At 44.9% G+C, this 413352-nt stretch overlaps 1 protein-coding gene and 1 long non-coding RNA gene across 2 annotated transcripts; one reads left to right on the top strand and one right to left on the bottom strand.

The window, feature by feature from the left end:
• Positions 1 to 88296: 88296 nt before the first annotated feature.
• Positions 88297 to 395029, bottom strand: LOC138299504 (ras-related protein Rab-18-B-like). Its single transcript, XM_069237780.1, has 7 exons — positions 394781 to 395029; positions 312323 to 312378; positions 309982 to 310043; positions 236015 to 236087; positions 197391 to 197509; positions 129450 to 129516; positions 88297 to 91828 (listed from the first exon to the last, which is right to left on the bottom strand). The coding sequence occupies exons 1-7, from the start codon at positions 394846 to 394848 to the stop codon at positions 91653 to 91655; spliced, it is 621 nt and encodes a 206-aa protein (XP_069093881.1). The 5' UTR covers positions 394849 to 395029; the 3' UTR covers positions 88297 to 91652.
• LOC138299507 (uncharacterized) lies at positions 394618 to 394921 on the top strand. Its single transcript, XR_011204764.1, has 2 exons — positions 394618 to 394663; positions 394772 to 394921. It is a non-coding gene; the product is annotated as an uncharacterized lncRNA (long non-coding RNA).
• Positions 395030 to 413352: the final 18323 nt, after the last annotated feature.

Here is a 413352-nt window from a genome sequence, read left to right as displayed (position 1 = left end):
GGTGTGTCAACCACAGGGAAAGGTTGGAGGGGAGCCTCACATTTCCCTCCACTCTGGCTACTTGCTTGACAAGTTTGTCAAGTCCTCCAATATGCATCAGAATGCCTGTATATTTGAGGCCAGTAAAAGTGGGTGACAATTCTTTCAAAAGTTATGTCCTGCCAAATCCATTTCAAGAGCCAATCCCATTAGGAAGGCTCTGAAGCACTGGGGTACCACCATCACACGGGCTGCCCCAGGCTCAGCAACCTTAGGCTCACTATACGAGAGGCCATCCTCCCAATAGATCCAGGATGATCCAGACTTATCACCAGATGCCTGGTCTGCAGCCTGCTACCGCAGACCCTCCAGAGTAGGGCATGTCTTCTGTGCCTCACAGAATTCCTGCCTGGTGGGACCCCATTCCTGGTTCCAGTGGGTCAGCTCAGGTACCTTCTCCAGTTCAGTCACTTGTCCCCCTCAGGTACAGCCTCCCCCCGGATCGTGGAAACTTCTGGCGTGGGATTCCCAAGCCCCATGCCCTTTCTCTTTCTGGCAGGCACCTGGGCCACTCTGTCAGGCTCAAGGGCACTCTGATTACCTTGACGGGCTGCCATTGACTGAGTTGTCACACCTCCTGTTCATTGCCAAGCAAACAATCAGCAGGCATGGATAGACTCACAGCTACTTTCAAGGAAACCCAAGACCCCCACCCCCACTCAAAGGGAACCTGCTCCACCTTACACAGGTGCTCTGAGTTGTCTGCTGCAACTACTTGGTGAAGTACATGGGGGAACTACCTGCTCTTCAGACACGAGGTGACACCTCACAGTAGTCACACTGGCTCCTGTGTCTCTCAGAGCCTCCACCCTCTATCCATTGATGGTCACCCACTGCCTGTACTAGTGTTCTCAGGTATGAGGGTCCTCTGGACCATCTCACTGTCACCTAGTGAGACAAGGATCATCTCAGCTAGCTCCCACCCTTCTCCTGGAACCAACTCCTCCCCAAGCGCTACACTGGCCAAACCCTGTGACTGAGCACCTGTGGGTGCCTGTGTTCACTTGGGACATTGGGGGTCTCCCCTCATGTGACCCACCTGATCACATGCATAACATTTGTTGGGACCCTTCTCTGCAGCTTGCCCTGTAGTGATCCATGGTTTCTTTTCAACTGGGGGCGGGGAATCCTTACCCTGGGAACTAGGTTGGGGCATTTAGAGACCTCCCCCTGTTTACTCTTACCCCCCCACACACTCCTTCTGATGGGGACCCTGTCCACCCTTGGCAGCGTCTTCCCCCATACCTCTTTTGGACACTGGTGCTCTCCCACTGGTCCGCATTCTGGGCAAGCTTCCTTGGGTCAGTCTGCTTTCTGTCAATCAGGTGCTGGTGCAGCTCTGGAAAACAAAGACTATACAAGTGATTCCAATCAATCAAACTGTACAGCTCCTCATAAGTTGTCACCTTACTGCCCTTCACCCAACCCTCCAGGGACCTACAGAAAGAATCTACACATTCAAACGAAGTTTGGGATTCCTTTTTCTTATATGATTTAACCTTTTTTTGCACTGCTCAGGAGTAAGCCCATGGGGGTCATTTTGACCTCAGCTGTCTTTTTTAAAGACCGCCGAGGGACCGCCATGCGGAAGACCGCCAGTGGTGGCGGTTTGCCGCACGGCCTATTCTGACCGTTGGCAGCTCTCCGTCCTTTTACAGATGGAGAGCCGCCAACAGCCATACTGGCGGGAGGCGGGGAAGTGGAGGTTGCTCCACCTCCACCGCCACCTCCTGTGATTCGCCGTGGCAGTGTTCTGTTGGCGGTGTGGTGACGGCGGAGCAGCCCCCATGGATCCCATCCCCTCCCGGAGGATCGTTGGACCAGGTAAGTCGATCGTCTGTGAGGGGAGGGGGTGGGGGGATGTTGTGTGTTGTGTGGGTGCATGGGGTGTGCGTGTGTGTATGTAGAGGGGGTGTGTGAGTGCGTGAATGCCTGCGGGGGTGTTGTGTGTATGGGAATGAGTGCGTGTATGTCTGTGGGTATGTCTGTATGGATGTGTGCGTGTATGTTTGAATTTGGGTGTGCGTGTATGACTGTGTGTGTGGATGTAGGCATGTATGTCGGCGTGTGTGCATATAAGTATGTAGGTGGTGCCTGCGTGCGTGTCATGTGGGTATGGGTGAAGTGATGTTGGGGGTCGGGGTGGGGAGGGGGGCCCAGCCATCTTTGGGGGGTGGCAGGGGTGGTGGGGGGTAGGGGAGGGAGTCGGGGTGGGGGATGGGGGAGACCCCTATCAGTGTCAGGGAAGGAATTCCCTGGCACTGATAGTGCTTACCGCCATGGATTTCATGGCGGTTCAAACCGCTGGAAATCCATGGCGGTAAGCCGGGTACAAATACCGCCGGCGGTATAGTGATGGGTCTCCAGCCCGGCGGTCGTCTCCGCCTTGGTGGGCGGAACGGAGAACCGGCGGATGACCATGGCGGTAACCACCATGGTCATAATTCCACAACGTAAGACCGCCAGCTTGTTGGCTATAATGACCCCCCATATCTGGTGAGTAGGATGTCCTTCATGATAGAATAAGTGAGTCCCTGAGGATCCCCATAGGATGTCAGGGTGTCCCTCCCCTCTACCTCAAAGTGCTTCCACAGACCCCCCCCCCTCACCCGAGGTGCTTCAGGGACCATGTTCATGAGACCTGGCTCATACCCCTTATACCACAGATATATGTCATCCTCCCTTTTGTAATCTTCACCAGGTCCTTTGGGATGTATACCCTCCTCTCAGGCTGCACTGAGGTACTGCTGCCACCATCTCTGCTGGGCTGGCTCCTTTGGTCCAGCTCCCTCAAACTTAATTCATGAGCCAAAAGCACCTTTTTCTCTTCTATGGCTAAACTCTCTTCCATCTCCATTTTAAGTTTTTCAAATTGGTGCACCCTCTCTGCTTGGCTGTCCTGCAACTCCTCAGGGATCAGACGTTTGGAAGAAACACTACTGGAGGCCCTCCCCCCAGGCAGGTTATTTGCAGCTCCTCCTTTCTAGTGGAGCTTTTGATTGGGCAGGAACGTTCTTTGCAAAATTATTTAAGCTGAGCGACTGTGTACTCTTCCAGCTTCTCCAACTCAAACACAACCTTTGTAGCAACAGCTGGTGCATCCCCATATTGAGACATGCTTGAGGGTGAGGTTCAATAAAGATGCAAGAGTTCCAAAAATCCAAAAAGGCAGAGAGGTTCCAAAAGAAAAACAAAAAGGATGCAGAAAAATATTCACAGAGAAAAAAAACAAATAGTATGTGGTCACCACATTTATTGCTGAATCTACACTTAGGGGGTCATTCTGACCCTGGCGGTCGGTGATAAAGCGGCGGCCAACCCGCAAACAGGCCGGCGGTCCAAAAAATGGAATTCTAACCCTGGCGGGAACCGCCAACACAGGCCACCACTTTAACACTCCGACCGCCACGGCGGGACCGACAAACAGCGCGGCGGTCACCGCCAACAGGCAGGCGGCAGACAATGTACCGCCCACCCTATCACAACTCACCAATCCGCCACCTTTTCCGGGGCGGGAGCCCCGCCGATAAAAACACGGCGGAAACAGACTACGAACGGGAAAACGCTCACCTATACACACTCCACGAGGAAGGAGGACAGCATGGAGCCCGAATTACACATCCTACCAGCTATTGTCTACCTGCTCATCTACCAGGAGTATGAACGCCGGCGCAGACGACAACGGTGAGTACTGCACCTACGACACAGGCGAGGGGGGAGGAGGAAAGCTTACGGGCACACACATGCGCCATACACCCACCCCCCACCACAAATACCTACACCCCAATGCCGAGCAACAAGTCAGAGTGACACCACACAAACCCCCCGGAATAATGCAAAGACACAATTTAAATGATCTATAAAATATATGTATAAATAGCTCCATTGAAGGAATGGCAAATATGCCATATAAAAGATACAAAAATAAGGAATGAACATATTCAACAATATATACATAGGCAATAAGTCCTGCACATTCCGTCAAAGTTCCATAGTCCGTGGGCCAATGTGCACAAACACATGGGCAAAGCCCACACAGGAGACCAGATACCATTGGAGAGAACACTGCAGGGGCATCAGATGATAAAACTACAGGCACCTCAGGGGGAAGGGAAGGGGGGGCACCTCAGCCACATGAGTCCACGACGCCAGATCCACGAGGGGCCTCCATGCCCACTGTCCCATCCTGGGGAGTGCAAAGCCACAGTCTCACAAGTCCCTACAGTGGGAGGCTTGCCCACTGTACCATCCTGGGGAGTGCAAAGCCACAGTCTCTCAAGTCTCTACAGTGGGTGGCTTGCCCACTGGACCATCCTGGGAAGTGCCAAGCCACAGTCCATCAGATGGATTACCGACTCCACTGTTATTGGAGGAGGCATGGTGCCCAGAGTGCTTCCTGAAGCCCTGCTCGACACAGAACCGGCACTGTCAATGGGCCAGCGGTGCTAGAGATGAAGGGCCCAGCGGAGCGGTGCTTGAGACGGCGGGGCCCAGCGGAGTGGTGCTTGAGATGAAGGGCCCAGCGGTGCGGTGCTTGTCAGGAAGGGCCCAGCGGAGCGGTGCTTGAGACGGCGGGGCCCAGCGGTGCGGTGCTTGAGATGAAGGGCCCAGCGGAGCGGTGCTTGTCAGGAAGGGCCCAGCGGAGCGGTGCTTGAGACGGCGGGGCCCAGCGGAGCGGTGCTTGAGATGAAGGGCTCAGCGGTGCGGTGCTTGAGATGAAGGGCCCAGCGGAGCGGTGCTTGTCAGGAAGGGCCCAGCGGAGCGGTGTTTGAGATGAAGGGCCCAGCGGTGCGGTGCTTGAGATGAAGGGCCCAGCGGAGCGGTGCTTGTCAGGAAGGGCCCAGCGGAGCGGTGCTTGAGATGAAGGGCCCAGCGGAGAGGTGCTTGTCAGGAAGGGCCCAGCGGTGCGGTGCTTGAGATGAAGGGCCCAGCGGAGCGGTGCTTGTCAGGAAGGGCCCAGCGGAGCGGTGCTTGAGATGGCGGGGCCCAGCGGAGCGGTGCTTGAGATGAAGGGCCCAGCGGTGCGGTGCTTGAGATGAAGGGCCCAGCGGAGCGGTGCTTGAGATGAAGGGCCCAGCGGAGCGGTGCTTGTCAGGAAGGGCCCAGCGGAGCGGTGCTTGCTTGAGACGGCGGGGCCCAGCGGAGCGGTGCTTGAGACGGCGGGGCCCAGCGGTGCGGTGCTTGAGATGAAGGGCCCAGCGGAGCGGTGCTTGTCAGGAAGGGCCCAGCGGAGCGCTGCTTGAGACGGCGGGGCCCAGCGGAGCGGTGCTTGAGACGGCGGGGCCTAGCGGAGCGGTGCTTGAGATGAAGGGCCGAGCGGAGCGGTGCTTGAGACGGCAGGGCCCAGCGGAGTAGTGCTTGAGACGGCGGGGCCCAGCGGAGCGGTGCTTGAGATGAAGGGCCCAGCGGAGCGGTGCTTGAGACGGCGGGGCCCAGCGGAGCGGTGCTTGAGATGAAGGGCCCAGCGGAGCGGTGCTTGACAGGAAGGGCCCAGCGGAGCGGTTCATGTCCCGGCGGGGCCCTGTTCAGCGGTGCTCCTCCCGGCGGGGCCCTGTTCAGCGGTTCTTGTCCCGGCGGGGCCCTGTTCAGCGGTGCTCCTCCCGGCGGGGCCCTGTTCAGCGGTGCTCTTCCCGGCGGGGCCCTGTTCAGTGGTTCTTGTCCCGGCGGGGCCCTGTTCAGCGGTTCTTGTCCCGGCGGGGCCCTGTTCAGCGGTGCTCCTCCCGGCGGGGCCCTGTTCAGCGGTGCTTCTCACGGCGGGCCCTGTTCAGCGGTGCTTCTCACGGCGGGGCCCTGTTCAGCGGTGCTTCTCACGGTGGGGCCCTGTTCAGCGGTGCTCCTCCTGGCGGGGCCCTGTTCAGCGGTTCTTGTCCCGGCGGGGCTCTGTTCAACGGTGCTCCTCCCGGCGGGGCCCTGTTCAGCGGTGCTCCTCCCGGCGGGCCCGTTCAGCGGTTCTTGTCCCGCCAGGGCCCTGTTCAGCAGTGCTTCTCACGGCGGGGCCCTGTTCAGCGGTGCTCCTCCCGGCGGGGCCCGTTCAGCGGTTCTTGTCCCGCCGGGGCCCTGTTCAGCGGTGCTCCTTCCGGCGGGGCCCTGTTCAGCGGTGCTCCTCCCAGCGGGGCACTGTTCAGCGGTGCTTGTCCTGTGTGTCTAGGGAGCCAGACCTGGGCAAGACTTCCCGCTCATTCACCATCCGAACTTGCGGTCGCGGCGCCCTCCTGTGATGGAGTACTGGGCCCGTGGGTGTCGTCCGTCACACCCGGAATGGGGCTGGTGGGGCCCTCCTGGGCAGCTCGTCTGCTGCCTGACTTCTCCGCCCTGCTGCCCTTGCCCTCCTTCACTGAAGCTCTGTGGCCCTTGCCTCCCTTGGATGATGTGGCAGGTGACGGGGCAAGGCTACTGTCCTTGGTGGCAGCCGTCTCAGGCTTGTCACGCCGGGCCTTTTTTTTTTTTGTCCTCTTCCCAGGGGGGGGGCTGGCTGTCCCCTTGCTGCTGGCCGATGTTCCTGCCCTAGGATCTGGTGGACTCCAATAGCCCTGCACTATGGTCACAGTAGATGCAGGGCTGGTGGTGGCTGAGGTGCTTTTTTTACTCATACCAGATAGAGGGGGTGGGTCAGTGATTGGAACGAGCTCAAGGTTGGAAAGGAAAAGGACTTTGGAAGGACAGGGATGGGTAGGTGTAGTGGGTTTGGGAGTGGAGGAGGAGGATGTGGTTGTAGGAGAGTCAAGTGTGCTGTCTTTGGGTGCAGGTGCTTGTGACGGAGGCTGTCGTGAGGTGGATGGCTGTTGGGTGGGTGGCTGCCTGCGTTTGTGTGCTTTGGAAGAGGGGGTGACAGACACACTGGGAGAGGACACAGGGGACGTGTAAATGGCAGTGGGGGTGGTGACTGAACGTGTGTGGACTGTAATGGAGGATGTGCTGGTGATGGAAGTACTGGCTGATGGTGGTGTGCATGCAGGTGTGAGTGGAGACGTCACAGGGAGGGAGGAGGGAGATGAGGAGGTGGGGGACACAGAGGTGGTAGTGACTGTTGGCATGTCTGCATCTGGATGTTGCTTGGGTGAATGCTTGTGGGATCTGTGGTGCTTATGTCTGGATGAGCTGCCCTTGGGTGTAGAGGTGTGTGCAGGCTGGTCTGATGGTGTGGATGGGATAGGCAGAGGAACAGGAGACTGGGACTGGGTGGAGGGAGTCAGAAGAGGGAGGCTGGAGACAGGGACAATGGCTGCCGTCAGTGCTGAGGCCAGAGCGTTGAACGATCGCTGATGGGCAGCCTGACCCGAATGAATGCCCTCCAGGTATGCATTGCTCCGATGCACCTCCCTTTCTACACCCTGGATGGCATTCAAAAGGGTAGACTGCCCAACAATGAGTGTCCTGAGGAGGTCAATGACCTCCTCACTGAGGGCAGCAGGGGTAACTGGGGCAGGGCCTGAGGTGCCTGGGGCGAAGGAGATGCCCGCCTTCCTGGGCGAGCGGCCACGGAGCGAAGGCTGAGGGGCTGCTGGGAGGGCGGGGCTGGTGCGCTGGGTGGCGGCTGTACCTGTTGTGGCGGTGGGCACGGATGTTGCCGCCACCGCTAGGGAGCTCCCTTCCGAGGACGTGTCGGTGTCGCTGACGTCTCCACGGGTCCCCGTTGTGGAGCTCCACTCGCCCTCCGTCTCACTGGTGTACTCGGAGTCTGTTGTATGGCCCTCCGGGGCCATGTGAGATGCAGCTCCCTCGTGCGCCGATGCCACTTCTCCTCCGCCTGATGATGCTAATGCACACATGAACAGGAAGACAAAGAAAATGGGGGGGGGGAGAAATGAAGACAGGTTGAGTGCGTGCATTGGCAACACCATTGTCGGAGAGGACAGACACAGAAGGCCCCTGAACTAGGCCGCGCAATGGGGGTACACTACTCAGTTATTGTGACTAGGCCTACGGGTCTATGGACGACAAATGCACACATGGGTGAGGCCGGACCCTGGATAGCTGTACTTGGCACCCTACAGAGGTGGGGGGCGGGGGCACAGGGCCGTGTCTAATGGAGGGGCCTAGACTACAGAATGCGCCCTGGCCTGGAGATAGCCACAGCCCTCCTCCCCCACCCAGACACCTTCACTGCGCGCAAAGATAGCAGAATGTGCTGATACTCACCCCCTTGTGTCTGCTGTGATGTCCTCACGCGCCCATCCAAATCGGGGTAGGCCACCGCCAGGATCCGGGACATCAGGGGGGTCAATTGGCGGCTGGCACCCCTCCTACGTAGGGAGGCCATCCCCAGCAGAGACTCGGCGGTCTTTCTGGTCCCGCGGCGGATGTCCTCCCACCTCTTTCGGCAGTGGGTGCCCCGTCTGTTGTGGACCCCCAGGGCCCGGACGTCCTTGGCGATGGCACGCCAAATGTCGATCTTCTGATGGGCGCTGACCTATGTGACATGTACAGGGTGGTAAAGGAAATCGCATCAGTTTTCTGCCTGGTCAATGTGAGTGGCCCCCCTCTCCCCAACCTTGCCATGTGGCACATGCTCTCATCTTTCGTGCGTTGCACTCCTCATTCGCTCCCCTCCCCACCATCTTACATACACCCCACTCAACACAGGCATAGCCCATTCAACGTGCACCCTGTGTACTAACCTGTTGGTCTGGAGGACCGTAGAGTAGCGCATACTGGGGGAGGACCCCATCAACAAGTTTCTCCAATTCTTCGGCAGTGAAGGCAGGGGCCCTTTCCCCAGTCGCAGCAGCCATTGTATCTCCCAGACCGAGGTCACAGCAGCACTTGCAGTATAGGTCCTCTCCTGTGGATGATCAGGTCTCGAGTGATTAATCAGATAGAAAATGGCGGCCACGCCCGCGGCGGTGCGTACCGCGGCGGTGCGTCCTGCGACCGCCGGCGCACATCGTCATTGGCTCCTGAGACCCATAGGGTTCAATGTTAACCAATGCTGCTTTGCGCCGCGGTCTTCGACCGCCTACCGCCACGGTGTGCCACGCCAGCGCAGTGACCTCACATCCCACTGTCACACTTCACAGGTCAGGCAGCCGCCATTTCAAGGGCCCACATGGCATGATTTCTACTGCATCACACAGGCCTAGGCCTTGCATTGCCACTCATACAAGCCGTTCCATGCATAGCGATTTGTGTACTGTGCAAGCTGTGTGAACGAACCTGTGGGTTGCTTGACTCTGTGCTCCATGTTGTCCTTCCTAGGCACCGTCCGCTGGGACTTGCGAGGAGAAGGATGAATCCTCCCGTGTACCGACCGCTGGTGGACCTGTCGACAATGGAAGAACGACATATCATACTTACATACCGGCTTGACAGAGCAACTATACATGAACTATGTGCCCAGCTGGAGCCAGACCTGATGTCCCCCATCCGCCAACCCACAGGGATTCCCCCTCTGGTGCAGGTTCTGTCAGTACTCCATTTTTTGGCAAGTGGGTCTTTTCAGACAACAGTGGCCATATCATCTGGGATGTCTCAGCCTATGTTTTCTAAGGTTTTGTCCAGAGTGTTGTCTGCCCTGATGAAATACATGCGGAGCTACATTATTTTCCCTGAGGTGGGCGAATTGGCTACAGTGAAGGGTGATTTCTATGCCCTTGGACATATCCCCAACATCATTGGTGCCATTGATGGGACCCATGTGGCTTTGGTTCCCCCCAAAGAAAGTGAGCAGGTGTACAGAAACAGAAAAAGTTATCATTCGATGAATGTCCAGGTGGTCTGTTTGGCTGACCAGTACATCTCCCATGTAAATGCCAAGTTCCCTGGGTCAGTGCATGACGCGTATGTCATGAGAAATAGCAGCATCCCTTATGTGATGGAACAGCTACAGAGACCAGGGATGTGGGACATCTTGTTTGGGGTCAAGGGCAACAAGTTTTTATGTTTACTTTGTCCTTGGGACAAGTAGGCCCAACCCTCTGCAGCCCAAACCCTTTGGCTGCCTGTTTACAGAGAGTGGAACTCTCTGCAGTTGAGGTAATGTGTTTCCAAAAGATAATGCTGTTCGAACTTGTATTTATGGTTCATTATTTAAAAGTCTTCATTATTAGGGTGAGTGCTGTAAATAAATGTTTTAAGGTCACACTTCACTACTGACGTTGGTTCCAGTACAAAAAAAAAAAAAACGTGTATACACATGTTTGAAAAGTTTAGGCTATGAGGCTAAGTATAATGCTCCCAGCATGCTCTCTGATTAGATGCAAATGAAGTGTCATTGAGTAAAATGTGTAGATGCATGCTAGTATTTCCCAAAAATATTTCTAATGGGAAATCAGTGTAACCATTTTCAACACGATTATGGGAAGCATGAAAATAAACAAACACTGACAGAGCCAACTGATCTGACATATTTTTATAAGTCTTTTACTTTCATCAATGCGTGCCTTGTTTTTGACATGGCTTTTGTAACACTTTATTGTTTTGGGATCACCAGGCCCTCAACATTGTAACAAACACTGGCAAAAAAAAAAAAAAGTTTTTGAACTCTAAAAGCACACGTTGCCACCAGTGGCATAACAAAGGCCCCGCCGCCGCCCTCCAGGGGCCCCTTTCAGCACAGCACCTGCCCTGAGTGAGTCTGGAGAGGGGGCTCCTCCATGTTCTTTGCAAAGGGGCACCCTCCAGTTTCGTTACGTCACTGATTGCCACTGTAGTTCCTGACACTGAACAAAACTACTTTGTGTGCCACTATGCTCCTTGTGGAAGAGCAGAATGCGACCACTCACAGTAAAGCCAGCCGAAAGGGAGAGAAATAGAAGTTAAATAAAAACAAAATGTTTTTGTTAACACCAGACTTAATTAGGGACCAAGACCCACATGTAGGTAGCTTTTTGCATGTCGCAAAAAGAGACTTTCGCTGTTTGCGACGTGCAAAAAGCACATTGCGATGCACAAACCCAGTTTTGCGATTCGGTAACCTGGTTACCGAATCGCAAAACAGGTTTGCGACTCGCAATTAGGAAGGGGTGTTCCCTTTCTAATTGCGACTCACAGTGCAATGTAGGATTGTTTTGTGACTGCGAACGCAGGCGCAAACCAAATGCAGTTTGCACCCATTTCAAATGGGTGCTAACACTTTCGCAAAAGGGAAGGGGTCCCCGTGGGACCCCTTCCCCATTGTGAATGTCACTGTAATGCATCTCGTTTTCCTTTAAGGAAAACTGGCTGCATTACAAAAAAAAACTGCTTTATTGAAAAGCAGTCACAGACATGGTGGTCTGCTGTCTCCAGGAGGCCACCATCCCTGTGAGGTCCGCCATTCACCAGAGGGTCGCAAATTGCGACCCACCTCATGATTATTCATGAGGTGGGCATTTTCGAAGCCCTTGCAAATCACAGATGGTGTCAGGGACACCATCCTACATTCGGATTTGCGACTCGCAAATTGCGAGTCGCTCTGACTCGCAATTTGCGGGTCGCAAATCTGAACCTACCTACATGTGGCCCCAAATTCTTAAAGAAAGTCACAAAAGTGCACCCATGGTATATGTCTTACCCCTATAAAATATTTGTGAACTGTATTTTAGCGTGGGTAAATACGCATGTGTAGATTTGCTCATGTGAAAATCTATTAAGCATTTGCAAGTTCATTTTCCCTCCAGCCACTTTCTTCCCAACCCTGGAATAAGTTCTAATTCTGCCATTGTCAGGAGTAAATATCCAACCTTTCTTATTATGGGAAAATATTAGAGAGAAGCTGGTGAAAATCTTTAAAACATGCAGGTTAGTAGGTTTGCAGACTCAAGGGCATTACAGCCCTGGAACTATTGCTTACTGCTTCCTCCAGCCCCAGTATGCAGATCTGCAGAAAGGTGGCAAAATAAGGAAATTGCTACAGTAGGGATTGAAACTGCAAGTATTCAAGCCCTACTATGGTAGTAGCCCGGCATAATCAGCGAGGCTATTATCAGAGCTCTTACATAATGAGATTGCTGCCATAATTTGTCGCCACACTACATGGCACCAAAGGGACAAGTAGATCTTTTTACAGGACAAGTAGATTTGAGAAGCAACCTGTCCCGTGGACAAGTAGATATTTTAATAAATTCCACACCCCTGGAGACACCGTGTGTAGCTAATTGGTGACTCTGGTTACCCCAACCTGTCGTGGCTACTGACCCCAGTGAGGAATCCCCGGACCAGGGCAGAGGAACGGGCCAATGAGGCCCATGGGCGATTTAGGAGGATCATAGAAAGGACCTTCGGGGTCCTGAAGGCCAGGTTTAGGTGCCTGCATATGACAGGGGGATCCCTCATGTACTCACCAAAGAAGGTGTGCCAGATCATCGTGGCCTGCTGTATGCTTCACAATCTTGCATTGCGACGCCAGGTGCCTTTTCTGCAGGAGGATGGTCCAGATGGTGGTGTTGTTGCAGCTGTGGAGCCTGTGGAGAGTGAAGAGGAGGAAGACGACGGGGACGACACGGACAACAGGGATACAGTCATACAACAATACTTTCAGTAGCACACAGGTAAGAAACAGCCACCCCAATTTACATTTACTTGAGGCCTCATGCGTCTCCACTGTCTGTGTTTCCCCCTAGTTCCTGTTAACTGATTTGTGACTTTCCCTTCCCTTTTCAGAGCTGGATGACCCACTGCCTGACTTCAGCTTTGTTTGCCCATGGACTAAAGCTTATTGAAATTGGTATGTTGTCATCACAAAGTAACTGGACATTATTGCACCGTTATGTGTAATACATTTGTTAAGAATTCAAGCAGACTCCTGTTTTTTTAAGTGGAATAAGTGATTTATTTTAAGTGCTACATATAGGTAAATGATTGGGAAGCGGGGATGGGTGGGGGTGGAGTAATGTCCATGGCAGAGTCCAGTTCTCAGTCGCACAGGTGCATTGTCCATATGCCTGTGGAAGGATGGAGCAGGGGCAGTTCAAGGTTGGACAGGGTGACAATGTGGGACAGTGGGATGACATCAGGGGGTATCTTAGGCTGGCGGGGGTCTTGCAATCCTACTCTGTCTTCTTGTGAGATCTCAGGTTCCGCTTGCGGGGTGGTTCTTCTTCTGCAGGAGGTGGGGTTCTGGTGGCCTGTCGTTGTGTGGGGGCCTCCTGTCCACTAGCGCCGGCGGAGGTGGTAGGCTGTTCCTGGCCTGGGCTAGTGACAGGGGCCCTTTGGGGTGCCACATGGTCCCGCAATGTGGTGACGATCTGGGTAAGGGCCACGACGATGGTCCCCATTGCGGAACCGATGTTCCTCAGTTCCTCCCTGAACCCCATGTACCATTCCTCCTGCAGTTCCTGGATCTCCTGGAACCGGGCCAGTACCGTTGCCATCGTCTCCTGGGAGCGGTGGTATGCTCCCATGATGGAGGAGAGGGCCTCTTGGAGAGTCGGTTCCCCGGGCCTGTCCCCCCCCTGTCGCACAGCAGCCCTCCCAGTTCCCCTGTGTTCCTGGGCCTCTGTCCCCTGGACGGTGTGCCCACTACCACTGCCCCCAGGTCCCTGTTGTTGTTGGGGTGGTGGGTCAACCTGGGTGCCCTGTAGTGGTGGACACACCGCTGATTTACGTGTCCTGGAGACAGAGGCATGGGCCCGCTGGGTGGGAGCTGTGCTGGTGTTCCCAGAGGGGGTTGGGTCTGGTGTAGCCTGTGGCTGTCTGTGGGGAACCGACTGTCCAGAGGTCCCCGATGGGCCGGGCTGGTCGTCTGGCTCCAGGGAGACAGAGCTGCTGTCATCGCTGGGGGCCTCTTCTGGGGGTGGGATGGACATCTCTGTACCCTCCGTGGCGGTGTGGTGGCGTTCGGGTCCTTCAGGGGTATAAAGGTATGGTTATTGCTTCTGTGTGTGGCATTTCGTGTGATGGGTGGGTGTCCGTGTACCCATGTGCAGGCATTTCCTTGTGGGGGCTTTTGTGAGGGTGGCTTGTGGGGGTGATGTGTGTGTGCAGTGGGCATGCTTTGGTGATGGGTGTCCATGCTTTGTGGTTGCATGCAGGGCTTGGTGTTGGGATGGGTGGGTTGTGATGGTGAGCCTTTTGCTAGGGGTTGGTGTGATGGGGGAGGGGGTGAGGGTGGGGGTATGATTTGGCATGCAGGTGGGGTGGGGTTGGGAAGCAGTAGTGAAGATTTGCCTTACCAGAGTCCATTCCTACACCTACTCCTGTGAGGCCTCAGGATGCAGGATGTGCAAGACTTCCACCTCCCACGCGGTAAATTCTGGGGGAGTAGGTGGGGGTCCGCCACCAGTCTTCTGCACCGCAATGTTGTGCCTTGATACCATGGAACGCACCTTCCCCCGTAGGTCGTTCCATCTCTTCCTGATGTCCTACCGATTGCGTGGATGCTGTCCCACCGCGTTAACCCTGTCCACTATCCTTTGCCATAGCTCCATCTTCCTGGCAATTGTGGTGTGCTGCACCTGTGCCCTGAAGAGCTGGGGCTCTACACGGACTATTTCCTCCACCATGACCCTGAGTTCGGCGTCACTGAACCTGGGGTGTCTTTGGGGTGCCATGGGGTGGTGTGGTTGAGGTGTGGGGTGGCGTTTGTGGTGATGAGTGTGGTGCGTGTGGTGGTGTGTGGTGTTTGGTGCGTGGATTCTGTGTGGGTGATGGTGTTGTGTGCCTCTGTGTTGTGGGATTGTCTATTCTGTGCTCTGTCTCTAGCCTTCGTCAATGATTTTGGGTCGTAGGGGCTTGGGGTGATGTGGGTGTGTGTTTTATATTGTGTTGGGTGTGTGGGAGTGGTGTTAGTATGTGTATCAGGTGTGTGTATTTCGAACTGACCAATGTGGCTGAGTTTTCTATGTGTGTGTGTATTTTGACCGCGGCGGTGTGTACCGCCAATGGAATACCGCGTTTAAAAGACCGCCGCGTGGATTTGTGGGTCGGAATGGTATGGGCGTATTTCTGTTGGCGTGACGTTGGAGGTTTGGTCATCGCCATTTTTTCGCTGACCTTTGGTGTGGCGGATTTTTGTGGATGTTGGGTTTTTGGCGGTTTGCCAGTTGCGGGTCAGAATGACCGTGGCGGTTTACCGCGGCCACGGCGGTGTTATGGCGGCCTTCTGGCCGGCGGTAAGCGACTTTTACCGCCGAGGTCAGAATGACCCCCTTAATGTTTTGAATGAAGGTATTGAATGTTCGACACTCATGTTGATAGTCTGCAACAGTGACTTGTTACGATGTCTCAACAATTGTTCTTGCATTTTTTTATTCAAACATCTAATAAAAATGTGATCTCTAATGTACAAATCAGCATGGTTCCAAAAACCACAACAGTTGGCAGCAAGTACTCTGATGGTATTTACATGGAAATCTATGGGTTTGCCGTTCCTCTGTAAAATGCGATTTTAACCCTTTCAAAGCCTGTGTCAAAAAGTTATAATCTCTGTTGTCTACACCTTGGGTTGCTGGTAAGAGTGGCAAATGTTCGAAAAGGACCTCACCTTCTATGCCGTGTAAATTAAGTCAATGATAAATGAATTTTCTCATTAAGATATATGTGACCAACTCGGAATGCGAATGAAGTCTGGAGACAATAAAGGTGCTGAATAATTATTGTGAACTGAACTCAACAGGAATGCTCCAGAGATGTCTGAAACGACAATGAGGACATAAGATGTGCAGTTGCACTTTGAGGAATAGCATTAGGTATGCACAAGTTGAGGAGAGCACAACATTCGAATGAACATAAGAAATCCCAAGAGTGTTCATTATAAGCAGTAGTTGTGCTACTGAGCACTTCAAAATGTTTCTTTTCAATCCTGAAGTGTGATGGCAGCAATGCTCCTTAGTAGATCAGCTAGAGGTGGTAAATCCCCTGAGTGCTCTGAGGATTTCCTCATCAATACTTTAACAGTTATAGCTGTAGCTGACTGTTTTGCATGGATGTAGTTTGAAGCCTAACAGGGCACCCATGCTGTATGCAAGCACAGAATGTCTCACTGCAGCAGCCTGCGCAAGAACATTGCTTGTTGCATACAAGGCTTGGTGGGAAATCGGATGGCGCTTACGGCCGATCCGGTGTATACCAAGAGTCTTTCAAATCGCTGGAGTTGCGGGGGAGAAATCCTCAGCATTGTGTCTGCCCAGCCAGCTGTGCAGTCCCTTATTGAAGCTCCTTGGTAGTTTACCAATTTTCTGTGTGACGTCTCCAGTGGTTATATCCTAGTTCTCTTTCCCATAGCCGAGTGTGGTACACATAGTACAACGATGACCACAGGCAAGAGAGCAGCATGCAGTGGACTCCCAGAGTGAAGCTACTCATCATCAAAATGTGGTTAGAAATTGTGCCACAATAAAAGAGAATAAACTGGCTTTATTCTGGGAGCCTGCACATTGAGGACAGGCAGCTACATTCAACTCAAGAATTGGAATGGAATTACGAATTAAGAATACAGTATTAGACTAAAGAACATTGGGCACAGAATTTACAAGAGACAGTACAACAGAAGCACTTACAAATGATAGCAATAGCTAAATGCCGATACTACAGCCAAGCACTGAAAGTGATGCACAAGATGACCACTGAAGAGAAGGCCATAAGAAAAAATTAATAAGAAGTGAATCTAGGGGCGCTCCAAGTGTCATCTTGTGTGCTATAATACAAGTATTATACATGGAAGCCTTATATACCTGCATAAAAGCCAGGCTCTTATTTCCTTATTACAGAGTGGGTTGTGATGTCTCTAATAAACGGATACAGCTGCTCAACTTCAATAAGTTATTACTGGTAATTTGATATCATAATATCTGCTGCCACAGCTAGCAGCCAAGGTAAAAGGCAGGTTACAAAGCATAATTACAGCTGTACAAAAGTAATGGCCAATCCTTATTTGATTAAGAAAATTTATCAACTGTTTATTAATGTTATGGCTGATTATGAGGAGCGAGAGGTCAGTGTCATTCCAATCCTCACCATTCATGAAGAAATGATCAGGAATCTACAGGACATTTTTTATAGGAAGGCTACTACTAAGCAATCTCCTGATAATACAAAACTAGGGAGTGGTTTAATAAGGATTGTTCTAACGCCAAATCAGCTCTAAAATCAGCCATTTTGACTCGCTCACAGGGGGTGATTAGAACAGCTCGATTCACCTATAATAAAACCTTAATATAGAAAAGAAAAGTTGGGAAGACATAACGTGGCAGAAATAGCTTGATGCAATTAAATACAATGATAATGTGACATTCTGGAAGCTATTGTCCAATAAACATAGAGGGGGCAAAGGCATAATCCGTACCTATATCCAACCCGAAAGTTGGGTGGAATATTTTTCCAAACTTTATGCCCCACCTAGTACTTTCCTGATGCAGGAATCACCCCCCCTGCAGCCGGCTAAAACGTGCTATTTGCCCGACGATCAAGGAAAGGACATTTCTAGTTATGATGATTTTATTGTTTTTACGCTGGCGGAAACCACAGCTGCTATTAACTCTCTAAAATCTGCCAAACCACCAGGCCCTGACAAGACACCGGGGGATCTTTTTAAATCTGAACCAGTAATTTGGTCCTGGTACATCAATATGATCTCAAATTACATAGTTGCAGGAGGCCCAATTCCTAACACCTGGAAAGGGGCCGAAATAATCCCCATTTACAAAAAGGGTGACGTGAGCTTCCCTGCCAACTACAGACCAATTAGCCTGTTTGACAACCTTCAGAAAATCTTTGCCAAACAGCTCTTGGACAGGCTATTGAACTGGGCACAAGACCATCAAGTGCTATCACCACTTCAGGTGGGCTATCGCCAGAAAACCAGCACGGTGGACCCGGTGGAAATATGTAGTCCTGGCGAAGCAAAACGTATATATTGTTTCTGTGGATCTTCGGTCTGCCATCAACATGGTCCCCAGAGAAAAACTATGGGATGTTCTGCACAGAATAGGTACCTCTGCCAACATAATTTATTTAATACAACCGTTGCATGAGAACACATATGCCCAGGTGAGATGGGGTAGTCTGGGAGAATTAACTGACCATATAGCCATTCAGCGGGGGTTTCGTCAAGGATGTGTTCTTGTACCAACTCTATTTACTTTATTTATAAATGAGGTGGTGCATGCTGTGTCCTCCTGTCAAAATGACGCCCCCTCCCTTAACGTGCAGAAAATTCCCGTATTACTTTTTGCAGATGACTCCCTCCTCATCTCTAAAATCCCTATGGGTCTTCAGATTCTTGTCAACAGGTTCAATGCTTTCTGTGTAGATTTTGGGGGTCATTACAACATTGGCGGGCGGCAACCGCCGCCCCCCAAGTTGTAACCGCCATGCAGCCGCACTCCTGCGGTGCCCATTATGACATCCCCGCCGGCCCAGCGGGGATGTGGGCCGCAACATGGGAGCCGGCTCCAAATGGAGCCGGCGATGTTGCGGCCGTGCGACATGTGCAGTTGCACCCGTTGCGCTTTTCACTGTCTGCTGTGCAGACAGTGAAAAGCTGCACGGGGCCCTGTCAGGGGGCCCCTGCACTGCCCATGCCAGGGAAACCGCCGTGGTCGTAATGACCAGCAAAGCACCGCCAGCCTGTTGGGCAGCACTATCATTTTGGGCAGGGCGGTTCTGCCGGCACTGTCAAGGGCAGTGTCTCCCAGAAGCGCATGCTAGTCCTGATTCCTCTGAGTGCTCTATGAATATTTCCCTCCAGAAGGTCTTCCGCAGTATGAAATATATTTACTTCTAAATATTTAAACGTATTAGGAGACCAGGGTAACCCTCTTGTGTCATTCGGTTTGGCTGTGCCTCTGATCGTGGGGAATATAGTGGACTTGATCCAATTGATTCGGAGTCCAGAGGCTATTCCGTAGTTCTCTAACATAGTCATTGCCCCTGGCAAATCAGGACCCAGATTTCAGAGGAAAAGCACCATATCGTCTGCATAGAGGGCGATATAATGTGTCCAGTCGTTAATTGGAATGCCCTTAAAGTACTGCCCAGCTCTTGCCATTTGGGCTAGGGGTTCTACTGCTACTGCAAAGAGAAGAGGGGATAATGGGCAACCCTGTCGGGTACCCCTACATATGGAGAAAGAGTCAGATATAGTGCTACCTGTTCTCACCCTAGCAGTAGGATTTGTGTACAGCAACTTTGTCCAACGTGTGAATCCCTCCCCCAGACCAAATTTTAGCATGACCTGTTCCAGGTAGTCATATCGCAGGCAGTCAAATGCCTTCTCTATATCTACTGAGATAATCGCTGCCTGCTTCATTTCTGGGGGTATGGAGTGGAGAACAGATGCCAGGCGACTGATATTTTGTGCCGTGCTACGTTGTGGGATAAAACCTGACTGGCTATAAACGTTAGTGCCTGGGGTTTCTTCAATTTCCACTATTACAGCATGTTGCTTAGGTGGATTAGCCAGCCACGCCAGTAGGGCACCTGCTTTATCCCCTTCTGAGTGTTGTTTGACTAAATGCTGTTTGTAGTCAAAGCGTGACAGTCTAGTGTTTACCTCCGTTAGTTTGTTTTTGGTGTCTTTCAGCAGGGGGGCCAGATCTGGTTGTGTAGGGTGTCTACGTTCGTGGTCCCTGAGGGAGTCCTCCAGCCCACGGAGCTCAGTTTCCATTGATTTCCGAACACCTATGTTCTCATTGATGCAGGTGCCCCTTATGACTATTTTGAATGTCTCCCATTCGATGGATCTGTAGGACGCTGTCTGTGTATTTTGTTTAAAAAATTCAACTATGGTTGTGTGCAAAAGATGTTTGAATGCCTCATCCTCGAGCATTTCAGCCCTGAGGCGCCATGTTGGAATTGTCGTTCTCTCTCTTCCCCAAGACAGCGATAACATCAAGGGATTATGGTCAGATATTGTACGACTAAGGTATTCAGCGCAAATCACGTCATTTTGAATTTCAGGGGAAACTAAGAAAGTATCCAGCCTGACATGCAAGTCATGTACCACAGAATAATATGAGTAGTCCTGGGTGTGCGGGTTTAGCTGCCTCCAGCTATCTCCTAGTTGCCAGTGTTTTTGCTAGTCTGTGAATGATTTGGCAGTTTTTAGAATTGGGGATTGTATGGGTGGGGTGCGATCTGTCCAGGTTGACGTTTGCTATACAATTAAAATCACCCCAATTATATTAGGACCCGTCAGGAGTGAACTTATTTCAAGTGACAGTTTGTCGAAGAATTTCCCTTGGTCTTGGGTGCATATGTACCGCTTAAGGTTACTTCGCTCCCCTCTAGCCTCCTTGCTATCACGTATCTCGCATCCCTGTCTATGATCTTGTGTAGGACCTGGAAGGGCACCCCCGGTCGGATCCAAAGCAATACTCCCCTTGCGAATGCTGAGTAGCTAGTGGCAATTATTTGGCCTCTCCATCATTTCTTAAGGGCATTAACTTCCTGCTCCACCAGGTGGGTTTCCTGTAGTTGAGCTATGTGTATCCCCTGCGCTTTAAATGGTTGTACACTTTATACCGTTTGGCCATATTATTTAAGCCTCTAACGTACCAGGTTATTATTTTATATTTTGTGATCCCTATTTTGATTACTTAGCTTGCAGTGATTAAAATGAATAGATAAGCTACTGTGTACAGGCTTGTGTTGTGGTGGCGTAATTCTAATGCATGAACCATCAGCTTCATTAGCGGTAAGTGCTTGATTTACTCCCTTTTCTAACTTAATAAACACAACTCCCAACTCCCTCTCCCCAGGACCGGTGATCGGAACTATTCCCGTCCAAACCATTATAACTTGTCCTATAGGTGGGCGGCATGCCAGAGACCGAGAGCCAATGCTCCAGGCCGTTTCCGGGACCCAGCTTGACTATATTAAGCTGCCCGATAATCTATTAATCAGGTCGTGCCGCATGTGGTCACACCGGAGAATTGTTCTCCTGCTAAGCAAGCCATGTCGGCTGGGTTCACATCAATGTTCCTTTAGTTCCAGTTCTTTCAGTGAGGGATCAGATGATTTCTTCCGAGGATCTCTGAGTCACTTTCGGCAAGCTGGTGAGGGTGTCCCGCGACGAGATCAATGAGCTCCCACAACTCAAGTCATGATCTGATGTGTTTCCGGAATTTTGGGATGGGAGGAGGAAGCCTCCGCTCAGTGCTGCTGCAGTGTCTACTGCTTCACACATTTCTTGGAGAGCTTGGTGTCTTGAGGGAGCAATCTCCTTGTTTCATTTAGAGGATCTGCTGCGCTTCCTGGCAGTTGTGCTACAAGTTCCGCGGCGGGGGCCGGAGGCTGTGATATTCTTGGATTCCAGCCATTCACCGATTACTTGTGGGGATGAAAAGAAATGTACCTTCCCTTCATATTCCTCTCTGAGTTTGGCTGGAAAGAGCATGGCGTAGTTTATCCCATTTTCACGGAGGATACGTTTGGGGCTGTTGAAAGAAGCCCTTTGCTCCTGCGTTCCTTTAGTGAAGTCCGGAAAAATCATGACTCGCTGGTTGTTTAGTGTAATTTCCCCTTTCAATCGCGTTTGTGACAGAATGTAATCCCTGTCTTTAAAGTGTATGAGTTTTGCCACTATCGGTCGCGTTCTCGCCCCAGGGGGAGGAGGCCTGCCGGGCTCTTTCTATGGCAAAAAACGGAGATCGGGGCCTCGGGGGTACTGTGTCTTTGAGCCAGTTTTCTAAGAAGGATTCCATGTTTGCCGCTGCTGTTTCCGCCCCTTCCGGAATACCAATCAGCCTTAAGTTGCTCCTGCGGGCACGGTTTTCAGCGTCTTCCGCTCTTGTTTCCAGGGCCTTTACATGGGAGGTAATTTCCGAGAGTTCTTTGGATGATGACTTCTGAGTTGAGGTCATAAGCTCGAGCACCTTTTCCTTCGTTCCCACTCTCTCTGTAAGCCTACGGTGGTCATCTCGCAGCAAGGAGAGGTCTACAGTCAGGTTGTCTATTTTTTGCTCAAGTGCTTCTTGTGATTCTCTGATGGCCTGAAGAACCGTGTCAAGGGTTGTTTCCTGGTGTGTTGTGATCAAGGAAAGGACATTTCTAGTTATGATGATTTTATTGTTTTTACGCTGGCGGAAACCACAGCTGCTATTAACTCTCTAAAATCTGCCAAACCACCAGGCCCTGACAAGACACCGGGGGATCTTTTTAAATCTGAACCAGTAATTTGGTCCTGGTACATTAATATGATCTCAAATTACATAGTTGCAGGAGGCCCAATTCCTAACACCTGGAAAGGGGCTGAAATAATCCCCATTTACAAAAAGGGCAACGTGAGCTTCCCTGCCAACTACAGACCAATTAGCCTTATTGACAACCTTCAGAAAATCTTTGCCAAACAGCTCTTGGACAGGCTATTGAACTGGGCACAAGACCATCAGGTGCTATCCCCACTTCAGGTGGGCTTTCGCCAGAAAACCAGCACGGTGGACCCGGGGGAAATATGTAGTCCTGGCGAAGCAAAACGTATATAATGTTTTTGTGGATCTTCGGTCTGCCATCGACATGGTCCAACGAGAAAAACTATGGGATGTTCTACATAGAATAGGTACCTCTGCCAACATAATTTATTTAATACAACCGTTGCATGAGAACACATATGCCCAGGTGAGATGGGGTAGTCTGGGAGAATTAACTGACCATATAGCCATTCAGCGGGGGTTTCGTCAAGGATGTGTTCTTGCACCAACTCTATTTACTTTATTTATAAATGAGGTGGTGCATGCTGTGTCCTCCTGTCAAAATGACGCCCCCTCCCTTAACGTGCAGAAAATTCCCGTATTACTTTTTGCAGATGACTCCCTCCTCATCTCTAAAATCCCTATGGGTCTTCAGATTCTTGTCAACAGGTTCAATGCTTTCTGTGTAGACTATGGGGGCCATTACAACATTGGCGGGCGGCAACCGCCACCCCCCAAGTTGTAACCGCCATGCAGCCGCACTCCTGCGGTGCCCATTATGACATCCCCGCCGGCCCAGCGGGGATGTGGGCCGCAACATGGGAGCCGGCTCCAAATGGAGCCGGCGATGTTGCGGCCGTGCGACATGTGCAGTTGCACCCGTTGCGCTTTTCACTGTCTGCTATGCAGACCGTGAAAAGCTGCACGGGGCCCTGTCAGGGGGCCCCTGCACTGCCCATGCCAGGGAAACCGCTGTGGTCGTAATGACCAGCGAAGCACCGCCAGCCTGTTGGCGGTGCTTCCGTCATTTCAGCCCAGACAAGACCGCCAGGGTTGTAATGACCCCCTATGGCCTGGAACTCAATGCTAGTAAAACCAAACTGATGGTACTTAGTTCAGGACCAGTTAGGAGATGTACCATTACTCTAGACAGGGCCCCCTTAAGTAAGGTTTGCTCAATAGATTAGTTGGGAGTAAGAATTACAAACAACTTACGTTGGGAGGATCAGATCAGTAAAAGTGTATCACTTCTACAGCATGGGTCAGGTGCCATTCTGCGCTTTTATAAAAACACTGCCACGAAAGCTGTCTCTCCGGCTATTAAGATCTATCTGGCAAAAGCACAGAGTGCTGCGGCCTATGGTGCTGAGGTGTGGGGCTTCTCTAATACTAACAAATTGTCTGTGGGCAAAAAAAACTTCGCCAGAGCCCTACTTGTGTGTCCACGTAGTACACCCTTGATTCCATTTTTTCTGGATCTAGGGCTTAATCGCATCTCTGATGTGATAGCTCTGAGACCCTTACTATTTTGGGTGAGGATCTGGACCACACCAGAGCTCACCGTTTACAGGGACTCCCTCCTTGACATTCTAAATAGACATAATGCAGCTTCCATCCCATGGCTCAGGCATGTGCAAAATGGTTTCGCACCCTGGGACTTGGGAACTACTGGGAGAACCCTCAGAATTTATGAAAGGTCCAGAAACTACTTTTGAAATCAACCTATTGGTCCTTTCTCAGAAATAACTATCTTCTTTGTACATCATATGGACAACTGACTACTCAATTCCTTGATTTTAAATGGTATCCCCAGTTTGAATTCTATTTAGATTTTATTCCTGACTTATTGGGTAAGAGCTTGTATGCTTGTTTTAGATTCAGGTGTTTACCGCTAATGCCCTTAACCGGTAGCTGGAGACCATTATCGACACCCGACTCATTTTTTATAAAATATCTTTTATTGATTTTTAAACATGTGCAGTAAATTCCTCAATCTCTGTTAAGCAACCCCCCACCCCCATATTTGCACTTAAATCATCGCATTATGTTCCAGAGCTGATAGTTCCTGATGGGCTAAGCGGGACTACATACGCACACAGAATTCCGTTTTGTAGGTGTGGAAATTGCTTCCGATTTGGAGTCTGAGGCAGTCGAGACGTTTTCAGGTGCAGGGGTGACTAGGGTTTTCAAACTCTCCAGTATTGAATCCCATTGCGTTACGCTATCTCTTGGCCTCCGCCCTTGTAGAGCTTCTCTTAATAGCACGGTTCCCTCAATTTCTGCCCATTTTTCTAGAGCTTCTTGCCATCTCTTTACCTGCGGGCCCACTGAGTCTTTCCAGTGTGAGGTAATTTCTCTTTTGGCAAGGACAAGAGCCAAATCAACAAATTTATTGGACATTTTGCGAGCTGAGGGGCGTGGGAAGTCTCCCAGTAGGGCCACCAGTGGAGACAGGGTAATCGTCCTGTCAGTGCTGGTGGAGGTTCTCCTAAATATTTCTGCCCAATATGAAATAAGTTGTGGACAACTCTATAACATGTGTACCAATCCTGCTGCTGTCTCGACACACCTGGGGCATCCCGCATCACTCGCATTGTATATTTTAGTTATCATTTGCAGAGTTAAATAGGCCCTATGGTAGATGTATAAATTTATTAATTTGAATCTGGCGTTTCTAGACACCAAGTAAATATGAGAGGTGATCCTTGCCCATTGCGCATCATCAAGAGCTGTGTTTAACTCTGTCTGCCACTTGTCTCTGAGTTTGTTTAGGGGTGTACATGTGCTGCTTTGTAAGGATTTATATATTTCTGATATCACTCCTTTCTTTATGCAGAGGAGGTTACAGCCACTGTGAATTGGAGGTTCGAGAGCTGCTGTCCCCCAGATTTTCTGTGTGATTCTGGTGATTGCGCTATATGTAAGAAATAATCCTGATGGGAGATTGAACTGATCCTGTAGCTCCGTGTAAGTGCAGAGTCTCCCGTTGCTATATATGTCGCCCAATTTTGTGATGTTGTGTTCTACTAGCTTACTAAGACCCATGAGCATTTGGTGTCCCATAGTATATGTCAAACATTCTAGGGGCGCCTCTGGTGTGTAGGGGGTCTTTGTGCAGGTGCGTTTTAGGTATTGTTCCCAGCAGTGTCTTGTTGATTCCCACTCCAAAGGTAGTTGCTGCCTTGGTTTCCTAGGGTTTAACAATGCCCCTAGCACCCTTTTAGATGGGCAGTTCAATGGGATCCGTAATTCTTTCACACCTGGGGGTTCACTGATGAGTTTTGCTAGCCATTGTAGTTGCCCTGCCCAGTAATAGACTTCTAGATCTGGGGCAGCTAGACCTCCCTCCGCAGTGGTTCTCTGCAGTGAGTGTAGTGCAATTCTGTGCCTACCCTATCCCCATATAAAACTTGTGGTCATAGATTCTATACTTCTGAATACTGCTTTCGGAATTATAAGTGGGATGGTGGAGAAGTAATATAGCATTCTGGGCAGCACTATCATTTTGAGCAGGGCGGTTCTGCCGGCACTGTCAAGGGCAGTGTCTCCCAGAAGCGCATGCTAGTCCTGATTCCTCTGAGTGCTCTATGAATATTTCCTTCTAGAAGGTCTTCCGCAGTATGAAATATATTTACTCCTAAATATTTAAACGTATTAGGAGACCAGGGTAACCCTCTTGTGTCATTCGGTTTGGCTGTGCCGCTGATCGTGGGGAATATAGTGGACTTGATCCAATTGATTCGGAGTCTGGAGGCTATTCCGTATTTCTCTAACATAGTCATTGCCCCTGGCAAATCAGGTCCCAGATTTCAGAGGAAAAGCACCATATCGTCTGCATAGAGGGCGATATAATGTGTCCAGTCGTTAATTGGAATGCCCTTAAAGTACTGCCCAGCTCTTGCCATTTGGGCCGGGGATTCTTCTGCTACTGCAAAGAGAAGAGGGGATAATGGGCAACCCTGTCGGGTACCCCTACATATCGAGAAAGAGTCAGATATAGTGCTACCTGTTCTTACCCTAGCAGTAGGATTTGTGTACAGCAACTTTGTCCAACGTGTGAATCCCTCCCCCAGCCCAAATTTTAGCATGACCTGTTCCAGGTAGTCCCATTGCAGGCAGTCAAATGCCTTCTCTATATCTACCGAGATAATCGCTGCCTGCTTCATTTCTGGGAGTATGGAGTGGAGAACAGATAGCAGGCGACTGATATTTTGTGCCGTGCTACGTTGTGGGATAAAACCCGACTGATCCTGGTGCATTAGCGATGACATGTGGGGCAAAAGTCTGTTCGCTAGTATCCGATTTAGTATTTTATAATCTATATTGAGCATGGATAATGGGCGATGTGAGCGGACATCGGTTGGTGACCTGTCAGATTTCTGTAAGGGAATTATAATGGCTTCATTAGTAGATTGGGGCAGGTTGTTGCTGTTCAATGCTTCCGCATATATTGTGCTGAGGTGTGGGGCTAACAGATGCTGGTATAGGAGGTAGAACTCCAATGGGAGTCCGTCGGAACCTGGGACGTTGCCTTTAGCCATGCCTTGGATCGCTGTTTTGATCCCTGCGATCGTTATTGGGGCTGCTAAGGCTGAGCTCTCTGCTTCCCCAAGTTTAGGGAGGGAGAGGTCTTCCAGTTCTTGTAACTGGAAGTTGTTTAGCATCTCGGTGGGGGGGTGCATACAGTGTTGAATAATATTTAATAAAGCTAGTATTAATCTCTTTTTGGCTATAAACGTTAGTGCCTGGGGTTTCTTCAATTTCCACTATTATAGTTTGTTGCTTAGGTGGATTAGCCAGCCACGCCAGTAGGGCACCTGCTTTATCCCCTTCTGAGTGTTGTTTGACTAAATGCTGTTTGTAGTCAAAGCATGACAGTCTAGTGTTTACCTCAGTTAGTTTGTTTTTGGTGTCTTTCAGCAGGGTGGCCAGATCTGGTTGTGTAGGGTGTCTACGTTCGTGGTCCCTGAGGGAGTCCTCCAGCCCACGGAGCTCAGTTTCCATTGATTTCCGAACACCTATGTTCTCATTGATGCAGGTGCCCCTTATGACTATTTTGAATGTCTCCCATTCGATGAATCTGTAGGACGCTGTCTGTGTATTTTGTTTAAAAAATTCAACTATGGTTGTGTGCAAAAGATGTTTGAATGCCTCATCCTCGAGCATTTCAGCCCTGAGGCGTCATGTTGGAATTGTCGTTCTCTCTCTTCCCCAAGACAGCGATAACATCAAGGGATTATGGTCAGATATTGTACGACTAAGGTATTCAGCAGAAATCACGTCATTTTGAATTTCAGGGGAAACTAAGAAAGTATCCAGCCTGACATGCAAGTCATGTACCACAGAATAATATGAGTAGTCCTGGGTGTGCGGGTTTAGCTGCCTCCAGCTATCTCCTAGTTGCCAGTGTTTTTGCTAGTCTGTGAATGATTTGGCAGTTTTTAGAATTGGGGATTGTATGGGTGGGGTGCGATCTGTCCAGGTTGACGTTTGCTATACAATTAAAATCACCCCAATTATATTAGGACCCGTCAGGAGTGAACTTATTTCAAGTGACAGTTTGTCGAAGAATTTCCCTTGGTCTTGATTGGGTGCATATGTACCGCTTAAGGTTACTTCGCTCCCCTCTAGCCTCCTTGCTATCATGTATCTCCCATCCCTGTCTATGATCTTGTGTAGGACCTGGAAGGGCACCCCCGGTCGGATCCAAAGCAATACTCCCCTTGCGAATGCTGAGTAGCTAGTGGCAATTATTTGGCCTCTCCATCATTTCTTAAGGGCATTAACTTCCTGCTCCACCAGGTGGGTTTCCTGTAGTTGAGCTATGTGTATCCCCCTGTGCTTTAAATGGTTGTACACTTTATACCGTTTGGCCAGATTATTTAAGCCTCTAACGTACCAGGTTATTATTTTATATTTTGTGATCCCTATTTTGGTTACTTAGCTTGCAGTGATTAAAATGAATAGATAAGCTACTGTGTACAGGCTTGTGTTGTGGTGGCGTAATTCTAATGCATGAACCATCAGCTTCATTAGCGGTAAGTGCTTGATTTACTCCCTTTTCTAACTTAATAAACACAACTCCCTCTCCCCAGGACCGGTGATCGGAACTATTCCCGTCCAAACCATTATAACTTGTCCTAAAGTCCTATAGGTGGGCGGCATGCGAGAGACCGAGAGCCAATGCTCCAGGCCGTTTGCGGGACCCAGCATGACTATATTAAGCTGCTCGATAATCTATTAATCAGGTCGTGCCGCATGTGGTCACACCGGAGAATTGTTCTCCTGCTAAGCAAGCCATGTCGGCTGGGTTCGCATCAATGTTCCTTTAGTTCCAGTTCTTTCAGTGGGGGATCAGATGATTTCTTCCGAGGATCTCTGAGTCACTTTCGGGAAGCTGGTGAGGGTGTCCCGCAACAAGATCAATGAGCTCCCACAACTCAAGTCATGATCTGATGTGTTTCTGGAATTTTGGGATGGGAGGAGGAAGCCTCCGCTCAGTGCTGCTGCAGTGTCTACTGCATCACACATTTATTGGAGAGCTTGGTGTCTTGAGGGAGCAATCTCCTTGTTTCATTTAGAGGATCTGCTGCGCTTCCTGGCAGTTGTGCTACGAGTTCCGCGGCGGGGGCCGGAGGCTGTGATATTCTTGGATTCCAGCCATTCACCGATTACTTGTGGGGATGTAAAGAAATGTACCTTCCCTTCATATTCCTCTCTGAGTTTGGCTGGAAAGAGCATGGCGTAGTTTATCCCATTTTCATGAAGGATACGCTTGGGGCTGTTGAAAGAAGCCCTTTGCTCCTGCGTTCCTTTAGTGAAGTCCGGAAAAATCATGACTCGCTGGTTGTTTAGTGTAATTTCCCCTTTCAATCGCGTTTGTGACAGAATTTAATCCCTGTCTTTAAAGTGTATGAGTTTTGCCACTATCGGTCGCGTTCTCGCCCCAGGGGGAGGAGGCCTGCCGGGCTCTTTCTATGGCAAAAAACGGAGATAGGGCCTCGGGGTACTGTGTCTTTGAGCCATTTTTCTAGGAAGGATTCCATGTTTGCCGCTGCTGTTTCCGCCCCTTCCGGAATACCAATCAGCCTTAAGTTGCTCCTGCGGGCGCGGTTTTCAGCGTCTTCCGCTCTTGTTTCCAGGGCCTTTACATGGGAGGTAATTTCCAAGAGTTCTTTGGATGATGACTTCTGAGTTGAGGTCATAAGCTCGAGCACCTTTTCATTCGTTCCCACTCTCTCTGTAAGCCTACGTGGTCATCTCGCAGCAAGGAGAGGTCTACAGTCAGGTTGTCTATTTTTTGCTCAAGTGCTTCTCGTGATTCTCTGATGGCCTGAAGAACCGTGTCAAGGGTTGTTTCCTGGTGTGTTGTGCTGTCTTGGCAATTTAGATTATGGGATTGCCCTGGTAGCTGGGTACCGATGGAGTCTTCTGGGCCCTGCCCCTCACGTCTCTTGGGCTTTCCCATTACTGCGTCCTGGAGCTGGCCCACTGATGCGGGGTGATCCCGGCCGCTGAGGTCCAGGGTGTCGCAAACCAAGATTTCCAAGATGCAGACCCCTCTAGCCACCCGACGCTCTGTGCCAGGTAGCGGGGGTGGGGGGGGAGAGCCAGCGACCTCGACCAGGAACCTGCGCTCCTCATCCCCAGTGTTGGTCAGGCCCCAGTCCAGTGCTCCGCTCCCTCGGATGGGGGGGGGAGTTGCTCGGGGCCCCACTGTTACTTGCTCCCCTGGTGGGGCGGGCGCGCGCTGGTTTCTGGGTCCCTCCCCCCCCAGGCGTGAGTCGGTGCTCTTATGAATGATCTCGGCCAAAAGGGGCACCCGGGGGGGAGGGCGCAGAGCCCGGGACTAAGCGCGTTCTGTTCATGCTGCCCTCACCCCCAAGACAGTTGCTGGAATCCTGTATCTTCCCCTCGGCCAATTCAACTGATCCGTGGCCCGAGGGTTTCGCACCGGGCCGTTAATTTGCCCAGGCACGCAGGCTCATCATCTCACGCTCCTGCCGCCGCGTTACCCCCCCACCCGCGCTCCCACCTCAGTACCTCTCTCGATGGGAGAGGAGGGGGTCCTCCGATGCTTCAAGGTCGCCTGAGGGGAGATCCGTTCTCGCAGCTCTCACAGATCTCACTCTTGTTTCAGGTGCTGTATCCTGTATTTGCCCCTCGGCCAACTCAGACCAAGCCGCGGCCCGAGGGATTTGTGCCAGGCCGTCAGCTTGCCCGGGCGTGCTGGCTCTTCACCTCACGCTCTCGCCGCTGTGCTGTCTCTCCCCACCCTCGTTCCTACCCCTGCACTTCTCTCGATGGGAGCGGGGGTCCTCCAACACCGCAGGGTCCTCCCAGGGGCGCGAGCGTGTTTTCCCTGCTCCGGTCGGATTCTTGGCCTCTTTCCTCCAAGGCTGGGGCTCAGCCGAGCCGGAGCTCGGAGGCGGTCGCCATCTTGGTTCCTCACGGTTGCCGGAGAGACACGCTGTTTTCTCCGCAACCGCTGTTCTTCGTTCACCGGTGTCTTCACCGCATTAGACAGGAGGATTTCCGCTCAGTGGAATGTATCTTGCCGCTCGTTTTTGGGACTTGGAGATGCTATTATTTCGGCTGGGCCCCATTCGTAGCTCCAGAGCGTCGCACTAGGCGTGCAGCTTCATCGACTGCAGGCCACGCCTAGCGCCTAACCATGTCCTGGCTGTAATTATGTTTCTGAATCTGTTGTACATTTTATGTTTTTTTTGTCCAGCGTACGCCCTTCCACTGCGTAAATGGATTTGTCCAGTTTGCCGGAATATGGGCATAAGACAATGTAGTATCGCCCTTAGGATCTTGAACAGTGATACCTCACTTGCCTTAATTTGTGCTGTTAGCAAGTTCCTTGTGGCCGCATGGCACACCCGTACTCGTCTTTCAAAAAATAGTAATCTGTAAATATGTATGCTGCAGGATATGGAATGAGAGTTTTATCTTACGATAACTGTTGATTAATGTTTTTTAACTTTCTTATTTTTTTTTAATCAAGTATGTAATGTTTGGATTGTTGTGGTTTTATGTTTTGATGGTTATTTATGACCGAATAAAGCTTGTGTTGATTGATTGACCATATCAGTTGCGACAAATGTAATAATACAAGGCAGCATAACTTTGCAAAGTGTAGGAAATGATGGCACAGAATAACATGCCTCAAAACAGAATAACATAACCCAGTGTAGTACATCCTATCAGGGTATGACATAAGTGAAATCACAACGTGTTACTTTAGCAGCAATCAAAAGCCACATCCTGCTGTGGGGTTGGCTCTGAGAATACTGTAGCACGATTACCAACTGGTGCTGATCACAGAGGAATTGCAGATGATACCTTAACTTAAACACCATGCACACACATTTGTCATAGACCAGGGTATGGCCTTTGTGTGCCTTTCATTCAAGGTGTGAACTGCTTCTTTTAGAAGAGCACAAGTATTCTATTAAAAAAGTAACAATTTCAACTCTGTTTCGAGTCTCCAAGAAGGAGAAAGACCTGACATGTAAATGTATATTAATACAACAGTCAGGGCAAATCCTTGAGCTATTAAAAGTAGTCTTGGATATAGTGTCGGGAATTATTATAGTACAAGAGGGAAGGAGGAACTGGGATAACACTCTTTTCTATAATGGTGTGGTAATCGTAAGCACCAGCACACAAATACTCCCTCAAAATATTGCATACACACATTATAAGATAATCACAAACATTGCATGGCAATTAACACATAGGCTATTAACACATGAGTAGTTTGTGTATGTATTAATAATTAAGTTAGTAAACCACATCTGAAACACTAAGAATTAGCCGATGCATTTAGCACCACCCAAAACCTGCTACTATCCATCTGCTGAGATCTCATTCAGCCAGCTGAAATCTCGATAAGCACATGCAGCAACATGTTGGTACCCACAGCAAACATTCAAGTCTGACAGCAAGTGACATAACGGTAGCTGCATGCAAAGAATGATGAGAAACAGGGCAGGAGAGAGAGAAGAATAACCTGCCTTCTTCATTGACCATCATTTCCATCATAACCTTCTCCAATGTTCAGACCTGATGAAGAAACAGGTGTGTCCACTGCCAATCTGTCAGCGTGTGCAGTCAGAGATGACACAGCCTCCAGTGCACATGCTGCAGCCTTGCATGGATTTCTGCAGGAGAAGCATGGTCAAGACCCCACTGCAGTGGAAAAATATGGCAAATGGTATTGCATTATAGCAAAGGTAGCACTTGAGGGGGATCTCTGGAGTCTCTGGAGTGGATATCAATGTCCCCCACCAATTTGTGAGCATATGCTAACTGACAGTGGACTGGCATTGATTTACTCCTCACAATCTGACCATATCATTGGTAAACACCTTTTGCCTAATGGGTAATTTCCCATCTTATGTAAATGAGTCTATGATGCAAAAATGGCAGGTGTGTAGTTTAGTCAGTGAGATTCAGTAGGTGTGTATCTCAAATTTCCCAATTAGAAAAGTTTTGGACTGCAAGGTAAAAGGGAGTGATGATCAAGGTTTGGATGAAAACAATATACAGCAGTTCCGTGGGTATATATCTCCAAAGATCTGCAAGTACCCGATCAACTGAAGGTATGGGAGTACCACAATAAATGACCAAACAAATACATTCGCAGGCCCAAAAATGAATGTCCATGTGATGCATTATTGCCTCGACATAATGACATAAAACATACATTAAGTATGCAGCAGCGTAAGGTACAAGATGCAAAGATAAGCTCAGTGCAAACAACATAAATACATATACACATATCTATATACATCCAGAAGTGACGAGGTATGTGCAATCAATACCGATGATATCAAGAAAATCAAAAGGCTTTTGTGCTGTGGATAATCTCATATGTTGTCGATGTTTTGACCCAACTGAGCTAATCCACAGGGCTAATTGAGACAGCACCAACTGACTGAACACCTGTAACAGGAGTAAAGTTGCCACTATCGTAAGTCACAAGGGAAGGAGTAAATCACACCCACAGGTTCTGTACACAAAGGTTGTTCAGAGAGGATCAGACCAAAACCACACCAAAGGTTTGTGATGTATTGTTTCCATGAGGAAGAAGGTGAGTACAGATTTGCATTAGGTGGGACTCTGTCTAGAATGCCACAGTGGTTGAAAAACAGTGGGGTAGAATACCACCTAATCAATTGCCACTGGTTAGACTTGCAAGCATTCATCCCATCACAGTTTGGATGTTTGCGTGCCAGTAATATTCCTGGAGACCTGCGACTGGCGCAGCTTTCCAAGCCTACTATTTCTGCCAATGTTTGTGACTTAAAAAGTAGTACATTTGCACCCATTCAAGGAGTACTACTATGGGTGCAGATTGACTATTTTTCGGTAAACAATTCAATATATATGTTTATGTTTCTGGACCAAAAAATAAACAAGTTAACTTCTCTTAGTGAAATGAGAACAATGTGATAAACCAGCACTGACATAGCAAACCTGATTTAGGGCCCCTAGACCCAACTACCAAAGCAAGAATGTGTTCGGGGTATCACAGGCCGAATACTCCCCCGTCAAAGCTACACTCCTGCCTGTCCCACCTGGCCCTGGTAGAATTCCCTAGGAGCTCAAGACTACAGTCAGGTGCAACACAACAGAGTGCTATCACTGCCCTGGGATCACTTATTTTAAACGTATTTTCACTGCACCTACTCTTTTATACCTCTGCTATGGGAAGCCTTGATGGTGGAGTTGTGAAATTGGTGCATTGAGGCAGGTCTCCATGTTTGTAGTCCTCGCCTTTTAAAAAATATTTTAACAGGTGACTGACGACCAGAGCCTGAGTTGCAAGTATAGGTGGAAGCACCAGCAGATTAATAGGGAGAGTCAAGTCTGAGCCAAGCCAAGAGTCTGGCTTGGGTTTAAGAGTCTGTGCACAAACCAAGTCATGAAAACGTTTGGTATGTATATCATGCAACGAACATATTGTCAAAATATGATTCAGTCTCTTCAAAATTTAAAAAAAGTGTATTTCTTTAATGTGCAAAAGTGTGTCACCTTAGTACATAAGATTCTATCACTTCAAAGACATTTATTAAAAGTAATAGCTTTTAAACATGAACTTAAAGACATTAATGTCTCTTCTACCCATCATCCACACCAATGACAATGCCATTAGCGAACTAGGAGGCAAGTCATTAGTCATGTAATCTCTGAACATGCCCTAGATTCAGAACAACATTATAGTCTATAAAATCAAATAGAAGATGTGCTTGTACAGCACTAATCCTGAAATCAGGAATTCAAAAGTGCTCTCATATATGATAATAAAGAAATAGGAGGTTCTGTGATTAGAATGTTTGCCTAGGATCACACAATTTCGACAAGCAGGGAAGCAGGGAAGCAGTATTGAATCCAGGTAATCTGGTTTCACGGTTTGAAATTCAGCCACTAGATGCACTTTTTTTCTCTCACTCGCGCCTGTTTTACATCAATGGCCACTGTTTTGTCTTTAAATCCTAGGACATGACAAGAAAAACTGTGACAGACATAGCAGACCTAGCACGGAGACCCCGGTGTCCAACTACCAAACCAAGAATGCACTTTTTTGGCAGATGCAACACCCCAAGCATCCACCCTGAAGCTGCGCCACTGAATGGACAGAGCGGATGCCCTGGTACTCCTGTCTTCATTATGTAAGCTGTAGGTTTATGTGAGCTAAATATTTAATGTTATGGCCTACCTAGCCTGTTCAAATACCCGCAACTCTTATTCATTGAGAGATCAGCAAGGGCAACTAAGTAACTGATGTGGAAGGGTCCTTTGACAAGGACCCTCAATCACCTTCTCACCCGCCTGTGACAGGCAATCCCCAACTGTGTTCAAATTCACGGTTCTGTCAAGGCTAATAACAAAGGCAGCCTTGACAGATGATGTCTCACACCGTACCTTTCCAGTCCCGGGCACAGTGATGCTTTTCGCCACAAGCTCTCACAACTTACTTAATAACACGTGTTTATTTCAATAACCCTGCAGGCAGAGAGCTGGAGAAGATGAAGACTAATTATAGCAATAACCATACACAGAAAAAAACTGTTCATTTATCATGTGCAGTATAAAATGCGCTTGTGTGAACAATGCTGTGCTTCAAACTGGATTACAGTTCTGTTGATTTAAGTATTTGAAATAATCACATCCTTGCTGTACATTTGCACAAAAATAACATGGACAAATATTCCATAAAATGCACATTAGGCTATTAGACAGCATCACCCAAAAACACATTGTTTCCACAAATGCCATCAGTTTTGTGGACCACAGGTATTTAGCATGAATGCAATGATGAAAATGTATTCTAATAACATTACTAATGTATATGGTGTGTGTATACTCACACCATCGCTCTCTCTCACCTCCCACCCAACCCCTCCCCCTTTCATCCCCCGCCCACAGGAAAAAAACACAAGATGAATGGGAATTAATGGTCACCAGTATGTTGATAAAGCCTTCACCATTGAAAGTAAATCATTCCTAGGCTAAGGTGCTACCTTCATGATTGTTTTGGTATTCGCGTAAAATAGTGGGGTGCAGGTATATGATGGCAATTGTGTTAGTGTGTAAATATGGGGCAGTGTGTTCATGATGATTCCTATGTCACCCCTATTTTAACTTAAATTAGGTTAAAATGTAATGTGTTTTAGAATATTATTAAGTGTGTTTGTAAATTTGTAAAAGGTTGTACGATTGCTTTTTGTAGAGACAGCCTTTATCGTTGTTAAGAATATGACGATTATTGTGTGAGCATAAGATACTGGATGTCAGTGTATGTGTATGTGCATGTGCATGCACATTTGTCAATCCTTGCTTGTTCAGTGATATTTTGTCATCATTTGTCCCTCTGTGGATAGTTGGTTTGGGCATATGAATGTGCCTGTGGTTGAATTCTAGGGGAGAGGTGGACATATGGCAACATGAGGGTAGTTGAGCAGTTTTATATGATGCTATATGAACATTAATGGTGATGGGTTGGTTGAAATTTCAATAAGGGTGGAGGAATACATGAAGGTGGTTGTGTACAAAACGTTTGGTGTGCTTCTTGATATATGATGTTGATTGTATAGATGTCTAAATGATGATGGGATCTTGACTGTGTAGTGTGTAACTTTTGCTTTGAAAGGGGACTAACCAATCCACTTGGTGTATTTGACCTGGGCTCCAACATGGCCATACTGAAATTGCACCTTAGTCCCGGTCTACCTCGACTTATATTGGGTTCTTAATTTTTCTTGCCACTTTTTCCTCATATCTTTTAATTTTGTCGTTTTGTTGTCCTTTTGCCTATTAAATTGCCTATTTTTATAAGTTAGATCACAAATATTTGCATGTCTGTGAGGGATTCTCGCAAGAGTCCCTTAAACCTAACATAAAAAGATAGAAAAGTGGTAGAGAAACCCTGCCTACCTAGCCCTTGTGGAAAGGGTCCCAGAGCCACCCCCCACCGAGCCTCTATTGGGCCCTGGGAACTCCATCCCTGAGAGATGAATATTAAATATAGGGGAGGGGCATGCCATCTCCCTCCCCAAGTCACTAATGGGACCCTGGAGTCCCATCCCCTGGTGCTGAATATAAAACATAGATGAGGGGGTGCTCGGTCTCTTTCCCTGAGCCTTAAAAGGCTCTTGGGACCCCATCCCTCAGGGCCAGCTCTCTAAATATGTTCCATGGAGCCTACTCCTGGTACACAGTAGTTTCCCTGCACACAGGAGCAACGGCAGGAAAGGTATTCCCTGCCCAAGTTCATGCGGGCAGGGGAACTCAGGCGGCGGGAGCAAGCCACAGCAACTGCCTCCGCCGGGCAGGAGTAATGCCGGCCTCTGCAGCACCCAGGATGGGTGCATGCATGAGGAGAGTTGATGAGGCACAAGGGCCCTGGAGCTCCCCCCATGACTCCCAATTCGGTCTTTTGTGGGTGCCCCAGGTGGGCACTGGGACACCCACCAGCCACCCCATGGTACCTGTGCCACTATTAGCTCAGGAGGGTGGTTGTACACCCCCACCCCTTAATTAAAAAAATAAGGAGGCCAGGCTCCGCAACTAACTCTCTAATGGCCAACAACACCCTGCTGGCAGCGAATCTTACTGTATCCTGCCACTTGTAAGCAGTCAACCCCACGGCACGTACGACCTTCTGGCATCCACAGCATGCAGTTAGTCTCACAGGTCCTGGCTGCACTCAGGAACACTTACTGACTTTGCCTGAGTCAGCAAAATATAAAAAGTGAGCCTATTATCAACTTTCGCCATAAATCAAACACTTTTTAATCTAGTGTCATGTTTATTAATAATGAGCATTATAAAAATGTTTTAAAAAGTTTTAATAAAACTCAACCTAGCTATGAGTCTTTCTTTTAACATCGTTTTTATAATTTGGGCTGAAAAATGTTAAAAGAAAGACTTTCTTAGAAAATAATATCAACACGTTTCTGAGCTTTTTTGACATTTTGCAGTCCACAAAATGCAATCATAAAAACTTGCACTCTAGCTGAGTTTTTGTGAAAAATGTGGTAAGTTCTCTTGGGGTCATGGATTCAATGACCCAGGAAACCTACTGTTTTTTTTATATTGCTGAGGGACTGCTGCACTCCCTGCAGCCCCATACAAATTTTTAAAAATGCTTGGTGGTGCGCCTGCTTGGCACATCACCTAGCTAAAGAAAAAATGTTAACAGCCCTCGAAGGTCTTCAGCGGGCACTCCTTTAAGGAACTGTAAATAATGAATGACAGCTTCTGCTGCTCATTTATTTTTTATTTTTAAAAAAACAACCATTGTTGTGCTGTCCTTGTGTCCATGTAATAAATTTTGTTTTGGGGTGGCGGGTGGAGCCCTAGGGCCTCAAATCCCTGCCTGCTCCCTGTCCCACACCCAGCCTGGGTGCTGGCAGAAACCAGTATTTTTTTAAAAAAAAATTTAACTTTTGGGAAGGAGGTGTGTGCCCCCCTCCCTGAGCCTTTACTGTCCACGGGGACCCCATCCTCACGCCATTTTAGTTTTTAAAGGAAGAGGCGCACAACCTCCCTACCAATACATTTAGGGCCTGAGGACCCCCATCTCCAGGCTGTTTTCTTTTTAATGCAGAGGTGGGGCAAATGTCCCCCCTACCCAAACCTTTAGGGCCCCAGGGACACATTCCACCAAGGCCTTTATTTATAAGGGGGGGGAGTGCACAGCCTCCTCCCTGAGCCTTTACAGCCCCAGGACCCCATCCCTCTGCAACTTAGGTGGGTGCCCCGGTGTCCATCAGGGGCACCCACAAGATACTATGTTGTGGACCATGGGCCCCCAGCTGCCAGCTCCCCACTTGCACCCACCTGGTTGGAGCAGAGGCCGGCATTGCTCCCACCCAGTGCAAGCAGATCTTTTTCACTGTTCCCAATGACCAGGAATAATCTGAGCTTCCCTGCCTGCAAAAGCGTGGGCAGGGAAACAAATGTCTGCTCCCACCCGGCGGGAGAATTTTTGCAGCTCCCGTCAAGTGTGAACAGATGAGGTTTCCCTGCGGTTAGAGAAACAGTGTCCACAGTGGAGCCAGCCCCAGGGGATGGGGTCCCAAGGGTGTTAAGAAGCTCTGGCAGGGATGGTAGGCCGAAGAGATGGGGTCCTTTGAGCTGTGATCTGCTTGAGGACAGGGTTGTGGGCCATCCCCCCACCACTTTCAATGCAATGCCAATCTCAGGGGAATGGGGTCCTTGCCATGATCGGCTCAGGGAGGTGAGTGGGCACCCCATACCATTTAAATGTTAATGTTAGGCCCAAGAGGATGGGGTACTCATGGCCATAATCGGCTCAGGGAGGGTGGACCCACACACAAGCCCTTCCCCAATATATATTTTAGTTTACACCCAGGCCAAGGCCTACCCCAGGGGTCATTCTACTTAAAAGAAACAGGCAGCTGCAAGTTTGTGGTTTTTTTCCTCCACAATTCCTTGGGAGTACCATGGGATCAAGGAAAAACTTTTTTTTAATATTGGCCCCATGGGGTTCCCACAAGGGCTAAGGGGGGGGGGGAGTGTATCCCAACTCCGCTCCCTTTTATTGTTTGTTTTTGTTTTTACACATTTTCAAGACATGGGACTAAGTCCCTGGAGTACTGTAATTTCTGCTGTAACATGTTTGCTCAAGTTTGATCTATGTTTAAACAAGAGAAGAATTTAGGAATGGGTGAGGTAAAGAAAAGCTCACCATATACAACAACACAGAAGAATGAAAAACAGTAAACTTTAACTGAAAAACAGCAACTTTATAACTGTTTAAAGACAGCTTGATTTTCACAACTGATGCAACACTATTCCTCATTGCCTTGCCCACCAAAAATATATACCTGCCATGGTAATCACAATAAAGTTAAGAAGATCACCAAAAATAATATAAAAAATAAATAGCATTTGCACTAGTTCATATTGCCATTGCAGTGGATGGATCTGCCTGTGAAGATTGTGCAAGGGACAATGGGGGTCATTCTGACCCTGGCGGTAGTCTACCGCCAGGGCCAACGACCGCGGGAGCACCGCCAACAGGCTGGCGGTGCTCCCATGGGCATTCTGACCGCGGCGGTACAGCCGCGGTCAGATACGGGAAACCGGCGGTGTCCCGACGGTTTCCCGCTGCCCAAGGGAATCCTCCATGGCGGCGCTGCAGGCAGCGCCGCCATGGGGATTCCGACCCCCTTACCGCCAGCCTGGCTCTGGCGGTTTTGAACGCCAGAACCTGGCTGGCGGTAACGGGTGTCACGGGTCCCCTGGGGGCCCCTGCAGTGCCCATGCCACTGGCATGGGCACTGCAGGGGCCCCCTAACAGGGCCCCACCAAGATTTTCAGTGTCTGCCAAGCAGACACTGAAAATTGTGACGGGTGCAACTGCACCCGTCGCACCCCTTCCACTCCGCCGGCTCCATTCGGAGCCGGCATCCTCATGGAAGGGGGTTTCCCGCTGGGCTGGCGGGCGGCCTTCTGGCGGTCACCCGCCAGCCCAGCAGGAAACTCAGAATTACTGCGGCGGTCTTTTGACCGCGCGGCGGTATTCTGCCGGCGGGACTTTGGCGGGCGGCCTCCGCCGCCCGTCAAAGTCAGAATGACCCCCAATGTTTCTAAACCAGATTTACCAAATGAATGCTTTTGTTCTCATCAAGCTGCTCTTGAGGTCACTTTTTCACTATTAAAATGTGGCATTCTTTGCAACTCAGCAGATACATTTAGAAGGAATGCTATCAGAAAGGGAAGTTTGGTGATGCATTGTTATTGTGGTTGTGACTAACCTGTATCAACAATGAAGTTTACTATGCTGAAGCACATCTCCACATTCTTCACAGAGTTGCCCTTATGCCTGCCTACGATCTGTGATTTATCGTACTTTGATACCCAGGTCTAAGGCTGTCCAGGTCAATAATTCTGTAATTCTAACTTGTTCTGGTCACTTGACCTGTGTAATGCTACAGTAGAATACATTTCACTGTAAGATATAATTTTGTGTCCCAACTTTGTTTAGAAACATCTGGTTTAAATAACTTCTATGTATACATTTCCAATATAAGCTTTACTCATTTGAAAGTACATTTACATTTTTTTTAAACATTTTTAAGTCATTGTTTGCTGCCTCTCTGAAAATGCAATATTTATTGCCTGGGTGTTCCATTTCTAGGCATTTTCCGGAAACATATTTTAATGCTTTAATTTTCAAATGTTTTAGTTTGTAAAATGAATAGTATTTTACCAAACATTTTAGCTCATGATTTATGTCACATGTTGAATTGAAAATATTCAAAGTGGTGTTAGCAATGTATGGATGAAAAGGTTGTTTTCATCCAACTGCTCTACACTGTGGAAGAGAATGGTACTATACCTTCCACTTCTGTTGTTGTTGCTACAAGTGCAATTCCATAGATGGTCTACCAGGATGTAGAATCTTCTTCTCTACCAATAACAGCAGTAGAAATGGCTTTAATACCACAGCTTCTGTAGTCTGCAACATATGTCAAGGTTTACAGTCGTTGTGGAGGGCGGTGAGAAGGGGAGGAACCACAATTTCCTAGGTACCATGCTTTGCAGGGCCTCACTGTCCTTCAGTAACATTAATTTATAGATTTGTAATTGCAAGAAAGATTGCTGTCTTCGTTATTAGTTAGGCAGGCTGTGTGGCCAGGTTTCAAGATGGCACCTGATGCCATGTTTTCACTTTCCCTGATGTACATGATATGCGCTGCTTACCAAACCAGGCAAAAATCGAAGCAGCAACAAGAAGTTCTGGCCCTAGAGCTCAAGCTAACTTCTGATAAGACTGCTCTCAAGTTGCATTCTGATTGGCACTAATGATGGCGATGAGTCAACCATCACCTCCCCCACGAGTTGTGGCTAGCAGAAGGAGTTAGAAGTAGCACACCTACCACAGAAGGTTGGCAGGTGGGCTAGGGCAGCACACTGACAACAGAAGGCCTGCAGGAGTGGCTGGGGCAGTAAGCAGACAACGGAGACCCAGGGGTAGGAGCTAGGGAGCACACAGACTGCAGAGGATAGGTGGGAGGGGCTGTGGAAGTACACGGGCAGTGAGGGCAGACAGCATGGGCTAGGGAAGTACACGGGCAATGGAGGGCAGGCAGGAAAGGTTAATGTAGCACATGAAAAACAGAGGGCCGGCAGGGAGGCATGGTCAGCAAGCTGAGAATGAAGGTTTGGTGGGAGGGGCTAGGAAGCAAACTGATACAGGGAGGGGGGGCTGGCGGCAGGGGTTGGGGGAATACACATGCAATGGAAGGCAGGTGGGAGGGGCTGTTGGAGCACACAAACAACTGAGGGTAGGGCGGGGAAGCACACCAACAATGGAGGGCTGGCGGGAGATGCTGAGAAGCAAGCTGATGATGAAGGGCTGATGGAAGTGGCTGAGGGAGCACATGGACAATGAATTGGGGCAGCAAGCTGACAATGGAAGTTGGCAGAAGGAACTGGGGCAGAAAGCTAGCATACCAAGGCAGGCATGAAAGATTGTGGCATCACTGACAATGGAGGTTTGCTGAGAGGGGCTAGAAAAGAAGGCAGACAGGAGGGGCTAGGGCATCAAGCTGACAAACAAAATAGTCCATAATCGGTAGGGGAGTGGTACCCCAAATGTACCCACAGCAGCTCTGGCTCCCTTTATCTAGTGATAAGAGTCATTCTCGACCCTCCTCAATATCAGGTCGCAAAACCTACTTAGCAGACCAGTAAAATAGTGACCGGGCCACTCAATAGATCAATGGAAATTGAAAGGATTTGATTACAAAATCTCAAAATAGGCATTACAGACAAATGCAAAATATATGTGCCATGAATGCTCAAATACAGAGTACATAGTCAGAATCATAATTATTCCAAGCCCCAATATGCAACAAAAAGCAATTAAGACAATATCTGTAGTAGAATGAAAAAGTCTGTCTAAGTCAGATTCACAAGGAGCACTGGCAGCATCTCAAAGGTATAAGTGAAGTTTCTCCGGCTCACCACCCCCTCCACTCCAAAACGAATTGGTTTTTCTATAAATATGACTCTTAGATAATAAGCAAAAACTGAAAATTCATCATGGCATGATTTATGATACCACATATTGGTGAACTAAGCATGAAGACCATCACACAAATAACTCTAACATTAACCCATCTCTAAGGTAGAGGGTACATTAGCTTCCTCAGCAACACTCAAGTCCAGAGTCTTTGTTTGAAACATTTTCAAATAAAGACTCAAACTATGGTACTAGTAAGCATGCATAAAAACTTCCAGCTGAAGTGTCCTTCAGAAAGTTACATTAGGAGCATGAAGAAAGTTTAATCCACAATACATGCTCTTAGGGACAATAAGCAATTGTTTCACAGTGTACTCTGCTCCGTAAAAACTGAGGAGAGAAGACACACAGGGGGACACTGATTTGTAGGGGTAATGAGAAGGAGCAAGATGAACGGAACAACAACCAGCATCCATTTTAACAAAATTGTGTTGCTATGGAAATGTGGCACAACTAAACTACATTAAAAAAACACATACCTTAACATCTAAATAAAAATTTTTCAAGGTCAACATTATTAATTTATCAGTTAAAACTATACTCATTATAAAAATCATCAGTATTTCAAAATAGTTTGTCACCTGAAATTGCACACTTAGAAAAAAGTTCTAACAGGGGCACTTCCTGACTCCCAGTGCCATGCGGGGCGTCCGAAAGGGACCCCAATGTAGTTAGGAATTGGACAAGATTAATTTGAGTGGACATACCATGGTAGTAGCTTCCAGTACCAAAGTGTCAAGCACAGCACTCTCTATCTTAGTATGGTACCTGAAAAAAAAAAAATTACATAAAAAAGTTTAAGGGTTTAATGAAACACCAGACCCTGTGGCCAGCTGGCACTGTCAAGAGGCTGATTAAAAAGGAAATGTGTACATGCGTATGTGAAACTCCTGATCAAGTAATGGATAATTAAACATCTTTAGGATCAGATAATGATTTCGAATGTGGGTCTATCTCAGATGGAGATTCAGATTAGAGAAATAAAGAGGGTAAGAAAAAGAAAAAATTCAAACATATTGAGACAGGGTCTATACCCCTTAAAAAATAGGAGTTCCAAGCGCCTCAAAAGAAACAGGAGACCAAATTGATGACCTATGCGGCACAAAATTGAAAGGTGTCCGATGTGGCACAAAGAAATTTACTGCCCCTAATGACATTCAGGATAATGGTATTAGAGAGGAGAAACATGAGCAGAAAGAACCCTTAGATGAATATGTATGTTAGACCTGGCAGCTCTTGGCATGGTTTCCCTGTACTTTTTGCTTCTGACCTCCGTTTTTTTGATCCACTGCTGTAATTAGTTTTTGCTGGTTTTGATACTCTGGGCACTTTAACACTGTTAACCAGTGATAAAGTGCAAGTGCTCTCTGTCTACATTTTATTGGTAATTGGCTTTACCATGATTGGTGTAATTGATTTACTAGTAAGTCCCTAGCTAAGTGCACTAGAGGTGCCCAGGGCCTGTAAATCAAATGCTACTAGTGGCCTGCAGCACTGATTGTGCCACACACATGTGTAGTCCTGTAAACATGTCTCAGACCTGCCACAGCAGTCTACGTGGGTGCATTGTTTAATTGACAGTTCGACCTTGTCAGTGTACACACTTGCCAGGCCCAAATCCTCCCTTTTACTACCTATAAGTCACACCTAAGGTAGGCCCAAGATAGCCATAAGGTAATGGTGCAGTGTATTTAAAAGGTAGGAGATGTACTGGTGTGTTTTACATGTCCTAATAGTGAAATACTGCTAAATTCGTTTTCACTGTTGCGAAGCCTATTTTTCCCATAGGTTAACATAGAGATTTCCTATAAGTACCTTCTAAATGTAGTTTCTCATTGAGAGCAGATAGAGATCTGGAGTTTGGGGTCTCTGAAATCACAATTTAAAAATACATCTTTTAGTAAAGTTGGTTTTTCCATTGTATGTTTGAAAAGGCCACCTTCAGAAAGTGGCATGTTCTTGCTTAACCATTTTGTGCCTCTGCTTGGCTGCTGAATCCACGTCTGGCTCAGACTGACAGTTGGGCTGTTTGTGAATTCACTCTAGACAGTAACACAAAGGGAGCTGAGGTGTGTCCTGCATATCCTGATGAGACTTTCTGGGCTAGAGTGGGAGGGAGGAGCTGTCACTTGCACTTGAAAGGACTGTGTCTGTCCCCTTACAATACAGTCTCCAACCCCCTAGAGTGTGGCTGGGACTTGGCAAGGAAGAGGCAGGGGCATGTGCACTACAAAGACTTTCATTTGAAGTTTGCCTACTTCAAAGGCCGAAATGAGTATGAGTATTGGACTGCTGGCCCCACAACTTAAGATTACTTCTGGATCAAAAGGGACCTCTGCCAAGGAAAAGGGCTTGATGCAGGCAGAGGAGGACCTCCTCCTCTGCATGTTGCTTTGCTGTGCTGGCCTGCTGCTTTTGCCTTAGGAGTGAAAGGACTGGACCTTGCCTTCTGAAATCCTGCTTGTGATGTTTCCGCAAGTGCTTGGGCTAAGCTTAGCCTCTGTTCTGAAGTCTCAGGGCCATCAAAGACTTCATCTGCCAGCCCCTGGGCTCTCTTGCTGAGACCATTGACCAGCCACGTTGCACCATATCCAATCCCTGGGCCCTTGAAAGGAAGAGTTGGCGAACCCAAGGTGGAAATCCATGCACCAGAACTGAGCAGCAGAAAATCGACTCAGCACCTGCACCGCGGATGTACAATCGACGCAGCACCTGCCTCGCGGTTGTAAAATCGATGCAGCACCTGCCTTACAGCTGCAGAAATCGATGCATTGCTTACTTAGTGCAGATTCTTCATTGCTGTACGTCCGTATTTTCCATGCATCATCGTTGGGCGTCAAAATCTATAGCATCATTGCACGGACCCGAGGCTGTGGGCCAAGAAATTGATGAAAAGCTCTCCTGTGGGAAAAAGATCTATGCTTCGCCTACCCAGCGGGAAAATAATCGACACACAGCCTCACTTTCGAGTAAGGATTCAACGCATTGCTTGCTTTTCTGACTCATCACCTCGTCTGCAGCTTTATTTTTGACGCTCACAAGGTACTTTGTATTAAAACAACGCATCCATTGATTTCTATGGATTTAGACTGTTTCTACTTTAAAAATTGATATCTCTTTTTGTGTATGTTGGAGTTTTGTTGTTTCGGTCTTGTTTGATTTAGATAAATATTGGCTATTTACTAAACTGGAGTGGAGTCCTCTTGTGGTGTTTTCACTGCTTTACTGTGTGTGGTTGTACAAATACTTTACACATTGCCTTTGAGATTAGCCTAACTGCTTGTGCCAAGCTACCAAGGGGGTAAGCAGGGATTATCTAGGTTGCGTGACTCCCTTACCCTGACTAAAGAGAGGATCCCTCCTTCAACAGGGTGTATACCGACTGTCAACAAGAGACCCCATTTCTAACAACGTATTAGATCTTGAACAGGGAGATTTTTGTTATGGACAACATCTTTACTGAGGCTGAAACCCCTTCTACCTCCAAAGGAATAGTTAGAGACCCACTGGGGGAAGAAATGTTTTCTTGACCTAACATTAAGCATCCTAGAAGTGTCCAATGTTGGACTCTAGACCATGTGGGTAAATTTATAGGTGGATCAGAAATCCATTTGAGAAAGAAGCACAAAATATTCTTAAGGCCGAATTGTAAAGACCTGTGATCCAGGAGAAAGTGTGCCTTACCCTAAACCTAGACCCGGAGCTCATGACCTTTCTCTTTAAACTAGGTAGAGATCCTAGAAAGGGGCTTGAGATATCCCTTAAGACTTGCCAGGACCGAGTACTTAACGTGGTGGGGTCCCTGGCAAGGAACATTGACATGGCTGATGAGGCACATGTCAATGAACTCCCATTGGATATAAATCTCCTCAGGGGTGGAAGCCAAAGGGCATTGACTCTTCTGGGGAATAGCAACAGCGGCCTCAATGCAGAGAGGCGTAAAGCAGTACCTATGAAAATAAATTCTAAATTTGGAGATCTTGCTGTGGAAGAACCCTCTGAAGACCTCAGTTGGATGAGAGTTCACACAGCTGGGGTGCACACTTGGGTGCACTAGACATACACATAGAAATTCCCTTTAAAAGCTTCAAGAAAGAATGCTCCATATTCTGGGCCCATGTTATAAATCTGTAGTGGCTTTCAGTGTGGAAATTGTAAAGCAGGTGAGTTGATTGCTAGCTGGCAAGAGAGGACCACATTTGGGTTATTGCTGTAGTAAGCCTTCTGTTTCATAATAATGAGCTTCTAAGCTATACCTTTAACTATAACTGCTGATTTTCTATAGTTTTGATTGGGTAAAATGTGCACCTAACTGTAACATTCCTGTAACCTTTTTTTGAGTGAATTTCTATGTTGTTTTTTAAGGTAAAGTAATATTTAATTACTGTATGTTAATACAACCACAGCTGCACAACCTTTGCCTGTGCATGACGGGGGCTGGCACCAGGGCCTGGCCTGCAGCGAGGCCCTGCGGCCAACACTCCCGCATGCACTCAACCCCACACCGCTCACAGGCGAATACGGAGGTTTGGTGAGTATGTGTATTTATTTTTTCATTGTGGTTTGGATCCATGGATACATCACAGATTTACACTGTGAGGGCAGCACTGAGTACCACTGTAGATCTGTGCCCCCCCAAAAAGTTTTTGTGCACTTTCTTGCCCCAAGAGAGGTCCCTCAGAGACTCCTCCATCAGTCCTAAGGGTCCAGGAGACCTTTACCCTGACGATATAGATCATCCCCCTTCGGCCCCTCCCCCCCGACCCTTTATATCATGCCCCTATCCCTCGGGACCAAGGCGATTAACAAAATGGCAGCCGCAACTGTTCTTTCAGGTTATGACTAGCTTTTGGCTCGTGGATCTGTGGATCCACTGCAGTAAATCCATATCCCTAGATATACATAAATCATTTTTCTTCAATAACTCCAAAACGACTGAACAGATTACCACCAAATTACATAAGCACTCCTTCTGGAACACAATTTAGATTTCTGCGGTTTGGTGTAATGGCGTAATTCAGTTCAGCGGTTCGGGCTGTAGTTGTGTCTAAATTCCCTATAGGAAACTGCATGGGTAAAACATGTTTACAGACCCCCCCCAATTATTTTCTTGGCCACCGCTTGATGAATCACCCCAAGACTTTCCAGACAGCAGCTGGAATGGTGCCAAAGTTATAGCCAAAACATAAAAATAATTTTCCTATGGAAAGTGGGCCCTAACTAGAACAGAACTATATATATATATATATATATATATATATAAATATATATAAATAAATAATGAAAAAACAAAGGTTAAAGATACGTTATAGGGAGGAAAACTTTATTATTTCTATACAAACTAAACACACTACTCAAATCTTAGAAGCTCTAAACGCATATCTTATATTTATCATTTGTGCAACACCTTCAAATTACTATGTCACTCACCTCCATACACAGTGTTGTCACCTCACTCGCCATAGTACTTTAACTGTAACTCGCCTCATCCTATGCACTGTTCTCATATATAATGTGATTTGCAATATGTTATCAATGCTATTATTTCACATGTTGAAAGTGATGTAATACGCAAGGGTATAACTGGTGCATTGAGAAGACGTGAGCTGTGGGTAATGCAGTGTGGTGAGTGAGGTGATATCACTGTGTACAGAGGTGCAGAACATATAGCAATTTCAAGGATTTCTGTAAATTATAACTAGAAGGTATAAGTTTAGGATTTCTAAAATGTGGGTTGTTTAAGTTTTGTTTTTGTAGAAGGAATACATTTACAGAAAATTAAAGGTGGTGAGTTATTTATAAATTTAAGGTATAACTTAAGCATTTCTAGTTCAAGTTTGTTTTTTATAGAAATAATAAAGTTTTCATAACTATCACTTATCCTTAACCTTCGTTTTTTTCAATTGCATTTCAATTGCTTTTATTTTGTAATGCAAATATGCTTTAAATTGTAGTGTCAGGTGTTATTAAGTGAAGTGTAGTTTAGTAGAGTACTGTACAATACAGTGGAGGAGAGTGATGTAAAGTGTAGTGTCGTAGAGTGAAGTTTTGTAGATAGGAGTGGAGTGGTGTAGGGTACAAGTGTTAGACAGTGGAGAGGCATGGTATGTCATATAGTGGAGTATCGTAGAGTGGAGGGAATATTGTGAAGTGCAGTACAATACAGTGTTGTAGACTAGAGTATCATCGAGTAGAGTGTCAAAGTGGAACAGAGTATTGTAGAGTGGAGTGGCGTAGAGTGGAGTTCAGTGGGCTAGGGTGTTGTGGAGTGGAGTGTTGTACAGTAGAGTGGCAGAAAGACTCATACAGTGTAGTGTTGTACAATGTAGTGTCACAGATTGGCATGTCATACAGTGGATTGTGGTACATTGTTATAGAGTGGAGTAGGGTAGACTGGATGGGCATACAGTAGAGTAGAGTATTTTAGAGTGGTGTTGCATACAGTGGAGTGTCGTACACTGGAGTGGAGAGGCATACAGCGGACTATATTCTTCTAAAGTGGAGTGGCGCAGAGTGAAGTTCTGTGGCATAGCACAGTGGAGTGTCACAGAGTACAGTGGACTGTCCTGGATTGAAGTGTCATACACTGTTGTGTCTGAGTGTAGTGTAGTCAAGTGGGGTGTTTGTGAATAAAGTGTCATAGACGGTCATACAGTGGAGTAGAGTGCTGTAGAGTGGAGTGGTATAGAGTGGAGTAGGGTGGAGTAGAGTGCCATAGTATGGAGTGCTGTCAAGTGGAGTTTCACAGAGTACAGTGGAGGAAAGTGTTGTAGAGTGAAGTGCTGGGTCATATAGTGAATTGGAGTGTTGTAGAGTGTCATTGAGTGTAGTACTGTGGAATAGTGTGGAAGAGCATACAGTAGACCAGACTGTCAGTGTGGCAAACAGTATAGTACAGTGTTGTAGAGTGGAGTTGCATACAGTGGAGGACAGTGTTGGATAGTGGAGAGGCATAGAGAGGAGTATGGTACAGTGGTGTAGAGTGGCATAAGGTGTTGTAGAGAATAGTAGAGTGGCGAGGAGCATACTGGAGTATGGTAACATAGGGTGGAGTGAAGTATCACAGACTGGCATGGTGTCTCTAGTATAGTGGCGTGGAGTGTAGTAGAGTGGAGTGCCATACTATACAGTCCAGTAAAGTGTCATAAATTGGAGTGCTGTGTCATACAGTACAGTGCAATGCGTTCAGTGTTGGAAAGTGTTGTATCATACAGGACAGTAGAGTGGCATTAAGCATATTAGAGTCTTGTAGAGTGGAGTACAGTGTCATAGAATGTGGTCAAGCGGATTGGCCTCCAATGCTATAGAGTCGAATGAAACAGAGCTGTGGAGTGGCGTACAGTGGAGTAATGAAGTAGAGTGGAGTAAAGTGGGGTGTAGTGGCATACAAAGAGATGTGTACAGTGTCGTACACTGAAGTAAAATATCGTAGAGTGTCATCCAGCGGCTTACAGTGTAGTAAAGTGTTGTGCAGTCTAGAGGTATAGAGGGGAGTAAAGTGCCAGAGTGGCATAGAGTGCAGTACAGTACTACAGAGTGGAGTTGCCTAGAGTATAGTAGGGTGACGTACAGTGGATCTGCGTAGAATGGATTGTTGTACAGTGGTGTACAGTGATGTAATGTCTCATACAGTGGAGTAGCGTGAAGTGATGTAACGTAGTGTGGAGTAAAGTATAATAGAGTTGTTGGCTATGGCCCTTCTTGGGGGAGTTCCCTGCCATTTTTTGCTTTCCCTCCCAATTTTGTGCTGACTCTTTGCATAGCCTTAGGACTCTGGGCACTTTGCCACTGTACTGCAGTGGGAAAGTGCACGCGCCCTTCCTACACATGCCAGGAAGGGGTGATTACATGATTAGTTCAGGTGCTGTACCCAGGAGTTCCCTGTAAAAACGTACACCATATACCCAGGGCAGGTATGGCCGTGGCTACTAGTGTGAGTGTACCACCCACCAGAATAACCTGTCAAGCATATATCTGGCCTGACAATGCAGTCCTGTGAAGGCGCAGTTGTGCTTGTGCTCAGATTGGCACTTCCATAGGTTTTGCTGGTTCTCTATCCAGTGGCCTTAGGGCCATGAGCAGTTACCCACTGTAAGTAGTGTGAAAGTGCACGTGCAGTTACTACCTATGTTAAGAAGTAGTGCTGGTCAGTGTGTGCATGTGCACCCTTTGGTGTTTCAAAGATGTGTCTGTCATACCAGCCCTGTGTGTGCACACCCTTGCACCTATGATGTTCTTAGCCGTGAGTCCAGCCTGTTATAGCAGGGTTGTTGGCTTGCCACCTCTTCTCTGGTGGAGGTCTCAGGGACATCAAAGACCTCACACAAAGGACCTACATCTTCTACCTTTGACACCTGCAGAGCGGTTCCCTCTTAAGTGCCCACATCATCTGCTGAATCCCACCTGGTAACAGTGGTGTGAGCGTGGAACCAAGTATTGTGCCTGGAGAACAGATTGCCTTTTGCAGAGCCCTAAAGGAAATGCCTGCATTCCAAGAGCGTGGCCCTACATTGTGGGGCCTCGGCACACATAAGCGTCTTGGTGAGGGGATTCACCAGTTGCGGGACCCCGCATGGCCTGCTTTGTTGACCATGCCGCATTTCTCTCATGCGACACGCCAACTGCATGCTCATTGTGCGTGGTGTCCGGTTCCCAGGTTGCAACCCTCGGAGGTGGTGGTGTACCCGTAGCAGTGCAGTATTCTGACACGCGTGGCACCGTTGAACTTGTGCCTGTGTGATTGACTGGAATTGTCTGGTGGGACTTAAGTCATCATGCACCGTACATTATGCCTCATTTCCAGGGAGTTGCAAAATTGGTAGCTCTTCGTTAGTGTCACTGGAGTTGTTTGGTGCAGCTCAAGTCCTTGCGCACAGACTTGTGCCTCATTTCCAGGAAGGCACGGAATTGGTAACTCTTCGTTTGGGTGACTGTAACTGTCTGGCGCAACTTGTTTCTAATTGCATTTATATAGCGCACGTCACTTCCAAGAGAGCATCCTGGCGCTGAAGTGAATCCAAAAATCTGTTAAAATAGTAAACTTGCTGTATAAACCATATGATCACAGAATAAAAGAGTAACAAAGTGCCAGAAATCTCATAAATCCACGTTTTAAGTGGTTTTATGAATTTCGCTTCTTCAGTTATAATCCTTTAGTGCCAATGAAAGAACAGGATTTACCACCTTTAGACTTCTATCTAAACACCGGGGGTTTAAGCAAGTTGGCCTGAGATGATCTCAAAGTTCTGCTGGGATAATAATGAGTGAATCTGGCAGTAAAAGAAACTAGGACCGGAGGCAATAAAGGCCCTATTAGTAATAAGGAGAAGTTTAAAAAGAACTCTCTTATGAACAGGCAGCCATTGTAAGGTATTTAAAGCTTCAGAGGTGAAGATCTTATGGAAAGTTTAAGAACTGTTCCAGCCGCTGCATGTTGTACCATCTGAAGTTTATGAATAGTCTGTTTGGAAGAACCAACATACAGACTATTACAATAGTCTAGCCTAGAGGTGAAAAGTCATCGTGCACTAGATGTTGGGCCTCATTTCCAAGATGATGCTGAATTTGCTCCTCTGCACTGTGTGTGATAGGAATTGTCTGGTGCGACTCAAGTCATCTTGCACTATGTCCCTCATTTCCAAGAAGATGCTGGGGGAGCAAATACATGTTCCAGAATGCCGGGATTACCTGGGTGCAACTTTGATCAATCTCTCCTCTACGGGGTGCCTTCTCCTTCCGAGAGCCTTTGCTGCTTCATCTCTCACTCACTGATTGCTCCTTTTGTTGCCCTCAGTGCAGCGGGCCAAATGCCATCTCCTCATCCGGTCCTGACAACTCCTTGTTACTAGGTTGTATTGACGGAATGGGCCTGGGTGGTGAGAGTGAGTGGGCTTAGTAACGCTTCTGTGAGTGATCGGTAGCAGGTTCCAAGAGGTGGTGACCTCCCCCGCTGCTTGTGGTTTGCGGAATTTGGCAAGTGCCTGACCGCACAGTGGGGCACCTTTGATTGAACTTCCCAAGGAGTGAACAAAGCTCTATTTGTCGACTGCTGCTTGAAACTACTTATCTATTCTCTCACCTTCTTCCCGGGACCCTGGATAAGTGTGACTCCAGCCAGGCTCAGCCTAGTATCCGGGGAAGGGAAAGGTTTCCCAGTCCGTGGGAGGTGGGGTAGTCAAGGTTGGCTGAAAAGTGGAGGAGGGTTTGGGCCAAGGGGTCTGCTAGTACAATATCTATTGACCTGCCGAATATCAGTGCACCACATTAGGGTGGGGGAGGGTGTGGGGGTGGGGGAGGGGTGTGTTTTTGTGTGTGTGTGTGTGTTTCATGTGAACCTCCCTGATATCAATAGCACCTGGTACTGGTGCTGAGTGAGTGCCTGGGAGTGACTTCCTGTGATTAACAAAACTGCATAGCGGTGTTGCCCTACATGTTGGTTCTTGCCAAAAGTGTAAAACTTGTGTTTTACCTGTGTTGCCTCCGTCCCACAAAGCTGTTTGAAGGTGTTATAATTACCTACTTGTACACATTACCGCTATCGCTGTGAACCGAGGTGCACCCTATAAATGTGGGATTAAATTAGAATAATTGTTGGGGTGGGTCATGTGCTGACAATGTTTTGCACCGCATGAGGGTGCTGGGGGTTAAAGTAGGATCTTTCACAAAGTGTACATATTACTGATGTCATTTCAACTTGGTTGGGGTTAGTATGGCTAGTGATATTTCTAAATGTGACTTATGCCCAGAGACACAGGATGCTCATGTTATGTTAACTAATGTGTGTAGAATGCAAACTTTATTGACATACACCTCATGTGAAGTGTCTTTTGTGACGCTCACTGCATTTGTTATGTGAAAGTGCTGTGTCAATGCCTTACACATTGTCCCTGTGATAAGCCTGCCTGCTCAGTGGCAAGCTACCCAAGGGTGAATGTAGGTTATACAGTGAATGTAATCACTCACCCCTGACAGAAGTGGTAGGTTCTGCCTGGCTAGGGCCTTGCCTCAGCCAAGCAGAGCGTGCCATCTCCAACAAGAGTGGATTGGCATGTTGTACAGTAGAGTGGCATACAGTAGAGTGGAGTGGCGTAGAATGGAATCAAGGACACTAGCATAAATTGGAGTGACATCGCATACAGTACAGAGAAGTGCTGTGTCAGAGTCTTGGAGTGTCTCTTAGAGGGGAGTACAATGTTGTACAATCGAGTGTATGGGGATAGAGTGTAGTAGAGTTTTGTAGAGTGGAATTATACAGAGTGGAGGAGAGTGACGTACACTGCAGCAGCAAAGAGTGGAGTAGCATACAGTGCAATGTGGTGGAGTGGAATAGCATACAATGGAGTGGTGTAACGTCCAATGTAATACTGTAAAATGGAGTGGCATAGAGTGGAGTGGCATTGAGTGGAGTAGCTTACAGTGGGGTGGCGTAGAGTGGAGTGGCATACAGTTGAGTGTCATGAAGTGGCAAACAGTGGAACAGTGTAGAGTAGATGGGTGTACAGTAGAGTGCCATAGAGTGGAAGAGCATACAGTGAAGCAGCACACAGTAGAGTGGTGTTTAGTGAAGCAGCATAGTCTTGAGTGTTGTAGAGTGGAATAGCATACAATGGAGTGGCTTCCAATGGCATAGCATAGGATGGAGTGTTGTAGAGTGGAGTGACAGAATGGAGTAGCGTGCAGTGGCGTAGCACACATTGGAATAGCATACAGTGGAGTGTCTTTGAGTGAAGTCGCATACAGTAGAATAGCGTAGAGTGTGGTAGCATACAGTAGAGTGGCATAGAGTGGAATAGCATATAGTGGATTATAGTACAGTAGAGTGGAGTGGCGTACAGTGGAGTGTGGTAGAGTGGAATGCCATACAGTGGAGTTGTGTAGAGTGGAGTTGCATACAGTGTATTGGCGTACAGTGGAATCGCATAGGGTAGAGTACAGTATAGTTGCGTCGGATTGAACAGCATAGAGTGGAGTAGCATACAGTAGAGTAGCATATAGGGGAATATCTGAGTGGAGTGGCATGGATTGGAGTAGCATACAGTGGAGTAGCACACAGTAGAGTGGTGTATACTGGAGTGGCATACAGTGGAGTGAGGTAGAGTGGAATATCATACAGTGCAGTGGCATGTAGTGGAGTGGAGTCCAGGGGGAAAGCGTAGAATGGATTGGCATTGAGTGGAGTAGTGTACACTGGAAAGGCATGTAGTGTAGTAGCATACAGTGGAATAGCATACATTGGAGTGGTGTAGAGTGGAAAAGTGTATTGTGGAGTAGCATACAGTTGAGTGGTGTACACTGGACTGGCAGTGGAGCAGTGTAGAGAGGAATTGCATACAGTGGAGTGGTGTGGAGTGGAGCCCATGGGAAGAGCATATAATGGAGTGGAATTGAGTGGAGTGCTGTACACTGGATTGGCATGTAGTGGAGTATCATACAGTGGAATAGAAAAAACTGGAGTGGCATAGTATGGAATAGAATATAGTGGAGCAGTGTACAGTGGAGATGTAAACATTGGAGTCCGTAAAGTATAATAGCACATAGTGGAGTGGCATAGAGTAGAGAGGTATACAGTGGTGTAGAGTGGAGTGCCGTAGAGTGGAATTGCATATAATGGAGTAGTGTGCAGTGGAGTAGGGTAGAGCAGAATGGCATTGAATAGAGTGGTGAACGGATGTAGGTGAAATTTGGCAGGAATGTAGATTATGGTGTGCAGAGTAACACTAAATAGCGAATTGTGCTGTCTTGCCTTTCTCCAGATTTAGCAAGCAATGCAGGGCCGCATATGGTGGTCTTGCTTTGTAAATCTGACTCAAGTATTGTATTGCCCATGCAACACCAGCCGCGACGCAAGGGTAACACAAACCAATAGTACAGCTAGACCTTAGTTATATATTGGGCCATGGTAAACTGTAATAACTCCACAGTTACCATGGTACATGGCAATGACAAGGCTGTATTCGATTGGCTAATGAGTGACTTTACATTAAAAGGCAGCCATATTGTTTTACTACACTTTGGCTGTGTTCTGGGTCAGAGTCTTAGATATAGGTATTGTTATCCCCTACGTATTACCACTTTATTATAGTGATAATAGGCAGGAAAATGTATTTATATATTTATTCTTTAGATATTTTTAAAAAGGTCTATGGAGTACTGCTCTAGTACCGAGCAAATACGTATGCATTATCAACTGTACCTTTTTTATATATTTTTTTATTTTATTTATGTGGTATTTTTTAGGTATTCCTACGGTACTCTGTACACTTTATTTTTACAAAATAAAATATATAACAAATTATAAATACATTATCCTACACTATATTTCTGAAATATAGTGTATAAGATTGTTTTTCAATTGTTTCATATATTTATTATTTTCTATTTTGTTTTTAAGTACCACAATACTCTGTAATTTTTGAGTATACAGAAACCTATAAATATGTTTATACTACGACTTTACTAAAGTAGTAATAGGTAGGGAAAAATATGAAAACCTAATACTTACCTAGATCTAAGCCCCTAACCCAGAACACAGTCAAAATGTGATTTAAACAACAAGGCTGCCTTTACCTTTTGTAAAGGCATTCATTAGCCAGTCACATAATGTCTTACTGAATTATTTTGTGAAACTACATCGGAAATACGCAAAACAACCCGGCCACATATATCACTAAGTTTTAGTGCCATATAACTTTAAAAACACTTACTTGTTCTACACAAAGGGATCATTTGCACACCATAATCTATAATCCTGCCAAATTTAATTGAACTGCCTCCAGCCATTTGGCCGCTACGTGCAACACAAAAGTCTATGGAAAATGCATTGGAGTGAAAACAAGCTTTAGGGCTCGTCCCTTTTTTCTCTGCATTCCATTGACCAATCACTGTGAAACTTTGCATCCTCCACCTATGCATTAAAAGCTATATGCTCCTTGAGACTGTATAGTAGCTGTTGGTGCTCTCAACAACTCTTCTTTATAATTCAAAGGCTAGGGCACTTTTCGAGTGTGGCTGGTGTGAATCCAGTTCAGGATCACAGCAGTTATCGTTATGAGCACGACTTGGTACGGGCCCTTCCATCTGGTTCCAGACAGGTTTTTCACACTTGCTTCTTGACAACCACCCAATCACCAGCTGGAAAACTGTGACACTGGTCTTGGGATGGCAGCACAGCTGTAGCTTCCACCTGGTGAGAGAAAGAGCGAACCACATCAGCCAGACTCTTGCAGTAATCCAGCACCATATCATCTGTTATATTCATAAGCGCATTTACAGGTACAACTGGCAATCTCATTGCTGTGCCCATAAGGATTTCATCGGGAGAAAGTCCAGTCTTTCTGCCAGGTGTGTTTTGCATGCTTATCAAAACCAAAGGCAATGAATCTACCCATTTCAGATTTGTGGATGCACACATTTTTGCAAGGCGAGCCTTCAGTGTACCAGTGTACCATTCATTGCCTCTACTAATCCAGAAGCTTCAGGGCGATAGCTACAGTGCAACTTCTGCTTAATGTTCAAGGCTGAACAGTAATTTTATCACCTCATTATTGAAGTGACTTCCTCTGTCTGATTCTAAAGAGGCTGGAAACCCGAAACGAGGTATCGACTCCCTAAGTGAAAGCTTTGCTACTGTGAGGCTATCAATTCTATGTGTGGCTTCTATCCAGTGCTAAATATACAATCAACAACACGTATCTCAAACCACCACACACAGGCATCTCAATAAAATCTATTTGCATTCTGTTAAATGGCCCTCCTGCTCTTCCAGTGTGACTCACATTGACAACTGTTCTCTTTCCTACGTTCATTTGTTGACATGGAATGATCTGTGACAAATTGCTTCATCAAACTGTCTAAACCAGTGGTTCCCAACCTGTGGTCTGGGGACCCCTGGGGTCCGTGAAGCCTACTCAGCAGGTACGCAATTGCTTAGAAAATTAAAGAATATTAACAGACTAGGCCCCGTGCTTTCAGTAATGACTCAGTAATGATAAAGTGGGAATCCACAGATGTCAAAAGGTTGGGAGCCACTGGTCTAAACGTTGGATTGAACCAGGATTGCTTAAATAAGTGAATCATTGCATCTCTGCTAAGGTGTGCCTGACCGTGATAGTATCTTGGCATTTGCTTCAGTAGACAGTTTGGCAGAACCACCTGCCCTTCATTTGAAACCCAGATATCATCAGCATATCTTTGAAAACATTTCAATTTTATCCAACCTTTCTTTTCATCACTAGGAGCATTCTCTTGAAAATGTTTGATTTCCTCCCATGTATCAATCACTGTTAACATATAACTTTGGTTTATTTAATCAACATTTACGCCCTCGTTACAACCCTGGCGGTCTGTGATATAGTGGCGGTAATACCGCCAACAGGCCAGCGATAATAAATATGAAATTATGACCACGGTGGAAACCGCTCAGACAGACAGCCTCTTCAACACACCAACTGCCAGGGTGAAATCAACAGGCACCACGGCGGTAACCGCCTACATCCAGGCGGGAGACAATGTTCCGCCCACTGTATAATGACACACCAATCCGCCACCTTTTCTGGGGTGGTACCAACGACATCAAAAGCCTGGCAGAAACACTGCACAGAAAGGAAACGACTTTGGAGACTCATGGAAGAACCACGCCGCCATGGAGCCCGATTTGCATTTGTTCCCCATGCTCTTCTATGTTCTACTACACTACGAACACCAACGCCGGCGAAAGCGACCATGGTGAGTACTGCCACCTAGCACACAGGGGAGGGGGAGGAAAAAGAGAGTGACACACAAGCGCAACACCCCCAACACCATACACACAAGCAAGTGCACTAAAATAACATATTCACCCATACCCCTCAGGAATAATGCAAGGACAACTAAAATAGAGTAAAAAGAGTGTAATAAGATAAATATAGTAGGAATACGTGCATCCAAATCAAATAGTATATACGTATTCACAAATCAAGGGACTCTGCCCAGTCCTAAATGTTTGTGGGCCACAGGGCCACATCACAAAGTCCAAGGCTCCACCTCACTCCTGCAACAACACGGAGAGAACACTGCAGGGGCATCAGGCCGAAAATAGCCCATCACTCTGTCCTGGGGAGTGCAAGGCCACAGTCTCTCAAATGGGTGACTTGCCCACTGGCAATGGAGGGGGAAACATACCCAGTGCTTGGTCCTGGGGAGTGCAAGGCCACGGTCTCTCAAGTGGGTGACTTGCCTACTGGCAATGGAGGGGGCAACATGCCCTGTGCTTGGTCCTGGGGAGTGCAAGGCCACAGTCTCTCAAGTGGGTGACTTGCCCACAGGTTCTGGAGGGGGCATCGTGCCCAGTGAGCTTCATCCTGGGGAGGATGGGGTGACTGGATGGCTTCTCCACTGGTTCTGGAGGGTGCATTGTGCCCTGTGAGCTTCATCCTGGGGAGGATGGGATGAGTGGATGGCTTCTCCACTGGTTCTGGAGGGGGCATTGTGCCCAGTGAGCTTCATCCTCAGGAGGATGGGGTGGGTGGATGGCTTCTCCACTGGTTCTGGAGGGGGCATTGTGCCCTGTGAGCTTCATCCTGGGGAGGATAGGGTGAGTGGACGGCTTATCCACTGGTTCTGGCGGGGGCATCATGCCCTGTGATGCAGATCTTGGGGAGTGCAAGGTCACAGTCTCTCACCTGGGTGTCATACCTGCAGGATTTGCAGGGGCCAGGCCGCACAACAGCCCATGGACGCAGGACTACACACTGTCCGCTGGCAGTGACGGCTGCTCAGTGGTGGCAGTGGTGGTGGTGCTGGTGGAGAGGGCAGTGGTGGGGAGAGGCTCTAGCCCATCCCCTGCAGCCTTGGACGGCTGCCCTCAGGGGCTGCTGCTACTGGTGGCGGTGCTGGCAGTGGTGGGGGGAGGCTCCAGCCCATCCCCTGCAGCCTCGGACGGCTGCCCACTGGGGCTGCTGCTGCTGGTGGCCGTGCTGGTGGCAGTGCTGGCAGTGGTGGGGGGAGGCTCCAGCCTATGCCCTGCAGCCTCGGACGGCTGCCCATTGGGGCTGCTGCTGCTGGTGGTGGTGCTTATGGCAGTGCTGATGGCGGTCCTGGCAGTGGTGGGGGAGGCTCCAGCCCATCCCCTGCAGCCTCGGATGGCTGCCCACTGGGGCTGCTGCTGCTGGTGGTGCTGGTAGTGGTTGGGGGAGGCTCCAGCACATCCCCTGCAGCCTCGGATGGCTGCACTACCATGGTTGGTGGTAGGGGCTCCGACTGAGTCCCAGCACCAGGCCCCTTGTCTCTACTCACTGTTGTTGCAGGCCCCTTGCCCTTCCTTCCTGCAGGTGGGCTGCCTCCTTGCCTTTCCTTCGTGCAGCTGGGGCTTCCTCCTTGCCATTCCTTCCTGCAGCTGGGGCAGACTCCTTGCCCTTCCCTCCTGCAGCTGGGCCTGACTCCTTGCCCTTCCTTGACGCACTTGGGGCTTGCACCCTTTCCGTCGGGCTAGCTGGTGGCCGGGATCCTTTCCCACCTGGAGTAGCTGGGGACACTACTGTGCCCGTGGACTGGGTGGCTGAAATGCTTGCCTGGGTTATGACCACCCTGGCCTGATATGAGGGATGGAAGGGGGAGGGCTCGGGAAGAGGTCAATGTTGGCGAGGAAAAGCTTCTTAGGGACATTTGGGCGGGAAGAGGGAGATGGTTTGGGAGTGGAGGAAGAGGGAGTGGTGGTAGGAGGTGTCAGTCTGCTGTGTTTGGGTGCAGGGGCTGGATGCTCTTGTGAAGTGGAAGGCTGTTGGATGTCTGAGTGCTTGCATTTGTGTACTTTGGGAGGAGGGGGCACAGACACAGTGGGAGAGGACACAGGGGACATGTGCATGGATGTGGGGGTGGTGACTGCCGGTGAGGGGTGTGTACTGATAGGTGTGATGGTGGTAATGGATGTGGTGCATGCAGGTGTGAGTGTAGACTAAACTGGGAGGGAGGTGGAGGACGAGGAGGAGAGGGAAACAGTGGAAATTGTGGATGTTGGTATGTCTGATTCTAGATGTTGTTTATGTGAGTGCCTGTCGGAAGATGTGTGGTGCTTGTGTTTTGCCATGTCCACTCCTGTGTGGTGTCCTGGGTGCCTGCTCATCTGCCTGTGTGCTTGGGATAGGTTGGGGTTGAGGGGAATGGGATTGGTTGGAGGAAGTGGAGGAAGGAGGGTGGAAACAGGGACATTGGCTGCCATTAGAGAGGAGGCCAGAGCCTGGATCGATCTCTGTTCCCTCCTGTCTCCCTCATGGTGCTCCTGTCACCCTCCGTCCCACTGGTGCCCTCACAGTCGGTGGATTGGGCCTCCTGGGTCCTGTGGGATGCAGCTCCGTCCATCGCTGGTGCCTCTGCTCCTCCGCCAGATGATGCTAATGCACATAAGTACAGGGTGGCAAAACAAAAAGGGGGGAAGAGACAAAGGATTCACATGGTCAATGGCGGCACCAACACCACTGTTGGATTACACAACACACTCACACAATGAGAACAGCCCTATGCATTAGGCAATGCACTACCACTCACAATGCTAGTCACCAGCCCATGGATAGGGACATCTAACGCAAATTGCAGCATACCCGAGACCCACAGACCCCTGCCTAGTAGTGGATGCCTACTAGCTTGGTTGGAGGACTTTCACATCAGAATCCTGCACAACATAGGACCTACTCTGCAATGCCAGGCCTGGCCTAGGGGCACCCACAGGGATCCCACCCGGATACCACCCCACCAGGCGTAAGTTGTAAATTAGGGCACTGTACTCACCCCCTTGTGGCTGCTGTGATGCCCCCAAGCGCCCATCCAGCTCCGGATAAGCCACCGCCAGTATGCGGGTCATCAGGGGGGGTCAGGGTTCGGCGGGCACCCCTTCCTCGTTGGGAGGCCATCACCAGCTGGCCTTCTACTGTCTTCCATGCCCAGTGTCTCAGGTCCTCCCACCATTTCTGACAGTGGGTGCTCCGCCTGCAGTAGACCCCCACGGTCCGCACGTCCTTGGCGATGGCACACCATATACCCTTCTTTTGATGGGCGCTGACCTTCAGGGAAATATACACAGGGAAAGGTATTAGTTTGACCGTCCTGCCTGTTACACTCATGGCCCAACATGCTCCTTCCCATCCCCATTAGCACAGACATGGCCCACCATACATGCTGCACGCTGCCCAGGGCCCATCCACCAAACTCCTCCTACATTCACGCCCCATGCATCGTACTCATGTTTACTCACCTGTTGGTCTGGAGGCCCATACAGCAGTTGGTACTGGGGTAGGACCCCATCCACCAGTCGCTCCAACTCCACCGAGGTGAAGGCAGGGGCCCTTTCCCCAGTAACACGAGCCATGGTCGGTTCCAGACACAGGTCAAAGCAGCACTTGCAGTGTAGGTCCTCTCCTGTTGAAGGTCAGGTAGCAAGTGAGTACACAGATAGAAAATGGCAGTGACATCCACAGCGGTGCGTACCGTCACCCCCGGCTTACATCACCTTTGGCCACTGTACCCCATAGGTCCCTATAATAACAAATGAGGAGTTGCACGGCGGTTCTCGATCGCCATCCGCAACGGCGCACAACTTCAGCGGAATTACCTCATTTCCACCTGTCCCTCCATACAGGACAGGCGGAAGCCATTTCAGTGGGGGTGCAGGCCATGGATCCTAACTGCGTCATAGTACACAAATGCACTATTTTGAACATCTCCAACAAAATAATGTTACAATCACAATATGCATTGAACTGTAGTGGTTAGAATGTAGAGATAATGACCAACTGCTCATTCTTTTGCCCCATAGATTGCAACCGCTGTGGATGAATAGGAGATGGAGACATCCACCGTGTATAGACCCCTGGTGGACTTGGCAACAATGGAAGATATACACATTATCCTTACCTATAGATTTGACAGGGCCACAATACCGAGCTGTGTGCCCAATTGGAGCCTGACCTAATATCTGCTATACGTCACCCCTTCGGGACCCCCCCCTTGTGCAAGTCTTATCAGTGCTCCATTTCCTAGCAAGTGGCTCTTTCCAAGTGACAGTGGGCTAGGCAGCAGGAATGTCACAGCCAATATTCTCAATAGTGCTGACCAGAGTGTTGTCTGCCCTGATTAAACACATGTGCAGCTACATAGTTTTCCCCCAGGTGGAGGACTTGGCCACAGTGAAAGCGGACTTCTATGCAATGGGATATATCCTCAACATCATTGGGGCAATCAATGGAACACATATTGCATTTGTCCCCCCCGGTGAAATGAACAGGTGTTCAGAAATCAAAAGAGTTTTCACTCCATGAATGCCCAGATGGTGTGCCTGGCAGACCAGTACATTTCCCACATCAATGCAAAGTATCCTCAGTCTGTGCATGATGCCTTTATCCTGAGGAATAGCAGCATCCCAAATGTGATGGCCCAACTCCAGAGGCACAGGGTGTGGCTAATAGGTGAGCCCTGGTTCTTACCCAGTGGATATTGGTGTATGGGTATGGTGGTGGCCATAAGGGTTAGTGAGTGGCTAACAGTTGTCCCTCGATATTTGCAGGTGACTCTGGTTACCCAAACTTCTCATGGCTACTGACCCCTGTGAGGAATGCCAGGACAAGGGTAGAGGAATGTTACAATGAGGCACATGGGCGAACAAGGATTATAGAGAGGACCTTCCGACTCCTGAAGGCCAGGTTTCATTGCCTCCATCTAACAGGGTGCTACTCACCCAAGAAGGTCTGCCAGATCATCGTGGCATGCTGTATGTTGCACAATCTTGCCTTGCGTCGTCAGGTGCCTTTTCTGCAGGGGAAGGAGGCTAGAGATGGCCGTGTGGCAGCAGTGGATCCTGTGGACAGTGAAGATGATGAGGCAGAGGATGAGGACAACAGAAGTGCAGTTATTGGTCAATACTTCCAATGAGACACAGGTAAGACAGTGTTAATACACATATAATTGACAGTTTGATGTGTGACATTGTCACTGGTAGGCTGTGTATTCCTTCTTCTATGCCCACTCACTGTACCCCTTGGCATCTCTTTTTGCAGATGTTGGTGCCCCACTATTGCTCCTGGTGTGGTCAGTGCAGCCAACTACAGGTCTTTCCAATATAAACATTACTGTACAGTTGAATTGCAATGTTTGAACCTGGTTAAACAAAAACATTTTGGAAACATTTGACATACACCATAATTGTATTTTATTAAAGTGTGTTTATTGCAGTGCTCTGAAGAAGAAGGGGTAGTGCAATGGGCTGGGTTGATGATGGAGGAAAGTCCATGGTAGAGTCTAGTCTATTTGTAGCACTGGTGCATTGCCCAAGGGGGCATAGGAAGGGGAGCAATGGCAGTTTAAGGTGGACAGGGTGACAGAGTGGGACACAAGGGTGACAACCAGGAGAGTCTTATTTTCTGGCGGTGGTCTTGCCAATAGTCTTTGGCTTCTACCTGGATCGCAGGGAACGTTTGCGGGGTGGTTATCCTTCTGCAGGGGAGGGGTGCTAGTGGCCTGTTGGGCCTGTGGCGGTGCCTCCTGTCCACTAGCGGCAGCAGGGGTGGAGGGCTGTTCAGTGGTTTGGCTAGTGTCAGGGGCCCGGTGGTGTGCCACTGCCTCCCTCATACTGTTGGCCATGTCTGTCAGCACCCCTGCAATGGAGACCAGGGTGGTGTTGATGGCATTCAAGTCCTCCCTGATCCCCAGGTACTGTCCCTCCTGCAGCCGCATGATGATCTGCAATTTGTCCAGAATCTGGCCCAGCATATCCTGGGAATGTTGGTATGCTCCCAGGATTGCACTGAGTGCCTCCAAGAGGGTCGGTTCCCTGGGCCTGTCCTCCCCCTGGCGCACAGTAGTCCACCCAGCTTCCATGTTGTCCTGTGCCTCTGTCCCAAGAACCGTGTGCCCATTGCCACTGACCCCAGGTCCCTGATTGTCCTGTGTTAGTGGGGTGGCCTGGGGTCCCTCTAATGGAGGACACACTGCTGATTAAAGTGTCCTGGGGACAGAGGTATGGGCTCCCTGGTTGGGTGCTGTGGTGGTTTTTCCTGAGGGGGGAGGCTCTGTGGTGGTGTGTGAGTGTGCCTGGATAACCGACTCTCCGGAGGTCCCAGATGAGCCAGGTTGGTCATCCACATCCAGGTGACCAGAGCTGCTGTCATCACTGTGGGCCTCTTCTGTGGGGGGACTGGATGTTGCTGGCACCTATTCGCCAGTGACATTGGCAGTGTTACCTTTGGGGATGTAAATGCAGTGTTATTGTTTCTGTGTGTGACATATTGTGCATGGGTGTGCTGCCCTCTAAGGTTGGATTTGCCCTGGCAGCTTTTCCTTGTGTGAGTTGTTATTTGGTGGGCTAGGTGATTCTCTCTAGTGTGCATGATGTGGTGATAGGTGTCCATGCAGGTCTGTGAGGGGTGTCCATGCATTGGTGTTGCATGCAGGGCTTGGCATTGGGATGAGTGGGTTGTGATGGTGGGGTGTGTGGGAGGTGGTGGAGTGATGGGAGTGAGGGTGAGGGTGGGGTATTTGATGGCATGCAGGTAGGGGGATGATAGTAATAGAGAGTTGACTTACCAGAGTCCAGTCCTCCTGCTACTCCTGCCAGGCCCTCAGGGTGCATGATTGCCAAGACTTGCTCCTCCCATGTTGTTAGTTGTGGGGGGGAGGTGGGAGTCCACCGCCAGTCCTCTGTACAGCTAGTTGGTGTCTTGCTGCTGTGGAATGCACCTTCCCCCGTAGGTCGTTCCACCTCTTCCTGATGTCATTCCTTGTTCTGGGGTGCTGTCCCACGGCATTGACCCTGTCCATGATCTTCCGCCATAGCTCCATCTTCCTAGCAATTGATATCTACTGCTTCTGTGATCCAAATAGCTGTGGCTCTACCCTGATGATTTCCTCCACCATGACCCTTAGCTCCTCCTCATAGAACCTGGGGTGTTGTGGTGCCATGAGTGTGGTGTGAGTGGTGTGGGTGAGGGTGTGTAGGGTGTGTGTTGTGAGGTGCGTGGGTGGTGTATAGGTGAAGGTGGTATGTGGCTCTGGTTGTGTGGGTGCTCTTGCTCGCTATCTCTGTTGGCAATGGTTAGTAGTCGTAAAGTGTTGTGAGTAATATGGATGGGTGTTTTATAGTGGTGTGGGTGTGTGGGTGTGGTGTGTGTGTATAGGTGTCAGGTGTGTGTTGTTTGAAATGTCCAATGTTGTGTTGTTTTGTGTGTGTGTGTGTGTATTTTGAGTGCAGCGGTATGTACCGCCTATGGTTTACTGCCATTTAACGTCTGCCACGGTGATTCGTGGGTCATAATGTTGTGGGCTTATTTCTGTTGGCGTAACGGTGTGGGTTTGGATACTGACAGTTTATCACTGACCTTTGGGCTGGCGGACTTGTGTGTGTGGCTGTATGGTGACGGATTGCCATGTGTGTGTCATAATATGGTTGACGGATATCGGCCGCGACGGCGGTATGTTAGCGGCAGTCGGCATGTCGGTAAGTGAAATTTACCGCCAATGTCATAATGAGGGCCATTGTACTTTCCATTCTTCATCAAAAGGTACAACGTGCAAAACTTTGTGACTTCATCTGCATAAGCATTTTCCATTGAAATAAAATAATTTGATTCCTGGTATGCATTACATTTAGCCACAGCAATCTTCTCAGGTAATTGTAGGGCTTGTAACAAATCATGAATTCTATCACCATTTCTAATTGGTGAGCCAGAAGAGGTCATGAAATTTCTCTATGACCACAACTGCCCAAAGTCGTGCACTACACTAAATCCATTTTGACTGTCTGTGAAAATTTTAACTTTAAGCTGTGCAGAAATCCAGCATGCTCTAGTAAGAGCCACCAATTCAGCTACTTTTGCAGAAAATATTATTTGAAGCCATGAAGCTCCAAGTACACCAGAAATTGTGCACACAGCATATCCAGATTTCAATGTTCCCGCATTATCTCTTAGACAGGAACCATCAATAAAAATAATTTGATAATTTTCCTCTAACGGGGTATCCTGAATATCAGGTCTGGGTTTCGTGCACAATTCAGTAACCTCCAAACAATCATGTTCAACTTCTTCCAGTTTTTCAATCTCAACATTGTCTACTGGGAGTAAGGTTGCTGGGTTAAGCACAGTACACCTCTTCAAAGACATGTTAGGAAAGATAAAAATTAAAAGTTTGTATTTCGAAAGATGTGCATTTGTCAAATATTGGGTCTTTGTTCGAGTAAGCAAAACCTCAACAGAACGTGGGAGAACAATTAAAGGATGTCCCATCACAATGCTCTCATACTGAGTGAGGCTCAATCCAACCACAGCCACAGTCCACAAATAGTCAGGTAAAGCTGCCGCGACTGGGTCCATAGTAACAGAAAAATATGCTACCGGGTAGTCTAAACCACCATGTACCAGTACAAAGACAGAAAGTGCACAGCAATCACGTTCATGACAAAACAACAAGGGTTTAGTGTAGTCGGGCATTCCCAAAGCTGGTGCTCTGCACAGACTCTCTCTCAGCTCAGTAAAAGCTTTCATACAAGCTTCATCAAAGGGTACTGGGTCAGAACAATTGGGAATCCATTGGCTACAGTAGCTCACCATTCCCAAAAACATCCTGGCATCTCTCTGTATAACTGGAGGTTTATTTTGCAAAATAGCTGTTACATCCTCTGGACACTTTCCTTGCACCTTTTTCTATTTGGTGACCTAAACATTTCACTTCTTTTTGACAATACTGTAATTTCGCTGGGGACACTTTGGGCCTTATTATGACTTCGGTGGATGAAAAAGCCTGTCCTCCGAATTCCCAATGGGCAAGTTGCCCCCACAGTGTGGCAGCCTCCCCACCGGGCCCATCATGAGTTCCCCACTGGGTCAGTGAGCAGAAACTGTCTTTCTGCCCGCTGACCCAGTGGGAAACGGCCTACAGCATTGTCGCCGGCTGTGCGTAGGTGGCAGCAGGGCGGGCAGCATAATAGATCTAGCGGCAATGCTGTAGTGTGTAGGGTGGCCCCTGCTCTGCCCATGCCAAGTGCATGCCTCCCTGGGGCACCCTGCACCCCCGTCTCCGCCAGCCTTTTCATGGAGGGGTTACCACCATGAAACCGCTGGAGGAGAAGGGGCTCAGAATTCCCAGGGCCGTGCTGCTTGCAGCGTGGCCCTGGCGGATGAGGACTGCCAGCACAGCCAGTCCATCGTTTAGATGAAAACTGGCAGTGCTAGCGGTCCCACTGAGGCACTAACGCTGCAGTCGTAATGTGGCAGTCAGACCACGACCCATTAGACCACCACGGTCGTAATGAGGCCCTTTATGTCAATTTTCGCTCAAATGATTCAATAAGGCAATAGTATCTTGCTGCATGCTTCCTTCGTCTTTGAAGCAACCAAAATATCATCAATGTACTAAACTAATGCTGATTCATAGGGCATTTCCAATGATTCCAAATTCATCTTCATTACCTGATTAAATATTGATGGAGACTCTGAAGAACCTTGTGGGATTCTGCACCAACAATACAGACACGATTGCAGAATTTTAAACAGAAAATAAATTGGCTATCCTCATGCAGAGGCACTGAGAAAAATGCTTGTGGTAAGTCCACAACTGTGAACCATTCTGCATCACATGGGATCTGAAACAAAATCCCTTCTGGATTAGGTACTACTGGACAACATGTATACACTATGTCATTAGTTTTCCTCAAATCTTGAACAATTCTAAATTTCCCACTTGGTTTCTGCAAACCTATAATAGGAGAATTACATGGGCTGCTCAGCACTTCTAATAGAGCTCCCTGCTTCACAAAATCTGCAATTACAGGACTAACTCCTTCAATTACATCTGGTGCCATAAGATATTCCGAAGTTTGCAGAAAAACTGCAAATTAGGTTTAACTGTGACTTTAAGTGGTTCAACTACGCTGATTGGACCAATGTCTTTCCTAGAAAGATCCCAAACCTTTAAAGTAACTGTTCCTCGTAGATCGGTTGGCAGGCCTTGCACTGTAAATGGGGGATAGAAACTAATCAGTGGAAATTCTTCATTAACTAAATCACATCCAGTTGGCATAGATGAATCATCATCACTATTCTTCTAAATAGCAATTCCATCATTTGTACAGGTAATCGAACATTTTGTTCTCCACAACAGATCTCTTCCCAGAAAGGAAACTGGACTTGAGTCACAGAGTACAAATTTGTGCAAACCTTCAAAATTGCCAATTTTAACAGGAATTATTTCAGTAATCAGGTTTGTCAGGAATTGATTTGCAGCTCCTGCAATCTGGACTGTTTTCCCAGAAAGTGGCACATTAGGAACTTCCGCAGTTCTTACTGTAGAGTGTGTAGATCCTGTATCAACAAGAAATGAAACTTGATGACCCATTATTTTTCCACTTCCTTTTGATCCACTGCTAACACACATTCTTCTTCATCCGAACTGTCACTCATCAATTCATCGTTCGAGTCATCCTCACTGTGAAGTGTATATTGTTGTACTGTCGGATTACTTTGATTTAACTTTTGACCTGTAATCTGCTGAGGAAGCATCCCCTGCTGCTATGCCATTGGAGCTTGAGGTATCTGCATTAGTTGCTTTGGTATCATTTGCATTTGGGGCTGCATTTGTTGTGACTGTGGCACCTGAAAACATGGCACATGTATATGTTGCCTTGATTGGGAACTCTGCATTTGCTAAAGAATCTGCATATGATTATTCATATTCTGGACATTTAAATTAGGGACCCTTATTCTCAGTCCTCTCAAATTTGTTGTTTTCAATAATCTGCATAACAACACCACCTTCCTGCACCATCACTGGACACTCCTGTGACAAGGTAACATCCTCTTCATTGTCTGCATATCACCTGGATTAACAATAGTATTCAAATCAAGACCATGGTTTCCATTTCCATCATGATCTCTACCTCTTGCCTGACCCTGATTTTTAAGCACCTGCATGTTTCCCTGTTGTGGAACAATTCCCTGCATTCCTGAATGTACCTCTTTATTCTGCAACACCATTACATTTTCCTTCAATTTCTACTGCTTCATTTCAATCTCGTCACTACAGTATTTAGCAAACTGCAATACTTCATCAACAGCCTGTGCTTGCCAGCAAATCAAATGACGCTTAAGCATCTGGCTAATTCCAAGTCTCAATCCTTCAACAAATCTGAACACAAAATGAATCACGTCTTTAGGCTCAAGGGTTTCTGTGCCACTATAATGTTTAAATGCTTACAGCAATCTCTCATAATACACATGTATTGATTTTTTTTGCTTCTTGTGCTGTCCTATCGATTCTCTGCCTTCAATACATTTAGGAGAAATTCTTGTTTTCTAAAATTCAATCACTTTGTAGTAGTTTTTCATTATATCAGGAGATGGTGCACCTGCAACTGGGTCTCATGGAAGCTCTCTTGTTGGCCAGTTCATACTCCTTTTGCATTCAACCCACAAATGAGCTGGGGAACTATTTCTAATAAGGTATTCAAATCCTCTCACAGGCATTTTGCAATCTTCACAAATCTGTCTGCTGGAAGCATTCCACTGTTTTTTCTCTCAGTCTCGGGTAGACATGTGTTCCAAGGAACATGAACAAAATTCCCCCAGGAATTTCTCACTTAGGTAATATCTTTACTGGATTATCAGTCAGCTGCACATCAGCATTTGAATTTGCAGACACCTTTTTCTTCTGATCTCTTTTCTTTACCAATCTTCCTTCCCATTTATCTAATACTCTCCAGGTTTGAATATTCTGAATTAATTCCTTAATATTCATTTTCATTCCTGATATTCTCGTGTTTTCAATATCTTTTGAATCAAATTCTAATCTACAACTTCTTTTCAGTGGTTTTGATTTCTCAATTTCTACTTCATATTTCTGTGCAAGTTCTGATAACTTCTGGTGTGCCAATTCTGCTCTGTCTGTAACATTTTTACACAAACCACATTTTCCAATTCTTTCCAAATGACACGTAACTGTTAAAAACAGGATTTTCCCTCTTAATGAGATGAACAATCCTCTGCTACCAAAATTGTGGGCGTGTCCAGCCTTATATGACTTTTGATATTTTATTTATAAGGTAACACGCATAGGGTAAGCATCAATTACCCTTAGAGGTCGACACTAATGTTTGAACTCACATAGGAGTGTGATAATGTCCTAACAAACAGCATTGATAATATTAAATAAATAAACATCGATTTCAACTTTGGAGTCAGTAATTTATATGCACCATGACCTATGTCATGGAGACATGACTCTCGCAGTAACATTGAGTCTCTCCATTTCTGTATTTGCATTTGAAATATTCTGTATACTACTCTCATTATTTCCCTGAGTAAACAAGGGTACAACAGGACCAATAGTAAAGGGTACCATTAATGCTTCTGGACTTGATTGAACATTCTGATTTCTCATGTAAATTACTCCAGAACTCTGACCTGAAAACATTGAAGAACTCAACTGTGATATTGTTACAGGTGTATATCTCGGCATTGTCTGAACTTGCACTGGAGTCATTGAATTAGGTGTAGACTCTGTGATATTTGTGATGATGGTACCACTGGTACTGTCATACTCGGTGCATAACTTACAACAGGAATTGTAGGATAGACTACAGGTAGCTTGACCTAAGTCATAAGTGTCTGAGTTACAGTAATAGTGGAAATGTTAGTTGCAACCTGTACTTGACTCTGTGTCACTACAACTGGTACTGGTGCACTTGGACCAGTACTAGTACCTGGACTTGCCTCCTGTGCTGCATATGGAGGAGGACTTCTCAGTAACTGCATTATAAATTATAAACATCAATTTCAACTTTGGAGTAAGTAATTTGTACGCACCATGACCTATGTTGCCATGAATCACCACACCAATTTAGTAAAGTTCAAACATTTATTGCCCTTTACATTAACAATGTTAAGATCACGTAAATCAATGCAAGACCAAGTGATAAAAATACAGGAATAACACAGGCTGACCAAACCTTCGAAAGAATCTTTAACCTAGACAGAACATTTATCATTGAACATTCAAGAACCACAATGCAAAATAACAATAACATGTGAAAAATAGACACAGAATACATTTAGTTATTGTAAATGAATTATTTACAATAAAATGTTATGAAACAGTCGGATTTAGATTTTGGCATCCTTAACTATTAATCTGATTCAATAAGCATGTTTGGGCTTCATGCAAAAAGAAAAGAAGACAAAAATTAATTGGAAAAACATCCAACGTTGGTCACCGTCGTTCAGGCACTTGTGGGGATCCAAAAATGGGGCTGGCACCGCCTGTGGATGGCGGCGGGGCCGGGAGCATCAGCGCCATTGGCAAGGGTTCTGGTGGCATGACCGGCGCGGATCTGTGATCTGATCCATGGGAGCCCATCAGAGCCAATGCTGAAGTCACCCCCATGGAGCCCCCTCCAACCGGCAGGTTCTGAAGGCACTCTGGAGGATCGGCCCACTGAAATACATGGTGCATGGCCTCGTAGTACTCCAAGATGAGCATGGGTCGCTACGGCTCCAGGAAAAGCAAGGAGGCATGAAGTTAAAGCTATCGACGGCTCCACAGACCCATGCTTCGAGCGCCCATGTTCTGTCATCATGTCAGCTAATGGACGAGGAGAAGCTGAAGCCCACTTTGACTTGTTGTGCTTCTAAGGCCTATTTCTCGAATGTCACGATGACTTGGAGGGGTAAAAAGAGGACTTGGGGCTCCTGCAGCAGTCCTGCAACCTTCCTCTCGATCGGGACAAAACCTCCTAGGAGTCATGTGGTGTCACCTACGGACTGCTGGAAGCTTCAGGGACCGCTCCCTCAAAGCCTTTTTGGTGCCCTGGCCCAGCAGTCTGAGCATGACTTGGTGTCATTGTTGCACTCAATACAACACAAACACACCAGATGGGGGTCTGTAACTGACATGGCGTGGCGACAGGCACCACACGGTTTAAAACCTGTCTTCCTCGAAGACATACCCAACACACCAGGAGGTAAACCTCTAAAAAGAATTTGATCAAACATTGGAAAAAGCCAGTCAAAAAAGGACAGAGGGACAGTTCTTTTTCAGATGAACGCTAACTGGTACGGAGAAAAAAGAATGGACCTCAGCATTCCGAGGTGGCGACTATATAGGTGACCACGCCATAATTTCCAGCGCAAACGTCGCCAACGAAGCCGAGCCGATCAACACCGGGGGTACTGCTCACAAAAAATATTCTGGATCCAGTCTATCGCTTGGGAAATTCAAAGGTAAGGAAAAGGGATAGCTGGTCAGGCATCCGTAGAAAAGCAGAAATAGCAGAAAGGTAACCCTTGAGAGTGCCCAGAGAGGAACCCTGCTTGACAAGAAAAAGTATGAAAAGGAGAACCTCGCAAAGGGGGCAGAAAGGGGATCAACTTGTTATTGTGCACACCATACCACAATTTTCTTTCCAATGGCAGGTGTATACCACCTTACAGGTGGGACACCTGGCCCCCAAGATGACATCAGACTTTTTGAGCAAGGTCGAAAGCTGCCACCTAATCTCCACACAAGAAGGCAGAGACTAGACAGTTCCGTTGGAGGACCCTCCCGATGCTGCTGCAACAAAAGATACTCCAAAAAGGGCACACTGATCGGAGTATTGATTGCCAAGCTCAGTAGCCCAGGATACTAACTATCCTTGCCCAGTCCAGAGCCACAATAATGACTTGGGCCAGGTTGCCCTTAATCCTTTGGAAAACTTAAGGCAGAAATGGTATTGGTGAAAAGTCGTAAAGGAGGCTTGAGCACCACTTGAGACAAAAAGCGTCTCTGAGCGAGAGTTAACTTGGAAACTCCAGCGCTCATAACTGATGACACTGCATGTTCTCGGCAGCGGTGAACAGATCTAACCAAGACTCTTTCCACTTCTGAAAGAGACCTTACACCACCTCGGGATGGAGACGTCATTGGTAATCTCGTAGACATCTTCAGCTGAGCTTGTCTGCCCTGTCACTCAGAGAACCCGCCAAGGGTTGAACCACTAGGGATATGCCATTATGTTCCAGCCACGTCTAGAGACGCAGAGCCTTTTGACAAAGGGTCCACAATCTCACACAGCCCTGTTTCATTCCAGTACCACATGGTGGTGGTGTTGTCCATGAACACCTGCACTAGCCTTCCCTAGATGGAGGGTAGAAAGGCTCTCAATGGCAGTCGGTCCCTTGCAGTTACAACAGGTTGATGTGGAGTCCGGATTTCACCAGAGACCAGAGTCCTCTGATCTCCAGCTCACCTAGATGGCCACCCGATCTCAAGGAGTGACAAATCTGTCACCACTGTCACATCTCATTGGGGAAGGGAAAGCGATCTGCAACTAACCCAATCATTTGGGTCAGTTGCATCTCTGGCTCCATACTGGAGTCGGGGATCAGAATGGGGGCAGTGGTGCCAGTAGAGTTGGCATCGGGATCTGCACTGAGGAAGGTCAAGATGGCACAACCTGTGCCAGTCCGGATTTGGGAAAGGATCCATGGGCCCAAATGGAGCTGGAGCTGTCGGCATGGAACCTGAAAGGACCCCTGTTGACTCCTCAGGGCCCAAAGGCACACTGGAGGAGTCAGAGTGCCCAAATATAAGGTGCCTGGCCTCATAAAATGTTTGCATCTGGGCGGGGGTCGTTCCGACTCCTGGAAATTCAGGGAGGCACAGAGTTGACCCAGGAGAAGGCTCTACTGCGGAGCCAGGCCCGGAATGCTGACACTCCGCATCTCATGGGCCGACGGATGTGGAGAAGTTGAAGACCTCTTCAATTTCTTCATCTTCTTCTTCTTGTGATGGGACTTACAGGAATCGCCTGACAACATGGAGTGCAATGAGGATCTCAACATTCGCAACCACTTCCGGGACCTTCCTCTCGACCGGAATAGTACACCGAGCCGCCAGGAGCTTGAGGGATTTTACCCTCAAGGTCTTCAAGTTCATGGCACAGCAGTCAGAGCATGACTTGTGGTCGCACTCAGGGCGTCAAGGTAAACAAGGTGCGGGTCAGCCATCGACACTGGCCAGTGACAGGCACCGCAGTGCTTGAAGCTGGCCTTCCTAGATGACATCCCTGCCACACCAGGAGGATAACCTAAAAATAATTTGAAAAAAAAAGTTCAGTCAAAAAGTGACTGACAGGGTAGCTCTCCTCCCGATCAGTGCTGGCTGACACAGAAAGAAGAGAACTGACATCAATTCTGGGAGGCACCTATTAAGGTGCCGTGGATGTCATTTTCAGCACTGACGACGCACGCGGAGCAGAAAAATGCCATCTAGAGGTGAGGGGGTACTGCTGATGAAAAATGTTCTGGATGCAGTCTGAGGCTTGTGAAAATTCAAAGGGAAGGCATCTGCAGCTAGACTCCCCTTTCACTAATTAATCAGTACTCTTGTTTATGCATCAAATGCAAATCTATTTTGTTAGAAAGCATAACAATAGATCATTGAAAGACTGCGGGCTTCATTTGCGATGGTCATCCAGTCTGCAGGATGTCTCTTATGAACCCACTGGCAAATATTCAGGAGGCAAGCTGTCAAGTTCATTAACACGCTGCACGGGTGCATTTGCATGGAAGCTTCAGGTGAGGCTCATCTGATGGCAGAAAAAAGTCTGGAAATCATGCTACCATGGTATGGCCATGTCATGTCTAAAAGAAGGATTCTAGTTCTGGTTTCGAAGCCTGGGTAGGACCTGTGATAAGGAAGGAAAAAGAGACTTACAGTAAAACACATGATGAGTTAATGAGCAATTCCATTTATATAGCTGAGGTTGAGATCCCAAGTGTCAGCGTTTCACACTCCTTGCTACCAAAAACAAGAAGAATCCAAAGTGGATTGAAAGTGTGAAAGGAATTTGTCATTGATGATCCATTTGTGATCTTCGAAAAGCATTTTTAAGGCATCTAGTCTGCAGGATGTCTCGTACGAACCTGTTGGCAAATATTCAGGAGGCAAGCTGTCAAGTTCATGAACACTATAACATAAACATAATAATCTGTGTATTTCATTGAGTATGCTTTTGTAGGTTACAGAATACACAGGCAAACAATGTGGATCCTCAAAACACTGCAAATCTGGGCATTTGTTCGAGAGTGAGAGCTTTTTACGAATGTTTGGGTATATAACAACTACAGAGGTATAACTAGTGAACAAATCAAGTTGTAATTATAACATTTCCTAGGTACAGTATTGCTCATCTCCCAGTTCCAACATCTGTCTACTATATTTGAATATACATGCTACCACACTTTTACAGTCACTGTCAAATACTTAACTTGTTTTCCTCAATCTTTCTCAGTTCCATGGTGCTCTTGACTCTCTGATCGAAACCTCTTGCAAGCGTTTGATCAAAACTATTATCTCAGTCCTCCTCTATTCATTCCGTCAAAATATGATCTCTTCTTTTGGGTTCTTCTGTCATACATAGGCAGACAATGCCGAAGCATTTTTATCTATCCCAACTTTCACCTCTTTTCCTCCAATCCAGTGTCTCGGATTGCCTCACAGTTAATTGTCACTAGATACCCACCCCTTTCCGTACACTTACCCCCTCTACGACTAAAATCATGCACTTTTTTTTTCAAAATCTGATCCCAGCATCATCAAAACTCTTTTCACCTCAACACTGAGTTCGAAAACTTGGCATCCTGTTCAAAACTGAACTGTGAATTTGAAATCCTTTATCATAGCTAGGGCTGCCAGTACTAAACACTTGAAAATCCACCCTCACGTTGCCTTCCACACAAAGTATTACCCTCTGAGCTCGTCCTCAGCAAGTTATATTACTGCAATATTCTTCCTCAATACTCTCTACTTCCTACGCATAACATTCTAACTTTGCCCTCCCAACAAAACGTCCTAGTCATACACTGCACTACTGTCACCAAAGCGGCTGGTTATCAACAAAAAACAGAACTACATACAAAACATTTATCCTGGTTTATAAATCCCCACGACCCCTCCTCCCCCATATCACAAATGCTTATTAGGTAATTGTACATATGCTAATCAACCAACCTTCGCTCAACTAACCAAAACCTTGTTTTAACCCTAAACCCACCCATCTGCGGCCTCATGATTTTGTGCATTCCAGTTACTTAAATCCTAACTCAGAAATATACTTCAATCGGTTTTACACTCCTTCACCTCGTTTACCACCATCGAAAGAATTTTAAAGACTCACCTACTAAAGCATCGGGCACGTAGTATCATCTAGCCCTAATTAATTCACCCATGTACTCCAATACATCTTTATCAATGATTAATGTAAAAATGTTAAAATGCGTATACTCACTAGGATCACTAATCTGTATGGTATTTTTTAATAGAACTGTGTTTCTGGTTTGTTTGTTGTCCATATCTACTGTCAATATGCGTCCCACTTACAAATCCTACTCATCTACTACCCAAACTGTTTTATGGCCTTGTGCATTTTTGTTCCTATGTACAGCATTTGTTGGTTAAGTGTTTTTTTCCCACTTCAATTAATATATAAATGATCAACATGTTCTCAACATCCTGCCAACAAAACATCTGTGGATATCGAGCCACACAGCTTCTACCTCAGTGTGCTTTTCCTCCAACACCAACAGAGAAAGAATTATAGAGCAGATGGAAGCAGCACCATAATATTGGGGTTTGTAACTCCTAGCTCTAAAAGTCTACCTAACAATTCTACTTTCACTCAGTGTGCATTCCTTGGTCTTTCCTAACATCCTGAATTATATTACTATTAGAACATCAAGGTGCTCAATGACATAATGTTTGTCATTAATAGTTTTATAACATAGACCTCTTTTGAGTTTATAGCGTATTGATTTAAACCTTTGGTATAGATGGGCTGAGTGGTGATGGCACCAATGTTCACTGCCAAATCCCCTGCACCAAATCATAACAGAAGCGAGGCCATGGCTTCCGAAGATGGCCCTCATTATTTACAAGAATGGATTGATGATAGTCATGGTCAGCCTCATTAACAGGAGTCTCATTTGGCCTGTTCCAGCTGACCAAATTTATCTGTTAATGATTATTGCCAAGCTTTGCCAAGAGGAAAAATGTAAAGACTCTCATATTTAGAGGTTTTAAATATGGGAGAATCGCAAAACATTCTAATATCATCTCTCTGGGGCAATTCTTTATTTGGGCCCTAGAGAGGGGCACATTGGATACAATTAAACAGAATTAGAAACCTTATAATATGTGGGCTTGCAACAAAAAGAAAGTTTTTTTTTTGTTATGCTAACATGTCCAACCCCTTAACAACAACTGGTTAATAAAGATCAGAAATTATCTTTATGATCAATAAGGAGAAGGTATGAGCAATAAGCGTTTTCTGGGAAGCTGTTAAATGATCAAAAGCAGCGACTCAAACTTGTTGTATTCACTCTTGAGTACTTAAGACAGTCTTCGTTTAGAACTGGGATTGATGAACCCATCTGCCTTACTAGATCACAACTATGCTATAATATTTTAAAAAATCTTAAGGACCAAATCTAACTTCATTGGATGTTCTCATAGACGGGGCCTGGAACAGGGAAGGCAATGTGTGCAGTTTGGTGACAGAAACCTGCTTAGTAACAATAAATAATAATGGCATTTTTCAAATTGTAAGCCAGGGCAAGCTTGTTTACAACTTGTTCTCTATTGTGTGTTGACAAGAAAAATAATAGTTACACTTATGTACTACTGGTACTATTGGTAGAATGTAGATTTGAAATTGACACCAAAGGTAAAACACACTTTCCAAGGTTTCGGCCGGTTCAGATACCAATTTTACAATATGACAGAGTCTTGTAGCAGGAAAATATTAATATTAAATGTGCCAACTCTATTGTGCCTACCATGAGTCTGTGCAGGATACCTTATAACTAATTACTATTAAGAACAATTCATAATCAAGGTGGTACGAGGACAGTAGAGGCAGCAGTACGGCTACGTTTTTAAGGGACTCCAAACTATAATATCAGTCATTTGGTTACATTTCTGCACCGCATTATTCATTAATTACAACGGAAAATATCAAGTGGTAGAGTAATTGCTGAAAACTGCTGATAGCCTTAAAAGCCTTGTGACTAACACCTTTATAGTATCTGAGCTGATTAGGGACAATGATTTGTACGGTTTAGGCTTCCTTCTTCTACACTCATTTTGATGGTAGTCTTAAGTATTTGCTAATCGATGTGCATAGGTTTTATACTATTAACTATGCAAAGAATGTTAAAAATAATAAAATACGGACTGGGGAAAACAGTAGACAAGGTGGGGAGAGTAGGGAGCAACACAGAGTACGTGGTGTGGAGAGAGAGCAAGAAAGCACATGCACTCTCAGAGTGCTGAAAGAATTAAAATGATGGCAAAGAGGCAGACAAATATAAGAGAAAGGGGAAAACCATCCAATCAAAAGCAAGCAAATGAGACAAACAAAAAAGCCAGCCAAAGATGAGCAATAGGTGGGCTCCAGGCTCACTATACCTTCTTGGTATAGTCCACATAAGGACTTTTGAAAGTAGAGACATAAAGAACAAGTTACTTACCTTCGGTAACGCATTATCTGGTAGAGACTTTATCTTGCTGCAGATTCCTTACAGTTGGCGTCAGCTTGGAATCTGGAATTTTTTGCTAAGCAATACCCTGCGCATGTCATCCAATGGTGTCGTTCGGTCCCGCGCGCATCGTTGGAGCCATCTGTGATGTCATGGTCGCCTATAAAGCCACCACCCCGGCACGCGTATGTCAGTTCTTTTACACACAAACTTCCACGCCAGAAGTGCAGAGTCATGGATAGAACTAACAGTTTGTCTGTGCAAAACTAGGGCCCTAAAAGGGATAAACCCTAACCCTACTAGACATATCCGCAGAGCGGGGAGGCATGGGTGGGTGGAAGGAATCTGTAGCTAGATAGAGTCTTTACCAGATAATGCGTTACCGAAGGAAAGTAACTTGTTTATCTGATGGAGACTTCTAGCTGCAGATTCCTTACCTTTGAATAGATATCTAAGCCATAACCTGCTGGCGGTGGGCTGAGGATAACTCTACTTACACTAAAAAGGCCTGTAGGACCGAACAGGCAAAACGTCTGTCTCGCTGTACCAGATTGTCTAGGCAGTAATGTTTCGCAAACGTGTGCAAAGATGCCCATGTTGCTGCCTGACAAATATCCAGGACTAGAACACCCCAAGCTAGCGCAGTTGTAGCAGCTTTGCTCATAGTAGAATGAGCCCTCAGGAGGCTGCTTCTTGGCCAATGTGTAGCAGATCTTGATGCAGAGAACAACCCAGCGTGAAATGGTTCACTTCTGCACAGTCCGACCCTTCTTTGATCCCACGTACTCCACAAAGAGTTAGTCATCTACTTGGAACTCTTTTGTGAGGTCAAGGTAGAATGACAATGCTCTTTTTCGGGCCAGCCGGTGGAGTCGCTCCTCTTCCTTAGAGGGATGCGGTGGGGCAAAGAAGGTGGGCAGGGTGATATTCTGACCTAGATGGAATGGGGTCACCACCTTAGGAAGGAAAGAGGCATGTGTTCTAAGAACCACCCTGTTTGGGAACATGGTGAGATACGTTGGCTTGGATGAAAGAGCTTGCATATCACTCACCCTCCTGGCAGATGTTATTGCCACTAAGAAGGCTGATTTGATGATGAGTAGCTGGACGGAACAGTTGTGTAAGGGCACAAAAGGAGCACACATTAGAAATGTGAGGACCAGCTTTAAATCCCATTGGTGCATAATAAAGAGTGTCGGAGGAAACATACTGTATGTACAAGCCCTTTGAGGAACCTATGTACAATGGGAGGTATGAAAAATGAAGGCTGATCAGGCAGCCAAAGGAATGCCAACAAGACAGAAAGATAGCCTTTGAGAGTACCCAAGGTAGGACCCTGCTGGGCAAGGGACAGTATAAAGAGAAGGATATCAGAAAAAGAAGCAGAAAGAGGATCAATAGACCTTTCTGTACAGTAATATACAAAGTGTTTCAAACGGCAGGTGTTTACTGTTTTAGTGGAGGGACGCCTGGCTGCCAAAATAACTTTACAGACTTTCAGAGGAAGGTCAAAAGCCATCAACTGTCGCCGCTCAATCTCCACGCATGTGGACGCAGAGTTGACAGGTTCGGGTGGAGAACCTTCCCCTGCTGCAGCGACAGCAACATGTTTGGAGGATTGATGCTCATTTTCAAAAGCTCGGGATACCAAACTCTCCTTGCCCAATCCGCAGTAACTAGGATTACTTAGGCCCCATCATTCTTGATCTTCTTGAGAACTCTGGGCAGAATTGGTATGGGCGGAAAGGCGTACAGGAGGCCTGAATTCTACTCACAATGGAAAAGCATCGTCGAGCGACTGCCGCCTTGGAAACTCCAACGCACAATACTGCTGACATTGCGTGTTCTCTGCGGAGGCGAACAGATCTAACCAAGGCTTTCCCCACTGCTGAAAGAGTCCTTGCACCATCCTCGGGTGGATATACCATTTGTGATCCGCTAGGCACAGACGGCTGAGTTAGTCTGCCCTGGTGTTCAGAGAACCTGGCAGGTATTGAACCACAAGGGTTATGCCCTGCTGTTCTAGCCATGTCCAGAAACGCAGGGCCTCTTGACAAAGGGTCCACAACACCGCACTGCCTTGCTTGTTGCAGTACCACATTGCAGTGGTGTTGTCCATGAATACCTGTCGGTGTTGGATCAATCGGAGTTCCAATAAGTTGATATGGAGTCCTGATTCCGCCGAAGACCATAGGCCTCTGATCTCCACCTATCCCAGATGGCCTCCCTATCCCAGAAGTGATGCATCTGTCACTACTGTAATATATGGTTGGGGAAGGGAGAGGAGTCTGCCTCTGACCCAATCGCAGTTCACTAGCCACCACTGCAGGTCTTTTGCAATTCCCTCTGGACCGTGTCCGTAAGTTTCCCTTGATGCTGCGCCCACTGAAACTTCAGCTTCCGCTACAGAGCCCTCATATGCCATCTGGCATGCTTGACTAACAGGATGCAGGAGGCCATGAGTCCTAACAGCCTCAGAGTCTGTCTCACCGAAATCCAGGACAGAGGCCGAAACATCAGTATCATTACCTGAATATCCTGGACTCGCTGCTTGGGAGGATAAGCCCAAAACGGCACTGTGTCCAGAATGGCTCCGATGAAAGGGAGCTTCTGAGAGGGGGTTAGGTGTGACTTCAGCACGTTTATAGTAAACCCCAGTGAATGCAGGACGTTCGCTGTCGTCTGAAGGTGGTTGAGAAGAGCCTGGGGCGTAGAAGCCTACAACAGCCAGTAGTCGAAGTAGGGGAGACTGAAACCCCTAACCTGCACAGATGAGCTACCACCGCCATCACTTTGGTGAATACCCGAGGGGCACTGGTGAGACCAAAGGGGAGCACAGTAAACTGATATTGCTTGTGGCCCACCTTTAACAGTAAGTAGCCCCTGTGGGCAGGCAGGATGGGGATGTGAAAATACACATACTGCAAATCTAATGCTACCATCCAGTCTTCTTGGTCTAGGGCAGACAAGACCTGAGCAAGAGTGAGCATCTTGAATTTCTCCTTTTTGAGGAAGAGATTGATGTCCCTCAAATCCCAGATAGGGCAAAGACCCTTGTTCTTTTTTGGAGTGAGAAAGTAGTGGGACCTCTGCCTACTTATGACATCAGGACCCTTTCTATGGCTCCCTTGGCCAAGAGAGCCATAACTTCCTTGCAGAGCAAGATTAAATGATCGTCCTTAAGCTGTTCTTTTAATGGAGGCATAGGAGGAGGAAAAGACTGGAAGGGGAGGGAATGGCCCTCCTGTATGATCTGCAAGACCCATTTGTCTGATGTTATGGACTGCCAGTGAGGGAGATGAAATTGAATCCTCCCTCTAACTGGACGAGAATGGTTCTGCAGAGTCATACTAGGAGGACTTGGGCGCTATGGAAGAGGGAGGCTGTGTGGTGGCTGACCTATGGCTAGACCCTCTGGGTCTGAAGGTACCACCACTGCGTACTTGCCCTGGATGCTGAGATGATGGAGAACAGTGGCTGGCTTGTGGATGGCATGGTACCACACCCCCTCCAAAGCCTCGAAAGTAGCGAAAGGCAGACTGCTGGCGAGCAGACGTCAAAAGGCCCAAGGATCTGGCTGTAACTCGAGAGTTCTTGAACTGCTAAAGCACCAAGTCTGCCTTTTCTCCAAATAGACACGTGTAGTGAAATATGTGTTTTGATCGCTGACTTTGTGTTGCACCACTTTGCACCTGGATTAGCTGTTCAGTGTTCACCAGTTACAGACTACATTTTGTATTCAGTTTAGCCTTAGATTAATTCTGGCTATTGACTTTATCGTAGCATTAGACACTGCGATGTTAAAGGCTGCCTGTAATTTTCCACATTGTAAACTGTGCATTCTGTCTTGTTTTCGTGCTTTTTCTCGCCAAGGGCTTTGGTTGATAAGGATGTACTCAGATGGCAGGAAACGGCCTCGTTTTGATTTGACATCTTGGGATTGTGGCCATACCCCAATGTGTATTTTCAAAGCATATCTAAACTAGCCAGCATGTTTGAATTGCAAAATTAGGGTTTTTTCCAGTAAGCTCCTTTTGTGTTTTTTAAGATATAAAAAGACCCAGTGCGACTGTGAGTGTCAGTAGCTTCAATCAGGATTCTAGACGTCGGATGACTGATTTCTTTCCCGTGAGGGTAGGGATCTCTTTCGCAGTCCAACAGGGTCATCATCTTGCTGGCATGAGAAAGATGAAGCACCTGACAGGCCCTACAGTGATGCATTTATAATTCATTAGATGCTTTGCATTATAATATAGATACATATATTTGCTGTGTATATTGCAGTGGAGAATCATTTTGGTATGTTCTCCTTTCATTGCTGTGACTATTTTTAAACGTGTCCTTTCAACATGCTAATCTCCTATTAGGAACCGTGCATAGTGAAATAATAAATCTCTTCTTTGGCATTTCAGATATTTTTGTCAGCTAATTCCTTAGTTAAAAGCAAAACAGCGCGAGCCATTGAATTGCATGCCCATAAGCTTTGTCTGGACATCCCCCGAAAAGCCAGATGTACGGAGGCAGGCATGGCGTCGAAGGGCCACTGTCGAAATCGGATTCTCTATCCGGGGGAGCAGAACAGAAGGCATCATGGGAAGTGGAGGCCTGGTCTACCAAGCTCTCTGGGGTGGGGTTTTGGGTGAGGAAACTAGGATCATTTGGAGCTGGTCTTTGGCAGCGGGCGATAGTCCTATTAACAGGCCCCTGTGCTGGGTTTGGACCACGTCCCCAGCAGGACATCAGTGAGTGCTTCACTGAAGGGTAACATGGGCTCTGATGTGGAAACCCCCGGTTGATGCACCTCAGTCAGGAGGTTAGCCCTGACTAGTACCGTAGGCAAATCTAGATCCAAGACCTCAGCTGCCCTTTGAACCACCACAGCATATGAAGCTTCCTCCTCTGTAGCCACAGTAGGAGGTGAGAGCATACCAGTATCTGGAGTAGTATCCAGCTCACTGGCTTCCCCTCGTTCCTCATACCAGTCCATATGCTCCAATCCATACTCTAAAGGGTTATAGGACCCCTCCCATTCCTTCCCTGTACCTGGCTGAAAAAGCCTCAGGTACTGATCTGACCCCTGTTGGCACCGTCAAAGTCGGAATCGGCATCGTATGATGTTGTTCCAGGTCCGGATCATCTGGGATAAGGATGGGGCTTGCTCCACCGGTGGGCGCCGGTGGAGCGTCGACATCGGGAGCGACGCCAGAGGAGGCCGACCTGGTGAACTCAGCATCACCCCTGATCCAGTATCGGATCCTGGAGTCCCCAACATGGCTAAGTCCGAAGCCGCTGGTGTCGAACCTGATGGGGCCCCTGCCAACCCTGCAGGGCAGAAGGCATACCAGCAGGGGCAGCCCGCTCAAATACGGGGCGCGCATGGCATCGCAAAGCTCTCTGAGCTGAGCGGGGATCACTCCAGCTTCCGGAAAGAGGGGGGAGGCTCGAAGTTGGCCCTGGCATCGGTTCTGTGGAACCGAGCCTGGAACGTCAACGATCCCAAGACGCCTCGTCGGCCGATGGGCATGCTGAAGTCAAAGTCCACTTTGACTTCTTCTTGCTCCTCTTCCCCGGGTGCCAGGAGGACCTCGAGTGAGAAGAAGAGGCCTTAGGGCTCCTGGAGTGGTCCCGCAACCTCCTCCTCGACCGGGACTGTGACCTCCTAGGAGTCGTGCCAACTGAAGTCCACTGCTGGTCCGCCATGGGTCGGCAGTCAGAACACAACTTCGAGTCATGGAGTCGAGGCACCAGAGACATACCTGATGGGGATCTGTCATCGACAGCACTATGGCAGTTGCCACACGGCTTGAACCACGTCTTCCTTGATTTCATCCTGCACAGACTTCAAAAGACTCGACAAAAAGGTTGAAAAAAAGGCCTGCCAAAAAGGTGCGGAAGGAAAAGAACTGACATGCGCGCCAGGGTGGTGTCTTTATAGGCGACCGCGATGTCACAGACATCCAATGACGCTGATAATACCACACAGATCTGAACGACGACGCCCGACGGCACACACAGGGTACTGCTCAGCCAAAAATTCTGAATTTCAAGCTGACACCAGGAAATTCAAAGGTAAGAATCTGCAGCTAGAAGTCTCTATCAGATAATAAATGTACACGAGCTAGTTCACTTCACAGTAATATAAGCTATGTACCACTAAAACAAACAGTGAAATAAGGCAAACAGAAATTGTTTTTTTTTAAATAGACTGTCTTTATTGAGGAATTTTTTGACTTAAAGGGCCATCAAAAAGCAATAGATTTACTAAATGAATGAACATAGTTTTACATGTCCTTCTTTGTTTAGATGGCACTTCTATAGCAGGTCTCTCTGAAGTACCTGTGGTATAAGGGCAATATTTATGCACTGGAGACACATTTAAAAAGATGTACAGAGAAAAAATGCATACATACTAAACTGAACTATTGGGGTTTTGGAGTGGGGGTATATATTTGCATACGTCCTCTTTTGTTGTAAATGCATTGATTTAACAATTCATTTGTATTTGAAGATCGCAAAAAGCAAGCTATCAAAAGCTGTATAATGTTGAACAGTCTGATTGCAAAATGTTTAAGTTGTAGCTAGTGTTGGATAAGTGAGTTGATCTGGATGGAGTAAAAGTAAAACCTGCTTCTTCAAATGAAATAACATGGGCAACACAGGAACAAGAATCTTGTATATTATTTCTATGTTTCTCAATTATGCAAATCGTGATGAGACGGAAGTTTTTATTCGGTCAGTAAAATAAGTGTCCGTGCAGATGTTACACTTGATCTCTGAAGGAGTGCATCAGACTAATTATCATATCCATTTAGAGAAAAGATTAGCAAAATTGAGTACGTTTTTGCAAGAATGACACCTACTCTGTGATATGGCCCAAACTGTCATTTGCATAGAAATCATACACAATTTGGTGCCTTGCAATGCAAGTGTCACTGCAAGGACTGCTCCATGTATTTACAGTACAGTAACTGTTTTCAGATGTTGAACAGTGCGCATGCAGCTCATCCAAAGGACATGTTCAACACGAACCAGAATCCATTGTTCAAATCTTGTGCAAAATGCGTAAGCATAAGAAAACAAATATTGTGCTAATTAATTTTGAGACTTACAATAGCTGTATCAAAGCACACATTTTTGGAAGCACTGGTCTGGAATCTCTTAAAGGGAGAAGGTAAGACTATAAACATCTGGATAAAACTAGGATACACGTGGTTACTAAATAAATGAATGAGAAAATACACAATGTTCAAAAACAAATCAAGGTTTTGTTAACCCCTACGGTGCCCTGGACGAGGTGATCTCGGCAAAGAGATCTTAGGCAAGGGTCGCTCCCCTACGGGGCAAATTATATTTAGGCCATTTCTGCCCACCTTGGGGGCAGATTGGCCTATTTTTATGAGGCCAATCTGCCCCCAAGGGGGACAGAAACCACTAGACACCAGGGAGGTTTTTTTTTTTACGTGAATTTCACGCAAGGGGAGTGACCCCTTAGGTAAGGGTGGCTCCCCTGGGGGAAAAATTATTTTAGGCTATTTCTGCCCCCCTGGGGGGGCAGATCAGCCTATTTTGATTAGGCTGATCTGCCCCCAAGGGGGGCAGAAACCACTAGGCACCGGTGATTTTTTGTTGTTTGTTTTACAGATGGGGAGCGACCCCTTGGACAAGGGTTGCTCCCCTGGAGGGGAAAATTGTATTTAGGCCATTTCTGCTCCCTTTGGGGGCAGATCGGCAGACTTTTGCTACGCCAATCTGCCCCCAAGGGGGGCAGAAACCACTAGGCACCGGGGATTTTTTTTTTGCACCAATGTCACGCGGGGGGGGGGGGCGACCCCATAGGCAAGGGTCTACCCACACAAGTGAGGTATTTTTATCGGGAGACTTGGGGGGGGTGCTGGGTGGAAGGAAATTTGTGGCTCCTCTCAGATTCCAGAACTTTCTGTCACCGAAATGTGAGGAAAACGTGTTTTTTAGCCAAAGGTTGAGGTTTGCAAAGGATTCTGGGTAACAGAACCTGGTCAGAGCACCACAAGTCACCCCATCTTGGATTCCCCTAGGTCTCTAGTTTTAAAAAATGCACAGGTTTGGTAGGTTTCCCTAGGTGTCGGCTGAGCTAGAGGCCAAAATCTACAGGTAGGCACTTTGCAAAAAACACCTCTGTTTTCTTTAAAAAAATGTGATGTGTCCACGTTGTGTTTTGGGGCATTTCCTGTCGCGGGCGCTAGGCCTACCCACACAAGTGAGGTATCATATTGATCAGGAGACTTGGGGGAACACAGAATAGCAAAACAAGTGTTATTGCCTCTTGTCTTTCCTTACATTTTTTCCTTCCAAATATAAGAGAGTGTGTAAAAAAGACGTCTATTTGAGAAATGCCCTGTAATTCACATGCTAGTATGGTCACCCTGGAATTCAGAGAGGTGCAAATAACCACTGCTCCTCAACACCTTATCTTGTGCCCATTTTGGAAATGCAAAGGTTTTCTTGATACCTATTTTTCACTCTTTATATTTCAGCAAATGAATTGCTGTATACCCGGTATAGAATGAAAACGCACTGCAGGGCGCAGCTCATTTATTGGCTCGGGGTACCTAGGGCTCTTGATGAACCTACAAGCCCTATATATCCCCACAACCAGAAGAGTCCAGCAGACGTAACAGTATATTGCTTTTAAACATCTGACATTGCAGGAAAACGTTAGAGTAAAATGTAGAGAAAAATTGCTGTTTTTTTCACCTCAATTTCAATATTTTTCTTTTTCACTTGTTATTTTCTGTAGGAAACCCTAGTAGGATCTACACAAATGACCCCTTGCTGAATTCAGAATTTTGTCTACATTTCAGAAATGTTTAGGTTTCTGGGATCCAGCATTGGTTTCACGCCCATTTATGTCACTGACTGGAAGGAGGCTGAAAGCACAAAAAACAAATCATAAAAATGGGGTATGTCCCAGTAAAATGCCAAATTTGTGTTGAAAAATTGGGTTTTCTGATTCAAGTCCGTCTGTTCCTGAAAGCTGGGAAGCTGGTGATTGTAGCACTGCAAACCGTTTGTTGATGCCATTTTCAGGGAAAAAAACACAAGCCTTCTTCTGCAGCCACTTTTTCCCATTTAAAAAAAAAAAAAACGAAATCTTCACTGTATTTTGGCTAATTTCTTGGCCTCCTTCAGGGGAACCCACAAAGTCTGGGTACCTCTAGAATCCCTAGGATGTTGGAAAAAAAGGACGCAAATTTGGCTTGGCTAGCTTATGTGGACAAAAAATTATGAGGGCCTAAGCGCAAACTGCCCCAAATAGCCAAAAAAAGGACTGGCACAGGAGGGGGAAAGGGCCTGGCAGCGAAGGGGTTAAGACGCCTGCACAACATCCTTGTATTCAGAAGCAATGTAGTGTATAGTCTGCATACTGAAACTACATTCACCTTAAGATATAAACTAAGCTGTAAATCAGTATAATGTGTTCCTGCCACTTGCACTCCAGCCTGCAAAATATTCTACAATGTCATCTTGGTTGCTGAGGTAATAATGTATAGTTTTAATAAGGCGGCTTGAAAGAGTATATTATCTTATCTTTTTAATATCTAAACCAGTGTTTTCTACCTAATCGCTTCCTCTGTTACAGGATATTTTTATTAACCAACCCCCCCCGAAATATATGTATGTCTGGCCACAAAGTGTCTTTGATGGACTTGGCCTCTCCTATCCAATCAGTATACTGTCCTTTTGCATACTAAGCTACATTTCTTTCTTCCTCGTTATAATCTCTCTTGGGTCTTACTCTTCTCATCCTCCTGTTGAATAATTTTTCCAATCTCCTGCCTCTGCTTGAAAAGTTTGTTTTACATATCCATTCATTAGAATTGCAAATGTTTATGTAATTCCCTTCAATTATTCCTGTTCGCAATCATTGCCATATGCCCCTTTGTAATAGTTCCCCACTGTTATTAGGCGACATACATTTTGGTAATTTGCCTGCGGATTTTTACTTACCCCTTCCTCGTGTACCTGTACTGTCATAATTGACACTTTCCTTCTGACTTCCGCCATTTCGATTGAGCCACATATTCCATCACTTCCTTTGCTAAAGGATTTGAAATGCAGGCTTCTGCTTTTATTGAAATACTATTTTGCTAAAAATAGTAGGTTCTACCATCCATCTTCATACTAACTTAGCAAGAGATCAGCCGCAAATATCAAAAGGGCACCGTTACAAAAAGTTAAACATTCTGTGTCTGTATCTTATATAAACTTTGAATCGGGAGTTTAATGTGCACTGAAAAAGACTGCATCTCGGAAAGGAAATACCATGGATGACGACAGTTTCATTCCCTCATTTTTGTCTTTCTCACTGTAGATGGACTCCCAACCATGCAATCATCTGTAAATTGCTGGGATAGACCCCAATTAACAGCTATCAATAAGTTACAAAAGCCTCACCTTGATCTGAGCACAGTGTATGAACTGCTAGTTTTGTAAATCGGCATCAACCTTCACTTGCATAATAGTGTCTATTATTTAAGTGCTTGCACAAATCTAATGTGTTGTGTGTATTATTTCAGGAGGGACAGATATGGTCAAGTAGCTACTTTGAACGTTTGGTACCACAAAACGCACCTTTTCTTATCCATATGCCCCATTTGCCCAAACGTGTATCATGCTAAAATAATCACATGGGCCTTATTAGCAAAGTTATAGCTGCACAAATGGCAGGATTTGTTAAAGTGAATTGGGAGATGGAATTCACAAAGCATCAATTTGTAAACTGATTTTCTCATATTTAATACTACACCGGTCTGTGTCAAGGGCAGAAAGTGACTATCCCATGGAAGGTTTGTGGCTGTTCAAAACCATGTTCCCTTTCCCATCCTGAATGAGGATGGAGATGTACTCTTGTCCACAAAGGTATTAACCTGAATCTACCACGAGAACTGGGACAAACACCCGCCAAACTGGTTGGGTGTGAGAGAAGAGGTTTCACCATGTGGAAAAATCAAATGTCAGCATGTGCAAGTGTACATTCGTGGAGTATTTACACATTCATAAATTCAACTCATGTACATTATGCACTTATATGCACGGGTAAACGCTTATTGAAAATGCAGTTCCTGGAACGCTACGACAACCACAACTTCAAAGGAGGACTTCTGGATTGTTTTCAAAAACATGTAGAAAAATGTGCTACAAACAATCGGAAAATGTAGATTTACAAAGTTTTGGAAAAAACAAATGGGCTATAATTTCCCCAACGAACTCAATGCTTTCTCATCATAAAACTCAAGTCCCAGGAAATCCATCAATCTTCTGGGTAACAGGATTCCATACCCTGCTGCCACACCTACTTTTGTCTACCATTACCTCTGAATTAAATGAGTAGGCACAAGCCAATATTTGCTACATATTTTGTCTCCAGAGATATTTTCCCAAACCCCCCAGGATTAAAGGAATTGTTACAAATTAGGATGAAAAAGAATAAACTGCAACATTACTGAAACAGAACCACGTAGATGAAACCGGGAAGCAATCTTCAGAGTGTTTTCTTCTTGGCTAGCAACCTTACTATCCCAGCCAAGAGGCAGAACAGCAGCTACAGCACAATACAAAAATAAAGCATTGTTGACAGGGTTATGTAACACCGAGCACAATGACATCTTCATGGGGAGCTTGCAGATCTTTGCTGAGAAGTTGCTCAAGCAGAGATCCGCCAGAGTGAAAGAGCAAAAGCAAAGATGTAGGAGCGAGCACATGTTGAGAAGTATTATTAATGGTATTAAAGCTATCGCAGGACACCTGTCAATCACAGCTGTTGCACGGCGCAGTACATCTCAAAGTCTACAGCGGGGCGTCACTTGCCAAGAAAACTAATGGAACTGCATACAGTTGCTTCAGAGTCTACGGATTCAGTGCTTTCTTGCTCTGTCCACAAGGCATCATTAATAAGTAGATGCCCACCAGGCAACCTAAGCTATAGGTGGATTTAAATGTTCCATGGTCTGTACATGGCGCTCAGCTCGAAGGGTTATTCTTCAAGCTACTTAAACGCTGGGCATCCAAGCCAGCTAACTGTGAGTTTCTATCATTTCTGTGGCCCTAAAACATTGTGCAACCCGTGTCTAATTTGTTATTAGCCAGGGCTGGTGCACACGGTTACTTACATGGTGACGAAACGTGCTCAGATATTTCAGCTAACCTTTGCATAGATGCATGGAACTTACCAAAGAAGCATATCTCAGATTATCCTAAACAAGGAATCAATTGTAACAACAGTACCAATAGGTTTAGATTAACAGCCACATCATCAAATGGTGGCCAAGAACAGTGATATTGCTTTCCTCGAGCTTAAATTAAACTTGGTAAAAAACGTTAAAGTTTGTTCTCTTGGTCCAGTGCAACGGCCCATTCTAACCTAGACTGACAGGCTCTTCAACCATCTGCGGAATGGGAGTCACTTGTCTACCAAATGTTGATCTGAAACCTTTAAGTCAATGTACAGTAATATCCTCCACATGCTCCTTTCTGTTCCTTCACTGGCTTTGCCAAAAAGACTCCGCTGGTTTGTGAATCTGTCTCCCATAATCCTGGAGTCTGCATGATTTTCTCGGCCACCTCTTCAAATGCACACTGCACCCCATCGCTGCTTTTGGCACTGGTCTCTAAAAGATATCAAACATTACACACATGAATATACAAGGACAAAATGAAACAAAAAAAATATTATAGTCCATGTAAAGGAAAAGATAATAGTAATATAGTATAGTCTATGTAAATAAAGAAAGAAGACTTCATTAATTAATTTGTGGTTTGCTTCTGTTGAAGGAATAGGTGGCAGTAAGTGTTTGCAGCCTCTCCCTTCCTCCTGGTCTCCACATTGTTCTTCGCGGTGACTTCCTCGAGCCCATTACATGTCCCCTTAATTTGTGACATATTTTCATACTTTATGAGACTTCAAACTTATGGGTAAATGTGCGGACAATTTATGGTCAGGGACATACTGAAAGTTCATCCAGCTAACAAGGGCCTCTGTGGCTTCATCTGCTCAGACAAACATCCATTTGTGTTGCTCCTATAATCCAGAACTGCACACAGGTAGCACTTGAATGAGTTAACAAAACAGTCTAATTACGTAATGCACAGCTAGGTGCTGAATATTAGCAACATAAAGGCTCAGTAGAAAGTATAAATAACACCTGTTAGAAATGGGGTCTTTGGTTGACAGTCAGGTTACCCCCTGTTCAAGCAAGGACCCTCACTCTAGTCAGGGTAAAAGAGAATCTCCCTCAGCTAACCCCTGCTTACCCCCTTGGTAGCTTGGCAGAGCAGTAGGCTTAACCTCAGAGTGCTAGGTGTAAAGTATTTGTACCAACACACACAGTAACTTAATGAAAACACTACAAAATGACAACACCAGTTTAGAAAAATAGGAAATATTTATCTAAACAAAACAAGACCAAAACGACAAAAATCTGACATACACATGTCAAGTTATTAATTTTTAAAGATAAAACTCAAAAATAGTGCTTAGAAACACAAAATGCTTCGATGAGGTGTTAACACGGCGTCGTGATGGAGTCGTTCCCAACAAGCCGACACCAGCGGCACCGGACACGATGTCGCGTAGACCCCCAAGTACAGTACCTTTGGTGAAGAGTGAAGTCGATGCGTGAAGTCGGGGATTGCGGCGTCTGTGCAAAACGTTGAATATGCGCACTTCGAGTGGCGTCGGTCACAACGTGGTGCGGAGACTTCCACGGAGTCGCAGACTTTAGTGGGGCTGCAGCGGCGTCGGGCCTGTGAAGTCGTCACGTTCCAGAGAAGATCACAGAGTCGGTTGCAGGCGGTGCCACAGGTTGCAGCAGCGGCGTCGGTCCGAAGTCGATTTCCTTGGATTTCCACCAGCTTTCCTTTCAAGGGCCCAGGGACTGGATAGGGCACCACTTGTCAGAGCAGGAGTCTCTTCAGAGACTCCAGGTGCTGCCCTGAGACTTGAAACAACAGGAGGCAAGCTCTAAATCAAGCCCTTGGAGATTTCTTCACAAGATGGAAGGCACACAAAGTCCAGTCTTTACCCTCTTAGTCTGGCAGAAGCAGCAACTGCAGGATAGCTCCACAAAGCACAATCATAGGCAGGGCAGCTCTTCTCCTCAGCTCTTCTCCAGGCAGAGGTTCCTCTTGATGTCCAGAAGTGATCTAAAGTCTGTGGTTTTGGGTGCCCTTCTTATACCCAATTTCTCCTTTGAAGTAGGCCTACCTCAAAGTAAAGCCTCTTTTGAATGTGAAATCCTGCCTTGCCCAGGCCAGGTCCCAGACACTCACCAGGGGGTCGGAGACTGCATTGTGTGAGGACAGGCGCAGCCCTTTCAGGTGTAAGTGACCACTCCTCCCCTCCCTCCTAACACAGATGGCTCATCAGGAAATGCAGACTACACCCCAGCTCCTTTTGTGTCACTGTCTAGTGTGAGGTGCAACCAGCCCAACTGTCAAACTGACCCAGACAGGGAATCCACAAACAGGCAGAGACACAGAAATGGTATAAGCAAGAAAGTGTTTGCTTCTAAAAGTGGCATTTTCAAACACACAATCTTAAAATCAACTTTACTAAAAGATGTATTTTTAAATTGTGAGCTCAGAGACCCCAAACTCCACATGTCCATCCGATCCCAAAGGGAATCTACACTTTAATCACATTTAAAGGTAGCCCCCATGTAAACCTATGAGAGGGACAGGCCTTGCAACAGTGAAAAAACGAATTTATCAATATTTCACTGTCAGGACATATAAAACACATTACTATATGTCCTACCTTAACCATACACTTCACCCTGCCCTTGGGGCTACCTATGGCCTACCTTAGGGGTGTCTGATATGTAAGAAAAGGGAAGGTTAGGCCTGGCAAGTGGATGCACTTGCCAAGTCGAATTTACAGTTAAAAGTGCGCACACACAGACACTGCAGTGGCAGGACTGAGACATGATTACAGAGCTACTTATGTGGGTGGCACAACCAGTGCTGCAGGCCCACTAGTAGCATTTGATTTACAGGCTCTGGCACCTCTAGTGCACTTTACTAGGGACTTACTAGTAAATCAAATATGCCAATCATGGATAAACTAATTACATACAATTTTACACAGAGAGCATATGCACTTTAGCACTGGTTAGCAGTGGTAAAGTGCTCAGAGTTCAAAAGCCAACAGCAACAGGTCAGAAAAAAATAGGAGGCAAAAAGATTGGGGATGACCCTGCATAAGAAAAAAGGTCCAACAACACCCTTCTCACAACGGCAATTAGCACAATTGAGTTGTTAACCACTAACCAGAAAATGACAAGCAAATTCATCTTTTAAATTAACTTTTAGAGTATTTAATGGTTTTGTTCCACTCTACAGTTAACACACGAAAATAATGGGATAGTTTTCCTATAGGGTTTTTAAACTTTTATGTGTACAGCATGATGTGATTGAGACCTTGCTTGCAGCCGTCAGGACACATGGTTGATTCAAAGAGCGCATTCATGCGCCTTATGCCTAAGGCTGTGATGCATTAACAAGTATTTACCACACAAAGGTCATCGTAGCTTGAAAACACTATTGATGTACAAAAGACTGTTTTAAGGACAACAACTTGGTGATTGATTAAGCGAAGGTAGTTTCATCAACTAGGGCTGACTGACGAATACGATTTGCCACACAGTTAGGTCAATTTGCAGAAGAACGATTTCCCTCTTGGCCAGGGGCAAAAGACACACACCTACATTAAAAAGTTGCCACCCACCATGAGGGTTATTAGAGCATAGAGCTGTCCAAGCTCTCGCCATGTTCAAGAGCACTGAATGTAACATATAATTAGGAGGCTTTGAGAGACATTTTAATAAAAAAAATAAAAATAAAAAAAAGAGGATGAAAAATCAATATGCAGTTTTTTGTTTGTCTATCTTCTTTAGAATAATTCTCGTTAGATTCTGCTCTGACAAGTTTTCAATTCATTGCTGCAATCCACTATCTTTGTGGAATCGGTCGTCCTCGGTTTGGGGTTCTCATAACAAAAAGGGGACCCAAAATTAATTTAGGAATAAAGAGCATCCCCTCACAGATCTGACTTTATTTAGCCACACAAGGGAGATTAATGGGACCTTAGAAGCTAACCCATTGAAAACTGAGAGTGAAATATATTCTGGCTATGCCTGATCTCAGCCCACTAAATCAGACCAATAAGAAAACAGCTGCTCCAGGTTGCAATGTACAAGTAGAAGCTCGGTTTTCACAACAAACTGTAATTCTGGTTGATACTAACCCTCGAAAACTAGGCTAGAGTGATGCTTTATTTGTGTAAAGGGACAGACTAAGCATACACTCCCAAATTATGTTGCTACAAATATTCAAAGACAGGCATGCCTTTTAAGCTAAATCTTCCAAAAAAGAGTGAAAGATAGGTTGAACAACCGAACACAGATAGAAGGGTTAGATACCTTGAGCAGACTAGGAAATCTGTAGTAGGGTCCTCTGATGGCTACGAATGAGAAGGGGTTCTTTAAAACAGTAAGGACAAATCCTACTTTAATAAACCCTGCGATTAAAGACTAATCAACTGTTAGCTTTTAATTATGAAATTTGTCCTGTGGCTATTTTGTCCTGGAAGAAGTGGCAGGAAAGTGATCTATGCGTTTGCATGCCAGAGGCAAGCCCGTCTGCGCCCGTCCGTGCCTGGCCCGCGCCCAGCGCCACGACCACTGGTCCCCAGCTCTCCCAAGCCCCGCTGATCCGCTACGACTCCACCACCCTCCATGCCCTCAACCCAGGGCGCTCCAACACCTGCTTCCAAGCTCACCCCAAACGCACCCATGGACCCTTCGCCTGCAACTCCTGCAAACGCATCTTCCACCACACAACTACCACGACCACCAGCCCACGCGCCATCAACCACCTCAAGTGCATCCTGGTCAACGCTCGTTCTGTCCACAAGCACGCCGTTGAACTCTGGGACCTCCTGGACTCCACAGCACCGGACGTCGCCTTCATCACAGAGACCTGGATGAACGCCTCCTCGGCCCCTGACATCGCCACTGCCATCCCCGAAGGCTACAAGATCTCCAGAAAAGACCGCACCAACCAAGTAGGAGGAGGTATCGCCATCGTCTTCAAAGACTCCATCAGCGTCACCACCTTCACCGAAGACACCCCTCTTGCCGCTGAACACCTGCATTTTCAGATTCGCACCGACCCCAGGACCACCCTCAGAGGATCCCTCGTCTACTGTCCCCCCGGACCGCGCGCCCCTTTCAGCGACGCCATCGCCGACTTCATCTCCCCGCACGCCCTCGCCTCGCCGGACTACATCCTCCTAGGCGACCTCAACTTCCATCTGGAACAAAACAACGACCCCAACACCACCGCCCTGCTCGACAACCTCGCCAACCTCGGCCTCAAGCAACTGGTGAACACCGCCACCCACATCGCCGGACACACGCTTGACCCTATCTTCTCCGCCAGCAAACACGTCTTCTTCAGCCACACCTCCGCTCTACACTGGACCGACCACAGCTGTGTCCACTTCACTTTCCGACGCGAGACCCGCCACCTCTGCACTCAACCCATCCCTCGTCGACAGTGGAACAAAATCCCCGAAGAGCAACTCTTCTCCGCACTCGCCGCCAACCAACCCACCCTCACCACCGACCCCAACGACGCAGCCCTCAGCCTCACGAACTGGATCTCCAACTGCGCAGACAACCTCGCTCCCCTCAAACGCACGCATCGACAGACCAACACCAAAAAACCTCTCTGGTTCTCTGACACCCTCAAAGAATCGAAGAAAACTTGTCGCACCCTCGAGAAGGCCTGGCGCAAGGACCACAGCGCCGACAACATGACCGCCCTCAAGAACGCTACCCGCGAACACCACCACCTGATCCGCGCTGCCAAAAGGAACTTTTTTACCGACAGACTGGACAAAAACAGCCACAACAGCAAAGAACTTTTTAGCATCGTCAAGGAGTTCTCCAACCCCAACGCCGTCACGCCCTCGCAAGATTTGTGCAACTCCCTCGCCACCTTCTTCCATCGCAAGATCAATGACCTCCACGACAGCTTCGGGCACCAGTCCCTACCAAGCATCACCGAACCCACACCTCTGACCATCACCCTCAACAACTGAACCCACATCAACACTGAAGAAACCAAAACCACCATGAACTCCATTCACTCCGGCACCCCATCGGACCCCTGCCCGCACTTCATCTTCAATAAAGCCGACGACATCATCGCCCCGCACCTCCAGGCCGTCATCAACTCTTCATTTTCCTCTGCTCCCTTCCCCGAATGCTGGAAACACGCCAAAGTCAACGCCCTACTAAAGAAACCTACGGCTGACCCGAGCGACCTGAAAAACTTCCGCCCCATCTCGCTCCTCCCCTTCCCCGCCAAGGTAATAGAGAAGACCGTCAACAAACAGCTGACCACCTTCCTGGAAGACAACAACCTGCTCGACCCTTCACAAACCGGATTCCGAACCAACCACAGCACTGAAACCGCCCTCATCTCAGTCACAGACGACATCAGAACCCTGATGGACAACGGTGAAACAGTCGCCCTCATCCTCCTCGACCTCTCAGCAGCCTTCGACACCGTCTGTCACCGCACCCTAATCACCCGCCTCTGCTCCACTGGGATCCAAGGCCAGGCCCTGGAGTGGATCGCCTCCTTCCTCTCAAACCGATCCCAAAGAGTTTACCTCCCACCGTTTCGCTCAGACCCCACCGAGATCATCTGCGGCGTACCTCAAGGCTCATCGCTCAGCCCGACACTCTTCAATGTCTACATGAGCCCCCCTCGCCAACATCGTACGCAAGCACGACACATCATCATCACCGCCTACGCCGACGACACCCAACTTATACTCTCCCTCACCAAGGACCCCGCCAGCGCCAAGACCAACCTACTAGAGGGCATGAAGGACGTCGCAGATTGGATGAGACTCAGCCGCCTAAAACTGAACTCTGACAAAACGGAAGTCCTCATCCTCGGCAACACCCCGTCCGCTTGGGACGACTCCTGGTGGCCCACGGCCCTCGGCACCGCACCGACCCCCGCAGACCACGCCCGCAACCTCGGCTTCATCTTGGACCCTCTTCTCACCATGACCAAGCAAGTCAACGCCGTGTCCTCCGCCTGCTTCCTCACCCTCCGCATGCTCCGCAAGATCTTCCGCTGGATCCCCGCCGACACTAGGAAAACCGTGACCCACGCCCTCGTCACAAGCCGCCTGGACTACGGCAACACCCTCTATGCTGGGACTACTGCCAAGCTCCAAAAACGCCTGCAACGTATTCAAAACGCCTCGGCCCGCCTCATCCTCGACGTACCCCGCAACAGCCACATGTCCGCACACCTGAGACACCTGCATTGGCTCCCAGTCAGCAAAAGGATCACCTTCCGACTCCTCATCCACGCACACAAAGCCCTCCACAACAAGGGACCGGAATACCTCAACCGTCGCCTCAGCTTCTACGCCCCCACCCGTCTCCTCCGTTCCTCTGGCCTCGCGCTCGCTGACGTCCCTCGCATCCGCCGCTCCACGGCAGGTGGGAGGTCCTTCTCCTTCCTGGCAGCCAAGACCTGGAACTCCCTCCCCACCAGCCTCAGGACCACCCAGGACCACTCCGCATTCCGGAGACTCCTAAAAACCTGGCTTTTCGAGCAGCAGTAACCTCCCCTTTCCCCTAGCGCCTTGAGACCCGCACGGGTGAGTAGCGCGCTTTATAAATGCTAATGATTTGATTTGTAAGTGTAACATTACTCCAGTGAAAGAAAGATTTTAAACGAGGATAAAGCATAGTTAATAACTCTGATGGCAAATTGCCGAATAAAGTTTTGAATGAATAATTGAATGAATAACTCTGAGTTTAAGAAAAAAAAAAAAATTTGTCGCAAAATCTGAAGAGATAGACCAAGACCCAGACGAGGTCGGTAATTTTCACTAGTGCAAGCAGTGCTTGCCCCCGAGTCAGCTACTTTGTATTCGAGAAGCTGGTCATTTTCGGACCCCACGGTTAAGGGAACCTGACACGCTGACAATCTCAAGTAGTTTTGTGGCGAGAACGTTCGGTATCGGGAGGCACGCACTAACGCGTTTTGGAATTTGAGTGCACATTTCTTTTCATTTGCCTATGTCTTGAAATCCTCTGAGTGAACATGCAATTAGTACTTTCTTTTAACGCATAAAACAGTTCTCTTTTTAGATGCATTTTAACACATGCATTGGCTGTAAAGCGTTCCCAAAGACTTGGATTAAATGCATTAAACTCCTCAAACGTGCCCGCCCCACTGGTGTGATACCGGGCATTGAATTTCCAGCCCCCAGATAATGTATTTTTATGGGAAATGTTTGGTCCGACTGCTTTTTTTTTTTTTTCTCCTGCGCATTTATGCGGCGACTGCTGTTGTCCTCGGGCAGAATAATGTGATATTGCGGATCTTAAATTCTCCCATGTCTATGAATTACTTGGAGAAATAACCCTAAGAGGTAGAACAAAAACATGTGAACGCTGCGGACGGGAACTCTGCCCGCGCTCCGCGGTGATTTGCAGCTCCTCAGCTGCAGGGAAGCTGTTATTTTCACAGTAACTCAGTGGTAGAAGGTGCCGACGGAGTAATTGTGTTTTGATATGAAATGTACTTTTTAAAAATAAACGAATGCAGCACAGCAGTGACCCGGAGATAGCATTAGAAATATTTAAACAGTAAAACGCCACCTGCTAGCGTCCTGCCCCTACAGCTTTTCCTCAGTCAGGAATGGTAAGTAAGGAATTCGGCTCTGGTCCGGAGATCTGCGAAATTCAGGGGTATTTAACACCTATGGTAAACACAGTTACCCCAGCCTGGGGTGTTTACATTGTAGGCTAGATAGCATCTATTCATTCAGTGGTTTGCAAATGGGGAATTACATTATGCCTTACAGAAATGTTATTAAAGCCAGGAAAATCATCAAAATTGGTAATTTTTTACATTGTACAAAAGGCTTGTAAGGTCCTAAAATTTAGCATTCTGTGACTTTGTGTCATTTTTGACTGGGAGACGATCACGCAGAAGGTACCTTCTGTAGTGCTCTTTGTATGGATACATTTTCTAGCCCCATGTTCCTTACGTTTAGAATATCCCCAAGCACCAGACTGGATCTTGAAACTTTTACACGGCAGTACCTTTGTATGCAAGTAGATGGCATCGTGTGGCTCTGTGTTGACATTCTTCCACTCTAAAGAGAACCAACGGAGCCACATAATAGTGCCACCCCTGCATATGGATGTCAGTTTCTTTCTTGACATTGCTCATGCCCTCAGACGCAGAGCTGAAAAACCAATCAGATCTCTGGCTTAGGACTTTTTTTAGATGGGCATAGAGACCATTTCACAGAATGAGGAGTTGGAAGGGAAGTGAGAACTAGGCAGTTAGATAGTACATCCACCGTAAGGAGTGTTACCAAAGGTAATTAACTTATTCTTCTGACGTACACCTCTAACCACAGAATCCTTATCATTAGAAAATATACCAATGCAGTACCTCTCAGGTGGAGGGTCTGTGGGATAGGGTGTGACCAAAACATTCTGTAGAACAGAACAGGCAACATGCCCTTTCTATCACGGTTGGTTGTCAAGGCAGTAGTGCTTCGGGAACAGGTGTTTGGGCGCCCACATTGTGGCCTGACAAACAGGTACTACCTGTGCCAATGCAGTGTTAGATGCCCTGGCTTATTGCGCCCTCAGTCCTTCTGGAAGCTGCTTTTTAGGCAATGCATAGCAGAACTTGATATAGAGAACCCTCTACCGTGGTAAAATCCTTTCCTGCAATGCCAATTTAAAAGCTTAAAACTATTTTGGGGTCTAACTGATGAAGTTTCTCTTCTTCTTTCAAGGGGAGAGGCAGGGCAAAGAATGTTGGGAGGATGATGGCTTTGTTAAAAGAAGGGATGGCTTTTGAGAAAAAGACCGTCACGGTCCTCAACACCTTTTTGTACAGGAAAAAGGTGGTGCAGGGCTGCTGCACAAAGAGCCTGAAGCTAACTCGCGTGATGAACTGAAGTACTCACGACAAGGTCAAAGTCTTCAGAGTCAGCTGTGCATCAACTTAGAGGGAGTACATATGAGGAAAGTCCGAATCAAACTGAGATCCCACTATAGCATCACAAAGCTTTTAGGGGGAAAACCGTGTTAACCCTTTTAGGAAACATCACCACAACAGGTGATTTAAACAAGGACAACTGATCTGACAAGCACAAAAAGTTATAAAAGGGCAACAAATAACCTTTAATTTTGGTCACAGGAAGACCTTGCTGGGCCAAAGACAAAACAATGTCATCCAACAATTTGGCTTGTAATGGGTCTGTGTTGTGGACACCACATGAAGGCTACTATTTTCTTCCAGTGCCTGGCATAAATTGACTTTGTAGAGGGGTGCCGTGCAGCAAGGATGCCGTACACAACTTCACGCAGAAAATAGAATGTAGTCAACTGCTGCTGCCCAATCTCCATATGTGAAGGTGTAGAGCTGTGCAGTACCGAGTGCAGAACCCTGCCCTGCTTCTGCAACAGTAGATCCTTCCATATCAGAAGCCTGATTGGGGAACAGATGCTCATGCATAGGAGTTCGAAGTACCACGCTGGTCTGGCCCAAACCGGAACTACTAGGATGGCCGAAGCCCGGTTGTTCTGGCTCCACTTCAAAACTTGTGGCAGGAGAGGTAGTGGTGGGAAGGCATGCAGGAGCGACATGCTCCACTCAAGGTAAAATGCATCTCCGAGAGAGAGCCTTCCTGGGAATTCCAATGAGCAAGAATATTGACACTGTGCCTTCTTGGCAAAGGCAAAAAGATCATGCAAGGGTTCTCAAAACTGCTGGACGATAACCTGCGCAACCTTTAGATGCAACTGTCATTCATGATTGTTAGAAATGGGGTCTTTGGTTGACAGTCAGGTTACCCCCTGTTCAAGCAAGGACCCTCACTCTAGTCAGGGTAAAAGAGAATCACCCTCAGCAAACCCCTGCTTACCCCCTTGGTAGCTTGGCAGAGCAGTAGGCTTAACTTCAGAGTGCTAGGTGTTAAGTATTTGTACCAACACACACAGTAACTTAATGAATACACTACAAAATGACAACACCAGTTTGGAAAAATAGGAAATATTTATCTGAACAAAACCAGACCAAAACGACAAAAATACACAATACACAAGTCAAGTTATCAATTAAAAATCAAAAAGAGTCTTTAAGTAGTTTTAAACATACACCAGTGCTGCTAGCGTGAAAATGTACCTGGTGTGTGTCAAAAATAACCCCACACGGGCGGGTGTGCATAAAAAATAACTCTGCACAGCGGTACGTGAGTCAGAAATCCAGCCGCACGATGATCCGAAATCCCCACAGCGCAGGTTGTGATCTCCCAGCCTCTGTCAGCGAAGCTGTGCGTTGTTTCTCCTGTTCCGTGCGTCGATTCTTCAGTCGCGTTTCCTGCGAGCGTCATTTTCTCAGTTGCGGAGCCGGCAGTCTTTTCCCCACACGGCGCTCTGTGCGTGGATTTCCCTGTCTTTCGGCTGCCAGCTTCTCCTTTCAGGGTCCCAGGAACTGGATGGGCACCACAGGGCAGAGTAGGAGTCTCTCCAGAGACTCCAGGTGCTAGCAGAGAGAAGTCTTTGCTGTCCCTGAGACTTCAAACAACAGGAGGCAAGCTCTAGATCAAGCCCTTGGAGATTTCTTCTCAAGATGGAAGGCACACAAAGTCCAGTCTTTGCCCTCTTACTCTGGCAGAAGCAGCAACTGCAGGATATCTCCACAAAGCACAGTCACAGGCAGGGCAGCTCTTCTTCCTCAGTAAATACAATGTGCCGCCGGCTCCGCAGCTGAGAAAACAACACTTGCAGGAAACGCGACCGAAGAATCAACGCACAGAGCAGGAGAAACGACGCGCAGCTTCGCTCATGGACGCTGGGAGATCATAACCTGCGCTGCAAGGGATTTCGGATCATTGTGCGGCTGGATTTCTGACTTCTGTACCGCCGTGCGGAGTTATTTTTGACGCACACCCACCCATACGGGGTTATTTTTGACGCGCACCAGGTACATTTTCACGCTAGCAGCGCTAGTGTGTGTTTCAAACTACTTACTCTTTTTGCATTTTTATTGATAACTGGACTTGACTTGTGTATTGTGGATTTTTGTCGTTTTGGTCTTGTTTTGTTTAGATAAATATTTCCTATTTTTCTAAACTGGTGTTGTGTCATTTTGTAGTGTTTTCATTAAGTTACTGTGGGGGTGATTCTAACCCTGGCGGTCGGTGATAAAGCGGCGGCCAACTCGCCAACAGGCCGGCGGTCCAAAAAATGGAGTTCTGACCCTGGCGGGAACCGCCAACACAGCCCGCCACATTAACACTCCGACCGCCGCGGCGGTGCAGACAAACAGCGTGGCAGTCACCGCCAACAGGCAGGCGGCAGACAATGTACCGCTCACACTATCCCAACTCACCAATCCGCCACCTTTTCCGGGGCGGGAGCACCGCCGATAAAAACACGGCGGAAACAGACTACGAACGGGAAAACGCGCACCAAAACACACTCCACGAGGAAGGAGGACAGCATGGAACCCGAATTAAACATCCTACCTGCTCTCGTCTACCTTCTCATCTACCACGAGTACGAACTCTGGCGCAGACGACAACGGTGAGTACTGCAGCTACGACACACAGGAGGGGGGAGGAGGGAAGCTTACGGCACACACATATGCGACCCCCCCCCCCAAACTATGTACACACTAATGCAGAGCAACAATGCACAGTGACACCACCCAAACCCCCCTTAAGAATGCAAAGACAGAAATAAATTGGGACGAAAAATTTATATAAAAAATAGACTCTGATATGGAGTGGTCAACTACGCAAAATATCCATAACAAAATGATACTATATACACTGCCATGGAGAACCGAGGCAATTAGTCCTGTACATGAAAGTGAAATGGAACAGTCCGTGGGCTACAGTGTAGCGACACAAGGGCAAAGCCCACACAGGAGACTTGAGTCCTTTGGAGAGAACACTGCAGGGGCATCTGATGAAAAAATTACAGGCACCTCAGGGGGAAGGGAAGGGGGAGGCACCACAGCCACATAAGTCCACGACGCCAGATCCACGAAGGGGCCACCATGCCCATTGATGTATCCTGGGGAGTGCAAAGCCACAGTCTCTCAAGTCTCTACAGTGGGTGGGTTGCCCACTTCACCATCCTGGGGAGTGCAAAGCCACAGTCTCTCAAGTCTCTACAGTGGGTGGGTTGCCCACTTCACCATCCTGGGGAGTGCAAAGCCACAGTCTCTCAAGTCTCTACAGTGGGTGGGTTGCCCACTTCACCATCCTGGGGAGTGCAAAGCCACAGTCCATCTGGTGGATGACAGTGTCCACTGCTGAAGGAGGAGGCATGGTGGGCACAGTGAACCATAAACAGTGCTTGACAGGAAGGGCCCAGCGGAGCGGTGCTTGACAGGAAGGGCCCATCGGAGCGGTGCTTGACAGGAAGGTCCCAGCGGAGCGGTGCTTGAGACGGCGGGGCCCAGCAGAGCGGTGCTTGAGACGGCGGGGCCCAGCGGAGCGGTGCTTGAGACGGCGGGGCCCAGCGGAGCGGTGCTTGAGACGGCGGGGCCCAGCGGAGCGGTGCTTGAGACGGCGGGGCCCAGCGGAGCGGTGCTTGAGACGGCGGGGCCCAGCGGAGCGGTGCTTGACAGGAAGGGCCCAGCGGAGCGGTGCTTGACAGGAAGGGCCCAGCGGAGCGGTGCTTGACAGGAAGGGCCCAGCGGAGCGGTGCTTGACAGGAAGGGCCCAGCGGAGCGGTGCTTGAGACGGCGGGGCCCAGCGGAGCGGTGCTTGAGACGGCGGGGCCCAGCGGAGCGGTGCTTGACAGGAAGGGCCCAGCGGAGCGGTGCTTGAGACGGCGGGGCCCAGCGGAGCGGTGCTTGAGACGGCGGGGCCCAGCGGAGCGGAGCTTGAGACGGCGGGGCCCAGCGGAGCGGTGCTTGAGACGGCGGGGCCCAGCGGAGCGGTGCTTGAGACGGCGGGGCCCAGCGGAGCGGTGCTTGAGACGGCGGGCCCAGCGGAGCGGTGATTGAGACGGCGGGGCCCTGTTCAGCGGTGCTCTTCTGCACGGCGGGCCCTGTTCAGCGGTGCTCTTCTGCACGGCGGGCCCTGTTCAGCGGTGCTCTTCTGCACGGCGGGCCCTGTTCAGCGGTGCTCTTCTCCACGGCGGGGCCCTGTTCAGCGGTGCTCTTCTCCACGGCGGGCCCTGTTCAGCGGTGCCTATCTTCACGGCGGGCCCTGTTCAGCGGTGCTCTTCTGCACGGCGGGGCCCTGTTCAGCGGTGCTCTTCTGCACGGCGGGGCCCTGTTCAGCGGTGCTCTTCTGCACGGCGGGGCCCTGTTCAGCGGTGCTCTTCTGCACGGCGGGGCCCTGTTCAGCGGTGCTCTTCTCCACGGCGGGCCCTGTTCAGCGGTGCCCATCCAGTAGGTCAAGGGAGCCAGACCTGGCCTTGACTCCCTGCTCAGTCGCCCTCCGACCGTGATGCTTCTGGACCCTTCGGGGACGGAGTCCTGGGCCCTTTGGTGTCCTCCTTTCCAGCTGGGATGTGGCATGTGGGGCCCACCTGCTCCGCGCTCCTGCTGCCTGACTTCTCCGCCCTGCTGCCCTTACGCTCCTTAGATGGGGCTCTCGGCCCCTTGCCTCCCCTAGATGATGTGGCTGGTGAAGTGGGCGAAGTTTGCTCCTTGGGGGCAGCCGTGTCAGTCCTCGCACGGCGGCCCTTGTGTTTCCTGGTCCTCTTGCCGGGGGGGGGGGGCTGGATGTGTCCTTGCTGCTGATTGAGGTGTCACTGCTGGCAAAGGGTGGACTCCAGAACCCATGCACAACAGTGACACCCGAAGCTGGGCTGGTGGTGGCTGTGGTGCTCTTGGGACTCTTTGCAGATGGAGGGGGTAGGTCATCGGAGGGAAAGAGGTTAAGATTAGCCAGGAAAACTTTTTTAGGGCCAAGGTAAAGGGTAGGAGAAGTGGTGAAGGGAGTGGAGGAAGAGGATGTGGTTGTAGGAGAGTCAGGTGTGCTGTCATTGGGTGAAGGTGCTGGTGCTGTAGGCTGTCGTGAGGTGGATGGCTGTTGGGTGGGTGGCTGCCTGCGTTTGTGTGTCTTGGAAGAGGGGGTGACAGACACAGTGGGAGAGGACACAGGGGACGTGTAAATGGCAGTGGGGGTGGTGACTGCACGCGTGCGGACTGTACAGGAGGGTGTGGTGGTGATGGAAGCACTGGCTGATGTTGGTGTGCATGCAGGTGTGAGTGTAGACGTCACAGGGAGGGAGGAGGGAGACGAGGAAGAGGGGGACACGGGGGTGGCAGTGACTGTTGGAATGTCTGCATCTGGGTGTTGCTTGGGTGAGTGTTTGTGGGATCTGTGGTGCTTGTGTCTGGATGAGCTGCCCTTGGGTGTTGAGGTGTGTGCAGGCTGGTCAGATGGTGTGGATGGGATAGGCTGAGGAACAGGAGACAGAGACAGGCTGGAGGCAGTCAGAAGAGGGAGGCTGGAAACAGGGACAATGGCTGCCGTCAGTGCTGAGGCCAGAGCGTTGAACGATCGTTGATGGGCAGCCTGACCCGAATGAATGCCCTCCAGGTAGGCATTGCTCCGATGCACCTCCCTTTCTACCCCCTGGATGGCATTCAAAAGGGTAGTCTGCCCAACAATGAGCGTCCTCACAAGGTCAATGAGCTCCGCACTGAGGGCAGCAGGGGTGACAGGGGCAGGGGCTGAGGTGCCTGGGGCGAAGGAGACGCCCGCCTTCCTGGGCGAGCTGGCACGGAGCGTAGGCTGTGGGGCTGCAGGGAGGGCGGGGCTGGTGCGCTGGGTGGCGGCTGTACCTGTAGAGGTGGGGGTCCCGGATGTTTCCGCCACCGCTAGGGAGCACCCATCCGAGGACGTGTCTGTGTCGCTGCTCTCACCACCGGTCCCCGTTGTGGTGCTCCCCTCGCCCTCCGGATCACTGGTGCCCTCGGTGTCTGTTCCTGGGCCCACCGGGGCCTTGTGACTTGCAGCTCCCTCGTGCTCCGATGCCAAATCTCCTCCGCCTGATGATGCTAATGCACACATGCACAAGAAGATGAAGAAGAAGGGGGGGGGGGAGAAAAAGAAGACCAGGTTGAGTGCATGCAATGTCAACACCGTTGGCGGAGAGGACAGACACAGGAGCCTCATGCACTAAGCCGCGCATTCGGGGTACACTACTCAGTACTTCTGACTAAGACAACAGGTCAAGAGAGGACAAACGCGCAGATGTGTGAGGCTGGACCATCAATAGCTGTACTTGTCACCCTACAGAGGTGGGGGCCGGGAGCACAGGGCCATGCCTAAGGGAGAGGACTACACTACAGAAAGCGCCCTGGCCTAATGTCACCCACAACCCTCCTCCCCCACCCAGACGCCTCCACTGCGCAGAAAGATAGCAGAATGTGCTGATACTCACCCCCTTGTATCTGCTGTGATGCTCTCAAGCGCCCATCCAAATCCGGGTAGGCCACCGCCAGGATCCGGGACATCAGGGGGGTCAGGGTACGACTGGCACCCCTCCTAGGTTGGGAGGCCATCCCCAGCAGTGACTCGGCGGTCTTCCTGGTTCCGCGGCGGATGTCCTCCCACCTCTTGCGGCAGTGAGTGCCCCGTCTGACGTGGACCCCCAGGGCCCGGACTTCCTTGGCGATGGCACGCCAAATCTCGACTTTCTGATGGGCGCTGACCTATGTGACATGTACAGGGTGGGAAGGAAACATTCATCAACTTACTGCATGTTAGATGTGATTGGGCCCCCCCTCCCCAACCTTGCCATATGGCACATGCTCTCATCTGTCGTGCGTTGCACTCCTCATTCGCCCCCCACCCCACCAACTTACATCCACCCCACTCCACACAGGCATCGCCCATTCAATGTGCACCCAGTGTACTTACCTGTTGGTCTGGAGGACCGTAGAGTAACGCATACTGGGGGAGGACCCCATCCACGAGCTTCTCCAACTCTTCAGACGTGAAGGCAGGGGCCCTTTCCCCAGTCGCAGCAGCCATTGTCACTTCCAGACCGAGGTCACAGCAGCACTTGCAGTATAGGTCCTCTCCTGTGGATGATCAGGTCTCGAGTGATTAGGCAGATAGAAAATGGCGGTCACGCCCGCGGCGTTGCGTACCGCTACCGCCGGCGCACATCGTCATTGGCTCCTGAAACCCATAGTATTCAATGTTATCCAATGCGGCTCCGTGTAGCGGTCTTCGACCGCCTACCGCCATGGTGTGCTCCGCCAGCGCACTGACCTCACATCCCATTGTCCCACTTCACAGGTCAGGCAGCCGTCATTTCAAGGGCCCACATGGCATAATTCCTACTGCGACACACAGGCCTAGGCCTTGCATTGCCACACATACACGCCTTTCAAAACATAGATAACCGTGTGCTATGCAAGCTGTGGTGAACGTACCAGTGATTGGCTTGGCTCTGTGCTCCATGTTGTCATTCCTAGGCACCGTCCGCTGGGACTTGCGAGGAGAAGGATGAATCCTCGCGTGTACCGACCGCTGGTGGACCTGTCGACAATGGAAGAACGCCACATCATACTACGATACCGACTTGACCGTGCCACTATCCATGAACTGTGTGCCCAGCTGGAGCCAGCCCTGATGTCCCCCATCCGCCAACCCACAGGAATTCCCCCTCTGGTGCAGGTTCTGTCAGTCCTCCATTTTCTTGCAAGTGGCTCATTCCAGACAACAGTGGCCATGTCATCTGGAATGTCTCAGCCTATGTTTTGCAAAGTTTTGTCTAGAGTGTTGTCTGCCCTGACGAAACACATGCAGAGTTACATTATATTCCCTGAGGAGGTTGATTTGGCCACTGTGAAGGGTGATTTTTATGCCCTTGGACATATTCCCAACATCATTGGTGCCATTGATGGGACCCATGTAGCCTTAGTCCCCCCAAAAAACGATGAGCAGGTGTACAGAAACAGGAAAAGTTACCATTCTATGAACGTCCAGGTGGTCTGTTTGGCTGACCAGTACATCTCCCATGTGAATGCCATGTTCCCTGGGTCAGTGCATGACGCGTATGTGATGCGTAATAGCAGCATCCCTTATGTGATGGAACAGCTACAGAGACAACGTGTGTGGCTAATAGGTGACTCTGGTTACCCCAACCTGCCTTGGCTATTGACCCCAGTGAGGAATCCCCGGACCAGGGCTGAGGAACGGTACAATGAGGCCCATGGGCGAACTAGGAGGATCATAGAAAGGACCTTTGGGCTCCTGAAGGCCAGATTTAGGTGCCTGCATATGACAGGGGGTTCCCTGATGTACTCACCAAAGAAGGTGTGCCAGATCATCGTGGCCTGCTGTATGCTTCACAATCTGGCATTGCGACGTCAGGTGCCTTTCCTGCAGGAGGATGGTCCAGATGGTGGTGTTGAAGCAGCTGTGGAGCCTGCGGAGAGTGAAGAGGAGGAAGACTCAGAGGACGACACAGACAACAGGGACAGAGTTATCCAACAGTATTTTCAGTAGCACACAGGTAAGAATCAACCACGCCATTTTACTTTTCCAGCAAGCCTCCTGCTTCTCAACTTTGTCTATGACCCCCCAGTTCTTTTAAACTGATGTTTGATTTTCCCTTCCCTTTTCAGTGCTATATGACCCACTCCGTGACTACTGCTTGGTTAGCACATGGACTAATGCTTATTGATCTCGGTATGTGTTCAGCACAAAGTTAACAGAACATAATTGATCGGTAATGTGTTATACATTTGTAAATAATACAGCCTGACTCCTGTTTGATTTCAGTGCATTGAGTGATTTATTTTTTGTGCTAGATAATGGTACATGATATAAACACGGTGATGGGTGGGGGTGGAGTAATGGCCATGGCAGAGTCCAGTTCTCAGTCTCACAGGTGCATTGTCCATATGCCTGTGGAATGATGGAGCAGGGGCAGTTCAAGGTTGGACAGGGTGGCAATGTGGGACAGTGGGATGACTTCAGGGGGTGTCTCATGCTGGCGGGGGTCTTGACATCCTACTCTGTCGATTTTTTTGATCTCAGGCTCCTCTTGCGGGGTGGTTGTTCTTCAGCAGGAGGTGGGGTTCTGGTGGCCTGTCGTTGTGGTGGGGCCTCCTGTCCACTAGCGCCGGCGGAGGTGGTAGGCTGTTCCTGGCTAGTGACAGGGGCCCTGTGTGGTGCCACATGGTCCCGCAACGTGTCTTCTATCCGGTTGAGGGCCTGGACTATGCTCCCCATAGCGGTAGAGATGTTGGTGAGTTGATTGGTGAACCCCATGTAGCGTTCCTCCTGCTGTGCCTGGATCTCCTGGAACCTGGCCAGTACCGTCGCCATCGTCTCTTGGGAGTGGTGGTAGGCTGCCATGATGGTGGTGAGGGCCTCTTGGAGAGTGGGTTCCCTGGGCCTCTCCTCCCCCCCCTGTCGCACAGCAGCCCACCGAGTTGCCCTGTTTCCCTGGGCCTCTGTCCCCTGGACGGTGTGCCCACTACCACTGCCCCCAGGTCCCTGTTGTTGTTGGGGTGGTGGGTTAGCCTGGGTGCCCTGTAGTGGCAGACACACCGCTGATTGACCTGTCCTAGAGACAGAGGCATGGGCCCGCTGGGTGGGAGCTGTGCTGTTGGTCCCAGAGGGGGTTGGGTCTGCTGTGGCCTGTATGTGGGGAACCGACTGTCCAGAGGTCCCCGATGGTCCGGGCTGGTCATCAGGTTCCAGGTCGACAGAGCTGCTGTCATCACTGGGGGCCTCTTCCGGGGGGGGGGATGGACATTTCTGGACCCTCCTGGCCGGTGTGTTGGCGTTCGGGTCCTGCATGGGGTAAGAGAGTATGGTTATTGTTTCTGTGTGTGCTATTGCGTGCCATTGATTGGTACCCTTGTCCCCCAGTGCTGCCATTCCCTTGGGGGAGGTGTTGTGGGGGTGTTTTTTGGGGGGGGGGGGTATGTGCAGTGGTCATGCTTGGGTGATGGGTGTCCATAGTTTGTGGGGGCATGCAGGGGTTGGTGTTGGGTGGGTTGTGCTGGAGAGTCATTCTCAGGGAGGATGTGTGATGGGGGGTTGGGGGTGAGGGTGGTGGTGGGGGTTAGCATGCTGGGGGCGGGGGTGAAGTAGTTGAGATTGTACTTACCAGAGTCCATTCCTCCGTGTACTCCAGCGAGGCCATCAGGATGCAGGATGTTTAGTACCTCTTGCTCCCATGCTGTGAATTCGGGTGGAGTGGGTGGGGGTCCCCCGCCAGTCTTCTGCACTGCGATGTTGTGTCGCGAGACCATCGAGCGCACCTTTCCCCTTAAGTCGTTCCAGCGTTTGCGGATGTCGTCTCGATTTCTGGGATGCTGTCCCACCGCGTTGACCCTGTCCACGATCCGCTGCCATAGCTCCGCCTTCCTGGCTATGGTGGTGTGCTGCACCTGTGAGCCGAAGAGCTGCGGTTCAACTCTTATGATTTCCTCCACCATGACCCGGAGTTCTTGGTCCGAAAAGCGTGGGTGCCTTTGGGGTGCCATGGGGTGGTGTGGATGAGGTGTGGGGTGGTGTATATGGTGAGGAGTGTGTTGGTGTGTGGTGCTTTGTGCTTCTATGTGGTGTGTGTGATGGTGTACAGGGAGTGCAGAATTATTAGGCAAGTTGTATTTTTGAGGATTAATTTTATTATTGAACAACAACCATGTTCTCAATGAACCCAAAAAACTCATTAATATCAAAGCTGAATATTTTTGGAAGTAGTTTTTAGTTTGTTTTTAGTTTTAGCTATGTTAGGGGGATATCTGTGTGTGCAGGTGACTATTACTGTGCATAATTATTAGGCAACTTAACAAAAAAAAATATATACCCATTTCAATTATTTATTATTACCAGTGAAACCAATATAACATCTCAACATTCACAAATATACATTTCTGACATTCAAAAACAAAACAAAAACAAATCAGTGACCAATATAGCCACCTTTCTTTGCAAGGACACTCAAAAGCCTGCCATCCATGGATTCTGTCAGTGTTTTGATCTGTTCACCATCAACATTGCGTGCAGCAGCAACCACAGCCTCCCAGACACTGTTCAGAGAGGTGTACTGTTTTCCCTCCTTGTAAATCTCACATTTGATGATGGACCACAGGTTCTCAATGGGGTTCAGATCAGGTGAACAAGGAGGCCATGTCATTAGATTTCCTTCTTTTATACCCTTTCTTGCCAGCCACGCTGTGGAGTACTTGGACGCGTGTGATGGAGCATTGTCTTGCATGAAAACCATGTTTTTCTTGAAGGATGCAGACTTCTTCCTGTACCACTGCTTGAAGAAGGTGTCTTCCAGGAACTGGCAGTAGGACTGGGAGTTGAGCTTGACTCCATCCTCAACCCGAAAAGGCCCCACAAGCTCATCTTTGATGATACCAGCCCAAACCAGTACTCCACCTCCACCTTGCTGGCGTCTGAGTCGGACTGGAGCTCTCTGCCCTTTACCAATCCAGCCACGGGCCCATCCATCTGGCCCATCAAGACTCACTCTCATTTCATCTGTCCATAAAACCTTAGAAAAATCAGTCTTGAGATATTTCTTGGCCCAGTCTTGACGTTTCAGCTTGTGTGTCTTGTTCAGTGGTGGTCGTCTTTCAGCCTTTCTTACCTTGGCCATGTCTCTGAGTATTGCACACCTTGTGCTTTTGGGCACTCCAGTGATGTTGCAGCTCTGAAATATGGCCAAACTGGTGGCAAGTGGCATCGTGGCAGCTGCACGCTTGACTTTTCTCAGTTCATGGGCAGTTATTTTGCGCCTTGGTTTTTCCACACGCTTCTTGCGACCCTGTTGACTATTTTGAATGAAACGCTTGATTGTTCGATGATCACGCTTCAGAAGCTTTGCAATTTTAAGAGTGCTGCATCCCTCTGCAAGATATCTCACTATTTTTTACTTTTCTGAGCCTGTCAAGTCCTTCTTTTGACCCATTTTGCCAAAGGAAAGGAAGTTGCCTAATAATTATGCACACCTGATATAGGGTGTTGATGTCATTAGACCACACCCCTTCTCATTACAGAGATGCACATCACCTAATATGCTTAATTGGTAGTAGGCTTTCGAGCCTATACAGCTTGAAGTAAGACAACATGCATAAAGAGGATGATGTGGTCAAAATACTCATTTGCCTAATAATTCTGCACTCCCTGTAGTGTGCCACTGTGTGATGTAGCTCTCTATTCTGTGATGTGTCTCTCTCTCCTTCGTCTCTGATCTTCGGTCGTAGGGGTTTGTGGGTGATGTGGGTGTGTGTTTTATAGTTGTATGGATGTGTGGGAGTGTTGTTGGTATGTGTGTCAGGTGTGTGTATTTCAAATTGCCCAATGTGGCAGTGTTTTGGAGCTGTGTGTGTATTTTGACTGCGGCGGTGTGTACCGCCAATAGAATACCGCGGTTGAAAGACCGCCGCGTGGATTGGTGGGTCAGAATGCCATGGGCGTGTTTGTGTTGCCGTGGCGGTGGAGGTTTGGTCATCTCCAGTTTTCCGCGGCCCGCTGATGAGGTGGCCTTCCTTGGATGTCGGGTTTTTGGCGGATTCACAGTTGGTGGTCAGAATGACCGTGGCGGTTTACCGCGGCGGTAGTATGGCGGAGTTCTGACCGGCGGTATGGCCCTTTTACCGCCAAGGTCAGAATGACCCCCTGTGTGTGTTGGTACAAATACTTTACACCTAGCACTCTGAAGTTAAGCCTACTGCTCTGCCAAGCCACCAAGGGGGTAAGCAGGGGTTAGCTGAGGGTGATTCTCTTTTACCCTGACTAGAGTGAGGGTCCTTGCTTGAACAGGGGGTAACATGACTGTCAACCAAAGACCCCATTTCTAACAATGCTCTACTCAGCGCGACATGGCATTTAAGGAATAGGTACAATAATTTGGGAAGCAAAATATTTTTTTCATTCTTATCCCCCCTACTATGTGAATTTATATAATTATCCCCTACTCAATCCAAGTAGCTAATTTCTCTACTCCATGGCCATAATTGTCCCTGATTACAATGACAAAATTCCTATACTCTTACCTAGGCAGCGAATCTAATCTGTTCTTCAGTGCAGCAGGAATTCCTTCCCAGGTTTCAGATAAACCATGCAATTGGAAAAAATATCACATTTCCCATAATTTATGCATAACTGAGTATTGAATGACTAGATGTAGTGATTAGTCATAAAACAGCACATCGTAAACATATAGCAACAATAGGTGAGCATATGCTCTTAATCGTATTGCACTATGAAAATAGAATTTGTGAGTTAAGAAGCTGGCCAGTGGTTTGGAGGGGCATCTTCAGACCCACTTCCAAGACTCCAGGACTGGGGTGGTGCCACTTAGGAGTGGGGGGTGGTTAGGCCTCACAGCAGACAGAGTCCAGGTGCTGGGTTCCAGGTGGTCAGAACATTTTTTTGTCCCTGTGGCTCTGACCAGATGGCCAGCAAACTAGAAGCAGGACAGCAGAATAACAGGGTAGCCGGCCTTCTTGCAGACAGCACAGCAGTCCTTCTGAGTCTTCCACAGGTCAAGAGGAGTACTGAAGAGTTCGGTCTGACGGTCTAATGTTTATACCTGGTGTATGAGACGGTTCTGGAGGTTTCCACCACCATGGGATATCTGCTATTTTCTGGCTGCTAGCCCTGGCCTCCACCAGTGGCCGGAAACTCTGTTTCTGCCTGCTGACCCAGCGGGAAACTCTTAATGGGGCCCACTGGAAGGAGGCCACACTGGCAGTAACCTGACCGCTGGAGTTTGGCAGACAGCCTTTTCCGTCCACAAAACTGATATTGGCCCCCTTGGTGTTGATCCTTTGAGAATCTTGCTTTATTTGCTTCAGTTAATATGCTTTATCTCAATGCTTGTTTGAATGTTATCCTCTTGTACAGCACTTTTATGATTTTAGACTATTCTCAATATAGCAAATTGCAAATAAATAAATAATAAATACTCACTTATGAGTTTGATCCATATCACACATCTGCATTTGAGCTTTCGAGATGGTGGTTTTGCACTGATTTGTCAGAGAATTTCATAGGCAGGCCACCCACACCAAAAAGGTCAGTGGCCCACCTTGGAGACTGGGAAGAAAAGTCTGGCACATTACCTTATTACTGACAGGCTGAGGCATGTCTACCTCTCACTGTGATAACTGCTGCACTAGCTATCCTTTGCACTGGCACAGCATGATCTTCATGAAAATATCATCATCTCCTCTTCTCCACAGTCACCAACTGTTTTCTACTCTGGTATGTGCACAGGTATAAGGGGGGAGGGGGGAAGGCTTATTCTAGGTTTGAAAGCCATGGACCATGCCAACAGACTCACTAAAGGTCCATTTTGCCACTAACCATTTGTGGGCCAGAACTGCAATGTGGGTTGAAAGGTGAACTGGTGCGCCTCAAGACCCTCTGACACCATCAGGCCACAGCCCAAATCTGCCTGCCCACAGACCTCCAATGAATCATCCCTGAGCTATGGGGGGCAGTCGACCTTAACAGTACCAAATATCTACCGGATTGTAGATTTGGTGGCTGAAGACGTTTGCGCAACAGCAGTCTTGGTGGATGGGTCACCATTGCCTCCAATGGTGCATTCCTCAACAATGACTGAACTGGAACTTTTATTTAACTGAGTGAGGCTCAAAAATAAACCAGTAGATAGGGATGAGAGCTCAGAGGCACTGGAGTTGCAGGAACTATGGGCATGCATCATATTTGTAGTTCGACAATCAGATGTTTTTTAAACCTGTGTTATCAAGTGTGATCCTGTCCAGAGGAGACTAGAATAAGTGAAGGTTCCGAATCAATGCCTGGCAGGAAGGCAGGGAAATGCATATAATTTAGCATGTTTTGATAAAAGAGTTTTACATCATTAGGAGTTTAGTTTGAAGAGGCAGAGTAAGATTTTGCATATTTTTATTACTGTAATGAATGGTGATGTAATTTGGAGAAGATACTGAAAAGTTCTCTGTGTTTGTTTTGGATTTTGTCTGTTATTACGGTATTAATGGTTTGTGAAAGTCTTAAATTGAAATGTCATATTCTTCCTTCAGTTTTTCAAAAATAACTGGCTGAATGTTTACAGATCCTTTTATTTTGTGTTTAGCTTCTCTGGTATGCCCTGTAAAAGAAATGGGATGAGTGGTAACGCCACATTTGGATTTCAGGATGGGGTATCCCACCCAGTGCTGAAGTTATGTTCATACTAAGGATTTCAGAGAGAGAGGTCACATCATGAAAGCGGTTTATGAAAGGGAGAGTTCCAATTAATTATTTAATAAAGGCTTACTTAGGTATGGGTTAATTCTTAACCAACCACCTAACATCTAGGATGGAATTGGAACTCTGGGGGTAATGGTTTTTAGCAGAAGACTGAAAGAGATCAGGTGCTGCTTGTACCAAGACACAGGGGTGGAGAAAGCTAGAAAAAGGCCAGTAGACAGACTCGATCAACAGTCTGTCCATGTTCACATGTGCGGCTATTGATAATTTATGTATAGGCATTATATCTCACACCAATATTTACGGAAGAATTGATGGTATTATTGATTAATGTTTTTCAAGTTTCCATTCAGGATGTTCTTATTAATATATTGCGAGCAGCTGACTTCAAAGATTTCAGCGGAGAAGGCACTGAAAAGCACCTTAACAGTCAGCGATGTCAGGGGGCTGATACACTATGCTGGTGCAGTTGTGAGTGAAGTATCTATCCATTGTGTACTATCCTTTCATTCCTAAGCTTCTTCAGTACTGCGCCTTCATAAATTTGAACTCAAAGTCTCTTTCACATACACTTATTTTATCACCTCTATCTGTGTCCATTATTTGCATTCTCTCCAACCTGATTTTCAAGCTTATGTTCCCTATCAGTTTCACTTCTAAGTTACTGGTGTGTTGCTTTGCTCTCACTATTCACTTAGTACCCTTGGTGTACTCTGCTCGACCCTCCTTCTCTAGAGATTTGTATTCTTTCAACTTGTGAGTGTACCTATTGCTTTCTCTCTTACTTCTTGTCACGCCTTATCAAAATGCATCACCAATCCAACTACCTCAAGTATATGCAAACTCATCCACTGCCCACCTAAATACAAAAAGATGAAAACGTTCCCCAAAGATATCACTGATCTGGCCATTTAATCTGATCATTATTCTCTAATGACTAGAACGGTCTGGCCATTTGATCTGATAATTATTCTCCAACGACTAGAACATGGGTTAATGAACAGAGCAAGAGTTTTCTCAATTGTCCAACAAAACCAAATAACAATGAAAGTCAAGTCATTGGCTTTCTGTTAACCTAAACTCTATGAATACAAAACTTTGTCCTTGTTCATGTCCACAATAAACTAGTGTTCAGCATCAAGTTTAATCTGCTATCAGCTACACAACTATTTGCTCTGGTCAAAACCTTCCGCAACATCCTTCCATCCTCCCTACTACAGTCCCTTCCTGTCACAGATTCCCTAAACAGTCGATATGCGGAGATGCTCATTCTCACCTGCCACATCTCGATCATAGCCCTTGATCAGGTAGCTTTACTCAAACCATATGAAGGTCTGTCAAACAAATAGCCAAACAGATGTTCACTCATGAGCCCAACTAATTGAAATGTGTGGATCCCGACAGTACAAGAAATTAAGACTGAGAATTAACTGGATGGCATGCTGTGTTCACCATAAAACATAAAATAAATTATACTATGGGAAGAAGGGTCACCCTCCAGACTTACAGCTGTGAACTTGGAGACACCTCAAAAGAATCCCCCATGCACAGTTGGCTGTACCCTTTCTCATTTGCTCTGTAACATCTACTGCCATTCAAGGTCAAAACTGACAGCACCCAACAGGCTCTTCAATGGTTCCTCCCAAGCTACATTCCTGTTGAAGTTTACCACTGTACTTGGAGCTGAAGTCCACCCACAATTACAACTCCTCATGAACCAAAATGTTCAATGAATGGTACTCAACCACAGGCTCACAGTATAAACTCCCATTATCTCTTCCTTCATTAATGCCATCTTCTCTTTTAGAGAAACTCTGCAAAAACTCTCAAAACTATTGTAATATGGCAACTTTCATCATACCGGAAATCAAACAGTTTCCTCAGTGACTATTAGTCTGGCTCATACACCCTAAATGCCATCCCTCCCTTCAGAGCTGCACACCAACATGACAAACATCACTTGAGAAGCGCCATATGACTTAGCCTCTGAAATGTACATAACTCTCTGGGTTTTCACCTTACAATAAAGAGTTTTACATATGCACGCCACTGTGTATTTTGGGATCCAGAAATATGTTGCTGCTTGATGGTCTAATACATACACCAAAAACGGTGCTGGCTCTGCATTTCTAAGCATCGGAATCTGCAGCTAGGCCAGCAGAAGGCACTGTCTTTCAATTTAACTCTATCCAAAATTCTAAGACTGTACTGCACTATGTTTCTCTGCCATACCTCAAAGAGATCGGCACTTGAAGACATTCTTTGGATTAAGGGAAGGCTGAAACTGCACCTACATATGTACTGTCTGACACCTGGGGAGCATTCAAAAGTAAGGAATCTGCAGGTAGAAGTCTCTATCAGATTTTCCAGTAAGGCCATTTTATATGGTGCAGGAAATAGACCAATGATATGCAAGGTTGAATGTTACCTGTAGGCTGAAGCAGCACATAGCATGCTATTTGTTAGAAATTGGGTCTTTGGTTGACAGTCAGGTTACCCCCTGTTCAAGCAAGGACCCTCACTCTACTCAGGGTAAAAGAGAATCACCCTCAGCTAATCCCTGATTACCCTCTTGGCAGCTTAGCAGAGCAGTAGGCTTAACCTCAGAGTGCTAGGTGTTAAGTATTTGTACCAACACACACAGTAACTTAATGAAAACACTACAAAATGACAACACCAGTTTAGAAAAATAGGAAATATTTATCTAAACAAAAGTCAATTTATGATTTTTTAAAGATTAAACTCAAAAATAGCCCTTAGAAACACAAAATGCTTAGATGAGGTGTTAACACGGCGTCGTGACTGAGTCGTTCCCAACAAGCCAACACCAGCGGCGCCGGACACGGAGTCGTGTAGACCCCCAAGTACAGTACCTTTGGTAAAAAGTGAAAACAAGTCGATGCATGAAGTCGGGGATCACGGCGTCTGTGCGAAACGTTGAATCCGCGCACTTCGAGCGGCGTCAGTCACGACGTGGTGCAGGGACTTCCACGGAGTCACGGACTTCAGCGGGGCTGCAGCCGCGTCGGGCCTGCGAAGGTCGTCGCGTTCCAGTGAAGATCACGGAGTCGGTTGCAGGCGGCGTCACCGGATTCAGCAGCGGTGTCGGTCCGAAGTCCATTTCCTTGGATTTCCACCAGCTTTCCTTTCAAGGGCCCAGGGACTGGATAGGGCACCACTTGTCAGAGCAGGAGTCTCTCCAGAGACTGACACTTCAAACAACAGGAGGCAAGCTCTAGATCAAGCCCTTGGAGATTTCTTCACAAGATGGAAGGCACAAAAAGTCCAGTCTTTGCCCTCTTACTCTGGCAGAAGCAGCAACTGCAGGATAGCTCCACAAAGCACAGTCACAGGCAGGGCAGCACTTCTCCTCAGCCCTTCTCCAGGCAGAGATTCCTCTTGATGTCCAGAAGTGATCTAAAGTCTGTGGCTTTGGGTGCCCTTCTTTTACCCAATTTCTCCTTTGAAGTAGGCCTCAAAGGAGTCTCTTTTGAATGTGCCAGACCCGAGACACTCACCAGGGGGTCAGAGACTGCATTGTGTGAGGACAGGCACAGCCCTTTCAGGTGTAAGTGACCACTCCTCCCCTCCCTCCTAGCACAGATGGCTCATCAGGAAATACAGACTACACCCCAGCTCCTTTTTGTCACTGTCTAGTGTGAGGTGCAACCAGCCCAACTGTCAATCTGACCCAGGCAGGGAATCCACAAACAGGCAGAGTCACAGAAATGGTATAAGCAAGAAAATGCTCACTTTCTAAAAGTGGCATTTTCAAACACACAATCTTAAAATCAACTTTACTAAAAGATGTATTTTTAAATTTTGAGCTCAAGACCTCAAACTCCACATGTCCATCCGCTCCCAAAGGGAATCTACACTTTAATCAGATTTAAAGGTAGCCCCCAGGTTAACTTATGAGAGGGACAGGCCTTGCAACAGTGAAAAACGAACTTAGCAATATTTCACTGTCAGGACATATAAAACACATTACTATATGTCCTACCTTAACCATACACTGCACCCTGCCCTTGGGGCTACCTAGGGCCTACCTTAGGGCTGCCTGACATGTAGGAAAAGGGAAGGATTAGGCCTGGCAAGTGGGTACACTTGCCAAGTCAAATTTACAGTTAAAACTGCACACACAGACACTGCAGTGGCAGGTCTGAGACATGATTACAGAGCTACTTATGTGGGTTTTACCATCACTGCTGCAGGCCCACTAGCAGCATTTGATTTACAGGCCCTGGGCAACTCTGGTGCACTGTACTAGGGACTTAATAATAAATCAAATATGCCAATCATGGATAAGCCAATTACATACACATTTTGTAAAGGAGCACTTGCACTTTAGCACTGGTTAGCAGTGGTAAAGAGTCCAGAGTAACAAAATCAGTAAAATCAGAGTCCAGCACACATGAACAACCTGGGGAACAGAGGCAAAAAGTTAAGGGTGACCACGCCAAGGATGAAAAGTCTAACACTATTCATCAGGCTAACATGGAGAATATGGCGAACATGGCTTGATGCCTAAGCATGCAGCCTGGCAACTTTTAAACCTTCAGACATGCCTGTCAAAATAACACTTGGACAGAAAAGAACCCTACTTTTCAATATTCTTCCTAAGTAGGCCTTGTAGCCCACAAGAAGGAAGGGTGTATACTCTTGAAATGTGAAACATGTAAGAACTTAAGGATGACATGTTCCTACAGTGACTAGCCCCCAAGAGTCATTTCACTGTATAATAAAATTATATTTTCATAATTTTGGATTAGAATAAGCTACAGAGTCTATTCAACCACTGTTAATATTTATGAAAAACCCAGTTTAGTCGTGAAGTTGGATTGTTGTTAAATATAATGAAAAAGTAACTTTATAAAGTTGCAGTTGTCTTGCCTGAAGCTCCAGTGGGCTATTTAGCATTAGCCTGCCCGCAGCTGTCCTCCTTGGCACTGCATTCCCCTTGAAGGAGTGTGCAAATGGCTCCCAGAGCAGAGATATTAACTTAGGCCTTTTGGCATGAAGACTTAGATGTGATATATGTTGCTCATCCTCTCTCATCAAGGGCAGTTGGGGAGGGTTCAGGAACTTCGTTTACCTGGAAGGGAACAATGGTGAAACCTGCCAATTCATTGTTAAATCTATAGTGAGACCTAAGGAAGTGGGGCCTTTTGATTCCAGGGCACACTGTGGCCCACCCTGGTTCCATCCCACAGGGAGGGATAGAAGGTCCCAGAACCAGTTTGAAGTGGATGGGAAGCAGGGAGCAATTCATTTTTTCTAGGCACATCCATAGTGCAATGTGGGATAATGTACAGCAAGCCAAACAGGATGTCCTGCAAAACCAACAGACTCAGTCAGACCTTGACCAATGGATACTTGAATTCAAGAGGAATTCATCAGATACAACCTTCAACCCTGGCCCAGTGGAGACTTTGGACTTCGAGAAAAAGTCAGAAGGTAACCTCTTTTATGGGGCTTTGCAGAGGTTTTAGCCGGCCTTGGGTACATCACGGTTGACATCAACTTATGCCTGGGACCCCGTATATCACACCTACAGACATTATGCTGTTTCTTAGCACTTTTTAACCTAAAAACTTTCAGTAACTATTGTGTCATTTTTCTTATTACATTACTTCTTTATTTTTAGACACTGGCTGTGTTATGTTATGACGTTTTACTTTTTTGGTACTGCTAAATACTTTACACACATTTCCTAGTTAAGCTTGTCTGCTCTGTACCATAGTTACCAAGGATTGGGCTCAGGTTTAAATGGCTGAAACTATGTGTTTAACTTGACAAGCTTGTGGACTTATTCTTTTTGTGGATTCACATCCACCCCAATTAATAACCCACTTTCTTACCTGTACCCAGGAGTAAGAAGTAGACTTCAAGAGCCAGTTGGCCGACATACTGTGGGAAATGTGCATGAGGTCCTTTCCATACAGTGACCAGTTAATTAGTTACAACTGTACTATGAGTGAACGATGATGGCCTTCACTTGAGGCCTATACAACAAATATCAAAGTGTGAATAGAGAATAGGCAAGCCCCCCAGAACAAAAAAGTCATAAACTATCAATCAAAATATTGTTGTGTCAGCAAAACAAGTATATTAAAGAGCACACACTAACTTTAGTCTATCTAACACAAGGACTACTTGAGCTCCAACACTGAAACCTAATAGAAACAAAAATGAAAATCTATCATTTACAAATAGCCATGACCATGATAAACAGCCCATCCAAGAAATTGAATGCAATGAAAAAATACAATAAGTCCAATGGTAGAAGTGGACTGACCCATAGCCAACTCTCTCTACCTATATATACTTTTTATTGTACTTTTTGTTGATGAATTGATAACATGAAGTCATCCAGATGGCTAAAACTGTTACTGGAGTCCTCTGGCCCGGTGAGCACGAGCCCCAGTCTGGGAAGACCCATTGCTCTTAGGACATCAACTGCATTTGGTAACTGGAACTGGATGATATTAATTTAAGCAATCTACCCATCACTTTTTGTTGCCCTCAGTGCAAAGGGTCTGCACAGACATTGGCCCCGTGCTCACTGTGCCATAAGACTCAAACTGCACACTACTGACAAGGTCCACATAGGCCTAACTGGCCTAGGGTTGCTTGTTACTTGTGCTCCTGTTCAGAAGGGACTTGGCCTGCCAGTTCGAGATTGATTCTTCCTAATGTGGCAGGTCTAAGGCTGATTTGGAAGTGGCTGGTTTCTGACAGAGGTGGCATGGTGGGCAAAATAATGATGGGCTAAAATGTGGATAAGAGTCATTAACAGCAGATGACATTAAGTTAAGCAATCTACTTATCACCTTTTTCTTGTCCTCAGAGCAGAGCTCTAACTATGATGGGTATGCCCAGACATGGGTCCTGTGCTCACTGTATCACAGGATACAAAATGCACCCTACTATTAAGGCTCGTATATGCAGAGACTGGTGTGGTGTTGTTTACATTCCTGTTCTGAGGAGTCATCTAGGATGGATCTTATTGGAGCAGAATCAATGCTTATCTGCATATGGCTGGTTCTTGTCTGAGGTGGCATGGTGGGCAAAAAGAAACAGACTAGATTTTGTCCAAGAACGTTTATCAGTAGCAGAGATTAATTCAAGCAATCTAACAATAATTTTTTAGTTGTCGTCTTATAATGAGGACAGTGAGCACGGCATACCTAACGAAGAACCTGTTGCATCTACTCGCTTCTGCAAGTACAAAATTACTGAAAACCTTAACAAAGCCTCAGACATCATGAAAACACTGCATTAGGGAACTTAATGCCTAGCATTCAAGGGTATTATATCCTTCACCTAGAGCTCGCCTGCATTCACGCACACTTGACCTGACAAAAGCATTGCAGAATTGAACCGTCAATGTATTTTACATCGTACAATGAGTGCTTAAAAAGAAGAAATAGGAAATCCTCATTCAATATATGTTATTTTTACGAATAACAAGCAATGGCAAAACCAATAGGTTTCACTTTTAAAAAGCAAATGGCAATCTATTGACTTTCACTATGTGAGAAATTGAGTTGCTGGTTGAGGGGGGTTGAACCCTACTCAGACAACAGCCACAATCCTGGTCAGGGTGAACCACAAAGTCACTAAATTGACCTCTACTTAACCCACTGGTAACGTGGCACAAAAGCAGTCAGGCTTAACTTAGAGGCAATGAGTAAAGTATGGGCCACCATCCCTGTGGGAATTGTAATGTATGTTGTCTGACCAGACATTTGACTAAGTTAGATTTTGACTCCATCGGGCCTTGGTACCTTAAAAAACATACTAATTGTAATACCAAGAACTGTATTTACATGATATCGTGCCCTTGTGATCTACGCTACATCGGGATGACGTCCAGACCAGTCAAGACACATATCAACGAACATAGGAGTAACATTAGATGTAAAAAGATCACTACCAAACTTAGTGCTCACTTTCTGGAGATCAATCACTCCCCCGACGATCTATGGTGGGTTGTCATTGAGGCACCAGCAATACGCCCCGATAACCCGAGGGCATTGTTTAAGATCGAACAAAAAGGGGTTTTCAAATTAGGGACACATTTAAGGGGTCTCAATGATGACATCCCTTGGACCACCTTATCACCATGAATTTTAGGTGATCCATTAGTCTTGCATTACTCTATCTTCTACAGTGACCTGTTCTTGCACCTGATGAGATTGCAATTTCTCTTCCCTTCCTAGTCTTGAGACTTTGTTTAGCAAGATATTGACCTAACATCACTTAGAAGTTTCTACAGTGTGACTTTGTCTAGTCAGGCAACTGTCAGTCCTCTCATTATAGCTTTCTGGAGAGCACCATTGATAATTGATTTAGTGCCCTCCAATACGTTGACCTGCCTAACCACGTTGCACGTTTTGTCCTGTACCATTCAACTGATTTTTGACGTTTTCACTATCATTCATCTCAGAACGATTTTTATTGGTTGTTCTGGTGTGGCAGCCCATTCAACTTGGGCGCCACCAAATAATGAGTATTTACTAGCCCCTCGTTATTTTTGCCATTATTGTACTTTCTTCGATAAACAACTCCTCTGTGGTAGACTTGGGCGCCCCTCCATCACGGACATCTTATACACAGTCCGATCGTCTGTAAGGGACGACTATTACGCTCCCTTCCTATAGTCCTTCGTCCGTCCCCAATTCGGACGCGGTCCTCGTTTGTCCGTCGTTTATTTTTAAGCAGCGACGTACTCGGGCGTAGGCTTCCCTGCCTCCATTTAAATCCCGGAGAACGTCCGACCCGGTTGTTTTCCGGGTCGCGTGTCTTCAAAACTAGGTTCAACAAGCTGAACCTTGGACTAATATGTGAGTAACCTACCCCCCCTTATGAACAGTATTATTTAGTGTGGATTGATATTCACTACTTACCGCCTTCCACCATTCTTACTGATTATTTTATATATATACCCCACGCACCTGATCAAGTTGTTATTTCAGGGGGTTACGAATGAGAGGCTCTGCACTAATTTTGGTTCTCATCATTTTTCTCTAATTGATTTTTTACTCTAATTGTTTTTCACCATTATGATTTTCATGGGCCATTTAATATTTCCTATTGGAGGGCATAATCCAACACTGAGCAGAATAGATCTACCGGCGATTAGTCGTGTTTGATCATTCAGCTAATAGGCACTTTGCAGAACACATGCCATTTGGAGGGGAGTATCCCACATAGCACAAAATAGATCGACCACTTATAGATCGATACTTTTCTCATTTGTTCAATTGATTAGACAGTCACGTTTCTGTGCTGTTGACAATTTGCAGCAGCTTCCTCTTTTACCTTTTTTCTACCTTTTGTCCTATTTTATTACTGCCCATGTGATTGACCATTTTGACGTAATGATATGTCATTTTCCTTGTTTAGTTTAGCTACCTACTTAACATTTTGTTATCATCAATCACATGCAGCGTCACCAAGAGCCTTTGAAATGCACCACCCATTGGAACCTGATCTCGAATAGGGATCGGTAAGCATATGTTGATGTGTGGTGTACCTTGTTTAGCCTTCCATGTAATTCATTTTACATTCCGACATTTGTCTATTGTTCCTTTGTTTCCTAGGTTACCTGTGTCAACCAGTTAACTTGACTTCAAGTTAACACACATATTTTAGAGTATTCGTGTTTGTGATATTCACTCTCACTAATGAACTGTATAGGTCCTGATGAAGCGTCAATGGATCCGGCTGGACCAATGGAAGCGAAACATGTCGACCAGTGAAATTAAGGTCCTTTTAGTTTCAAGGAGCCTTGATTAGATCACCTTAGAAAGACTTTGAGCATTATCCTCATTTTTCTTTCAACTTTTTATTTTTAATCTTGGTCTTCATCCATGTTATCTTAGTCTGAATAAATGATTGTGGTTTATGGATGAATAACCAATTTTAACTTATTTTTGCACTCTTTTGGTGGTGACTTTGAGCATCACGTCACTTTGGCTGAGAGCACCCCAGTACTGAAGTGCCCACTAGGCATTGCAGCGCCAGCCTAGCGAGGAGCAATTCCCAATGATGATGCCAGCCGTCCAATATGACGCTTGAGGGTTCTAGCTCCTGAGATCACAGGTCTCCTTGCGTTATTGTTTTGTTTGGAACAGTGTACTCTTTTTCTATTACTACTGTTGGGAGGTTGTACACTGGACCTGAATACTCCCGGTCCCTCTTTTCTTTGTTTGTGAAGTATTCATACAGCACACAAACAGTAAAAGTGAAAACAACACACAAGAAAAATCTCACACCAAATAATAAAAATGTATGACACCATAAGCAGCAAAAATTCAAACCGTAGAACTGGAGATATGCAATTTTAAAGATTACACGTGTGTATTGGGACTAAAAGCAGAAAGGGCCACTTATGGCCATCTGGTCCTGTAAGACCGGGTTAAATTCACAAGTTAAGGCCGACTGTGATGAAGCGCAGGCCGGATAAGGGGACAAGGTTAGTCCAGCCAAAAAGGTTACCTTCTAAAGCCTGGTGCACAGGGTCTAAGTGGCAGTGGAGGAGGCCGCCAGGAGCCAGGAGAGCAAGGTGGATGGTTGTTGCTGTAGCGTGAAGAGCAGACCAGATGTTGTGGATAGTCCTCACTGTAGCACCAAGATCTTGTCAGCTGCGTGGACAGTCGTTGCTGGAGATTTGGGTTGGCAGTCATTGCTGTTGCATGAACTGCAGATCTCGCATTGCCGGTTGATGCTGGCCGTCGCTGTAGCGCAAACAGTCAGGTTCCCCGGAGCTTTACATTTCCGGTCATCATGGGCAACAAGATTATGGGGGCGAATGGGCATGAAAGTTTGACCTGGCTAACTCTCTGATTTGAATGTTTTATCTGGAGCAAGGGGCTTCAGAGAGATGTGGCAGGATCCACACAGCTACTGTATTGTACGCAAGGTTTTTTATTCATGTTAGGCCTTAGATACAGGCTCAGTTCCTGTAGCTCTGATAAATCTACCACAAAATGTAAGTAAGTGCTGGTTTCGCCCAGCAAACCTACACAATGCATTACATCAACACAATGCCACCCACATGTACCCTTCAAAGCATCAGCTGCCACATCTAGTGGAAGGGAACCAGCAAGAGACAGCACACCTCCTTTTCTTCCAAACAAAGACTACAGAGGAACATGAACAGCAAAACATGGCCACTACAAACAACAGGGAAAAGGACTTCATGAAAGAGCAAAGAGAAGGAATCACAAAATCTTAACCTCACAAACTCTGCCAAAAGTCAACACCAATTACAACACATAAACATGATTTACAGCAATACTCACCACTCTATGGACAACCAGAAAGAATAAAAAAAGGACACTAAAGTGAAGGGCATTCTGCGACGAGTCGAGACAAGACCTTGCGAACCCAGAGCTGACAATAAACTTACCATCATGATGGCACAATTCTAACATCACACCCAGGGTGTCGATTCACACACCAGCAAGAGACAAAGATAAATGTCGTAAATAGGATTTCTACCCTAGTATGTAGGGGTTTATGGAAGGTGGTGAAGAAGCATACACAAACTGTACAGTTTATTTTGCAGCACCAGTTTTTCCAAAAACAGTATGCCTGTACTTCATAATTTGCCCTGTTTACAACTTACCAGACTGTCTGCTAGATAAATTTGGTGATGCAAAACTCAGTCCAGGATAGTCACTATGTAACTATGCTTATGTCTCATTTTTATATTTTCTATAGAAAATGCCTTTTTATATTTGCTACTAATTTTGGTGAGGTTTGACAAGCAACTGTAACTCTGGCAGGCAATGAGGTTTTGCACTGTAGCCACTGTTAATACCCTGTCTTCTCATTAACTTTTGTTTTTTTCCGGGAAATGTCATTGGTGTCTAATGATGTATGTCTGTTCCTATGGAACTGCTTCAATAACTGCCAAGTGCCCTGAGATTCATTCCCCCTAAATTTCTAGGGCGGTGAACAATGCCTGTGAAGGCTGACAGTGCCCTCACAGCATTTTGGGCCAAGAAGAACCAGGGCTGCTGGACATGCTCCACACCCTATCCATGAGCGACAGTGGTGCTACTGCAGCTGCCAGAGGGATCCTTCACTCTTATTTTGTTGTGGTGTTGTGGGTGAAGGAGGGCTGGTATAGCTGACAACTGTCCCAGAGCCATGTTCACAACTGCAATTGCTGATTCGGCGCAGCAATCACCCAAGGGCAATGTGGGGGGAAACAAATGTACTCCCACCTGCTTTTGGGCAAGGCGGGTGGCTAACACATACCACCACCGCCCTTAGTAAGAACCATGTCTGCCCTACCATCTCCTCCTTTCAGGACTGCACTGAAGTGGTTACTCGTTATGAAAGTTGCTTGAAGAGATGGGTTTTCAGCTGTGGATCCCGGCAGATCTGGGCTTGGATTCGATGCCGGAGTCTGCATATCCTAACTATCCAGGCATTGCTCAAGCATCTACATCTGCTACTCCAGGAACTCAGCATAAGCTTTAACACAAATGACATGAATAATTACACAAGCCGTGAAAAGCCAATACCTATTATATTTTCTGTTTAACATACCTGCCTTCCCTAATTCCCTACAGCCCACACTTCTACTTCTTCAGACGCTAGCAATCAACCCAACCTGCTCCCACTTTTCACCTACTCTGGTCATTCTTTATATCCTTTAGCAAACTTTTGTCATAAAGACTCCTGTTCTTCTGCCCTCCTGTTCCTCATTTGAACATATCTGTACAAAGCTCACTGATGACTTCTGGAGAAGCTGGCACCGTTTCAAGCGATACATGGCATCAATAATGATTTGGAGTTCACTGCGAATTGAATCCTTTCTGTTCAATCAATCTGCCTCGTATTTACGGGCTTCTCTATTTCAATCATGCCCCTCCATCCATTTTTTCCACTTTAAGCTGTTCACATCCAGGCCTTCACTTCTCTAGAAGATACATTACCTATAAAGAGCATAGAGTGTTTCCGAGCAAACTGTAAACCTTCATTTCTGTCCACCTCACGGTCAGTCTGTGAAAGAAATAAAAAAAAAGAGCTTTGACAATAGTCTGTTGCCATTAAATCGAAAGTCTTAAGAACTGGAGATTAATTAACACACAACACTGCAGTAAGCAAGTATAAAGCAATTTTATAATGCTCACAATTATAAGGTCATCAGAATCCACTGGCATTACACAAAATGATCGGGGAGTGGAACACGCAAAAAATATTGAGGTGCACTCGGGATTGCGAACATCCAGATCCTACCCAACCAACCAACTTTACGGTCATGAAATGGTGCTCAGCTTCAATGGGATAAGGGGTTGTGAGCTCCCTCCAGGGTCTGGTGCCCTCAACTCTATTGGCACTGATGTGCCCTGATGCCAGTGTCTGGGGTACCCCAGGCTGTACTGGCACTTGGGTTTGAAACTGCTACCAGTGTCTGATGCCAAGGAATGAACTGGCAAGCAGGGTTACCTGCAGTACAGAGAATGCAGGGGTTTGTATTGCGACTCTGCAAAGAAATATAAAACAACTACCACTGTGGGAAAGAAATATGGGTAAATGAATGCAATACCAAATGGTCTGAGCCTGAAGAGTGTGAACTCGAAAATAACTAGGCCTAGAACTAAAGTCAGGATAGTTTACAAGTATCAAGTTCCTAACTACTTGATATCAATGAACCTAAGGTACCCACGTTAAAAGACTATCAATTATGGATTAATCAACGCTACTGAAACATTAGCAGATAAACATGTACTGCCTGAATATGGTATACTGAACATTGATATGATGGATATGATAGATTGTCCACAACAAACCACCAACTCTAATTCACCTTGATATTAAAGAAGTTGGAGTGATTAATTCAGACCCGATACTTCGGAATCAGCAGTTCAATATTTTAGATATACACATAATTAAAGCTTAGAAATAAATTTGTTTTTCATGAAAAGGTTAAAGTCGATTGTTTTCTAGGCAACTGATCAAACAAAGTTCGATCTCGAAACACCAATATCACTCTGAGATACAACAAACTGTGACAAAGACAGAAAACACCTTGCAGAGCCATTCCTCCTGGCTTCAGTGATGCACAGGTCAAAACTACTGGTTTTGCCCGTCCTGAAGCCTTAATAATGTATGCATCAAGAGATGGGAATGGAACAGTGTAGGCAGGCAGAGGTCCGGCCAGAAAAAGAAGCAGCCCGGAAGTAGAGGAAGAGGTGCGGAATGGGCGCAGGCTGGGAGAGGTGCGTACAAAGGAAGGTGTGTTGGAAGAGATGCACACAGGAAAGTGGTGAGCAAGCCACTCAAGGCTCCGGCAAGGATCGAACCAGAGGCCTGGCTGTGGCTTCTGTCTGCCATCCATGCTCTACCATCATGAGCACAGAATTACAAGCATTTGCAATGTGTCTTCCTAACTGGACTTTTCTTGCCACATAAATTGAAAACGGGAGGTGAGACAGTTGACATAAGCAAGCCAATTCAAAGCACCATGGCCGCCATGCGCGTGAGCGCGAAGGAGAGACACAAAAGGAAAAAGAAGTTCCCTCACAGTCAAACGGATCGACAAATGTGCAATTATCCATGTAACTGGGTTGATGGCCAAGGCGGTAACAAAACCGCCCCAAGGAGGGACAAACATAAATGATTTACCAATGATGATAAAGGATTTTTGAAAGGCAAGCCCATGAATGAGTGCTAGTGATCGGTGGGCGTGGTTAAAAGCCCACAGATAGATTACAACACAACAGAGCGCTTGCAGCTTGACCTAAAAAAACAACGCATAATCCTTTGGAGTTAAAAAAGATAGAAAGGCAGCCATCTAGTGAGTGAAATGTATAATTGGAAATCAGCAAATCTGAGACCACTTTTGGCTTCCATACTTGACCAAACTGTGTAAATCTTGGCAAATATTTTATTATAGAGAATCCTTCTCTTAGTGATCACATATGAGAACACCTTCCTGCATGAGAGTTCATGTTGTGCACTGTTCAAAAACAATGTGATGTATTAAACTGAAACACTTCTGTATGCTAAAGAAATAGATCTTTTGACTTTTAAAGACACTATCATATTTTCAACGTGATGTCTGCTGCATGATTTAGTTTCCAACTGTTTTCATGGCTCTACTGGTGCAGGGGCTCTTAGAGCCAAGCAAGACCCTTGCTAGGCTCTCCTTGTCAATGTGTTGGCTCTAACACAGAGAGAGATATGGAAAGGGAAGAGATATGGACAGAGAGAGGTACAGACGGAGGTGTGAAGATGAAGGCTATGAGCGGAGAGAAGTGCGGATGAGGGAGAGTGACAGGCAAGTAAAGATGCAGGTTGAGAGAAGCTGCGAGCAGACGCGGGGAGGGAGGACGGTGGCTCGCAAAAGTATGAACTGGGAGAGGTATTGTCTGTGTCGAGGTTGTGAGAGGAGTGGGGATAAAGAATTAGGGGCAGGTGAAAGTACGGACAGGAAGAGTTAAATACAAGAAGAGGAGCAAGCAGAGAATGGTGTAGACAGAGAGAGGTGAGGGTGGGAGAGAGAGCCCGGCAGATTTGTGGACCGGAAGAGCTAGAGGCTGGAAGAGGTGCAGAAGTGCTATGTTTAGGGAGAGGTATAGGCAGGGTGAGATATGGCTTGGAAGAGATTCAGGCTGGGTGTAGGTCCAGACAGGGTAACGCTAGGCAGAAGAGATAAAGGGTGGGAGCGGTATAGGGAAGAAGGTACAGAGAGGAAGAAATGGAGGATGCATGAGGAGCACCATGAGATCTGTAGGCAGAGGTAAAGGGGGAGGCAAGAGTGGTGGGCCTGGCAACGGTGTAGAGAAGGAGGAGTGGGGCCAGGAAGAGGCACGGAGAAGGAGATGTGGTAACAAAAAGAGGATGAAGTAAGGAGAGATGGGCAGAGAAAACGGTGGCAGGACGGGGTGAAATGGACGGCCAGAGAAACTTAGAGGAAAGTGGCGTGGACTGAGAAAGATGTAGACAGAGAGAGATGCTGCAGGAAGACCTTTATGTAGGAAAAAATTACCGAAGGGAGAGGTTCAGACAGGTAGCCGTATGGAAAGAAGGGGAGCAGGCATGGAAAGGCGATACGCGGGGCGTGACATAAGAGGGAAAGGTGAGAGCAATAGAATGCGCAGGCTTAGAAAAGTGCAGATAAGCAGGGGCACTTAGAGGTTGGGTAAGGTAGACCGTGAGAGAGGAAGGCTGTGGTACAGAATGAGTAAGGAGAGGTGCAGGCTGTGAAAAGAACAGTCTGTGAGAGAAGACTGAGGTGAGAGAGAGAAAACCTCACAAAGTTCCAACATGGCACTAGCAGTGAAACTCGGACACAATGTGAGCTTTGGTCCATTTTTCATAAAGACTAATTGCATGACTGGCTTGTTCTGGATATCTCTGGCTTTTATTTTTTATAAATCATTGCCAACATTGTTTTTAGTTAAACAATTTCTGTTAACTCCATCATGTTGTGATATTCTAAAGCATCTCCGGTACACAAAAAGAGAAAAGATAGGTAAGGGCCATCACTGCTGAGAAATAGATAAAAAAAAAAAAAAGGTGATGGCTTGAATCTGTGAAATAATCTCAGCCAATGGTACTCAGGCCACATTCCGGTCCATTGTTTTTTGCCCACTATGCCACTCTAGACACAGATATGACAAGCAAAACAGTATTGGTACTACTCCAATAGGGCCAGTTCCCTTCAAACTAGGAACACAAGCAACCTCAACCAGTATCAACTGTTTGGGCCTTATTAGCGAGGTGTGGCTTGAGACCAATGGCAGTCAGATGTCTGGGGCATCTCCGAGGCACTGAGGAAGCATTACTTAGAAAAAGAAAAACGTGATAGGTGGAGTATTTTTATTTATTGTAGCCACTGGAAATGACTGGGGTCATAGTCCAGTCAGGGGAAAGCCTGGTGGTCCCAAACAGAAAAAAGAACAATTACACCACACCCTCATAGAAAAATCCCTGGGTGTAGGGTCATCAGTAAACTCCAGCTTTGGTAGTTTTTGACCACAAAGTTTGCTGAGCGCCCATGTAGCTACATGGAACATGGGGGCTGCTCAGGAAACATCTATTACCTTCCGAGGAGCTACTCTGAAAGGCACAGAGATTTTGCAGGGTTGGCAGAGATCTCCACATACTTCGTACGGCCACGGTAGCAGAGGCAATGACTACTTCAGTCTCATCAACTACCAAACTCTAAATCAGACCCTAAATGTTGAAGGCGCAAATACAGCAAAGATTTATGACAGCACCGTTAACCAAATCAACCATCAAGGAATGTAAGAAATAGCATGGCTACATAATGGCTCTATCATCCAATCCACTAGGGACATGAATGGGTTAATGTCATCATCCTCAAAATGCCTTGGCTTTGATAAACAGCCCGTCCAAGCATTTGCAAAGCACGAAAAAACACATGCAAGACAATCGTTGAAAGGCTAGACGCAAAGCCAACTCTTCTTATAATTATACTTCTTCCTATTGTATTTTGAAGGAATTGTTTAAACAGCTAAGCTGACTTTAGCCAGACCCAACAATAAATCGGATCGTCACATGTGACCAAAAACACAAAAATGAACCATTCAGGAATGGATGTGTGTAGCATTATTTATTAACTTTTCTAACTTTTAATGTTTATTGAGTTTGTGAAGTTATTAAATATTTTCTCATTATCACATCCAGTCAAATCTGAATTTCTGGGCAATTTGTAAACGATAAGTAAAAGCTCAGTTCAGCACGAACAGCAATGGGAAAATCTGGAAAAGCTATTTCTTGGGAGATAGAATTCAGCTTTGCTTATCATAGCTATTTACCTCAATGACTGTATGAATATTCCAGAATCGGTGTAATTGTGTTTAATTGGTTTTAAAAACACACAGACCCTGAATGAAGTCATAAAGTCAAAGTTAATTTTGTAAACCAAGTATATCATGCTGGATGAATGAATAAAGAATAAATGAAAAAAATATGTATAGCACAGTTGATACCCAAACGACGTCCTGGGGTAGAAGCCAACAGCCAAGATTGAAAAAGCCAAGTCTTCAAATGTTTACTAAAAAGGGAATGAGCAGAAATGCTCTAAATCCCTAGCTTGGGAATGTTCCAAGATTTCATGGCAAGATGAAAGAAACCTCGCCCACCATACCTGGAGCGATTTACTCTCAGTTGTGACAGTAAAAGGTGTGATGCTGATTCAAGGGTTCCAACAGGATGGTGGTGCATAAATCTGTCTAACACTGGGCAATAGGAAAGCAGTGGTACGGTAAAGTAATCAGCATACACGCAATAACCTATCCCAATGTAATTTTGGGATCCGAAGGGATGCTGTGGATTTAGTGCATTTTTCCCCACAGATTTCGGCTGATGAAAGCCAACTGATGAATTTTACTGGTGTATCTTGGTGTACAAATGTGGAAATACTGGGCTATTCATTTGCAGCATTACAGAATCCCTATTTCTCAGTTTCCCCATTTCTGACTTACAGATGCCCAGGGTATAGGTAAACTCCGGACGGTGATGGCTGGGCAGGAGGGCAGGGGGGGGATCAAGCGAATCCTGGGCTCATTAACGGCCATCCTTTACCAGCCCCTAAGAATGAGCAGAAGTGTGGAGAGGTGCAATTTCTAGAAGCCGCAGCATTAGTCTACTGAATATCCCAGTATTTGTATACACAGTTGCAGGACTGGTAAAGAGGGCCTATTTTGATTGATCTTTCCCTGCTTCTGATGGAAGGGCAAATTCATTTCAAGATATCTGTCCCTCCTCTCCAAAATGGTACACATCTCCACCGCAAGTCCACTCTTTGAGGATGGGGCTATAACATGAAAAATAAAGTTTGCGACATATTGAATATCCGAAGGTGGAAAAGGCTAAACATTTCTAACCAGCCCTTTTCATGTGGAGCTCCCTGAGGTGTTTAATGGTCTGGCAGTAACTGCAAGATTGCTCCCTTTCAGAAGGTGTTAACCTTGCATCTTTCTAAATCATTGCACTGCAAACTATTGATCCAATCCTCTCCCTCTGTCTCAGGTGATCTAATATATCTGTGTTCCTCCGCATCCGTGCTGAATACCCTTCCCGCTGTTAGAGTGTCAAGGCTTCATGCATCAGGGCTAGAACCACAATAAATAAATGCAAGAAATAAATACATGGGATGAATTACACAGAGTTAAAAAAAAATATCAATTTCAATTATTTGTCTATCAGCAAATTGACAGCCAAATGAAGGGTCCTGTGAAAATATTGGACAGATATGTTTGGAAAAATAATACTCCTATATTTCTGACACACACTATAAATCTATCCCTATTAAAAAAACACTAGAGTAAATGCATGATGTCTCAAGAGTACAAACTTAACAAGTGTTACACAATTAAATAAACAAGGCTGCACATATTACTAATCTACTAGAGGCTTTAATGCCTCTTCAGTGGTAGGAAGCGCTATATAAATACAATTTACAATTACATGCTAACTACATGTGTGATTACGGACAACGCCCAGTGCTTTCCAATCCTGCACCACAACAGTCTGACCCATGGCACATATTTAGTTTATCCACATGGGATAAATGCACATATTACGAATCTAAATGCAAATCATTTACATAGCCCGTGTTCATCTGGAAGATCTGAACTTCTTGGTTTATTTTTCTACTCTGTGCATCAGCCCTATCGAGGATTATCTACTGTACAGGGTGTCATTACATGATCTTCGGAAACTCCCTTGGCAACCCTGTCACCCGAGTTCCCAAAACCACAGGCATCAGCAACGCTAAAGCGGCAGAGTTACTGGAAACTACAAGTGGGAGCCAGGCGATCCCTTTAGAAAGGAATCATTTCTAAGATTTTTTTTTATTTCGGTCCCTTTGAAAATCCTCATTCTCCCCTACTATTTCATCCACAGATATCTGCTTTCACAGGTAATTCTAGCTCCTGCCAAATCGGAATGACCGGGGACCAAATATTGAGGTCCACAGCGTGTCAGAGGCACAGGTAAAGCCTAGCTTTGGGGTTGCAGAAGGGAGGGTGAGGCAGGGCAGGGAGCTGAATCAAATTCCTTTGTTGGAGCAACTCTTCTCTGTTCAGGTGCACACCGTAACATGGGGTGACATTGACCTGGAACATATATGGAGAAGAACGTACTTGAAATCACACTGGGTCGGTAACACTGGTTGTAGCATAGAGGAGTTAACTGTGATAGAGACTTAGGTGGTCATTCCGACCCTGGCGGTTTCAAACCGCCAGGGCCGGGGACCACGGAAGCACCACCAACAGGCTGGCAGTGCTTCTAGGGCAATTCTGACCGCAGAGGTAAAGCTGCGGTCAGAAAAGGGGAACCGGCGGTTTCCCGCCAGTTTTCCCCTGGCCCAGGGAATCCTCCATGGCAGCGCTGCTTGCATCGCCGCCATGGGGATTCCGACCCCCTTCCCGCCACCCTGTTTCTGGCGGTTTTCACCGCCAGAACCAGGATGGCGGGAACGGGTGTCGTGGGGCCCCTGGGGGCCCCTGCACTGCCCATGCCACTGGCATGGGCAGTGCAGGGGCCCCCTAACAGGGCCCCACAAAGATTTTCACTGTCTGCTTAGCAGACAGTGAAAATCGCGACGGGTGCCACTGCACCCGTCGCACCCCTGCAACTCCACCGGCTCCATTCGGAGCCGGCTTCATTGTTGCAGGGGCTTTCCCGCTGGGCCGGCGGGCGCTCTTTTGGAGGGCGCCCGCCGGCCCAGCGGTAAAGTTGGAATGGCCGCCGCGGTCTTAAGACCGCGGTGCGGTCATTCGGCGGTGACCGCACGGCGGGCGGCGCGGTCAGAATGACCGCCTTAATGGGTGAATAACAAATGCTGCATTATAACACGCATCGAGTGAGCAGACCTGCTAGGATGTGCAATTTCAGTTTCTAGTTCTGGGATAAGCAACAGCAAGTGCTGCAAACTGAAACATGCTGGGGCAGTTGCATTCTCTCGCCAAAATAGGGCTTAAGTCATTTTTACAAGATATTTGAACACCTGGTCCCAATCACATTTTGAAAAACTATGGTCAATAGTGCTGGTTAAGCATATTTCTTTGGTTATTCTGTTCGGTCTGCATTAATAAACTCACAATACATTTTGTTGTTTGCAGAATAGAACGTCAACACATAAAACAACTATGTTAAAGTCAACGAGAAGGATACCTCTTGGCCAGGGTCTGTAATGTGCATGACTGCACGATCAGAGAACCTATGATGGACAGATCAGAAATCCATCCTGCTCGAATGGCCAAGGAACATGGGGAGCACAGCATCCACTGCCACGGAGCTAAGGACGTGGGAGTTCTCTTGTACAGCAGCAACATGTGTTTTACAACCCAAATCACCACTGTGGTCAAGGGAGTAAACCTGAACTGTCCCTAATCGAAGGATGCTGCCTTTATCCCATTGTTCCCCCAGGGTGTAACTCACAGGATCTTTGGCAAGACTGGGTTACTTTACCATAGTTTATACTGAGCTTCATAACCTGTAGTAACTGCACAATTATGGTGGAAGATTCTGCCAAAACCTTCGAAAGCCAGCAATGAAATATCGTCACTGGTTGCCAGTGGAAGAGCAAATCAAATTTAAAATTTTGTATATGGTACACATATCTTAATAGGGTAAAGCTCCTCCTCTTCAATTCAATTAAACATCTCCTGTCAGCTACACCGAATCGCTCACTGAATAAACCTTCAAGAAACTAAAGCATGAAGGCATAAACTGTGGAACAGAACAGAAGTATCTGCGTTTCAGGAAACTCCTAAAAATACAACTGTTTAGACTTGCATTTGTTGGATCTCAAAATTGTTGGCGGCCAAACAAGAACTTCAAACAGCGCTCATGTCTCCAGATGAAACGGCTGGACTTCTGAAATTCCATTTGACTGAATAGTGCTCTGAGTTAGCCACAAGGTGGCGTGCAGATCTTCACAAAATACCTACTTAAATGATAAATAACACTGAAACCATACGATTCTACATGGTAACCCCGAGTTTCACCTTCTATCAAATACTCTTGGCTCTGTTACTGCCCCAGTGTGCTTTAAACACATTATTCTCTATATACTGTCCAGGAAAATGACACCCCAAAAAACTCATGGTGCATACCTATGTTCAGCTTCTATCAACTATTCTGAGCTGTGATCTACTTAAGCACTACCACCACCTAAAATGCAGGACACATTTGGAAAGATGAAATAAAAGTGGGTGCAGAAACACACATGAATCCCAGAAACTGGGCAAAAACTGTGACTGTCCAGGATGCCCCCACAACACAGAATTGCTACGCAGGCTTGTAACATGCCCATGAAAGTTAGCAGCAGAACCTTAAGTAACAATATTCTCTGTACAGCTGTTTCACAACAGTGCATGAAGAATACATTGGCTACATGTTATGTCTAGTAGTTGCAGAAGTCGCTGCATAAAAAAGTCCTCGTAGAAATAATGGTAAAGTCGTCCAAGGTTGTAGGCAAATAGGATAGTGATGTGAAGAAAACAGTGAGTTGGAGACGTACTAGGGTATACTGCAAGGCAGCAGGTACAAGAGAGAGGCTTGGCAACACTACTCTCCACATCCATGGTACTCCCAAGACAATAAATGCTTGCTCTTCCTGCTAACTGAACCTTCTTCTCACCCCCGTATCACCTTGCTAAGCACGATGGTTTAAGTCCCCCCTCCAAGAGTTTCTCTCTCTCTCCCACCCATCATCTCTCCGTCTTCAGTCTATGGTCACATAGCAAAACTGAAATATTAGGGAGTGATTAATGACTGCGCTGTGGAGAAGGCGAGAAGACTCCTATCTACCAGAGTCTCTCTTCGGTAGCCCTTGTATTCATTGACCAGCCCACCTTTTTCTCCAGCCCTATGGTGCTTGCTATTATTTCAGCCTTTTCTTTACCCAGGACCTGTGGGGCAGACAAATATTGTTAGTGGCCCCAAGAGCACTTCTTTGTCTGGTAACATAGCAGTCCTACCTTATTTCCTTCTACAGTGTCACCCAATCTTTCTTTTTCAGCTCTCCTGCTTCTCGTCACGCTCAGTGCTTTGGGGCGACATTATGACGGCTTAAAGAGATATACAAATAATCAACATAACATAATGGGACAATGTTCTTTTTCACGTAAAGTGCAAATGGGATTTACTCGCTCTCCCTCTGGGCCTCTCTTTCCCGCTCCCTCTCGGATATGCTTCAGGGTAGCCACTTCCAGTATCAGGATGCAAAACATTCATAGGAGAAGCTGAGCACGAACATGCCGTTTCTACTGCCCTTCTCCCTGTTATCCTTCACTAAACAGGCCTTCCTGTCCCTTACCTTCTGTCACATTGATGATGCTAAACCAAATAGACCCTTTAAGGGATTTGTTGATTACAACTCCCCATGAATCACAATTCATGACAGTTAGACCAGTCCTCAGGCAGTCCTTTCAGTAAGATGTTTGTTAAACTGGGTAAACACAAAATATTTCTCTTTATGCATCATGTTAAGTTTCACTTTGCTAGCCACGGAGACAAGCTCTTTCTTATATAACGAAAAACTCTCATTATTTCAGAGAGCTACGAGGGTGCTGTTTAGGCACACGATTGTATGGAAAGCACATGAGGGAACATGATGAGAGGTAGAACGCAGTAGTGGTGACACAGAGAGCAAGGATTGACATGTAAAGACAAATGTAAATCTGACTTAGAGGGTACTGATTAGTTATGACACCTGGTTTTGAAAAGGGTGAGGAGTACATATAGCAGATTATGTAGGCCATTGAAGATGCTTCTGCCCAAGGTGACAAAGAACAATTAAGGACATTTCTGAGGTCAGTAGAATATTATTCCAGGATTGTGGCACATTTTTCTGAAAAAACTGCATCGCGGTGAAAGATGTTGCAAAATGAAATCTGTGGAGGATGGATTTCAGTTTTCTTTACACAGGTCAAGTGAACATTGTTAAAGACCAACCCCTGAGACCTTTAAACGTCGACACCGCCATAATTATCAATCATGCTAGCAGTGATAAATCAGCTGCAGTTCTTCGCCAGAGAAGAACGATGGTTCAGACAAGACAGTTGCATTCGATTCCAAACCATTGCAGCGTGCTGAACCAATGTACTCCACAAATGAAAACAAAATCTGTCATAGTGGTGGAGTAGGCAGTATTTTAAAACTTATATGTAAGGATCTAATTTTAAACTGCAATCAGACTACAAACACTTTGTTGGATCCATTTAGTATATAAGGAAGGGAAGAGCTTTGCCTAGAATGGCAGGTTTGTTTTCCACTAAAAACTGCATGGTAGGCCAGGAGTGCAGTGTTTTCAATGGTGCGTTGGAAGATGGTGAGTGGAGAAAATGCTTGGAGAATGACATAGCTTTAACTCGTGTGCTGGAATGTGTTTCTAAGGGTTGGCCGCCCATGATAGGTTTAGACAATGACATTGCATTTACTGGACAAGTAGCTAGTGAATTGTTATATGATGATGTAAGTTTGAAGCATACAGGATTGCTGGGTGTGCCTCAAGGTTTAAGGTCAAAAGTGTTGTGTCTCTCACACGATGGGTACATTGAGCTTAGTGTAAGGAAGAGGAGAGTGAGGCTATATTTTTGGCGGCCGGGGAAGACAACGCTGTGGAAGGGTATGATAGAGATTCTAACCAATGGGTGCTCGGGGATAAAACTCCAGCCACCTATGTTGAAAAACAGCAATGGTACCCTAGAATAAACTGGTTATGGACAAATCAAACTCCTTTGGATTATTAGGAGATATAATTAGCTATGCATTGGTATTTGTATTTGTATATTAGATGTCAATGAGGCCAGAGGTGAAATTCATAGAGGGAGTGTCAATACATGCAATGCGATTGAGCTCCTTCCAGAAGTATTTGAAATACGTTATCACAGTGTTCTTGTGACTGGCAACAGTACGCAATTGGATTCTGAGGAAATGATGGGATATTTTCAAGGCATTGGCATCGACTATGTGTGGGCTCTTTATGTACCATCCCCAAAGCAAAATTCTAATAGAGTGCATCAACGGTAGAGGGGCAGCAAGCCTCAAATAACCGTGTAAAGTAGAACAGTTGAACAGAAATGGAATACAGAGTGGATGGGATGCAGAGAAGTGGATTTCTCCATGCTAGGAAAGGCAGTGAACGTAAGAGAAGAGGTCTATGGCATAAGGACACTGGTGTGCAGAAGGATAATGGATAAGGATGTGCTCATGTGGGAGACAGTGAGAATTAAGAAGATTGGTTTTGTCTACAAGGGTGAATCTAAATTCTCCATGCTAGTGCTTGTTACTAAGTTAAAAGATCAAACAGTTGTCAAAGACAATGGTAAGGTGTGGAATTTGGCAATTGTATCCTTGGTCCCGAAGAAGAAAACAAGTTTTTTTCATGAATGGATGTGTGACGGCGTGAAGACTGATGTAAACAACAGTGTGGCAGTGTCTTAAGTGAAGGAGTATGTGACTCATTGAGAGATTGGGAGAGTGAAAGGGAGTCATTCCAAGGTATGGTGTCACTTTTCCGGTTACCTAAAAACGTTTGCATCCCAGTAGCTCTTTTAGTCTTCTTCAAAGGCAATTTTATTGCGCAGCTGTGATCTTGATTATTCTCTATTTTTATTCTTTTCTCTGTTTTCTACGGAGTGGTATATGAGGGGTTCTTGTATTGTTTGGTGTAATGCACTCTCCATTAGAATGTGTTACTATTTAATTGCTGCAGTTCTCAGCCCTGTCAGTTGCTGCCTGGGTGAGATGCTCAAAGTTTCAATTGCATTGCTCTGGTGTAATTAAAGTATTTACCATGATAAAGCAGCTCAACTCTTCACAGCCTGACGCCTTGATGCACTCCTTCGCTCATTTGGTATGAGTCTCATATATTGCAAATATACTCTTACTCACTGGGTCCCACAATTTAGTGCAGTCTCTCTCATTTGGTGAGAGTTTTATACCCTGAAACACAATTTGGTACACCAATTAGGTGTTGGATTTGTAAACTTTATGGTGTCACTCAATCAGTGTGAGTCTTACATGATGGAGCATAGCTCACTCACTGGGTGTGTGTCCTGCCCAGTCTCTCTCATTTGGTGTTATATCCAAAGTGTGTAAATAGTCTCAGACTGTGCGTGAGGCACAACTGAAGCACAATCTCACTCTTGTACATTCCTAGTGGTCCTATTCAGTTTCAGATCTCAATCCAGGAGTTTCATGGCCTTAACATCCCTACTTGTGTATTCCCTAGGAACTAAGTGAAAAGGAGTGGGAATAAATCAAGAAACCGAAGGGTATGAGCAAGATTTCAGAAGACACTACTGCTTGAGAGAACTAATATAGAAGGCAGTGTGTGTTATGCATGAGAAAAGTGTATAATTAACCGCCTACTTTGACCATATGGCGGGTGACATTTGTTAGTTCTATGTGCCATAAAAGGTCAAATTGTACTTTATGGCTCCTTTGACTGATTGGAGATCCTGGTCTCCAAACAGCTCATAAGTATAAATGAATGAAGATGTTATGAAGAAGCCCCCAGAATGGGGGAATACATGGAATAAGACAGCACAAAGGGAAGGGAGGTAATGACAGATGGGCAGAGAGATGGATTGATGGTTGGATTAATGGAGAGAAAGAACAAGTAAGACTGAAGAGGGATGGACTTAGGGGATGGAAGGTAGAAAAAGACTGATGCATGACGCATGGATGGATAAACGTAGAAAACACTGGACAGGTGAATAAACCGAAGTATTGATGGACAGACAGGAAAAAGAATGGAGTGGGAGAACTATGGAGAGAAGGGTGTGTAAGGATGTGTAGAGGAAATGAAGCATTCTGAGAAGGATGATTGGAGGCAGGAATGAAGGTTGATAGACAGAAGAGTGGTGAATGGACAGAAGAATTGAAATATGGATTGGGGTGAGTGAGAGAGCAGGAAGGATATATGAATGAAGGGAATGAAGGAAGGATGAGTGGAGAGAAGAAAGAGAGGGTGGATGATGAAGAGAAGGAAGGACGAATGAATTGCTAGAAGGAAGGAAAGATATATGCCTATAAGAATAGATGGGGGAATGGAGAGGTGCATGGGTGATGGAAGAAGGGAAAAATACTGGAGAATGGATGAAAGAAGAGAAGGAAGAAAAAATGGATCAAGGGATGAAAGGAAGTAAGGAAAAGACAGGAAAATGGATGAAAGAAGGACAAAGGCTGGTCAGATAAAACAGAAAAAAGATAGAGAGATAGATGAATGGAACAAAATGATGAAGGAATCAATGGGTGAACCTACTGATGAGTGGTCACAGAAGCCAGTGTTTGATGCATTTGATTAGTTCATGACTAACCATACAGAATTACATAGAAAGCATATACCTTTTTTGGACAAATTATTTGAAAACTGAGGTGTAAATTTTGTAATCATTTCATCACATAGTTTTAAAAATTTCTCGGAGTGTAACCAACTGAGAGTACTAGGCTATAATGTTGCATAAACTAAGACTATGGCTGAGCTCAACAAGGTTTGTTTTCACACACATGGATGGCAAGTGAACTTAGCTGAATGCACCAATGATGAATGCTAAAGACAGGTTATTGTAGCCCCACATGATCTCACCCAGTACATAGTTGAAATGGCGTCAATGCTTTTGGGCTACTAACAGGGAGCAGTGGTAATCCTAACAATCGTTCATTATTGATTTACACACTCAAGATCACTACAAACCGAATATGCATTTCAACATATTTCTTTTAATATAGTTTAAAAAAAAAGAATTGGGGCTCTTGTTCACATGATATTGGTAATACCACGCTTCTGTGGTGTTAAACTTTTCAATAACAGTAAAAACTGAGATCGTAACATCACAATTTGTAGCACTTAACATTCTCACTGTGCAATCTGTAAGCGCTATGTTAGTTCTAACAGATGAATAAACAGTAAGCCTGAGGTTGCGATGTGGTGCGCATACCTGAACAACATGATTTGGTGTCTGTTTGGAATAGCTTGTAAGCTAATTTGAGCACAATGGTAAGGGGTTGTCTGGAGAAGGGCACCAATTAGTGAAGGCAAAATGCGTTACAGAGTTTTAGAGTTTCTTCAGTCAAGATGGAATCTGCAATTTACAACTTGGATGAAGTTTCTCTCTCCCTCAATGGCCACTTCAAGGAGCTTTAATAGTAGAAAGTCTCTAATTGTTTCATCTTTAGCACATACTTACTTTAAGCGTTCATCTTATGACAGAGCTAACACAGAACTTGTATGAGAAGTTTGACACCTTTGTGTAGTTGCAAAGTCATTGTTTAGATGACTTGACACTTTCACCAGCTCTATAAAAGATAATGACATGTACTATCTGGGTTTTTGATTGCTCTTGCTTATCATTACACATTTACAGAATAAAAGCACATGCCAGAAATGTGCATTTGATGAAATAGCAGTTCATCATGTATTATGGGGGTGATTCTAACCTTGGCGGACGGCGGAGGCCGTCCGCCAAGGTACCGCCGTGAAATGACCGCACCGCGGTCAAAAGACCGCGGCGGCCATTTAAACATTTCCTCTGGGCCGGCGGGAGCTCTCCGAAAGAGCGCCCGCCGGCCCAGAGGAAATGCCCCTGCAACGAGGACGCCGGCTCAGAATTGAGCCGGCGTAGTTGCAGGGGTGCGACGGGTGCAGTTGCACCCGTCGCGTATTTCAGTGTCTGCAAGGCAGACACTGAAATACTTTGCGGGGCCCTCTTACGGGGGCCCCTGCCGTGCCCATGCCATTGGCATGGGCACGGCAGGGGCCCCCAGGGGCCCCGCGGCACCCCCTACCGCCATCCTGTTCATGGCGGGTTTCCCGCCATGAACAGGATGGCGGTAGGGGCTGTCAGAATCCTCATGGCGGCGGAGCGCGCTCCGCCGCCATGAAGGATTCCCCCGAGCAGCGGTAAGTCGGCGGGAGCCCGCTGACTTGCCGCTTCTGACCGCGGCTGAACCGCCGCGGTCAGAATGCTCGTGGGAGCACCGCCAGCCTGTTGGCGGTGCTCCCGTGGTCGGTGGCCCTGGCGGCCACCGGCCGCCAGGGTCAGAATGACCCCCTATATGTCTTTAAACTGAAACGAAAAAGGAGTCTTGGCCCTGGAAGACAATCTTTACAACTATAAGCCTTTCTCAATCATTGGAATATAGTTAAAAGTGAAGGGTATTTTATTTATCTAGCTATAATCCTGCATAACCACGCCTTCAACTGGTGTCCTTCTGCAATGCTGATAACTGTAGATTACATAGAGACGCGGGGATGGATAAAAAAAAAAAAAAAGAAGAGTGTGAGGGCACACTCCCAAGATAAAACAAAGACGTCGACTTGGAAACCAACAAACAAAGGTAGCTGTGGAATGAAGGAAGAGGCAGGGACAGTGTGGACAGGGTGTGGTGGAGGGGGGTAGATGAGGTAGAGCGGGGGGCACAGAAAAAAACATTACCCACAACCGCCAACACAGTACGTTTTCTGCCACAACTGAAATAAGGAAAAGTAAACAAGGGGTGGGGAAGAATCCAAATAAGGAGGAAGTTGGGGAAAAAGAAATCAGGAGTGGCACCATGGCATTGCTCCTACAGCACACTGCTTGCCAGGCTGCCATGGACAAGAGGTAGTGCAGACACAGGGAGTAGTGGAAGTGGGATGCTATGGGGGCAGGCAATGGCTTCAGGTTGCGCTATGGTTCTAGTTCACTACAAAGCATCCACTTCGACCTTTATCAGTCTCTCCTGAACCTACAGAATCTCGAAACTTGGCACCAGAAATACCTATAAGCCCACAAAGGTATCTTCTTGAAAGACAGTGTATTTTCTATCTTTATATTTTATTTCCTCACATGAAAACTGCAATATTACTACTATTTTTTAAATTCTGACAGAATAAAAAACAAGATCAAGCGGTGTTTTCACAGCAATCTGTTTGGCCTCAAACATATTCCAATTATTCAAAATGTTCTTGTGGGTAGCTCAATCCGAGCAAATTCATTTAATCAATATGTACTATTGATCAGTTGACTATGCTTTTTGCCATTTGTATACACGATGTAGCAATTTTACTGTACAAACTCCACAATGGTACCTTTGAAAGCAGACATTCCAGAAACAGGATCTGGAAACCTTTTGCATTTCCAGGCAGGGCAAGAAATTCTTCGATCCATAAGCAATACAGCCTCATTTCATTCGGATCGTTGATTAGGATGCGCTGAATTCAGATAGGCAAAAATTGCTGTGTATACACTCAACATTACTTTAATCAATATATGAAAAATACCTATTAAGGGACAATTAAGCGCACCACGAGCAGGGCCTGAATCATCCGCAGGGACATTCAAGTTGTCTCTAGGTCCCTTCTACAAGGCCATCTGGTACATTAAATCATTAGCAACACGTGAAGTACCACTCAAGGGCTGGCTGCCAACGCCAAATAAAAGGACATTCAGCAGCGATCAGCACATGAATTAGCAAGCATGGAGTGCATGAACAGAAAGGGCTTTATTCACCGAAAAGGCAAAGCTCCCTGGAAGAGATCAAACCAGGGGTTAGGAGGTCTGCAGAAAGCTTTTAGACGGAGCGGCTTCATGAGCAGCGCACTCCACATGCATGAATTTCAGAAAGGCTTTTAATGTGGCTAAATGTAGTTTAAGTGCCTGCTGAGATCAAACCACTACTACCCTGCTGCTTGCTAAAAGTGCCCAGGGAAAAAAGCGAAGCCAAATGCATGATTAAACCTTGTTAAACTGTACAATCTATAGTAATGGTTGGTTCATGGCCATAGAGGAAGGACAACTTTCACTTGGCGCCAATCAAGAGTTATTTGACTAGGCTTTAATGGAAGCTGCTATGATTTAGGCCTTACAGTAAGTAGTTGTCTTATATGAGAGAGTGTACCTGCAATGCCACACACCGCTGTAGTAACTAGAAAAGACAAAGGTCGAAGGTGGAGAAACCGGCGGTGAACATTTCCCTCGTTCGCAACATCATTCGGCTGTTTATCCAAATCTAAAATTTTATGTCAAGACCGGAGGCTCTGATTATGCATTCTTACCTTGCTTTATTTAAAATAGCAGCAGTTAAGAACTACAAATCCCAATGGGCTTAGCAACAAGCTAGCCAATGGGAAGAAAAAACATAGGAACAATAAGCACCAATAGGATAACGGTAGTCACCATAGAGTACATTCTTGACTGCAAGCAGCCCTCTTTTCTTGCTGCTTGCAGTCAAGATAAGTACTCTTTTATAGTTCCTATACAAATTTTCCTTACAGTATCGTTTATAAGCATATTTAGACTGTTTATTCAAGTTGTAACGTTCCGTTTTTTGTGCTTTCCTGCGCAGCGCACATTCTGCCCCTCGAGCTTTCTGCTCCCTCGCGCTCCCCCCACTTTTTTCTTTCCTCACAAGCGGCTGCCTCCGCTCGCGTTAACGGTCTCAACCGTGCGCTTATTTACTGCTTTTTGCCCCGTTTCTCGGCAGCACGTCGACGCGTCCTCTCCTACCGGCTGCTCTATCCTCAACGGATTCTCCTTTTGACTGGGACCGCCCTCAACACACCCATTACTCTTCAAGGGGCGCGGCTCCATTTGCTCTCTTCACTTCGACCGGACAGTCCTCCTTCAAGAAACACGCCTCGGGGGAGTGTCTATTTTGTTATCCCCTCCCATTTTTACACCTCTTTCTATTAACCCCTTTTCTCCTGGGTTTTTCAGCCTAACTGTTACATTTTGGTGGTTTTATAATGGAGATTGACAGTTCTCCTTCAGCCCCTGTCAATAATGACGATGGGGAAGTTTTTAATCAGGATTTGACTGATTTTATTCAGTCTTCTGTACAACAAGCTTTACAAGCTTCTATGAAAAAGATGTCTAAGAACATCAAAAATTCCGTCAGAAATATTATGTCCAATACTTTACTGGCCCATTCTGCGAGGGAAAGCAGAAAACATAAATTGTCTCCTATATTAAAAAAGAAATTTTCTAGTGGCGTAAAATTGATAGGTGAGTCTTCCTCACCACAGATTGAGGATTTAATTCCTCCAAGGCCTCCACGAAAGAAGGGGAACATTTCAACTAATGTAAAGAGTGCGATCCTGTATTCTAAATGCAAAATTAAAATGAAGAACATTGATAATGCGCCCAAAAAGATCATAATATCTAAAATATTGGACACATACGACGACTTGGTCCAATCCGATGCTTGTGGCACCACTTCCTCCCCACCTCCTCCAAAGAAAATAAAGTTATCCAATCCTGACCCTCACTCTATTCTGGATACCGACGGTATTCCCATGTTTGACCCTACTCTCATGCACTACCCCAATTCAACAGAATGGTTTCCGGCTTCCCACATTGGCGATTACATCTCTTCACGTCTTCGTCTTCCTCTGGACAAACAAACTCGGGCAAAGTTAAAATCTGAATGCCCCAGACCTTCGTTACCATCTCACATCACTTCAACACCTTCTATTGACCAACCTCTAATTACCTTCTTCACGAAATTTGGCAAAGATCCCCACAAAGGGGTAGATAAAGCCTGGACAACCTGCCAGGATAAATTATTGATTGTGGTGGGACCTCTCACTCGTATATTTGACTTGGCTGAATCAGCCAGACTAGACAATTCTGATATTGACCCTACAGACCTTTGGGTTCAAAGGGCTTTTTGCCTCCTGGGCAATGCAAATTCGGCCATCATTCATGAAAGTAAGAAGGGCTTACTTTTGAAATTAGATCCTAAGCTCGCAAATCTGGCTACCCTTGATCCTGGAATTCCGGCAGAAGGCCAACTTTTCGGTGATTCTTTTATTAAGGATCTTGGCCGTTACGTTTCCACTTTCTCGTCCATTGACAAAGCAGAACCTGAAAAAAGTGTTTAACCAACGTGTTTTTGCACGGGCTGGTAGAGGCAGGAGCCGCTTTACCAGCCGTTCCTACCGTAACCAGGGAACAAGAGGCTCCTTCAACTCTTCCTTCAACTCTTCCTACAACATCCAAAATTACAAGCCCCAGTTCTACCCACAGAGGTCCAGAGGTTTTCGTGGTCGCGGACAACGATATGCCAGGACAAATAATTCCCAAGGTAAGCCAGTTTTTTGGCCTTCCTGTAAGAGGGCGCCTTCGTTTGTTCCTTCCAAAATGGCGTTCAATTACAACAGATCCCTGGGTGCTGAATACCGTTCAGGGTTATTCCATAGAATTCTACTCTCCTCCTTTCCAAAACGTTTTCCCTCATCCTCCAAGATTCTCTGTCGAAATGACCAATCTTATTTCCAAAGAAATCCAAGTCCTTTTACACAAAAAAGCTATTCAACTTTCTCCACCCGATCCCACGGGGTTTATGAGCTCTCTCTTCCTTGTTCAAAAGAAAAACAAGAAGTTAAGACCTGTAATCAACCTCAAAGCTTTCAACCAATTTGTGGTGTATCGTCATTTCAAGATGGAGACTATAATCCATCTCAGAGACATCTTACTCCAGCATGACTGGCTTGTAAGACTGGACTTACAAGATGCCTATCTGGCAATTCCTATTCACCCCTCACACAGGAAATTTCTTCAATTCCAGTGGCAATCCAAAACCTATCAATTTTCTTCCCTTCCTTTCGGTCTATCCTCAGCCCCTTGGTGTTTTATGAAAATCATGAAACCAATTGTCACTTATCTCAGGTCTCTAGGCGTCAGATTGATAATTTATCTGGACGATATCCTCCTTATGAATCAAAATGCATAAACTCTTTATTCTCATCTCCATCTCACTTGTGCTCTCCTTTCAGAGCTAGGTTTCCTAATAAACTCAGAAAAGTCACTAATGATTCCTTCACAGCAATTAGAGTTCTTAGGCTTCCTAATATACTCCTCCTCAGCTACCCTCCATCAAAAGTAACCTCCATCAAAAAATAACTTTGTCAAGTTCTCCTCAAAGACCAAATTTATCTCAGATTACTAGCAAGGATAGTAGGTCTCCTCTCTTCCTCTATCCAAGCCATTTTTCCTGGGCCTCTTCATTATGGAGCCCTCCAAAGTTTGAAAATCCTACATCTCCGCAAGGGTCTTGCCTTCTCTGATCTGATAAACCTAGACAAAGACTCTCGCTTAGAGATCCAATGGTGGATACACCATTTAGACGTCTGCAACGGCAGAACCATCTTTCCCTCAACGCCCAATCTTGTATTAGAATCAGATGCAAGCCTAACAGGTTGGGGCGCCCGGTGTGGTCCAATATCGACTGGAGGTACATGATCTCCAGGAGTCCAAATTGCACATAAACTGTTTAGAGATGCTTGCAGGCTCCTTTGCGATCGAAAGCCTTGCAAAACACTAAGTGCAATGTTCCATTCTTCTTCGTATGGACAACATATCCACAGTTCATTACATAAATCATCTCGGAGGAACCAAATCAAAACCTTTAGCCCAATTAGCGAAAAGCCTTTGGGAATTCTGTCTATCCCACAACCTTCCTCTCCAAGCGGAGTACCTACCAGGTTCCCTGAATTCTATGGCAGATTGGCACTCACGGTATCTCAAGGATTCCAGCGATTGGAAACTCCATCCCTCCATTTTCCATCTCCTCTCCAACAAATTAGGTCCGTTCCACACAGACCTTTTTGCTTCTCGCCTCAACTCACATTTGCCACGTTTCTTCAGCTGGCCTCCAGATCCTTTGGCTACGGCAACAGATGCTTTCCTGCAAGATTGGTACCCGTCAACCAATTATGCCTTTCCCCCTTTCATCCTAATCAACAGCGTGTTAGCCCAAGTCAGGCACCAGAAGGCAACCTTGATTTTAGTGACCCCGTTTTGGCAGTCTCAGGTTTGGTTTCCTCCTCTCCTCGAACTCTCAAAAGACTTTGCAGTTCTTCTCCCTTCTTTCCCATCTCTCCTCCTTCTCGACCCAGCAGGCCTCCCCACAATCTAATTCTATCCAATTCCCTAACGCTCTCGGCCTGGAAGGTCTCAGGCCTCCCCAACAAACCTCTCTTATTTCGACAGAAGCTTCAGAGTTCATTAACAACGCCTGGCTCCTGGAACAAGAAAAGCCTATAAATCAGCTTTGTCTCTATGGACAAGCTGGTGTGTGGGAAAATGTATTAATCCCTTTTCAACAAATATAAATCTAATCATTAACTTCTTGGCCGCAGAAGCCAGTTCAGGTAAGTCATATAGGACGGTTAATCTCTATAGATTAGCTATTTCCATGCGCCATCATTATATCAATGGCAAGCCCGTCGGTGAACATCCATTAGTCTGCCGCCTCCTAAAGGGAGTTAAACTTTCCAAACCTCGAGCCTCCAAATGCACATATTTGTGGGATGTATCTATAGTGCTGAACTTCTTTATTTCTTGGCCCGATAACGTAGATCTTTCCTTAAAAATGCTTTCAGTAAAGTTAACTATGCTTCTATGTCTTATTTCTATCAAATGTGTGTCTGACGTCAAATCTCTAGAAGTTTATTCTCACCAATTCACTGCTACAAGAGTGTTATTTCATATTCGTAAACGTACAAAAACTAACCCACATACAGTTTTTTATCCTCTCTTTCCTTCCCAGCCTAAACTTTGTGTAGGCCTGTGTTTGAAAGAATACGAGAATCGTACGCTTAACTTCAGAATGTCCTCCAATCACTAACTACTCATTTCTTTCTGCAAGCCCCATAAACCAGTGTCCTCAGCTATGCTTGCTCGTTGGGTTAAATGGGTTGTGTCCCTAGATGGGATTGACACTTCCATCTTTGGAGCCCATTCCTCTAGGGGCACCATGGCATCTAAAGCCTTTTCAATAGGCTCTTCCCTTGAGGACATTCTGAGGTAGGCTGACTGGTCTAATGACAATGTTTTCAGAACGTTTTATTGTAAACCTATTCAAACCACAGCTTCATTAGTAGTTGATATGCTTTAAACTAGCATTATAGGAGCCTCCGGTCTTGACATAAAATGTAGATTTTTCTAATAATTTATGAAGGAAAGTCTTAATTTTATTAAAGATACGGAGTCGAGTATTATCCCTCACACTTAACATTAACATGCTTGTTTTTTCCCTCCCTATTAGCGAATCCAGCATTACCGCCTCCTTCATCATGATGTCTTCGGTCGATGGTCCAACTTCCATCTTCGGAATTCCAAGCTTTCCTACCCGCAGAACGGCCAAGTTTCTCCACAACTTCAATGGTTTATCTCCTGTTGCCAAGAACTTTTGTCATCCATTCTGGCAATCACTATTATTGGTTCTTTGTTACCTCTATTTTATGATACTAGTTGACTTTTTCACACAAGAAAAGAAGGCTGCTTGCAGTCAAGAGTGTATTCTATGGTGACTACCGTTATCCTATTTGTGCTTATTGTTCCTACGTTTTTTCTTCCCATTGACTAGCTTATTGCTGAGCCCAGTGGGATTTGTAGTTCTTGACTGCTGCTATTTTAAATAAAGCAAGATAAGAATGCATAATACTCGCCTCCGTGTTTTTAATAAATTTAAGACTTCATATATTTTTAGGAAAATCTACATTACACTGCATGACACTATCTTTAACTTAAATAACAGTCACAATTAATGACGTATATATAATTCCACATAGAAAATCTGGCTTTGAGATGTTCATTTGATTTCAATTTGTTATCAATTTCATTGTATGTCTCACAGGGGATATGAAGGAGGCTGTCTGGGGGACTGCCAGGCCCGGTTCTAGCGGGTCAGCCAGGTGGGCCAGGCCCAACCAAACATGACCTTTGGCCTTCCCAGTAACAGCAAAAAAAGGCCAAAGAGAAAGCAACTGTTAAGTGCTTCCTACATGTCGGCAAATGTGATTTCTTCACTTTTGTTTAATTATCAGTCAGAGGTCAACAAGAAATCTCTCGAATATATTTTATAGTGCATTGTTTTAATAATAGCTCTTTTACTTGTGTACTGATAGGGAGAAAATTATGCCTTTCCCCTATGTTTCTACTGTGTGAGACAAAACTGTGGGCATGCCCACAAAAATAAAATAACCCAGTGGCAACCCATGTCTGAGGCAAGCTGCAGTGGGGAGGTGTGTGTTGGGGAAGAGGGGACAGGGGTTTAGCTTCCAATGATGCAGCAGGTAGAGTGGCACCAGAGTCCAGGTTGTAGGCTACCTCCTGAACTGTCGAAAATTGGCACACATTGGCCCACCCAAAAGGCCCCTTGGCCCATCTAGATATAAATTCCTGGAACCGGGCCTAGGGACTGCATGCCACATAATTCGTAGTGGCAGGAGGCGCACATTCCACAAGGTCGAGGGGAGGAGCACCCAAGTGCTAGAAAGTGTCAATGTTATTTTCACTGCACAGGGTGCGCCTGGGCCAAGGGTGAACCTGTCCTGTTCCCGGAAGAGCTCAGAGGAGGCTGGGCTGGGGTAACACTCCCTTCGGGGCCACTTTTTTAGTAAAACAGCTCTACTTTTACCGGCCGCATTTGTTATTCCCAAAAGTTTATCTCCACTGGATTCTGACACTTATGTAAGAGAAAAGCCACTGAGAACTTGGCAAGGAAAAGGAATAAAAGTTCCAAACTCATCCCTACAGATCCAGCTGGCAAACCCTAAGCTGACTTGACTCTCAAGGTAATTGACACCTTGATTGAGGAGGTCGAAACTCTCCTTGGGGGCAATAAAGGGAGATCCCAGATCCAAGGTCAAGAGGCTGGCAAGACTGCACCTTTGTTTGCCATGCAGCCAAAACGTAGTTTGCCAAGACTTACTGAAAAAACTGCAGACTTGGATGGTTCCCCGTCTAGAGCACCCAGATGGACATTGTGGAAATCTGTTTTGGACAGTTTACATGGGCCATTAGAGCTAGTTATTGCATGCATGAACAGGTATTCGGCACTCATTGAACTCCCCCATGTATCGGTCCAAAAGACACATTAGAGGGAGCGCGGGCAGAGGCTAAAATGAGGGATCAAACTGTTATGGGTTTATGCAAGGGGCTTCTGGTAAGGAGGATCTAGCTACCCTGGTTAGAAGTTTGCAGTCTGAAGTGGTTGATTTGAGATCAAGACTAGCAGCCCTATTGGCCGAAGTAGGGAAATTAAGGAAAAATATGCTTCCCAAAACCCCAGTGAAAGGTAGACCTCCCACTAACTTCCCCACCAGCACATATACCTCCTTAATAGATCAATCTATCAGACATGTGTAGAGAATAGCGCTATCCCCGTTGAGGGTATATTGGTGGTACAATGCGATGTCTCAGTCTAAGAGCCAGGTCTTGAGTTTCTTCCTGAAGCACTTAAAGGGAGGGAGCTGTCCAGAGGTGAAGGGACAGGTCATTCCAGGCTTTGGCAGTGATGTAGGAGAAGGAACAGCCACCGTTGCAGCAGCTGCAACAGATTCGTGGTGTGTGTATGTTTGTGTGTGAGAGGGCCAATGAGGAGGCGCGCAGGTGTCTGGTAGGTTGGTGGAAGTTCAGTCAGTTGATGATGTAGGCCGGTCCTTGATCGTGTAGGGCCTTGTAGGCGTGCATCAGGGTCTTGAACAGGCATCACTTCTGGATGCGGAGTCAATGGAGGTATCTGAAGGGGGGGAGGTGATATCAGCATATTTGGTGAGGTCCAGGATGAGTTGAGTCATACATGGTTCTGCATGGTCTCGAGTCTCTTGAGGAGTTGGGTGGAGATGCTGGAGTAGAATTCGTTGCCATATTCGAGGCGGCTGGTGATGAGGGCCTGGGTGACAGTTTTCCTGGTATTGCTTGGGATCCACCTGTAGATCCTGCGGAGCATGCTGACGGTGTAGAAGCAGGAGGACGTTACTCTGTTGATTTGTTGCTTCATAGTCAGCTCACTGTCGAGGATGATACAGAGGTTGTGTGCGTGGTCAATAGGTATAGGGTGGGTCTGAGTTTGGATTGCCACCAACTGTGTTCCCATATTGATGTGCTTCTTCTGAAGACAAGAACTTCTATTTTGTTAGAGTTGAGTTTGAGACAGTTTGCTTTAATCCTGTTGACTACATTGGCCATGGTGTCGCAGAAGTTAGTCCTGGGGGTGAAAGGGCCTTCAATGAGTGAGCGGATAAGCTGTGTGCTATCAGCATAGGGTATGATGTTGAGACCGTAGGATCTGTTGATGTCCACCGGGGGGGAGGGGGGTCATTTAGATATTGAACAGTGTGGGGCTGAGGGACGATCCCTGTAGTACGCCACATATGATGTTCTTGGGTTTGGAGGTGAAGGGAAGCAGCGGTATGCTCTGGGTGCGGCCTGTCAGGAACACGGCAATCCATTTGAGGCCATTTGCTTGTATTCTGATGTTGTGGAGTCTGTTGATGAGGGTGTGGTGGGAGGTTGAGAGGTCGAGAAGGAACGGGTCTGCAGTCTCCCCGTGATCGAGGAGTGTTCTGATGCCATCTGTGGCTGCAATGAGTGCGGTCTCGGTGCTGTGGTTGGCTCGGAATCCTGATTGGGAGATGTCCAGGAGGTTGTGCTCCAAGTATTCGTCGAGTTGTTGATTGATGGCCTTCCCGAGTAATTATAGATGAACACAATAGGCATAAATGTGCAAGAGATAAACTTTCACATGGCTTGGGGAGTATGACCCAGTCTAACACACCTTTTGTTTCAATCTCCCAAGCCCAACAAATGGCAGACAATAGATCCTTAGGGGTTTATGATAGGCCAAACGCTCCAGTAAAGACCAATGTGACATAGCCACTTGGCCTGGGTGCATGACCAGTAGGGAGGTTTCATTTACATCTGGAAAGAGGAAGGTCTTATTGAAAAATGGGGCACAGAGTAACAGATACAGACCTCGCTAGTGTCTACTTGACAAATGTACCAAAGTTAGTTGCGGGGCAAGAGAAAACTCATTACAAAATATATGTACATACATTATCAATGTGGTCCTCAAATGTTGCTCGCTAATTTATTGTGATATTGTTCAAGAAAATAGATACCATGACTCATCAGCAAACTGTGATTACATAGAACTTAAATTAAGGTGCTCACATCTGGTGGAGGGCCTAATCTAGTGGGTCTAGGTTTACCGAACATCAACCCCCGGTTCCTTGATTAAGTGTAAATAAGGTCCTCCGTGCCCCCTCGCCTATGCTGCTAATATTTGCTCTGCCAATCCTTGCTGCAGAGAGAAACTAGGAATATCAATGGTTGATTGACTCCGCTCAAATTCACCCTGTTTACATTGGGTGAGGCATTACGGGGGCTGGGCTGTGTTCAAAGGCCCACGTTAGTGGGTCCGGTCTGTTCCATTGGGCTCCTATTGAGACATCCCCTTTTATTGTTGTGCATCCCAAAATTGTCCAAGGTCACAATAATACTAATATCTCATTCTGGAATGCGGCAGGCCTGATATCAAAACTTGGGGAACCAGAATGGGGCAATTTTATTAATCATTTTGATAGCTGTCAATTACAGGAGACATGGTGCTTGGACTAAGTGAATAGGGAGGACTATTTGAATTGCTGTATCCCTGCCCAACACATAGGCATGGGGTGCTCTTCAGGTGGACTGACAACTTGGGTCCGTTCATCATTGGTTGCAGATATAGGGACACTCAAAATGGCTTTCCCCAACATGCAGGCTTTCTTCTTCAGTGGTAAGGCTGGCTGCATAATGCATATATACCCAGATGGACATTGTGGAAATCTCTGATGCTCTGCATGTTTTGGACAGTTTACATGGGCCATTCGAGCTAGTTATTGCATGCATGAACAGGTATTTATAACATTTAAAATAGAGGGGCCGAAGGAGGTGATGAAATACTCACAATGAATCAATTTATATCTTACAGGGGAAACTATAACATCCATGATTCCCTGATTGTCGCGGGGACTTTAATACTACTTTCAAAGTGCTAGATATTTTTGGCGAGTCTCCCAGCAAGGTTGAGGATGAGGAATGGGGCACTCCTGCTCTAGAGACGTCCCCTCTGAAGCGACTCATGGATGCTGCCTATCCGTTGCTCTTTCTGACTCTGTCCAATGGCTTACCGGCCTATAATGGCCATACTAGATCAGATTATCAAGCCCACCACACTTACAATCAGCCAGGCCACACCAGTAGGATAGATTATGTTGTTGTTTCTCTGTCTCTATGAAAGGCGGTGGAAGATATGAAGGTGGTCACAAGGGTCGGCGGTGACCACAATGGCATCCACTGTACACTGATGAACATTATGACTCACATGGAGGATGTCCTGTTGTCTGTTAGCAGGGACATTAGGCCCACAAACAGGTGCACATTGAAATGGGCTAGTGTCTCGACCCAGTCTAAGATTTGAAATAAATAAATATGGGTCTTACCAGCACCATCAAGAACTGAGATAGTCTGTCTAACTCTGAGACTAGAAATTCAGATATCCGAATTAGATACAGGGATCTTTACATCATTGTGGGGGAGTGTTCCCAGTGTAATTATAGGAGTATTCAGCCAAATAGTAAACCAATTACCACACCGTTTAATAAAGCTTGTAGGGCTTGTTTGCTCTGAAAGGTGGGACTTGCGATCTTATAAGGCCTAAGAGGACCCAATACAAAGTTGCTCAGTTGCAGGCTCACAAGGGCTGGGACACACAACTCTGGGACCTCATCTTTGACACCACTAAAACAAAAGATACCAAAACATTTTGGAAGCTAGTGGCCAATGGGGGCCAGTGCGGAAAAGCTAGCCTTAACAATCATATACAGCTCCAGGCATGGTGAAAACCTTTTTTGAGATCTATATGATTGGGCAGGCGAGGTCCCAGTAGGCACGTTTGATCCTGTCATTACTGTCCCTCGAATACCTAGGGATCCCAGCTCTTAACCTATATGGACTATGGATCTTGATGTCACTAGGAATGCAATTAGGAGCACGGTACCTGGCAAAGCAGCAGACCTGGATAGGATTCCTGGGGACCCTTCTAACGCTGACATCAACAAGTGGGTAGTATTCTTTATTAGGCTGGCAAATTCAGCTATTGAGAATGCAGATATTCTTACATCATGAAAAGCAGCAGAGATCGGACAGATCCACAAAAAGGGCTCAAAGGATTTACCATTAAATTCCAGGCCAATAAGTCTAATAGATGCTTCTCAAAAATATTTTGTAAACAGTTATTAAGCGCTCTTGAAACATAGACTGAAGATGTAATGCCCTCTCTCTCGCAGACAGGTTTTAGGAAACAAACAAGCACTATAGATCAAGTGCTTAGATTCATGTCTATCTATTGGAAAACAATGACCATTCAGAAAGCCCACCTGTCTGTAATTTTTGTAGACTTAAAAACTGCGTTTGAGTCAGTCCCCCATGATAAACTATGGGAGATGCTCAAACATAAGGGGATACCCTTGCCATTACATGACACCCTCATCCGGTTATATTCGGATACTTCTGCCCAGGTGTGGTGGAGCGAGCAAGGCAAGCTCACTGAGCATATCATGGTCAAGAGGGGGTACAGCAGGGGTGTATGCTAGCCTCCACTCTCTTCTCCTTGCATCTGAATGATGTAGTGGTTGCCATGGAGCAGTGCAGAAATGATGCCCCTATGATTGCCGGCCTGCAGAAAGAACCCCCCCATACTTTTATTTGTGGACAACACCCTGCTGGTATTAACAACACCAGCGGGCTTACAGCTTTTGATGGACCGGTTTTTAGCCTGTTGTAAAGTTCGGGGACTTGAGATAAACCTGAGAAAAACAAGTTTATGGCCATCAACCCATACAGGGCATTCATGGGTCCATTACCTTGAGTAGTTGCAATTTGGAAAGTGTGTCCGATTTCGATTACTTGGGCATCGGGCTCACTTCAAATATGTCCTGGCTTCCAAATTAGGAAAAGTTGCCTTAGTTTGTCTCATTAGGCCTCAGAGATTTTAAGGCTGTACAATTACTACATAACTAGGCAGATATCACCTGTTCTTACTATTTATCAGGCAAAGGCGATATAGAGTGCTCTATATGGAGCTGAATCGTGGGGTCGTACTAGGCTATCATCCCTGTCTAGAGCTGAAAATAATTTCTTAAAATCACTTTTGAATTCATCCAAGGGCACACCAACACTCCCTTTATTGTGGGACACTGGCGTAAAGTCCATTTCGAGTAAGGCAAAACTTTGACCTATTTCATACTGGCAAAGATTAAAATCAACTTCGACTGTGGATGACTACTGCAGAGTCTTTAAAGAAATAGTTGACTTGGACAGGGGGAACAAGATAAAATGGATAAGTAACCTTAATATATCACTGACACAACTGAGCCTAGATGACGACTAGGGCACTGAGTCTCATTTGAAACCCCTAGTTAAGACCTGTGTAAAGGAATTATAGTGGGATAATTTCTGGGGCCTTGAAGTCAGTGGGAAGATATTAGGAACCCTTACTGTAGATGTTATGGACCTTCAGAACCATTGTAAGTTTGAAGAATATCTTGACCACATCTTGGGTACGTTAGCCAGGAAACTTCCTGGCAAGTCCTTCTATAACAAGTGGAAGGGTACCCTTTACCAGAGCACTGTGTGTCCTGTTTGCCCACAAGCATTACTTTTTTTTTTTGTCTAGGCTTTGACCACCCAGGGAGACAGTGGCTAGTTCCGAACTGTAGGCAGATTGATACAAGACAGTGCACTGCCGTATTTAGACTTCATCTTGCTGAAACCAAGGGGAAGTCTGTGTGTGGTAGCCAAGTTCCTGCACTGAAGCTGTATTATAAGGTCAAATATTATGGTTCAAATTTAAGAAGCATCCCTCCAATGGCTCTAGGCAGTTTTATCAAGGCCTTGACTGTTTTGCTTGCTCCCCCTGTTTATTTAGGTGGTTTATGTTTTGTATCATACAGATTACTTCAGTTTATGCTTTGCAACTTATAGATGATCCCTGACTTGTGGGATTTAGGAGCCCTAGAGGGCGCCCTGCCATTTATTGTTTGTACGCTAAAATTCTCTAGGACTGTGGGCTCTTCTGAAGTTGTTTTAAGGAGGTAGCTGTCTTCTGTCAATGCCTTGCACTTTGCTTTCTCCCATGGATGCTTTTAAGTAGATGTAACAATAATGCAGCGGTTTTGTGCAATCGTTATTTTTGCTTACTTAATTTCAAGAAACGGATGTTAAAGCAGTCTGTGATGCAATGGAGCATCATGTAGCCACTAGATGTCACAAGCAGTGCTTTAATGAATTTAAAATGTTTATATAACTGTAATAATTTTATCATACACTGGTAATTTGCAATGCTTTAGACCGTTGCATGCTTTTAGGGTTTAACCAATATAAAATAATAATTATTATTATATTATCAATTTCAATATATGTCTGTAAGGAAATGCCTCCTTGGCATGGCTACCCCCTGACTTTTTGCCTTTGCTGATGCCAAGTTATGATTTGAAAGTGTGCTGAGGCCTGCTAACCAGGCCCCAGCACCAGTGTTCTTTCCCTAACCTGTACCTTTGTCTCCACAATTGGCACACCATGGCATCCAGGTAAGTCCCTTGTAACTGGTACCCCTGGTACCAAGGGCCCTGATGCCAGGGAAGGTCTCTAAGTGCTGCAGCATGTCTTATGCCACCCTAGGGACCTCTCACTCAGCACAGACACACCGCTTGCCAGCTTGTGTGTACTGGTGGGGAGAAAATGACTAAGTCGATATGGCACTCCCCTCAGAGTGCCATGCCAACCTCACACTGCCCATGGCATAGATAAGTCACCCCTCTAGCAGGCCTTACAGCCCTAAGGCAGGGTGCACTATACCATATGTGAGGGCATAAGTGCATGAGCACTATGCCCCTACAGAGTCTAAGCAAAACCTTAGACATTGTAAGTGCAGGGTAGCCATAAGACTATATGGTCTGTGAGTCTGTCAAACACGAACTCCACAGCACCATAATGGCTACACTGAAAACTGGGAAGTTTGGTATCAAACTTCTCAGCACAATAAATGCACACTGATGCCAGTGTACATTTTATTGTGAAATACACCCCAGAGGGCTTCTTAGAGATGCCCCCTGAAAACATACCCGACTTCCAGTGTGGGCTGACTAGTTTTACCAGCCTGCCACACACCAGACATGTTGCTGGCCACATGGGAAGAGTGCCTTTGTCACCCTGTGGCTAGTAACAAAGCCTGTACTGGGTGGAGGTGCTTCTCACCTCCCCCTGCAGAGCTGTAACACCTGGCGGTGAACCTCAAAGGCTCACCCCCTTTGTTACAGCGCCACAGGGCACTCCAGCTAGTGGAGATGCCCGCCCCCTCCGGCCACTGCCCCCTTTTGGCGGCAAGGCCGGAGGAGATAATGAGAAAAAAAAGGAGGAGTCGCTGGCCAGTCGGGACAACCCCTAAGGTGCCCTGAGCTGAGGTGACTGACTTTTAGAGATTCCCCCAATAGGATTAGGGATGTGCCCCCCTCCCCTCAGGGAGGGGGCACAAAGAGGGTGTAGCCACCCTCAGGCCTAGATGCATTGGCTACTAACCCCTCAGACCTAAACACACCCCTAAATTGAGTATTTAGGGGCCCCCAGAACCTAGGAAAATAGATTCCTGCAACCTGAAGACGAAGAAGGACTGCTGACCTGAAGCCCTGCAGAGAAGACGGGGACACCAACTGCTTTGGCCCCATCCTTACCGGCCTGTCTCCCCACTTCGAGAAAAACTGCAACAGCAACGAGTTCCCCAGGGTCGAGCGACCTCTGAAACCTCAGAGGACTACCCTGCATCTAAAAGGACCAAGAACTCCAGAGGACAGCGGCCCTGTTCCAAAGAAACTCCAACTTGCAACAAAGAAACAACTTTTAAAGGACTGCATGTTTCCCGCCGGAAGCGTGAGACTTTCCACTCTGCACCCAACGCCCCCGGCTCGACCTGCGGAGAAACAACACTACAGGGAGAACTCCCCGGCGACTGCAACCCTGTGAGTAGCCAGAGTTGACCCCCTTGAGCCCCTCCAGCGATGCCTGCAGAGGGAATCCAGAGGCTCCCCCTGACCGCGACTGCCTGCTTCCAAGAACCCGACGCCTGGTAAAGACACTGCACCAGCAGCCCCCAGGACCTGAAGGATCCGACCTCTAGTGCAGGAGCGACCCCCAGGTGGCCCTCTCCCTTGCCCAGGTGGTGGCTACCCCGAGGAGCCCCTCCCCCCTTGCCTGCCTGCTTTGCTGAAGAGACCCCTGGGTCTCCCATTGAAACCTATTACAAACCCGACGCCCTGTTTGCACTCCGTACCTGGCCGCCCCCGTGCCGCTGAGGGTGTACTTTTTGTGCTGACTTGTGTCCCCCCCAGTGCCCTACAAAACCCCCCCTGGTCTGCCCTCCGAAGTCGCGGGTACTTACCTGCTGGCAGACTGGAACCGGGGCACCCCCTTCTCCATTGAAGTCCATGCGTTTTGGGCACCACTTTGACCTCTGCACCTGACTGGCCCTGAGCTGCTGGTGTGGTAACTTTGGGGTTGCCCTGAACCTCCAACGGTGGGCTACTTTGGACCCAACTTTGAACCCTGTAGGTGGTTTACTTACCTGCAAAACTAACAAATACTTACCTCCCCCAGGAACTGTTGAAATTTGCAGTTTTTCTAGTTTTAAAATAGCTTATTGCCATTTTTACCAAAACTGTACATGCTATTTTGCTGATTCAAAGTTCCTGTGATACCTAAGTGAAGTACCTTTCATTTGAAGTATTGATTGTAAATCCTGAACCTGTGGTTCTTAAAATAAACTAAGAAAATATATTTTTCTATATAAAAACCTATTGGCCTGGAATTGTCTGAGTGTGTGTTCCTCATTTATTGCCTGTGTGTTTACAACAAATGCTTAACACTACCCTCTGATAAGCCTACTGCTCGACCACACTACCACAAAATAGAGCATTAGAATTATCTCTTTTTGCCACTATCTTACCTCTAAGAGGAACCCTTGGACTCTGGATGCTGTTTCTTACTTTGAAATAGTACATACAGAGTCAACTTCCTACAATGTCTCATAAGATACTTTCATAGCCTGGTTCTATAAGAAGCAAGAAAGTGGAATAATACTACATATTACAATGCTTGCATTGGCATGCAGCGAGACACAGAATTGAATCTATAATATACTGCACACAGGTGACGGACAGAGTTCATTGAATGTTCATCGAATGAAATCAGCTTATGGTGGATCAGGCCAGATTATCAAAGTGGCTATTAAAAATTAACACTATTTCGCAAAGTGACAGAAGTGAATAACCACCCTTGACTTCACCAACTTTAAGATAATTTTGTTTTTATGTTATGTTATGCATTTTCTATTTATAAAGTGCAAACTGCCACAAGGACTCAAACTAACTGATATAGACGGACCGACCGAAATAGTGTAGAGGGACTAGAACAAAGACAGCATTTAAACAATAAAATGAATCATAATCAATAGAAACCATACAATTAGATTTTGGGCCTCTGCTATGACTAGAGAGGCCTATTAAACAATGGCTGCAGCATTCCCTGCACACACAATGCAGCCGCTGCTACTTTAGACTGACCGGGCATCATGTCAGGGTACTAGGTCAATAAGGGAAATGTAAAATATGAGCAACTGACGTACTTTAAAGTTTCTATAGAAGTACAGACTGCCCGATCCATGTGCCGACATTACTTATAGTACTCTGAAGTATGAATATAATGTGAAAAAACAAACGAAAGTCACTGTGACTTTTGTGACTCTCAATGTCGTCTGTCAGCCTGGAACAGTGTTCTGCTATATAGAGCAATGCAAATGAATTCACAAATTTGAAAATAAACACGAGAAATCAATTTTGATTAAATTTATATTTTATACGTAGTATGGCCTGAAGTACATAAGTCAAATAAAGACTGAATAGCTCTGTTATTTTTTGATTTGCATCTTGAGCAATCAGTTTATCTGATTAGCTTTTGATAGTAGTCCTGCTTTGAAATCTTCTGACATTGAAATTCAAAGGCCTACTAAGACAAAGTGCAGGTTGAATTGGAATGGGGGCTGTTAAGGATTAGCCTACCTTTGTCTGGAACCTGTTAATGGACACTAATATCATAGCATAACAGATATTTGCTTTGAACTCATCGGATTGGGAAATCACTTGAATATTTCTACGGCAAAGGAGTTGTTCAAAGATTGTACTGACTAAACCCCTGAATTGATAACTAGGACCCTACGTCTTCTGTGCACAGTTTAATTTGCCCAAACGAAAGAACTGCCCATAAGCAAGACTAAAGCTGCTTAGAATAAAGGTCATGGAACCAGAGGGAACTACTGTTAAGTAAACGAGCCCCAGTTAAATGGAATAATTTGTAATATTGTATGGACTTTTACTAGTTGTGTGGGGGAGAAAGTTCTGGTGTGACTCCTAATGTTGCAGAAAAAACTTCTTTCCTGACATACAGTACATAAAACACAGAAGAGTTCCTTAAACAAAAGAAGCACCTGACATTTGGAAATAATCTCAATTAACTGAAGTGCTGAGAGGAAAGTGTGGACCTTATCTCAGTGGATAGAACCACTCCAACAACTTCAAAAAAAGACTGGGTCACCTAGAACCTTAAGATCCGGGCTTAGATAGCATCGTCTTCATCCTATTGAACTTAGAATTTTGATATTCAAAATAGGAGATGGCTCGACACTGAATACATCAACTGCTCAGAATCAGGACCTTCTCTCTTGACCTGAATGTGTGCTACTGATCCACAGGACAGAACTAGAGTGGTGGTATTGTCCTATGGAATTGAGAGCCGAGCTGTTCAGCTTCATCCAGCCGTCTTGGGTTCAAGTAAACAATAGCAGGTCTACACTACAGTTTTAAAATGAAAAGGTATAACCTGCAGCCATGCTTGTAATAAAGAAATGGAGTAACAGCAGCAATCATGTTGAAACCCCGTTTTGCTTTACAGGGAGTGCAGAATTATTAGGCAAATTAGTATTTTGACCACATCATCCTCTTTATGCATGTTGTCTTACTCCAAGCTGTATAGGCTCGAAAGCCTACTACCAATTAAGCATATTAGGTGATGTGCATCTCTGTAATGAGAAGGGGTGTGGTCTAATGACATCAACACCCTATATCAGGTGTGCATAATTATTAGGCAACTTCCTTTCCTTTGGCAAAATGGGTCAAAAGAAGGACTTGACAGGCTCAGAAAAGTCAAAAATAGTGAGATATCTTGCAGAGGGATGCAGCACTCTTAAAATTGCAAAGCTTCTGAAGCGTGATCATCGAACAATCAAGCGTTTCATTCAAAATAGTCAACAGGGTCGCAAGAAGCGTGTGGAAAAACCAAGGCGCAAAATAACTGCCCATGAACTGAGAAAAGTCAAGTGTGCAGCTGCCACGATGCCACTTGCCACCAGTTTGGCCATATTTCAGAGCTGCAACATCACTGGAGTGCCCAAAAGCACAAGGTGTGCAATACTCAGAGACATGGCCAAGGTAAGAAGGCTGAAAGACGACCACCACTGAACAAGACACACAAGCTGAAACGTCAAGACTGGGCCAAGAAATATCTCAAGACTGATTTTTCTAAGGTTTTATGGACTGATGAAATGAGAGTGAGTCTTGATGGGCCAGATGGATGGGCCCGTGGCTGGATTGGTAAAGGGCAGAGAGCTCCAGTCCGACTCAGACGCCAGCAAGGTGGAGGTGGAGTACTGGTTTGGGCTGGTATCATCAAAGATGAGCTTGTGGGGCCTTTTCGGGTTGAGGATGGAGTCAAGCTCAACTCCCAGTCCTACTGCCAGTTCCTGGAAGACACCTTCTTCAAGCAGTAGTACAGGAAGAAGTCTGCATCCTTCAAGAAAAACATGATTTTCATGCAGGACAATGCTCCATCACACGCGTCCAAGTACTCCACAGCGTGGCTGGCAAGAAAGGATATAAAAGAAGGAAATCTAATGACATGGCCTCCTTGTTCACCTGATCTGAACCCCATTGAGAACCTGTGGTCCATCATCAAATGTGAGATTTACAAGGAGGGAAAACAGTACACCTCTCTGAACAGTGTCTGGGAGGCTGTGGTTGCTGCTGCACGCAATGTTGATGGTGAACAGATCAAAACACTGACAGAATCCATGGATGGCAGGCTTTTGAGTGTCCTTGCCAAGAAAGGTGGCTATATTGGTCACTGATTTGTTTTTGTTTTGTTTTTGAATGTCAGAAATGTATATTTGTGAATGTTGAGATGTTATATTGGTTTCAATGGTAATGATAAATAATTGAAATGGGTATATATTTTTTTTTGTTAAGTTGCCTAATAATTATGCACAGTGATAGTCACCTGCACACACAGATATCCCCCTAACATAGCTAAAACTAAAAACAAACTAAAAACTACTTCCAAAAATATTCAGTTTTGATATTAATGAGTTTTTTGGGTTCATTGAGAACATGGTTGTTGTTCGATAATAAAATTAATCCTCAAAAATACAACTTGCCTAATAATTCTGCACTCCCTGTAGTCAATACTGATCCAGCTTCTGACCCCACTTTTTCTGATCTTTCCTCCCCTCTACTCTTTTTTTGCTTAATTCAAGAAAGGGGAAATAAAGGGGAAATAATTTGAGGGTTAGGGCACCAAATGGTGCATGATTTTTGCAAAACATGCTAGTGTACTCATGCGATTGAAGCCTTATCCCGAATATCAATCTGCATGTGTAATGAACAGCAAAACTCAAACCTCATGACTCCTAAACTACATGTTTTCAAGGCTTAACACATTATACACCTGCTAAAGATGTGCAATGGAGATAAAACTGTAATCAACAATCTATCAGTTATGTCTACACCCCTTTTAGCAGCTGGCCTTAAAGGCTACCACTGAAAACAGGTGTGCAACATTGGATTGACTGACACTGGTGAAGGAGTACAGCAGCTGTCCTACAAATGTCAAGAGGACCATCAACACACAAGAAAGAAAATAAACCAGAAAACTGAACAACAATAAGGCCGTATGAATAAAGTTCAACAGAGACTTCGTTCTCCTGAGCAAGTGATGGAGGAGCTCAAACGTCAGGTAATCCATGAAAAAAATAACATTTGGAGGATTATTTCAGGTGTAAAAACATAAGAGTGGTGGGTCCTCCTTAGCCAACTCAATATGGGGGAATGTACCTCTTCATTGAAAACTCGTTTAGTGTTCCATTTTGTAAATGTTGTGGCTGATGTTGACAGCAACTTCTCTTCCATGAAATGCTAGTTTTACATGGCTGTACTTGATTGTTCGATAAGAGAAATGGCCCTAAAGTTCGAACAAGTAATGACCCGAGTTGGGCAGTTATAGCAGACAGTTGTGGGTGGTCACGGTGGGAGAGGATGGGAATCTCGTATTGGGCTGGGTCTGTTGTGGTGATTTAAGGCTGTAAGAACAGAGACTCTGTGAGAAGACTACTGGGGACAGCAATGTCCTGTGGTATGTGGGGCATGTGGGTTATGTGAGATGGGGCATAGACTTGTTAAATGGTTGGGACTGCGTCTGATGGCCAGGGTGCAGAAAATGACATCAGCCGTGAACGCCATGTGTAATATCATTTCCGTCTCTGTTTCATGAGCAACGGGAAGTACACTTCATTATCACTAACTATATAGCAACCATGCGTGTCTCTGTACTGGGGTGAACATACATGTTTCCACTGTTGGAGGAGTACTTTGGCAGCTATTTCTCTCACTAGCCATGTGCCAGCTGTTTAGGGTATTAGTCAGAAAAAACATTTTCTGGCCTGTGCAACCTGCTACAAAATGAACAAGTCTTTTGCTGAAGGAAACCCACCTGTACACCTCCAAACTATGGTCATTTTGGGGAACTCAATTTGGAACTAGGGGACTCATTAAATATTTTTTCTGTTTCTACCCACCCATGTCCTGGCTACACAATACATAAAACGTAGGCTATAAATTGCACCAAGAGATATTGGGTACAGTTTTTGTAAACAAAATGCAAGAGTGCTTTTGATAAATATATATGTATTTAACGCTGACGCAGCTGAAATTGCAAAACATATTCTTCTCAGTTGTACCAGTTTGAGGAGTACAGGGTGCTAAAAGGCAGTGACGTTAATATGGCTGCCCGAAAGTTAAGGAAGTTAACAGTTGTAAGGATGCACCGCTATATCTCATCATCATAACCAAAGAATTAGTGTTTATGCAGGTATACTTGTATGTGGTATTTATTTCCCATGAACCCTCTCCGCACCGCCGCTGAAAGGCAGCAAAGCGCTATACAGGGTGAAGGGCAAACATACAGTTAATCACTCATGGAGCGAAAATATGGTCCTAGGAGTAGAAATTAATGGTTACTTTGCTGTCATGTATAAAGAGGTGTGCCAATTCTTTGCTAAACTGGAGCAGGTTTAGGATAGTTCTTATGTAAATGGGATGTTGTTACAGGCCCAGGCTGCAAAAATGAAGACAGTCTTAACTTGTTTTTTATTTTTTGCACTTCATCTCCGGTCTGATGGTGCCTTTGCTGTGGGTGTACCTAGAGCCACCAGAGGTGGTGAGCTTGTTAAGACAGATAGACAAGCCCAGAAGGATACCATGATACGGCTGGTTTAGAACATGGTGCTGGCTGGAACAGGAAGCCAGTGGAGTTCCATCAGGTTGAGGCTGAGGTGGTCATCTTTCTTCAGGCCAGGACCTTAATGAGACACGCAGCAAAGTACAAGATGCTTATAAGGGTGACAAGTGTGGAATCTCGGGAGCTATGGAGAAGATGCCCCATCCAGATACAAGAGTAAGAAGACAACTGGTAGTTCTAAAGTGACTTTCTAGGAGGAATGTTTTCACTTTCTTCAGAAGATATAGATGGTAACAAGCTGTCCTAATTTTCTTCGCAACATGTTCTTTGAAAGTGAGTTTGGGGCCCAGGGTGTATCTGAATGGCTTGGCACTAGCTGACAGACTCAATAACTAACTGGCAGTTGCTTGTAGCTCTTAGTGAGAAGTACGAATTATGGCCCTCATTATGACCCTGGCAGACTGAAGACTGGGTAGTCTCACCGCTGACGGGTCGGCGGTGAAGACAGCTAAATTATGAGTCCGGCGGTTTGGCTGAAGCCAAACCGCAGACACTCCGCCCGTCCCACACCTCCAGCACAGCAGACGTCATAATACCATTAGCGGTATTACAACACGGGAGACCGCCAGAATTTTTCTGTCAGTCGCACTGACAGAAAAAGCTGGCGGTCTTGCATCCTGGCGATAGGAATAAGCATTCCTGTCGCCAGGATACACTTGCACACACTTCCACATACCTGCACGCATTCACTCAGACACTTCTACACACAAATACACTCCCACTTGCCCATGCAAACACGACAAACACACACATTCACACTGACATACATACACAAACACCACTGACACGCACACATTCACTCCCCCCTCTAGCGCATACCCACATTCACGCCCTCTCCACCCCTCACCCGCATGCTTCCATTCATGCTCCCTCCCCCTCCACACAGACCCATTTACTACCCCCCTTCCGCATCGCACACAAGCACTCACCCCATCCATCCGTATTCACCAACATACACACACCCACCTCCCCCCGCATTCACGACACTCACACACTCAACCCCCGCAGACGATCACTAACCTCGTCTGTCGAGCAGGTCGTCCGGGAAGGAACGTGTCCCAGCGTTTTCACCGCCGGCAGCACCCCGCCATCAGGCCACTGCCAAGACGTATTACGGGTCGTAATACTGCGTGCGGTGTCCTTTTAGCGTGGCAATGGAACCGCCACTTCCCCGCAGACTGCCAGCATGACTGCTGTCGGATTTCTGCCGAATTACAGGCAGAAATCTGACGAGGGTCATAATGCGGCGGTCCTTCAGTGCCTTCGGCTTTGGCGGTCTTGTAAAAGGCTGCCAAAGTCATAATGAGGGCCTATGTCTTGGTGGGTGATGGTGAGTATGGGTGACAGAGCTTTGATGAAGGACGATAGTAAGGGTATCTTCTTCACAGTGGGCAAGTTTAAGGAAATATGGTGAGGTCTATTAGAGTCAGAGGGTTGAACGATGTCTGGTGGTGTCACAGGAGAAGGATGCTTAGTGTTACTTGATGTGCCATCCTAGCTTATTATTTCAGTGTAAAAAGAGGTTCACGGCATTGCACTCATCTGTGGAGCATGAGATTAGGGAGTTAGGAAGGGGTTGATGCAATGTTTAGTTGTCCTAAATAGCATTCTGGTTCTGTTGGCAGCTTCATTGATGGGGTCAGGATTAACGTGAAGAGACTTGTCCGTGTTGTGTTAAAGTACTGCAGTAGTCTGAGGTCTTTGAATGTTACTTTTTATTAAATTTTCTTCCTTGTCTGTGCTTTTATTGTCAGCAAGATCTTTAGACACCAGGAAGCTGAAGGATTTGGCTGGCACAGCGTGGTTTAGTTGTAGGTGTTCAAATGAGTTTTCAGAAATGATCTAATGCCACTTATAAGAAAACTGCGATATCACATGGAGGTGGGAGTAAAAAAAGGAATTCCAACTTTAAGTAACTGATGGAGAGGTCTTTGAAGGATCCGACAGCTTTTTGCTCTCCTTTAGGTCGTCCTCTGTGTGTTGGCTGGATACTGAGAAGCATGAAGTGGATAGCAAGGTGGTCAGAAAGTTCCAGTTGTGTAGGCACTGGTGAATGGCGATGTTGAGAAGATAAGGATCAGGATGTGGCCTTTGCAATGTGGTAGTTGAGTGACATGCTGTAAAAGTTGAGTGTATTAATGAGGGAGTCTAGTTTTGTCATGCTTGAAATGTCTGGGATGTTGAAGTCATAGAGCAAGATATAGTGGGTTTGTCATGAAGGAAGAGAACATCTGAAAACCTGTGCTTGTTCTGTCCAGCACGCCTGTAGATGAGATTAAAGAAGTGGCATATCAGGAGCACCATGGACGGTTGCTTGCTTTTCTAGGATGCATGACCATGAGGACTTATGGATGATAGCCCGGCATACTCCTTTCTAAAGCGTGCATTCTGCACAATAAATTATGTAGCCTGTGGGCATAAGGACATATAGGATGTGTGGATGATGTCTGTGTTAAGCTTGTGATAAGTGATGAAGTTTTGAGTATGGACTACTGTACAGAGTGCATTAATGAGCTGGAGTGTGTGGTGGCTAGCGGGATGTGTATCACGCTGGGACTATGTGCTGTGAGGATGTGATGTGTGTCTGTGTGACTTAGAGTTAGATGAAAATGTGGAGATCTAACATAGAAAGTACTTGTTGCGATGGCAGAGGATGTAGGATTATGGCGCAAGGATGAGCCTCAGTTTATAAGACCCAAAAAAGCCCATGCAGCTAGTAACCTTGTCTGTGTCCATCTGGTCAGTGCGACGTCCTGGGAGACAAATGAAGGAACCAGTGATGTCACTTCCTGAAAAGATTAATGCTGGGAAATAGGTGTTACTTCATGTAGGGATGGATGCTGGTGAAAGAGGCACTTCTGTCTGGCTTCTACTTTTAGTGTATACACATACCATTCCATCATACACAATGCACCCTCTGGAATCACCTGAAACTATTTGGCAAGCAAAATGACAAGCAAACAAAGAAAGCACTCACACCTAGCAAAATCATGGCCAGAACACTGTCTGAACACACGCGTCCTTACAACTATTAAATTGTCCCAGTGGTAGAAATCTAACTCTGAGTCCATGATAGGCCAGGGGCTCTGTGAAATATGGTTTTGCTGTAATCAAACAAGATGCGTTGTAACTTCCTATGTAAAAAGTTCAGAATTGCCAGGAACAGCGACTTGTGCATTGTTATGAATGAAAAGTTACAAGGAGAAGAGAGACGGCTGGTAAATAACTAAAATTGAGTATTCCGAAATAGGTATGTGATGAATTGAATAAATTAGCATTAAAACAACTTTGAAGCATGTTGGAGTCAAGCTGTTTGTCAACAGCCACTTCTCATTTACTCAACTTGTTACAAATAGGGCACATTTTAGACAGATGGCATATGGGATCAATCCATTATTTTACTGCATTTATTCTTGTGTCTTCAGGCTCCAGCAATCAACAAGCTAGCAGTACTAGCATCAATTACCAGAGCTGTCAAAGTGCCGGATACATTCGGTATATGCAGTTGAAAATCAGGTCAGGGACAAGGTCTAATTCACTCCTGTAAAATCAATAAAATGACAGTCCCGCTGAGCACCAAAAGCCCCCCTGAGAACTCGCCACTGTGCCAGATACTTAGTCAGACGATGCATTTTTCAGCGAACATTTGATACGTCTGGAAATCTGAACCATAATCGCAGCTACTCTTCTTTTCCTTCTCTGTTTTTTAAATAACGCGATCTAAAAGCTCAAGAACTTCCCAATGGCAATCAAAGGAGCAACATTGCCCGTATTTTCACACGCTGCCAAAAGTTTGATGTTAACAATCAATGTAACTGGTTAGAAAATAATCGTTATTAACATATAGGAATGTGCAAGTGAATAGCATCAAAGATTAATTGTAGAATGCCATTTTATTACGTGTTTTGCTTTGACAAGAGGTTCGGTCAAAAATCCAACTTTGTGTAGGATACAAGTGCACCGAATTTAGATGTCCTTACATTTATTAGCAGGTATCTAGCCTTAATTCCCATGGCTAAGGATATTAACAGTTGTTAATTGCCCATTTGCGCTGAGAGGAAGGGAAATTAACAACTGTTAAAAACAACAGCACATGGGTGCTGCACATAACAGCCACCATCCTAATTTCAAACAGAAAAAGGCAGTATGAACACTAAATCATAACACACTTCTTTACAGGGTGGCAAGGACGAAAATAAGTTACTTGCCTGTATCTGTAGTTCTCCAGTATTGGTATCTTTCATAGATTCACATGCTTGAATCATTACCCACCATCGAAGTGGAAGTCCCACCGTACAATAATATAGCAATATGTATCAATCATTATCACAGGCTATAATGGCAATAAACAATCACTTTAATTGCTTATCTGTGTCCTTTAAAAAAAATAAAAATAAAAGGACCAAACTTAAACTACTACCAATTAGGCAATAGCACCCTGAGGAATACTCTCAAGAGAGGCTGAGTCCCTCAGATTTTTGAAGCACAAGTGGGAAGTAAATGCGGGTGGGTTGCATGTTAATCTATGAAAGATACCAATAATGGAGAACTACAGTTACACATAAGTAACTTATTTTCTTCTCCGGTATTGGTTCTTTCATAGATTCATATGCTTTAATCAGAAAAACAAGCTGTTACTCTATACGTACACTTGGTAGTATCAGCACAAATGGCGGACCTCCTCACCAGTGCTACAGGGTCAGGGTGTCTCTACCCTAGTCCCTTTTATTTATTTTTTTAAACTTTTTTCTGGGACTCTGCTGAAGCCAAGTCCCAAGATGGCTGCCAACACTTCCTGGTTTGAAGTGTTGGCAGCCAATCAGAGCTGTACATTTCCCTGCACAAGTTCATCTTTGTTCGCGAATACTTTATTGCCAGAGATATACAAATTCGAAATTTCCCTAAATTTTCACAAAAACTACAGAATGGATTTACACCAATTAACAAAAGCACAATCCGTGTACTGACAGCTAGCTTTCTGCCAAATTTGGTGTAATTCCATCCAGCAGTTCAGGCTGTAGACATGGTGACAGATCCTATGGGAATTAAAATCTGGAAACACAAAGAGTCCCTTTTTTCTCAGCCCCCGCTTGGCTGGTCACCCCAAAACTTTACATGCACCCCAAGAATAACCAGGCCAATTTGTTTTGGAAAATTTTGTGAAGATTTGGCAAATGGTGCCTATGATATAGGCAAGTCAAAAAACGCTTTTTTTAATGGAAACATGATGCTAACTATAACTACCTACTGGCGACTGCCAGTAGGTAACATTATATGAAAATGTCACTTAACCAGTGTATATTGTAGTGAATCCTAGTTTGTTTTAATGGGATAACAGGAGTTAGCTTAGCCATTGGCTTGCGTACTTGTGCCCCGTCAAATAGTGACTTTTAACCTACTTAGCTTGCTCTGTCTTAGCCCATTTAATTATTTAATTCTTCTAAGATGGCCGCCTTGTTTATAGTTAGGCCACTTGTTATGGTTTGCATTATCAGTGCCACTGCGTTAAGGCGTCAAAATCAAGTGACAAAGACAAACAAACTGTAGGTGTTCACATTTAGGGACTTTCCCTCTTCATGCTTTCAAGGGAATTGTTTATTATAATTGCCGCCCCAAGCATGCCGTTATCTATTGTTTGGGAACACACCTACGTGAGGGGTCCAAGTAGATCTGTATAAATGCATCACACTTTAGACAGATAATCAGAGGGATTCCGACCAGAGGGCATCGCCACCATCGCTGATATCGATGTTGCACGTCGTCTTGACACTGACTCAATCTTCGTGTTCCTGCGGAGTCTGAGATAGAGACCTCATTCCAAGGTAACAAGGGTTGGGGGCTCCTCTCATGGACATGACATTGGCAGATTAGGTTTAACATACCCAGCTCTCCTTTAGGTAGGAGGTTAGGCCTATCAAGATAGGGTATTATCACATATTACACACTTTATGTCTTTTCATGTTATTGCAAGATGGTGGGGTCTTCGTAATAATGACTCTTGTCTTTACAATTCTGTTTCTTGCACTGTTCATTATCCTAATCATTGCATCCCAGGCAACTTATTGCAGATTGCAGTTGTGTTAAATAAAAACTATTGAAACTTTACTGCATCTTTGTTATTGCCTGTGTTTGGATGTGACATGATGTATCTGTGAGAAAGGGGTAATCTCTGTTTAACCACGACACTCCCTGAGATGTCATACTCTCAGGTCCATGCGTAAAGGCTGCAACAAATCACCTATTACTGTTTGGGTTTTTGGTAAGGTGCTGCTAGTGAGCCGGAAGGGTTGGGACGACAGTTGTGACTTGTTGTAGAATAGGCATAGTCACCTACAAACTTAAGTACTGTCATCCTTAAACTAGCAGTCTTGCCTAGAGCAAGAGTCCAACTACGACAACATCTGTTCTTGGGATGTAGTGCTGCAGATTCACATGCTGTGCATATATCGACATCTAGTGTTGAGCAGGGAGTGTTACAAGTTGTTTTTGTTTGAAGAAGTCTTATTTCGACTCACTGGATCGAGTGACTCCTCCTCTCGGTGATAGTGCTCATGAGCATCGACTCCTTTGTTAGATTGTTTTCCAGCAGGAGGGTGAAGTAAGGACTGAAGAATTGTGTATGTACAAATATATAAAGAAAGCAAAGAAGATGTCCATGCAATGTATATAGATAGTTACATAATTTACATAATTAAGTACTACTACGACTACAGGCTTCCCGGGAGGACGGAGGGCACATGTGAATCTGCAGCACTACATGCCACGTACAGATGTACACTGGGTAAGTGACATTTTCCGTTCCATGGCATGTGTAGCTGCAGATACACATGCTGTGTAAAGACTGAAAATCAGTTCTCCTCCCAAGTAAGCAGTGGTTAGCCCGTAGGAGTTGAAGTCGTTTGAAATAGTGTTTTAAGCACTGTTTGACCAACATTTGCTTGTTGTCGAGATAACACATCAGCACAGTAGTGTTTAGTAAATGGGTGTACTGTGGACCATGTGGCTGCTTTGCATACGTCCGCTATTGGTATTTCCTAAGAATGCCATTGAGGCACCCTTTCTTCTAGAAGAATGTGCTTTTGGAGTTACTAATAGATGCCTTTTCGCTTTAAGATAGCAGGTTTGAATACATTTTACAATCCATCCAGCTAATCCTTGTTTTGAAATAGGATTACCTTTATGAGGTTGTTGGAAAGCAACAAATAGTTAGTTGTTTAGTTTTTCCAAAGTATTTAGTTCTGTCTACGTAATACATTAGAGCTCTTTTGAGATCAAGAGTGTGGAGAGCTCTTTCAGCAATAGAATCTGGCTGTGGAAAGAAGAATGGCAATTTGACTGACTGATTAATATGAAAGGGTGAAACCACTTAGGTAAAAATTTAGAATTTGTCCCAAGAACTACTTTGTGCTTGTGTACTTGGAAGAAGTAAAGTAAATGCTTGAATTTCACTTACTCTTCGCAATTAAGTGATTGGTACCAAGAAAGCAACCTTCAATGTGAGAAATTTAATTGCGCAAGAGTGCATTGCTTCAAATGGTGGACCCATAAGCCTTGTGAGCACAATATTAAGATTCCAGGCAGGAGCTGGTGTTACTCTAGGTAGAATAACTTGTTTAAGCCCTTCCAAAAGTGCTTTTATGACAGGAATTCTAAAAAGAGAGGTATGTTGTCTGTTTTGTAGGTAGGCTGATGTTGCTGATAAATGAATTTTAATAGATGAATAGGCAAGATTTGCTTTTTTGTAAATGAAGCAAATAACACACAATATCCTGTACTGATGCTTTAAGTGGATAAATATTTTTAGGTTGGCAGTATTATACAAAACACTTCTATTTATGTGCATAGCACTGCCTGGCTGTAGGTTTACGTGCTTGTTTTAAAATGTTCATACATTCTATTGAAAGCTGTAGGTATCCAAATTCTATGACCTCAGGAGCCAAATTGCCAAGTTGAGCACACTGGGATTGGGATACCTGATTTGACCTCTGTTCTGAGTTAACAGGTCTGGTCTGTTTGGAAGCTTGTGATGTGGTACTACTGACAGATCCAACAGTGTTGTGCACCAGTGTTGACGTGCCCACGTAGGAGCTATGAGTATCATAGTGAGGGAAGTGTGACGCATCTTGTTGACCAGAAATGGAATTAACGGGAGAGGGGGAAAAGCGTAAGCAAATATCCCTGACCAGTTCATCCATAGAGCATTGCCCTTGGATTGAGGGTGTGGGTATCTGGATACTAAGTTTTGGCATTTTGTGTTTTCACTTGCTGTGAAATGGTCTACGTTTGTCACAGTGTCTTTTCCTCGGGATCTGCACGCTGCTGAACAAGAAGGCCCACCTCCCGGCGTCATCGACTCAAAGCTTTAATAACACAGATTATGATGAAGCCAGGCGGGGGGAAGGGAATTAGGGTAGGGAACAGCTGGGTGAGAGATCTGAAAAGGAAAAGGTTAGAACAAGCATGCATATACTCATTAATGACAATCTAATTCACCATTAGAGCCTTTGCGTACATGCATCTCCATAATACCAGATTGAAACTCTTTGTGATTGGGGAAAAGCCCCTTCTGTAAATCACAACACCAGAATGAACTGAGACCTCAGAGTCCCAAGGAGACCAGAGTTTTAGATCATGGACACTCTCTTAAATATCAATCATAGAACCACTTATGCATTGATAAAACTCTAAACATTAGATCTCAGTTTAGAAGACTCTTAAAACACTTAAAGAGGTCTTTTCAAATAATACAAAGCATCTTAATATGTATCTCACATATCATGCATCCTAAAACAACAAAACTGTGATTTCTTTATCTTTGAAACACTTTTTTGATAAATGTTCTCCTGTGCATGAAAAGCGCTTTAAGTATTGAGCCAAGGGCTCTTTACTTTCTGTGAACTGAAGTGCTTTCAAATATTGTGACCAAAGTGCCTTTTTCTCCTCTAGAACTGAAGCGATATGCCAATGCGCGTTTATTCCTTTTGATTGAAGCGCTATGTCAATGCACGTTATTATTGTGAACTGAAGCATTTTATCGATAGCGCACTGCTGCAGTGAATTGAATCGCTTTACTGAGCGCGTTTGCTGCCATGAACTGAAGCGCTTTACTGAGCGCGTTTGCTGCTGTGAACTGAAGCGCTTTACTGAACACGTTTGCTGCCGTGAACTGAAGCGCTTTACTGAGCACGTTTGCTGCCGTGAACTGAAGCGCTTTACTGAAGTGGCCTGAAACGTCATGCTCGTTAGGCTAGGGGAATGCTGAAAGTTAGGAAGAAACAACTCCCTTCTGACTTGGGCTCTTCACGACCTTACTGCCCACGAGTACGACCTACTCGTGTCTGAATTCCCAAATGGAAAAACAGGAACCTTCTAGTTTCTGCCAAGCTGCCTTTGAAGAAATTCTGCTTTGCTCCAGAGGAAGGTCCCTTGAGGTCTGACTGCATCGAAGTCTTTAAATTAGTGAGCCACGAGGTTGGGTGTGGCTGGGATTTATAGGCCAGCCACACCCCAAGGTGGCTGCTGCCTCTAAAAACATGGGAAATGTAGTCCCTTCATAGAATAGCACTGATAAGTGCATCTTGACCACCAATGGCCTGAACCTGTAGCTATGTGAGCTTTACCTCAGGGCAAACAAAGCTGCTGACCATTCTTGGAACAAGTGGAGATGACCAGTGGTGCGTATAACGCACCGCAAATCCTCGCAGCAGACCTTCAGGTGGAACCTGGACCGCACGCAGCCTTGATCCTGACATTACACCCCTCCCACAAGCGCGGTCCAGGGCCTGGTTTTTCAGGATGGAGGAGATGAAATCGCCGCACCAAACGTGGTGCATGGACATTTTTTGCAGGTTCCCAAGAGTCATTTTCCGGTCCATATCCTTTCCAGGACACCAGGTACCAAAGAGAAGACCCCCAATATTTGGATTCTAAGATAGCTCGCACTTCATATTCCCAGTGCCCTTGGACTAAGAGAGGAGCAGGTTGTGTGAGACTTGAGGGCGAAGCTAATTTAAGAAGTGAAGTGTGAAATACTGGGTGAATTTTCAAAGACAATGGTAACTTCAGTTTATATGTTACTGGATTCACTTGTCGTAAAACTTCATAGGGCCCTATGAATTTTGGATGGAACAGATTTTTATTTTGAAAACAAAGTTTTTTGTGGACAACCAAACTCTATCTTTGTCTGTATATTGAGGACCAGGCTGGTGTTTCTTGTCATATTGTATTCTATATTTTTTCTTAGCTTCATGGAGATTTGTTTGCAGTTGTGAATGTACCTTCTTCATGTGCGTTAGCATGTCCATAACTGCAGGAGTGGTTTGTGTTGAAGCCGGTAATGTGACTGGCAAAATATGTGGATGGCGACAATATAACCCATAGAAAGGTGTTGAGTTTATCGAGGAATGATGAGAGCTATTATAAGCCAGTTCAGCTAGCCAAAAAAGATCCAAACAGGTTTTTGGAGATTTTGTTGCATAACATCGTAAGTATTGTTTCAGGGTTTGGTTTAGTCTATCTGTTTGACCATCCGTTTGTGGATGATAACTAGTAGACAAGGTTGAATCAATTCGTAAAGCCTAGCACCATTGTTGCCAAAAGCATGCAGAAAATTGTGTTCCTCTGTCAGAGAGGATGAATCTTGGAAGTCCATGAAGGTGAACAATGTTTTCTAGGATAATAGTTGCTAAGGTGTCAGAGGTTGGGAGGCCTTTACAAGCGATGAAATGAGCATATTTAGTAAGGCTGTCCACTACCACTAAAATGGTTGTAAATTGTTTTATTTGCAGAAGACAAGTAATGAAGTCCATTGAAATATGTTCCCATGGATGATTGGAAACAGGTAGAGGTATTAGCAGACCTTTAGGTTTGCTATGTTCGCTTTTGCATCTTGTACATACCTCACATGATTGTAACATTTGCTTAAGATCGTGAACGAATGTAGGCCACCAAAAATACCTCTTCATGAGTTCTATTGTTTTTTGAGGACCTGGATGACCTGCCAGAGGATGACTATGTAACCAATGAAAAGCGGTTTCTCTTAACTCCTCAGTAGGTAGGAAAACTCGAGATTCATGTAGCGGTAAACCTTGCTGAATGGACCTTTTGGTGTCTTGTTGTAACCACTCTTGCCACTTGGTGATATAAAAAGTTTTTACGAATAAGATCAAAGAATTTCTCAGCTGCTATTAAACACAGTACCTTTGAAGGTGTTATAATAGGCATGGGTTTTTGTTCGATATGAGTAATCAAAGAATCTTGCCTAGACAAAGCATCTGCCTTTCGATTATCAACTCCTGGTCTAAAGGTCACTATGAAATCAAATTCTGCGAATAATAGAATCCATCTCAATTGTCTGGGAGTCAATAGTCTGGCAGAACTCATAAATTGTAAATTTCTATGATCAGAATATACAGTTATGGTGTGTTTTGCTCTCAACAGATAATGTCTCCATTCCTTAAAAGCATTGCTAATTGCTAATAATTCTTTTTCAGCTATGGTGTAGTTCTGTTCCGCTTCATTCAATTTCCTTGATGCATAAGTGACGGCATGCAACTGTCCCGTTTCTCTATGACGTTGAGATAAGGTGGCCCCCACAGCAACATTGGATGCATCAGCTTCCACTATGAATGGTTCCTCCACATTGGGGTGAGCTAGGATGGGAGCTGGAGTAAAGGCCTTTTTTCATCCTTGAAATGCTTCCTCAGTTTCTTGGGACCAGTTGAAAATGGCCTTTTTTCTTAGCAATTTAGTGATTGGTGCCACCTTTTGGGAGAAATGATGGATGAAACGTCGATAAAAATTTGCAAATCCCAAAAAGCATTGAACATCACGTACTGATTTTGGTGTGGGCCATTCAGATACTGCTTGAATCTTTCTTTCAGTCATTTGCGTGCCATTTGGGGTTAAGATGACTCCTAGAAATTCAACTTCTTTGGAATGAAATTCACATTTACTTAATTTACAGAATAGATTGTGTTTTTGCAGGGTTTTTAATACCTTTTTCACATGTTCTTCATGTATTTCCTCGGAGTCTGAATAAATCAATATATCGTCTATATAAACGATAAAAAAGATGTCTAAATACTCTCTCAGGACATCACTTAGGAAGTATTGAAGGCTCCTGGAGCATTACATGGACCAAACGGCATCACTAGATACTCGAAGAGGCCATAACGAGTTTTGAAAGCCGTTTTCCACTCATCTCCCTCTCGAATGAACTAAGTGATAAGCACCTCGTAAGTCAAGTTTGGTATAGATAACGGCGAATTTTACTTGGTCTAACAAGACTGGAATAAGAGGCAGTGGATATTTGTTTTTGACTGTGATCTTATTGATTACTCTAAAGTCAATACAAGGCCTCAAATCACCATTAGCTTTGGGTACGAAGAATAGGGGAGAAGCTGCTAGTGATCGTGATGGGCAAATTAACTGGTTGGCCAAACATTGATCAAGATATTCTCATAGGACTTGATTTTCTTTCTCAGATAAAGCATAGACTCTACAATTTGGTATATTAGCGCCAGGTACTAAGTCGATCTGAGAATCGTACGGTCTGTGAGGTGGTAAGGAACTTGCTTTCTTCTTGCTGAAAATGTCAGAATATTCTGAGTATTGGGATGGCAGATCAACTTCCTTTTCGGCTGCAGTAGCAATGGAATGTTGAAACTCTTCTTCTTTGTTTCTCTTCATTTGAAAACATTTTTTTGCATAAGAGGAAGAAGAAAAATGTAAAACCTGGTTGCGCCAGTCTATGCATGGATTATGTAACATTAACCACGGCATTCCAAGGATAAAACCATACTGGGGTGCCTGTATTATATCAAAGCGAATTATTTCACAATGGTTCTGGTTTTCATTATCTTTACAAATCATTTGGATTCGTGAAGTTTGCTTAGTAACTGGGCCCCCTGCCAATTCGCTACCATCAACTGCATAAACAACTTCGGGAATCTTTTTCCTGACACTGGGTATCTGTAAGTCTAGTGCAGTCTGTTGATCCACAAAATTTCCTGTTGCCCCTGAATCAATTAGAACTTGTACGTTATGTCTTTTTCCTTGCACAGTCATTTGTACTAGAATTCAAAAATGTTTGACATAACGATTTGTGCATGAGCACACTGAAGGGATTGTTAATTTGCCCAAGAGGTCCCCTTCATTTTTTCTTGGGGATTTTAGTTTTCCTGTGAGTCTTCCAAAGCAATAGCTATCTTTTTCTTTGTTTCAAAAGTTGGGTCCATTTTACCTTTGAGTTTCTTTTAACATTCCTTTATAAAATGACCCTTTTTCCGCAATATAAACACTGACCATTTCTTCGTCGTTTGTCCATTTCCTCTTTGGTCAATGATGGGCAGACAGTTCCGATATCCATTGGTTCAATCATTGAATCTGAGGACGCTTGATGATGTCTGGGCCTTTCTAGACGCCAATTGTTTTTTTTCCCATCTTTTCCTTTTTCTTTCAGAGAGTCTATGATCTAACCGTAGAGTTAGATTAATCAAATCAGAGCAAGTTTCTGGTTGTGGTTCAACTTGGGTCAATAGATCTTTTAGTTCGTCTTTTAACCCCTGATAAAATACTGATGACATTTTTTCCTCAGGCCAAGCAGTTTCCACAACTAGCCGGTTGAAATGGGACAAATACGTTATCAAATCTTTATTTCCTTGGCGCCATTCTAGCAACTCTTTGTCTGCAGACATAGTTATAGCGCGCCTATCAAATACTTTTTCAAATTCTTCAACAAAACGTCGCCAATTATACAACAAAGGACTGTCTACTTGAACTAAAGGCACGGACCAAATAGCTGCATCACCACTCAGATACGATATCAGAAATGCAATTCTAGATTGTGCGTAAGGAAAAGCACTGGGATAACATGTAAAATGTAACTTCACCTGTGTGAGAAAAATTTGAACCTTATTAGGGTCGCCTGAAAACCTTTCTGGTGCAGCTAAAGGAATCTGTGGTGGAACGTTCGCAGCTATATTAGTAGGTGTGGCAACCATAGGGCGAGTAGTAGAATCAGAACCATCCAACTTACTCTGTAACTGAGTTACTTTGCTAACCAAATTAGCTGTGACATTTTTTGAGTCTGTCAAATCTTTTTGCATCTGAGCTACCGCTTGCATAAGGGTGTCTAAGGTGGCCATTCTTGCGCAGCTAACAAAGACCAAGAGGAAAGTATTAAATCATGGGCTCACTATTCTGTCATGGTGTCTTTCTCTCGGGATCTGCACGTTGCTGAACAAGAAGGCCCACCTCCCAGCGTCATCGACTCAGAAAGCTTTAATAGCACAGAGTTATGATGAAGCCAGGCGGGTGGAAGGGAATTAGGGTAGGGAACAGCTGGGAGAGAGATCTGAAAAGGAAAAGGTTAGAACAAGCATGCATATACTCATTAATGACAATCTAATTCATCATTAGAGCCTTTGCGTACATGCACCTCCATAATACCAGATTGAAACTCGTTGTGATTGGGCAATAGCCCCTTCTGTAAATCACAACACCAGAATGAACTGAGACCTCAGAGTCCCAAGAAGACCAGAGTTTTAGACCATGGACACTCTCTTAAATATCAATCATAGAACCACTTATGCATTGATAAAACTCTAAACATTAGATCTCAGTTTAGAAGACTTGTAAAACACTTAAAGAGGTCTTTTCAAATAATATAAAGCATCTTAATATGTATCTCACATATCACGCATCCTAAAACAATGAAACTGTGATTTCTTTATCTTTGAAACACTTTTTCAATAAATGTTCTCACTTGCATGAAAAGCGCTTTAAGTATTGAGCCAAGGGCGCTTTACTTTCTGTGAACTGAAGTGCTTTTAAATATTGTGACCAAAGCGCCTTTTTCTCCTCTGGAACTGAAGCGCTATGCCAATGCGCGTTAATTCCTTTTAATTGAAGCACTAAGTCAATGTGCGTTATTATTGTGAACTGAAACGCTTTATCAATAGCGCGTTGCTGCCATGAATTGAAGCGCTTTACTGAGCGCGTTTGCTGCCGCGAACTGAAGCACAGTACTGAGCGGGTTTGCTGCCATGAACTGAGGCGCTTTACTGAGCGCGTTTGTTGCCGTGAACCGAAGCGCTTTACTGAGCACGTTTGCTGCTGTGAACTGAAGCGCTTTACTGAAGTGGCCTAAAACGCCATGCTCGTTAGGCTAGTGGAATGGTGAAAGTTAGGAAGAACCAACTCCCTTCTGACTTGGGCTCTTCACGACCTTACCGCCCACGAGTACGACCTACTCATGTCTGAATTCCCAAATGGAAAAACAGGAACCTTCAAGTTTCTGCCAAGCTGCCTTTGAAGAAATTCTGCTTTGCTCCAGAGGAAGGTCCCTTGAGGCCTGACTGCATCTAAGTCTTCAAATTAGTGAGCCACGAGGTTGGGTGTGGCTGGGCTTTATAGGCCAGCCACACCCCAAGATGGCTGCTACCTCTTAAAACATGGGAAATGTAGTCCCTTTATAGAATAGCACTGATAAGTGCATTTTGACCACCAATGGCCTGAACCTGCAGCTATATGAGCTTTACCACAGGGCAAACAACGCAGCTGGCCATTCTTGGAACAAGTGGGGATGACCAGTGGTGCGCATAACGTGCCACAAACCCGCGCAGTGGACCTTCGGGTGGAACCTGGTCCGCACGCAGCCTTGATCCTGACAATGTTTGGTGTTACCCACATCTGAAAGTAATATTGAAATACTTGTGGGTGAATCTCCCATTTGTGTATTTGTTGCTACGTCCTGCTTAGAAGGTCCGCTAGCTGGTTGTCTCTCACCGGGATATATTCCGCTAGCAGGTGAATGTGAATTGCCCATTTTCATATTGTTTGTGCTAGAAGGGTCAATCGTGATGAGTATGTCCCCCCCCGTTTTTTCAGATAATACATTGTTGTCATGTTGTCTGTCCTTATTAAGACTATTTTGTGTATGATCTGTGGTTGGAATGCTTTGATGGCTAAGAACACTGCCAGTAATTCCATGTGGTCTATGTGGTAAGTTTGCTGGATTGAGTTCCATTCCCCTTGTATGGTAAGGTTGTTGAGATGGGCTCCACAACCTATCATTGATGCATCGGTGATGATTATGGTTTGTGGCACAGGATGCTGAAATGGTTCCCTTTTGATAAGTTGGTGTGATTCCACTATTGGAGAGTTGTAAGTTTGGCAGTCCAACAACACTAGATCGTGAAGTTGACCCTGTGCCTGAGACCATTGTTGCGAGAGACGCTGTTGTAGGGGTCTCATGTTTAGACGTGTATTGGATACTATTGCTACGCACGATGCCATCATTCCCAACAGTTTCATGATAAACCTTACTGTGTAACTATGATTGTATTGTAGCTGAGATATGAGATTGTGGAAAGCCTGAATTCTCTGCGGGTTTGGGTACGCTAATGCTGACTGAGTGTTCTGAATTGCTCCCAGGAACAGTTGTGTTTGAGCTGGTTGCAGATGAGATTTTTGGTAATTGATTGTGAACCCTAGACTGTGTAGGGTATCGACTGTGTATTATGTGTGCTGTTAACAGGTTTGATAGTGCTGACTTTTATGAGCCAGTCGTACAGATAGGGAAAGACATGTATATGTTGCCTTCTGAGGTATGCTGCAACCACTGCAAGGCATTTGGTGAATATCCTTGGTGCTGTTGTTACTCCAAAGGGTAGCACTTTGAACTGGTAGTGTTTGCCTGCTATCACAAATCTTAGGTATTTGCGATGTACTAGATGTATGGAAATGTGGAAGTGAGCATCTTTTAGATCTAATGCTGTCATGTAGTCTTGTTTTTGTAGTAGGGGAATGACATCCTGAAAGGTGACCATGTGGAAATTATCTGAGAGGGTGTACTGATTGAGGGGTCTGAGATCCAGGAATGGTCTGAGTACCATCCTTTTTTGGTATAAGGAAGTATAGAGAATATACTCCTGCCCCTTGTTGAGGTATAGGTACCATTTCTATTGCACCTTTGAGTAGAAGTAATTGTATTTCTTGTTTTAACAAATTTGGATGTTCCAGAGAAAGGCTGTGCGAGTGAGGGGGAATGTTTGGTGGAGAAGAGATGAGTTCTAGACAATAACCATTTTGGATAACTGACAGCACATACTGATCCGTTGTAATGTTGTGCTGTTGTTGGTAGAACTTTTCCAGTCTTCCTCCCACAGGGGATTTATACTTTGTGGGATGTGCAGAAAGTCACTGTTTAGTTGAGGTGGAGGCACCTCTTGAAGTGGTGGATTTACCAGGTGTAGTATAAAGGGCACCCATAGCCTTGGCTGTCTCAGACTCTTTCTTTAATTTATCTATGGTGGTATTCACCTCTGGGCCAAATAAGTGCTGTTTATCAAAAGGCATATTGAGTACTGCCTGTTGTATCTCAGGTTTGAACCCTGAAGTTCTGAGCCATGGCTGCCTTCTGATAACCACACTGGTGTTAATACCCCTTGCTGCCATGTCTGCTGCATCTAAGGCAGATCTAATTTGATTTGTTAGAGTTAGCCTGGCCCTCTGTAACTACCTGCTGTGTGCTTTTTTGGTGTTCTGGTGGAAGGTACTGTAAGAACTCCTCCGTCTGATCCCACTGAGCTCTATCATATCTTGCTAATAGAGCTTTAGAGTTCGCAATTCTCCAGTGATTAGTAGCTTGAGTTGCTACTTTCTTCCCTGCTGCATCAACCTTGCAACTCTCCCTATCTGGGTGAGAAGCATCCCCTGTGGACTGGCTATTTGCACTTTTCCTCGCTGCACTAAAAACAATAGAGTCAGGTGGCCGTTGTGTGATAAAAAAGTGGATCTGAAGGTGCAGGCTTGTACTTTTTGTCCACCCTTGGTGTAATAATCGTAGCCTTCACTGGCTCCTTACAAATGTCATCTGCAGGTTTAAGCTGCCTGGGAGCATTGGTAGGCCTGGATACTCTTTGTTAGTGGTTGATAGTGTATTGAACAAAAAATCATCCTCTATGGGATCTTAATGCAACTGCACGTTGTGATATGCAGCTGCCCTAGCTATGAACTGATTGTAGGCAGTGGTGTCTTCAGGTGGAGATGGCCTAGCCGGGTATAAATCAGGATCATTGGATGGAATAGGGTCTGGATCATAAAAATCCCATGGGTCTATATTGTAATGAGTGTCGCCCAAATCATCCCCATGTGTAGATATAGGAGAATGTGGAGAATATTATACAGGTGAAGGTGAAAGGTATCTGGAAGCAAAGGAGAATATGGTGGTGAAGGCTGATGTACTGCCTTTGGTTTCTCCTTATGCTTAAATATCTTAGCAGGTAGAGGCCCATCTTCTGAAGTCTCTTGGAAAGTTAACTTCCTTTTAGTTGTAGAAGGAGGTGAAGCAATAATCCTTCCAGTGTGTTTATGGATTTGGATTTTGCACTGCTTAGGGTCCATCACTTCAAGTATGGGCCTTATTTCTTAAGATTACTCTGTAGCTGGACAATATTTTTCACCCACAGGTCTTAGCTCTGAAAGTTTGTAAACCGAATGTTTTAGTGGGGTTGAGAATGTCAGCTCCGAAGTGAATGGTAGTTTTTTCTGCTCCGAAATGGATGGTAGGGTTTTTGGCTCCGAGGTGGAAGTCTCTGTTCTTCAACTTGATCCTGAAACAGGTGTGGAACGCTGTTCGGTCGGCTTCATATGCACTTGGGTCTTTTTCGGTGCCGAACCAGAGGGTTGGTCATTGGCATGTATTTTTCAGGTCCGACCATGGCCGGTAAGCAGTGGTGGACTCAAGACCAGTGCTTGCGTCGTTTTGGTTGATTTTAGGTGTTGGGAAGGGGCTGATGTACTCAGGTACTGTGCAGCTGGAGTCGATTGACTGTCCTCATCTGAGTCTCAGTCTGAATCAGAGTCTGCAATGGAAATTGCAGTCGGAGCTTGTTCTTCTCCAAAATTGTTGGGTATTTGTTCCGACGACTTTGACGCAATCTCCAACCGGCGCGCTCTTCGATCCCTCAGAGTTTTCTTCGAACGGAAGGATTGACATGCTTCACAGTTTTCTTCCCTGTGATCAGGAGAAGGACAGAGGTTGTACACGGAGTGTTGGTCGGTGTATGGGAACTTGGCATGACACTGAGGGCAAAAGCGAAACGGAGTCCATTCCACCAGCCTGACATCATTCAACAATCACGAGTCAAAGTAGGCCTGAGAAGGGCGCGGTCGCCCTAAAAGGGCATTTAATGGATCCCGACGATTGCAATCCGATCAAATGTAAGTGAGAAAACGTGATCAAAAGTTATACAGATGTTTATAAAAAGAAGTGAGACGTTCAGAACTGAACCGAGATCTACCTGAGTGAGAGGAAACAGGTCCAAACCCGACGGCGGAAGGAAAACAATCTAATAAAGGACTCGATGCCCATGCACACTATTACCGAGAGGAGGAGTCACTCGATCTTGTGACTTGAAAAAGCTTCTTCAAAGAAAAACACCTTGTAACACTCCGAGCCCAACACTAAATGGTAGACTTATGCAAGGCTTGTGTATCTGCAGCTACACATGCCATCAAATATATATATATATATATATATATATATGTATATATTCCATTAAAGTTTGCATACATACAGAATCAAGCAGATGTAGCCCAAAGAGGCTCACATTATAGAAGTAAGTGGCGCAAAACAATCTGCCCTTTCAAGTAACTAAAACTCATACCCTAAGGTAACTATAACTCAACCTGCTCTACCGCTGCATCACTGCACTGTGCTGATTTCAGGCCATAATGCTGTGCAAATGTATGCACACACTTCGAGGTCACAGTACGACATAGTGTCTCCAGTGGGACTCCCACAAAAGAAGCAGTTGAGGCAGACACTGCCATAGCTGAATGTGCCCAGGTTTTTGATTGCAGCACCCTTAGAAATGTGTGCATATGAGACCAACAGTTGGTTAGTTTTTCTCAGCTTTTTAGCACAATGTAGGTAGAACTTTAGACGTCTTTTAATATTTAGAGTATGGAGAGAACTTTCCCCTGGTGAGATCAGATCCGGGAAGAAAATCTATAATATTAAAGGTTTAATGAGCTCAAAGTCAAAAGGGTCTTTAGGAATGACTTTTGGTTTGGTTCAGAGAATGACAGAATCGACAGCGAGGCGCAAGAAGAGTTCTTGAGCTGTGACAGCCTGTTGCTCACTCACTCACCCTTCTGGCCAAAGTGAGCACTAGCAACAATGTGACCTTCCATATGAAAACATTTGAGGTCTGCTCTGTGTATGGGTTTGAATGAACTCTTCATGAGCTGAAAAAGATCTGTGTTCAAGCGCCAGTCTAGGGGAGGAGCCATTACCGAAGGAAAAATACTTTCACAAACCGTTTGATGATTCTGTTCGAGCACAAAGAGAGTGAATGTAAGGAACACCTATATCTAGATGTTGCAGCGAGATGTTTCTTGATAGATTCATGCACCAACACAGACTGAACTAATGAAAGGAGACGGAGTAGTATCTGCTCAAGTGATGCCGGTACCACATGCAGATTTCATTTTTGCCACCAGAAGCCAAAATATCTTCATTTGGGTTGATTCGTTTTGTTGTAGCTTCTGCCCTTGCTTTGGAAAGAAAATCCCTGTTGTCCTCAGGAATATTCAGATATTTGACTTCATGGAATTTAGGAGCCATGCGCATAAGTGGAGAGAAGTGGGGACTGGATGAAGGACCTGGCCTTGGCTCATCGCCAATGCTGCCTGGGCCACCTGGGAGCTATTGGGATGAAGCAACCCCGCTCCGCTTTCATCTTGCTGAGAACTTTCGGTACTAGAGGTATCTTGGGCAACATGTAGGCATAGATCCGGGAACATCTGATTGAAAAGAGATTCCCTCACAACCCTAAATGTGGATGGCAACTTGCATAGAATTAGCATCTGGGATTCTTCTTTGTTGCAAAGAGATCTGGTGCTGGTTTGCCTCACAGCAAGAAGATCCTGTTCAGTGCTGACTGATGAAGCTCCCATTCATGGCAGCTGTCCCTAGTTCTGCTTAGAATGTCTGCTAAGAGCTTGCTTGTCCCGGGAACATGTTTGTCCCAAAGAGTTATTCTGTGTGTTGTGCGCCAGCTCCAGATTTCCTGAGCTTCCTTGGACAGCACCAGTGACCTTGTGCCCCCTTGCTTCTTCACATAGTGGATGCTGGTGGCATTGTCCGTGCAACCTAACAGCTAAGACTTTGCTATGCTTGGCAGGAAAGCGTGGAGACTGAGATAGATGGCTTTGAGCTCCAGGCGACTGATGTGCCTACTCCTCTGGAGCAAAGACCATTTTCTTTTAATTTCCAGGTCTTGCAGATGGCCGTTCAAGCCCTCCAAGGAGGTATCCATCGTTATTATGAAGTCAGGTATTTGAGGTAAAAAGGTGAAGCCATCTGATAGGTGAGAGTTTTGGGGACCACCAGGTTAGTGCTTTCATCAAACCTAATGTGATGTTTACCCAGTCCTCGAACAATCCTTCTGTTTAAATTCATGGTTTTGTAGCTGTTCTGGTAAGGCTCTCATTTTCAGGAGTGCAAGAGGAATCAGATGGGTCGCTGATAACATTATGCCAAGAGGCTATTCGAACAGACGCACTGAAGCGATCATTTTCTGGATAGTTTGAGAGCCAGTTGCTTGAGCCTTCATTACTTGTCATGGGATAGAAAGTCTTAGGACAGTATCTAGTGTTGCACCTGGGAAAATTTAACTCTCGGATGGAATAGTTGATGTTTTTTTGGTAATTTATAGTGACGCAACTTTAGGAAAGCTTGTGTGGCACTGGAGAGTTGAAATGCTGTTGGTGCTTCTATCAACCAGTAGTGGAGGAAGGGGAATACCTGATGACCATCCATCCTGAAAGAAGCTACCACATGGGTGAGGCATTTGGTAAATGCAGGGCGCGATTTGAAGCCAAATGGGAGGACTATGAATTGGTAATGAGTGCCGGCTACAGTAAAGCATAGCTATTTGCAATGTTTGGGATGGATGAAGATGTGGAAGTATGCATCCTGTAAATCCAGAGGTGTCATGTGGTCTCCGTGTTTAGGACATGGAGGATGTCGGAGAGTGTGACTGTGTGAAAAGACTGTGTTGGTAAAGGCCTAATTAATTTCTGGAGGTCTGGGATGGGTCGCCATTCCCCGGTTTTCTTGTCTATGAGGACAAAACAGGAACAGAGAATGGCTGAGAATGTGGGACTTTTTCTAAGGCACCTTTGCTTAGCATATCTAGCAGTTCCTTCCAAAGAAGATGGAGATGAGGTGGGTGCCCTAATTTTGGTGGAGTAGTAGGCAGAATCTGGGTGAACCCTAAAATGGGACTCTATGTGATGAGATCCCGGCCCCATTTGTCTGAGGTCATCTTAAGGCCATAGAGGAGAAAAAGAGTTTGAATTTTTTCTCAAACAGAATGGTGTGTTGAAGGAGGCGTAACCGGCCCCTACAGTGTTTTCTACCAGTGTTTCCTTCCTGCGCTGCTTGCCTTCTCCTTGGTGGTTGCTTGGGGAAGGCCTGCACCTGGTAAGCTAGTGAAAAAGGGCTGTTGAGAGCTCAGTAATTCTGATGCCTCTGGTTTCTTCCTGAATACGAAAAAAAGATTTTTCACAGGCCCCCCCTAAAGGTTGTTTTTCTAAATAGTACTGCACCCAAAGATATTGCGACATCTGTGTCCACAAACAGAGCACCCCCATTGTATGGCATATCTAACATTTTGCATCTCAGGCCTAAATGTTGTGGCCTTCAACCAACCTTGGCATCCACAGACCGCTGACCCTGCCATCTGTCATGCCATTGAAACTTAATCCATAGTGCAATCTATGACTTTCCGATAAGCAGTTCTCTGTCCTGCAGAATCTATTATTTTTTTTTTTTTTATTCTGCCCTTTTGTCTTCTGGCAGAAATACCATTTATCTGGCAATGTCAGACCAAATGTGGAAATCTGGTGGTCATACCTGCCCAGTAATGCCATTAAATTGGCCGTCCATGCAGTTATTGTGGACAACCATCCATCATCAACGACTGTCATAGAAGAGGTTATCGTAGACAAGTTTATCAGAGTCAAGGTTATCAGAGACAACCATCATAGACGAGGTTATCATCAACGACCATCGTTTACAACGTAGAGGACGTCATCATAGATGTGGTTATCATAGATTTCCATCATTACAAAGTTATCGTAGATGAGGTTGTAGTAGAGGATCGTCATAGACGATCATCGTAGACACAGTTATCGTAGATGACCTTCGTAGACAAGGTTATCGTAGATGAGGTTGCTTAGATAAGGTTATCACAGACAAGAATTTGACTGCGGTTTTGCCATAGATGTCTCACTGTCAGGTTATGTTTCACCAGGACTGGCTTCTGAAGAGTATTTCCCTGATGCAGTGTCAGAACTGAAGAGGGAGTTGTAGGGCCTAATATTGCCCCTGAGGAGGTTTTTTCCTTTTTCTCTCTCCGAGAAGTGCCTTTTGAATAGGGAGTCTTTATTATGGCGTTTCTGCGCACCGCTGGAGACTCTTTTGACGACCTCTCCTTTTGACCTCTCCTGTGAGGTGAAGGAATCCTCACTGTCCTCCTCACCAAAACTGACACATTTAAGTTTCTGTAGCCATAATAATAGCCTCCTCTCTGTATAGGTGAGAGTTTTAGAGGAAAAGGTTAGACATATTTTGTAGTCATTTACCTTGTGGGCAGGATGAAGATAGTAGATACACTCCTAATGTCTTCAGGGTGTAACCTCTCCTTTTTTCTGCGGCTCTGACATATTAGTGCCAGGGTCAGAGAAACGAAATAGGAAATATAATCTTAGATAATCCAAAAAGAAGTAATAGCTGAAGAAACTGAGCAGAGCTCAGGGAGACTCCCTTCATACGACATGCAGTAGAAAACCTGAAGGACTACAAGGGTGCTATCACCCGATTGGATATAGTTCAAGTTTGGTCCTTTTTTTAAAAATAAAAAAACACAGATAAGCAATTAAAGTGATTGTTCATTGGCAATATAGCCTATGATAATGACACGTACTGCTTTATTGTTGTACAGTGGGACTCCCATTTCGACGACAGGGAATGATTCAAGCATGTGAATCTATGAAAGATCCAGTATTGGAGAAATGGATTTACAAAGCAGTCAAATCTCCATCCAGTTCTAGTCCATTCGATTTCAATGAAACATTCCTGTATGTCGGCATGAAAGACTTCAAACTCAAACATGAGTGCAGTGCTTCAAATTCAAACACAAATTTTGAAACAAGGCAACGAGAAGAACCCAAGTTGTTTTTCTTTTAAATATTAGTGTCCCCAGGCCAATCACACTCGAGAATCGTCCAGCTGGGATTGTTCAATTTTAGGTGGATACAACAATTAAACGGTTTCAGACACTTAACAACAAATTGTGTCACAAATTCCACAAGGAACTGATTCTAGCAGAGCAAAAAGAGGTGTTCTGCAGTGGAAGAGATTTGCTTGAACACTTCCACTCAGAGCGTAAACACCTGCCATTGATTGTGACAATAGGAAATGCTTGTTTGTATTGTTGGGATAGCATGGACTAAATACATTTACCTAAATGTGCCTTTGTGAAATAACAATACTTTTTCAGAGATGCAGAAATTGTATGTATTTATTAATTACAAATTCCTTACAATGAAGTGGTTACAAGTACAGGAACATAAACTGGCTGACCATCTCACTCCATGTCACCACGGACACTGGTTTAGGTACTGAGCTTTTCACATACAAGTCAACAGCTATGAAGTTTATGGCATGTCTATGCCAATGAAGCAAGCCAAGACTACAATATCCAGAATGCACGCTGTTATAACATGGACGCCAAAAACACAGGAAACAATGTCTCTAGTGTCATGGGGTATGACAGGACGTGAAACTGATGACGGAACCCTAGTGCAGTGAATTAAATGTTGTGAGTGATCAAAGAGAATCTTGTTAACGTAAAGCAGAACCTCCTCTGCTAATCAGTACTAAGAGACAAGACCTAATTTATTTCTTTTTTATAGGACATACGTATGTCCGAAGAGGAGGAAAGCATTTCTTCATAACATTGCTATTGTAGAAGGATACTCTTAAACATGAGGTGGTGAACAAGGAGTAGAACGGTGTGTGGGATCTTGTCGAGCCTAGATGTCAGAAACCAGTTTGTGGCATGAAAGGGCACACAAGTATGTAATTGACACAGTATTAGTCAGTAGTGTGTGAAGCTATTTAGTGAATATTTACATTACAATTAATTATAATTTGAGACACTGCAAGACAGAGTGACATGTTAAGAATCATACAATTTATTTTGGTCATGTGTCGAACAGGATGTAAGATCTCAAGTATTGATATTCCAAGTTCAGCAAATTTGTTACTAGAAAAATGAAGACGCAGAAAGCAAGGTTCCACTCACAATACATTAGGTGTCACTTGTGCTCTTTGGGGATGCATTAGTCTTTTTAAAATGGCTACAGCAAGTGGAGTCACTATAATAGTTACATATAATATAATCAGATGGCAATACTGGCCATCTGGCAGGTAGTACAATGCAGTGGAGACCTGATCAGATGTATAGCAGACCCACAGTGCATTTGTGGGTCATTAAAGTCATTGCATGTACTTAAACACACCTCAGGACAGGAGGACCTTTTACAAATCAATGGGAAAGGCATACAACACATTTCTCGCAGCGACATTTTGACTCTACACAAGTGCCAAGGATCATACTGTGCAAGCAGGCAGCCTTGGGTTGCTTGTGTAAGGGGACTGGAGTTGGAATAGCTATTACTCTGCAAAAGTGTAACCCTTAAGAGTCCTATTAGGCAACGTCTACCAAAGGAAAGTGCACCTCATATGTGATAGAAAGTTTTTTTTTTAATTGATTTTAAACATTGAAGATCAATAAGAGTGGCGATAACACCAGTTCTTACTATTTCAACCTACATAAGTGTGGCTTGTTAGATAACAATAAAGAGTTTCCCAATGATGATTTGGTATTTTACATGGATTACAACGCCATAATAAATAGTTAACGCCATTCACATTAATCATAATTCTCATTTTTCTCACATCCTTTTAGTTCCCTTTTTCCCTTTCCCCTGATGAACACCTGCCAAGGTCTGTCGAAAGCAATGTTCTCTTACCCCATGTACATTCTACCCTGTTATTGTCCCTTTTCCATGCACTTCTTTCTAGCACATCATAGCATACCTAATCATCTCCTCAGGTATGCTTTCCACTGTCCAGCAGCTCAGACAACTTCTGGATCCTTGCACCCACTTGGCAAGGTCGTCCGTCAGTTTGTCTTTTTTTTTTTTATATCCAATACCAATTTAGAAGATTTTTTAAACCTGGCTATGATTGCTTCTCCATTTCAAGGGCAAATAAAATCAATGAAACACTCTAATAACATAACTAAAGTTTCAGTGAAATTCGGGGGTCTTCAACCTTTTCTGTAAAAAGAACTACTTAAGATCAATGAAAGCCATCCCGAGCTACTAATATTATAAATGTTGTAATAGTGACAACATGAAACAAGAATGCATTAGTGGCCACCACTTGCAAGATTACTACTAGTGATCACCTCAGTTCATTGGGCATGGTAAAGTTGTAATGTACAGAAAGAAGTCCTTGTTAGTGTGGAATACCTCTGCAATATTTCCAGTAGAAAGGTAACAATATTAGTAATAACTCTCCCAGCACCCCACTGAAATATCAGCTTTAAATATATCTTGGAAATTCAGTCATTCATCTCCACTAATGCGTTTCAGAAAAAGTACACATTCTCACCTTGAATTTTGCTTTACCAATATTATTTTTACCAACCAGTACCTTTTTATTTTGTAGACTGGACTGCACACAGAAGAACGACTTACAGATAGTTAGACAGCTACCAGAGGCTCATGAGCTACCTGTTGGAGAAGCCTGGTGTAATGGATGGACTGCATAAGAGGGCTGGTGATGCTGAGGACGTGGCATATGGTGTGATTTGGTTGGGTACCATGGGCGTCTCAAGGTTAAGGAGGAAGTTACTTGTTTTCTATGTCCTTGAGTTGTTTTGGAGAATGAAGTTGTCAAGATGCGTGCTGATGCTGTGTCGAATGGTTATGTTGGAAAGGCAATCTGAGAGTTTATCTATGATATCTGTATCTGTGTAACAGGAATAGAGAAGAGGTGGAAGGTGGCAGCCTGGGTGCTAGAGAGGGGACAGTGGCAAGTGAGAAGACCTATGGAGCTTAGTGTTACTTGTGTTTCTACGCTGCACACTTACTTATTTACTTACTTATAAAAGCAACACATATCTTTTCAATAAGAACTGCTATACATAGCACCAGGAACACTGTAATAAGACCAAAATACAGTTCATGTGGGAAACATCCAGCTATGGTTAATATGAGGCATATGCATGTTGATTAACAAAGACAAACAATACAACATACAGAGTATATGCATATTACCATTATAAAGAGATGAGCGAAAACAGAGGGCTGGGGAGCTGAGATGGAAGACATAAGATGTCTTTTATCCCAGAGATGAGTAAGTGAGACTAGGGTGCACTTTTAAGAGAAAGAACAAAACCAAACTGGTTTAGGTGAGACAGTGATTTTTGGGTAGATGATCTGAGGTTATGTGGTGGCGAGTGTCTCGTAATTATTTGTGAGAGGTTACCAGGTGAAAGTCAATGTTTTGATTTAAATACTAGGGAGAGTAGTTTGTGTAAAGATCTGTTTTTGCTGACATTCATCAAATATCATGTGGGTATGGAGAGGTCGGGCAGTGTCTGGGAGGCTTACACAGAATACCTAAAGCAACAAATTAGTAGTTTGTCTAAAGACAGAAGTGAATAGCCTAGTTTGCGAAGGATGAGCCTATTACTGACCTTTGGCTGTGTGGCAGGGCGTGCAAAGATTGATTTCCCTATGTTAAGTACTTGAATATAGTGGCTGGGATGGTCCTAAAATATTCCTCGCACATGGTTGTGTTGAAGTGCACTCCGAGATTTGTTGCTGCTGATGATACATATGTAAAGAGTTTGAGGGGATATAATTGAGGAGCAGGCGTTAAGCTGATAGTGAGTTAGATAATTTCAGACTTGGATAAATTGAGCATGAAGAAGTAGCTAGCACCAAATGACAAATAAATGTAAAGCTGCGGGAGAATCTAGATTGAAGACTGGGAGTGAAAGCCTCCATCTTATGTTTTTTAATCACCGTGTGTTTTCTCATGGTTAAAAGAAAATCATTAAAACAGCATGTAGTCTCTACTGTAAAGTGCAGTCTTAAGCACCTAGCTTCGAAACATTATCAACTTCAATTGGATATATTAAATCAAGAATTCCCTTTAATTTAAGCTAGAGTTGGTTCATCATGGACAACAAGCGGGCACACAAACATAAATATTATTATTTCATGTAACTTTGCACTGACCTTGTCAATCTTGTTGCCAACCAACATCTTTACCATGTTGTCCTTCGTGCTGTAGGTATCCAACTCATTCAGCCATATAATCAGCTTCTGCAAAGTTTCTCGCCTCGTGACGTCATACACTGTGACAAAACAAGGCACACCAAAAGACAAAGGCTCATTAAGAGCAGGAGAGAAAACACTTACTCCGAATGGTTCACTGCAAAGAGACGCTTAAAATGTAATGCGAGCATCTATTTTTCTTGCATGAAGGCAAGTTTTACAATTTTCTATTGTGATTAATAAAAGGGCAGTATTGTCCAGAAAAAACCTATAGGCTATAATATTTTCACATTTTTACAAAAGTGGTGAAAAAATTCGGTTGCATACCACAAATATGTCTGCACAAATCTGTGGCCTTATAGAGAGTTGGAAAGTAACACAAGAGACACTGAAAATTGGCAGAGGGTCCGTTCCCTCAACTCTCAGTTTCGCTTCCTTGTTCAAAGGTGGGAGAAGCACTGTTTCAGGAAAGGAGGGCATATTTTCTCTTAGGATTTCAGCAGATTTCTGACCTTTCAGAGATTAAAAAATGTTCAAGACATGTTTATGGGAATTCACACAATAGATTTCATGCACATTTAGATGTTTAGATGGTCCACACTTATGCCTGAGGACTAATACACCCAACATGTTTTTCTAAAACGGAAGTAACTTGTTACTTGAGAGCCAATAGCGATCTAGCTTTATAGCAGACACATCTGTATGCCAACTACAACTTTTTGCTTCAAAGCTGTTAGACCTGGCATCCATAGAGTGTTATCCCCCCGTTTTGTCTTCAACCCTCCTGTTTGCTGACTTCGTTTTTGTTGGCTTTAGGACTCTGCACTGTACCACTGCTAACCAGTGCTAACGTGATTGTGCTTTCTCCTATTGTAGAATTGGCTTTTACCCAACTGGCATATTTAATTGACTCGTAAGTCCCTAGTGAAGTGGCAATACATGTGTCAGTGCCTGTAAATTAAAAGCTACTAGTGGGCCTGCAGTCCTTATTTTGGCACCCAAGTAAGTAGCACTTTAAACACGTTTCATGCCTGCCACGGAAGCCTGTGTGCGCAGTTTTGAAACTGCCCTGTAGACATAGCAAAATAAACCTTTTGCCAGGCCAAAACCTTCCTTTTTAACACATGTAAGCCACCCCTAGAGTAGGCCCGGACAGCTCAGAGCTAGGTGCAGTGCATTTAGAAAGTGGGGCATGTAATTTTTAGTTTTACATGTCCTGGTAGTGAACAAATCTTACATTTGTGTTTCAAAGCCTATCTCTCCCTTAGACCAACACAGGAGTTACTTTTGTACATTTATTAGGTGATAATTTCCGAATGGGAGCAGGTTATCAGGTCTTGTTTGTTGTCTTTGGAACTGTAATGGAAAGCCCTCTCTAATGGTGAAGTCAGATTTTAAATTACAGTTTTGAAAATGCCACTTTCAGAAAGTTGGCATTTTCCTGCCTTATCCGTTTTGTGCGTGCAGCCTGTCTCTGGGTCACAGACTGGGTGTAGCTGACAGTTAGACTTTCTGTAGCCGACAGCTGGGCTTTTGCGTGCTCCTCCTAGACAACCACACACAATAGAGAGCTTGGTGTGCCTGGATGGGCCATCACTGGCAGGATGGGAACGCAAAGCAAGGCACAGCCCTACTTACACTTAACTAGGCTGTGTAATGCCCCACAAAAGGGCTGCATACCCCCTCTAGTTAGTCTGGAGCCAGGACATGGAAGGCAGATGCCTGGGGACTTCAAAGGGAAAACTCTAGCAGCTTCTACCACTTCATAAGAAAGCCCAGATATAAATATTGGACCCCAGATACCAACAATTCAATACACCTCTGGAGCTGTGAATACTCTGCCAGGAAGACGTACGGTTGCAGTGCTCTAAAGGAACTGTTGCCCTGCTGTGCTTACCTGTTACCTGCTTCTCTCTTGCCTGGGTGAGAAGGACTGAACTTGTATATGTTGAAACCCAGGACCCCAATGTAATTCCAAGGACTAGTTGATTGGCCTTCTGACTACAGCCTCAGCGACAGAAGGCTCCAACAAACTTGAACCCAGCACCTGGACTCTGCCATCTGAGTCCTACCCTGCCATGTGATACCACCCAAGCCTGGACGCTCGGAAATGGAACTGAAGGTACTCTGACAGCCCACTGCGGACCCTGAGGAACCGACGCATCGCCTATGCTGTGAGGGTTCCCCCGAGGCATGGACTCTGCATTGACCCCACAGCCAGCTTTGGAAATCCCTGCCTGTGCAAAGCTTTCCTGACGAAGGCCCTCACATCTCTTTGGATCCGATGCACTGCCTGGACTGAGCGACGCATTCTCATGGCCAGACTTCGCATGGTAAGCCATCATTAACAGGATCCTCGATGATGACACAGGACCTCGCTTCACAGCTCTGCAACACTTCAGAACAAATACATCACCTCAGCTGCTCAACACATCCTTGGCGTAGTACCTCACAATGCTCCGTAGCCAGGATTTAAGGTACGCTTGATGAGCTGGCCTAACTAGGCCCCTGTAGCCACCCCGCAGTCAATCACAGCCGGTCTGAACTTGGGGCTTTGTCCCAGTCCAATGCAACCGGAGATCCACAGATGGTGCTTTGTGCTTTTTGGTGCTATTTTCACTGAAATCTTTAAACTTGCATATCTCCGGTTCTACTGATTGGATTTTCTGTGCGTTGCCCTTGTTTTTTTTTTATCACAATTTACTCTATATTTCTAAATGTGGGATCTTTTTCTTCTGTTGTGTTTCACTTTATTGCAGTTTGAAGTACTGCACACATATTTCACACAATGCCTTTAAGTTAAGCCTGATTGCTCTGTCCCAAGCTACCAGAGGACTGAGCACAAGTTAATTAAGGGTTTGCGAGTACCTCACCCTGACAAGGATTGTGGTTGCTGCTTGAGTAGGGTTTCATCCTCCTCAACCAGTAACCTAATTTCTTACAATAACCAAAAGAGTTACAGTGTGAGCAGTCCCCAAATTAGATAGTAAGTTCTAATCATAACATTTTCAGTGCTTCTGGGAGGTAGGCAGCCTTTTTGGCTACACAGCACCGGGAGCTGAAAGAAATCAAAGTGCACAAAAGAAATGCAAGGATCCTGTTGAAGACACCTACAGCTCTGCGAAAGGAGGCAGAGGGACATAGCCATTTGGGTCTTAGCACATATTATTGATTAATGCTTTGCCTATCTTGGCAAAATGTGTATTTGATAGCAGTGTTACAAGGTGCAATTCATTAGAATGAGGTAGACCATGGTAGGCAATTCCTCATCCATTGTTCAGTAGCATTCAATGTTGTATCTGGAGGATTATAGGAGGATTGATCTGTTCTCGGCCAGTTCAAATCATATCTTACAATTCACTCACAACAGGATCTCCTCATCCCTCTCCCTCTGCATCAAAGAGTAACCAAAGACTATCTTCTCGCCTACACTATTCATTTTGTACATGGGATCCCTCTTCTTCTTATTGAAAGATTTTAAAATGTCTTTTTATCTCTAATCACAAGACAGTACGCTGTACTTGAAAATCTCCTATTCTGTGGATATAGCACATCTGTCAAAAACCTGAGGGCAGACCATCACCCAAAACTAAATACCAAAAAAATAGAGTTTATCCTACTCCTTCTGTTACACTGCATCTGGCCTGTGCAATCCTGGTTAACTTCTGCAACCCTACTTTACTGCAAGTCATCCATTGTGGAAAATGTAAAACACTGGATTTTACACTAGGTGAAAATTCCATTCCACACACTCACAACAATGCAGCAGTTAACAGCGCCCAACTCAAAATTAGGGTCCTCAGGGGGAATGAAACAGCTAATTCCAGCAAACAACTTCAAAACTGTAGTTCAATATGTAGCCCTCTCTAAAGTAAACTATGGCAACTCGCTACTAATTGCCATTCCCTGAATATGCCTAGCACCAGTGAAACCAGCCCTTATTACTGCAGCCCACTGAGGCATCTGCACTAGAAGATACAGGCAAATAGCTCTTTTACTGACCACACTTGCTGGCTTTTAAATGAGGCCAGGAGCACATACAAGCTGGCTTCCATAACTCACAGGGCTTTGTACAAGGGCTCGACCACATACTTGAGACACAAACTAATCATCCCAGGAGACTCACACTTGCTCCAAAGTACTGACTCCCCGTGACTGGAGATTTCAGCCCTCAAAAAAGCTAGAACTCTAGCACAACTCTTCTCTGGGAACGGTCCCAAACTTTGGAATACTATTCCACCTGCAATATGGACCAACCCCTCTCATTAACAATTCAGAAGGGACCTAAAAATCTGTATCTTTCAACATCATCTCCCATCATAATGCTTCCCCACTAATCAGTCACTAGTGAGAACTTAAACTTTATATCCCCTAACAAAGGATGTCCATATTTCAATAGACCTTCCTCAACAATCACAGTGCACAACTTTATCATTTGAATAGTAATAATTTGCAATGGATATGACTCTCTTATTGAGATACATTTCAAGATAAGAATGTCTATCTTTGAAATTAATGTTTAAACTAAAGCAGAGGGGCATTTGGGGCCGGAATTAAAAGAGGAGATGCTGATAGAGCATACAGAGCAATAGGACCACTCTTTAGGTTTAGCAATCTCATTCATGCAATGGTCTTTGTTTTGGCCTGCCTTGAATATTGGATTGACCTTTATTCAACTTTTATCTAGAAATAGTATTGCATATAAGAGTATTGTTCATTTTTTCCACAGCAGATGAACATGTTACACGTTTGTAAGCAAGTGGAGCGTTGTCACATTTTTTCTACAATGACAATAAAGTATCACATTGACCATCAACTTCTAAGGACATTAGTATTAGTTCTTTGAGATCCACTGACAATCAGCTGTGAAGCAGCTTGCCTCATCACTTGCATAGCTCCAAGAAGCTCTTGGAAGTTAAGAAAAAAAAAGAAAATCTTTCTATTGTAATCTCAGGCCCTGTGCGGGCAGATTCACCTCTCAATAGCACCTAGAAATAATTCAAAAATTCAATCTGCATTACTCAAAGTGTATACTTAAAATAAATAAATAACAATGCTGAGCGTGGACGTCTCTGATTGCAAGCAGGAAAAGCCACAGTAGCATGCACTAGAAAGGAAATACCTCATAATATCGTTTTCATTTTTCAAAATAAGCAAATTATATTTTTGATACTAAACCACTGGTGAAGTCGTGTTTTTTGGAACTCGGGTATTAAATGCAGTACTCAACACTGCTTTAGTTCGATTTTGTCAGTTTCCAGGCAACTGGATCTCAGGGACTTACAAAAAAAAACATTCTTTAGTAGGAGCTATCGTATTATAGGTTTTAAACAGTTTATGGCTTCGAGTCATACTGAACGGCAATACGCGAAGGACAAGTCTACTTTTGCTAAAACTAAAATTCTAAATGTACTTGTTAGCCAGGCCACAGGTATTTGGAATATAAATGGTCATGATCAAAAAGTTGCCGTATGGTGAGAGTATGGTGAGAATATTGCAATCAAATTTATGAGTTCCAGCATACAGCAGGGTTGCCAATATTAATGTCTTTGTGGAAGAAGAAAAAGTTACTTACGTGTCTTAATGCTCTTTTAGGCGAATCCTCTAACTGCAGAATCCTTAAATTAGAATATTCCCCATGCACCAGAGTGGATCTGGAGATTTTTTGTAGCAGAGCTCCAGCACACTGCTAGGTGGCTCCGCAATGAGTCCATACTACTCCACGGGTAACAGGGCAGAGCCGCATACAAGGGCCATCACTGCATGATGGCATCAGTTTCTTGTCTTTTCCTTTTCTACACCCTAAGACAGGGAATGAGAACAATTGTGGGCAAGATAGTTTGTTGAATACTAACTTGGGACCTTCTTCCATGTTAAAAAGAGACCCCTGCACATAAAAGGCAGGTGGAAGCACAGTGAGGAATCTGCAGTTAAATAGTCATCAAAAAGAGTATTACCATAGGTGAGCAGCTCATCCTTCTGATCACAGATTCCTCACCTTAGAAGAGACACCAAAGCAGCCGCTCCTCCAAGTGGATGGTCTGTGGAGTGGATTCAAACCAAAAGGTCTTTCAGAACAAAGTGGGCATATTACCCTTCCTACATGACCTGGCTTTCAAAGCAGTACAGCTTCATGAATGTACGTCTTGCAGATATCAAGGACACACAATTCTTGCACCAAGGCACTGGTAGCAACCTTTGTCCTAGGGAGGCAGGCTCTCAGACCTTCTGGGCCTGCGTTTTTCCCAGTGCATAGCAGATCTTAACGCAGAGAACTATCCATCTCAACAAGGTCCTCTTCTGCATAGCCTTTCTTTTCTTTGTTCCAGAGAACCCCACAAAAAAGTGTGAAAGGGGGAAACAAATCTTATCCCTGACCATGAACATCAAAATGTTGGGATGCATTCTTCTCTGGCATGTAGCCAAATTCAGAACCAAAGAGATAATGAAGCCTCTGCTGATAGGTATGACACAGCATAGACACAGGATAGAGTCACTTTGCATGATAAATTATGAACTTCTGAATTTTGTAGCATAACATTGGTCAAGCTGAGGCAGACGTCGGCATCAGCTCTGGATCATCCTCCAGTGCTGGTAGTGCTGGCACCGACCTTTGAGTTGCAGGAACCAGGGAGGATCATGTGGCTAGGGTAGAAGTCTGTACCAGAGTGTATATGGGCCCAGGAACAGGGCCCAGGGGAACAGACAGTGCTGGGGAGGGAATCCCTCGGCAATAACCTGACTGGAGGCACCTGATTTTCTGTGGGTCCAGAAGGTGAGCCAGAGGCAGCTAGATGTACACTAAATATTTGCAACATAGCCTTTTTGAAGGTCTCAATCTGTTGTAGGGTTGACAACAGCCTGGGAACTATAGAGCTCGTCAGGATCAGCTTAGAATTCAGCTCAGTAACAGGTGGCATTGAGAGAGTTTGACTCATATTCTGATGCCCTTGGAGTTCGAATGGATGGATGAGGTCTTGTCCCGCATCATTTGTTTTCCTCGCACTTGGCCTGGGACTTTGACTTACTGGAGGACTTTGAACGGGGAGTGGCACAGTGCTAGGTTGGGGCCCATGATCACGACCAAGTTTGGGCACCTGACTTTAAGCAGGACTGATGCGAAGGCTGCAAGGTTTTCTTGAATTACGCAATGTTGGACTTTTTGCCTTACGCAGGGTCATCCCCAGTCTTTTTGCCTCCTTCCTCCTGGTTTTTCTGACCTCTCGCTGTTGGCTCTAGGACTCTGAGCACTTTATCACTGCTGACCAGTGCTAAAGTGCAGGTGCTCTCCCATCTAAAGTTGGTATGATTGGCTTATACCTAATTGGCATATTTAATTTACCTATATGTCCCTTGTACAGTGGTATCTCTATACCCAGGGCCTGTAAATTAAATATTATTAGTGGGCCTGCAGCGCTGCTTGCGCCACCCACTGAAGTAGACTTTCAAACCTGTCTCAGGCCTGCTAGCGCAGAGCCTGTGTGCGCAGTTTTCTGCCACAGGGACCTGGCATCTAAATGTACTTGCCAGGCCCAGAACTCCCCTTTTACTACATGTAAGTCACCCCTAAGGTACGCCGTAGCTAGCCCTATGGGAAGGGTGCCATGTATGTAGAAAGGCAGGACATGTGCCATATTGCATGGCCTGTCCTAGTAGTGACAAACAGCCTAACTTGGTGTCTCACTGCTCGGAGTGCTGCCTTCTCATAGGATTGCATTAGAAATGCCCTGCCTTATGTGTAAAGGGTATCGTCTGATTTATGAGGGGTAGCGTAGGCGTGTTTGGTATGGTTGTGATGGTGATAATAAATGCTGCTTACTAGTGTGGGTGTATTTTTTAGTACTATCACAGAAATGCCACTTCTAGAAAGTGTGCATTTATCTGTGCTTATGACTCTGGTGTTTTGCAGCTTGACTCCAATCCACGTCTGGGCAGAGTGACAGTTGGGGCTTTGTGCATACTTTTCAGACAGCCTGTACACAGGGAGGGTGGAGGTGTCACAGAGGTGCATCTGCATACTGAATAGTCTTCCTGGGCTGAGAGAAGGGAGAGGTGGGGCACACCTGCATTTGTAAAGACTGTGCCCTGGCCTCACACAATAGGGTCGTTAACCCCCCACTGATGTTTGGAGCCTGTGCTGAAAGGAGAGAGGGGGCACTCCCAGAACCAGTTGTAACTGGATGGAACCTCCTCTCCCTACCATTGTAAAACACTGTAAGAATTTTCCCCACAATTTGGAGACTCTTGGAATCATCTTGGAACTGGACACCAAAGGCTGAAAGGACTCACCAGGAACCGCCATGGACTGCTGCTGCTGTGCTGACCTGTGACCTGCCTGGTCACTGTGAAGGACTTGCCAATTGCTGCCTTTCCCTTGAGCTGGCCTGTAGCTGGGCCCTCCACCTGAGGACCTTGTCTTAAGATTCTGCTCCCCAAGGGCAGGGTGCTGTGGCCCCTGACCCCTGCATCCATTTCTTCATGAGGGGTGCTTCTCCATGGTTACGGCTGCCATAGCGCTGATTGCAGCGCGCTTATGGAGCCTTGGGAGCTCGTAGGCTCCTTGCTGCATTGTGCCCCTTTAAATAAGATCACCGCAGCAGCCAGGGAAGCTGGAAGAACACTCGCGCACCGCATCGGGTGCAGGCGAGTGTCTGCTCGGGCCCCAGGAGGGGTCTGATCTTCTTGTGGCTTCACGGCAGGACCAGGGGAAGGCGCGGGGAGTGCCCCCTTCCCCCTGGCCTCTGCGTTAGGAGCAGGACGCTCCTTTTCTGCTGTTAGGTAAAACAGGCATTATTGTGCCCCCCCCCAGCTTGGTGGAAGGGCCAGTGGAGGCCCGGGGGGCCCCCAGAGATCACGGGTCCCGGGAGGGGCCTGTCACTAAACCGGAGGGGGTGCGTGGTGCCCCCCTCCTGCCCTAAGTTGTTTTTGCTGGCTTTGGCCCCCCTCGTGAGTGCCGGTTGAGGCCCTGGGGGGCCCCCAGTAATCACGGTCCCCAGAGGGGCCTGTCTATAAAAGAGAGGAGGTGTATGTCACCCTCCTCTGACCCCAGAGTATAAGGGAGGCCCCCGTTTTGCGCATAGGAGCGCCGGGGGCCCCATTGTTCGCCTTCTAGGCACTGGAGGTGCCTTCATCCAACCAGGTACTGTTTAAAGGACCAATATAGTTGAAATCCAAAGTTCTTTCTACAGACTTTTGTTTGATTCATATATTACCTACCTGCATTTGATGTTTTTACATATGTGTATGCAAATGTTCCTTTTATGAACATGCTTGCTAATATGTTTTTCTAACTTGCCATATGTTTTCTAATGTTCCTACTATGGGCATTTTATGATATTCTTATGACAAGTGCTGTGATGTAATAACGTGTTTTCCTGACTACTGCTTATGTTGCAGAATACTGAGTAACCTGTGTGTTATGTGTGACTACTGCTAGGTTGCAGAGTAACTAATGTGTAACGTTCTGACAACTGCTTAGGTAGCAGGATAGTACCGATATGTGATGTTTGGTCTGATAATTGCCTTGTGTACTATACAGTATATTTTCATATAATCTGGTGTTGTGTTTCCTTTGTGGTGGGGATATTGTGTCACGTGTGTTGTGTGTGTTGTGCAAACGCTTTACACATTGCCTCTGGGTTAAGCCTGACTTCTCGTGCCAAGCTACCAAGGGGCTGAGCAGGGGTTATCTTGGACATGTAACTCCCTTGCCCTGACTAGAGTGGGTAAGTTCTGCCTGGCTGAGGTGCATACCCTAGCCAACCAAAAACCCCATTTCTAACACGCAACATACAACTTTAGCTCCTGTCTCAGATTGCCTTCTTGTGCATGAAGGGACACTTAGCACACAGCTTACAGTGGTCTACCTAGCGCAGGCACCATAGACACATTTCATATGGATCTGTGACCGGCATCTGCTTCCTGAAGTTGCGGACCAACTTGTATCCTGTCATTTCTGGTAGGGCTATTGTTCCATAGCACACTGAAAACAGTTTGGAAGTAGTCGGAAGACACAACAGATTCGGGAGTGGAACATTGTATCCGCGTTAGAAGACATTGAAAGAAAGGAACTGATGTCATTGTGCAGAAGTGGCGCTTATATGTGTCTCCACTCCAACACTTCCAGGGTGGTATGGAGCCAACACAGAGCTGCACAACACCAACTAGTGGGGTGTAGCAGCATTCCTACAAACAATCTCCAGATCCAGTCAGGGAAAGATTCTAGGATGAGGATCAGCAGTTCGAAATATCTCTCTGAATAGTTTGATCCATTCCAAGCTAATCTATTTGTAACAAGACAACAGGATGTCAGTCTAAAATGTTGAACCCCTCTAGTATTGAAGAGGTGGAACTTGGAGACAACAGTAGGATGTCATCAGCATAGGTCAACACTTTACACTCCTTATCTTATTAAAATGTATAGTTTCCTTTAATGTTGGTGGTGCTCCTTTGACTAAAATCTTCAGAATTAGAGAGCAAAGGTAGTGTTCCGATCATGTGGCTCTTTAGAAAGTTAAGTAGAAAGCTGCACAGCAGCAAACAAAACAAACATTGGCAAAGCCAAATGGTCTCATCTATACAAGAGCTATCGGCTTAGGCAATGTTTTGCCATGTTGTACACCAGTGTGGCTGCTATCCAGCATGGTTAAACGTTAGGGACATGGAGTGTCAGAGTGGAGTGGGGTAGTACAGTGCTGTAGAGTGGATTTGTGGGAGAGTGCTAGAGATGAGTAGGGGGAGTAGAGTCTTGTAGAGCTGAGCAGAGGGGAGTAGAGTTCAGTGGCAGAGAACCGTAGACTTAAGTGGGGTGTAGTGGGGTGTAGTTGGGTGGAGTAGATTGAGGTAGTGGGGTTGTTTGGATTGGAGAAGAGTGGTGTGGGTGGACTGGGGTAGAGTGGGGTGGATTGAGTTGGGTGGACTGGGGGTAGGTGGTTTATAGTAAAATGATAGGGGAGGGGTGGATTAGATTCACTGGATCAGGGTGGGGTGGACTGGACTGAAGTGCCTTGGAGTGGGGTGGACTGGATTAAAGTGAGGGAGGGCTGGATGGATTGGATTGAAGTGGGGCAGACTGAACTGGGATGGGGTGGATCGGATTTGGCGGACTGGAGTGAGTAGGGTGGATTGGGGTGGGATGAAGTAGGTTGGATTGGAGTGGGGTGGACTGGGATAGAGTGGGGTGGATTGGCATAGAGTGGGGTGGATGGGAGTGGGGAGGCATGAGGTGGGGTGGATTGGGCTGTGGTGGGCTGCAGTGGGATGGATTTGATTGGAGAGGGGAATGTTGGATTGGAGTGGGGTGTGCTGGATTAGGCTGGAATGGATTGAAGTGAGAGATGGGGTGGATTGGGGTGGACTAGATTGGATTGGTGTTGATGGATTTGATTGGAGTGGAGTGGATTGGAGTGGGGTGGATTGGAGTGGGGTGGATGGATTGTGCGCAGTGGACTGAATGGGGTAGAGTAGGGTGGACTGGGGTAGAGTGGGGTGGAATGGAAGGGGTGGAGTGGTTCGAATTTGGGGGGATCGGGTTTACTGGAGGGAGTGGATTGGAGTAAGGTGAACTGGAGTGGGGTGGATCGAATTGGGGTGGGTCAGACTGGAGTGGGTCGGGCTGGGTGGGGTGGGGTGGATTGAGTGGGGTGGATAGGATTGAGTGAGATGGACTGGAATGAGCTGGGTGGATTGGACTGAGTGAGCAGATTAAGGTGGGGTAGGTTAGGGTGAGCTGGATATGATTGAGGGGTGGAGTAGATTGAGTGTGGGGGATTGGATTGGGGTGGATTGGATAGGGGTAGGGTAAATTGGATTGGGTGGGGGTGGACTGAATTGTGTTGATGTGGATTGGCGTGGAATGGAATAGGGTGAATAGAAGTGGAGTGGGTGGGCTGGGGTGGATTGGACTGGAGTGGAATGTGGTGGATTGGATTGAGTGGGTTGGATTGTTTTGGAGTGGGGTGGATAAGATTGGAAAGGGATGGATTGAATTGGAGTGCAGTGTGGGAGATTGGACTGGTATGGGGTTGAATACCTGGGGAGGGGTGGGCTGGATTTTAGTGGGGTAGATCAAGGTGGGGTGGATTGGACTGGAGTAGGGTGGATTAATCTGGACTGGAGTGGATTAAAGTGGATTGTATTGAAGTGGGATGGATTAGGGTGGTGTGGGTGGAGTGGATTGGTGTGAGGTGGATTGGGTAGCAGTGGATTAGATTGGAGTGGTGTGGGTTGTATTGGAGTAGGGTGGGTTGGAGTGGGGTGAGATGGACTGGAGTGGGTGGTTTGGATTGGGATGGATTGGGGTGAGGTGTATTAGATTTGAGTGGGGTAGACTGAACTGGGCTAGATTGGGGGTGCTTTGATTGGTGTGTGGTGGATTGGTGTGGGGTGGACTGGAGTGAAGCGAATTGGAGTGGGACAGATTGTTTTGGATTAAGGTGGGGAAGATTTGAGTGGGGAGATTGGATTGGATTGGAGCGGGCGGTTTGGAGAGGAACAGATTGTTTTGGATTGGAGTGGGGTAGACTGTATTAGGGTGGATTGCTGTGGGGTGGATTAGCTTGGAGTGAGGAGGATTGGATGGAAGTGGGGTGGATTTGAGTGGGGTAAATTGTGATGGAGCTGGGTGGATTTGAGTGAGGAGGATTAGAGTCGGCCGTTTTTTTTTTTTGGACTGGAGTGGGGCAGACTGGAGTGGTGCGGGTTTACGTGGGGCGAATTTGAGTGAGACAGACTGTTTTGGATTGGAGTGGGACAGGTTGGAGTGGGGCAGATTGTTTTGGATTGGAGTGGGGCAGATTGTTTTGGGTGCATGAGTGCAAAGTGAGAGAAGACAACGTGGCAAAATAAAAGAAAGTTAACTATAAAAAATAAAACTTTGCAATTTTGTTTGCCCTGCTGGGTACTTTGACAATCACATGCCATCTGTTTGCAGGGGACTAAAACTTAAGCATTTGCAATGCAATAGGTCTTGCGTTTGCTCGAGTTAGAGCTATTAGAGTTGTAAATTCCTAGCTGGACTTTTCTTGCCACATAAATTGAAAATGAAAAGTAAAACAGTTGACATAAGCAAGCCAATTTAAAGCAGCATGGCCGCCATGAGCGTGAGTGCGAAAGAGACACAAAAGGAAAAAGAAGTTAGCACGCAAGTCAACCATCTAACAGGGTTGATGACCAAGGTGGTAACAAAACTGCCCCAAGGAGGGGCAAACGTGAAGCATTTACCAATGAAGATAAAGGATTTTTGAAAGGCAAGCCCATGAATGAGTGATAGTGATGGGCGTGCGAAGGGCGTGGTTTAAAGCCCACAGATAGATAACAACACGTCAGAGCGCTTACACGCTCGACCTAAAAAGGATAAAATAGTACCTCAGTCACGTAGAGAGCAGTGGACAGGCACCGGTTAAGTTTAATCAATCAGTGCTTGTTCCCTGCTCTACACAGAGGAACGTAAATGATGCCAGGCGTGCAGTGACAAATTACAAGGCTGTAAAGCAGAGTGCCATGCAAATGGTAAGTGACCAGCGGGCTCCAAGCCCTTTACTGTACACAACAGTGTCTCACAAGCAAGACGCATACGCAAGGGCATGCACTCACAGGCTCAACCTTGAAAATAGTTGCTCCGGTACCTTGATGTGGGGTTTTAACTAAGGGCATCATTTCGAGTTTGGCAGAACAGGAGCTCTGCCATAAACCATCAGGGAACGCGTTAGGTTTAAAACGACAGGGACGAAGCTAACTAGCTTCGTCAGCATAATCCTTTGTCCTGTGGTCCCCATCCACCTCAATCCTCTAGCTCATAGTGACAACCATCTACCTCAATCCTCCAAGGTCATAGTGACAATCACCCTGCATTACTTAGAGCGGGCAGGTATAACTAGATTTCCATGACCGAGAAACCCATGTGACCCCGAACAGAGAAATCAGGAAATAAAGTAGACGTTTGTTTCGTGAATGAAAAAAACCCTTTGCAGAGGTAATGCAATAAACATAGAGCCTGTCTGGCATAGTGCATTATCTTCCATGCAGTCCTCGCGCAAGGGATTCCAATGAATACACAGAACAGACATCCCAGCCTTTGTGATGTGGAGTCTAAATTTGGCAGTCAGTCCTGCACCACCAGGGGAGCGGAGGCCAGGCCTCTACTGACAGTGTCAGACACGAACCTGTTGGTGTATAAAGTAACCCATTTTCAGAAGGCATTTAATGATTCATCGAGGCCAGATCACCAATCCTAGCTGGTACTTTTTACCCCCACATCATACTATAATGATGTTCCCTTGCCAGAATGAGAAATAACATGCAGATGCCCAGGAGCCTGGATTTACCAGGCCCATTGCTACATGTTTTTTCCAGAGTCTGGACAAGGTTCCGTGCACAGACTCTTCCTGTAAAAAGCATGGAGAACCTGTGCGTGGAAATACCGAAGGAGACACTGGATGCAGATTCTCGCTCAGTTTAACTTGTAATCAGGCAAGGAGCACTGCCGACGGAGAGTCACAATTCCCAGATCATGGACTGGACCATATTTTCATAGACTCTTGAAGCCAATCCAAAACTGGTTTGGTTCTAACGTCACAGCACACGATCAGAATTCTTTGCAAGGGCAATAACGTTAATAAAATGTCTGGAGTTACAAGAGGACAATCTGATTCTGAAAATAAACTCTGCTAGTTCGGTCTCGAAAAACTTGGACAGAACATTTTCGAGACAAGGAGCTACAATCGCATGAATCATCAGTGTACAATAAAGAGAGAAACCTAGATCCTTTTTATTTTTTTGAAAAAAACATTGCTATTAGTATTTGTATCCTATACCCAAATAGGTAGGGTCCGTATTTTAGCAAAATGATAGGATCGACTACAATCACGATGTATAAAGGTAATGGTGACTTTTCCCCTATGCTGATAATTCACCAAACAATACACAGATCTACTGTAGTATGTAGTGTTAATTCAAAATCACATTTCATCACCTTTCAGTTTTTTTTAATATTTATCTCAATTGCAGGATAGAAAGCACAAATCCTCGACATTTCATTTTTTTTAAATTGTAAATGATCGTAAATAAAAGTGGAGTTTTCTAGCACTCTCAAATGGAAAAAGTAAGAATCATCACTAGTGAGAACATTCACCAGTGTGAAAGATGCCCATGAGAGGAAAAGTTATGCGGTATGTAAGTTCAATTTTTTCCTCTGTCTCTGTTTCCTATGCAAATGTAGATTTACGGGCATAAAACAAAAAATATTAACAAAGAGAAAGGTTGGTAGCAATTAATTTCTTAAGACACCTGTCTGGTAGTAACAGAATCACGTGGGGAGTAACTCCCAAGTTTTAAGGTTGAGATCACAGTCTAGGGGGGCCTCCCCTGGCTTGCAGGGCTGGATAACCATGGAGCATAGCTTCTTTATAGGTCTTGTGGTTCAGTTTCCCTTGGTATATTCTGCAGACTTGTTTTGACCTCCTCAGATTTTGAGGACTCCTCAGGACAAGGGCTGGTGTAAACACTTTACGTTTGTGGCTGTACTGATCAACAAGACCTTGGTGAGAGTATGATTTTGACTAGGACTGGGAGGTTGTTGAAACGAAACCAGTCTGTTCCCTAAGGTACTGCACCTTTAGCCAAAAGATGTAGGATTTTGGGCCCATGGCTTGTAGTCAAACTTGGGCAGTGTTTTCATGCCCAAAGCATTTCATGAACTCAGTAAATCAACTGAATCGTCTACCTCTAGGATATATCCCTTCGTAGATGTCGAAGCCGCGTCTTTTGTTAACTTTATACTTTATATTAGTATTTGCCTAGCACACTGCTGCTACTACCATCCTGCTTTGTGGTGCCGGGTAGTACATGTCTGATTTGGTGTAAGCCACAGTTTACATGAATGGTTGCACAATCCAGTGTGTTGGAAGCCAGAGATAGCTTGTCTAATTGTTTAATTTGGTGCAAGATAAACACAGCCTGCATGGATGGCTTGTCAGAGTTTTAAACATGAGGGAACATTCCTTGTTGAATCAATTTATTTGTAAGAGTTTAATTTATTTTCCAAACAAATCCTTAGTGGTCTTCTTAGAATTCCTTTTACAAGTGGCAGTAATAACTATAATGTCTCTTAATGGGTTGGTGCTGTGCGAATTGTAAACCAAGAGCTTTGTAGTGTTCTATAGAACCACATTAGTATTACTGTTGAAGACTCCCTTACTAAAACTTTAAACTCTGCTTTGCTAAGTGTCATCTTGTGGACCCAAGAGCTTTGTTGTGTGTCCCAATTTAACTGAGGTAGGTACAAGAGCAATTACTGCAACCGGCCCGATTTCAACTGAGGTCATGTAACAACATGGGAGCCCCCAAATTTCCAAATTAAAAAAATTACACTCTGCGTAAGTTAGAAAAGTTGTCCTTGGTAAAGCTAATGACAGGCCAGAACTCTCAATAAACCGCTACAATTGAACAGTCTATCCTAGAGAATTTGTAGATTGAATTTTGCAGCAACATGAACTTGAGCTTATGCCTTAATGAGACAGTAAAACATTTCAAAAGCTATCCAAGATTTCTTCTTTCCTAAAGTAGGTCAGGGGGAGATAGTAATGCATGTCATAAAATACTACTTATATTATTAGTAATCGCAGTCAAACAAGTACTGTCTAAGCAAACGTATGCATTATTAAAACCATATGTAACTAGCAACCTGATGCACAATACTTCAGTGCATGGAGTGATTTGATTCCTTCTCAGTGTGTATACAAACACACACACTTGTGATTAGATTACGGTCACTGATACCTGGCTCTCAAAGTGGTACAAGCCTACAGATTTTCGAGAAGTTGACTTTATCCCTTGACAAATTATTATACTCGCCATTTGGTACCAGTAAAATGTCAAACTACGTCGAACTTGAATACATTTTGACATTGCAAGCCAGTGAAAAAATATTTGAGGCCTATCTTAACATGGAAGTAGGAGGATGCAATGTTGGGATCAGGCTATACCAACCAGCCTGTCATACAGTTCACATTACATAAAGCGCTGAGATCAACGCAGGTCACATGCACTCTCAGATTAGAGGTGTGGAGCCACATGCATGCAATTTTTAATTTTTTAAGGGCTGTGTAATGAAGCAGTATCAAACTAATCAAAGGTTACTGCATCTAATGAAGAGGTTCTCATCATTGTTTCTAAGCCTACTATTCATACTAACTTAAGGAATTTACTGAATTCATCAAGGTTCTTCAAGTTTATGGTTTACCAAGATGAGTAATCTTGCCTTTTCTGGTTGTATTACAGTATTAAGTAATTATTAATATTGCTGATGCTTCTTAGGTTTAGAATTTTGTTTTCCAGTCCATATTATTTTTCTTTTTGTTCTGGTAGCTGTAAGTACCTTATTTGTTTTTGTGCACTCAAGGAAACTCACGATGATTCCTATTGGCTTGGTAGATGAATGCATCTCAGCTGTATGTTGAACAGTATATGACAGTAGATGCGAGATGTTTGGTAGAAAGATTTGAATGTAATTGCACATATTTTCTTTCTCAAGCTCATAGGCTACGCCTTACAATGTAACAACTGTTCTCTTGATGATTTTAAATAATTATTTAAAATGCAACACAGACAAAATCGAAAAATCGAACCCTTTGTCCCCTGCCCATTGGTGGCCAAAATCAGTCCCCTCTCCGCAGGCCACCGTGGAAGTTGCAAAGAATCTTGAAGTGACATTCAACTTGGTTCTATCATTTTATCCTTAAGCCATAGCAGATGCCTGTTTTAATCTAGTCAAGTCCCTCTAAAATGTTTTCAATTCCTGCCTCTTGCAGCTAGGAAGACAGTTGCCTTTCCCTTAATGACTGCAAGATTGGATTACTGCAATAGTTTCTATGCAGGGTGTTCAAAGCGATTCATGCACAAGCTGCAGATGGTACAGAATGCGACTGCAAGATTGGTCTTTTAAGTCCCCAACTGGAGCTCCGCCGCAGCTGCCTTGGGCAAATTGCATTGGCTTCCCATCCACAAAAGAATACTGTTCAAGAATTTGCTATTAGTGTTCAGATCATTTAACACAGGACCCAAAAACATTACTGCCCGCTTCCAACAGGACAAGACACAAGAATACTGAGATCATAGGAAGCCAACTTGTTGAGGGCCCTCCCTTACAAACTCAGAAAGTGAGGCGGTAGATCTTTTATATGGTGCTAGCAGCAAGAGGCTGGAATCTATTCCCCATCTGTCTGAGGTTTAGTGAAACCAAGAAAATATTAAAAAAAATATCTTAAAACGTGGCTTTTTTAAACACCAGGTAACATGTGCCTTGCACTTATCTAACCCATAGAGGCTACTCTTCAACCTATATACGGTTTCTAGGGAATGTTGTCATCTCTAGCTTAAGTGACAGGATGCTCTTGTGAGAGTGGCAGCTGCGCTATACAAGACTGAGATCATTCATTCAATCAACCTGTTCTCTGGCCTTTTGAAGTTGTGAGCACTGACATTTAACTTCTTTTATGTGGAATGGTATTTGCTACAGCCATTCTATCATTTTCTATTTACAGTAATTTGTCGTTTTGGTGCACAGATTCTTCCATTAGCTGCATTATATTGGAAGTGAGGACTATCGCTCTTACTCTGATTAAAATGATGTCTAGAATGGGATGTTCAGACTGCTTTACTGTGGAATTTGACCAAATCAATCTTGATTGTTGGATTATCAGTACTCAGTGCTGTAGACATGTCCTCTGAATCTTAGAGGGTGCCTGAATATCGTCAGGTGCTAAAGGGTAAAATTGCCATTGGCATTGGAGGCCAACACGATCAATAAGACTTTTGTAGGGAGTTGTTTGTTTGAGAAAGACTCCGTACTCTTGTGATTATGTGGTTTCAAACACTTGTTAAGATGTCTGGTGGTTTGTGTGCCTGTGGGGATTCAGATGGGCCTTTGTCAAAGTTCTTTTTATTAAGTGCTCAATATATAACAAGTCCAGCTGTTTAGGGTCCATTTCCCTTCATCCACGAGCAGAGGCAATTAAACACTCTATTACATAAATGCACAGCATCGCTAGACAGATATATACACACATATTTTAAGCAAGTTTCACCTAATACCCATGCAATCTTTACAGATTAACTTTTAAATTCCATCATTCTCCACAACTAAGATGACATGCCATTCTTGAGGCCCCATTACCTAGAACGTCTACTGATGATCTCCAATTGGTTTCAAATTATATACGTGCATGGTCAGCATTACTTGTTAGGTGTTCCAGGGCCAGTACTGACCACAAGCTACTATACCATAATGACATTGATCACGTCTTTTGTTTTTCAATAGGAGGCTATGGCCATTTGTGCTGCCCTCTCCCCCCGATGATGAAGTACTACATGTCATACCTACTTCTTCAAACATCCGAAGCCTGGTGGTCTTAAACCCAGTATTAATATTGCAGTGGCTTGTGGTGTAGGATATCCCAGTGCTTGGTGAATTGTTTTCAGCACTTCCTGCCAGAAGGGGTCATTATCGGCCATAATCACTACATATGCAATGTTGTACCTTGGACCCCGAATCCCCTCCAGCTGCTGAGATTACACATGCCATTGATCTGTCTGGCGCATTTAAGTATAATACCATCCATACAGTATTTTATAGTGGACTTCCTTATTTTTACAGAGCATTTATGAAAGTCCCTCCAGTCTTTAACTGCTCTACATGACCTTCTGACCTAGCACATTTTCCCATTCTTTCTTATGCAAATAGAGAGGTCTTGCTGGCGTTTTCTGAAGAATCGCTTAGAGATTAGAAATAGTCCCCTTAGAACCTATCAACCTGGACAGCAGTGTTTCAAATACAATTTTTGAAGCCTCTTTATGTGCTGTAATTCCCAGTGCCATACTTGGGCATATTTTAGGCGGTCTCTTTTGTCTACTTAAAAATATATTTTACACAGGTTAAAGGATTGAATATTATCCTTCGTAAACATATATGATATTTTATTACACCTCTTTATCCCCCATTGTCTAAATCTTACCTATAAAAGCTGGAGTGAAATCGAAATTAACATGAATATTACATACTGTTTGTGTTGTGGCCACTGCAGTACTTAAGTATACGTTTGGTGGTTTGTGTCATTTCCTCAGCCATACAGAACAGACCATATGGGTCTACCAGTAATGACATGATACACGTGTACCCAAATTCTATCTGATTCCCCCTTTGACACTCTATAATTGTCTGGAGTTGTGCAGCCTCATAGTATTTAAGTTCTGTAATACTCCCGTTCAACCTAGCCTATTGCAACATTCTGGTACAAATCCCAGGTATGGTTTTGTTCCATGTGAACATTGCTAGCTGTTTCTGTTTTTGTTCTAGGAATGCACATGCTACTGGGATGGGCAGAGTTTGAAAAAGGTGTACAAATCTCCGCAGAATATTAATTTATCATTTATTATTTCTGGCCAAGAGATATACATTATTCCTCACCTAGTCAAACCCCCCCTAAGTGAAGCAGCCAGAGGTAGGTAATTAACTTGAAATAGGCCTTAAAAATAAAAATAGAATAGGCGAGTAGAGGAGACAGGGCAGCCCTGACAAGTCCCTGAGGCCAAATATCTAGATTGCAACAAACCAAAAATCCTCGCCCATTACCGTTTGCAAATATTTAGGTCCCAGAACCATCCCTAAAATAACACCTTGTATTTAAGGCTGTTCAACTTGTTGAAGGCTTTGTTCGCATCAAAGGTAGGCAACACTGCTGACGTTTTCTTCTTGTTTACCATTTTGACCAGGTGGACCGCCCTCAATATGGTGTCAGTAGTCTGTTGCCCTCCCACAAATACACTTTGATTAGGGTGTATTAATTTAGGGAGGAATTTATCTAACCTCATCTTTAGTATCTTTGTATACAACTTAGCATCTAGCATAAATGAGAACGTAAACCATAACATGTCCTTACAGAAGTCTTATCTGGATGAGGCTGACTGGCTGAAGGGAGGGGAGTTCAATTGTTTGTGGCCCTACTAGTGTGCCTAGTTTTATTCGTGAGTCTCCTACTACTCAGGCCTCATTACCAGCTGTGAGTTATTTGGACTCTAACGTTTCTATAATTACTCCCACTGTCACCTTGAGACAACCTATAGAGTATGATCTACCCCAGCCGCCCCACATTTACCTAGATGCGGCTGCTGTCCACCCAAATATCGAATCAAGCTTAAATGATCCTGCCTTTATAAGCAGTAACGAAGTCACTGCAACTATGACTAGTGTAGGAAACAATAGACCTGCTTCCCTTAAGTTACAGTCTTGGAACATGGCTGGCAAAAGAGTAAAACTAGCAGACCCGGATTGGGATACTTTCATTGACGCTTTAGATATAATTTGCCTTCAAGTTACATGGGCTTCAGAGAATATTTTTAGGCAAAGGTACGGGAAGTATAGTATAGAAGCAGCCCCTTCCAAGGCAGGTCATCTACCTGGGGGTTATTGACTTGGGTAAAAATTATGCCAGAGTACACCGTCAAAAAACTGGTTATTAACAGTAATGATATCCTAGGACTGAGAGAGAATCCGTGGGCTGAAAGGACACAGGGTTAAGATTTTGAATGTCTATAATCGCTCTACACCTAGGAATAGAGACTCAATTACTCAAACGGCTGGCTTGCACCTCTTGGAGCATTCAATAATCCAGTAATAATTGCAGGTGATTTTAATATCACCTTCGAACCACTAGAAGGGCTCTCATCTATCACAGAGGGGAATTCAGAAAATCGAAATCGCCTAGTTCATAGTCTTATGGGGCACTAAACTGCTGTCCCTTAGCTGGTCTTCTGGGTTACATGCCTGCAGTGGCAGATTTAATTCCAACAAGCACTGTGCTCCAACATTTGCCCGAGAGTCTACCAAGTGCAGAATAGATTATGTTCTCCTCGATATTGACCACTGGCACCTCACCTAGATTTCAAAGTGGTGTCACGGTGCGATAGTGACGATAACACACTTAACCTACTAATAACTGATAATCTGGTCAATTCTCAAACAAATATGGTCCTACAAACCGAGCCGGTCTTGAAATTAACTAATAATAAGAAAGTGGCCAAGTGGCCCAGAATTAGCTTTAATCCAGATATAATCAGGCAAACATATGTTGCATTCAGTAGCCTTTTGGGACCTTTTGAAAATATTTCATCTGGTGAAGTACCCTAGGGAATATTGTACAGCGATTTGCATAATGCCCGGTATCTCCTAAGTACGAAAGCAATGAAGGCCAGCACAGGTAGGGTGAGCTGTGCTTCCTGTTGGTACTCAAGTGAGTGTGGAAGGCAAAGGAACTCCTACTAATCAAATTGGGGGTCCGTAAATCGATCAGGCAACAACGTGAGAATCATAAGTCCATCATAGCTCTACATAAGCAGGAATGGATAGATTCATATTGGCTGCCTCTTATTAGCTGGCACTTATTAGAGGCTTCTAGAGACAAAGACACAAGCTATTTTCACAGGTTTTTTCGAATGGGCAACTACCTCTTGTCAGCTAAATTTGCAGTTCAACCCCAGCAATGGGTTAAATATTTTATCCCCCAGTCTGCTTCTCCTACTGCTGAATGCAAAACAGATCTACACACTAAGGTTAGCTCAAATAGTGATGCGCTCATCCAACTTTTACTGGATGAGATGCTATCGGCCATTCATTCATTCATTATGTCCTGGCAAGGCTCCTGGACCGGATAAGGTCCCAGGCTACCTACACCATTTGGAGCCTGGTTTATGGGGGACCTTATAATAATGCCTTGTCCAATAACATTCTACAAGGAGTAACTATACCCCCCTCTTGGTTAGGGGCAAAAGTAATCCCTATGTAAAAAAGGGGTGACCGAACATGTTTATCTAATTATAGACCAATTAGTCTGATTGACAACCTCCAGAAGGTTTTTGGCCATCAATCTTAGCTAGATTACATGTTAGGATCTCTCTCGCAGCCATCCAATCACCCTTTCAAGCAGGATTCCATTAGAAAGTGAGCACTATTGACCAGGTATTTTGTCTGAACCTCATAATATGGACATTTTTGACGCTCTCACCCGTTGGCCTGCAGAACCTGCTCAATAGCTTTGTCGAGTATTGTGACATTGTAGGGTTCGAAGTCAACACCGCCAAAACCAAGATCATGGTCCTTAACCCCCAACAATTGTTTAGGGGTGGATTTCTCTTATGTGTGAAGCAAGACTTCATCAGGTGGACATTTTGACTACCTGGGTTTGAGGATTGATAAAACCATTAGATGGAGGGCCCAAATTGTCAAATCAGAGACGTCCTTGCTACACAGTGCTTCTGCAGTCAGAAAGTGATGTAAAGCTTCCACACCAACATCTGTGCCCCCAGTTATTAAGATCTATAGGGCAAAGGTGCAATCAGCTGCCCTGTATGGTGCCTAAATACTGGGTAGTGAGAACCTAAATGGGCTGGTCTGGAAGAAAAGTAGGCTTATCAAATCCAACAGTTCTGCTGTTTCTTAACACCGGACTAAAAAGGATTGGAGATCAAGCTCTGTTACGGCCTCTACATTTTTGGGTTAGATTGAGGTCCATCCCAGAACTAGCTATGTATAGATCAGCCTTGGAGAAGACTGTTAATACCAGGAATAGCTTGGCAATACTGTGGCTTAGCTTTATAAAATCCCAACTGAGCACCTTAGGTGTGGGCATAACATGGTCTAATCCATCCCAAATTAATGGTAACTCAAAGATTGTTATTAAAGTGAAATTCTGGGCCCACAAGTTCGACTCATATAATCTTAACACAAAGTCAGGAGGGTAACAGACAGGTCGTCCCATCCTTAAAACCTTATATGGATGCTTTTGTTCCACAAGTCTGTACCTTGACAGATAAAACTGAGAGTGGGCACTTTGCTTGTGAAGAAATTCATGCACAAGTGGGATTCCACCAGTTCAAGTATGCAAAACTACCCACTCTACAAATACTGCCTACAGCATGTTGAGCACTTGGCTTTTCTTTTGCCCAGCGTATAACAGACCTAGGAAATCATGGATAAAGCCAATTTGCGTTCTTCAGTGTACAAGACACTTTAGTGAGGCATCCTGGATCCTTAGGTAAGGCTGGTCTATCCAAATGGCACTTAGTTTTGGGTGCCATTTGCTAGCTGTTAGGCGTATAAGGAAAACCTTTGGAATTCTGTTATAGAACCTTGTCTTTTTAACCCCCACATAAATTGATTGCACATAGCTGCTCTTGATGAAAAGTATGAATGCCTCAAAGCGCATGCTTTGTAGTCATTTCATGTACCATTGAGACTCGCTATAATACTATTTGATGCTATGTACAGTTTTTATTCTATCTATAGGACTGCTTTTAAACTGCTTTTATTGTACGTTTTATGGCCTTGTCCCAAAATAAACATTTTGATGATGATGAACTTGGAGAGTAAGCTAAGAAGAGCAAACAGCCTATAAGATGAGCATAGGTTTTTACCTCTGCCCGGCTTAGGTAAGACCGTGATTGTTGTCTCCTCCATCAAGGAGGTTAGCACCCCTTCTACATACAGGTAAACAGAGGGGCAAGATTCAATACTTCGTCCATCATTTTGTTTTGTGATGTTGCTGTGTGCTCCGTAAGTGGCTAGGGGTATGCCCAGATGCGAGTCCCTTGCTCGCTGCACCAGTGGATTCAAGCTAGCCTGTCTGATGAGGGTTAATATCCTGAAACCGGTTCCAGGATGCTTGTTTCCTGTCCAGGGAGGCCCTAGCTTGGAAGTTCGGGCTGGATTGTTCCCATGGGGAGCAGCGGTAAGACTGATTTGCATATGGCTGGGTCCAAATTGCGGTTTTGTGGCAAGCACAAGAACGATGGATTAAACCCAGATCTGTGACTGGGAAAGTTTCAACACTCCCTCCATTATTATTTTTTTATTATTTAGTTCAGTCAGTGGATTAGCCTATTAGTATGGATTGCAATAGAAGGCACTCACATATTTGTCCAGTACTAGGCCCTTATTATTCTCATTTTTAATTGCCTTTCTCCTTCATCCTCCCTAACGTGGGCCCTCCAACTCTAACATGTGATTTTCTGTAATTCGGGGCAAACTGGTCCCTGTAAGATAGCTTTTTTGACATCCTGGGGAATGTACACCCTTTGAGTATAATGAGGTAGAGAATCTACCCAATTCCCCCAATTTTTCAATTACTTTAATCATAACATTGCCGAAGGTAGTTTCTCTAATGGAATTCCTCTCTTTTTCTCAGAGGTTTAGCCCTTCTAGCCTTATCTTCAATAACATACGTTCTTTGTTTCATCTGTATGAAAGCAGTTTGAGTTTTGCTAGTACGAGCAACCCTTAACTGAAATGTCATTAATTTCCAATCTAATTGTATTGAAGGATGTGCCCTATACTTATTTTCTGCCCTCCGCAGTCCCTCCTCCAGTTTTCAGGCTTCAGGTCTGTGGAGTTTCCCACAGGTGAGAAGAGAAGGCAATGCACTTACTCTGTATCACAACTTTAAAAACATTCCATACTTCCCTACCCTCTATTTCCCCAATGTCATTATCCATGAAGTAGTCTTCTATGAAGTAGTCTATATGTTGCCCTAGTCCCACCTAAAAATGTGGCTCTCTTAAAATGGATGATTGGGTTTTCCACACCCTAGGTTTGGTTCTGGGCCCATATGTAGGTATTGCGTGTTAGTATGTTATCAATGGACGAATATGTGTGGTGTACATGTGAGCAGTAAGTAAAATTCTCCTCATCAACATGTAGTTCCCTCCAAGCATCCCTCAGAACCAGTCCTTTAGCTGCCATTTATAGTTTTTTAAGGAAGGTTCCAACTAGCATATGCCCTTCTTTGCTCTATCCGTCTGTAGATCCCACACTGCACTGAAGTCCTCCGCAACAGTAATGTCCCCTTTGGTACAACTGGCTATCATGTTCAGAAATTCCCTCAAAAAAGTGCCCTGTGACAAATCTGGTGGGTATATATTGTACAAAATGTGTGCGCCTTGACATATACTGAATCTTCAAGGGTTAGGTATCTGCCCTTTATTTCCCATCTTTCTGTCTTTTATTATAAATGGGGTGTCTCTTTTCATGAAATCTACTGTGTGTGGACCACTCGGAGGGACAATATGCATTGAGGTACATTCTGTGCTTAATATTTTGTTGATCCACTCTCTTTAAATGTTTTACTTAGAGTAATATAATATTTGGCTGAGGGGTATTTACATATTTCCAAATTGCACATCTTTCACTGGACCACTGAGCCAGCCCCTTAAACATTAAGCAATGTTACCCTCACTTGTACCTAGTCTGTCGCTTGTGCCTATACCTGTGTCTCTCCACCTTCAATATGGCATCTGACTGATAATTTCTGATTACCCAATTTCCTCTTCTAGTTATCACACTGGTTTCCATTCCGTTTGTGCCCTTCATGGAAATCCCTCAACCCTATCCCACCAACAGATAAAACCATAACTCACAAAAAACCTTTGGGAGCAAGCCTTTAGACCAGAGTGACCCATTGTCTTTATTCCCACCCACTCCATGTGTAGCAGCAATCCTCCACGGCCTGAAGTTGTTGTTTCCTTTGATGACTTCTCAAAGTCATCAACGGATGACTTTGTCACACTTCTCAAATGCCACCCCAGTTTAACCTGTCATCCTTAGGATGATACCTTTCAGTTGGGAGCAGGTAGCAATTTGAGTTTGGTGGCTAAAGAATTGTCATTTAAAACACTCTTTAAAGGTAAAGTTGGACTTTAAGTCAGAATTCTGAAAATGTCACTTTTAGAAAGTTGGTATTTTCTTGTCCCAACCATTTGATGCCTGCAGACTATATTCTGGGTCACATGAACAGGAGTAGGGGCCAGGACAGGGAGGCAGGAAATTCCAAACATCTCAGGGGTGTGGATACCTCCAGAAACTTTTCTTACTTCAAAGCTGGCACCAAGGATAAATATTGGACCATCCGATTCAACTCTTCAGTACACCTCTAGACCTGTGGATGCTGCAGAAGAAGGAATGCTGTGCTGCTGCACTTCCAGAAGGACTGCTACTATGTTGCCCTGCTACTCTGCTGCCCAGCTTGCTGAGAAGGAAGACTGAGCCTGCAAACCTTCATCCCAGGCTGAATTGACTCCAAGGGTCAGCCAACAGACTTCCTGTTCTGAGATACAAGCACAGAAGAAGCTCCAGAGGCCTCCCTGAATCTGCCCAGTTGACCTGCTGTCTGGACATGCTTGAGCCCTGTTGAAGTGAGGTCCTGATCCCCAAGACAGTCTGCAACATTGAACATGATCTTCGCACTATGACCATCCACAAAACCTGGCCTACTCTTTGAGCCACAGCGATGACCATCTGTGACATTCCCTGCTCCTCGCATCCCCCCCCTCCACCGCAAATTGAACTCTTTCTGCCAAATTTTAAAGGCAACTCTTCCAGGGCGACTCAAATGGTCCCCATATCTAACCCGAGCTCCACCACGGTCATCCTGAACCTGCGACTTCCCCGGTCTCGCATTACTAGATAACTTCGATGCTTTTTGCTTTTAGATACTATACTTACCGTAAATCTCTAGCTCTACTGATTGGATTTTTGTCGTTTTGGTTTAAAATAATTGATTACATTTTACTCTGTTTCTAAATTGGTATAGGATTTTTCTTGTGTTGTGTGTTTTACTTTCTTACTGCTTGAAGTGCTACATGAATAGTTTACACGTTGCCTTAAGATAAGCCTGACTGCTTTTGTGCCAAGCTACCAGTGTTGAGCAATTCGAGGTTTGCATGAGTTTCAACCCACCAAGAACTGTAGTTGCTGCTTAAATAGGGTTTCACCCCTTCAACCAGTAAAAACATATTTCCTACACAACCAGCTGTCCTTGCTCACTCCTTCGCCCTTTATTTTAGCTGCATCTGCTGTTATCTAAATCTCCTTCTCATCTACAAATTTCCCTCAAGGTCCTCCCCTACCTATTCATTCCATTAGTTCTTGTCCTTTATGTCAGATACTCCTCCTTTAGGAAGACATCAGTACTTATAACTTATGCAATCTGTAGTAAATATTAGTTTTACTATGTCATATGTTTCCCTTTCCTACACAGTTACCTTCTGTTTGTAGGCCACCTCTATTAAAAAAATCTCACGGAACCCTTTACAATCTGTTTTTCATCTCTGTCTTCTCACCACAATCTTGGTCTTCTTCGGGGGTTTGGAGCTTCCTCGTTTCACTTTCCCCATGTGCAGTTCACTTTCTTTATCAATTTCTTCCAATTCCACACACAAGTTGGTTCTCAATTCTGTTCGGTCTGAACCCTACAGTGCTTTGTCGCTGAATTCAAAAGGCAAACCACCAGGATATCTATACCTGATGTTGTTTTTCCTTAATTTGTTGGTGATGAGGGTGAAAAGCTTTGCACCGCTGCAATGTGGCCTTAGAAATATATAGAAAAATCATATGTCTCCTTTTGGAATGCAATTTCTTTTTCCATCTTAGACACCAAGAGGACCTCCTTTCTCGCTGTGAAGTAATGGAACTTCACAACTACATCGTTTGGTCATGATGCCGTCTGTGAATGCCCACCTGGTGACCTCTATCAGCACATCATCTTCCAGTAGAGGATGAGCATAGTACCACCAGAAGTGTCCTGATGCATGAATCTTTACACCCCTCCTTCAGGTGTCCGATTCATAGGTTTCTTCTTCTGGCACGGTTCTTCAATTCCTCAGGCCTTATCAGTGCCAACTCAAACTTAACCTCCATTGACTGCAGTACATCTGCCTGACTTCTGAGGGTCATTCCAACTGTTTCCTTTTTCCGATTCCACATCCGAGATGCAACACTCCCTGGATCATAGCCTTGAGTCTCTGATTTGTTTCTCCCAGGTCTGAATGCAGGGTCTGATGATTGGACTCCATATTGCTCCTTTGGCCATCTTGTAGTTCCTGTGTAAAGGTGCGCAAGGAGTCCATTAATTTGGTATACATAAAGGCCATAATTGTGCAAACTGCCTAAGTATCTGTCCCTGCCCCTTGCGGGTTTGACAAGGGGCCGGTTTGCACTGTTGCAGAGCATTCAAGAAAGGAGGCAGGCTCTGGGCAGCATTCGCTCCAGGAGGACTAATCTACAGATTACTGCTGGCATCCCAGTATCTCACCATATGGTGGCGGGCAGCCCTACTTCTCCTCACCGCTCCATCTCAGACAGATGTGCCCTCTATTCAGGGAGCCATAGACAGCCTCCCCTCAGCACACGTCCACAGCCTCCTCTTCTCACAGTCATAAGTCCCCACTCTCCAGAAGTGTCCTCTCCCTTCACTTGGGAGCAGCCATAGCCCCGTTGCAGTGCTCATCTTTGCAGGTCCTGGCTGCAGTTTTGAATGCTTCCTCTCACCATGCACCGCAGGAAGTCTTTTCCAAGTTTGTCAAGACCCAGATTTCGGTTACAGGATGTGTTTAGGTAGGGAGCACAGCAGAGGGGCCCCTCTTAAGCCATTATCAGATCACTGTCACTTGATTTTCCTTTAGGCAAAGAGCCTCACAGGAAAGCATCCGATCATGGTGACATCACAGATGGACACTTTAAATATTGTTACACATCAAGAGCCCATGAAGAATGTGGTTGCCTGCATGATATGCAGCCTTTTTACGATGTGTCATATTTGCTCGGGTTGACTGGTCGGGATAGGGTGGGGGTGCTACTCAAACTGAAGTTCAGGGATAAAGTAGATAACTTGGTGATACTGCTGGTGCAGGAGGAACTCTGTAGGCTGCCTGCAGTACAACAAAATATGTAGGTCATGTAAGTGGCCACCTTTCCATTCTTCATATAAGCATGTAACTAGCCTAAAGATAATTAATTTCTCACGTTGCACAATGAGCTGCTGCTTTATGCTGCACGTGGCGGAGGCTGCTGGGTTGGCAGATAAATAAGGTCTCAGAACATGTGCTGAGTTCAAATAATGAAGTGTAGGAGAGACAGCAACGTTTTGATGGGAAATTTGCAAGTAAAAGGTGGGGCTGAGGGCTGTGAAAGACGTCAGGCAGACATTCTGGAATGATCTTAAGCCAGCAGAGTCACCAGAAAATTGAAACTCTCCCCACACTATGAATCATTGCACCACAACAGCAAAGCTGGACCCTCCAGAAAAGAGTTCTTTTCACATTTTTACCCACCCATCGAACCATCCTTTCATCCACCCACCCTTCAATCAACCCCACCTCAACAACCCATTCAGCTTCCCAACTATGCTTTCACCTAGCCATCATCAATTCTTTCACCCATCAAATCTTTCATTCATTCACCCATTAATCATTTCACCAACAAATCCATCCAATCATTCATCCATTCATGCATCTCTTAAACCATGCATTCTTCACTGTAACCTCCTATCCATCTGTTCACCATGGATACATCCAGATAACTATCCATTCTTTCACCTTTCCATCCATCCACTCATCTCGGCCACCATCACTCCATCCATTCACCATTCATGAACACATTTCACCTTTCCACACACTAAACCATCCATCCAATCAATCAATCAGTTTTTATGAAGATCATCTGCTCACCCGTGAGGGTCTCAAGGCACTGGTGTGGTGGGTCTGGGCTTCATTCGAATAGCCATGTCTTGAGATTCTTCCTGAAGATGATGAGTGATGGGCTTTGTCTGAGGTGTTTGTAGGTTGTTCCAACTCTTGGCTGCGAGGTAGGTGAAAGATCTTCCTCCGGCAGTGGTTTTCCAGATGTGTGGAATGGTGACTAGTGCCTGCTGGGCGGATCGGAGGGGTCTGGCGAGGTTATGGAAAGAGATGCGATGATTCAGGTAGGCCGGTCCAATGTTGTGAAGGGTCTTGTAGGTGTGGGTGAGTAGTTTGTAGTTGATTCGCTTCTTTACCAGAAGCCCATGGAGGAGTCTCAGGTGTTGGGAAATGTGTTCCTCGCGCGGGAGATTCAGGACGAGTCTAGTGGCAGCGTTTTGGATCAGTTGTAGTTTCCCAATGTTCTTTGCCGTGGTGCCGGTGTACAGTGCGTTGCTGTAGTCGAGCATGCTTGTGACTAGGGCGTCAGTGATTACCTCGCGGCAGTCGTTCGCGATCCATTTGAATATTTTGCAGAGTTGGCGGAGGGTGTGCCAGAAGGAACAGGTGACTGTGTTTACATGTCGGGTCATTATTGTTAGGGAGGGGTTGAGGATGATTCCCAGGTTGCGGGTGTGGTCAGTCGGAGTAGGTGGGATGCTGAGCGATGTGGGCCACCAGGAGTCATCCCAGGCTGAAGTGAAGTTTTCGAAGATGTTGAGCTCGGTCTTGTCTGAGTAGAGCTTGAGGCAGCTCTCCCTCATCCAGGCAGCGACAGCTTTCATTCCAGTATGAAAGTTCCTCTTGTCCGTTTCTTCAGTAAGGGATATGATGAGTTGTGTGTCATCGGCGTATGACACGATATTCATTCCATGGCCTCGGACGATGGCTGCAAGCGGGGCCATGTAGATGTTGTAGAGCGTTGGGCTCAGGGAGGATCCCTGAGGGACTCTCCAGCTGACTTCTGTTGATTCGGATATGAAGGGTGGGACCCTGACTCTGTGTTCTTCCGGTGAGGAAGTAGTGATTCCATTGCAAGGCTTTTCCGTGGATTCCTGCATCGTGGAGTCTGGTTCATAAGGTGCTGTGGGACACTGTACTGAAGGTTGCTGAGAGGTCGAGGAGTATGAGTGCTGAGGTGTGGCCGTGGTCGAGGAGTCTGCGGATTCATCGGTGGCTGCAAGAAGAGCGGTGTCGGTGCTGCGGAAGCCAGACTGGGAGGTATCCAGAGGGTTGCTTTCTTTGATGAATTGTCGCAGCTATGAGTTTATGGCTTTTTCCAGGACTTCGGTCAGGTGGGGTAGTAGGGAGATGGGTCAGAAATTCTATAGCTCTGATGGGTCAGCTGTGGGTTTCTTCAGGAGAGGGTGGACTTCGGCATGTTTCCAATCATTGGGGAAGGTGGCTGTTCTGCGATGGTGGAATGTTGATGGCTTCGGAGGGAGGATTGGTGAATTCGTTGACTATTGTGAAGAGTTATCTTGTGTTGTGCGGGGAGGTGTTAATGCATTCCCGGAGTGCAGCTTTTTTTTGCATTCTTGATGCGTCGGTGATAGGTGGCAGTGACGGCTCTGAAGGAGGCGAGGTCTTCACCGTTTTTTCTGTTTCTCCATTTTTTCTCTAGGTGCCTGCAAGTGCGCTTGGATTGTTGGAGTTAGGTGGTGAACCAGCTGGCTCTTTTTGGGATGTGCTTGACCGAAGTTGATCGGAGGGGGGCTAAGGAGTTGGTGCATTCGGGTATCCATGCTTTGAGGTTGCATGCTGCGGTGTTGGTGTTGTCGGTGGAAGGCGGGGGTGATTTGGCGGGGGTGATTTGGCAAGGGTCGTGGTGAGCTGCTTGTCTATGATTTCATTCCATTTCGTGTGTGGGGCCCTGGGGACACGGAGGCGGCTGTTGGGTGTAGTGAGGGCGAAGTGTCAGCAGTGATGGTTGGCCCAGTCCTGGATGGAGATATTCTTGATGGTAATCTGGCTACTTGAGGTGAAAATGGGCTCTATCATGTGCCCTGCGGCGTGTTTGGGCACAGTGATTAGTCCAAGGTTGGCGAGATTGTCGAGAAGGGAAATGGTGTTTTGGTCATTGCGGTCCTTGAGGTCGAAATCCAAGTTGCCAAGGAGGAGGTAGTGGGTGGACGTCAGGGTGTGGTGATGTCTACAATGCCATTGATGAAGGCTGGGCAGGGGCCGGGCAGTCTGTAGACCAGGGTGCAGTGGAGGGAGAAGTTGTGAGTGGTGTTGATCAAGAAGTGTAAGTGTTCCATTGTGGTGCAGTGTTCCTCCATGTTGACCGTGATGCGGAGTGAGGAATTGTGTACGATGGCCAGTCCTATGCCCGGATGGGAGGATCCGTCCTTCCTTAGGATGTTGTATCCATCTGGGATTGCGATGATAATGTCTGGTCCGGAGCTAGGGTTGGTCCAGGTCTTGGTTAGGAATGCGATGTCCAGACAGGTGGAGTCGATCAGGTACCAAAGTTCTGTGGTGTGCTTATGGAGGGAGCGTATATTTAGAAGGAGGCAGTGGCGGGCGACGATGGTTTCAGGTCTGGGGTGTTCCAGTTGTTTGTTGTGGCTGAACCTGAGGTTGCAGTTCCAGCAGGAAAAAGGTCAGTGGGTGTCCTTAGGAGATGCGGTGTAGCAGACACTGAGATGTCTGGTGGTAAGGCGTTGGAGGGTCTTGGCATCGTGATGGAGGATGGCCAGGGAATGGCTTTGTCAGAGATCCAGGGTTCCTGGTGCTGGGTGCTGGTGGGCTTTAAGAAGGGGAGGGAGGCGGGGGTCCGGTCTGCTTGGAAGGTGGGAAAAATGCTTTGTGAGGGGGTGTGGAGGGGGATGGGGGCACCGGGCCACAGGTGCAGCAGCGGGAGGAAGAGGGTCAAGGAAGAGACAGAAAATTAAGAGAAACAATACAAAAAGGTACTTACTTGTAGATGGCCACAAGGCCACCAGGGATGAGGTGCAGGCCGGAACCCGTGGGTGGAGGAGGGCCTTGGACTGAGTCAGGCAGGCTCTCAGTTCGTCCCTAAGGCAAGGAAGAGGGAGCAGCAGCCAGAGGAGCTTCTATTCATCTATCCATGCCTCTATCTCATCCATTTTTTACCTTTCAATCCATTAATCCATCTTTTCACCCTTACAGCAACTCACTGTTTCATCTGTCAGTCCTTTATTCCATCCATCTGTTAATGCATTCGTCCATCCTTTATTTCATCCACCTTTCTTTCAATCATGTCATCAATATTCCATCTAGTCACCTATCTAGCTGTTCACCCAACTATGCTTATCTCCATTTTTGCAACTGACCGTCCATCCCTCAATCTATCCTTACTTACTTATATCCATTCATCAGTTTATTTATTCTTTCACTCACCCGTCCACCTGTTCACTCAAACATCCTTTAATCTTTCCTTCTAACAACCCAATTATCTTTTCACCTTCCACACAAAAAACACATATATCCATCCTCCCTTTCACCAGAGTAACCACTAAGGCATCCTTTTACCCCTTCTGTACACTCTTTCCATGAACAGCCATCCATTCTTTCTACTAACTTTCCAATCATCTATCCAACTTTTTGCTTATCTATCATTTCAGCTTTAGACCAGTGTATCTTTTCATACAACTATACGTTCATACTGCCATCTACCAACCCTTCACCTATCCATCCATTATCTGTTTATCATTCTATCCATCCTTTTACCTATGCATCTTTCAATCCTTCCATCTATCCATTGTTCTATCCTTTTACATTTATATCCATCCATTTGGTCAGTCTTCAATCTTTTCATCCTTTCATTTATCTATCCTTCACTCCATTCATTAACCATTCCATCTATGTTTCACTTTTTCTTTTCACCATTCCTTACTTTACTGTGCCTCATTCTTTGCATCCACTGTTCTGTCGCTCCTTACACCCTTCCTTTCACTCATCTATTCCTTCACCTTAACTTTGATCCTTCTTTCAATTATTCCTCTCCCTTTGTTTTTTCCTATTTTTCACCCACCATCACTTTTGTTCCTTTCACCATCACATCCACTCTCTAGTTGCTGTTCTCTGTGTTTTGCTCTAGATTTTTCATCTTTTATCTTTCTCTGTTCCTGTATTTTGCATCCCCAAGTCCCCACTCTTCAGGTCTCCATAGTATTCATTTCCACTGTTATTGATGAATTTTTGTCTGCAGAGACACAGACAGAAGAGACCCTTAAAAACATATGTCTAGTTTTAGTATCACCCTTTTAGGAGCCCATCGGGCCCAATGTCAACCCAGCCTTTAACTGCTAAAATGGGGGGTTCACAACGTAACTCACTTTAGCCTTCGTAGGTGTGGGCCATCAAAGGGTTTCCACAGCAGAGATACTATCTCATCCAGAAACCAATAGTAGGTTGAAAGTATTCCCACTACATTTATAGTATTGCCTGATGTAATTGGGGGTAGGTAGGCACTATCAATTAGCAGTCCTGCTCAGCAGACCCTCATGAGCCTCAACTCATTCCAAAAGCTTCTGTACCGCATCCCACTAGAGCGCTTAAATCACAGAACAAACTTCTTGTGCTAATCACCAAGGTCCAAAACTTTTTTTCTACTTTTCACAGCCTGAGGGAAACCAAATTCCTTTATAAATTCAGACCATAGTCAAACCCTGGACATTTATCAATCATCTCTCATAGATCCTTGGCACCTGTTCCCCAGCAACTACATAGGAAACTCTGCCCACCCACATCTTCAGCACCAGGTTATGGGTGTGGTAACTGTGTACTTTAAAAAAGCTACTTTGTCTACAACTGAATAACTGATAACTACTTGAATGTATAACACATTTGCTGAAGTCATAAGCTGTAGCTATTTCTCTAAGCATATTACCAACCGAGTACCATAGATTCTCCTAGTTGGAATTAAACATATACAGGGCTACTCGTGAAGGTAAGTTACACTTGTGAATAAGTCTACACATGTAAGTTTACTGTTACACCTTTGAGTAACTTTACTACTTTTGCCTATTCACAAAATCTGAGTGTGAAGGAGGTGTAGTCACATTTTACGAGTGTAAGATACTACTTTAAAAAAAACAAAAAAAACACATGGTCAACCACTGGTACAGCATCACCCTCCAAAAGAAAATAATAGAGACAGAAGCGTAAAGTAAAATCCATAGGGAATAATGTTAAATTGAATTGATTTATTTAAAATAGAAATATAAAAATAATAATACTTAATGTTAAAAATAATTTATAACAAAAGATCACTTAATTGAATTATAAAATATTTTATTAACTGTTAGAAAGTGGATTATTAGTTGACCTAGATAGTAGTCGTTTTCTATTAAGTTTATGTTGAAGTATTGAATGACAGTATATTTATGACATTACATAATACTAATCCTCTTCAAGTAATGATGGTGCTATTCCTTACAAGGTCCAGTTAGGTCTCAATAATTGAACCCTGAGCTGAATGCTTGGTTGCTGCAGCACAGAGCAGACAAGCTTAACTTAGGAGTAATGTGTAAAGCATTTAGGAGTACCAAAATATTTAAAAAGTAAAAAACACAACGCAATAAAAATTCCACTCCAATCTATAAAAATAGAGAACATTTTAATGAACAAATAGACACCCAAACAAGACATATCGGACGTACAGAGACAGAGATTATGATTTTTCACGGTTTTAGATGTTTCTAGCACCAAAAAGTACAATACACCAACCACGAGTATCTGGTCATGATAGACTGGGTAAAAGTGAAAAGTTAAGGCCGACAGTGATGGAGTGTGGGCCAGATACAGGGACCACAATCATGCCGGTGGGAAGTTTACCTTCTCACTTAGTCTTGCTGGAGAAAATCCTCATCCACAAGGTTATTGGCGGGTTAGGGTGCCAGGTGGATCTGAAGAGGTATTTGTTGCTGGCAGCCAGGGGAACTGCAGCACCTCAGTAGGAACCTCGGCTCTGGTGGAAAGTTTGAGGCGCTCAACATCGATGGCGGGAAAACTCTGAAAGAGTGAAGTTAGAAAATCAGACCAGGAAGACAGTGTTGGCAGGGTGCTGCTTGGCACTGGTCCTGGTGAATTATGAACTTAGAAACATTTCTGGAAGTCAGGATTCTTTCAGCATAGCAAACCAGTAAGCTGAGTCACACTGGCAGTTCTACTTTCATGACTGCGGCTAGGCGATGGTCCGATGGTAGCCTCTGTTTCTTTTTGCCAAAGTTTGTAAATGTCAAGTTTTGCAGTTTTGGATGGGGAAATACACTGTAGACACTAACAAAGGGTCTAGGACCTTTGGGGGACCACTTGGGATTAAGGATCCCAGAAGCCAACAACAGGGTCCTGGGCAAATCCAGTTGGAACTGGTCAGCTGGACTCAGCAGAGTCTTGGACTTCTTGCAGCTTTTGGGCAACTGGAGCTTAAAAGGAGGTTAGCCAACTAGCCCTTGGAGTCCACTCTTTAGTCCTGGGTACATGTGGGGAACATGTCCAGACCTTTGGGTTTCTCTCCTGAGGTTCAACAGCAGGTGCAGTCCTTCTGTCTTCCAGAGATTTTCTGAAGAGGGTATTGTCAGCCTGTGGCCACTCCACATCCAGTTGGGTAAAACTTCCCAGGGTTGCCTTTACCCATTTTTGCCGCATTTCCCTTGTGGTTTACTGTCAACTATCCCACAATCCGCCTTTCTACTTAAAACGAATATGGCAGAACCTTTCTCTCATTCTGCAGAGCTCTTGGCACACCCCTGAGGTGTGTCGTAGGAAAAAGAGGGAGTCCTCCAGCAAACCAGTTCTGGAACAGGTTTTCTATCCACTGAGATCGGTGCCACTCTGGGTTCCTGGCGAATGGAAGAGACACACCTTGCAGTGAATTACATCTGCCTGAGATAGGCAGCTTGAATGAAGGAATGAAGCTTGTGCTTTTGGTGGGCATCTCCCCCAGGCCATCCTATCAGGTGGAGGTCACAACTCCTCCCAGCCAAGGCCCTTTTGTTCACTTTCCTGGGAGCCTTTCATACCTGCCGACAAGCTGCCAGGTCACAATTTGGGGTTAATTCTGAAAAGGCTACTAGAGGCATTAGAAAGGAAAATGCCAACTTTCTGAAAGTGACATTTTCTGAATAATAACTTAAAATCAGACTGGCCATTAAATTGGATTTTAAATTACTATTATTTGAGTCCTTGAGTCATGGGTATAGGTATAACCAAACTGAAGTTATGCATTTTAAGGTATTATAATATAACCCAGTGTTTTTCTAAGGTGAGAGCTAGCCATGTCACAGTGAAAAATTATACAGGAGAGTTTTCACTGCCAGGACATGTAAAATGTAAGTACAGATGTCCTTCTTTGTAAATACCACACACCCTGCTTTATGAGCACTTAGGGCCTACCTTAGTGGTCACATTAAAGTATTAAAAAGACAGGAATACGCTTAGCAAGAGGTTTATTTTGTCAGGCCAAAAAAATGGACACTCAGGCTGCAGAGGCAAGTCTGAAGACAGGCTTTACATTGTCACTTTAGTTGTCGCACAATAGGTGCTGCAATCCACAAGTGACAGTTAACTTACGGGTACTTGGTACACTAGCTACCAATATACTAGGGACTTGTAATTAAGTTAAGTGTGCCAGTTGTGAGTTGTAATCAATTTGGCAAGTTTTTAGGGGTCAAAGCACTTGCACTGTGGCCTGGTTAGCAGGGTCCCAGTGTGCAGAGTATAAAAACCAACAGCATCAGTAAACACAAATGGGGTTGATCATGCAAAAAAGGCATTCCCTTACCGTACCGTTTTTGCTTTGAAAAATTAAAGTAACAATAAATGTCATTCAAACATAATTAAATTACTTTTACGTAATTCTGTAATCACTTTTAATAATTATTAATGCATATTTTTTTATTTTTTTTGTTGATTTTTTTCTACTAACAACTGACACAGAGAGACCTCAATGTATATTCAATTTCGCTTGTGGGTCTTTCTGCATGTGATCACTTCATGCAGAGCTTATAAGGTTTTATACATTATTAACAGAGAGAAATATCAAAAATGCCAGGTCTTACCCAAGATGACTCCCTGAGCTCCTCTATAATAACTTGGAGTTAATGTTCTGAACCGTTCTTGTCCAGCGGTGTCCTAAAGAAAAACAAACAGTACAAATTCTTGGTAATTAAATTTTAAAAAGGGCACTTCTGCCCAAAGGAATTCTGACTACTTTGCAAAACAGGAACGGTTTGTAGAACCATGTAGCAGGTCTATCCTAAATAATTGACAACTACACCAAACCAAAACATTTTCACTAAGGTTTAAACAATTTATGCAATTTGCAGGCCGTCTTTCCAATCTTGCGCACTCAGGGATGAAGCACAGAAGGCTTGCATCCTACAGGGCCAAACTGGATATGGTTTTAGCACATTGATTTCTTCTAATATGCCTTAATTGTAACGTTAGAAAGTACTGTAAACATACAATAACCATATCTAGCCATCTCTTAAATGTAGAGCAAACATACTTTATTTCATCCGTCTATCCATCTTCTCCACTTCTAAAATACAGTGTAGTACAAGAGCTTTTGTGAGTGTACATGTGTACAAATGTGTATTTGTGTACACATATATAAATAAAACACATTTAAAAAATGAGTTCTAATCGTGGCTCAAATGTATAAAATCTGAGAAATCTGCCAGTTGCAGTTATCAACACACTCAACTCTTGCCAGAAATCACGCCACATACAATGTTTAAACTTAATATCCGTTTTTGTATGTCTGTCCCATTTTGAAATTTCAACACATTAGTTGATGCGAGTTATGGTATGTCATAAGTAATGGCGAATTGCAGTGGTTACCAAAAAAAAATATATATATAAAAATGCATTATTTTTATTGTGGGATTCGCAAGGGCTGGCCTCTTGTAGCAGACTGGTACCAGCGCCTGGCCACCAGAGGCCAATCCCTACTGTGACTACCCAAAGAGTGCGTGGGGTAGGTTGGCCTGGCACACGTAGGGTTGTGTGACGAGTCTGGCTAAGGCCAAGCACTGAAGCCAACCCCTGCTATGCACATCCATAGGGCCTACGCAGCAGGGCTTGGCAGCACACCGCAAGCTGGATGCAGCACCTTACAACCTGTTGTAACCTGCTGGACAACGTATGTATACAGAGAGGTGTTGTGGCATACTGCTGAGGGCTGTGCAGCGACACTGGCCAAAGATCCAAAGTTGAGGCTCAACCATCGCAATGCACAAGCAAAGGCTTTGCGAAGTAGGCACTGAATACACATGGAGGCCTGTGTACAGGGCGTGGATGTAGGTCAGTGACCTTGACCAATAAACAATGAGCACGGCAGAAGGCCATCCACAGCGAGGGGCAGGCTGCTCATTATTGGTTGTGCACAAAGAACTGTTGCTTGTGGTATATGATGAAAAATTACTGAGAAAAAACAGGTTAAAGTGGAGTTATGGTTAGCTTTGGTTATAAAACATGTGAACAAAAACTCAGGAATATACCAAAAAAATCAAAGTTAAAGTTTAGTTATGGTTGTGAATTAATATAGAAAAATCACTGAAATTCGCAAGTTATGGTTAGGACCCCACTCCATAGCTCGCTCAACAAACATGCAAACCATAATTTGCACACAAAATGGAATGCTTATGACCTCACAATATTTATTTATACCAGTAAGTAACATCTAAAACCACAAATTAGTTAAATAACAACACATACTTAAATTAATATACAGCAGGACATTCATATATGCCTTCTCATAATTCAAAGAGTAATGTGATGTGCTATTTCATCTGTAAGATTATTTATGTAATTTGGAACTGCGTCTGTCACATCAAGAGTGAGGTCAAGAGCACTGCCACTTTACAAAATGAGTCAAGAGCTCAAAAGAGTTCATGACCATCGCTGTGGCCACAAGGCACTATTGCCCACAACCTGGAGGTTGAACGACTACTACGTGTTGTTGCGAGCAGCAATATAATGGATAATAAATAGTCTTTAATAAAATGCTAAAAAGAACATCTATTTGCCAAGATATGACTATCCTTGAAAAAAAGCAAAAACGTACTGCGTTTGGCGCCTAATTAATTTAGGAAGAAAAATGTTTTTGTTTTGCTTATTTTACTAGGACTTTGTGAGGCTTGTCTGATGTTTATATAAGACTTCTGCTTCCTCATAATAATTCTGTCTTCATTTACGCTCTAATAACCACGTCAGTGGCAGGGTTGTAGACGGAGATAGGGAGAACTAATTAGAAAGGAGGACTTTTTTGGCTTCAGTGTAATTAACCGGATAGATGATGTGCTCAAACCAGAAGTATCCGAGAAATTAAAATGATGTAGTGATTATAATATGTGTTTGCCCGTGCAAAAACAGGCTTATTGCTCAGTAACGATGATGAGCTTCCGGAGGTCGATTTCTTCCCAGGACGGGTACATTATTTCATGCACTGGACTGACTTGGGGAAGAGAGAAGAGCAAACCACACTAAAAATTAAGGTCACGTGGTCAGTCCAAATCAACGACGATGGGTGGCGATTACAAGAATTGAAAAGGGAACCAATACCTACATGAATATTACAATAGATTTTTATTTTGTAGCGCGACCTTTGTTCGGCATATAGGGCCAGATGTAGCAAGTAGTTTTGCCCATTCTGAGTCTATGGGAAAATGTGTTCGTACATATGGCCCATGGTGTGCCATAAATCAAATGAAAATTTAAACATTTGTACTGCACAATATCATTAAACTTCACATATTTACAATTGCTCATATACACAATTTTTAGAGCAGAGAGATTAGGGGCATTATTTAGAGTTTGGCGGCCGGAGTACTCTGCCACCTGTCTGTGAAACTCGCAGTCCCCCAACTCTTGCGAGTTCGGTACACAGCCATGTTTAAACCGGTGCGGCCTCTTCTGGCGGAAACCTTCGACTGACAACCCGGCTCACATTGGGCCATCAGTCTGTGTCTACGAAATTCACACCCTCCACCTTATTTAGGGCAGAAGCTATCAGTCCGGAACAGAAAAGCATGTTGCGAGAAAGTCCATGTCAAGCACGTGATTTTTATTTTTCAGAAACCAGCTCCTGCTTTGGGAGGTTTTTTATGAATAACAAAAAAATGTAGAGCAGCTGCATCAAGCATGGATGCTGCTCAGAAAACGTTTAGTGCTTTCGACAAAGTCGTCCTAATGGCGACTCTGCTGAATACGTAAAGATCTTGCCTGCCTGGAAGAGATCTTTAAATATGGTGGTTAGCATTCCGTCAGGGTAGAGGAGCACATCCCTTTGCTGTCCTGCCAGCCCAACTAACCTGCCACAAAAGTCTAATTAAGGTGGTAAATCGTTTGTCCAAAATCACAGGAATTGCAGTCAAGTGCCAGAATCGATATTAGAACCAGGGTCTTCATCTTCCAAAATAGTCAATTTTGCCACTAGACCACAACTCCCTTATCTTGCATATTTTCAAAATAAATTTCTCAGAAATATATATATTTCTCGGCCTTATTTCTATTATCTAATTACTAAGGCTCCTTCCTTGTTTTCCCTTTGAACCATGTGCGTTTACTTTTGCACATCCTTAGGGCATAGGGGCCTCTGACGTCGCAAATCCTGCACATTTGGCCAGTTAGAGAACGTGCTTCGTCATTTGATAGATCACTCCATGCATGCAATACTTAAAACATTTTTCTAAGCAACAACTTCTACAGTCATGCAATTTTTCTGACTCTTTAGCCCCACCCCCTGGCAATGTTCCGTCGGTATTGATTTTGTCTGGCTACCTAAACATTAGCACCGTTCTTGCCATGCTGAGGTAATGCTTCCATTTTCTTACGATAATGGCATTACTCCTAGTCCTACTCCCTCGCCTTCCTTTTAACCAATGAGGCCTCCCGCCTCCCCTCTAGACCCTCCCTTCCCCTTTCAAAACCCCCCCCCCACCCTTATCCCCTCCTGTACAAAAACCAAGCCCAAGCTGCAACTCGGACAGTCCGTACCGGGAGGGTGGGAGGGAACGGAAAAGGAAGGCGAGGGAGTAGGACTAGGAGTAATGCCATTATCGTAAGAAAATGGAAGCATTACCTCCCGTCCCTCCCTCGCCTTCCTTTTAACCAATGAGACATAGCAAGAAAACACACAGGAGACGGACATCGAGTTGCAAGACCTTTATTTAATATCCTGCACCAAGAACATCCCAAACATTATCTCATAGAGGATAAGACCCGGTGACCTAACACCGACTCCAAACTACCCAAGTCCGACAGCCTATAATGACGCACAAACGTCGAAGGAGAAGCCCAAGTGGCGGCCCTGCAAATTTCCACCACGGAAGTCCCCTGAAGCTCCGCCACCGTAGCCGCCATGCCTCTGGTAGATCTCCCCTGAATCCCTTGAGGAGGAACCACCTCTTTCAAGGAATAGGCCAACAGAATTAAAGATCGAACCCACCGACTCAAGGAAGCCGTGGAAGGTTTCTCACCTTTGCGAGCCGGACCAAAATTAACAAACAGTGAATCCCCTTTACGAAAAGGAGCCACCACCCGCAGATACTCCAACAAAACCCTGCGCACATCCAACGAATGCAAACGGACCTCCTCCCTTGAGGAGGGATTCGGACAAAATGAAGGAAGGATGACCTCCTGCCGGGAATGGAACGAAGAATTGACTTTAGGAATAAAGGAAGGTACCGGAACCAGAACCACCCGATCGTGAAAAATCTTACAAAAAGGAAAGGAACAAGCCAATGCCCCCAATTCCCCCAACCGACGAGCCGAAGTAATGGCTACCAAAAAGAATGTCTTCAAAGATAGATGGCGCAAATCACAGTCCCCCAAAGGTTCAAAAGGGGGCTCCGTCAACACATCCAAAACCAAGGACAGATCCCATGAAGGAAAAGAACGTACCGGGCGAGGAAATAAATTAACAAGCCCTTGAAAAAATCTCGGCATCAAGCGCACTTCATCCTGAAGATTACGCCATGGTCCTCTGAATGCCTGAATAGCCGCCCACTGCACCCGAAGAGATGCCACTGACAACCCTAAATGAGCACCGTCCTGCAGGAACTGCATCACCTCAAAGATAGAAGCGCAGGTAGGATCTAACTCACGACTTAAGCACCATGACGAAAACACCTTCCACTGTCTACCATAAGAAAGTAAAGTGGAACGTCTCCTCGAAGCCAGCAATGTAGAACTCAAAGCTACCGGCACCCCCAGACCTGTCAATCCCCGTCGTTCAACTTCCAGGCCGTCAAGTGTAACCTTCTCAATGACCCCAATGGGAGGCAGGGAAACTCCAGGGGAGACGGACAAAGAGGCAGAGGCCACATCCTCCCGTCCGCCATCAGCCTCAACAAGGGGAACCAATTCGCCCTCGGCCAAAGTGGCGCAATTAGGACAACCCTGGACCCCAGATCCCTCACACGTAACAGAAACGCCCTGAGTAGTTGAAAAGGAGGGAACGCATACAAAAGGCCCTGCGGCCAAGGACATGACATCCCGTCCACCTCCCATGCTTGGGGACATCGAAACCGGGAGCAGAAGCGATCCACTTTCGCATTCCCTACTGACGCAAACACATCCAGCACTGGAAGACCCCAAAGCCGAACCAGATGCTGAAACAGAGACTTCCGGAGAGAGAAAAGTTGAGAGGAAGGAATCACTCTGCTCAGCCGATCCGCCCGAACATTCACCACCCCCCGAATGTACGTAGCCCTGAGAGAAGGAACCCACTCCTGAGCCCACACAAAAATCTCCCTGACTAGATTGAACAGAGCCCTTGACCTGGTCCCTCCTTGCCGATTGACATAAGCCTTGGCCACTAAGTTGTCTGTGCGAACCAGAACCGCCGAACCCCTCAGGGAATCCTGAAAATGGACCAGAGCCAGGAATACTGCCCGCAATTCGCGCCAATTCGACGACCGACTCGCCTCCCGAGGGGACCAAAACCCCTGAATCTGAGACGACCCCATCCATGCCCCCCAACCGGAGAGGCTGGCATCCGTCGTCACCACCACGGGTCTCAGAGGCGATAAAGAAACCCCTATCCTCAGGTGGTCTGCATCCAACCACCATTGCAACTCTCTGTGAATCAATCCGGACCCTGGAACCCTGTCCTTCAGAGAACCGGACCCTGGTGTCCACCTTCTCAAGAACCATGTCATCAAGCACAGGAGATGGAAACGTGCCCAAGGAACCAGAAATATCACCGACGCCAAATGACCCTGCAGACGCAACCATAGAAGAGCTCGGGGAGCAGACTGCAACAATACCTTCTTTACCAAAGCCTGTAGGACACCCAACCGTTTTTCTGACACAGTCACCAACCCAAGAAGAGTCTGAAACCGAGCTCCCAGAAAAACCAGATCCTGGGACGGCACTAAGTCTGACTTCTCCCAATTGATTAAAAACCCGTGGTTTTGCAGGACCCCCAGAACATGGACCACCTGCTTCTGCAAAAGGTCTCGTGATTGGGCATGAATCAAAATGTCGTCTAGATAAGGATGCAGAAATACCCCTTCTGAATGAAGCAAAGCCACTAGAGGAGCCAGCACCTTTGTGAAAATTCGAGGAGAAGATTTTAGACCGAAAGGCAGAACGCAAAACTGATAATGGTCCTGACCCACAGCAAACCTCAGGAACTTTTGAGAGGATCTTGCCACCGGTACGTGTAGGTAAGCATCCTGCAGATCCAGTGACACCAGAAAGTCCCCGTGTCTGACCAATGGAAAAATAGTCTGAATGGACAGCATGCGGAAATGCACTGTCCTGATCCAGGTATTCACCTCCTTTAGATTGAGCACCGGCCGAAATCCCCCTGAAACTTTCTGAACAAGAAACAAGACCGAATAAGTGCCCTGACCCCGCTCGTCTAGCGGAACGTGGGAAATGGCCCCCTTGACCAGTAAGTCCTGCACTCCGTCCAATAATGCTCTTCTCCGTGACCCCTCTGAAGGCAGAGGTGTGGGACGTACCCCTGAATCTGGAGGAACCACCACAAAATCTATGACATAACCATTGGCCACAATGTCTAGTACCCAATGATCGTTTACACTGTCCTTCCAAGCCGAAAGAAAGTGACTCAGTCTTCCCCCAACCGGCCCTCTGCCAGGCCCACAGTGATTGTCAGGACCCCTTCTTGAAACCACCCCGGGTCGCAGGAGCAGACTTCTTAGGTGAAAAACGCGGCTGAAAACGCCGTTTCCTAAATGAAAAGGATTTAGCATCCCTAGTAGGAGAAGATCTGGAATGTTTCTTCCACCCTTTACTCGAAGAAGAACCCCCTTTATAAGGTAAGGCATGCTTCCGTTCCTTAAAAGCCTTGGAAAGCATGGATGGCAATTGTTCTCCAAACAAGGTACGACCTTCAAACGGCAGTCTCAACAAGGCCGCCTTTTCCCCCGGATCAGCCTTCCAGGAACGCAACCAGAGGGACCTACGAGCCCCAATCAAAGACCCAGATGCCAGAGCCGAAGTACGGACCACATCCGAAGACACATCAGCCAACAATCTGGCCTGCTGCTCCATACCAGCCAGGAGCTCCGAACATTCCGCCCCTTCCTGTACAGCCACCGCCAGTTTATCAAAGTCTTGAACCAATGACTGTGACGCATATGCAGAATAAATCCCTGCCCTCAGCGCCAGATTTTCCGCAGCAAAAGCCCTCTTAAGACCCGAATCCACTTTACGGTCAGTGGCATCCGTAGGCACACAATCCTCCGGATTGACTGCCGTTTTTCCAATCAGAGTAGCCAAAATAGAGTCCAGGCGTACTGAAGGAGGCAAAACCTCCTCACCCTCAAGTAAGTAAAGTTTCTGAAGGAATCGTGGAACCTGAGCCTTATCCACATCCTTCCACTCACGAAACACCATATCCCTCACAGGTCCCTGAAAAGGCATGGCAAACTTTGAAGGTGTCTTATATTGAGGAAATAAATGAGAATCCGAGTCTGCAGGTTGAAACACTGGGAAACCCAAATTGTCCCGAACATGTGCCATCACTTCCCACATATCTTCTCTGGAAACATATTTCCCCCCAGATGACGTCGATGGGGCCTCATCCTCACTCTCCGATGAGGATTTCCTAGTTGCTACCGATGAATGCTCACATTTAGACTGACCAGTCCTGGCCACGCCTGCTTGTAGTGCCCTGGTCACCGCCACCTCAATCATATCCTGAACCTCCTCTCTGGACATGAGGGGAGTACCCCTGCCAGGTACCTGTGAGTTCTCCGGAGTAGTAACGCTAGCCTCACCCCCCTCCTCCTCCGAGGAAGAAGAGACAATCCTACGTCTCTTTGCTGGAACTTTAGGCATGGTAAACAAATAATCACTGACTGGAACCCCAAAAAACTACCCTCTATATAGGCACCTGGTCCTCCCCCCAATCAGGGCTCCACCAATCCCTAAAGAGGTCACCTATTTCATCAAAATACATAAAAACCACGGGCCGAACGCCCGTCCTACCTGAGAGCATCTCAGAGTTGAAGTCCCTCGGGTCCCCGCGGCTCCGTGGCGCTGAAACCCGGAAATCAACGTCCCAGCCACAGAGGGCCGGCTGACCCCGTCAGCCGGCCTCCAGGACACGCCTCTCGAGCAACCATGCTGCTCGTTCAAGACGCGACCCAGCCGTAGCACTCCTCGCGGAGCTCCGCGTCCCGAGGAGTGCCTCCATCGACGACCTCCAGGCCCCGCCGTGCAGGTAAGAAAAGGGAAAGAAAACCGTCTAGCGTGGGCTAGACAAAAGAACAGGAGGGGATAAGGGTGGGGGGGGGGGTTTTGAAAGGGGAAGGGAGGGTCTAGAGGGGAGGCGGGAGGCCTCATTGGTTAAAAGGAAGGCGAGGGAGGGACGGGAGGTAATCTTTCATACCTAGTGCCATTTCTCGAGCCGGACGCACCATAGCAATAAACACATTATTATATGTATTATTAATAATTGCATTTGTAGAGGGCAATCGTTACCTTGGAAGGTGTCCTGCCACTATTGGCTAAAATAGAGCAAAAGGCAACCTGTCTAAACGGCCACTTAGAGAGTATAGAGCCGGGTTTTGTGTGCTTTCCTGAAAGTCAACATATTATCGATGAAATACAGTGAAAACGGAAGCAAGTTGCATTTTCCACTGCCTGGACAGAAAAAGCCCACTAGCCAATTCACGCCCTCCTATAATTTGGAACTTCATGAAAATTAGTGCTGCTGGACCAACAGCAGTTGGTTTGGTGTATAGCGCTTACATCCCATCTGTAAAAAGCAGGGAACTGCTTGATGAATACATTTATGGACTAAATTTAACCTTTTTAGGCACTGTTAGCCAATGTAGAGTGCCCACAGCGTCAGAAGAAGAACAATGATGAAGACGAGACAGGGCTAGGTTGACTGCCGGTGACTGAATATTGAATAGTTGTTGAACAAGTAGTCTGGTACATCTAAATGTAGCAAGATGCAATAAGGAAGGCAACAAGATAGAAGACTGAACTGCCAGAGAATGTGACTGGCAAAGGAGAGCTGTTAGGATCTTGCAGCGAAACCGCATTAGAGAAAAGCAGGTGGTTACAGCTTATTTATGTGAATGGAGAGAGAAAGAGGGATCTGCACATATATATATATATATTCCCAGTTTCTGAACAGTAAAGGAGTCCATAGGAGTGGGGTTACTGGGCAATGGCCGGACATCTGCTAGTAGAAGGCTAGAAGGTCTGCCGGCTTTCAAAGGAGGTGTTTTGATCAACTGATAAAATTATTTGAGTGTCATCAGCGTGGTCATGAAGCTAATTCCGTGACTTGGTATCAGTTGTGCTAGGGGCCTCAAGGAGCTCTGAGGCATCCCTTGTTCTACCATGTGAAATTTTTGCTAGAATGGTAGAAGATGAATGGCTTGCACTGAATCCTCTAAATAGGATTTGCATCAGTGCAGGGCAACATACTGGATTCAGACCCCACGCATCCTTGAGAGCAAGGTATCATGGCTGACTGTGTCAAAGGCAGCAGACAAGTCTGTTGAGATTCTGAGGCCATCTGGCACAGCAATCAATGCTGATTCAGTGCAGTGGGCTGGCAAAATCATGACTGAGCCGGATCAAACAGATCATAACCTTCCGAGAAATCAAAATTAAGTTTACGTACATATTTCTCGATTTTCACAGGGAAGGGTAGAAGGGATATGGGTCTAAAATTCTCTAGAATTGTAGGGTCTGCTGTTGCTTTTGTTTCGCAAATGAACCATCATCTTGTTTTTCCAATATGGGGGTATCTTATCTGTCGCTAACGAATGACTGCATAAGCACTGGAGTGGTGGAGCTAAGCCATCTGACATTTTCTTCCAGATCCTGCAAAGCAAAGCATCTAAAGGTGATCCAGATGACATAGAATTGGAGATACTCATGAAAATATCTATAATCAGCTGCCCCAGGTTATCTAGAGTGGGAGCGTGGTACTGTTACCAACCAGACATCGTGTGGTATCATACAATTCTGTCCAGATATAATCAGCCTAAAGGTTGTACGAGAGTCACTGGGTACTTTAAACTGGTGACTATTTATTCACTTTCTTTTAAAATAAAGAGAAAGTTATCACAAAGCTTTTGAGACTGTACTAAAGATTAGGAGTGAGAGTTGTCTAGGGTAAGGTAACCTACCAACAACAGTTTACGCTGTAGGTTCTATGCACTAACTGGTCACACATGATTTGATCATAAAATGTTGGTAATAATACATGGCTGCCAAAGCTTATATCATCTACATAAAAAATCAACTTACTCATTAGGTAATTACACTCATCTCCAACATATGCCTCTTTATTATTTTCCAAGGTTTATAACAAATTGGCTCATTGCCATTTAACATAAATCTGGTTGCTCTTAATTCTTCCAGAAATCGAGGTGATAAATGGTTGTGAATCATATGCCAATCCGTACCAATGGCAATGTTTCACCATTTCTAAATTTGGGTACATAAATTTCTCCGGCAACGGTTTGTACGAGAGCTTTGAATTCTACTTTCCACTGTGACAACTCTAGAGAAGGCTTCCCATGACGCTGCAAAACAGCGTTTGTGCTCTCATGCTTTCATTGACTATGGTGTTTAGTTGGTAGAGGAACTACAGTTATACGCGGTAGTCAAATAATTGGTCTCCACTTTTGTTGATGTATCAGTTTTTATCTTCTTTATATTGATTTTTATCACTTACTCTCCCATAAATTGTCTTCAAATATAGGTGCTGTGTGGATCGCCGAGGCAATCTGAGAAGATATATTAGGTATGTGTAAGACCTGACATCCTTGGCCTCGTTATCTGCCACACATTTTGCCTTCCCTCCTCCTGTTTTGCTAAATTTGTTTTTGTTGGCATTTTACTCTGCAAACCAGTACTAAGGTGCTTGTGCTCACTCCTTTAAACTTTGTAAAATTGGCTTTACACTCAGTTGGCACATTTAATTTACTTTTAAGTCCCTAGTAAAGAGGTACTACTAGTACCCAGGACCTGTAAATTAAATGCTACTACTGGCCCTGCAGCACTTATTGTGTCACCCACTTAACACCTTCACTGGGAGGCCTTTTCTCCCCTCAGGTGCCAGGCCTTTTTTTTGGCTATTTGGGGCAGTTCGCTCTTAGGCCCTCATAACATTTTGTCCATGGTACACAGACTTTATGGGTTCCACTGAAGGAGACCAAGAAAATAGTCAAAATACAGTGAACATTTATTTATTTTTTTTAAATGGGGAAAAAAGGGCTGCAGAAGATGGCTTGTGTTTTTTTTCCCTGAAAATGGCATCAACAAAGGGTTTGGGGTGCTAAAATTACCATCTTCCCAGCTTTCACGAACAGGCAGACTTGAATCAGAAAACCTCATTTTCAACACCATTTTGGCATTTTACTGGGATATACCCCATTTTTATTATTTTTTTGAGCTTTCAGCCTCCTTCCAGTTAGTGATAGAAATGGGTGAAATGGATTCCAGAAAGCTAAACATTTCTGAAAAGTAGACATAATTCTGAATTCAGCAAGGGGTAATTTGTGTAGATCCTACAAGGCTTTCATACAGAAAATAACCGCTGAAATAAAAAACAAATATTGAAATTGAGGTGAAAAAAAAAGCCATTCTCCTCAACGTTTTACTCTGTAACTTTTACCTGCAATGTCAGATTTTTTAAAGCAATATACCGTTACGTCTACTGGACTCTTCTGGTTGCGGGGATATATAGGGCTTGTAGGTTCATCAAGAACCCTAGGTACCCAGAGCCAATAAATGAGCTACACCTTGCAATGGGTTTGCATTCTATACCGGGTATTCAGCAATTAATTTGCTGAAATATAAAGAGTGAAAAATAGGAATCAAGAAAACCTTTGTATTTCCAAAATGCACACAAGATAAGGTATTGAGAAGCAGTGGTTATTTGCACATCTATGAATTTCGGGGTGCAGATACTAGCATGTGAATTGCAAGGCATTCCTCAAATAGATGTCTTTTTTACATACTGTCTTACATTTGGAAGGAAAAAATGTAGAGAAAGACAAGGGGAATAACACTTGTTTTGCTATTCTGTGTTCCCCAACGTCTCCCAATAAAAATGCTACCTCACTTGCGTGGGTAGCCCTAATGCTCGCGACAGGAAACGCAACATGGACATATCACATTTTTACATTGAAATCTGATGTGTTTTTTGCAAAGTGCCTAGCTGTTGATTTTGGCCTCTAGCTCAGCCGGCACCTAGGGAAACCTACCAAACCTGCACATTTTTAAAAACTAGACTGCTAGGGGAATCCAACATGGGGTGACTTGTGGGGCTCTCACCAGGTTCTGTTCCCCAGAATCCTCTGCAAACCTCAAAATTTTGCCAAAAAAACACTTGTTCCTCACATTTCGGTGACAGAAGGTTCTGGAATATGAGAGGAGCCACACGTTTCCTTCCACCCAGTGTTCCCCCAAGTCTCCCGATAAAAATGGTACCTCACTTGCGTGGGTAGGCCTAATGCTTGCGACAGGAAACGCAACATGGACACATCACATTTTTAAATTGAAATCTGATGTGTTTTTTGCAAAGTGCCTAGTTGTAGGTTTTGGCCTCTGGCTCTGCCGACACCTAGGGAAACCTACCAAACCTGTGGATTTTTGAAAACTAGACACCTAGGGGAATCCAGGATGGGGTGACTTGTGGCACACTCACCAGGTTTTGTTACCCAGAATCCTTTGCAAACCTCAAAATTTGCCAAAAAAACACTTTTTCCTCACATTTTGGTGACAGAAAGGTTGGAATCGGAGAGGAGCCACAAATTTCCTTCCACTCAGCATTCCCCTAAGTCTCCCAATAAAAATGGTACCTCACTTGTGTGGGTAGGTCTAGCGCCCGTGAAAGGAAATGCCCCAAAACACAATGTGGACACATCTAATTTTCCCAAAGAAAACAGACCTGTTTTTTTGGAAAGTGCCTAGTTGTGGATTTTGGCCTCTAGCTCTGCCGGGACCAAGGGAAACCTACCAAACCTGCACATTTTTGAAAAGCAGACACCTATGGGAATCCAAGATGGGGTGACTTGTGGGGCTCTCACCAGGTTCTGTTACCCAGAATCCTTTGCAAACCTGAAAATTTGGCCAAAAAAACACTTTTAACTCACATTTCGGTGACAGAAAGTTCTGGAATCTGAGAGGAGCCACATATTTCCTTCCACCCAGCGTTCCCCCAAGTCTCCCGATAAAAATGGTACATCACTTGTGCCCGCAAAAGGAAATGCCCGAAACACTATCTGGACACATCAAAATTATCAAATACAAAACTACCTGTTTTTGCGGAATAGGGGGCACCTGCGTTTTTAGTCCTGGGCTCAGCAGCCATCTAGGGAATCCTACCAAACCCAGACATTTCTGAAAACTAGACACCCGAGGGAGTCCAGGGAGGTGTGACTTGCGTAATTCCCCCAATGTTTTCTTACCCATTATCCTCAGCAAACCTCAAATTTAGCTAAAAAAAAAATTCCCACATTTCTGTGTGGGATCCCCTCACCGGGACAAATTTCCTACAACCCAACGTTCCCCTCAGCCTTCCAGTAAAAATGATACCTCACTTGTGTAGGTGGGCCAAGTGCCTGTGACAGGGAAGAGCCAAAAACATGTCGAAATTGAGGGGGAACCAAAGTGGGTCTAAAAGGGCAGTTTGATTTAAAAAAAAAAAAAAAAAATTTAGGCTGACGAGTGCAGCAGAATTTTTATCGGTATAGACAATGCTGGGTGGTAGGAATTTTGTGGATTCCTGCAGATTCCGGAAGGTTCGATCACAAAAATGTGTGAAAAATGTGTGATTTCCAGCAAAGTTGGAGGTCTGCAGGGCATTGTGGGTAAGAAAATGGTGCGGGGTGCATGTGAAGCACACCACCATGGAATCACCCAGATGTTTAGTTTTCAGATGTCTCTAGGTTTTGTGGATTTTTCTACATCGCAGCGTCCCAAAATCCAAAGGTGCAGCCCTCACCATTCCAAGGGGGCCGATTTTGAGAGTTAGCCAAGCTCTCATGGCCCAAATGTAAAAGCAAAACCCAAAATAATCTAATGTGTTCTTGCTTGCCGTGGGATAAGATGTTGTAGTGTGCCGGGGGATAGCTGAAAGACTGTTACCCCCTTCAGATGGGGTGGGGGCATAAGCAGGCCCATAATGGTTGGAAGCCACCATCCCACAATTATTATTTTTAAAATTCCCTGGCATCTAGTAGACTTTCTGTCCCCCCGGGGTGTGGATCGTGGGTAATTGCCCCATCTGCCCACCAGTGGACAGAACACCTTTGGCCCCATTTATTTGGGGTGGCCAACCTCTTATTTTGGAAAAATAATCTTCCCTGGTCTCTGGTAGGCTTTCTGCCAAATGGGCCTTCCAAAAATAGGCATATGGCCAACAGTAATGTGCCCCCATAGGGAGCGACCCTTCCTCAAGGGGCTGCCCCCCCCCAAACAAAACACACACATACACACACACACCAATCCCTGGTGCATAAGTGGTTTCTGACCCCTAGGCTGATCTAGCCCCAAGGGGGGCAGAAATGGACTAAAGACAATTTGCCCCCCCTCCCCCAGGGATATATATAAAAAAGTAAACATAAAAATATATATATCCCTCCTGTCTAGGGGTTTCTGCCCCCCTGGGAGTAGATCAGCCTAATTATAAATAAATTTAAATTAAAAAAAATCACTGGTGTCTAGGGTTTTCTGCCCCCCTGGGGGCAGACCAGCCTAATTACAAAAGGCCAATCTGCCCCCAAGGGGGGCAGAAAGGGCCTAACAAATTTGCCCCCCTCCCCCAGGGGAGCGACCCTTTCCGAAGAGGTTGCTCCCCTCACGTGAAACTGACAGAAAAAAACAAATTCCTGGTGTCTAGTGGTTTCTGCCCCCCTTGGGGGCAGATTGGCCTAATAAAATAAAAATACAATTTGCCCCGCAGGGGAGCGACCCTTGCCTAAGGGGTCACTCCCCATATATAAAAAAATAAATAAACATAAAAAAATATATATATATATCTGGTGTCTAGGGGTTTCTGCCCCCCCTGGGGGCAGTTCAGCCTAATTATAATAGCCCTGGGGGGGCAGAAAAGGCCTAAAAATATTTTGCACCCATCGGGAGTGGCCATTGCCCACAGGGCCCTCTCCGTATGTATAAACATAAATAAAAAACAAAACTCCCTGGTGTCTAGAGGTTTCTGCCCCCCTTGGGGGCAGATTGCCTTATAAAAATAGGCCGATCTGCCCCCAAGGTGGGCAGAAATGGCCTAAAAGTAAATTTGCCCCCAAGGGAGCGTCACTTGCCCAAGGGGACGCTCCCCTTATTCAATTACAGAAAAAAAAAAAACCCTGGTGTCTAGTGGGTATTTGCGTTCGGGCAGCAGAAATGCTGAGAAAGACATCAAAAGAAAGGAAAGGCCTTTCCTTTCCTTTGATGTCTTTTTCAGCCCCTCCACGTGATCGGAGGAGAAATGCAAAAGCATTTCTTCTCCGATCAGCGCTGGAACACAGAAGGGCAGGTCAACGCGCGATCGTGCGCTGATGTCAGCAAACAGCACAGGGGGACGGGGTGGAAGGGGAAGAAATTCCGATTCCATCCCTGCCCAGGGGAGGGGGTTGCAGGCCCCCAGGGGGAGCGCTTCCCCCGTGGGCCCTTATCTGGACGTAACGGTTACGTTCTGGGCACCCGAGTGGTGCTGCCCAGGACGTAACCCCAAGGGGTTGAGTAGCCATTTTAAAATGTCCCAGACCTGCCATTGCAGCCTGTGTGCAGTTTTAAACTGCCTTTTTGACACAGCCAAATAAACCTTTTGTCAGGCCTAAATCTTCCGTTCAATACATATGTTGTCACCTAGGGTAATCCCTAAGCAGCATAAAGGGAAGGATGCATTGTATTGAATTAGAAGTAGAACTTTCTCCCACTTCACAGCTGGCACCAGGTATAAATATTGGGCCCTGAGACCCGCTCTTCACAACAGTCCTGGACCTGTGAATACTACAGAAGAAGGACTGCCCTGCTCCCAGAGAACGGCTCTGCTGCTAGAGGCCTGTCCTGCTGTCTGAGAAGGAAGACTGGACCTGCGCCCTTCTGTCTGAGCTACAGGGACGTAACAAGCTCTACAGGCCATCCTCCAAATGACCAGATGACCTGCTGCAACTGGCCAAGCACTAAGACCTGCATGAGTCCTGCTGTCCTCTGCAAGAGTGAGTACCTGATTGCCAAGAGGCACCTTGCCAGGTCCTGAGCACTAGAGTGCACTCAACCTGGACACAAAGGAAAAACCATGAAGTTTTGGGCTCTTTGAGACTGTGACTAGGCCCACTGGCGCAGAGATCTTGCTGTCAGTGATGACTGCCACAGCAAAGCTCCAGTGACTGCTAGCAACCACCTGCAACACAAGATCTTCACTTCGCGCTACAGCATGGGCAGCCCCCGGTGACCACTAATGCAAAGCTATAGCAACGAACACTCGTAATGCTCGACAGGATCTTTGCTATACAGTGATGACCATTTGTGACTCCTTGCCTGCTCTTCGCGCTACAGAGACAGCAAATCGTGATACTCTGCCTGCTCCTGGTGGCCTCCTCCACTGCAAACTAGACTCTTTGTGCCAGAATTTGTGAAGGAAACTTTTTCAGCTGGACTAATCTCGTCCATGTATCTGGCTGTGCTCCAGTGCAGTCAGATCGAACTTGTGAATTTCTGCTAGTCTAACTCGACCAGATAAAAGCACAAAGTGTCACTTGCGGTTAAGTGCTATATTTACCTAAATCTTTGAAATTGCATATTAGATTGGATTTTTGCCACTTTGGTGTCAAATATTATATTAAATGTATCTCTTTTTTTCTAAATTGGTGCAGGGTTTTGCTTGTGCTGTGTTTTCACTTCATTACTGTTTGAGTGCCACATAAATACTTTACACACTGGCGCTGAGTTGAGCCTGACTGCTTCTGTGCCAAACTACCAGAAACACAGGTTAATTTAGTGACTTTTGCAGTTCACCCTGACAAGGATTGTGGTTGTGACTTGAGAAGACTTTCACCATCCTCAACCAATAACCCAATTTCTCACAACATCGAGCTACTTTTTTTCTTTGCTGTTTTTTTGTATTTTTTAAAATACATATGGAGGTTGGCGTGCAAGTCATGCAAAAGGAATACTTATTTCTTAACCTCTTGGAACCTTTGCTATGCTCATCACAGATTTGTAATGCGCTTTGAGTTGTGTTTAAAGCACCACTTTGCTTTGATATTTATGTTACTTCCTCTCCTCTTTTTTTACAGGAATGTGAGTTACCAATTCAATATGGCCACCACATTTTACATCTAGTACCCAGACATTAGCACAGTTCCTCTCGGTTAAGCCAGGTACATGCAAGGGTTAGGTATGCCTAAGGTGAAGCTCACATGGGACCTCACTCAAGGGTAGCGATGAGACTGTCCTCAAGTCTTAAACCTTGCTGCTCCCACAGTACCTCTGTTCATGTGCAAGAGCAAAATCGTGTCGCCATTCTCCTGTCCAGTCTTCCGTGATGGCAGCCAGATCTTTTTTTCCTTGATTCTCAAGTATTTAGCCCCTTAGTTGACTCAACAATGCAGGCTCTCCGTTCTCAGCCCAGTTATCATCAGTGTTGCCTGGAGTTGGTTGGAAACATTCCACACCAGATTTCTGATTAGCATGTCACAGTAGCCTTTCCTAAATCTGCAACGAAAACACTGTTGCTTTCTGAAAATCTATCTGCTATGCAAAATATTTGCCGTCTATGCATCTTTAAATTCATCACTTACAACACAACACTTTATTGTATGACTGCTTTTTTAACACTTATTTTTGACAGCATAGCGCAAATCTGCTAATGCAGTCAGTTCCCCTTAGGAGCCCTGCTCCTAGCTTCCACACTGGTGCAGCCTAAGACGATGCATCACAATGGGATTGTTTTCGCCATAAGAAAGCCGGAAGGTACTACTGCCAAAACAGCCCAACTATCTCCGTGATTGATGGCTTAACGGACGATATTTGTCCATGATTTTAGAATTTCAGCAAATGCTCAAAGGTTATTTTGACAATTTAGTTTCCCAGCTGGAGAGTAAGGGAGGGAGTCTCTGTGCTCTGATCCCAAGGGAGGGGCAGGACAGATAAGAAGCAGGTTTTCTGCCAGGGTGCCTCCTTCCTGAAAGAAGTGCAAATGTGGGCAACTGGTAAATCTGCAAACGCAAAGAGGCTTGGATGCCTGTATTGGCTTTAAAGGAAGGAGTCACTTGAAGCTTTCTGAGGGTGAAGACATTTTCTTTTAGAGAAGTACTGTAAGGGTGTTCCAAACTGAGCTGTGGAGTGTGTCGTTTTAATGGACAGTTATAAAAAATGTTTGTACTAGGTATAATCTGTATATTATTGAAATCTATAGTTTAGAATCACTTTTTATGTTTAACCTAAATTCATATGCACACTTTGTGGCAGCCTATATTATGTTCTGTGTAATGCATGTTTAAAATAATCACTTGCACATTCACAGTGTTTTTAGGGACCTCTGGACCTCATAGTACCAATAAACATTGGCAAAGCCAATGGGTCACATCCATGCAAGAGTTATTGCCTTTGGTGTATAACATGGGTAAAACACACGGGCAGAGTGGCTGCTGTTCAGCATGGCTAAAGGTTAGTGGAATAGAGGAGAGGGGGGCGGAGTGTTGTGCAGTGGAGTAGAGTGGACTGGTGTAGAGTGCATTGGCATAGTGTTGCAGAATACAGTGGTGTAGAGGTATTGAGTGCAGCTGCATAGAATTCATTGGCGTACAATGGAGCAACATAGAATGCAAAGACAGAGTAGTGCATAGTAGAGTGCAGTGGTACAGAGTAGAGTGGCATACAACAGAGTGGCAGAGTGTGCAGTAGAGTAAAGTGGTGTATAGTGCAGTGGCGTAGAGTGCAGAGTAGACTTTGATGGCATAGAGTGCAGTGGCATAGAGTGGTGCAGAGCAGAGTATAGTGCTGTAGAGTCCAGTGGCGTAGAATGGAGTGATGCAGAGTAGAGTGGCATAGAGTGCAGTGGTGTATAGTGTATTGGTATAGAATGCAGTAGTACAGAGTAGAGTGGTGTGTTGCTGTGCAGAGTGGCATAGACAGCAGTGGCGTAGACTACAGTGGTGTAGTAGATGGCAGTGGCATATTTGCAGTTGTTTGCAGTGCAATGCCAGAGTGCATTGGCGTAGACTGCCATGGTTTAGAGTGCAGTGGGGCAGAGTGGACTAGAGTGCAGTGTATTGAGTACAGTGGCGTAGAGTAGATTGTTTCAGAGTAGAGTGAAGTGGCATGGAGTGGAGAAGTGCAGGGTAGAGTGCAGTGGCGTAGAGTGGAGAGGAGCAGGGTAGAGTGCAGTGGCGCAGAGTGGAGAGGAGCAGGGTAGAGTGCAGTGGCGTAGGATAGATTGTTTCAGAGTAGAGTGAAGTGGCGTAGAGTGGAGAGGTATAAGGTAGAGTACAGTTGCATAGAGTGGCATGGAGTGTAATGACAAAGTGGTGTAGAGTGCCGTGGTGCAGAGTAAATTAGAGTGATGTACAGTGTATTGGTGCAGGGGCACAGAGTTGATTAGTACAGAGTAAAGTGCATTGGCACAGAGTGTACTGGCATAAGTACAGTGACATACAATACAGTGTTGCAGAGTGGCATAGAGTGGAGTTCTGCAGAGTAGATTGGTGTGGCCTAGACTGGGGTGTTGTAGCATGCAAAGGTTCAGAGCGCAGTGGTGTAGAGTGAAGTAGACTGCATTGGCATAGAGTAGAGTGGTACAGAGTAGAAAACAGAGGCGTAGTGTGAAGTGGCTTAGAGTGGAGTAGAATGAATTGTCCCAGAGTGCAGTAGCATAGAGTACTGTAAAGTGCAGAGGTGCAGAGTAGGGTGCAGTGGTGTGGAGTAGTGCAGAGTAGAGTGGAGTATGCATGGTGTAGTAGCACACTGCCACTACAGACGGCATGTTTTTGATTGAAATTACCATTACATTGGCACAGACATACAGTTTTACTAATAAAACTATACAGTGCACAGACAATGATGTGTGGAAATTGCATCACCCAGAGCAAAGATTTGTTTTAATCATATTAAGTTATTTGTTTCCAGCACAGTTCAGAATTAACAAAGATGTGCTTCATTTTTGTTCTCAATTCTGACATATTCTGAAATCCTTGCACAATTTATTTAAATGCTGTCATGTGATAGAAAAACAACTCTTTCATACCCCCAGTATCCAACAAGATTTTCACATAAATCCTGTCACTTTTAAGTCAGAGAAAGAAAAGTAAATACCAAGCTCCCACCGAAGACAGAGCCAGACATTTGACTGTGTTCTTTGAATGCACAGCAAATGTGATGAGATAAGAAAAAGATTTACAAGCCTTTTTTTTTTTTTACAGCAGTCGGAAGGATACTGTAAATAAGGTTTGGGCAAGGGAAGAGATTACCTTAAGCTGGATAGCCTAAAACATATAAAACCAGCAAACTGAAAGCAACAAATGTGAGTTACAAAGCAAAAAGCCAATGCCAAGCAACCAGCAGAATGCATTCTTAGAGAAGCTCTGTGAATGTACTTAAAGTGGCAGCCATGGGATACTTTGTGGAGAAGAACCAGTATTTTAACCCACTCAGTATCTTGTAGAGGTTTGGCCACATCAGTCTCCCAGGTTGTATGGTGAGAAGCCCTACAGTTGTCTCCATGTTGCAGGAAAGGTCTATACACCCATCCTATTAGTTTGCTATCAGTCCCTACGGTGTAGTTTCTGGCACACTTCATGTGGGGTTAGTGTTAGGTGGCAGACATGAAATAGGGATTTAATGATTGTTTAAGATATTTGTAAAGAAGGAGTTGACCCGGGTGAAGATAGTAGTCTGCCACAAGGGTTTGGAAATCTAGTAGCTTAACGTTCACAAACAAATAGCACAATTTTAAGACACCTGCAGCATGCCACTGACAGAGTTGCCCTGAGCGCAAGCATCCTGTGCAAGTGGGAAAGCCTAGCAGAGGTAGTGCAGGCGCATAAGGTTTCTTCATGTCAGTGAGTTTTTAGGTTCTATCAAGGCAAGAGAAAGCTGGGCAGGCTAACCCCGGATGGTATGCCGTAGAATGGTCAGTAGGAAACCATGACTAGTGCGGTAAGTTCTCCTTAAAGTCTTTACGGATAAACCACATCTCATGCAGGTGGCGGCAAGGCAGCCAGCAAGCCACCCGTTGGAGCTATGCTGCTAAATAATAGCATTTTAAGTTCAGAAGGCCTAATATACCCGCAGTGACAGGTAGCTTTAGGGTGCTACCCAACAGCACCCTAGCAACCAAATCTGATGTGTGGCATGTCTGAAGAATGAATGAGGGATGAGCAGGGGAAGGCTTGCAGAATAATACAAAAATTGGGTAGCACACCATCTTCATTAGTGCCACGTGGTCCATTACTAAAAGCGGAAGAGAAGACCAAAAATCAAACTGAGCTTGGAGGGACCAGGACGCTCTACCAAGATTTCCATTGTGCGAATCAGTGGGGAAATGGTAGATATTAATTCATAGATATCAAAAGGTAACTGGTTCCCGGTTCAATCTGAGGTCTAATTGTACATCAAGGGGAAACCAGTACCATATGATAGAAAACACTAATTACATTTTAAAATCTTTCTCATGGTCTTATTTTGTTTGTGCAATTTACATACCAAATATTTTCTCAAGATTCTCTGTGTACTTTACACTTAGGGATGGGACAGACCCCTGGTTTGCCTTTTGCTCAATTGCAAAACCATTTTAAGACATGAGCAGAGTGGGCAATTGCCTAGCACAACCTTGCAAGGGGTCTGGCCCCTGCTCACCCTTCCCAAGCATGAACAGCAGGCCATTGCACCAGAAGAGTTTGCCAGGGTGGGTGGGTGCTGCTTGTTCAACCACTTGACAGTGCCTCTTCTGTTTCTCTCCTCTCTGTTAAGACAACTCCCTGGGTACACAATACCTTCCAATACTCTTGGTGGACCCATCTTGTCCGAGTTTAGGAATTGTTCCACCTAGTTCTTCTCTTCCTTATTGATCCAGTTCTTAGCAACAACCCTTTGAAAATTTGCTTTGGATCTCCTGTCTGATCTCAATTTCATCATCCTCTTTTAATCTCTTTGGTTGTAATCTGGGCTCACAGTTCTGAGATAAATGTAGAGTCCTGGATGTACACTCTAGTGCTGTGACTCTATAGACAAGTTGTAGGTACCTCACATCCTGACATTGGTGTGAGACTGTTGCCCACACCATCTGCTCTGTCTCATTATTTATTTTAAAAGTTTAAGTCCACTAATGACTGAGGTGAGTCGGATGTTTTTGTTCAACTTGTTTAAACTAGCATAAGTTTACTTACCTTAATGTTTCCCAACTGTTTGCTAGGGGTTTTAAAATGTTTAGAAATATAATCAGAATTTTGCTGTTGCTCTCTCTCCAAGAAAGATTGGGTAGATTTGGGTACGGGTGATGGCCTGGACTCAGTGCTGAAGGGCATTCATTTACTACTGAACAAGGACGTAATGTGGCACCTGAATGTAGCATACCGGAGGCAATCACAAAAAGACCATAGTGAATAAAGAGTGCTATGCAGAAAACAGTAAATAAATGCACTGATAACGTAGTGGGGTATGGCCTCTCCTTGGATGCGTCTGTAAAACTTATGTTTGTTCTTGAATTTTTGCCCTGAATTTTGACCCTCTATCCTGAATTTTTTACAGTCCTGTCCAGAATTTGCCTCCATGCCATTTGGTCACCCTAATTAGCAAACAGGTCATCTAGCAAAAAAACAGACCTCTGTGATTTGCCTATACCGGTCTTCCAAACAGTTAAAGATATCTGTGGGCACGTCTGATTACCCCCTCACATTTTGATGATTAAGTGTATGACAAGATTCCATTAAAAACAAACAGATCAAAGGTGTGGACAGGGTCCTTCCACCTGGCATCTATGGCAGAGAGAGAATCACACACGCTGTACAATAAGTGTCCTGAGAGACATCTTAGAAGAAACAGTCCATAAAAACACTAATTACAGCCGAAGGAAAATAAGAAACCTTGTCGACAGGGCGAAGCAATCTGTGTGGAGCAAGGAGCAATCTTGTCATCAGGCGGATCAATCGGTTGGCAAGTTGTTGGCTTATCAACGTAGCACAAACAAAGATCTTGCGCTAACAAGACATCACATAGTGGAATATCTGGGACAACCATGCATTAGGACGGAAAGGAACATGACGGAAGTTTTAATCTTCTTAAAATAACGCAGCAGCTTAATTTCTTAGTTTTTCTCTGCAGGGTGGCATTTAACTTTGTTGTGTAAGAGGGTGATAATTTTCTCGTGTTATGAACAAAAGGGTAATGTAGTCCTTCACAATAATTCCAGTACGTAGTTTGATGCTCGCTTCTAACTTTAGATATGTATTGTCTGCAAGCAAACAGAAAAGCGATTTTACTGTTGGACTTGGCTTGGGAGAATTATATTTATCATCAAGACGGCGCCAAAACCATGTGCTTCGAAAGTCCTTAAACATCCAACACAACACACAATCAACCTTCACTAAAACAACGAGCAAGTTAAATAAACCACCCAGCTCCTCCGAAGGGCATACAGCACAGCACCAAAACCATATTTACCGAAGCAAAGGGCGCTTAAGTACACAACGACCAGGGCGCTGGACAGGCACTGACCACACTGTAATTAAATAGCTCACTTACTCTGACACAAACACATGCCTCGAAGGCTCCATCATACATTACTCAATGTTTAATCCTCTAAATGTAAAGACATCACCACCAGGGGCATAAATAAACACGAAGATGCCCTCTACAAAGTACTTGGTCGTCTCTCACCCTTCCACTCCCTTCTTTGCTGGATCAAAATGCTGTATATTTTGAAAAACACTGGGAAAATAAAATGCTTTGATATAGCCCAAACTTTAGTACTGTCTCTCATGTTACAGAGATCATCTATACCTGACAGTTTGTGCATTATGTTACTCAAAATACTAATAGTTTGAATGTAGAATGATGCATTGAAAGGCTATATTAATGTGCATTTGTCTTTGGCTACTTATTGAAACCTAGGTGGTATCAAGATTTAATTACACGTTTCAAGAATTTAACTGTCATTATGTTATATTTTACAGTCTAATGTAACAGTCTGTATTGAAACAATGTTGAGTTTCTTATAAGTGTTTTAAAATATGTATGCAAAAATAGAGAAATGCAGTTCTGCATCACACTGACTGAAATGTGTTACGTCATTTTGTTTAAAGTTACTGTAAAATAAACACCAGTAAAGATTTATTAATTCAGAATTTACAGTTTGTGTATTAAAACTTATTTTATTTGAGTGTATTAATGTGCAGTTTAATTCATTTGCATTAGATTAAGTGAGGCCTCCTAGGCCCTGTATTTCGTGACTGTGCAGAACGTGTCAACTAATTTTGCTATTGTGAACCTTTCTTTTAGACTTCGTTCCCATGAGAAGACTAGTTTGGTTATAGAGGTCTATTGTTTTACACATAGAAAGTTGTGAGAAACTGACCTTGGATGTAGAACACCCTGGACTGTGGACTGGAAATTTAAACATTTGTTTCAATATTGTGTGGAAGTATATGGATGGATGCTGTTCTCATGACAATCCTGGGAAAGCATGAGAATGCTTCAAGTTGGAGTCACATGATCGATTTATTTGGAATATTGCCCCTTCAACGTTAAATTAAGTGTTGCATTGACAAATCAGCTTGCCTATGAACTTTAAAATAATGAATCCTAGCTAGAATCAGGTCGGCCAGATCCCATTAGATGAAGAATCCCCAAAGATGAGAAACGGAACCATTTCTTTCATTTATCCTTAATGTTGAGCCCTTTGGAGAGTTATTTTTCTCTCTGCCTTGCCCCTTTGAAATGCCTTTCTGAGACTTAGAGATTTCTCCCTAGCCCAAAGAAGAAGACTCTTCACCGAGCTTCTGATATGCTGATGCTTTCCCTTTAACTTACTTTTTGCCCCTCTTAGTTAGTAACCGGTTGCCCGAGATTACCTTTTGCCAAATTCTTTTTTTGGCACTTTTTTTCTTTTTGATTCTACCGCCATGTGTTCCACCCCGCACATGTTATTTACCTAATTGGCTAAACTGTAGTAATTTCCTCTTGCCCAGCTAAATTGAACTTTGATGATTTGAACTGCTTTAAGGGTTGTTAAAACCGAGCAACATTTGTTTTCTATTCATCAGGTTATCTTACTGATGTTTTGCATTGTCTTTGTTGAGTGTCAAATTCTCTTAATGCTAGTATGCCTGAACTTATTTTGTCGCCTTGGTCAGCCCTTGGTGGTTCTGTGTCCTCATAACTTTGTCTTGAGAATTTTCTACATGACTCTGAGCTTAAGATTGTAGTAAACCCCTTACCCTGATTCCTGACTGGAGTTTTCCTTGTATGGCCACACTGGTCATACTGTGTAATTTAAGTGGTTTGTATTGAAAATGTGTTGTTTTGTTCTACCACATCCTATGCAGGGCCCAAAGATCCACTGAGCATTGACTCCTCCGAAGGGCGAAGATGCTCCGGAAGCCTCTCTCTGGCCTGGCTCATTTAATGGAAAAAGCAGAAATTGTAAATCTTCAAAATTATAATATAGTGGGGTGAAACACATTTAACATATAAACAACATAATTGTTTTACCTTCTTGCCAATGGCAAATCATTCCCATAGATGCAGAGGGAAAAGTTAGCTGTAAAGACCAATCAACACTGAAATGGAGCAGCAGTGCAGCTTCACCAACCAAATGCATGACAGATCCTCCAGCATATGACAAACAGGCATGACGCTTATGCATTAATGAGGCACACAGCACTATTACTGCAAGGCAGGCTCCAGTGCTACCACTCCTAGCTGCTACCACCCACAATCACTTCATGTTACAGCCCCATGCTGCTGCCTATGGGATTTATGGCCCTGAGGTCGTCGAAGAGAGAGAACATGTAGCAAGAGGACCTGCTGGTGCTTAAGTGAAGAATGTGGCAAACCATAGCACCAGAAAGAAAAGGAGGGTGGTATTCCAGTGCAAAATGGTGAGCTAACTGCACATGCTGCCAGTGTTCGAGTTAAGAAGATTAGGCATAAGGATGGAAGATGGTGCACACACCCTTTCTGCATAGCTCTGCCTGGAAAAGAGAAGTCCACTGTTTTGATTGTCAGGTTTCACCTTGCCTAAAGTTTCCTTACTGTAAAAACTGTCACAATGCTGGATAAGATTGCCCTGCCGTCCGTTGTCCATGATGGATGGGTTAACAGATGGCATTTTTCTGGGATTTTTGCCTGTCAGCAAATGCACAAAAGTTATTTTGACAATTTAGTTTCCCCAGCTGGAGTGTAAGGGAGGGAGTCTCTGTGATGTGATCCCAAGGGAGGGGCAGAGAGATAAGAAGCAGGCCTTCTTGCCAGGGTGCCTTTTTCCTGAGAGAAATGCAAATGTAGGCAACTGGTACATCTGCAAATGTAAAAGGGCTTGGAAGCCTGTATTGGCTTTAATGGAAGGAGTCACTTGAAGCTTTCAGAGGGCAAAGATACTTTCTTTTAGAGAGGTACTGTAAGGGTGTTCCACGCTGAGCTGTGGAGTGTGTGGTTTTAATGGACACTTATAAAAAAATGTATGCACTAGGTATAATCTGAATATTATTGAAATCTATAGTTTAGAAGCACTTTTTATGTTTAACCTAAATTCATATGCGCATTCTGTGGCAGCCTATATTATGCTGTGTGTAATGCATGTTTAAAATATTAACTTGCACATTCACAGTGCTTTCAGAGACCTATGGACCTCATAGTACAAACAAACATTGGCAAAGCCAATAGGTCTCATCTATGCAAGAGTTATTGGCTTTGCCAATGTGTTTTAGCCATGTTATACACCAGAGTGGCTGCTGTTCAGCATGGCTAAAAGTTAGTGACATAGAGGAGAGAGGGGTGGAGTGTCGTAGAGTGGAATAGAGAAGAGTGGAGTAGAGTGTTGTGGAGTGGCAGAGAGTGTTGTGTTTAGAAGTGGCTTACAGTAGACTGGGGTAGAGTGCATTGGCGTAGTGTTCCAGAATACAGTGGTGTAGAGGTAATGAATGCAGCTGTATAGAATTCAGCGGAGTACAATGCAGCGACACAGAATGCAGAGGCATAGAGAAGTGCATAGTAGAGTGCAGTGGCACAGAGTAGAGTGGCCTACAATAGAGTGTGCACTAGTGTATAGTGGTGTAGTGTGCAGTGGCATCGAGTGAGGAGTAGACGCGGGTGGCATAGCGTGCAGTGGCATAGAGTGGTACAGAGTAGAGTAGAATAGGGTGGTGCAGAGTAGAGTATAGTGCTGCAGAGTTCAGTTGTGTAGAATGGAGTGATGCAAGGTGGAGTGATGCAAGGTAGAGTGGCATAGAGTGCAGTGGTGTAGAGTGTATTGGTATAGAATGCAGTAGTACAGAGTAGAGTGGTGTGTTGCTGAGCAGAGTGGCATAGACAGCAGTGGAGTAGACTACAGTGGTGCAGAGTAGAGGGCAGTGGCATATTTGCAGTTGTTTGCAGTGCAATGCCATAGAGTGCACTGCGTAGATTGCCGTGGTTTAGAGTTATTGTACCAGAAGAGCTTGTCAGGGTGGGTAGGTGGGTGTGGCTTGTACAACCAGTTGACGGTGCTTTTTCTGTTTCTCTCCTCTCTGTTAAGACAGCTCCCCAGGTAAGCAATACCTTCCACTACTCTTGGTGGACCCATCTTGTCTGGTTTTAGCATTTGTCTCACCTTGTTCTTCTCTTCCTTATTGATCCAGTTCTTAGCAACAGCCATTTGAAAACTTGCTTTGGATTTTGCACCTGATCTTGATTTCATCATCCTCTTTTAATCTCTTTGGTTGGTAGTCTGGGCTCAAACTTCTGAGATAAATGTAGAGTCCTGGATGTACACTCTAGTGCTGTGAGACTATAGACAAGTTGTGGGTACCTCACATCCTGACATTAGGTGTGAGACAGTTGCCCACACCATCTGCTCTGCCTCCTTATTTATTTTGAAAGTTTAAAGTCCACTGATGGCTGAGGTGAGCCAAATGTTTTTGTTCAACTTGTTTGAACTAGCATAAGGTTATTTACCTTAATGTTTCCCAACAGTTTGCTAGGGGTTTTAAAATGTTTAGAAACATAATCAGAATTTTGCTGTTGCTTTCTCTCCAAGAAAGATTGGGCAGATTTGGGTACGGGTGATGGCCTTGACAAAGTGCTGAAGGGCATTAATTTACTACTAAACAAGGACATCATGTGGCACCTGAATGTAGCATACCGGAGACAATCACAAAAACATCATAGCAAATAAATAGTGCTATGCAGAAAATAGTAAATAAATGCACTGATAACATAGTGGGATTTGCCCTTTGGATGTGTCTTTAAAACTTATGTTTGTTCTTGAATTTGTGTTCTGAATCTTGACCCTTTATCCTAAATGTTTTTGTCCTGAATGTTGCCTCCATGCCAGGAGGTCACCCTAATTAGCAAACATGTAATCTAGCAAAAAAACAGACTTCTGTGTTTTGTCTATACCGGTCTTCTAAACAGTTAAAGATATCTGTGGGCACGTCTGATTAACCCCCCTCAAATTGTATTCCTTGCAATATAAAATTGATCGAAGGTGGGAACAGGTTCCTCTTAAATGGCACCTATGGCAGAGAGAGAATCGCAGTGTGTACAATAAACATCCTGAAAGCCATCTTGGAAGAAAAAGTCCTTAAAAGCACTAATTACAGCCAAAGGGAAATGAGAAACCTTATCGACAGAGCGAAGCAATCTCTGTGGAGCAATGAGCAATCTTGTCATCAGGCGGGTCAATCGGCTGGCAAGTTGTTGGCTTATCAACGTAGCACAAACAAAGATCTTGCGCTAACAAGACATCACATGGGGGAACATCTGGGACAACCATGCATTAGAACGGAAAGTAACATGACGGAAGTTTTAATCTTCTTAAAATAACACAGCAGCTTCATTTCTTTGTTTTTCTCTACTGTGTGGCATTTAATTTTGATGTGCAAGAGGGTGATCATTTTATCGTGTCTTTAACAAAAGGGTACTGCAGTCCTTTACAATCATTTCCAGTACGTAGTTTGATGCTCGCTCCTAACTTTAAAGATGTATTGTCTGCAAGCTAACAGAAAAGTGATTTTACTGTTGGACTTGGCTTGGGAGAATTATATTTACGTCCAAGACGGCGCTAAAACCACCATGTGTTTCCCAAGTCCTTAAACATCAAACGCAACACAGTGTCATCCTTCACTAAACTAACCAAGCAAGTTAAATAAACCACCCGGCTCCTCCGAAGGGCAAGCAGTACAGCACCAAATCCATATCTAAGTACACAACGACCAGGGCGCTGGACAGGCACTGACCACAGTAATTAAATAGCTCACTTACTCTGACACAAGCACATGCCTCGAAGGCTCCATCATACATTACTCAATGTTTAAACCTATAAATGAGAAGACATCACCCTCAAGGGCATAACTAAACATGAGGATGCCCCCTGCAAAGTTCTTGGTCATCCCTCACCCACCCAATTCTTTCTCTGCTGGCACAAAATGCTGTATATTTTGAAAAACACTGGGAGATTAAAATGCCTTGATATAGCAGAAACTTTAGTACTGCCCCTCATGTCACAGAGATCATCTATACGTAGCAGCTTGTGCATTATGTTACTCAAAGTACTAATAGTTTGAATGTAGAATGATTCATTGAAAGGCTACATTAGTATGCATTTGTCTTAGACTACTTATTGAAACCTAGGTGGTATCAAGATTAAATTACACGTTTGAATAATTTAACTGTCATTATGTTATATTTTAAAGTCTAAAGTGACAGTATGTATTGAAACAATTTGAGTTTTTTTTTAATAAGTGTTTTAAAATATGTATGCACAAATAGAGAAATGCAGCTCTGCATCACACTGTCTGAAATGTATTAACTGTCATTTTGTTTCAAAGTTACTGTAAAATAAACACTAATGAAGATTTATTATTGCAGAATTTTGGTTTGTAAACTTTATTCGGCATATACAAAATAGCTATAAAAGTACATAAATATTTCATTATAAACAAATCTAGACGCAATATCAGCATTCATAAATAATTAAAAACAGATAAACACAGAACACATCACATACAGTTTCTCATTTCAAATCTATACATATCTTTGAGTAAGTCTTTTCCTTACATAAATAGCATTTAAAATATAAAGCACCACATTATAACACAGGTGGGGATTATTTAACTCAGTTAAAAATGTCATTGTAGCCTGATGTGTTCTTATATTCTGGGCAATAAAAAAAGGTTTAAGACAAAAGATTCTAAGTTGCACATACATTTGCAAAACAGCATAAAGTGCAAAGTGCTCTGTTTACTGGACCCATCACAGGGACAACGAGCTGTTTCAGTCAGACAAGACCTAATTTTAGGGAACGCCACTAGGTGATGCACCATTCCCAGTCTAAATCTTATCAAGACAAATCAATGCTTAGGTAACTTATGCAGCTTTCCTCGAGAGAAAGGAACATATATACACCAACTGTAGATTTCATCACTTCAGCAGCTCTCCTGCAGTCCAACCTATGTAGCAGGAAGGTATCCTTAATTAATTTTATTGAAAGTGTCAGCACTCATTCCGGATCCAATTTTATAGATATATTGAACAGGATATGAAAGGAAAAATCAATGTAAGTAAGCCAAGGGATAAGAGAGGCGTTATCCAGTTTGAAACAATCTAAAATACGTTGTTTAGTGAAAGCAATTTCTTCTTTGGCCCAGATGCTGTACCACAGTAACAGGGTTTCATCAGCAGCACATCCTCCAAATACTGAAAACCCACCTCATGATGTATTACATGCTGAGGTGGGTAAACATAACAACAGTTTTTAAAAAACAATTTTCCTCCATTTGCAGAGGTGTGCTCTTAGTGTATCCCCATAACCCAGCTCCATAAGTGGCCATAGGCAAGACTTTGGTCCTATAAATATCCACCATTTCTCATATAGGGCGACTACGTAATTTGCTAGCAAATTTGAAGATGCCACATGAGCTCCTACACATTTTGTTTCTGCTCGTGGAAATATGCTGTTCCCAGGACCCTTTACTTGAAAACAGGACCGCCAAATAACTAAAGGAATTAATGGTGGTAATTGGTGTGTTTCTGTATAAAAAACAAACTTCTACATTTCAGGGCTTTTGGCCACAAACCACTGTAAACGTTTTTGATTTATTAATCACCATACCCTTCAAAGTCATGAATTCCTCAAAGGCATTGATTAGTTTCTGGAGTCCCAACAGAGTCCTGGAAAACAAAAAAGCACCATCTACGTATAGTAACACAGGTATAGGGCGCCCTGTCACATGTGGTGGATCTGCTTGAATAGCCTGCAAGGAGTTATCCACCCCATTAATAAAAAAAAATAGCAACAGGGAAGGACACAACCTTGTTGGATACCTCGCCGAACCTTATATAAAGGAGTACATTCACCCATTAGACCAAAATGGACTTTGCATGTTAGATTTTCATACAGGCCGGACAGAAAATCAATAATTTCCCTCAGAGCACCCAATTCCAGAAATGTAGACCACAAAACAGCATGCTCTATGAGGTCAAAGGCACTACTGATAGCAACAAAGCAGAGATACAAAGCCCCTGTTTTAGCCCTCGTATATTTCCCAATAAGCAAGTCTAAATTTACACTGCTCGATGGTTCCTAGTCATTTCTGAAGCTGAATTGGGCAGGTGATAGAATGTCATTGTCCTTTACCCACTCTTCAAGCCTTGCCAATAAAATCCTGCTTAATATTTTCATTGATGAGTCCAGTAGCGATATTGGCAGATAATTGTTAGGGTCCAATTTATCACCTTTTTGCAAATTGGTACGATGATAGAGGAGGTCCATGATGATAGAATCTCTCCAGCCACTACCATATTAAACACTCTAGTAAGGATTGGGCCCCAAAGGTTAATAGTTGATTTAAATACATCCACAGGTACCCCGTCAGGACCTGGGGCCCTACCCCCAGCACTAGCATGAAGTGCCAGAAGTACCTCATCAATGGTAATATTTAGATGAATGGGGTTCCCAAACCTCAGCTTCTCATGCCCAACTGGGTCAGCAAATCCACCATTATGTTTAAAAACTTCAGAGATAAATGCAGAATTTATAGTTTGTGTATTAAAACATGTGTAATATAATGTATTAATGTGCAGTTTAATTCATTTGAAGCCCTTAAGTGAGGCCTGGTAGGCCCTGTATTTCGTGACTGTGCAGAAGATGTCAAGTCATCTTGCTAACGTGTACCTTTCTTTTAGACTTTGTTCCCGTGAGAAGACTAGTTTGGTTATAGATGTCTATTGTTTTACACATAGAAAGTTGTGAGAAACTGACCATGGATGTAGAACATCTTGGACTGTGGACTGAAAAGGTAAACATTTGTTTCAATCTTGCGTGGAGGTATACGGATGGACGCTGTTCTCGTGATAAACCAGGGAAAGCATGAGGATGTTTCAAGTTGGAGTACCATGATCGATTTCTACTGGATATTGTCCCTTCGCAGCAAATGAAGTGTTGCATTGACTAATCAGCTTGCCTTATGAACTTTAAAATATCGATACCCAGCTAGAATCAGGTCAGACAGATCCCATCAGATGAAGAATCCCCAAAGATGAGAAGCTGAACCCTTTCTTTCATGTATCCTCAATGTTGAACCACTGGAGAGGTATTTTCCTCTCTGCCTTGCTCCTTTGAAATGCCTTTCTGAGACTTAGGGATTTCTCCCTAGCCCAAAGAAGAAAACTCTTCGCCGAGCTTCGGATATGCTGATGCATCCCTTTAACTTAATTTTTGTCCCTCTTAGTTTGTAACCCGTTGCCCGAGATTACCTTTTTCCAAATTCTTTTTTGTCACTTTTCTTCTTTTTGACTTCTGCTCGCATATGTTCCGCCCCTCACGTTATTTAACTAATTGGCTAAACCGTAGGAATTTCCCCTTGCCCAGCTAAATTGAACTTTGATGATTTGAACTGCCTTAATGCTTGTTAAAACTGAGCAACATTTGTTTTCTATTCATTAGGTTATCTTACTGATGTTTTGCATTGTCTTTGTTGAGTGTCTAATTCTCTTAATGCAAGTAGTACGCCTTAACTTATTTTGTCGCCTTGGTCAGCCCTTGGTGATTCTGTATCTTTATAACATTGTCTTGCGAATTGTCTACATGACTCTGAGCTTACGTTTGTAATAAACCCCTTACCCTTATTCCTAACTGGAGTTTTCCTTGTATGACCACATTGGTCATACTGTGTAATTTAAGTGGTTTGTATTGAAAATGTGTTGTTTGGTTCTACCACATCCTATGCAAGACCCAAAGACCCATTGAGCATTGACTCCTCCGAAGGGTGACGATGCTCCAGAAACCTCTCTCTGGCCTTGCTCATTTAATAGAAAAAGCAGAAATTATAAATCTTTAAAATTATAATATAGTGAGGTGAAACACATTTATTTAACATATAAACTACACCATTTTTTTACGTTCTTATTAATGGCCAATCATTTCCACAGATGCAGAGGACACATATAGCTGCACTGTAAAGCCCAACCAACACTGTAATAAAACAGCAGTGCAGCTTCACCAACCATATGCACGGCGGATCCTCCTGCATGTGACAAACACACATGACGCTTATGCATTAATGAGGCACACAGCTCTAATACTGCAAGGCAGGCTCCAGTGCTACCGCTCCTAGTTGCCACCACCCACAATCACTCCATGTTACAGCCCCATGTTGTTACTTATGAGGTTTATGGCCCTGAGGATTCTGAAAAGGGCGACCATGCAGCATAACTCCATGACAGACTGTCAGATTATGCGAAGAGGTGAAGCAGTTCAATGCCTGCAAAAAGGAAGTTCCAGCTATCTTTTAAGACAGGACCTTTTACACACAGGACCTGTTGGCCTCTTCTTGAAGAATGTGACAAACCATAGCACACAAAAGAAAAGGAGGGTGGCATTCCAGTGCACAATGGTGAGCTAACTGCACACGTTCCCAGTGTTTGAGTTTAGAAGATTAGGCATAAGGATGGAAGAGGGTACACCCACCCTTTCTGCATCGCTCTGCCTGAAAAAGAGAACCCCCACTGTTCTGCTTATCAGGTTTCCTCTTGCCTAAAGTTTCCTTACTGTAAAAACTGTCGCAATGCTGGGTGCGATTGCATCACCGAACCACAGACAAGGTGACTATAAATGAAAGGAATGAAGATCACACAGCTTACACTTACTCCTATATCCTTGCTCACGATTCTGCTCTAGGACACAATGCAACCAGAAAAAAGTGTCTGCTAGTTGTCCTCAAGCCTGCAAAGCAAATGAAGGTCAGATCCCACTCTCGCCTGAAGTCGAAAATATGCTTCTGGCAAATCAGACTTAACTCTGTAACGACAATAGAGATCAGCTAAGGAATTGCTTCCTTGGTGTATTCTAGAAGTAGTCAAGCAATCTGCACTTGACCTGGATCCAAAAATAAGTGGTCCCGAAATTCTTCCAGGAGCCTACGCCTACAAAGGGAGAAGCTGTCCCAAACTGCTCTGCATCTCTGTTCCATGCTCGTAAAGACCAATTGGCAAAAAAAAGCCTCTCAAGAAAGCAAATGTTAAGCGCACCAAACGTTCTTAAACTGCCTACAAAAGCAACACTGACACCATGGCCGGCAGCCTTACTCACCTACACATTCAAGATAGGAAGAACCACTGATGCCTCACAGAAGCTAACATTGTGGATTCAGCAAGGGAGGCGGCAGATCTATCACCTGCACTGCCCTAGCCACTCAAGGTTCCCCAAAATCCGTCCAGATAATCTCAAGCGAACAACCAGCATGCCAAAACAATAATCCCATGTAGTAGCACAGTCTTCAGAAAAAACATAAAGAACCACTACGAAACCACAGACAAACCGATTACAGCCAAGACAGGTAAGAAAGTTAAAAATTAAGCACAGTTCAAGTTGCAACCATCAGAGAAATTAAAGCAATTACATTTCACCTACTACTTCGCCACCTCAGGTGTCCTACAATAAGCTGGTTCTCCCAACATCTATAAATGGATCCAGACAACCCTGTTGTAAGAGTGACTGAAACAACACCCCCCCCCCCCCCAACTAACATTTCAAATCATAAGGGCATCAGTGCCCAAAGCAGACCCCAACGACCTCAAGAACTTCCGACCCATCTCCCTGCTCCCCTTTCCAGCAAAGGTGATTGAAAAAATCGTCAACACACAACTAACCAGCCACCTCGAAGACAACGGCATCCTAGACCCCTCCCAGTCCGGCTTCAGACGAAACCACAGCACCGAAACCGCACTTCTCGCCGCAACAGACGACATCAGACGCCAAATGGACAACGGCGAAACATCAGCCCTCATCCTCCTGGACCTATCTGCCGCCTTCGACACAGTCTGCCACCAGACCCTGGAATCACGCCTCCACAAAACCGGAATTCAAGGATAAGCCCTCGACTGGATCGTCTCACTGCTCTCCGGCAGAACACAGAGAGTCCGCCTCCCTCCCCCCTTCCGCTCCGAAGCCACCGACATCATCTGCGGCGTCCCCCAAGGCTCATCCCTCGGCCCAACGCTGTTCAACATCTACATGGCCCCCCTCGCACAAGTGGCCCAACAGCACAACCTCAACATTCTCACCTAAGCCAACGACACCCAGCTCATCCTCTCACTCACCAAAGACCCGCGCACCGCCAAAACCAACCTCCACGAGGGAATGAAATCCATCGCCGAATGGATGAGAATCAGCCGTCTGAAACTGAACTTGGATAAGACGGAGGTCCTCATCCTCGGATCCACCCCCTCCGCCTGGGATGACTCCTGGTGGCCCACCGCACTAGGAACCCCACCGACACCGACCAACCACGCTCGCAACCTGGGCTTCATCCTCGACTCCTCCCTCACCTTGTCTAAACGGGTCAACGCAGTTTCCTCCTCCTGTTACAACACACTCCGCATGCTCCGCAGAATCTACAAGTGGATCCCTACAGAAACAAGAAGAACAGTGACACAGGCCCTAGTCAGCAGCAGGCTGGACAATGGCAACGCAGTCTACACAGGCATCCCAGCGAAAGACCTACTACTCCTCCAACGCATTCAAAATGCCTCCGCCCGACTGACCTCAACATACCCCGCCACAGCCACATCTCCCACCACCTGAGAAACCTTCACTGGCTCCCCGTGGACAAAAGGATCACTTTCAAGCTTCTTACCCACGCTCACAAAGCGCTCCACGACACCGGACCAGCCTACCTAAACAACAGACTCAGCTTCTATACCCCCACCCGTCAGCTCCGCTCCTCTAACCTTGCCCTCGCCGTCATCCCCTGCATCCGAAGAAAGACCTCCGGTGGCAGATCCTTCTCATACCTCGCCGCCAAAACCTGGAACACCCTACCCACCAACCTGCGACAGACTCAAGACCTACTCACCTTAAGAAGACTCCTCAAGACCTGGCTCTTCGACCAGTAACACCAGCTCTCCCCCCCCCAATCCCCTAGCGCCTTGAAACCCTCACGGGTACGTAGTGCGCTTTATAAATCCAATGATTGATTGATTGATTGCTACCATCGACTCAAACCCCGACTGGAAATAAATCACCAGTGCCACCAAACAGTTCAAAAGACAATCTCCTGCCCTGTATGTCACTGATCTTCTGAAGCTGTTGCAGACATTGTTCATCCAGCATCCACCATTGCCCTGTCGAATGATGCAGAGCCTCTAAAACATTAACAGTGGCGTCTTAGAATTTTGTTTTGCCATACTGGACTAAACGGCCTCACATTTGTTTCTGAAGGAATGTGTTTTCATCTGCTGGACAGGTTCCTTTCGAAGAGGGCTGTTATAAACACATCCACCACCTGGTTAACAAGACATGTCTCGACTAACAGGCAGGAGTTGGGCGATCCGTGCCATCACGTTCCAGTTAGCATACAACTTACTACTGTTGGTGCACAATGCCTGACAGAACACAACTTTCCCATAGCCCAGGGATATATAGTGCTCCGATCTTAATTTACAAAAGAAGGTAGACATCAAGGAAGGAGATGGGCCTGCTCTGTGTGTAGAGTGGAACCAGCACAAGTTACTGCCAGAAAAGCCTGAACACCATTTGTAACAATGTTTTCTCACTTGTAAAGTCTGCTTGCTGCGATTTGTACAAAGCACATGGGGTAAATGGTCCACATGCCCCTTCACACCAATATTTTCTTCTTGTATACTTCCCTAGCGCGGAGGGCTGCACTGCTCCAAATCCGAAAACTGTGAAAGGATGCAATGGAAATAAAAGAGATGCAGTACAGGAGCTGCATTGGGACACCTGTATGAACATCTTTATGCCAGAAGGCTTTAGTGCGTCAGAGACTACTTTCACCTGTAAACATAGTAAGCAAGTTACTTATGGGTGTTGCTTGTCTATCCACAATCAAGTTTAATATCTCGCTTTTAAATCCAATAACGTTTTGAAGGTTCTTTACTAGTTGAAACAACACATCAATGACAGGCCGAAAGAAACTCACGAGGTTTTACAATTGCCTTGACGAATCTTAGGGAAAGGAATCAAACACTGCAGAGTGGGAGGTACCTTTATGCAAACAGGGGTGTTTTTCGTAGACAGGAACTGTGACATCACCAGTAACATCAGTGGCGGTTCCTGTCCACAGAGTGCCGGCACTGCGAGGTGGTGCATCCCCTACATGGCCTTCCTTCTGAGCATGGGATTGCTGCTGGTGTGGTTCTATTTTTGCACTGGAGGCCGAGAAGGGCGGAAGGGGGATTACATTATTATGGAACTGACTGTTGTTAATTTTGCCCAGCCTGGACACAATACTATTGTGATCAATAGACCATGCTGGTGCCTCTCTTTTGGGGGGCAATGCCCAAATCTTCTAAGTTAGTTGTTAGTTTATGTATGGTAGGTTGTACCTGTGAAAGCCTGCCATAGTGATCTTATTTTATGCAGTTCATTGTTAAGCCATCTTGAAGCACGGTCACATTATGCTAGCAACAGGAGGTGAAGTTGTCCCAAAGTCGTGAGTGTGCTTTCAGCATTAATGTACTGCAGCAGAAGTCATCGGTATTACAGGGTGTTCAACACCCATTCCAGAGCTTGTGCCCAATTGGTAAAATCAGCAGCCGTGTGGCTCAAGCACTAAATGCTTTATTGCCTCAACAACACCCCCCTAAAACGCATACTGCCCAATTCCTCCTCTGGCCTCCTTAAACCTGACTTCGTCTCATTCCACCGCTCTGTTATCAGTCATTTCTCCTGTGCATGCCTGGTGCTACGGTCTGACCCCCCAGCTCATACGTAAGGCTGGTGCTGGAGTTCACTCCTCTTTCTTCTGCTCTTTGAGCTCATTTCCTCTATATACACCCTGGTATTGCTGCTCCACAGCCCAGCTGCAGGGTCTCCCTCATCAACGCTACAATCTGATTTGTCTTCTCCTCCACGTGCTCCTGCTGGTACTACGCCTATGCTCCTCAGCATTGCTTCCAATGCATAACCAATCAACCAACCACATCCGGTATCACGCCACTGTTCATCTGTCCATCCAATCAACCATTAACTTTCACACAATATTTCATCCAGCCAGTCATACCCTTTGACCATGGCTTGAGTCATCTATTCAGCCAGTTTCACACAACTTTTCAGCCAGCACTCCCACCAGCCATCATCTTTAACACATCAGTGATCTATTCCCATAACTGTTTAGCAGTCCAGCCATCTTCTTCTACACACTTCAGCAATCCATCCTTGCACTTTCATACAAAACTTCTGCTGGCAAACCATTCATCCAACCGACCATCCATCTCCATTCACACTCTACTTCAGCTGTCCTGCCATACATCTATCCAACCATCCACTTCTGCAAAACAATTCAACCATCTCGGCATCCATTCACTTTCAATCCCTTCATACACTTCTACATGATACAAGCCACCCACCTTTCCACAAACCTTTACATAACCAGACGTACGAACTTCCATCCATCTTCATGATAGTTCAGCCATCAAGCTATTTATTCATCTATTTTGGCATGTGTTTACAATGCATCCATTATCGCCACACAACATTTCAGTCACCCATCCTGCCACCACGCATCCAACTATACACACTTCAGCACCCTATCTACCATCAACTTAAACATTTTAATTTCAAGCAACACTTTGGCCATTAACAAATTTTGCACAGTCATAGGATGCACAACATTCAACCCTGTCACCAACTCATTCAACCATTCGCTCAGTCAGCCATTTGGTTGTCCACCCACCCATATGATCCCCTATGGCATTTGTGGGATGAACTAGTGATTCATGCCAAATATAACCTTGTCCTTGAGCAGTTTTGTGAAATTCTACTTAATGGAAAACTCCTTCTGTTCACTCATTCGCCTGGCTGTCATAATGGTCCCAAAGAAGGCAGTTTTCCATGGCAAAAACCTGAAAAAATGTCTTGTGCACTGGTTCAAATGGATGGCACATCAATTTTGACCATGTTGTGTCGAGCTCCCAAGATGGTGCCGATTTGTGTGCTGCCACCTATATTATAAATAACCCCTTACGGAATGTATTTAATTCACTAAATAACACGTGGTACGAAACTGTGCTAGTGTGCAGGGAAGAGCATACATAGAATGGACGAAGTGCGTGGTTGGGGATTGGTTGATGGAGCTGAAAGTGACTGGAAGGAGGTCAAGTAGTTTCCTCAGCTTGACACTTACTTCTTGTAATAAACAATAAATACCATGCCTTGATCCCGTGTGAGCCTCTTCGTTTGCAACAGAAATAATCTTGACTCTTCTGCTATGAGAAGCATAAAAAAACGCGTGTTTCAGGAAAGTCTCCCCTAAATACAGTAAATATACCAACATCTGATGCAAGAGTTGGGGTACAACTCTGATCATGAACTAGATGTAAAACTGTTTCCATTTCTTCGTGTTAAGTGTTCAGTATACAATTCTTTAGTTTTTCCCAATATTGAAAGACAAGAATGTACAAATTCGATGATCTCAGGATCCTTGCTTTTCGGTACAAAAAGTTTGTGCTGCTGCAGACGATTTTACCGTTCCCCCTCGAAAGAAGCCAAACATCTGTCCAAATCTGATGGGCCCGTGAAGAGGCATGGTAGAGTCAGACTCTGAAATCCTAGACTATGTATGGTAGAATCGTCTTGCAGCTGTCCTTTATCAGGTTGAGGCATGGTTAGTCATGGAGGGGGTAGCATAGGAATGTTCCCAACCTGCAAAGGTGCAAACACTTCCTCCCTGGACCCGCCGTATTGTGCTGGCTTAGTAGGTACCATTTTTGTCATGTGGAGAATACCTCTATTTTAGCTGTCAGCGGAATACTTCCTCTAGCTGCTCCTGGATAATCTCTTGTTTGTGACACAATCCTATATCCTGACTGGTGCAAACACCTGTCAAGAACGTTTTTCATCGATGGCAAGAGTTCAGTCAGAATATCCACTCTACTTTTGAGAGCCCAAGTCCAGAGAGTTTGAGCTTCTTCAAAAACACTGTATGGGGAGTGGATATGGTTCTTTTGTGATTTCTGAAGTAGAATAACTGGGTAGAGAGTTAGATGAATAATTCACTACTCGGTCCTTAATTGGCTGTAAGATAGAACGAAGCACCAATCAAATTATTCTTAGGGCAATGCAATTAGCCTGTAAGAATGCCAAGGAGCTCTGCCCACCCCGATAGTTACATGCCTGTGGAGGCCCTGTGGAGGGTCATAACCAATGTAAAATTACAATTGTTTCTCCATCAGCACAAACCTGTCCTGACACAAAGTAGCAGATTCACCGTGCCCACCCAATGTCCTCAAATCTGTGCAGAGTGCTCACCCAAATCCACCTGAATTGTGCTGTCATGATGCCTGCATTGTAGAATTACTAGTAAGGAGGCCTGCATGGCTCATGCAGTGATTCCAATGTGTACTGCTAGCCTTATCGTACAATTCTGTCAGTATGTGGTTGAAAGTCCCGATTTCTGCTTTATGGGTCTCACGACTGCTGAGACTCTGTTGAATTGTGCTCCATATGCTGGAGCTCAGCTGATTAAAAGCTCATGCACTTTTTAGATGCAAGAGATATAGACATGGCTGCCGCTGATGGAGTCTCCATCAACAGGGTTATCCCTGATAAGAGGGTTTTGTGGTCACCGTTTCAGGAACCTGGGTCAGACCCATGTATTTCTTTATCCCCAAAGTATTTTTCTTCAGAGCTTTCTTACAGAGGCATGGAGAGATCTTTTATCAGGCCTTCCCTTCTCCAGGGTGCCTGGGTGTTATGAATGAAAGGATTTCATCATGCATTTCGTCATGAAATGCCTGGCAGGAAGAACACTGCAAAGGTTCTCTGAGAGCATGTTGAGGACTGGCGGGGTTTGGAGAAGACTACTTTGTGTTGCCAACAAATGTACAATCAACTAAACAAGTCATAATCTGGACTTGAACCAATGTTCTCCTGTTCTTCAGACAAGATACTTTATTGTGTAACTGAAGGCGAGAATACTTTTTGTTTGACACCTTCTGTTCTCTGGCAACAACGACTAATATGTCTAACTCAAGCGGTATTGTTCTGGCACTTGTGGGTAAAAAATAGCTAGCCCATGTTAGCCACCATTGTCTCATTAATGGTACTGTTTTGTCTCATGGGAACACATATCTTCTCTTAGTGCATGTTACGTGGAAGTTCTGTTTTGCATTTGAGTCACCAGAGTGTAGGAGAAGGGATCGAGGTGCATAACCACCTGAGGTGCAAGTCGCTGTTATCTGGACTGTGCTGTCAGCGGGCAGCACGAGGCAGCTCCTCAACAGGGTTTAGCAGAGACCCAACTGCACACAACATCGCCAGACCTCTACCATGCTGCTGCATGTATACGATTCATGTTGCTGATGCTGCTATTTCCTAGACATAGCCCCAGTGCCATCTGTGGACAAATAAGGATAATCCTGGTGATCCTACCAGGCTGTTTAAGCTGTAGTGATATATAGGTGAAGACGGATTTTGGGACTAAGCTAAACTATGGAACTACCAAGGATATCGTTGCATTTGTTGTGCATGTCAATTAGTGATTCGCACTCTTCCAACATAAGAAGAAACGATGTTCTGCACATTACTCTAGGACAGGTTGATGGTGTAGACATAATCAGTGATCTGCACACTTGCATTCAGACTGCAAGTAAAACTAACATCTGCAGTAGCTCCGCTTTCACTATGTTTTCTTAACTGCGTGCCTACGTCATCCATTTGGTTTTTCTTTTCCTTTCCCCTTTCTTTCTCTCCCCACTAAAAAGTAGAATGTGTCAACTCCTCTTTATCTCCAGGATCGAGGAAACACTCCTAATGGCTGAGGTAACTGATGTAGATCATTCAATCCCTCCCTTCGAGCCATTGATGGATTAAGGTTTCGACTTCACAGGGAAAAAAATACTGTTCAATTGCCAAGGGAAAGAGGACTAAAATGTATTTTTACATCTTGTGACATGTATTCCAGCTGAAGGGGAACGCGATTTAGTTGAATTTAAAAAAGCAGATAAGCAATCAGATTATTCTGAAGGACAAAATAATATAGTTTGTCTATCACTACACGTTCTTTATAGCTACTCAGGGCTTTGATGAGTCTGCACACACCTGTGTAACTACACTCAATGTTCTTGCTGCCAAACGAAAGTTTGAACATTTTATGAGTAAGCTGATCTACACAATCAACTTGAATCCTTCTGTAAACAAAGCATTAGGCATAGCTCGAGGGACAGAAACATGTCAGGAAGATGCGAAGCAACTTAACATTTTTCACACAAGATTCTTTCTTTGCAGCCATTGTAAGGTCCTCCCCAGCCGGGAAGCATGAAAAGTACCACGCCACATATGGAGCTCTGTAACAGATGTCTTTATTCTTCATCACATGATAACACACTCTGCAATCTGAATACCTCAAAACCATTAATAACCACACCTTAGCACCTCCCAGCAAGTTATGTAATTCCTCTATTGAGTTTGCCTGGAACCGCAAATGCCCTAGCACACAGTCTCACAACACTACAGCCATGTGTATACATTCTGGAGTCAATTTAATAGCTCAGAATAAAAGTAAAAGAATAAAAGTTGTACAAATTCAACCACAACCATCTTGATCCGGACCAATTTTTGATTCATTTCTTGAGCTATTATGTTATTAATGTAGGTCACCATCCAATATGGCTAGCTTTAAGAACTGCACAGCAATTGGTCAATTATGTCTCAAATATGGCACAATGGGTCATCTACGTCTCCAGAGATAAACAGGAATGGATACAAGAGTTGGAGAAGGATTTGGTTTTACAGGAGTTTCTCAAATTAATGATTAACAGTTGGACTATGGAAGGACCATCTGGTCAGGAGATTCAATCTTTTAGGGAGGTACCTACCGAGTTACCAGAGGTGGAGTGTTTATTCATGAGAGGAGACAGACTGATTCCACCTCCTAGCTTATGGAAGGAAATAATAGAAGTGGCACATAAAAGTCAAGTGGATGTAACTTTCATGAAAAGACGTGAGGGAGTATTACTGGTGGCCTATAACGGGATGGTGAAGTGGAGAGGAAGGTTGGAGAATGTGAATGTTGCATGACCAGTGAAAGACATATGGTGGTTCACAATCCGGGTCAAACACCAATTCTGTGCCCCGAAAGGGCAGAGCAAAAAATTGGTCTAGATTTTGTAGCCACATTTCATATTCTACTACCATGTGAATAGTACATCGTAGTCACAATAGATTTATCTTGTTAAGTCAAGGTGAAATTAATTAGAGAGCCAACCACCAATGAGATCAATATGTTTTTTCAATACATTTTTGCACAAGTAAAAATTCTACAGTACATCCTTACGAATGATGACATCCAATTTGTTTCTCAGGCTGTCTATCCACCAATGCTAGTAAGCGCCCAGGAACCCCACTGTTTCAACCCCAGAGCAGCGAAATGGTGGAATTGTTAAACAGAAGCTTAGCGAAATGTGTGAAGAGTGCTTGCATATGTAAAAAGAAAGTAGGATTGACAGTAAAAGAATTGTTTTGGGCTTAACGAACAAAACCACAAACTGTGACTGGTAAAGCTCTTTTTAAGTTACTGTAAGAGAAAAAAGCCAGTTCACCTTTTTCTCCTTTGCTGTGGCAGGTGATCAAAGGAGAAACTGATAGGTTTGTCATGTCTTACCACATGGATAACCACATGAATTGTAAAGATTGTGCATGGGAACATGATCATGTGTGCCCGAAGATGGTTAGGAAAGGTTTATCCAAGTTTTGTGAACCTGTCAGGTTTCCTACGCAGACAACACCCAACTCATCCTCTCTCTCACTGTCGACCCCTCCAGCACCAGAACCAACTTTCGCAGATGCATAACAAGCATCTCTGACTGGATGAAGAACAACTGCCTGCAGCTGAACATATAAAAGACGAAGTACTGGCCATCAGACGTAGGACCCACTCCCTTCGACCACAGCAGAAACCTCAGAATCATCAATGACAAGAAGCGCATCATGAAATCACAGATCAACGCTGTCTCCTCCGCCTGCTTCCTCACTTTGCACATGCTGCGCAAGATCTTCAAGTTCAAACACCTTCACATGAGATGCACCGTGACACAGGCCCTCATCACCAGCTGACTGGACTACGGCAACAGCATCTACATAGGAATCACCACACACCTCTTACAGAGACTTCAGACCATACAGAACGCCGCAGCCAGACTTATTCTCGGCCTTCCCCGATTAACCCATATCACACCCCACCTCAGGCAACTCTACTGGCTCCCTTTACAGAAGAGATGCCAATTGAAGCTGCTGATCCACGCACACAAGGTTCTACACAATCAAGGACCCTCGTCCATTAACCACTGCCTGAAGTTCCACTAACCGTCAAGAAGACTACGCTCTGCCTCCCTTTCACTTGCCAATAATCCCAGCATCTACTGAAGCACAAGTGGAGGACTCTCCTTCTCTCACATCGCAGCAAACACCTGTAACATCCTCCCCACACACTTTCGGACCATCACCTCCCTTACCAAATCCCCAAATGGCCCTCAAGACCTGGCAGTTTAAATAAGCCTCTGGGATTTGCTAGGGCCTGGATACTGTATCAGGTGATTAGGCGCACTTTATAAATCCTGTTTTTTTGATTGATTGAAAGTCAGTGAGGCTCATTGAAATGCCATGGGTGGAGAGGGGTCATCGGTGGCATATGGAGAGAATGGCTAAGGTTGCACATAATTTTCCTTCTGTTTATTGCGGTGGTGACTTACCTTTGGCAGGTATCTATTGCTGTTCTCGCTAACATAAAATGCCATGAAGATGTGTATATGGCGTCTCGTTCATTTCTAGTCATTTGCCTTCCCCCACTAGTGAATTATTCTATAGGATTTTTTTTTAAAATATGCATGGTATGTTTAAAACATTTGATGTATAATGTGCACTTCTCTGTTTATTGTTCCTCTACTTAATTTTGCTACAGGGAGACGTGTGGTTACTGACAGGCATTTTATGATGAGTCATAGAATGTGTGGCAGCCAGAACGGTGTGCAGGATCTCTGACTCTGAGAGTCACCTGATGGCTGGCAAACTTTGGTGGTAGGCCAATTTTTGTACTGCCAATAAACATACAATCAATTGCAGAAGCAATTGCTGTGTCTTTAATGCATATTAACACCGGAGAATAGGCAAGTGATGGTGCCCAGTCTTAGGAAAGATCATTAATTGGAAAACAAGTGGTATGCCCAGGTTACATAAGATCTCTATCACATGTTTAGTTCCCCAGGGCTCCATAGGGACTCCTGTCATCTTCAACCTAAACATGGATCAGGTTGGTTCTCTACTCATAGATAACAGCGTCAAGATTCATCAATATGACTCTACTTGAAAGTCTGTTTCAGACATCCAAAGCCTCAAACACTGCTTGCACATCATCCGGACCTGGATGTCCAGCGCCCACCTAAAACTCAACTCAACCAATACAGAATTCCTGTTATTTGCCATTAACAAGATGCAGTACAAACCTGGCTCAATGACATGAACCTTGACAGCTTTGAACTCCAAATTTTAATAAAAGCCACGTAACTTGGATTAATTGTAGATAAGAACCTCAAGGATCACATTGCCAATAAATGGCCTGGTACTAGTTCTCTCTTCTAAAGAAAGTCAAAGCATTTCTCCCAGAAAGCCACTTCAGAACTCCTATCCTCCCTTCTACTCTTGCATCTAGACAGTGATAACGCCCTGCTTCACGGCCTAGTGTACTCCACACTAGTACCCCTACCGATGATCCACGTGCGGCAGCACGTCTCATTTAGGGTCTGGAGAAATATGCTTAAATCACCCCCATTCTGACGGAACTCCATTGGCTCCCCTTTCCAGCCTGCATCATTTTCAGCTACATTATTTACAAAGCTATTACGACCAGTATTCCTTCTTATCTTGCAGACATGCTCAGGATCTATAGTGGAACTCAACCACAGTCAGGACACCATTTGACTGCAGATTATGAGAATAAAAAAGAAAATACAAGACAACAGCCCTTTTACATCTGTGCACTAAGGATCTGGAACAATATCCTTGGAAAAAGTAGGACCACAACAATGCTGGACCAATCTACATAAAAACTGAAGACTCACCTCTTTAAGTAACACTAGATCATAATGAATTAAACATCCACAACCCAGCTTCTTCTCCACTTACTCACTGACTTAATACTTGTCTTTAATCATCAATTAATCAAGGTCAAAGGTATACATGCATGTATGCAGTATTTATTGAACACAAAGCTAGCCTAAATGTAGCACAGCACTGTACAGGGTCAAAGGTAAAAAACAGTTGAGTGATCAAAAGTTTTGAGAACAGAAGTAAACTGTTACTAAGCCATGATGTAGTGCTTAAGATCCCACATGAGCAGTTGGAGGAAGCCTGTTGGCTAATTTTTATTTCCTTTTGTGTTCTTCCTAGTATCACTCTGATGGTGTCTTAGCTCCAGGTGTGTCCAGAGCCACCAGAAATGGTCAGTCAAATACGCTGAAATGCTGGTTGTGATGACTTCACAGATGATGCAACTAGTTTTGGAGATGTGCAAGCTAGTGAGGGGAGCCAATAAAGGTAAATCAGGGTGGAGCTGATGTGGTCAAATTTCTTCAGGTCCTTGATTGTGTATTTTGCTGCATGTAGGATGGTCTTAACCCCTTCTGTGCCCAGGACGTAATGGTTACGTCCTGAGGCACAGTGCTGCTGTGCCCAGGACGTAACCATTACGTCCTGTGCACAGAGCCCAGAGGGAGCGCTAGCGCTCCCTCTGTGGGGTTCCCCCCCACCCACCCAAGTCAGGGATGGAAGGGGAAGCCCTTCCCCTCCCACCCCCGACCCCCCAACCCCCCCTGTGACGTCAGTGCGCGCTGATTAGTCACAGGGTCTCCCCCATCGCGCTGGAAGCACAGCTTCCAGCGCGATTGAAAGAGAAATGCTTTTGCATTTCTCTTTCAATCCCATGGGGGAGGCCCCACGAGGCTTCAAAGGGAAGGAAATGTATTTCCTTCCCTTTGAAGTCTCTCACAGGGTTTCAAAAGCCGGATTGCTTGCAATCCGGCTTTTGAAACCCCACTAGACACCAGGGATTTTTTTTTTTTTCAATGAAACTGTCAAAACGGAGCGACCCCTTGGGCAAGGGTCGCTCCCAGGGGGGGCATTTTTTTAGGAAGGCCTTTTCTGCCCCCCCTGGGGGCAGATTGGCCTATTATTAGGCCGATCTGCCCCCAGGGGGGGCAGAAACCTCTAGGCACCAGGGAGCTTTTTTTTTTGCGCAAATTTCACGCAACGGGAGCGACCCCTTGGGCAAGGGTCGCTCCCAGGGGGGGCATTTTTTTGGGAAGGCCTTTTCTGCCCCCCCTGGGGGCAGATCGGCCTATTACTAGGCCGATCTGCCCCCAGGGGGGGCAGAAACCTCTAGGCACCAGGGATCATTTCTTTTTTTTTTCTTTTTGTTATGTTTTCTTTTTTTTTTAGGTGGGGAGCGACCCCTTAGGCAAGGGTCGCTCCCCTAGGGGGCAAATTATATTTAGGCCATTTCTGCCCCCCTTGGGGGCAGATTGGCCTATTTTGATGAGGCCAATCTGCCCCCAAGGGAGGCAGAAACCATTAGACACCAGGGAGTTTTTTTTTTTTTGCGTGAATTTCACGCAAGGGGAGCGACCCCTTAGGCAAGGGCCGCTCCCTGGGAGGGGGGGGGGATTATTTTAGGCCATTTCTGCCCCCTTGGGGGGTAGATCAGCCTATTTTGATTCGGCTGATCTGCCCCCAAGGGGGGCAGAAACCACTAGGCACCAGGGATTTTTTTGTTTTTTTGTTTTACAGATGGGGAGCGACCCCTTGGACAAGGGTCGCTCCCCTGGAGGGGCAAAATGTATTTAGCCCATTTCTGCCCGCTTTGGGGGCAGATCGGCCGATTTTAGGTCAATCTGCCCCCAAGGGGGGCAGAAACCACTAGGCACCAGGGATCTTTTTTTTGCGCCGTCACGCAAGGGGAGCGACCTTGTAGGCAAGGGTCGCTCCCCGGGGGGGGGGGGGGAATTATTTTAGGCCATCTCTACCCCCCCTGGGGGCAGATCGGCCTATTGGTATTAGGCCTATCTACCCCCAGGGGGGGGCAGAAACCTCTAGGCGCCAGGGCAATTTTTTTTTTGTTGTTTTTTTTGTTTTGTTTTGTTTTTAGAGATGGGGAGCGACCCATCAGACAAGGGTCGCTCCTCTGGGGGGCAAACTGTATTTAGACCATTTCTGCCCCCCTTAGGGGCAGATTGGTCGATTTTAGGTCAATCTGCCCCCAAGGGGGCAGAAACCACTAGGCACCGGGGATTTGTTTTTTGGCGCCAATGTCACGCAGGGGGAGCAACCCCGTAGGCAAGGGTCGCTCCGAGGGGGTGGGGGTTTGGGGGCAAATTTATTTTAGGCCATTTCTGCCCCCCCTGGGGGCACATCGGCCTATTATTAGGCCGATGTGCCCCCAGGGGGGGCAGAAACCTGTAGGCGCCAGGGCAATTTTTTTGTTTGCTTGTTTGTTTGTTTTTTTAGAGATGGGGAGCGACCCATCAGACAAGGGTCCCTCCCCTGGGGGGCAAACTGTATTTAGAGCATTTCTGCCCCCCTTGGGGGAAGATTGGTCGATTTTAGGTCAATCTGCCCCCAAGGGGGCAGAAACCACTAAGCACCGGGGATTTGTTTTTTGGCGCCAATGTCACGCAGGGGGAGCGACCCCGTAGGAAAGGGTCGCTCCGAGGGGGTGGGGGTTTGGAATGCAAATTTATTTTAGGCCATTTCTGCCCCCCCCGGGGGCAGATCGGCCTATTATTAGGCCGATGTGCCCCCAGGGGGGGCAGAAACCTGTAGGCGCCAGGGCAATTTTTTTTTTTTTGTTTGTTTGTTTTTTTAGAGATGGGGAGCGACCCATCAGACAAGGGTCACTCCCCTGGGGGGCAAACTGTATTTAGAGCATTTCTGCCCCCCTTGGGGGAAGATTGGTCGATTTTAGGTCAATCTGCCCCCAAGGGGGCAGAAACCACTAAGCACCGGGGATTTGTTTTTTGGCGCCAATGTCACGCAGGGGGAGCGACCCCCGTAGGCAAGGGTCGCTCCTGGTGGGGGGGTGGGGGTTGGGGATGCAAATTTATTTTAGGCCATTTCTGCCCCCCTGAGGACAGATCGGCCTATTATTAGGCCGATCTGCCACCAGGGGGTGGACAGAAACCTCTAGGCGCCAGGGCAAAAAAAATTTGTGTGTTTTTTTTTTTTTGTATTTTGTTTTTTTAGAGATGGGGTGCGACCCATCAGGCAAGGGTCGCTCCCCTGGGGGGCAAACTGTATTTAGATTATTTCTGCCCCCCTTTGGGGCAGATTGGTCGATTTTAGGTCAATCTGCCCCAAGGGGGCAGAAACCACTAGGCACCGGGGATTTGTTTTTTGGCGCCAATGTCACGCAGGGGGAGCGACCCCGTAGGCAAGGGTCACTCCCGGGGGGGGGGGTGGGGGTTCGGGGGGCAAATTTATTTTAGGCCATTTCTGCCCCCCCTGGGGGCAGAAACCTGTAGGCGCCAGGGCAAATTTTTTTTGTGTGTTTTTTTTTTTGTTTGTTTTTTTAGAGATGGGGAGCAACCCATCAGACAAGGGTCGCTCCCCTGGGGGACAAACTGTATTTAGAGCATTTCAGCCCCCCTTGGGGGCAGATTGGTCGATTTTAGGTCAATCTGCCCCCAGGGGGGCAGAAACCACTAGGCACCGGGGATTTGTTGTTTGGCGCCAATGTCATGCAGGGGGAGCGACCCCGTAGGCAAGGGTCGCTCCTGGTGGGGGGTGGGGGTTGGGGATGCAAATTTATTTTAGGCCATTTCTGCCCCCCCCCCCCCCCGGGGGCAGATCGATCTGCCACCAGGGGGGGGGGCAGAAACCTCTGGGCGCCAAGGCAATTTTTTTTTGTGTGTTTTTTTTTTTTTTTTTTTTTTTTAGAGATGGGGAGCGACCCATCAGACAAGGTTCGCTCCCCTGGGGGTCAAACTGTATTTAGACCATTTCTGCCCCCCTTGGGGGCAGATTGGTCGATTTTAGGTCAATCTGCCCCCAAGGGGGCAGAAACCACTAGGCACCGGGGATTTGCTTTTTGGCGCCAATGTCACGCAGAGGGAGCAACCCCGTAGGCAAGGGTCGCTCCTGGTGGGGGGTTGGGGATGCAAATTTATTTTAGGCCATTTCTGCCCCCCCTGGGGGCAGATCGGCCTATTATTAGGCCGATCTGCCCCCAGGGGGGTCAGAAACCTGTAGGCGCCAGGGCAAATTTTTTTTGTGCGTTTTTTTTTTTGTTTGTTTGTTTTTTTAGAGATGGGGAGCGACCCATCAGACAAGGGTCGCTCCCCTGGGAGGCAAACAGTATTTAGACCATTTCTGCCCCCCTTGGGGGAAGATTGGTCGATTTTAGGTCAATCTGCCCCCAAGGGGGCAGAAACCACTAGGCACCGGGGATTTGTTTTTTGGCGCCAATGTCACGCAGGGGGAGCGACCCCGTAGGCAAGGGTCGCTCCTGGGCAGGGGGGGTTTGGGGGGGGTGGGGGGTCAAATTTATTTTAGGGCATTTCCCCCCCCCCCGGGGCCGGCTGAGCTAGAGGCCAAAATCCACAGGTAGGCACTTTCCAAAAAACACCTCTGTTTTCTGTGAAAAAAGATGTTGTGTCCACGTTGTGTTTTGGGCCATTTCCTTTCGTGGGCGCTAGGCCTACCCACACAAGTGAGGTACCATTTTTATGGAGAGACTTAGGGGAACGCTGGGTGGAAGGAAATTTGTGGCTCCTCTCAGATTCCAGAACTTTCTGTCACCGAAATGAGAGGAAAAAGTGTTTTTTGGCCAAATTTTGATGTTTGCAAAGGATTCTGGGTAACAGAACCTGGTCAGAGCCCCGCAAGTCACCCCATCTTGGATTCCCCTAGGTCTCTAGTGTTCAGAAATGCACAGGTTTGGTAGGTTTCCCTAGGTGGCGGCTGAGCTACAGGCCAAAATCTACAGGTAGGCACTTTGCAAAAAACACCTCTGTTTTCCTTCAAAAATGTGGCTGTGACCACGTTGCGCTTTGGGGCGTTTCCTGTCGCGGGCGCTAGGCCTACCCACACAAGTGAGGTATCATTTTTATCGGGAGACGTGGGGGAACGCTGGGTGGAAGGATATTTGTGGCTCCTCTCAGATTCCAGAACTTTCTGCCACAGAAAATGTGAGGAACATGTGTTTTTTTAGCCAAATGTTGAGGTTTGCAAAGGATTCTGGGTAACAGAACCTGGTCCGAGCCACACAAGTCACCCCATCTTGGATTCCCCTAGGTCTCTAGTTTTCAGAAATGCACAGGTTTGGTGGGTTTCCCCAGGTGGCGGCTGAGCTACGGGCCAAAATCTACAGGTAGGCACTTTGCAAAAAACACCTCTGTTTTCCTTCAAAAATTTGGCTGTGTCCACGTTGCGCTTTGGGGCGTTTCCTGTCGCAGGCGCTAGGCCTACCCACACAAGTGAGGTATCATGTTTATCGGGAGACTTGGGGGAACATAGAATAGCAAAACAAGTGTTATTGCCCCTTGTCTTTCTCTACATTTTTCCCTTCCAAATGTAAGACAGTGTGTAAAAAAGACGTCTATTTGAGAAATGCCCTGTAATTCACATGCTAGTATGGGCACCCCGGAATTCAGAGATGTGCAAATAACCACTGCTTCTCAACACCTTATCTTGTGCCCATTTTGGGAATACAAAGGTTTTCTTGATAGCTATTTTTTTACTCTTTATATTTCAGCAAATGAATTGCTGTATACCCGGCATAGAATGAAAACCCAGTGCAGGGTGCAGGTCATTTATTGGCTCTGGGTACCTAGAGTTCTTGATGAACCTACAAGCCCTATATATCCCCGCAACCAGAAGAGTCCAGCAGACGTAACGGTATATTGCTTTCGAAAATCTGACATTGCAGGAAAAAGTTACAGAGTAAAACGTAGAGAAAAATTTATGTTTTTTTCACCTCAATTTCAATATTTTTCTTTTTCAGTTGTTATTTTCTGTAGGAAACCCTTGTAGGATCTACACAAATTACCCCTTGCTGAATTCAGAATTTTGTCTACTTTTCAGAAATGTTGCGGTTTCTGGGATCCAGCGTTGGTTTCATGCCCATTTCTGTCACTGACTGGAAGGAGGCTGAAAGCACAAAAAATCGTAAAAATGGGGTATGTCCCAGTAAAATGCCAAAATTGTGTTGAAAAATTGGGTTTTCTGATTCAAGTCTGCCTGTTCCTGAAAGCTGGGAAGCTGGTGATTTTAGCACCGCAAACCCTTTGTTGATGCCCTTTTCAGGGAAAAAACCACAAGCCTTCTTCTGCAGCCCATTTTTCCAATTTATTTTGAAACAAACGAAATTTTCACTGTTTTTTGGCTAATTTCTTGGCCTCCTTCTGGGGAACTCACAAAGTCTGGGTACCTCTAGAATCCCTAGGATGTTGGAAAAAAAGGACGCAAATTTGGCGTGGGTAGCTTATGTGAACAAAAAGTTATGAGGGCCTAAGCGCGAACTGCTCCAAATAGCCAAAAAAAGGCTCGGCACAGGAGGGGGAAAAGGCCTGGCAGCGAAGGGGTTAGGGGAGGCAAGTGCAGAGTCTGGGAGGCCAGGCAGCAGGGCACTTTACCATCCCAGATGAAACAGTGCAGCATCTTGAATGGCTGTTCTGAAGTCACTATCTGGGAGTAAAGTTTGATACCAGACCATGTTTGGTTTCTTGGCAATATGTTCCTTGAGGGTGAGGCATGTGTCCAGGGTGAATCCAACTCACCAGATGTTGATAAAACATTGGGGTTAGAAGATGTGCAGTTTCATATCTTAGAGCCATGTCTGGACTAGATTTTTAATGTTGTTCATGGCACACTGCCTGCAGGAATTCTGTTTTGGTGGGAATGAACTTCAGGCAGGTGATGTACACCAAGGTCTAGACTAAGTGAAGGGAGTGTTTAAGTTGTTGTTTCCAATCACAGTTTTGTATCTTCAGAGTAATAGTGAATTTGGAAGCCATTATTAGTGAGTAGAATACCAAAGGACTTCATGTAGAGACTGAAAATTGAGCTAATTGGAGAGAAGATGGAACCCTGGTGGCCTCCAATGGTGAAAGTGAGCTTTTGGGAGCAGGAGATGCCCATATGAAAGATCTGCTAATAAGGTGATCTGTGTCTAAAATTCAAGGAGTTGAGGAAATAATGCGATCAAACCTATAAAAGAATCATCAGTTCCACACCAATTGCAACAGAATCACAATATAATATGACATTTTGCAAATCTATTCTATAAAGAAGAAACTAGAAATGAACTATATACAGATGAACTTGCTCACAGCTTACTGTGCAAGTGTTATAATCTCATTCTGTGGCTCTACCAGTGTCCTGCCCAGTTAGAGCCCAGTTAGAGCACACAGCTACGTCTTGGGTGCAAATCACAGCTCAATGGTGGCAGGGAAAATGAGACGCCAGGGTGCCGCAGCACGTCATGCATATTCTTACCTTGCAGCAACTGGCCTGCCGATGTAGTCGTCTTTCTCATCATTCTTCTCCCTGGGATATTCCTTACTAGAGACTCTCTATGAGCCTTTTTTGTGGAGGGTCTTCTTTCTCCCAGAGTTCACTCGTGAAAAACTCTGGGATAGATATTACACCTGATACAAGATGGCTGCCACGTAGTTAGTTCTAATGGGATTCTTCCGAATTCCAGATGGCAGTTCTGGTGTTTTCTGAGCTACATAAAGAAGGGAATTCCACCATTATTTGCATTGCAACATTTCATGTTGTCCAGTCGTTGTGTTTCCACGTTCCTGACAACAACTGGTTTCTAGGTACTAGTCAGTTTCTTGGAAGATTTTAAGCTTCTTCTGGTTCCTCCACCCTCTAGGAAGAGCCTTATCCTCCTCAGTAAAACCATCTCATATAGCATTAGGAGTCCTGCTGCCACCTTTGAGGGGTTTTGAGCTTTGACTTTTTCCTCTGTTCAGGGTGCCATGTGAAGAGCACCTTCTGCTTAGGCGCAACCTTAGGTCAGCTGTAAGGTGGCTACTACAAAGTTTGGTCAATACCTCTGGCAGACCAAGAAAGTTAAGATATGGGCCTTTACCAATATGCAGCCTGAGATGCTTGATAAGTCAGTCCTGTGACATATTCATTTTATTTGTTTGCCACAAAACTGAAGAAAGAAAACCACCTCATAACACAACAAAAAAAAAACTAAATATTTCCAAGAGTTGTTTTACTGTAATTTTAAAATTGAAAGTAGAAAATAATAGATAGTCAGATCCTTTAGGGAAATCAAATCCAAATCAACTTGATTTTCATGTGGATCAATGGGTAGAGTTATGAACATAGTACCAACAAGTTTTTATTGTGTAAGAAAGGTTTTTTAAACTTCGGGTGACTTCCTACCGATTCTTGTTACTGCGTGAATTGCCTACCACTGAATTCACCTACTGAACCACAGGCTTTAGTTTAGATAGCTGATTTAACCTCATAGATTTCAATGTTAAGCCTGTGATAAAACAATGCCTAACAATGCCTAATAAGTCAATTACAAAGTATCCTAACAGCCAACACATGCTCAATGAGTTACATAGAAAAATACTATGAAAACATCTGCAAGCATCCTTCCATTGTTCATTAAAAAAACTACTTTTTTAGTCCAAGGTTAAAGAATGCACTAACATCAAATAATATATCTATACCCTTCCTTTCTTCTCAATTAAATTTGGAATAGAACAGACTCCAAGTCTTACATAAATATATGAATATATTAGTCTCTGTTTAAAATGTCTGTTAGTACTTACTGAGAATTCTTAGAAAAATAAATATTAGAAAATGATTAGGAAAGGTTTGGGATAACAACAGAAATCACTGTCAGGACAACATCCATTTAATCAAAAATAAACAACTCCCAACATACAAAATTCCATAAATTGGACAAATTCAAATTCTCTGATTGGGCAGATATTCCAGTCTTTCAGTACCAAACATTTTAAATCTGTCTGTTGTTCATATAGATTCTACTGTTAGATTATTTTGAAGTTATCAGAATTATCTCCACACTAAATACATTTAAACTTTGTAAACCTATTCTAAATTAGGTGCAGTTGCAGAAAGCATACAATGTCTGCAATTGATTATGAATAAATCACTGAAAATGAAAAAAATGTCAGCCTTCTTTGTAGTAGTGTACTGATTAATTTAAGAGGGCTAGAGTAAAGTCACTGGTTCTCCTTTCAATTCCTACTCCTAAAACAATCACACTAGCCTGATAAGCCTGTGCATCAGTAAAAGAAAAGCAGCTATTCTTGCACAGAGCCAGAATCTGTGAATCTACTGAAAGCATGATTAACCAAATGCGTGTCAGTGACCCCTGTTTGATGATATACAGTGATGTAGTGGTATTGTATTACCTCGATGGAATGAACATCTCATTCAACTCAAGGATCCTTATTTGAAGGGCATAATCAGCTGTGACTCTGCAAAGGCCTAAGTGGCTCCCTATGCAGTCTTCTAAGAATCTGATGGTATACAAATCACTGATCTTAGTTTGACGATGGAAGTTCCCAGGGCATATTATTAGTATGTGATTGAAATTCCAAATCTCAAATGAAGTAGGAATAAGGAGAGGCAAAGAGTCCCTCACATGATCTCAGTGCAGAGAAAGTCCAAATGGCTGGCAACAAGAACACGCAGCTGAAGCCACTTGCTAGCGTCCACGGCTGCCTCTGCCTGCCACCAACCTTCTCTGCCCAATATGAACATGGAGCAGCAGCAAAAAACACAAGACCCACCTGAATCACACTGCCTACTTTCCAACAGGTAGATCTGAAAATAAGCATACCTACAGCTCATATTTGAGCCCTGACTTGTAAACTATGGTGGGAGAGAAAAAAGAAGGTTAAAGGAGGTCATTTAGCAAACGCTGATATAAGCGCGTGCATCTATGAAAACGCCTGTAATAATGTTTATCAACATCCACACTGTCAAGGAAGCCAGATATATATAATATCTAAGCGTCTCAAAGTGCAATTTAAGGTGAAAAAGTTTTGGGGAATGCCAGAGAATGTCTGTAACCGGTCTTCAGATATATAATGTCATGAGACTAGCAGTGCTAGTTTGTGCAAAGAGGTCAGTAACTGGCTGTAATGGTTTAGGAAAGGTTAATCAGGAGCCTGTGAAAAAGCTCACCCATGGAATATCATCATTTAACCCATTGATATGGGTCCCCAATTTAAACACCCATTGTTGCTCTCTTTCAAATAGACTCTTGGGGCCATTAGTCAAACAGTTAGCGGCCTTAAGCACTACTCACCGTAAATCATTGGGAGTGTGATTAGTCTAGAGAAAGTGAACGCTCAATTTGGTTGTTGTTCGTCCACATCTGATATTGCTGCGATGTTTAATGTTTATAACCTTAAACGGTCTTGTAGTCATTCATACATAACGTAACTGACAGGGGCATGTGATCATATAATGAAAATGTCACTTACCCAGTGTACATCTGTTCGTGGCATCAGTCGCAGTAGATTCGCATGTTCTGCAATAGCTCGCCATCTGGTGTTGGGCCGGAGTGTTACAAGTTGTTTTTCTTCGAAGAAGTCTTTCGAGTCACGGGACCGAGTGACTCCTCCTTTTGTCTCCATTGCGCATGGGCGTCGACTCCATCTTCGATTGTTTTTCCCCGCAGAGGGTGAGGTAGGAGTTGAATTGTAGTAATAGTGCCCATGCAATGGAGTGACTAAGTATGCACCTATTTAAGGTTGAGATGATACATATATAAATAATTGAAGGTAACTTCCAAACTGCTACAGGCTCCCGGGGAGGCGGGTGGGCACATGCGAATCTACTGCGACTGATGCCACGAACAGATGTACACTGGGTAAGTGACATTTTCAGTTCGATGGCATCTGTCGCTGTAGATACGCATGTTCTGCATAGACTAGTAAGCAGTTATTTCCCCAAAAGCGGTGGATCAGCCTGTAGGAGTGGAAGTAGTCTGAAATAATGTTCTTAATACGGCTTGACCTACTGTGGCTTGTTGTGCGGATAACACGTCTACACAGTAGTGCTTGGTGAATGTGTGAGGCGTAGACCATGTGGCTGCCTTACATATTTCTTGCATTGGGATGTTTCCTAGAAAGGCCATGGTAGCACCTTTCTTTCTGGTTGAGTGTGCCCTTGGTGTAATGGGCAGCTGTCGTTTAGCTTTAAGGTAGCAGATTTGGATGCATTTAACTATCCATCTGGCTATACCTTGTTTTGAAATTGGGTTTCCTGCATGAGGTTTTTGAAATGCAATAAAGAGTTGTTTAGTCTTTCTGATGTTTTTTGTTCTGTCAATGTAATACATCAATGCTCTTTTGACATCTAATGTATGTAGTGCCCTTTCAGCTACGGTATCTGGCTGTGGAAAGAACACTGGAAGTTCCACTGTTTGATTTAGATGGAACGGTGAAATAACCTTTGGCAAAAATTTAGGATTGGTCCTTAGGACGACTTTATTTTTGTGTAGTTGTATAAAAGGTTCCTGTATAGTAAACGCCTGAATCTCGCTTACTCTTCTCAGGGAAGTAATGGCGATGAGAAATGCCACCTTCCAGGTTAGGAACTGTATGTCGCAGGAGTGCATGGGTTCAAAAGGTGGACCCATAAGTCTAGTTAGGACAACATTTAGGTTCCATGAAGGAACAGGTGGTGTTCTTGGTGGTATAATTCTCCTAAGGCCCTCCATGAATGCTTTAATGACTGGTATTTTATATAGGGAAGTTGAATAGGTAGTCTGCAGGTATGCAGATATTGCTGCAAGGTGAATCTTAATGGAAGAGAAAGCTAGGTTAGATTTTTGTAAGTGAAGCAAGTAACCCACTACATGTTCTGGAGTTGTGTGTAATGGTTGTATTTGATTAATATGGCAGTAGCAAACAAACCTCTTCCATTTACTTGCATAGCAGTGCCTGGTGGATGGCCTTCTTGCTTGTTTTATGACTTCCATACATTCTTGGGTAAGTTGTAAGTGCCCGAATTCTAGGATTTCAGGAGCCAGATTGCTAGATTGAGCGATGCTGGATCTGGGTGTCTGATCTTTTGGTTGTGCTGTGTCAACAGATCTGGCCTGTTGGGCAATTTGATGCAGGGTACCACTGATAGGTCTAGCAGCGTTGTGTACCAGGGTTGCCTTGCCCAAGTTGGTGCTATCAATATGAGTTTGAGTTTGCTTTGACTGAGTTTGTTTACCAGGTAAGGAAGGAGAGGGAGAGGAGGAAAAGCGTAAGCAAATATCCCTGACCAGTTCATCCATAGGGCATTGCCTTGGGATTGTTTGTGTGGGTACCTGGATGCGAAGTTTTGGCATTTTGCGTTCTCCCTTGTCGCAAACAAGTCTATCTGAGGTGTTCCCCAGAGTTGGAAATAAGTGTTCAGAATTTGGGGGTGAATTTCCCATTCGTGGACCTGTTGGTGATCTCGAGAGAGATTGTCTGCGAGTTGATTTTGTATCCCTGGTATAAACTGTGCAATTAGGCGAATTTGGTTGTGAATTGCCCAATGCCAAATTTTTTGTGCTAGCAGGCTTAACTGCGTGGAGTGCGTCCCTCCCTGCTTGTTTAGATAATACATTGTTGTCATGTTGTCTGTTTTGACGAGAATGTATTTGTGAACTATTATTGGTTGGAAAGCTTTTAGTGCTTGAAAAACTGCTAGAAGTTCTAGGTGATTGATATGCAGTTTTGTTTGATGTACGTTCCATTGTCCTTGTATGCTGTGTTGATCGAGGTGTGCTCCCCACCCTGTCATGGAAGCATCTGTTGTTATTACGTATTGTGGCACTGGGTCTTGGAAAGGCCGCCCCTTGTTTAAATTTATGTTGTTCCACCACAGAAGCGAGAGGTAAGTTTGGCGGTCTATTAACACCAGATCTAGAAGGTGACCCTGTGCTTGAGACCACTGTGATGCTAGGCACTGTTGTAAGGGCCTCATGTGCAGTCTTGCGTTTGGGACAATGGCTATGCATGATGACATCATGCCTAGGAGTTGTAATACCATCTTTGCCTGTATTTTTTGTGTTGGATACATGCGTTGTATGATGGTGTTGAAATTTTGAATTCTTTGTGGACTTGGAGTGGCTACTCCCTTTGATGTGTCTATTATGGCTCCCAGGTATTGTTGTACCTTGCGTGGCAGAATTTTGGATTTTGTGAAATTGACGGTGAACCCGAGTTTGAAGAGGGTTTGTATGATCTGATTTGTGTGATTTGAGCACTGTATGAACGAATGGGCCTTGATTAGCCAGTCGTCCAAATATGGGAACACATGTATTTGCTGCCTTCTTATGTGTGCAGCGACTACCGCTAGACATTTGGTAAAGACTCTTGGTGCGGTTGTTAATCCGAAAGGCAGTACCTTGAATTGGTAATGTATTCCTTTGAATACAAACCTTAGGTATTTCCTGTGCGATGGGTGTATTGGTATATGGAAATAAGCATCCTTGAGGTCTAAAGTTGCCATGTAGTTGTGTAGTTTTAGCAATGGCAATACTTCTTGTAGTGTGACCATGTGGAAGTGGTCTGATTTGATGAAAGTGTTCACTACTCTGAGGTCTAGGATTGGTCTCAGCGTTTTGTCCTTCTTTGGTATCAGAAAGTACAGTGAGTAAACTCCTGTGTTTATTTGCGTGTTTGGCACTAATTCGATTGCATTCTTTTGCAATAGTGCCTGCACTTCTATCTCCAGGAGATTGGAATGGTGTGTTGTTAAATTTTGTGCTTTTGGTGGTATGTTTGGAGGGAATTGTAGAAATTCTATGCAATAACCATGTTGGATAATTGCTAGAACCCAAGTGTCTGTAGTGATTTCCTCCCATGCTTTGTAATAATGACCTATTCTTCCCCCTACTGGTGTTGTGTGGAGGGGGTGAGTGACATGTGAGTCATTGTTTAGTAGTAGGGGTTTTGGGGCTTTGAAATCTCCCTCTATTTCTAGGGAATTGCCCTCCTCTATATTGTCCCCGAAAACCTCCTCTATACTGTCCCTGGTAAGTGGACGGTGTTGCTTGTGAGGTGCTGGCTTGTGTGCTTTGACCCCGAAACCCCCCTCGAAAGGGCGTTTTACGGAATGTGCTGTAATTCCCTCTGCTCTGCGGGGAGTAGAGTGCGCCCATGGCTTTGGCAGTGTCCGTATCTTTTTTGAGTTTCTCAATCGCTGTGTCCACTTCTGGACCGAACAGTTCTTTTTCATTAAAAGGCATATTGAGAACTGCTTGTTGAATCTCTGGTTTAAATCCAGACGTTCGGAGCCATGCATGCCGTCTGATAGTTACAGATGTATTAATTGTCCGTGCAGCTGTATCTGCAGCGTCCATGGAGGAACGTATCTGGTTGTTGGAGATGGTCTGTCCCTCCTCAACCACTTGTTTCGCCCTATTTTGGAAGTCCTTGGGCAGATGTTCAATGAGATGTTGCATCTCGTCCCAGTGGGCTCTGTCATAGCGCGCAAGTAGTGCCTGGGAGTTCGCGATGCGCCACTGGTTTGCAGCTTGTGCTGCGACTCTTTTACCAGCTGCATCGAACTTGCGGCTTTCTTTATCTGGGGGTGGTGCATCTCCAGATGTGTGAGAGTTGGCCCTTTTCCTAGCTGCTCCTACAACAACAGAGTCTGGTGGCAGCTGTGTAGTGATGAAAGCCGGGTCCGTAGGAGGCGGCTTATACTTCTTTTCCACCCTTGGTGTGATTGCCCTACTTTTGACCGGCTCCTTAAATATGTCTTTTGCGTGCCGGAGCATACCAGGGAGCATAGGCAGGCTTTGGTAGGAGCTGTGGGTGGAGGAGAGTGTGTTGAACAAGAAATCATCCTCGACCTGTTCTGAGTGGAGGCTTACGTTATGAAATTGTGCTGCTCTAGCCACCACCTGAGAGTACGCGGTGCTGTCTTCTGGTGGAGATGGCTTTGTAGGGTAGGCCTCCGGGCTGTTATCTGACACTGGGGCGTCGTATAGGTCCCATGCGTCCTGATCTTGGTCACCCTGGCTCATGGTGGTGTGAGCTGGGGAGTGAGATGGAGTTTGTGCTGGTGAAACGTTAATCACGGGCGGAGGAGAGGGTGGTGGTGTAATTCTTTTAACCACTTTTGGTTGTGGTGCTTGTTCCGTCTGGAACTCCAACCTTCTCTTTCTCCTAATGGGGGGAAGGGTGCTTATTTTTCCTGTCCCCTGCTGAATGAAGATACGCTTTTGCGTATGGTCCACATCAGTTGCTTGTAGCTCTTCCTCAAACCTATGCTTTTGCATTTGGGAGGTTAGCGAGTGCTCTTCTGTATAAGAGCCTGAAGCTGGGTCGCTTGCAGTTTGTTTCGGCGTCGAAACTTTGTCTGCGTGTTTTTTCGGCTCCGAGGTGACTTTTTTCCTTTTCGGGGCCGAAACCTCTCGGCGTCGATCTGTTTCGGTGCCGCTGTCTCGGCGTCGAGCCGTGTCCACACCGGCATCTCGGTGTCGAGGCTTGTCTCCAGCACTTTCTCGGTCCCGAGAAGGCTGCGTGCCGGTGTCTCGACCGGAGTCGGACGATCTCGGCACTGTTTTGGCCTTTTTCGGTGCCGACGGTCGGTCACCGAATTTATGGGTGGAGCCATGGCCTGGTGGCAGTGGCGTCCCCTGGGCCTTGTAAATGTTTCTTTGTGTGGTTTTCGACGTCTTACTCACGGTTTGTGTGTCGTCGAATCCTTCGGAGTCTGAGTCTTGGATCGAGAAGGTACCTTCTTCTTCCTGTTCCTCGAACTCCCGTTGGGCTGTCGGTGCGGACGCCATTTGAAGTCTTCTGGCTCGACGGTCTCGGAGTGTTTTTCGGGACCGGAACGCACGACAGGCCTCGCAGGTGTTTTCGCTGTGCTCAGGTGACAGGCACAGGTTGCAGACCAAGTGTTGGTCTGTGTAGGGGTATTTATTGTGGCATTTGGGGCAGAAACGAAACGGGGTCCGTTCCATCGGCGTTCTTCAGCACGCGGTCGGGCCGACCAGGCCCCCGACGGAGGAACGAAAAACTACCCCGAAGGGCACCGGAGCTCTTCGATCTTCGATGCGGTGTGAAATCTAAGTACGCCGATCCCGAACGCAACAATCCCGACGAAAATCTTCCGAAATTAGCTAATTTTCCGTTCCGAAACTCGGAGCGACAGGAACACGTCCGAACCCGATGGCGGAAAAAAAACAATCGAAGATGGAGTCGACGCCCATGCGCAATGGAGACAAAAGGAGGAGTCACTCGGTCCCGTGACTCGAAAGACTTCTTCGAAGAAAAACAACTTGTAACACTCCGGCCCAACACCAGATGGCGAGCTATTGCAGAACATGCGTATCTACAGCGACAGATGCCATCGAACATACAGTTACGGGTGTTGCAATTGGTATGTTTTAGAAGACGCCATCTGCCGAGGGGGTGTAAATTCAAAGTTTCAGTTTGTGAAGTGAACGGATATACGTTAGAACTCCCACACAGGTGGTGGCCTTGCACTGGTGGGAGTTGCCACAGGGTAGTTTGTCTAGTTTCTGAAGTCAAAATCCTGGGGCAAGTATGTACTACTAGGTCTTTGATATTCCTAGTCCGTTTGAAAGCGAACAAAGGTTTTGGAATGACCTCACCGCCACTTCAGAGGATAGACCACCATTTATTGATAGTATTGGACAGAGGGGTAGAAGTGTAAACACGTCAGTCGGGCAGTTAGGTACTGTTGTCAGTAGTGCCTCTCTATAGTTGTTGCGAGCCCGTTTGCAGGCCGAGTTAATTTTCAGACGTGGGTAATGTCTTTAGTACCCCTAAATGGACTTATCTTTTCCAAATATGTGCTACTAAGTATGAAGTATATTATTTTTATTGACTACATATTTACCAGTCTCTTTCGCTCTTGTAACCATTGATGCTTCTTTGATCCACACAGAGTGACGTTAGTCCATTGGCTCGCACTTTCCTAAGGAACCCAGCCCTTAATATAGGAAGGTAAGGAGTTTTTCATTGCGAGTTATGTCACATTCTGCATGGCAGCACGTCAACATGGAGTATCACAACACTATTATTTGTGTTATACATTTCGATGATTCATACTGTATTGTAAACATACTTTGTGTTGCATTTTCTTCTGCACAGGTTCTTACCTATTTAAGTCACGAGTTGTGTAGCACTCCTCGTAAGTTACTTTTTTTGCCCTTCAGACCTTTAAATTTAACTAGGGTATGTAGTGTAGCTTAGGAGACATTTGTTTTGGTCCTGATGAAGCACCACATGATCCGTATGGACTTCGAAGGCGTGAAACATGTTGACCTCATATAACAGCTAAAGGGAGATTGTCCCTATTAGTTTTTTGGTGTTAGTAGAGTGGTGGAACTTTATTTCTATGCCACTACCTTGTGTTTTTAACATTGACCGAGAGCCTCAACGCCTATTAAAACACATTGTTTTGAGGTTCTTGAGCCAATTTTAACCTCCTTTTCCCCTGCTCTTCCCTGATAGTAGGTTTAAATTCATTCCTACTTTAATCACGGCACACACTTCAAATCAAGATCTCTGGCAAAGGGCCCCCTTGTGGGGCCCATCAGACACTGCAGCGCCAGTCTGACGAGGAGCTAGCCCTATGATGAAGCATGACATCCATTGGATGTGTATGGGCTCTTGCTTCTAATTTTAGAAGTGTCTCTAGAACCCGTGTTCTTAATTCTTTCCTGATCAATCAGACTGTGAGAATGGCCTCCTCTTTTTCCACTAAGACCTTGTTGTGTGGGTTCCACTAGGGCTTCCTGATTAACCCTTTTTTTTTTAATTTGCATTGATGTTGTATACTAATGACCCTCAAATAGTGGTGTCAGTGGCAGATGGTCCCACAGCAGCTGATTACCTCCATGAGTGCATGCTGAATGTTACGAAATGGATAAGTATGGTTGCTCTGAAATTTAATGGAGACAAAACAGAGCTTATCTATTTTGGCGTGCCAAACCTGACTCAATGCCCAACTGATGGCCGAGTAGGTTAGAGGAACCACCTATTCCAGCTTAAATGGGAAAAAGCCCAGTTGCCATTATTGATGCCAAACTAACTTCAGATAAGCAGGCAAATGCAGTCCCCGCAGCCAGTTTTGTGCAACTGAGGCAGGTTCTTCCTCTTCTCCCTAAGCAAACCCACACCCTTTGCTGCAGGCTCTGGCTTTATCTTGCAGCCTGTTTTATGCAACTGAGGCAGGTTTGTAATAGTATCCCTCTTTTCCCTAAGAAAACCCACACCGTTTGGTGCAGGCTCTGGTTTTATCTTGACTGTAGTATTGCAATGCATTATATTTAGGCCTACTCCAAAACACTGTCCAGAGTACATGTCCAGAAAGGCACTGCTAAGCTGCTGACCAAGAAAAGTAAATTAAAATCGTCATCAGCAGCCCTGAGGGAACTTCTTTGGCTCCACATAAAGCAGACAATTCTGTTTAAAACTGCCTGCATCACTCTAATACATAACTGACCCTATCATTATCACTGAAAAACTTAGGATGTATACTCCTAACAACCGGAGACTACATATTTCATAACACCGCAAAGAATCAAGAGCAGGAGAAAAGGGGGCTGATAATTTACTTTCCTGGCTCCAAAGGGCTGGAGCTCCATACCTATTAATTTGAGAGTGGAACCTAATTGCTGGCATTTCGCCAACACCAGAAAACATGGCTTTTCAATCAGGTCCAATCTTTCTGAAAGCTTTCTGATTAAGCATGAGGATATTAACTTGGGTTTTTGATGTGCATTATAAATAATTTTCATCATCATCAAGTCACCAGGAGGTGCAAGGAATAAACACCAAGAAACCGGGCCTTCTCATCTATGTCCACAGACTGTAGAAACATATCCCATCAGGCCCTTTCCCCCTCAGGTGCCAGGCCTTTTTTTTGGCTATTTGAGCAGTTCGCACTTAGGCCCTCATAACCTTTTGTCCACATAAGCTACCCACGCCAAATTTGCGTCCTTTTTTTTCCAATATTCTAGGGATTCTAGAGGTACCAATGAGTTTATGGGTTCCCCTAAAGGAGACCAAGAAATTAGCCAAAATACAGCAAAAAAATCGTTTTTTTTAGTAAAATGGGAAAAAAAGGCTGCAGAAGGCAGCTTGTGGTTTTTTCCCTGAAAATGGCATCAACAAAAGGTTTGCAGTGCTAAAATCACCCGCTTCCCAGCTTTCAGGCACAGGCAGACTTGAATCAGAAAACCCAATTTTTCAACACAATTTCGGCATTTTACTGGGTATACCCATTTTTACTATTTTTGTGCTTTCAGCCTCCTTCCAATTAGTGACAGAAATGGGTGTGAAACCAATGCTGGATCCCAGACTACTAAACATTTCTGAAAAGTAGACAAAATTCTGAATTCGAGAAAGGGTAATTTGTGTTGATCCTACAAGGTTTTCCCACAGAAAATAACAGCAAAAAGAAAAAGAAAATTGAAATTGAGGTAAAAAAACAGCCATTTATCTCAATGTTTTACTCTGTAACTTTTCCCGTATGTCAGATTTTTTGAAGCAATATACCGTTACATCTGCTGGACTCTTCTGGTTGTGGGGATATATAGGGCTTGTAGGATCATTAAGAACCCTAGGTACCCAGATCCAATAAATGAGCTGCACCTTGCAATGGGTTATCATTCTATATCGGGTATACAGCAATTCATTTGCTGAAATATAAAAAGTGAAATATAGGTATCAAAAAACCCTTTGTATTTCCAAAATGGGCACAAGATAAGGTGTTGAGAAATAGTGGGTATTTGCACATCTCTAAATTCCGGGGTGCCCTTACTAGCATGTGAATTACAGGGCATTTCTCAAATAGATGTCTTTTTTACACACTGTTTTACATTTGGAAGGAAAAAATGTAGAGAAAGACAAGGGGCAATAACACTAGTTTTGCTATTCTGTGTTCCCCCAAGTCTCCCAATAAAAATGGTACCTCACTTGCTTGTGTAAGCCTAATGCCCACGACAGGAAATACAACGTGGACACATCACATTTTTACATTGAAATCGGACGTGTTTTTTGCAAAGTGCCTAGCTGTAGATTCTGGCCTCTGGCTCAGCCAGCACCTATGGAAACCTACCAAACCTGTGCATTTTTTAAACCTGGACACCTAGGGGAATCCAAGATGGGGTGACTTGTTGAGCTCTCACCAGGTTCTGTTACCCAGAATCCTTTGCAAACCTTAAAATTTGGCCAAAAACACAATTTTTCCTCACAATTTGGTGACAGAAAGTTGGAGACTCTGATAGGAGGCACAAATTTCCTTCCACCTAGCATTCCCCCAAGTCTCCCGATAAAAATGGTACCTCACTTGTGTAGGTATGCCTAGTGCCCGTGACAGGAAATGCCCCAAAACACAACGTAGACACATCACATTTTTACATTGAAATCGGACGTGTTTTTTGCAAAGTGCCTAGCTGTGGATTTTGGCCTCTAGCTCAGCCGGCACCTAGGGAAACCTAACAAAACTGTGTATTTTTTTTAAACTAGACACTGAGGGGAATCCAAGATGGGGTGACTTGTGGGGCTCTCAACAGGTTCTGTTACCCAGAATTCTTTGCAAACCTCAAAAATTGGTCAAAAAAATACTTTTCCCTCACATTTCGGTGACAGAAAGTTCTGGAATCTGAGAGGAGTCACAAATTTCCTTCCACCCAGTGTCCCCCCAAGTCTCCTGATAAAAATGGTACCTCACTTGTGTGGGTAGGCCTAGTGCCCGCAAAAGGAAATGGTCCAAAACACGTTTTTCACCCTGAACTCAGCAGCCATAAAGGGAAACCTACCTAACCCAAACATTTATGAAAACTAGACACCCGAGAGAATCCAGGGAGGTGTGACTTGCGTGAATTCCTCAATGTTTTCTTACCCAGAATCCTCAGCAAACCTCAAATTTAGCTAAAGAATCAATTTTTTTCCACATTTCTGTGGGATAAATTTCCACCCAATGATCCCCTCAGTCTCCCGGTAAAAATTATACCTCACTTGTGTAGGTGGGCCAAGTGCCTGTGACAGGGAAGAGCCAAAAACATGTTAAAATTGAGGAGAAACCAAAGCGGGTCCAAAAGGGCAGTTTGGAATAAAACATTTCTAGGCTGACAAGTGGGCAAAAATTTTATCGGTATAGATGAGACAATGCTGGGTGGTAGGAATTTTGTGGATTCCTGCAGATTCCGGAAGGTTCCATCACAAAAATGTGGAAAGAATTTATGATTTCCAGCAAAGTTGGTGGTTTGCAGGGCATTGTGGGTAAGAAAATGGTGCGGGGTGCATGTGAAGCACACCACCCTGGACTCACCCAGATGTGTCTAGGTCTTTTGGATTTTTCTACATGGCAGCGTCCCGATGTCCAGAAAGTACAGTCCTCACCATTCCAAGTGGGACGATTTTGAGAGTTAGCCAAGCTCTCATGGCCCAAATGTAAAACCAAAACGCAAAAAAATCAAATGTCCTCTTGCTTGCCGGATAAGATGTTTTAGTGTGCGGGGTGAGAGCTGAAAAACTGTTACCCCCTTCAGCTGGGGTGGGGGCATAACCATGCCCATACTGGTTGGTAGCGACCACCACACTATTTTTAGTTTTGTTTTTTAATTCCCTGGCATCTTTTTGCCCCCCCGTGGTGTGTATCAGGGGTAATTTTCCCATATTCCCACTGGTGGGCAGAACAACTTTGGCCCCATTTATTTGGGGTGGAGTTATGGCCACACCACTACCCTCTTATTTTGAAAAAAGAATCTTCCCTGGTCTCAGATGGGCTTTCTGCCCCTCTTGGGGGCAGATAAGCCGATCTGCCCCAGAGGGGGGCTGATATGGCCAACAGTAATGTGCCCCCATGGGGAGCGACCCTTGCCCAAGGGGCTGCCCCCAAACAAAACACACACACCAATCTTTGGTGCCTAAGTAGTTTCTGCCCCCCAACCTAATAGAAATAGGCCGATCTGCCCCCAAGGGGAGCAGAAATGGCCTAAAATAAATTTGCCCCCCCCCTCCAGGGGAGCGACACTTGCCTAAGGGGTCGCTCCCCTAATGTGAAACTGAGAACAAAAAGAAAATCCCTGGTTTCTTGTGCAGAAATTGCCTAGTTCATTTTGCCTCCAGGGGAGAGACCCTTGCCTAAGGGGTTGCTCCCTACATATAAAAATAAAAACACACACAAAAAAAAAGATCCCTGGTGTCTAGGGGTTTCTGCCCTCCTCCGGGATGCAGATGGGTCTAATTATAATAGGCCGTTCTGCCCCCAGCAGGGGCAGAAATGGCCTAAAAATATTTTGCCCCCAAGGGGCCGCTCCCCTTATGTATAAATATCAACAACAAAAAATCCCTGGGGTCTAGTGGCATTTCTGCCCCCTTGGGGGCAGTCTGGGTTAATAAAAATCAGCCGATCTTGCCTAAAGACAATTTGCCCCCCAGGGGAGCGAACCTTGCCTAAGGGTTCGCTCCCCACATAAAACAAATATATATATATATATATGTATATATATATATATATATATATATATAAACCAAAAAATATATATATCCCTGGTGTCTAGGGGTTTCTGCCCCCCTGGGGGCAGATTGGCCTAATTAGATTAGGCCGATCTGAAAAGGCCTAAAAATAATTTGCCCCCTTGGAAAGCGGCCCTTGCCATTAGGGGCCGCTCCTATTATGACAAACAAAAACAAATTCCCTGGTGTCTAGTGGCATTTCTGCTGTCCGATCGCATCACAATCAGGCAGCAGGAATGTTGAGAGAGAGACATGAAAGGAGAGGCCTTTCCTCTCCTTTCATGCCTATCCCGCCCCCTCCACGTGATCGGAGGAGAAATGCTTTCGCATTTCTCCTTCGATCCGCGCTGGAAGCTCAGCTTCCAGCGCAGAGGGGTAGGCCTCTGATGAGGTTAGCGTGAGATCGTGCGCTGACGTCATCAGACGTCACGGGCAGGGTGTAAGGGGAAGCGATTCCCCTTCCATCCCTGCCCAGGGAAAGGGGGTGCTTGGCCATCGGGGGGAGCACTAGCGCTTCCCCCGGGGGCATATAGCAGGATGAACTGGTCTCGTCCTCAGCACCAGGCAACCGTTGTCAAGGGCGAGACCAGCTCGTCCTGGGCACCCAAGGGGTTAAAATATTCATTTCTATCACACTTGAGAGTGACAAAAAAGTGCTTCTTTTCTGCTTTCCTAACTGCTGAATGTACATAATTTATTTACAGTTATTCACATTTCGTTGTGTTTTACAAACATATGACATCCTAGATCCTCTCTTTTCATTTCACATGCCCTCTACCACTGTAAGATTGTCACATAATTCACTTTACTTTTCTTTCTCTGACTGCTAAGCGAGAAGAGGTTGTAAACACCAATCCCCGCATTAAAAAATAAGCATCAATATATAGAATTGAAAGGCATCTTTATTTATTGTTTGGAGATTCATGACCCACAAAAAATCGAAGACTGAGTCATTTTCCATTAAAATGGGTATCATTTAAAAAGATTTCTTAGGGTTGTTTACGTCTAAGGGGTGGAGGCCTACACTCTCTTGCAGATCCCCAGCAATTTTAATGATCACAAACAATAACGAATATAACAAAGGATTGTCTCTCAGTCTGACACCAGCCCTACAGATCCCCAAAACACAAAGAAAGATGTAGTTGATAATAGACTTCATGGAAGAAGGTATTGGGCAGCCGAGAGAGGAAGCTTTAATCCTTCTCAAACCAAAGACAAACCAAAGGGGTAGTTTGTGATTGCCAATTATAGCAGGGAGTGAGGTTCTTCTCCCATTCACCTCCCCAAGCTGGTGTTAGGTTTCACATATTCGATGGTGCGCAATGCAACCTTTACTCCATAGAAATGGGAATTTTAAAAAATAATCACATTGGAAAATTTACATTACTTACTCTGTTTGTACACCATGTCTACCTTGCACAACGTCTGGCGACACTACAAAAGACATCTTAATCTGTCTCGGGTCCACTTTTGCTCTGAGGCTTGATGGACAGTTGCTTTTCCATGAACATTTGCGCTTTCCATTGCATTAGAACCTTTTCTTAAATGGAAGCTCCTCAAAAGTCTTCTTCAGTAACAGGTAAAACATGGACAATTTTTCTGCAGATCTTCACTATCTCAATTTATGGGCTATATCATTGGTTCTCAACCTGTGGTTCGAGGAAACCTGGGGATTACGAAGCTTACTCAGGGGGTCCGAGACTGTTTTACAAAATTAAATAATAAAGTATATAGAAATAAAAGAGCATCATTGAACATTTCAAAACATTTTCTATATTTGATTGTGCATTAATCAAAATATTTTAATATTTGAGCATTTCTTTGGTGTATATCTGTTTTGTGTTCAAATCATAGACGTTGCTTATGTTAGGGCTCCCTTGATTCCAGTAATGCTTCAGTGGGGGTCCACAGAAGTTAAAAGGTTAAGAACCGCTCAACTGTATTATATGCCTCATTTTTTTCCCCAAGAACAGTAAGGAGCGAATTTCTGGAACAATTTAAAGGTGGAAGTCAGGTCATTAAGTTGCTTTGAGAAAACTGTTTAATGGTTACTTTGTAATTCTGCCCTGGGACACAGAAAATATTCACCAGGAATCTACAAATGGGTCTGCCCTGCAATCTGTGGGTGTGAATGCCAGCGAACAGCAGCGTGCTGCGTTACAGAACGGCGTGCAGCAGTGACAGATTCACCTGGGTTTGCAGTGAATTCCACTAATTGGCAAACTCTCTTGCTTACATAGCAGTCACTGTGTCTACACCTCTGTGGGAGTGAGAAGAACGCCCCCCCCCCCCCCAATCAATGCAATGTTCCAGTTGAATAGCATGACTACATTGTTTATATGAATTAATTCAAAATAACTTCATTTCTGACAGAAAACAATGTATACAAAGTAATTCAAATTAACTTTATTTCTGTCAGAAAGCAATCTTTCTTTTTTTTTTTGCACTCAGAGCAGACAGAACTAAGGGTTGAGCATTAGAAATGTCTGCCCACTTAAAGCACTGAGGGTGATAATGTAGTGCTTCGAGCTCCTGTAGCAATAGGTCATCTTCCTAAAATGTTCCCACTAGGCCCTGAGCTCTAATCTCAGATAGCCCATTTTAAGTGTTTTAAACTGACAAATCCCTTAATCTCTTAATGCACAGTTCCCTCATTTGCCGACTTCAGAGTTATCATAGGTATAGTGACACCCAGCACGTCTATACTGAGTATTTCTAGCAGGTGTGTGCTATATAGAAGTATGCTAGGCTGCCTTCCTATGACACATGTACGACTCCTCATTGGTCAATTTATTGGACATAGATCACAGACTGGATTTGCTCCAAACTTGTTTAAAGCTGCACTGTAGACGTCTTTTAATTAGAGATATCTTGGGAGGAGAAAAGGAATGCAATCACATACCAACAGGAGTGATAAGGAGAGCAGGTGAGAGAAGAGCCATATTGTGTTTATTAGGCAGTTTATTAGGTTGCTGGAGCATTAGACCAACCCACTAGTGGGCACAATGAAGGGTTTGTGAAAACATCTGCAGATGCTAATGCTGCAAATGCTTCTTGGGCAAGACGTTCAACTCTCCCCTCTTGAATAGCCACTAGCGTGAGGACTTCTGATGGAAGTACAGTCACGATTCAAGAATGATGCCGCCCTCTCCCAATTCCCACACGGAGCTGGGGGCCAGGAGGAGCATTTGGACAGAGTGCAGCTATAGACATACTTCCGTCTGGTTTCATGGCTGGAAGAGGTAATATCGAAGTCAATATAATCTACACTAAAATCCACTACTGAGAGGGATTATTAATCACACTGCTTTGGGCACAAGTGTTGCAAATACCAGACTCGGACCATGACAGGACTTAATATAATTTACTTTCCCGATTTTGAATGTTGATATTTTTCAGGGACTGTCTCTCCTAATCATTTGTTGGCTAAGAGCTGGAAAACAGTGATTTATCAAACTAAGCAATGATATAATGGCTAATAAAGTTGGGTGCTATTTTCTCCGATGTCATAAATGAAACGCCATATAAATATGATGCATTATGGATAATTGTATTATGGTGAAATAATGTCAATTAGAGGCCGTATTGAATTTATTAAGCACAAGACTGAAGATACAGTGTTTGTAAATGTCAGTAGAACGGTCAAATGGAGTTGGACGAAAACTAGGAGGTATTTTTTTGCAATCTTTTTTCAGTTCTGTGGAAATCTGCCACTTCACAAAGGTTGCGAGGATTTTACTTTTTCCAAGATATTATTGATTTTTTTTCTGATGTCGGTCACACACACCCTTACTTACTTAGCCTAAACAAAAATGCTGTTTGCAAGACTGACAACAGAAAACAGTAAGGCCCTCAATTTGAGCCGGCCAGAGCAGAACCCCGTGGGGAGTGGCGCATTTAGGGGCCAAGTCGTTGGGGGTAGTTAAAGGATCCCACTCCAGCTGATTCTGAACAGCCATGTGGTCATGCACCTGGAATTACTGGGTGTGGCAATACCAGTCTTGGAATTACCAGGTGCAAAAACACACCTGGTAAACCCATATGCAGGGCTGTTGCGGTGAAAGATAACTTATCAAATATATAAACAAAGAGACATTGGTATGGAAATTAACATATATTGTACGATAAGCTTACCAGCCCGGCTCCCAAATGAAGTGAAAAGGGACTGACACTGGGTGCCCCAGTGGAGTCAGAAAAGGAACAGAAAATGTAATCACAGTGAAAGAAAGGGTCAGTGTTGCAGTGTCATGTTAGACGTCTCTTGTTTTTATAAAACCAGAACATGAACTTACAAGAAATTACTGATAATTTAGTTTGCAGCTAGAGGAACCACCTTTACATTATACGTTTGGGAACTTACCCATATTGCAAGTTTCACTTGATTCCCGTCGACGATCAATCGTTTTACTTTGAAATCAACACCTGATTTATGAAAATATGAAAACATTTTGGTAAATTCCTTATAGCTTAGCCACCCTATAAATACACTAAAATCATTGTTTTTAGACTAGTTTACAAAAATTACATAGCACAAAAGGCTGTTAAGGTAATGAAGAGCCAAGCTTGGCTCAAGCCTAACTTTTAGCTTGGCTCAGGGTTTTTCTGTAGGCTAAGCCAGAGCTGAGCGTCGATTTTCTGTCAGGACTAAGCAGATTGGTCCCAAATAGTGCAGAACAGATTTTCAAATGCAACATAGAACTAAAACATGCATGATTGCCTTGGGTACATCATGAAGCTGTCAAGCACTCTTAACTTATCTCAAGGACCAAAGAAAACCATATGCCTCAGATGTTTCCGTGTTGATGAATCCCACATTGTATTAAGATCATAACATGCCATAGATAGCAGCAAAATACTTGTAAAGTGATTAAATCATGTCAGGAGTGTTCATATCGTATTGGGCCAGAAGGACCAAGAGTAAGAGTTTTTTAAATGTGATATTCTAAACAAAGTGTGAGCGTCTCAATGTCCCATGCTTTCAAAGCTGTCTTCAAAGCTATGGATCTCTGCACCTTGGTATGAGCACAATTGTACTGAAACTGGGACTGACATAAATAGCTTCCCATTTGATCCTCAAGAGATACAATTATTTGACCAGAATATAATACCAGGTAAGTGAAGCAGCTTACTTCCGGTTTCACAGACACCCCATTTGCCACTAATGTAGTGATATCCCTTCTCAATGTGGAATACAACCAATGTCTAAACTTCACATTGGCAGAAATGACTTGCTATCTCAAAAATGATGCTGTTGATACATCTCCCTGGCTTAATGTAACAGTTGTTTGATCAAAACATAGTAAGAAAGGCAATCGTTGAACCCAGACAGCCTGTTTTCCAAAATTACATAAATGTTAAAGTTCCAACCTTCTTGGCAGATTACATCATACAGTTCCAGAACAAATAACTCTGCAATAAGAATACTAGCAACCAGACATGGGCAGATCACAAAGTGAGTTCATTGTTGATCAATACAAAAAAGTGACATGACAGCAAACATATTGGATGCATGCACACTGATCAGGGTGGGAAGTCGAGAGCATAACTTAGGCTTCTTACTTCAAAAACGTAAAGGGGGTGGCGGGCAAATGATGACACAATAGGTCTCAAAACCCCAAAAATGTCCTTAAAAAAGGAACATTCTGGAATACCATTTGTTTGTGATTGCTAGAGATGCAGCACTATTTAAAGAGAACAGTTTTTTTCTCTACAGTGGATGGGCCCCATAAGCATTAGACCAACATTGATGTCTATGATTTACAGGACAAGTATGTTTGTTTACATTATGCTGCAGTGACCATGAAAATCCTTACCATGATCACGATCCAATCACAGAACGGTCAATAATAAGCTTTATTTGGTGCAAATGTTGAAAAGGAGGCACATGATTCGGCTGGTACATATCAAGTCTATATATCAACTTGAACAGCTATCAACACCTGCACTGGCCAGGTAAGGCATGGCCCCGGCTAGCCTGTAATCAACTGTAGTAATCTGCTCCTCCGCAGGAATACTACGCATAGTGATCACGGTGCTGAATAACTGTATTGCAGAGGTGTGGCAGACCCGAAGCCTTTTGGCACAAGCATTGAATATTGATCGTGGTGGGTACATGTTGAGTTTTCAGACATAGCTACAGTGACGGCAGTGAAGAATTAATGCAGACTAAGAGCATCTCACATCCTAATCGTCGTTGTAATAAAAAACGGACATAACTCAATCGTACATATGTGTCAGTATTGCATGGGGTTGAATGTGATTTCAGGCAATCAATTGATTACGCTATTCATTAAGGTTTGATGCATTACATTGTTTTGAATAATCAACTGATTGACATCAAATGGCATGCTATGAAATTCAAGTTAATTCTTCAATGTAATATTGATTTATATACTGGAATGATTTATGATGATTTCTGTGTTACAACTAAAGACTAAGATCTGCAATGCTTTAATCTGTCTGTACTGTTCACTGGTGCCACTGATTGCATTTATGTGGGAGAATCCACCGTGATCATGTCTCACTGCCTGAGCTTAAATGCGTTGGGTCCACCTCACATCTGCAATAACATTCACCAGCACCATGATCGGTGTTTTCTTTTGCTGCAGTGAGGCAGCCTGCATATATTGGATTTTAGATAATGACACAATTACGGACGAAATTACGCACAAATATGTAAGCATACGAATTTTTAAGCTTACCTATGGTTGAACCAATTTGTTTGTCAAACGTGTCATCAGTGAATCTCAGCAAAAGACTACAGCAGAGAGACAGAGAAAAGAAAGAAAAAGTTATTGGCGTCACGAAGCTGAACTAAAAAACACTTTGCATTGTTAGATGGTATGCAAGTAGAAATCGAAACTGCCATTTACTGGTACCAAGCTGGTCTAATATACAGGGGCATTGTGCTCTAGTACATCAGACCTGCCACAAACGAGATCAGACTAGTCCAGTGCAATTAGTCCAATCTAAATCTTTCTGTAATCAACCCACATCACACGAGCCCGGGTGGAAGAAGGTCCATAAGCAGGTCCAGCCTACTCCAGAGATCATAGTACTCGGACCAAAAGGGTAATAAACAGGCGTCATAGTGTGGTTTTGCAGAACTGTTTACATTTGGCACCAGTGGGATGCAAATGTTTATGTTAAAAAGAAGTAATATGAATTTTTAAAAAATAGTTTATTATTAGGTATTGGACTGTAGAACACAAATTACATAAAACATTGGCAAATTATAAAAGTGCTCGGAAAATTAGGTTTCTGGTGGAGGAGATGAAACCCTACTCAAGCCGCAACCACAATTCCTGTCACAGTGTGGCACAAACAAGCCTCAAATTAACCTGTGCTCGACCCTATGGTACCTTGGCATAAAGCAGTTAGGTTTAACTTTGAGGCAATGTGCAAATTATTTGTGCAGTACTTGAAACAGTAGTAAAGTTAAACACAACACAAAAAATGCCACAACAGTTTAGAAAAACAGAGCAAAATGTGATAAATATATCAAGACCAAAATTACAAAAGTGCACTGAGTAGCACCGGAGATATGCAGCTTTAAAGATTTTCAGTGAAAATAGCACCCAATATTCCAAAGCACCACTTGCAGATATCTGGTCATGCAAGACTGAAGGAAAGTCATAAATTTCAGGAAAAGAGGGTCAAATACAGGGATAAGGCTTGTCCAGCTGAAAAGTTACTTCCTCAGTCCAGCGCAAAAGAGTCCCATTTGTGGTGGAGGGGGCCATTAGGAGCAGAGAAGCGTCACAGACGGTCGTCAATGTAGCATGAAGGGCAGGCCTGGTGTCATGAATGGTTGTCGCTGTGGCGCGAACAGCAGGCCTGGCATCATGGATGGTTGTTGTTGTAGCGCCAAGATCTTCTTGTTGTCGGATGCGGTTGGGCCGGAGCTTTGCAGTGGCGCTCCCCATTAGTAGTTTGACAGAACATCCCACTGGTGGGCAGAGCGAGTGACAAGGTACTGTCAATGGGCCTATTTGTGACCCAAAAAGTTCAATTCAGCTCCACTGAGGGAACACCAAGGAGTCAGGACCAGAGGGGAACCACTTGGAGGCCAGGGGCTTGCTTCAGCTGGGTCTGGAGGCTGGATCAGGTGATTGAGAGCCTGTTATGTCTCTGTTACTCTAAACAGGAGGCAAAACAGGAGGCAAGCAGACCAGCCTTTGGAGTCATTCTGGAGGTCCTTTGTTTGGATGCAGGTCCATTCCCTCTAACGTAGGCAGGATGGCAGCAGGGCAGCAATCTAGCAAGGCAGCAGTGAAGCAGGGCAGCAGTTCCGCAGAGTGGAAATCCCTTCAGCAGCACAGCAGTCCTTCTTCCAGGCAAAGTCTTCACAGGTCCAAAAGTGCACTGAAGGGTTGGTGTCTGAGTCCCAATATTTACACCCGGTGCCTCCTATGAAGTAGAAGAACCTTCTAGAGGTTTCCCTTTGAAATGCATAGGTTTCCTGCTTTCCCTGCCCTGGCTCCAGAGTATCTCCAGGGGGTATTCAGTCCTTTGTGTGGATGCAAGACACAGCTTATTCAAGTGTAAGTATGGTTATGCCAATCTCCGCCCTCCCATTTTGCAAGTGATGGCCCATCCAGGCACGGCTAAGCTCTCTATTGTGTGTGGCTGTCTAGGAGGAATACACTAAGCTTAACTGCTAGCTTCACCCAGTCATGTGATCCAGCGACAGGCTGCAGGCTCTAAATGGCTAAGGCAGGAAAATGTTAACTTTCTAAAAGTGGCATTCTCTAAATTGTAATTGAAGGTTCAACTTTGTCATATGAGAGAATTTTCCATTAGAATTCCAAACCCCCCACCCCCAAACATGAACTGGTTGCCCTGTTCCCATTTGGACGTTACAGCTTATTAAATATAGTAAGTAACTCCAATGTTATCCTATGAGAGAGGTTTCAGTAGTGAAAAATGAAGTTGAGTTTTTCACTACCAGTAAAACTTAAAAGTAGCTGGCCAACGTTTTCAGTACACTCCTTCCTACCCTCTCAACTGTCCAGGGCCTACCCAATGGTGCCTTGTATGTATTAAAAGGTAAGGTGTGAGTCTGGCAAAAGGTTTCTTGCCAGGTTGAGTTGGTACTTGAAAACTGCACACACAGACTGCCATGGCAGGCCTGAGACATGTTTAAAGTGTTACTTAGGTGGGTGGCACAATCAGTGCTGCAGGCCCACTAGTAGCATTTAATTTAAAGGCCCTGGGCACAGGTAGTGCTACATTATTAGGGACTTACAAGTATGCCAATAGGGAAACATCCTTAACAACGCGTCCTGAACGACACAGACGTTTTCAACGCAAGCGTAACCACGTTTGCCTGAACAGCACATGCCTTTTTCTGTGCTCTAACCACGCATGTGCTGACCTACGCATATGCGTTGTTAAGGCACAGAAAAAGCCACGCGGTTTTCGGGAGAGGACGAAGTGAGGTAAGTGGCGCTGCGGCAGGGATTAGGGTGGGGGTGTAAATATATATATTTTTTTCAAGGGATTAGAGTGGGGGGTCAGGGTATTTCTATTTTGTTTTTAAGGGGCTGGGCGTTTAAGTATTTTTTTTTAAGGGGCGGGGTGCACGTTTATTTTATTTTTATTTAGGGTGGGGTAATTTATTTTTAAAGGGGTGGAGGAAGATTTAAGGAAGGAGGGAGGAGAGAAGAGAAGGAAGGATGGGGAGAGGATGCAGTGAGGTAAGCAGGGTTGGGGCAGGGCTGGTGGATAGTTTTTAGTGGTGGTGGTGGATTTAGGGGTTAAGGTGGGTGGGGAGTCAGGGTAATTTAGTTTTTGGGGGTGGGGGTTAGGATCGTTTTTTTTAGGGTTTAGGGTGGGTGGTGGGGTCGGGGAAGTTTACTTAGGGGGAACATTTTCAGGCTCAGGGCGGGTCAGGTAGTTTACTTGGGAGAAGGTTTAAGGGCACAGGGCAGGTGGGGGTGTAGGGGTAACTTACATTTTAGGAGCAGGGGTAGGGTAGATTTTATTTTAGGGCTCAGCGTGGGTAGGGGGTTTTGGGCTAGTTTTGTTTTATGGGGTGGGGTGGGGGTCAGTAATTTAGTTTTTGGGGGTGGGGGTTAGGATCGTTTTTTTTAGGGTTCAGGGTGGGTGGTGGGGTCAGGGTATTTTAGCTTCTTAGGAAGGGGGTGAAGGGTCAGGATAGTATTTTTGTTAGGGCGCAGGGTGTGTGGAAGGTCCCAGTAGTTTACTTTTTAGGGGCAGGGCTTGGGGTCAGGGTAGGTTTTTTTTTTAGGGGTCAGGGTGGGTGGGAGGGTCTGGGTACTTTACTTTCTAAGGAAGGGGTTGAGATAGTATTTTTTATAGGGTGGGTGGGGGGGGGTCGGAGTAGTTCATGTATTAGGGGTGGGGGTAGTTTTGGGCCTCAGGGCGGGTGGGGAGGTATCATAGAACCACGCATGCCAAGTCACATGCCGTTTCCATACATGCCCTTACTAGGCATGCTTTTACAACAAAATGTGTTGTAAAGGCATGTGTTGTGAAGGCATGTGCTGTAAAGGCCGGAGTGGAAACAACGTGGTCGTTGTTCTGACTGAGTTGATAAGGCATACGTTGTTCAGGCATTCGTCGTTCCATCATACAACCATGCCAATATGCCAATAAATATGCCAATAGGGTATAAGCTAATTGTACCATGTTTTAAGGAAAAGGCACAAGCACTTTAGCACTAGTTAGCAGTGGTAAAGTGTGCAGAGTCACAAAAGCCAACACAAACTGATTCAGAAAACAGGAGAGTGAAGGCAAAACATTTGGGGATGACCCAGCAGAAAGGGTCAAGTCCAACAAGCACCATAAAAGCAAATAAATCTTGTTACACAAAGCTGCAATGAAACAATATAATTTTATTTTGCGTTTTCAGGTATCTTTCAAGTATTTCTCAAGCGCTACAGCTACTGGGGCAGTTTCCAAATCAAAGACAAATCCAAATGATTCAGCAATATTCTGTAAAATACCAGCTAATAACAAGCTAATTACAATATGGGTAAATATACATTCAGCATTGAAAATAGTATATGCTAACAACAGGTGGTACACAGTGTCAGTGACCTCCGTACCATGCTCACACATCGTAGACGGGTCTCCTAAAAGTCTGCTGCAATAATTGCTTGTTTTAAACAATATGCTCAACCTCATGTTTGAAAGCAATCACTGTAAAGAAGGACTCAACATGTACATCAAATACCTGGACACGCCATAAAAGGGTATATAGTTGCATTCCAAATTCAGCAACTGTCCTTCGCAAAGATTAAACAACAAAGTATGTGAATCTACAACTGAATACTTTAAACATAAATGGTAAGACATAGTTGTAGGAAAATGTCTTCTTGTTGCAGTTACCCCCCCACTTTTTGCCTGATACTGATGCTGACTTGACCCACATGTGTGCTGGGGCCCTGCTAACCAGGCCCCAGCACCAGTGTTCTTTCACTAAAAATGTACCATTGGGTCCACAATTGGCACACAGATACGTCCCTTGCAAAAGGTACCAGTGGTACCAAGGGCCCTGTGACCAGGGAAGGTCCCTAAGGGCTGCAGCATGTGTTGTGTCACCTTAAGGGATCCCTCACCAAATACATGCACACTGCCAGGGCAGCTTGTATGTGTTGGTGGGGAGAAAGAGATAAAGTCGACATGGCATCCCCCTCAGGGTGCCATGCCCACCCACCACTGTGGCATAGGTAGGTCACCCCTCCAGCAGGCCTTACAGCTCTAAGGCAGGGTACACTATACCACAGGTGAGGGTATAGCTGCATAAGCAATATGCCTCTACAGAGTCTAACTCCATTCTTAGACATTGTAAGTACAGTGGGGTCATATTAAGTATATGGTCTGGGAGTTTGTCAAAACGAACTCCACAGCTCTGTGGTGGCTACACTGAAGTCTGGGAGGTTTGGTATCAAACTTCTCAGCACAATAAACCCACACTCTTGCCAGTGTTGAATTTATTACAAAATGCACACATAGAGCATCTTAGAGATATCCCCTGTATTTTACCCAACCGTCTAGTGTAGGGCTGACTGGTCTGTGCCAGCCTGCCACTAGCAGACAAGTTTCTGACACCATGCTCTCTGAGGCCAGAAACAAGGCCTGTTCTGGGTGGAGGTGCTTCACCCCCAAACCCTTCCCCACCACAGGAACTGTAAAACCTGGTGGAGAGCCTCAAAGGATCAGGCCTCCTGTTACAATGCCCCAGGGCAGGGCAGCTAGTGGAGATGCCTGCCCCCTGGACAAAGCCCCACTTTTGGCAGTAAGTTTGGTGGGAAACTTAGGAAAACAAGGAGTGACCACGTCCGGTAGGACCATTCTTAAGAGGTCCAGAGCTGAAGTCACCACACCCTGCAAAATCCTTCATCTTAGTTTGGAGGACCGGGACCAATAGGGTTAGGTCTGTGTCCCCCATCTTCAAAGGGAGTGGACACAAGAAGGGTTTAGCCACCCTAAGGGGTGGTAGCCATTGGCTACTGCCCTCTGACCCCCTGTAACGCCCCTAAATCCAGGATTTAAGGGGTCCACTGAACCCAGTTTGTCAGATTCCTGGTGACCTCAAAAGAAGAAGAAAGAAGAAGGACTGCTGAGCAGAAACCCTAACAGAGAAGACAGAAGATGAAAGCTGACTTTTCCCCAGCCCTACTGGCCTGTCTCTAAACCAAATCCATCATGAACTCTATCCACTCCGGCGCCCCTTCGGACCCCTGCCCGCACTTCATCTTTAACAAAGCCGACGACATCATCGCCCCGCACCTCCAGACCGTCATCAACTCTTCTTTTTCTTCTGCTACCTTCCCCGAATGCTGGAAGCACGCTGAAGTCAACGCCCTACTAAAGAAACCTACGGCTGACCCAAGCGACCTGAAAAACTTCCGCCCCATCTCTCTTCTACCTTTCCCAGCCAAGGTAATAGAAAAGACCGTCAACAAACAGCTGACCACCTTCCTGGAAGACAACAACCTGCTCGACCCTTCACAAACCGGATTCCGAACCAACCACAGCACGGAAACCGCCCTCATCTCAGTCACAGACGACATCAGAACCCTGATGGACAACGGTGAAACAGTCGCCCTCATTCTCCTCGACCTCTCGGCTGCCTTTGACACCGTCTGTCACCGCACCCTAATCACCCGCCTACGCTCCACCGGGATCCAAGGCCAGGCCCTGGACTGGATCGCCTCCTTCCTCGCTAACCGCTCCCAAAGAGTTTACCTCCCTCCGTTTCGCTCAGAACCCACCAAGATCATCTGCGGCGTACCTCAAGGCTCATCGCTCAGCCCGACACTCTTCAATGTCTACATGAGCCCCCTCGCCGACATCGTACGCAAGCACGACATCATCATCACCTCCTACGCCGACGACACCCAACTTGTACTCTCCCTCACCAAGGACCCCGCCAGCGCCAAGACCAACCTACAAGAGGGTATGAAGGACGTCGCAGATTGGATGAGGCTCAGCCGCCTAAAGCTGAACTCTGAAAAAACGGAAGTCCTCATCCTCGGCAACACCCCGTCCGCCTGGGACGACTCCTGGTGGCCCACGGCCCTCGGCACCGCACCGACCCCCGCAGACCACGCCCGCAACCTCGGCTTCATCTTGGACCCTCTTCTCACCATGACCAAGCAAGTCAACGCCGTGTCCTCCGCCTGCTTCCTCACTCTCCGCATGCTCCGCAAGATCTTCCGCTGGATCCCCGCCGACACCAGAAAAACCGTGACCCACGCCCTTGTCACGAGTCGCCTGGACTACGGCAACACCCTCTACGCCGGGACCACCGCCAAACTCCAAAACCGCCTGCAACGCATCCAAAACGCCTCGGCCCGCCTCATCCTAGACGTACCCCGCAACAGCCACATCTCCGCACACCTGAGACACCTGCATTGGCTCCCAGTCAGCAAAAGGATCACCTTCCGTCTTCTCACCCACGCACACAAAGCCCTCCACAACAAGGGACCGGAATACCTCAACAGACGCCTCAGCTTCTACGTCCCCACCCGCCCCCTCCGCTCCGCTGGCCTCGCACTTGCTGCCGTCCCTCGCACCCGCCGCTCCACGGCGGGTGGGAGATCTTTCTCCTTCCTGGCGGCCAAGACCTGGAACTCCCTCCCCACCAGCCTCAGGACCACCCAGGACCACTCCGCTTTCCGGAGACTCCTAAAGACTTGGCTGTTCGAGCAGCGATAACCCCCCCTTTCCCCCCTAGCGCCTTGAGACCCGCACGGGTGAGTAGCGCGCTTTATAAATGTTAATGATTTGATCTAGCTTCAAAAGCCCTGCAAAAAAAAAAACGTGATGTATCCTGCAGGATCAGTGACCTCTGAGAAGCCTCCAGAAGACTGCCTGCATCTCAGAGGAGCAAGAACTCCTGTGGACAGCGGCCCTGTCCCAGGGGAAACTCCATCTAAGGGCTCCAGAACCGCTCTGGATCCGTGAGTCCTGTCCACTTTGCAACCGACGCCCATAGCCCGTGTCCAGGTGGCCCAACCGAGTAGAGGTGGTCCCCAGGCAATTCGGAGCAAGTGTTCACCCTGGGTTGGCCCCTCCTGTCCAACACGTCGACGTCTGCAGCCTGAATCTGGAGGATTCCCATGAACACGACAGAACTTGACAAAGATACCCGCTGGCAAATGGTACTCTGCACCCCCTAGCCTTGCGGAATCTGAACTCCGGTGCAGCAACGTCCAGCAGGCAGCCCTCCTCCTTGTCCAGCCCGTGGTTTTCCAGAAGCGACCCCCTGGACCCAGCTTGCAGCATTTATGTGACCCCCGGGGTTTCCCTATTGGAAAGCATTGGGAGCCCGATGCTGTGTTGGCACCCTGCACCCGACCGCCCCTGTGCCACCGAGGGGGTTTGTTCGGTGCTTACCTGTGGCCTCCCGGTGCTCCCCTACCCCCCCCCAGGTCTGCCCTCCAAAGTTGTGGCTACTTACCTGATTCCTAGTGCCCCCAGCCTTCACAGGAGCCCATGTTAAATTAGCCTCATCTTTGACCTCTGCACCCGCCAGCCCTGTGTTGCTGGTGGTGGGTGTTTGGGGTTAACTTGAACCCCAACCTGTGGACTTCCTAACCCCTGGAGACTGGAACTGTAAGTCGAGTACTTACCTCAAAACCGTACTAACTTTTCTTCCCCCAGAAACTGTTTCTGAAAATTGCACGGTCAACTTTTAAAACAGATTTTTTTCATTTACTCAAAAACTATATAACTTTTCAATTCTAATCAAAGTGGTATTGATATACATGTTGAATACTTATTTATTCATGTACTTACCTGTAACTTGAATCTTGTGGTTCTAGAAATAAATTAAATTAACAGAAGATATTTTTGATATATAAAAACCAGTGGCCTGGAGTTACACATTGTGTGTGTGCTTCCTTTATTGTCTGTGTGTACAAAAACGCTTTGCACTACCCTCTGATAAGCCTAACTGCTTGCCCACACTAGCACAAAAGAGAGCATTAGTTTTATCTTCTTTAGCCTCTGTTAAGCCTCTGGGGAACCCCTGAACTCTGTGCACACTAGATCTCATTTTGATATATTATGTACAGAGCCAGCTTCCTACATAACACTTTACTAGACTTGAAAGAGCCAGTGATTGTGTTCACATTTGATCTTTTCTTTTAGAGAGATTTACAGTCAAATTCCCTCTGCAGTGGTGCTACCGAGTACTGGGACAACACCACATGAATGGCTAGCCTTCTAAGCCTGTGGAGATCACTCCAGTAACCCGGTTTATCTGCTCCAAACAATATGTAATATTGCCTACTGGAGAGCAGTTCATTAGCAGACTAACCAAATTAATAAAGGTCAAATACAGATGGGACGCGGCATATTGGATTTATTAACTTGCACTAGCCAGGAGGACGAGGTTTGTAAAATAAATATGGTCATGTGAAAAGCATGGGAATTTGAAATAACTTCTGAGGAGCTGCCAATTTTCAGGAGTTAGCCTCCTCTCTGAACAGCTGCTGCATGCACTCCTGGGACGTGGCAAGCTTGGCTACCAAACCGTGGCAGATCAAGTTTCTAATTGAATATCTGGCGCACTCCACCGCTTTCCAGCTGTAGACCTCGGATGCAGCACGCATTAACCGTGACAAAGTGAGCTTCGGTGGGCAAAAGACAGAATGGAGAGTCCGCCCGGAGAGCTGACGTTATCAACGAAGCGTCAAAAATAAGTGAAGCAATGAGACTGTCACAGTTTAATACAGAGAGGAGCACTTGCGCTTGGGGGTTGCAACGCTCTCATTTGCACGGAAGTCAAGTAGTTGCAAGCATTGCTGCTAATGACGGAAAGCTAGGCACTGACAACATTTCACAGTTCAGTAACTTCACTATAATCACAGGCGAACAGCCAGCTAAATGTCACGCTATGTCCCATAGGTTAATACCTAGCTCTCAAGTGAACCTCAGCTATAGGGTCAGGCCCACATATTACATTATTTTCAGGTACAGATAACTATTTATATGATGTGAGCATTCAAACTGGTTATCTGGTCAACTGCATATCAAATTAAAGTTCAAGTTGGATGCAATTCAGGAAAACCAGGCACCGCAAACCCAACCCCCCCCCCCCCCCACCTCAAAAAAACAAAAAAAAAACGTTGGATGCAATTTTGGGGTGGAAAGTGCCAAGTCAATAAACCATAAGCATAAATTGCATAAGGGGCACAGAGATGATGAAATTGCTGTTCGTATTCTAGGAATCACATGAATACAAATGCAGAAACAATGAAGGAACACAGAAGTACCATTGGTTGAATATATCTATGCGCATGACTTTTTTCTACTCCTTTTCCACCCATAAAATAATGCTAACTGTAATTAGCAAGATTACAAAAAATAATTTTAAAATGTATTTCTGTGCAGTATAAGACACGTTCTCATAATACCATGGAAAAGAAAGGAAAATAAACTGCATCCATTCACTCTAAAAGGAGGACGAGCAATTACAAAATTAAAAAGGACACTGAAAATTCAAGATCACATTGTGAGAATAGAAAGCCATCACCTACTAGAAGGAAAGAGCAGAGAGATCTCGAGGACCACTCGATGTTTTTTTTTTTTTCCCTTTAATGGAATGCTCCTCTCTACCAGACACATCTGGCTGAAGAGAACATAACTTCTCCAAACTCACGTTCATAAAAATAATGCTGACAAAAATAAAGGACCAAACGTCAATCTACACACTGGGGCTCATTACTAAGGCAAATACAATCCGAACATCTCAAAAAGGAATAGCCGAGAGAGACAATAATTGGCCTGTGGAAAAGTATCTCAAACACTGTCACAGAAGAAGACAGTTACAGGACGTTTCTTAGCTTTTAGACAGCTTAGACAAAATAACAAGCAAATCAAGATCTGTTCAGTCCGTAAGAGCTCTCCAAGGCCATAGTTGCATTAAACTATGGTGCACACCTTTATGAAGGAGCCAGAAATTAAAAAGATGAGCCATAAGATGAGGTCTGTAGAGGTAGACTCAGACCTGAAAGTAAAAACTTCTATAAAGGAGCTTGTCCGATGAATGATGTCTCAGCAGGTCTCAAGAAGACATCATGAGACAAAGAAACATTCTGGGATTACTTTTCTTGCTGATAATTAGAGATGCATGGCCGGGAAAAGAGAACTGTGATTTTCTTCACACTTGATGGACCTTAAGAAAGTTTGGAAATGCAAAAAGAGTTGTTGCCCGGTGATGGTGCAGGTATTTTATTTTGCTGTGACTACATCCGTTATATAAAACATTCTGCCAAACATTCATGCCCTACTTCCATTTTATGTCATATACTACTCCCATTTTGTATAAACATGAAAATGTAGCATAGTTGACAAATGACCTTTCAACATAGTTTCTAAAAACATTGCAAGATAGCATAGTAGCATAAACAATGGGTGTGTTGCAACTTTATCTTTCCTACTGGAGTCACAGTTGTGAGAATTGTAGTGAAGAAAAAAAGACAAGCGTCCACACCATTTTTTCTCTGTCCACTTACCACTTCTCATGATCGTCCCGTAGTCTTTCAATATACACATCTCTTTTTTTTTTACTTTCCTCTTACACGCATTTCTCAATTTTGATTTCTGCCCTTTCATTATTTCTTTGGCATATGTCAGATTTTTTGTAAATAGTACAATTTGTTTTTCCTGTGTTGTGCTCATTTAACATGTGTCTGTATCATGATATTTCAGGCTTTTAGCAAGAAAAATCATGCCTCTTTAAGGTGGGGTTGCACAATACACACTTCTACAGTCATACTAATTTTGTATTAGCTGAGTTGAGAGGGCCAGCAATGCACATCTGATGATTCAGGTTAGATGAAACCATGAGTTATGCAGAAACAAGCCAATTGAGGTATTGGGTATTTAGTGCTAGATCATATTGCTCCAGATTTTAGGACCCAACCAAATCATGTTGTTTTTTTAAGGAAAAAAAAGGTGAATCAAACTTCTTCAAAGAGACCTTCTCTTCAGACCAATATACTAATGTTAGACAAATCAATGGAAATTGTCTCATACAGAAGCTTACATCAGAGTCCATCCCTGACCAGTTATTTGGTCTGGACACCACCCTTTCAACATGAAATTATCCCTGCTGGATATAAAGAAGACCTGAAGTATCCTAAACAATCATTCTACCAAAAAGAGCGGAGGTGGAACAACCGGTGTCCACAAAGCAGCCAATGGATAGACGATATTGAAGCACCCAAAGTGTAATTATTCATCCAATAATCTCCACTGCCATTTTCTGCTTTTCCCCTCAATCTACAAACCTCTTTGATACAACCTAAGATTCACTGACCCCAACCTGCTGTCAAAGGAGGGCACACACCTGGACTCTTGAACTTTGGTGTTGTACTAGTATGATCTCCGTGTACCTTGCAAACCCCTGACTGTGACCGTTTGGCACAACCTACTCTCCGACCACCTCAGGCTGCTTACCACCTGCATCACCACCCCATGTGGCAAGATTCACTGTCTTTGATCTGCTGTTAATGTTGTAGGAGACCGCTACCCTGCACTGCTATCTTGTATGCGCTGCAATACTCCCTCACGCGATGGGGTTACTGGTCGTCTTGTTTTACTACACCTTGTTAAATGATGAGTACAGATTATTAAAAAAAAAAAAAAAGAGAGAGAGAGATTCACTGAACCCTTCAAACACTTTAACCTTTTGTAGGAAAGGAATTGGGTGCCACCAATATACAGGTTTCTAGGCTTTCCTACTGTGCCACCCAAAACTGAACACCATGCACAACCCCTTTATCACTTGACTCCCATGAGAGGGAGGCGGAGCAGTCCAAGGCTAAAACTGGGAGACAATCTGGACTAGAGACTCAGCACTCAATGAATCCAGATAACACCTACTAGATGCTTGTCCAGCCCACACTTTATCTTGCGTACAGAAAAATAATACTATACAACAAAACCTATTACAACTGAAGGAAATATGATGATGTTAATTGCTATCTTTACTATTTATATGTACAGTGTAACAGTGGGCAATGTTTTACAGCGAATGTGCAATAACACAACATTTTGCTTATTGTGGTTGACTTTAAGATCTGTTCAGATACAATTGTTGGTGTACCTTCTCTAGTGAATATCAATATTGGATTCAGGGTGTTACTTATCCAACTCATCGCTACGTTTCTTGAAGGCATTTACCCTGCAGCTACTACTGTATGTATTAGTTTGGACGTGCCCCTGCAGTTGCCTATTATTTCACAAAGGTTCTTCCTGGGCCTGCCTTTTGCGGCCTGCACCTCTGTGGTACACTGGAGCCAGGACAAGTCACAGTAAGGTTCAACAACTGTCACAGGCCAAAACACTTCGTACCCAAACTAAGGGGAGAGTTCCCAGGAGGTCAGTCCAAAGGGGAGGCTACACTACATGAGGGCATCCACAAGGGAATCCGAGTTGTCTACTGGACCCCGCGCACCAGGATCCCAAGGGTCACATTGGTAATGCGGAGCCACAGTTCACAGAAGAAAGGTGCAATTTGAAGCATCACACACTGAGCCTTTGAAATGGGAAACCACAATTCACGTTTCGGTTTTAGGCACTGTGCACTTTAGGGAGAGCTCACAAGCCTCTCAACGTTCTTTGAGACAGTGGGGATCGCCAAACACAGGTTTTATCATGGCACTAAGAAATAATGGGCTTAGTCTTGTGGGGTGAGATGCTTATAGCCACACCTGTAACTCTGCCAACGTTTCCAAGACAAGGAAGAAGGGTCGGCAATGCTTGCAGCCCAAACAGTGGTAGTCATGGGCACACTCTGCTTCCAACAGAATTCACTGGACTCCAGGCGATGGCTCTCAACCTGGTTTGTGGCTCAATGGTTAGAGCGGCAGACCCTGAAGCAGAGATCTGGCTCAAGACCAGGGTTCAAGTCCCGCTTCGGCAGGTCTTGGGCTCAATTCCCCTTGACCAGATAATTCTCGCCTCGGTGCCTAATCTAATTCATGGGTCCCACTCTGCAACTCTGGGCAATAGCTTGCTTAATCTCCACAACGGCCCCAACAGCGCTTGGATGCCTGGCTTCACCCTGGGGGTGCTCAGGAGTGGGCGCCTCACAGGGAAAAGCCAGGAGGGGTTCCATAGCGGTATGAGTACAGCGCCTTGAGACCCTAACGGGTGAGTAGTGCGCTATACAAGTGCTAATTTACATTTTTTTTTCAAATCTGGTTGTCATGTCAAGAAATCAGCTCTGGATCACAGAAGTCTTTGTTTAACATGCAGGATGTTGACTAGGTACTGGTCAGGGAGAAATTGCAGAAACGCGGACTTGTTGTTTTTGCCCCATACTTACCCACTTATAGGGAACTTGCAGACCATTTAAAACACGATTTGTAGTTAGGCAACTTCCTTCTATGCAGGTTACAGATAAAAAGGCCTGCCCTGCAACTGTAATCAGTCACTGCCACCTCTGTCTTTCCACTACAGCCTGATGAGCTTACTGTAGTCATGCTTAAAATACAAGGGAAGTACTTGGCAGGCCCAGCCAGACCACTAAGCCTGTCAATCTCACTATGGGCTCTCAGCATACATACCCAATTGGTGTTTGAATGAGGCCAGAAATCAAATAAATTCAGAGATTTGATATATGGGAAACTCAGGGCAGGGGCACACACTGTTCACGACCTTGCAGGCGACAATCTGCCAAAACATAATTGCCTCCTTGGATATTTTAACACATGGTTTCACAAGCCTAGCTTATATGAAGCTAAAGGTCTAACCTTTAACCCTGAATGAATTAATTTTCTACATCTAGACTGTGGGCCAATGTATACAGTAGAACATATACTTGATGAAATATTTGCGTTCCTTAACACAATCTCAGTACACAATCTGAGTCCCAGCCCCTGGACCTACCACCATGTCTTTCAGCTTCTCCACAGTGCTGAAAGTTAGTCACTCTGGAAGCCACTTTATAAACACTACAATAATGGAAGAAACTCGACATCATCTCCAATAGCTCTGCTCTACCTTCTCATTTACCACCAGCAAGGAACATCCGTTCAACATTTCTTCCATGGTCTGACAGATATTTTTGATGGACTTATACCACTCAAATCCATCCAAGCAAACAAACCACCCGAAAACAGCATGTGTAAAATGTCTAAAATCAAACAGGACTCTTGAAAGATTCTGAAAGAAAACGTACACAGTTGCAGAATATAAAAGGCAACTCTGAAGAACACAACAAGCAATCCTTACATTATGTATCAGTAGCCGCATGCTAGACAAGAAAATACATAAAAATCATTAAAGGAATCCAGAACCATTCAGGATGCACAGAGACCAAAGTGTCCCACCCTATGGATGTATGTGATTCTCTGGCTAGCGATTAGATCAAAAAAGCAAAATACCTAAAAAATCCATACCTCTCTACAAACCAAGTATTGGCATTAAACTACTCTTCAACCCCATTCGACCAAAGATTTCACGAATACAAACATCTGCAACTCATCTGGATCATCTGTGGATCTATGCCCAGCTCATACATTCGAGAACAGTTTTTACTAAAAGCCTTTGGCCATCCCAGCTAGGGCTATAATACAACCATCCTTTATGGCAGGGGCTGTCCCAAAGTAATAAATGGCACTCATTAAACTACCAATCAATAGGAAATGGTCCTTTTCTACGCAAATTGGCCATCACATCTCCGTGGAAACAAATATGGACATTCATTTAACATTAAAAAAAAAAAAACATGTCGGACAATAAAAATGGATTGCATACTGGTAATGGCACCAATGCATCTCCGATTGTGATGTGGAAGTGAATAAAAACAAATGTTGAATCATGTGGGGGTAGCGGCCTTCCTCTCCTTTGATGCCTCATTGTCCTTTGATCTTACTCACCATTCCACATTCATTTGAGAGAACACTTGACTCAAAAATTCAAGAAACCAATCTTAAATAGATTACACCATACCTGATTAAAAGGATGCTCACCTCACTGCTTCCCCTTTCTCCTCTGAACTATTCAACTCAACAGAATGCTTACCACAAAGCTCAACCAATTGTTCCCGCCTGGTCAACATCTACCTTAAGCTATTACCTGATCTCATACACTCTGAATCACCTGCTATAACTATGCTATGACACACAAACTTCTAAATCTCAATTCATCAGTTTTAACTCCTATAAAATTGGTAAATGCAAGCAAATGAATGCTAAATATTTTCTAGCCACTCAAGGTAGCACCTCAAAAAAAGATTCTTGAATTTGGAAATTGGACAAACTGTATCCCTTCAACCATTTGGATCAGTAACCGGGACCACCAAAATTATATTAAGGTGACATGGGTCACTAAGGAGTGATCATTGATTAAAATTCATGCCTTGCACGACAGGTAAATCAAGCAGTCAAAAAAAATTTCTCATGATGAAAGGTCTTTGCAAAATGTATGCCATACCTAGGGTTTCCATAAACGCTCCAAGCTACCACTGCATTAGAACAGTCCCATCATGAATATGTTAGAGTTTATCTTGGCGCACCCCTGTTAGTACCTACATTCATAAAGGGAATGCAAAATGCACCCCCCAGACAGCTTCACAAACTATTAGTGCAGCACACCTGGTCCAATTTCCTTGCACTGGTATCCAGTGATTAGGCAGATCTCTTTTCAAGCAATGTGCCAGGCTAACCGAGGAATTTATGGGACTGAACCACCCCCCCAGCCCCATAAGCGCCAATTAAAACCTTTACACTCCTTTAGTGACTGTGACCCCCTTTAAAAAGGCACAAACTGGTGGGGCATCCTTCTCCATCCAGTCAACCAAACTTTCACTTCCGATTTCAGAAAAGATTTAAAAAAAACATCTTCCAATCATTATAAGACATAAATATGCAGTATTGTATATACAAATTGCTAAGTAGGTATGTGTAGTGTCTGTTCTCACACTCTATCCAACAACTCATGTATATATACAATGCCACACCAAGTCTGAAGCATGCCTCTGTACCCAATTAATCTCAATCAACTTACACATAGGACATTATTCAGCCAACACCAGTTCAATCATGAACTCCAATAAGGCATTAAGGAACCAACAGATATCACATCACTTTGCTGCCTCATCAGAGGAATGAAGCGACATGCAAATGCTGCTGTACAATACAATAACCATGAGGACTTCACTATTGTTCTCTAAAAAGGTATATGACCCCACTAAGTGCAGTTTGAGCACTGCTGAATCCTAGAAATGAATATCTAATTGAGATTATCCCTCGCAGTCACTGTTTAACGTTGTCCCGAAGTGGTTTGTTTAACTTAAGAACAGTCATTGAGAACAAGGAGACAGTCCTCTTTCTTCCAAGCAGCAATGCTGGCCTCAAGCAGCAGGATGGTTCTCTGAAGAACAAGGCAAGCCTCAAGCAGCATGGCAGTCCTCTGATAAACATGGTAGGCCTCAAGCTGCAGGGCAGTTCTCTGAATAAAAGCAGGTCCATCTGAAGGTCCAGGAGTGAACTGAAGGGTTGGTCTGAGGGTCTAATATTTATATGTGGTGCCACCTTTTAATTTGGGAGAAACATCAATACTTCCCCTCACATCTGGTTCTGGAACTTCCTTCTGCCCCTACCCAGGATCCAAGAGGTCTAGGGTGACAAGGGACTGGTATCAAGTTAATTGTGAGTGTGCTGAAGGCAGCTTGTATGAAATGTAAGTGGGGAAAGGAACAGCTCCGTCCTTCCCATCCGGGCAGGATGCCCTCCTTGTCTCACTCCTCTAGGAGAAATACACAAAGGCAAAATGCCAAATATTCACAGTCATCTGATCCAGGCACCAAATAGTTAAGGCATGAAAATATCAATTTTATAAAAGTGCAAAAACAACAGGTGATGGGTGGAATGCAGTGCAAATCAAACATCACAGATCTGGGTTTAATCCATCAGATTTTTGTGCTTGTCATGCCATTCCAGTTTGGACCCAGCCATATGCAAATCAGTCTTGACCCTGTTCCCCATTGGAACAGTCCAGCCCGAACTGCCAGGCCAGGTCTTCCCTGGACCAGAAACAATCAACCTGGGACTGGTTTCAGGGTATCACCCTTCATAGAATTGGGGAAGACCCCACCAAAGACTGTCAGTTCAAACAATCAACAACGTGCGCATATAGAGAAAAGCTGCTTTATGACTTTAAGAAGGAACCTGCATCCATATCGATGATGTACCACTGAACATTGCAAACGTAACACTGTACAGTGTGTGGATAAAATATGAGAATGATCTGCATTATAAGTACAACTGAGTTTTATTCAAATGTGAATGTTTTAATAAGTATGTGGTCCTTGAGTGCTTCACAACTTTTGTGGTGCATGTAAAATAAAATCCCTCTTCCTTTGGTAGGAAGCTGCAAAATGGATTAAAGATTTTGAAAGTCTTAACAACAGGGCCACTGGTATTCACCAGCAAGGAAGGAGTAAATTATGTGGCAAGGTTGACCAAATTAAATAGCAAGAAAATCTAAACTGTGTGGCATAATGTGATTTTGTGACAGTATTGTTTCAGTATTTTGTCATTTTAACACACACTAATCTTGCTGGGGGTTAATGTTTTTCCCTGCTATAGATTGTAGGTAGCTTTTGGTCCAGTTGAGCTAAAAATTAAATTTGATTTTTTTTGTTGAAATTTGCAGATTAAGAAATCATATTGTAGCAAATCATACTTATGTGGAAAATGCAGCACCCGCAGATACAGTTAAGTCCAGTGGCCCTGCTTAAGCAGTAAATTTGCTTACTGTAGCTGCGTATTATATATTTAAGCACAAAGCAAATTTTTATCATTTGTAAAAGAACCTAATATATACAAAAATATAGTCAGATTGATACATCTATCTAGGCACAGATTCCTCACCAGTATTGACGCTTGGTCCAGAAAACTTTCTACAATGGCTCCTGCAAAGATTCATATGGCGCCACTGGCCTCTGTCAGAACTCCGTCCTGACTCTGGACATGAAGACAAGAATTTGCATATAGGCGCCACTCTTGTGTGCTGACGTCAATTGCTCTTTTTCTGAACCTTTGGGGCAGATTCGGATCTCCATCCTTGTTTTCAGGCATTGTTTTCCTCAAAAAACAAGTTCCTTATATATATAAAAAAAAAAAAAAAAAAAAAGACTGCACAGCAATGTGTCTCTCAAAGACCATGCGGCATTACAGGAAGCAGATGTTGGTCAAGGACCAGTACCTTATCGGCCTTGCACCAAATATAAACACTACTCCAAGACCTGATACAGATGCTCCTTGAGGATGCAAAGCCCATTAGGGGGAAGCCACGCTCTCTTTCGCTAACCACAAGAAGCAGGGCCAGTCGCACTGAAAAGTCATTCCCCATATCTCCTGCCATCTTCAGAAAAATCCAGGAAGAAGGAAAAAATGAAGAAGTCCAAGGAAGATGCCTCACCTCTTTGACGTTGCTGCTCCAGAGAAAAGTCCCACAGAAAGGGCAGACCCTGGCTTCAGAATCTGATTCCGGTACAATTCAAGTTCTGAGGCGATAGTGCCCAAAGTTTCCTATTCCATCATTGACTTCAAATTCGATTGCAGCCTTCAGAGAGGCCATGCTGTAGCTTTCAAGATGGTTACGACTAACTCTTGTGTGGTTTCAGGTTCTAGGGATCCATTGGGGCCTTTAATTGGGATTCGACCACTAGTGCATTTCCTGGCGCTAACTGACCCCCGTTTGGCCAGGTTTCATCTCAACACCTTTAACCTTAGTTCTGTCAGATGGACCAGTAACTATCCCACCGACAGCCTCAGGGACACCAGTTTGAGATCTTGTTCCGACTCTGGTGACGGATCCGGGCCCATTTAGGTTACAGTCCATCTTATGATTACTATACTATAACTATGGCACAGCTCCAGATGAAGGATGATTCACCCTTCCTCATATTCATTTACCATGATTGCAGTAGTACTGCAGTAACATGCCTGTAGTACTGCATTGCCCTGAACTGTACAGGCCGATGGAAGACATTTTTGGCTCTCGCTCCGATGGAGTTCCAAGCCTTGATCAGGCTACCACAATGAAGATGACCTCAAGAAGGTGGGCAATTTACTGTCCCCTCGTTGCACTGATGCTGGCTTGTACGTTGACCTACGGAATGGTAGTGGTTTAGACACTCCACCAGAGACTGGCCTGAATTCGCTCTTGGAACCTCCTACTAAGGAAAGTACCTCCTTTGCAGTGGTGATCCTCAGGGCCATGTAGGAGGTGGATTTACAGTTGCCCAAAGTGGACAGTAAGACAAGCTTTTTGACTGAAATTTTTCAGGCTTGGTGATCAACATCTTAATCCTTGTTGCTATTTCATGGCCTGACAGTTTGTCTTGATGACCTGATCCAAGTCTTGCTCACCTCACCAGCGAGTCACCCAATCACTTGCCCTAATAGACCAACTGTTCTGGATCCAACCTTCTTGACGCAGCACACTACTCATGAGAGTCTTGCAGTGCAAGTATCAATGAGTAACATCAATCCTAATGCCTTTCCACCTCCTCCTTTTGAAGCTTTTGGAAAAAGAGTCTTATTTTTGTTAGTCCTGTGCTTTGTTCCTAAAACTCCATGTGCAATTAGGTCACACAGATCATCTGAGATATCGCAAGCAAGATATTGTTTGTCTTACCTGAGCACTTCACAAACTCCTTCACCCAGAGTGTACAAAATTGCCCAGATGCAGCTAAGTGCATTTGCAGGTCCAGTATGAAGACTACAAATTGTATCATTAGACTGCTGGGCACCAGTTTCACCGTCTGACCCCCATTCATGAGTGCACTGACAGGTTATCTGCTGATGTCAGGCCTCGTTCATGGGCATACATTTTGATGGAGCCTGACTGTTTGGTGACAAGCCTGATCAGCTCTGGAATGGTTGATGCCATATGCTGAGCTGTGGCTCGCTCTTTAGGTTTTTTTTCTCTTGCTTGCAGGTTCCACCAGTAACACCAAAATTCTGTGGGTTCTTGACTTTGTGTGTGCTAAAGGGCGAGGATGGCAGCAGCGAGCATGGCCACCAGCAGATGCAGCAATCCTTCTCCTCCTCCTTTTCATCTGCAATTTTTAAGCTATTTTAACTTTACCTCCTATGGTCATCTGGAGATTTTAAGGGGTAGAATTAGCTGTTCTCTGCATGATTAGTTTATGATTACTTTGGTTCAATGAATCCTCAATTCTGTCAAGTTTGGTTACACCCTTCCCTTCTTGACTACACCTCACCATGTTCGTTAGGTCCCATTTTGGCAGATCATGCCAACATTTTTACCCAGGAGGTTTAGATTCTGCTGGTCAATGGCACAATCAAGGCAGTGCCTGGGCAGAAAAGGGATACCAGATGCTATTTTTGATGCTGCCTAGCTCAAAGAAAGACTGGGGACTGAGGCTGATCTTAGGTCTCAGATCTTTGAACACCTTCTTCAGGAATAAGAAGATCACAATTATGGCTTTTGCCCACACCCTGCTGAAAGGGAATCCAGAGAAATATACTGTGTTCTTGCACTTGCAGGATGTGCCTTTTCTGCGTCACACAGAAGGTAGCACCACTTTATAGTGGAGCAAGAACATTTTAAATTCACTGTCCCGCCTTGCAGACCTCAACTGTTCACTTAGACATGTCTATGGCACTGCCCATCTTCACATGTCAGAGATACACATATTCCTGCTGTACCTCAATGACTCGCTCATGAAGGGAGACTTGCCTCAGCTAGTCTTGGGCCACCTGAAGACTACAATTTAATTGTTGTCCATCCTGGGGCGCTCAACCAGAGAACTGAAATCCCACCTTCAGCCTGTGCAGAGCATTCCCTTTATAGTGGCATCATGGGCACAGTTTCTACCCCCACAGCATGTCTGGGGAATTGAGTCAATGATGCCTATGTTTTGAGCATGAACCTTTATCCAAGCCCAGAGATCCGATGTTTCTTGGACTCCTGGGCTTGCACATGCTGCCTCATGCATGTTGGTACATGCGGGGAGTGCAGTGGAGCATTTGTGTTGTGCAGTCCCAGCTCTTAGGTTATATATATATATATATCAGAAAACATCCACATTACGAACGAGGCACCTCAGGACCTTCAATGTTGGATGGTGGAAAGCTACTTATTCCCTACCCCATCCAAAGCTCACAGTAGTAACAGATTCTGGGTTGGGGAGGTCACCTAGTAGAGATGGAAATCAGAGGACTCTGATCTTGTGTGGAGCAGTATCATCATATCAACCTCCTGGCAATATGAATGATCTGTCTGGCTCTCCTCCCTTCTAACAATGGCAGGGCAGTCCAGGTCCTTGTAAACAATGAAAACACAATATGGTACTGCAACAAGCAGGGCAGACTGTATCTTGTGCCCATGGTCTAGAGACTCAGAGGTCGTGGTGGTAGCTGCAAACTTACAGAATCGTACTAAGGGTCAATCACTTGGAAGGATCACTCAATTTCAAAGTAAATTAACTCAGCAGGTGTCATTTTGTCAGTCAGGAGTGACGTCTGCATCAGAAGGTGCTACAGGGCAGCATTGTCCAGTGGGAAGTACCTTGGTAGATCTGCTCAATACCCAACCCTTTGCAACCTGTAGTTTCCGCCCTGGAGATTGCTAAGCGATACGCTCCACCATTGGTAGGGTTCAGGCCTCCTTTATTTGTTCCCTCTTCTAGCAACTTAATGCTCAGTTTTGATTTCCCCACGCAGAGTTTAGAGGGTCTGGTATTCAGGATGCCTCTGCCTTTTTCAGCAGGGCCTGCTGTCCTACTGGAAGGGCAGGGACCTGCATACAAACTTCCACAATCAAAACCTCCATGCGTGGAGACTGAATGACATCAACTGAATAGTTTTAATATTCAGTCAAAAGCAGTGTATGGCATATTAGACACCCACTGCCCATCCACAAAGTCCATTTGTGCTGGTTGTAGGTCTAAATTTGGCACCAGACACAGCTTGATGTTCTTCTGTTGGATTCATCCTTTGCCCAGAAAGGCTTTCCTGTGAGCTAAAGTTATTTTTTGGCTCCATCAACATTTCTTTGTTGGGGTGATCAGTCCTCTATTAAAACCACCCATTACAATGAGACTTTTAAAAAGGACTTTCACACATGTTTGATGCCAATCCTTTCATTATACTGCAGTCAGATCTGCCATTCTTGCTATGTGCTCCGTTCAAGCATCATCATCAAGCTTAAGATGCGTGTATCCTTTCTTTTGAAAGTGGTGTTGCCCCTTCATGTAGAGTGGTCCATCATGCTCCCTGCATTCGTCTCTTTTCCTGATCCCTCTAAAAGGAGAAGAAAGAGTAGGAGGAAGAGACTTTGGCCTACCAAGATGGCTAACAAGGAGGATGCTCAGCTAAACAGCTTCTGATCCCTCAGTCTACATCCTTCAAAATCCTTGGAATATAGCAGTATCAGACCACAACTCCTGTGACATTTGCCCTGCTGCCCAGTCGGAAGCCAGAATGGGGGGCAGCAGTTGTGTGTCCTACAGCTGCCCCTGGCGGAGCCTAGGACCCCTCCTCCAGCAGTGGCTGAGCCCTCTAATGAGGCTGTGGAATACTAAAAAAGGAAAATGTGAGGTGCCGGCCTCCCAAGAAGTGGGAGCCTCAGTGTCCTGTGCCCTGGTTGCTTTCCTGGGTGATTCCCAGCTGCGGCAGGCTCTGTCTGGGCCGCACGGTTGCTGCTACTGTGGTATGTGCGCCTATGGACAGGGGTGTCTCCCCCTGCAGAGAAACAATAATGGCAGATGAGTGTTGGGGTGTGTTCCCACAGATTTGGTCCTGAAATGGTGCCAATGCCTATGACCCAGACCAGTCAGATCGAGCCCTAAGTCACTGACTGTGGGCCCCTGTCAATGTTGGAGACTAGAGGTCCTGGTGTGGAGCTCAGCCCACCACCCCACTGCCCCTCAGCATAAGACAGAAGAGATACTGGGGACCCTGAAGGAGGCCTGTGGTCTGATCCAGTGGCAAAGCCCCGCTTTCAGGGGAGGAAGGGTGGAGGCACTGTGGGTCCTCAGACTGCAGCTGTCATGAGGACAGTGGCCCACACCAGCGCAGTGACAACTGGTGCTGGGAAGCAGGAGGCATGAGGATGCGAGGCACCGGTCCTGTGGCAGAGAAGTCTGGAGCCTGTCCCAAAGGGTGTGTCTGAACTACTGGTGGCCCAGGGAAGCAGGAGTGGTCTTAGGAAGAAACCTGGGGGCCCTGAGAGAGCCACCCATGAAAAGGACTGATACCAGGGGCCGGGAGTTGAAAGGGGGCGGACCTGCTGTGGTATAGCTTGGACTGAGTGGGCATTGGACTCTAGCCTGCGCTGGAAATAGGTTATTCCAGATGCAGCGGCATGTTGGTTTCTACGCACTGAGGGAGCCATGAAACTTGTGAGGGCTGGTGATTCACCCTTGTGGCCCCCAGAAGAGCACAAGACATATATTGTGGAGGCTGCGTAGGGTAAAATGTGGGTGACAGCCCAGGACTGAGTTCCACTGACTGACTCCAGTGACATTTAAAACAATGGTGAAGGACAAGGGGAACAAAACTCAGCAGTGCAACACTATTACACAATATAGAACTTTGCACACTGTCCACAGAGAACCATACAACAGGCAGGATCCCTGATGGGACCATGTCTGAGGAACTATTTAGGGCTGACATACTGGCAGCAATACAAGGACCAAGAAATGCACTGGAAGGTAAAATTGGCGTAGTCACAATCAAAGTTAATCTACTGCATTCTGTGAAAGGGGGCTTAAAGGATGCACATGGCTCAAGTAACAATTAGTGAAATATAAACAGAAGTGACTTCACTCAAAGAGCATATGGCTAAGATAGCGACCCTGATTAAGACTTTAGAAAGCAGTGTGAAAGAGACAGAGGGTCAATCACGGTTCAATAATATAAAACTGCTGGGCTTCACAAAACAATTCCCGGAAAAGTGGCTGCCCAAGACATTTGCTTAGGAAAGCGTACATAGGGTGTTGATTGTCAGACAACCACTTGGGATGCTGCCAAATCCTTTGCTCGCGCAACTTTTTAATTACAGAGATACAGACTGCAGACCAGCAAACTGCAGTACAAGAACCATAACAGTGTCATTTAGCCAAACTACACCAGGAGAGTACAGTCTGGAAGGAAGTTGGTTCTGAAAGTGAAGGAAAAACTGAGGGTAATTGTTGCACCTGGCCCTTTTTGCAGGGTCATCCCCAATCTTTTTGCCTCCTTCCTCCTAATTGTTTTGGCCAGTTTTTGTTCGTTGTAGGACTCTGGGCACTTTACCACTGCTAAACAGTGCTAAAGTGCATATGTTCTCTGTGTAAATTGTACTGTTGATGGGTGTATCCATAATTGGCACACTTGATTTACTGGTAAAGTGCACCAGAGGCGCCAAAGGCCTGTAAATCAAATGCTACTAGCGGGTCTGCAGCACTGGTTGTGCCACCCACATTAGTAGCCCTGTAAACATGGCTCAGACCTGCCACTGCAGTGTCTGTGTGTGCAGTTTTAAACTGCCAATTTGCCTTGGCAAATGTACCTACTTGCCAGGCCTAAACCTTCCCTTTTAGTACATGTCAGGCACCCCTAAGGTAGGCCTAGGTAGCCCAAGGGGCAGGGTGCAGTGTATGTTCAAGGTTGGACATATACTAGTGTGTTTTATACGTCCTAAAAGTGAAATACTGCCAAATTCGGTTTTCACTGTGCAAGGCCTAGCTCTCTCATAGGTTAACATGGTGGCTGCGTTTAAATGTTCTTAAAGCGCAGATTCCCCTTGAGAGCAGATAAAAATGTGGAGTTTAGGGTCTCTGAACTCACAATTTAAAAATACATCTTTTATTGAAGTTGTTTTTTAAATTGTCTGTTTGAAAATGCCACTTTTAGAAAGTAGGCATTTTCTTGCTTATACCATTCTGTGACTCTGCCTGTTTGTGGATTGTCTGTCTGGGTCAGTTTGACAGTTGGGCTGTTTTGCAGCTCTCTAGACTGTGACACCAAGGGGGTGGAGGTGTAGCCTGCATGTCCTGATGAGCCATCTGAGCTAGAGGGGAGGGAGGAGTTGTCATTCACACCTGAAAGGGCTGTGCCTGCACTCACACAATGCAGTCTCTGACCCCCTGGTGTGTGTGTGGTGCCTGGCCTGGACAATGAAGGATCTGTCAACACTTGAGACTTTGCTTTGAAGTTTGCAAACTTCAAAGGAAGAAAGGGTATAAGAGGAAGACCCAAAACCCCAGACATTTAGAATCTTTCTGGAATCAAGAGGAGACTCTGCCAAGGAGAAGAGCTGAAGAGCTGGAGGAGGAGTACTGTCCCTTTGCTGGACTGGCCTGCAGTTGCTGCTTCTGCCTTAAAAGAGTGCAAAGGGTGAACTCTGCTGTGTGTCCTGCTTGAGAACATTCTCCAAGGGATTGGAGTAGAGCTTTCCTCCTTTTGGAAGTCTCAGGGACACCAAAGACTTCAGTTTCCTCGACCTGCAGCACTGGGAACTGTGTGTTTTGTGCTGCTCAAGAGGAGAAACCACAGTGACGCCGTCAACAATGCCGCTGGCCTGAACCGTGACCTGCCAATGCCGCACGGAGTCGCATTGCCCCACTTCGCACCGCAACCCTAGTCTCACTGACGCCGTCATCGGATTAATTCACCAAGCCGCTGTTCGCACTGCAACCTGTGGGCCTCACCCTCTGGCTTTGCCTGCTCACACCGCAGCCTGGGCATCCCCAACGGCGCTGCTCCTGCTGACACCGGCGCTGATGCCTGCAAACCGGCCTCTGGACACCGCTTGTGAGGTACACAAAGCACCGTCCTATCCCACACCGCAGCCCTTGTCCACCGACGCCAGCATCATCAACTCCAGTGTCGTCACCAGGCATCCTGCCTGCACCATGGCCTGAGGACACCGCTCGTGAGGGTCTTGAAGCACTGACCCGTCCCGCACCACTGGCTTGGGAATACCGAAGACAGCGCTTCAGCAACGACGACACCGCTGCCTGCACCGTGACTTGGCGACACCACATGTCGCACCGCACACCGCAGCCCTGGTCTCACCAACGCCACTGGATGCCATCACCGAGCCGCTGCCTGCACCGTGACCTGTGGGCACCGCACGTCGTATCGTCCCACTTCACACCGCAGCCCGACACTATCCATGCCAGCACTCCTGACTATCAGCCAGAGTTCGATCCACACACGTGTGACTTCAAGGGCCCGACGACTCCCTCACCGACTCCGGAATGGACACCGTGACACCAGAGACACCACTTTCCAGAGCTCACTGCGAGGATCACGACGCCCTGCAATTCCAAAGGTACTGTTTTGAGGGTCTTCCTGACACCGTAGCGTGCCCGCAACACCGCAGCTGACCTGAACTGTTGGTTTTGTTGATCACAACGCGATGGAGCTATATAGCCTAATTCTACCAAAGTGTTGGCCGCTACTATTTCCTTGGCTAGAGGCAATGCCGTCTAGCCATCTTCCAAGCCATTGCATGGACATAAATTCATAATTTCTCCAGGCACTCCTGAGCTAAAACTCAAGTTTGCAGGAAGGGCCATTTTGCCTATTTAGTCCTTCAGGACTTTCTGGTGTGAAGTCCAATCCCCAGATGTGCTTTCATAGATAGGGCACTACTTTGAGTCACAAGGTAAGGAATCTGTGTTTAGAATTATCCATCAAAAGAACACGTTATTTACCCTTGGTAGAACACTTTCTGATGAATATTCTTTCTAACAGCAGACTCTTCACTCCCTGTCTTTCTCCCCATTCTGTGGAGTGCAAATCTAAGAAATAATATGACTTCCATCTAGATTTTGCATACTGTCCTTATCTTCTCCCCTTATCTTATGGCGCAAACTAGATTGCTCAATAAATGTACATCAATGCACATGGGCTGTGCCTACATGCATCTCTGCGTCGTCAGGACAGAACAACAGAAGAACATTTTCCAGATCCATCTACAACCTCTCTCCCATCAGCAAGCCAGAATAGACACCGATATCATCATCATCTCTTTCAATTATGAATTATGCAGCATAGGGCATCCAGTTCGGTGACCGTGTTTTTCCACTTTGTTGCCATTTTATCGTTTATTGTCTATACAAAAATAAATCACCTTATTCGCAGCAGCTTAACATCTGAATAGAGCAATCACCAACTAAGACAGCAGTTTTCAACCTGGGGTCTACAATGCATATTCAGGAGGTCTACATCAGTTTAGAAAATTAAATAGTGTCAACAGATTCATAAAGTATGTATACATAGGAAACAAAATGTAAAATGTAACAAAGTGAAACGCTATTGAAATGGGAGACATCTGAAAATGAAAGTTAAAAATAAAGTTAGCATCCTTACTTTTTTTTGTAGTTTGATAAAGTGCAACTTTGGCCCATGGTCATTGGAGCACTTTACATGAGCATCCGCAGGGTCAGACTCGGAAAAAAAAAATATAGGCCTGGGTAACAAAATAAAAGTCGCCCACATCTGCAAATCAGGTCAGTTTTAAACTTGTAAAGACACACTGTGTAGGTGTTTTAGTGAGTAGTTAAGACTGCATGCATTTGAGTTTACTGTAGGCAATGCTTGTAAAAATTGTAAGGAAATCAACAGTAAAAACTGGCCTATTAGATGATAAAACAGGCCCACAAACTGCTGAAAAACCGGCCCACACATTGATCTGTCAGACCACCCCATCAGGCACTGGCTGATTGTCCTAGAGGCCAGTCCGACCATGAGCACCAGTTACATTACACAAAGTCAGATTCTTAGGTTTTTAAAGACCTAGTTTACGTGATTTTACCAGAATCACTAATGTTAGGCGGACTCAAACCTGGTTCCCCAGCTTCAAAGCTGCCCGCTGATTCATGCAAGTACAGCAAAACGCATCTAATATGGAAGACTAGTGGCCTTAAATTAAGCAATGATGTGTGCTGAAAAAGAGCATGAATTAAGAAGCAAAAAATAAATTCATTATGACGTGTTAAAGAGTCTACCATAATGCTTCGCCTTTAATAAGTAAAGCTAAATTTTGAAAACCTTGAACCTCACCATTAAACTTTAAATTCAGATTCTTTTATTTTTTGTCTGTGAATTAAATCATTACTTCAAAATGTGAATGATGTGTAATTGTTTCTGTATTTTTGTGTACTGTGTTGAAGTTCAAATCGTAGAAATTACATAGGCCAGGGTTACCGGTGTCCAATAGTAATTTAGTGGGGGTTCACAGAAGTTAAAAGGTTAGGAACAGCTGTAGTAAAAGATGACACAGAAGCTACTGAATCGTCTGGTTCAAATATTTGCTTTCGTGGCAGCACTAGCACCTAAAGACTTTACCACAACATTCCAGTGTTAAGGTTGGATAGGATGTGATGTAGCAAATCATACAAGGTGGAATGATGAGGAGGCTCAAGCTTAGCCTGGCAAAGGCTGCCTAAGAATCATTAGTCTGCCCAGCCCACAAGAACCCACTAAAGCGTGGCTAAGCGTTTGCACTTTCTGCTTAGCTCGGGTACAAGTGGGAGAGTGAACAATGCTAGACTGGCCATACCAGTTATCGGAAGTTTCCCCAGTGTTCTGCTTTCCTGCTCTTATCCCATAACCGAGCTTACAGAACCTCTCTGGAATGCACTTCTGAGTTTAAAGAAGACATTTATTGATATTATTACTTCACGACGAGATTCCTGAGAGACTAAATGAGTAGACTGGAAGCACACATTCAAAAGTAGTCGCAGCAATGAAAGCAAAATATATCAAAGTACTTCTCAGTTGCAATGTACACAGCAAATACATGTGATTATATTATAGCATAACTTCAAAGCAAAGCATAAAAGTCATCACCATAGGGCAAGGCTGTCAAAGTAGGGCTTATATTCAGCTTCATCTTTCTGGGGCTTCAAGTTGATGACTCCGTTCAACTGCAAGAAAGAGATTTTCTACCCAAACGGGAGACAGGCAACTGACGTCTCCGTTGTTGTCTGATTCAATCTAACTCCCTCTGCCGTTGTCCGGAGCCATCATTCCAAAAGCGTGCCTCCTCCTCTCAGACTGGGGAAAACTACGCAAGCCTTTGGAGACTGGCCAGATCTCCTAGACTTCTCCTCTTCCCAAGGCTGAGCAGAAAGGAAAACACCAAATGTACTCTCTCTTCTCCGGTCTAGTCTGGTGCGAAAAACACAGCTTGGTCTATCATGTGGAAAAACACAGCTTGGAAAAACACAGCTCATCTGCAATGTCTCAACTGCAATGTCTAACCCCACGTTAAAGCCAATAGGCAACTGACCTGAATACAGAATGTAATGGCTAACTCCATGTTAAAGCCAATAGACAGCTAAACTGAACACAACATGTAATGTGCTACTGGTGAACATTGAGCAACCAATATGCGCAATGGTGAAAAACAAAGTCATTGGTCAAACACAATTAATAGCATCACACCCAGAAGGTTGGAAGGGTGGGTGGCCACTTTAGTTACTGGGGGGACACTTCTAGAGCAGTGCAGCCCTTTTTAAAGCACTGCAGAGTTACTCATATATCCAACAATTTTCAGGCAACAATAAAAGTGCCAAGATAGCCGTGGTGAGTAATGTACCTGCTGGAGAGATTGGGTTTTGTCTAGTCACAGTTTTGACTCATCTAAGGTAGCGCAGAGGGTTATATGCCTGCCACAAAGACCATGTACTACGCAGATCACAGAATAGTATTTTAAGTGCATACTTCAGTGGGATACTGCTTTTGTCACAAAGATCCTTTTGTTACTGTGCAGTTCATAAGTTACAATCATAATCTAGCACAGTGAGCTATGAACTGCAAAGAGCTGCAGGCTAGCTTCCTTCTCCCCCTTCCCACCTCCAACAGCCTACCCTGCCCCTCCCTTCACCTGCTGCTGGTTGAGCCAGCAGCTGAAAGATAAAACGATAAAGAAATATCATTTCATCTTTCAGCTCCTGCCTTAGTCAGGGGACGATGCTCCGTCACCATTGCAAAGGAGCCACCCCTGCTGGTTGACAAAATGTGCCAGGGCTGCTTTGGGTTCCCTAAGAGTAAAGCTCTAAGTGTGGATGAACTGTGCCATACTGTGAAGAGTTGTACCAAAAAGCCCTACCAAATTCAAGAGCCTAACATTTGGAAGAGACCATAGGTTTATTTTATGCCACAGGTTATCATACTAGTAACATTTAATTCCATAATCTTTCACCCATCTTTACTTTGTTGCTTGCTTCTGCAAGGCAGGAATGGCCAATTGAAATTAAGAGGTAACCTGCTATTATCAATACCCGGAACAGTGCCCAATTCAATGACAGTTGTATGAGGAAAATAAAAGGCCGAATTTCTGACCCCTGGATTTCAAAGTATAATGGCGAAGGCACATTAAATTATTGTACGTCTGTTTTTTCCAATTTGCTAATTTCAATTACTGTCATTTTGGTTTTACCCCATAAGAATCTAAGTGATTTATTGCTTTTTCAAATATACAACTGAGGCATGTCATTGACATGTACCACTTTGCAAACATGCCTTTTCTAGTTAAGAGATTTACAGAGGATGCTCCTGCCACTATAACGAAATGTCTCGAAAAGCAAAAAATGTAATTAATCACTGCATGATTTAACAAATGCAATTTTTTCAAACTCCCCAAAGATTCTGAACAGCAATAACTAGACATTTGATTAAGGTGAAGTTCAGATGGTATAATTAGTCCTGGCCCCATCATATACTTCTGTAAAACAAATTGTTGTCCATAGACTTTCGTTTTTGATTTGTGTTTCTGTATCACTAGAGAAGTAATTTAGCTTGGGTGGACACTACTAATCAGGCCAATTTTTTTCTGAACGACATTTTCAAAAAGGGCAGATGTGTTGCAGTGACGATGTAATATTTCAGGAACCACAAGACCAACTTTGTTTTGGTGTCAAAACTTAGGTTTTGTGGCTCAAGTAGTCTTAGAGAGAAAAATAACTGCTCAGAGCAACCCTTCCACCATTTTCCAAAATGGCAGCTCTGTAATTATGTATTTCAGCCATCATATTAGTAATTTATGTTAATATTGTTTTTGTTTCAGGTTTTCTGTCGATTCAAATTTGTAAACATGAACGAAGCAGGTGGTAACAGAGGATATTTACCTCCTGACAGTGTTTCCAACTACAAAATCTGAGGCCTCCTTCAACAAAGAAAAATGTGTCATATGCCAAACTAATCCAAAAGAAAAGATAATAACAACTGCGGCTGGACACACAAAGGTTTGAGGTGCTTTAGAAATACAGCAAGACGAAGTTCACAAAAGACTGAAACTGAACGGTGAAGAGGATCAAATATTTTATCAATGTAACAAGTGCTACAAGTGGCATACAATTGAAAAAAAGCCTGGAAAAAAATGTCAAAATATAGCAGAAACCAGGGAATCACAAGAAGAATCCGAGTCTTCTGAGAAAGCAATGACAACCAAACCCAATGCCCATCCACTTAGCAGATCGATGGCTACACCTGGTCCACCTCCAACAATTGATCGGAAAGCACAGGATCTTCAATGTGTTATCTGTGATTTAGCCAGAACACGGGCCAAAGGGACTGATGAAAGAACAAAGTTTAGAGTATGTGAGCATAAGAGGGCAAACATATTTTTATCTGCAGCTAGTTTCTTCCAAGATGACGTTTTCAGCTGAGAAGCAGATCTAAACAGCGAGGTGAATGTACTTGCAGCAGTTCTAGTACGGAGCAGTAACTATAACATCTTGTGACTCAATAGCACACCACTTCCATGTCACTTTACCAGCAAAGGATTTACAATTGCTGCTCTTGATCATTTTGATTTTGAAGACAGCTATTCTGTACCAATGACGTAGCTGCTGGAAATAAAGCTGTGTCAGCTATAGGCATAAACAAACAAAGCTGCAAACTTATAATCCAACTGACATACCAACGTGTGCAAAATCATTACAAGTCATCAACACGTCTCAGTCTACCAGAAAGCTTCAAAGTGGCTGAGGACATGGATATTTTTTACTTGATGTTGCGGTCCACAAAGCTGGTTTAACTGAATTTATCATATCGCTTATTCGGTGCGGACTGAAGGATGAAGAAAGCCAGTTCCTCATTGGCTGGAATGCATGCTCTGATCTCCCAGAATACCGTCCCACTGAAGATGGTTGGGTTTTTACCAATAATACCATCTTCAGTCACAAACTACGCAACAATATACACAGCTGTAAAAAAGTTCCAAAATGTGCGTGCTCAGCTTGAGAACCAGCCTACCCTGCCAATTTTGTGCAATGATGGTGTTTTCTATATTGTAGCTGGCATTTCTTTGAGCAATCTAGTCGAATTTGATGATCTTTATCCAACAATGGGTGTTTTTGACATGACAAAAGTTGTATTGTGGTATGCAGCAAGTTCTCTCAGCGGACGTGGCATTGACAATGCACTTTTTGAGGCTGAAACTTTTGGAAGCAAAACTGTCCAGTCAGTATTGAGCTGAACTCATTATGTTTTTGGTTACAAGGTATGCTCATCATATCTGAGGCTACAGAAACATCGCGTTGGAATGCTTTCTGAAACAAGAATGACAAGTTAGGTTTTGCATATCTTATCTCAGAAGTGAAAAAGGCACAGGGTGCACTTCATTCAAAAGACATAATGCAAAACCAGGCAATGTTCAATACACTCAGTTCAAAATCCAGAAAACTGAAAACCAAGTTCGTAGAGTTTGTCAAAGAATGTGAAGAAAAATCAGAACTTTGCAAGTACTGGGGAAATGTTTTACAAATGATAGTTCTAGTGAAACACTTGGTACATGCTGATCGGGAAGGTGATTGGGAACTGCACGTGAAGACTGTGGAGTCATTGAGAACTGTTTTTCCCGAATTTGACTGCAAAAACTGCCTGAGATATGGGTCCTGGTGTTTAGGAAGAGTGAAGAAGCTAGAGGTAGAAAAACCATACCTCTACAGAAATTTTCATCCAAAGACATTTTGTGGTGAAAGACAGAGAGGGAAGGTTCAATGCTGTAGCTCCAAACATGAAAATGGAACAGATGATCCAGAATTCACAGAAAAGTTTGAAGGGAATTGTTGGTCAAATGCATCTAGTTTACCATGAAGTCCTTTCTATTTTCAGAGAGATAGCAAATTCAAAATTAATGGACCATTGTGAAACTGTTCCTCACCACGAACTTGTGGGAAAGAGAGTGGAACGTTTTAATAAACACATTGACAGCTTTCTTCACTTCATGCAGCAGCAAGGGAACCCCTTTAAAATGACTGAGCCTGTGCGACTACACAACTTTTTCACCAAACAATATGTGGATAACATTATAAAGACACGTCTACTAGATTCCCTGGAACATGGATTGAAACTATACGCAGAACTGAAGCAGGAGAGATTTGTATTGAAAGAGAAAAAGCTGCTTGAGAATCGCTACAGCTAAACTTCCACACTTTAATTGCCATAGCAAGAGTTTCGTCCAACCAGCCACTACAAAACAGGTTACAAAAAAAAACAACTTTTGAAAGCACATAGAAAGATGGATGTAGCAAAAGAAAGGCATGAATTTATCAAGGACATTCTGTTGCATTATCTTTTTCCAACTACCACATGAAAGTATGGGGTTCACCGGTGGTGTAGAGCTCAGTATACGGGAGACTGTCCGTGGGCTCTTGGACCTCGTTGGGTTCAGAGAATGCATGGTGTGGGTGTAGTGGCAAGTGGGGGGGGGAGGGAATTCCTTTTACGGACTAGGTTGTCTCACACACTATATAGTGTCATGCTTCATCATTTGACCACCTAGCCCCACCCAGGTAGGATAATACCACCTGGACGGACTCAACCTTGCCTTTAAAAGAACGGGAGGGAATGTGTAAATATATTTTGTCTGGATATAATGGGATCCAGTTAAACTACGGGGATATAAAAGCACCTAGGCAGTCACCTGTGTGCAGTCTACACTTTAATGGTGGTAACTGCTAGTGCGACTAAAAATGGGACAGGACACCACGGTGAGAACAAGGACTCACTGGGTCACCTCACTAAAAGTTGGCCGACATGTTTCTGCCCTCTACTGGGAGCCGTGAAAGGTCTTGGGGCATTCTTCAGGGCCTAGGATCCCTAACTATTATGCAAAATGCAGACAGATAAGACTCCCCTCAAGAATGGGGGTGGGGTGGGAGAAACAACAAAATATTGTCATGCGTTGATAGAACAGGCCTACCTTAGGCAAGGAACTACATTGCGGAGGCCCTAATGAAAGAGGCAACTAGCCTCAGTTTCTAGGAGGGGGCATGTCCCCTTATTGTCACACTTGCATCAAAGGAGGCACTCGCTGTGCGCCTATCCAGACCCCTCGCTGGACCGCTTGAGGAGTTTCGAACAAATGCATTATTTGATGGAGATGCTGCAACCAAACCAGTAAAGCACAAACTCAGTCAAGAGCTCAAAAAAATCATTCACCTGAAGAATTTCAATTTGAAAAGGTATCCTCATTGAAAACTGCGGTTGGTGAATATATGTCACACTTGTGAATGGTCAAGGTTTCATCCCTACAAAACTTCGGCGATGTCGCTCATACTGTTCTACAGATATCAAAGTCAATGTGCAACTTACAAGAACTGCACTGTCTTTGCCATTTATCCTGAACTATCTGTCAAAGAATGTGAGACAATCAGATGAATGTCTACAAGTGGAACAATTGACCTTGCCTGTATCAAAAAATCTGACAGCTATGCCCGGCAACTTGATAAATTCTGGTCATCAACATTGAACAAATGAACTTGGAGATGTTAACTCGCCAAAACATTGCTGATGCTTCAATGAAAATTGAATTTCCAATTAATGCAAGTGGAATGATTGTCAATGAGGGGTTGGTGCCTGTAGAGATATATTTTAAAGCTACAGGTCATATTGTTTAAGAACTTAACAGCAACTTGGAGGAAGCTGACCTTCGTGTTGTGCTGCATGTTGAGTGGGCTGTTCGAAATAGTTCCAATCGAATCACTGTACTGTCAAATGACACAATTGTTATTATTGTGCTACTTAGATTTGTTGCACTGTTCATAAATCAAGGATTGTCAGAGTTATGGATATGTTAAGGAACAGGTGAGAAAATACAGTTAATCCCGCTACACATTCTGTACAAGGAACTTGACCCAGAGATGTCCAGTGCTTCCTATGGGTGATGACACGTATTCTTACGGGTGATGACACTATGAGCAAAATTGGAACAAAGATTGGAGCTTTAACTGCTGAACCTATGAAGTTTCTAAAAGGATTTGCTGAAACAGAAGAAGAATGGGACATTAAAGACGTAGAAAAATACCTTTTGTGGAAAACAAGTTCTCAATGTCACACATTTGACGATCTTCTGTACAGTGAGTTCAAGAGATCAGCCCTGCTAAGTGACCTTCCACCGATGTCATATTCTACTCGATCAGAAGATGTGTAAATGTTTTGGATCATGCATAAGTAGAGAAAGATTTGTATGAGTCTGGTTGGGGAGAAATGATGGGGTGTTAAAACCTATGGGATTTCTAAAGTCTCTACCCACAGAACTTACACATGCATGTAAGCGGTCCTTATCGAGATGCTCTTCTCAACTGTTCAACATTCTGCAAATGTACCACAAGCAATTACTGAAATAAATAAAAAAATGTAACTATGAAAATGTGCCTAAAGCAGGAGTGATAAACATTATTTTTTTCATATTCAGACCATAAACATTGTTTGGCATATACATAGATTAAATACCATTATTATTTGTTTCATTTTTATATATGTTTCTTCTTCCACTATTATGGCCTCCATTTTGGAAAATGGTGGAAGGGCTACTCTGAGGAGTAATCTTCTGTCTGTTTAAGAAATTAAGTATATAGGTCTCATGGTTCCTGAAATATTACATCATCACTGCAAAACACCTGCCATTGCAATGTCTACCCAGGCTAAATTACTTCTCTAATGATCCAAAAACACAAATTAAAAAAGAAAATCTGTGGATAACAATTTTATTTTATTTTTTAAACGGAGGTATATCTGGGGGCGGGGATTAAATAGGGTTTTGTGCATGAAAGCCGGGCCATGAAAAAAAGGCAACATTACATTTCTGAGTTGACTGGTACATGTCCAAATGGGCAAATGTGCGAACTCCATAAATATGAGGGAAATGGTATAGCCACAGACTCATAAATCCACTGCCATCACCACTGTTTACAACTGAAGAATTTATGCAACAACTGGTCAAATCAGAGTGGAAGCATCCCTGTGGTCGTTGATGTTGCTGGTGTGTGAACGAAAGCACACAGGGCACAATTACCAGAGGTAGAAGAGTGTACTTCAACAGAGATGAAATAAATGAATTACATTTTAAACATTTAGAAGTTACAAATTTCGAGCAATTTAACATTGAAGAAATAGTTTCCCTACCTTGATTAGACAGGAACAGCCATCTTAAAATAGGAACAGACACTAGCTGATGGATAACAACTGAATTTAGCATAAATTCTTTGTTATCAAACTGCTGTCAGCCTCCTGAAATAGTAGTTTAGTAAAGTTTACTACTCTTGCTTGAATTTCAATGAGAAATTACTCTTATCAGAGATTTCATTAATTGCTATATATATTTATTCACTAAAACACCAAAGGATAACGAGAAGTCATGGTCAGCAGTGATTATAACGCCACATATTGCCCCTTTCGTGGCCACGGAAGGGGCTCCCCGTCACGTCCCTATCCCAGCCACTGTGCCACCCATGCTGTTCAGCCACTGGGTGGCTGGGGATGCGGCATCCCACGTGGGTGAGGGACAGGGAACCAGAGGTCTGCCCAGTCCACCCCTGCCCCCGCTGCAGCCTCCAAACCCTCCTAGTCCGTACCCTCACTTCAGTCCAGTTGATGGCAGGATTCGCCATCATCTGCCCCATTGGGAATTCATCATTGTGGACAGGTGGGTTTTGCAGATTGTTCAAAGGGGCTGCTCCCTCCCCTTCGAATCTGTCCCACCAGACATGCCTCCATCAGTCAGCCATATTCTGGTGGATCATTTGGCACTTCTCCACCAGGAAGTTGTGGCTCTCTTGGCCAAGGGAGCCATAGAGAAGGTCCCTGCGCCAGAAGTAGGTTGTGGTTGTTATTCCCGCTACTTTCTGGTGCCCAAAAAAGACAAGGCCTTACGTCCTATCCTAGACCTTCGGGACTTCAATCTCTTTGTCAAGAAGGAGAAACTCAAAATGCTCACCATTGGTGAGGTGATGTCTGCCTTGGACCCAGGCGACTGGATGGTAGCGTTGGACTTGCAGGACGCTTATTTCCACATTCCCATTCTGCCTGCCCACAGATGTTACCTACGATTCATGGTCATGAGCAAGTTCAATTTACCATGCTCCCCTTCAGCCTTACCAGCACCCCTCGGGTGTTCACAAAAGTGATGGTGGTGGTTGCAGCTCATCTGCGCAGGTTGGGGGTTTCAGTCTTCCCCTACCTCGACGACTGGCTGTTGAAGGTGGATTCGCCCCAGAAAGTCGTTTCCCACCTTTAGACTAGGGCAAACTTCCTGCACACGCTGGGGATCACTATAAGCGTGCCAAAGTCACACCTGACTGTCTCAGATGCTCTCTTTCATTTGAGCTGCCTGGACACAGTGCAGTTTTGGGCCCATCCTCCCGAAAAGCGAGTCCAAGATATTCAGGCTATGATTCTGATCTTTCAGCCTCTGGTGGTGATTCCGACTTTTGCAGTCTTTTCCTTAGACCACCGAAGCCACGGGCGCCAGAAAACCGCCATATTATGAGTACTGAAGGATTTTTGCCACTATTTGGGTGGAACTCATCCAGTAGTCGTGCTGACGGTCGGAGGCGTAGAGGCCGTTCCACTGCCGTCGCCACCCCGCCAAAAGGACTCCGCCATCCGTATTGTGGCCTGGCTTGTAACACGGCCTAGTGGTGTCCTGATGGCAGGATGCTGCCGGCCGTGGGAGCACCGGATCATGTCCTCTCAGGGAGGAGCATCTCGGACGAGGTAAATGTCCTCCGAATGCGGAAGGGGAGTGTGAATGGATGTGTGTGTATGCGTGTAATGAATGGGGGGCCAGGAGGGAGGTGTTTATGCGTGTAAATGTGGTGATGCATGTGTGGGTGAATGTGTATGCTGGGTTGGGGTGCGTGTGTGCATCCATGTAGTCAGGGGTGGAAGCTGTGTGTGTATGTATGTTGAGAAAAGGAGGGTGGATGGAGTGTATGCATCTCAATGGGGGTGAATGTAGTGAGTGTGTGTGTGAGTGGGGGTGTTGTGCGTGTGTGTATGGATTTGAGGTGTGTGTGTGCGTGAGTGTAAGGGTGTTGTGAGTGTGTGTCAGGGTGCGCGTGTCTGTGGGTGTGTGCATGTATGTGGGGGGGTGGGAGGTAAGTACAGGGATCGGGGACACCATTGGGAGCGGGGGGATGGGAATATTGTAAGGGATTTCTGTCGCCGGTAGCCTTTCCACCAGGGATTTTGTGGCAGTTGTACCGCCATGAAGTCCCTGGATGAACAGGGGACTTGTGATACCGCCAGAGGTATTGGGTGGGCCGATGGGTCGGAGATGCCCATCTCTGGCCCGGTGGGTCCAACTGCCCTGGCAGTAGGAATGGGTAAGTGGCAGTTTGGAACAGGCCAAACCGCCACACTCATAATATGGTGGTCTTCACCGCTGGCCCGTCGGCGGTGAAGAGTGCCACCGCGGGCACCAGGGTCGGAATAACCACCTCTGTCTTGGGTTTCGGTGAGACTGAATCTGAGGCTGCTGGGTCTCATGGGCTCCTGCATCCTGCTAGTGACACATGCCATGTGACATATGCGGGCTTTGCAGTGGGACTTAAAGTTCCAGTGGGCTCAGCATCAGGGAATTCTCTCTGACATGTTCCACATCTCTGAGGGGCCATGCTGACAGATGCATCACTTCTGGGTTGGGGCAGCCACATGGGACAGGCGGAGATCAGAGGCCTCTCGTCTCCGGCGGAGACTGGGCTCCATATCAATCTTCTGGAGCCCCGGGTGATCAGGCGTGTGTTGAAAGCATTTCTTCCCTCTTTCAAAGGGAAAGTAGTGCAAGTGTTCACAGACAACACTACCGCCATGTTGTACTGCAACAAACAGGGTGGAGTAGGGTCCTGGACCCTTTGTCAGGAGACACTACACCTCTGGACATGGCTGGAACATCAGGACATTCAACTTCTGGTTCAACACCTGGCGGGCTCTCTGAACACCAGCGCAGATGAACTCAGCCCTTGATGCACTGCTGATCACAACGGCATCTCCATCTAGAGGTGGCGGAAGGTCTCTTTCAGCAGTGGAGAGAGCCTTGGTTAGATCTGTTTTCCTCCGCAGATAAGACTCAATGTCAGCCGTTTTGCGTGTTGGGAGTTTCCAAGGCGGCACTTGCTCAGAGACGCTTTTCGTCTTGAGTGGAACTCAGGTCTCCTTTCTGCCTTTACCACTTCTGTCCAGAGTTCTCAAGAAGATCAGGAATGACCGGGCCCAAGTTATCTCGGTGGCTCCAGACTGGGCACGGAGAGCATGGTATCCAGACCCCTTGAGCAGGGTCACCGATCCTTCATTCAGACTGTCTCTTCGGGAGGATCTTCTGTCGCAGCAGCAGGGGACAGTTCTCCGCCCAAACCTGTCCAATCTCCACCTTTATGTGTAGAAATTGATCGGCGGCAGTTGATGGCTTTTGACCTTCCACCCGAAGTCTGTGACGTTATCTTGGCAAACAGGCGTCCCTCCACCAAAATGATCGTTGGAATGCAATTGTGGCATTGTGTACCAACAAATCTTTTTACACCTTCTCGCCCCCTCTTTCTGAGGTTCTTTTGTTCATTCTTTTTATTAGCCCAGCAGGGCTCTGCTTTGGGCACTCCTAAAGGGTATTTAACGGCTATTTCGGTCTTTCTTAGGTTACCTGATCAGCCTTCACTCTTTAAGTCTCCTATTGTCAACTGATTCCTTAAAGGTCTCACCCATTTGTTTCCTCCTCTTCCATTTATCATGTCTCAGTGGGACCTCAATCTTGTCCTTCCTTTCTTAATGTGTACTCCATTCGAACCGATTCACAATTGTCCATTACGGCTCCTTACTTTCAAGACTGCTTTTCTTGTTTTCATCACTTCTGCTCGCAGAGTGAGAGAGCTTCAGGCTTTTTCTTCAAAGCCCCTATACTGGTCTGTGCTCCCTGACAAAGTGGTGTTGCGCACTAAGGCCTCCTTCCTTCCCAAGGTTGTTATGCCTTTTCATGAAGAGGAGAGACTCCACCGTCTGGACCCAAAAAGAGCATTGGCGTACTATCTAAATCATACTAAAGATTTCTGGGTGGAAAACCAACTCTTTGTTGGATATGTGGATGCGAAGAAAGGGAAGGTGGCGCAAAACCGTACCATCTCTCGATGGGTACATCATTGCATCAAGATGTGCTACGCTTTGGCCAAGAAGCAACCCCCAAGGGCTTGCGCACTCATTCCACCAGAGCTACTGCTGCTTCCACTGCATTAGCACGTGGAGTTCCTGTCCTGGATATCTGCAAGGCAGCTACGTGGGCATCCTTACACACGTTTGCTAAACATTACTGCCTGGATAGTCAGGTCTGTCGGAACCGCTACTATGATCTTGGTTCGCAGCCCACCTCCGAGGATGACACTGCTTGGGTATCTATTCTAAGGTAAGGAAACTGCAACTAGAAGTCTCTATCAGATGTACAAGTTACTTACCTTCGGTAACGATATATCGGGTAGAGACATATTCTAGTTGCAGATTCCTTACTGGCCCACCCATCCTCCCCGCTTACGAACTGATTTCTAGGTACAAGGATTCCCCTTTCAGAGCCTTAGCTTTGGTGCACCAATCTCAGTGTTCTTCGCGGTTCTGCTCCTTGGCGTGGAAAGTTGTGAAAAGAAACTGACGTCACTGCGCTGAGGTGGCGTCTATGTGCTACTCCCGATGTCATCACAACGACTACGAAGCCAACGACACCTGCGGAATCCACCGACACCGCCTACCTACACACAAGGCTATTGCTCAAAGAAAAAATCTCCAGATCCAGTCTGATGCCTTGGGGAAAATTCTAAGTTAAGGAATCTGCAACGAGGAGCCTCTATCAGATATTGTGACGTCATAAGCATTACATATGTCAAGCAAATTATGGTTTGCACAGCTGTTATGAGAGTTATGCATTGCCATCAGAACCTCTTGATGGCAATACTTGACCACATTACACAGTTAGCCATAATGTATTCTCCCTCTATATATTTATATATGTTTTTTTCTTTTAAAACAAATCATACACATATAGATTTAGCCATATATGAGGTAATAGCATGTTACTAGGAGCCACACAGATGGGCCCTTATGGTAACTGTATTTATATAGCACTTATTACCCCTGACGAGGTGTCAAATTGCTTTTCGGCAAGTAGCACGCTACTCTGGGACTTAGATTTAGTGAAGGATTAGTACAGGGAAATAGGAGTATAGTATTAGCATTATTACAGGGAAATAAGAGTTAATTTGAGAAGAGGATACCCTATCTGTTAGTTGGACTTAATAAAATAAAATAGTAATAGAAGAGGAAATCATAGTAGTCAGCTGACGTTTGGGATGAGTAAAGGCGAGATGGAGGAGGGAAGAGTCTGTAGAAAGGGATTATGGCGATCATAGTAGTAAAACAATGTTTGGGATGAGTCAGGAGGGATAGAGGACGGAAGATTCTAGGAAGAGTTATTTTGGAGATCATAGTAGTAGAATGAGATTTGAGAGGAGTCAGAGAGTGGCGATAGAGGAAAGATTGAGAGAGGTATAGAGTGAGACAGAGTAATGCATTGTAGAGTATTTCTTTTTATTTTTTCTTGACTTTTGTCTCTTGTACAGTAGAACTAAAGTAATATACAGATATGTGATTACATAGAAAGGGAATATATGTATAAGGAAGATAATATATTGAGATTTAAAAGTTGTATTGTATAAACACAGACTTTCAAGTGTTGCAGTATTTGAAGGTAATTTGTGTACTTTTTAGAACATTTTTATCTTTTCCTCAATATGTCAATAGTGAAATGCTTGTAGATAAACAGGATAATATTTACCTATTGTGATAGATAAATAAAAGAGACTCATACGCATCTAATCAAACAACCTATACAGAAACTATGCAAAGACCTATAAGCATGTTAAGCAAAGAATTAGGAAAGAAAAATATATATTTCTTTGAATCTAAGTAATATATATACATTTGCTAAGCAGGCTTAAAGAGTTTGTATATATACAAAGAAATACCTATATATGTGTGTGTGTGTGTGTGTGTGTGTGTATACACACACACACATAATCAAATTATAAATGTTTACATATACAAGGATAGGCAGTATGCTGTTGGAGTATGGTGGTTATGTAGGAAAGAGCCAACTCTAGAGCAGTCTTCTGAAGATAAGATAATTATAATGCTTAATCCTCTTAGACTGACATAAGACACCTGCTACGGGTCCTGCCCATCACTTAGTACTGTACATAGGTGATACAGACTACTTGGTACCATCATGAAGTTAATTAAAGTATTTCTCAACTTCTTACGTTTTGCTATTCAAACACTAACACGTGAAACAATAGACATCAGTGACTCATAGCAAAGTGTCAGGAAACTTCTCAGAGATGTTAATTACCAGATCAATTACAAATATCAAGATAAGCTCACAATCACATCAACTGAGGAGGCTCAATATTCTGCTTTGCATTAGGGGAGGCTAACCTTACATGGGATTTAAACGTCCCCACTGTATCATTGTGGCCTACTGGATCTTGTTAAGGCACTGTACTTTTTTTTTTTGCAAATCTGCCTAATTTTGTCATAAGAGGTATATTTCGGTCTCCAAGTCTTCAAGTCTTCTCTACATTTCTTAGAATTTCTGCTTTCAATTTTTAATCAGCACTTTAGCATTTACATTTTTCAAACTTGGCTTCATTGAGGGAATAAATGCATGGTTCTAATTCATTAAGTGCTTTAAAGATATTTTTAATTTTTTTCCCCCACTTTTTTCACTTGGCCATCAACCATATTAGTACTGCCCAAGCGCAAACTGTGGTATCAAAACTACTGCACAGCTGCTCAGGAGTAACCACTATTTAAGGCCAGGCCTCAATTATTTGGGATGGCTTTATGGGATGGTTTTATGCTCTACTCCTTCAAAATAGATTTCAAAGTTCTCAAACGGAATAAAGAAATGTTGGACAGAAATAACACTGGGTCACTGATTTTTGTACAATTGGCAGAGCTAAAAATAAAACCTAAAGTATGACCAGCTAATTGTGTTGCTCCTATTACCCCTTTCTTTAAATTACATTATGATATTTCAGTTGGCAAGGCTTGGACTAGATTATCGTTCAAGTCATCTGCTCATACATTAAAATATCCAGCAACATTCAACTCAAACCATGGACTGGCTGACAATAACTAAAGCATCCATATAATATTCTGTAGATATCACTAACTAGGTATGATGAGATCTTGCCAGCCTTTCCTACCTTGAAAAGACAACTGGACATCCACCACCATATGAAACCTCAACTGTTAACAAGTAATGATCCTATGATTTCTATGGATTATCTTCTAATTATGTAACAATTCATAGACCTAAGGGTAATTTTAAGCCTCTGAGATCATGAAGAAAGAATGTTCCTATTAGGCATGTTTAGGCTTGTTTTTCAGAATGGTTCTAACTCCTGCTAATATTACCAATACTTCAACTTGAGTTCATCAATCATGAGACGGCTTTGAAACCTTGGATGAGGAGGTTCCCAATTTATTTTTCAGATAACCAACGTTTTGTACTTTAATAAGGTCAATCATAAATGGCTGTTTTCCAAAAATTTGATATAACACCACAATCCCTGATTTTGAGGACTGGTGCAATGCAGAATGCACCAAAAAACATAGATTTCCATTTTATAGTTCAAGCGATATAAAAGCCCAATTTACAGTATTCTAGATGGTGGTCCTATCACTGGTAGAAATTTCCCAGACAGGGTTGCACATAAGGTTCCCAACCAAGAGTGACTTGTTTGCCCATGGAAGGAAATATTCTGTGAAAAACCACCATTGGAATATTGTCTGTAACCAACTGCTGTGTTCGCCTCATGATATCTTAACAAGCCATGTGGGCAATTACAGTGTACCTCCACAGTTGGTGGTATGCTTCCAAAGGTCCTGTTTGCACCAGAAGTGATACCATTAGAAGAATCTCTACCAGGAAAGTTTCCCCCTAAGTGACAGACCTATGGAAGCATGTAGCCATTTAAACGTTTGCTGCCTTGGTAGGGCATTCAAAATATAGTAGATTTCATCTGCCACCTTGACAGGACAGAAATCCCACCACAAAAGTGGATGGGATACTCGCTGCTCAACTCTAAATCAATGTTTTCTATTATTTAACATGTAGATATAGTTCAACCCTGCCAAAGAGACTAATTTTGCAGCCAATTCAAATTCATGTTTCAATATGTACCAGGTACCTGGATCCTTTACCCAGATGTTGATCTATTGGATGACAGTTTTTTCTGACTGGAAATGTATATTTCAGACTACTACTGTTATATTAGGGAGGAAAGGAACCCGGAAGATCAACTGATGCTTTTTGGATAGAAAACTAAGGAGGGGTGGCTGACTGCAATCCATGTGGCTAGTATACTGAGTCAATTAGGATCCTTTATGTGTTTCATTCTCCACTTAATGCTGTATAGCAGTTCCAAAGAGTCAGTTCAGGTCTTGCACGGTGTAAGTAGGAGCGATCTGTGGCCAAGATCGACAACCCCATAAGAGCTGAAGGTGAACCACTAGGCACCAAATACCTTATAATTAACTGGACCCAGGAACCCAGTTGTTCCCTAGCAGATGGTTATCCTGAAGAAGGGCTTTGTCTGGGCTATGTCTAGCTGTGAACTGTGTCACCATCCATTTCTTGAATTTGTGTCCCATACCATTCAAGTACCAGGTAGGTATTTGTACACTGCTCTCTCACAAATAACTACCCACGTCAAACTCACTAAAGATGGCACGTGAAAATATGGTACTGAGTAGCAATGTAAAAGCAGGCATGCATTGTTAAATGAACAAATACAGATGTGTGACCCTCTTATACGGAGTATATATATTAAAAATAATTACTTCAAATGCCAAGGGGGAATTAAAGGAAATCAGTATTTTTTTTTTTACATATACTGTTTATTTAAAAAATTCTGAACACCTTGATCATATATGTATAATAATAATAATGCAGAGGATGAGTAGGAAAGTATTAAGGTAGATTCAGAACAATAGTGTTGACAGGAGTAAATGGAAAAGGAGACATCAGTGGGGGGAGGTGGAAGGGGTAAGCGGCCACTCCACTACAGAATATAGTCCAGCAAATGCAGCATGTTATTTAGCTGAATCTTGTAACCAGCAGTTGCAGGGCACAGAGTACATATCACAGAGAAATTATTAGCAGGGATGGGCTTAGTGTGATTGCCACTAAAAATAAAGGAGCAGACCCACTGGCAAAGTATCACAAGTGTAGTAGGGATTGAGGTAATAAAAGGTGCAGCAAAAGCAGTGGCAGAAGTGAACAGGAGAACATAGCAGCAGAAGGCTGTCAAAGCAAGCAGGTGCACTGTATGCACAGTAAAAATGGCCCCTTCCCTGAATAAGGTGCTGCTCTACAAAGGCAGTGGCAAGCTTGGGGAGGCACTGCATGTGCGACAAAGACTTGTGTCATTTGAGTTTTAGACCTCCAGCATGCACAAATATATATATACACATACACACACACTCACACACATATGTATACATACATAAATATACATATATACACACATATATACAAGCAAATAGCTAAGTGAGATTTCAAGATTACAATGCTACTGTAGCAAAATCAGATTCAAAGCATACCACACCCGAGTTATCCAAGATTCTTTAGAAAATGCATTTCTTTAACTAAGCCAGATCAATCCCCTAAAATAGAAGCTAGGTGGCCTTCCCATAGACCCCTTACTACATTCTCCAGGAGTGCTGGGCCAAACACTGATAGGATTCGGTTTGGATGGCGACATGCACAGCACTATAGCCTGCTGACCAAGTCTTGTAGTATATTCATCCATTGTGGCTCGTAATTTTCTTAGCAGCTGTGCTCTTCATGCACTGTCCGCCACAAGCACCAATAGTATACACCATGCCCATTCACTTTCCTCGAGCGGCTGACTCATTAAAAGGACAAATAAGATTCCTATGACACAAGGCATAAACGGTCGTCAGCGCATGCATTGTGTGAATGCGAGTGCCTAAGCACAGGATAGTATCCCGCCGCCATGTAACTGTTGTGCCATGGATGGAACCCACAAAGCTGAAGATCTATTTGGAAGCCTCTAGCTGGGTGTTCCTTTCAAAGCAGATGGCTTGGGGTTACCTCCCTGTCGGATGTACTTAATAAAGCTCCACTGATCTGCTTTTTCTATGTAATGGATTTTGTTTCAAACATTTCACTTGTCATTTTTGCAGCCATTTTATTTCTATTTGCACGACTGCTTTCCTTTTTTCTATTAATTACGCCTCTTTTCATTTTCTTAAAAACGTTATTCTTTCCTTTAATTTCCTTGGGCATAATGATAAAACAGACAACCGATTTTCTAGATCTGACCTGGCTGGTTGAGGCGCTCTAACTCAAGAGTAAAGTTCCAAGACAATGTGCAGATCATGCCAAATCAAATCATATCTCGACAGGGCTCAGCAGGATGCTATAGTGTAAGGCAGCATAAAACCAGGGCAGACAATAACTGAATATGTAAAGGAGAGTCGATGCTTAGAAAAGCCGAGATTTCAGGCAAAAACATTTATTGATTTTCCAAAGATCAAGTGAAAAGGCAACCCGCAGCCTTGGCTAACGATGGAGAAGGGACACCATGCAGGGAAGGGCAGTAGAATGTGGATCACATCATTCTCACACTCATGTTTCAACAAATGGCTTTCAATATGTGCCCTGAGAGGGGTTTTGCTTTCTAGCACAGGCGTAAAATAATTCGTAGAGAAATTAATAGACAATTCTGCAGACTTTAGGACACAATAAGGAAGATGAACTAATGTTATCATTTTACAGGCCCCCTGCCGCAAGGAGTTCGCTGCAGGGGAAGCAATTCCTTTGTAAGTGTATGTTTTTTCCAAGAGGTCAAAGGGAACAGATGCCACACTGCTACAGGGAGAAAGCAATCCATGCAATTATTCCATAATGTTATTGACATTTGCTCCATTTTATCAATATTAATAAATTATTACATTTTAAGACATTGACATTGTGTCATGGTTTTTAACATTTTTCAGCTGTGGTATGGACATTTATGTCCCTGCTCAAAGGAACAATTTGTAACAATTTTAATTAATCATGCAATACAATTTCTTCTTCTGGTAAGCTTTGCAGGCTAATAAGAGGTTCTTGTATAGCAGCACAACAGTTCCCTCTGCTTACCACACTGCAGCATGCAGCCGGCCTTTCGGCTCTCATTATACCACACAGTAACCACACTGAATACATATGTAGTTGTTTGGTATTTTCAGCAATGTTTTATGGCTGCGTTTGCTTAATACATTTCACCAGTGCTTGATTGAATTTCAAGCAGATGGAAAACGTTAATCAACATATTGTTCCTTTTTAGAGCACGATTTCTGGATCCGATGTTCTGTGCGAGAAGTTCGTCAAAGCTCTTCAATTGTATTCTGGAGGCTTCTACTAAACCGAATTACAGGTTATGTCTTGACAAGTAGTTCAAGCGCATTAAGAATACCAACATGAGGGACACTTGCTAACCTCGAGTTCATCCAATGTACCGATTCGGACGCCTCGATTACAAATACTGAGCCTGTAGTAATTGCAGACTGTCCCTTTTAAGGGACACGAAATATACTTTTTAAATGCTTACAGGAAATACTTACAGCCAGCCTATCAAATAAAACTTAGCAAAGAGTTCTACCAGTGTAAGCTGCACAGTTGTGCTGAGAAAATACACAGAATGTTGATTCCTGTAAAAACGGATTTCAAAAGGTAGTTGTGACGTTACTTGGACCAACAGGCAATATGACTGAAAAATACCAACGCAGACCAGGGCCCACAACAATACAGAAGATGCTTGCAATTAGGTTTTGAAGCACTTGTTAGTTTTGTTTTTCTTGGTGAAGAGTAGAGCAGAGTGGCGTAGAGTGGCATGGTGTGGAGTGACAGAGAAGAATAGAGTGGCATAGAGTAAAGTGGCTTGGATTGGCGCTGAACAGAGTGGTGTAAAGTGAACTAAGGAGTGGAGTGGCATAAACTAGAGTATCGTAGTGTGGAGGGGTGGGGCATAGAGTTGAGTGGCACAGAGTGAAGTGGCAGAGTAGAGTGGTGGCGTGCAGCAGAGTGGCGTAGACTAGAATGGAGTGGCGTAGAGTGCTGTAGAGTCACGGAGTAAAACAGTTGCTAGTAAGGAACTAAAACGTCAATAGAGATGGCAAATAGGGTGAAATCAACATGAATAAGAAACAATGCTGGAACACTTATAATTTTTTTTTTTTTTAAATAGCGTGTTGCAAAAAGACAAGGAAGAACACATACTCCATGCTCCGGAGAGGGGCTAACACAATAAAGGAAGGGAACCTTTGGGAGATAAGCAATCAAAAGATTGTAAATGAGAGTGAAAACTAAAACAACTGTTGGTGGGTTGCCAAATAAGCTAACTGGTGAAAGAAATAATTTAAGAAATAATTAAAATGAGAAAAAAAAATCTTGCAGAACAGTATGTGCGCTCGCTCTGTACGTGAGACCTAAAAAGGTGATCGAAATCACTGATTCTGTAAACATAATTCCTTAGGTGTATAGTAATTCATAGAAAAACAGTGAGTTCAAGCAAACACAGATTGGTAAGTCCTGTTTTTCCCAGATGAGCACCTCTTTAAAAATCTAAACCAAGGTCAATTAGCATACAAGTAAGTAAGGGAGCGGCATGGCACATAATCTTCAGATCTAAACTGAGCCATGATTTCTACAGATTCTGCTCATTAATTCTACCATCCTGTCTCTCCTACAGACTATCTGCTGTAGGTGGAAATACTTGAGATATTAGGGATAAAGGTGAAGTGAACCCGTCTTCTTTGAATACCATGATGATGCTACCCTATTTCTTGGTGTGGCAAAGTTACACAATATATCCACCATGAAGATCTTTAATTTCCTGAAATAACATACCTTCTGCATTTTTTAAAGCCATATTCTTTCTTTAGCTTTACGTGTTTGCATTGCCCGTTTCTTTTTGATAAATTACATTCCTAAAGGTGGAAAATGGTGGTCCATACGAGATAAAAATGTCAGGATCTTCGCCATGTGTGCTCTCAATGTCTGTCTATCATGAGACATTTGACATCACTCCTGATCGTGTGCTGGTCAGACGGTGAAGGGCAACATTGTCTTGTCTCATTAACTTTGATCCAATTTTGTAATCCACTGAGAGACAGCACGTTTTATTAATAAACTAGTGGCATAGGAGTAGCATATGGCAGCTAATATAGCTGCAGTTTAAGGGCCTAATAGAAATAAATAACGTTGAAATGGAAATGTGCATGCTTGAATTACAGTGAGCCATGGGGCCACCATTCGTATTTCGACATCACATTTAACATGAAAATATTTTGCATTTGTAAATGTGTGAATTATTAATGAATATTAACATGAAAGTATTATTTTCAAGTGGAAATACTGGAAATGAAGTATGCTGTATTAGAGGAACATGAATTAAACACACATTTATTTAAATTGCTTTCATAACGCGAAAATAAAATACACGTTTAAAATTGCTTTGACATAATATGAATGATATATTAAGTAAATAATTTGTTTTGAATATTTGATTTGAATTGCAAATTGCAAAAAAGGTTTAATAATGTATTAATAATGTGCATTAGGCTTTAACATGGATAGGCCTGAAGGTTCCTTTTGCAAGCAGCACTGGAAAAATTATTTGTTTATTCTGTCCTATCTGACCTGAATTCTTTTTTTAGGCACCCAATGTAATGTTGAATGTTCTATTGTATTACAGGAGAAGAGCATGTTTCAAGTTTAGTCAATGTAACAATATTTGTTGTAGTATGGGACAGGAAATCTTTAGTGCTCATGTGTAAGAATATTAGTTTCATTTATTGTGGGTCGTGTGCATGGAACTGTAAGTTGCAAATTATTAGAAAATGTAATATTTTGGCAGAACTGCATGTAGTAACAGTATGAACAATGGACTTTTGTTGAGAAGATTCCTAAAAGTGAAAGAAATTGGCAGTGCCATCTGCAATGATGGGACGCTGAAACAGACGGCCAGTATGTGCCCACCTGAAGAACCAATGAATGGATTTTGCATGTTTTAATTAGTGAAAAACTTTGAAACTCAGTTCAGTTCATCTGCAGTTCGTCTGGAAATGCAATTAGAGACAGTTCCACGTTTGTTTAAGTCTGCTGTCCCATTCTTTTCTCTGAATTCCCTGATTAATTTTCTCATCAGTCATAATTGCCCAATGTTGTTTCATTACAATTATGCCCAACTATTTCTGAACTACTGATTAACCTTATGCGCAGCTTGGAAAAATGTGATTGCCCTGTTCAACGAATCATTGTTGTCTGCTGTCCCATGAAGAGAGGTATAACTAAATGTGGTTTCCTGATTCCCTTTACCTTAGGCACTTTCACTAGCATATGTTTATAGTGAGTTATTTTAATTAGATGTTTTCCACATTATTTTTGCTTTTCTTTTCTTTTCTTTTTTGCTTTTGCCCGCTCCCACACATGCAAATCCCAATTCTGATTAGTATTAGGAATGGCTCAGCTCTGGAATTAATTACTAAAACTGTATTTTGATGATTTACTGATGTCATCATCATCATCTGCTTTGAAATCTGGTAATAATGCTCATATTGTGTTGTTGCTGACCTACATTATTTTTTTTTTTGAGTGTTTAACAGTAATGATGTTTAGTAGGTTAAATCTTTTCAGACGCTTTGGTCAGCCTATAGTGTTTATGTATGTTTTGTGCACCATTTATGTGACAATGATTTTGGGATTGTAATAAAGCTTTGAAACTTTATTCAGTTTGTAGTTTTGATTCAATGTTTAATTGTTTGTGCTGTTCAATATTGTTTATGGGTTCTATGTTGATGATTTGTGAATGTAAAATTCTGACTACTGACTCAGTCATCAAGTCCAGATTCAGCTGACCTCTGAGGGTGAGTATTTGTGACGGAGTCTCACCTGAGCGCTTGTGGTTTCTGAACTCAAGGTAGGAAGAAGACTTCTGCGGGTGCTTCTGTAGTGTTTGGCAGCAGAGTTATGGTTATGTCTTGTGAGGAGTAGAGTTAGAATCTGCCCACATGGTGAGTTGTTTAGATGTAGTGCAAGAGTTGATGAAGTTTCAGTGTTTGTTCCACGTGTACAGTATGTGTTTTGAGTAGGGTTTGCCCTTGCAAGACTTTGGCTAAATCGCGGTGAAATGTGATGTATGAGGTGAAGGGAGTTTGCCGATTCCAAGGTAATTGAGTAGGGAGTTTGCATACTCCAAGTATGAGATTGGGGAGTTGGTGTCCTCCAAGTGAATGCTGCACTTTATGCTTGAAAATTGTCCATGTGGTTGTTGTTGTTAATGGGTCCTGCGAGGCCCAAGACTCCGGAGTAGTAGTAGTATTGTACAAGTGTATGGAGATACTTGGTTAATTTATTGTCTGCACGGAAGGTTTGGTCAATTGAGCACTGTCGCCAACGCCCATAGATCTCCCTTGAGTGTGTGTGGTGTTGGTTGGTATTAGGTGAATCCTGAGTGCACATAGAGGATCTGTACCAATCGGAGTGAGGTTTGTGGGTCAAATCTTACTTGAGTTTGTGAAAAAGCCACAGGCAGAAGAGTAGCTGTTTGAGCGAAAGGCCACAGTCGAAAGTTCCGTACAGTTTTTGAAGTGTTTGAGTCCTATCCGTGGTGAGCAGACATGTTTTAGTTTTTTGTTTCTCAATATTTTGAATTTAGGTTTTTGCATGAGAGGTGTGTGAGACGGCTTTGAAGTGAATCGCAGCTGCTGAACGGAGCAAGTGTGACATCATTTGGTCTGCGCTGGAATTGGTCGGTAGGTGAGAAAAGCTGCACACTAATTGGTGGACAAGATTACACTGCTATATGGCGAGAACAGCTCGTGATTAGGATTGTGGGATTGCACATTATTTTCTAGTTTCATAAATGTTGTTTGTGAATTATATTTGTGTAAAAATTAACTTTTTCGAAGCTTTAAGGAGCGCATTGAGAGGAGATGTTTTTATTTCAGTTAAGAAGGGTGAATCTACTCCAACTGAGGGTATACAAGCATTCGAAGTAATGGAGGAGACAGGAGTTTAAGCAGGTCTTTGGGTAAATCAATGGTGCAAAATAACTGAGAAGGAAGGAGCCTTAGCTTTTCCTAGTGATGGAACTTTTAATTTGAGAATTTTAGAGAACCTGAGGGTAATGTACGAATCAAAACCCCTTCCAAGACCTGCACAATTTGAAGAACTTACCATTTGGGAATGAGTTGCGAGATGGAAAGAGGCTCAGAAATTTGAAAGGAGAAAAAACTTTAGCGGAAGATAGGTGGGATACAGAGAAGAGAATGTGGAGAGCAGATACATTATACGCAGTGAAGTTATTCCCAGCAATTACTCGGGAAGGTGATTCAGGTATTAAATCTAAAGACAAAAAGACATTTGAGGAAGATCGCGAACAGACGATAGACAAAAGCAAATAGGTAGCAAACACTGAAAGTGATTCAGAGGATGAATTTATAATGTAGTTGTTGCAGAATTGTCCTCCACCGTATAAAGCAGTTGCTCCTGTAAATCAGAATGTAGTCCCAAGTGTGGCCACAGCTCCAGCTGCACAAAGCCAGGTTGAGATAGTTCCAAACGTGACTATTGCTAATGTTGCACAGGTGCCAACAGTTTACCTGACAGTTCTAAATGTTAACACAGTTCCAAATGTCCCAGTTCCAGCTATGCCACAACCAATTCAGAATGCAGGAATGACTCAATTTGAGTACACTCCTAATGTACAGTCACCTGCACAAATTGTGAACCAGAGACCAACAATGCCTATGTATTCCCCAGTAACGCCACTGTAGAATGTTGCTCTGATTCAGTCAAATCAGGCTTTTGGTACAGTACTGACTGGCCAGAGTAAAGTATAATTATTCTCACCAAGACAAACAAAATTGTCAGGACCAGAAGTACTGACAGTTCCTGTAACCATAGGTCCAGTAGTCTCGCTATATACCCAATGGAAATAATGAGCATGGCCCCCAGATTTCAAATCCAGTATCAGCAATGAATTCACCTTTCAGACCTGCTGTAGAAATTGAGAGACTGAACACTACAGTCCCAGCCATGACCCCTATGAATTCCTTTGGTTTGAATCAGACACACAACAGAACAGGTCCACTGATTGATGTGACATGTGTCCAATGCTCAATGGGATCATCTGTGATAACTCAAGAGCAAGTTATGAGAGTCCCATGCAATGTTGCACAGTTTGTGACCCAAAGTAACAGTAATAACATTAGTTTACAATGATTAACACCCTAACAATTGACTGAGTGGTTAGATAACTTGAGTAGAACTTCAGTTCAAGGAAATACACCTGAGGAAGGAAAGACATTAAACATGGCTAGATTGAAATGGAATTAAATGAAATGATTGAGGGAACACTTGAATTAGACAGATTAAATTCACACAATGAGAATGACTAGTGCTTTCTGTGCAAGGATGTTACTCTTAGATCAAGACATGCTTATGAGAAATTAACTTCCTTGGCTGAGAAATATGAAATCAAAATGAATAAATCCAAACAGCTGAAGAGGAGTTACAGATTAAAATTCGATTTGAGAGACATTGCAAACATGAGATCACCTGGAATGAAGATTCACATTAAGGAATTATTTCAAAGCTTTCAAACATGGGGAGCAATAGATAAATGAGAAAGCAGATGAGCAAAGAAACAGATCAGAAGAAGACGACAATTGCATCTTCAAATGATGTACAACAGGCTGAGGGAGCTGCAAAAATGATGCCAAAGAGAGAAATTCCGGGAGGGAATTTTGTACATGTCCCTTGGAGCAGAAGTGACATATTGTTATTTACACATGATTACCCAAAGTTGAGGGAGAATCCAGTGGAATGGTATTGGCAAACAGAGAGGTTTGTCAAGCTTGCAAAGTGCCTGTGGGAAGATTTTAATACTTTATTGGAGATTGTGGTTCCAGCGAATTTGTGGGTTGAGTGTAAGAGGAGGGTTGAGATGTAGAAACAGATGCGCCGTCTGAAAAAGTTATGAAAAGTTACTACAATGTTAAAGAATTTCTGAAGACTAGAGTTTCCCCCAAAGATACTGATTGGCAAAGAATTGACAAAACACCTCAGGAGGCAAAGGAGTCAGTTCATGCTTATTATGAGAGGCTGCTGTAAGCATTTAGACAATACAGTGGCACAGAAATTATTGAGCCAATGCATTGTGTGTTTAGGTTCGTTCAAGGATTGAAGCCCGAAATTAGCAATATGATTAAGAATCATCTGATTAGCTGGCAAGGAAAGACGATTGATGAAGTGCTGCAACACGCAAAATACAGTATGTTGAGTTGATATAACCAAGAAAAGGTAATGGTGATGCAGATTAAATCTGCCCAAGCAGCCGTTATGCAGAAATCGCAGGGAATGGTGAATGCAGGAGGAATGCAACGGGATGCAACAGCAGGGCAATATCCTGCCTCAGTTTAGAGGTAGAGGTTGTGGAGTTCAAGTAGATCCGAATGAGAATGTGGCTGATGTTCAGAACATGAGAGGGGCGGCAGAGTAGGTGGGGAGGGGGACCATTTGCAGCTTCTAAATGCTAGGTTAGAGGGCTGGCAGGGCTCTGGCGCAGCAGCTGCACGAGGCCCTTGCTGTACCACTCCAAAATCCAGGTCTTGTGCCTCTGAGCCCATATTTATCAGGCTCAAAATTTTTGGATTTGAGAGTTCCAGGCCCAGAAACACTAATAAACGTTAGAATGCTCAGACAGCCCCCCCAAATAATGAGAGTCAGTCCTATGAAAATAAAGAAATTGACTCACAAGATGCTTGTTAAGGATCTTTACCAGAGGCCCACATCATACTGTAACTAACAATGGCCGCAGGTATCTGATCCAAAAGTGCTTAAGCACTGCTGTAAGGGCACCAGTAAAAATTGAAATAAAAAATTCACTAATAAAGCAGATGCATCACCGCATGAACTAGCACACGTTTTAAAGACATTCCTTAACCCCTTTGCTAGTGTGGAAGTGCTGAAAACTTTTTGACGTTTGTATCACTTCACAGTCATCAAGGTATCAAGGCAACATTGGGCAACATTGGGCATTTTCCCCCACATGATGGGAATTCTAAAGGAACCCACGGTTTGTGGATTCTGCTGGAGAGATCAGAGAAGATAGCTAAAACATAACAATAATTCGTTTTTTTGTGTGTTTTTTTAAAGAAATGGGCAGGGAGGGTTGTGCAAGGAAGTGTATGGTTTTTCTCTTAAAATGGAATCATTTAAAGGTTTGCTGTAATAAAAAACAAAAAAAAAAAAAAAAATCACACACTTCCCAATTTTAGGGAACAAAAAGATTCTTCTCACAGTTTGCATTTTTATAAGGGTTGGCAAATCTTCCTATTTTGTGGTCTGTACCTACATGAAGTTTGCAGTGGAAACAGGTGCGAAACCCACTGGGTAACAAGGAAAGCTATAAGTTTCTGAAAAGTAGATGTTGTTCCCGGCGGAGACAGTGGTCGTTTGGCGGTCCAACCGCCAAACTCAATTCGGCAGTCAGACCACCAAACCAGCAGCAGTCATGATGCCACATGTCTTTGGACCGCCAGACTCTTAATTAGGCCCCTAGTGTTTGTTTTTTGGTTGCTCAAATAGGGTAAAATCTACTGAATGAAAAATGGATATGAAGGAAACCTGTGCACTTCCAAAATGCACTGAAAATATGGAGTTATGGAATAATGGTTACATGTACAACTCTGAATTTGGAGTTACCCATACTGTGACCGGGCAAGCATTTTGTGACATATGTTTTTTCTTGCACGCTGACTTTCATTTAAAAGCCAAATGAGGTTAATTATTCAACTCATGATTACAAATGTTCTACCATTCACACAACGTAGAGAATTAACCATGTTTGCCTTGCAAATTTACCCATTTTGGCAATATACGTAGCTGCAACATTTGGGCCCGGGCTCATTCAACATCAAGTGAAACCTAAATCAAGTCAGTCAGAAACAAATGCATTCAGTCTAGCTAGACCCAAAAAATATAAAAAATAATAAATACATACAGATTAGAACAAACCACAGTAAAATCATACAGCAAACAGTTAGCAATTAAGAGACGTTAAGAAACCATTACATAAAGATGGTCATAAAAATATAAGAAACCCATACAGATACAGACAGATAACAAATGCTACATAATCAGAGTTGCCCTCCGCTTTATGGCACATTGAATGAAAGTGGCAGCTGAAAAACACATTTTCACCGAAGGAAGAGTCTGTAAAAAGTTAAAATCTGCTTTGTGATATTGGATGTTCACTTATTTTAAAAAACGGTAACAGAACATGTTTTCTCAGCTGTGAATAAAATTTACAGAAGAACATAGTGAATCATACTTTGTGCTGAGTGGTCTTCGCAGGGGCAGGCAGGTAAGCTGTGAAAATAGAAAGCCCTGATGAGGAAAAGAAGACAGAAAGAGCACTGTGCATAGTCTGTGGTGCTGATTACACACCCATGTTAGGTAAGGTTCAATGACAGAGTTGACACAAATCCACATATACGCCTGGACAGCTGGCGTATCAACCACCCTCCAACTTCCCTTTTCCATTCGATTATCTAAAAATGTGTTCTTTAGGGAAGTGTGGGACACAATTTTCCCACTACTAGGAAAAGTGAACAGGCCTTCCCATCCCAGACTCAGGCACGTATCATGAATGTACTCTACCCAGTGAACTGTCAGGCATCGATCAAGTTTCAGACAATCGGCGAGCACGGCTCTGTTAACTGAGGTCTGACTCCTAGACCAAATTCTAAGCCATAAGAGAAGTGGTTGCAACCTTTTAGAGTCATTTATGTACCCAATTCCAACCTCAGAGTGGCATATGAAGGAGCTGGTGCTTCTGGGGACAGATAGTAAGTAACCTTTCAATAAAACCATTCTCAATTGCTTTCAGCCTCCGTTGACCATTAATGCCCTATAACCTGGCCCCATATGAGGCACAACATTTGGCTTTATAGATGGCCACAAGTCCCTTGATTGGCTTACGCCCAATCTATGGGCAAAATTCAGGAGAGCCTCAGTAGCATTAGAGAAGGCAGCTGCTCCATTGGACTTTAGGGGACTCATGCTTAGTGAGTGTCAAAGGGAAGTACGAGAACAGTGGCACAGGTGTTAACCTTAGAGCTATTAACTACAAAAGCGGTGCTGTCCTTTTTCTTTGTAACAAAGATCATCACATGTGTCTTTGTCTGATTGACCCTTAAATCTACGCTGGTCATAAACTCACATAAACGATCCAGCAGGCATTGCAGGCAGATTGCTTTCCTGGCCATTAGGACAGTATCATCGACATAAATTAACGTGGGAACACTGCGATCACCTATGTGCGGGCAGTGGGCCTTAAGTTCAAGCAGATTCTCCTACAGGCCATTTATGTACAATCAGAATAGAAACAGAGCCAGAACACAGTCCTGATGTACACCCCCAAGGTCAAAGTTCACACTAGACTTGACTTTGTTGTGAAGCTCTCTAAGGAAATTGACAATGCGCTGGTCAACCACCACATCAGTCAACATACTCCAGAGCTTGGACCTGTTTACAGTCAGAAGCAGAACTCAGGCCCATAAAGGCCAGGTACACCTTCTTATCCACCGTATATTTATCTATAAACAGGTATTAACCAAGGGACTGCTCAACAACACCTAGTCCAAGAAGCAAGCCAAACTGAACCTCCGAAAGCACAATATATTCGTAGGCCATATAAATATCCAACTAGGGCACACCAACTTTTTTACTATGTAATTTATATGTTACAAGGTGTCTTTTGATGGTTCAATTGACACATTTGCATTCTTGGTGGCTCTTTGCTCACTAGTGTTGGCACCCGTTTCAGTACCATTATTTAGTGGTACATGCCAGTGGATATATTTTACTTTACCAGAATAATTTGGAGGTGCGAACCTATTACACAGCCACCCCCTTTTGGTTTGCTTTAAAGTTCGTAGGCCATGTATGGAGGTGATCCAGCAAATTACGTCCCACGATTTTGGCAGTTGAACTGATCAAAGATATAGTGCAATAGCATTGCAGATTGTCTTTCAAACCTATTTTGAATATCAGAACAATAAAGGCATGGGACCAACCCTTCGGCGGGCCAGTCACTAAAGCTACATTGAGGACATTGGTCAGGAGAGGGGCCCATCTATCTCTGAGGCAGCTAAGGATATCTCCAAAGACTGAGAGTGTACAGGGAAACCTAGACACCCAGCTAAGTCATGGGTGGTGTGACTTCACTGGATCCCATTTTATTCTTTTACCCAGAAAGCACAGCAAACTGGAGAAAAATCACACATTTTCCTCACATTTCTGTTTGGGAAAGTTCCACAATCTGCTGGGATTCACAAGAATCCTATCACCCACAGTCCCCCTAATACTACTAAGAAAAACGGTACCTGAGAGAAGAATAAAATAAAAAGGGCACAATGCAAACACCACACTGAGTTTGAATCACAGCGATTTAAAATAAATTATAATCTGGGGGCATGAGGGATCTATCTTCCTTCTGACTGGATGGTATTTTTTAAAAAAGAAAATCTTCTTGCTCACACACAAGAAGCATTTTCTCCCACTGTCCAAAGAACAAACCATTCACATTCACCGCAGTACAATGGTAATAGGGTAGACATAACCAGCTCTGACACTGCATTTTAACAGTTAAAAACATTGGCAAAACATTGTGCCAATGGTAATAGTGACCTAGTATTTCTTTGCACTGTGTGACGCGATCCCAGTGTTTCCTTTAGGAATATTGACCTACAACACTTACTAAAATCAGACTAGGGGACAACAATGGGCAATTAGAGAAAATGTACCCATCTGACTAGTAACAACGGAGCAGAAATTATAACTACAGTGGAATGGTAATGCATCCAAATGGACCTTTTCTGTTCTTATGTTAAAGACAGAAATTATTGCAAGGCTCTGTTGTTTATTAAAAAGGTCTTGTACTCCACCGGTTGTTTGCCATTTGATTGCTTGCCTGGCACTCTTCTTTACAGCCTCATAATTCATCACTGCAGGTGAAGTATAATTTCTGTTCCTGTCTGTGGAGCAGGGACCAAGCATTGATTGATGAAACTTAATCAGTGCTCATTAGCTGCTCCCAACTTGATTGAGGTACAGCCTGCCACACTCCAGTCCAAAACAATCTGCCACACTCCAGTCCAAAACAATCTGCCACACTCCAGTCCAAAACAATCTGCCACACTCCAGTCCAAAACAATCTGCCACACTCCAGTCCAAAACAATCTGCCACACTCCAGTCCAAAACAATCTGCCACACTCCAGTCCAAAACAATCTGCCACACTCCAGTCCAAAACAATCTGCCACACTCCAATCCAAAACAATCTGCCACACTCCAATCCAAAACAATCTGCCACACTCCAATCTGTCCCACTCCAATCCTAAACAAGCTGTCCCACTCAAATCCAGAACAATCTGTCCCACTACTCAAATCCAGAACAATCTGTCCCACTACTCAAATCCAAAACAATCTGTCCCATCCAATCCAAAAATATCTGCCCCACTCAAATACAAAACAATCTGCCCCACTCAAATACAAAACAATCTGCCCCACTCAAATACAAAACAATCTGCCCCACTCAAATACAAAACAATCTGCCCCACTCAAATACAAAACAATCTGCCCCACTCCAATCAGTCCCATTCCAATCCAAAACAATCACCCCCACGCCAACCTGCACCACTTCAATTCCAAACAATCTAGCCCACTCCAATTTATCCCACGGCAATTCAAAACAGTCTACCCCACTCCAATCCAAAACAATCCATCTCACTTGAGTCTGCCCACTCCAATCCAAAACAATCTGCCCCACTCTAACCTGCCCTACTCCAAACCACCCCACTCAAATCCAATCTACCCCACTCCATATCATTTCACCCTTCTCCAATCCACCACAATCCACTCCACACCATCCCACACTAATCCACTACAGCCCAGTCCAACCTGCTGCACTCCAATTCAATCCTCCTCACACCAATCCAATCAGGCCCCAATCCACCCCTCCACCCCACTTCAGTACAATCCACTCCAGTCCACCCCACACCAACCAATCCACTCTAAGCCAATCCAACCCAATCCACCCACCAAAGTCCATTCTAATCTACCCTACTCCAATCCACTGCAACACAATCCACCCCACTCCAATTTACATTAATCTACCACACGCCAGTTCACCTTAATACACCCCATCCAATCCAATCCACCTCCTTCCAAGCCACCTTCATCTACCCCACTCCAATCCACCCACTCAAATCCCCCCCACTCCAGTCCACCCCACCCCAATCCACCCCACCCCAATCCAACTCGCCGCATTCACCTCACTCCATCCACCTGATTCAATCCACCTCACCTCAGTACAATTCAATCCACTCCACTGCAATCCAATCCACTCCACTGCAATCCAATTCACTCCACTACAATCTACTCCACTCCACCCAATCCGTCTCACTCCAGTCCATGCCATCCAATCCACCCCACTCCATCCAATTCAATTCATCCCGCTCCAATCCAATTCGCACCAATCCAATCGGTGCAATCCACCCCACCTCAATGTAATCCACACCACTACAATCCACCCCAATCGAACCCACTCCACCCAATCCATCCCACTTCGAACCACCCATTTCAGTGCACTACACTCCAAACCAATCCACCCCATTCAGTCCACCCCATTCCAATCCACCCCCTCCAATTTAATCCAGTCCATCCTATTCTACCCCAATCCGATCCACCCCAACCCAGTTCAGTCCAATTCACTCCAATCCATCCATTCCCACCACTCCAATCCACCCCACCCCACTCTAGTCCAATCCACCCCACACTAGTCCAATCCACCCCACACTAGTCCAATCCACCCCACACTAGTCCAATCCACCCCACACTAATCCAATTAATCTAATCCACCCCACTACGATCCAATCTAAAATCACTGCAGTTCAATCCACCCACCTCCAGTCCAATCTAACACACCCCACTCCAATTCACCTCACTTCTCTCCAAACCACCCTATTCCAATCCACGCTACTCCAATCCACCCCATCCAAACCTCAGTCCTATCACTTCAATTCAATCCACCCACCCCTATCCAATCTAATCTAATCTACCCCACTCCAAACCATCCCAATCCACCTCAATCCAATGCACCTGACCCCCTTTCAATTTACCTCATCCATTCCACCCACTCCAATCCACCCACCCCAATCAACCCCAATCCAATCCACTCTGCTCCACTCTTCTACAATCCAGCAGACTACCTCAATCCACTCCATCCAACTCCACCCCATTTTACCCCCAATCCACTCTACGACACTGTCTGTCACTAAACCACTGAACTCTACTCCCTTCAACTCTATGACACTCTATTCCCCCACTTCACTCTACGACATTCTACTCCAACAAACTCAATCTACAATACTACTCCCCCACTCCACTCTATGACACTCCGTGCCACTATCTTTTAGTCATGTTGAACAGCAGCCACACTGGTGTACAACATGGCAAAAACACATTGCCAAGCCAAAAGCTATTGAATAGGCGAGACCTATCGGCTTTGCTAATGCTTGTCTACACTTCTTACTCTGCAATCAGATGGTGTTGTGGCTGTGCGTGTGACGAGAATCACCAGAGATGATGAGCTTGTCTGCGAAATTAAAAAGGCTGCTGGCCATGATGGCTTTGTAAATGATGGCGCTGCTCTTAAGGATGGTCCCTATCTGCAAAGTGGGCTAATGGAGTTTCATTAGGTTGGAAGTGATGTGATTATATTTCTTTAGGCCTGGGATGGGACATGTTAGGGCGGGTGGGATACCCTTAGTGGGTGTAAGTGTGGAGTCTGAAAGGCTATGGACCACAGCGCGGTAAGAGTAATGTGTTTTTTTAAAGATACAGTTCGACAGAATTTTCAAGGACATGGTAAACAGTTTTTTTCTGTGTAGTAACAGGGCATGCAGTCTGAGATGAGGCACAGTCAAGCAGGAACCTGAGGAAGATCTGATATTTGCTATCCATTTTTTAGAATATTGTGTGTTCTTGAGTATGGTAGTGACCATCTGAAGCCCAACATTTCTAAAATGTTTCAATGTAAATAGCTTTTCCTGAACACCTAAAATAAAATAATGACTCTTCCTTGTATGTACAGAGCCACCATCCTTGGTTCCCTGGACTTGGTTGAAACAATTACGCAAAAGGTACTGATACTTGTAGGTCATGATACATACATTATACAAAAGTTTAAAAATATATATTCTGCACTTTATCTAGTTTGATGTCTATCTTATTTATTTTATCTTTCTGTTTTAAAAAACATTCAGACATACAAAATAGGACATCTCATTATTACAATTCTAGATGAGTAATAAATGTGATGATGACATAGGAACTGGTTACGCAAATTGTTATTGATGAACTAAGATGTGTCAAATTAGAAAATATACGTGAGTGGCTTGATTTTTATTCAGCCCAGATTTCAAAATGTATTACGTGTGAATTGAATACCCAATATTTTTCATGTTAGCTGCCACCACTTCAATGCTAATATATTTTCACAATAAAGTCAGACTAAACAGTATTAAGAATAATAACAACATCATCTTTATTATAGCACAGAACGCTCTAAATATGCCACATAAAATGAGCAATTATCATATGACAGAAAACAATTGTAGTGAGATTCTGTGCTGTCCTGTTAAAGGCATTAGGTTAATAACCGACTGAATGATTCTCCGAAACAAGGTCACAGGATAACAACTATTTGGATTTTGTGAAATAATACATTTGATAATTAAAACTCCTAAAAAATATACAAAAGACTTGATAAAAACGTTTGGATTTTTAAATTCGATTACAAAAGGTGTCAGTCAAGAGACACATTCTCGATTTATCTGAATTGAAATGAGTGGAGTGATGGCTTGATTACATGGATTTAAGTGGATGGGGGCATCGACACCAAGGTTAAAAACTATTTTAGAACTAAACATGCTTACAGATATAAGCTTAAAATATTACAAATTACGCTGACAAATTAAAAGACAAATGTGTAAGTGGTTTTCTCAAACAAAACAGTTGCTGACAAACTAATATTCAGCGGCCTTCTAAAGTGTTACAAAACAAAATGACTCTAGTTGTCTATGTTTGTTGTGTTTGCTTTCCCCAAACTATAATAAATCATGAACTACCCAAGACATAAGGCTTATCTTAAATAGAGGCTTGGGCAAATTGGTTAGTCGTTTATAATCTCAAATAGGGGCTTCACAAATAAAATGTACTAGAACTTTATAGAGAACGTTAGCAAGCCACTTGACAATATGTTATCGTTGTCTTATGAATAGAAGAAGTATGTAATGGCATAGAATGTAGGAACTAGGAGTGTTCTTGGAGACGGGGGCAGGGACAGTTGGAGAGGGGCAGAGAGGAAGAAAGATGTGTGCTGTCTAGCAGTACCATACTTTAATTTATGCCCTTTAAACCTTCATTTAATTCAACGGACTACAACTATACTTCAGCAAAGTGGCGACAAGGATGGGATAAAAACCCTGCCTGAAGCTATTTATTCAAATTGACATCCAAGTCACTGACTGTGAGAACCTACACAGCTCACTTTCAGCTGTTTTCTTCGCGTTACGTGCAGTGGAACAACTTCTCAACCTTGAATTAAGGCAGCGCATGTCATATTTAATTTTCCACATTAATTTAAATAAGACCTGCACAAGCGTTACAATCTGCAATTCAAATAACGCTACCGTGAGGTATGGAGAACCTGTCTCACGCGACCTCTTTGTGAGTGGCACCACGCAGACTGCTGCTGCTTCACAAGATCTTTGTCACTGCTTCACATGACTCGTCGCAGTCACAACTGCTTGGGAAGGAGAACTGCTTCATTCGACTTTGTATGCCATCTACTTGGAAACTGCTAAAATTGCTAACCCACGTCATCACGTGAGGTCAAGCTACGCCTATAAAGTGGCCTTACGTGCTGCCATTTTGAATTCTACCCAGAGACCATCAGGCAATCTGAATGAGAAATTTCCTAGCTAACGTGAGGGAAAGTTTCACTTTTATTAAGGACACAGAGGTGAGGATTATGCATATCTTTCTTCACTTTTTATTTAACAGCCAGTTCAAAGTTCAACAATTTAAAGAAAAATTACAACACCAATGAAGCCAACGTCTCCATGGTAACCAGTGTCCAATCGTTGCTCTCTCCGACGGTGTGTGTGTGTGTGTGTGTGTATATATATATATATATATATATATACACACACACACACACACACACACACACACACACACACACACACATACGTACAAAGAAAATTTCTGCCACTCAATCAAAAAGCAGAAAAAAGTCGCACCCAACATGTCCACTACTCAAAAATAGAATTTTATTTGCCAAAAAATATATTATTCTCAAACAAGCAAACTGACTCAAAGGCAACGCATTTCAACACCAAAGTGTCTTCATCATGGACAAATTGAAAAAACCTGGGCACTTAGCCATACTTAAATACCCCTTACAATAAACAGAGAAAAAAATACTATGAGAAAAATAAGTTCACATTGTACCATTAAAGAAATCACAATGAATACCATCAAATGAATTCAAATACAATATAATATACACAAAAATCAAGGCACAATTGCCAGTATTTTAAATCTAATAATCCTTTTCATTCCAACCTGTGTACCCCCATCAATAATATGCAAATAAAAATTCATAACCAACATGACAATTTAGGAGTAATATCAAAGCAATTTAAAGATAATACTTACTATATAGATAAAAAATAATCTGAAAAAATGAGTAATAGACAATCATTTACAGACTGCAAAAAATATAAACATTATGCTTGTATCTAAATGTCCCAAGCTATAAACAGAACATGAGCTCCCAAACGAAGAGGACAGGGAAGAATGAAATGCACATTACTGATAGTAATAATCATTATTAACCAACATGCACATAAAGTTTCTCATCCTCACTGAGGCCCCCCGGGGTCTTCGTCCCGAGAAGAATAATGTATTCTGATTCCCTGATCCTAAGGAGTCTCTCCCCGTCTCCTCCCCGTACATTTCTCTCGATCCTAACAATCCCAAAATATACTAAACAATCAGCATCTCTATTATGCATTCTAGACCAATGTCTCACCACAGGATAGAAAGTATCATAATTCTTAATAGCCCTATAATGTTCCAGAATCCTCTTTTTAACAGGGCCAATGGGGCTACCAACATACTGCAGGCCACAAGGACATTGTAATACATAAATGCAGTAATCTGAAACACATGAAATCATTTTGATAATTGTTCTAAGCTCTCCAAAAACTGTTTTATACGTCTTAACATTTTTGCTGTTTTTACATGCTCTACATCTACCACATTTGTAGAAACCCCTCTGCTGAGTAAACCAGCCACGGTTTTTATTATCTTGCTGTCGTAAGTAACTATGAACCAGAATATCTTGCAAGGATTTAGCATTACGATACGTAAATTGAGGACAGGGAGACAGTGTTTTCCCAATTATAGGATCATGTTTCACCAGATGCCAATGTTTCATGACTATCCTCCTGACCATGAGACTAGCCATATTATAAATCGTAATCATCCTCATTTCAGGGATGAGATTACATTTCTTTTTAGTCTTCACAATAATGTTTGCCTTTTAATATTGGTAACCTTCTCACTAGCCATATGTATTACCGTATTGGAATAACCTCCCCCTGCCTCGCTTGCTCCTCCCCCCCCCAAAAAAAAAAACCTTCCTAGGAAAAATGTTCTTTATCAAGGACTGTGTCTTGTCAAGCACTGAAAAGGTGGCCACAACCTTGCCCAGCTCTTTGACAAACTGGTCGCCAAATAAGTTACCTTGGGTGAACGCCCCTGTCTCGGAGTTAGATAGTTTCCCCAGTTTGGGGTCTATTTTAATAAGTAAGGAACGGCGCCTCTCTGCCGAGATATCGCAGATGCCGTTGCCCAGGAGGCAAACTACCCTCTGTGCCCACGCAGCCACGACATCCGTCGGCAGGGGGGGGTGTCCGTGTGCCTTGTGTGCTCGACCAATTGAATAATCTGTGTTAGGTGTCCTAACACATCTAACAACTTGTCCTGGCCTTCCCTCCAGGACCGGTCGATACCCTTCTTAGAATCCTTAGTGTACTTCGCAAAGAAGGTACACATTTTAGGATCTATGTCCGGAGTTGCCGCTACCTTGCCTGGCAATGTAGCAGCGCGGACAATCGGCCTTTAGGCGGGCACAAACCTCTTGTCGCTTATGCCAAATAGTTTAGGATCAAGTAAGTTCTATAGACATTGTACGCTGTTGTACTGCATTCTCGTGGTGTGGGACCTTAAAAAATCCGAATATCAACTACATGCTCACCCAATGTAAATGTATGACAGCAGCAACTTTGTTCAGAATTTGTTAAGTTAACGATCGCAACTGGAAACAATTAGTCCATACTGTGTGTGTAGAAACGTGTTCCTAAATTGTGTGTAGGCTTTCACTGGGGTTGCTGAAGCTTCTCCTCGCCAATTTCTAGTGACTGTCAACACTAGTTTCATGTATAACTTTCAGTTTACTCAACCCCAGCATAATACGGAGCAGTACCAGATCAGCGAGTCTACTTCAATGCACGATTGTCCCTTATCTCCTTAACATTCTAGAATTAAATCTATAGCAGGTAGACTATGGAAGTCAGGAAGGCTCAGAATAACAACATTACAAATAGCCACTTCAACATGCATGACTTGCTCCGTGACTCAAAGCTAGACTTCTTGCTCATCACCAAAATCTGGCAAGAGACGACAACCCTACCTACATGAAGGTATGCAACTGGGACACTAAATTGATACAGAGAGAAACCCCAAGACCATCAGAGGAGGATTAAGGCCAAGCATTCCAGATTTTTTCTGGGATAGTCTCAGTGTTTCTATGTCTGTCACAGCACTTTTCACAATATTCTATACAAGCCCCATTTTTGGAGAGGATCTATCAGGTGAGCCCGCATTTGCATAGGTCGTCTCTCGATTGTATTACACTATGGACCAAAGTTACCTGCTTAAAAGACAACCCTTCTGTGCTGCCTTTCTTCACTCTTACAGTTGAATCTGCTTCTGATAAGGGTATCAGCCAATGTGCAAACTCACCTCTGAGGTTCACCACGTCATAGCAGAGAGGAAGTGAGCTTCCACACTAAAATCGTGCGTAAGCCCGCAAACGGGCACACAAATAGCGAGTTTTCCAAGGCAAAACACTGGCACTTGGCAAAGGATCTCCTCTGGTGCCAGGTCAAAAGTGTCTGTAGAGGAGGAAAATAAGCGATCCTAACATTAAAATGGCTGTCCCAGAAAGAACCCTGATAACTCCAACTTACAGGGCATGGTGGAATCTGGAGATTCCCTACAGTCACTTTGCTGAACGAGGATGCAAACTTTTTATTAAAAGGCTGGATTTCATCAGCCATCCAGAAAAACAACTCCTCTATGCACTAGGTTAAGGCCATTATTTATATACCACCTGAAAACAGGGATAATGAGGGGTTTGAAGTCTAAGAAATTGGGGAACATATCCAATTAATGAATAAATAAATACTGATGCCAGTGGCTACTGCTATACAGAGTTGCAGGAAAGTGCCCCTTCTTGACACTCCCACTTTTTGCCTGATATTTGATGCAATTTTGACTGAAAGTGTGCTGGGTTCCTACTAACCAGGTCCCCAGTACCAGATCTCTTTCCCAGAACATGTACAATTGTTCCCCATTTGGCAATACCTTCGCCCTCCCTCTGTAAGTCCCTAGTAAATGGTACCCCTGGTCCATAGGGCATGGATACCAAAGGAGGGTCCCCAAGGGCTGCAGCATGTATTGTGCCACTCTCAGGGACCCCCACTTAGCACGTGCAGACTGCCATTGCAGGCTGCGTGTCTCAGTGCAGATAAAAGTCAAAACACTACATGGCACACAGCTGTGTGCCATGTGCCCTAAAACTGCGTAAAATATATGTAAGTCACCCAACCAGCAGGCCTTCCAGCCATAAGTCAGGGTGCATTATATTGCATGTGAGGACATACATGCGCAAGCAGATAAGCCCTTGTTATGTCTTTTCAATTCTTAGACATAGTGAGTGAGCAGGAATGCCATTTTAAGTACATGTGTTGGACAATAGTCAATACGAGTTCTCCAGCTACATGATGGTTTCACTGACTATAGGGATGTTTGGTGTCAAACATTACATATTAATAAACTCTCACTGATGAGACTGATGGTTTTATTAATACCCACACCCAGAGGGCACCTTAGAGGTACCTACGAACTACCCGTATGGGGGACTGACTAGTTTTAGCCAGCCTGCCACCACCAGACAAGTCTGACCTCCTAGGGTAAGAGCCTTTGATTTTGAGAAGTCATAAACAAGGCCTGCTCTGGGAGAGGTGTTTACACACCCCACGCTACAGGATGACCTGCAAACCCAAGGCAGGGGGCGTTAAAGAGGCCCACTGCCCCGGGTAGGCACATCTGGCTTCACTCACAGGAGAGACGCCGGCCGCTTTGCCACCGGGCCCATTTGTCACCTGGACAGACGGCAAATTTGGTATTTAGGGAGGCGTATTTACCCCTCGGGTCAGTTCCACCCATAAAGTGTGCGGCCTGATGTAGACACAACTTTTAGAAATCTGACATCTTAGTACTGGCAGATTTAGGAACTGTGGGGCAGGGTTATGCCCACTTCCTACAGGAAGTGATCATAGAAGGGGTGTAGTGTGTAGTGTCCCCAGGGGTAAGTAGGTCATTGACTACTACCCCATAGACGGGGTGTAGTGACCCTGGGGGTAAGTAGGCCATTGGCTACTACCCTACACTCCCCAAAACACCTCTAAATTATTTAGGGGAGCACCTGGCACCAGGAAATCAGATTCCTGCTGACCTATAAAGAAGAAGTGCACTCAAGAGACGCAATGCAAAGCCCGAGGGAGAAGCACCTTACTTGGCCCCAGCCTTACCGGCCTATCTGCTGTTCCTGCTGATTTGCACCAAAGTCGACTTGTTCTGCAAGCTGCTTTGCCTCCAAAAGCCTGGGAGGCCAGCCTGCCTTCAACAAAGACCCAGGAACTCCCATGGGGCATCTTGCAGGCATCCCAAAGACAACTGCGAGGACTTTGGGCCTTAGAAAACCTGACACTGGAAAGCAGCACTGCACCCGTGCCACCTAGCTCAAGCTGAAGTGGGCCAACGGTGCTGTGGTCCCATAGCCCTCCAGAGACAAGTGCACCTTGGACTTGCCCACTGTGGACTCACCGACGCCACCTGCAGCCTCTGTACGCAGGCACCTTCTACCGCGAGTGCTCCGTGGAGAAAACCTGACTCTTCCGGACACCTCTGCACCCTTCGCTCCTGGCTGGTGCAGAAGAGGACTTAAGGCGTCTCCACGTCCCCAGACATCTGAAGATTGGAACCCACTTGTTGGTTCGTCCCGAATGGACTTCCTGTCCAAACCTGCAGCCTCTTTTCAACCGGACCAATCGCCATTGAGTAACACTGGGCACCGATGCTGCAATACATCTCAGCATCCGGCTACTCCTGTGCCACCAGGTTTGACCTGTTGGTGTGGGTCTGACCCTCGCCCAATACTCACCTTAAGTCCAGGAGATTGGTCCCATACGTTGCTGTACTGTACCTGTTTGCTGTATTTGTTTTTCCTCTATAGGATAACATTGAAGCTTCCAGAAATTGCACAGGGTTGACTTTCCAAAACCATAAAGATTTTTCTTGAAAAACGTACTTACCTAAATGTATTGATTCTGGTGACAAAACAAATATAAAGATACTTGTTATTTTTGTAAATTGGTCTGGATCTCCTGGAGTCGTGCATCTCATTTATTGGTTGTGTGTGTATTTGTAGGTGTCTCACACTCCTCTCTGATAAGCCTAAGGCTGATTGACCATACTACCCCCTAAAAGAGCACCTTGGGATTGCTAGAGCAAGCCCCTGTCCACTAGCAAGGGAATCCCTTGACTCTTTGCATGATATATCTCATTTTGACATATCATATAAAGAGCCAGCTTCATACAACAGCAGGGCAGGGAGCAAAGATGGATCCATACACAGTTAAATAGGAGAATATATGAAAAAAATCTTAAACCAGGTAGGGTGCTATTTTGGCATTTAGTCTAATCCTTATGTTAAAGAACTCCGGGTGCCTGTTATAAGGTTGTTAATCTTCGACTATACCTCCACTGACTGTGAAAACACCAAGGTTTTTTTCTGAGCTAATTACAGCAAGGGTGCTCTATGTACAGAACAGAGCAGCTGTTTCTAACCTTTTGGCTTCTGTGGACCCCCACATAACACTACTAGAATCTGTGCACCCCCACTTAATCATTACTGGAATCCAGGGACCTCCACTAAGCCATTATTGAAAGCAGGGGACTTGCCCTGATCAGCCTAAGCGATATCTATGATCTGATCCTCAAAACAATACACAAAAATACAAAAACAAGTATACATCAAGCAACTGCTGAAATATTTTGTGTTATTCACAATCAAATATAGAAAAAAGTTTTTATATTTTCAAAGTTGCTTCTTTATTAGTATGTACTTTACTGATTTTAAGGTATTTGTTTTAATAATATTTATTTTGTAAAATAGGTGCAGTTCCCCTATGTAGGCCTTGCGAACCCCCATGGGGTCGTCAGACTACAGGTTAAGAACCGCTGGAATAGAGAGTTCAATAATGTTAAATTGCCCTAAATGAGAGATAGAATTTACTCCTAGTGAGGGTGAATATGATAGGGATTTAGGTGCCCGCTTATATCTATTAAACACTACTCACAAGAGAACTAGTATCAGAAATGAGTTTATTGAATGTTTATAACAAGATTAAAACGGTAATCAAAATCGATGAATTCGCTTGGAATGTTTATGACTCTCCACTATCAATACCACTTATTACACAACACAAAATTATCCTATTATAGGAGCCCTCAGTATTAAATAGTATCACTGCATCAGGGTATTCGATAGTCAACAAAACTCCTGTAAGTAAACATGGAAGCAGGCCTTCTGTGGGTCTGATTATATTGGCTTTGGTGTATCACAAATTGGTTGTGTCCTGTGAAAGAGACACAGTGCATATCAATACAAGATTAAAAGTCACAATCAGGTGAATCAAACCTAATGTCAATGCAGAGGTATTCATTCAGTAAAAGGGAGGAGAGCAATGAACAGGATAGGAGAAAAGGGAGGAAGGAGGAATAAGAAGCAAAGTCGGACAGGGACAAGGAAAGGGGAGAGGGCATGCTGCCCCTGCTTTGTGGTCAACTGGGTCAGCAGAAACGTGAATGTCCTAACTTGGTTCCTTTTATTGCTTTTTAGACAAATGTGCACACGTTCACCAAAGTATCTCAATGCCCACCATATTACTGTTTCAGTTTCTATCACTTTATGACCTATCACTTGATGAGCATGCCTTTTTGTTGAGGCCAACTTCAGTTGTCGAGTTATTAGGTCGAGACTTCTTATGAAAATTGAATTGTACTGTTAACTACACATCTGATGGAGTGTTTCTCAGCATGCCCAAAGCAAACATAATTTATTAGCTGTTTGTGTGAATAATAACGGAGTTCGGATAAGAAAATGGAAATTTGCAATGTACAGTTAACAGAGGAGTTGCTCAAGGTAGGACATTCATCTCTATTGACTGAACATGTGAATTATATTGGGTGCTTGCTCTCTGCTGATCCAGTTATGATGAAGTTTAACCCTATGAAAAACTACCTTTCATCTCACAGTATGCTCTGCATCCGGAAGCCGAAGCTGGAGTTCAACCTGTCAATGCAGCATTAATAAAGAAAAGACAGGCTTACTCACTACTGTGGGTCCTTGCAATACCTTCAAATTCCTGATAAAAAACAGGCAAGAGAAGCTGTTACAGGTTTGCCTAAGATTTGCGTGTTATTTTAGGTTGATTTGTATAGCTCACTTATCAACAGTGAGTTGCTTGGGCAGTTATGTGGTCCCCAAAGTGCTTAAACAAAGAGCCAGGTCTTCAGCTTATTGTCGAACTCGAGAAGTGAGGAGGAGGCTCTGATGTGCTGAGGGAGGTTGTTCCACGTTTTGGGTGCGATGTAAGAAAATGCGCAACCTCCTGTTTTGCTTTTACAGATGAGGGGAGTGTGAGCGGGTGACAGTGAGGAAGAGTGTAGTTGTCTGGTCGGTTGATTAAAGTGTATGTGGCTGTTCAGGTATTCTGGTCCTGTGTCGTGCAGAGCTTTATGTGTGTGTGGGAAGTTTAAATTGGCTGTGCTTGTGAATGGGGAGCCAGTGAAGCTTCCTGAGGTGAGGTGCGATGTGTACACTGCGAAGTCGTGGCTGAGTCTTGCAGTGGCATTCTGGATGGTCTGGAGTCTGTGTAGGAGTTGTTTGGAGATTCCGGAGTACAGAGTGTTGCCCTAATCCAGCCTGCTAGTGATGAGTGCTTGCGTGACTGTCAATCTGGTGTTCTGAGACACCCTGCTGAAGATATTTCACAGCATGTGTAGGATGTGGAAGGAGGAGGTGATTACTGGGTTGACTTGAGCTGTCATGTTGAGCTTGTCCTCTAGAATGGTACCAAGATTATTTGCATGCTCTGTGGATGTTGGTCATAGCTCTAACAGACACCAGGTGGAGTCTCATTTGGATGTCTTGTTGTCGAAGACCAGTACTTCCATCTTGTCGGAGTTGTGCTTCAGGCAGCTGGTCTGCATCCAGTATGCTACCATAGTCATGCAGTTGATAAAGCTGGTTGGTGGATGAGTTGGTGTCATCGGCGTAGGAGAGGACGGTGATGGCATGTGATCAGATGATGCTGGCGAGTGGTGATATACATATATGTTCAAAAGGATGGGGCTCTGCATAGCAGTTACTTGGTCTCTGATGTTAAGGGCGGCAGTGTGACCCTTTGCATTCTTACTGTGAGGAAGGAACAGATACATATGAGAGCGTATCCTTGTATGCCAATCTTGTGGAGTGTACTGATTAGGGTGTTGTGGGAGACAATGTTGAAGGCGGCAGGAAGGCAAAGCAGGATGAGGGTCCCTGTTTCTCCTCAATCCAGGATGGTTAGAATGTGGTCGATGGTCACAAGGAGTGCTGTTTTGGTGCTGTGGTTCTTTCTGAATCCTGACTGAGTGTTGTTCAGAAGATGGTGATGCTCGAGGTGGGCTGTACATTACTTTTTGGTGGCCTTCTCAATCACTTTGGCTGCATAGGAGAGCAGGAAGATAGGTCAGAAGTTGCTCCGTTGATTTGGCTCGGCTGTGGGCTTCTTGAGGAGGGTGCTGATTGCTGCAAGTTTTCATTCATCCAGGAACGTGGCAGAAATGATGGAGGCATTAATGATGTGGGTTAAGGTGGTGCTGACTGGACGGGGGGGTGTTTAATAAAATATCTACTTGACAATAGGACAGGTTGCTTCATAAATCTACTTGTTCTGTAAAGCATCTACTTGTCCCTTTGGAGCTTTGTAGTAATCTCATTATATAAGAGCTCTGGAAATAGCCTCTCCGATTATGCCAGGACTAATACTATAGTAGAACTTGAACACTATCAGTTTCATTATTTTGCCACTTTTCTTCAGATCTACATAGTGGGGCCAGAGGTAGCGGTAAGCAATAGTTCCAGGGCTGAAGTATCTTTTTGAGTCTGTGACAACCCACTAACTTGCATGTTTTAAGGGGTTCCACCAGCTCTTCTCTAATCATTTCCTATACTGAAAAAGGTTGGAAATTTACTCCTGACAAGGGTCAGAAGTAAAACTTCTTTCAGGGTTAGGAAGAAATGGTCAAAAGGAAAGTCCACTTGTAAACCATCAACAAATTTTCGCATGACCAAATCTACACATGCATATTCGCCTGTGCTAAAATACAGTTCAAAATATTCTCTAGAGTACGATTTCCTGATATACTTCTGTAAATTCTTGTGAATTCATGAAATATGTAAATCTGCACTAATCAAAGACATATACCATGGCTGCACTCCTGTGACTTTCTTTAAGAATGGGGCCCTTATTAGGTCTGGTGTTAACCACAACCTTTTGTTTTATTAAAATTCTATCTTTCTATCCATCTAGCGGCTGGCTTCACTTTGACTGATCCTAATTGCAGAACTCCTACTCATCGCCTGGATACCCTCACGGTGACATGTTTCACGCTCTACAAATCTACATTACATTACAATGACTGCAATCTGCTATTATCAAGGAGCAAATTAACACACAAAGTTGTATTGTACAGTGCCACAAACTTGCTAATATTTGCTACAAGGTGAAGGCCCAGCAGCTCCCACAAAAAATAAAGTTTTGCAAAAGTCATATCAAAACAAGTTGTGCACTGTCAAAAGCAAAAGACTGACAACCAATGTTGGACCTATTGCCTTTGCCAATGCTTGTTTATATTCATGTTTCCCATAATGTTGCTGAAACTGGTTACCCTGACTTTCCATCATGAATATTTTTGGGAAATAGTTGCATGCCTGAACACAATTTTCAAAAAGGATGCTTCAAAAAAATAGAACCTAAAATTTTACATTTGTTTAGCAAAATGTTTTTTTTCTAGTCACATTTTTTGTGAACACTATTTTGAATTCAAATAATCATCAATCTTGCTTTCAAGCTTCTGCAAATATTTGCATCTAATCAGAGCTTTCTGGGAGCATTATACGTATTCTCATATTTTAAACTTTGCAAACGTATGTAAACATTTGTTTTACTGGAACCACAATCAGTACTGCAGTCCGAGCTTGCAAAATTTATTTAGAGCACTCACCCTAATAATAAGGGCTTTGCATGAACAATAAATACAAGTCTGAACAGCATTAACTTATAGACACAAATATCACCTCAACTGCAGACAATTCCCTTCCTCATAAGATGGTACTGTAAATTGACAACCAAACTGTTTGTGCCGCAGGGGGTGGGCCTACTTGTCCCAGGGACAAAATAAACCTGAAAATGTGTTGTCCCTGACAGCAAACAATATGTCCTGGGCGTCAGGCTATAGGAATTCCACACCCCTGGACTGGTGATTTTCCCAGATTGTAGATGTGGTGGGGGCATCAGTCCACTGGCGCCCCTGAGTGGATGTTCTGCATGATTTTTGCTATGTTGTTTCTGGTGAGAGTTGTCCATTCAGTCAGGTGGTAGTCTTGGTTGGTGGTGAGTAGGTTAGCGATGAGTTCGCTAGGGTTGGGTTATTGTGCAAAGTTGATGCAGATGTTTGTGATTTTGATGTAGAAGTTGGATAGGTTGTTGCAGAGTTGTTGAGAGGCAGTAATGTTGACAGTGGCAAGGGTGAGTTGAAATCCTTGAAGATCGACTTCTCCTTGCAGCTGTTGGAATTTCCTTCGGTGCAGTCCACTAGTCCTTTAGCGTCTGAGTGCAGCCTTGTAGGTAGTTCAGTCAGTGGTTTTGTGGCTGGCTCTCCATTTCCTTTCTACCTGTTTACAGTGTTTTTTGGTGCCTCTGAGGACTTCTGTGCACCAGATAGCCTGCTTGCTTGATCTACTATGCTTGTGGGATTGATGGGTGCAGGGGAGTCCATGCAGTTCTTAATCCAGTTGTTGATGTCCTTGCCGAGTTTGTTTGTGGTACTAGATTGATTTGTGCTGAGGGTGGTGAGCCAGTCTGCTTCTGCAATTGTGCCCCAGCTGGGGGTTGAAATGCTGAACCTGGTATGGGTGCTGACTTGGTGTGTTGATTTAGAAGTGGATAATGGAATGGTTGGTCTAAGTGAGGGGTGTGGTGGAGTACCTCATGATGTCGCTTGTGAAGATGATTAACAGTATTTTAATATCTAGTTTCTTATGGTGCCCAATCCTGCTGCCATTCTTTTATGCATTCCCACTTCAGTGAAATGGTTCATGGTCTGCTTTCTTCTCCATTCCCATTAATGAAGAAAGGCAGTACCCTTTTCCGGTATCAATTAGGTGTGGGGCAGCTGACAAGGCAGAGGCTCCCACAGGAGTTGTTGGAAATATCTTTCATCTTTCCCCAAACCCTTAAAAAAAGAACCCTCACACACTTGTCTTTCCTGTGTGGTCCACTCCTGTTCAACATGTTGATGATCTGTCGTTCCCATCTGCCACTCCAAAACAATGCAAGGTTGATATCATCTATTTAATTTGAGAGCATAAGACTAAGGAAAAAACTGCAGTTTCTCTTTTCTCCATTGTTCACCACTGAGGTCATGATATTTTCGCTGGGGACCACCAACTGCCTGTATATCGGATCTAAGCCAACCGTAAATTACCACACTCACTCACAGTCTCACAGGTACACACCTATTTGGGGATGGCAATATATTGTAGACTTGTTTATATTATGTGGATTTTGGGTTTTAGAATTCTGGTTAAGCCGCTCCAAGATTATGTTGAGAAAGACGCCCATGAGCCCTTGCATTGGACCAAAGAGGCAGAGCGAGCATTTGCTCAGGTGAAGCAGATGTTAGTTTCTGACCCTTCCTTAGGACTACCTGATTATGCTAAGCATTTTGGATTCTACAGTCATGGATGAAATGGAACTGGTTGTGCTTTGGTGTGCTGGTGCAGAACCATGGTTATCATAAGCAACCTATTGCACATCACTCTTCCATTCTTCTTCCTGTTGCAGTCGCCTTCTGTTGCAGCTCCTTCCTCATTTGTTGAAGTATCTAAAAACACTGTATTGGATGTCACTAACTGCTGTTCTTCATTCTGTAGCTGCTCTATTACTCAGAATGAAATTTCGTTATTTCCTGCTTCCCACATTACAATACTTGGTTATCCCACAATGAATCTGGCTTCCCTCATGCCCACTGTACATTGGGGAAGCCCCATGATAGTCTCCTTGTTAGATAACATTCAACTAAGTCCCATATTGAATTGTCTGATGCCCCAATATGAAGCAGTGAACTTGTTTATTAGGTGAATGGGTATGGTCTCATAAATGACATGGAAACCTTGTTGCTGGATATGGTTTATGTACACTCTATAAAGTTGAGAGAACCAACAGTTGCCTGAGATCCACCCTGCCCACGCGGCTGAACTACTAACCATTACCCGAGTCTGTATACTAGCAATACATAAAATTGTTCTTGTGTGCCTTTGGAGTGGCTCATGATTTCAGGCTGCTCTGGATGCAAATGTGTTTTCTTACTTATGCTGGGAAAGCTATAAAAAATGTGCTGTATGACAAGGGTCTGGTAATTGCCCTTGTGTGGCTACTGTTACTGTTTAATATGCTGCACATAAAATCTTCTCGAAATGAGTGGTCCCAAGAAATGTTTTTGCCGATGAATCTATTAAAAAGCTTCATTGTCTTCAAATCTTCACATTACCATGTACAGTGTATGCACTTATGAATGTTCTGCACCTACGCTGAAAGACTCCTCCTCTCTATTGCAAGCATATGAGAATGAAAAACAGACATGGATTAAACAGAATTCTAAAAAGGACCAAACAGAATATGAATGGCTAGAACAGAGAGAGTGTTAGCCCTGAAATTCTTTCTCTCTAACCTTGTCTATGTGCACCATTGTTATGTGCATATTATAAAAGATTGTAAAGAAATCTGATATAAAGCCACTGTGATAGCTAACACCCTGCAAATGTATCAACTGCCATCTTGTTTCTGTATTGTGCTCATAATATACTCAGGCCTGGTCTTGCCTCTGGGGTATTTAGCCTCATTCCTATATTTGGCGTTCTAAATGAGTATTAGCAAAATGACAAGCTCAGCGTCTGATAGTTTACATTTCTTGTATCTTTTTCAAGGTCCTTTTTAGTTATTGTCATGAAAAAGCTAAGCACCAGTTAATCCAAGTTATGGTTTCTCTCACATCTCTAGCAATGCTCGTAGAAAACTTACGTAAGGCGTGAAAATAGGGGTGGGATTAGCATTAGAGGCTCACTGCTACAGGGGAACATACTGCTATTTTGCATCATTTTCTAAATAAAAATGTGCAGACTTTTAAAAAAAGTATGTGTTTCCTCTTATCGTTTTGAGACATTCTACAAAGAGAAATGGTTTCCTTCATGCTGAAAAGAAAAAAATATGTGCACACTACAATAACTCAACATTCTTCCAACCAAGAACTCTCAACATTGTAGCACGTTGGCTCAAGAGCTAATACGCTTCAGCACCTTCAGGGGTATAAAGCGCTATATAAATGCAAACACAATAATACAATATATCTAACACAGCGATGTGTGGGACCTGTATGTCACAGGCTGCAATTGTACTGGCATAGCTCTCTCTTGGCAATGCATAACCAATGTGAATATTTGGTAACAATCGTTAACAACTACAAGGTTCTCACATTTTCCAAACATGTTTCAAAAACAGCATCTTTAATTATCAGTTAAATGTGTTGCTAGAGCTAGTATTGTATTTGCTATTACCTCTTTGTGAAAGACCAATAAAATAAATACAGTATATTTGGTTCTTCATAAATGCACCTGTGACGGTGACCCCATGATACCACTGCCAGTAACAACCCCTTCCCCATATCCCATTGCACGCAGGATTGTTGGGTTGAGCTTTCGAGACCTCTTGTATACTTTAGTATACTTCGTTGTGGGCTTAAAGCCCTCCCACTGCTTTTCATTTGTTTGCTTTAGTGTTCGGTAAAAATCCTTGCTTGCTAGTGGTCACCCCTTCCTCTTTGTCCCTCCTTTTTGATTTTTGTTTCCTTCCACAGAGCAAGGAGCAAGTACTGTATCTTTATGCTTTGGTTCTTTATATATTCCCTTCAGGAACTAATTTATTATTTCTTCCCTGCTCATGTTACACTGTAGATGCGTGTTCCAGAGCATCTATGCTCCCTTGGGGACTGGTCGAGCAAGTCCTCCAGCAGCTCTCCATTCACCTACCGCTCCCTCTGCAAACATAAAACAAACAGTAGAGGGGGCTCTTCCAGTGCCAGCATGCCCTTGCTCCCTTTGTCTTGTTAAGTGGCTTCTCCAGGGAGTGGCGTGCCCGAGGAGCATACGAACATGCTGCAGCTTGTTTATTTAAACTGGTTATTCTCTATTGTCCCAGAAGCACCATGTAGAGGGTATGTGTACAAAGGGCAGTAAAATATAAGTTTAAAGACTGGTGCGGTTTACAACCATGATAACTCAGTAAAGAGGGCCAAATAGCAATCGCAATAGGTGTGTGAAGCCATTGAAAGGGAGCGCTGCATTCACTTCCGCCTCAGTAGCACATTGGATGGTGATGGCTTAAAGCCCCAGCTGTCTCTTGATTTTGATTCCCATTATTTGAAAAACATTTTGCCATGAAAGTATTCCCTCCTGTCTCTTTGTGTTTGCTTAATAGCCCTGAGTGTGTCAACTTTCCTATGTGCCTCAGTATGACAGTCGTCCTCTACCCTTCAAGCTGTTTGCTCTTCCAGCTGGATTAATAGAAGTACATTTATTTCACTAATTGCTGCATAGTTGCAGGTCCATATACATTATTGTCTTATTATTGGTATTTCTTTTTATGAATGAAATCTGTTTTTTGTGGCCATTAACTACCCGATTCTAAATGAAAAAGGCCACTACTGCATGAAATTTTCTCTGTGCCTCTTACAGACCCCCTCCGCTATTGTCATTGATGTTGCTATGCCACACTGACTTGCTGCTGGACATTAACTGCTTTTTTGCGCATCCACCTATCCACAATTTTTTGCTGACTGCTAAGGCCATTTGAGTTGCTGATCTCTCGCTATATCTCACTTTTCTGTGTTTGCGGAGTGTGGATCTGGTTAACTACACCAAACTCTAGCCTCCTCCACATGTCGTGTAACAACCTCCACTCAGGGAAACAGAGAGACAACTTTTTAAGTGGTTGAGGTTGCTAACTGTTTTGGAGACGTGGGTAAAGCAATAGCTGCTACTAGAAGGCGAAGTCAGGGCCTGTTGCGGCTTGCGACTGCTTTAGTTTAATTTCATGACTTCACTGCTCCAACTTCGTGATGCAGTTTCCTCTTTGGACAAACAGCAGGGGGGGGGGGGGGTTCCAGTGCCAGTTCACCCTTACTCCCTTTGTCTTGTTGTTGCTATTTCTACATAGCGCAAACTAGACTCTAAGGTATTGGAGTGCTTTAAACGAGCGTCAGTTACATAACACACAGACGCGTTTGTTTTTTTGGCACAGGACAGTTCAGAGATTTGCCCAGTCACACAGTGTTAAGCCTATCGCTGAAACTTCAACATGGTTCTTAAGTCCGAAGACTTGCATGAGCCTTCACAATTCTGACCATAAGTCACCTAGTAACCTGGTGTTAGTGGTTAGGCTATTTGCAGGTCTTCTCTGCTGCTCTTCACTGTCATGTGATGATTGACAGCCAGAACCCTTACACCAGCGACGGTTTCTTTGATAAGGCCCTGGGGCTCCGCTCACCCTATTTGCATCATGCTGATGGATCATGCCGGTAACTGTTATTTGCAATTACCATGATGGTAATTGCAATTACCTTGATGATAATTGCAAATAGCAATTACCAGCATCAACATTTCTTTTAGACTGTTAAACAACAGGGACGATGTTCTTTACATTTTAAAATAAATCTGATATAGGTACTCCTGGTTTCTCCATTGTGTACTAGAGCTTAATGTAATGTATCACTTGTGCTCATAAAACAATGCATGCATAAATTCATTCTTATTTTTTCTGTAAGTGAGCTAACAAAAATGTATCAACATCAAGTCTTGTGAAAGTTAATGAAAGGCACAACCAAAAACGTATGCAAAGACTAGAACGTAGGCTAAGCGTGTTTTTTCAGACCGTATGTTATGTTGAATAACAAGAAAGCAAAGGAGTATGTTATGTTGTATACCAAGCAACAACATGACTTCAATCCACAGTACACCTACATCACAACATGGACATAATGTCTTCTTTTGTAACTCAGTTTAGTAAAAAAAAAAACTCCTTAATGACCTGTGCGATTGCCCCACTGACGGTCTCGACGACAAACTGAGAAAATGGGACATTCTAAAATAGCCGGCAGCCGCCTTATGTCACGTTCCCATGTCAATGGAACGTCACCCCGTTTCTATGTAGCAGCCGAATTCAAGGCACCAGAATTGTAATCCATCGTCTGCTTTCTATGTTTATGAACCCAACACGAAACAGGGTGAAAAAAGTTCGCAGATCCCTGGTTGGTTCTTGTATACCATTTCAAAAATAATATGAGTCTCTCTAAGAGCACGCGTGGCTAAACAGTGAGCCTAAAGTATAAATTACTTTAAATGTTTCTTTGTTACAGGTTCCTTACCTGGATTTCCCCACGCCGCTCTCGCCTATCATAAGAAGCTTCAATGTAGTAAGTGCTACCTCTTCCATACCTTCAGGCCGCTTTGTATCCCACAGCTGCAGCAAGAACTGTTTTTGCTATTTTACCTAAGACTTACAAAAAGTTCAAGTCCGGCTTTGACGTCATACCGTGTATGTGCGCACACACGACGTATATATGGGACGGGACTTGTCTTTTTAAGGGGCCATTTTAGAGTCAGGTAACAGCGGAAGGCAGCATTGCTAAGGACATCGTTGCCTCTTTCCAAGATGGCTCCGTGCTGAGCGTGCTTGGTTGCTTAATTAAAGTAACGTCAGAACATTCCTCCACGTGGCTTTAACCCTGTCAAACATATTGCTGTTTACCCGGGCACGACACTATTAGTTGGAAAGTCTCGTCCAATCAGGGCAAGATAGTGGCGATGTTTGGAATTGCGAAGCAGTGACAATTCATGTTCATGCGTAGAGGCGTAGGGGACTATTTGTAGTTTTAATTTATGCGTATACAGGTTGGCCCCGAACTTGCTGAAAACAGCCATGTTATTTATTTAGCCCAGTGGACAATTATCAAGTGAAACACGTTTGAATATGGGATACGACGAATAACTTTTGCAGGTTAAGTGCTGTGTTTTAGGCTCTGCCTAGCTCCACTTGACCCGTGTGCCGCTTCCGACGTCCTGTAAATTGTTTTTCTGATTGTTTTTCCGATTTTTCTGCGCCTCGCCGCCGGCGCTTCTGCCCCCGTTGTGCCCCCCTGATTGCTGTCTCCCCGTGTACTGTGCCATTACTGTATTTCATACTGTGTGTTTTTCTATTGTGATTGCCTTTAATTTTGCTCGTTTTCTGTGCTTTTTGCCCCTTGTGCGCTCCCCCAAGTGTTCCGATCCCTGCCGCTGCCTCCCTGCGGCCCCGCCCCCCTCGCGCCCACATTCGCCGCTCCCTCCCGCCTCCCAGCTGCTCCTCCCTCCCCCCTCCCTTCTTAATGGCTGGCGCTGCGCGTCGCGAGTGAGCGACCTCTGACCTGTTTCAGGTCCTGAGCTCGCCCCCCACGACCGCAGCACCAACCTGCTGCCTCCTGCCTCTGTCCCCCGACCACGCTGCTGTTTGCGTGTTCGAGGCCCTCCTCCACCCGCAGGCATCCTCCTGCGCCTCATCCCTGGGGTCTAGTGGGCTCTGCCTAGCTCCACTTGACCCGTGTGCCGCTTCCGACGTCCTGTAAGTTGTTTTTCTGATTGTTTTTCCGATTTTTCTGCGCCTCGCCGCCGGCGCTTCTGCCCCCGTTGTGCCCCCCTGATTGCTGTCTCCCCGATCGTGTACTGTGCCATTACTGTATTTCATACTGTATGTTTTTCTATTGTGATTGCCTTTAATTTTGCTCGTTTTCTGTGCTTTTTGCCCCTTGTGCGCTCCCCCAAGCGTTCCGATCCCTGCCGCTGCCTCCCTGCTGCCCCGCCCCCCTCGCGCCCCCATTCGCCGCTCCCTCCCGCCTCCCGCCTCCCAGCTGCTCCTCCCTCCCCCCTCCCTTCTTAATGGCTGGCGCTGCGCATCCGCGCAGCGGGCGCGCGCCAGAGGCAAGCCCGTCTGCGCCCGTCCGCGCCTGGACCGCGCCCAGCGCCACCCCCCCCCCGGTCCTCACGCCCCCCGCATCACCCGCATCACCCGCATCCGCTACTCAACCAACGAACTCCGCGCACTCAACCCCGGCCCCTCCGCAGAGTGCTTCCTTGCAACCCCAAAGCACACAAAAGGACCTTTCTCCTGCCGCACCTGCAACTTCTCCTGCGACAGAACGGCAAAGCCAACAACAAGAACTCCCAACACCAACCACCTGAACTGCATCCTCATCAACACACGCTCCGCACGAAAACACGCCATCGAACTCTGGGACTTACTCGACACCACCGCCCCTGACGTGGCCTTCCTGACCGAAACCTGGTGGAACGACTCCTCGGCCCCGGACATCGCAATCGCCATACCGGAGGGATACAAAATCACCAGAAGAGATCGAACCAACGGAATCGGCGGCGGAATAGCCATCGCCCACAAATCTACCCTCAAAATCCACACCCACACGGACGACACCCTCAAGACAGCCGAACACCTCCACTTCCAGATCCACACGGACCCCAACACGACCCTCAGAGGAACCCTCATATACCGCACTCCAGGACCTAGAGCCCCCTTCAGCGACACCGTCGCCGACCTCGCGAGCACCCACGCCCTCGCGTCCCCAGACTACATCCTCCTGGGAGATCTAAACTACCACCTGGAAAATAACAACGACGTCAACACCGCATCTCTGACCTCCAACCTCCTCAACCTCGGACTCCGTCAACTGGTCAACACTCCCACCCACATCGCCGGACACACTCTTGACCCCCTCTTCACCTCAAGCAACCACATCTCTTTCAGCCACACCTCCGAACTCCACTGGACCGACCATCACTGCGTCCACTTCTCTTATACGAAAATCACCGAACACCACCACATCCCTCAACCTCCTCACCGCCGCTGGGGAAAAATCACCCAAGACCAACTAACCAGCACCCTCGTCAAAGACCCTCCACCCGGCTCAACCGACCCAAGCACTGCCGCCATCAATCTCCATCAATGGATCCTCGACTGCGCCAACACCTTAGCCCCACTCCAGAAACCCACCGTCAACCAAGGAAAGAAAAAACCAGCCTGGTTCACAGACGAACTGACCGCCTCCAAAAGCCTCTGCCAGAAGCTCAAGAAGAAGTGGATCTTAGAGCGCACACCCGACAACCTCGCCTCCCTCAAAAACGCCAACCGTGAACACCACCAACGGATCCGAGTCGCCAAGCGCGCTCACTTCACTGAACGCATCAACAACAACGCCCACGACTGCAAAGAACTCTTCGGCATCGTGAAGGAACTCTCAAACGCCAACTCTAACGACATCCCTCCCTCCCAGAAACTCTGCGACGACCTCTCCACCTTCTTCCACCAGAAAATCACAACCATCCACGACAGCTTCAACGCCACTCCGCCGCCAGACCCCACCCCCGACATCTCCACAGACGCCTGCCGCCTCACCGCCTGGACCCACGTGGACGACACCGAAACAATAACAACCATGAACACCATCCACTCAGGCTCCCCCACGGACCCATGCCCTCATCACGTGTTCAACAAAGCCAACGCCATCATCGCCCCCAAACTCCGCGAGATCATCAACCTCTCCTTCGACTCCGCCACCTTCCCAGACAGCTGGAAACACGCAGAAATCCAACCCTTCCTCAAGAAACCCAAGGCTGACCCCAACGACCTCAAAAACTTCCGACCGATCTCTCTCCTCCCTTTTCCAGCAAAAGTCATCGAGAAGATCGTCAACACACAGCTCGCCCACTTCCTCGAAGACAACTCCATCCTAGACCCCTCTCAATCCTGTTTCAGACGAAACCACAGCACCAAGACTGCTCTCCTCGCCGCCACAGATGACATCAGATCCCAAATGGACAACGGCGAAACCTCGGCCCTCATCCTCCTCGACCTATCAGCCGCTTTTGACACAGTCTGCCACCGCACCCTACTGACCCGCCTCCATGGAGCCGGCATCCAGGATAAAGCCCTCAACTGGATCTCATCCTTCCTCACCGACAGAACCCAGAGAGTCCGACTCTCCTCTTTCCGCTCCAAAGCCACCAACCTCATATGCGGCGTCCCCCAAGGATCCTCCCTCAGCCCTACGTTGTTCAACGTCTACATGACCCCCCTCGCCAAACTGGCCCGCCAACATCACCTCAGCATCATCTCCTACGCCGACGACACCCAGCTCGTCCTCTCCCTGACCAAAGACCCACTCACCGCCAAAACCAACCTCCACGAGGGACTAAAAGCCATCGCCGAGTGGATGAACATCAGCCGCCTGAAGCTCAACTCCGACAAGACGGAAGTCCTCATCCTCGGGCGCACCCCTTCGGCCTGGAACGACTCCTGGTGGCCCACCGGTTTCGGACCCCCACCCACCCCAGCCAGCCACGCAAGAAACCTCGGCTTCATCCTGGACTCAGCCCTCACCATGTCCAAACAGGTCAGCGCCGTCTCCTCTTCCTGCTTCAACACCCTTCGAATGCTCCGCACAATTTTCAAGTGGATCCCAACAGGAACCAGAAAGACGGTGACCCAAGCCCTCGTCAGTAGCAGACTTGACTACGGCAACGCACTCTACACAGGCATCCCAACAAAAGACATCAAACGACTCCAGCGTATCCAAAATGCATCCGCCCGCCTGATCCTCGACATACCCCGCCGATGTCACATCTCCCCTCACCTGAAGGACCTCCACTGGCTCCCCGTGGACAAGAGGATCACCTTTAAACTCCTCACCCACGCTCACAAGGCTCTTCACAACACCGGACCTACCTACCTCAACTCCAGACTCAACTTTTACGCCCCCACTCGTCAACTCCGCTCTGCCAATCTCGCCCTCGCCATCGTCCCCAGGATCCAGCACAAGACCGCCGGCGGCAGATCCTTCTCCTTCCTCGCCGCCAAGACCTGGAACTCTCTCCCCACCTCACTGCGCCAGACCCAGGACCTCCTCGCCTTCAGGAGACTCCTCAAGACCTGGCTCTTCGACCGCTAACAGCTCACCCCCCCCCCCCAGCGCCTCGAAACCCTGACGGGTACATAGTGCGCTTTACAAATGTTATGATTGATTGATTGATGTAGTAGTGCTGGGAATTTTATATCAAGACAGGAGGAGTCTATTATGCTATCTTTTCCTGCTTTATTTTTTATAGCAGTCACAGCCAAGAGAAACAACTACAATCCCAAAAGGCAAAGCAACATGCGCCAATGGGAATAACATAGAAGCAACCTATACATCCAATTAAGTGTCAAGGAACCCCCAAAATATACCTAACTTGACTGCACGCAGACCTTTTTTCTTGCTGCTCGTAGTCAAGATAAATATATTTTTTCATATATGCTAATTTACATTGTTCATATTTGGTCTTAATAATGTGACTTTACAAATTGTTGTTCCCTGTTGCTAGTTATTCATTCTCTTTCCCTTCCAAACACACTTTCATCGGTGTGTCGCGCAACGCTTGCTTGCTAGCTTTCAGGCTACCCCCTTCCTGCCCAATATCCTGGTGCCAACCGTCATTCTGTGGTGCATTTCGTATCGCCCCGTCAGACTTCTCTTCATGCGGCCTTGTCGGAGCAACATTGTCGAAGGTTCCCACCTGGTTGTTTACTCCATTTGTTTCCTTTGCTCTTTTTCAGTGTTACTTGGAGCTCGATTCTGACATTTTCCTGGCCGCTCCTCAGACTCTGAGTGACTGCGTCGCCTCCCCCAAATCACACCCCATCATAGCTTTTCCTTTATAAAATCTCCTCCCCCTCTCCCTCAATCTTCTCCCAAACAACTCACACTAAATTAACCCTCCGAGTGCCAGTTTTTTCAATTCTTCTGTGCAACATGGAGTTTTCCACTTCGTTATTGGTGCATAATAACGACAGTGAGGAGGATTTAAAAAATAATCTTAACAAGTTTATTCATTCCTCCGTTGCCAAATCTGTTTCAGCTTCAGTGACTAAAGTTTCCAAACAGTTTGAGAATACAGTAATATCAATTATGTCACAATCTAATTTGGCCCTATCTGCGTGGGGAAGGCAGAAAGCACAAAGCCACGGTGGCTTCTCAAGATCCACAAATAAAATAAAAAACTGTGCTTTTGGATGGTGAGTCTTCCTCACATAGGATAGATGACGAAGTTTCTCACAGGCCTCCTAATTAGGAGGGGAAGGTTCAAGGGACTAAAAGTAAAAGCAAATCAAAGCTCATAGAGGATAGTGCTCAAAAGATTGTGATTTTGTCTATTCGAGACACAGATGGTGATCTAGACGATACTGATAATGGTCCAGATGGCCTGGACAACTCTGATTTTTTGTTTGGCCCTGCACCTAAAAAATATAAATTATCTGTTCCTCCCTATGATCCTTTTTATTCCAAAACAATTCTGGACTCGGAGGGCAACCCTATATTTGATCCCAAATTAATACACCATCCCACCTCTACCAAATGGCTTCCTTCCAGTTACGTGGGGTAATATACCACAGCTTAATTATGTTTACCTTTAGATGAGCAAAACAAGAGCAAAACTTAGGTCGGAGTGCCCCAGACCTTCCCTACCTCTTCATATAATCACTACTCCTGTTATTTATCCCTCAATGGTAACTTTATTCACCAAATTTTGGAAAGATCCCCGCAAAGGGGTAGACAATGCATGGTATATGTGCCAGGACAAAAGACTGGACATTATTGGACCATTATCCCGTATCTTCGATTTGGCTGAGACAGCCAGACGGGATAATGTCTCCATAGACCCAGAAGAATTATCTTTGTGGGTACAACAAGCCTTCTGTCTATTGGGAAACAGAAATTCAGCAATAACTCAGGAGAGACGCAAAGGTCTGTTGCTTAAATTGGAGTCACAATTGGCTAATCTAGCATCAATGGATCCTGGTGCTAAAGCTGAAGGTTTACTGTTTGGGGATTCTTTCATCAAGGAACTAAGTAAATATGTAATAACTTTTGCCTCTTTGGATAAGGCACAACAGTCTTTGAAGAAGGTCTTCGCCAACCGTGGTTTTGCCAGGGCCGGTAAAGGAAGGAGTCGCTTTACTGGCAGTGTTCTCAGACCTCAAGGTTACAAAGGCTCCTTCTGTGCTTCCCAACAAGAGTTTCACCCACAATTCTACCCCAAAAGATCAAGAGGTTTCAGAGGTCGGTGTCAACGGAACTTCAAGTCATCCCATCCCGCAAGTAAGTGTTCCTTTTGGCCATCTTTCCATTGGGGATCGTATAAAATTCTTACTTCACAAATAGAAATCCATCACTGCAGACCCTTGGGTCTTAAACACGGTTCAGGGCTATTTAGGGCTATTCCATCGAGCTTTACGAACAGCCTTTTCAAAATTACCTCCCACCTGCACTAAAATTCTCAACAGAAATTACTTCTGTGGTTTCACAAGAAATTCACTCTCTTCTTCACAAACATGCAATTCAACATACCTCTCTCCACCCTTCGAGTTTTCTGAGTTAAATTTTTCTAGTTCAGAAGAAAAACAAAAAAATGAGACCTGTCATAAACTTGAAGCGCTTCAAACAGTTTGTAGTCTACCGTCATTTCAAAATGGAGACTATTTTGCATCTCAGGGATGCTTTATTACAAAACGATTGGATTGTGCATCTGGAACTACAAGACGCATATCTCACCATTCCTATTCACCACAATCACAGTAAATGTTTACAATTCCAGTGGCAAGGAAAAACATATCAATTTTTTTGTCTTCCTTTCGGTCTTTTATTGGCCCCATGGTGTTTCACCAAACAAATTAAACCAGTGGCGGCGCATCTCAGAGCTCATGGTATCAGAATGATTATTTACCTAGATGACATTTGGTTAATGTGTCATAATCTTCAAATTCTTCACAACCAGATTTTTTACACTTGCTCTCTATTATCAGATTTGGGTTTCCTCATAAATAGGGAGAAATCAATTCTGTATCCCAGAATATGGAGTTCGTGGGTTTCCTGGTAAACTTTACAGAAGCAACTCTTCACTTACCTGAGTCAAAAGTGGAAGCAATAAAATCAGAGCTTACACAGTCTTTACGCCCCCTTCCAACCCTTCCAAGGTCTCTTGCAAGGATTGTTGGTCTGCTTTCTTCCTCGATTCAAACCATGTTTCCAGGTCCTCTCCATTATCAGGCTCTTCAGAGGTAAAACATTTGTCATTTACGAAGGGGTCTTGCTTATTCAGATTCCACCCCCATCGATCGAAGATCCCGTATAGAACTCCATTGGTGGCTAGAACACGTAGACGCATGGAGCGGCAGAACAATCTTTGCCTCAGCCACAGATCTTGTATTAGAATCCGATGCAAGCCTGACAAGTTGGGCGCAAGGTGTGGTCGAATAACGACTGGAGGTACATGGTCTCCACAGGAGTCTTCATTGCACATCAGTTGTTTAGACATGCTTGCAGGCTCCTTTGCAAAAAAAGTTTTGCAAAGAACAAAGTCCAATGTTCCATTCTCCATTGAATGGACAATCTGTCAGCAGTCAGATACATCAATCACCTCTGAGGTACCAGATCAAAGCCGTTGGCAAAAAGTTTCTAGGACTTTTGCCTCCGTCAGAAAATATCTGTTTGGGCAGAATACTTACCAGGAGACCTCAATTCAGTGGCGGACTGGTATTCCCGCTAACTATGCGACTCCAGCGATTGGAGGCTTCATCCATCCATCTTCAATATTCTTTTTCACAAATGGGGTCCTCTACATATAAATCTTTTCGCATCCCAATTAAATTCTCAACTTCCTCAGTTTTTCAGCTGGAGACCAGATCCTCTAGCCTTAGTGACCAATGCCTTTCTGCAGGATCAGCCCCTAGCGACCAACTAATCCTTCCCCCTTCTGTGATGATCAACAGGGTGCTCTCCCAAGTTCAGCAACAGAAGGCCATTCCAGTCCTAGTGGTTCCGTTCTGGCAGTCTCAGGTATGGTATCCTTCCCTCCTAGAACTGACAATAGATTTTCCAGTCCTTCTTCCTTCCTTTCTAGAACTCCTTCTCAACCCACAGAGTCTTTTCAACAATCTGATCCTCAACAATGTTCACCACCTACCAGCTTGGAAAGTAGCATGACTTCCCTATCTTATCCAGGATTTTTTTCTGAAGCTTCAGACTACATCAACAAATCATAGGCACCAGGCACTACCAAAGCATATAAATCAGCCTGGTCTATTTAGTCTAGCTGGTGTATGGGAAAATCTTGCAATCCATTTCAGCAAATATCACCCTAATTGCTAACTTTCTAGCCGCTCAAGCTAGTTCAGGCAAATCATATAGAACAATAAACCTCTATCGTTCGGCTATTTCGATCAATCATCCTCATAATAATGGTAAACCTGTTGGTGAACGTCATCTCATCTGTCATCTGTTGAAGGGAGTAACATTTTCTAATCCTCCTATTCCTAAATACAGTGAATTATTGGATGTTAATGTTGTTTTACAAGTATTTTTGTCCTGGCCGGAGAATGCCTCCTTATCACTTAAAATCTTTTCTGCTAAGTTAACAATGTTATTGTGTTTGATATCTATCAAACGTCTGTCAGATCTAAAGGCTCTAGGCATTTCGGCTCATCATTTTACTCCCACAGGTATTCTCTTCAATGTCAGGAGACATAGCAAAACTAACATTTCTACTGTTTTCTATCCTTATTTTTCCAGTCATCCAAAGTCATGTGTAGAAAATTGTCTTAAATCTTTTGAGCAAAGAGCAATCCATCTAAAATAATCCTCTGATACTCAGCTACGTTTATCCTTCAGAAACCCCCACAAACCTGTTTCCTCTTCCACTCTAGCTCGATGGGTTAAATGGGTTATGTCCTTGGTGGGTATTGACACTTCAAAATTTGGGGCCATTCTTCCCAAGGCCAAAGCATTTTGGGCAGGATCCCGACTGGAGGACATTCTGAGATCAGCAGATTGATCTAATGATGTTATTTTCCGTACTTTTATTGCAAACCTGTTAATACAGCATCTTCAGTGGTAATTAATATACTTTAAACAAGCATAATAGGAGCCTCCGGTCTTGACATAAAATGTAGATTTTCTTAGTAAATTATGAAGGGAAGTCTTAATTTTATTAAAGACACAGAGATGAGTATTATCCCACCACAACATGGTATTATTCATGTTTTTTTCTCGCCCTAAGTTGCATCTACTCCAACACCGTCAACTAACTAAGAAGCATCAGCAATTTCAGGAGTCTACGAACACAGATCCACACAGTTCGTCTTCTTCATACCGATACCCGTCTCTTCTGGTTCCTGGCGTGACTTCTGGATATTTTCGGATGGACTTGGTTCAAGACTTTTTCTCCCTTGTTTTGGCTATTTTTATTACTGACTGCATTTTTCCAGTGTTTAACCCCTTGGGTGCGGGCATCGGCCACTGGCTTTTCCTTGTCTCCCCCTGCCCCCCACCCACCCCTGTGTGACATCAACGTCACTTTGTTGATTTCCCCATCGGAGCAGGAAAGCTGCTTCCTGCTCCGATGGGGAAAACGGCTCCAAACGCCCTTCCCCACGTTCAGGAAGGCCTCGTAAGAAAGGGGAGACTCTCCCCTTTCTTACGAGGCCTTCCTGAAAGTGTTTCCTGGCCCCCGATCGCCAGGAAACACCACTAGACACCAGAGATTTCACTTGGGGGGGTCGGCCCCTTTGGATAACGGGCCGGCCTCCCCCGGGGGCATATTTGAAAAAAAAAAATGGTAGGTGTCCCCTGGGGGGCGCAACCGCTCACGATCGCGCCCCTCCAGGGGCTAAATTTTATTAAAAAAAAAAATAAAGAATAAAAAGAAATGAACAGGGGGTTGCCCGTGGGCAGGGCGACCCCCTGTGGGGGCAATATTTTTTTTTTGTTGTTGTAGGGTTTCCCTGGAGGCCATTTTGGCCCCCAAGGAAACCATACAACTACAAAAAAAATATAGATCTCTCTCTCTCTCTCTCTATATATATATATATATATATATATATATATATATATATATATATATGTATATATATAGATGTATCTATGTAGATATATATATCTATGTAGATAGATATATATATAGATATATATATATGTATATATATATATATAAATATATATATATATATATATATAAATATATATATATATATATCTATATATATATATATATATAGATCACTTTTGTCAATACAAGTGTGGTTTCCCTGGGGGCTGCGATCGGCCCCCAGGAAAACCAGACCTGCATATAAAAGTGATCTATATATATATATATAAATAAATATATATATATATATATATATATTTGCCACCAGTTGTCTTGCAGTTACAGCTTGCGTCTTCAAAGCAATGCACATACTTCAACTGACGCATTTCAACTGTAGCTTTTAGGCAGCAATAAAAAAGTCAAGTAAGTATTGTGATTATGTTTCTGCTACAAAAGGATCAGACTTTTGTCTACTGGCAGTTTTAGTGCCATAAAGAAGCGCAGAAGGTTTATATGCCTACTGCAAAGAGCAAATCTGTATTTTATGTAAATAGCTGAGTACATTAGTAAAGTCAGCTATTACCTGCGCTATAATACAAATGAAATGTATGTGCAGGGTGGATGGCGGCTATGGAGAGATGAAGGGCACTTTTGCTGGGTGGTAATGAGGGAATCCGAGGAGGAGTGAGTGGGAGCACCAATAATGATTGTTAGACTGGGCGCAGGAGGTGCTAAAGACTGTGACGAATGGTATGTGACAAGGTGTTTTTTGAGTGTCTTGAAAGAACGTGCTGATTGAGCGCAGGTAAGGTGGCCTCTACTGTTGCATGTATCTCACACACACCATCGATTTTGTGACTGTCTACGTAGGCTAGTGTTTTAGAGCAACAGTTTAGCCTATAGCAGAGATGGCATCTTGATGGATGACTGCTGCCGTCACTCGGGTTATAGAGGACAGCTATGACATAGGATCAGAGACTGAGACATCAGATACTGAGACAGCATCTGAGGGATAGGACAATGGCGCAGACTCTGGGAGTGATTTTTCAGTCGGAGGAGTCCCATTCGATAACTCCTCTTCCAGTAAATTATGAGGGAGGTGATGAGGACAGTCCTGCTGTCCCTTTGCAAGCACAGTCTGTGCAATGGGGTAATAGTGGGTTAGCCCAACCCAGAGAGCAGGTGAATGCGGCGGCAAGCAGAGAGAGAGAGTGCTCTCTTCGGAGCTCCCCAATTTAGTTCAGCCCCAAATTCCACCGCCCAAATCGTATTGTGGCGACATCAAAATTATCTATCACAAAACAAACTGGTTTTGTACGCAGGCACCTGTGTTTTTGGTCCTGGGTTCGGCAGCCATATAGAGAAACATACTAAACCCAAACATTTCTGGAAACTAGACATTCGGGGGAGTCCACAGAGGTGTGACTTGTGTGGATTCCCCAAAGTTTTCTTACCCAGAATACCCTGCAAAGCTGAAATGTTGAATAAAAACTCTATTTTTCTCGCATTTCTGTCACACAAACTACAGGAATATGCTGGGATCCACAAAATTCCTACCACCCAGTGATTCCTCACCTGTCCTGATAAAAACACTACCCCACTTGAGTGCCTATACCTAGTGCCTGCGTCAGGAGTGGATCACCCCAGGGTCAACAGCTGCCTCATGTAAGGACCAACATTGACCGTTGTGTGATCTATTCCTGTCGCGGGCACCAGGCCTACCCACCCAAGTGAGGTACCATTTTTATCAGGAGACTTGGGGGAACTCTGTGTGGAAGGAAATTTGTGGCTCCTCTCAGATTCCAGAACTTTCTGTCACCGAAATGTGAGGAAAATGTGTTTTTTTAGCCACATTTTGAGGTTTGCAAAGGATTCTGGGTAACAGAACCTGGTCAGAGCCCCACAAGTCACCCCATCTTGGATTCCCCTAGGTCTCTAGTTTTCAAAAATGCACAGGTTTGGTAGGTTTCCCTAGGTGCCGGCTGAGCTAGAGGCCAAAATCTACAGGTTGGCACTCTGCAAAAAACACCTCTGTTTTCTGTCAAAAAATGGGATGTGTCCACGTTGTGTTTTGGGGCATTTCCTGTTGCGGGCGCTAGGCCTACCCACACAAGTGAGGTATCAATTTTATCGGGAGACTTGGGGGAGCGCTGGGTGGAAGGAAATTTGTGGCTCCTCTCAGATTCCAGAACTTTCTGTCACCGAAATGTGAGGAAAATTTGTTTTTTAGCCAAATTTTGAGGTTCGCAAAGGATTCTGGGTAACAGAACCTGCTCAGAGCCCCACAAGTCACCCCATCTTGGATTCCCCTAGGTCTCTAGTTTTCAAAAATGCACAGGTTTGGTAGGTTTTCCTAGGGGCCGGCTGAGCTAGAGGCCAAAATCTACAGGTAGGCCCTTTGCAAAAAAACCCTCTGTTTTCTGTCAAAAAATGGCATGTGTCCACGTTGTGTTTTGGGGCATTTCCTGTCGCGGGCGCTAGTCCTACCCACACAAGTGAGGTATCAATTTTATCGGGAGACTTGGGGGAACGCTGGGTGGAAGGGAATTTGTGGCTCCTCTCAGATTCCAGAACTTTCTGTCACCGAAATGTGAGGAAAATGTGTTTTTTTAGCCCAATTTTGAGGTTTGCAAAGGATTCTGGGTAACAGAACCTGGTCAGAGCCCCACAAGTCACCCCATCTTGGATTCCCCTAGATGTCTAGGTTTCAAAAATGCCAAGGTTTGCTAGGTTTCCCTACGTGCCGGCTGAGCTAGAGGCCAAAATCTACAGGTAGGCACTTTGCAAAAAACACATCAGATTTCAATGTAAAAATGTGATGTGTCCATGTTGCGTTTCCTGTCGCGAGCATTAGGCCTCCCACGCAAGTGGGTTACCATTTTTATCGGGAGACTTGGGGGAACACAGAATAGCAAAACAAGTGTTATTGCCCCTTTTCTTTCTCTACATTTTTTCCTTCCAAATGTAAGACAGTGTGTAAAAAAGACATCTATTTGAGAAATGGCCTGTAATTCACATGCTAGTATGGGCACCCCGGAATTCAGAGATGTGCAAATAACCACTGCTTCCCGCCAATTAGAAACAAGAAAAACAAACACTACAAATCCCATAAATTAATACATCATGTGATCAACCATAGAGCCAAAGGCCTATATATCCAGTTATACACACTATCACCTCCTCTTTCTTTGCTGCTTCGCAGCCAGTTAAGTACCTCAGTGCTTATACCTCATTTCTTGATTGTTTAAGAATATTGAGATTGTGTTGTATTTATGCTATTGATTCAGTGCGTCGTGCTTTTGTTGATGTGATATTATTCCAGATTTACTAATTGCCTGCAATCGGCAGACGGAATTCCCTGCCGCCTTTGGTGGCAGCGTTTGTTTCTCAGATCCTCTGTTAGCGTTAAGCAAGGGTTTAGTTTTTCCCCAGTTTACCCCCTTCAGGGAGCACTCTCTTCCCATACATGCTGCTGTTCTGCGACACGTCTGTTTAGTGGAGTGGGAGCAGGGGAGTGAGGAAGCGCTGCTCTGCAGCGTAGTCCTCTTTCTGGTTCCATTAAGCTGAGGATACGTCTGTCATGCCGGCCTGCTCCCCGGGCTCTCCAGAGTAGACAAAGTGCTTCGTTTCTTTAGCTCAAGGGTGATAAAACCATAATTTGGTCAGGCTTGGCTCTTTCTGCTGATTAGTGGGCAGGGCTCCCTCCACGCTCTAAATTTGACTGTTAATTTAACCGTGCATTCAAGGATTGTGTTACTTGCCTTCCCTGCTTAGTCCCATCTGACTGAGCTTCTAGGGGATGTTTGCTTACAATTTTCTGTGACCATGGCTGGTTATGAGGCTGGAATTGGTGATTAATATTTTTATGATGACCCCTTGGGGTCCTTCAAACACGACCTTGTCTATGCACTGGATGCTGGGGTGGGCCATATGGTGAATGAAGCCTTGGCCAAGGTTATCCGGCCCATTAAAGATCATTTGCTTGCCTTTGCAAAACAGCAGGTTTGGATGTCCACCTCAGGCCCTCTAGGTAGTGACAAAGCCTCCCTCCCCCATGATACTCAAGCCCCTAAGGGCAACAAGAATCCCCATGTAGCAGATTTTGAGAACTTCGTCAAGACCTTGGCTAAGGACCATGATTATAGTGCCTCTTCCTTTACCCCAATCTAAAGCTCTAGAAGACTCTGACTCCTCATCTTCCGCCCACAATTCAGATCAAGGGGACGAACTCCCCCATAAGTGTAAGAAGAAGATGCACCACTCTGAAGAACCCCTGCCTAATCCCAAATACTAACCTTGGAGCCTGAGTACATAATCCACCCCAGAACCACTCTCTGGACCCCACTGGCCCAGGTAGCGGATGATGTAGAATCGCATAATCGACATGTGTGTGCAAAAGAAATCATGGGTTGGAAAAAGAAGGTCTCACCTGAGGTCGGAATGTCCCAGACCGGACTTCCCATCCAAGGTTATGGAGACCCCTGCTCTGGTTACCTCTCTGAAGAAATTCACTAAAGTCCCAATAAAGGGCATTGATCACAATGGACTCAGATGTCATAATAAGCTCCTGGACATGGCTGGACCCTTAACAAAGATTTTAGAACTGGGGTTTCAGGCTAAGGAATAGGGGAGCCTATCAATCCTGAGGTCCTTGTAGGTTGGGCCCAACAAGCCATTTGTTTCCTGGGGAATGCCAAGTATGTGATCTCTTCTGAGAGGCGTTGTTCCATCCTCATAAAAATGGACCCAAAACTGGCAGACCTCACCTCCTCAGAGTCTGGGCCCCTCACTCAGGGTTTGCTTTTCAGCTCTTCTTTCCTCAAGGAGCTTTCTAAATTTGCAGCCACTTACGCCAACCTGGCCAAGGCCCAAGGATCTATCAAGAAGGTACTTTGCCCATTTTGTAGAGGGGCTGGACGCTACATAGTGCGAGCGTTCAACCGTAACATGAGCCAAGGACCTCAGAGAGGATTCTACCATCAGGGCAGAGGAGCATATCAGAACTCCTCCTCCTCTTCTGCCTTCTATCCCTCCCGTCCACGAGTGGGATGTTCCAGATTCCATAGAGGGAGATCCAGAGGGAACCAAACCTCATATCAAGACTCAGGGTCCACAGGTGAGCCTAATTTCCATTTCATAGGTTATATTGGGGGCAGGACTGCGTCATTTTTCCATAATTGGTGCAAGATATTTCAGGACCCTTGGGTTTTAGAGCCCACACACGGTTACAAGCTGGAGTTGTACAGTTCCCCGTTGTAATCCGCCCACCCCCTGAAATGTATTTTTCCCAACAAGATCAGGAATTAATCTCCACAGAACTACATCTCTTACTAAAGGGCGCCATTGTCGACACTCTACCTCATTCTGTGGGCTTCCTCAGTCCTAATTTTCAAGTGGTCAAAAAAGGCGCCAGCTCTCTTCTTGTCCTGAATCTAAAGGAGTTCAATGGTTGGATCATTTACCATCATTTCAAGATGGAGGGCATTCATTTACTGAGAGACATCCTCCAAGAAGAGGATTGGATGGTTCCTTTAGACTTGAAGGATGCCTATTTGACCATCCCTATCTTTCCTCCCCACCATTGATTCCTTCAATTTCTCTGGAAAGGATGATGTTATGAATACAAAGTCATTCCTTTTGGCCTGTAATCAGCTCCCTGGTGCTTCACGAAGGTGATGTGTCCAATTGCAGAAAATCTCTGAGCAATAGGTGTTCATCTGATAGTTTATCTCAACGACATCCTCATCATGGCTCAATGTCCCCAACTTGTTCTCACCCACTTGGAGTGGACAATCTCGCTCCTTCAGGAACTGGGCTTCATTGTGAATCCCCAGAAGTCTGTCTTGATACCGTCTCAACGAATGGTGTTCCTGAGCTTCCAGGTGGACTCGTTGCTGGCCTAATTTGTCCTTTCCTCCAAAAAGATCCACATCATCAAGAAGGAGTTGAGGTCAATGTTGAGCAACCAGACTATATAACTGAGGGCGATTGCCCGGGTAGTGGGCCTGTTGTCCTCTTCGCTCGAGGCCTTCTTCCCGGGTCCCCTTCATTACAGAGCGCTGCAGAGCCTGAAAATCTCTCACCTTCAGAGGGATCTCAGCTACTTAGATCAGATTCCTCTTTTGTCAGAGGCCTGCACGGAAGTGCACTGGTGGCTAGAGCATATGGAAGCCTGGAATGGCAATGCGATTTTTGGCTCATCTCCAGAGATTGTGATAGAGTCAGGAGCCAGTATTTGGGGATGGGGAGCTCGTTGCGGCCCAATGTCTACGGGGGGCATTGGTCCAGAACAGAACTGGATCTTCACATCAATTGCCTGGAGTTACTGGTGGGCTCCTTTGCGATCCAGAGTCTTTCCCCAATCAAGACGGATTGTTGCATTCTCCTTCAGATGGACAACATCTCCGCAGTGAGGTATGTCTACAAGCTTGGCTGGACGAAGTCCCAAATCCTGGTGGAAATAGCAAAAGATTTTTGGCACTTCTTCCTTCAGCATCGGATTTCGGTGGTGGCAGAATATTTTCCGGGCTGGAACAACTCAGTGGCAGATTGACAATCCTGTCACCTTTGGGATTACAGCGACTGATGATTGCATCCGAGGGTCTTTCAGACTCTCCAGGATCTGTGGGGCCCCTTCTCGGTAGATCTTTTTGCCTCCCGTCTCAATCGCCAACTGGAGAGGTTCTTCAGCTGGCGTCCAGATTTGGAGGCCTTAGCAACAGATGTGTTCCTCCAGGACTGGTGCCTGTATCAGAATTATGCCTTTCCTCCATTTATGGTGATCCCCAGGGTCTTGGCTCAGACCCAGCATCAGCATGCAGATATGATTCTGGTGACGTCACTTTGGAAAGCCCAAATTTGGTTTCCAGTGGCGCTGGAGATGAGTTGTGCTCCCCCTGTTCTGATCCCTCACAGGTGGAACCTGCTGCTGGACTCTCGAGGCTTTCAGCACCCTCTGATCCTGTCAGACTGCCTCTCTCTAGTTACACGGGAAGTTTCAGGGAACAATGGAGTCTCCCAGGCCTTTTTCAGGAACCTAATGATTTTATTGCCAAGGTCTGGTCTTCAGGCACCCATAAATGCTATGCTTCTGCTTGGAAACACTAGTGCACTTGGTGCCGTACACGGAACGCAAATCTCTCTTCAGCAGATTGTAATCTGGTCCTGAATTTTTTGTCCCCTTTGGCGTCGTCAGGTTTGGCCTACAGATCGGTAAATAATTATAAGTCGGCCATCTCCGCTGGTCATTTGCCTGTGGAAGGTAAACCCATTGCTGAGCTTCCCATTGTTTGTAAGCTATTAAAGGGCATCCGGATGTCCAATCCCCTTCTCCCTCCATATTCCACTCTATGGGTGTCAATGTGGTTTTGGGGTTTTGGGAGTCTTGGCCTGCTAATAGATTTCTGTCCAGGAAGCAACTTTCAGCTAAACTCACCACATTACTATGTTTGATTTTATGTAAACGAGTTTCAGACGTTAAGGCCCTAGGTTTGGCAGATAGAATTTTCCCATCTTTCATCGTACCAAATGCAACTCCAGATCTGTTTCTTACCCTAGATTTGAAGATAATCCTAAATGTTGTGTAGTACAATGTCTGAAATCTTACGAGGAATGTACGGCGAGAGTTTTGTTCCGATATGGGGGGGTCAATTGCTAATTTCTTTAATTTACCTTCCTGTTACATCAGTGACTTTGGCTAGATAGGTGCGATGGCTCTTGAGTAAAGCAGGCATTGACATTTCCAAATTTGTTGCTCATTCCACAAGAGGGACCATGGGGTCTAAGTCTTTTTTGTTACGTTCTCGCCTAGAGGACATATTGAGGGTGGCAGACAGGTCCTCTGAGTCAATGTTTAAATCTTTTGATTGCAAATCTATTATCGATATTGTTTCAGTTTTGGTGTGACAGCTTTCAACAAGCATAATTGGAGCCTCCAGGCCTAACATAGAACAAAACAATTTCTAGCATTCGCATCGAGAATTTTTAAATTCTA

The sequence above is a fragment of the Pleurodeles waltl genome, chromosome 6 (assembly GCF_031143425.1).
Source record: "Pleurodeles waltl isolate 20211129_DDA chromosome 6, aPleWal1.hap1.20221129, whole genome shotgun sequence".
NCBI lineage: Eukaryota > Metazoa > Chordata > Amphibia > Caudata > Salamandridae > Pleurodeles > Pleurodeles waltl.
This window is presented reverse-complemented; position numbering and strand designations above follow the sequence as displayed.

Coding starts and splice junctions, on each gene's coding strand:
- LOC138299504 (XM_069237780.1), bottom strand. CDS start 394,848: ATGGAAGAGGTAGCACTTACTACATTGAAGCTTCTTATGATAGGCGAG. Junction 310,044..312,322: donor ACAAATTGGTTCAACCATAG/GTAAGCTTAAAA, acceptor TTCATAAATCAG/GTGTTGATTTCAAAGTAAAA. Junction 197,510..236,014: donor AGCTCAGGGAGTCATCTTGG/GTAAGACCTGGC, acceptor GTTTTGTCACAG/TGTATGACGTCACGAGGCGA.